Source organism: Cynocephalus volans, chromosome 2, assembly GCF_027409185.1.
Source record: "Cynocephalus volans isolate mCynVol1 chromosome 2, mCynVol1.pri, whole genome shotgun sequence".
Classification (NCBI taxonomy): domain Eukaryota; kingdom Metazoa; phylum Chordata; class Mammalia; order Dermoptera; family Cynocephalidae; genus Cynocephalus; species Cynocephalus volans.
Window position 1 is genome coordinate 150,513,361 of NC_084461.1, and position 576,716 is coordinate 151,090,076.

The following is a 576,716-nucleotide window of genomic DNA, read 5'->3' on the forward strand; positions in this document are numbered from 1 at the left end:
GGAACATCTGTTCATATATATTAAAAAGAAATATTTCATTCTATGCATATAAAGACCTTTTTTCATTGAAATCTATTTTCATTATAGATTGGTCTGTAACTTAATTTTATATATATATTCTTTAGGTGGGTGAATTATGGTTTTCCAGAAAAATAGAGCCAATAGAGTGTGTATAGGGATTTATTTTCAGTAATTGCTTCACATGATTATGGAGGCAAGTCCAGATCTGCAGGGTAGGCCGGCAGGCTGGAGACTGAGGGAGGGGAAGAGCTGATGTTGGGTTGAAGACTGAAGTTCATCAGGCTGAAGACCCAGGGAAGAGACTGCATTGCAGTTCAAGTCCAAAGGCTGGCTGCTGCAGAATTCTCCCTTGCAGAGGGAAGTCAGTTCTTTATTCTTTTGTTTCATCCATCCAGCACCTCTGATTGGATGAAGTCCATTCACATTACAGAGGGCAATCTGCTCTACTCAAAGTCTTCTGATTTAAGTGCTAATTTCATCCAAAAACACTCTTACAGAAACATTCAGAATAATATGTGACCATATCTGGACACCCATGGGCTAGCCAAGTTGACATAAAATTAACCATCACAATGGGTATCTGTTCTAATTAGATAAGTCTCTTGAAATATATTAAGTACAAGGAAATTGCCTCTAACATCTAAATAAATCAAACATAAAATTATTTTGTTTTAATTTGCTACAAAAAGCATACTCTTAGGAAATTAGAATATTTATATCAAATAATATCTCTTGCAAAAAGAAGTAGCTGAAGGCACTAGGGAATACATAATAATTTCAATGTGAGGATAATATTGAATGAGTGACCATATTTGTACTGCATGTTAAAGAATGTAGATCAATTCATTCCATCATTGGGTTCTTATTAGGAGCTATGTGCTGGGGATGCATAAATAATCCCTCAGAGCCACAGTTTAATAGACCCGTGTAGATGAGCAGTGGCAGTGGTGGTGTCACCAGTAGTAATCATATCTAACATTCAAATAAATCTAATGTGCCAGGCACTCCTCCAAGCCCTTTCATGTGTTACCACATTAAACTCCCAACATCTCTGTGAGCTAGATATTATACTTATCCCCATTTTGAGGATGAGGAAACCAATATCCTAGAGAGGTTAAGTTACTTGTCCAAGGTCAAAAGTGTTAGTCAGTGATTAAAAAATTAAATGGGTAGAGGTTGTAATAGCGGAATATGCAGAGTGTTATAGTAAGAGAAAGGGAAACTAGAAACTGCATAGGGACTTCATGGATTTCTGTTATCTCTAAGCAGAGGTTGTTTCTAGATGCTTCATGAGACATGGAGAGAATAGCATTACGAGTAGAAGAAATAGCTGTTCAAAGAATAAAAGCATGAAACAACATTCCTAACCCTGCAAACTAAAGATTTGATAATGGCTGGTAGTATAGAGCTTATGAATAGCAGTAATAGTAAATTAAATCTAAATAGATAGCTAGAAGCAACATTACGAAGAGCTTGAGTTTGGGAAATCCTTTTTACACCTTTTTACAAACAATAACAACACAGACATACATATAAGCAAATTAAGCAACTGATTGGAGGTTGAAGAACAGAGATGACAAGGGAACATTATCCTTATAGCTTCTGCCTTATCACTGAAGCAATTCTATTGAGTCGAGTCTTCTAGGATTACATTTTGAAAAATCACCACTGTACATGATGGGAAATAACTGAATAATTGACATAAGCAACATAGTGCCACTATTTAATTTTTAGTAAAAATTCTAAAGGCATAATGGAAAATGAATTTTAAAAAGATAAGAATGGAAGTAAGAAAGACCAGTTTGGTAGTCCCGGTAGGAAATACAAGTACAAACTGAAGGAGTGGGAATGTAGAGTGGTAGCTCAGTTCAAGATACTGTTTAAGAGAAGTGGAGTAGTCAGGAGTTGTGACAAATAAGATGTGAGACTCTGATGTTAGTGCATAACTGGTGGTGTTAACAGAAAATAAAAGGAGTTGAAGTTATTTCAGTTTTGATGAGCACTTTTATTCAAGTAACTGTGGGTGTCCAAAAATAAGTCTGTTTATCAAACCTTTAGTTTTGTAAGGAAAATGTAACTCACTTATAACCCTATTCCAGTAGGTATATTTTCCCCATCATTGATCAAAAAGTAGACTTGTTGATCAAATGTTTATAATTATAGCTTTGATTTATTCAGTTTTCACTATTGGACATAGTGAGCCCTTTGTATGGGCCTAGAACAAAAATGGGAAGACACTTGTGTTTGTTTCCTCAACTAAATAATTTTGTTTTGTTTTGGTGGAAGGGAGCTAATATTATTGATTTGCTAGGTGCTTTACCCATGTTATGCCTCTTAATGTTATTACATAGTTTAGCATAATGGTTAAGCTTGTACCGTCTGTTGACGGACTATCTGAATTCAACTTCTCCACATAAATGTTAGACCTGTTAATTTTGAGACTCTGAGAATAGTTTGTTTAGGTATTGCTTTTCTAATATTTTGATTTTTTATAATTATGTACAATATGTGGATCCAAAGTCAAATCTGCAAAACAAGGTATATTTTTAAAAATCTAGTTGCCGATTTTGGCCTGTCTCACATCTGAGTCCTTAAGCCTCTTGCTCCCCAAAAAGGACCAGCAGAGGTCCATCAAATGAAGGGAAGTGGACAAATTTGGAAGGAGTCAAGACTGAGAACAGTGATTATGTTAATTTAAAGGTGGCAGGGCAGGATGGTTCTGTGGTACAGTTTAAGATTAAGAGGCACACACTACTTAGTAAACTAATGAAACCCTATTGTGGATGACAGGGTTTGTCAGTGAAGCAGGTCAGATTCCAGTTTAACAGATGGCCATGCAATGAAGCAAATACTCCTGCGCGGTTGGAAACAGAGGATGAAGATACAAATGATGTGTTCCAGCGGCAGGTAGGAAGTGTCTACTCAAAAGGGAGCTTGCTGCTTTACTCCAGAAATGTGTTCGTTCCTACAGACCAAGAATACGTTCTCAATTAGAAAACCACAATTTGTTTCCACCACATCCTGACTACTACAGTATAGTTTTCTCTATTCTTTCATTTCCTCCTTCCCCATTTCTTTATTGTACATAAAGTATCTGGTGTATGTGCAAAGCGTATTACTTTTTTTCCTCTCTTAAATGGCCAGTGGTATGTTTTGGTTGACATCAAATGGAGATGGAATGGGGGAAAATACTGGTTCTGTGAAAATAACGCCTTTCTCCATTAGTGGCATGCTCATTTAGCTCTTTATATTCCAGTAAGTTATTTTGCTCTCACTGTTTTAAGAACAACAACAAAAAATAAAAGTCCTTGCGTACTGTGTTTGATTGGAGAATTTAATATAAGACCAAGGCCAATTTTTTTTTGTTAGCTCTTACATGTAAGGCAATCTGGCTTTCGGTAGGGATAAATTACTTTAAAAAAAATGAACCTTAGGTAGTTTTCTCTATTGTTTAAATAAACTTGTTTTTTAAAAAAGAAAGTCTAGCTCCTGTCCCTGTTTCATCCCTTGTCCCACAAGGAACTATTTTCTTTCAATTTTATGGATTTTTTTTTTTTTTTTTACATAGAAGAATAGGTGGGTAGGTAGGTAGGTAGAATATTTATCCCTTTTCTTAGATAAAAGTAGAATATCAATGATGTCAGAGAGAAATGGTGAACAGTGTATTCCAAAAGCCTGCCTTCACGAAATCAGCGAATAAACTGGCAAAGACTGTAGAATCTAGTTTATTGGAATTCTGGAAACAAATCAAAGGTTTACAGCAGCCAGATGAATAGTTATTCAAGAAAAAATAAACAGTCTTGGCATTTAAAGAAATCTCTGATGAATCACTAGCTAACCACTAAGCTAATGGAACAGAGACTTCAGTGGTCATACACAACAAAGAATACAGACTTTACAATATCAGGAAAAAAAATCACGAAACAGCAGCAACAAAAAACTATGGGAAGGAGTGGAGAATCAGATTTCTAGGGTTGCCAACATTATAATATTCAAAATGTCCAGTGTTCAACACAAAATTACAAGCATGCAAGAAGCAAAGTATAGCCATACACAGAAAAAAAAAACAGAAACTGTTCATGGAAAAGCCCAGACATCACACTTACTAGACAAAAACTTTAAATCAGCAATTTAAAATATTTTCAGAGAAGGAAAAGAAACCATGAGAATAATGCCAAATAGAGACTCTCAATAAAGAAATTATTAAAAAAGAAACCAACTATAAACTGGAGTTGAAGAGTTCTATAACTAACTTTCTGGAGAGGATCGACAGCAGATTTGAATAGGCATTTGAGTAGAAACAGTCAGTGAAGTGGAAGATAAGTCAAGTGAGATTATCCCGGCTGAGGATCAGAAAAAGAGAAGAATGAAGAAAAATGAACAGCCTAAGAGACCTGTGGAATACTATGAAGCATAGCAACATATGCATAATAGGAATCTCAGAAGGAGAGAAGAGAAAAAACAGGAAAAATAGTTGAAGAAATAATGGCAAAAAATACCCAACCCAAATTTGATGAAAGACATTATTATAAAACTGAGCCAAAGATGGCCTCGGGATATTGGCCCCTAGCTTATTTCTTTACTGCCCATTTTAAGGCCCATTAGCTCCAAAGCTTGCCAGCACCAAACTTAATTTTTTTACACAACCAATTATTTTTAAAATAGCCCTTACAAGGAGATTCTTAGCCATTTACAGTCTACCTGCTTTGTATGCCTAGCAAAACTTCATCCCACATCAGCTCTTGCCTACTGATAAGAGAATATCTTACAGTTATAAGGTTGTAAGCCACTGCTACTGTTTGGAGTTCTCTGACCCAGAGACTTCCCACTGTGCTGCTGAGCAGCATCACCTAGACATGTAAGCACACTCTCCAGTCACCTTCAGGACGTTCCTTTGTCCTCTTCTGGATGGTGACCCCTGCACTATAAGCTTGGTACAGTCTCATGCTGTAAGGGACTTCCTCTCTCATGAAGCCCAATGAGTCTTCTGTGTTACTGCTTCTCATGGTCATATATTTTCCCTTGATTAGCCACCAAATCCCTGGAACCCCCTGCAAACATGAACCTACACATCTAAAAAGGACATGGAATAGTAAAGGGTCAATCCATCAAGAAGGTGTAACAATTATAAACATATATGCACCTAGCAAGAGAGCCCCAAAATATCTGAAGCAAAAACTGAAAGAATTGAAGGGAAAAATTGTTCAATAATAATTTGAGACTTCAGAACCCCACCTCCAATAACAGAACAACTAAATATAAACAAGGAAATATAAGACTTGAGTAATAATACAAAGCAACTAGACGTAATACACATTTGTACAACACTCCACCCAACACCAGTAGAATACACCCTAAATGTACATGGAACATTACACAGGATAGATTGTATGTTAGGCCACAAATCAAGTCTCAAATTTAAAAAGTTGAACTCACACAAAGTATCTGTTCTGACTACAATGGAATTAAATTAGAAATCAATAACAAGGAAATCTGGAAAATTCACAAATATATAGAAATAAAACAACATATTCTTTATACAACCAATAACTTGTTTAAACAACCAATAAGTCAGAAATCACTAGGGAAATACTTTAAAGATCAATTTTAAAATATTTCAAGATGAATGAAAACAAAAACATAACAATAAAACTTAAGAGGTGTAGCAAAAACAAAAGTGTTTAGCAGGAAATTTATAGCTTTAAATGCCTAGATTTAAAAAAGATTTCAAACTGATAACCTATCTTTATACTTTGAGGAGCTAGAAAAAGGGAAAACAAACCCAAAGCTAGCAGAAGAAAGGAAATAAAACATTAGAACAAAAATAAATGAAATAGAGTATATAAAAACAATAGAACCTATGGAACCAAAAGATTGTCTTTTGAAAAGATCAACAAAATTGATAAGGAAAATTGTCAGCTAGACTGACCAAGGAAAAAGGAGAGAAGACTCAAATTACTAAAATAATGAAAATGGGGACAATACTATCGATCTTATAGAAGTGAAAAGGGTTATGAGAGAATGCTATGGACAAAAACAAATAAGATATAATCATTCCTAGAATCAAACTACCAAAACTTAAGAAGAAATAAAAAATCTGAATAGAGTTATAAAAAAGGGGCGGGGGGGGGGAATGAACAAATTAGTAATCTAAAAAACTTCCCCTGAAGCAAAGCCCAGGACAGATGGCTTCTCTAGGGAACTCTACCAGACACTTAAGGAAGAGTTAATCTTTCTAAAAACAAGTCTTTCTCAAACTCTTTCATTAAATAGAAGAAAGATCATTTTCTAACTTGTTCTATGAGGCAAAGATACCAGAAAAAAAGAAAACCATCTGAATATGGATACAAAAATAAAATACGAGCAAACTAAACCCAGTAGCGTATTAAAAGGATTACACCCCATGACCAACTGGGATTTGTCTCAGGAATGCCAGAATGGATCAAAATATGAAAATTAATTTAATATACTGCATTAGTTTCTGTGGGCTGGCATAATGAATTACCACAAATTGAGTGGCTTAAAACAATAAAAATATACAGTTTCATAGCCCTGGAAGCTTGAAGTCGGAAATCAAGCTATTGGCAGGGCCATGCTTCCCCGAAGGCTCTAGGGAAGAAATTTTTTTGTAGCTTTTGGTGACTCCACTCCCAGCAATCCTTGGCATTCTATACGTTGTAGTTGCATCACTCCAATCTCTGCCTCTGTCTTCCCATAGCCCATGTCTCTGTCTCTGTGTCCTTTCCTTTTATAAGGACATTAGTCATTATGTATAGGGCCCACCCTAACCCAGTATGATCTCATCTTGATCCTTAACTAATTAGATCTGCAAAGACCCCATTTCAAAATAAGGTCACATTCCAAGGGTCTGGGTGGATGAAAAAATTTTTGGCCGGGGGGAGAGATACTGTTCAATTCACTACATACACCATATTAAGAGAATAAAGGGGTGGGGGAACCCCACATTATCATCTCTGTTGAGGCAAAAAAATAAAAATAAAAAACCTTTGAAGAAAATCAACACATTTTCACGATAAAAACAGCCAACAAACTAGGTATAGAAGGAAACCTCAACTTATTAAAGGGCATTTATGAAAAATCCACAGCCAACATCATAGTTGCTGGTTAAAGACTAAAGCTAAAGAATCCCCCCCAAAATTATGAGCTAGTACATGATTTTAGTAAAGTTGCAGTATACAAGATAGTGTACAAAATTAGTTGTATTTTTATATACTAGCAATGAAGAATTGGAAAGTGAAATTAGGAAAACAATTCCATTTAAATAGCACCAAAAAGAGCACATAGGAATAAATTTAACTAAGGAAGTGAAACATTTATTCACTGAAAACTACAAAACATTATTGAAAGGAATTAAATACCTAACTAAATGAAGACATCTTATGTGCATGAATTGAAAGACTTAATATTGTTAAGATGGCAATACTCCCTGTCTTAGTCAGTTTGGGCTCCTATAACCAATTACTGTATACTGGGTGGCTTAAACAACTAACATTTATTCTAACAGTTCTGAATGTGGGAAGTTCAAGATCAAGATACCAACAGATCTGATATCTGTGAGGACCCATTTTCTTGTTTGCACATGGCAGTCATCTTGTATTCTCACATGGTAGAGAGAAGAGACAGAGAACAAGCTCATGTCTCTTATAAGAATACTAGTGCCATTCATGAGGGCTCCACCTAATTACCTCCCAAAGGCTCCCCATTACATTAGGGCTTAGCATTTAAAAATATAAATTGGGGGATAGGGTGGGGAGAGGCACATTCAGTCCTTAACAGTACCTAAAGTGATCTGCAGACTTAATGTAATTCCTACCAAAATCCCAATGGCCTTTTTTTGCAGAAAATCTGACTCTAAAATTTATATAGAATTGCAATATAAATTTAAAAAGTCATATTAAGTGAAACAAGTCAGGCACAGAAAGAGAAATATCACATGTTCTCACTTATTTGTGGGAGCTAAAAATAAACAAGTAAGTAAATAAATGGGGGGGGGAGAAGAAACAAAAATCACAACAATTCCTTGAACTTGTTAAGATAAGTGAACAGAGATGATGTAGATGGTGGGGAGGGGGGAAAGAGGAACGGGTAAAGAGACATGAAAATCAACTACAATATATATTGAGAAATTAAAATTTTTAAAAAAAATTTAGAAAGCAGTGAGGAAACAAAAAAAATTGCAATAAAAAATTTATATGGACTGCAATAGCCAAAACAATCTGAAAAAGAACAGAGCTGGAGGACTCACACATTCCTATTTCAAAATTTAATACACAGCTACAGGAAACAAAATAGTGTGGTACTGTCATAAAGATACACATATAGATCAGTGGAGTACAACTGACAAATAAATCAGAATATAAATAAATCAGAAATAACCCACCTATACATGTGTGATCAATTGATTTTTAACAAGGGTGCTAAGACCATTTAATGGGGAAAGAATAGTTTCTTCAATAAATGATGTAGAGACTACATGATAATCACATGCAAAATAATGAAGTTGGACCCTACATCACATCATATGTTAGTATAAGCTCAAAATGGATTCAAGACCTAAATGTAAGAGCAGAGCTATAAAATTCGTAATAGAGAACACAGAGGTAAATTTTCATTACATTGGATTTCACCATGGTTTCTTAGATATGACATGAAAAGCAGTCAACAAAAGAAAAAAATATGTCAGTTGGACTTCACCAAAATTAAAAGCTTTTGTACATCCAAGGGCATTGTATCAAGTGAGTGAAAAGACATCCCACAGAATGAGTGAAGATATTTGCAAATCATGTACCTGAAAGTGCTGTGATATCCAGAATATATTAAGAACTTGTACAATTCAATAGCAAAAAGGCAAGCAACCCATTTGAAAAATGGGCAAGTATTCAAACTAAAACTTGTACATGAATGTTTATTGCAGCACTATGTACAATAGTCAAAAGGTAGAAACAATCCAAATATCCATCAATGGATGAATGGTCAAACAAAATGCAATACAATGGAATATTGTTAAGTCATCGAAAGGAAGGAAGTACTGATACATGCTACAACACGGATGAACCTTGAAAACTTACTATGTGAAAGGGGACTGACTCAAAAGTCCATATAATGTTTAATTCCATTTATGTGAAATATTCAGAATATACTAATCCATAAAGACAGCAGCTTAGTGAACACAGGATTTACATTTGTGATGAAGAAAAATTCTATAACTAGATAGTGGTGATGGTTGCACAATATTGTGAATATACTTAATGCCTCTGAACTGTACACTTTAAAATGGTTAAATGGTGACTTTTATGCTATATTTATTTTGCTGCAATAAAACAAAATCCATAAAATCTTGTGGAAAGCAGTTTTCAGAATGTTTGCAAAAAGAATGGCTACAAGTGTGCAATGGCTACAAGTCATCAATTTAAACTTTTTATCTCAAGAAACTAAAAAAATAAAACCACAGCAATTAAACCTAAAAAAAAAAGAAGTTCAAGGAAGGAAATATGAAGAGAAGAAAGCAATGGAATAGTAAGCAAGGATATAACAGAGACTCTACAAGGCCAAAATTTGATTATCTGAAAAGATTGATAAGATTGATAAACTCTAAGCCAGACTGATAAAGTCAAAAGAGAAAATACAAATTAACAATATATCAGGAATGAAGAATAGAGTACACTACAGAATCTACAAACATTTAAATGATAATAAGTGATGATTAGGTTGCAGCAAGAAATTTGATAATTAGAATAAAGTGGTTAAATTCTTCAAAAAATTCCACTTCTAAAAATTTATAAAAGAAATACAATCTGAATTGTTTGATACTAAATTGATTTTTTTTTTCCCCCGTGACCGGCACTCAGCCAGTGAGTGCACCGGCCATTCCTATATAGGATCCGAACCCGCGGCGGGAGCGTCGCTGCGCTTCCAGCGCCGCACTCTCCCGAGTGCGCCATGGGCTCTGCCCTAAAATGATTTTTTTATGAAAAACATTTTCATGAGGAAAACCCCAGTCCCCAGTAGTTTAACTAGTGGATTCTTCCAATCATGAAAAGACAACACCAATCTTAAATATTCCTGTGAATGGAGAAAAAATGGGGAGGGGGAAGTGTGGAGGAAGAGGGCCCTTTCCAACATTTGTTTTGAGGTCAGCACAATCTTGAAATCAAACCTAGCAAAGATAGTAAAATAAGTTGCAGACCAACATTGCTTATAAAATATACATAAAACCTTAAACAATATATATATTAATATGATTTATAACAAGAAAAATATAACATAACCAAACGATATTTATTCCAAAAATGTAACATTGTTTTAACATTTGAAAATTAGTGAAATTAGTGTAATGCACTACATTAAGAAAAAAAAAAAGGTTATATTGTCATCTCAACAGATATAGAAAAATTATTTGATAAATGTCAATGATTCATGAATTATTTAAGGAAAACCCTCTTAGCCAACTAGAAGAGATAACTTCATTAATCTGATTAAAAGTATCTACAAAATTACCTACAGCCAAAATTGTATTTAATAGAGAAACATTGAAAGTTTTCAACAGAGATTAAGAACAGCACAAGGTTGCCTGTTCACGCTCATTCTATTTGACATTGCATTTGCAGGTCCTAGCTAGTGCAATAAAACAAAAGAAACAAAAACCACAAGGACTGAGAGAGAAGAATGTGAAATATTATTGCAGTATGTGGAGTAACTGAGGTAATGTTGTGCATGTATTCAAATCCCCCAACTCATCCTCAAAAAATAATGAAGAATAACAGAAAGAACAAAAACAACAACAACGTGAAATACACAAACCTATGCATCATAGTTACAAGACAGGCAGTGTTCAAACTTCAAATTATCTGTAGGTAGAAAAATAAACATCGAATCCCATTTAGAAACTCTTAAGGGCTCCTACCACATGTCTTTGCATAGTGTATGGTCTATTCAGGAAAAATGACATGAAAGAAAGGGAAGAAGCTAGTGGAAGCCCTAAGATTAACCTAACCACAAAAGAGAAAATCCACTCTGAAGTGTGAAAATACTGAAAAATAGTCATCCTGGTAGAAAAGCATTTAATAGAAGAAAAAGACTTAAAAGTATGCAATATGACATGGTAGTCTCCAAAGGCTTTGCTTTTAGGGAGAAACTAAAAGGGAAGGTCAAACTTCCTTTTATAGATTGGAAAATGAAAGTGAAAAAAGGCAAAAGCAAAGACATTAGAGGGAATTTTAGCATCTAACAACACTATAGGTAAAACCACATCTACAGCAGACAGTAAATACAGCCTAACTCCTAGCCAGATAAACAAAACTTCAGTTCCTTTTACCCAATATATGATGTTTGGCTTAAAAACAAACAAACAAACAAAAAACCTTAAAAGATACACCAAAAGGTGAAAATACAGATCAGAAATTTAAAATAACTATGATTAATATGCCAAGGGCTATAACGGAAAAGTGAACAGCAATCAAGAACATATAAATAATGTAATCCAAGAGCTGTAATGTAATCTAAGAAAACTAAAAGTAAATGCTAGAAAGCAAAGCCACTGCAGTGGAAATGAAGAATGCTTGTGATGGGCTCATCAGGAGACTAGACATGGGTGGGGAAACAATCAATGAGCTTGAAGATATGTCAATAGAAATTTTCTAAACTGAAAAGCAAAGAGAAAATAGAATGAAGAAAAAAAAAACAAGATAGAAACATACAAAATATTTGAAGTAATAGTGACTGAGAATTCTCCAAAATTAATGACAGATACCAAACTAGATCCAGGAAGCTCAGACAACACCAAGCAAGATAAGTACTGAAAAATCCACATGTAGGTTTATCATGTTTAAACTTAGAAAAAAATCGAAGGAAAAGAAAAAATCTTGAAAAAATCCAGAGGGGGGGAAATAATTTACCTATAGAGAAACAAAGATAAGAATTCTATCAGGCTTCTCTTCAGAAAGCATGCAAGCAAGAGGAGAGTGGTGTAAGAATATTTAGTGTTGAAAGAAAAATAAATGGCAACCTAGAATTCTGTACTCAGCAAAATTATCCTTCAAAAGTGAAGCAGAAGTTCTTCCTCAGATGAAAAAATTGAGGAGTTTATCACCAGTAGATCTGCCTTGCAAGAAGTTCTTCAGAGAGAAAAAAAATGATATAGGTCAGAAACTTCATTCTACATAAAGAAAGGAAAAGCTTTAGACAAGGGATAAGTTAAGATAAAATAAAACCTTTTATTTTTGTTATTTTTAACTGATCTAACAGATTAACAGTTTGCTCAAGATAATAATAGCAAACTGTATTAGGTGATTATAGCTTATAGAGAAGTAAAATGAATGATGGTGATGTAATGCAGGATAGGAGGGAGAAATTGAGACTATTCTGAAATAAAGTACCTGCACTACCTGTTAAGTGATATAGTGTTATTTGAAAGCAGACTTTGATTATTTATAAATGTATATTGCAAACTTTAGGGCAACCACTATGATTTTTTAAAAGTGTAATTAATAAGCTAAGAAAAGAGAGAAAATAAAATCATATAAAATGCTCAGTTAAAACCAGAGAAGGCAGAAAAAGAGTGAAATGTAGAAAAAGGAGACAAAGAACAAAAGCGATGAATAGAAAACAGTTACAAATATGGTAGGCATTAATCCAACTATATTAAAATCACTTTTATTGTAAATGGTCAAAACTTGCCACTTAAAAGACAGCTTGTTGGAGAAGATTTAAAAAACCAAGACCCAACTATTTGTTGTTTACAGGAATCCCTGTTTAAAGACAGAAAAATTAAAAGTAAAGGGATGAAGAAAGATGTACCATGCTAACATTAATCAAAACAAAGCTGCAGTAGCTATATTAATTTCAGACAAAGCAGACTTCAGAGTAAGGACAATTATCAGAGATAAAATACATGATGATAATGGGGTCAATTCTCCAAGAAGATATAACATACTTAATGTAGATGCACCTAATAAGAGAGTGTCAAAATACGTGAGGCAAAAACTGAGAACTGCAAGGAAAAACAGACAAATCCATTGTTACAGTTGGAGACTTCAATACTCCTCAATTGTTAATTGATAGATCCAGCAGTCAAAAAAAAAAAAAAAAAAAAAAAAAAAACGGTAAGGATATGACTGAACTCAACAGCACCATTAGTCAACTGGATCTAATTGACATTTATAGAACAGCAGAACACACAGTCTTCTCAAGTTCACAGGGAACATTCAACAAGAAGGACCACATTTGGGGCTCTAAGCACATGCTTCCAGACGTAAATAAGTAGAAATCATACAAAGTATGCTCTCAGAGCACAATGGAATTTAATTAGAAACCAGTAACAGAAAGATAGCTGGAAATACCCCCAAAATATTGGACATTAAGTAACATACTTCTAAATAACATGGATCAAAGAAGTCTCAAGTGAAATTTAAAAATTTTATGAACTAAATGAATATGAAAACACAATTTATCAAAATTGTGAAATGTGGTGGAAGTAGTGCCTCAAGGGAAATTTCTCACATTGAATGCATATATTACAGTAGTCAGAAGATCTAAAAATCAGTAGTCTAAGTTTCTACCTTAGGAAAGTAGAAAAGAAGAGCAAATTATATTCAAAATGAGCAGAAGAAAATAAATAATAAAAATTTAAGCAGAAATCAATGAAATTGAAAGCAGAAAATCAATAGAGGAAACCAATGAAACTGAGGGCTGGTTCTTTGAAAAGATCAGTAAATTGATAAACTTCTAGCCAAGCTAACTAAGAGAAAAGAGAGAAGACACAAATTACTAATACTAGAAATGAAAGAGGGGTCATCACTACTGATCCCACAGACATTAAAAAGATAATAAAGGAATTCTATAAACGACTCTATGCCCACAAATTTGAAAACAGATGAAATGGACCAATTCTTTGAAAGACACCATCTACCAAAACATATATGAGGAGGAACAGATACTCTGAATAGGCCTATATTTATTAAAGGAAAAAAACAGTAATTAATCACCTTCCAAGACCTAGTACACCGATTCAGTTTCACTGGTAAATTCTATTAAACATTTAAAGAAAAATTATACCAATTCTCTGTGATTTCTTTCAATAAATAGAGGCAGAAAGAATGCTTTCTAACTCTTTTATTTTATTTTATTTTATTTTATTTTTTTAAAAGATGACCGGTAAGGGGATCTTAACCCTTGACTTGGTGTTGTCAGCACCACGCTCTCCCAAGTGAGCTAACTGTCCATCCCTATATGGGATCCGAACCCGTGGCCTTGGTGTTATCGGCACCACACTCTCCCACGTGAGCCACAGGCCAGCCCCTAACTCATTTTATGAGGTCAGCATTATCCTAATACCAAAAACATTACAAGAAAGGAATACTACAGACAAATATGTCTCATGAACATAGATGCAAAAATCCTCAAGGAAATATGAGCAAATCAAATCCAACAACGAGCAAAAAGAATTATAAGCCATGACCAAAAAGAATTTATTCCAGGTATTCAAAGCTGGTTCAGCATTCAAAAACCAATTAATCCATCACATCAATAGGCTGAAGAAGAAAAATTGTGTGATTTTATCAATAGATATACAAAAGGCATTTGACAAAATCCAACATCATGCTGGCCAACTGCCAAAAACAAAACAAAACAAAACAAACAAATAAAACCTCCAACACCAATTCATGACAAAAACTCTCAGCAAACTAGCAATAGAGGGGAACTTCCCAAACTTGATAAAGGACATCAGCAAAATATAGCTAACATCATGCTTAATGGTGAGAAACTAGATGCATTCTTCCTAAGACTGGAAACTTGGCAAGGATACATCCTGTCACCACTCCTAATCAGCATTGTGCTGGCAGATCTAGCTAATGCAATAAGTCAAGAAAGGAAAATAAAGGTAGACAGCCTTGAAAGGAAGAGATAAAACTCTCTTTGTTTGCAGATGACATAATTGTCTATGTAGAAAATACCAAATAATTAACAAAATACCTGCTGGAACTAATGAGCAATTACAGCAAGTTTGTACAGTAAAAGGTTAATGTACAAAAGTCCTTTGCTTTCCTATATACCAGGAAAGAACAACTGGAATTTAAAATTTAAAGCATAATACCATTTACATTATCACCTGCCAAAATGAAATAGTTATAAATCTAACAAAATATGTGAGAAAAACTATAAAACTATAGTTCCTATAAAACTATGAAACTCTGAAGAAAGAAACCAAAGAAAATCCAAATAAATGGAGAGATACTCCATGTTTATGGATTGGAAGACTCAGTATGATTAAGATATTAGTTCTTCCCAACTTGATCTTTACATTCAATGCAATCCATATAAAAATTCTAGCAGGCCATTTTGTGGATATTGAAAAACAGGTTCTCAGGTTTATATGGCAATGAAAAAAACAGGAATAGCTAACACAGAACTGGAGAAGTAACACAAAGTTAGAAGACTGATACGATTCAACTTCAAGATTTAATATAAAGCTACAGTAATCAAGACAGTGTGGTTCTGTTGAAAAAATAGACAAATAGATCAGTGGAATAGATTAGAGAGACTAAATACAGACTCACACAAAGTCAACAGATCTTTGACAAAGGAGCAAAGGCAATTCAATAGAGAAAGGATAGTCTTGAACAAATGGTGCCGGAAGAACTGGACATCCACATGCAAAAAATAAAACAAAAACAAAACAAAACAAAAAACCAAAGGAAAAAAAAAATGAATCTAGACACAGACTGTATACCTTTCACACACACACAAAAAAACCTCAAAATAGATCTCAAACCTAAATGTCAAATGCAAAACTTCAAAACTTTTAGAAGATAACATAGTAGCCTTATGGCCAACACTAATCTTATGGCCACAATATGTCTCTTATCATATACTACAATGGGGTCTTAATGAGACAAAAGAGGACTAAAGAAAACAGAGGACTCAGAACTTCTTCCCCACAAAAACTATTTATTAAAGACTGTACTTTGCTACACTGACAGAAGGGGGCACCATTTCACTAGGAACCTTGTAAAAATATGCCAACTCTCCATGGCATAGATAGGCAAACACAAACTAAATCTATACAAAACTATTATACAAGGAAACAGAAAACAAGACTACCTCAGCTGATGAATCCCCTCCCCTCTCCCAACACACACACAAAATCCATATGAAGAAGTAAAGTACAGCACAACACTCCAAACTGGGAAAATTGATCTGGGATGCTTAAAACTAATAGATTTCTAAAATAAAAAAGAAATTCTCCAGTACTCAAGCAAAAAGATCAAATAACTTACAAAGCAAGAGATGTAGTCTGACATCAGACTTCCCCAAAACAACATGCAGAGGAAGTGATATTAATGATGTAGCTTTTTAAAAAAACCTTAAGAAAAATATACCTATGGTTCCTCCATGTGAACCAAGGAGTTTATATATGCATCAAACCTATTCTTTATATATCAAGGCTTAAGAAAACAGTTTCAAACATGCTAGAATTCTGGGAATTTTGTACCCATGAACCCTCCTTGAGAAATCACCTAGAGGGTAATCATTCCAACAAAAGATGATTGGAGAAAATTTTGTGAAAAGATTGAAAGATTAAAAAACAAAACTAAAATAAATATACTGTGGATAATTGGAGAACGGTTTCTCAATGTTGGAGAGGGAAGTTAAAATATGGAAAGGAGGAAGGCTAAAATAAACACCTGTGGTGTTGGATTGCAATTGGGGATCTTAGTATAAACTCCTGGTTCTACCTACTGAGAGGCCTATGGAGCAATAGCATTCAGGTAGCAATGAGCACATCTAGCACCCTGATCTTGGTTTCTTAATACTCCACTAAAATGAGCCAGCACACAGAGAAATGGTTGATTCCAGAACTAAGACTGAGAAAGAGTGAGATGAGTCTTAAGCATCTGGTGCCAGAAAGTAAGAAAGTTCTCAAAGAATGATGGGGGCATGTCAAAATGACATGGGAACCAGCTTGAAGTGGCTCTGACTGGCCAAATCTGGGACAATTTGAGTACCTAAATCAGTGATACTAATGGATTATAACCTACTGAGCAAAATAAGAAACATAAGCCCTACTATTATAAATAAATGAATGAAAAAGAGGCAAAAGCTTTTTTTCAGTAAAATCCCATTTAATCAATGTAGAAGGAATGAGAGAATTTAAATATTTCTATTTGATAATTATTATACTAATAAATGATTGAAACAAGAATCATCAATAGATGCTAAAACTAGTAGGGTAAAAGTGGTTGAGTTATAGAGTATTTACATACATGGTTGAGTTATAGAGTATTTACATAGGTGGTGTGGATTGAATTGTGTCCTCCAAGTTTCATGTATTAGAAGCTTGATCCCCATTCTAACTGTTGAGGATGGGAAATCCTATTATAGTAATTGAAAGGTGGGGCCTTGAAGAGGTGATTAGATTCTGAGGACCATGCTCTAATGAATGGGTTAATAATGGTGGTCAGGGGTGTGGTTCTGAGAGCTTTAAAAGGAGAGCACATGAGAGTCTCTCTCTCTCTCTCTGCTCTTCCATTTTCCCATTGTGAAACTTTGCATCACTGAAATCACCAACAAAGAAGGCCTTCACCAGCTGTGTCCCCTGGACTTTGGACTTACCAGCCTCCAAAACTGTAAGCAAAAAATTTCACTTTCTTACAAATTACCCAGTTCAAAGTATTTTGTTATAAGTAACAGGAATGGAGTAATACAGAAAATTGGTACCAGAGAAGTGGAATATTGCTTATAACAAATATTTGAAAATGTGGAAATGGCTTTGGAACTCAGCGTTGAGGAGAGGCTGGAAGAATTTGGAGGTACAGGCTAGGAAAAGCCTAGATGCTGGCGAGGAAAGTTTTGAATGTCTTAGAGACTGGTTAAATGGTGGCAACCAGAATTCTGATAGAAATATGGACTGCGAAGACCATTCTAAGGAGGTCTCAGATGTAAACGAGAGAGACTTACTGGAAACTGAGGCAAAGATTCCCCTTGCTATGACCCAGCAAGGAACGTGGCTGCATTCTGTTCATGCCCAAAAGTTTTATGGAATGTGGAACTTAAAGGTGCTGACCCAGGTATTTGGTGTAAGAAATTTCTAAGCAGCAAAACATTCAGGAAGCTGCACGGCTACTTGCAACAAACTATCCTGTATGGTATAAAAGTCATAATGTAAAGCCAGAAAGGATAATTAAAAGAGAAGCAGAGGGCAAAGATTTGGAAAATTTGCAACCTGCCATGTGGTAGAGAAGCAGAGAGCATTCAGCAGATAAATGCAGTGGTGCAGCCTAGCGATCATTTGCTAAGGAAGAAAGGGGCCTACAGAGACAGAATGGCCTCAGGGAACAGGACTGAGGTGCCCTCCACAGGCTCACTACCAAGGACCACCTCAGGATGCTGTTCCTTGCACCAGCACCCCAGCTGCTTTGGCTGCTCCAGCTGTGGCTAAATTAGCCCCAGGTGTTGCTGTAGTTCCCAGCTTTGGAAAATACAAGCTGGAAGGCTTGGCAGTGTCCATATGGTGTTAAGTTTTCAGGTTCACAGAATGCCAGAGCTATGGAGGCTTGGGAGCCTCCACCCCAGTTTCACAGGATGTACCGAAATGCCTGGGTGCCCAGGAAGAGCTCTGTTGCAGGGGTGGAGTCACTGCATAGAACCTTCACTAGAGCAATGCTGAGCAGAAATGTGGATTCAGAGTTGCAGCAGGAAAACTCCACCAAGGTCATGCCTAGTGGAGCTGTGGGAGCAGGACTGCCATGGAGACCCCACATTTGTGGTGCTACCAGAGTGGAACACCAGCCTCAGAGAACTGAAGTGTGGCCTGAGACCAGGAAAGCCATTGGAGCAGAGCTACCTGAGGACTTGGGGGCCCAACCCCTGCACCAGCATGCAGAGGATGTCAAACATGAGTCAAGGTACATGATTCTCTAGCTTTAAGATTTGATGCCTACTCTGCTGGGTGGACTTGCTTAGGACCTGTTACCCTATTCTTTTGGCCTATTTCTGTCTTTTTGAATGGGAATATGGACCCTCGGCTTGTCCCACCATTGTATCTTGGATGTAGATAACTTGTTTTGGTTTCACAGATGGGATTATGAACTTTGGACTTTTGAGTTTAAATAATACTTTGAGGATGAAATAAATGTATTTGTACATGAAAAAGACATAAACCTTGGGGGCCATAGGCAGAATGATATGGAAAGAATTGTGTTTCCCAAGTTTTATTATTAGAAGCTTGATCCCCATTATAACAGTTGATGGTGGGAAATGCTATTATGGTAATTGAAAAGTAGGACTTTGAAAAGGTAATTAGATTCTGAGGACCATGCCCTAAAGAATGGATTAATAATGGTGGTCATGGGTGTGGTTCTGAGGGCTTTAAAAGGAGAGCATGTGAGAGTCTCTCTCTCTCTGCTCCTCCATTCTGCCATGTGAGACCCCTGTGTTACTCCCAAGGAAGATCCTCACCAGATGTGTTCCCTGAACTTGGACTTCCCAGCCTCCGAAACTATAAGCAATAAATTTCACTTTCTTATAAATCACACAGTTCCAGGTATTGTGTTATAAGCAACAGAAATGGACTAATACAACAGCCTAACAGAATCTCTCCAAAATACAAATTAATTACAAAGGGATTGTTTCTTTCTTTCTTCTTTCCTTCTTCTTCTTTTTTAAAAATTTTTTGTGGCTGGCCAGTTTTGGGATCCTTGACCTTGGTGTTATCAATAGCACCCTCTGATCAATTGGTTCTAGTGTAATAAGGGGACTTCAGCTAACACAAATTATTGTATATCTTTGAATAGCTAGGCAAGATGATGTTGAATTCTCCTACCACGAAGAAGTGACAAATGTTTAAAGTGATGGATATACTAAGCACCCTGGTATGATCACTGCACACAGCATGAATGTACCAAATTATCATAAATAAAAAATATATGTACTCCATAAACATATGCAATTATCATGGACCAATTAAGAAAAATAAACATAAAAGAGAGGGAAAAAAGGAAAGTAGAAAGGTGATTACTAGAGGCAGGGAAAAGGAGGGGAAAGGTAAGGAGGGGAAAGGTAGGGAGGGGAAAGGTTGGTAGACTGGTACAAAATTACAAAGTTACAGTTAGACAGGAAGAATAAGTTCTGGTGCCCTGGGGTGACAATAACTAATAATATTGTATACTATACTTCAAGACAGTCAGAAAATGTCATACCACAATGAGATGATAAATGTTTAGGTGATAGATATGCTAACTATTCTGATTAGATCTTTATAAAATACATGCATGCATGGAAAAAACAAATTATACCTCATAAACATGTAGAATGAAAAAAATGTTTTTGAAAAGTAATTACAAAGGAAAACTGGTAACCCTCATAAGCAGAATACTGGCAAACATCATCTTAATCAGTAATCAAAGTAACATCACCATAACAGGAAAAATTGATATTATGTGCCTCCTGATATCAGTATAAAGCAGTGAGAAAAACACAACATCACTTATATGGTATTCCTGCCATAAATTGCATAACATGAGTCTAATCGTAATGAAACATCATGAAATCCTAACTGAGGGCCATTCTACTCAATAACTAGCTTGTAGTCTCCAAAATGCCAAGGTTAGAAAAGATAAGCACAGGTGGAAGAACTGCTCCTGAGGAAAGGAGACTAAAAAGACATATAACCAGTGGAATACAACCTGTAATATGGAATTTCCTTTTCCTATAGGAGACATTAATGGTACAACTGGAAAAATTTGAATGAGAACTTTGGTTAGCTGATAGCCTTCTGCCAATGTTAATTTCCTGAATTTGACCATTGTACTACCCTTGTTTTAAAGAAATGCACAGTGAAGTAAAGAGGAGTAAAAAGACATCATGTTTGTACCTTATTCTCAAATGGTTCATAAAAAAGCAGTTTCATATATTGAAAGTGGCACGGTTAAACATATGTAGTGAAATATTAACATTTGGGGAATCTAGGTGAAGAGTCTACAGAACTTTTAAAATTTTTCTTGTAACTGTTCTGAAAGTCTGAAATTATGTTAAAATTAGAAGCTTTTAATGTCATTATTTGCTGATGTTATAACTATGTAGAAAATCCAAAATACTTAGTAGATAAATTATTAAAATTAATAACTAAGTTTACTAAAGACATCTATCAAATAAGGGTCAATTTTTAAAAATAAGTTATGTCAACTACAAACAGAGAAGAAACATTTTAAATTATGCATTGTGAATATGGTAAATATATCAAGTTTAATGATAAAGTCATCAGAAAGGTGTATAAGACTTCTACACTGAAAACTACAAAACAGCACAGATAAATTGAAGAAGATTGAAATGAGTAGTGGAATATACCATATTAAAGATATCACTTCTCTTCAAATTGATCTAAAGATTCAACAAAATTCCAATAAAATTTCTGATACTTTTTTGGGGGGAACATGACAAGTTGATTCTAAAATTTATATGGAAATGCAAAGGGTCAGGAACAGCCAAGGAACTATTAAGAATGAAGTGGAGGACTTACACTAACAGATTTGGAAACCTGTTGTAAAATAATTAATTCAGTGTGATATAAAAGCAAACATAGACAAATAGACTAAAGAAAGAGAACAGAGAATCCGTAAACAGAGCCAAACACATATGCTCACCTAATTTGTGACCAAAAAATGACGCTACAAATGCAGGAGGAAAAGGATAGACTTTTTGAAAAAATAACATGGAGTCAATTTGTATAATGTATGGAGGAAAAACTACTCTTGATCCCTATCTCCACCTAACCCAACTGTCAATTCTAAATGTGTTGCAAATATAGATGTAAGTCAAGGTAATTTTCCTTTAGAGCAGTCTTAAATCCAGAATCTTTGACCTCATATGGAAAGTTCTTTACAATAATAGTATTTCCTATGAGTCTTGAGAGATACCTTATGTGGAAAAAGAGGACAAAGAAAAGTCAGCAAAGAAAATATAAGAGAAACACAAAGAATAATTAAAAAGAGAATAAAAGTAGTGAACTTCAAAGCCTAAAAAGTGATTTCTCCTAGCTGAACAGATTGCCCTTTGAAACAGTGTTTTTCCTATCTGGTTACAATGAATTCCTTACCGTGAGTAATCTCTTATTCATATTTCCTCTATAATTTGTTTCTGAAACTTTCTCTCTCTCTCTCTTTTAAAATAACTTCATTTGGTGCTGTGCATTAAAAGAAAAGACAGTCGACCTAAGCTGTTTTTACTGTATAAACTATACACAAAATTAGAAAACAAAAGATAAACTTATGTTCAAACAGTATATTAGTTACATTTTCACATAATATGTTCCTTAAGTTTTTCAGGTGAAATACTCCAAATTTAAAGCAAATAGTTGCTAACCTGGAAAAAAAAAAAAACAGTTTAACAGCAGGGATAGTCTATTGAGCATATTATTTGACAAAGTAATCAAAACTCTTAAAAAATAATTTTATCCCATGTTTCTCAACTTTGTGGGCACCTTGTCTAATAAAACGTAGTTTTCAACATTTACTAGCACTTTTCTATCTCACCTAAAGCCACAACATGCAGAACAACTTGAGGTTGCATTAGTGTAAGTTTGGCACCTCTCTTATTTGATGGTTCTCTTTGCTTTTGGTCTTGCTCATTTACCACAGAACATCTATCAGGGCAGTCCAAAACTACTAAGCCATTTCTGTAGTGTAGCTTTGGCAGTCGGTTATTCCTGGAAATCCAGTGTCTGTTGTTTCAGCCCTCTCGTCAATTCTGTGTTCCACTTAATACTCTGTAATACGTGGCTTCCTACTTAAATTGATTAGAATAGATTCTGATCTGTGTAACTGTACTACCAGCACAGTAATCTTTCTAGAACAAAAGCAGCACTTTGTAGGCAAGTCCTATTGACACTACCTTGGAAACATATCTTGGCTTTGACTGCTTTGCCCCCACTGCTTTGGTACAATCCACCATCATCTTTCCCTGGATGCTGAAACAGCCTCTAACTGGTCTTTTTACTTCTATTCTTGACCTATAGAGTTTAGTTTACAATCAGAATTTTTTTTTTAAAGCTTGTATCACTGCCTGCTTAAAATCCTCCAGTAACATTCCCAATGCCTCCTGTCTAAAGACCATCAGCAAGACACCCGTAGTAGACAAGGCTGGGTTTACTACTTGTGACTGAACACCATGCAAAGCCATGGGGTGTCTTAGTAAGAGCATGCCTTAGTAAGAGCAAAGGGACTTTATTACAGGATTTAGACTTGTGTTAGGTGATTTGGAGCAGTGTTTTGGAAAGCAGGGTTAATTCTATGATTAGGTATTTTAATAGATCTCATCTAGAAAGGTGAAAGACTACAAAGAGTGAGGCTAAAGCTCAAATTAGTTAAAAGAAAAAATCAGCAGTCACTCATATTAGCCATAATAGAGAGACATTTGATCATATTCGTGGTTCATACAATGCTCACCTTTTGTTGTTTACACACGATTACATAGTCTTGCTTTTGTCTTGATCCATCATAGTCACAGGGTGGCCTTGCCTGAAGTTGATGTTCTGAGAAATTGTTTATGTTCAACAGAAGAACACCATGGTCTAACTGCGTGGGCCCAGCCAGCACCTGACTGTCAGGGGCTGCTTGTCCTGTTCTCATTGCCTTATGTACTGAGAGTAAAATTCACACTCCTTTTCATGACCATCAAGATCCTACATGATCTGCTTCCTACCTAATTTCCAACCTCATCTTTTACCGCATGGTCTCCACATTCCCATATATCACTGGCCCTTTTTTGGTTTCTTGAATGCACCAAGCTTGTTCGCCCATTAGGACCTTCACATTTGTGATTACTTCTCCCTGGAACAGTTTTCCCAGGTGGCACTTTTAAAATATTACTTTCTCAGACAGCCCTTCTCTGACCCTCCCTTTTTCCACTCCCCCAAGACACTCTGTATGATTTCTCTGCTTTGTTATCTTTATTAAACTTTATCATATGCTTGTTGATTCTGTGCCTTCCGTTCTAGGCTACAGGATGCACGAGAGCAGGAATCTTGTCTGTGCTGTTCCCCAAGCTACATCCACAGTGCCTATCACAGGGCTTTGCACATGATGGACTCTCAATACATGTCACAGGAGAAAGGAGCTCTCAGCCTCTAGGTACGGGCGGAGTTTTAGCAGGTTGGCAATTACAGCTGTGTGAAGCTGGTGTGCAGCTATGTATATGGCTTCTTAGGGAAGAGACACACTCAAATTCTGGAAGGCCTATTGCCAGACATGTGAGCTTATGAGGAATCTATTGTGTCCTTCCAGGCCATATAATTACCCTGGTCTTGATTTCTCCAAGACCAAGATTTGCCAAGAGGCACCCTCGGCTCTAGCAATTTGCATTCTGCAGGAACAACATGTACCATTTATATTTCTATAATGAGAGGACCCAACTGGGTTGGTTTGCTGTCATCTAATAAAAAACCTCCCTACTGGCCAGAGTGTTGGCTTCCCTCATTTCCAATACACCTATCAGGGGTCACAACTCAATGTCAACAGGGACTAGGTGGGCAACTTGAACAAGTAAAGCAAATTGGTTTGTTTTTATTATGGCAGCTTAAGAAGGAGTCTTTCAACATAGACCTACATCTAGGACTATTCTTCACATATGTAAATATGTACATCTCCCATGTTTTCTGAAACATATCCTCTCATTCTCTCTTTAGCTACTTTTGATGGAACACAAGCTCAAGTAGTATTTCATTTCTGTCTGGGACTCTGTCAAATATAATTGTCTCTAGATGAGGAGCCAATCAGACATGGACAAGGAGCAGGGCTGATGTCACTGTGCATACAATATGAGCCCTGGCAGCTTTGCAGAAAGAGCCACTGGAACTTCTAAACAGAACAAGCAGTTAAAGAGTAAGAAGAGAAGTTCATGAGCATGGGTTGCTGTGGGTAACCAGGAGGGTTGTCTAACTGTAGGGGGAGTTGACAGATGGGGAGGGTCATCGAGGAAGTCTTCCCAGAAGAGGTTAGCTTAGGCAGCAAGAAGGGGCATTCCTGATGGAGGAGGGAGCAGAGCACACAGAGACATGAGAACTCGTGGCACTTTTAGGAGACTTAAACAATACCTTCTGGTAAGAGTGTATTGTGTGCATGGTGTAGGGAGGTGGCGGTATAAGGAGGGGCAGAGGAGGCAGGAAATGCAGCTGTACAGGGGAGCAGAATGTCATCATGAGGGCCCTGTATGGTGTTCTTAGACTTTAAATAGTGCCCTGAAGGATATGGAGGGTGCATTGAGCAATGTTAATGAGGGCCTTGACATCTCAGTCTTACAGTTGAGACAGAAGGTGCTGCAGTAAGGCTTGGGGCTATTACCATTTAAAGGAATAGTGTAAACCCTAGGTAAGCAGGAAAGCTTTTGATTTTCCCTCATCTCCAACCCTCACTTCACTCCAACCCTCCAACAGTCACTTCTAGAGATTTCACTGTTACCTTAAGGCAGAATTATTTGAATGTCTAGTTATCTACATCTAGTCTTTGTTGCTGTTGCTTCCCTGAGTGTAGCCAAGTATTTCTTGGCACGCACTCATATCCTTCTTATCTAGAGCCTTTTGTGGGTCCTGATAAGAACCTAGAGTCCTCTCTGGTAAGTAAAAGTTAGGTAAGTACAAGTTTTAGTTCCTGGCAATCTAAGCTGCTCAGAACATATTCATAGAAGCTGTTTGCAATGACTGTTTAAGTAACGCAAGAAAATAATACTGTGGAGGCTGCAGTTCCCAAGGAAGCCACAAGATGGACACCAGGGAAGGGTGGTCCAGACCCTTAGCATTTACCTACTCACATGCCAGTGCTACCTCCAGGTAGACCTCTCCCCGCCCTGGGTCCAGGTGCACTCTGGCTGGGAGTGGGGGGACACATGAGAAAGAGGTCCCACCCCTGAGAACTATGGGGAGCAAGCTGGCAGGTACCGTAGTGACACCGGTGGTGCCCGCTGAGAGCTTCTCAGGGCAGGAAGGGAAAGAGGGCACTCTAGGGGCTTCAGACAGTGGCTATTTTGACTCATTTGGAAATATTTCAATATTTTATAATCATCACAGCCATGCTAGTGAATTCCAGCCACAACTCAGACCTCAATATATGACTCTCGAGAAAGATGGACATCAAAAGTCTCTACTTCTGCTGTGCCTTAGGGAGAAAGATTTCTGTGACTTACCTAAGCACGGGTCCAGATAGATTTTTCTGGCCTGTACTTGAGGCTTTGCATTGCGCTTTTCAGTGGAAAGTTTTGATTTCACAAACGTAATAAAATCTCCCAAGTTATCACAAACTCACTTTGCTTCTCTTTTCTAGTTTATTCTGGGAGCTGGAGGAGACCACAATTGCTTGAGCAAAGGGTCCCAGAAGTAAAGTGGAGAAGAGATTGGAAGGAGGCAAGACTGAAGGCAGGGAGCCCAAATCCAAGTTTCAAATGAGAAGGATCTTAAAAAGGTAGTGGCATGGGGGAGAGGACAGATTCAGCAGCTGTTTTTGAGGTCGTCATTCGGAGTGAAGGGGAGATTACGATGACTTATGTTTCTGACCTGAGTGAAATGGAGGGTGACGATGCTGCTCGTAGGTAGTCATAGGGCTTGATGGCTGTAGTAAGGTATCTCATCCCTCGGGCTTCAGTTTATTTGTTAGAAAAATGGGAGAATGATGGTATCTATCTCATGGGGCTATTTTGAGGATTAAATGAAGTATGCATGTAAAGTGTTTAAATCAAGTACTGGCATGCAGTACATGTTCAATAAACAGGGTTTGGAAAGGTCACATGATTTGCTCCAAACCACATAGCAAGGTATGAAATGGAAGTGGGGTTCTAGCACCTCAGCTGGAGCACAAGAGTCAGTCACTTCATCTGTTACATATGATATAAACAATCAGAAGAGTGACATGTCTAGGGTATGACTATGGTGACGAGATTGGTTTTGGATATGGAGACACTGATGTGAGGCAGGGAGTTTATGTCTAGGAGGCAGCTGGACACATGGGTCTGGACCTCAAGAGAGATCTTGACCAGAGACATCCTTTTTCCCACAATCATCCATCAGAGTGTATGTGAAATTAGTCATTGAAGGTAGTCTTACCAGGTATCTGACAGATGATGTTTAATAAAATTGTGCGACCAAGATTTCTGTAAATTCTTCAAGTGGTTTTGGTCAGATTTTTATGTGTGGCTATTGATCTCCCTTACAAAAAATTTTTTTAGGGTACCATGGAATTGTTACCTATAATAAAAAGCCTTTAACTCAGAGACGTAAATGCTATCTTCCAATCAGTATGAAAAGTTGAAAGATTTCTTATTAAAAACTACCCCATTAGGAAGTTAATTAACCTTCAGTCAAAGTAACTTTCTAAACTTCATCTCCTTGAGCTACAAGCAATTTTTCAACTCTTTAAATACACTGAATAAATTGCTTGTTTAATGAATTGACTCCTTGTCTAAGGAATAGATTCGTATTTTAGGTGGTGTCACAAGTTGAATGGGAAAAATCTTCAGTCCTCCTCAAGTTTCAACATTGTTTGCCTTCTGGCATCACCACCTGCTCTTGGACTCCCATCAAATACTTTACCACACATTGGTGTGAAGTTTTCTGTTTGTATGTCCAAAACCTAAGATGGAAAGACCAGTGCATTTTAGCTCACCTGGCTATGGGTTTATGAAGATAATACAACTGTGTCTAGCAGGGAATGGAAAACTATGGTTCATTGGCCAAATCTGGCTTGCCACATGTTTTTGTATGGCTCAGAGGCTAAGAATAGTTTTTACGTTATTAAATGATTGAAAAGAAATCAAAAGGAGAATAATATTTTCAAGATAAATGGAAATGGCATGAAGTGCAAATTCCATTTGATTGGAATATGGCCATGCTCATTCATTTACACATCGTCTATAGCTGCTTTCATGCTACAATGGCAAAGTTAAGTACTTACAACAAAGACTGTAGATAATGTACTTGTTGCTTTGCAGTGCTGTTCAGCAACCTACAAATGTCAAGGATGTGGTTATAACTACAGTGTTTCAAGTATCATGCATCACTGTACAGCAACATTTTTTGTATTACCAGTGCTGCTATAGCCATCATGCCCCCAAAAAAGGAGAGAGTAGTGGGCTCCAAATGTCATATTTTTAAAGAACAGTAGATTATTTTATGTGGATTATTTTAATATTGATTAAATGGTGCTTGCTCTGGTTTGAATGTGTTTCCCAAAGTTCATGTGTTGGACACCTAATCCCCAATGCTACAGTGTTGGAAGGTGGGGCCAAATAAGAGGTGATTAGGTGGATGGATTAATGCTGTTATTAGAGGAGTGAGTTAGTTATATCAAGAGTGAGTGTATTTTAAAAGCAACTTCATTCCCCTCTTGCTCTCTTGCTCTCACTCTCTCTTGCCCTTCCACCTTCTACCATGGGATGACACAGCAAGAAGGCCCTTGCCAGATGCTAGCACCTTGATATTGGTCTTCCCAGCCTGCAGAACCATGACCCAAATAAATTTCTGTCCCTTATAAATTACTCAGTCTGTGGAATTCTGTTATAGCAGCATAAAACAGACTAATACAGATGGTATTGTGTCTATTATGTAGTGACACTACATCTGTGGTAAAAGAATACGATAAAACAGATTAAGCACTAATCACAATATTCCCAACTCACAGGAAAGCAATGGCCAGAAAAATGAGAAAACTTAAAATAGAATATCTTATCACAGCACAATTTCTTTTTAAAAATAAAAAATGAAAATGAGACTGCAACCAAAGTAAGTTTTTAAGTGGCTCATTTGTTAGCCAAGCAAGAAAAGACATTTATTGATGGTGAGTTTAATTAAATCATGTTGATTGTAGCAGCAGGTGAAATACATTAAGTGAAAATAATCTTGTTTAAGACTACTAGCCTTTTGGTGACAGTGGTTGCTTGAAGAGTTGAGCACATTGGGATCAATATTCAATTTTAAAATGAGGCAGATAATTTCTAGGGGTTTTTCTTGGTTCTTGATAAGTTGACAGAAGTTATGTATATAGATCAGTTGTTTATCTGAGGAGTCAATGCTGAGTTAAAAGTGAATGAAGAATTAACTTCTATAAATAGCCTTTGTGAAAGAACTATAGGCAAGATTTTTTTTTTTTTAAATGAGGAAACACTAATTCAGTACAACACAGAGTGGAATCTGCTAAGATGTATTACAACAGTTTCTGGTAAAAATATATGTTGAGCAGTAAAAGGCTTTTCAGGCAAATTTAGAAACCTTGTGAAAATGCAAGATGTTTAGACTATATGCTTATTTATTGTAACATTTATCATAAGGTACTTTGTCAAAAATACTTGAATCTGATGTGTTATTGAACGAGTAGTGTCAAGAGTGAATTTCATTAGCTCATTTGGACTTAACCATTGTCTAATTAGTGAACTTTAGACAGAACTAGAAGCTGACCATCCCATCTCGCCCTACCAGCCACATAGCAATGATTGCTTAATAGATGGCTTACCACTATTTTTGAGGACAGGGTCAAAATTGTAATTTTTCTTAATGAGAAGAACAGTCCTCAACCACTATTACTGAACACCGAATGACTTTTGAAATTAGCTTTTGCTGTAGACTTTATAATGTTTCCTAATGGAATCAACCTAAACCTATAAGGCAAAACAGTGGTTATATGCAAATCATACTGCAGTAAGGTCATTTTGATGACAATTAATGTTTGAATCACAAGTAATGTCAAGCTGCTTTATGCACTTCCTGTGCCGTCAAAAGTTAAAAGAAAACCTGAGAGCTCCCTTCCCACACAAATGTGTAGTTGGCATATTTTCCAGGCTCCAACTACAGTTTTAGCAATGTTTTTCAGACCTTGATTTGAGTGCAAAAGAAAATTTTAAATTCCAAAATCCACATAATTGCGCAGTTGAGGAGCTTCCACATAACCTTCAACTGGAAGTGAATAATCTGCAATATAATAGCATGCTGGAAGGCAAGTATCAAGAGAAAATTTAATAGAATTCCACAAATTTTCTTTGCCTCTGAACTATAAAAATGGTTAATTAAAATCTTATGCTCATGGATTAATATCTGTGGCATTCATGTTAATTTGGTATAATATTAATAGTATTAATATTAATAGTATTTGGCAGTACCTTCCTCTGAGAATTTTAGCCAACTACAAAGTTTAGAGGACACATACATCATAAGACCAGCCTCTCTTCTGACACCAATTATAAGTTTGAAGTTCCCCAAGACCAGTTATACTCCTGACACCAATTGCAAGTTCAAGGGGTTCTCAAAACCACCCTCAGGGTCAATAATTTGCTAGAAGGACTTGCAGATCTCACTGAGAGCTGTTATACTCAGTTAACATTTATTATAGGGAAAAGATACCGATTTAATTCAGCCAAGGGAAGAAGTGCATATTACAGAGGCTCAGGAAGTACCAAATACTTCCATTGTCCTTTCCATGCAGAGTTAGGATGCATTAGTTTCCTGGCATTGATGTGTGACAATATGCATGGAGTATTCCCAACCAGGAAAGCTTACCTGAACCTCAGTGTCCAGAGTTTTATAGGGGCCCTATAATGTAGGCATGATTGATTGATGCCTACATAATTGATTGCAGCTTCCATGTTTACTGATACCATGTGACCCAAAGCCCCCACCTACATCACATTGTTGGTCTTTATGGCATGGTCAGTCCCCACACTAAATCACATTTTTAGACTATCTAAATCATAATTTAAAAAATAATTAATAATAATCTAAATCATAATTTTTAGACTAAAATTAAAAATATTTTTAGACTAAAATTAAAAGGGCCTGGAGATCACCTCCTAGTAGCTGAGAACAAAGGACAGACCTTTGGGGGGCAAAGTTAATTCTTTACAATATACCACCTGTGTGAAAAGACATTTTCAAAGATGAAACATGTAAAATTTTATTAGAGATAAGCATTAACAGATGAACATTTGCAATCAGTTTTGATGATAGGGAACACTAACTTTGAATTCCAATGAAGTGAAACATTATCTCTTCCCCCAAATTTATTTTTCTTATTACTAGACTTATATTATGACAGCAACAAAAAATACCCAATTACTAATATTATATTTTGAATTTTTTCAATAAAAATGGTGGAAGTTTATTTTCTCTCATTATATGAGTACCTACATAATATTCTTGATTTTTGCCTCTTGGCCTGCAAAGACTAAAATATTTACTCTCAGGGCTTTTCCAGAAAATATTTGCCAACCTCTAATGTATTGTTCCAATTGCCAATTCCTAATACTATTGTGATAGTTTCATGAGTCAGCTTAGCAAGGTTACAGTCCCCAGTTATTCAAACACCAATCTAGGTGGATTGCTGTGAAGTATTTTGTAGATGTGACTTTAGGTTAAAGAGATTATCTTCAGTAATATCAGTGGGACTGATTCAATCAGTCGACAGGCCTAAAGAGGAGAACTAATTCCACCTGTAGACAACAGCTTCAGTTCCTGCTTGAGTTTCTAGCCCGCCCTTCCTGACAGCCTGCCTTAAAGATTTCAGACTTGCCTAGCCAGCCACACAATCACACACACACACACACACACTCTCTCTCTCTCTCTCTCTTCCTCCACCACCACCCCCCATGATTCTGGCCCTCTGGTGGAACCCTAATACAACTGCTCTCTGTTAAAGACCACCCAATTTGTGCTCCTAGAAAACTGAAAAGGAAATAACTTCAGATAACACAAAAGTAGTATTTTTTTGTAGCTTTCTGTCAGCTGTAATATTGCCTAACCTATCTTAATGAGTCTCTACTGTAAGGCAGAAAGGGATAGTGAGACTGATGAATAAAGAAAGAAAATTCAGGAAGACTTAAACTTAGCATTATCACTGTGGATCAAAGAGACATTTTTGTTTCTGGACAGAATCTGTTCCAGGAGCAAAAATGAGATTTTGGGAGGAAATGTCTCCCTAAGCCCAACTCTAGGACTCTTTTCCTGAGGTTCACTGTTGCTGGCTGTTAGAGCACCCTTGACCTCCTGGCTGGTAAATGGTGTGCTTGTTTATTCTCAGAGAGTTTACTGAGCTTTCCACAAGGAGGATAAAAACTACAAAAGCCCCGCCCCTCCCACGCGGATATTTAATTTTTATGTGCCACCTGCTGTGTACATTGTCTTCTCTAACCCTCACAATAATCATATGAAGTAGGTACTAGCATCCTGTTTTACTGATGAGAAAACTGAAGCTTAGACAATGAAATAATTTGATTCTAATCCAGACCTGACACCAAAGTTCACGCTAAGAGGAGGGCGGGGGTGTCAGTTCTGCCACTGGGCTCAGGGATTGGGGGAGCTCTCTGCTCTGTGGTGGTGGCCTGGACGGTCCCAGGGACCCGCCTGGCCTTGGCCCACTCGCCTGGGGAGAAAACGAGTTGGGGTGGAGAGGGTTTTAGCCTTTTAGCCACCAGCCTCTAGCGCGCCCCTGCCCAAAGGAAGGGAGGCGGCGGGAGCGGGGAGCCCCGGCAGGGAGGGCGGGCCCTGAGAGGGAGTTTGAAAAGAGGAAGGAAGCGGGGCTCTGCAGAGCCTGGCCACCCCCTGTCGCCTTCCCCGCAGGAGGACGCGAGGCACGCGCCCGCAGGCCCCTGGCCCAGCCATGACCCCCTGGCGCAAAACTGACAAGGAGCGGCACGGCGTGGGTAGGTGCGGGCACGGGGTCCGCAGCGGGGAGAAGGGCAGGTGGCGGGAGAGCCACACGCAGGACGATGCTGAGGGGCCCGGCGGCGCGGCCGTGGGCAGGGAGCGCTGCCTCCGGGTCAGAGGGCGTGGTGGCTCCTCAGCCGGCTGCGGGGCCCGCGGGGAAGGGACGAGGCGGCCGGGGGGACAGGAAGGTGAACGCCCACCCAGCAGGCTGCGCCCAGCCCTCGCCCTCCCGCCCGACGGCCGCCCTCTCTCCCCTGTCTTGAACCCTTATGCATTTCTGATGTGCAGAATATCGCTTGGCAACCCGGCTGCGTGTGCCAGGCTCGACGTTCCAAGGAGTGGGCTCGCCGCCCCATCCGGAGACTTGGCCTCACAGAGGGAGCCCTGCTCTCTACCCTGGTTCGGCCGAGGCCGGCAGGCCATGCCTCCCTCCACCTCTATTCAAAGCGACACCATCTGCCTGCCTCCCCTGCCTGTTCCTCCTAGGTCAGATGGACCCTGATTTGGAAGTGCATCCAGAGGGCAGTGCAAGCTTGGGGTGTGGGGCTGGAGGGCGGAATCTTTCACTCATCCTGAGAGCCTCTGCGGAGAAAGGGTCCCCAGGTTTTCTGCAGATAACCAGGAAGCAAACCTCATCAGCTTCAGCCATCTAAGCTCCCAGAGGCCTCTGCCTCAGGCTGGGGCGGAAGTGGTGGCTGGCGGAAGGGAGGCTCAGGTACTGCCACTCTTGCTAAGTACCCTCCGTGGTGCAATCCCCATAGTCTCACTGTGGTTTTCAAACTTAAGTGTGAGTTTAAAAACCGCTCTGGAGCTTGCTACAACAGGCAGATACCAGACACCATCCCAGAGATGAAGATTCAGGAGGTGTGGCATTGGCAGACCCAAGAGCCAAGAGTGATTAGATGCAGGGGGTTCCCAGGCTACTGTTTGAGAAACACTGCCCTGGAGAGCTCATCATTTAACCATTCACTTACTGGGCACTAGGCACTGTGGGGCTGTTTAAGATGATGGTACCCATCCAGAGAAAAGAGAATTAATTCATATCCTCAAGGGGTCTCAGTTTCTCTGTCTATAAAATAGGAAGTTTGAACTAGAATCAGTAAGGGTTCTTTTGAACTTCAGAGCTTCTCTAACTCTGGTCCTTCCAGCTGGGGATGTCAGGCTAATAATTTTCACAGGAGAAGAAAGGACTATTAAATGGGGCAGGCCAGTGCAGGTGGAGGGACCAATATGGTCTAGGAAATGAAGGACAGGAAAAGCACATCCAGGAAAGAAAAGCTGGTAGCAACTTTTGCCTTGAAGGGAGGGTGCATTGAAGGGAATGATTAAGCTCAGAGTAAATTGAAGCCAAATTTGGGGGGGGCTATGAGTGCCAGGCTAAGGAGTTGGGGCCTCTTTCACTTAGGCAGTAAGGAGCCATAGAGGGCTTCTGAGGAGGAGAGGGGTACAAGCGGATCTGTTCTTAAGCCAACGTGGAGGGAGCTGGGTGAACAAAAGAGCAAAGATTCCTGGTTAGCAGAAGGGGACAGTATTGGTATTCTAGGGCACCTAGGGCAGTTAATGGGGGACTTTAAGTGTGTTAAATAGAGTCCCACCCACCAGCCCAAGAACTGCAGCATACACCTGCTGTGTCGGCCTTATGCTGTGGTGTGAAGACATGGGCTCTGGTGCCAGACTGCCTGTTCTTGGATTCTAGTTTCCAACATTTCCCAGCCCTGTGACCTAAGGCAACTTACTCTTTTTAGGCCTCAGTTTCCTTAACTGTATAATGGGGATAATAACAGCATCTGCTTCCCAGGGTTGTGGGAGAACTAAATGAATTAATCTGCATAAAGTACGTAGAATGACAGTTGTACAAGGTAATTCTCACTAAATGTTATCAATTTTTATTTTTAGACTTTGTTCCCTGCATTGGGGCCCAGTGAGGACAAGATGTCACAGGACGGAATGGGGCTAGGATGAAGCAGGGTTTTCACCTTCCCTAACAGAGGAAATCCCACCTGTGTGGACTCAGGGATTGAGAATCCTGAGCTTCAGTCCTAGAGCTTCTTGATCTGGTGATAGAGCTGACATTTATCATGCTGACTTATGAAAATTCTCATTTATGAGGATTAGAAAGTCTGTGACCCTCTAGGGAGCCAGAAAACACCTGCTGGGTGCCTGTGCGTCAAAGCGTTCTCTTTTCCCCACAGGTGGATGTAGATCTAATGACAGCAATCTCCAACCCTCTTCTGCAGGCTCTGGGTGGATGGAAAGGAAAGGCAAGGCTTAAGTTGTGATGAGACAGGGGACTGGGGTCATCCCACAAGACAAAACAGAAAGCGGCCCAAGAGTAAGGTACCATCACTATTTGCAGATTGATCTATGCTCTAGTTTTCTCACTGTAAGTCCAGGTATTAGTGCATTTCTATTTCAAAGCATTCTTTAATGAAGATCATGAGTATAGGGGCTTGGAAAAAGACAAAGAGCTAGAGCTGTGTCAGGGATTGGGGGGTGCTTGGACCATCTCTAGAGTCCTGGCCTGGCCTACCATGGAGAGAAGCTGAGCTCTGCCTTCCCCTTTGGTTCCCTGTTCAGAGTGCGTGGAATTAGACCATCCTTCCTATGGTCTAATTGATGAGAGCTGCTGGTGCCTGCTTGTCTGGAGGTGGCTGGTGGAGAGTGGGGGAGGGGGGCTGGCTGGCTTTACATGAGGCAGTGTGGTTACAAAGTAAGAAAAGTTACAGCCTCAGACCTTGAGGATTTATGCGTAAGGTTAGAAGCTCGTGCCGTGAACTGAGTTCAAACCTGGGCCTGTTTCCTCATCCATAAAGTGGGAGTAATAATAATAATACAGGTCTCATGAGACTGTTGTGAGGATTGAGTGGGGAAATGCAGGTAAAGGACTTAGTAGAGTGCCTGGCTCAACGAGGATTAGTAACTGAGGTCAAGAGCTAATCTAGTAGTTGCAGAACCAAGAGAGACACAGAGTAATGTACTCTAATGCCAAGTTCAGGACAGCCATGCCTTACAAGAATGTAGTATTTTGTGGTTTGCAAGACCTATTCTCATGCAGTATCTTTGTTTTGCTTGTGAGGCAGTATATTATTATTCCCATCTTCCAGATGAAGAAACCAAGTCCCAGAATTCACGTAACTTGGAAGTAATGGAGCTGGGCCTTAAATACAATTGTCTTCAGAGCCTAGGCCTTTGCACGATACCAGGAAGGTCACCGGGAGGGGGGACATCCTAGGTAAAGGGAGGAAGCTATAGCATGTGGGTCAAGCAATAAATGGTCCGGTTTGTTATAGCAGATGTTCGTAGGAAAAAAGAACATTGAAGAGGTCAATTATGGCCAGGTAGCAAAAGCTTTGAATGCCAAGCTAGTAAGTTTGGACTTCCTTCTGTGAGCACTGGAGTTCTTGAGCAGGAGGGTTACCTGTAAGAAGTTGATATAAATAGTTGAGAGAGGAGCAGGTATTGGACACAGAGTAGAAGGAAAGTAGGTAACAATTTTATCTGTCTATTGACTGTCTGAGTAGTTAATCTATCAGGAGCCTCCTCATAATTAACATGGCCTTTTGGCCTTTACTGTATTACTCCTCTCTGCCTGAAAACCTTGTCAATAAAGAGAAGCTTTATCTTGAAAGAGAGAGGAGAGGGCAGAAAAGGAGGAGGTAGAAAGAAAATATAATGGTATCAGTTAGGATTAAGTTTGACAATGGGTGACAGGAAACCTCCAAAACAGTGGTTTAACCAAGCTACAAGTTTATCTCTCTCTCACACAGAAAGCCTAGAAATGGTCTGTGAAGAGGTGGTAGGACAGTTCATTCTGCCTCTCACTCAGCTTCCTTAGAAAGTGGCTTCTGCCTCTTGAAACAAGCTGGCTGCTTGAGCTTCAGCCATCAGGTCCACCTTTTAGCCAGCAAGGAGGATGAAGGCAACTAGAAAGATATGGTCCTTCCCTTAAGGACACGTACCTGAAGGCACATTTGACATTTCCTGTTTCATTCTATTGGTTAAAACTTAATCACGTGACCAAACTTAGCTGCAAGGGAAGCTAGCAGATGTCTGTAATGTAGGTAGCCATGTACCAGCTAAAAATGAGGAGTTCCATTGCTAAGAGAGGAGAGGAAGGAAGATATTGAGGGTGATGTATTAGTCTGCTATAGCTGCCATAACAAAATAGCACAGAGTGGCTTAAACAACAGAAATTTATATTCCCACAGTTCTGGAGGCTAGAAGTCCAAGCTCAAAGAGCCAGCATTGTTGGTTTCTCCTGTGGCCTCTCTCCTTGGTTTGCAGGTGGCTGCCTTGCTGCCTCATCACATTGTTGTGCCTCTGCATGCACACTCTTGGTGTCTCTTCCTCTTCTTGTAAGGACACCAGTCATACTGGATTAGAACCACCCCACCCTAAAGGCCTCGTTTCAACTTAATCACCTCTTTAAAGCACTCATCTCTAAATATGGTTACATTCTCAGGTACTGGGAGTTGGGACTTCAACATTAGAATTCTGGGGGAACACAATTAAGTCCATAAAAGATGATCTGTGCTCTCTGGTATGGTATTTAAGGACTGTAAAAGAGGGCATCAAGGCAGGGGTCCTCAGATAGAGGATGAGTGTAGAAGGAAAGATTAATTTATCCTGAAGAAATTAATGGAAGATAACAGTTATTTGTGCAGGTCCATCTTGGATCTGACTTTCTGTCTTCTTCATGGCCATAAAACATCTGTGGGATTTTTTTGTTGCCTACACAGGTTCTATTATCTCTGTAGCTGGATGTCACCCTGGTAACAATGTCATTTTTTGGATTTAGTGGCTATATGATTTCAGCTAAGGTTGAAAGAAGAACAGGCCCTGTTTCACACTCAGGTGAACCAGTGTTGTCTTGGCCTTGCCCGAGGTGGGACTCTTGCTCACTGGTGTTGGGAGGTGGTTGGGAGTGGTGGGTGGGAAATTCTGTATATTTCCAGCCTGCAGAGCTTGAGTGGTGACCTCCTCTAGTAATTTTAGGGAGGCTTTGGAAGAGGGGACAAAGTATTGAGGTAGGTAGGTCTAAAGCAAGTTTTGTGAACACATGAACATTTTAATGCAGTAGGAATCTTTTTAACTTGTTCACAAAGGTGTACGTATATAATTTTATATATACTATATAAAGTTATATTTAATGTAATTGCATAATATATGATGTATATGTTTGTAGAATATACATATATAACTTTATAAGGAAGGTTTCTTTTAAAACCTCTGGATGGATAGACAAAGTCTACTTACATGCACATCCATGATTAAAGGCCCGATCTTGATTAAAGTGAATTACAGATTACAAGTGAAAAAAAAAATCCCTGGGAGAGGGGATTTATGGCAGTCTTTATTTCTTAGTAATTTCTTCTGTTAGATAAAGGAAGGTCCAGGAAGGTTTCTTTCTCATCCATTGATTATTATTTGCCTCTAGCTCAAAATAATCATTATACCAAAGTGGCATATTTTGGGGTGGCATATTTTGATCCTGTACAGTTCAGAAATCTGTTCTCTGTGCATCTTGTCTCTAGTTGTGGTGTGGTGTTGTGGGAGTATCTGTTGGTTCCTTCTGAGAGCTATAAGCAGTAATCTGTCCCATGCCTCTCTCTTAGCTTCTGGTGGTTTGATCTCTGCCTTCATCTTCATATGATATTCTCATTGTGTCTGTATCTGTCTCCATATTTACTCTTTTACAAAGGATGTCCATCCTAATGACCTCATTTTGACTTGATTGCCTCTGTAAAGACTACCTCCATATAAGGTCACATTCTGAGGTACTTTGGGTTAGAACTCCAATATCTCTTCCTTTTGTGGGGGGGAAACGCAATTCAAGCCATAACAGGCTCTGCAAAAGCAGAGAAGGGTTTTCTCCCCTCCCCCCTGCATCTTGGTTGGGGGGATATGGAAGACTCTGCAACCACAACCTGGTCCAGGGATGTGGGTGGGCTGTTACAGCCAGGACCCTGGACAGAGCAGACACTGACAGATATGCCGTGAGCAATGTGTGCTGGAGTCCTTTGAAGCATGGGGCTCTTGTTACAAGGAGCAAAATCCATTCAAACTAGTTCATTTAAGATGTATGTGGTGTATGTGAGGGCAGGGGGCACTGCCGTGTTTTAAGGGTCAGAGGAATCACATGGAAATCCAGGATACATGAGCAGCTGGGACTTCACAAAGAAGTCTTGAACTGAGGCAGCCCTGGAAACCTCTTCCTCTCCTCTTGTGGCTTCTCAGCTTCTCTGAACACTTTGGCTCTGTTCTCCTTTCTGGCCTCACCAACTCCCCCTGACTCCACTGCTCCTTTATAACTATAATATTCTATTACACCATAATGGTGACCCCAGCATGCCACCTACCCCTCTCTGCATGGCCTTGCAGCTCCCACATCCACTGAATCTTCTCTCTGCATTTATTTGTTCAAAGTTCCAAGAGAAGATTCAGAGTGGTGGCTTGATTCACCTTCTTCTGAAAGGCCAACCAAGTCAGAGGTCATTGCTAGCCTAAAAATGGCCCTAGTCCAGTCAGGGTACTGCCCGTACCTGGTCCAATTCACTGTGGCTATGGAGTGGGTTCACATGGCTTGGTGACTTATCTAGCAGGAGCCATGGGTGGGTACTGAGTATTTAAGTAGGAGACATGAGTGGAACACATATCCCAAACACACTCAGAGTAGGACTCCACCATAGAGGGACCAGTCATAATGCCCTTATTGCCAAAGGCAACAGTCAAGGAGAAGAGGTGGAGAGGATCATTCACTCGCTAGCTCATTCACTCATTCATTCATTCATTCATTCTTTATTTACTTCTTAAATATTGGCCTATGTGTCGGGCAGTATGCTGATTACCAAGATTACTAGAATTAGGCCAGTATGGTTCCTACCTTTTGGAGCTTGTAGTCTAATACAGAAGATCAAAAAAGGACTTCATGGATAAATCAGTGAACATAATTACAAGTTGTGATATGTGTTATTGTAATAAAGGAACATTGTTAGGAGGCAGGGGTCTTAAGTGGAATGATCTCGGGAGGCCTCTGAGGAGCAATGGGGAAAAGAATTCCAAAGGAAGTTCTTGGAGGGATTTTAATACATGTATCTGTGCTATGGAGGCCAACTGTATCTTTGGACTGGTCCCCAGATGTTAGTCTGGTGCAACAAAAACACACAAATTGGAAATTTATTTCCTTCCTACCACCAATATATTAGGCGCTTGGGCCTCCTACTTTCTGATGTTTCAGCAGCTTGGGGTTATTAGGGAGTGCCCACTGAGCTGGATGTTTGAGTCCATGCAAGGATATTGTCCTAATCTCTAGGTGTGTGGGAGCCTCATTTGTCCGTGAGCCTTGCCCCCAGCCATAATGTGTGTGTTCAGATGAGACTTGATGGCAGATTGTGTTTTCTAAGCTCTGCTTCTTTCTCGGATCAGCATTCTTATATTGCTGCTGTATTTTCAGATGGGAAATGTTGTCACCATAATGCTCTGCTAATTTCTGGACCTTTGGATTTGTTGGGGTTTTTATAAGCTTATGGGCCTTTAATTTAATAGTCAATTACACATGGGTGCTGCAGTCTGTGTTCTGCAGCATATGTTCTGCAAAAGGGGAATGACAGTGCTTATTGCCACCCAACTCCAGAGGAATCTGGGTAGGGACACCACAAATGTTCCCTTTAATAGGCACTTTCTCCCTTCTTCCCACTTCCTTTAATTGGTGTGAATTGAAAAACAGTCAGACTGAGTTTACGAGCTGCTTAAGTCTTACTCTGTTTTTTTAGTTCTCCTTGGAGAAAGTCATCCCTTGACCCCCTGACCCCTCCTGGTCAACTTCTGCACTGGCTTAAAGTTGCAGTGGCAGAAACTGGGGCCAGAGGAGACTATGACCGGCAGTGTGGGCAGTTTCCAGACCCCTCTCCAGTCATTGCTCCAGGGCACTCCTAGTTCTGCTGACAACACATGGTCCTTTGGGTCAAAGCATCAAAGGATGGTGGAAGGAGATATATAGTGGATAATATGACTTGCATGGATGCCCCAAGGACTCAGCAAGGGTCTGAACAAAGCACTCAGCAGGAGTTTGTTGGGCTGGATTAACTGGTGGCAGTGCTAGACCTAGTGATACCCTGACTGGCATGTTGGGCTATGACAGAGGGGTATCCCCTGTGCCAGCTGAACCCTTAGGGTTTGCCCAGAAAGTGGGATTTTGCTGCTTGCCTCACTAGTGGTGGCAATGAGGCAGTTGTCTCAGGAAAGAATACTCCAGGTAGAATGAATAGCCAATGTAAGGTCTTCAGGAGGAAGCCTCTGTGATATGTGGGAGGTCACTGTGGCTGGAGTAGAGTAGGCAAGAGGTAGAATAGTTAGAAATGGATTCTCTGAGGGCAGGTCATATTGAATTGTGCCTTACAGATATCATAAAGACTTTGGCTTTTACTCTGAATGGTGGGGCATTGCAGGAGTTGAAGCAGAATTGTAGAAGTATCTTATTTTGTTGTTATTTTGTTTTTTAGTTAAAGATCTCAATTGGCTTTATAGCAATTCTAGAATTGGGCAACATGTCATTCCATAAAACAGAATAAGTGCTCCAATGAGCTGACCAAAAGAGATTGATTTTATAGACAGAAAAGGGCTGAAGAAAGCAGAAACAAAGAATGAAAAGCAGATTGGTCATTTCAAAATTACTTTCCTTGTAAAATGGGGACAGGAAGACAGAACAATAGAAAAATAACTGACTAGTTAACATCGGTTACTAGGTTACTTCAGGCTATGTCTTTTGTGGAAGGATTATGTCCTATGTTTTAAAGGGACTACCCTTGCAGCTTTATGGTGAATAATAAAGGGGAATTAAGTGTGGGGCAGGGAGACCAGTTATGTGTCTACTGCAGTAACCCAGGCAAGGGATGGCAGTGGCTCCTGCCAGGGAGGTAGCAGTGGAGGTGGTGAGATGTGCTTAGGTTCTGGATGTATGTGTTCCGGATTGAACAAATAGGACTTTCCTCATGGATTAAATATGGGGATGACACAAAGAGAGGAGCCAATGGTGGCTTCAAGGTTTTTGGTCTGAACAGTTGGAAGAATAGAAATTACATGTAGGACTTCCCTAGGTAAAACCTCGATCTAAGTTGTCATCGTTGTCATAAATAAAACCACTGCCTCATCTTTTTCCAGCACGGTGCATTTACAGAGAACTTGTGTATCATGTTTTACCCTCACAAACACCCTGAGAGGATGGTACTTTTATCTTCATTTCACAGATGAAGAAACTGAGGCACAGAGACCTTCAAGGTCTTACTGAAATGCAACTTGTTTCAGGCAGTTTTATCATGCTCCAACTCTTCTATTTTACTGAAGTTGTCACTTTTCACTTTGTCTTTTAGTTAGGTAACTACATGTCATCTTCTCCACTAGATGGTGCATTGCCTCATGGCAGACCTCTATTGGGGGTCAACTTTGAGTCCATCTAGCTCCAAGGCAATAGCAGGACCATGGTAGGCCAGAGAGAATAATTGTTCTTGTAACATGGGCCCCCATGAGAATCCAGTGGAAGCTATAAACGCTTCTTCCCACAAAAATATGCACACATGCAATTTTGCATTGCAATGTCATCAAAGCCCATTCATGAAAGCCAGTTAAGGTCTCTGGTAAGATGTGTTCAATAATTAGTTAGTAAACTAATACCATAGATATAGTAGCCAAGATGTTCTGCCCAAGGTATGAATTCTTGGAGCCAAGAGCTACCAAAAGTCAGAAAACGATTCTTATAATCTATTCAGATCAATTAAGTTCAATAAGCCGGTGCTAAGTGATGGTCCTGAGCTGAGTATTGGGATCCAGAGCTGAATAAAACAGTCCCTGCCTTCAGGAAGCTTACAGTCCAATAATAATCTCTCTTCATGAGACAACAAAGAACACCATTATTAGTACTAATGACCCCATTTCACAGGTTGGGGACAGATGCACCCTTTGTTTCATGTTAACACAGCTGCCATCATCCCCATCATATTTCATTATAGCCTCATGTTGAATTATCTGGAGTCCTCCATGGAATGTAAGTTCTGTGATGGCAAGACTCTGTCTCTTGCTCTTCTCCAGCACAGAGCAGTGTTCAATTAGTAGTTGTTGATTGGATGCATAGGTGGGTGGATGGGTGGATGAATGGATGGACAGATGGGTGGTTGGATACTTGGGTAGATGGGTGGATGGATGAATGGATGGGTAGATGAGTGGGTGGATGGGTGTGTGGGTGGATGAGTACATGGGTACATGGGTAGATGGGTGGCTGGATTTGTGGGTGGATGGATGAGTGGGTGGGGGAGGGCATAGAGAGAGGGTAGGTGTTGGAGGTTTTTCACTTTCTGGTGGCCTCATCAGGTTCAAGTGGACTGAGTTGCCCCTCCTGCCTTCATCTTCCCAACCCCCCCCCCCCATCAGGGGGCTAGGTTCTGTGAGAGCATCACAGCAATAAGTGGAGTGCTGTTGAACTCTTCTTCAAACGCTGGGACCTTGCAGTCAGCCAATGGACCAAGCCTGCAGGTTCTTACCCTGGGACTCCATTGAGATGGGCCTTCCATCCACGCCTCACACATCAAGTTGATATCCCCTTCCTCCTCCATGCCCTGACCCCTACCCCCCACCTGCACTTCCTCTGCCCCTCCTCTTCCCTCCAGGCTCACTTCCTTCTTGGGGCCTCTCTTTTCTCTGAGAGCCCACAGCTGCTGTGGCTTGCAGCTTAGCACTTTGTTTTTAAGACGGCTCTTTGTTTCTTGTGTGTTTATTTTGTTTCTTCAACTAGATTTCACAGAAGCTGCAGGAAAGCAGAAGCCATCCCTCCTCACCCCAATTTTCTAACCTGTGGGATCCAGCAGAGTGCTAGACACTCTCTGCATTTGAAGGTAGAGGGCCAATTTCATCAGATGAAATCAATGGGGCCTCTCATCTAACCTTATAGTGAGTGTGTGAGTTTGTGTAGGTGTGAGTCTGTGAATGTAGGAGCGTGTGAGAATGTGTCTGAGTGTGCCTGTAGGAATATTGGGAAGGAGGGAGACAAATCCCAGCATGGTGTTTTAGAGCAGGATTTTATCAGCCTTGGCACTATTGACATTGTGGGCCAGATAATTCTCCATTATGGGTCTGTCCTGTACACTGTAGGATGTTTAGCAGCTCTGGCACCAGATGCTAGAAACACCCATTTCCCCTCACCACCCCCACCGCTGCCCCCAGACATTGGGACACGCAAAAATGTCTGTAGACATTGACAAATGTCTCCGAGGGGGGGGCAAATTCACCCCCATTGGAGAATCTGTTTTAGAGAACTTGATGGAATCCCAACTTTCCTCTTGTTCGCTGGGCATGTCACTTTGTCTCACTGAAAACTGAGCACAGTAATATGTAGCCCATAACATAGTTATCATGATCCATAAGGGGTGTGAAGCACCTGGCACAGTGCAGGTCTAGGTACATTGTCATTAGAGACAGGCAGAAGAGTGCAAGGGCTGGGGGTGTGTGCTCCTGAGCCAACCCACCTAGGGGGATCCTGGTTGGGCTCCTGCCTCGCTGTGTCACTCTGGTCTGTTCACTTCATCTTATATTGCCTCAGTTTCCTCATCTGCAAAATAGAGATGATAATAATCATATGCACTATGAGAAATGTGGTGAGAATTAAATAGGTGGCAGTGTGTTCGGTATAGGTTAGCTGTCCTTGTGATTCCTGTGCTCTCTCCTGGTTGGCAGAAGAACACCTCCTCCTCCTCCTCAGATCCCTCTGGCTATGATTCTCCTGCCTCATTTGCTGCTGACTTGCATGGGGTTTGAACTCTGGGGTTGCAGCCAGAAGCTTCTGCTGGGTCATTGTAGTTTCCCTCCCCGGTGCAACGTGAGGTGCTGAGGCTGTCAACACCTCGTCCAGAGACTTCAGGCACACTGCTTGTGCATTTCAATGAGCACATTTCACTCAGATCCAAACTGGACTGCAGGCTAGTTCTGTTTCCTCCTGGAGTGGGGACTCTGCAAAGCTGGGCTCAGGGACTGGAGAAGTGAGCTTCAGGCAATTATGTTCTCTTTCTCTATTATTGTTTTTGTTCCTTTTATATGGTCACTTGTCCAAACTCTCTTAACACTTGGTGTTGGCTGAAGCTTTTGTTTTCAAACATATCAGCAAGTGGCAAGGCCCCAGATGAGGTACAAATTCATCTCGAAGGGTCACAGGGCATTTGATGGCTGCAACCAGAATTGGCAGCCAAGCTGGGTTGGCATCCCTTGAGGCAATCTTGAGAAATGCAAGAAAGAGTGTAGCTGGAAAAAGGGGCACACCTGCCTTCATGTTCATTCATGGCCCTTCAGTTCAACAAGTGTTTATTAAAGCTCAGTAAATATTTTATTTTGTTTTAATTTTTTTATTGAAGCATAATTGATAATACATATTTCTGAGGTACAGCGTTGACTACCATCACCTGTGTACAACATGTGTTGATCAAATCAATATTATTAGCATATTCATTATTACAAATCATAATTATTCTTTATGCCCCTTATCCAATCTCTCCCCAAACCCCTTCTACCCCCCCTCCACCACCTCTAGTAACCACAGATTTGTTCTCTCCTGAAAGATCAATGTATTATTGTGGGCTTTCCTCCCTTCCTCCCTTCCTTCTTCCCTTCCTCCCTTCCTCCCTTCCTTCCTCCCTTCCTCCCTTCCTCCCTCTCTTCCTCCCTCCCTCCCTTCCTCCCTTCCTCCCTCCCTTCCTCCCTCCCTCCCTTCCTTCCTTCCACCCTTCCTTCCTTCCTTCCTCCCTTCCTTCCTTCCTTCCACCCTTCCTTCCTTCCTTCCTTCCACCCTTCCTTCCTTCCTTCCTTATTCCCTCCCTCCCTTTCTCAGTAAATACTGATTGCACTTCTGCTGTGGGCCAGGATCTAGGGATTCAGTGTTCCACAAGACAGACAATCTCCATCCTCGCTGAGGCTGGAGGGAAAGACAGGACATAAATAAGTCCAGTGTACGTATAATAAACTGTGATATCAGCAGTGGTCAGGGAAGCAAGGACTTTGAATCCACTCTGGGTTTGAGTCCACTTTCTACAACTTCTCTCTGTGTGGCCATGGACAAGTTCCTTATCTGTCTTTGAGTTTCTTGTATGTTACAATACCCTGGAGGGTTATTGTGAAGATTAAATGAGCTGATACAAGTAAAGTGCTAGGGATTCTGTCTGTCTTATCCATCACAGTAACCCTTGTATCCAGAATAGTACCTAGCACATAGTAGATGTTCACATGAATATCTGTTGACAAAATCATGGAGTATGTGCTTAGCAGAGAATATGTGCTCAATAAATGTTTACCATTTTCTTGGGAAGCAATGTGTGCAGTGGTTAGAATTCAGACTTCTGGATCTATCTATCTATCAACTTATTGGGTGGATAACTTGTTTACCCTCTCTTTCCTCAGTTTCCTCATCTATTGATCGAAGAGAAACACTGTGCTTATCTCCTAATGTTGCACAAAGCACAGAGACCCTTCCCTAGTTGTTCTATGAGGTACAGTGCTATAACGCTGGTGTTTACTTTTACCTTATTTCTCTCACTTTGGGCTCTTGATGAGCAGAATACTTCAGTACATTTGGATATAATTAGTGGCTAGTCAGTGAATTAGATTTCTAGGGTCATTGGAAGTCTTATCAGCCTAAAAATAGCTGTTCCAGTAGCTTGCCAACCTGAGATTTCCAATGTAAGAGTTCCTGTTGGAGTCAATGATCCCATATGGCCCTAGTAGTTGGGAACACCCCTTTGATCCTTGGCCATAAGTACTTTGGTCTGGGTGGGCTTATCAGTAAACCAGTTGCTTTCTTAGTTCCTGGATATAGTATTTTGATACAGGGAAAGGTCAAGTCCTCCATGGGGAACATGTCAGTATTCTCCAGGGCATAGAGAACTTGTATAATGGGGAAAGCTGGAATAGGTATTTGTGGGAATGGCCGAGGGCCTGAGGGGCTTTGGGTAGCCCTCCCCCACTTATCTATCATCTGTGGGTGGGCAATGGCCAGGGCAGAGCAGGCTATGATATCAGTGATTTTTACTAATTTTCTATCCTATGTCTTTCTCAAGTATTCCTGTCTTTTCCATCCGTCACTCAAAAGTTGGAATGGTTAGGCTGGCAGGGAGTGGGGAAGCAAGACCTGTTCTTACACTGGTCAGAAACAAACCAAGGATCAGAGATAAGTAATCAAACTTATCAGGGTGGCATTCTGGCTCAAAGTTTCCTGTTAGTCATTTAGAAAAGTTAACAGAATTGGGTATTCATGTGCAAAGCCACTTCCTTTATCAGTAATGTCTGCTTTTCCCCAAACGAAGCCTTGAGAACAGAGGCCCTTATGCAAAGGCAGAAATGCATTTAGAAATTAAATGGCAAAGTCAGTTACTTTCATTTCATAATCAGTGAATCCTTAGAATGAATACAGACTTTTACGTTGAATACCTAGTTTCAAGATCTGTCCAAGACATCTTGTTAAGCAGATCAATTGGAACCTTCTCACTTGACATTGCTAGGCAGAGGCTACGGGAAGATTCCTGAGGAAAGCCAGCAGTAGATAGACAGGGAACAAAACACAGTCATGTTGTACCTTTGAAGTATCTGATGGACAGACCTCGTTTGCTAGTGCTCCAGAGGCAAACACATGTTGTGAGTGGTTTTCTTCTGCTGGAAACCTCAGTAGCCTCTGCAGCCCGGCTCAGCTCTATGGCAGATCTCTAGGGCTGGAGGAACAGGGAGTAGTGTCTGCCCAGTGAGGAAACCAGCAAACTGGAGCGTGTCTAAATGACAGCAGCCTTGCAGGAAGAGGGTTTGAAATCAGCTAAGTGTGGAGGGAATGAAGAAACAGGCCATGTTAATGCAGGAGAAGAGAAGTCCCAAAGTCCCATGAGGGCCCTCTTAAGGTTTGCTTTTGGACAAAAGATTAATTTTATTCAGTGTTGATGACAGTGCCATTGGTTGCAAAATGCAGGGAAGTAGACTTAAAGGTGACATAGGAGGGTACTTTTAAAAGTTCATGGAAAATAAAATTAAAAGATAATATGAATCTTTCCATCAACTCTGAAGGAGTTAGTTTTGTTCTAAATGGATTGCTGTACGAGGAATTATAATGTTAATAAAAAGAAAAGTGGCTACCATTTGCCAAGCACTTGCTAAGGCTGGACAGGAAGTCCAGCCTTTTATGTGCATTAGTTTCCACCAAGCCTCCTCAGAAACAGTTGGCGCAGTGAGGTGAAGTTGCTTGCTCAAGCAGGCTGCCCCTGCCCCTACAGTGCCTTTGTTACAAAAAGACACCCCTTCTCTAGTGGACACAGTACCTGGGCAGTGGCAAGCAGGTCACAGGTTGGGTGCCAGCCTCTACTGCTCTCTTGGCTGGGTGGCCTTCTTCAAGGCACAGCAAGGGCAATTGCATGCCCTGTGTTCAGTCCCATTTAAACATACTAATAACTGTGAGATAGGTACTGTTAACATCCCCATGTTAGGAAAGTGAGATCCAGAGAGGTAAACTCACTTGCCCAATATCACACAGCAGTAAAGGTAGAGCTGGGGTTTTTGCTGAACCACTCTGCTCTCTTTGTTGTGGTTTAGGCAGACAGGTGTTAGGGAGGTGGGGTTGAGGGGAGGAGGAAGGAGGGAAGAGAGGGAAGGAAGGGAAGGAGATAACAGGGGGAAGGAAGAGGTGAAAGGGGAACTAGAGATTGGAGGTGCTGCCTGTGATCTAAAATAATTTGCACAAAACCAGTGGCATTTTGCATCGGCTGTGCATAGGGTCACACACATAGCTCACACTATTGTCCTTGTCCTCTGAGTTAAAAGGAGATAACCATGGGGAGATGTACCTGCAGAATAGAATAGTAGTAAAGAGTAGTAAAAAACCAGCCTGCACTTCCAGTTCCAGCACTTTGTGACCTTGGGCAAGTTAGTTAACCTCCCTTTGCCCGAGTTTTCTCATCTGAAATTTGAAATAATAATACTTCCGACTTGGGAAGAGTATTATGAGGATTAAATGAGTAAATGCATGTAGAGATCTTAGAACCATGCCTGCTACATAGTAAGTGTTTGATAAACATCAGTTCTTTTTACTAGGATTAGCACTGATAACCCATTGATAAGCCAGATAAGTGAGCCTGGACTATGGTTAGTTCCTCTTTTTAAAAATTTTTTTATTATTTATTATAAGCATAATATTATTACAAATTGTGATCTTTCTTTATGACCTTTACTCAACCTGTCCCTTCCCAACCACCCCCCACCTCCCTCTTGTCTCTAGTATCCTTAGGTATTATTTTGGTCCTCCCTCCCTCCGTCCCTCTCTCCCTCCCTCCCTCCCTCTCTTTCTTTCTTTCTCTCTCTCTCTTTCTGTCTTTCTCTCTCTCCTTCTTTTTTTCTACACAGTTATTAGTGAGAACATGTGGCATTTCTCTTTCCTTGTCTGGCTCTGGCTTATTTTGCTTAACATAATTTTCTCCAACTCATCCATGTTGCTGCAAATGGTAGAATTTCATTCTTTTTTATGGCTGAATAATATTCTATTGTGTATATAAACCATGTTTTCCTTATCCAGTTGTCTGTCGATGGACACTTAGGTTGATTCCATATTTTGGCTATTATAAATAGAGCTGCAGTGAACATGGGAGTGCAGGTATCCCTTTGACATGATGATTTCCATCCCTTTGGATATATACACAGTAGTGGGATTGCTAGATCATACGGTAGTTCTATCTGTAGTTGTTTGAAGAAGCTTCATACTGTTTTTCGTAATGGCTGCACTAATTTACAGTCCCACCAACAGTGTTGAAGAGTTCCCCTTTCCCTGCATCCTTGCCAGTGTTTGTTGTTCTTGGTTTTTTTTAATAATGGCCAGTCCCAGTGGGGTGAGATGATATCTCAATGTGGTTTTGATTTGCATTTCTCTGATGACTAATGATGTTGAGTATTTTTTCATATATGGTAGGCCATTTGTATGTCTCCTTTGAAAAATGTCTATTCATCTTCTTTGCCCATTTTTTAAATTTTACTTCTCAATATACATTGTAGTTGATTTTCATGCCCCTTTACCCATTCCTCTCCACCCGTCCCTGCCCCCGCATCATATCTGTTCACTTGACTTAAATTGACTTAAATAGTTCGAGGAATTTTTGTGGTTATTCTGTCTTCTTCCCGGCCCCACCCTTGATTTGTTTGTGTTTATTTATTTATTTATTTTTAGCTCCCACAAATAAGTGAGAACATGTGGTATTTCTCTTTCTGTGCCTGACTTGTTTCACTTAATATAATTTTCTCTAATTCCATCCATGTTGTCGTGAATGGTAGTATTTCGTTATTTTTTATAGCAGAGTAGTATTCCATTGTGTAGATATACCACAGTTTCCTTATCCAGTCATCAGATGATGGACATTTGGGCTGGTTCAACTCTTGGCTATTGTAAATAGAGCTGCAATAAACATTGGAGTACAGGTATCCCTTCAACATGATGATTTCCACTCTTCTGGGTATATTCCCAACAGTGGAGTAGCTGGATCATATGGTAGATCTATCTGTAATTGTCTGAGGACCCTCCAAACCTTTTTCCATAAAGGCTGCACCATTTTGAAGCCCCACCAACAGTGTACGAGAGTTTCTTTTTCTCTGCAACCTCTCCAGCACTTATCATTCTCAGTCTTTTGGATGTTAGCCATCCTAACTGGAGTGAGATGGTATCTCAGGTCTTGATTTGCATTTCCTGGATGCCAAATGAGGTTGAGCATTTTTTCATGTGTCTGTTGGCCATTTGTATATCTTCCTTTGAGAAATGCCTATTCAGCTCCTTTGCCCATTTTTTAATTGGGTTATTTGTTTTATTGCTGTAAAGTTGTTTGAGTTCCTTATATATTCTGGATATTAATCCCTTATTAGATGTATAGTTTGAAAATATTTTCTCCCAATCTGTATGTTATCTTTCTGCTCTGTTGATTGTTTCCTTTGCTGTGCAGAACCTTTTTAATTTGATATAGTCCCATTTGTTTATTTTTCTGTTGTTGTTGCTTGTGCTTTTGGGATCTTATTCATAAAGTCTTTGCCCAGTCCTATTTCCTGGAGTGTTGCCCCTGTGTTTCCTTTAGTAATTTTATGGTTTCAGGTCTTATATTTAAGTCTCTAAGCCATTTTGAGTTGATTTTTGGTATACAGTGAAAGATACAGCAAAAAAGAAAATTAAAGGTGAATGTCATTGATGAACATACATGCGAAAATCCTCAACAAAATATTATCAATCAGACTACAGCAACACATCAAAAAAATTACACACCATGATCAAGTGGGATTTATCCCAGGGATGCAAGGATGGTTCAACATATGCAAGTCAATAAATGTGATTCACTACATCAACAAAATCAAGGACAAAAACCATATGATTATCTCAGTAGATGCAGAAAAAGCATTTGAAAAAATTCAACATTGCTTCATGATAAAAACTCTCAGCAAAATAGGTATAGAAGGAAAGTATCTCCATACAATAAAAGCCATTTACAACAAACCGATTGCCAGTATCATCCTAAATGGAGAAATACTGAAAGCTTTTCAAGCTTTTCACTTAAGAACAGGAAAAAGACAAGGATGCCCACTCTCACCACTCCTATTTAACATAGTATTGGAAGTACTAGCTGGAGCAATCAGGCAAGAGAAATAAATAAAGGGCATCTGTATTGGAAAGGGCAAAGTAAAACTATCCCTGTTTGCAGATGACATGATCTTATATATAGAAAAACCTGTAGACTCTACTAAAAAATTCTTACAGCTGATCAACAATTTCAGTAATGTTGCTGGATATAAAATTAATACCCCAAATCAGTAGCATTCTTTTTACTCCAGTAACAAACTAGCAGAAAAAGATATCAAGAAAGCGAGCCCATTTATGATAGTTGCACAAAAAATAAAGTACCTAGGAATCAATTTAATCAAGGAGGTGAAAGATCTCTACAGTGAGAACTACAAATCACTGCTGAAAGAAATTAAAGAGGACACAAAAAGATGGAAAGACATGCCATGGTTCTTGATGGAATAATTAATATTGTGAAAATCCCTTTTTTACTCAAAGCAATCTACAGATTCAATGCAATTCCCATCAAAATACAATTTCATTCTTCATAGAAGTAGAAAAAGCAATCCTAACATTCACATGGAACTACAAAAGACCCCGAATAGCCAAAGCAATCCTGAGCAAAGAAAATAAAGCTGGAGGCGTATTCAAATTATATTACAAAGCTATTGTAACCAAAACAGCATGGTACCGGCATCAAAATAGAAAATTAGATCAATGGAACAGAATAGAAAACCCAGGAATCAACTCACATACTCATAGCCAACTGATCTTTGACAAAGGCAATAAGAACATACATTGGGGAAAAGACTGCCTCTTCAATAAATGGTGCTGGGAAAATTGGACTTCTATATGCAGAAGAATGAAACTGGACCTGCACCTCTCACCATATACCAAAATCAACTCAAAATGAGTTAAAGAAAATTATAGTTCCTTTTTAGGAGGAATAAACTTATTTAAAATGGAAAATTTTCTCAGCTGCCCACTGGACCGTGTGGGGTGGATAAGAGATGACATGATGATGCCCACTTTAAAAACATGGCACCAGACTCAAAGGGAGAGTGAATTGGTTTTGTAGCTGTCACCCAGTAGGGCAGATTTGGAGGACTCTAGAAATGGTAACAGCTGCTTGTCATGTGGGCAGCAGCAGGGATAAAAGCCCTTTTGATGGACTGGATTTCATACCAGTGGCCTTTCTCCTGGTAAAGCTAAATCAGAGGTCACTTCTCACTTAGCTCCCTCAATCTTCACAACAGCACAGCTGGGGTACAGGGGATTGGTCCCAGCTCTGCTGACCCTTCCTCCAGGAAGGCTTCCATCACCCCCACATATGGGGCCAGCCTGCCATCTAGTGTGCTTTCTAAGCACCTGTACTTCCCAGAGCCCAGACCATCCAGTCATTCATGCAGATGAACCTGCCACCTTCTCTCATTAGGCTTGCAAGGTCCTGGCTGCCTAATTTTATTTTTTGGTTATTGTTTATTGAGCATCATTACATGGCAGGCTGTTTACATGCTGTGACTCTCATTCTTTTTCATAATAACTGTTGCCATAGGTACCTGTGCTGTCTGAGCTGGAACTTATCCCCAGGCCTGGATGAAGCCTCTAAGAGGCTACACCTCCCAGCCTCACCTGCTGTCCTGCTCACAATTGCACTTCACCTACCTAGCGTGGCACCTCACCACACTTCCAGTGCTTAGTATGTAGCTATTTCTTTTTATTGTAGAAAAATACATGTAACAGACAATTTACCATTGTACCCACTTTAAAGTGTACAGTCCTGTAGCATTTAGCACATTTGATTATTGTAAAACCATCACCACTGTCTTGTTATAAAACATTTTCATCATGCCAAAATGAAATCCCATACCCACTAAACAGTCATAAATTTTTTTATGACCATCCTAGTGAGTGTGAAGTGGTGTATTGTGGTTTTGATTTGCATTTCCCTAATGATTAGTGATGCTGAGCATCTTTTCATATGCTTTTTGGCCATACGTATATCTTCTTCTGAGAAATATGTAATCCAATCCTTTGTCCATTTTTAAATTGGGTTGTTTGTCTTTTTGTTGTTGAGTTGTAAGAGTTCTTCATATATTCTGGATACTAGACCCTTACCAGATATATGAGTTGCAAATATTTTCTCATTATGGGGTTGTCTTTTCATTTTCTTGATAGTGTCCTTTGGTGCAAAAAACGTTTTAATTTTGAAGTTCAATTTATCAACTTGTGCTTTTGTGCTTTTGATTCCATGTCTAAGAAAACATGGCCAAATTTAAGGTCATGAAGAATTACCACTGTATTTTCTTCTAAGAGTCTTATTAGTTTTAGCTCTTACATTTACATCTATGATCCATTTTGAGTTAATTTTTAAATATCGTATAAGATAAGAATCTGACTTTATTCTTTTGCATGTGGTCACCATCATTTGTTGAAGAGACTGCTCTTTTCCCATTGAATGGTCTTGGCACTCTTGTTGAAAATTAATTAACCATAGATACATTGTTTTATTTCTGGACTCTTAATTCTATATCATTGATATATATGTCTGTGCTTTTGCCAGAACCACACTGCTTTGATTACTGTTGCTTTGTAGTAAGTTTTGCAACAGGGAAGTGTGAGTTCTCCAACGTTTTTTCTTTTCTTTCAAGAATATGTTGACTTTTTGGTTATCGCTTGAAATTCCATGTGAATTTTAGGATTGGCTTTTCCATTTCTATTAAAAAAGTCCATTGGAATTTTGACAGGGATTGCATTGCATCTGGGGACCACTTTGGGAATATTGTCATCATAACAATATTAAGTGTTCCAACCTATGCACTTGAGATATATTTCCATTTATTTAAGTTGTCCTTAATTTCTTTCAGCAATGTTTTGTAGTTTGCAGTGTATAAGTCTTGCACCTCCTTGGCTAAATGTATTCCTAAATATTTTATTCTGTTTGTTGCTAGTGTAAATGAAGTTGTTTTCTTAATTTCTTTTTGGATTTTTCATTGTTAGTGTATAAAAATACAACTGATTTTTTGTGTTGATCTTGTAACCTACAATTTCATTAAATTTCTTAGTTCTATTGTTAATTTGTGTATTTGTGTGTGTGCATGTGTGTGTGTGTGTTCTTTAGGATTTTCTGTATATAAATAAGATCGTGTCATTTGTGAACAGAGATAGTTTTACTTCTTTGTGGAATACTTTCCTTTGGATGCCTATTATTTCTTTTTCTTTATAGTTTCTGGCTAGAACTTTCAGTACCATGTTGAATAGAAGTGATGAAAACAGGCATCTTTGCCTTGCTTCTGGTTTTGGGGGGCAGCTTTCAGTCTTTTAATATTGAGTATGATGTTAGCTGTGGTTTTTCATAAATCGCCTCGATCACGTAAGGAAGTGCCTTTCTATTCCCAGTTTGTTGATTATTTTGATCATGAAACGGTATTGGCTTTTGTCAAATACTTTTTCTATATCAATTAAGATTACCATGTAGTTTTATCCTTCATACTATTAATGTGGCATATTTGATCGATTTTCATATGTTGAACCATCCTTGGATACCTGGGATAAATTCCACCTGCCCATGGTGTCTTTTAATATGCTGCTTGATTCAGTTTGCTAGTATCTTGTGGATATTTATATCTATATTCATAAGAGATACTGGTCTTTTGTTTTTCTATTTTGTGAATTCCTTGTCTGGCTTTGGTGTCAGGGTAATGATGCCTCACAAAATGATTTAGAAAGTAGTTCCTATTCTTCTCTTTTTTGAAAGAGTTTGAGAAGAACAGGTGTTAATTCTTCTTTAAATGTTTGGTAGAGTTAATAATGAAGCCTTCTGTCTATGGGCTTTTCTTTATTGGGAGGTTTTTAATTACTGATTTGAACTCTTTCCTTGTTATATTCAGATTTTCTATTTCTTCATGAGTCAGTATTGGTATATTGTTGCTAGGAATTTGTCCATTTCATCTAGGTTATCCAATTTGTAGGCATTCAGTTGTTCATAGTATTTTCTTATAATCCTTTTTATTTCTGAAAGGTTGGTAATAATGTCCCACTGTCATTTCAGATTTTGGTAATTTGAGGCCTCTGTCTTTTTTATTCAGCTAAAAGTTCATCAATTTTGTTTATCTTTTCAAAAAACTAACTTTTGGTTGTATTGATTCTCTCAATTTTTAAACTTTCTATTTCATTTATTTCTGCTCTAATCTTTATTATTTCCTTTCTTCTTTTGGCTTTGGGTTTAGTTTGCTCTTCTTTGTCTAGTTCCTAAAGGTGGAAAGTTAGATTATTGATTTGAGCTCTGTTTTCTTTTTTTATATGGGCATTTACAACTATAAATTACTCTCTGATTACTGCTTACGCTGCATCCATAAGTTTTGGTAGGTTGTGTTTTCATTTTTATCTGAAAATATTTTCTAATTTACTTTGTGAGTTCTTCTTGATTGGTTGTTTAGGAACATGTTATTTAATTACACATATTTGTAAAATTTCCAGGTTTTTTTCCTGTTACTGTTTTCTATCTTTATTTCTTTATGGTCAGAGAAGATGCTTCATATGATCACAATCTTTTCAATTTAATGAGACTTGTTTTGTGGCCTAACATATGGTTTATTCTGTGAGAATGTTTCATGTGCACTTGAAAAGAATATAATTTTGCTGTTGTAGGGTGGAGTGTTCTATATATATTGGGTAGGTCTAGTTGCTTATAGTGTTGTTCAACTCTTCTGTTTTCTTATTGATTTTATGCCTACTTGTTCCATTCATTATTGATAGTAGAGTATCGAAATCTCCAACTATTATGTAGAACTGTCTATTTCTCTTTTTATATCAATATTTAGTATGTATATTTTATGCTCTGTTATTAGGTACGTATATGTTTATAACTGCTGTATCTTCTTGGTGAATTAACTCTTTTTCCAACAAATAATGTCCTTCTCTGGCTCCTGTATTAATTTTTGGCTTAAGATCTATTTTGTTTAATATTAATATACCCACTACAGCTCACTTTTGGTTACTATGTTCAGGGAACATTTCTTTCCCCTCATCTTTTCACTTTGAATCTACTTGTGTATTTGTATCTAAAGTGGGTCTCTTGTGGACACCATGTAGTTGGATTGTGATTTTTTTCTTAATTCTTTCTGTTAATATCTACCTTTTGACAGGAGGCTTTAATATGCTTACATTTAAAGTTAATACTGGTAAAGAAAATTTGCTTCTTTCATTTTGTTATTTGTTTTCTATACATCTTACTTTTTTTTGTTCCTTAAGTCATCATTACTGCCTTCTTTTTATTTGGCTGATTTTTTTAAGTGTAATGTTTAGGTTTCTTTCTCATTTAATTTTCTCTATGATTTTTAGTTATTTTCTTAGTGTTTAACCTGGGGTTTACAATTCTTATTAATTATTATTAATTAAGTATCTTAAATTTATAACAATCTAGTTTGAGCTAATATTAGCTTAGCCTACAAAACCCTCTGCTTCTTTAATACTAGGCAAAAATCTCTGCTTCTATACAGCTTTGTATCTCTCCTTTTATGTTATTGTCACAAATTACGTATTTGTATCTGGCCCATTATTTTAGATATTTAAGTATTGTTTTATGTATTTGCCTTTCTAATTGTCTATTAGTGACCAACTTTTCAGTTTTTATCAGTTTTTGTTTATTTCTTAATTCCTTCTTCATTTTTGAAGGATGATTTTGTGAGATATAGAATTCTTGATTGACAGCTTTTTTATTCTTTCAGCACATTACGTATGTTATCCAATGGACTTCTAGCCTTCATGGTTTCTGAAGTTCTTATCAAGGTACCTTTGTACACGATGAGTTGCTTCTCTCTTGCTGCTTTTAAGATTCTCAGTCTTTGGTTTTTGACAATTTGACTATTATGTGTGTCAGGGTGGATCTCTTTGAGTTTGTGCTTCTTGGATATCATTGAGCTTCTTGGGTATGCAGATTCCTATCTTCCATCAAATTTGAGAAGTTTCTGGCCATTATTTCTTCAAATTTTCTTTCTGCCCCTTTCTTTCTCTCACCTCATTATGGGACTGTCATTATGTGAATGTTAGTATGCTTGACAGTGTCCCACAGGTTTTGTAGGCTCTGTTCATATTTCATTATTCTTATTTCTTTCTACTCCTCAGTCTGGCTACTCTCAATTGACCTGTCTTCAAAGCCACTGATTTCTTCTTCTCCCTTCGCAAATCTGCTGTTGATCCTCTCTAATTAATTTTTCATATTTGTTATTGCAATTTTCAGCTCTTGAATTTCTGTTTGATTCTTTCTTATAAGTTTTATCTCTTTAATGACATTGCCTATTTTCTAAGCTATCATTCTCCCAGTTTCTTTTAGTCCTTTGTCCATAATTCCCTTTAGCTCTTTGAGCATATTAAAGACAGTTGATTTAAAGGCTTTGTTTCATAAGCACAGTATCTGTTCTTCCTTAGTTACAGTTTCTATTTTTTCTCCCCTGGGAATGGGCCATATATATATATATATATATATATATATATAGTATCTTTATGTATCTCATAATTTTGGGTTGAAAACTAGATGTTTTGAATCCTCTCTCCAGGGCTTATTGTTGCTACTTGATATGCATGGTGGTTATTTGCTTAGTGACTTTTCTAAAATATTTTTGTGAAGACTGTATTATTTGTTGTTCATGGTCACTAAAGTCTCTACATGCCTGAATCAAAGGAAAAATATCTGGCCTTTGCAACTGGGCTCTGTGTGTGTATTGAGGCATGCCTTCATTTTTTAGTCAGAGCATTTACAACTCTGCCTTAGCCTGTACTTCCTGCCTGCATGGAGCTTTAAGGTAAGCCAGAGTTGAGAGCTGAGGGCTTTCTCAACATCTTTTATCAGTATACATCCAACCCTATGCAGGGCCATTTAGATTTCCTGGTATGAAGGTATTTCAAAAAGTTCATGGAAAGATTTGTATTATCTTTTAATTCTTTTTTTCCACAAACGTTTTGAGCCTCATATGTGGGTGTCCTTCAAAGCCCTTATTCTCCAGCACTTTTCACTTCTAAGTCTTTCCTTCTAGGCTTTTTTTGTGAGATTGTTGTTTCTCTTCAGCTTACATTCTTTGCCCCATGTGGCAGCAGGTAGTTATCTTGTCCTTAGATTTTGACCATAGCTGCTTTTCTGCCCTGAGATAGTTCCAAGATAGAGAAATAAAGGTAAGCTCTTGGTGTTAGCCCTTCAAGGAGCCCACAGACAAGTCAAAACAGACTACAGACTCTCCTTCCTCCAGCCCCAGAACCTCATACCAAGGACATGGGCTACCATCTTCTAGACTATCACCAAATGGGGAGTGAAGGCTGAGTGCATGTGATGCTAAGCAGGCCTGAGCACTGCAATGATATGGCATGTTCTTATGTTTTGAGTGATTTGTGGAGCCTCTGACAGTTCAGATAGGACTCTGGATGTGTTCATAGCCAACTTTTATCCCCCAGGAACTGACAGTGTAAATGGGAAGGCAGAGCACCTTCCTGAATGTTACGTACTTGTTTGAGTGCTTCCAACCATTAGGAAATGGGGCGGGGGGGGCGGGTGCTGTCAGTGTGGTCTGGAGAAGCCAGGAAGGGTCTCAGGGAGGAAGCAGAACTCTTGCCTGAAGGATTTGCTTTGGTGAAGGCTTAAGAAGAGACTTCTTTAACTAGAGTAACAAACCTTGGTTAGTTGGGTAGGAGAAAGATATGGCTTATTTAGACAATGAAGGTCGGGTGGCATTTGAGTGGAGAGACTGGCATTTTAGACTATTGTCACCAGGATGTAGTAATTAGGGAGCAGCAAGCAGACCATCTTAGCAGCTGAGAATATGGACATTTAAGTGGAAAAAGCAAACTCAGTTTCTCCCAATATACTCTCACAACATGCTTCTGGCACCAGATGTATGGAGATTTCTCCTCACCAGCAAGCAAGCTGCTAGCAATCAGTTCTCCAGCAGACATCAGCTGGTGTCCTCCAATTCAATTTTGATGCTATCTACCTAGGAATAGTGTCAGATCACAGACTGAGGGCTTTATTCCCCAAGACTATCCCCACTTTAGACACCAGTTGCAAGTCTGGGCTTCTGGAACTTCTGACTGACCAGCTTCAAGTTGAGGTTCTCATGACCCCTTTTTTGTGTTCAGTTAATTTGCTAGAGCAGCTCACAAAACTCAGGAAAACACTTACTTCCATTGTTTGGTTTATTGTAAAAGATATTACAAAGGATACAGATAAAGAGCTGCATAGAATGAGGTATGCAGGAAGGAGTGCAGAGCTTCCATGCCCTTCCTGGGTGCTCCATCCTTTAGGAACCTCCACATGTTCAGCTATGCAAAAGCTCTCTGAACCCTGTGCTCTTGGGTTTTTATGGAAGCTTCATTACATAGGCATGATTAAAGCAGGGACAATCATGTAGAAATGTGACTGTAGAGAGGGTATAAACTAACACTAACAGACTGGGTGTGGAAACCCAGCAAGGCCTTTCTGTTAGGATTCTTCTTGGCCTCTCTGTGCAGCATTCCTTCCTCTTGGATATGGGGCAGGGCCTCTCCTGAAATGGGGGTTTTATGACATATAATCAGCTAAGATAGGTCAGAGAATTTCTTTATGGTCGTCTCCAAGACAGAAATGCAAGGGAAGATTAAAGTCCTGCCTTGGGGAACCAGGAATCGTGCACAAAACCCAATATGTATATGTATATCATAATGTCACAAAGTTGGATACTGATTTTCCTGGCACTTCCTAGCCTGATGACTTTGGCCAAATTGCTTAACCTCCCAGTGCTTCTGTTTTCCTTATCTGGGATCACAGTTCATACCTCACAGTGTTGCTGTGAGGATGGAATGAGAAGACGTACGAGCACATGGCTGGTATACAGTAAGAGGTTAATCCATAGTAGGTGATATACATAGCCACCTTGTCTGTCAGGCTGGAGTGCAGGGCCTGTGTTAGAAAGAGTCAGGTTTGTTTAATAGGTGGAGGCCTTTGGGAGCCAGGCTGGGTCTGGATTGACTCCTGTGGTAGGTGGCAGGTATCTGCATTGCTTTTGTTTAGCCCATGTGGGCTGCATGGGTGTGGAATAGACTCGAGGCAGGGATAGAAGAAAGGGGCAGAGATTCAAGGTATCCGGAGGTTTCACCTGACTGTCTCTCTCTGCCATTTCACAGCTATATACAACTTCCAAGGCAACGGAGCACCCCAGCTCTCCCTACAGATCGGAGATGTAGTGCGGATACAGGAGACCTGCGGAGGTGAGTCACTGGCCTACCCGACCCACAGATGCAGAACTTTCTCTGTGAATCTGCAACGGTGTTTGTTCTGTTTAAATGCCTTTTTCTATTGTTAGTAATAAGAATTGACTGAATAAAAATGCTTTATTATTTTAGGAATGTATGTTGCATAGCAAAGGTCCAAGTGATTAGTTTGATGTTTGTTATACTCTGCATTTATCACAACCATTGGACTGTTTGGGCCTGTGACTCCTTCCAGATCACTTCTTTATTAGTATTAATACTATTGTAAAAAAAGTAAGAATTATTAGGGTTTAAAAGGGTCCCATAAATTACACCCCTGACTTCAGGAGGACTACTGTGCACAACTGTGTGGTTTGTGCACTGTACAAAGACATCCAGCCTAGGGAGCAGGAACTCACTGTCCTCATTAAGGTGGGAGCCCTGTCTTGGGCAAGGTGGCATCGCCTTCTTTCCACAAAGGTGTTATCCCCTTGTGAAGCCAACTGTCTATTGGGTTATGTCCACCCATGGTGGAGGTGGTGGTAAGGGTGCTTTTAAAAATTTGCATAAAGGCTAATGGCCTTGGAATCATGAGCTAGGCAGTTGTAAATCAATATATCACCTATGTGACTGATAAACATGATATTGAGAGCAGGGCTTGAGCATAAGAACCAGATGAGATTGCTAGTGTGTCTCCCACAGTCGTCAGAGAGACACACTATTCTCCCTGGCCCAGCTGGATCACTACAGTTCTTCCCCTGCCTGGGCCTGCCTGATTGGAGGCATGGAGAGTGCAGAGTGTATGCTTCCTGTGGCTGGGCAGAGCAAAGGAGGAAGAAGAGAGGAGTGGGCTGCACACTCAGGCCCTCTTCCTCCCCCCAGCTAATCCATCAGAGGAGGCTGGGAAGGGAGTGAGGGGCAGGCAGGAGGCAGGTGTGCTACTGTGAAGGAGGCCTGTCATGGAGAGCCAGGGAGCCAGGGAAAAGGAGGAAGGGATAAGAGCCATCTCTAGTTCTTCCCACAAAGCGGACACTGTGCTGAGTTCTATAACACACTATCCTAGTTACTCCTTACAGCAACCCACAGGACAGGCAGTACCATCTCCAGTGCTGGATTAACTATATGCAACTTCCTGGGCAATGGAGCCCCCAGCTCTCTCTGCAGATTTGTGGGGGGGTGCTTGTGCACACACACATGCACATGAAGACATATATGAATATGCATACATGTATACACACACAAACACATACACACAAAGATATATACGAACACATACATATACACAAACACATATACACACATATATACATACACACACACAGACGCAAACCAAAAAAGCAATCAAACAGAAGACATTTTTTGGAGGAAAATTAATTTAATATTTCAAAACAACTTTAAAGGAGACATCAGGGAGGAAATGAGAACTTGGTTCATCTTTCTTACATTTATTTTATGCTTTAGCATTATTTTTATTTGGGATTATATATGAGGGGATATACTTTTCAGGGTCCATGGCCCGGACAAGTCCCAGTGTGGCCCTATTAAAATCTTTTACACACAGAGTGGATGAGACTGGGTTAGGGAGTGAGGGGACGCTTTCCTGAAGACTCAGGTCTGTGATTCCAGACTCCCTGCCCCCTTCCCACAGTGCAACCCTATCTTTTACTAATCCATTTCTGCTAAGTGGCAAATAAACAAACTGTCGGCGTCTACCAAGGGCAAAGAATGAAAATCAAAACAGCAACAACCACTCTTCTCAGTGTCTCTTATGGACTACTGAATGCTAATCTGAAGAAACAGGCATGAGACCTCATGTTTACAAGTGAGGAAACTGAGGCTTGGGATGGGAAATGACTCACCTGAGGTCACACCACATGGTGAGCTGGTGGCTGCTTTCTGATGCCCAAGCCCATACTCTCTCCTCCACCCCATACCTGCCAAATAGTGCAGAGACCTTGGTAATTATTTTCTGTGTCCTACATTTGAGATTGAGATGGGTGTTTTTCTTTTCCTTTCCTGCATTTTCCCTAGATAGAGAGCTTGAGGGAGTAAATTCGCCACCCAGGTTCCCTAGAGTCAGAGCCTTACAGTGCCTGGCTGGGGCCCCACCTTCAGGAAGGGCTGAACTGGCTGACTCAAGCCATTTTAGTCATCTTTGGGACATCGTTGTTCTTTTTTTGATTCTGGTTTTCCATTTTTAATTTGATTTTATTAGTCTTATTTTAATATCTCCTTATAATAAGCAGCCACAATACTTTCTTGGAAAAGGCTGGCTATGTTAATTTGGTAAGAGGCAGCTAATTCATGAATACTTTGAAAATACAATGTCTGGAAGTTGGCCAGAAAGATTCTAGCTATCTGAGGAACTGGTATGCAAATGATTAGGACTTCTCATGCATACACTCATGTCCATACAGTTTTCATACTGGAATTTATAGGATCCTAAGGTTTCCCTGGGGACCTTGGGTGGCTGTTGAGGAGTCTGAGACTAGGTGTGCTCTTGTCTGCTTTGCAGGTGGGAGTTCTGCTTCTGATTCTGACTGGAAAAAAATGGTTCCTCCAAAAATACAAGAAATGAGAAAACCACAGTGTTAGTCAAAAATTAGTCAAAATGGCATAATGGAAAGAACATGAGTGTGCCCATGAAGCCTTCTTGTAGAAAATTACTTGAAAAACAAAATCTAGCCAATTGAGAGATGAATCAAAATAAAAGCATATAGAGTTGAAAAGCTGTGAAACAGAAAGCACTGGTGAACACTGGGTCCATATGAATTAATTTATAAATATTGGTATTACAAGTCATGATATTTATGGCTACCAGAAAGAATGATATTGTTAGGAACCTGGACAATGTAAAAAAAAAAAAATCTAATAAAATTGAGAACTGGGAGTAGAACAGGAGAGAATAGATAATTTTATGACATTACTTTCACAATAGTGTTCATCAACATTACTCAGAAATAAAACATGTAATTAAAACAAAAAACATAACCACTCCAATGTTTTAATGCTTTTCACAGCTATTGTCATTATGGAGGAGTTTCTAGGAAATATTTTTAGTGATTAAGAAACATTTCATCGAAGTTCAACATTGTCTTCAATTTCACTTGATATCTTTTTCTTCATTAAATGTGAATAAGATGAAAGTTGGGATTGTTATTTACATAGTGTCTTTACTATATACTCATTTTGAGGAGATTATTTTATTTTATTTTTTTATTTATTTTTTGTCTTTTTCGTGACCGGCACTCAGCCAGTGAGTGCACCGGTCATTCCTATGTAGGATCCGAACCCGCGGCGGGAGCGTCGCCGCGCTCCCAGCGCAGCACTCTACCAAGTGCACCACGGGCTCGGCCCGATGAGATTATTTTAAAAGTCATGTTTTATCTATTTATCCATCTGTCATTTTATGTGTGCAAATATAAATGAAAAGTTGACTGGAATAATGTTAATAGTGTTTATCTTTTTCTGCGTAATTAGATTCAGGATGATTCTTTGAGCTTTCATGTTTGTACTCTTATGCTTAGTTTAAAATTTTTATGATGGCACATACTAATTTTAGACAAACAGTACAGACTTGAAGATTGGAAGCAAATATCCTCAGATGTTAGCGATGATTAATTCTGTGTGGTTACAATGTGAGTGATTATTATTTTATCCTTTCTACTTTTCAAGTTTTTAAATCCCCCCCAGCCCCTCCAAAAAAAGAACTGTAAAGAGCATGGTCTTTTGAATCAGAAGGTTATTCCCTGCTTCTGCTACCCACTAGCTGAGTGATCTTGGATAGGCAGGCTTTAGTTTTCTCATCTGTCAATTGGATTATCGTCATTTTGTTCCTGGGCTGCTTGTGAGAATAAAATGAGAGAAAGTAAAGAAACTGTCTAGCACCATGCCTGGCTTATGGAAGGTGCTCTGTATTGGTTAATTCATCCTTCCCTCCATTAGATAGAGCTCTATTGAGACTGGCAGGTGTATATCTTTACAATGTGGCAGGTAACCCAGAAGTTGAATCTTTGATTGCCTGGAACGGATAAGGCTAGCCCTTCCTCGCCTATGTACTACAGATATATTCAGCTGGATGAATAGAGAAAACAAAAATGTGACCTGGATCCTTAGACATGAATGAATTTCACTTCTTATTATAAAGATAATATATTGTTATGATAAAAACTCCTGTAGTTCAGAAGTGTACCCATTGCTCAGCCTTAGACATCCAAATGCTTATTTCTTTGTCCATATCACATCTCTCAGGCTGCCTCTTCTACCCAGGGGCAGCATAAACTTTCCGTGTCCTGATTTCAGATGTGGAAAACATGTGTTTATTGAACAGTAGGAATTTCTCACGGGAGGGACAAACATAAAACAGCAGTGTTATTTTTTCTGAATCACTTCCTTTAGTCATGTTTGGTTGACATCTTCCCTGGAATTTAATGAAATCAAGACTTCAATCTCATATCCAGTGTATCGCTCACCTCCATCTTCCTTTTCCCCAGTTTCAATAAGGCCTGGGGAAGGAGGGAGTTGGGGTGCTCTCTTTTCAACTCTCTGTCTTCCCTACTCAAATAAGTCCAAAGCTCAGCCAGTCCCCTGTACAAATAGCCACGTAGCTGGGGGATGAGATGCCAGACACCTCTGCCATCTTGTGTGCAGGCTCCTGGAGCATACCCACACAGGCCTGGACGTGGTTTTGGGCTGGAGAAGCTGTGCCATGCCCTCCTAAGGCAACAGCTCCCACCTTCAAAAAACCCTCCATCTATCCCTCCCTGCTGATCACATAGACTGTGTCAAGGGGCGTTCTTTGGGGGGTAGAACAGCTTATTTAGATTCTTCTTTACAAGTCCTTCAGAGGAGGCGAATGCTCCACATTCAGTTTTTTGATACTTTAACTCTTCCTTTTTGGAACAACAGGAAAAGTCCCTTTCCAACTACTGATATTCATATGTCTCGGCCATGGGGGTCCACTCTTAGTGGGGAAGAGAATGGATTTCTAGACAGTGGTTTCCAAGCAGCTTATGGATTTCACTTACCAGTGAAATAAAACTGGAGGAAGGAGCGAGGGAGGAGGTTAACAGAGAATCTTCTGTTTTTTTAAAGTAATGCATAGCTGTTGTTGCTATTTTTTACAAAAGGGACTACACTGTGCATACCATTTTGAGACTCGCTCTTCTCACTGAAAAGCATTTGGGAGTTGTTTCTAAGTCAGCACATGTACATTAGGCCTCGTTGGTTCAGTGCAAAGAGCTCTGCACAATGAGGTTTTGAATCTACCACTTGCAGAGTGCGGTGCGCCCGGAGCCCTGTAGCAGCTTCCATACTAGCATCTCCCTCGAGGGTGATCTTGACCCACCGTAGTTCTTTGCTTTTAGGATAAGTGGGGGACATTATGAGCACTTAATAAGGAATCTTTTTAAAGCGCCACTTTGCAAGGAGATGGTCTTTTGCTAGTGTCTGCTTTAGAGATATGTTGGTTTGAAAAGAACTGCATTTTCTCAAGTGATGCTGCTTCGTTATCATTTTGTAAGTGAAATTTTCTTCCTTTCTGAATAAGGATGAGGCTAAAGCATCAGGAAACTTCCATTGAGTTGAATTTGAAGCATGTCTCACTTGCTTTGTTATGGAAATGTGTTGAAATGACTTCAGCTGAAAAAAACAGTATTTCAAATATGTAGGTCCTGGAAATAAAATAGAAAATATGCCCAACTTTCTCTGGATTATTAGTATAATTTTAATTAATTTTTTAAAAAAGAGAGAGTGGTATCTACTAACTTTTTTGAACAGTTACCATATGTCAGGCACTGGGTAAACTTTGAATTTCTTGTCTAATTTAAGCCTCCTGAGACAGAGACCATTATTCTCATTTTACTGATGAGGAGACTGAGGCTCAGACAAATGCACTAGCTTGTCCAAGGTCACACAGACAGTAAGTTGCAGATCTCCATTCAAATCCAGGCTTTGATTCCAAGGTTCACACTTTTTTCAAAAAATAAACTTTGTTGTGTTTATTTAAGGTACACAACATATTATGGGATACATATAAAAAGTATTGTGGTTACTATAGTGAAACAACTTCACGTATCCATCATCTTACATAGTGACTCTTTCTTTGTTTTTGTTTTTAGTTTCATGACAAGAGCAGCTAAAACCTTACCATTTAGCAGGAATCCCCAATAGGGCATAATTTTATTAACGATAGACCTCATGTTGTACATTAGATCTCTAGATTTGTTCATGCTACACATGTGCTACTTTGTAAGCTCTAACCTACATCTCCCCATTTCCTCCCCACTTCTTGGTAACCACTGTGTTAATCTCTATCTCTATATATTTGACTCTTTTTTTAAAGATTCCATGTTTAAGTGAGATAATGCAATATTTTTCTTTCTGTTTTTCAATATTTCACTAATTTCACTTATCATAATGTCGTCCAGGTTCCTCCTTCTTATAGTAAATAGCAGGATCTCCTCGCATTTTAAGGCTGAATAATATACCATTGTATATATATACCACAGTTTCTTTATTCATTTATTCACTGATGGACACCTAGGCTGTTCCCACGTCCTGGCTATTGTGAAGAATGCTTCAGTGAACGTAGAAGTACAGATATACTGACAAGGCCATGATTTAATTTCCTTTGGGTGTATGCCCAGAAGAGGGACTGCTGGGTCATATGGTAGTTATTGTTAATTTCTTTGGGAACCTCCATTCTGTTTTCCATAAGGGTTGTTCCAATCTACATTTCCACCAACAGTGTACAAGGGTTCCTTTTTCTCCACAGAGAAAACCCTCGCCAACATTTTTTATCTCTTGACTTTTTGAAAATAGCCACCCTACTGTGTGAGGTGCTAGCTCATGTCATTTGGATTTGCATTTCCCTAATGATTGACAGTGTTAAGTACCTTTTTATATGCCTATTAGCCATTTTTATGTCTTCTTTGGAGAAGTGTGTATTCAGGTCCTTTGCCCAATTTTTAATCAGGTTATTTGTTTTTCTACTACTGAGTTGTATAATATGAGTTTTGGGGTTTTTTAAATACATTTTGGATATTTACCCCTTATCAGATATATGATTAGCAAATATTTTTTCCCATTCTGTAGATTGTTGTTCATTTTGTTGGTTGTTTTCTTTGCTGTGCAGAAGCTTTTTAGTCAGAGCTCACTCTCTCAACTTCTGATTCTATTTGACCTTAATATTATTATGTATTTGAACACAGAGGAAAGTAAAGTACACCAAGGCACTCATCACTCAGGTAAATATTAAAGTTTTGCCATTCTTGCTTCTTTTAAGAAAGAACAATTTTAGATGCAGTTAAAATCCCACTTTTTTCCCCTCCCCTATTCCATTTTTTTCCTTTTGTTCATATTGTATGTAGGTAGCACTTATCCTGAAGTTGGTAGGATTTCTTCTAGTCCAAGGCTTTGTACCTTTACCAGATGTGTATACCTTCAAGATCCTGCTTTAAAATAGTTTCTGCAATGGTCCTCTGGGTATAGGTGTTATTTCCCTCATTTTGCAGATGAAAACACTGAGGCTTAAGTGATGTGACCAATCATCATGCTGCCTGAAAATGGCAAAGAGAGGACTGTATCTCTAAGCCTTGGATTAATTATTGATGTCCTGGGATATTTTAAATCTCCCCCCTTCCCTAACTCCTAGGTGATTTGAGAATTGAGGTATATTTCATTTAGGTATTTGGGATGTGGAAAGGAAGGACAACTTGAATAATTGACACTTCATAATTGTCCAAAAGAATTATAAAAAAGTTTCCTTTTTTCATCCTTCCTCCAAGAAGCATGTTTCAGTCAATTCAGGCTGAGATAACAAAATACCATAGACTGGGTGGCTTAAACAATAGAAATTTCTCTCTCACAGTTCTGGAGGCTGGGAAGATGAAGATCAAGGCACTGGCAGATCTGGTGTCTGGGGAGGGCCTGCTTCCTGCTTTGCAGATGGCCATCCTCTTGTATCCTCCCATGGTGGAGAGCAGAGAGAGAAAGAGAGATCAAGTTCTCCTGTATGGGCAGTAATCCCATTCATGAGGGCTTTACCCTCATGACCTCATCTTATCCTAATTACCTCCCAAAGGCCCATCTCCTAATACTACAACATGAGGGTTAGGATTTCAACATATAAATTTTGGGGGGACTGCAAACATTCAGTCCATAGCAATGCACTTCATGAGTTTTATGTTTAAAAAAAAAAAAAGTGGCTGTCTCATGGGAAAAAATTAGCGAGAAAATCCCTTGTTATTATTGAACTCAGAAGGGTATACAAGTCCTGAGATATGCTAAGTGCTATGTTACAATGAGCCTGCTTTGATCATAGTGTCTGTTGTCCTGGGATTTTTGTCCTGTGTGCCAACAGTTGTTATCTGCCTGATCGGGTCTTGGAGCACAGCCAGATATAGCTGACCAGTGATCAGATTAGGAAATTCGCATCAAGGGTCAGAGGTCAATGACCCAGCAGGGGTGGGGATGTCAGAAAAAGTCCTAAGGACAGTCCTGATGCAGGTGATGCATTAGACATGGGTTTGGATCCTGCTGAAGAATGCTGAGATTACTTCCTTACCTACTTAATCTCAATATTGTCATCTAGCAAGTGGAGGTGGGGATAAGCCCTTCTCATAAAGCATCATTGGGGATTTATTTCTGAAAGTACCTAGTCCAGTGCCATGTGCATAAGTGGTGCACAATTGATGCTTGTTGAACTTGTATCTGGGAGCCAGAATGTTGAAACTGGGGTCGAGAGTCAGCAGATTATTGTGGTCGGGAGTGAGCTGAAGCTCTGAGCATCAGGAAACTTTCAAGGTGTACACACATAACTGCATCTCAAGGGTCAGAACAGGCAACGTCCCTGGATGCAGGATGTCGGACCCTGATGGAACCACGGTCATTCAGATGTGGGCATGAGTTTTGGGTAGGGACTATCAGTCCTTTGATTATTTTCCTGTTTTCCAGTAGATTTTGGTGGCCATGCTATCAAGTGGGTTCAGGTCACTGCAACCAACAAAATTTTATCTGTATTTGTGTTCTAACGCCATTGCATGGGGAACAATGTAGCCAAACGGCTTTGAGGGCTAGCTTTGAAGTCACTCAGACTTGGGCTTGAACCCTGGCTATGTGATATTGGACCAGTGTAGCAACTGACTTGAATCTCAACTTCTTCATCTATAAAATGGGAAGGATAATACTTAGCTCACAGTGTTGCTATGAGGATTAAATGAGAGAATGCACGTACAGCACTTAGCATATAGCTTTGCAGGCTTCAGGTGATCAGCATATGTAGTTAGGGAATAGAGCAGAATTGAAATTAAAAGAGTTTGTTGTGGTACAGAGAAGTCGAGTGTCATCTCTGCAGTCAGATGCTTGAGTTTTAAATCTCAGTCACATCACCCACTAGCTGTGTGACCATCAGCAAGCTGCTTGATCTCTGTGCATCTCTGCTTTCATTTGCAGAAGTGAGGCAGTAATAGTACCCACTTTATAGGATTGTCTTGAAGATTAATTTATAATCTGAAAAAAACAAAGCGAAAAATGGTAACAAAGTTCCCTGCATATAGCAAGCTCTTCGAAAGTATAAGCTATTATTAATTGTTCATTATTTTTAATACTTACTGGCAAATAATTAAAGGCAACTGAAAATAGGATGCAATGCTTCATGAAACAGAAAAGCTTCCATCACTGGAAGTATTTGGTTGGAAAGTAGCTTAGTGGGGATTTAGTTGTGGGGATTCAGATGTTGAGAAGATGGAAATATTAGAAAACCATCAAATTCCTTCCTGCATGAGACAGGAAGGACAGTGTGATGGCTGCTTACATTCAAATTCTAACACTGTCACTTACTAGCTGTGTGACCCTGGTCAAGTCCCTTAACTTCTCTGTGCCTCAGGTAGGCCACTCATTTGTAAAAAGGGATAATAATAGTTCCTACCTCATATGGCTGTTATCAAGATTAAAAGGCTTGAAATACAAAGAGTGCTTAGAACAGAACTTTTTTTTCAAACCTGAGATTCTTTGTCTCCAAGCTCCCTTCCTTCCTTTCTGTTTCCTCTCTGCCTCCTTTTCTCCTGTCCTTCCTCTCACTTTCGGCCACGGAAACCAGGAGTCACATGGGCCCCTGTTGCTTCAGAGCCTCATTTAAGACCCAGCCCTCAGGCTGGCTCGTGACTGCTAGGGGTGACTTTGCATTTTAAGTTGTTTGTTTGGAGCTTGCACGTCTGTCTGTTGAGAACATATTTAGGCAACAATCTGTCAACCCTATAATGAGGGTCTGCTAATGAGGCTCCTGACAGATGCTTTTTATTTACTAAGATGACAAATGCCACCACTTGGCTGTGCTTGAATCATTTCAAAGGCCAGCGGACTCATTATAGTCATCAATACTTGCCACGCCGAGGCTCATTTTGTCAGAAGACTGTGTGTAATTTGGATTTTTGTTAATTGGATCATTTGAATCATTTTTGATATTCCTGAAAAGAGTCTAAAAATTTCTATCCCTTTACCCATCCCTGCATTTACCTGTTTTGCAATGACTAACTTTTACAAATCACGTTTTAGACATCATTTGCTGCTCTTATGACTGTTGTTATTTTAGGATGTTTGCCAAAATCCCTGAGCCTTTCTATGTTCCTAAGGCAAGGGTTGAAAACATGTATATGACCACAGGGCCGAGGCAGGTAACAAAAATGAGGAATGGGCTGGGTAGAGTCTGGTGGATCAGAGTCACCTGCTGTGTCTCATGGGCATCAGCCAACTGCAGCCAGGAGGCTGTGCTACCAGCATCACGGGGCTCCTGAGTTTTCAATAGAAGGAGAGAATTTGCGTCTTCATGTGAAATCCCTGTATTTTCAGATATTGTTTTAAGATATTAACAACCAGTTCAACAGATTTTGAAGACAATGACTTCCAGACTTTGATCTGTACCTAAGGTCTAAAGCAGATTGCAGTAGTTTCTTTGCTAGTTAAAGACAAACAGACAAAACCAAAATGAAACAAATAAACATCAGGAAGGAACTTGTAAGGATAAATGAGAGAACTGCTTCTTTGCTTTTTCTTTGCAGACTGGTATAGAGGATACCTCATGAAGCACAAAATGTTACAGGTAAGGTCAATTTGTTTTTTGGGGGGGACAATACTGGATGTCTTTGCGTGGCCCTGTCACCCTACCTGGTCTCCCACCATTGCTCCTCTGCAAGCTGAACCCTCTCCTCCCTCATTGTGTCCTGTGCTTTCTGACCTCTAGGTGCTCCCTGTGCTTCAATCCCTTCCCCTTTTCTTTATTCTTTAAGGATGATCTCTGGTGCCTTTCCCTGAAACCTTTCCTGGCACGCCACTTACGATTTCTCCTTCCCTTGAGTCCCTGTGGGATTGTGCATTTTTTATTTGAAATTTACCTTCTACTGCCTTCCTTTAGAGCTGTTTGGGGCATTCATTCATCTCCTCACCTAGGTATCCAACATGATATAGAAAGGCAGGACCAATCTCTACCTTCAAGGGGCTCTTTTGTTCTAACCCCACGTTACACTGTCATCTCCACGAGATGCTTTGCTCTCATTTGCTCTCATGGTGTCTAGCACAGTGACCATGTGTCCCCACTGTGTACATTGGTTGAATTCCTAAAGGAATTTTCAAGTAATTGATGAACTTTTCTTGTTAGCTGAACCAAGCTTATGGATCAAGGAAACGATAGAAGTTTCTCCCTTCTTTTATGTTGCATTGGGAAGCACGATTCTACTCTGTTCTCTTAAAGAACAACGAAATAAATCCCGGGAGAATAGGTCTCAAATCTAACCAGCCCAAGTGCAACCAGGGGTGCTGTTGCTTCAGGACCAGTTATTCCTGACCTTCCAGTTGTTCTTGGCTGTGAAGGGCAACTGCTTTCCAGGAATTGGGCAGGAGAGGGGGCAAATAGAAATCCTTGTTTCATTTAAAGTGAGTGGTTTAGGTCATCTGTCAGTCGGTGCTCCCTTCCTGCCCATCTGATGGTTTGAGTGTCCACAGTGGGGTTGGAACCTTCTTTGGGATCTAGGGCAACTGATGGAAAAATGCAGGGGAAGCTAGACCTAAACAAGTAGATCTAGAATCTATCCCTTGCTCTTTTGTGGATTATTCCTTTAAAATTTAAGGATTTTACCAGTTAGTGGTTTTTGGAAAAAATCCTGAAGACCTAGAGTAAGTCATTTCTGTAGGAATATGTCTTTTTAATCTTATTTTATTTTGTTTCCTACAGGGCATTTTTCCTAAATCCTTTATCCACATCAAAGAGGTGACAATCGAGAAAAGAAGGTATTTGCTACTCTTGGCCAGACGTGACCCTCCAGTGGCTCATGGATGTCTTTGTCCTGTTTACTTTGAAAATCTGACCCGGCAGATCTGAAGGGTGCTCAGCTCATCTGTCTTCTTCATGCCTGTGTTTATTTGTGTCTGCTTTCCCTTACTCTATGGGAGATCTAATCCACACTGATTCCTGCTCAGATCTGATTCTGAGAGGGTATCAGTCAGTTTGGAGAATCAAACTTTTCACTGGGGGCTGCCTTTGCACTGTACTAAAGCAGATTAATCCTGAATAATGAGGATGAAGAGCCCACCCCAGTGAAGGAGGACATTCAAAAGAAAGCCCCTGTATTTGCATAATGTAATTGGTGTGGCTATTAGACGCAGTTTAGTTTAATGTCAAGATGGCCCTTCTCCGCAGCTGCAGCTTAATGCAAATTTGCCAGCGTTTTAGCTTGTTAGCACCTGGGTCTCAATTTCACACCATTTTCTCTCCCCCCTTAAATAGAAATACTGAGAACATCATTCCCGCAGAAATTCCTCTGGCACAAGAAGTGACGACGACACTTTGGGAATGGGGGAGCATCTGGAAACAGCTCTATGTGGTGAGACTCAAAACGCTGCGCCCCGGGATGGAGGCTTCTTTCAGTCTTCAAATTGGTTGAAGCTTGGAATTTAGCCATTAGCAGAGCAGGCCAAGATGGCTTTGGTGACATAGCAGGACACACACTATGAGGATGAGGACATCAAGGCCCAGAGATGTTAGATGACTTTCTCAAAGCCACACAACTAGCTAGTGACAGAGCCATAATAAGTGAGGTGTGGTGTGATCCTTACATTTTTAAACTAGTGCAAAAGTTGTCAAATTTGAGTATGCATAAGAATCACCTTGATGGCCGTTACGAATAAAGCTTCCTCTGATGGGGCTGGATAATCTGCATTTTTAATAAACTCAAGGGATTTGACTTGGTAGTCTGCTGATAACACCTGGAGAAATACTGTTCTCATGTATTAATTAACTCATGGCTATTTTCCTTAGATCTATGAAGAAGGTTTGACCCTGGAAAAATGAAGAAGACATTTTGCATTGTTTTCCCTGTTTTGAAGCAAATCTAATTTTAAATTCTCCTTTGATGCTCCAAAGCTCCTAATGAAGGCAATTAGCTAAGCAAACCAGTAAACGGAGAGGAAAAATGTCCACCCAGGCTTCCTGCGTATTTGTTATGTTACAGTGCTGTGCGCAGATGCTGGTGTGTGCACACGATTTGTAGACTTACCTTTTATGGTCTTAAATGTCAACTGCCATGTGGACAGTTCATCATATGTGGTAATTGGCACATCCAATTCTATAAGTTCCCCAAAAGTTGCTAGGGAAGTTTAGGCGGCAAGCAGTATGCTTGTGTCTAAAGTGATTTCTCGTCCATCTCCACTACCCCTTTTAAAACATCACCTGCTCGTATGCCATAGAACTTGGCATTTTCCCTTAAGAAACCTTCAGATAGCAAGTCCGTCATGCCCTTTACCCTAGCAAAGTGATCCTTAGATATCTATTATGTCAGTATCACCTTCATGGACATTGCCATATCTGCATACCACCTGTGTGATATTTGCCTAATACCTCAATCAGCTTCCTTTTTAGTACACTTAAATCGATTTACTTAAGAAACTTTATGGCATGCCGCATCATTCAAATAACAATTCTCTGACTCCCCAACACCAACTGAATGCCCTGCAATTCAATTCAATTCTCACACTGATGACCTAGAGTTAGCACCAGACTCCATAAGATGGACCTCACTTTGCATGCAACTCACAAGTCCCAGGTCCTAGGGTACTCTCACTTCTGTTGGACTTGGCTACTACACCTATCCTATCCTCACGGGAGCCCCTCTTCCTACTTCAGGTTTCATAATTTGTTAGCACAAGTCACAGAACTCAGGAAAGTGCTATACTTACAATTACAATTGAATACGGTTCACGAACAGCCAAATGGAAGAAATACATAGGGCAAGGTACAGGGAGGCACAGAGCTTCCATGTCTTCTCTGGAGATGCCACCCTCCCAGGAAACTGATGTGTTGTTTACCATCTGGGAAGCTCCTCGAACCTTAATGTTCAGGAGTTTCAATCAAAGCTTCATTACATAGGCATGATTGATGAAATCATTGGCCATTGGTGTTTGAGCTCAATCTCCAGTCCTTCTCCCCTTTCTGGAGGAGGTTGGGAGTGGGGGAGGAGGAGAGGAGCTTGAGGTGGAAAATTTCAAGCCTCTAATCAAGTGGTTCGGTCCTCTGCCTACCAGCCCCCATCATGAAGCTATCTAGGTGCCAACCAAGAGTTGTCTTATTAGCATAAACTCAGGTATGGCTGCAAGGGGCTCGTTATGAGTAACAAAAGACATTCCTAACTCAGGATATTCCAAGGGTTTAGGAGCACTGCACCAGGAACCAGGGACAAAGACCAAATACATGTATTTTTTTCTTATACCACACATGCTTTCCCAAATAGAAAGCCAAAAGTACTCGGCACAATTAGAAGAACACTATTCAGATAAGTACAGTGAAAACAAGACAGTGTTATTAGATGCATGCTATAGATCCAGTCAAAAACTCTGAGCCCAAGACCTTCTCTCTTTGTTAAAAAAAGGAAACTAACAAATGTGCAAGAGGTGTTTAAAGACATACTACCATGAAATGGCAACTTTCTCTTTCCCTTAAAAAGAAGGATGGAAGGAGAGTGGAAGAGAATGACTGTATGAGTCAGTGTTATTTGATGTTGTATCTTTGTACCACCAAGAGCAATCTTGGGTCTCATGAGTTGTACACATGCCTCACTTAGGAGAATTCTGCCCTAGAAACAGTCCTTTCTCATCAGATAAATGGCCCTGGCTCCCAGCCTTGAAGGGCCTGAGCCTGGAGACATCCGTTATATAAGCAGATATTCATGACATTTCTATCCAAAAAGCATCTTTTTGGATAAAAGTCAGAAATTGCCCTTTCTTTAACCAAAGTGATTATTGATTTTGAGAAACCCCTATCGCTCAGGGGAAAGAAAGGTATCAATGACTAAGACCATCACCCACATCCTTTGGAGCTGGGTACTGTTGGGAGAGAGGTGCAGGCCGTGGCCCCTGAACGTGCTTGCCCGACTTCAGCACAGCTTGCCAAAATAGATGCCCATACTCCTTCAGCCCAGGTAATTACGGATTGTTTCCTGTCTCCTAGGCCAGCAAAAAGGAGCGTTTCCTCCAGGTGCAGTGTATGATGTACGATCTGATGGAGTGGAGGTCCCAGCTCCTCTCAGGAACTCTGCCCAAGGACGAGCTGAAAGAACTGAAGCAGAAAGTCACGTCCAAGATTGACTATGGCAACAAGTAACCTCTCTTTCCTCTGAAAAGTTGCTTTCTTCCCCCACTTATGCCCCTTCCGCCTGTGCTCCCTTCAGAGATTGGTTTCATTTTTAGATGCGAGTTTGCCGCTTTCTATTTGGGAGAAGGCTGTTGCCAATGACCGTGCTTGTGTGCCTTTGTTATCACCCAGGGACCCAGGGACATGCAAGTGGAGTGAAGGCTGGCTTATGCGGTGGCTATTACTGGGCTGAGAGATTTAGGACACTCATTTAACCTACTTCTGAGGGGCTGGGGAGCACAGTCATGCTGGTTCACTTCCAGCTTAGCTGTCATTTTATCCCTGCGTTTACAAAACTCTCCTTTAACTCCCAGTGTGAGGCTTAATGTCTCTCCTCAATCCTAAATTATCCAAGCCACATGCCGTCAACTAACTCACATGCACAATAACAAAAGTGATTCCTCAAAAGGAAGGAGAAGCAGAAATTGGTTGGAATTTGAATGCTATGATGTTAAGGAGAAAACGAAACGATTTGTTGAGGCAGGACAGCCCGCTGATAATAATAGCAGTGATCTTAGTATTATAACTAACACTTAATCAGAGCTTATTATGCACCAGACTTGGTGCTGTTTCACATTCATTGTATCAATTAATTCTTATAATAACTCTATGGGGCATGCCATTTTATTATCCCCATTTTTTCAGATGAAGAAACCAAGGCTCAAATAGGTTAAGTAACTTGTCCAGAGTTACACAGCTGGTAAATAGCAGAACCAGAATTTAGACCCAGTCAGTCTGGCTCCAGAGTCCATGGGCCTCTCTACTCTGCTGCCTAGATAGACCTAAGAACTGTGAAGACCTCCCACTCTCCTGGTTTTTTGAATATTCTCCAAACATCCTATTCATTTGTTCATTCATTCCAATAGCAAGCATTTATTGAACACATATGGTTGGCTGAATTTTCTGCTAGGTATGGGAGTATAAAAATAAAAGTCCCTGTCCACTAAGGGACAAAAGTCCAGTTAGGAGTAAATTACAAGTAAGTTTTTAATATGTGTTGTAGTAATTTTGATGGCCTAGGAAACAATAGTGCTCTTAATTCAGCTTGGGGAGGTAAGTCTAGGAAGGCTTCCTGGAGGCGGTGACCACTGAGCTGAATTTTGAAGGATAAAGAGTTGTTAAGCAGACTTAAAACAAAAAAGGAAGGGCAGCGGTTCATGAGAGAGCATGGGACGTTCAAGAGACTGAAAGTAGGTCAGAAGGCTGGAACATAGGGCCTGAGGGGGAAGTAAAAAGATTCCATTTAAAGAGTAATTAAAAACAAAAAAAAAAAATTCCCAGAAGCTGGGCTTTCTTCCCCTTGTCACATGTGCTAGCAAGAGGATCCAACTTACAGCTGCTTCCCATCCCAGGAACACAGTCCCTCTGCTGGTTCCCCTGTTCACATCTGGCAAGTGTGTCCAAATCTTCTTATAAAGCGTGTCAGCCCAAAGTGACAGGAAGGGTTTGCCACATAGCTGCTGCTGCCATTGGTGCAGTGGTGTCTTTAGCTGAGCACAGTTGCAGCTGAGAATGTGAGGACTGAGAGCATTTTGCTGATTTCCAATGACATCTGTGACTTTCAGATATTGTTTCCTCAATGGGGGTTCCTGAGAAGAAGGACCGGGGATAGAAGAAATGATCACTGCTCACAGGAAGGCTTCCCTGATTTTCCCCTGCCCACCCCTGTCTGGGTTAGGTGCTCTTGCAGATCCTTAGCACCCAGAACAGCAATCGCCTCTTTCTTGTTCCATCTCCCCTGCTATTCTGGGAGCTCCTCTAAGACATTGACTGTCAAATTCATCCCTATGTCTGTGCCTGGAACAGGGTCTGCACACAGTAGGTGCTTAGTAAGTGATGACTCAGTGGAGGAATGGTGATGATGGGAAAAAGAGGGTCCTCTCTAAACCAGGCTCTCCCATGCAGCATCCCTCTGACCCAGCTCTGTGCTTTCAGTTTCAGTCCATTTCTTTTGGGGAAGTGAGAGTTGCCCTGCCACAAAGACTGGGGCCCCAAGCTAAGGGGATCCTCTCCCTTCTCCGACAACTTCAGCTGGAAGTGAGAGAGAGCTGATCCCCTTAGCACTGACCTGGTATCTTGGGGGCTCAGGGCTCTGACATGGCATGGCTGGTGTCTGAGCAGAGCATCAGGAGCAGCATGAGGAACGTTGACCTCCAGCTGTAAGAGGTGGGGAAGCACCAGGTAGAGCTGAGCTTGGAGGAGGGATCAGAACCAGCCTGATTAGGGGATTTTGCCTAAGATGCAGTGGAAGGTGAACCGGGCAGTGTAGCTCTGGAACTCAAGTGCTTAAGCACTGCATTCTACTGCCTCACAAGGTCTCTGCATCAGTAAGGTGGCAGAGACATGAATAGACACTTTAGGTGGGAAATCATACACACCATGAGAGGAAGAAACATGGACAGGAAGCTCGGTGGAGACGGGGTTGGGAGGCAGGGCAGGGGCGATGATTACCCTGAATCTACCAAGACTAGCAGGGAATAGTAGGTGAAGTGAAGAAGAGAAACTCAGAGACAGAGAGAAGGAGGAAGGTGGAAGGAGGTGAGAGATGAACATGAACTTGGAGAGGAAGGCAGATGGGGGCTGGAACCCTAAAACTTGAGTGCCAAGTGAAGAAGTTTGGATTTGTCCAGAGGGTGATGGGGAGATGTGGCAGGAGCCATCTCTGTTTCCTTTACCTTTTTTTTTTTTTTTAAATGCATACAGTGGGGGCTTCCTTCCCATCCTCATCTTGGGTTCATTTTGTCACTTTCTTAAAGGGAAGAGAACAGTTGGCAACCTTCTGAAGAGAAAGTGTCAACATGCTCTTTTCTTTAAAATGAACGGTCGCTGCATTCAGGGTGGCGCTGTCCCATGGGAGGACAGCCTCTCCTGACCCCGGGCCATGGAAATTGCATCATTTCTGCCATGACCACTAAAGCTTCCAGGGTTCCAAGTGAGATAATCGACAAGCTCTTTGGTATCCAGGGAGTGAGGAATCCTCAAATGACTTCTCCAAATCCCAAGATAGCCAGACCTGGGAAAATGTTTTATTCATACATTTTAGAACCGAATCCTCTCTGATACATTTTGAAGAGAAAGAGCTAGAGAAATCTTGGCATTAAATTATGGATCAGCTGTGCTCCATCTTTTCCAAAGTCGCCTGGGCCTCTGCTCAGCATTAGCTGAGTGCATTTTCTCCTCCTCAGCACCACCCATTGGGCAGCGTGGCTGTGCAACATTATGAGTCATATCTAGCTGGAAGTTAATTTCCTAATGAATGTGGACACACGGGTGAACCTTGGCCCCCTTCCGTTCGCATTTGGATGAGATGAGAGATGCGCCTCTCAATTCGATTCTCAAGTAAGAGATGAAGACTTAGCCTCCTTCATTTATCCTTATTCTTCCAAAATCTGGTACTCAGTAGTGGTGCTCAAGCAGGACCATTGTTGGCCTTCTCAGACTATCCATCAGCCACCTCCTCCTGCCTTGTTTGTATGGATAACTGAGGTGCTCCATCTCAACAGCAAGTGCAAAAGCGGTTTAAAGTCAAGGCCTCTGCAAACTCCCCACTGCCCACCCCATATATTGCTCCTAAGCTTCTCCTATCTAGAAAGTATACCATAAAGGTCAAGAGTGCAGACAAGCATACCATGTTAGTTTTTAATAGTTGTATGACCTTGAGCAAATTAACTAGCTTTGGTCTTTTCTTCATCTGTAAAATGGGGATATTACTAGTATTCCCCTCATAAGGTTGTTAGATTAAGTGCATTAATCTGTGTATAGCACTTAACGTATGAGAACATTTTGCAAGTGCTGTGTGGATGTTTGCTGTTACTGGTATTGTTGATGCCAGTCAGGATGACAGATGTAGTTGAAACGAATCAATACCAAACAGGAAAAGCTCATGGCCTGGAAGTCAAACAGCTGAAGAGCAAGCTGTGGATAGCAATCAATATATATGAGATTCCTCCTGCTCCACTATCCTCAAATTTTTATTAAGTAATATGAGGTTACTTCAAAAAGTTTATGGAACGAATCATATTATCTTTTAATTTTATTTTTCCACAAACTTTTTGAAGTAGCCACATATATGAATACCTTCTGTGTGTGTGTGTGTGTGTGTGTGTGTGTGTGTGTGTGTGTGTGTGTGTGAGTAAAACATTAAACAAATTGAGACAAGGCGCATGTATCCACTGACATCTCCACCCCTCCCAGCCTTAGGCTCCTACCTCTCCTCACAGGTCACCCGTGCTGGTAGTTTAGTCTTTTTCTGTCCAGATTTTTCTCTGCTCTTTGTTTCCCTTATACATGCACTGAGGTAACAGATCTTCCCCGGTTTTTGTTTGTTTGTTTTATTGTTATTTACTTATTTATTTATTACATAAAATACACTGTATGCATCTTTCCCTACTTGATTTTTTTCACTGAGATATGTCATTAAATATATCAACACTGTATAATATTTTTTAAATCCTTCTATGTGGTATTCCATTACAGATTACAGTTTATTTAGCCATTTTCTCTTTTGATAGATATTGTGCTTTTTTTCAACACTTTGCTGATGCAGACAATGCTGCAACACACATCCTTGTTCCAGTGTGGGGTGTTTCAGTTTAATATCACAGGAAATGTACATTTTTAAAAAACTTAATGCACTCTGCCATAGCATCTTTCAAAGTGGCTATACTACACTGATTTGCATTCCCCAGCTGTGTCTGAGGCTATCCGTGTAGAGGTTTTCAATGCAAATATGTGATCCTCAGAAATCAGTAGAACTTTCTGGTAGAAACTTCTCACCAGTGTGCTAAAGGCCTCCTATGTTGAATTTCACCTCCAGTTTTTGCTTTTCAGAATCCTTGAGCTTGATCTGATTGTCAGAGATGAAGATGGAAATATCTTAGACCCTGATAATACAAGCATCATCAGCTTGTTCCATGCACATGAGGAAGCGACTGATAAAATCACAGAGCGTATCAAAGAGGAAATGGTGAGTTTTGTTAAATAGGCTTTGGCCAAGTGAGGCAGTCATTTAGCACATCATAAACTCAAAGTAATAGGCTAATTAACCAGACTGTGTATTATTCAAGGGGCCATCTGTCCTATGACCTGAGATGGTCAGTAACCACACTCATTTTATTGTGTTTCTGTACTCTGCAATTCATTCAGCATCCATCCCACAGGTAGTTAAATCCCACACAAATTTCCCAGCACCGCACTCTCCCGAGTGAGCCACGGGACGGCCCCCACACAAATTTCCTATCTCTTGGAGCTTTTAGATTACAGAAAGGAGAAGAAAGAGAATAAAAAAGTAAAGAATGAAAAAATTAATTTTAGATGGCAATAATTTTCTAAAGGCAAGAAACTAGAGTTATGTGAATCAGAGTCAATCAGGAGCTACATTTAAAAGGCATGGCCAGGAAAGGCCTCTCTCAGGAGCTGACACCTTACTTCACTACCTGTGAAGGTACCAGGCCTGGGAAGATCTGAGGACAGGGTGTTCCAGGAGGGAAAGGCAAGTGCAAAGGCCCTGAGGTAGGACTGAGTTCTGATTGTTCAAGGAGTAGGAAGTCTCCTGTGGATGGGCATGGTGAGCTGTGGGAGAGTGTAGGCAATGATGCAGAGAGGTGGATAGCAGGAGCCAGCTCTCAAAGGACCAAAAGCATTATGGAAAAGAGTTAAGATGGTATTCCAAGTGTGCTGGGAAGCCAGCCTAAGATTTCAAGGAAGAGTTAACATAACCTGATTCATATTTAAAAAAAAATCTTAAGCTGCAGTGTATTATTTGAAAGCAATTTTAATTTTTAGATTTATTGAGGTATGATTTCACACAATAAAATTCACTTATTTTAAAATGCACTTTAATGAATCTTAGTTTTGGGTAAAAATCCACCACAATCAAGATATAGAACAGTTGCATCACCCTTAAAGTTTCTTTGTGCTCTTTACAGTTGATCCCCTTCCCCAGCCCCAAGCCCCAAGCCACCCCTAATTTGCTTTTCATCACTATAGCTTTGCCTTTGTAGTTTTTTGCATTTGAGTTTTTTTTTTTTTACTCAGCATGATGTTTTTGAGGTTCATGTTGTTGTGCATTTTAATGTTTTGGGCCTTTTTATTGCTGAGTCGATATACAACTGATCAGTTGTTGATGGTTTAATCATTGACCAACTGTTGGGTATTTGGGTACTTCCCAGATTAGGGTATCATAACTAATGATGCTATGAACATTTGCAAACAAATCTTTGTGTAGACATGTTTTTTTTTTTTCCTTTGGGGTAATACTTAGCAGTGGGATTTCTGGATCAAATAAGTGTATGTTTGACTTTTAAATTGTCCTATTTCCCAAAATGACTGTGTATTTTGCATTCCCACCTGCAATATATGAGAGTCCCACTTGTTCCTGGTATTGTCAGTCTTTTTAACCTTAGCCATTCTAGTGGTTGTGTAGTGTAATCTCATTGAGGTTTTAATTTTCATTTCCCTGATGACCTGAGATGTTGAGCATCTCTTCATGTACTTACAGGCTGTTTCCATCCATATCTTCTTTTGTGAAGTGTCTGTTCAAATATTCTACCCATTTTAATTGGGTTGTTTTTCTTATTAATCAGTTGTAAGAGTTATTTGTATATTCTTCATACAAACTTTTTATCAAATATCTGTTTTGCAAGTTTCTCCCAGTCTCTGCTGTGCCCTTTCATTTTTCAACATTCATCTTTCAATGAGCAAGAGTTATAGTTTTGATGAAGTTCACTTAAGCATATTTTTTCTTCTATAGTTTGTGGTTTTTATGACACTAACTTTACAAGGAAGGCTGGGTCAGTGGTAGTATTTCCCAAGAGAGGAAGATTAGGGCCCACAGAGTCAAACTGACTTGACTCAGATTGCAGAATCTTTCAGTTGTAGAGCTGGGTGATGCTGAAATCTCTGGGCTTCAACCTAAGTAACTCAATATACGGGACCATCTTTCTGTTGTTCTGAGTGGTGCTGGGCTAATTTTCTCCATCTTCCTTCTTACTTTCTTCCACTTCTCAGTCAAAAGACCAGCCAGATTATGGGATGTATTCCCGGATATCCTCATCCCCGACCCACAGCCTCTATGTCTTTGTGAGAAACTTTGTGTGCAGAATTGGGGAAGATGCTGAGCTCTTCATGTCTCTCTATGACCCCAACAAGCAAATGGTCATAAGGTACGTGTGTTCAGTATTGCTTGGGAAGTTGGAGCTGGCAGAGCGCAGGGCATCTTTTCTTTCCATTGTCACTCGTGGAGCAATTCCCACCTGGAAGAGAAAGTGAGCCTAACTGAGAATGTGGAAATGACTGCTTTGGAGGGTATGGGAGTCAGGTGGAAGTATTACTTGCCACCAAATTTGTTCCACAGTGGGGTTATGGTTACACAGTTTTGTCAATATGTTTTGATTACTGGTAAACAACCAGAAATAACAAGATTCAAACAGGCAGCATTGGAAAGAATGAAGATACCCACTTTTGAAATGGGATTTGAGAAATGCATGGTGAAAACTCCAAATCCTCTGGCAGCAGCAGGCTATTAGGATAGGCTCTGAAATCTGTACAGGTTCACATCATGGCCCCACCATTTACTCCTTCCTAAGCTTGGGTGGGTTGTTAATTTTCCTTAGGCCTGAGCTTCCCATTTGTAAAATGTGAGTGCTGACCTCACGGGGTCATTTCTTTCAGGCTTTAATGAGAAAAAGCACATGAAACACAGATCCTCACACATGGCACCTGTTCTACAGGTGGCAGTGGCTGTTATTATTACTACTTTAGTTAATTGTTCTTGGGAATGGAGGAAGTGAGGGAACTTCTGGATATTTCAGCTCGAGGAAGGGAAAACACCTTTGGGAATCTCCAGGAAAGAGACTTGCGTGCACCACCAGCCCATAGTGCTGGCCTTCTGGCCTCTTCTTGTGGCTCAGACCATCCTTTTTCCCAGGTGACCACTGCCTGTCCCCTCCAGTAAGGTTTTGGGCCAACACGGGCTTTCATATTTGTGGTTACCAATTGGTGCATTAGAATAGAGCTGGAGCATGGTCCCTCTGCCTTTATGGAAAAAAATGGAGGAAATGATGTCATCCTAGCTTGATTGTTATGGTGATGAAATGAAATACTTTGCAGCGTCTAGTGGATAGTGGTGCTTTAGTCCGTAATAGCTCTCCTGGAGACATTTATGAAACATGGAGGGGCTGTCAATCTAGGAAGACTATTTGAGATTTGTATATGATCTCATCTAATCCTCATTTAATCCTCATTACTCCATGTCATTAGGGTGAGAAAATGAGGTGCAGGGAAGTCAGGAGACTTCCCCAAAGTCACACATTCTTATAATTGGTAGAGCTGAGGTTCATACCCAGGTCCATCTGACTCCAAAGACAAGCTATTTTCTACTTTAGTCTGTCACCAAGGAATGAGTTGTATTAAATATCCTGAATGGTTCTCACTGGGGTTTCAGCACCATTAATGTAGAAAGCTACTAGGTACCCAAATTCCTAATATTAAAAAGTCAGCTCAATTGAACTGGCTTGGCCTGGGTGGACACTGAGAATGAATGTACCTTGTCCCTTAGGACCAACCTTGCTTGTAATGGTTTGTATGTCAAAGACCCTTTGCTGTTCCCTGGCAGTTACTCCCAAGGCACCTGTAAGAAGGATTCTTAAAGCACTCATAGGACCCTCCCTGCCTCTCAGAAAATACCAGCACTCCTCCTGGCTGCATTGACAAGGTTGCCTGGTTCACTGGCCCACCTCAGTGACGGATGGCCTGAGCCAGCTTTGCGGAGGGCGGCGATGGATCAGCACGATGGCAGCTCTGTTTCTGATGTGCCACGCTGGATGATGTGCTCAGTGGGGCGTGCCTGAGTGATGCCTCTGAGAATGCCAGAGACACAGCAGCCTTCAGGAGAGAGAGGGACACAGAAGAGAAGGACAGAAAGGGAGGAAATCAGTGAAAGCAAAAAAGAGGAGAAAACAGAGAAAGAAGAGGCATGATACAGAAAAGGGGCAGGGAAATCTCGAAACACTCCCTGTCAGTCTGACTCTGGCTGGCTGCTCCTTCCCTGAGAAATCTTCTGTACTCCTGCCTGCTCTAGCCAGGGTTGACATACGATGGACAACAGGCCATTTAAAGCATCCTTACTGTTGCCCAGATGTGGGCTGGGGAGAATTCACTGGGATTGATCTTTCAGTGTTTCAATGTTGGGCTGAGTTGTGGTCAGATTTCCAGTGGATCCCTGAAGGGATCTGGTTTGGGAAATTTAAAGTAAATTTTTGTGGGGTAAAAAAGAAGCAGCTCAGATATCAGGTCAGGGGTAAGGCTTATGTCCAAAAAAAGTTCAAGGGAGAGTTGGAATAGTCCTTCCCCTTCGCTGAGGGGAGTGTCATTTGGAGGATGTCTCACCTGTTTTGGTGCCGCGAGCCTTCAGGTATTCCTGGACAAGGGTGGATGGGGCCAGCTCAGCCCTCTAGATTGCTTTTCTTATTTATGATAGTATTTCTCTTTGAAGAAAATTGCTCGTATCTGCTGTTTAGACATAGCATTCTGGGTCACTAAGGGACTTGCTACATGTGATGGAAGGTACTGGAAAATACCCAAGCATTTTACTAGGAATAGTCCAGAATAATCAATGAATTATCATTAAAAAAAAATTTTTTTTTTCTTGGATGGAGACTTCCTGGCTAGTTTGCTGCAAAGTACACTAATTTTTTTAGATCTTACTGAAAGAAAAAAAAAAAGGATGAAAAGGTACATTTAACTTGGTTGAGTTTTAACCACTGGTTAAGCCAGGGTTGTGTTCATTTTTGCTGTTGGCTTTATTTCCCCCTTGAACTTTGCTCAGACAGCTGTCATTGATCGTCTAGGGGTAAGTGGAGAGAGGCGAGCAAGACATTAGAGAAAACAGAGCTCTAAGATGAAGGCAATTCCCCTTAACTTTGCTGAATTCTCTTATTATGCCTTTTTGGGCTGAGTTGGTTTTTGAGCTTTATTTTGTTTATTCCTAATTCAAAATAATGGACATGTATTTGGCACCATGTATATGCTCCAGGATGGCATGGAAACCTAATGACTCAACTCAGCAATCTGTTCTGAGGTTCTTCTAAGTTCAATTAGTGCTAGTCTTCTCGTTTTCCTGGCATGGCTGGACTGAAGGGTATGAACCACCTAGGGTGGTGGATGGTTGTGAGAAGATATGAGATAGTAAATAATCATTTGTCAGAGCTGTGTGACTGCCCCCTCACAAAACTTTTCGTTAGGTTTCCAGTACTCTTAAGATCAAGTCAAAATCCTTGAATGGCCTACAATGCGTACATGGTCTGTCCTCTCCCTCTAATTTTTCTCTTACCACTTTTCCCTTGAATCTGTTTCTAGATGCATCAAGCTTCTTCCCACCACGTGGCCTTTGCATGCATGTGTACTTTGCCTGAAACATTTCTGTTTCCTACTCTCTTTTCCTGACCAATTATATCATTTCCACAGGAGAGTCCCCTGACCACCCAGACTAAGTCAGCCCCTTCTAATGTGCATTCTCACAACTTCCTGAACTTTTCCTTTATAGCACGATTGCGTATAAATAGTTGTCACAACTGCATGTAAATAATTATCTAAGTGTATCTCAGATAATGGCACGGCCCTGTATTGTCCATCACAGTATGACATTCCATTCAAGAGGACAGTCCTACATTCAAAATCATTAAAATTAATTAAAATCATTACTCGGTCTCTAAAGGGGAGTAGGCTGGAAAGGGCAAACATATTCTTAATGTCCAGCAAGACATACTAAAATCTTTTCTCCCTTTGTCTCTGCCACTCTCAATAACAGAGTATGAAGCTGTGCCAGAATTTGCGTAGCAGATGGGGAAGGGAAAGAGGTTGCAAATACACATGTTTGTAATTCTTTGCCCTGCTTGTCTAATGTCTGGCTCCTGACATGACTGTGATCTCTCAGAGGGAAGGACCCCATCTGTTTCAAACACTACCATATCCCCAGCAGCTAGCATGGTGTCAGGCACATAGTAGATGCTCAGTGAATATTTTTACTGAATGAATGTCAAGCCTCTGACAATAACAGGCTGACACTCTTCTTCCAACAGCGAGAACTACCTGGTACGATGGGGCAGCAGGGGCTTTCCGAAGGAGATTGAGATGCTGAACAACCTGAAGGTGGTCTTCACGGTGAGTGTGCACTCTCTTCTCATCACCACGTTCCACACTCACAAGGATGTGATATTGGAGATGACGGTGGTCTGTTGGTCAGGATGGAGCATGGCCCTGGTGCAGAGCTGTGTTCTAGGCTTTATGCAGAGGTTCAGAGCTGACAGAGGACATTGTGTACCCTGAGGAAGCTTTTGGGAAGATGGATCTTCTCCTCCTCTCTCTTTCTTCCTCCCTTCTTGTCTTTCTCACTTCTGTACACTGAGAACACAGGCAGAGTGCTACAGAAACAAGCACAAACCTCTGAGCAATAATGCCTAGGTGAACTGGGTACAGCAGCTATTTCGATTTTCCAGTTAATTCATGGTTAACTTGAGTTCCTTTCTTCGGTTTAGGCCTTTCTGAAAACCTTTCTAAAATATAACAGAAAAAAATAATTGATCCTTTCTAGAACATTGACTGCCTTGGTAAACTGGGTATTTGGAACATGATTAAGTCATAGATGACTAAAGATCTGGCGGGTTCTTAAGACATCCTTTTAAATGGTGGTACACACTCGGAAAGACATATGTAGAAATGTTGAAATCAGTTCTTACTTGGATGATTTATTTTTGAGGGTAAACCTGGCTTATTAGCTCTGAATAGGGGAAATGGTGGAAAGAAAGAGAAAAATAAGGGTTAAAGTTTTCAGCAGGGACCCCTCTGTTGTCCTGTTTTCTCAATGTTGTGTTAAAAATGTGATCTTAAGACACCTAAGGATATTAGTATTGTTTGCAAGCTCCTTTGGGGAGAAGACCATTTATGAGCTTTTTCACTAAATTGCCTGTATTAGCAAGGGAAATTACAGAGGAGCCAAGGAGGGATTTGGGCATTGACCAAAGTGATGGGTTTGATCCAGGAGTGACCAACATGCTAGATTAACCTTCCTTGCTCTACAATCATTGTCCAGTTACAGCCCATTAAGTGCAATGTCTAATGTTACATTGTGATTAGATTGGGGTATAGCTGATTTATTTTGTTTGCTATTTCCTGAAAAACGGGCCAGAGGCATGGAATAGAATCATAGTTCCTAATTGCTTAGACAAAGTTTCCTTGGCGTATATAAATGTACCTCAATTGTGTTTATCTATTATTAGTTAGAAGGAGGAGACTATTTATTTTCATGATAAATAAGAGAGTCCCACAGGGCTTCCTGATTAAACCACGAGACAGATGTTTCATGAGATGGAGAAAGACGGGGAATCAATCAGTGGGACATTTTGCAGAGAAACAATTGGTGATATAACATGAAGGAAAGGGCATCAGTAAATTTGTGTCGTGCAGTATTAATGAGAATGCGATCCTGCCTTCATGGATTTTTGCCTGTGCCATACACAATTCTCAGAACAAGTGAATTTGGGAACCTTGGTTGTTTGGTTCAACAGGCTGATGCTTCCCTCTCTTGAGATGATCAGAGTCTTCCTTTCGGGACAAGGAAGGTCATGGTGCTCTCACTTCTTGTACTGATTCAAGAGCTATCCATTGAGTACCTACTGTGTGTCAGCTCTGTGATGGGAGCTGGTGATACAGCAGAATAAGGTGAGGAGGCCTCTGCCCTCCCGGTGCAATGGAGAAGGGAGGATTCTTGTTGTAAATAAACGAATGAATAAATGAGAGCAATGTTGGAAAGCAATCTAAGCAACACAGATAATTAACAGAGTGATGTGATGGCATTTGACTGGAAGTTACTTTCAACTGGGTGTCAAGGTGACGTTTAAGGGAGAGATGAGATAAGACTTGGCAGGCATGTGCCTTGCTGGCCTTATTTCTCTCCTGTCTGGATGTTAGCTCTTTCTAGTTTCCTCTTAGGGGGCAGGTCTCCAACTCGTTGAGCCTGAGGAGATAGCACTTGGGTCTGGCTATTTGTTGGCTTTTCCTCTGTCTGCTTTACATGTTCATTTTTCTCAGCCCTATAAGAGCAAAGCAGCATTTACCATGAGGTTCCCTAATATTTAGCCCAGTTTGGAGGTTGCTGCTAACATGCAGGACACAAGAGTGAACAATAAAAGGAGTAGTAATGAATTACTAAACCAGGTGACACTTGTTTCAGGTTCCATTGTCCTGCTTCCCCAGTACGTTCAAGTTTTGTAAGGCCAAAGTAGAAATGACTGGGGACACCACACTCTGGAGCACAATTCTGAGTGAGGCCTGCCCAAATACACACCCTCCTGAGAATAACCTGTGCTCAAGCATTTTGCTGTAGTTTACATAACGTTAAGATCCTCTGGTGCCAGGAGGTCTCCAATGAGGCAGCTCTCAAAGATCTGATATTTTCCTTTGAGCAAGTAAACTCTTTTCAGAGAGATGGAATGTGGGCTTATCTAGGAATCTTACAGGTTTATCTGGTGTATTAGTTTGTTTGGCCTGACTGCTATAACAAAATATCACAGATTGGTTGACTTAATTTATTTTCTCAACAGAAATTTATTTTCTCACAATTCTGGAGGCTAGGAGTCTGAGATCAAGATGTCAGCAGGGTTGGTTTCTTCTGAGCCCCTCTCCTTGGTTTGCATATGGCTATCCTGTCCCTGAGTCTTCACCATGGTCTTCTCTCTTGTGTGTCTGTGTCCTAATCTTTTCTTCTTATGAGGACACCAGTCATATTGGATTAGGGCCCACCCAAATGACCTCATTTTAACTTAATTACTTCTTTAAAGACCTTATCTCCAAATGCAGTCATATTCTGAGGTACTGGAGATTAGGACTTCAGTATATGAATTTTGTGTGTGCGTTGGTGGGGGGGCGAGGGGGAGAGGGACATGATGCAGCCCATATAACATCTAGGAACCTTTCAGGTGCCAGGGCCTCTGTGGCTCTGGAATGCCTCTGAAAGACACCAATTTCAAAATATTTCAAAAATATGAATAATCCTAACCAGAAGAAAGAAGTAATTAGGGTTGAAGGTCATTAAAAGGAAGCAGGATTTGAGTTTTTAAGGATGAAAAGGATTTGGATATATAGAGGAATAAAAGGTAAGTATTTGAGGCAGAGGTATAGGAGGGGGGTGGTTAGGAAGAAAGATCCGGAGTTGAAAGTGAGCCTTGTGTGTTTGTGGAGCAATAAAGAAATCTTTGTGACAAAAATAGAGTACTTGCATGCAGAGGATAGTGGGGATCAGTTGGATAGGACTGCTGGATGTATTAGGTCTAGGCTCTTTTACGTCAACTGGAAAAGATTAGCACTAATAAGGTAGGAAATAGGGAGCTATTGACATTGTAGGGGGAAAGAAATGAAATAGTAGATGTGGCTTCTAGAGATGAGTTCGTAGGAGCTTTCAGGATGGATTGGAGGAAGGAGTCAGGCAGGACAGAGGAGAGGCTCTTGCAGCCATCTGAATGTGAGATCATTGGGATCTCAGACTCAGATGTCTACAGCAAGGCAGGGATGCAAAGGGGAGGGGCTCCTAACCTGAAAGCCCTGCTCCCCTTCCTCTCTCCCTACAGCAGTGAGACCTTGGAAAGGGAAGAAGCAGGTGCCCCTTCCTCCAGCTGGTGGAAAGACAGTCCTTGTATCAGTCAGTGTTCTCCAGAGAAACAGAACCAAAAGGATATAAGTGTTTGAAATTTGTAGGGCAGGCCGGCAGGCTGGAAGCTCAGTCAGGACTTCTGCACTAGAGTCTTGAGACAGAATTCTTCCTTTTCTGGGAAATAGTTTTTGCCCTTCAGGCCTTCAACTGGATGAGGCTCATGGACATTATGGATGGTAATCTCCTTTATTAAAAGTCAAATGATTGTAGGTGTTAGTCAGGTCTATGAAATACCTTCACAGCAACATCTACACTAGTATTTGACCAGTCATCTATGCACCATAGCTTGGGCAAGTTGACAAAAAAATTTTAACTATCACAGACCCCAAGCAGGAAGGTCTGGACCGCATGGGGGCCTTACCTTATTCCCGGAGACTCTGCATACCCCGCTCCCTTCCTACCACACGAGCCACAGTGCAAGGCTGGGGATGGCTGTTTTGCTTGGGTCCTGGCCCGGATGTGAGCTGATAGCTCCTTCCCAGTGCATATGCCCACATGGGTATTAACTTGGAGCAGAAGAAGCTGTTTCCTAGCAAAGGCAGGCCAAGAGTTCTCGCTCTGATGCCAATAGCATGCCTCGTTGTTCCTTCCCCTGCTTATCCCAGTTGGCAGGGGGCCCGCAAGAACACCAAAGCATTAGATTTGAGCAAGGAAGTCAGATGCTGGGGTACGCAGGCTGGTGTTCCCTCCTGTGTGAGTTTCTGATGGCGAGGCAGCTACAGTGCAGTAGCTATGTTTGTGGTGTTTGGTGTAAGAGTGACTGGTCTCAAAGCCCAGTGTCTCCAAGGACTAAGGTTGTGACCTTGGGGAAGCCCCTTTTCTTCTTTTTGTCTCAGTTACCCCATCTATAAAATGGAGATCTACTTAAAAGAGTTGTTGGGAATGAAATGATACAATAATGTATGAGCCACTCAGTACAGTGCATGACACATTAGTGTGGTTCACCAGTTTCAGCTTTCCTCCTTCTAAACATGTTACCAAGACCCCAAAGATCCGTTTGCTCACTGCCCAATAGCCAATAATCGAGAGCCAAGTGTTGGTGTAAGGAAAGGTGGCCTTTAATCAGGAAGCAGGCAGCCTGGGGAAATGGTAGACTTATGTCTCAAAGACCATCTCCGTCTCCCCCAGGTTTTCCAAAGGGTTTTATAGGGGTCTGTGGTGGAAAGTTGATTCATAGTGACCAGTTGGGAATGTGCAGACATGCTTGAGTGTTTCAGATAATCCTCAAGGAACTTCCTGGGTGGGAGATGACCAGTGTCATACTTTATTCTCCATGGGCTCAATTCCTGTTATTCTCAAACAAAATCAGGTTAGTAAGCTAGTAAAGAATGGCTATCTGGGTTAATAATTTTCCCTCTAATTGTTTGTGTATAATATGAGAGCAAGAGTCATTGTGTTCTGGCAATTAGCTGTAGGCTCTGTGGTTTGGATTACAGGAGAGAACAAGTTTTTAAATTCAAAGGCTTAACAAAATGGGGTCCCTTCTGTTCAGGCTGTTACAAAAACACACAGGTGAGTGCAGTACCCCACCCCGTTGAGGTTAGGTGTGACCATGTGCTTTGCTTTGACCAGTGAAATGCTAGCAGGAGTGGTTTATGCCTCTTCTGGGTGGAATCTTTGAGCCAGGATGTGATTTGTCACAGTCCCTTCCCCTTCTACTGGGACAGATGAAGCCCAGTGTCTGATAAATCTGTCAGCCAGGGGCCCAGAGGGAGTAAGCAAGCAGACCTACTCACCTGCACTGGAAGTAAATGTCTGCTGTGTTGTGAGCTCTGAGGTACTGACATCATTTGCTACTACCACAACCCAACGGATACATGCACTTTAAGTGTTCACTAAATGGTAGCTGTTATTATCTTCCCTTCTTCCTTTTGCCTTCTCTGTGTAGAAAATGTTATTTTGGGGTCCATCACCTGGCATATAGGGAACCCTGCCTGTACAACTGGTATCGCACTTCCAGCCTTCTCTCTTCCTACCAGTTTGAGGTGGAAGAATTGGAATGGAACACTAGAGTCCTGTCACTCAGTGTCCGTTCCAAACCTCACCTTTCTTATCTGTGAAATGGGAGCAATAGCCTTGTTTTCTGCCTCTTCCAGGACTAATTGTGTGATTGGTGCGTGTATGCCGAGCGTTAAGCATGTGCCTCGGAAATTACTATTACTAGGTTTTCTTTTCTACTTTTTTTTTTTTTTTTCACTCAGCACATGTGTGTAACTTATTTGTTTCTTGCCCTATAGGATCTTGGAAACAAAGACCTCAACAGGGATAAAATTTACTTGATTTGTCAAATAGTCCGGGTTGGGAAGATGGATCTTAAGGATACTAATACAAAGAAGTGCACGCAGGGATTGAGGAGGCCCTTTGGGGTGGCAGGTAATGACACACTCCATACCATCACCTTTTTATATGGCCATGTTCTAAGGATGATTTCTTTCTCCCCTCCTCCTGCTGCCCCCAAGGCCCTGCAAAATTTATGCCAGACAGCCCTTAATAACTACATTTCTGGTGACTAAATCGAAATAATTGGTGACTAAGTCCAGATTTATGATGAATGCAGTGAATAATGCGATCCTGGTGTCTAGAGCCGAGCGCTGGGGCAGGGTGCCGTCTGAGCAGTTGGCGCCTTCACTCCCCAGTGCTGTGAAAAAGGAAGAACAATACGGACAGGATCTAATTATGAGCAGCAAATCATTAAAAAAAAAAAAAAATCCAGGACAGGAAATGCAGTTACACAGAATGAGTCACCCAGCATACATCTAGTCTCCAGATGGAAATGGACATTTGGAGAGCTGGCATGGCCGGTGGAGTCCCAAATGAGGCCACCGTAGACCAACATCAGCTCTGCGTGCTTCCCGGAGCTCTAGCTCCCTCGGGGTTTCTCAGGCTTCATCATCCTCATCCTACTTTAATGGTTTTTGTTATATGTGACTGTCACCTGCACTATCATTTATCTAATATATTTCCTTCTAATCAATCCACTTTGCTTAAACTAAAGTACATTTTTCTTAAAAGACAATTTAAATACCTGTGAACACAGCAGGTTGATATGACAATTTTATTCTTTTTTATTAAAATATAAATTTTTAATCGTGTACCGTTTATAATCCCTGTGTACTGTATTGAAACCCAGTGTTTCAGGGTCCTCACTTCAGGCTGTCCTGATCTTCTGCCATTGCAAAGCTGCTGCCTCTCCAGCTAGTTCCCTGGCACTTCTTGTACATTGGTGGACTGGAAGACATTAGCTGTACTGAGCTAGTTGGTTTTTCAACCTGGTATTGTTCCTAGCTAGCCAGCCAAGTGATCTTGGACAAGTATTTTCTCCAGAGCCTTAGTTCTATTATATGCAAAATGAGGGACTTGGTTGGGCGTGGTAGATCCATGAAATCCCTTCCTGCTCAAAAATGCTCTCATTTTATATGTGGGACACTCCTGACATCACAGTGTTCCTGTTAAGGCAGTGAGGGCCCTCCAACCTTACCTCAAAGTGTGCATTTGTCCTCAGCTGAAGCCTTACCTCTCTTTTGGTGTCAGGTGACAGAGATACTACACTGAAAGAAGTAAAAAACCAAAACAAAATAAAGATACTTTTTTTACTGATATTACTTAAGGGTTTAGGGATAGATTGCTTCAGGCATAGCTGGATCCAGGAACTCACAAGAATTTATGTTTCTCTCTCTCTAAGCTTCTATGTCCTCACGCTGGCTTATTCTGAAGATGGCTCTCCAGTTAGCTGGCAAGATGTTGGTCATCTGTTCTAAGCTTGCATCCTACCAGTGGAAAGAAAGTACCTCTTTTCCATTAGTTTGAGCAGAAGCACCAGGAGCTTAAATATAGGTCACGTGCTCATCTCCAGAGCATTTACTCTGGGAAAGGGAATATGATTTTCTGATCCTCCAGGCCAGATTGTACATCATATGAACAACTCTGGAGCCAGAAGGAGATTGCCCCACCCGAATCACAGGCACTGAGAATGGGCGAGGAGTGTCTGTTATTCAGGGAAAATGGTAGATCAAATGACAATTCCTCTTCCTCTCTGCTCTCTGACTCTCCGCTCTAGCTAAATGCAGTCAGTGTGTGATTATTACCCAAGCAATTTTAATGGCTCCCTGACCAGGGCCTGGAATATTAAGGGTAAAAGTATTTTATGTGACTAGGGTTTGAGCTCTATTTGAGTAGCTTTTTTCAGCTCTTCCCTCCAGCTCCCCCATTTCTATAACCTCCATTCTAGCGTGGGAGTTTTTTAGCTTGGTTTTATGGATCTTTAGTGGCTGATTTAAGGAGAGGTTTCAGAGGAGCCAGGATCCCTTTGGAATTGCAGGGTTCAAGGATCCTACAATTATGTGTCTATGTATATGAATATGTTTCTGAAAAGAGGGTGAATATTGCATGAGATTCTCAGATCCCACAGGGAGTCACTGCAATGGGTTTTGCAGGCACCGTTGATACATATGTGTCGGAACCTAATTGCTCAACTCCATAGTCACTGCTTGATTCTTTCCTTTTGGCCTCTGCTAAACCACGGGGCCCTTGGATGCTTCCCCGGCCTGCTGCCTTCCCAGCCTGCTTTGCCCAGAGGCGTGCTTGGAACGTTTGCTGTCTGTGTGTTGTCTGATGCTGGCTCGCTTGCCTTTTTAGGCTGTCCTGATCCCCAGGCATCCCTTGCCCTACCTCCTGTCTTATAATCTCATCCGCTTGTCATTCCTTCCTAGGAGCAGGGGGGAAGTTCAACCATTAATTCATTTCTCTTTGCTTTGCAGTTATGGATATAACAGACATCATCAAGGGGAAAGCAGAGAGTGATGAAGAAAAGCAGCACTTCATTCCTTTTCACCCGTAAGAGATTTCCCATTTCTTTCCATTCTCTTAAACTGCAGACTTTCTCACTGAGGGCTACTGAGCGCAGGGTGAACTGGTTCCCTGAGTTAGTGATGGGCAGGTAGGGCCTTCCAAGAGTATGGCAGCATGAGGACGGTCAGCTCAGTGCCAAGGCACTCAAAACCAACCATCTTTTCACCCATTCACTCATCAAATGTTATTTATTCAACAGGCTTTTGTTGAAGGCCTGGCAAGGGGCTGGCTCTGTGCTAGGCGTAGGTGATGAAGTGGTGAAAAGATTGACATGGCCCTGTCTCCACAGAGCATATAGTGTGGATGGGGAATTAAACAGATACACAACAAAAGATTAATTACAAGTGTGACAGGATCCAAGAAGCTGCAAAGAAACAGCATATCAGGAAGATGTCACAGTGCACCTTAACCTGGTTCTCATGGATAGACTTATCCATGATGGGAGGAGGCCAGTGAAGAAGGGAAATGTCCTTTCCATGCCCTAAAAGGAGTCTTTGAGAAAGTGGGACCCCTCATTTGGGAGCATTGTCAGTACTTAATAAACACAAGGATGGTCCAGCTAATGAGGCCAGTGACTCCGTTTGAGACATGTGATTAGGACTTTGCAAGAGCAACTAAAGTCTTTGCCACCTTGCTGAACATGTACTCATGTTGAGGGCTTGGGAATCCTTCCTTTTTACCAGTCTTCCTAGAGAATAGAAATGGCCTCTACTTGTAGCATTTGTATTCGCAAATTTCAGAGCCACATTGCTTTGTGAAAAAGAGCGCTGTGCTTCTTGATGGCATCCGTGTTCTCTGAGCTGGCAGACAGGCTCACTTTTCACCTAAGGCTGGGGATCTCCCTGGAGCACCTGGGACCTCATGGGGTTGGAGACCGCATGAAGGCACTACATGCACATTTTGTGCTTCCTTTTCCTTTCCAGGGTCACAGCTGAAAATGACTTTCTACATAGCTTGCTGGGCAAAGTCACAGCCTTCAAAGGAGACAGTGGAGGGCAAGGTACAGTGCCAACGTGCAGGGTGGGCTGCACCTGCTCCAGCTCGGGAGCCCCTGACTCTTCAGCAAACAGATCAAAATCCTGAATGCTTCAGAACCTAGCCTTCCAAGCCTCCTGGGAAGAATGGGAGCATGTGATATATAGGGATGGAAAACACCTCTCCTGAGGCACATTGGAGGCAGATCCCAAAGGAAGAAAGGACTTGATATACCTGGAATAGCTCCTGTGTGTCAGGCACTTTAATAAGTTCTCTTGTTTGGTTTCATCCTTACCCCAGTCCTGTGAGATAGATGGTATCATCCCCACTTTAGAAATCTGGGCTTAGAGAGGTGGATAGTTTTCAGAGGCTGATGCTGCTAAAAGTAACCAGTGGGATTCAAACCCAGAGGTGTCTCGCTCCAGAGTCTCCCAGGCTGGGTCACTGCATCTATGGTTGTGTGTCTTGGCTTCCAGTGGTCTCCCCCAGAAAGAGACAGAGGGGAGAGATGGTGGGAGGGTAGACCTGAATAAGTTGGCTCTTTATGGTGAATATTCCCTTCCAGGTCTCTGGGTGACCATGAAGATGCTGGTGGGTGACATCATTCAGATCCGCAAGGACTATCCACACCTGGTGGACAGGACCACAGTGGTGGCCAGGAAGCTGGGCTTCCCAGAGATCATCATGCCAGGTAGGACACAGTTGTTCTGATCTTCCCTGAGGGGAAAGAGGGGGAGGTGGGAATTCGGTTTATCTAATCCATTTTCTTTTTTTTAACAATTAACTCCTTCCTTTTTTACTGCCTCTTTCTATCTCTCTCCCTGAAGGTAACCACTGACAATGATTTTTGCATACCTAAAATCTTCTACACATTTACAAAATAAACACAAACACATAAACACATGCACAAGCACTTTTTTCCCCACAAATGGGATCATACTTTATACAGTTTATACACTCTTACTCAATATACTTTATATAGTGTTTTGCAACTTGCTTCATTACTTCATAATTTATCATGGACATAATTTCTATTTTACTACCTGTAGAACCATTCCATTCTTCTGTGGGAATATTGTCATCCTTTTAAATTTTCAAGCTATTTTTTTATTACCAGAGGAATACATGCTCATTGTAAAATATTCAAATAGCTTGAAAAGGTATAAAGTGAGATGTTAAAAGCTCCCTCAAATCTTTGTCTCCAGAAGTAACCGCTGCTACTAACATTTTCCAAATGTGTACATAATAAAAGAAAAATGAGGGAGATCACATGATAACACTCCTTTGAAACTTTCCTTTTTGTCTTAAACCTATGTCTTGGACTTCTGTCTATGACCACTCAGTGACTCAGCCTTTCTTTCCAGTTGTATGGGGTCCACAGGTCACCTCTACTGTCATTTATCTGTCCCTGCGTTCATTTCTTTCTTTTCTTTTTTTTCTTGTCTTATTTTTATTATTATTATTATTATCACTTTTCTTTTGTACCTGCTTCGAGTCCTCAATTCTCCATGAATTCCCCTGTGGAATTTCCTTTTCTCTCCTCTCTACCCCACACCCCACTGAAGATCCTCTGCACCTCATTCCCAACCCTATGTCCCTAGGACACATGGAGAGTTGCTTCCGTACAATAAAAGATACTTGGATGTATACATTTAGTTGTTATTCATTGGATCAATTCAAGTGGAGCTTTCCTTTGCCTTCCCAGAAGGTGTCACTAGAGGATGGAAATTAAAAGATTTTAATGCAGAGAAAAACATGGCCAGTTTTGACTACCCTACTCCCTTTTTGCAATGGATTTCCTAATGTCCCTTTATCCCCTTGTTACCTACTTCTGCAGCCTCCCTGATGAAGTAAAAGATGCTCTTTCCAAACAGTTCTGATTTAAATCTCATTACCAGCAATCTAGATGGGGCACTTCCTCTCGCTCTCCCTCCCCTCTAGTTAGTGTCTCTCTTGTTGCAACAGACTCTGATTCTTGTCTCTCTCTCTCTCCACCCCAGGGGATGTCAGGAACGACATCTACATTACTCTCTTACAAGGTGACTTTGACAAGTACAACAAGACCACGCAGAGGAACGTGGAAGTGATCATGTGTGTGTGCGCGGAAGACGGCAAAACACTGCCCGTAAGGGACTTGGCTGTTTCTCTGGGGGACAGGGTCCCTCTTGGGGGCCTCTGCTCAGAAAGATTTGCTTTTCTTCTCCCTGATTCTGCTTTCTAAATGCCAGGTGCCTTTGGGATGGTGTTGAGTAATACCATCTACACCTTTTGAGCTTGTTAGTGCAGTGTCCCATAATAAGAACTTGAGTTGTTATTTCTTTACACCAAGGCAGTTTTTCAGTGTCTATTTCTTTCCTTTCATGACCCCTTCTTTTTCTTTTCTTTTTCTTTTTGCTTGGCCTCAGCTTACAAGTTAGCTTTTTGCAGTTAAAATGTTGTTCTCATTGAAACCTGAGCTGGTTTATTTAGGCAAAATCCATGGTAAGAAAGAAGATCGATACAGAGCCTTGGGCTGGTGTGGAGACTCCGAATGTTCTCAAAGCAGACATTCTCAACCTTTAATCTAACTCCCCAGTACTCAGACAGAAATTCTGGTGGAAAGCCTTATTCATAAATTGGTCTCCAGAGGGCTAGCAGAGTATATTCAAGAATGCAGAGCACATTGCTATATTTATACAGCATATGTCCTGTACAATATTTGTCATGTGTGTTTACATTTATTTACTTATATTTCCTTTAAGGTTGTCAGCAGTGTGTCCGGTGCGTGGGAGGGTTTTGCTTCTCAATTCTTCCTTTCGGAGTACTTTGCTGAAAATAAAATCAGCTCTCAGCAGAAGGTTCGGCATGGGCAAATACTCCTATTAGGCCACTGTAGGTGATCAGATGGCAAAGCAGGGTGAGGGTGTGAATTAGAGAGAGGAGTGTGAAGATTGATGTCATCAGGCCTCAGGGCCTGGAGCTCAGGCTGATATTGCTACCTTTTACCTAAGACCAGCTAATATCCACAGAAGAATGACTGTGTGCCAGGCTGTGTGGTAGTATTGTGCATTTCTGTTGTTATCCCCCATTATACAGATGGGGAATCAAAACGTTTGTCAAGCAACTGGACTAAGGTCATAAAGTCAGTATATGGCAGAAATGGAGTTTGATTCCAGGTTCTAGGCCCTCTTAAACACTTCACTATAATGCCTACACATTTAAAAAAATTTTTCCAGTTTATTTCTCATTTTTAAATTGAGGATGATAACCACTTATATCAAATTCTGGGAAGATTCATAATTATTTTTTAAATTTAAAGAAATCCCCACAATTGCCTTTTCATTCATAAAGACAGGCCCCGTTAATTAATATCTGGTTGAGCAAAATCCAAGCATTTAACTAACCCTCCTTTTGTTGGATTCTGAAACTTCTTTGAAAAATAAAGTAAGTGAGAAACACTTTGTTCAAAGAAACACAAAGAAAGAGCAGAGGGTTTTTAGCTGAAAGGAAAAATTGCATTTCATGAACGTATAGACCATTGCTTTGAAGTTATTTTTATCCAACTACAAGGGTACTTCAAAAAGTTCATGGAAAATTTTGCATTATCTTTCAATTCTATTTTTCCATGAATATTTTGAAGCAGACTCATGCCTATTGGAGAATTTTTTAACCTCAGCTTCATTTTTCAAATTCTGATACGCTTGCCTTCAAAATTGCTGAGGGACAAATTAGAACTGGTTAACAGGCAAGCAGGTGTCTTATCTTGTGTCTTACTTCCTCCTTTGCCACTCTTTCAAGTCACCTGACCAGGCTGAACAGGCACACTTATCAAGGATTCATATATATAAGCAGATATTCTGGAGGCTGAAAAGGAAAGGTAACTGTGAGCCATGGGGATAATTTGCAGTTTCATCCATTAGGGAAGTTATGGGGGAGTTCAGTTGACTGACTATTGACAATTGCTAAGGAAGCCTGTGGGAGGCTTTTCGTTCTCTATTTGCAGAAATAAATATTACTGCCTAATTAAGTGTCAGGCAGCACACTGAAACACTCCTGTTTGATACCAGTGGGTTCCTGTGGGAACAGTCCCCTTTAGGAATATTGATTTCTCCTCCTGCTCCAGTTGCATGCTGCCTTTGGTTAGGCCTGCTCTTGGCTCACTTTGGGGTCTCAAGGGCCTTGCTCAGGAAGCACCATTGCAGAGAAGCTAATGGGGTGGGCTTTGGTGTCAGACAGACAGGGTTCAAATCCCAGCCCCACCTCCTAATTATTAGCTGTGCGATCTTGGGCAAGTTTATTCATCTATAAAAGAGGAATAATAATCCTGTCTCGTGGGGTTGCAGGTTAAACAAAACAGTAGGTGTAAGGCACTTGGTATGCAGTAAATAGGCAGTGACAGGAAGGAGGATAACATTCGGAGCAGGGAGATCCAGTGTAGCGTGAAGCCCTCGGCCTGAAGCACGTTTCTGTAGAGGTGAAAAAGCTCAGATGCTGGGCTAGGAAACCTCTACGCTTCTGAGAGCAGCCAGCCTAAGGCAGCAGAGGCAGGGTACTGGGAGAGTGTTGTGTAGTGGTTAAGACCATGACCTGTGGGGCCAGGCAGCCAGGCTCACAGCCCAGCTCAGCCTGGATTAGCAAGATGACCTTAAGCTGGTTACAAAACCTCTCTAAGCCTGAGAGTGTCTGGAAACAGGATCAGCAATGGCACCTCACTCTTGTGAATATCCGATGAGGTAACCTATATAATCAGAGTTCATGAAATGTAGCCATTATTATTAGAAAGGTATAACAAGCTCCAGGCTTGATTCCTACTTTATGGATGCTAGTCTACATCTTCCATGATGTGGCCTTGTCAGTGTAGAGCACTTTCTTTCTCAAACTGTGTTCATATCTATAGTGTCATCTGTTCCTCACATGATTCCTACAGAGTAAACAGGGCATGTGTTAGGAGCCTGGCTTTTCTTCCGGCCAAGATGTCTCTTCCAAGGTGAAGGCAGCATTAAAGCCTCCAGGCTTCATGATTCTTCCTCCTGATTCTTACTTCAACTGACCTGAAGTCTCCCACACGTACTAGGGGCTCTCACTGTTAATTAATTGGGAGTCATGTGGACAGACAATGTGGAAAATTATTAAACAGTCTTGCTTGAGAAATGTATGAATCTATATTCTCCCTAAAACTGGGCTCAGTCCCTGGTCACAGTGCTCTCTCGACACACTTTACATTATTTTATCTCTCACATGTTGAGGTAAGGGCACTGTCTTCAGCCTTTCTCAGAGGAAGGCTGAGATTTTTTTCTTCTCCAGCCTTAGGAAATCAAAAATTTTCATCATCACGATGATTTTGTTGTCTGCCGTACAGCAATTTTGCCTTCACCAGAGATATATGTGTATTTTCAGATTTTATAAGCTACATGGGATTTACTCGTGCTATAGAAACTCTAAGCCCATAAATGTCACCAAATATAAATCTTTATAGGCCGGAAGGCATCTCGGTTGTTACAGAAAGAATGCTGGATGAGGATTAAAAAGGTCTGAGATGTAGTCCCATCTCTGCCACTTTTGGGGCAAGTTCCTTAATCTCCCAGGGTCTCAGTTTACCCAGCTGTAAAATGGGGATAATGAGAGTGATCATCAGAAGTGGTTGTGAAGATTGAACTAAGTGAGGTCTTATGTGTGAAGGGCTTAGCAAGGGGCTGGACAAGAAGCACGCTCTAAATGGTCAGAAAAACTTTGCAAGCATGTTTTTAGTTCAGTGTCTCCAAGTTTTGGAAGGCTTCATCCCATGGGAAACCAAGAGCCTTTTGTGTCTTCTCTTATTTCCAGTTCATTGGTATCCTTGTCTTTTTAGAGGTAAGTTCCAAAAAGACTCTCTCTGTATACTATTTTCAAGTGGATTTGATTTGGCTGCAAGTACCATCAGTCAATACTGAAACTGAGTGCATTGTTCTCCTGTACTTTGGAAGCAAAGAGTGAGCTTTCCAGTGAGAGGTGCAGGGTCCTCCTCCCACAGTTTAGCATGGTTCACCAGGGGCCACCACAAGCCTCCGTGTGGCCAGTTTGGTGACTCAACCTGGGTTGGAGGTCAAGGATCCACTGGAGAATATAATGGAATCTGGTGAGAGGTGTGGACTTGCTCACCTTAAAAATAACCAGTCCTCATGTCCCTAGGAGTCTGATGATTTGAAAGTAAAAATTGGTTGATCTGCTATGAAAACCACAATTAGACCCCTTTTGAGGGATTCTAGCTTGTATCTTATTTTGGGGCCAAACAGCTGGAATGAACAGAGAGAGAGAGAGAATTAGGGGCTGTCATATGCTACTAGAAGATAATTCCTTGTTACACATTCAGCTCCTTTCTGAAACTCTGAGGGTGGTTTTTATGGCAAAGAATAAATATCCTATAAAGGTATGCATGCTCTGTGCCTTTCTCTCTGCTCAGAATGCCCTTCCCCCATTTCTGCTCAAAGATAACTCAGAATCTTTCTTCAACATGCTCAACTGTCATTGCCTCCAAGAAATCTTCCCTGAATTCTCAGCTGCACTTATGTCTCTCCTTTGTGCCCCACAGTAGTATGTTCCTAGGTCTGTCATCACATCACATTGCTGTAGTGACTTGTCTGCTCATCTAATGTCTCCTCCACCCCCACCAAACTGTAAGCTCATGTCAGGTTCAGTATCTGACTCATCCCACATCCCCCAGAAGCTCGTGCTTCTCATGAGCTTTGTACCCAGAAGATGCCTGGTCACTATGGGCTAAACTGAATTGCCACCCCCTAGACCCCTCTGCACCAGACTTGTTTACCAAGGTGTGTACCCATGTATCTCTTTGAAACCCATACCTTCTCCCCTTGCTCAGCACCCCCCTGCTCCCCAGCCTGGGTGTGTGAGCATTAGAAATCTATCAGAAGGAGTTGCTGCTTGGCTATTCTGAGCCTGTTTGTAAACTTTGTGCACATTCAGATTTAGGAATCAAATAGGATTAAATAAGACTGGCAGTGTGCAGTAACTCCAAGGCTGGTTACCATTTACAATAAGGCAGCCACGTAAGTGCCTGATGCGCTCCAGTGGTTTCCAGAATGGAAGTAATAGAATTTCTGTAGTTAAGCAGCTGTCACTCCTGGGGCCGGGAACACTCATGTATAAATCTGTAATATAGAAGGGTCATGATGGGGACCTGGCAGAAGGGTTAGAAAAGGTAGGGTTATCCCAGGCCCTAGGGCTGGTCTTGGCCTTGGGACCAAAATTGCCCAAGCACTGAAAGTGGCATTTCTGTAGTGTTCTGTCTCTTCATTTTTCTTTGGTCAGAATGCAATTTGCGTGGGAGCTGGGGACAAGCCCATGAATGAGTATCACTCCGTCGTGTACTATCAAGTCAAACAGCCACGCTGGATGGAAACAGTCAAGGTAAGAATAACTAATAAAGAATAATAATAATGATAACAGCAGCAAACATGTATCTAGTTCTTACAATCATCCAGAAACTCTATTTCAGTGCTTTATTTAAATAATCCATTTATTGCTTACGACACACCCTGTGAGGTTTGTATTAAATACTTCCCTCATTTTATAGATGAGGAGACTGTGGCACAGAACAGGTGAGTGACTTGTGTAAGATCACACTACTAGTAAGTGTCAGAGCAGGTATTTGAACCTGTGCAGTTTCGCTCTGGGTCTGTGCTCTTCACTGCTACCTGAGGGAAGAGGAAACAGACTGGAACAATTAGCATTCTTTCTCCTTTTTATGAGAGCAGTTGAGCAAGGTAGTGGCGAGCATGGACCCTGGACCCAGAAGTCAAGCTTTATATTTCAGCTCTACCATTCACCAGCTGTTTGACCTTGCGCAAGTCATTCAACTGCTCTGTGCTCTGTTTTCCTCATCTGTGAAATGGGAACAATAGGATGACTGTGAAAATGAAAGGATTTAATACACATAACACTCTCAGAAGAGTCCTTGGAAGAGAGTACACATTCCATAAATATTACTCATGATCATACTTGGCAGCTTTCTTAGTTTGGAAAACCAAACTGGATTTCACACTCCTTCAAGATGCCCTTCTAACAGTTGACCCTTTCCCTTTTTTTTTTTTTTTTACCCACGCCTCTATAAGGCAGTCTAGTTTGTAGTGGTAGGCAGCATTGTGTCAGCTCTGGGTAGTGGGGGAATGGGGGAGAGACAATGTAGTAGTTCCAAATTCGTGATTCAGTCTCCCTCGACATCCTTCTTACATAGCATTTCTCCCCACAAATGTTCTGTGGAATACAAAGTGGAGTTTTATTAAAATAATGTTCCCTCGTCAAATAAATGTGGGACATGCTGAGAAATTGGAGAACAAATACAGAAGTCAAAAGACTTCTTTATTTCAGATTCTCAGAACCTTTATGATATAAACACACTCTGCAGATCTGCAAAAGGGAGAGATAGTGCAGAGAATTTCCCAAACATCATCAGCCATGGAGCATTTTCTCTTTTCCCAGCATCATATCCCAGGGCTAGTATTCTGTTGAACATATTTTATCGATTCCTTGTTCTAATCTAAGCAGGTGGGAGGCATGATGGACCCATGTCATTGTGAGCAACAAATGAGAATATATCACATTTTTCCTCATTAAATGTCCAGCTCACTTCTGGGGCCAACTATGAATATTCTTACTGGAGGGATATAGAGTGACAGAAAGAATCTTCTTTAGCTCTGGGTTACAGCAGAAGTCACCATCCATAAGGGCATGGGGTCCTCTGAGGCTCCTCCCTGGATCTGAAATAATACCCTAGCATGTGTTGGTGGCATGTGGGGCAGTAGAAATGATGGCCCAATGAGGGAGCACCCTGGTTCTCTTGATCACCCCTCATTGGTCCAGGACCTAACCATCTGGGAATTGTAGACAGTCCTGTCATGGACGGTGCCCAACCCATCAAGGTGTGCCGTTCTCCTCAGCAGTGAGTCGGGACAGAACTTGCAAGCAAATGTGAGCCTAGGAAAGTGCAGGTAGTGCCTACAAAATGCCCTTTTGGGATGCCCATCTTCATTATAACTGCCTCTTACCCCATTGCTCTCAATATTCACATTTTCCCCAAGCAAAAGTGGCATTAACCACAAATATTTGCATTACCAGGTCATCACACTAAGCAGAAAGGAATAACCTGTATTGGTATAAGAGTCTGGACTTAATTCAGTGAATGCTGAAGCTTGCTCACAGCTTCAAATATCTCTGTCTTAGTAGCATTCTTTACTCACCCTGTGCTCTGGCTCCAAACTCAAGATATACACGACTTCCTTTTCAGTGATAGCTATTCAAATCCCAATGGTTCCTGCCTTGTCATGTATTCCTATATTCCTCAGTGGGTTTCCCCAGACTCACTCTCTTTAAAATGACAACCTGCCCGTCTTTGGGGTCAAAAGTTATTAGACTGGTTTTGTTTTCTCTTCTCTGTGCTCTTTTGCACCCCAGTTGTATTTTTTTTTTTTTTTTTTTGGCAGCTGTCTGGTGCAGGGATCCGAACCCTTGACCTTGGTGTTATCAATGCCCAGTTGTTTCTCTTTGCTAGACCTTATCATATGGCTGTTGTATGTCACCACACGTGGATCATGAACTCTTTGAGCATGAGGACTCTGCCTTATATCAGCATGGCAGTGCCTCTCATGATTGTAGTTTCTAGTAACCATTCAATATGCAGTGAAAGGATGGATTGAACTGCAGTTACCCATAAGGCTGTCAGTTTTTTTGCTCTGTCTGAAAGACAGACAGGATGGTGGGCCTCCTCAGGCTCAAATTCCATTGTCTGAAACAGAAAGTGCTCCAATGTATACATCTGTTTTGACTTTTAATAGTCATCTTTACAGTGCAAACCTGTCCCTTTTAAAATCAAAGTGTTTTTCTCACCGTAGCTAAGCTTCCCTGCATTGGCCTGAACTGCACACTGCAGAAGAGTTGTGAGGCTTGGAAAGGCAGGGTAGTCCAGAGCCAGGTTGAAAGCATCTCAATTAATGGTGCCTGCAGACCTCTCACTGGACGGTGGTCCTGGAATGACAAATGGATGATTGCCTTAGCTCAGTGTCCTTGGAAGCAAAAGCATCCAATCATGTGTCCAATCAAGGATGGGATGAGCCCTAGGATTTTTCCAAATATTATTGGATTAAAGCATTTTTATTAATTTGCATAAATGAGAGTCCTCAGGCAAACCCCCTAATGACCATTGTTAATTTGCTAAGCCCTGCTGCAATTGCCAGAACTCCTGGAGTGTGTAAGGAAAATGTGCATCATGCATTGTGCAGTGCATCAAATCCTGTGCTAAAGTTATGTGACTTTTATATCAATTTGGGGAGATTCATTTTTCCTTGCTATAATTTACAGACCTCATTTCATTGGCTGGGAATGCAATTTGGCAAATGGATTACATTTGGTACTTTATTTTCTCTTCATAGCTAGTTCTTATGTAATTTATTTACAGTTCATCAGCCTTGATAGATGGATAGTAAATCAGCAGGCAGTGCTCTCAGTTAAATGGTCAGGCTGCCTTTGGGGGTAGGGTGGAGTCGGGAGGGCCACTTAACTCATTGTCTCCTGAGCTCTGGTTTCTGCCTGCTAAGGTGGCTGTCCCTATTGAAGACATGCAGAGGATCCATCTGAGATTCATGTTTCGACATCGGTCATCCCTAGAATGTGAGTACCCAACCAAATAGAGTATCTGCAACATCCCTAAGGGGAGAAGAATGGGATAGCTGACTGCCCCATATATCATTTTCTTTCCTGACCTCACAATGCTGTTTCCAGCTAAAGATAAAGGAGAAAAGAACTTTGCCATGTCCTATGTGAAGCTGATGAAAGAAGACGGGACTACTCTGCATGATGGATGTCACGACTTGGTTGTCCTCAAGGTACCCCGAGTTGGCACTAACTCTGCAGTGAGGGGGTATGGGAAGTGAAGAAGTGATGGTAAGATTGCTTAATGACTAACAGCAGGGACCCCAGAATCATACACACCAGGGTTTACCAGCTGTGTGGCTGTGTACAAAACCTTAACTTCTCTGCACCTCTGTTTCCTCATCTACGAGCCCTCAGTGAATGATTGTAAGGACTATATGAGACAGTACATGTGAACAACACACTGATGGGTACGTGGGAGAGCTAAGTAAATGGAAAAAGTTATTGTTATGTACAGAAATGGGCTCGTGACTGTGTAAGGACCTCTGTGGGATGCCTAGAAGACCCACAAGAAACATTTAAGGGATCCTGCACCGTAGCTAATGGAAAAATAGTGGAATCTGGGTTCTGATGCTACTGCTGACTAAATCTGGAATCATCTCACATGTCTTCCTGAGTCTCAGTCTACTTTTTCTTAGGCAGTGACAGTAATATTTATGACCACTCAATGAGAAGACCCATGAGAAAGGGCCAGGTAAACTGTAAAGGGTGTGCAGATGTCCACTGTTGCTATTTTTGCTTCGTAAGACATGGACTGTTTTTGAGAAGCAAGGAAGTGCTTGCCTTGCTCTTACCTGCGTGCCTTCCTACACCCCCTCTCCTAACAGCACCCGGCTGGAGGCAAAGTGTGTGGCTGTGAAATATGGCAGGGTTAAGTGGTCAGCACAGGGGCCAAACCCTTGCCCTCAGTTTTGTCAACCTCATCAGCTGAAATTGCCTTTCCCCCTGTGATCTGCATGGCAAACACAGCCACATCAAGGCCCTCATCCTATGGTAGTCTTCTCTGAGTCTCTCTGAGTACTCCAGAAAACCTCTTTTCTTCCATAAAGCCTCTGTTGTCTCATTTATTGCACATGGAAGTAGTTCTTGGCTTGAAAACCATTCTTCCTGGGCAGATTGTGAACTCCTTGGGGGTAGAGGCCTACTTGCAGTCAGTTTTCTTTTTACTTGCCCTCATTAAGTCTCAGTTTCCTTGTCTGTTAAACAAGGATGATAACAGAATCTGCTTCATACTATTGTTGGGAGGCTTAAATGCAGTGCTGCAACTCCTGGTGCCGGGTAAGAGCTCAGTCAATGTTATCTCCTGTAAAGCTACCTTTAGATGATCATTTCAGCATGCCAGGGCACTTGTGTATCTATCATTCTGCCCTGTATTCTACATGCATTATCCCATTTAGTCTGCTCAGGAGTTCTAGGAAGGAAGAAATATGATTATCCTCAGTTTATGCATGATAAAAACGAAACACACAGAAGCTAAGGCATGTATCCAAGATGGCATCGACTTGTGAATGGTAAAACAGGGTCTAGATCCCAGGATGCTTTGACCTAGTGCCTTTTCCATTAACTTCTACATTAAGCTTGATTCCTTATCTTGCTGGCGGGCATGTGTTATGATAGCAAAAGGTTAGAATAAATTAAAAGGGCCTGTCTGGAAATCTTCAATTCCATTTTTGTCATTAATGAAGTTTACAGAGCCTTCAACTGGTTGATCAACCCCTTTTACATTAATGTAACTTTGGATTCTTGCCTAGTTTGTGCAAAAACAGCCCAGCTTCACAAGCTGATGTTTATTGCTTCTCTGGTGATTTTCCTCACTGTCTCTGACCTTCTCCACCTCACAGTGTGTAATTTGGCCACTGCAAGCTCTGGGCCAGCTTTGGGTGTGTGGCCTTGGCTTGGGGTGGTAACCAAAGTGTTGTTTCCAGGGGGACAGCAAGAAGATGGAGGATGCTAGTGCCTACCTGACTCTTCCATCTTACCGACACCATATGGAAAATAAGGGGGCCACCTTGAGCCGCAGCTCCAGCAGTGTTGGGGGGCTCTCTGTCAGCTCCCGGGATGTGTTCTCCATTTCCACCCTGGTGTGCTCCACAAAGCTCACCCAGAACGGTAACAGGATCACCAAGTGTGGCTTGTGTGTGTGTGTGTGTGGGTGCAAGGCAAGCCCAGGGAGGTCCCGAGAGGGATGGTTGAGGCCAGTGATAATTCTGCTTGTCTGGACTCTGTTTTAGTGGGCTTGCTGGGTTTGCTGAAGTGGCGTATGAAGCCTCAACTGCTACAGGAGAATTTAGAAAAGTTGAAGATCGTGGACGGAGAGGAAGTGGTGAAGGTCAGTGTGGCTTCATTTTACTTGTGTCCAGCTACCGTGGATAGAACTTTAATCATGGGTGGCTCCAGGAGAGAAGCGAAGTGTGGAAGGAGATGGGACAATTTTTTTTCTGACAGTGGGTCACACTGTCCCAAGTTGCTATGAAAAATCTTTATGGGGAGATTCAGGGGGGTGACTTGCTTCAATGGCATTGAATGTTGAATGTTAGAAAACAATGGCTGTGCTCAGTCTCCGGAAATAGATCTGCCTGGGTGTAGATCCCAGTTCTCCCACTTGCCAACCTGATGTGATAATATTATGAATGCGACACAGTTCTCAGAGTTGTTATGAGCATTCAAGGTGATAATATTTAAAAACTACTCAGCATGGTCTATTAGAGATTGTACACAATAATTGGACTAAAGTATATAAAACACGAAATTCAATAAATAGTAACTATTAATTATTTTTGTTGTTATATGTTGCTATACATAGCAGTATGATCTCAGTACTACGAGCACGTTATTGTTAGAAATGAAAGGTATTCTTGGTTTCTGCTGCTTGGAAAGCATTATGTATTAATGATAAGAAAGGCGAAGACATCAGGGCTCACATTTTAAGTAAAACAAGCAGAAAACAATGTAAATGTCAGGTGTATTCCTGTGTCCTCATGGTAGTGGAGAATATAAAGCATCTCAAGTACAGATCTAATTAAAGCAATCCTCCTCTCTAGCACTATGAACTAGGACAAGTGCTTCCCAGCAGTCCTGGTGATCTTGTTTCCATCAGGAACTTGGTACAGCTAGAAACATTGAGATTAAACATCGTTAGGTTGTAGTTCTATGTTTTGAAGAATTGCAGGAAATATTGACCCATCCCTTAGGAAGGAGGGAAATCAAGTTTTATTTAATTGCCCATGCCTGGAGAAGCATGGTAGAATTTATAGATCAATGCTTTAAATGTGCACTATTGACCCACCTACATGGTTCAGCAGTGGCAGGGATATTTAGTCCCCTTTATAAAGTCCATCCCCTTTGGGTAGCTTGGAGAAGTCACGGGGGAGGGGGGATTCCATTGCCTCCCTTTTGCATTCTTTTCTTTCTTTTTCAAAAAAGTTTGCTATTGAAGTATAATATACACACAATAAAATAGATACATCATGCTTATCTCAAGAGTCCAGCTCAGTGATTTGATTTGATTTTTTGGTGGCTGGTCAGTACAGGGAACCCTGGACCTTGGTGTTCCAGCACCGTGCTCTAACCAACTGAGCTAACTGGCCAGTCTCTAGCTCAGTGGCTTTTTACACACTGATGTACCCACTACCCAGTAAAGATACAGAACACTTTTTAGCATTGCAATAAGTTCCCTCATATCCCTTCTGAGTCATTAAATCAATTAGGGCAACTGCTTTTGACTACCATCATCATACTGTGTTTTTGCCTGCTTATATCTATATCATAAGGATAGAGCAATGAAGAACATACATTTTTGTGTCTGACTTATTTTACTCAACACACTGTGTGCAAGGGTCATCCTCAGTGTGGCATGTGGAAGTAGTTTGCTCTTTTGCATAGCTGTGCAGGATTCTGTAGTGTGAAAATGCCACTGTGTACACATCCATTCTGCTGTTGGTGGACTGCTGGCTTGCTCCATGTTTTGGCTCTTGTGGACAAAACTGCTCTGCACCTCTTGAACATGGCATGTGGTGGAGGACTATCCACATTCTCTTGGATAGACACATAGGAGTGGATTTCTGGGTGACCTGCACTCTTTCTTAATGCAACCTTCATGGTTTTGTCCAGTTTCTCCAGGACACTCTGGACGCTCTCTTCAACATCATGATGGAGCATTCTCAAAGTAATGAGTATGACATCCTCGTCTTTGATGCTTTGGTAAGAGAGAGGGGACAGACGTTTAGTGACATTAGGTAACGATGTGTGACTTAATGTGAGAAGAATGAGAACTTATGGCCCTTTCCATGAATTTGTTGGAGTCATTGTAATGTTCGGCAACCAGACCAATGAATGAACTGCTGCTGTTTCTTTTTGTTTGTTTCTAGTTCATTTGAAGACATGGGACAGAGTGGGTGAAAGGAGCATTTTAAGTGTATTCTGTCAGATTGACACTGGTTGAAAGTACATGAGACTGGATATTGTGAATGATTGCTTAGGCTTTCCATGAATGCCAGGCCTAGTCCTTGGCTAGGTTGCAAAACACCCAAAATGTTTCCTAACTCTCTTTTGACCTTCTCTTCCTCATGTCCTCTAACTCACCTGAGCTGTTGCACTCCTCCTGCCCACCCAGAACTTTTCATGGTGGCATGCCATCCAGATCTTTCTTCCTTCCCCCTCCCAAGTGGTCTCTTCCTCCTCTCCCTGTCACAGCTCACGTTTTCTCAGTATCATGTCAAAATAAACGTAAGAAAATCTACATTAGGGTATCAGTGCCCAACAGAGTCTTTATGTATTAATCCCTTGTGTCACAGACATTTGCATTTTTAAAGAGGTTACATGGATATGACTGTGGCTTAATTAAGTGCTTCCCAAGGGGGCCCCCTTGAATGCTAACCCTATGGGAAAGATGCCTCATGACAGAGAGATCCTTTGATTAAATAACTGAGGGAAGTGCTGAATGTTGCATGACTCTCTCGGAGATTCACAATGCACTTAAGTATATTAAAGTCTTTGAAAAGTTCTGCAATAAAGAAGTCAGTCAAATGATGATAACCTGCGATTTCTCAACTTATTTGACCATGAAATCCTTTTATCTTATAACACCCCACAGCACACTTCATGAAACACTTTTTGGGGAGATGCTACTAAAATGAGAAGGACTAACTATATCTTAGTGAACTAACTCCTGGGCAAGAGAATTTTGATGGGGGTTTAGTTATGCCAGGTAAATATGGCTTCCTGCTCTGGATTATGTCTATGACACTAATTCCTTGCATCTTCCTCAGATATACATAATAGGACTCATTGCAGACCGGAAATTCCAGCATTTTAACACTGTTCTGGAAGCTTACATTCAACAGCACTTCAGTGCTACTCTGGCTTACAAGTAAGTAACTGTGCATACTGGGATTTCTTATTCACCTCTTACTTGCCCTGCTAGGATGCCTAGGGCACAAGGAAGTTGAGTAATTTCTTTTAGTATGTATAAATGCTCCCTTTTCTGACAAAATCCAACCCATGCTTGGGTAATTTGGATATCAGTAAGAATATGCAAAACCTATAGGTTGGGATGAATACTTTATGGTAGCAGTAGTACATGGAAGAGTTCATTCATTCATTCATTCATTCAGCTAGTCAACCATCATTTATTGAGCAGTTACTTGTGGTAGACACCAGTACTCAAAGGCTAGAGAGAAAGAAGTGCACATGCCAAGTAGCTCAGTGTAGCTTGGGTACTGAAAACTGAGGGTTAGAGATGGAGATAATGCTAGAAAGTTTGGTGGGGGACGAGTTTGTGAAGGGGCCTAGAAAGACAGGCCAAGTAATTTCAAGTCTGCCCTACTGATAAAGAAGAACATGAAAAGTTTCTAAGCAAGGGAATTCCACAATATCACAAGAACATTTTCTACAGAAAGAAAAAGCCGAAAAAGACATTATCACCATGTTATTCCCACTCATAGCCTGATTGCGACTAGTTTTCTTAATCAAAGATTTTTTTCCACACTAATTTTTTATTTGCTGGATTTTTATGGGCAAGAAATACCTATTCATTCCCTATAATAAATATATTTTTAAGGCAGAGTTATTTTTATGCTTGCAAATGAGTGAGTGAGCTTGGCTATCCCACCACCTTTAACCTTTGATTGAATGCCTTATAATTTACTGAACAAACTAATTACCATGCTGTGGGATAAAAAGAGATGTGTTTTGAAAATATTATCCCTTATTCAGGAAACTGATGACAGTGCTGAAGACGTACTTGGATACCTCCAGCAGAGGGGAGCAATGCGAGCCGATCCTAAGAACGCTGAAAGCTTTGGAATATGTGTTCAAGTTCATTGTTCGATCGAGGACGTTATTTTCACAGTGAGTTCTTGTTATATAAAAGTGATTGATCAGCTCTGCAACTCCTCTGACATACAACAGTATTTGTACTGTAGGAGAAATTCTTTTATAAAATTATAACCAGCTCAGCTGTCGATCAAAAACAGCTTAAGAATCCAACCTAGGGAGTTATAAGTATGTAATAATTGTAGCCTCTAAGTTCATTTGGGGGTTAAAAAAAAAAAAGGAAACCTTAACATTTTTGCGGAGTTATGTTTCATCCAATGAATGTGATTTGTGAGTTGAAGCTCTTCTGTGTTTCATCTAGCATTCTTTATTTGATATGAAATATGGTGAAAATTTTCCAGAAATCTATATTTACCATTAGAGGAGCTGGCAGCAAGGAGAGCAGTACTCAAGGAGTTTGACATTTATTTGGCTCTAGTAGCTTGTGCATGGCAGAGGAGCTGGTGTTTGCAGTTGACCTGTCTGTCCTTGAGATCTTAGTAGCCAACAAGTAAGCTGAGCTATTAGAGCACTTTAAGAGATTTTGATGGTCAGTGTCACCGAATTTAGGTGCCTTTTTGTAGGAATTTGGAGATGGAGACATTCAAATGCAATCCACCAAAGAACAATTTATGTTCATCCTGGCTATAAGGCAAGGTTAGATAAAGGATTGGTTGTTGTGTGTGATCAGGTTGGTTGTGTGTGATGGGAAATAAGAAAACACAAACAAGAAATATAGTGTCTGGGGTCTTATCAGTGCAAATGAAGAACACTCAACTGCAATTGACTTAGGGGGAAATATGACTTTATTTTATTGCACATTATTGAAAAATCCTGAACATAGATTGGCCTCAGCATGGCTGAATCCAGATGCTCAATGTAGCTTTAGATCTTGGCTTTGCTTTCCTTTTGTTGATTGCTTTCAGAGACACATTTTCCAAAGTGGAGACCACTAGAAGATGTAGGTTTATATTCTACTAGCTGAAGCAATCCTAGATTCCTTGTTGTTCCAGCAAAATCCTAAGACAAAAGCTGTCTTGGGTCATGTGCTAAGGTCTGAATCAAACAATGTGGCCAGGGGGAAGAATACGCAACTTGTGTAGTTGTGGTCACATGTGCCCCTTGGAGTTGTGAGTCAGGTCAGCCACTTATGGTATGGTCAGTCTTGGGAGAAATTGACTTCCCAAAAGAAGGTTGAAGTCTGTAACCATCATTTTGATCATGACAATGTATGGACTGCTAAAGCTTCATACTTGGCAAGACGTCTGAAACAGATAATGATTTAGGATTCTCCTAACACACTCTTTGAGATTTCAGATGATGAGTGTGTCTTGAACCATGCCATGAAACAAATGTCACTTAGGTTATTCTGAAAGTGAAGTATCTGTTTCAATTTCTTTGGCTTGTCAGTTAGTCAAGTCTTAGCTGGGATATTCTTCCAAGTTCAAGAGATACTTATCAATTATTTGAAAACCAGTAGGAGACTCCATGGAGTCTTTCTAAGAGCTGAGTTTCTTGGGGGGCATTCAAGTATTCAGACATTGTAGTTACAGATTAATAGGCAAAGACATTCCATCTTCCAAGTGAGAACGTTCAATCCATAAGAAGAATGTATCTTTTTTATTTATATCTTCTTCTCCAGTTCTTCCTTTTAGTTTATTCATCTTATTGTTTCTCCTGTATTTCTCTTCCTTCCTTCCTTCCTTCCTTCCTTCCTTCCTCTTTCTCCTTCCCGTTCTTCCTTCTTATCTTTTTTCAACCTGTCTTATCTCTCTTAGTCATTGTCTTTTCCACATGTGCAAAAAAAATATTTGTACATTTGCTTTCTTCTCCTCTGCCTCAATGTATGTCATCTTGCAGAACCCCTAACTCTTCAATAAGTGTAAATTCAGTGCTGCTGGAGTGCTAAGTGACTTTTGGCTTCTTAAGGAGCAGGTGATTTGTTATTCCTTGCTATGTCCTCAGCATAATATAAAGAACAGCGCTGACATTTGGTCAGGAGAGATGTCTCTAAGGCAACTCAGGCCTAACCTTGAATCTTTTCCCATGAACAAAAGTGTAGGCTGACCTGCAGAGAAGGTCTAGGACCTCGTGCTAGGAGAAGGTAGGTTTTGTGTGTGTTGTTCATTTTAGAATCTCTAGCAACAAACTGCTCTCCATTGGATCCTCGAGGGCACTGGGAAGTGAACAGGGTATTTCCCCATACCAGGGTTCAACTTACTTGGAAAACTAGTAAACAGAAGTTCAGTGCTTTGAGATTTCTAAGCCAGCTGGTGGGAAATCAGAACATAATTATTGCTTTTGGGTTTATTGTGTCTGATATTGTGTTTCTGTTTCCTGTTACTCCTTTGTTCTTTTTCACCATGTGCCTAATTGTAGCTGATCTGGCTCCCATTATTTGTTCTCTTGCCATTTTTTTCTTTGCACATATTGCACATGAACATTTGCAAGGGCTGAGGATTTTCCTGTATCAATATGCAGGATGCAGTTGGGTAAGGAAGGAAAAGAAGTTGTTGAGTAGGAGTGGACTTTTTATTTTATTATTTTTAGGAAGATTTATGTATATTTAAAGCCAAAAAGAGTGAGTTCCTTGTCCTCCCCTTTGACTAGCTCCTGAGTCAATGTCTGGGGTAGGTGTCTCTGACTGGGCACATGGCTGAGCCATAGCAGCAAAGGAAGCTGGCAGAGTAGGTTCTAGCTTCTGCCATAGGGAGGCAGACTTAAAAATATGGAAAATTCCTAAATCATAAGGAGTGTGTCCAAAAGATGCTGTGGTGGCCATAAATATGATCAACATCCACTAGGCTTTTGTAGAATGACTGAGCCCCTAGGAGGGATATAGCATAGTGAGCAACATTCAGAAAGAGTGAGGTGATTATCTTCTAGGTATTGAGCTTCTTTACAAAGCCCCTTGCAGTATCTTTAATCCTGAAGCTCAGACGGCCAGTGGTACTGATCCCCAGGGTTTCTGAGCCCATAGAATTACTTGGAGTCTAGAGCAGCCTGTGCTTCCCTGTTCCACTCCATGGACACTGAGGAGTACCCCTTTCTACTGGCCAGGCACATAGAAATGAGACTGCAGAGCTTCCACAAGAATGACTCTCAAGGAGAGGAAATCCAGAGCATGATGCTGCAGTAGGATTTGCTCCTTTTGCTCTTTACCAATCCTAATGCTGCCACAGGCTAGAGCAGAGGAGACAGTGTGAAGTAATAGTTTATGCTGGACAGACCTTGGAGGAAGTGATATTTCTGTCCCTGTAAGCGCCTGGCTTAGTAAGTGACTAGCCTCGCTGAGTCTCAGGTTCCTTATCTATAAATGGGGATAAACTAGCTCTTAGTGTTTTGTTGATAAAATGAGATTATATGTACAGTGTTCCATGCGATATCTGGTACTTATCCCATAAATGTAATAGATGTTAGCTGTTATCATGTTTTCACCTAGGAGAGACAGCAAGGGTGCATGTTTCAAAAACTCAGATTTAAATTATTAAAAGAAAGTTCTGGTGTCCTGATTTATGCTGAGAATTTGACTTACTGTTCTTGCTATCCTAAACATTTCTGGGGGGTTATTTTTGGGGAGGTGGAGATACCTTTCACCAGGTGTCTGTGCTTTTTGAGGACCACCATGTGGCGACTTTCCTGGCCCCATGAATTCACCGTGGTCTGCTGCTGGCCCCATTGGGTGGGTCCTGATTCTGTCTGCTGCTTGCATTTCCCTTCTGAGTGCACCCCGGCCCCTCTGTCCCGAGTAGCTGCTGTATGCAGTTCTCTGGCCCCTGCACGATATGCCTGTCTTTTCTTTGTATCTTGCCTTCAGCTCTCCTTAAAGACCTGCTCATTCAGTTTTTGCTTCCTCCTCCTTCTCCGTGTAATCCCAGCCTCCTGGGTCTGCTCTGCCTTCCACAAACTCCTCCTTCACCACCCCCATCCCCACCTTCTTTGTTTATGAGAGGCTCAGTGGTTAAAGGTACTGTCTCCAGAACCAGGCTACTTGGGTTCAAATTCTGAGTCTGAATCCTAATATTACTATTTACTAGTGTTTATAACCTTGGGGGAATTATTCTGCCTAAAGCTCAGTTTCCTTATATGTAACACAGGCAGAATAATAGTACCTACCTTACAGGGTTGTTGTGCAGACTAAATGAGCTAATGGCATAAGACACTTAGCACTGTGCCTGTCACATAGCGATTGTCCGCAGTTATTATTTACCTGCTAAGCACATTTCATGCATTACCTCCAGCAGTCTTCACAAGTCCTGTGGAGAACCTCATCTCTGACTTCATCTCCTGCTGCTCCTCATTCACTCTGTGCCAGCCACACTGGCCACCTTGCTGTGGCTCGAGCTTCTGACTTAAGGCCTTCGCACCCCTCTCCAGAGAGCTGCTTACTAACCCCTCCCCTCTTTCACATCTTTGCTCAAACCTCACTACCCTATTTAAAATTGCAGCCCCCACCCCAGCACTCCTGATTTTCCTTCTTCTCACTCTGCTTTTTGTCTTTTGTTTTGCTCCCCATAGAACTAATTACATGTTAGCATACTGTATAATAATTAATTATGCTTTTGTTTACTGCCCCCTCCCTGCTAGAATGTCGGCTCCACCAGTCTAGGAATCTTTGACTGTTTTGTACCCCGTTGTATCCCAAGCACTGGGAGCAGGACCTGGAACATAGTATGTACTCATTCAGTATGAAACTGGACACCATATCTAGCTCCCTTTCACAGATAGGGAAACTGAGGCTTAGGTTCAGACTCAAAGATCTCACAGCTAAGAGTTAGCAGAGTGAGTTTTGTACCCTACCTCATCTGATTAAGCAAATTGGAGAACCAGAACTTTGTTCTGGGCCAAGCAAGTGTGAATTCTTGTTAGCCAAATTGGGGGACTGTCCCAATAAAGGGCAGCTACACTTGAAGGGTCAGTTTGCTAAATGCCATTGGGGACTGCTGAGAGGTGCCAGGCCGCATGGGTTTAGGTGCTAAGTCACAAGGTAACATCTCTGAGCACAGTAGGAATTCAGGACAGAAAATGATATCTTGGAGCAGGAGTAGTCAGGAAAGGTGTCCTTGCCACTATGGCAAAGCTGTCCAGGCTACCATGACTTTATCCTCATTCCCAGGGAATGAATAAAGAAAAGCTGAAGAGGGTAGGCCCAGTGAGCTCACAGTCCTTGGAAATGAGTTATTTTGCCTCCTTTGGGAGCTGCAGTATCTGGAATATCATCCTGCTCCCCACCCTTCCCCTGGGAGCCAGGAGGGACCACCAATGTATGCACAGCACCATGAGTCTGCCCTGGTTGGTAGCTGCCACTGCAAATTGGGGCATCTTAGGAGCCTGGTTCACAGCTCGCATGGATACTTCCAGTCTGGCTCACCTCACCTGGGGCCAGACATTATTGTCTTTTCTCTAGCTGCCTTCAGCATCAGTGATCTGAATCCAGGCCCCAGCTCTCTGGTGCTTCCTTTATTCTACTCCCTGCTTCCCCCAACTGCTACCTCATCCCCCACCAGCTCAGTGGCCTTGTATGTGAATATTATGTACAAGTTCACCTTCTAGGTCATGAATGTGTTAGGCAGCAAGATCGTCTGAATGATGCTCAGGAATGCCCAGTGCAGCCTGCAGCTGGAGGGAGTACATAACCCTCTGCCTTTTTAAACAAATATGAATTTGACTTGAAGGCACTTGCCAGCGTGATTTGTTTTCATTGTTCATGTATGAATAAATATTAAAATGTAATCATCTGTTTCTGCTGAGCATGGGCTGAAACGCCTGTCACATTGCTATTCCTGTTTCTTGTGCATGTAATTCGTTTGCATGTTAATGCCATTTATTCCTGTGTAAGCTTCTGTTTTTGGTTTCAAATATAATTTCACTTTTTTTTGATGACAGTAATGGCTCAGTAAACTACACAATTTCAGTTAATGGAATTATTTTATGATAACATTAACTTGGCATCAGATCAGAATGGAAGAGAAAACAGTCATTGAAGGGATATTTTCAAACAGTTACTTCTCTTTAATTTATTATCTATTTTATGAGTTGCTGTAGTGATAATATTTTAGTGATAAAATATTATCTATTTTAGAAAGGGAAGCTAGCAGCCTGTTTCTCACGAACATATGTGAAAGTGCTTTGTCAACTGTTAAGTAAGTTGCTGTTATTATAACATGAAATTGTGCATATCCACGAACTTTTAAATAGTTCTCTTTTCCCTTTGTCTATGGAAATATTGGTGAACATTTATTGAGCACCTATTCTGTGCTAGGCACTCTATTAAATGCTGGGGACTCTGAAATTAGTAAGTCAGCTCCTTCAAGTACCAGCAATATAGTGGGCAAGCTAGACATGCATCCCAGCAACCAAATCACCACTCTGCGACAAGAAATGATCAGCGACATAATACAACAATGGAGGCTTCTTAGGGGAGCAGACAAGTGTGAATGACAAACTCCACCTCAGGAGGATCAGTAATTCTCAGGGGAAGTGCTGTTTTAAACTAGACATTGAGAGGTATTTAGGAAGCCAGGCCATGGGAGAAACAAGAATCCCAAATTCTAAGCACGATATACAGAGTAGTACTTCCAATTACTCCTGCTACTCTTAGGTACCATTTATTAAGCTTCTCCTCTATGCTTGGCCCTATATCGCTTTTCACTGAACCTCACTTAATACAGACAACAACCCGGCAAAGTATAGGTGTTATTACATTTGTCATACAAAAGGGGAGATGGAGGGCCAGAAAGGTTCAGAAAGTGACTCCAGGTCACACAGCTAGCTGTTGGCAGGGAGAGATCTGACATCCAAGCCTAGGTTCTTTGTGCCATGCTGTGTGCATCCATGAATAGCATGTGTGGAGGAGAGTGGCTAGTGGCTGAAGCTGTGGTGGTGGAGGAGGATGGCGTGATGTGTTTGCAGAGGTGGGTTGAAGCTAGATTGTGAAACACCCTGAATGCCAGCTGAGGAGCTTGACTTCATCCCCTTGCAGGGGACCCAGTGATCACCTGCGGTAGTGTGAACTAATCCATTGGGATCAGGTAAAACTATTAAATTTTCTTTATTTTATCCCAGATGAAGAAATTAAACTTTATAAACACTTAGAACAGTATACAGATATCCTTTATGAATAAATATGTTGAAAGTCATGCTTTAAAATTTCTTTCTCATAGGAATTGTTTGACAACCACTGCTCTTGGTAGTGGGGAGCCACTGAAGTTCTAAATTAGGGAATTAATATGATTGGACTCGTGTTTTAGAGAGTACTATGGAAGGAAAGTTAGTTCCTTGGTTTGTGGAAGATGGTATAGAAGGGGGAGAGGTTGGAGGTGGGGAATCCATGGAGAAGCCATTGCAGCAGTCCAGGGAAGAGGACTTGAGCTAGGGTAGTCACAGTGGGGCTGGATAGATGGCGGGATTTCCAGAACTAATTGAAGGCAGGAGTGGAATTGAAGGAGAGTGACAAACTGACTTTTCTGACACTGAATTTTCTGGCCCGTTTGACTGGGTATTGCTGACCAGCAAGATGAATACAGAGGAGAAGCAGGTTTTTCTAGTGTGTTTGGTTTGGGACATAAAAAAAATTGAGGTGTTTATTGGCATATCCAGATGGAAATGTTCAGCAAGCAATTAGATACAGATTTGGAGTTCAGGAGAGTGGAGAATAGAGATATAGTTCTGATAGAAATTGATCCAAAGAGGTATTTGAAGCTATAGCACAAAATAAGAAATGCTATAAAACTCAGGATGAAACGTAGGGAATTAGCTAGTTGAAAGGATGGGTGAGGGGAGAGTTCTGGATCGGGGACATAGGAGAGGAAGCAGGAGAGACAGACATTCCAGGAACCAGGAAAGAGTGCATTTCCAGGAGGGAGCGTCAGTAATGTCCGCTGCTACAGTCATGGGATTGAAAACTGATGAGAGGCACGACATTTTGCAATTAGAAGGTCACTGGTGAATTAGCCAGTCCTTTCCCAGAGCTTAGCATCTTTCCTCATATTCAGTCTGGAGGCCATCAGAGGGATCAGGGCTTGAAGCGCAATGGATTTCTGCTCATCTGCATGTGAATTACCTACATTTGGGTTGTCCGTCACCAGGGTGTAATCCTAGGCCAGCTTCCCCTTGCCCGTTCTTCAGAGGCTGGGCACACAGTTTCATACCCCACTCACAGCAAAGTGTAAGACACTGGTCTTGTCTGCTTCCATGGTCCCTGTAAATAGTTTAATTTCACAGAACAAGGCTATCCGCTGTTGACAGTTAAGGGAAAAGCCATGGAGGACACAAGATTTTCATTCTTCTGGTTGAAGCAGTAGATGATTTCTTTTTCTTGTTAACTCTTTGTTAGAAGTCTAGGAGCTACCTTGCTGGCAGAATCCTTGCCTGAGCTCAAAAATGGCTGTTTCTGTCAAATGCTGAAGCTGACATTTCCTCAAGAGAATGACTTGGGTGAGAGAGCAATTTACTGAATAAATATGTAGATTTAGAAAATGTGTTTGCAAATCCCCTGTAACTAAATATGAACATGCCAGATAAGAAGGGTCTAGTTTGCCAGAGGAGTGAAATTCACCAAGCTAACACAATTGTCAGGGAGGACGAACTGAATTAGCATGACTCGATGTACTTTGTGATCCACTTCAAATGCACTTGAGGCAGGCATCACCGTGAAGTAGAATTTGTTTCCTTAACAGAAAATAATGCATTGCTCAGTTGTTGGGCTTGCTGCTTATCATGTTTTTTGGGTGGAAGGAAAATTGAAAAGGACTCGGTTATGAGGCACATGTGGTCACTGTCCTTCAAGTCTTGACAGTTGTCCCTCTCTACCCCAGATCTACTCTCCTAATGTGGCCTGTTACAGAGACACATTGATTTTATTCATTCATTTATGCATTCAGTAATCATTTTTGAGTCTTACTATTTTTTGGCCAAGTTCTATGCTAGAATACTATAGTGAACAAGAGAGATGTCACCTCTCTGGGGGAGACAGAAAAAAAAAAACAACACAAAAACCAAGTAGTTGCAAACTGTGATAAATGCCAGTGAAGGAAATAAGCAAGTAGCTGAGGTGGGTGTTAAAGAGGGGAGGTGCTGAAGCCAGACAGCCTGGATTTGAATCTCATTGACTGTGTGACCTTGGGTAAGTAAGCTAAGCTCTGTGCCTTAGTTTCCTTGTCTAAAGTGGGGATGACCTCACAGTTTTATTGTGAGGATTCTGAAGATAAACTGAGATGTGAAGGATGCAAACGAACCAGCCATGCAAGGGAAGAGGAGTCTCAGGGAGGAAGAGTATGAGTAAGTGCTCTCAAGAATGAGCTTGAGGTTTTGTAGAAAGTTGGAGAAGACTAGTGTGGCTGACACATAGTAAGCAAGGGAGAGAACAGGAATGAGATGAATTTGGAGAGCTAGGCAGAGCCTACCAGGCAGGGATTATTCTAAATGTATTGCAAAGTCCTCAGAAGGCGTTTAACTGAAAATACGCACATGTGAGGTAGCACACTATAATACTTAGATGGCAAGAAGGGTTTGTTTCATGTGCCACCTGTGTTTTATAACCCCCACAAGCCTCTTTGGTTACATCATGTAAGACACACATGACATAAACTATCATTCTTTAATTGGGTTAGAGGATAGACATCGCCTGTGCTTCCTCAAATCTTTGAGCAATCCCTATAGTTCTTGCAATCTCTCAACTCTGCTAACCATTATTGTTTTACAATCACAGCATTTACTATATTTTAAAGCCGCTTATGTTTATGTTTATTATTGTTTATGTTTATTGTGCCATTTATGTTTATTGTTAACTCTTTGCTAGAAGTCTGGGAGCTAGCTTGCTGGCAGAATCCTTGCCTGGGCTCAAAAATGACTGTTTCTGTCAAATGCTGAAGCTGACAGTTCCTCAGAGAATGACTTGGGTGGGAGAGCAATTTACTGAATAAATATGTAGATTTAGAAAATGTGTTTGCAAATCCCCTGTAACTAAATATGAATTAGTTATGAATTGGCCACCATGATTTTTTAAGTGCATGATTATAGTTACTTCTCAATTATCTGTTAACGTATGGCCCTAAAGACCCATATTACCCAAAGCAGCAGATGCTGTGCAAGTCATTTGATATGATCATTAGAGTGCACCATGCAGAGATGCGTTCTTATGTGCAGGTGTACTGTTCCTTGGAAGAATGTTCTTCCGAGGTAATTTGCTGGGCTAAATGGTATTCATTATTTTTTCTTGACTTTCTATCAGATGGGCGTTCTTGAGGGGGAGGGCAAACCTGCATGTCTTGGGTACCATGTGGGTGACAAAAATGAAGAGGTTGCCCATAATTAAACATATTTTGTGAATAAGTCACAGATGATAATGCTATCATGCCAACAACTAAGAATATTCTAGATCGCATGAACCACAGCATATTGTACTGCTTACCTCTCTCTTCCTTGAAACACGTATTTCCCTTGTCTTCTGCAACACAGAAGTCTTTGTATTCCTTATACTTCTCAGACCACTGTTTTCCCTCTATAGAGGTTCTAAATGCTCAGACTGGCCCTCTCCTCCTTCCACCCAATTTCCACTCCACAGGTGAACCAATCCAAACCCACTGCTACAGTGATCACTTCTGTGCAGATAACCCAGAAATCCAGCCTGACCTCTTCACCAAGTCCCAGATCCATATGTCCAATCATTTGCTCGATATCTTCCTCTTTAGTAACTCAAAGGTAGTTGAAAGTTGGTATAACCAGCTCATGACGTCCCCCACCTCACCCACAGTCCAGCATGTAGCATGAGGCAGAGACGTGGGACTTGTTCTTGGCACCTCATTTTCTGTTACTCCCCATGTGATGCACAGTCAAGTCTCAACATTTTCCCCTCTTAAATGTCTCTGAAATTTATTTACATCTTTGCCTCTTTACTACCAAACTCCTACTCACCATCTCACCCCTGGACTACATCTTAGCTTTCTCCAGCGGTCTTTCTGCATCCATTCCTGTCCTCCCATGCTCTATCCTCTGTAAAGATTTTTGGATTTCCTAAGTAGACAATTATAACATCTGTAAATATGGAAGGTTTCAGGTCTCCCTTTCTAGTCCTAATTTTTTTTCCTCCCTATCTTACTGCACTGGCTAGGATTTTAGGTAGGTGCTGAACAGAAATGGTGTTAGATATAGTGCATTGGGTTTTTATTATAGATGCTTTTTATTAGTTTAAGCACGTCCCATTCTATTAGTAATCTGATAATGATGTTCATTATGAAGAGATAATGAGTTTTATTGTGATGACTGATATTTTGAATTTATTTCTATCATCTTAGCTGTGCATCCTCCCCACTACCCTAATTCTTCTGTCCATTGTTTCCTTTCCTTCTTTTGGATTGTTTTCAGTTTTCTCATCTACTTTTTCCCCCTTTACTAGCTTGAAAGTTACATTTTATATTCAGTTCTATTCATGGCTACCTAGATATTTCATTACACATATTTAATTTAATAAAGTCTGAAGTTAATATCTTTAGCATTTCCTTGAATAATAAAAGGATTTTAGAAGACTGTCACTTCCTTCTTAAAAATTATGCTAAAATTATGCAGTATTTTAGTTTTACTGTTTTAAAAGAACTCCACAAATTAGACATTATTATTATTTTAAACAGTCAGTATTTATTTGGTTATGTTTTTACCAATAAAAGTTATTTGACACTACTGTGCTGTACATTTTCAAATTGTTAAGATGATAAATTTTATATTCTATGCTTTTTAACTACAATAAAAAAAGAATAGTCCATTACTCCTCCTGTTATCTTAGACCTTTCATGTGTTTTCTTTCTTTTTGAAGTAAATCTTCTAGAATTAACTTTAGGAAATTCTGTTGGTAAAACTTCTCAAATTCGACTACTCTGCTTTTTGTTTGTTTTGTTTGCTGACATTTGCTGTTAATGTTAACTGTCAGTCTTGCTGTTGTTTGTTTATAGGCATTCTGGTTTTTTCTCTCTGGCAGCTTTTAAGATCATCTCTTTGTCTTTGATGTTCTGCCGTTTTACCATGATGGAATGAGTTTTTTAAAAATTTTCTAGAAGTTAGTTTTCCTGAATTTGGAGTTTTGTGTATTTAATACCTGTTCCGAAAAAATGCTCATTATTATCTTTTTTAATATTTGAATTTTCCCATATATCCTATTATCTCTCTGAAATGTCAGCTCATCATTGTTAGACCTCATTAGATTCTCCAGGTCTCATAAACCCTCTTTCACATTTTCTATCTTTTGGGTTTTTGGGGTTCATTTTGGCTAATATCTTTAAACCTGTTTTCCAGCTCACCAATTTCTCTCTTCAGCTGTGTCTAATATGCTGTTTAAATCATTGACTGCGTAGTTCATTTCAATTATTACATTATTTTCAGAAATCCCATTCTTTGTTTTTCAAATCTAATTTGTCATTTTCATATTTGTTTCTTGATCATATTTTAAAGTATCCTTTTCATATTTTGAAGTATATCAAATGTGTTGACTTTACATTCTTTGTTGTATAATCCAATAGGGTGAGTCTTTGTAGGTCTCATTCTGCTGTCTCTATTTTGGGTAGCCTTATTTCCTTGTACATTTTGTTGTATTATTATTTCTTAAAGCTATTTTTTTTTTGGAATTTTATTAGTTGGTATATATATCTTTAGTCTTGAATTAAAGCTTCTATTTTCCTTCAAAGAAAATCAGAGTTTCTGGGCATTACCAACCAGAGACTTCTTTAAATTAAAATTTCTGTTTCTGAGTGCAAGCGAGGAACATGAAGTTAAAAGAAACTAAAGCAAAACAAAACACGGAAGAGGACTGGCTTGTGGTTGACAATTCTCACTAGAGGTGTGTTTTCCGTCTACACCCAACACCAAGGAACAGGTATTTTCCTTACTGTTCCCTTTCATGCAATAGGTTTATTTCTCATCCTCCTTTGCAAAGAAGGTATAACAAGTTTGGAAACCAGCTTTGTGTGAGGGTCCGCAGGAAGCAGTTCTAGGATTTACATCATTCCTTTGGGGAAAAGCTGGCTCTATTGCTCCGAAGTGCTCAGAGTCCGACACTGCTTTGTGTTGTGCTCTGTGGATTCCTTATTCTCTAGACAGTTCAGTGATTCATTTTTAAAATCCAAATTTGGTAGTTGTTTTCACTGAGAGGTTTTCCAAGGTATTTTGTCTACCATACTGCCAGAATGGAAGTCTTTAAACTTTATGCTACCTAGCAGCCTGAGTGCTCTTTACACAGTTTAAATCATGTCAAGTTTCTCTCCTTAAAGTCCTCTAATTTCTTCCTCCTCTTCTTAGGATGAAGACAATACCTAACATGGCCTGCAAGGGTCTGCTGGTCTGGCCCCTGGTGGCCCCTTCAGTCTCCCTTCACTTGACCTCCCCAGGCTTTCTCCACTCTGAGGCCCACGGCCCCATCTCTCAGGACCCCCAGGCGGGTGTTGGGCTGGCTGTGTTGCTGGCCTGGTTGTCTATTTTTTAGTTTTCTTCCCCTCAACCTTATGGCTTGCTTCCTGGGGCAACTTGATTGTTCTGTTCATTTGGTTTCAGGCCAGGTATGCCAGCTGGGTCAGTGGAGGTCTGCTGACTAACATGCAGCCCTGGAGTTTAAAGCTCATCTGTTTGGCCCAGGGCTCCTCTTCTTTTATTAATATTTTCTCCTCTGATATGATTAAATGTAGTAATCTAGTTCCTCCTGGATTGTAGTAAGTGTTAGAATGTGGCCTCTCCTAAACCTTGGAAACCAATGCAGAGCCTGCTAAGGATATTGTACTGCTGCATTTGTCTGCTGCATGCATTGCAGGCTCAGATTTCCTGAGTTCAGGCTTTTGCCATTTTTTCCCACTTTGGAAGTCATCCATGAGCAGGGGAAATATATGCCTTGTGGGTAGTTCACAGACAATCTCAGGGCCTAGAAATCTAAAGATGGTGAATAGCTCTTTAGTACTTGGGTGTTGCTCGACTATTTTAGAATTTCTCTTAGAGAGTGTAGCTTCTAAAAGGGCTTTAACTCAGCGTTTTTTCTTTCTCACATTCAGCAAGAATACATTACATACTTGTTTATGCATATTGGGCCATAAAACTTGGTTCCTCGTTTTAAGAACCCGAGTTGCTAATGAAACTTTCTATCTATTTCAAAATGAGTTGAAATATTCGTCTAGTGGTAGAAGTTTGGTTTGCTTCAGCAGCCAAATTTTTACCCAATACATATTTATTGAGCAGGCCACTATGCTAGGTACTGGAAATACAACAGTGAATTGGACAGACTCAGGCCTAGTCTTCATGGAATTTTTGGTGTAGTTGGGAAGAGAGTCATTAAGCAGATAATCATGTGGATGCATGTAAAATCACGGGAGATATGTGTGAGGTGCCCTGAAAGCATGTAATAAGGAGATCAAGTCTTGTCATGGGATCAGGGAGGCTTTTCTGAACAGTTCTGTGACCTGAGTGATGAGTAGGAGCTGGCAGGTGGACGAGGGTGTAATAGGTGAAAATAAAGCCAGAGGGAGCTCCCTAACATAGGATGGGCTTGATCCAGTCGAACTGTAGAAAGGCCAGGATGGCTAGAATTCAGTGACCAAGGGACAGAGTGGCTGGAGATTATCGAGAGGGGTAGGTAGGGGCAGATCTTGAAGAGCTTTGAATCTTGGGCTGTAAGTCTGCACATTATACTGAGGGAAATGGGCAGCTATTAAAGGATTTTAAACAGGAAAATGCTATGAACCCATTTGTGTTTTTAAAAAGATCTCTTTGACCACTGTGTAGAAAATGGATTGAAAGATGGTAAGAGTGAGGGAGGGAGATTGGTTCAGAGAACCTTACAGGCAAGAAGTGACGGGGGGCTGGCCCCATGGCTCACTTGGGTGGGCACGGTGCTGATAGCACCGAGGCTGCAGGTTCGGATCCTATATAGGGATGGCCGGTGTGCTCACTGGCTAAGCATGGTGCGGACCACACCGTGCTGAGGGTTGCGATCGCCTTACCGGTCAAAAATAAAATAAAATAAAAATAAGAGAGGTGACGGGGACATGGACCACCCACAGGGGTGCTGATGAAGACGGAGAGGGGCACCTGGCTTTGGGAGGTGGAATCAATGGGCCTTGATGAATGAATGACATTTAAGCTCTTTGCGTCTTTCCCCAGGGCTCTGACTCGGGCACCTGTGGGGCCACATGCTGTGCTTGGGAGCTGTGGAGGGAGAGCGCACTTGCTCTTGGACAGTTTCAGACAAACAAAATGTGTTCTATCCTGACTCTTTGACAATAGAAGCCAGTTAGGAATTCTGGGGTTTTACCTCAGTGGTAAAGCAGTTCACTTAGAGATGAGGGAACAGGGCCTAGAGTATGCTGGAGTCTGGTTTAGCTCCCAGTCCTGTGGACCCAGACACTGCCCTCTGCTGGCAGCTTGTCGGGCCCTCAGCCAGGCTACTGCTCAAAGGAGGTGTCCAGTAATTGCAAACCTTGTTGTGCCTGCACTTGACACTGCCTCAGGTGTTCCCAAATTTCAGAACAAAGAGTTTTACTGCACATGTATTTTTAAAACTGGCACTTTCAATAAGAAAAATGTTAAAAATCGTATTTAACAACACACCAAATGTCAAGGCTCTCAGTGGAACAGAGCAGGAAGCCTGGGGTTAATTATTCTTCTCAGGAAGCAACGGAGTCAAAGAACAGAGTTCGGATGCTCTTGGCATGGCCACAGTTTAGAGGGTAACAATTTGACATTTCTTGGGCAATTGTCTCTGCAGCTGCAGTCTATGACAGAAACTAGGAGGTAGATGAAAAATTAGCATCTCACTCCTCAGTTCTGTAATTGTGGAGGAAAAACTGCCTCCAGTTGTATGACCTTGAGTTGGATTTCCTGCTCCAGGCCAATTTCCCATGGGGAGAATGAGAGAATTCCAGAAAGGCTTTGGGGAAAAAGATTGTTGTAGAAAGGGGCCAGAAAACAAGAAACATTCACCCAAAAGAAAGAGTAGATCTCTCTTCTTAAAATTAAATGTAGTATTTACTTGTCTAAAAATCAGAATGTAATATAAAAATGTATAATGCGACTTTTCATACACAATCCATTTTCCAAGAGGTAACTAAATTATAAATTTAATGTATAGATTTCAAGATTTTACTCAGTTTTTTTTTTGTGTGTGTGTGTGTATAATCATTCTGCAACTTAATTTTTTCTCTTATCACTAAAGATGTCATGAAAACCTCCTAAATTATTAAAAATCTAAAGAAAGAAATTATTAGAGAAGCAGTTAAAACTTACTTTCTTCTTGGCACTCAAACTTTTAGACCAACGGGGCCATAGAGAAAGAGCTGGAAAGACTCTAATGAATATTAGCTTCTCTTTCAAATAGATGATGTAATCTATATTTTTCTCTAGATGTCTTGGAAGCATGGGGGGCAGGGAGAGAGAGAGACATCGAGATTCTATCCTTAGGAACATTGTTTTGGGAATATTCAATTTCTAATTATATTCGGGGGAAAAATCCTGAATACTATTTTTCATACTAATGGAGAAATTTACTTAAGTGCAGAATTATGCAACTTAGCTCTTCTTGCCAAATTACATAAAGTCTGCACCCTCTATCAGTAGAATGAAGGATGGCATGGGGCACACATCACTCTCTATTCATAACTTAGAGTTCTTTTCAAGGCTTTTGCCTGCATCTTATTACCTACTTACTATTAATTTATTACGCAGGGTTGCCATATTTTAAAAGTAAAGTGAGTGTTTTAGATGGATTGTTTTTCTTTCATTTCTTCCATATTGTTAACGTCTTTTTTTTTTATTATTTAGGCTGTTTATACTTCCACCTGAGGCAGTTTTTCTTCAGCAATTGCATTAATTTTTATGCATTCATTTGAGACATTTTTCAAAACCAGATCCCCATGTGTTGAGTTTGTCTTTTTTCCTTTCATCCACAAATCATTCTTCTCCGGGGTTGTTTATAGGAAGAAGACTGTAAAGACCCTCCTCAAATGTCAGAATCTGGAAAAGTAGCAGCTCAAGTAGAAATGATTTTGCCATTGACAGAAGGATTGGCAACAGGAGCTGGTATGAGCCTTGCCAGTGGGCTGCTGGTGATATTCAACAAAATAAAGCCTTCATGGGGTCATATATGGCCATGAGGGCTCCTTGACAATTTGCAATGGCTACATTGTAGCCATCCTAACTTTTCCTTGCATATTCCCTTTCTGACAGATCTTTATTTACTTTCTCTTCTGACAGAGTGAATAACTCTTTACATTTCAACTCTGCTACCCTTCAAAAGAGAATTTCTCTGAGCACCATTGAGTGAGACAGTTAACTGCAAGCTCATTACACTGCCAACTTGCTCCAGCTCCTGGCAATCGGCTACTACTTTGCTCTGTTCCCTGGAGGCAGTATTGCCTAGTGGTTAAAGGGGTGAAACTTGGAACCAGACACTCTTGGGGTCGATTTCTGGCTCTGCCATTTATTAGTTGAGTGACCTAGAGCAAATGTCATTTAATGGTGATAACACCTATATCGTGGGTTGCTGTATGGATCAAAGGAACACATATTTACAAAACACTTAGCATAGTGCCTGGTGCACTGCAAGTACTTAATAAATAGCAGCTAGGAGTAGTAGTAGTCATCATCTTATCATGAAGGTAGTAATAATAAAAGTTGCATAGCTGAAGATGACTATTAATACCATCCTTGAAATTTTGTATGGGTGCTTTAAAATTAGCTGAACCGCAATGAGTTCTGGATTCCTATGACATTTCTGGGAAACCAAATTGAGGGTGCTCATGTTCATTTATTCAATAATTTATTATTTGTTGATGCATGTATTTATAACTCACTTTTGGTATTCCAGGCCTATTGCTAGACATGGGGATAGATAACATAGGTAGCCTGCTCTCAGTCTGCATGGAACTTAAACTCTAGTGGAGAAGACAGGCACATAAGTGATGATAAAAAATGAAGTGTTATGATAGGAAGGTCTTGGCTGCTATGACAGTCTGAATTAATGGTATGTTGAGTGTGTACTATTCATCTAAGGAAATCCACTACATAAGTGGCTTCTGTTCTACAGTATTTCTTAATTGCCTGATGTCATAATTGGGATGAAAAGGTATCTTGGCTTGTGTGGCAAGGTAACAAAATGGTGTGGTGGCCTCATTGTTTGAGTAACTTTATTTTCATCTAAGATCATGGAATCATATAAAATAGATTTTTCCTTTTGAAAAGCTTTCAATTAACCTGGTCTTGCCCCCAGGCTCTCATAAAAACAGTCAGCCGTGTGTCTTGCCAAGAGCAAATTTAAGTAAAGATGCGACTGGATGAGGGAGACAGAGGGGTTCTGGGGCCCAGGGTAAAACTGAAGTCCTGGGAGACAGGCTGTCATGGGTGATAGCATGGGAGGGGTACCGAATGCAGACAGGTGCCACCAAATAGGTGGCTAACCTGTGGTCAGTGTGAGCCAGAGGCTTCCTCTGGGCTTTAATTCCTCTTGTTCATGTCTCTTTAAATCTTTTTTTCCCTCATATGTAAAATGTAGATAATAATAGCTCCTGTCAAATGAGCTAATCCATGTAAGGAATTTAACACAGTGCCTGACCCTTCGGAAGTGCTCGGTGATAATATTAAATTCTCATTCAGTTTTTCTCACTATATGGTAATAAATAATTTACCTGTCAGCTTGCCTCATAAATGCTTTTCCTCATGTTTATCTCCAGTGCAGTACCTGGCATATAGTAAGTGCTAAGTAAATGGTAGTTATCTTTATGAAGATGCTGATTTCTTTCTCCTTAAGTTCAGGAAGCAAAAAGGGGTGAATCCAGAAGGAAAATTGGATATGATGTAATAATAGCTAACATTTATTGATTGTAGAATATGCGCTAGACACTATGTTAATTGCCTTACATGCATTATTTGATTTTAGAACATTTGGGTGCTAGTACCATTTTACTAATGAGAACATTGAGCCTTAGAGAGATTAAGTAATTTAGCCAAGGTCACCTAACTAATAAGTGACAGAGCGGGATTTGCAATCTGGAGACGGTCTCACCCAAACTAATGCATTGCCTAAAAGAGGCACTGCAGGAATCAGGGGATGCCCGTGAATGCAGCCTAGAGGAAATGGAAGTGACCGAGGTGCAGAAAACAAAGTATAGCTGGGGCATCAGGAAAACCACCACCCCTGGATTCTAAAGTGAATCTTCTCACTTTCTCTCCACAGCCTGTGGTTGCTTTAGTTAGATTCTGCTCCCCTGGGCTGCTGGCCCAAGGTTGGCATCTCATTCTAGGCTCAGGCTTTATGTACCTGCATGGAGGAGGTGGTGCACAGCATTGTACACACCATATGGGGCTCCATTTGCATTTAGTGAGTGCTCAGCTGTGCACAGTGCCTCCTTAATGAATTACATGCAAGCCGAGCATCGCTATATTTATCCCAGCCCTGGGAGCAGGAGTGCTGGCTGTGGACTGGCTTGCATGCCCCAGAACAGTGCCTTGCAGGTTGTTCCAGTTTTCCTTGTGGTCAGGGCCTTAGGGCCCTTCAATAATTTGTTCCTGGCAGAATCAGCTGGTTTCTCAAGTATCCTTCTAGGCATTCTAGGCCAGAAAAAATGTTTACCTCCTGAAGCTATAACAGAGAACAAGTGCTAAAAAAGAAACTGGAAGCTACTTCTACCTTGCCCTTGACTTCAAGGCCACATTTAAAGCATCACAGATAAATGAGGCATGACTTTTCTTTTCTTTTCAGGGGAGGCCCCACAATGCGTAATTGCCCTGCTATCAATCAGGTTATTTCTTCTGTATAATCTAAAACCCTTATGTATTTTTTTCCTTAGTTATGTCTTATTCAAACATTCCTTTACTTATTTATGCTCAGATAAGAGAGCTTGCCAATATGATCACTTCTGTGCTCAGGAATCAACAACAATGATAAGAGTTGCTGACTTAATACTTATTAAGTGCTATAGTATTAAGTACTTGAAAGGCATTATTTATTTTTTTTTAACCTCAAAATAAGCCTTTGAGTGAGCATTATATCTCCACTTTATCAGTGAGGAAAGTAAGATTTCAGACAAGTAATTTGTCTGAGGCCACACAGCCAGAATGTGGAGGAGTCTGGCTCGATAGCAAAGCCCTTTATACTGAGTAGTTTCTCTTCCCTTTCTTCTCTTCAACTGTACTCGTATCCTCTGATTCTTCTTCCCATTCCCAGCCATTGCCTGGCTTGAAAATAAACACATGTATATATTTTTTCCTCATTTCTCCCCTAGAATTGTATTTTATACTTTATAAAACTTAGGCAGGTGCAGAATATATTTCCATCCTTGGATTTGAGTTTGGTGTTAAAATACTTGTGACATGAGTAACAAGGAGCTGATTGGATTCCCACTGAGACAGAGGCTCCTAATCTCAGCCTCATGGGATTCATGTCATCTGTTTTCCCCTGTTAGATCCTCAGAGCATAGAAGGAGAAGAATGCTGAGTTCTGGTTCAAGCTATACCACTGGTATAGTCTGGGACCTGCAGCAAATCACACCTCTCTTGCTGGTAGGAATTAAATTCAGTTTTCTACCAAGTTTAAAGTTGAGTGGAGATCTTCGGCTTGGTCTTATAGTCTGAAAGTTTCTTTTCCTTCCCACCTCAGTTCAATTCTATTGAAAAGATGGTGAAGCTAAGTCACTCCTCCACTCTGGCTCTCAGTCTCTTTATCTGTACAATGAGAGCTCAATGGGCTTCCCAATAGCTCTTAATTTCAAATTTATCCTTTCCCTCTCAGAATCTCTGACTGGAGAGCAGCTGCAATGAAACCCAGCAAGGCTAATCTAAAGAAAAAGGGGAGTTTATTATAAGGCTATTTGTACAGCTTATAAAATCCAAAGAGTTAAATAATCAGACACAGAGAGGGTGGGAACCAGGGCAGCCTCAGGGATCTCTTTGGCAGGAGTTCACGAACATTCCCCTTGTAGGGCTGCCATTAAGGTGACTCTCAGCAAAACCTGTTTTTATGTTTCTTTGTTAAAAATGACAATTTCCAAAGAAAGAACTGCCATGGGGCCATTCAGTTATGGCGTGGAGGTGGGGTAGAAGGGTTAGTTGGCAGAGAAGTGTTGCTGGAAGCCATCCTGTGGTGGAGCCAGGTGGTTTCCAAGATGACCCGGTGAAAGAACCCTCACTGCGCACACACAGAAACACACACACAAACATACCTTACAGAAGAGTCCATGTGTATGTAAATACACGGGCAGCCAAGTCTGGGCATTAAATATGGGCGGGAGACAGAGTGGGTAGGCTCAATACCATAGACCATTGGGATGTAGTTCATTAAACGTTTTCAGGCTTCTGTGGGTAGTGGAGAAAATAAAAGATTTCAAGGCAAAAAACTTGAGGGATGGACCCTTCCTTAGGTAGGGCAAGTGGTTGTGGGGACAAGGAAAAGCAAGCTGTACCTTTTCACGGGGACGCCAGTTCAGCCACCACCACGCTCGATTAAGGTCTTGTCTTCTCTGCCAGATCCAGTACAGGATACTCTGGGTCCATCTTTTCTACTCTGATGGAATTTGGACAAGTTTCAACCTCTTAAGAGTTTTCTGTTTTCTTATCTGTGAAGTGGGGATGATAGCAGTAACAATGCTTCTGCGATTAACAACAGCAGGACAGCTGCTAACATTCACTGGGGACCAAGCTCTGTGCTTAGCACTTCACGTGTGAGTGGTTCTCCTCACAATCTTTTGACACGGGGCTGTTATAGCCTGCATTTTGCAGATGAGAAGCCAAGGCTCCTAGAAATTTGGAGAGGCAGTAATGTGTAGAGCAAAGTAGCGTGCCTACAGATCGAGAGCATGGGCTAAGGAGCCGGGTGCCGGGTCTGAATTCCGGCTCTGGCGTTTCCTGGCATGTTGTCCTCGGGCATGTTACTTAAGCTCCCTCAGTCTGTTAAATAGGCATAATGATAGGGCCTGCCTCATGGTGTGGTTGTGAGGAGGAAAGGATTTCATATACGTATGTATATATGGACAGTGCCCGGGGCATTGTAAGCCAGTAATGTTTGTTGCTATTAATAAGGTATCCAGTTCGTACAGGGCAGAGTGGAGGTTTGAGCCCAGAGCTCATTGACTGTAGAATACATACTGTACAGCACATGTCTCTGTGGCAGCAGGACAAGAAAGTTCAGGAGTGAGCAGTGTAAATGAGGGAATGGGAGAGAAGAGAAGGAAAGAGAGAGAGCCGTGGAGCCATGGAGAGGAAGAGAATGAAGGGCCTGAGGCACAGGCCACTTCAGGACTCCTGGCTTCTCTCTTATCCTTGTCTCTGTGACCTTGAACTAGATACCCAGAAAGTCAGCAGCAATTGCCGGGTCCCTGTAACCGAAAGGAATATTCAGCACTGGCTTCCCCTTATGCCTTCTTTCTTCAGGAGGGCTTTAGAGAGAGGGTTAGTTAGGAAAAGCAAGAAAGAGAGACAGAAAGTGACGAAGACAGAAAGAGAGCCATGGAGTCAGAGAGTCAGAGAAAGAGAGGGAGGAAACGGGAGGAAGTGGAGGCAGGGTGGGGGGAGGGCAGAGAGGGAGGGGGAGAGAGAGAGAGAAGCAGAGATAAAGACATAGAGACCCACAGAGACATTGAAAGTGATTCATACTCAAGAAACAGAAGAGACACATCCTCAGAGCCAGAGAAATGAAGTAGAAAAGAAGAGGAAAGAAGGGTGGGGGGGGATGGGAGGGGATTTAGTGGAGACAGCGCTGAGGCTGGCGTGATCCACTGGCCTGTTCTGTGGTCCACAGAGCAAACCAACCTGTTAAGTGTGTCAGAGCTTTATCTAAGCAGAGCACCTTTACCAAGGCCCGGGTGTTGAGAGGAGTTTCTGACTGTGTAGGGCTGTGACAGGAGAGACTCTTTATCTGAGCTGGAGACAGGAGCACTCTTCTGTGTATTTCACCCTGGATGCCACAGATTACGCTGCGACTATTTCACGGCTGGCAATAAAGGCGTGTTTGAAGAAGCCCTGGTCTGAACAACACTCCTCAGGCTGGGGGAAGGGGTTGCTAAGACTCAGGGACCTGGAGATTGATTTTATCTGAGAGGCCGTTCCTATGCAATATTACCTCTGTGTATTATTATAGGCATGGAAAATCTCTGGAAGGAAACACATCAAAATGTTGACAATAGCTAAATTCCCTGGTTGGATTAATGAAGAGTCTCATGTTCTAAGTTATGTATTTCTGTTATGTTGACCTTTTTTACAATAACAATATAGGGCCTTTATAATCAGAGCAACAAAGGTTAAAATTAGGCAATAAGCTCACTCCTGAAATGCAGGGGGTGGGGAAGCCACGGCCCCTGACACAGAACAGGCTATTGTTATTTATCTGATGAGCAGGCAGTGGTTTAGTGGAAAGGGCAGTGTATTTGAAAATATTTCTCCCTGATGTTTCCAAGATTCTTTGAAAAATCCGATGACTACAATCTCTCTGATTCTTTCAGAAGGGTGAAATTATTAATGTCCCCTTAGCTTGGACAAGTTTCCTTTGAAGTTCCTTGGGGTTTGAAAAAAAAGATGGGAGGGTGCGGATTTATGCCGTGTTAGTTGGAGGGTTTCTGTTTGGTAAAGTGAACATGAAGTTTTCCCCTGGAGTGAATTATGCATGCAGCAACTGCAGAATCAGCCCCTTCTCCTCTTCAGTCCCATCTCCCTCCCCTTTTTCTTTTACATTTTAAATGAAGGTTGTGGATGGTACACACTCCCCAAGGTATTGCCCATTGGCCTGAGAAATGACCCATATGTGTCTTCTTTCAGGCTTTATGAAGGCAAAGAACAGATGGAGTTTGAAGAATCCATGAGACGGCTCTTTGAATCCATCAACAACCTGATGAAAAGTCAATATAAAACCACCATCCTTTTGCAGGTTGGTTTACACTATAAAAAAAATCCATCTTTTCCCTTGGTCATCCAATAAATAACAGCATGCTGAGATAATGTCTACTTTTGTGTAAGTATGCAGCCCTGTGTTAATTGAAGGCCTGGGCTGGCCACGTGGTTTAAGAATTATGAAAACCAGGGGCTTCTCAGGGCAAGAGAAAGCATATCTATTGTGTGTTTCCCATGAAGGTAGCAGAGCCTTCTGTTAAAAATAGCTCTGAAGCTTTTGTTGCCTGGATGGAAATAAGTCAAACCCGATCCACTTCTAATGGTGAGAATATTTAAGGTGGCAGTCTCTTAAATCCTATAGTCCAGTTTTTATTCTTGACACCATAAACTCAAGTTTCCTTTTGGGGTTAAAGAGTCTCCTCAATAAACAAGACATACTTAGGAGAGAATGGGTCCTCTCATGTTGTGGTTCATGATGCTAATTTGCAAACTCCATGAATCTTTGGGAAACCTTGAGGCCCAGCTCTGTGTTTGAGAATGAGTTTAGCAGCAGAGAGTCTGAATGGAGAGGCAGTTTCAGGCAGACTTCAGGACTGTCACAGAGTTTCCTTCAAGTGCTCAGGGGGTGCTGTCTGATGTGTGGGGAACAAAGAAAACCCAAACACATTTGTCTAAATCAAGGAGTCAACACAGATTACTTCTTTTTTGTCATTATCCTTTTAGTTGCTAATTTAAATATAATTTATGCCTGGGATGCCCAGCTTTTGTTTAGCATTAATGAGGGACTAGTGTTCATCTAGAGTGGAGGTGAGGAGGCAGAGGCAGAAGTCTGCCTAGGGAGTGTTTGCTGCTAATGCTATGGGTTCCAAATTTTGCACATTAGAATCACTTGGGGATCGTTAATAAACTCTGATGCTAGTTGCCACCACCTAACTTCCTAATGTAATTGATATGCAGCATGACCAGAGCAAGGGGAGCTTAAGCAGCTCCACAGGTGATTTTAACGTAAAGCAATTGAATGAATAAATGAATGAATGCACAACCCTAGGGACAGGTGTTAAGAACCCCATTTTATAGCTTCTTGGTGTCTCAGTTTCCTTGTCTATAAAACTTTATCGTAGGTGTGAGGATCAAATAAACATTGTATGCAGAAGAGCAACTTGTCAAATGCTATGGAAATGCAGAGAACTAATATGATTATTATGGTTTTGGCATAAGTCTTTTTACCCCGGTTCTTATTGTCTGAGAAACTGTGTTAGAAATGCCTTGCTTTCCTCGTGATTTGGGACAGATTATGCTGGTTTCTTCTCATGGATTTTCACCCCAGAGCTGTAGAAAGAGGCTTCATCTCTTTTTAAATTTGCTCTAAGAGCTAAATTTAGCTTCAGGGATTTACATCAAACCAGTGATGCTTTTCACCTATTTATTTGGTTGTTGAAAAGTTATCAAAGAAGAATTAAAGTTATTCAAATATGGAAAGCAGTACCTTTTGAAGAGAATTTAATGCTGTTTTAGGGTGTGAAGAATAAGCTGATGAAGGGAGAGGAGTCAAAGCCATGTGACATCAGCAAACCCTGCATGAGGAATCTTCTAGAGACTGTGACATTTGCTGCAGGAGAAAGAGCTTGACATTCCAGGTTCCAGCTGTACACTTTCAGCTGGGTAGCAGCTTATAGGGGAAACCTTTATTCATGCCTGCCTTGGTACTGAGTAGAGCAGATCTGGCTCAAATCTCAACTTTGTCCATTGTGAGTTCTGGGTCCTAAGCAAGTTATTTCCCTCTTCAAAGGCTCATCTGGCTTTTGTGAATTGCTTTCTGTGGTTCTCCTTATTGTTGAGTTGCTATGACAGCAGCTCACTCAAAACCGTGGAAAATTTAAATCCAGAGTAGAAAGAGTAATAAAAACACCTTTCATTGATCAATACCTACCATGCTAGGCATGGAACTGGGCTCTTCATACAGTATTTTTATTCCTGCCAGAGATCTGCAAGGAACCACCATCCTCGATGTCTACAGGAGGCTGATAAAGTTAAATAATTCATCCCAAATTACTCCTGCCCATAGTGGTGGAGCTAGGATTTGAATCCACCCAGGTCTCCTGACTCCAAAGTCAGTGTTCTCTATGCCACAGGAACAGCTTAAGCCGTAAGTTTCTGTATATTTTCAACAATGGGCCCTCTGTGTGCCAGCCCTGTGAGCATCGTTGATAAAACTGATGACAGGTGGAGAGGGTCAGCATCGGACACTTGTAAATTGGATGGAGCTCAAATGTGAGTAAAGGATAATGTTGTGCAGACCAATTTGCCTCATTCTGCTTAAGGTCCAGGATATTTCATAATGCCTGGATTTGATGGTACAAGTGGAATTAAATGAACAGCTTGTATTGGATGGCATGCTCTCTTGGCCACTCTGCCACTCATGATAATAAAGCCACTAGAGTGTCAAGTAAGGCAAGGGGCTCTGTTTTTTATATCCCCAATGTCCGGAATAGCAGTTGCCACATAGTAAGCACTCTCATGTATATTGGCTGAGCAAATAAAAGAATGAATGCTGGCTTCTACCATTTTTTGTTTTGTTTTGTGTTTTAACATTTATTGTGTGTCAAGCATTGAGCTAAATAAAAGCTTTACATGTATCTTTAGCTCATTCGATCTTTATAACAATGACCGTATAAGGCAAATACTCTTCTTATCTCTACAGATGAGGAAAAGGAGGTTTACAGAGGTTGAATAACTTAACCAGAGCTAAAAAGTAGCAGATCTTGGATTTGAATCCAGACTGTGTAAGTCCAGAGTCTGAGTTCCTAATCACCACTAAACAGTAGTATAGAGACTCAAGTCTTCTGGAGATATGCCAGATGGATAAGAGCTAAACCACAATAAAAAGCAATAGAGACGGGCAGATGTTTGGTCCATAGTCATGAAGCAAGCTAGTTATGGATGCCTCTTTCTTCCCTTTCTTTCTTTCTTTCTTTCTTTCTTTCTTTCTTTCTTTCTTTCTTTCTTTCTTTCTTTCTTTCTTTCTTTTTTTTTTTTTTGTTAATTGGTGTGAAGTGTTCAGATGTCCTCACTAAGGGGAAAATGTGACCCAGTCTTTAGAAGTGGCCTATAGGCTGTATGCTGAGCCCCCAGAGGTAGGGGAAATGAGACTCAATATTTAACACTAGGAGCTGGAGTATTGCCTCAAGTCTTTAAGTGATTCTTTAATATTGGTCTTTTCTCAGCCATGTATTCTGTATGTAGGGGTAGTATTGGGGATGATGTGTTTAATGGCAGGTAGGATAAAGTTTTATTCCAGTGAGGAAGCTGTAGTTATACAGATAGCTCACATTTTTCACTTAGTCTTCACACCCTATAAAGTAGGAAACTTTATTCTCTTCATTCTCCAGAAATCTGGAGCACAGACAGTTAACTTACCCAAGACCTCACAGGTAAGAGTGATCCCCTGTACTTGCAGCCATTTCAAACACTGCATTCTACTGCCTTCTGCCGAGCCTCAGGGGCCAATGTAATGTTGAGTTGCAGAAAGCATGGAGACACGCACATTCCAGAACCTGTTGGTGTCTCTTCCCTTCCCTTTTCCTAAAAGGCCAGTGATGGGGCAGAATGTCCTGAGAGAGTTGCATTTATTTTCCTCAGGGACAACTCAGCATCTCTAAGGAGGCTGCCTTCTCATGGCTGTGCTGCAGCGAATTCCGGTGACATTGTCTGGTTTCCATGGATTTGACCATCCATCACTCGGCTAAAATAAAAGGATTGAAAATTAGTCTGTGGCTCTAGAAGGCTGTGTCTACTGGCACTAACACTGGTCATTTTTATTCTGAGAGAGAGAGAGAGCAAACCTGAAACCACTCAGCAGATGAGTCCCCATTGAGTTAGGGGGAGTACAACTGTTTGGTTTTAATTTTTAAAATTATTATTTTTAAGCATTTTCTGTGTGCTAACAGCACAGGATTATCAATTCTGGTGAAGTCCATCTGGATAGCAATTATCTCAAGTGTCCTCCCTGACTTCTCTCTGGGCCAATAAAATCAGTATTGGTTGGTTTGGGTCTGGCTGTCTTCTTGAGGGCTGTTGCTGGACTTCTGCAAAGGGGGTCTGGAGCTGATGATTAATCTAGGAAGTTCAGTTGGTGCCACAGGATTGCCTAATTACTGAGCTAGCAAACGTTTTCTTGATGACCATTCTTGCAACCCCCTTTATATGCATACTTAATGTAAGGGATGTGGAAAAAACTGAACTTTTCAAAAACTATCCCCATTGTTGTAAGGAGGCTCTTTTCCATTATGTCCCCCAAATCAGCCTTCTCTCACCTGTTGTAACCTCCCCACTTGCCAAGATGGAATGCCTTTCCTAAAGCATGATGGGCAATAGTAGAGTATACTGTTAGGAGCCCATTGGGCAGAGTCAGGTGCAATCCTTACTATGCTACTTACTAGCTATGTAGCTTCGGGCAAATTATTCAACTTCTCTGTGCCATAGTTTCCTCACTGGTAAAATGGGATGACAATATCTACTCATACAGTAGTTGTAAGAATTAAATGAGATCATGCACGTAAAGTAGTTGGCATGTATAAAGTTTCCAATAATGATTCCTATTTTAAAACCCTATGATTGATAATCCTATAACATGTATATGTATATAGGTATCACATATATGTGTATGTGTATATGTATGTATATGTGTGTTTTAAATATCATATATAATATAGGAATACATACTGTGGAATGAAAATAATAACACAATATTATTTTATGTATAATGATGGTAATAATGAGAGCAAAAGTAACAGCAACAGAAAAGCAACAAGTTCCCAGGAAGCTATTAGTTCTAGAAAACCAGTCTGTTTCTAGTTCTCAGGCCTTAGAAACATACAACCAGTGGAGCTCCAGGAAGTCTTATGGCTGAGCTGCTCTGCCTTCTGGGAGTGCCTGTTGGTAGCACTTGTTAAACTTGCCTGCTGTCACCTGCTCAGGTATGTCAGGGGAAGACCATGGACAGGAACGATGTAGCCTATGATGGCTGTGACAACAGACTTGCCAAACTTCCTGAGTCAGAGTTGGGCTGTCTCCACTGGAAAAGAGAACCACAGGCTGGCCAGTTCTCTGTGAGGTGCCTGGACCAGATGAAATTCTACTATTTTCCTGTTACATTGATAACACCCTCTGAGTGTTGGGTGACAGCTATTCAGTTTGTTTGACTTTCTTGCCAGTGCAGAGTGGGGAAGCTAGGAAGACTGGCTTCTTCTAAAGCAGTCCTTCCCCCAGCCTGTCCAACTCCTTCTCACTAATAGCTGAAGCGTGTAAATGCGAGTGTCGATGTGGACTCCTTGTGACAGCTATTCTATAGCATCACTCCAAAGCCCTGAAATGATATCTTGCTCTTGATTTTTTTTTTCTTTGGTGGCTGGCTAGTGTGATATGCTGCTTTTGAAAGCAAGCAGTGTGCAGCCAACATTGATGTCCTGGCTTTCCCTACCTTGCCAAGGGGTTCGTGTCTTTCTCTGTTCTCTCACTGTCGTCTTAATTATGATGAGTACACATTATACTTTATCCAGGCACTGGGGAATGAGGGCAGGTGCTTGAGAGATGAGATAAGGAGAGAGGTGGCACACATGTCTTCGAGGGCCTAGTGATGGGCATTACAACAGGTGCATGATATGCCTTATTTTGCATCTTTCCCCTTTTCCCCACATGAAGGTGCTGAGGCTCAGGGGGTGAAGAAATGAACTCATGCAGGTGCTGGGTGGAGAGCTGGGATTCACATCTAGGTCCCTGTGGGCTCTATGTTTTTTAGCATAGGAGTTTGCTAGAAGTGCTTAGACCGGCCTTTTTCAGGGCATGTGCCTCTTTAGGCTTCAGAGGATGTAAACTGCTAGCCCATGGGAGAAATGCAGCCTGCAGACATGTTGATTTGGCTAGCACCATGTTGAAACAATTGAACAAGAATGACTCATTCCTTAGACTGTGTGGATTCCACTTACCACATCACTTCTGATGGCTCTGTGCTCATCCTGTATCTTTCCCTTCTGCTGATTGCCCAGGCCTGCAGGTATCTGATTTTCCTACATCTCCTTGGTGTTTCCTTATAAAGATGGTCCTTGACCCAGTAGATTGCAATATACTGTGTACTATAACAGCCTGGAGGAATGTCACAATGCTTCTTAGCATACTAAAATTCTGGAAAGTTCTGCAGTTAAAAAACTCACTGGTTTATCTTTGCTTAAACCAATGTTTCTGAAAATTGGTTGTAAACCTCTTTTCTCTTGCAGAATACCTACCACCACTGTATTAGTCCATTTTTGTTCCTTGTAACAAAATACCTGAATCTGGGTGATTTACAAAGAAAACGAAATTTATTGCTTACAGTTTCTGAGGCTGGGAAGTCCAAAGTCCATCTGGTGGTGGTGACAGTGACTCAGGCGTCTCACATTGCAACATGGTGGAAGCAGAGAGAAAAGATAGAGAGAGAGAGAGACAGACTCTCCTCTTCTTTTAAAGCCCTCAGAACCACACCCCTGACCACCATTTTTAAGCCATTCACTACTGCATGGTCCTACAATCCAATCACCTCCTCAAGGCTCCACTTTTCAATTACCATAATAGGATTTCCCACCCTCTTAACAGTCCCAGTTGGGGCTAAGTTTCTAATACATAAAACTTGAGAGACACAATTCAAAGTTCAGTGAGTTTTGGGGGGTCATAATTCAATCCACTACGTTCCATCCCTGGTCCCCCAAGACTCATGTCCTTTTCACATGCAGATACATTCATTTCATCCCCAAAGTCTTAACTTGTTTCAACTCAAGCGTCCAAAGTTCAAAGTCCCATCTGTGAAATCAATACAGGTTATCTACTTCTGAGATACAATGGTGGGACAAACATAGGGTACAAATTCCCGTTGCAAAAGGGAGAAATAGGCCAAAAGAAAGGAGAAACAGGCCCCAAACAAGTCTGAAACCCAGCAGGGCAGGCATTAAATCTCAAAGCTGGTGAATCTTGTAACTTGACTCCATGTTCAACGTCCTCTGCATGCTGGTATGGGGGTTGGATCCCCAAGTCGTCAGGCAGCTCTGCCCCTATGGCTTTCCTGGTCTCAGGTGATGCTTTAGTTCTCACAGGCTGGCATTGCACACTGCTAGCTCCACAATTCTGGGGTTTCCATGGCGGTCCTGCTTTCACTACTCCAGTAGACATGGTGCTGATGGGGTTTTTTTGCTGCAACTCTGACTCCATGCTTCCACCTGGAATTGCTCTAGTGAAGGTTGTCTGTGGTGACTCCACCCCTGGGACAGATCTCTTCCTGGGCCCCCAGACTTTTCCATACATCCTCTGAAATTGGGGTAGAGGCTTCCAAGCCTCCACAGCTCTGGCATTCTGTGAACCTTAAGGGTTAATACCACATGGATACTGCCAAGCCTTCCGGCTTGTATCTTCCAAAACTGTGGGTCCAGCCCCACCTGGGACCAATTAAGTGGCTGGAGCAGCCAAAGCAGCTGGGGTGCTAGTGCTGGAAGCAGCTTCCCAAGGTGGTCCTGAGCAGTGAGCCTGTGGAGGGTGCCTCAGGCCTGTTCCCCAAGACCATTTTGTCTCCCTAAGTCTTTGGGCCTGTGAAATGGAAGGGTTGATCCCAGAGGCTTCTGCAATGCCTTCAGGGCCTTTTCCCCCTTCTCTTGGTAATCCCATTCTTTTGTGTTAATCTTCTTAGTACCATTGATTTTTTCTTCTGAAAATGCTCTCTGTTTCTCTACCACATGTCCAGGCTTCATATTTTCCAAATCTTTACACTCTGCTTCCCTTTTAAATTCTGGTTTTATGTCATGCCTTTGCTGCCATAACTTAGTGTAGGCTGTTACAAGTAGCCATGCAGCTTCCTTAATGCTTTGCTGTTTGGAAATTTCTTCCACCAAACATTCTGGTTCACAACTCTTAAGTCCCACATTCCACAAAGTCCTAGGGCATGGACACAATGCAGCCAAGATCTTTGCCAGTTCACAGCAAGGGTGATTTTTCCCCAGTTTCCAATAAACTCCTTATTTCTATCTGAGATCTCCTTAGAATGGTCTTCACAGTCCATATTTCTATTAGCATTCTGCTCACCACCACGTAACCAGTCTCTTAAGACATTCTAAACTTTCTCTGGTCTTTTTGTCTTCTGATTCCTCCAAATTCCTCCGACCTTTGCCTAACACCCAGTTCCAAAGCTGCTTCCACATTTTCGAGTATCTGTTATAAACAACACCCCAACTCTCTGGTACCAATTTCTGTAATAGTCCATTTTGTGTTGCTTATAACAAAATGCATGGAACTGGGTAATTATAAAGAAAAATGACATTTATTGCTTACAGTTTCTGAGGCTGGGAAGTCCATCTGGTGGTGGTGACAGTGACCCAGGGGTCTCACATTGCAACATGGTGGAAGCAGAGAGAGCAAAGAGAGAGAGAGAGACTCTCCTTTTCTTTTAAAGCCCTCAGAACCACACCCCTGACCACCATTTTTAAGCCATTCACTACTGCACGGTCCTACAATCCAATCACCCCTTCAAGGCTCCACCTTTCGATTATCATAATAGGATTTCCCACTCTCTTAACAGCCCCAGTTGGGGCTAAGTTTCTAATACATAAAACTTGGGAGACACAATTCAAGGTTCAGTGAGTTTTGGGGGGACACAATTCAATCCACTAAACCACCCTATGGGACAAGAGTATCCAATAGAGTATAGTTTTAGAAACAAAGGCTTGGCAACTTTGTTTTCTCTTGTCATCTAAATTTGAAAGAATAAAGGCTGTAGACACAAAATCCAATTACTATTGTATTTGTCCATGCTTGTTGCTTATAACAAAATACTTGAAACTGGGTGATTTATAAAGAAAATGAAATTTATTGCTTACAGTTTCTGAGGCTGGGAAGTCCAAAGACCATGTGGTGGTGGTGACAGTGATTCAGGGATCTTACATTGCAAGATGGTGGAAGCAGAGAGAGCAGAGAGAGACTCTCCTTTTAAAGTCCTCAGAACCATGCCCCTGACCACCATTTTTAATCCATTCACTACTGCATGGTCCTACAATCCAATCACCCCTTCAAGGCTCCACCTTTCAATTACCATAATAGGATTTCCCACCCTCTTAACAGTCCTAGTGGAGGCTCTGTTTGTAATACATAAAACTTGGAAGACAATTCAAGCTTCAATGAGTTTTGGGGAAACATAACTCAATCCATTACATCTATAAAGCAAAAGTATGATAAATTTGATAACATGCAAATTACAACCTTTCTGCATAGTGAAAGATATGGGAAATAAATCTAAAGAACAAGCAAAGCAACAGTCAAACATTGGACAAGCAAGAGAAAATCTGCAAAATGTGTTACTGCAAAAGGGTTAATATTAGTGATGTATAAACAATTCTACAAACCGGTAAGGAAAAAAAATACCCCAAAGAAGGATGGAAAAAAAGATATGGACAAGGAATTTAGTAAATATGGACATTCAATAAATATAGAAAAGATGCCCAACTATACTAGCAATCAAAGAGTTGCAAATTATACAAAAATTTGCAAACTGACAAAAATTAAAAGGATTACACATCCGATGTTATCAAGGTTACAGGGAAAGGGACGGTCAGTAAAAGGAAATTGGTTACTGCTTCTTTTAAAGTAATTTCACAGTATCTCCTAAAACTCATATATACGGGTATATACACTTTGATGCACTAATTCCTCTTTGAGCAATCCATCTTACAGGGATCGTTACAGGTACACAAATATTTATGTTAAATATTTTCTTAACGCATGTTTTATAATAAAGAAAAACTGAAAACAGCATGGAGTCTGTCAGCAGGGGATAAATTGAAGAAGGTAGGCTGCACCTATTCGGGCATTGCTAGGTAGTTAGATATGAAGAAAGTGTGCTCTTTGAAATGACATGCCAAGATCCCACTGATATGTGGTTAAATGCAAAAAGCAAGCTGCAGAACTCTAAATTTAAATGCACACACACACACACATACACACATGCACATACACGTTCATGCATAGAAAGCAGTCTGGAAGGAAACTCACAGTGTTAACAGTGGACCCTTCTGGGGAGGAGAGATTGGGGCTGAGATGAAGATATGGGGCTTCAGGGACAATTTTCACCCTGGCAACTTATCTTGTGTGAATTTTTCTTTTTACACCTGACATATAGTCCTTACTTTAAAAAATTTAAAAATCATAAACAAAAGAAAAAAGGATGGAGGCATGGAGAGAAACAACTGCTGTTTGAGTAAGGTGGTCATGTAGCTTAAGGGTTACAGGGTGTGGCTCTAAGAGCAGCCTGTCTGAATCTGGATCCTGGTTGTCCAGCTGCTAACTTTGTGACCTTGGACTAGTTATTTAATCTTGGTGCACCAGAGGTTCCTTATCTATGAAAATAATATTTCCCTTGCAAAGCTATAATTAACAAGATTCTATTAACAGTATTCAGCGCTGTGTCTGCACCATTGTAAATTCTCAGAAAATAGTCATAATCATTATGTGAAGTAAGAAGCTCAGTTGTATATGTAAGTTAAGATTTTCTTTAAGAAAGTAATTTTCACTATTTTCATTTTAGTCTGATTGTTAAAGGGTTAATAATAGAGCACCTAGAATATACAGAAAAATAAAGAGAATAAAAATGCATATTTCTGTTAGATTCTTAAACATTATTTTCCATCCATGTGACTTACTACTCCTCTGGCGAAATTATGGTCTGCCCTGCTACAAAGGGTGTTGCTATGAGGTCGTAGGTGAGTCATACTTCTGGATGCATCAGTTAACTTGAAGAGAGGAGAGAAACAGTCTACCACAATGCTCCCCTTTCCTAACCCAGCTAGTGGACCAAAACATGTCTGCTATTATTCACAATGTGGCTAGGGAGAGAAAATGTAAATAACTCAGTCCAAGCCATTCTTGCCACCAATAAAAAAAATTCAAACACACCATCTTCCAATAATAGTAGAAGTTACCATTTATTGAGCATGCAACAATATATATTGTTGGATATATATATTGGATGCCTCATATATATTATTTTTAATCTTCCCAATCCTGCAAAATAGGTATTACTTTCCCTGTTTTACAACTATGGAAATTGAGACGTCAGAGAGGTTAAGTGTTTTGCCCAAAGCTGCACGGCTAAAAAGGTGCAGAAACAGAATTTGACTGTAGATCTATATAACTTCAGAGTCTATGATTACTCTACTATACATTACTTCCTCCTTGACAATAGAAGTTGTGGCTTCATTTTTGTATACAAAGAAGTGCAAGCTTATGTTTCAGTCTACATACAGAGCCTTGCATCGTTATAGCCATGCCCAGGAGGCAGGGTCATTCTCTTCTGATCTGTGTCATGTTGCAAAGTATCCTCTTTGCCCGCACAGTTGTTGGATATAGGCATCACTCATGTTTATTTCACGTCTCACCTAGGTGGCAGCTTTGAAATACATCCCATCTGTGCTCCATGATGTGGAAACAGTCTTTGATGCGAAGTTACTCAGGTGAGAGCTTATGATGTACTCTCTGGGTTCTGTCGGCAAGCCAGGGATTCAGGGAGAGCGGGGGGGGCTCTTGCGGGGAGTTCCAGACGGGCACTCCACCCAGGAACAGGGAGGACACATTGTAGAAGCCTCATAAAGGGCTTCCAGTGTGGGTTTTTTTACCTTTTGGTTTTGTTGTGCCAGCCTTTGGTGAATACCAACTACACAATAAACATCCCTCTTTGATGATACAGAATATAAACATGTGGGTTAAAAAATTGATGTTTAGGATCAGTGTCTCCATTTTACCTGAACTTGAAGGTTGCTTTGGCCTCCAGTCTTTGCCCTGTAAGCCCTATAAGTTGCAAAAGGAGAGCACCTATGAACTTAAAGAGATACTGAAGATGCTTTCTCCTTCTTAACTCCATTCATCATAGATGAATATATTATTTTAATGTGATTGTGCTGTTGAAACAGAATCCTCTGGTCAGATATACTCTGTTCTTTTTTTAAAAATTCACTTAAGTTCTCAGATAATGTATAGATTTTTAAATTTTTTATATTTAAATACTTTTAGATTTACAAATGAGTTGCAACCAGAGTTCCCATATGCCCTTCACCCAGCTTCCCCTAATGTTAACATTTTATATAACTGTGGCCATTTATCAAACCTGAGAAATTAACATTGGTACAGTTCTCTCAACTGCATTCCAGATTTTATTCAGATGTCACCAGTTTTTTCACAGATGTTCCTTTTCTGTTCATATGGGAGATTTTTGCTGGCACCATCTCATCCTTCGGGTCTCAAGCTAAATGTTATCTTTTTTGGAGAAGCTCCCTCTGAATACTGTAAAGAAATTAAATTCCTCCCCCACCCCCTGTGCCATTATTCTCTGACATACTCCCTATTTATTTCCTTCACTGTGTTTATCACGTTGTATTGATTTGTTTGCTTCTGTGATGCATGCCAACCTCCATCAGAATGTAAGTTCCATGCCAACTGAGACCATGTCTGTTTCCATTGTATCCTCATTTCTCTGCAGGTTGCCTGTCTCATACTAAGTAGATGCTTAATAAGTACTTGAAAGAATGAATGAATACAATGAATCTATTCTGGAATGCTGACAGGGACTATAATTTTTTTCATGGTATTTTTATTTTCACTCTATTTGGGAAAAGCTGTCTCTATTTTGATGTTCCAAATGAGTTCTAACCCACAACTTTTTATTGTTTGGTTTTTTTCTTTTTAACTAAGGACATTTTTGATCTTTAGACTTATAAAGTATTACCGAGCATAAAACATTTGAACATAAAATGGATGGTATGGTAATGAAGTCAGAATCTGGTTTCAAACTCTTGTTTCTTTGATTTCCTAGCTGCATAACCTTAGGAAAGTTAATCTTTCTAAACCTTAGTTTTCCCACTTGTAAAATTGGGATAAGTATTGTATATAGCTAGTAGAGTTGTGAGGTTTAGATGGCTTAATGACTGTAAAAGGCAAAGTATGTCACTGGTTACAGTAAGTGCTCAAGGTTATTGGTATTATTTACAGATTTTTTCATCTCTTTGAATGCTGTTAATACTGAACACCAAACCACAACTTACACATTTATGTACATTTCCTATAGCCTTACTATATACCTGACACTCTGCCAGGAATTGGGGGTGCAAGTAGAGCAGGATCCACATAGTTTCTGCCCCCACAGAGCTAACAGTCTGGGGAGGGACTGTAAGTGATAGGAGATAGGAGCTATTGGTCTAGCTTGCTGTACCAGCTCCTGTTTTTCTTGCCCACAGCCAACTCCTGTACGAGTTCTACACCTGCATCCCTCCTGTGAAACTCCAGAAGCAGAAAGTGCAGTCCATGAATGAGATAGTGCAGAGCAACCTCTTTAAAAAGCAAGGTGAGTGCAAGACATGCTCGCTGGGTGGGTGGTGCCATAAACCCCATGTTCTCTCTGGGAGGAGAGGACAGCACATTCGGTTATTAAAATATCTCTTCTCTAACAACTCCCTTGGTCCATATAAGTAGAAAGTAGCTGACAACTTAGATATCAGAATCTAAATTGATTTAGGAAAGCTTAGGTTGCATTGTTTATTTCTCCTGAGAAAGTTTAATGAAGTGGTAAGTTTGGAGTCATGTGCTTTAGGTCATTGTGGTGTAAAGTTTTTTCCCTGTATGGTTTATTATTGCTGTCCTTAACTTGAAGAGAAGTGGGTGAAGTTCCTTTTAGTAGAAAGGACATTTAAGGGAGAAATTCTCAACATTTCAAGTAAGAATAAACTAGACAGCTTATTAAAATGTGGATTACTGGAACCAATCTCAGATTCTGATTGAGTGGGAATTAGCATTTATTTATTTAAAAATGTAAATTATTTTTGAATAGGTAATGTATTTACATGAATCAAAATGCAAAGTATGAAAGAGTACCACATGATGAAAAGGGGACCTCCAGACCCTGTGCATGGCCATCCCATCTCTTCTCCAGAGGCAATCAGTGTTTCCAGTTTCCTGTGTCTGTTTCCAGTGACACTCCACGGATGTGCGACCAAATACATATATTCTATATATTCTCCCCTGGTCTTTTAATATCATCACTCAAATAGAAGCAAATTATGTAACTGTTCTGTATTTCACCTTTCTTCACTTAATAGTTTTTTTGGAGGTCAGGGAATGACAGTGGATTTGGGCAGAAGTTGTGGTCAGAACTTCTGTTCACCCTAAACTGGTCACTGCTGCATCCTCTGACAGTACCCCATTGGTAAGAGACTTGGGGTTCCCTATTGAGGAACTTGGGGTTCCCTTGAGGTCAGTGAACTAGATGTTCATAGCTCTTTCAGATACGACCAGGCAGGATTTAGAGGTCCGTATTCATCCTCCACCTCATCTCCAGCAACCCTCTGCATTCCTGGGTCATGCAAAATGAATCATGTATTTTGCTCCATTCAGAAACTCTGCATTTCTTCCCTCCTTCTTTAAGGGTAAAGAAATGACTTTTAGGGGTTAGCACTGTTTTCTGTACCCTAAGACAAGCCCTTTCCAATTTTAAATTCCTCTGTCCACACTGGTGTCCGTGATGAGATGAGAAACAAACCGTGCAAGAAACAAGAGGTCTTAGAATTCAAAGGATCAGCTGTCGCCCAACTGGAATTTATTCAGGGAGTGTAGCCTGAATATTTATGCAAATTGCCTGGTAATCATAGAAATAGTCAGGAACCACTTCCCTGTAAAGTTGTTTTTTTTCCAATGCCTGGTTAACATGGTGCATCCAAAATTGCTGCCTGAATCCTATCCCCGAAGTTAAGCATAGAGGAGGATGTGGGGAAGAAAAGAGTTCTTGTGATTTTAACAATTAAGTGTGTAGTTTCCTGATCATTTAGACAGATGTGTGGCAACAGATTAATCCAATGCATATGTGGTTTGTTTGTGCAGGCTGGTTTATATGAGGTGATGGGAGACTAATCCTGGTAAATATTGTTGCATTTCTTGTATTACTGTGGCTTTTTAAAGTGGAACTTGTGTGTTTTTACAGTTCTGACTTCCACAGCCAAATGAATTACTCACAGTCTGAAAACTTTGAAATATGCCTGCCTCTTCGTGCCCTGGCAGCCCATCCCATGATTTCAGGTGGTGTCACTGTAGAGACAAATTGAGTCCCGTCCTAGGGATGTGACAAGGACAGATCTAGCTACATCTGGTGCTACACAGGTATCGGAGAGCAGGGCTACATGGCTCTCCTTCATTGTTCAGAGCTGCCATCATTGTCAGGGGCTGGCATAACAACTAGGGCAGATGGAGCACTAGCACAGTCCTGGGCTGGGCATGTGGTGTCAATTCTAGCTTCCTGGAAGTGGGAATAATTCTTTTCCTGGAGGCACATCTCCTAGACTGGCAGGTGGCCCCTGAGGGTTAGCATCATCACAGGGCTGGCTAGACAGCTGCTGTTTTCCAGTCCTGCTGTGTGTCTGAGTTTCAGATTCAGTAAAAACTCTCCGATTAATATTAACTGACAGAAGGCCAGCCCAGTGTTCTACACAGTTACAAAAGAAATGCAAAAATCTTACCTTTAAATACATGCAGAGACTAGCAATAGGCAGACAAAGTGCCCTTTGGGGACCCATTTTAAAGAGGATGCAACGTATAATTAGTCTAGCCAGTCCTGGCTCATGCATGAAAGCAGTGTGCTCTAATACTCGGCTTCATGGTAACTCCTCTCCTACTTCTTATTTGCTAAGTGAATCCTCTTAACCAAAATAATCCCAAAGGGAAACTTCAGCTCATCCCTTTCTTAAGTCCTCAAGTTCCAAATGAATAAAATCTGAATTCACATACACTCACTGGGTGTCCTTTGCTCTTGGGTGTCTCTCTTTATACCCTTAAATAAGGTGAGTTTGATTCCTCGGGCCAAGTTTCAGCTGTAATGAAATTCACTGTGTTATTCTCTCTGTGCAATGTCCTGTGCCTCAGGGACATGATTTGCTTTGAGCTCACACTTATTTAACTGCCAGATGTGCAAATTGCCTGGAGTATTGTTGGTGACATTAGCTTGTACTCACAGTCTTGAAAATTTGTACTGACATCAAGCAGAGGGGCCAGAAGGCTTTAAAGCATTTTCTGAGCTTTTGGCAGACTACCCTATTGGCCTGTCTTCAGAAGGATCCTATGAAAAAGAGGGAGAAGGGTTTTCTGGTTAAGGGCACTGGTTCTTGGGTCATACTAGACCTCAGTTTAATTCCTGGTTCAGTCCTTTGTCAGCTATGTGACTACGGGCAATTTTCTTAACTGCTCTGATCCTCACTAAACTCATCTGTAAATTGGGAATCGTAATATTAGTGTCTGTCTCAGAAGGTGGTTGTGTTGGTTAATGAGAGGGATGATGCATTTAAAGTACTTAGCACAGCGTCGGGCTCAGCGTAATGTCCCATATTAAGTTATTATTGGTGTTGCGCTTGTTTTTCCTGCTGCTCCCCGCAGTATTCCATCTTCTCACCTGGCCTTTAGATTCGTTACAAGAAGGGAGTCCCTTTGTGTTTGATAGTTGCACATAACCCTAAACTAAGCTTCCTATTTCCTTGGAAGCTGCATGATTTTCCCTCAGGGTTGGGAAACACAGGACTTAATGAATAAAAGGGCCTTGGTCTACATGTGCTTCCCTTTCTGGCTTTGAATAGGTCTTTCCATTTTTATTTTATTTCGCTCTTTTCCAAATGCTTATGTTATGTATATGCCTAGAAGAAGCATAGGTCAGGATGAAATGTTTGTGGTTTATCGCTTCATTGTTTATCTTGCTACAGGCCTTAACATAGTTACATAGTTTTGGACACTTGAAAGCCATACTCTTTGATGATTTAAATGCACACACATACATACACGTACACACACATACATACACGTACACACACACACAATTTTTTTTTTCTTGTTTTCCTTTATGGAGGCAATTAGCTCCCGTTAGCCTCGTACTTGACCTGTGATCTTGAGTGAGTTACTTAGTGCTGTTAGTCTCAATGTCCTCATCTGTGAAAAGGGAAGAGTCCCAGAATGGGTCTCACTGATTGCTGTGCAGACTCCAAGGCATGATGTGGCTCGTTAGCCTGGGTTATGGGGGAGTAAGGAATCACCATCAGTGAAGGTCCCACTCAGAATGGCTTGCTCTGTGTGAATGACTTCAGGGTCCAGAGAGAAGAGAACTGAGAAATCTGTAGAGACCAATTTGCTGTCTTCTCCAACTCAAGCTCAGACTTGCCTGCTCATGATGATGGGAGAAAGGATGAATAGATATGTCCCGAGAAAGCTCTGAAGGGAGTCTACCGAGAAAACCAGACCTTCTGTGCCTTTGGAACAGATTCATCCCCATGAGAACCTAATCTCTAAGTAAAGTGTCTTTTTCGTATGATGCTAATCAGATGCACCATCTGGTTCAGTGTAAACTGCTTTAGGATCCACATTGCTCGCTTTTCTCTTCAACTTTCAAAACAGAGAGGGAGACCTGACAGAGATTTGTATACTCTTCCAATGCTGATTTTCAGCTAGTGTTTTTTTTCATTGGAAACTTTTTTGAGAAGCTGTTCTCTGAGCATAAAACATCCAGTTTTCCCATTCATCAAGACGTAGCTGCTTTCTTCCCCCTCTTATCTGTCACCCACAGTATCTGGAGCTGCTGGGACCTCAATTCGCAATTCACAATGAGCTGGGCAACTGTTGGGGGAGAGAGCCACAAATAATTCTGCCCAGTGTTGTAAGGGACTTATCTTTTCCAATCATCATATCATTGCAGCCTTGGGCTGGGAGTAGAGAAAAGTCCTCTGACTCCAGTAGTTATTACTTTGCTTAGTGAACTTATGTAACATCTCTGGACCTCCAGTTCCATGTCTGAAAAATGTGACTAGGAATGCAGTCATTAGAATAAGGGACTTTTGATTCAGGACATCCTTATTTCTGATCCTGCCTTGATCATTTAACCAGCTGTGTCCCTTTGAACAAGTAACCTCCCTGAGCTTCAGTTTCTTTAGCTACAAAAATGCAATAACTTACGTAAAACTACTGGCAGAGTGCCTGAGATACAGTTGCTGCTTATTAAAATGCACCTATTGTATAATAATAATAACTACAATAATGATAATGACATCAACAGCATCTTACAGGGAAAGACATTTATTAAATGTCAACTACGTATCAGGTACTATATAGAACATAAACATATATTAAATTCTTACAACAACCCAGTGACATAGGTATTATTATCCCCATCTTATAGATGGGAAAATTGAGGCTTAGAAAAGTAAGTAATCCCAATGAGACCAAAGATCTCACAATGTATCAAATTATTAGTGTATTGGCTATGTGATGCTGGGGTGACAAATCAGATCTCAATGGTTTAACAATGTAAAGGTTTATTTTTCTCTTATGCAAAGTCTGGTGGGGGTCATATGTCTTTTGTCCCTCCCAAAGTTATGCCACCTGGTACATGTGGCCTTTCTGCAGCAGGGAAGAGAGGGAGGAAGGAAACACAACCGTTCTGCTCTTAACTACTTCAGCCTGAAAGTGACCCCCACCAATTCCACCCACAGTCCATTGGCCAGAATGTATCCCATGTTTCCAGCCAACTGCCAGGGGATCTGGGATGTGAAAGGATGCACACAGAGTATTTGATGAGTGCTGTCTCTGACACTCACAGGTAGTAAGTGTTAGCTCTGGATGCTGAATACTAGTTATTTAAATAACAAAAGCCATTTTCCTTCCACTATACCATGCCATTCTTATAATGAATAAAAAGGAGAAATTGGTGTTTATTTTCTTGTAGGAAATGCTTCCTTTTCCATGTTAGAAGTGCCTCACCATTTCCCGCCGAGGGATTTTGCTTTCTTCCTTCCCTCCCTCCCCCTCTCTATCCCTGTTTCAAATGCCAGACACTAACTCTGAGACAGGTGTGTGCAGGGACCGTCGCCTGGGAGGGGAATGGAACTCTTGCTGGCGCCAGCACTTCCTGTGTTGGCTGTAGCTTCTCAGATCACAGCAAGCAGGGGTGTCAGCAGGCTGATGGGAGACTGGTGGTGTTGACCCCCAGCTCGGCTGCTGAGGCTGTGCTGACGGAAAAGGCAGTGAGGAGAACACAGCCTCCTCCTCTCAAGACCTGCTCTAGCCTCCTTGAGGGCCCCTCATTTCTCCCGCACCTACCATTCCCTTGTGCAATCCTGTTCTTTGCATATACCGCCCCAGAATACCTTCTCCTGCCTCCGCATTCCCTTCCCCCACCCCCAGGCACACAGGTAACTCTTATTCATCCCTTAAGACCCAAACCAGATGTCAAACCTGCAGGAAATCCTCCTGATGTCTCAGGCATTTTGGCTCAGTCTCTACTGCAGGTCAGGCCCTGGGGAGGTACAGAGGATACAACTGTTGAACGTTTGCAGATTTCTGCGCCACATTCCATGTGCAAAGAAAATGAAGTTTCTTATTTTTGTTTGTTTTTAATCTAATCAAATATACTTTTTGAGTTTTCTACTTCGCTTTGTACTGTGGCAACTTAAAAGTTTCGGTTAATGATATCTTATGGCTCTAGATTTAACCAGTCTTTCTGATTCAAAACAGTCCTCCCTGTCTCTCCCAAATGGCGTCCAGGACCATGTCCCAGGGACTCAAATAGGAAAGAGAAGAAAGACTCTGCTTTTAGCTTTTCCCTTGATTTATCTAAAATGACTCCCTTTGGGACTTTAGCCCTTGAGATGATGTTGGAACGCACATGTCTTAAGGCTTTGGATGGCAACACCAGGTGGGGCACAAGGAGCCCTTGCCCTCCATCCATCCTATCTTTTCCTTTGGGAGGAGGCCTCCCTCCTCTCCCTTCCCTGGAGCTGTAAACACAGAAAGGCTGCTGGGGTACCTGACTGATGGGGAAGATGTGACAGTAGAGAGTTGAATACGTTCAAAGCATTACCCTGGATTCACAACAGGAACAAAACAAGGCATTCAACCTCTGAGAGAGGTAATTCTGCCCAGAATACCTTCTACTACCTCCCCGTCCCTCTCCCACACCCCCAGGCACACAGGTAAACAGGTAACTCCTATTCATCCCTTGAAGACCCACACCAGTCATCATGCCTGCAGGATGTCCTCCCTGTTGTCTCTGGCATTTAGGTTCAGAGATCACAGCTTATGTGCACCTAGGGAGTTTGTTAAAATTGCAGAATCCTGGACCCTACCCCAAAGATTCTGACTCTGAAGATCTGGGGAGGAAACAGGGATGTGCACGTTACCAGCCCTCAAGGGGATTCTGATGCAGGTGGCCCCCTGCCTTCTCTCTACTGAGAAGCACAGCTCTGGGAGCCTGAGAGGAGGAAAGGAAGCAGGAGGGGCAGAGAGGGGCAGCTCTCACAGTGCGTAGAGTGAACTTGCACATGACAATGAACACTGTGCTGATGGAGTGAACGTCTTAAGGGTAAGGGATGTGCTTTACTTCTTTATGTTCAAGTCTGCTTATTGTCTTACTGATTGATACCAGCTCCCAGAGGATGGTTTGTGGACCTTAGCAGTAAAATACACCATTATTCAATGGCCAGTGTCCCTTAAAAAAAGAAAGGAAAGAAAGGATCTCAGTTGTACAGAACTGTAGTAGTCATGGTCCTTGGTTCATGATACATCTCATCACTGGTCTGCCCAAGACCTATTTTTATTTATTTTCATATTCAATTGATTATTTTTAGTAAAAAATTAAGCATCCATGCACTCACTATACAAAACAGAAACCAGAAAGTTAACAATCACTTTTCTATAACCATGTGGTTCTGTCTTTCCCCACCTTGGTAACCATATTCTTGAATCTTTTGTTAATTGTTCTACTACTTTCCTTTTCATGCAATTTTATTGCAACTATATATATATATGCCTAGTAGTTATAGTAGTTCCTAGTTTTAGTTATTTTAACTTTGTAAAAAAGGTATCCAACTGTTGGTAATTTGGGGAGACTTACTTTTTTATTTAATATTAAACTAAGATTCATCTGTATTACAAATTGCTTAAGTTCATTGTTTTGTTGACTGTAGAAATTTTCATTGTGTGACTAAACCACAGTTTGTTCATTCATGCTTTCAATTTCAGGCATTTGGGCTGTTTCAGAATTTTTCTATTGTAAGCACTGCTACTGAGAACATTCTTGTACATGTCTTTTGTTGTAAATGTTCAAGAGTCTCCTTTGGGGGTATACTTACTAGTAGATTTGCCTGGTCAGAGGGGATCTAAACTGCTTTCCAAAGGTGGCTGCAGTGGTTTACACTCCCACCAGCAGTGCACGAGAGATCTTGTGGACCCATGTTCTCTCCTACAGTGGGTATTTTTGTCCCACTTCTTAATTTTTGCCAATAAAATGGGTTTAAAATATGTCATCGCTATCTTGATTTGCATTTTCTCTATCACCAGTGATGCTGAAAACCTCTTCTTCTATTTCTTTGCTGCTTATGTGTCACTGCTGTGGTGTGTCTGTTCATGTCTTTTGCCTGTTTTTCTATTGAGTTGTTTGTAGTTCTCTTATTGATTTGTAGGATATTAAATATATTCTTCATAGTTATCCTTTGCTGATTTTATGTATAATGAATTTCTTCTCCCCATTTATAATTGTCTATTTTATTTAAGATACATTTTTACAAATAGAAATTCTTACTTTTAATACAAATAAATCTATCAATCTTTTTGTGTTTTGTTTAAGAAACCTTTCTCCATCCCAAAGTCGAAAATATATTCACTTACATTTTTACTAAGAGTTTTTTAATTTCATTTTTCGTACATAAATCCTTAATCCATCTACAGAGTTTTACATTTTACATATGGTGTGAGATAGGAATCTGATTTTTGCCTTTTTTTTTTTTTTTTCATTTGTTAATACATTTTCCCCAGCTTCATCTGCTGGACAGTTTCTCCTTTGTCCATGCTGGTGTCATTTTGCATTTCCAGGACATAGATCTTTCCCAGAGGCTGAGGGCAGAGTTGCTGTAGCCTGGATTCAATCCCTGGTCCACAATGTGCAGGTCCTTTGTGTTGAGGGCTGAAGGGTCAGAAGATCAGGAAAAAGGATAGCCTCTTCTCCCCAAGTCAAGCCCCATATTAGGCTCCACTGTGATGTTAGCATCCTGGCAACATGTGCCAAGACAAGGCCTGTACCTTCTCTAGTCTTGCACTTTCTCAGTTATGAAAGAAATACTTTTTCTCATGGTAAGAAATTGCTTGTGCTCATAGGGCAACCTTCTTGTAATTTCTTTATGTATCTGCTAAAAAGAGCACTGAACCAGGAGTAAGGAGTCCTGAATCATAGTAACAACAATCACACCAGTAGTAGCAACAGCAGCTGATGTTTAATGAGTGCTTATAATGCACTAGGTACTGCGCCAACAACTTTTGTACATTATCTCATTTAGTGCCTAGTTGTGTGATCTTGGGCAAGTCACTTAACCTCTGTAGAAAAACTATAAATGATGAGCTAGAACAGGATCTTCCAGAACTCCACCAACAATGAAAATCTATGATTTATTACCCTCTGAATTGCAGTAATATTTCTGAATCTTTTTCATGTAATACCATTTAGTGCCTAAAAAGCCCTCCCCTTCCCATGTATTGCTCCCAACACTTCTAAATGTCCTGGCTGAGCTAGGGGCAAGGAATGAGACCATGTTACAGAAGGTTAAAAGAATGAAGGAAAATCACAGAACGCTCTCAAGGTCATACAGCCAGTCATTAGTAACGCCAGGCTCAGAACCCTGGAAAAGTCCAAAAGATTTATGTGCTGGAGCCAATTTCATTTCTTCAAAAAAGTGCCATTGAGTTTTAAGGACTCAAGTTTTTTCTCATCAGAGCTTTCAGAGGCATCAAAGATCTTCAAATAGGAAGGCCATTTTGCCCGTCTCAACTGCAATATTACAAAGCCACATCCAGCTCCAAAATGCCCTTTCTGTGCTCTGGAGATCTGAGAAGGGGCTGTCCCTCACATCTTTGCTTCCATTTTCGATGTGACCGATTGCAGACTTCATTCTCAGAAAGATACCTTCAGATCCAGAATCAGAGAAGACAGTGATTTAATAAGCTGCAGAACAAATCCAACAGAGATTTATTAAAGTGTCTTTTTTTTTTTTTTTTTGGCTGAAGTAAAAAAAAAAAATTGGCATACAATCAAAGAAAAAAATCTTTCTTGAACTTCCAAAAATAGTTAGAATAGCAGCTTTTAAGGACATTATGAAGTACAATTTGATTGGGGGAAAAATAATCCTAGATTACTTTTTTAATGGCAATGCAAATGAACTCTTCTGAAAATATACATATATGTATATATACACACACACACACACATATGTAATAGTTTACCTAATTAAAACTAGAGAACTGAAAATGCTGTTCAGACCTTTCAATTCACAGTCTGTGGGATTCGTTTTCAACTTTGGAATAATTCTTTGTGCCAGTGGAAACACACATAATGAGAGAGTTTATGCAGATCTTTATAAGGTTATATGTTTACTCCAAATTTTTTTTGTTTGTTTTCACTGTGGAATTACAATCACGGATTGTTTGAGTTACAGCGAGGCAGGTTTTTAGAATGTCCTGAGACTTTTGTATTGATCTATTTAGGTTTGATTTTGCTGTTCCTGCCCCCTCTCCCACCACACTGACATCTGCCTAGAAGGAAATTTCCTTAAGACCACAATACAGTTCAATTAAAAACCAGTTGCAGATTTATTTTAGTTCAAGTAGCATTTATTGAAAAACTAAAAATGTAGCAGCACCATGCTTTGGAGAATACAAAAGAAATACAGTAATAAATAATTTTATGGCCAACATTTATTTAATCATTATTTTGTGCCAGGCCCTGTGTGAGGCTTTTTGCACATTATCTCATTTAATTGTCATGACATTCTTGTAAAGTGTAGGTTTAGCTACGCTTATTTAAAAGGTGAGGAAACTGTAGGTTAGAGAGGTTTAGAAACTTGCCAACGGTTACATGCCAAGTCACATGGTGGGACCAGCATTCCACCTGGGGTCTGTCTGATCCCCCAGTGTGCTCTTTGAATCATGCTATATGGCATCTGGAACAGAAGGATTTCCGCCCCCAGGGAGCTTGCAGTTGGGGGAGAAAGGATTTACACCAAGGTCTCTTCAGACTTGAGCCCACATTGGCCAGGCAGATAATACAAATGAGGGAAGGGACAGGGTCATAGTTATTATGAGATGTGATAGGACAACCTTATCTTATGAAATAGATATTCCTAATGTTATTTTCAGTTGTATTTTCACAGCACAGATTTTCTAATTGCCTATTCAACATATAGGAACTTTCTTCACTTCACAAAGAAATGTGATTGCTTTCATTTTTTCCTAAAACACAGAACCATTTCGTCATTCATCCATTTCCCTACCTTGGATAAAGACAAGTGTACAGAGAGACAGTTCTCTACTGCTAATGAAACAAGAGTGGAAGTGATCAATGGCCACTCAGCTCAGGCAAGAGAGATGGCAGTGAGTGGTGAAAACTGGGAAAGAGTTTGGAGTTCGTGCCACGGGTAAATAGGATGGCAGTGACTTAGTACTGACTGAGTGTTGACTTGTGAAATGTGGACTCACTGCTGCCTGATCTTCCCATTTTTTTAAAAAGAAGTTCCCCCAAGTAGGTTTTTATGTAAAACCTACCGATTTATTTTTAAATGACATGCAGGCTGAATGAAACCTACATATGGACCAAGGACAGCCGCCTCTGGGTGTAAATTTATAATTTAGAGAGTTTATAGGGTTTTAATAAATTTATCATAAATTTATTTTATAGTAAATTTTTAAAATTATTATATTTATAAATAACCTTGCAAGAATGACTATTACCAGAATTCAGTGATAACAGTGCTTTTAGAGTGTTCGGGACAGGTTTATAAAGGAGGCAGGATGTCAGCTGAATAGTAAAGGACAGTGAGCATGAGATAAGCCCTCTCTGGACAGCAGTCTGTGGGAGGACCTTGGAGTGTCACAGCCGCAGACCCCTGCCTCTCAGACCTCAAGAAAACTCAGGATTTATCCTTCTCTGATCACACTCCCTTCCTCATGGGACCTCAGACCACACCATAAACTCTACCGGGCATGCTCCTGGGGATGCTGGCTCAGAGTTGGGGAAAATGATGTTTACTGTTTGTAGAAATTCACATTATCAAAATATTGTGAGTTTATTGTAGAACATTTGGAAATATATAGATGTGCCTGTGATCTCATGATTTGGAGGTAGCCATTGTTTATTCTTCCTTTCTTTTGTATCGTATATTTTATATATTTGGGATATTGTTTTACCAGCTTTGTAATCTACTTTTTTCACTGAGAATTACTGGGAACATTTTCCCGTTCTATTCTTAAGGACTTCATAGGATTCTATTGTACAGGTGGTACAACAATATGTTAATATTTTCTTACTGTGTTCATTTCATTGTATGCTAGAAAAACTGACTAGAAATTCATAGCATTGTCCTCTTTGCTCATTACTTTTTTACTGTTGGGCATGAATCTCACCCTGTTTTCCCAGTGTTCATCCAGGGTTTTGGTTAGCCTTTCTTCCTTCTCTTCACGGACACACACGCTTACACATAGGATTTTTTTTTCCCTTCCTAGGCAATAGATTCAGTGTAAAGCAGATTGTGTTGTCCTGGAGTAAGGAGCTGGAGTGACATGATCCAATTTGGGAGGGATATGTTTTCACAACTACACCATCATCCTTGATGGTAGGGGGTGTGTCTATGTATGGACATTTTCTGCAATACCAGGCACTTAAATGCATCCACACTGAGAGTCCTCATTAGCCCCAGACAGCCAAAGTGGATTTGCTGAGTGTGACACCATCCAGGCTAGAGAGATTGCCCAAGTGGAACCAGACACCAGAGCAAAGAAGGAGGCCAATTACCTAAAGGCAAATGAGACTCTAATTATGGCTTTAGCTAAAGAGGGTAAAATTATTTGAGGAGAGACTTCCCATTTCCGATCTGGGCACAACATAGGACAGTTGTTCGGAACAAGGGCCTGGATCATGTCCTGATTTTGCTACCTTAACCAGGACACTTCATCTCTAGAAGTGTTCGATTCTTCATCTGCTAAATGGAAAAAATCTAGAGTGCTGACCTCATCAGTTTATTGTGAGCATTAAATGAGATGATGCCAGTGAGAGGCATAGAGAGGTCTGGTACTTAGTAAGGGCTCATTATACAAGGTGTCATTATCAGTAACTGTTACTAGTATTACTGTTATTTGTCATCATCTGATAATATAGTAGAATGCAGAACTGGAAGTCAGGAGACCCGGATTCTCAGCTTTGCAGTTTTCTATATATTCCAACTGAGAGTAAACTCATCCCTCATTCTCGTTTTCCCCATCTCTCAAGTGAGAAGCTTGAAGAGGGAATATATCAGGTCCCTTTCGCCCTGAGGTTTGTGGAACTAAGCTACCTACAAACAGAGGGTTCAGGGTTGGAGTTACCCTGTGTGGCAGCACTCAGCACTTCCATTGCAACAAGTCCTCCTCAATGGTGGGGACCAGTCTTCTTAATTAACATTTACTGAGTGCTTACTAACACGCTGGAGGTGCACTGTATTTCATTAGAACTACATATCATTATTTTCATGAATCCTCATATTAAAACTGTCTTTCAGGGGCTGTCATTATCTGCTTTTTGCAGGTGCTGAAGTTGAGACTTAGACAGGAAGCTGGGATTTAACTGCATGCTCTTAACGTCCATACTGTTACTTAATTGTTTTTGTGTCCCCAGCATTCTGTGTAGTGATTAGTAATATAACTGTACTCATAAATATTTGTTAGACTGTACTCAAGGCTTTTGAAGGACTGGGATGGCAAGGAATCAATGTGCTCATATGCACTCTTCTCTCTTGTTACTTAATCCCCCCAAAATTGTAGGCACAAAGTCAAGAAGGAAACATCTTTCAGCTCCTGACACCTCAGCTCTGTTGAACTTTCTCTTTCTGCAAAATGATATGGATTAACACTTGCTCTGCGCTACATGTCTAGTAGAGTTATTTCAAGTTGGATTAAGGATTGTATATGTGTGTATATACTAAAGAATTCAGCACACTGGGTATATCAAATGTCTGAGCTGGAAGGAATATTAGCAACCAGCTGCCCAGAGATACTCAAACTCAGCAATTCAGAGAAGCTTTGAAGAGGCTTCACCCTTTGTGCATAACAAGCAGGCCCACTTCCCCTGCTTCTACTAGAGAAGCATGGGCTATCTCTCTATCCCATCTACCCATCCAAGAAAATTTTAAGCATAAAGTTCTAAGTTTAGAGAAGTATGTGGTACTTGTCTTTCCATGCCTGGCTTATTTCACATAGCATAATGTGAAAAATTGGTGTGGCTCTGATGAGGGATGTTGATAGAGGGGTACACTGTGTGGGGGTGGGGGCAGGAGGTATATGGGAGCTCTGTACTTTCTGCTCAATTTTGCTGTGAACCTAAAACTGCTCTTTAAAAAAAGTCTATTAAAAAAAATTAAAAACAAATGCAGTGAAAACACACACATACACACACACATTTATCTGGTGCACCACCCTCCCCACCTCAATCCATTTTACAGAGGAGGCAAAAAAGGCCCTGAAAGATTAAGTGGATCTGTCAAGGCTAGTTAGTAGAAGAGTTAGGACTAGCAGCTCTGGTCCAACTTTTTCTGCCCACACACCAACTTTTGTCATTGGAAGTGTGGCCCTCTCTCTTCCTGGTTCAAAGGGTGTACCTCAGTGCCTTAGGGAGGTGATGGAGGACTTCACTGTCACTGCCTGTGCCCAGTGGTTGGCGGACATCTCTGCCATTGCTGGCTGTCAGATATCACTGTCTCTTCAATGAGCCAGTGTGGGCCATTGGTGGTGGTGGCAGTGTTACCAAATGACAGTTTCAGGTTCTTGGTCAAACTGTGAAGGAAAATCTTTCATGGGACTGAGTGGAGTCCACATCATGGTGAGCACCCACACAGTGAAAGAAAAGGAAGAGGGACAGGCAGAGGGAATGTTCAAACAATAGGAGTTTATTGTAAAGCAAAAGTCCACACAGAAGAGTGTGCAGGCATCCTCCACCAGTGAAGCACCCCCTGGATTCTTAGGGGGAGGGTTTATATTCTGTTTGGGGGATGGGGTTTTTTCTCTATCCTAAGAGGAGGAATATTTGGCCATGAGGGAGGATCTAGAGTAATGAAGGCCTTCCTGGTTTAGCATCACAGGCGGAAGGTCGTACAGGGGTGTCTGTACTTCTGTTCCTCCTAGTGAGCAGGTGTGGTGGTTTTTGTAAACTGCAAAGTTCCAGGTGCAGCATGCTGATGGGCAGGGTGGTTAAGCTTTTGTTAGCTCATTATGGGTTCATTAACTGCAAAACAAGGAGGTGTCTAGTGTCTATCCAATCTAAATATTTATGAGCAGCCTCCCTAGGGTGTGTCGTATTCTGTCCTGCCTCAGCAGGAGTGATGTCATTTCCTAGGGCACCTCTGGAGGAACTTGCGAGATGAATAGGTGGTGGTTTAGGTTCAGGTGGGTTCTGCTTCTCACCGCCCCCCCCATTATCCCCAGGCAGCCCCTTCTTTAAATCTGCTGCCTTTAACCCATCTCTTGAAGATTTCCACCTTGCCCCTTGTCCTCTTCTCAAGCCTGAACAACTCACATCGGCTTCAGGCACCAGCTAGTTCTCAGAGAGGCTCTCTTCTGCCCAGTCCTCTTAGGCTCCAGGGTGTGGGGTATGGGTGGTGATTCCCTGTAGGCCCCATAGAGAGTGTGGGCTGTAGGAATTCATCCCATTTCATTTTCCCTCCCAGAGAGAGCTCCAACCAATTTTCTTTCTGGGTCATCTAAGAAGCAAGGCACACATTGCCAAGGTGAGCATTATTGTTTCTCAGACACAGTGCAGTCTAATCTCATTTGGGGGAAGCATGTTTCCCATACTAATGTGGCTTTGGCCGTGATCCTTTTGGATCTATTGGCCTGCCATTACTGTGCTAAGAAACACTTGGCTCTTTCCCTCCCAGCTTGAGCACAGTTTGCTGGAGAGGGTTCTCTTTACCCAAGAGGGACAGAGCCAGCTCTGATTTGATTAGTCTGATAGATTTTTGAAATTTTAAGTCTTGTTCCCCAATAAAAGTGTGTGTGTGTGTGTGTGTGTGTGTGTGTTTAATGTGTGTGGGGTCATTCTAGCATAACTTCTTCTAGTGAAATCTTTGTGGGCTCCCCCAAACAGATTGGAAAGTTGTCAAGTTTTCTTCCTATGGAGAATTAAAAGAATTTGGTACCCAAATTAGTACCTCTGGGCCTCTTTTGCTGGCAGCTTCTGTTCAGGTAGGGAGTTCCTCCCTGTTCATATTTGGTTTATCATAAGCCAAGCAAATGCAATGAGAATCTACATATTCTGCATCTGAGGGGACGCTCCTTCTGCTTCTCTGAGATTTTCCTTGTACTTACACAACACCAGCTTCTTGACTTCAGGTAAAGTGTAGGTGCTCAAGAAGTGTTTCCAGGACAAAGGGACAAGCGCCTTAATTGAAGGAAGGTAACATCATCTCTTGAAGAAAATTGCACTAAGAGTTGGAGCATTTAAACTCTAGTCCAGGAAAGCTATTAACAAGCTGTGTGACCTTGGACAAACCACTTAACCTCTCTGGGCTCCATTCCTCATGTGTATGATCAGAGAGTTGGATGTCTAAGATCCTGTCCATCTCTGGTAGTCAGCGAGTCTGTGTTGCCAGGACAGCATAGAAAAAGAGGCAGCAACTTCAAGCACTATTCAAACTGCTTGAAAAGTATGTTGCCATCCTGGGGCTTTGAGGGCACAGGTGTCAGCCTGACACAAAAGACACTAAAGGATTCATTGTGTTCAGATGTATCTGGAGAAGTGTATTGTCCACACAGTCCATAGTGTGTGAATCTATGGTGAGTCATTGGGAGGCTGTGTCTGTGTTTCCTGGCATGGGATCTGGGACCCCACTGTCTTTCAACTCCCCTGGAGAAGGTCAGCAGTCAGCACACCATTGCCCCACTTGCAAGTGGACATTTCTCTCCTTGCAAGTGTTTGCATGGGTCTCCAAAAATTGCTTTTCATCAGGCTTGCCCCTGGCCATGTCCCAGATTTGCCAGAACCTATGTCTGCAGCGAGATGCTTTGTTTTGTTTGTTGGCTTATGCAGATTCTGGACTCCGTCTCTGGTTTCAGTGGCAGGTTTGAGAATCAATTACAATCCAGGTAACGGGAAGTTCACCACAGCACTCTACCGTCTGCTGGAGACCCATATTGAGAAATCAAACAGGTCCCAATTACTCCTCAGAAAATTTGTTGTGTTTCAGGGGCCTACAGCGAGCTGCAGATCTTGATAGTTGGTAAGACCTGTCTGTAAACAGCAGGATGACTCGTACAATGGTTCAGCAGGAAAAGGAAAAAATGAGTCCGTGAGCATGAGATGTTTTGCTTCCTCATCTAGTTGATCAGGAGGTCTTGCCCCCACACATCTAGAGACTGACCTGGGGTGAGCAGGAGAGATGGCTGTTTCTTGCTCTTGTTCCTTGTAGCCAGGCTCCTTGCAACTCTTTGTTCCCCAACCTAAATTCAACTCCTTCCTCCTTCTCTTACCAACCTAGGGGAAAACACTGGGCAGCCCTCCATAGTTTTTTTTTTTCCCCCCTCTTGGTTGATCTCAGGAAATGGGGCCATCCTCAGAACACCTTGCTGTGTGGTTGCAAATTTCTAGGTCCTTATTTCTATGCCTGTGGGTCAGAGATGAGCCGCACAGAGAAAGGGGAAATACTGCAGTAGAGAAATTCAGTTCATTCAACAACCGTTCTGGGCTCTGGTTCTCAGCTGTGTTTCACTTTTGCTCTGCCGGATTTTGCCTAGGGGATTTCAGCTACTCTGGTGGTTCAATGCCATGAAGATGCTCATAAACCCTAGATTTAATCCTTGGTCTAAATCTTTGCTTTTATCTTAAGACATATCTTTAACTGCTTCTCTGACATCTCAAATTCTGAGCAGGATAGATGGAGTCACCTTTTTAACAAAGAAAGGCAATGATTAGAACAGGTTTTCTGATGCAATATGTTTGTTGATCCTCTGGTATATTTTGTAGGCATTTAAAAAATATGAAGATGACAAAACTATAGTGATGTCCTCAAGGAGCTTGGCTTTATTTGTAAAACAAGGCACTCTTTATTATAATGCAGAATGAATATTTTATAGTAGAGATATAAGCAAACTGCCATGAGACTTCAGAGGAGAGAGATAATTTTAAAGTCTTTCTTGTTGTTGAAAACATGTAAAAATTATTACAAACAAACATAAAAGGAACATCAAAGAACTTCAGAAATTGTGAATACGCAGCCTTTATTAAAGCTTGACTTTGGCACCAAATGTATTAAAGATAGTTTCCTGAATGATCTCCTTACCAAAGACTTGAGTTCTGGAGAAGCACTTCAGGGTTTATTTATTTTGTTTCATAATCTCTGAGTTGTATTCATCAGTGACTTTGGAAAAGTCATGCCACTTCTTTGGTTCTTGGTTACTTTACCTGTGAAATGGGGATAATAATTAGGTTAATGTGAATATTAAATGAAATACTAATGCTAAGCAAAGTCCCTATATGGTAATAAATGCTCCATAAATGATAATTTAAAATTAGTATAATTATTATTTTTATTTTAATTATTCACTTATAGTTATAATGTTCATTTTACAATATTATCAGTTCCAAGACGGAGCCAATGTAGAGCATTAAAAATAAAATGTTGCTTAAATTGACTTTTTCAGAACACTAGGACATGGAAAAAACCTGTGAGAAAGAGGATATATACCACAATAATTATAATAGTTACTTTTTATAATTTCTTATGAACCTTATAAAGTAGGTTGTTGTCATTATTTTGCACATGGTGAAGCTTGTTTAACTGTGCCAGATCTTGCAAATTAGCAAGTTTGCAAATCCTTAGCTAACTTTTAACTACTGGTCTATTTTTTTTTTTTTTCTTTCACTCACAATCTACTTCTCTCTTAGGAAAGGGGAGATAAAACTGATAGTTTGAAATCAGCACCCTCTTTTACTCAACTGGCATAAACTGTCTGACCCAGGCAGGCAATGAGGTGGTCGTTTGTAAGGTCAATTGAAAGCAGTGCCTTGTCCACTGGCTTCCACAGTCCAGGGAGGCACCGGCATCTATCCTGGGAAGTCAGCTTCTGTTGTGCATGGATTGCAGTCAATTTCATTGACTTTTTTCAGCACGATATCTTCAAAAGGCTCTTTTTCCCCCAAATAGCTGATCTTTTCAAAGCTTTTCTATTTATTACTGATAAGATTTTCAGATAACAGGACAAATGCAATTTACCACACATTTTAGGTGAGGAGATATTTTTAACATGTTTAAAGACTTCACAGAACACAGATAGGTAGAGTTGAGTGACTCCTTGCAAAGATTGCCTAATCCAGCCTCCTCATTTTACAGCCAAGAAAACTGGTCCAAAGAGGGGTTGTGACTTGCCCAAGGTCACACCGTGAGTTAGTGGTAGAGCTGGGATTAGAAGCCAGTAATCCCGATTTTGATTTCTTTTTACTTACGTTTCTAAAAGTGTGGATCTATACCACAGTATGCAAAATGATTTTTCTCAGCATGAAGGATAATTTCAGGGGTGCACAGATAAAGTACTGCATCACAGAAGCAGACATCATTTGTTCTATTTCAACTTCCTTTCAATCTTCCTGATTATGTCAAGGATTGTATACCTTTGCTATCTTGCCCTTAATCTTCCTCTTCTAAACTCCTTTGATAACAAAAAGGGAGTAGACCTAAGGCTTTAGCTCCTCTTAGAACTTAATAAAAATATTTTGTTTTCATTGTACTAATTGTTACTGTTACATTTATGGCAAGTGATACTGGTTTTTCCATTGGAGGTAGCAAAGTTTTCTTTTAAGATAAATGTAAGCAGATTAAAATAAATCTATTTTATAAAAGTAATAAGTAAAAAATAGTGCAGGTTGTAAATTATAAAGAGTACGTGGTGGGTCTTCCATTGGCAAAAATAAGGATTAACTAAAGTCTGGAAAATACTTTATTTGATTATGCCCTTTAGAATGCCCTAAGCCCTTTGAGAATAGATAAGGCTGAATTCCAGTTTCCTTCTTATTTATGTCATGTCTTATTTTATGTAGCAGCCAAAAAAACAATTATTAGATCTAGAAGGAGAACATAAAAACTACACATATACCAAAGAGGAGTTCATATATTGATAATCTCATTATTGGTAGCTTTCCTACAAGCCAAAAAGTAGGATTGGCAGCCAATCCAGTTTCAACATGTTGGTATTTTTGCTTATATTTTAAATTACAAACTTATGCTATTGCATTTATTGAGAAACAAAGCTAGTATTATTTTTCAGGAACTGATGCTCTATTTTAAGAGTATATATTAGACTGTACTCCTATTCTTATCTTTTAACCCCTTCTAAGAAGTTCTCTTGCTGTGGATTATCTGACTATTCCATTAGAAGGTGTGAATGGAAGAAAAAGACAGCAAAATGCAATTTATCAAACATTTTCCCACTTTTGTCATATTTTAAAGATTAGTATGTATAGAATAAATAGAACAGGGGTATTAAAGTTATTCATCAAAATGGGGTGTAGAACTTTCCACATATGTCTTTTTACCTATGATTTACCTATATCAAATGAATACATGGAAAGGAAGATGTACTAGGTTGCACTACTTGGGTGATTTTCCCTCTATCTTTAGCAGTCATCTTCCAATATTGCTTAATCTGTTTTCCTGCTCCCTGAAGCAGAAGTTCCTTCTTAGCTAAAACTAAGTAATCCAGGGATCCTGGAGCTCTGAAGACCAGCCACTGCTTGCCTCAGGTGAGCTTGCCTTTCATAAAAGCCACACAGAAGTCCATCTTGTCCCCTCTTCCTGTGTCCCTTCTTCCACTGGCCATTATGTGCTTTTGGTGAAATGCTCCTTCTGTGGAAAATTTATTCTCATTTAGAGGAAACTGGGGGGGGGGGGGGAAAGGAAGGTGGAGTCAACTTCTGGTGACTTATGGGCAGTTAGAGTCAAATGTTTGAAAAATGGGCTTCTGAATCAGCAGAGATTTTACAAAATGACTTGTGGAACTGCATACAGATAGGTAGAGTACTGAGATGCCAAGAAATAATGCTACTTCTATTACTGCTAATAAAAAGACTGCATTGCTTTACTCAGGGCTGGGAAGGTTAATGATGATCTATTCATTTTTAGTATCAAAGATTAACACGATAACTTGCATATTAAAGTTAATTCAGACACACGGCTAATGGAGGAGGCATACAAAATTAATTTCCACAGTATCTTGTAAATTACGACCACTCACTTTTCTTTGGTCGATGCTCTTTGTCTTGGCAAGAGCTTCATGTGTATTTAAAGTGGGCACACTTCAGTTGGTAGCAGGGCATTTTTGACCCCTGAGGAGTCTTGGGAGCTTGGGGTGTGTTCCCTTCAGTCCTTAGTCACTGTCAGTCCTCTGCTGGGTGTTTCCTTGCAGGGATGTGTGTCTTTTATCACCAGCCACATTGTTGTGTGGCAGAGATCTTGGTTTTAATAGTCAATGAGAAAATGGAACTGAGCTGAGATGAGAAGAAGATGGAAGGTGGGAGGAAGAATGGGAGAGGTGAGGGAAGAGCCACTATCTCTTGATGGCAGTAGATTCTCCAAGTAGAGCTTGGGGCAGTATCTTTGGGTAACTCTTTGTCATCCTGCTCCCTATCAAGGACCAAGGCCCAGCTGGCAGGGAAACCTATCCAGCCCAGTCTTTAAGAACACAGGCTCTGGAGTTGAAATGCTTGAGTGTGAATCCTGGGGCAACACCTTGGGCAATCCACCTAACTTCCTCAAGTCTCACTGTTTGCACCTGTTGAATAAGGAAAATAATAATACCTATCTTATAGTGTTTGTGTACATACTAATATATATATTATAATATATAATATATTATAATATAATATAATATATATTATAATATAATATATATATTATATATATTATATATATATTATATATATAATATATATATATACACACATACAATTTTAGTATAATTTATGTGTAGTAAAATGCACAAATCTTAAGTGCATGGTGAATTTTTATATATGTACACATCCACATAACTATCACCCATATCAAGATATAGCATTTTTTAAGCGGAAATATAATTGATTGTAAATATCTGTGGGGTACAGTGTTGAATATCAATACCTGTGTGCAATGTGATGCTCAAATCAGGATAATTAGTATGTTCAACATTATACAATGTAATCATTTTTTGTGGTCCTTTACCTATTTCTTGTTAACCCTCCCTCCCCCTTTCCCACCTCTAGTAGCCTCAGTTCTGTTCTCTCCTCTTAAAAGTTCAACTAATGATTGTGATTGTCATATCTTTCTTTTTTAAAAATTTATTTGTTTAGTTTTTTAGCTTCCTCTTATGAGGACAAGATATAGCATATTTTTATTACCCAGAAAGTTACATATGGATATTTAAAAAATTAGGTAATAATAGCTTACACTTTTATAGGGCTTACCATGGGCCAGGTGCAGTGCCCTAACTGCTATGTGTTTATTACCTTATTTCATTCTCACAACCTTGTTTAGGGAGGTGCTGCTATTATGACCACTTTACAGATAAACAAAGACGTAGAGAGATTTAGTGATTTGACCACAATCACACAGACAGAAACTGAGATTCATGGTCTTGACTTCTACTCCACTCTACTCAACTGTTAACTCTACAGCACTTATCATGGGGACTATGACTTATTAAGAGCATCAGAGGAACGAGAATGGAGCCTCCTTGATGGCGGACAGTCCTCTTCTCCGTAGTCCAGTTTATCACTTTGCCTTGTCTTGGGCTAGCGGGCTGTGTGCAGCGCTAGTGGAGAGTCCTAGAGGGAAAAGACCTTGGACAGTCAGGTACATCATCGGTGCTCTAGAAACAGTCACTGGCTGGTATTCCCAAAAGATCCTGCTTTCCAGCACCTACTCAATGGGCACTACTTGAAGTGACAGTGTTGACAAACATTGGTCAGATGCCCCGGACAGGTGGCAGTCAGGCTGCTTAACCACCTTTGGCCTCTGTCTAAACCTTGTCCCGGTGATGGTCTAAAAATTTCCGGTGAAAATCCCTCATGCTCCTGAGCCCCTTTCAGCTCCCTCGTCCCCTTGTTCACACACCCCAGCAGCCCTCGTTCGTGCTTCAGTTGTTGCTGCCTTCCCATCTCAACTGTGCCGTCTCTTCCTCCTCTTCCTTGGCTTTCCTACCTTCCTCCACCTTCTCTCTCCTCTCTTCCTCCTTCTTTTCTTCCTCTTTTACCACCTTGTCTTCTTTTTTCTCCTTCTCCTTTTCATTTTGTTATGATCTTCATGATCACCACCAAATAAACTTAAAGAGCCACTCTCTGCTAATTGCACTGTAAGTGCCCATTGTAAATTATTTGTTCTGGGAGGCAGCCATGTTCAATGTGTATTTCGCATAGCTGCATTAATGCTTACCCATTTGTACTCAATGATTTTCACATGTACTTAGCCACCTGTCCCTGTGATGTCTCCGTTTGGATGTCATACCAGTACTCAAAGGTACTTAAACCCATCATTTCCAAAACTGTATTCATTCTTTTCATGAAAACCTTCTCCTCTTCCATGATCTTTCTGGCAGACATTCAGATCTAGCCCTCAGATCTAATTGTGCCTCATTTTTCTCTTTCAATCAATCACTAAAGTCATTGACTCTTTCTCCTATATGCCTTGAATCTGGTCACTTCTTTCTCCATCACCCACAGTCTGGTCCTGTACACCCCTGTGTCATATATGATGCTTGACATCTGGTAGGCACTCTATATGTATTTGTTCCCATGGATTGATGAATGAAAGTGCCATGTAAGGACAAGCACACAGTCATAAAACCTCCTTCCTTAATTTTTTTTCATGCTTCACATGAGCCCATAACAGAGTCAAATAATTTGAAACCATTAGCTTCTCTCTGATTTTTTTTAGGCTAAAATTCCACAATTTCATGTCAAGAACAGCTAATCACTACCAAACTTAAGGTAGACCATTGACATAGCTCAATCTGAAAAAATGTCTTTAAGAATTTAGTGCCAGAAAAAAAGCTGTGTTTCTCATAAGGAATGGGTTTTCTTTTACCTTAATGATCAACAAACTCTAGAATGTGGATAATTTTTGTTATTGTCTTGACAAGGGCATTTGGAGCCCATATGTTAACTTTTACACTGGCATGCCATTTTATTTCCTTTTTTATTCTTTTTTGGACTAAGATAGCATATAAAAAAATACGTATAACTAATAATAAAGACACAAACAAGTGATGCCCAAAATAAAATAGTAATATCAATTTCATATAAGTACAAGTTGAGGTTCATCGGCAGAGACTGAGCGTAATTGGAAATGCATTATGTCTCATGGTATGTGTTTTTTATACTGTTCCTGTCAATTGACTGGTTCTTTTATTTATTACACTTGGACTGCCCCAAGGGTAAGGTCCATATACTGTCCTGCCTTTGTACAGAGAGCTCATTGCATGTCGTTGACTGATGTTTATTCTCTTTACTTCCTTTATCTCACACTTTCCCCAGTTCCTCTTCTATTGCTTTAGAGTCCCAGCAGAATCTCTTTGCTCCTCTTTAAATATTGGGACTAAGCATGTGATTCAGTTTTTAAAACTCTGGGCCTTCCAGGAGAGGGCTCATGGTGGCTTTTTTGCATAAGTGGAAAAATGAAGCCGGCAAGAGCCCCTGCCCCTCAGGGCTGTCTCTGCTCTCCACCTTCTTAGCTGAGTGCTGTTAGAAAAGAAAACTAGGCCAGAGGATAAATTGTTCCCATTTCCATTTTTATTTATAGGGAGGAAAATGGCAGTGGTTTTTTTTTTCCCCTTCCTCTTTGAAGTTTGCTTCCAGTCCTTCAGCTTGTTTTGAAATATGCTACACTGTTCAGTTTTCCCTTTGTAATAAACAACATGATGTTTTAGATGTGTGGTGCTGTAAATGAGAAGAGCCCCAGCCTCCTCTCCTTTGGAGCTAATGTGGGGAAGGTGAGGGCAGGAGAGAGTCAGATGATGATTGGAAACAATTACACAACCATTCCATTTTGCTAATGCTTGAATCCAGAAGAATTTTCTCATTTAATTCTCTGAAATGAAGGGCCTTATAAGGTAAACAAGAGGCTTTTAATGTGCGCTTTTCCCAGAAATGGAATGTTAGCTGCTCATATTGATTGCTTTTGGTTTTTGTTCTTTTTGGTATTTGTAGGTTTTGTGATGGCAGTGATATAGGATTGTTTGTGTGCGGCTTGAGGATTGCCAGTAAGTGGTATTATTATTCTAAGTTGCAAACAGAAAAGTAAAAAGATTCAGAGTGAGATTGCCTGAGCCTTCCTTCAGTCTATCCACATACAAAAGGGACAATGAAAATCTGAGGCATATATCCCAATCATTTCAATTTGTACCCACCTCTTGGAACTCAATTCTCTGAGTTTGGTATTTCAGACAAAAGTGTACTTTGTTTGAATGATGCAGACAATAGCTTCGGGTCTGTTTCATTCCAGCATGTCCAGCAGGTGTTTTATAAAGTATATAAATTAGCCACAGCAGAAGGAAACTGAAATTTCAACGTGTTCTGCTTTGGACTCAAAAAGTTCTTAGGCATAGTATCAGATTGCAATACCTTGTTGCACTTAAAAACTGCAACTGAGTTTGTATCGTGTTTTGTTTTGATATTCCTATAAAAGAAGCATTCATTCTAATCCTGGTTTTTGAAGGAAGAGAAGTGAAGTGACCTATCCAAGGTTACACAGCTTGGCAGTAGTGAGGCTGGGATTCAAAATAAGTCTTTCTACCCTTAATTCAAAGCTCTACCCACTTCTCTGTACCTTCCTCTGTGATGAGGGAAAGCCAAACATGAGAAGATATTGCTAGAAGGACCGCTCAGGGGAAGTGGTGAAGAAACACACATAGTTGTCCTCCTTAAACGTCCCCCATCCCCTGCCCCAGCCACTGCCATCTAGTTTCCTCAAGGACAGCAAAGAATAACGAATATCAACATAACCCAACACTGAACAGAGTTCGATTTTGAGTTGCTGAAAGTGCAGGCAGACAGGCCCCTCTCTGACATCAGCAAACACTAATTTTGTTCACCTAACACTTATTAGGATCCTACTGTGTGACAGGCATTGTGCTAGGAACTGTAGGAGACATGACTTAATTGAGACTGAATATCTTATCCGAGGCTCTCACTGTCTACAGAGGAAAAGGTAGCAAACAGTTTGAAGGTCACAGTTGCTGTTTGCTAGCTAACTGCAGTGACATGGAACAGCTCAGCCAATTACAGTTGAATTAAAAAATGATAGAAGTGAGTGACCAGACTAAAGACTAAATCACTGAGTTGGCTAATGCTCATGGTTGTTCGATTCTAGAATTAGGATTTAAAAAAAATTTTTTTTACTCCCCTGGAATTGATCCTTCATAAAACAATGAACACCAACCAACCATTAAACAAACCGACCAACCAAGATCTTGGGTTTTCTTTTTAAGGCCAGCTTAAGGGAGTTAACAAATTCAAAGGCTGCCTTAAGCTTGCAGAGTCCAGGAGCTGGTCATAATTGCCTCGTACTCGTGTCAGACAGGTGTGCATTGGAGTCTTGCCTCTGTTGTATACATGCTATCCAGGTGGACCTGGGCAAGCTGATTGGAGCTTCTGTTTTCTCATCTGTAAAATGGGGACAGTGCAACCTATAGAAGGATTAAATAAGTTCCCAGCATGGTGCCTAGAACCCAGTAGGAGATCAACATCCATTGCTTATCTCTTGTAATCAATATTTTTCTCTCACACTCCCTTTCACTCCCAATAGTTTCTGTCCCTTATTAAAATACATCTGTCATAATGACTCCAACTGCTAAGAGAACCCTATTAGAGTATGTGACCACAGATTAGCTCATGAAGAGTTCAAGGTGAAGAGTTCCTGGTTAACTAAAGATTGGGACTCAGAAGCCAGGGAATTCCGTGAGTCTCCGAGGGGGTCAATGCCTGGGGTAAAGGGACTAAGGGATTCTGTGTAGTGTGGTGCAGAGAGAGGCAGTGGGTCAGGGATGGTCAGCTCTGGAGGGGCATGGGTGGTACTGACCACTCTCATAGGTGTCCTGAGTGCTTACACATTGATGTGAACTCCAGATGTCACTGAATTGGAACCAGATGGGGTTGAAGGATATGAAACACAGCTCTTCACAGTCAAAAACCTACTTGACTCATTTCCCCTCTTGCATGTTTGAAATGGAGCACATTGCTTTCCTAGGATTCCTTCTTTAAAGATTGCCAGGATTAACCAGTACAGAGACACCCTGGTTCAGCCCCAAGCTTTTTTGTTTGCTTCTCCTTTCGTCCACCAGGGTCAGGAAGTGGGTGAGACACAGTCTTCTAACAGGCCACTCTCACTCATCTGGTGTGGCATCATGAATGCAGTCATTCTGAGCATTAGGGATCAAATCAAATTTGGGGTCACAATTCAATTGGCCATATCTACATCTTTATTTTCCTAAAAGCATTTTCTACAGAGATGAACTGTGGTTTAACGAGCAAGCTGGCAGTGAGGAGACCAGTCAGCAGTTGCAGGAAAGTGCGATGGGGTAACTAAAGGTGCAAGTACCTTTCAGAACATACCCATTACGTCCTAATAGCTTTCAGAAGGGGTGATGATAGACCATTTCTGCGGCCACTTCATACCATCAAAGAAACGTTGCTGAGAGTCTTTCATTACTTGCTAGATGAGGCAATGAAAAGGTCTCCAGGATTAGATCCTAATTTGATAAACCCTAAAATGAATATATTGCTCTCTCATTCAAATGCTTAAAAAAACATGTACTTACATATGCATATTGCACATCTAACTCATCAGCAAGTCCTGTGGACTCTGCTTCCAAACTGTTACCCAAGTCTGTCCACTTCCATACTGTCTCTACAAACTGACCAAGCTTTCATCGTCTCTCACTGCATTGTTACAGTAAGGAGGCAAGATAGCTTAGCAGACATGAACATAGGCTCTGAAAGCACATTTTCTGGGTGTAAATCAGCTCTGCCACTTACTAGCTGTGTGATTTTAGGCAAGTCACTGAACTTCTCTGAGCTCTGGTTCCCTCATCCATAAAATGGGTATAGTGATATATACTTCATAGAGAGAATGCCTGGTAGACAGTGAGGGCTCAGTAAGCATCAGACTCCTTTTTACCCTCCGCAAAAAGCCTCCTTAGTGCTCTTCTGCCTTTCTTTCTAGGACTTCCCCAACCCCCATTGAAAACACAAAATAAAAAATGTTTATCTCTACCCAGTAATCAAATTCCTTACCATGGGCCATAGGGCCTGAGGAAACCTGGCCCCAGCCAGCCTTTCCAAGTGTGTTGTCTCATGTTATAATCCCCAATTTCCTTCAATGAAGCCACACTTGTCTCCTTGGGATTCCAACAGATTAAGCAAATTTTCAGACCAGGGCCTTCACATGCCATTTCCTCTGCCTGGTATGTTCTTCCCTGGGGTGTTTGCATGCTGTTTTCTTCTTGCCCTTCAAGTCTTAGCTCAAGTTTCTCCATCTCAGAGAGGCCTTCCTTGATGGCCCCATATGGAAAGGTCTTCCCAGTCCCCCAGACTCTCTTTATCATGGTGCCTGGCTTGTTGTGTTGCTGTGAGTTACCAGGATTCATTGTTGCAGTATCAGCTTTCAGGGCTGTGCCCAGGAGCACTTTCACTCCCAACAGTTGGCATCGGCTTCCTAGGGCTGTCCTCAGGCTGTGGGAGCCTACGTTGCCTGTGCACAGGTGTAGTGGATTGAATAATGTCCCTCCCAAACTCATTGAAGCTTGAATTGTGTCCCCCCAAGTTTTATGTGTTAGAAACTTGGCCCCCACTGTGACTGTCAAGAGGGTGGGAAATCCTATTTGGTAATTGAAAGGTGGGGCCCTGAAGAGGTGATTGGATTGTAGGACCCTGCAGTAGTGAATGAACTAAAAATAGTGCTCAGGGGTGTGGTTCTAAGGGCTTTAAAAGAAGAGGAGAGTCTGCCTCTCACTCTCTCTCTGCTCTCTCTGCTTCCACCATCTTGCAATGTGAGACTCCTGGGTCATTGTCACCACCACCAGGTGGACTTTGGTCTTCCCAGCCTCAGAAACTGTAAGCAATAAATTTCATTTTCTTTATAAATTACCCAGTATTGGGAAAATAGAATAGTTTGGTCAGGGCCCTTGCCTCAGGTCCAGTTGGGTGTGGTTCAGCATTCTTCGTAAGCAAATTGTGTGTGTGTGTGTGTGTGTGTGTGTGTGTGTGGAGTTAGTGTGCATGTGTGCCAGTGTATCTTTTTAGTTTTGTTGCTATTCTTGTGTTCTTGAGAGAGAGATAGAGACAGAGACAGAGAGACAGAGACAGAGAGAGAAGACAGAGAGGAGAAGGAGGAGGAGGAGGAGGAGGGAGAGAGAGAAAGAGAGAGAGAGAAAGAGTTTGGTGAAGCAGGCCGGTGGGCGTTGGCCTTGGGCATCCCCCTGGCACAGCCATGCTTTCTGACCTATGGCTCCAGGGACCTTTTGGCCAGTTACCTAGCTCATAGACCTGCACAAAGGGGTCTGGTGACCCAACTTGGCATGTGAGGGGTCTGGTGACCCTGCCTGGTGTGTGAGGGGTCTGGTGACCCAGCCTGGCATATGAAGGGTTTGTGACCCAGTCTGTGAATGGGCTTGAGGGGGTCTGGGAGCTCCAGACCCAGTCCTAGCTCAACAATTCACCCAGTCAGTGCAGGATTACCAGCAGGTGAAAGAGCCCAACAACTGGTGTGGTCGTGTAGCTAGACACCCAGTTCCAAGTATTTTGTTATAAGCAACATAAACAGATTAATACAGAAAATTGGTACCAGAGAAGTGGGGTATTGCTTATAACGAGTACTTGAAAGTGTGGATGCGGCTTTGGAACTGGATATTAGGCAAAGGTCGGAGGAGTTTGAAGGACTCAGAAGAAGACAAAAAGACAAGGGAAAGTTTGGAATGTCTTAGAGACTGGTTATGTGGTGGTGAGCAGAATGCTGACAGAAATAAGGACTCTAAAGACCCTTCTAAGGAAGTCTCAGATAGAAATAAGAAGGAGTTTATTGGAAACTGTGGCAAAGCTCACCCTGGCTGTGTGAATTGGCAAGGAACTTGGCTGCATTGTGTCCATGCCCTAGGATTTTGTGGAAGTTGGAACTTAAGACTTGGGAACCAGAGTATCTGGTGAAAGGAATTTCTAAGCAGCAAAGCATTAAGGAAGCTGCATGGCTACTTGTAGCAGCCTACTCTGAGTTATGGTGGCAAAGGCATGACATAAAACCAGAATTTAAAAGGGAAGCAGAGTGTAAAGATTTGACAAATTTGTAGCCTGGCCATGTGGTAGAGAAACAGAGAGCATTTTCAGAAGAAAAAATCAATGGTACTAAGAAGATTAACACAAAAGAATGGGATTATCAAGAGAAGGGGGAATAGGTTCTGAAGGCATTGCAGAAGCCTCTGGGATCAACCCTTCCATTTCAGGCCCAGAGGCCTAGGGAGACAGAATGTCTTGGGGAACAGGCTTGAGGAGCCCTCCACGGCCTCACTGCTCAGGACTACCTTGCAAAGCTGCTTCCAGCACCAGAACCCCAGCTGCTTTGGCTACTACAGCTGTGGCTAAATTGGCCTCAGGTGTGGCTGGATGTACAACTTTGGAAAGTACAAGCTGGAAGCCTTGGTGGCATCCACGTGGTGTTAGGACTACAGGCTTGCAGAATACTAGAGCTGTGTTAGCTTGGGAGTCTCCACCCAAATTTCAAAGGATGTATGGAAAAATTTGGGAACCCAGGAAGAGATCTGTCACAGGGGCGGAGTCATCGCAGACAACCTTCGCTAGAGCAATGCTGAGGGGAAACATGGGGTCAGAGTTGCAGCAGAGAAACCACATCAGCGCCATGTTTAGTGAAGCTGTGAGAGCAGACTGCCATGGAGACCCCATACTTGTGGAGCTACCAGAGTGGAACGACAGCCTGGGAGAGCTGAAGTGTGACTTGTGACCAGGAAAGCCATAGCAGTGGAGCTGCCCAAGGACTTGGGGACCCAACCCTCATGCCAGCGTGCAGAGGAGGTTGAACATGGGGTCAAGGTATCTGATTTGCCAGCTTTGAGATTTAATGCCTACCCTGCTGGGTTTTGGACTTGTTTGGGACCTGTTACACTTTTCTTTTGACCTATTTCTCACTTTTGGAAGGGGAATATGTACCCTATGTTTGTCCCACCATTGTATCTTGGAAGTAGATAACTTGTATTGATTTCACACATGGGACTTTGAACTTTGGACTTTTGAGTTGAAACAAGTTAAGATTTGGGGGATGAAATAAATGTATTTGCATGTGGAAAGACATGAGTTTTGGGTATCCAGGGGTGGAATGTGGTGGATTGAATTATGTCCCCCCAGAACTCATGAAGCTTGAATTGTGTCCCCCAGGTTTTATGTATTAGAAACTTGGCCCCCACTGTGACTATCAAGAGGGTGGGAAATTCTATTACGGTAATTGAAAGGTGGAGCCTTGAAGAGGTGATTGGGTTGTAGGACCATGTAGTAGTGAATGGATTAAAAATGGTGGTCAGGGGCGTGATTGTGAGGGCTTTAAAAGAAGGGGAGAGTCTGTCTCTCTCTCTCTCTGCTCTCTCTTCTCCACCATCTTGCATTGTGAGAGCCGTGGGTCACCGTCACCACCACCAGATGGACTTTTGATTCTCCAGCCTCAGAAACTGTAAGCGATAAATTTCATTTTCTTTATAAATCACCCAGTTCCGTGTACTTTGTTATAAGCAACGTAAACGGACTAATACAACAGGAAACACCAGAAGCGCTTGGACATCCATCCTCTGGGTCTAAATGCTCCACGTCCTTTGCCCCTGTGGCCTACCCTGTCTCCAGAGCTCCCTATGAGACTGAGCCCAGTAGTTACCTTCTGTGAGGCTTGCTTGGATTTTGTACCTGCTCTGCCTCCTCCCTCTATGGCCGCCCTCTCACTCCTCTCCCAGTTTTTCCTGGAACACCTCCTAGTAAGTCACCTTCACCCAAGCCTCATCTCAGAGTGTGTTCCAGGAGAATCCAACCTAAACAACTATTGTCTCCTTTATTTAATTTTTCCTAACACCCCACTAGAGTACAATGTCCATGAGAACAGCGCCTGTCACAATGAGAACTCGTTGACTGTATGTGTATGACTGTATGTGTATGTACGAGGGTACTTTAGAAAGTTCATGGAAAGATTTATATTGTCTCTTAATTCTATTTTTCCACAAACTTCTTGAAGTACCCTCATATAGATGTATGTATGGGTGTGTGTATACACACACGCACATATTTAAACATATATATGTTTAAGGATATAAATATATTGCATATACAGTATGAGAGCTTTCAAATTATATTTATAATCAGTGTAACCTTTTTTGGACACAAGCATATTCACTTCCTCTGAAAAATTTCAGGAATTATGCATCAATTCACCCTTCCTCCCATCACTATGCTTATGAACGCATATTCCAACTTATTATACGGCATTTGCTTATAGGCTTAATGTGAAATCATGTCTTATGTTAAATATAAAGGATATATGGTAAACGCAAGGGCTTGGTTTGGGCTTTAAATGGGTATCTGGAATAAAGTTCTGGAAGTACGATTCATCTTAAGGATTTACTGCCTAATTATATTTTCTCCCCTCTAAGATACCTGAAGAGAATTTTAACAGTTGCTGCATTCTACGGTCTCTAAACAAGCTGCGTTTGTTTAGCTGGAGAGATGCATTTTGGCCATCTGGGTTCATAAAGCCCACATCACAGCAGAGGTGGGCTGAGGGGGCTAGTGATGATTCTGGATGTTGTAATGAGGCATGTTTTTGGGGAGGTAAGAAAGTGAATCACAGGGAGCCGGGGAGGAATGCACTGGGGGGAAACGATAGTAGAGTTGTAAAAGGCTTGTAACCCAATCTGGAATATGAAGTTTGTGGGTAGTTATTGATTTTGTAGTGGGTGGAATCAGTTTTCTTGGTGATGCATTGACTGGAGAGGGGAGGTTGTGAGGACAAATTGGTAACCATCAGACTAGCGCTGTTTCTGTGGAGGCCCTCCTTTGTGTCTAATCGATCCAACCAAGTGGCCTCTGACATCTGCAAATGCTCCCCAAACCAAACGGGATAAAATCAGCCATGCAGAGCAGAGCAGGGTATACATTGCTTAGCCTTGCCTGGGAGAATTGGGGGTTTCAATAAGGAATTTCCCTGAATGTCAAAAGGCCTTTGGGGGAGAGTTGGGTGAGCCACCGGCCCTCTCCATCCCCCAAGAGGGCTGAGCTGAGCTGAATTTGCCTTTTAGTCAATAGAAACTTGGCCAAAGCCAAATGAGTTTCACCTTAAAGTCTGTAAAAAATTGAACAGTATTGAAGCATCAATTAACTTGTGCTGGTGACAAAGTAAGGGGATGGCTATGAGTGGAATGAAATTGAAAGAGTGGGCTGCCACAGTCAGGCTTAGAAAGGTGGGTCCACACTGAGTACGTGACTGAGACTACAACACAAACACAATGTTTGCGTGTAATCCTCTTCCCCATGGTAAGAGAAGGGGTGGAACAGCACAATGCACCACACTCTGGAATAGTCTAAACTCTCTTCATCCCGATGGTGAGACCAGGATACAGCTGGGATCATGGACTGGCAAACATTTCCCTAGCAGGGATGTAAGGTGCTAGTTTTGTCTTCAAATATTTTAGGAGTGATTCTTTGTTCTCCCTCTCTTGACCTGAGCTTCAGGGAGGACACGGGTACTGGCATCTTTTTATGGATATTATGTTATATCCAAAGCCTCTGCTTACCCTCTCTTAGTTCTGGGATAAGTGCATGTGAATTGGTGTAGGGCTGGTACTGAATTGGTCCTTCTCAAAAAACCTGGAGGGATGATGGTGTACCCCAATTACTGGAGACAATTCACATTTTGAATGTGGGGTAATTAGCACCTTTTGTCTGCAACTTGGCCTTAGCTTTATTTCTGGGATACTAGCAAGTATCTCACTGGTTGTCCTATTATAGAGACAATGACCACACAGTGTGATAAATGGCAAGATAGAAATATTTTCTGGGTGCTAAATGAACACAGAAGAGAGAGTCACCCAAGTCAGAGTTGGGGTGTCAGGAATGTTATCCTAGAGGGTTTGATATCTAAATTAAGACCTAGTAGGCAAGAAAGAGTTACTCCAGTGAAGATGAGTGGAACAAGAGCATTCCAAGCAAAAAAAATAATGTGCAAAACTTCAGCAGCTGGAGAAGGAAAGCTTCCTGGCTGGAACACAGAAAGGGAGGTGGAGGGGTGGTCAGTGAGGAGGTGGAGAGGAAAGGAAGGGTCTTCTCACAAGGCGCCCTCGGCTGTGCCAGAGAGTTTAAGACCCCCCCCCCCCGAGGGCAATACGGAGCTACTGAAGAATTTCCTGACTGCAGGGGACCCCTGTGTGGGGAGGAGGGAGGTCAGTTGGAAGACTTGGCACTGAACATGGAGGAAGTTGGCTCGGGGACATGACGGATATAACTTCATGATGGGTTGGATGCTGGAGATAGAGGAAAGAATCAAAGATGGTACCCAAGTTTGCTTGGGTGACTGTGCGACTGGGGGTGTCTTCACTCTGAGAGAGCAAAGGAGAAGGAGCAGACTTGTGGGAAGAGGACAAGTTCAGACACAGTTCTTAGGAGTGTTTCCCTCTGGAGCTGGGCTTGTGGCTGTGGCCACAGATGTATCTTTGGCCTGATATACCTCAAGGTGGCTTTCCAAAGTGGACAAGGAATCTCCATTCCATTCTTTCCATGAGGCTGATATTGGGGAGAGCAAGTGAGAAAAAAGTGTCCCTGAGTCATGAAATAATTGCAAAAGCTTATTTACATTTCAAGAGGGCTATGAATTCAGGTAGGTATCATCGACTGCCATAGACAAAACTTTCTTGAAAAAGGGAGAAACCAGAGCCCAGAAATGCTGCATTTTCCTATCTGCAGTCACTTGGACAAAAGAAAACTCCTTTTGATTAAAATACAAAGAGTTGAGTAGCTCTGCAGATTCCTCAGTGGCTGGTCTGAATTACAGTTGGGACTTGTCACCTGGTGGCAGATCTCCCAGCCTTTGTCAGACATCGGTATACCTGAGGCAGGGACCCAGCCTGGATACACAGCTCTCTGCTTCTCATTACCTCTGCCTATGAAGATTGATTTAACGCTTTGCAATATTTATCTTTTAAACCACTTGAGTTGTTTGCTTGACAATCAAGCAACAATTTAGAAACGCTGCTTCCTGAAGCTTTGCAGACTAATATAATTTCACAACTCCAATTACAAACGAGAAAAATTATTTCATCTAAAAACAGAGGAGCCAGACATTTCTGAGAAATCGTGGGTGAAGAGATGACAAAGTACTTTCTGAAAAACAGGCCACATTATTAATGGCTTCCTTAGTGAAAATCTTGCTGACTCTCAGCCCCAGGAGCCTCCTTCCTATGGGGATACTGGTTTTGATAATCTGTAAAACTGATGGCTTTCAGATCGATAAACCACTGCTTCTACTGGCGCCTGGTCTGCAGCTCCCAGAGCCCCTCAGTGGTCTGTGAGCAATGCACATATGTCCACAGTCTTTCCACCTGACAAATATATCCCTTCTCCTGCCACTTCCTCCAAACCTATATTTTATGGAATCCTAGAATTTTGAACAGGGTCTTAATAATCATTCAGTTCAACCCTTTGGCTGATACTTTACCTTCTCATCATCCCTATCCATAGGCAACTACCTACTGCTTAAATATTTCCAGTGATGGAGAACTCACTAGTAGACCTTTCCATGAGAATGTACTAATTTTGCTCAGTTTTATGTAGTATTTAAAGTCCAGTGACTTCCCAAAGAGATCATTAATATCTAAAGTCTCCCAAGTGGACTTTTCATTTGGATTCATATCTTTATAAAAGGATCTAACTGGGGTATCTCAACTAGAGTACAAACAGCGTGAACTTTTAAGGAAAAACCTGACATCAGTTATGCCACAGATCTGTTTTACGGCTGCTCCCCAGGAGATAAAGGCACTAAGGTTTTTGTTTTGTTTTGTTTTGTTTTTGTCTACTCAAGTCTGCTTCTTATCTCTGTTGGCTCTGTCACTATGACAGGTAGTAACCCTTGGTCATTTCCTTCCATCCCAGAATAGTAGCTGGCACATAGTGAGCCCTCAATAAATGTAGTAGACTGACTGACTGAATGAATGAATGAGTTAATTAACTGCATGAATGGGTTAGCCCTTTATCTGCTTTATATATCTCTTTCCTGCAGGTCCTAGGAGTCTTATTTTGCAGATGGGAAGAGTTTTAAATGATTTTTCATCTTGAGTCAACGAAAGCCTATTTCAGTCTTCTTATATTTTAAACTCTTGATCTATTCCTTACCACCTTCCTTCAAGGTCTCATCAAATCTTTAGCTTCGGCAGAAAACAAATATGTTATCTCAGAAGCTGGGAATCTAGAGGGGACCCCGGCACTTTTATTGTCATTTCATTACTGAGTCATTGCAAGGGCATCTTCATGGGTATCTTAATGGGTCTCTGCCTGCTGGGCTTTTCCTCCTCCAGCCACCCTTATACTGCAGTGACACAAATCTCCTTAAGTCACATCTTTTGGTGACTCCCTTTTGCCCAGAGAACTGTGGAAAAACAAGACTTTTTGTTGTGTTTTAAATCTTTTTTGTTAGAATCTCTTGTTTATTTTACTGTTTTAAGAGGAAGACTTTACAATCCTTATCTAACTTAATAAGAGAATGAACCGTTCTTATCTTCTTGTGAGGTTTAATTATGACAATATCAGCGAAGGTATAATTAGGAAGTTAAGTACCATGAAGTTGGCGAGGTTATTCATCTTCCAGTGACGAAGAATTCACCTAGTTTCTCTATGATAGGCATTCCAGCATGTATAATTTCCTCTAACAAACAAAATGTTTCAAAGTTAAAACATCCTTTTGAAGATTACTTTTAAAATAAACTTTTGAATGAACACTGCAGGAACCTTCTTTACCCCTTCAAATAACTAGATCTAGACAAAAACCCAACTTTATGATGACAAGATGTGGACTAAGTATAGATTTAACTTAAATGATATGGTAATCTGTATGTAAATATTTTCCAACCTTCTTCCTTACCTCTCGAAACAAAGTGTAATGGCTAACCTAGTGTCTTGTACTCCCAAAAGTCCTTAGGCCAACAATTTCTTGAGTACAAATTTGTCATTAAGTACAATTGAACCTGTGGCCTGTGATTTAATCAATAATTTTAAGTAAAGCTGAATCAAATTTTTTGTTGCCTACAATTTTGTTTCTGTAAAACTAACACTTCCTATTACATCTAAGAACTTTTTTATAAAGTGTTATCTCACATTATTCTATTTCCAGGAGAATATTCCGCTTACTCTAGATCTATGTGCTCTAAAATACCCACTGTTCTCTAAATCTCCACTTTTCCTATGGCAATGTTAGCCACTTGTCAAGGACCATCTTAAATGCTACCTCTTCCTTTCACTCAAGGCACTTGAGATTTAGTCTGGCTCTCATGGAGTTTACACCTTGGTGGGACAAAGGGACATTAATTAATTGCATTAATTAGATTTTAATTACAAACTAAGATTGGGGCTCCTAGAGAAGGTACACAGCAATATCAGAGCCTTAAAAGTCTTCCATGATCCTTCCAACCAGAGATCATTCCTCTTTTCGGAAGCCCTCATGGCATTTTGTGACTACCAGTTGGGGTTCTTTGGTTGTAAGCAAGAGAAACCTACTTTGGTAAATTTTAGTAAAAAGAAATGTATTTGGGAGGTAGACAGTACTTCATGAAATCAGAGGAAAAGCTGAGGAACTAGCCATCGGAAGAGGAGAAACCCAGAATAGCTCTGGAGAGAGAGCAGCCTGCACCCATGTGCAGCCCTTCAGGGCACGTCTGTAATTACAACCAAGCTCCATGAAGAACATTTTGTATAGTGGTTAAGAGCACAGTCAGACTGCATCCGACTGCATCCACCGCTTACTAGCTGTGCACACATGGCAAGTCCCTTTGTTTTCTCATCAGCAGAATGGGGAAATACAATGTATCTCCTAGAGTAACTGGGAAGATTAACTGAGATAATTCATGCAAGATACTCAAAACAGTGCCTAGCACATTGTAAGCACTCAGTATATTCCAGGAATGTCAGCAGTTATTATTAAAATTCCCTCAAGATTTAGATTTGGGGGGCTATCCTAATTAGGGTCAGGTGCTTAGCCCTTTTCCAGAGGAAGGCAGAGAGCCTGATGGCAGTTTCCCCAGGATTATAGCCCACAGCAGGATGACTCCCCAGAGTGAAATCAGGGTGCTGTGCAGAAGAAGGGAGTGCAGGTGTTGCGCTGACAGAACAAGAGACATCTGCTGCCTCTTTCCACCTTCATCTTATTCTAGCTTCTGCCATTGCTCATTCTTTTTGTTTCTTTTTCTGTAATCACCTCTGCCAGATTTTAAGTACCTAATGGGAAAGAACCACATCTTATCCCTGTATCTCTAGAAAAACAGGGCCTTTCACATCAAAGTTATTCAACATCTATTTGTTGGATTGAATTAAAATGAAATCCTGATGTATATGATTTCCATCTCAGCTCAAGCAGCATCCGGGTGGGGGTGGCTTGAAACATTTTAAAAATTTTATTTGTTCTCTCAAGGTTTTCTATTTTCAAAAGAAATATATAGAGACAAAGCTGTGTGGGACTTCAGAACCTTCCAGAAACTTTCCAAGACAGCAATGTCAAGAGAGATACCCTTCTCTGAAAAAGTTTTAATTTATTTAAAATGAAAGCCAATGTGCACAGTATGCAAGTGGAAGTCTGTTCATTTTTGTACTGTTTATACCAATGAAAAATATCCATGAAATAGGGGTATGGCTAAATAAACAGATAGTAGAGAATACTATAAAACAGTTAAAAATAACTAAGTTGGTCCCTATATATGACAACATAGAAAGTGCTCTGAGAAATATTGGTGAGTGAAAAAAATCAAGGTGCAAAGCAATACCTAAACAGATGTCACTCTATGTATTTTATATTGATACATATGTATGTGAAATCATGAAAAAAGATCTTGATGGTTTATAATCGCAGTATATTACTTAAATGAAAAGCAAAATCAAAATGATACTAGATATTTTACACTGATATATATATATAGTTATATACTGATATATATATATAATTATATATTTATGTATATATATAAATTAAAATAACTGGCTGCTTCTGGGTCACAGGGGTTAGGGGAGGGACCAGAATTGTGAATGATGTTCTAAGGAAATTTTAACTTAATCTTTACCATTTAAATTTTTTATAAGGAGAATATATTCATGAATTATTTATTTAATGGAAAAGTATATATATATAATTAATAATAATAATAGTAATTTAGAAATGAGGATGCCCACGTGCCACTCACCTGCCTTCTTTCCAGAATGCCGGGACATTCTGCTTCCCGTCATCACCAAAGAGCTAAAGGAGCTGCTGGAGCAGAAGGACGAGATGCAGCACCAGGTGCAGGAGAAGAAGTACTGCGTTGAGTTACTCAACAGCATCTTGGAGGTCCTCAGCTGTCAGGATGCGGTGAGTTCTTGTGGGATGTAGATATCCTGGACTCAGACTAGGGCTGAGTCGATTAAGTTCTAAAAGACTAATGCTGATGAATAGCATCCGAAGTCTAAAGATAAAAGTCAACGGCTTGCTCTGTGGGCCTACTCTTCTAGTGACTAACCCCAATTGCTGTGAAAGATGGCTTGGGGACTGGAGTTGAGTGTAGCATTTTGTCACCATATGTCTTGTTGGGCAGGCTTCCTCAGAGTGTAGGTATGAACATTACTGCAGCCTGTTCAGATGGCTTATTCATCTACTCCAGCCCAGGTTTTCAGGGTGGGAGGGGGAGTTTCTAGGCCCACATGTCCAAGAGAACCTCTTATCTGCTTTCTAAGCTGGTTTACTTGGGTTTTGCTTCCCCAGTTATCTCCTGAAATGGTAAAAATGGTTAAGACTCTTCCTGGATGAGCAGATTGCCCAGACCCACACTCCAGAAATAGGGTGTGAAGTGGGATGGTGGTAAGGAGATGGCTGTGGCACTGAAGCCAAGGTACCTCTTGTAGACATAGTTCAGAGATTAGGCAGGGATGGAGCCAAAAGAAAAGTCTCAGTGAGAGTAAGTGGAGGGCTTCCTGAGGGCAGAATCTACAGAAGATGATAAGCCAAATGGAGTGGTGAAGATTGAGAGGCAGTGATTAGACACAGGCTAGAATTCTTAAGAACTGGGAAGAGGGAGGTAAGGGTTCTTGATTTGACCATAGTTCCTTTGGCAACTCCATCTTGTCCTTGAGGAATCCAGGATGTCACCTCTCCCAGGGTGATGGAGATGCAAAGGATTACTCAAAGCCCATTTCTCCAGAGCAGTGAGAGGCCCAGAAGGGGTTAATCCCAAGATCAATTCTTTCAAGAGAGAAGAATTCCTAGGAATAACTCCAAACGAGGTTTTCTCTCAGTTCTTATTCTCCAGGCAGGAAAGTTACAGAAAAGGAACACAGGTGATTACAAAAGGAACAATGAGATAATCATCATGGCAACACTTAATTCTCCAAGAAACTCAAAGAAACAACTGACGGCAAGATGTGGAACATCCTCCAACCATTAACCTTGAAGATTTTAGCTCACATACTTTTCCATCAGTAGGTTTAGCTGCACCAAGGACGACTGCCATTAGAGCAAGCATTTTTGCTGTGTTACAATTTTTTTTTTAATCTACAACAGAGACTTTAGTCCTGGGAAAGTTTTCTGTTTTTCCCAAGCTTAGCATTTCTGTGTGCAATTCTAAAAAGTTAGGCTATTCCTTAAACTCCAGGGCTGTGGCCTAGCTAAAACTACATTTGCTTTATTAATGTCGGTATCCTCCACATAGGAGATACTCTGCCCTTAGATGGGACTGGTTTCAGAGGACTATGTAGACCCAAATAACCAAAAAATCTTTTCTAAGCATATGTGTGAGCATTGCCCTCTCTCCTCCCTAGAAAACCCTCAGAGAGGAGCTTTCTGGATGAACTGTATCTATGATTGACTATCATTTGAAACCTCTGCAGAACAATATTCCTTTACTGCTGGTATCCCATAGTCAACCACTAGTATCAGTTTCCTTGTGTGATGTCTCTCCTGTCTCTTCCTTTCTATTCTAACCATCCTAATGAAGCTTCTTCTTACCTTATTACTAGGTAAATGCAGTAGCTTCATTCATTCATTCACTCAGAAATACATATGATGCATGGTTGTATGCTAAGCATTGGGGACATAGAGGCATGGTCTCTTTCCTTAAGGAAATCTTTATAGACACATAAATAAGCAGTTGCAGTATCGTGTAATGATTAAAATCTAGATGCGTACTTGGGTGGATAGAGCTACCAAGGACTCTGTGTGTGTGTGTGTAGGCATTTTTGTCAAGGACACCTTTACAAAGTAGGTGAAGCTTCAGATGGTGAATAATTAATGACCATAGCTTCCACTTTATTTGCTGCTTTCCAGGCACTGTGCTGAGTGCAATCCATGAATTCTCTCTGCTCATCCTGATCCTAGGTACTAAGGCTTATTATTCCCATTTTACAGATGAAAAAACTTAAATTTATAGACAATTTTAATATTCAAGACCAAACAGCAAGTAAGTGCCAGTGTGAAAATTCAAACCCGGGTTGGTCAGACTCCAGACTCTGCATAATCATAGGAATGAGAGAAAGTCATGGTCTTTTACTTCTTTTTTTCATCCTGTCTCCACCCTTGTTTCAAGAAAAGAGAGTATAACACCAGAGAATTTATGTACTCAGGACTCAGTCAGGGGTTGATGTTAGGGTGATAATGTTGTTTCTGTAAGCACATTCACTGGCCAGCTTTTGAGCTGGTGCCAGTCTTTGCTATCTGATTTTTAAAGTTTTTTTTTAAAGGAGAGTTTGGTCTTACTCATAGTGTAGGGACATGACGGTCGGCCCATTATTTCTGCAGGAACAGCATAAAGAATGTTGCCTGTTTCTGTTGAAAACCCAATTTGCAATGTTTCTTATATTTCAGTAATGTTTAGATCCCCTTTAATGGGATAAAAATCAAAGACTCTTGGGAATATGCCAGTGCACCTCTGTTTGAGGAACCCAGTTATGATGGGCTAATTGTCAAGTTCCTGATTTGGGTAGAAGGATGGCCCCAGTTCACCGTTCATTTGTAGAGCAGGATGCTGAGGCTCTGCCCATCCCAGGGGAGTAGCCCCCTGGAGTTCTACCCTGACAGGTAGTCATCCTTTTGCACATTCAGAATCAGCAGACACTAGTAAGAGGAGGCTGCTGCTGTCTCACACATCCTCGGTACTTAGGGCTTCAAAGCCTCTGAGCTCCCCTTGCGGGACTGTGGCATCTGGACTTTTGGTGTCACTCTTATTGCCTCTGAGTGTGCTGCTTTTATAATGAATTCTGACTGTGGGGATGAGCCCATCCCTTTCTCAGGGTGAGCAACTGTCTGCTGGATGAGTTATACTGTTATCACCACTGAGTTTAGTACAAGACCATGATGCTTTTAGTGAACTTCATATCCCACCTCTTCAGCTCATGAAGATGGAAATCCTCTTCTCCAAAGCTTCTTCGATGAATGGGACTCATTTGGTGGCCATGACTACTTTCAGCTAGACTGAAAATCAGAAGTCCAAAAGCATCTAATCTAAATCTCTCTTGTTCTAGTATGCAATGGCTTTCAACTCTGACTCTACATTCATATCACCTGGCGAGCTTTTTAAGGGCAGCAGTTCCTTGGCCCCAGTCCTAGGTATTCTGATTTAATTAGCCTGAGGTTAGCAGGGGAAATGCAATGAGAAGTTTAGCAAGTGATGATAAGGGCAGCCAGGGTGAAGGATCACAGTTCTAGTGCAGAAGGTCTTGAACTTGAGCATGCGCTCTAGTGACCTGGAGGAGCTGTTAAAATACATTTCTGATCATTAGATCCAGAGGATGGGGTATGATCATTTATTTTTCTAACAAGTTCCCTGGTGATGTTGATGCTGCTGGTCCAGGGGCCATGCCCTAAGAACCACTGCTCTGGTGTGACCTATTTTTTTCCTTCATTATCCCCTGGAAATGAAGGAACAGCTGGGCTCATTCTCAGTTCTTACCTTTTTAATTTAAAAGCCCTCTCCAGTCTATAAAATATAGCATCTTCCAATATGCATTTAATAAACCATAAAATGGCAAAGACCTAAAACACATTTATTTATACTCATAAATTCATTTTTGTGGGGTAGCAGGAACATGGCATGTGCAAGGATCTGACTTTGAAAATCCAAACCATCAGATGTGCTGTTTGGTTTCTATAGGCATCAACTTCTCAAAATTGGAAATTTGGAAGAAAGCAAGTAAAAAAGGCTCCCAGAACAAAAGTCCTGGATTTTTCTTCTGGCTCTTTGGACCCCCTCTGCTGATAATGGAATAGCCATTTTTTTACTGGCTCTTAGTTGGCGCTATAGAAAAACACAGTGTTCTACCGCCATCATAGACTATGTCTGTTACTGGACTCAGGTCCGGCTGCCTGTCTCTTTGAAAAGGAAAGAAAAAAAACTCAGAAGTCAAATGGTTGGTGTTGGAAAAGCAGATATATTCAGCTGAAGGAGATGGTAGACTACCCATCTCAAAGATTTACATTTACTGAGGGGTTTTTAAAGGAAGGGTTGAGGGAATGGAATGTGGGAGGTGAAAAGCAGGAGAGCAGGAGATGTGAGTTACGAGGAGTCCGAGGAGTCCGTGTCTGTGAGTCAGGTACAAGGTCTTGCCAAGGCCTCATCTGGTTTCTGTTCTCATCTTTGCTGTTATCTCAGGACCCTGCAAGATTTTGATTTGCTCCAGTGTACTTGACTAGTGCCCAAGGTCAGCTTCCAGTCATTTGGCCTTGATCATTTCTCAAAACTCTATAAGTCTCAAAGAAAGAACTGTTAGCTTTGCAAAGTACTAATTAGCTTCTTGGCCTTGTTTTCCTACTTAGCGAGTGAGATAAGAAAGTCAGGGGATAAGAAGCAAGAGTGGAGAGAAAGAAACTGTCCTTTTAAAAATCCTCCCCCTCTCTGCAGCCCAGGCAGCTTTAGGTCCCAATAGGGCTTCAGTCCTGCTCACTCCAACATGTCCACCTACTGGAACCATGGCCCAGGGATAGAACCACAGGTGGAAATTTAGCATAATTGCAGGAGGCCAAGTCTCTTCCATTTGTAGGGTGTGTATGTTTGAGGGTCAGGAAAGGATGCTTGTCTTCAACTGATTGTCATTGTTTCGGTAATTACAGCCCAGCTCAGTAGTTTATCTTGTTCTTTTCAACCCTGGGTGGCATATGACTCAGGGTAAGATGTCTGACTTAGTCTGGGTGTGGATTTTTTTTTTAATGATAGTGTTAAATCCCCTCACCCAGCTTGCTCCAGTTGCACTTAACATATGAAAGGTGAAGAATGAAAGGCCTGACTTCTGCCTCTGTTGAGTCCTTTTCTCACCCCCACTGGGCAAGTTTAGTTGTCAACTCCAGGTACTTTGAAAGGTAGCTTCACACTGGTTTCCTTCTGTACATCGCTGGGCTGCTGAGGAATTCATAAAATTTAATTTTGTGCCATACCTGGAGGGAGTTGGTTTTTCCCCCTCTTAAAACTGGGTTTCTTTATGTTTCATTCCTCTAAGAGCAAGCAGAGTCATTGTTTTGTACCCTTCTTAGCAATCATAAGTGGGTAAAGATGACTCCTAATTCGGAACAGGAAATGGTGTTGATTGTGTCTGAATCATGGAGGTAGGGAATGCCCAGAATCATCTTTTAAAAAATTCTTTGAATCTATTGACTAACCATATGTGTGTATTGGGGGGAGGGGTGGGGGGGGTGGCAGAGGGGAACCAAGGTAGTCTATTAATTATGAGTGGTTTGAGGGTTCTGATATTTTTATTCATCAACACTGGCTGGGAGGGCTTTTGCTCACGCAGTTTCTCTTGCTTGGGATGTTATTCCAAGTTCCCACTCTTTTTATGTAGATGTGTTGATCTAAAAGAAACTAAATCTGAACATATAAAGCACAGGATTTATTGAGCCAATATGATGTTTGCAACCAGGAAAATGCATAGGTCACCCTGAGAAATGTGTTCCAAAGGACACCAGCAGGGCTTAGCATTTTAAAATCACAAGAAGGGGAAAGAATCAAAAGAGAGAAAGAGAGCACCCTCCATCATTGCATCAGTTTTTCTATTGGTTGTACATGACATATAGATTTGGGAGTGTTATTAGGTTCTGTCCTATACGCAGGTATCTAGGGTAAGGGCTACAAGAAGCATTCTAGGTTATTTTACTACTTTTCTGGTGCCAATACTTCTGCTTTTCAGTTAAAATGGTCTTATGATAACGTTTTCCAGGACATGGGACATGACTACTGGCTTATCCTGGATCTCCCAAGGCACTGCAATTTAGCTGACCTGGTCAGAGCAGATTTTTTAGTCATCAAGTGAAAACCTAAACTCCTTTTAGGTTCAGCTCAGATAATACCTTCTTTCTGAGATTTTGTCAATTCCATGCCCTGCCTTCCATCCCCACACCACCCCCAGGTAGGATTAAGGACTTTCTTAACTGTGTGTTCACAATGCTATTCCAGCATCAGTTGTGTTAATGCTCTCTTGCGCTTGTCTCTCTGCCAGGCTTGGAGCTCAGAACCTCACACAGTAAGCCATATTCCCCTTGACTTCTCAGAGCTTACGCTTTCAGCCTTGCCTCTCACCAGTCCCAACTGACTCTCTGTCTTCCTGCTCCAGTAAAATTCTTTCAATTCCTTAAATGTGCCACACTCCCTCACTTAACTGCAACATGTACTGTTTGCACTGCCTGAATGCATGGCCTCTGCTCTTTGCCTAGCTAAATCCTACCTAACATTCAGAAGTCAGATTAAATGTTATTCTCCCCAGGAAGTCTTCTCTAATGCTCTTCCACACTTCTGTCGTGGTCCTGGGAGCAGCTCCTGCCTGCTCCATTGTTGCACCTGTGTTGCCATCCCCCGAGGACTTGTCTGTCGGCCTGCTGAACAGAATATCCTGAGGATAGAGATCAACTGTACCTGCCTTTGCAGGTCAAATTACACTCCGCCTCACACCAGCCACCCCAGCACAGTGCCTGGCTCATGAAGCTATTTGAAGAAAGGCAGAAATGAGCAAATATGACTCTCTCAAACCAATGGCAAGGCTTGATTTCTCCCTGGGGTCTTCTGCTCTGAGTTCTAGGAGAGTATTCTCCCTCCTCTTTGAGCCCTCCTTGGATGTCAGGAGCAGAGAGTTGAATTAATCACACTCCACAGTTCATGACACATCATCCTCATTGGTCTGTGCAAGGCCCTCCCTTGTGTGTATATGGATTTTGTCAAAAAACAAAATTTCATCAAATCGATTTTAATGATCCAATTGGTTTTTGTTAGCGATTATGGATCAGGCAGCATCCCATCTTAAAAACAGAAGGAGCTCTGCTCCACTGGGCATGGCAGAACAGTTGCTTTTTGTAAGGTAATTTGAGCAAGAACAGAGAAACAGAGAAACACAAAAAAGCAGATTGGTTAATATCATATTATTTCAGGTTACTTCCTTTAAGAGTTAAAGCAGAGGGGATTCCTTATGCCAGCTCAGGCTGATTGAGACCTTTCCAATGGGTTGCTGTGAATCTGCTGTTTTGTAGGAATAACTGGTTTAGGGATTTTCCTACTTTCTTAAAGTTTCTTTTTGATTACATGGCCCTTAGCATGAGTGACTTCATTTTGGTTTGATTTGTTGGGGCCTAGTGTATGGGCTCAGTCCAAAACAATGGCCTTTTACAATTTTATTTAACAATTTCTTACCTTTCATCCCCATTTTCCACTCCTATTTCTTCGCCGCCCCACCATGGGTGATTTGACTAATGTATTGAATATGCGTATGTGGTTTTGGGGTGTGTGCATGTTTTTAAACACATACACACTTATGCCCCTCCCTTAAAGAGAATCAGACATTGGCAACAAAGAGCATTAGCATCTTTGGCTCCGTTAGGGTCCTGATGGGTGAGGAAGGGACTGCAGCATGAGCAGGAGTCTTCTAGACTAAAGGGAATTCTGGATCCAGCGCTGCCCCCAACCTGCCACGTGGGAAAGCAGCCAACCCTGCAGGCCTGTGCTCAGTGCCTTTTTCTGAAGCATCGCTGTGGCCACCCTGAGTGCTGGGTTCTCTGACAATCCCAGGCAGCCTGTCTGATGCAGGGTTGAAGGGAGGCAGCTGCTGCCTTTGCATTACCATGTAGTCCCAGGAATCAATACCACCCTGCAAAAGCAGCAGGGTTTTCTTTCAACCTATCTGCCCCCTCGTATTTCATATAAAAGGCAGGGAGACAAGGCCTGCTGAAATTCTGACTGTGGTGCATGCCAGAGAGGAGCTAATTGAGCCCCAAGCTTAAAGTTGAAGTAGATGAGAATCCTATACCTTCTAGTGCATCCAAAGCCATTTTCTTTTTATCCCTTGCTCTTCCTCTGGCTTTCATGGTGTTACATGTGATTTTCCTCGACCAATGGAATGATTTCCCGTGCCTGACGACATTCCACACACCTTCCCAGCACCTTTTAACCTGTGTGGTGCATTCTCATACATCACAGTTATCTGTTTCTGGCCACCACTGGGAGAGGTAGGTTTATTATCCCCATTTTACTGGTGAGGAAGCTGAGCCTCAGGCTGAGGTTAGAGAGTTGATAAAAGGCAGAGTCTGGAGGGTATCATCCCATCTCACCCCAAAGTCAACAACCTCTCACACCCTACTTTGCTTCCTACCACTTCACAAGCACGTTCACCAGCACCATTTCCTTGGTGGAAGTAAGAGCACAGGTTTTAGAGTCAGAGTACAGTTATTTATCCACTCCACAAATATCTAGAGATCGTGTGCACTATTCTATATACTGGGGCTTTGGCAGTATATTCTGGGACCATGTGCACTATCCTATATGCTGGGGCTATAGAGTAGGGGATAAATTCTGGTTCTGCTTCTTATTACCTGTGACACCTTGGGAAGTCATATAATATCTCTGTAAAGATGAGGATACCATTTCCCCAGGTGTGTCAGGATTCTAGTAAACAAGAACCCCTGTGAAGACATCCAGCATTACACCTGGCACATAATCCGTTCTGTATGCATGTGGCTTTCTTTCTTCCCTTGCTGCTCCCCTTTCCTCCTATACTCCTTTCTCTGTTGTAGGCTGCTCCTAAAATATCCCTGTAATTCTTTAAAGGACAGCAAAGAGCCAGGTGGCTTCCTGGGAGAATAGCAGACAAATACTGAGTCTGGGGAAGATTCCATAGCCCCACTGGCATGGAAGGCAACCCCCAAGCCATCCCCAGTGGCAGCCAGATGTTGGGGAGCCCTCTCAGGTTGTACAGAGGGCTTGCCAAGAAGCAGCACATGCTGATGCTGGCATATAGCCTTCCCCTGAGGGGCATCTGGACCTTACAGAGCTCCTTTCGGGTATTCCAGAATGTTAGGGCTCATGGTAACTCTTGTGATGTGTGGTGCGCTGGGGCTGGCTCATACCGGCTCATGAGAGCCAGGTGTTAAATGTTTAGGAATTTTGTGAGGTGGTTGTTAAATAACTACCATTATTAAAAATTTATATAAACCTGTAATTAAACGAGCTGTATTAAAATCAGAGGTAATAGATACTCAAAACATAAAAACCTCTAATTATCTTACTATATTTTATCCTTATCTACATGCTTGAGGTTATTTACAGCTATTGTGTCTGTATGATAAATACTATTTAATGCTCTGCCACTGAGCCTTGAAATCAACCATGAAGGGAGAATTTCTCCCACAGAAATTGGCAAATGTTACATATCCAGGTCTTCACTTTTTTCTTTCTGGAGAGCGGATTGACAAATATCTACCAGCACACCACTGCAGGGACTCAGGAATCATCGAAACCAAAAAAAGCCCAGAGGCCCAGGGGAGCTGCCTGTGCACGTCTCTTCTCCCCAGCAGACTCTAAATCTGCCACCTAAGTGTTCTCAAGTGCTGGTGGAAGGGAATGGGCTCCAGGCAAAGAGCGATTTTAAGACAAACTAAACACCCAATCTAGACCAGGGAGGGGAGATATGTTTCATTTCTCATGACCATTCTCATTGCTCAGTAATGGCTGCTTTCCTAATAATGTTGAGAATTTTGAGGTCTTATGCAGGCCAGTGAAAAAGAGAGCCCTGATTCCTGCAGTAGGGGAGGCATGGGGACTATAGTTCAGGTGTCATGGATTTGCTATGCCCAAACTATCCCAAAATGTGGGAAAGGCAGGTTTAACAGGGAGATTCCTATCTTTTACTTCAGTAGGTTTTGGCCTTAAATAGGGTTTAAAAATTATGAAACACTGATCTTTGATTAGGCAAACATCAGTGTTCATTGTTACAAAGAAGACCCAGTGATGGTTACCAAAAATAGTGGGCAAAAGTCTGATGAGAAACAGGGTATTTGCAGAGTCTCAAAGTATCTTCCCACTTATTAATGGCGCAGGGAAAGATAGTGACTTTACAGTGGAGAAAGCTGGCATCATCTTAAGCAAGCAAAGAAAGGGAAATCACCAGTAAGGAGACCCATCAGCCTTGGTGCCTTCTGATGTGCCACACTGAAGAGGGCTTCTCATTGTGGCTCTTCTGTGGGGCTCTTGCCAAAAAAGCACAACCTCAATCTATTGAAGAGAGGACATTAAACAACCCCAAATGGAGGAATACAAAATAACAAACTAATAACCGTTCAGAAGTGAAGGCCATGAAAGATGGAAGCACTGTGGGATCCTGAATTGGATCACGGACCATGGGCATTAGAAGGAAAACTGATAAAATTAAAGTCTGTAACTTAGTTAATAGTATTGTACCAATGTGGATTTCCTGGTCTGATCATTTTACTTCTGTTAAGTAACATGTTAACAGTATGAGACACTGGGCAAGGGGTACATGAGTACTCTTTGTATTATTTTTTTCAACTTTTCTATAAGTCTAACATTATTTCAAAATAAAAAAAGATTTTTAAAAACTTATTTTTGAAGTACTTAAGGGATTATTACTAACTTGCAAAGAATGAATTTTGAGGGCAAACAGTTCTCCGAAGTGCACCTGTTCCAGTGTGAGGGGAGGCTAGTAGATAAGGAGTTTTCTCTGCTTTGCGAGTTAAGGCAACAAAATACACAGACAAATCACTAACCTTACTAGAGGATTCCACTTGCAAAATTTCTGTTAACTGCTTCAACCTGCCAAGACATCAGGTAACCTACTGAATGACCAATTGGGTAATTACTGTACTAACCCAGCATTTAGTGTGTGTTAACTCAGGACTAGGCTCTGGGGACTAGGAACCTGGGGAAACATGAGAGCCTGTCTGTCCTCAAGGACCTCCCAGGCTGCAGCATTTCACGTGGGCTATGACAGCCCTGTCCAGGCAGGAATTTCTAGGCCAGGATGTGGGGCTTGAATGTCACCTGATGTTTGCCCAGCAGGCTTGAAAAGTAGGTGGTTTGGCTTTGCTTCCAGGATGGTCTTTAGATCATTTATTCTCAGGGGATCCACCTGGAAAATTAGAAGAAAGCTTTTGCTGATGATTGATTGGAACTCCCCCCAATAAAAATTAATAATCCAACATGTTCTGTTCCATCAGCACCAACTAGAAATCCATCTTGAGGTGTTCTTTAATATTCCTTTATCTGCCATGACCAAAGTTTAAATAAGTTTGCCTGCAGCCAAATCCATGACCGCCTCTCCCCACTCGCTCTCTCCCATCCTCAGTCCCACACCCTTCTCACTTTCTCACTGGGCCGGGATGAGGGGGACACCAAACATTCAGAAATCCAGAAAAACAGTATTTTAATGCAACATTTTAAAAAGTTAAAATTTTGGTATTTCGTTCATCATGGAATTTTTGTATTTACTTTTTAATAATTGCATTCTTCTTTATTTGTCTCAATTACTGAGTTTTTTGGCACACCTTCAATTTTGCCTCCTAGGCAAATGCCTAACTCCCTCACCCTAGTCCTAGCCCTGCATAATACCTCTCATCAACACTGGCCACCTGCAGTAACAGAGCTGGGATCTGATGTATGAATGAGTGTGGAGCTTGCAGGGCTGGAGAAGTTACCTTTCAATTCTCCCTCCAAGACTGTGAAGGGACTATGGAAGATTTCTGTCTGCGGGGAACACTTGCATAAAAGCACTAGTTGAAAGAAACAGCCATTTACACTCTAAACCTTCACTGGGTCAGCCACTTGCTTTCCAAAAAAAGCATTTCTTGCATAATGTTTGAATGAAATCTCCCCTTCGCAGTTGGGAGGCACAAGTTAAAAGCCCACTCAGCAGCAGAGAAATATGGCTATGTTTGGTCCAGGTTATAGTTGCAGAGGGAGCTGTAAGTTTGATTTGCTCAACTGGTATAAATGTAAATCCTCAAGTGAAACGTGCTAAGCGAGGAAGGTGTTGTTTTTAAGGATGCTTTTGATCCACAGCTCTGTCTTTAGTGCCCCAGGTGCCATGTGCAATCTGAGGGCAGCAGCCAAACACTGCACCAGGGAAGTTTCCAGCAAACAATCCAAGAGTTCTAGAATGGACATTTTCTCAGGGAGATTTTAGATCACTTTTGTCTTAGAGACAAACACAATTGATTTAGCAGCCCAGTTGGAGAATAAAAAGTTTAATTTCAGCACATTTTTTCCAAGCAACCTAGCAAGCTAAAATTATCTTTGACTCTCTATTTATTACCTTTTTTTCTACCTGGAATTCAAACTCAAGTTAGCTTTTCTTTCTAACCCCATTTTCTACTGTTTTCAGCAGGCACTTTGCATTTTAGCAAGGCTGCTCTCCCTCTCCCATTAAGCCCTCATGCTCTTTCCTCTTTCTTTGCCGTTTACCCTGTTTTCTTCCACCTGGAAAGGCACTCTTCCTTCTGCCTATCCTGAAGGTCTCCAACTTGTGGGTCACAGCCTGAATCTAGCTCGCAGATACATTTTGTTTGTCTTGCAGAATTGTTTAATAAAACTCACAGTTCTACTATTTCCTATTGTTTTCTAGATGACTGGATTCCCACATTTACATGATCTTCCCTGCCCCTACAGACATCTGAATTATGACCCCCAAGAGCCAAACATTGCCTTTCCTAACAGGCCCAACACAATTTCCCTTCCATTAAGAAATTGTCCCACATTCTTGTTTCTGTTTCAGTCACCTGCTCTGCTGTACTCTGACAACATTTGGCTTTATCATAGAATCTAGCACTAAATTATGTGCAGTTTTACATTTGCTCTTGTTATGTTAGAACTTCCTGGCACATGTTGAGACAAGACTAGCACTTTTTTTATTTCCCTTTTCAACTAAGGCAATGTCTTTCTATCCAACAGCTCACTAAACATTAGCTAAGCACCTACTGTTTGTCAGGCACCATGCATGTTATTGGGGATGCAAAGGTGATTAAGACAAGCGATTCTCTTATTGAAAACTACCTTGGGGACCTTATTTCTTAGCATTCCCCAACTCTAGTTCTTCCTTCAATGGTCTGTTTATTATTTCAGAGCACAATTAATCCTATGCTTCTCTCCATGGCTGATACTGCTCCCACTGCTACAATCAACTTTCTCTGAATATTTAAATCATTTCTTTTAAAGCCTGGGCAAGTTTCCCTTTTTTCTGACCCACCCAGCCCATTCCACAGACCTGTGTCCACCTGTACCTCCCGGAAATTTGACATAGGCTATCAATTACTGTTAAGTGCTCTTCTATAGGTTTACAGACTTTCCAAGGATAGGGCTGATCTAGTCTTATGTTTCTCCTGTATTTCTGCACTGCCTGGGCATAATGCCGAACTCCAAGCAGATACTCAATAATTAATCTCTGTGGTTTGATTGATCCTCCCATCTTCAATTAGTCTACTTTCTAGAAATACATGCTGACACTAATTTTATTTTTTATCCTCAGCAGAATCTAATGAGAAAGGTAAATCTGCTGCTGCTGCATTAAAACTTCTTATAAAAAGCAGGTTCTAATTTTGAGTACTGCTGTGTTCCAAAGTTGTTTTGTACATCACTTTAGAATTTAGCAGTTTTCCCACAGAAATAATTCATTGTGGGTGGTTGTATTCCCAGGCCAGCATGCTTAACCTATAGTGCAGTTGAACCCTGGGGCAGAGAGGAGAGGCTGCCATGTATTTCTTCTCATTGCCTGAAAGGTTTATGGACATGGTATGTAGTTCACCTTACCTGACACTACTCATGCTTTCCTCACTTTTACAATGTCTGTTTTCTCCTCTTCACAATAAGCCCCATGAGTGATCACATGGACTGTATCTGTCTCTTTTGCTGCCATATCCTAACACAGCACCTGGCACGTATTGAACAGTCAATAAATATTTGTTGATTTTCATTGAGTTAAATTCTAGTTGAAAGATTATAGACTTTGGAGACACATAAACATAGATTCAAATCCCAATGTCACCACTAATTAGCTGTGTGATCTTGGGGAAATTAAACGGCTTTTCTGAGCCTCATACCTCTTCATAATATTTTATTAATTATAACTACTAAGTTGCTGAGCATGTGGTTGATACTTAACATGTTTCTTTTTTCCTTCACTTTTGCCTCAATGCAATCCCCTAAAAAGGATTCAATTAATTAATTAATGGTGTCTGCTTTTAGTGCTATATTGGTTAATGTGGTGGTGACAGGGGAGGCGATCTTTGGTGTCAGGGCCTTTCAGCAGCTTTTGGGAAAATGTGAGTTCTATTTCTAGCTCTAGTTCTAACAGTCTGTGTGATCTAAGGCAGGTGGCTCAAATATATCTGTGAAAGTGTGATGAGAGATTTCAGTTATTTTCAAGCTTTTCCACCTAAGTATTGCTAACTTCAGATGAGTGAATAGAAATGCTCAATGTTCTGAGAGTGGATCCTAAAGGTTGAATTTATTTGAATTCAATCTTCTGTTTTATCTTAATTATTCATGCATGCTTTATATTCTAATTCATGATAGATCCATGTTTTTAAAATATTGATGTAATGTTGTTCATGAGTCACCTGTTAATGAATGGCTGCTATCAGCCAAACTCTGTGGCACACACTTTATATACAGAAGTCAATTAATTTTTCCACAATTTTGTGAGTAAGATGATATCATCCCTGTGTTACTAATGAGCAAACTGAGGCTTACAGGAGTTTAAATAAATAGGCTCAGGCTACAGAGCAAGTTAGCTGCAGAGCCAGAATTTAATGTCTAAATCTAAATCTTTCCCTTAATCTTCAAAGGGTAACTAAAAATAGAGACTTTGCTTGGCCATCAAGTATGTTAATAAAAATGTTTATGCTTTAGTATCTGGGGGCAAGGAATGATATGATTCAGTGAAGGTAAGAGAGGAATAGTTATAATCTTCTAAAAATACCCCCAGAAGACTAATTATTTACCTGCTTCAAACTTATGCTGGAAGACAAGTCACAGCATCATGTCCTCTTGGTTATATGGTAAAAGGTGAAAGAAGAAGAGGAGATGGTGCACATAAGAAAAAAAGAAAAGAAGTTGCCAGCATCTTTGCTTTTTGAGAAAGGATGACTTAGCATATCTATCATTTTGTCAAACTCTGAACTATCAGATGTAAAGTAGATTTAGGCAATATCAGTCACCCATTCATTCATGATTTCTTCCACCTGCCCAACCATCCATCTCTCCATTGCCACTTTCACTTCACCTATTTGTACATGTAGGTGTTCTTACTCTGTGTCAAGTATGATGCTTCACTTTGGACTTTCAAAATTGAAAGATGTGGTCTCTTCCTCCCATGAAATATGAAAAAGGTTTTGAGGGAACTCAAAGAGAAGAATAAGAAACTCTGCCTAAGGTAAGGGGGTGGGTTTGGAGTGGTCAATTCAGAAAAGGCTTCCCAGAAGTGAGTTTTTGACTGCTGAGTAAGAGATGGGCAGGTGACCAGGGAGAGAAGGGCATCTCAGACACAGGTAAAAAATGCTCTCATCATCTCATCATCCACTGACACATTGAATAGATGTGTCAACCCAGTTCTCTGGTCATTTTCTGTGGGGACAAGCTGACCAAGACTTGTTGGGGTAGAGCCTGGGAAAAATAAAATCTCATCAGATGCAAAGGACTAAATTTCCTCAAGGAGCTTCCTTCGGTCCAAGGTGAAAGCATGATAAACTCTGCTTCATGAAGACGTCATGATTATGGGAAGATTATAATCAAAATTCCAGGGAGCAGGTAGGAATCCAAAAGTGATTGACCTGACTCACAATGAGTGTGACTTGACACAGGCCCAGGGAAAGGGGTTGTTGGTAGGAAGAATATATTGGGGTTAGTTATGCATTATTAGGCAATACTCTTCTTTTTTTATTTCACTGAGGTCTTTTTTTTAATTTTTAAAATTTTTTAATTAATTTTAATTGAATCGTAATTGATTATACATATTTTGGGGGTTCAACATTGACATATGTTATCAAATCAATATTATTAGCCTATACATTATTACAAATCATACTGATTCTTTTTTTTTTTTTTTTTCGTGACCGGCACTCAGCCAGTGAGTGCACCGGTCATTCCTATATAGGATCCGAACCCGCGGCGGGAGCATCGCCATGCTCCTAGCGCAGCACGCTACCGAGTGCGCCACGGGCTCGGCCCCATACTGATTCTTTATGCCCCTTATCCAATCTCTCCTCATCCCTCTCTCCCTCCCCAAACCCACCTCTGATAATCCTAGATTTCTTCTCTCCTTCTGCAAGAGTAATGGTTACTCTGTTGATTTGTTGCCTAGATGATCTGTCCAGTGCTGAGAGAGGTGTGTTCATGTCCCCCACTATTACCATGGAGTAGATGCTTCTTCTATCAACCTGGAGTGGGCTTTGTGGAGAGAGACATCCTCTTCTTTTCTTTGGTCTCTGCTGGTGACTCTCCTTGTGTCAATGCACTTGAGTGGCTGGTGGGCCATCTGCATGGTGGTCGTGGTGTCTGCTGCTTTTGCAGCAGCTGTGGCTATTGTGGTGGGCCCCCCATATGAAAATGGTGGTTTTGGCATGCTCCTTGTCTGGATGCAGGAGGAGGGATCAGTCCCTGGATCCATACTTCAGGACCCTGGGTGAGCCCCATGGCAGCAGTGGCATGCCTGGTTGTGGGAAGAGGGGTCAGTCCCTGGCTCCATCTGTTTTCACATTCTAAGATGTTGTTGTGGAGCAGTTGGGTGGTAGGGGGAGTAGGGAAGTGCGAAGGAGATCGGGTGGGAGAAGGAGGACAGATGGGGGCCTGGCTGAGGCCTGTGGCACCCCCCATCATTCCTGCAGGGGAGACCACAGGGCTTCGAGTGGTGGCTTGGTCATTGCTGGGCTGAATGCAGATGTCAAGGGGGTATGGCTGAAGCCCTCGGCCCTCCACTGCCCCAGCTTGGGAGTCTAGGGTGCTTCCTGTAGCAGTTCGGTGGTCATCACTGGGCTGGTTGTGGGTGTTGGGGGGCATGGCTGAGGCCCCTGCCCCTCCTGCCTCCCTGGCTTGGGGACCCAGGGGGCTTCCGGTTCTTCTAAGTTTTATAGGTGTTCTTTGGTGAAGTGAGACCTTTACTAGTTAATATCAAACTTTGTTTCTGGTTGTGGGTACTTTGTTTTTCTTTTAGTTCTGTGTTGGATTATTTGCTATTCCCACCACTTAAACTCTAAACTAATTTGTTGTCCTTTGCTTACTTCTAAAATGGGGGAACTTCCTGTGGGGACCAGCACTTGAGTCCTGTGGTTGAACTAAATTGCTGCTTTGCTGCTGATTCCCTGGGCAAGGCTTTTTGTGCAATTCAGGTTTAATTGTTGACTTTTTATGTACTTCCAGGTCTTGTGAGGTTCGGTACACCTGGGTTGTGTGGAAACTCTGGTCTGGGCCTGAGTCTTTTCAGCAAACTGCACCCCCTGCAGTTCTATCCTCCCGACCATTCTCCATTGAGTGGTCCTGCGCTGATTGAGGGGCAGGTCAGCTGTCCTTGCTGTGCCCCAGTGTTCCCCTGGTGGCCCATCTCCCCCACTGCCTGTGCTCCAAACACTTCCCATGGTATGAGCCATGTGCCAGTCCCTTGCAATGACTCACTGGCTTCTGAGTGGCTCCTTTTTTCAGTTGTTGTGGCTCCTTGCTCCTATGTGGGTTCCCTTTCTGCCTCTTCTCCCCTGCCACCTCCAAACATCTTCATCTGAAGGGCACAGCAGCAGCTTTTGCCAGCTCTTGCTCTATGTACTCACTGGGGCCAGCCTTGAAGCAGCTGGGGCTCAAAATGGTGGGAGCAGTCCTTTCTTTCTCTCATCATGGCTTCTCCTGCCTTCATGAACTATGTAGGTCTCTCCTCCTCTTCCACTGAGCTCTAGCAGCCCCATGTTGGCTGTCGTTACATTTTAATGGCAATACTGTTAATATAGGGAAGCACTCTTATTATAAAACCTTGCTTCCTGTAGCAAAGAGCTCATCAGGTGCATATTTTTCCCAGCTAGTTTTGACAGCACCTCCCTCAGGACATCTTCCCAGATTCCCCTAGATTGAGTTACTTATCTACTTTCTGAGCTTCCTTAGCACCCTGTGATAACACTGTCACAGTCCTTTCCTCACTCTGTGGTTCTTCCCTAGTCATATATTGCTGACACACTGAAGCTTCTTAAAAGTAGGCACTAGATTTTCTCTGTATTTGAACCCATAGCTCCCAGGACTGAGCATCGCACATTGTGAGTCAGTGGTACCAACCCTGGCTGCAAGTCAGAATTTATATGGAGAGCTTTCAAAAAATAACAATGATTGGGCCTTACTGCCAGAGATTTAGAATTAGTGGTCATATTTACATAATTAGAAAACATTTATACTTTTTGAATATTTATATATTTAGAAAATCCCCCAGGTTATTCTAAAAATGCAGCCATGGTTATAAACTGTAGTAGATGCTCAGAGAATGTTTCTTGAGATATTGAATTATAACCAATATTATCTTGGCCATTTTGGTAGGGTAGGGTGTTGGGGAGGGGCAGCAGTCTGATGTTTAAGATCTAAATTCAACCTGCACCTCGGAACACTGGGAGCAGATGACTACTTCTAGATGCTGCCCACTTATCTGAAGGAAATCTTTAATGTACTTCCAGAAATAAACACCTGGATTTAGTTCAAGATAAATTGGTTATACTCACCAAGTAAGCTGGGCTGTCACTGGTCGAGAATACAAAGTGGCTGAGCATTCATAGGAAAGTCTGCTTGCTTGCCAGCTGGTCAGGGGAGGATCAGAACCAGGGATTAAAAGTGCGGGCACTGAGCACATTATGGAGACTGGAAAATGAGGTGACCATCTTCCTTTTATCCAGAAAAGCCCACAGAAACCATAAATGAAATTGAGAAATTTGGAATAAATCAGGAAAAATAAACTTGTTCTTCTTCCAAATTTACTGTAGACATATAGGTTGAATCTGAGTGAGTTAGCGGAGGAAGTGGGAGCACACAGCCTCAACTTTCCAAAAAATGTTGCGTAGGGGTGGCGGTAAGTATTAGAAATGTGATAAAGCTTTAGAAATATGTTGAAATCATCAGTTACAATTTGGAAACAGTGAAAAAAATAACACATGCTTTATCAACATGAAAATAACGATGCACTCTGTGGGGGTCAGTAGAGAGAGTTAATTTATACCTCTCAAGATGAGGAGAAATGCCCTTGTTCTAGGAGGTAGCGATTTTATCAGCACCATGGAGAGAGGCACAGCTTCTCTGTTGCTTGCTATTTATACAGTTGGGTTTCTGGAGAGGATTTTAATTATATCCAATGTGAACTAAAAACAACATTGATGTCTGTGTAACTGCACATGTAGATCAGAGGATACACATGTATCCTCTATGCCTCAGATTTATTGGTCTTCTCTGCTGATTCTCTTACATTTAATATTGACATACTTTTATCCTTTCCTGGCAAAGGAAAAGAGGTTCAAGGGTAAGATTTTACAATCTCCTGTTGCTGGTAATTTTTTTCTGAAGCTTCTGGAGTAATCTGTCCCTAAGCAGACTCATCAGTGGGCTCTGAATTCTTACTGAGGTATGGGATACTGGGATGTTTCATGAGACTTGTCTTCAAGTTTCGTTTTGTGTCTATCTGACTTGGAAGGGATTTGTGGGAAGAGTTCATTTTAAAATATGAGAATAGCAGAGTTATGATTTGGGGATACCCTGCTGAGGAAACTATATCAGTCATCACTGAATGAGCTGTCTGATGTCTACATTCTCTCTCTGGATGATGGCAGGATGATTAGTGGTATTTTCACTGTAGGAAGGATAGCAGAATATTGTATATATTTTTGGGCTCCTCTTTTTTCCTATCTAAAAACCTCTTAGGATTTTGTATAAGGTCAAGCTCTGTTGCCAGTACAGTCAAAGAAGTCTGTGCCCAGAAGCTTCCAGATTCTCCATTCTGGTTCTATCCCCTCATCTAAGAATCTCTCCTTACTCTCTACAGCCATTACCTGTCATTTTCTATTAGCTCTTCTAATTAATCAATTAAATAAAATCTACATCCACTTAATAAAATTGCGGGGATTACTTATTTTGTGTCAGGCACTTGCACTAGGTGCTGAACCTAAAATAATGACACAGACCTAATCCCTGTCCTCAAGGAACTCACAGATGATTCACGATCTGTTTGTTCAGCAGTGTGACAGGGGCATAGGAGTAGGTACGCTATGACCCTCTACCTCAGAGGAGCTTATAGTCTAATACTTTAATGCTCTCATTCAGGGCTCCATTTTAATAGTAGAGAATTAGCCTTAAGCCAAAGAATGAAATTCTATCCATAGAACTTCAAAAATCAGTAAAGAGCTGGAGGCATATTTGGGATATCATTTGGGGTGGAGGAAAATCATTCTGGTTCCCACAGGCATCTCCTCTGCCTATGACTGAAATCATCCTGAGATTGGAGATGAAATCTGATGATAAACTGAGGCATGAAGCAAAAGGAAACAGGAAACACAGGAGAAACACTAGATTGCCAGGGAAGGGGGAGAAAGTGAGGAAAACAGCCTGGGGGGAGGGAGGAAGCTCACTGGGGAGTTGGGAATAGAGGATGTGGAAGCTATATCTTGGATGGCTTTCTGGGCCAATAATAGTAAAGGATTTCACCACCAGGGAGTCCTTTTCTTATCACATGCCCATGGGTGCATATATTAAAATATATTGTCTCTCAAACAAGCAGCATGCACTAAACATTAGTTTGTTTGCTCATTAAAACAATTCATACTATATAAGCACCATTCAGAATTTTCTGGCCAGCAGAGTTAAACAGGTTGCCTACCTGGAGTTTATCTTGTTCTCATTCAAACAAGGCGTCTTGACATTTTAATTAGTTCCTGCAGTAATACTGAAGATGAGTGAGTGTACAATTTCTGTTAGGTTTTTTGTAATACTACAGATAGCTCACAGACTCACATTTGTACAATAGAAACCTTCTGCCATGGGCCATTTGCTCATTTAGTGTAGCTGGCACTTAGCCTTGACAGTAGCATTTTAATATAGAGTGGGTACAGAACCCAGGGCCCGTACGCGTATTGGCTCCAAATGGTTAATCGACACGAAAATATAAAACAAAAATACAAAATTGAAATTAATAAGTGTCTAAGTAACCATTTGCAAAATGAACAGTATAGTCACTAGTCGACTACGTCTCAATTCTTACATAATTGTATTTAAACTATATTTATTTGAGGAGAGTATTTTTTTAAATATCTTTGATGCATGATGTGAGATGGGGCCTTTAAAACTAAGCTTATCTAGACCCTGCTTCTTTGTCCAGAGAACTCCAAGAAAGGAGGCTGAGTGGTGTAATCTAAGATTTGCAAGCAGACGAACCTCTTCTTCCTTGGAAAAAGCAGTCTGGAGTTACAGGTGCCTTGGTCAAGACATATCTACTATCTCCTATTTTATTGTGTGGATAGACCATCACTTATGCAATAGGATTCCTGATTTGGTGACGTGTATCTTGATTGTTACATTTGGATATTTAAGTAATACAACATTGTTATAAATAGCTGTACACAATGCAAAAGCCTTGCAACCAAGAAGACATGGATTCAAATCCACCTCCATCATCTACAGTTTTGTAACTCTGGACAAATTACATAAACTTCTGTATTTTCTCATTTGTATCATGGGAAGAACCAGCATAGCAGATTTATAAGATTATACTGTGAATTAAATGAGGTGGTGTATGTAAAGCACTTATTATAGTGTCTGGCATATATTAAGTGCTCAGTAAATTTTGAATGATAATAATAGTTAGAATGGATCTTATTTTGCATCTTAAAGTGGGATAGTACTTATCCCTAGGTTTTTTGTCAAGACACTTTGAGATAATAAATACAAGGCACACAGCCCATTTCCTGGCACATAGTAAGAGTTTAACAAGTACTATTTGTGTTATCCATTTCTCTTTATACAATCCCCATAGATTCTTCCCATTTTGAAGAACAAAATACAAAAGTAGAGCATCTCCAAGGAACATCTGCATAAGTGTCTCCAACCAGTCTCCATTCATCAGCATTAAGATGTTGAATTTACACACTTTGAGAGCTTTAATTTTTTCTGCTCTTAAGTTGCAGGTTGTAGGTTCCAGCATTTTAATAAAAGCCCTTACAAAGCAACTTATAAAAGTAGTGTTTTGGTCTAAGCACAATGAAATTTTTTTTTTCCTTGTTGGAGACAATGGTTTTGTTATTTTTTTTTTTTTTCTAGTTGCTTTAAGTACATTTTTTTTCACCTGCCAGGAAATGTAAGTTAAAAGCATTTGGTAAATGGAATAAAATATTTCATAGGTGTGCCTTTTTAAGAAAATGTTAACCTGTGTTACTTTGTAGTGCTTTTCTGTCAGTTTAGCCATGTTGACAACAAAGATCCAGCTTGTGAGCACCAAGGTTACATCTGTAGCCCCAACATGAAATGGGAGGTCTTGGGGGGTTTGGGGAGAAGGGAGAAAGGTGGGGAGGGAGAGCCCTGCCCATAGCAGTCTGACACCCCTAAACTCAGGGTAACCTGGGTGTACATCCCTGGGATATATCCACTCAGTCTCCTGTGACCATGACTCCTTAGGATTGCAGACTGACTTTCATTTCTTGCCCAACTGGGAAATCATTTTATTTTCTTTATTATTACAAATACTTATTGTGAATATTTCCAATAAGTCATAGCGAGTAGAATTATCCCTTTAACTTCACATCTCTTCCCCCTCCCCCAACAGTGATGCCATTGTTAATGGTTTGCCATACATTTCTTCAGACTTTCCAGACACAGTAAAATATTTTTCAAATAATTAAATGGGATTATATTATACACAGTACTCTGTAGTCTCTATTTACTGAGTATATTAAGGATATCTTCCAGGTCAAGATCTATGTATCTTCCACTCCATTGTACAGGTAAAACACCATGTATATAATAGAATTCCTGATTTGGGGACATTTATCTTGCTTGCTACATTTGGATATTATAAACAATACAATTTTGCTGTAAACAGCTATGCACACAAACGTCTGTCTTATGTTCTTTGGATTTGCAGATTTACAGAATGATTTACCCTCTACAGAGTGCTATCATATCCGGTCATTTATGTGACCCTAGGAGATGGAGGCAGTGGCAGTTACAAGCCTGGATTCAAGTCAGGCAGGCTTGGGTTGGAATCTGGATTGGCATTTGCCAGAGCCTCAGTTCCCTCATGTGTAAATCTGGATTCCTTAAATTAACGTATTTAAAGTACTTAGAAGAATATGTAATGCATAGTAAAACTCAAAAAATATTAGCCGTCAGTGTTGCAACTAGCTACAGTTTCTCAAAACAATTCTGATATTGTGGGTGCCATTATGGCCAATACACAGATGAAGACGCCGAGGCTCAGAGAGGCCAGATTGGTCAAAGTCAAAGACAGACAGGGAAAGAGCATAGTTAAGGCAGCTCCATAGTCTCTGTGTGGGGAGGGACTTCTTGCAGAGCACTTTTCATAATACTGAAGGCGGTTGCCAGAGAGGTCGTGGAGAACCTACAGCACCAGCCCCTCCTGGCACCACCACCATACCTCATGTCGTGGAAAGGGCCTGGGTTCAGGCTTGGCCACTTGTAAGTGGATCATTCTTTGGCAAGTTACTTAAACCTCTCTAACTCTCATGTCTCACGTCTGGGACTTCAACGGGGTTTTGTAAACACTGAGATGAGATTATCAGATGTTAAATCTATACGCACAGTTCCTGGCATTTAATAAGACCTCAAAACTTGTTAGGTAACAGCAGTGTCAGGATTAGAACCTACATCTTCTTATCCTTTTTATTGTACCCTTCTGCCGCTGGCTCCAGTCTCCTTTCTACAGAAGGCTAATGCAAAGTGCGAGACAATCATGACAACAAGAAAGCACTGCCCACATCCCACCTAGGAAATGAGGGGTCACCTGGCAGGTGGAGTGAGACACCTCCCACCCGACTTCATTGACCCCTGACTCCTGCTTCTCTGAGCTGCCTCTGTTCCAGGCTGCCTCTGCTGCTTGCTTCACACAGTGAGGTGTTGGTGCAGGAAAGTTTTTCAGGAAAGAGACCAGTTCAAACGGGAGGAAAGAAGACAGCCAGCGCTAAACCTAGAACTCATGCAAAAATGACGTTCCCTCTAGGGGCCAAAGGAAGAGAGAGGGTGATTCTGCTTTAGATGATAGCTCTTACTATATTTCCAAAGTTAGATATTTTCTTTCTAGGTGAGTGTTTGTCGTGCCTTCAAGATGAGAAAGAAGTTGTGTTCTATAGGAACACAGAGCAGAGAAAAGCAGTATCAGCTATAGATTACAGCAGTTTTCATCATCAGAATATGCATTTTTCCTCTTTTGTTAAAAAAAATATAGGCCTTTGGATTTAACTCTGTAACTGCGACCTTGGGATCCTTATCTTAGTGCTAAAAAGGCCTGAAGACAAAGCAGGCAGAGAAGGTGGGATTGTCCTTGGTGTGAACACAGGCCAAGGTTGTCTGTGTGCTGTGCTGTGCCAGAGCGGAGGGAGCAGCGGGCCTCGCATTGCTCAGCAGAACTGGGTTTTCATTCTAGCTCTGATGACTGACATTACATGTCACAAGTCACATGACCTTGTGCAAATCCCTTCCCAAATCTGAAGTTTTTCTTTCTGTAAGATTAGGAGTTGCACTATTACTCTTTTCAAAACCTCAGACAGATTGTGCATAATACAATCATATTTTTTATCATTCTCACAAGTACTTTTAACATTTTTAATTAAATCTATTCATTTATAAATATTAAAACATGAAAATTTAGGGTAGAATTCCCTGTAAAGATGGTATATTAAACATAGGCACATATTTTGCTCCCTCTCAAAAACCTAGTGAAAAACAAAGTAAAGGAATTTTTTTTTAAAGGAAAATAGGAATCATATGGAAAATTAATAAGTGACTTAGCAGACCCAAGAAAAGTGATCCATGGCCAGCAGTGGATCAAGCTGAGGACCCATTTAATCTAAAGCAAAGTTCCCCCAAAGTTTTAGGAAATGGCAGTACTGGGCACCCCTGGTACTGGGGATGAAGAAGAGGAGCTCAAATGAGGAGAACCAGTTACAAGTCTGTTTAAGAAGCGGTCTGACTCTGAAAGCTGAGTCACTGGAAGTTTATTCCAGAAAGATGATAAAATGGAGGGCATCTTCAGTAGGAGACACCAGACACAACAGGGGCAGTGACACTCGACTAAAAATCAGGTTTCAATCAAAGTATACATCTTGGAGGCTCAGACCTCCAGCACTTTCCTCCCACTCAGCTCCTAGATTGCCGGCAGCCAGGCCTTAACCCTTCAGGCAGGGGATCAGAATTCTCGTTTGTGGAATCCAACCAGCTCAAGAAGGAAGACTTGCCTTTGTTGATATTTGAGTCTCTCCACCTAAATGTTCCAACCAGTTCACCCTGCAGTGAAGCTCACAGACAACAGGCTCTGCTCACATGTTCAGAGATTTAGCATTGGCTAAATCAGCTTTTTAGCATCACCCACATGGAAATGAGAACATACACCCACAGACTGAAGAGAAGTAAGGAAAAATTCTAACACAGAAGAGAGAGTGCAAAACCACAAACAGAAGAAAAGCAACTTGTAGGAAACAGACTCTGCTAGGTAAAGCATACAAACAGGCAGAGAGAAGTTCAAAAAATAGAAGAGACAATCATAAATAAATAAATAAAAAGATAGTATAAAAAATTCAGAAAACTGAAAGGAACCTCAGATTTTTTCCGAATTGCTTTTTTTTTTTCTGTTGGGAAATGAAAAATTGTGCAAGAAGTGGGAATTCATCCTAGTTTACCACTTGGATGAGAATGGCCATATACATAGTCAAAATATTTTAAATACTAAATATTGATCAAACCAAAGTTATGCTATAATTGCACGGGAGAAAGGGACATGGGAAAAATGCACGTGCCTGGTGGAGGTAGGGGGTGAAAGAGTGAAAGTTAGTCTTTTTTAAAATTTTAATTTAATTTAATTTAATTTTATCAATATACAATGTAGTTGATTTTCATGTCCCTTTACCAAATCCTCCCTCCCCCCAGCCTTGCCCCCCTCCCTCCCATCACCATCATATCTGTTCACTTGTCTTAACAAGTTCAAGGAATTGTGATTGTTGTGACTTCTTACCCACCCCACCCCCCATTTCTTTGTGTATTTATTTCTTTATTTTTAGCTCCCACAAATAAGTGAGAACATGTGATATTTCTCTAAAAGTTAGTCTTTTATGATGGACAGTTAATAGATAATGCCAAAAAGTGAGAAAATAACATTCAAAAAAGAAGCAATACAAGTATGTTATTGGTGACACGGTTATGAATACAAAATAACAGCTACAACAGCTAAAAGAAGTGAGGAAGTTCCTCCGGCAGGGGAGACATGAGGGACTGCTGTATTTTTGATTTGTTCAGCTTTTTAGTGAACCTTAGAGAATTTTAAAAAGCTATATACATTTGTACTGATAAGAATAAACAAAATTTTATATCACTACCATAAATAGTCATCATTACTTGCGTAAAAGTAGAATTCTCAGATTGTTAAAAATATCATTTTATGCAGTTAGATACTGAGCACATGCAAAGGTTTATTTCAGTGATAAACTAGGGAACAAGCTGAACAACAAAAGTGCTTGTTTGAAAGTATTTAGAATTCTTGATTTTTGGTGGGAGAAGAGATGCTTATATGACATTGTCATTCGGAATAAGACAGGTAAACTTCCTACAGAGCAATACAACTATAAGTTTTAGCAAAGCAGCAGACGTCACATGTTATCATTATTCTGCAAGTTAACCATTAACTCCACCAGGTTATAAAATTTCCAGTTTCTAATAAACCATGGACTGATATGGAAACAAAGTTACATTTCCTGAGATAGTGAAAGGACCCTTAGTTGGGTTTATCAGACATGTTCTATTGAAAAGTCAGGCAGTCCTCACTTTGCTTTATTTTCAAGTATTAGATCTTTTCCCTGCACACTTGCTGTAATATAACTAAATTTAACAAGTAAACATAAAAACAAAATAATGTTTTTAAGTTCTAACTCGATGCTGTTTGCCACCTGCTCTGACCTGAGGTCTTCCCTCTGTTTAAAAAAGGGGAGGGGGGAGGCAGGGTTTGCAAAAACTAGAGAGGCGTTAAAGACATATTAGCACCAAAGGGAGATTTTCCTACTTGGTATCACCAGAAGGATTGAAAGAAAAAGGAAAAACGGCACACCTTTCACATAGTTTGATTCAGTGCTATGAAATAATCTGCCTATTATTACTTAAAATCTTCTCACATATAGTATGCTCTGTTATGCTGGAAATACTGCAGGAGATCAGTGGTTTTGAGTTGCATTCTACAAAGTCCTAGGGCTGGTATGGAGCCTAGGGTAAGCCAAGAAGATAGGGCTTGGTTCCCTCTACCCACCGCCCTGCCTCCATCCTCATTCTCTTTCGGCTCTCCTTCCACTGTGTAATGTTGTGGGCTTATGCATAAGACTTCATTTAAAGTCCCTTCCAGATACCATAGCCTATAATTATTAAAAGAAAAAAAAATCACTACAATTTGCAGTGTGTTTAGGTTGGATGGATTAATTTCTTTGCCAGAGCTATAATAGGAAGACTGATTTTGTCATTTCAATTACAAGCCACCATTTAGTGCGAGCCCTGAAGACACTTTCCTAGAGTTTCCCTCCACTTGCCTGGCACTGGAGCAATTAACAGTGGGTGATTTGTGGCTGCACTTTTATTGCTTAGCACAGGTTTATCATCTTGAAAGTTTTCCATTTGCATATATACTATACATTCTTTGGATGACATTTCGATATCACCCAGAGCTTAGATTAAGCCTTGCCTTGTACTGCACTTTCTGCTACGTGCTGGGAATCTGCAAGTCCAGCCAGAATGCTGATGTAGACCAAGGGGAATAGGGTGGCAGCCACCACTTACTGCAGGCTTACTGTAGGCCAACCTTTACTACTGAGGGCTTTACCTGTGTTACCTTATTTATTCCTCAAACCAATATCCCTGGGGTTTCTATTGTTTGCTCTATTTTATTAATAAGTAAACTGAAACTCAGAGAGGAAAAGTAATTTGCCCAAAGTCACCCAGCTCAAAGTAGCAGAGTTGGGATTCAAACTCAAGTCCATCTGATCTCAAAACACTCTGCTACACAGTCTCCCATATTGGGAGCTTTCAGAGCAAAATGAATTAAATTGGACAGTTTTCCACTTTTAAATACCAAACTTCCTGAGCATCTAATTGCTGCTCTTTGGACTAAGAAGAAATTACTATTTAAAAGAAGTAAGGGGCAGGAGGTCAAGAGCAAAGGGGGGGTTTAATATCTCTATTGAAAGGGAAGAAATGTAATCCTGGGGGAAAAAGTAGCATCAAATGGAGACTTTTATATAAATTTGATGAAATTGCAAAGGAATACAGAAAAGATAAGGGAGTAATGAATACGTAGCCCTAAAGATTTTTTAAAAGGGAAAGAAAAGATCAGAAGGCACTAAAGGAGTTTGAAGTTGGCCCAGTTGAAGGCAGGGTCTATCCATCTTGACAGATGGAGGGAGGCTGATGAAGCCCTAAAATAGCAACCAGAGATCTGTCATTGTGTTCCAGTCTGCCTGGATGAGTTTGGGCAAGAAGCAGACTCTGGAGCCAGACTGCTGGATTTGAATCCTTTTCCTTGACTTCCTAGCTGTGTGACCCTGGATAAGTTCCTTAACCTCTCTGGGCTTCAGTTTCCTCATCTGAACTACAGAGATTATAATAATGTTCATGTTGATGTGAGACAAGGTAAAGTTCTTAGCAGGGTGCCAGGCATTTAGAAAGCACTCAAAAATGTTACCTACTGTTGTGGTTATAACCATGCACATCACATTCACCTAATATAAGACATAGGCAATTATAAATCAGCAAAAAGTCTTGTAGAAGAAAAGGAGAAGAAAGTCAGGAGAGAGGTTCACCTTCAGCCAAGAATTACAGAGATATCCCAAGGTCGCTTGGCAATGACCGCCCTCACAGGTATGTGTGGATAAACCTCTGTGCCCAAAGACTATGCTGGTCAAATGATCTGAGGATATAGGTGAATATGCATAGAACCCTTGCCTAGCACAGCAAAAGCTCAAAAGCATCAGCAAGTCCTACAGAAAGTTCAGGGACCTGAATTTAAAGTGGGCAGAACCCTGTAAATGTTACAACCTGACACCATGGATTTCCACCCAAGGTTGATAATGCAGTTCCTACTGTATAAGCACCCCTGTGGTTACAGTTTGCATTACAAAACCCCAGTTCCTGTGCTCCAGAAACACTGCCTCCTGTTTGTCCCTCCAGCCTAGGGGTGGTAGTGGCTTCCTGCTGTTGCTGATCTCTAGGTTACCTTGCTTGATGTCCTGGCCTCTCCATCACCCACGTAACCAGTTCCCTGCCTTAAATCCCCTCCTTATTCCAAGTTAGATCCTGACTGTTAGGCAGATGGAGAAACCAAGGCTTAGTGAAGTTATATAACTTAACCAGTGTAGTACAACTGATTCTTGTCAGAGCCAGTATTCTAAATCCAAAGTTCCTGATTCCAAAGCCTAACTAAGCTCATAATCACTAACTTATATTTGAGATGACTAGTAGAATGCCTAATGCCACCTGCTGATGGTGATGAAAATATGACAATAGTACTGATGGTGATGACGATGATGGCACTGTTGGTGGTGATGGTGGTGGTGGTGATGGAGTCGGAGATTACCATGTCTGACCACTATTGTCTGTGTCTTTGGGAAGATTGTGCTGATACAGGGTCCTGATTGTCACACAGATATCTCTGACTGTGTTACAGGCCTTCACCTACCACCACATCCAAGAGATCATGGTCCAGCTGCTTCGCACGGTGAACCGGACGGTCATCACCATGGGCCGGGATCATCTTCTGATTGTAAGTAGAGCCCTTCCTCTTGACAAATGTTTCAAAATCTTCACTGTCTGGAAATAGATTTTCTGGAGGATCTGATCTTGCTGAACACCCAGCGCCGATTGTTGCTTTGCTTTGGAGTACAGGGATCATATTTTTCCTGTCTGAGTTGGGAGAACATGAGGGTTAACTCAAGTTGCTGAAATAAAACAAGCCTTAAGACACATCTAGTAAATTGAGTGTACAGCAGGGCTGGAATATCACTGGTAACGACAGAGACTATGTAAGTGGACAAGGTAAAATGTTCCAGATGCATTGCATGTCCACGGGGAACATTTGCTTCTGGCCTAGAGTCAAGTGGTACCCAGTCTCAGGGTCCTGTGAGTTTCGTTTTCTAAGTGGCTTCATTGAGTGTTAATTCTACCCATAGATGCCAGTTAATTCAAGGCCACTGCTAAGTTTGGGGTTATTCTTCTGCACAAACACTATATTCTCAGGATCAGGAGATTCCTGCCCCACAGTCTAATTATTTTCCCTCTCGAGAGACAGAACTCATCTCTGACCTTTTAACCTCTACCCATCTTGCTTTAAAGCACCAAATGCTCAAAGCTTACAGGGGCTAGTCACCAACATAAATGAGTATGTCCAACCATGTCACTCCGCTTCTCAAACCTGTCAGCTATTTCTCATCTAACTCAGAGTAAAATCCAAACTATTTCCAGGCCTAAAATGCCCTCTCCTCCTTGCTCGTTCGTGTATGTGTGCCTGCACAGGTGAAACATGATGACCTTTGCTGTTCCCTTCTATGTGAGGACTCATTCTCATTTTAATCACACCTTGACTCAGGTTATGACTTAATCAGAGAGGCTTCCCTCTCTGACCACCCTGTCTACAATACCTTCCTCTCTCAATCTCTACACCCTATTCCTTTATTTCTCTTAATACTTATAACCTCAAATATGTATCACTTTATTTTACTGTCCAGCTCTCCTCGTGAGAATATGAGCTCCAAGAAAGTAAACTTTTTTGTCTGTTTTGTTCATCGCTGTGTCTCCTGGTCCTACAGTAGCACCTGGCAGGTAGTAGGTACTTAATAAATACTCTTTGAATGAGTGAGTGAATAAATGAATGGATGCTGTGTACCAAGCAAGAACGCCGATGTTTAATGAGGACGGCTGCTGCTCAACTCTGGTCGATGCCATGCAGGATTGGGCCATATAGTTGCTGGAATTCCCAATTTGTCCAGAGAAGCTAAAAATTTCCATACTTTGTGTGAAATTTCTTGATATTTAAGTGTTGGCAACTAATTAATAAAAAGTTTATAAACACTATATGATCCCAAAATAGCCGGATTCCCTTTTCAGAAAGTCAGGCTGAGATCTCTGCCTTACATTGGTGCAGTGCGAGCCAGGTTTGGGGATGTCGAATGACAATATACCATAATCCGGCTTCATGGATACAGAACATAAGGACACAGAAGAAACTAAGTATTGTTCTGTCAGTAGCTGGGGAAGTAGTTCTATCAGTAGTTCTCCAGAAGTAGCCCAGTGTAGCAATCTTCTTTTACCCATTCGGTTCTGTCTACGCATGTCTACGCGTGCTTTCTTGATGTATATTATATACATTTAAAGAAGCGGTAAAAAGAAAGCACCAGCAGTTCCAGGCACTCCTGCCTTCCTGGGCCAGAGCTGTGTAAAATGGTCTTGTTGTTTATCTCATTTACCATCCTTCTGTGAAGTGTCACCATTTCTTATTCAGTTATAAGCTTCCATATCTGTGGTTCCCGTACACAACTTAGATAAGCATTTTATGACCTCCCTCATCTTTATTTCTTTTCTTTGGAGCAAACCTGAAGATGATCATCAGTCTATTTGGCTCATTCTGGATATATCAGGCTCTTAACTCTCTTTTCTTTAGAGCAGTGATTTTTAATAACACTGTTAGGGTCATAGAAAATGCCAAATAAGTAGTGTCTATTGTTTTCTTTTCTATCTGGTACAATAAGTCTCTCTGTCCCTTCACATTATCGACATAAGCAAGCGATCATAGTCTGGCCCGCATTCACTACCACTAGTTCTGTGAACCTTCTATTTGATGCTCTGCCCTTGGTGGCCTGCCCTTCCAACACACACTCCTCGCTGCTGTCTTGTTCATCTTTGCCAGGACACTCCCCCACTCTGGAATGTTCGGTGGCTCCCCACTGCTTACCAAATTAAGTCACAAATGCATTAGCCTGACCATCCTCAGCTTCTGTGATCTGGTCTGGCCACAGTAAAATTTTTCAGCCTTTTCATCTACTTTTCTCCATCCAAGTATCCAGCCAAAATGGATGCCTGGATATTGCCGAAATATGCCTAGCACTTTCTCACTTTCATGCTTAGCCTACACTTCTTTCTTTGCCTGGAATTTTTTTGTGTGTGTGTGCCTCCTCAGCCTGTTACATTCTTGCCTCATCTTCAAGGTCCAGCACAAATGCATGCCCTTTTGACTCTGCCTGGCTGGGACCTCCCCCTCTTCTAAATCACCCAGTTCTCTCTGCCTTTTTTTTTTTTTTAAGTTTTATTGAGGTATACTTTACACACTTTACTATTTAACCATCGTGCAACCATCACCATAATTTAGTCTAGAACAATTCCTTCACTCCCCAAAGTTCCACTTTCAGAAACCCTTCATCCCACCTCCCCCCCCCAGCCTCCCGAGCAACCACTCATATACTTTTCCTCTCTATAGATTTGCCTTTTCTGGAAATTTCATATAAGTGAAATTATACTATTTGAGGTATTTTGTGTCTGGCTTCTTTCCTTAGCATAATATTTTTGAGGTTCACCCCCATTTTAGGATGTATTGGTACTCCATTCCTTTTTATTGCTGAATAATATTACATCATAGGAATATGCCACATTTTGTTTATCTGTGCAGTATTTGATGGATATTTGGATTGTTTCCAACTTTTGGCTATCATGAATAATGCTGCTATGAACAGTCACATACATGAGTTGTATGAACCTATTTTAATTTCTCTTAGGTAGAAATCTAGGAGTGAAATTTCTGGGGCATATGGGAAATGTATATTTAACTTTTTTAATAAACTGCTAAACTGTTTTCTATAGTGGCTGTGCAACTTTACATTCCCACCAGCAATGTATGAGGGTTTGAGGGTTTTGTTTATTGACATCCTCAGCAATACTTACTATTGTTAGTCCTTTGGATTATAACAATTCTTGTGGATTTATAACAATTCCAGTGGTATCTTATTGTGGTTTTAATTTGCATTTTCCTGATGACTAATGATGTTGAGCACCTTTTCCTGTGCTCTGCCTCTTTTTTTGAGCCATTTTTATCTGTGAACTTGTCCTAGCTCCTGTCTTATGTCATAAAGCTTTTGAAAGCTTGTACCTGTTTATAAAATGGGGTGATAGTAGGCCTTTTAAATAGAGTTCTTGTGCAAATTAAATGACAATACAGGAGAAGCATTGCACACGTACTTCTCATTCAGCATTTTATAAGAACCTCCTATCTACTCAGCACAAAGACTCAGAAATGAGTTATGTGTGGTCTGTGCCCTCCAGAAAATCAGCCCTCTTCCGATAGGATGTCTCAGGTATCTCTAACTCACCATGCCCAAAATTCAACCCATTACCGGCTCCCTGCAGCCCACTCACTCTCCCTGCATTCGGGATCTCAGTTAATGGAACTGCAGTCCTAAACCAGACCTGTTCTTGACCCCTCCCTCTCACCACCTGCCTGCCACTTCTAATCACTCAGCAAGTGCTGCTGTTTTCAGCACATCTGGCCTTGCTCCCTCTCCTCTTGGAGCTGGACAAACACTCTCCCCCTCACCTCCATTCCCTTGCCATTTGCTCTTAGAGCCCCTGTGAGTAGCTGGGTCATTGTGCTCATTGTCCTTAGTACATTGTAAGGTGGTTTTCTACTTTTGTGCTCCCCTCCTTCCACAATCTGTGGGCTCCCTGAGGGCAGGGACCATTACTTACTCTTTTATCCTCAACATCCAACAGGGTGCCTGGCATCCAGTGGGTACTTAATCAACGTTTGTGGAGCAAAAGATAGAACTAATGAATGAATGAATGAGTAAAACTCTCCCTGATGTGTCATTTTATTAAATGCTGTGTCATTTTATACTTTATGTTTTTGTGTATGCTTTCCCCTTGGATTGCTTTCCCTTCTTCACATAATGTGTTTTCTAAATATTGGGAGCCCACCTTTCAGGGAGCAAGGGAGCAATGTAAGGAATTGCTTGCTCAGACTTTGCTTGCCCCCTGGGCTGATTCCAGAAGCCTTGCAGAGGTTCTACCTTGCAACTGTGTCATTAGTCTCAATGACTGTGGAGTTTGCTGGTGTAATTACCAGCAAATGAGAGTGCTGAGGGGGGGCGCTAGCAGCATGCAGCAGCACACCTCACCAGAAGCAGGGCTGTGCCTGAAACAGGAGGAAGAAGCAGACTTTCCTTAAGATATGGCCTCATCTTCATAAAGTGGGCCTTTCCAGCAATTCCTAGAATAGAAATATCTCCTACAAATTAAAGAAAATGATGTTGGAAAGTAATTACTCAGGGGTCAGGGGTCCCTGTCTTAGTGCTGAAGGCCCCAATTTAATTTTGAATTGAAATTTGACAAGGAGGAGAGATTCCCCATTCCACCCATCACTTTTAATTTTTCAGATGTGATTTTTATTGGTTAGATTTTATTGCTTGGGAATACTAAGCAATCAATATCTATGGCAAACACCAGACATGTCTAGTACTTTGGAAATCCTGAGAAGGCCCTGATTGGGTATGAGGTAGATATTAAAATCACATGAACCATGGGGCTAGGATGGATCATTTCTTGGGCTCAGCACATTGTAATTATCATTTGCTGGAAATGACCATTTCTCTGTACATTGCCTCCCTGAGCAATGAATTGTTGATGGTGACAAAGGAGCAAAAGCATATTTTTACAAAAACTAAAAGCAAAAAACTTTTACATGACGTGCCCTTTCTTCCTCTTTTTGCCAGAGTCTAATCCATCAGATAACTGTTTGTTTACTTAAATTCCCAAGGAATTTGACTTTGATGCTGAGAAAGACTGCATAGTTTGGTAGAAAGGACATTTTGGATAAGGGAGAACAAGTAGGAAGATTCCACACTCATTCTGCAGAGAATTGGTTCTGTGACTTTATACCAATTTAACATCTCTAGACCTTGGTTTCTTCTGTGCAATAAAGTATATCATTTTTGAAATCTTTTTATAAAAGTTTACTGATTTGTCCAATTCCCATTCTTATTCTCTATCTCCTAAGCTCCTGAGTCAGGGACCTAAAATAGATTTTGCTTCATGTGCCAACTCTGGTTGATTGGTAATGGCTCCCTGTAATGCTGTGTTGGGAAGGATTTAGAGGCTTCATCTTGGCTCAGTGGGAAGAAATGCTGAATTGATTAGTGATGTCTGTCATAGTATGAGATTGGGAAAGAGTGATATATGCAAGATACTTGCAAATTTTATGCATTGACTGAAACCATTGGCATTTTTCTGGCCCAGTCCAAGAGCTCTTGTATTCTCTTCCCCATATTCTTGAATTCTTTAAAAAGGCTGTGGTGTAAGAGCAGAAGAGTAATGGAAAAAATCAATAATCTCAAAGAGCCTATCTTTTACTAGGAAATTGTTTCTACATGCTGCATGCGATATTTTATCAAATGTAAGATGCACCATGGCTTTATGTGCCCATAAGAAAGAGAACATGCTGCCAATTATACTGTGATATAGATCGTAATCAATGGCGGTGTTAAAATGTAAAAATAGAAAGTTTGACTCAAAATTCCAACCATGTGATGGATTACATCTGGAGTCCTCACTTGCAGGTAATTATTGCTATCTCCCATTGTTTAGAAGAATAGACTGAGTATCAGAGGATGAAAACATCATGTCTGAAGTTGCACAGCTAGTAGTGATAAATCAGGACATGAACCAGGGACACCAGAGTGTGTGTACTCACCCAGTCCTCTGTGCTTCCTTCCAAGAAGACACAGTCCTGTCTCATAGGTCTTGGAGCATTGTGAGGAAAAATGTCCATGCTGTTTGTGCATTGTAAGGGGGTTCCCGCAGGAGATTCCCTGGCCAATGCATCCTGCTGCTATCTGTTCTAGAGAAGGCTGTCCCTTGGTCTCCAGCCTCACTAATGGTGGGGACCAACAATCCCATAGGGAGAATGAACCAGGAACTTAAACACTGCCAGAAGTTCTTGGAAGGAAAACGATCTGGTAATTTTGTTGAAATTAGGATCTAGCTTCTCTTTCGGGTAGTTAAAATAAGCCTCTGGGTGATATATTTTGGGCCTAATTACCCCAGTTTTCACAGAGGAGTCGACTGAGTGATTAAATAAAGGTAAATGCGGTTGGCATCATGCCAGCTCCAGAAATTCAGAGCAGCTTGTTCAAAAAGGAAAAAAAAAATGTGGAAATCTGGAAATCACCCCATCTTCCACTTCTGTATCTCACAATAAGGCTGAAGACTCCTCCGGAGAACATCAGTCTCATCAGAGAGCTGAGGCCTCAATACTGTGGCTTCACTTTTCATTCCTGGGACAGGAAATGGGAAATGGCGCATCTTTATGACCACTGTGATTCAGACCGTGAGCCCAAAGACTCCAGGTGACCTGAGGAGGGGGCCACAGAAAGACAGTTAAGACCAACTCCTCCCAACTGTTGTCCATCGAGAGCTATGAGAATGGTCTAGGACATGAGAGGCTGTGGTTTCCCACCAGAAGTGACCAGTTAACTCTTGACCTTTACTCTGGGACCCAGCACCTTCTTCTTAACAATATTTCTAATAAAGCTGTCATTTGTGGAGCAAATATCCTGTATGGCATGCAAAGAGCTAAGCACTTTATGTGTTTTACTGTAATTAACCTGCTTCAGGTACTCATACTTTACATATGAGATAACTAAGGCACAGAGAGGTTATGTAACTTGCCTATAATCACACAGCTCGTTAGTGCAACAGCTAGGATCTGAACCCAGGGGTACTGTTTCTAGAGTCCCTGCTCTTAAATATCATATTATACAAATGCTACACTATTAATAACCAAAGTTGTTCTTTAGGAGTCAAATATTTTAAAGATAACAACGAACACCTTAAACCCAGCTGCCACCCTCTCTACATCATGAGATGATCTATGTGGCAACTTTCAGAAACCTGTAAAACAGCACAGAATTTTTGGTGGTTTTATGATGGCAGCAATATGTTTAGGATCAGTTGCCTCAATTCTGGTAATTAAACCACAAAAAGCTGCACAATTAGAAAAAGAACTTTTTTGTTTATTGGAGTGTTGGTAATTATGAATAGCAAGTTTAACAGAAGAGGACAAGGTTAATGTGAAGATTCTAAGGAGCTTTGGAGACAGAGAGTATCTCCTTCCCTTCCACACCTAGCTTATCTCCGGGTGCTGTTGGCTCTAGTTGCTAATGACTTCTCAAGTCCAAATGCTTCTCTCCACCACTGATGCCTCCAGCCTGTGTCTAACCATCACCATCTCTCATCACTGCCACTGCTGCATCTCCTAACAAGATACATGGCCTCCTCTCTCATCCCTTTCAAATCCAGTCTTCACACCATAGCCAAAGTGTCCTTCTAAAGTAGAACTTTCTGGATGAGAAAGCATCAGTGGCCCCAAGGTGCCCAAGAATGAAGGCCCAGGTGCTCACTGTGACCCTTTGGGTGCCCAGTCTGGCCCTGCCTCTTTCCCCAGTGTTTTTACCCCCCACTCTCACACCGACTCAAGTGAACCACGTTGTGTTAGTCCCAGGATGCTCCTTTTCTCCTCTGAGCCCTCCTGCATGCCATTCCCTCTGCCTGGAACATACTCCTCTTCTCTTTCTCTCCCAGACCTTCCACCTCAATAACTCCTCTTCCTCCTTCACGTCTTGGCCAGAGAGGCACACCTTGACCTACGTTCAGCTCAATCAAGTTCAGAATCAACTTCTCTCTTTAGCCTAAATCCTTCTTTGTGTCCTGTAGTGAGAACAATTATCTTGTTGTGAGGTCATTCTTCCTGGCACTGCAGAACTATGCCCCTGTCACTGACTTCTTTATCGCCACTGTGTCCCGGCCTGCAGGACGATCCCAATGAATACCTAGTGAATGAATAAAAGATTTTTACTGTCTATTTTTATTTACATATAAACCATCATTCTTTTCCTTCACATGCAAGTCTTACTATAGTTACTTTCGTGTCACGATTAGGCTAGGAGAGAAGGGAGGAGAGAGAACTGTTGTTGAATAACTGGACCAGGTGGGAAAGGAATGGGAGGGACAAGGGGAGAGAAGGTATCCTCTTCACGGGATGCCAGTGTCAGTAATAACAACAGTTAACACTCATGGAGCACTTGTGTGCCAGAGTTGGTACCAAACACTTTAAGGGCATCGTCAAATTTAATCTGTGAAGCTGGCAAAAGTTATTATCCCCTCTCCAAAAGGAAATCGCTATCAAGGGCTTGAACACCTTGCCCAACATTACAAGCCTGGTAAGGAGGAAGCTAGAATCTATTTTATATTTACGTCTGCTGGAGCTCAATGTCACATTCTTAGGCATTTCACTGTACACATGGTCCCTGACTTATGATGGTTCAACTTAAGGATTTTTCAACTTTATCATGGTGTGAAAGTGATATGTTCACTTTCGTTTAGTAGAAACCATACTTCGAGTACCCATACAGCCATCCTCTTTCTTTCAGTGTAGCATCCAATAGTTATATGAGATATTCAACACTTCATTTTAAAGTAGGCTTTGTGTTAGATGACTTTGCCCAACTGTAGGCTAATGTGAATGTTCTGAGCACGTTTAAGGTAGGCGAGGCTAAGCTGTGGTGTTTGGTAGGTTAGGTGTATTAAAGGCATCTTTGACTTACAATATTTTCGGTCTATCAGGATATATCCCTGTTTTAAGTCAAGGAGCATCTATATATGTGTAGGAAATTGCTTTTGTGAAGTAAAATTAATCTAATTGAGAAAAGTCCTGAAAGAGTGTGTGTGTGTGTGTGTGTGTGTGTATGTGTTTGTGTGTGTGTGCATGTGTGTGTGTGTTACAGGGAGATTAGGGAGAGAATGAACTTAAGAAAGAAAATAGTAAAAATTATACAGGAGATTTGAAATTCTAGTTGGTAGCCAAAATATGGCATCTTTAGCTCAGAGTAGCTTGGTTCTGCTTAATCTGGTGATGTACATGGTGTGCATGTTGTTCGGATGGGGAAGCATGGCTTTAATAAGGATTTTGGTGATTGCATATCAGGGAGTACTTGACCTAAAATATGTACATATGCAAAAAATGAATTGGTATCTCAACTTTCAAGAAACCCATAGCATGTGTAGGCAGAAGTCATTTATCAAGGTAGACTTCACGGAACTGGGTCTGGATCTTGAATGCCATGAAAAATTTGAATAGGTGGAGAGGAAAGGTTGGGGCATTTTAAGTGGGAGCAGTGGTTTTTGCCTTCTCGCTTCTCACAGTCTGTGAAACGCATGTTACTCCTTAAGCCATCTTTCTGCAGTTCCCTGCTGGTCTTTGTCTATGTTTCAGTTACAACATTACCACATCATACTGGAATTTTCTTTTTACCTATCTCTGCTCCACAGTAAGCTTAGATCCACGAGGGAAGGGACTATGCTTCTTATCTCTGAGGTTCCCGTTCTTCCTTCCAGGGTTTGGCATGTCACAGACACTCAATCCAAGGAGTGAATTAATGGAAAGAACAAACTATTGAAAAACCAAATTAAAAATGACCTTAAAAATTCCTGATTTTTAAAATAAGGTGAGAAAAGATTTGTTTCATGCCAGATTTTCCCTTAAGAATCTTTTTTATATAAAATTCCTAAATACCTTACTAGCTCTGTCTGGCATAATTGTTTAAGACAAATTAAAGTGTAAGAGCATGAGCATAAAAGAGACTGTTTTATTGTCCAAACCTTCCTTCTGTCCCATGATCAGCTGCAGAAATGGGAATTAAGAGGAAATATGAGGTTCCTAGATTTGTTAAGACAGCTACTGCATTCTCCTGGTCTGTGCAACGAAGCAGACCTACCTTCACTGTGAGTAGAGTGCTCCTAGGTAACAAAGACGATGTTGCTGCTGTTGCTGCTGATGGTGCCGTGAGAGTCTCACATTCGACTCAGTAACACACACCTCATGGTTCTCAGAGCAGGTGAGCATGGACCCTGGAGAAGCTGGTGTCCAAGCTGGGGCCTTCACTGTCCACACAGGGGCTGCATCTGTCAGCACCCAGAGAGGGAGAGAGAGAGAAGGAGTTTGGGAATTGTGTACCAATTGCTGGGAAATGTGGTCGCAAGAATGACCAATAAGTCACGAAATCCAAATGCAATAACCTCCGAATATCTCAGTGCCTTTCAGCTTCTGTTAGTGGGGCTGGACAAACTGATGTGGACAAGTGACTTAAGTGTGTTCTTAAAGGTTAAGACCCCTCTGTATCTCTTGTCCTTTTTCCTGGCACTGGAAGGGAGGCCAGGCTTTTCATGTCCTTGGAGAACTGTAGAAACAGAATGTCTGCCATTTGAGCATGGGCTGAGCACCTTCCTGCCCAGCATTCTTTCTAAGGGCTATGGAATCGGGGAGCATGCTATGGAGTTTGAACAGATTTGATAGGCTGGGAGCTGGTGTCTTCTTCTCGAGCAGTAGGAGGTCTTCCTTATTCTACCCCTAGAAAGTCTCTTCTCAGCTCATCTCCTCAGTTCCCTTTCCTTCAAAATGAGGCAAACAGTGGTTATCACTTGCCCATCCCGTGGTGAAGATTCAATAAAAATGTGTACACCTCGAAGCACAGGGTTTAGCACACAGTAGGCCCTTGGTTAATAAGAGCTATTACTAGTCTCCTTCTGTGCTAAAGTCTTCTTCATACTCTGACACAAGTGTTATGAATAAGGTTACAGACTGTTTTATGCACTGCCTTGGGATCTTCCCTGGACTTGTAAAGTAATGTTAAGCTGGGCTGTGAATGAATCCCTCTGAGATGAAATGGGGAACGCTGTGTTTGCTACAAAGGCCTAGAGCTGAGGCTGGGAGGGGAAATCCCATCACGAGTGTCCTTCCCTAGGAGCACTGTTGAGGGACTGACCTGCCCATGGAGGAACCCTGTTGGAACAACTGCTAATGAAACAGGCTCCCCCACAAGTCTTGGGTCCATGTCATCCCTGCCAGGGCACTGGCCTTGTTAAGTGACTCAGTGGAATCAATTCTGTCAAATGATACTACAGCAGGAAAACCCACTTTCTAGATTTATGCTACATTCACACACTGATGCATTTGTGCAGCCGTTAACTGATATTCATGATGATTTTGTAATAACATGAGAAAATTCTGTGATTTCAACATAGAGGAAGGGTTGGAGGAATATAACAAGAACAATGACAATAGCAAGGTCATCAAGGAAACTGAAGGTCAGCGAGGGTAAAGAAATGTGGCTTCTCACCAGAGGCCCTCGATTGCCCAGAGGTCAGCCCCTGTTCTGAGGCTAAAATTGTGTTAGTATCTTCTGCTTAAAAGACACATGCTTTGCACATTTCTGGAGTTTCACTTTTTCTAAAATAATATTGCTTTCCTTTTATAATTGAGGAAAAAAACCCTCAAACACTACTTCCTTAAAAATAGGAATTAATGAGATACTCAAGCTTACTGAAGCATTTTCATGTATATAATTTCACTTTTCTTCTAAACAGCCTGTGAAGCCAAAAAAGACAGATGGTTTCATTTTGAAGATGGAGGTGGGGGATGGAGGTGAAGGTGCTTTTTCAAAATTGTGCAGAAAAATCAGGAGATGTCAGACTCCTGGCCTTGTCCTAGTCTGTTTCTCTTCCCCTGGACTGTTTTTCCTCTTAATTGTTTCATGGCCATATTTTTTTCAATTCATTCAACAGACATATATGAAGCACGTACAACATCTCTAGTAATGTGATAAGCCTGTGGAGGGTCCCAGAGATGGAAATGACAATTCCTGTCCCCCAGGATTTTGCTTCCTGGTGGAGATGAGTGTGAGAGATTGATAAAGGAAATGTCACCATAATATGCAAAGTGGCAGCCCGTGCAATGTGCTGTGGACATTTGGAGGATGGAATGACTAATTCAATGGCAGGGGCGGGGGATGATCAGAAAAAGTTACAGAGAGGAGGTGACATTTAAATTGTAACTCGCTGCCTGGCATAGGAGTTAAGAGCCCAGGCTGCCAGCTTGGCAGACCTTAAAAGAACTCCAGCCTTCACCACCTGATACCTGTGGACTTTGACAAATTACTCATCTCCCCCCAAGCCTCAATTTATTCTTCTGGAAAATGAGGGTAATCATAAACTACCTGTGGTAATTTTTTGAGGAATAATGAGATCATGGAAGCAAAGCATTTAGTAATAGACCATTGTAACTTCAAGAAATTAAAACTTTTATTATCACTATCAGTAGTAATATTGCTAGTCTTCTTTTATTCCCCTCAAATGAAAATTATTTCCTGTGGTAGATGGGTAATGGAATATGTCCCAAGTAGGGAGAAGAGCAGGTGCGAAGTCACTGATATGTAGCAGCCTCTGACTCTTTGGAAAATGACAAGGAGATGGGGCTGGGGAAAGCGGACCAGCAGGAAGTTAGGCTATAAGTATTAGGTTGGAATCAGATTATAAGGAGCCTTATTTGCTGTGGAAGCAATTTTTATGCTTTAGGATAGTGATGGGGTTCAGGGAATGACATGGCCAGATGCAAGTCTTAGAGAGCTCCCCCAGACAGCTGCACGGAGGCTGGATCTGCAGGGGCTGGACAGTGGTACAGAAAGTGGACTTTTTGAAGGCCAGTGCAGGGTCCCCCATGGAAGAGACAAGGGCTCATGATGGTGAAGTCTTTCCAAAACTCCCTGGTCTTTGGACCTTTATAAGGTGAGCAAAGCAGTTCTTCCTCTCAAGGAGTTTAATATATAGTGGGGAAAGGGGAGTTCAACGAGAAGTAGCCTCAGGAGAATGCAGAAACAGCATGAAGAGGGTCAAAAGGAGGGCAGCGTGACCTCCAGGTGAGGCGAATCAGAAACTGACACCTGCTTGTTGGCAGAAGCCCCCACGGGGCCGCAGTTCTCTGAGGCAAGGGCTGCGTCTGCAGTTTTCTCTCGGCATCCTTGGCACCTAGCCCAGCAAAGAGAAAGGCTCGAGAACTGTTTATTGAAAACAGTGCTTATGGACCAAGGGTCATCTGAGAAGCTTGCTTGGTGCTGGCGGGTGGGTTGCAGTGGACTCGAGGCAGGGATCCATCCAGCTCTCTGCTCTGAGCATGTGCATGCTGGTGTTTTATATGGTTTTGATTTTACTCTCTTTGATCCCCGTCAACTACTGAAGGTGTATTGTTTTTATTTTAAAACAAACTAGCAAACAAGAAACAATAACAACTAATAGCTTCTCATCTCCTCCATCACCCACTTGTGTTTTCTGCCTGTGGGACTGAGTTCAGGTGGTTGTGGTGTGCTCCGTGCAAGAGCTGTGTGAACTGTTCTCGTGTTCCACAATTAAAATGACCTAGTCCATATGGTTCATGAGAAAGAAGGCTTTTCTCAGCATAACCAGGGTGTCGCGGCATCATGTGTGCTACCTGGGAAACCAAGCTGAAGCACCGAGTAGAGGTCATTGTGTTTAGCTGATGATTTAAAAATGTATATTGAAATTTCATCAGGAGACAAAAATATGGGTTTCATTTGAGTGAAATTTCATATAATATACTTATGGATTCTGAGAATTTGTGAAAGCCATTCATGATAATAAAGCTTTTATTTGCTTTGGCACAAGTCATGCTTTGGTGTGATTGTATTGTCTTTTCATTTTAGTTGTGGTTTAAGCCACGGCAAAATGCTTTGCCCAAAATGCTCCTTTAGCTAGACGGACCCTGTCTCTTTTAAATTGCGTTTTGTCTGAAATGGACTAGGTCACATGTAATAAATTCTGGCATTTTAATAGAAACATTACAGCAAAAATAGTTAACAATCTGCTTTAATTTCGAAACTCATTTTCTCTTTCATACGTTAAGGCAGTATCTTAGTAAAATGTGCAAAATGCATTGGGATTTGATTATGATGGCAATTTATTCTGAAACAAGGTTAAGCTGGAGAAAGGTACTGGGGCATGGGTACTGGGAGAGGACAGTGGTGTCTTGATGTGCGTGGGTCCTGAGTGCTGCATGGATCACAGTGGAGTTAGAAGCCTTGGGCACATTACCTGCTAGAGACCCTAAACCTGGGCACACAGATATAAAGACTGCACACACTAATGGTACTCTGCTCATGTGAGAACTGACAGACAAGGAAAAATCTAGGAGTTGTTTTTCAGTGTTTCCCCCTGGATCCAATTTATTCATTAATTTATTCCTGCAATAGATATTTGAATCCCATTGGGGTAAGTGCTGGAGATACAAAAGCAAGCAAAAATAAGCAGGATTCCTACCTCAGGAAGATTATAGGCTAGTTAGAAATACGTTCATCAAAGAACGACACACATATATGTCCCAGGCCACCTGTGCCAAAGACTTTGATGGGAAGTTCCCTTGTGGCAGGTGAGTGTCTAAGAGGGCTATTTGGGCTGGTCTGGGGCAGTGGTGGTGGTAGTCATGGGAAGAATTACCTGGGCAGCCCCAATGGAACTGGAAACTGGCAGGGAGAGTGCTGTGGTGGGGAGTATTCCAGGCAAAGGGAATAGTGCATACATGCACTTCAGAGGCTCTTAGCATGGTGGGTCCAAGGACCCCGAGGAGGTTCACTGTGACTGGAGGGCAGACAATGAAAGGGCCTTTGGTAGAAGCTTCCAGTAGAGGCAGGCGCAGATCCATCAGGGCCTGTGGGGCATGCTAACAGGCCTGGTCTCATTTCCTAAGTTTATCAAAAAGCCATTGAACAGTTTTAAGCCAGAGTGTGACATGGTTTGGATCTAAACGTTACAATGATTACTTTAGTTGCTGTGTGGAGAAAGTACTGGAGGGGAAAGAGAGTGAGTGTGGAGTGACCATTTGGGAGGTTCCTGTGGAGGCCTGTTGAGAGATGAAGGAGAACATGATGCCTGTAGTGGAAAGGCATGCAGACCCAGGATCCTGGCTTAGTGTGGCAATGAGAAAAGCAAGCTCTGTGTGTTGCCAGCAGATGCATCCCTGCTCTTTATGGGCTGAGGGTTCTGTAGGAGGCAGGAGGAAATCATATATTTGCAAAACCTCAGAAGTAGGAGTGGTGTGACATGGTCAATAGGAATTTAGGCTGTAAGTCGGTTAAAAGAAGATGCAAACAGTGTTGTATTTGGATTCGTCCCCCAGCACTTCTTCTTGCAAGCAATGCTTGATGGGCGTAATGATCACAAAACATCTTTGTTTATGGGTACTTATAAAAAGAACTACATTTTTAGCATACAGCAGGTTGCCCTGAGCAGCTTACAATTAGAGCCTTTTCAATTGATGGTTGTATTTAGGATTCTGCCCAGCTAATGAAGGTAAGAATGGTTTTCAAGTCTAGCCTCAGTGGTTCCTGGAATGGCCCTGGCCCCTCACACATTCCACCCACCAACCACGTTGCTCCCAGCACTCACTTCCCCATATGGTTGCTGCAAGACTGGGCAAATCAAATAGACTTTCTTACTTAATTGTATCATGCTCCTCATGGAAGGGGCCCAGCTCTTGAAGTCTCTTTCACCTCTAGGATATTGGATTCCATGCCACAAGACTCCTTCATTGCCCAGGTGTTCTTCTGAATCACTGAGTACTGTGTTACTAACACTTATTGTCATAATTTGGTGGTTCTAATAGGGCCAAGAAGAGTTTGTTCTTTGCCCTGAGAAAATTGTAAGCCTGTTTTTGAAAACCACTGCAGCCTCATGGAGGCATCTTCCTCCACTCCCAATTTACTTCAATTAGCAAATGAAGGAATATGCATTTATTGAGCATGTGCTGTGTGCCCTAAGTAGTACTCGGGGCTTTCACTCACTTAACTGTCAAGGACACCCTTGTAAGGCAGGGGTACTGTTTGACATTATAAAAGGAAACAGAGGTGAAGAAACTTGCCCTAATGTCACTCAGCAAAAAGAAGGTTACAGAATGCTATCAAACACAAGACTTCTGATTCTATGTCCAGGGTTTTGTTTTTGTTTTTGTTTCTTTCCCCTAAACCAATGTTTCTCAAAGCAGGAAACTCACATTCCAGGTGTAAACAAGTTGATTTTAGGTGGTTCATGGATGAGGCAGGGAAAAAAAACACTGAATCACGTGATGGGAAAGTCGTATTCTTTTCAGTTCTCTCTCAAACATCCTTATTAGTCAAGTAGAACATGGGTTTGGTGTTAATGTGGCTCTAGTACATGTTGAATATTTGCTAATATCCTTTTTTTAACAAAGAAAGCTGGTCTCAGGTTTAGCGCCCCCAACATTCAAGTGTTTATCAAGTATTTAATAAAACTATTTTGATTTTATCTTCTATTTTTGGAACATCATATTGGTTTTCCTCATTGGTAACATAAAGTGGCCTTTTAAGGAAAAAAATTTAAGGGGAAAATAATTAAAGAAAAATGTTGAATAAATTAGAGTTCAGATCTATGGGCATAATGATAAAAATCACGAATGTGTATACATTTGAATGAAGCCGAGAATCGCCCCATGGATTCATGCTGCTTTGTTCACTCCCAGGACACATGGGGCTCCATGTGATCATTGTGACATGAAGTTCTGAATCTGTTCTTTGTTTCCTTGAGAAATATGTAGGAACAATTATAATAAAAGCCATCCTTGTCCTTAGAACCATTGAGCCTTCCTTCTTAAGTTTAAATTTTATAACCCATCAACCCAAGCTAGTAACGGAGTCTTAAAACCTAGGAAAAATATGTAAGTTTATTGCAAAAGATAATATCCCATTTAAAACAGTTTAGAAATTTACAAAACCTTACATTAGTACATCATCTTTAAGAAGATGCTCTATAGATGAGCTGGTATTAAGTTCCAAGGATAGTGAGTACACTTTTTTTTTTTTTAAACTACAGAGAAAGCAGCTACATAAACTCCTGCAATTTAAGGTGATGTATAGGTCTTTTTCCCTTCAATTTTATAAAAGTAATTTTTGCTAAATTAATATCTCTCCATAAAATCATATAACCTTAAAGACAGCATTTCTGTAGAATATCATGGTAGATGTTACGTAATATTTTACAAAGAAGCAGTGATTTTCACATGAGTAGGTGAGTATAGAGTTTTGGTATATTTATATGTGGTTTATTAAGCATAGAGATGGTAATTTTTGTTCATGAGGAAGGTGTTTATCGAATCCTTTTCCCTCATAATGATTTTAAATATCAAATTTTCAGAAGAGACCTCCATCCCAGTTTCAGGTCAGTGGCCCAAACAATGTGGTGTTGTGCTTTGGTATAGAATCACTATAGCCTCATTTGGTTTTATTTCTAGAAATGTCAACATTTTCCAACCCCACTGTCATTTAATTCAGTTGAGTCTTTTATGTGAGGCCCCCCAACTTGACATATGTATATGACTACACAAGCTTCTTGATTTTGTATGAGTAACCTCAAAGTCTTTTCATCTTTCCAGGCTAACTTTGGCAAATGATTCAGCTCAGCTCATTTGATGTTGGAACATGCACAGAGCTTATAAAGTAGGTAGAGTAGGTGTTTTTATCTCCACTCAAAAATGGACAAACAGGCCCTGAAAATTTAAGCCCATGGTTAATGGAATAACTGCTTGGTTGCTTGGGTCTCTTAATTCTAGGAAAAGTATTGTTTTCATCCTAGCATGATGCCCAACAATATGTATTCACTTGAAATGAGCATAATGAAGCAAATTAAGATGGAAACTCTACTACAAGATAAAATTACATAAGAGATCCCAAATGATTTTTGCTTTATTGGATTATCCTCTGTGCTGTTCTTTTCCATGACTGGGGCCAACTGAGAGTTGACTGTATGTATACAGAAAGAAAGATCTATGGCTTTTAGCCAGTGATAGCATATCTTATTGAAATGTGGCTTCTTAAGTATGACAACTGTATTTATCTTAATTCTAACTTGACGTTATGTATCCCGGTCTCATTTTGTGGCTTTAAACATTACACTAGAAACAGAACAAGAACATCTTGAATGACATTCTAAGACTTAAATAGTGCAAGCTGAGACTCCTTGCCAAATTCCCTTCTCACTTTCGCTGAAATAGCTTTGTGCACTGCAGCGCTGTGACAGGGGAAGGTGAAACTGTTGGAGTGGTTTGCTCAATTAGTCTCAATTTGCAGTGGGGTCTGTACATCCCCCGTACACACAGGATGCTGCACTCTGTAAAGACTCTAGCTTAGACACTGGATCTTAGGCAAAAGGGGACTACAAAATACCTTCTTTATTTAATATATGCTTAGCTTTAGGATCCCTTCTTTCTAGCAGCATCAATCCAACCACAGGCTGGTAGAGAATTTAACAGGAAGGAATCTGAACCTTGCCATCCTACCCCTCATCCCCAAGAGTATGTAGCAATTACTTAATTATGTTACTTTAGTTTGTTCAGCCATGCAAGTTTGACTGGACCCACACGTATGGGGGTCTTGTCAAAAGAATGAGCCAGACCTTAAATCAGACTTTGGGAAAGAAAGGTCTTTAAGTCTTTAATACTAAAATGGAAAAAACTATATCCTCACCCCCAGTCCTGCTGCTTTATTAATCAGGTGACCTTTGCCTGGTCACCAGGAAGGGAGACTTTGTAGATTAATATATATTTGAACCTAGCTACAAGGCAGTTGCAGGGATGAATAGATGAGAAACAGTGTTGTATTTTATCTTAGTCTTATTTATGTTACTGATAAGACGTAACTGACAGACAGGCTGCTGGGTGAAATAACTGTGGAATCTTAAAGTTCAAACCCAAACCATATTCCACCCATTGGCCAGGTGATCTCAGGCCCCAGGCAGGGAGGCATGATGGTTTAGGGTGGGCCCTGGAACAGCTACCACTGCTGACAAAACCCCTCTTAGAACTCCAGTTGCACAGGACTGCCATACCAAGTTCCTAATGCCCTGGGGTGACCGTACCCTGCCATAGACTGTAAGGCCCACACAGCGTGAGATGACAGATTTTTGATTTGGAATCAGGGGGCTAATTAAACACGAAAATGACCCCAATGCACCAGGGTGATCTCGCATTTTCATACCCTGTCCACTTCTGTTGTGCTTATGTATGCTGATATCTTAGAAAACTGCCAGTTTTCTAAGATATCTTTTCTGGGGTATCTGCTTATAAGCCTCCTCTATCTTTCTACTCTGCACAACGCTTTTTTTTCTTTTGGGTTGATGAACCCAGGATGGGAAAGATGTGCTTAGCATCAGGGAGGTGCTGGAAAGTATAGTAGGGGTTTTGCTCATGGTGGGAATTTGGACTCGCAAACCAGGATGAGGCCTGGCCATGTGTGACAGGGAACTCGGCAAGTGGTCACTCTAGTGTCCATGAAGTCCTCGGCAAGCAGTGGCACACACTCAGGTAAGGTTGATGATCAGGTGTCCAGTGGCAGCTAAACTAGCCCCTAGGCTCTCCTGTTGACAGCCTGGGGCCATTGCAAAGGAGCAGTGAAGGCCTTGCGGGCAGTGGTTCCCCCATCTCAGGGAGGCACGTGGGGAGGGTGGGGGAGATGGTCCCATGGGCTCAGATCCACCAGAAGCATTTCTTTTTCACCTTCTTGGTTTTCCGCCTTAAGTCCTGTTTCTCAGGGGCTGGGGGCTCTGCTGGGGACTTTGGTGGCGGAGATGCCTCCTCAACTGGTTCTGCTTCCTCCAAACTCTGCAGAACTTCATGGAATCTGCCTTCCTGCTGCCGAAAATCATACTCTACACTGAAAAACAGAGAGGAAAGAAGGAAAGTAAATTCAAATCAGTACAGACTGATCACCAAGTGCCCAACTGACATGGAGGAGCATGGGCTTTGGGATCAAGTCCCAGATCCTTAAGTACCTACTGGCTGTGTGACCTTGGGAAAGTTATTCCACTTCTCTGAACCTCTGATTCCTCATTGATTGAATTGTCACCTTGTGGGTGCCTTTCTCACAGGGATGTTGTTACTCAATGAGACATGTAACATGGCAGCCTGATGGTAGGTGTTCGGCAAATACTGGCTCCATTCTCTCTCTTACACTTATTTAATGCACATTTACTTGAAGCTCCTAATTGTTCATTGGTTTTTTTGGCATATGTTGTACACAAAAATTGCTTCATTATAAAAGATTTAAATAATACAGAGGGATATACAATAAAAGTGAGCTCTGTCTGTAAAATGAGGATAATAGTAGCACCTATCTCAAGGTTTTCTTTGGAATTAATGTGTGTAAGATGAGATAATATAAATGAAGTGCTCAGAGCAATACTTGGCATGCAGCAAGCCCTCCGCGTGTGTTAGCTCCTGTTACTGTTATTGTGATCATCATTAACATTATTTCTACTAATATATTACGCCTTGTTCTTTGAATTGCTTCTCAATTTAACAAATATCTTGTAGGGCTTTACATAAAAGACTACCTCATAGTGTTCCTCAGTACACTTGTATTTAAATACTCCTCTTTTGATGGAAATTTCCTAATATTCATTTTTTTCTATTTTATTTGTGTGTTTTGGTATCATTCTTGTAAAGAATCCATGGTATTGTTTTGACTACCACAATGGTCTGTGAGATAGACTTGAAGCCATCAGAAATCAGGGTTCCCAAAGGTGGAGGGAGCTGGGAGTCAGAGCAGAAGCCCTGGCCTGTGAGGTGACCTCTGTGTGCCTGGATTCATGCCAGCAGGCCCCAGGGACTCTCAGCCTGCCTTGTCACTCTGGCTCAGCCTCCACAGAACCCAGAGAGCAGGGCTGGAAAGAAGGAATCCTGTTAGACATCCCTGTAGGTTATGTAAGGGCTCCCTCTCTCTGTAATTGTCCACTCTCCTCCCTAGGAGATTTACTTTGGAGGAGTTTTCAGTAGTAGGATGCTTATAAGAAGGCTCTTAAGCATTTAGATGTGTTTGTTACATGGTATTATACCAGGGCTCTCCAGATGCCCAAGGATGAGGAGCCAGCATGCCAGTATGGACAGTGGAGGAAATATGTGTGCTGTGGTTTGAATGTCCCGTAAGCTCATGTAGGAACTAAACCCCCAATATGGTGGCAGAAGGTGGGCCTTTAAGAGGTGATTGGATCATGAGGACTATACCCTGGTGAATGGATAATCCATTCATAGAGTAACGGATTGATGGTTTAATGGGTTGTCATGGGTGCGGTTCTGATGGCTTTATAAGGAGAGTGAGTGAGAAGGTTAGCTATCTTGCTCTTGCCATTCTGTCCATATGATACCCTAGTCACCACAGGATCTTGTGTTGCCAACCAGAAGCAGGTCCTCACCAGATGTACCCCCTTGACTGTTAACTTCCCAGCCTCTAAAACTGTAAGAAATAAATCCCATTTTAAAATAAATTACCCAGTTTCAGGTATTCTGTTATAAGCAACCAAACTAGACTAATACATGGGGTCATGAAAACAGTGCACTCTCCTCGGTTATCCAAGAGGAAATGAAATATTGTATATGGCAGATGAGAGACCCCACATTTGTTTGTGATGTGGCATGACTGGCTAAAGCCTTTAAGCCCAGCAAGAGCTGAGAGATGGCTATCATTAAAGGGATACCTGTCCTTGTCTACTATCCCCATGTCTCCTCTCAGAGCCCAGGATCTGAGTTAATGCTGCTGAAAAGGCAAATCACAATTGCCATGCATGACTAATGAAGCCCCTGACAGTGCCTTGTCACTGAACATTCTGAGATGGAAGAGGCAGGGCTAAAAGGGTCAGAGGGCGAGGTGGCCTGTTTTGTAGCCAGACTGATGAGGTGTCAGTTCCTAGGGAATATTGGGATGGATGTCCAATTGTTTTGTTTCTGTATTTTTGATAAGCTTCACCCAGATTTCCCTCTCCACTTACATCCTTTCTCTTTCTGTTCCTCTCTGGTCTTCTCTATAGGGATATAATCCTGGCTGGGTGACCTATATAATGCATGAGATGCAGGCTGTGTTTTTCAAAGTAGAGCTCCACAACTGATTAACTATGAGATCTTGGGGAAGTCATTTTCCTTTTCCAAGCTGCAGTGTCCTCATCTGCAAAATGAGCATGGTACCTACTCATAAGATCTTGGTAAATTTTAAATTACATGGTCATGTACAACATGCAGCACAGAGTAGGAACCATGTATTCAGCCAGTCTTTTGACAAACATTTATTGAGCATCTTTCATGTGCCAGGCCCTGTCCTAGATGCTGGGGAAAGAATGGTAGACAGACAGATACTTTCCCTGGCTGCCTGGAAATACTGGTTCAGTGACTTTGTCCTCAGTAGATGCTAGCCAACCTAAATAGCTATTAGCCAAAATAGCTTCTGGCCAAAGCCCAGGATTTGCCAAGTCAGTGCGCAGAGGCATCCACAGACTCACACACTGAGTCTTCAGCTTCTAGGATGCACTATACAGAACTGTACTCCTGTTTGTTTCTAGGGGTAGAATGGGTTTCTGTCTGTACCACATTCTCCCCAGCAGAAACTTAAGGAGGTGGATTCAGAGTCTGGGGAAGAGTTATCTCCAGCAACCTCTGCATTGCACCAAGGAAGGAATTCAAAGTGTTGAGTTGCAAGCTCTGATTCTCACCCTCTCTAACACTGGGAACAGGCATGGTTCACAGATAGGGAATATCAATATTCCCAGTTCTCCTAGCTCCTCAAATTGCCCTGCCCTTCCTATTGTGTCAGAAAAACAGTCTTCATTGTAGAGTACCAGATGGATCCCAGAAGAGTGGGTACTCCCTGCTCATTCTAGGATTTTCCAGAGCTATCTGGTATAGAACATTCCATCCATCTATCCACCTACCCACCCATCCATTCTGCTCCAGCCTTACACTGTGCTAGGTCCCAAGGACAAAGCAGTGATCTAGACAGACCTGGATACTGTCGCTGTGGATCTTACTTCCCAGTGTATGAGACAGGTGATTAAACTAACAATTGCTTTCAAAATATGCTTCTTATTTCTCTCAACTACACCTACTGCCCAGTTCTTCATTCATATGCTTCCACCACATTGTATGACACACACACCAGCTGCCCTCCTCTCCTTACACAGGGAACTTCTCTGACTTCTTAATTCAAACATACAAGCAACAGCAACACACCAGCTGAGTTTGTCAAGATTTACAAGCATCCTGATACCTATTAGCAAGTCTAATGATGTGGCTGATTCTACAGTGTCCCAGAACTGGCAGGCTTGGGTACGAAAGAGCCAGGAGACAGAACATAAACTCTGTCTCATCGTCACAACTTAAAGTGCAGTCTGATAGAGAGAAAGGAGCAAGGGCTTTTGAGTTAAACACTCCTGGGTTTGAACTGGGGCTGCACCGCTCACTGGCTGAGTCAACCTGGGCAAGTTTCTTCTGTTTCTACGACTCAGTTGAACGTGGGGTTTTACTAACCTCCTCGCTGAGTAGTGTGCAAGTGGGACACAGCAACAGCTGAAATCACCTCACATGGGACACAGTCTCTCCCACTCTGCTCTTCTTCGCTAAGTCCTTTGTCTTCCTGTCTTAGGGACCGAATGGCTCTCCTCTGCGCTTATACCTTCAGTCCTTCTCCGTCAGTAATTGCACACCTCGCCAGCAGCACTGCTCTGCATCCCTCCCCTCTATGTACATCCAGGGAAGAATACACTCTTTATGTTTCTATGGAAACACAGCAAGGTTCCATTATAATCACTGGGATTTAGGGAGCTCCCACCCCCCTCTAGTGACTGCCCCCACTGGTCTTGACAAGTTAAAGGGGATTGAAAGTGACTTTCTTTTCAAGGCCAGGCAAATAGCAGAGTATAGAGAAGTGTGTGTGCTTTGGAAAGAAACTGATTAATATTTTTTTAGGCCAAAGCAATTTATAAACAAAAGAAAATTGTCACGTTTCTTATTCATCCATTTGACAAACTACTGTTTAGTTCGGAGGGGAGGAAAAGGAGTATATTTTGCTTTGGTGGCAGCTGCCTTATCAATTGGCAAGGGACAGCGCCCTCCCTCTTATCCACTTTTCATTTTGAGGCTGGGTAGAAAAGAGGAGATGCCCATCAACTTTCTACTTAGCCACCCTAAACCATGTTCAGCAACCCCTTGAAAAGAGGAATAACTTGCCAACTTGGTGAGAATTCAAGTAAAATCTTAGCAGAAGGTCACTTGTAGATTCTGGAGAGGGACTCTGCTTTGGGTGTCAGCCCAGGAATCGAGGTAGAACACCAGTAACCTTTCCAACCTCCCCTTCCCTCCCCTCCTCTCCTTCTACTTACCCTTCCTACCCTCTCACTCTTACCCTCTCTCCACCATCTATATTCCATACACACTCTATATTCCATGCAGGATCGCAAGACGGAGGACAAGTGCTAAGCTATGCAGAACCCTGGCTCTCGGGGTTGGGGGGGTGAGTGAGGCAAATAGTAGTCAAGAAATTGTTGCAATGCAGGGTTCAGGACTGGAGCCATTGAGATAGTCTGGAGCATTCAAGGTGTGTGGGGTTAGTCCTCCTGAGGATGAATGGGATATGGGACCTATGGTTCAGGGATGCCCATTTCACTCTCTGGGGAGCCCTAGAGCCTGTCATATCCAAGGAGATGTCTGAGCACAGTGCCACATTGCATTCAGAAAGTGAGCTGTGTGTAAACTGCGAATGGACAAGAACTTCCAGGATTCCCTCTTGAGGGCACCTCACTAATCTAACTGACAGATCAATGCTCTAGCCATCATGGTAGGTAAAAAGCAGAGGATGTTTTTCTAGATAATTGGAAGCAGTGAGAGCCTTAAGTTATGGCTTATCTGGAAAAAGAAATAGTGAGGAGCAGATAGCAAAAAACAGCTAAATACATAAATACATAAGCAAACAACAAAGGTAGGTTATGGATGCCAGGATCTTAGCTGGGCAAACTGAAGCTGGTTGAGCCAAAAAGAGGTGAAAGTTTATATAGAAACCAACAAACAGATAAAACAAACCTCTTACTTTTATATAACACTTTCAAATTTGCAGAACACTTCAGATCTGTGTTTTTATTTTATCCTCAGGATAGCCCAGGAAGATGGGAAGGTGGTTGTGCCCATTTAATAGACCAGCAAGTTGGCATAGGGAAGTCACACCATGAGTTACAACCAGAATCTAAACCTGGTGTCTTAGTCCATTCAGGCTGCTATTAACAACATACCATAGATCAGGTGGCTTATAAACAACAGAAATTTATTTCTCACAGTTCTGGAGGCTGGGAAGTCCAAGAGCAGGGCAGATTCAGTGTCTGGTGAGGGCTTGCTTTCTGGTTCATAGATGGCCATCTTCTTGCTATGTCCTCCCATGGCAGAAAGGTCAAGGAACCTCTCTGGGGTCTCTTATTAGGGCATGAATCCCATTCATGAGGGCTTCACCCTCATGACCTAATCACCTCCCAAAGATCCCAACTGTAAATATCATTACCTTGGGCATTAGGATTTAACATATAAATTTGGGGGGAGCACAGACATTCAGTCTGTAGCACCTAATTTCCTGACTCCTAGTCCTCTGTTCTTCCTGTCTAAAGAGAGATCAATTTTTCAGCCAAGGGCTTGACTCGTTCCAGGATCTTTTTCTAAGGAGAAGAAGCAACTAGAGAGTACCTGGACCATGCTAGGTTAGGATTAGATTAGATGGTAATTTAAATGGGCAGTCAAAATTATGATAAAAAGAATTACTACCATTTATGGAGTGAACTCTGTATTCAAGACACTATATTACAACTTTACATTCCATCTCTCATGTAATTTTCATAGGCCCATAAGTTAAATATTGTCTTCATTTCACAAATGAGGAAACTGAGGCAAAGAGGGCCAAGACTGTCTATCCCCAAAGCTTGTGCACAAGCTTGTGCATTTTGTATCTGTGTGAAATCCTGATTGCAAAATGTGTGTGGAAGTGGGGACCAAGGCTTGGTGTTCCCCAATGATTAACAGTCCCCTGTGGAACCAGACCGAACCTGGTACTGGGCTAAATGGGGACTCTTTATGGCCCATTTTACTCTGCAATAGTCTTTCTAGAATTCAGGCAGCCTTGATAGGGGGGCTGCATACCCAGTGATGATGTCCACCCCCTTAGGAGGCAGCCTATTTAAGATAATATTTGAGCTTAGTGATCTTGGGTCTGGTGTAGGGTGTTGATGTTTCCACTGGGCCCTTTGTACTTCCTTTTTCGGCAGGTGAGCTCTTCCTCTTTTATAAAGAGAAATGTTGACAAGCCACTGCCATCAACTGTACACTCTATGCAAGTTAGCTGAGAAATGAAAGATTCATAGTGTCTCCCCGAAGATGAAGCATCTTCCAAATTCCTCTCCACCTCCTCATCTCTCGTTGGAGCGTTTCCATGGTCCCTCTCTTCACACAACCCAGGTGCACCACAGATTTATTGACCTCCTGCAACTTTCTTTTCTAAAGAAGTAGCTGCAGCAATCGATGGGTACAGTGAGGCTAGTTTGGTTCCTATCCACTTGCATAAATCACACCACTTTGGAAAGTGTCTTTGGGGAAGAATTACAGTCTGGGAAAGTAGTTTTAGTTTGTATGTTTTTCCCCACCCAGCCTAGAAGGGATATTTTTCCCAAAACTTTCTCCGATAACCAGTTTGCTCATTATTTATAGGGTATAATTTTGGGGTTCACAACTTGCAGCCATTTCAAATTGGCAAGTGTACCCCCTCTCCTAGGGCATTTATTTGCTAGGTCCTCAGAGAATCCCAAGTTCTCTTCTTGGCACATAAATAAGCAGGAGCAAGCTGCAGAAATCTTCACTGTGGATAGCTATCTTTGGAAGAAATCTATATCCTAGGTTCTGTGGCTCTGTGACAAGAAGGTCTGCATGTTAAGCCCTCGGAAAGGGTAGATCATCTCAGAGAAATTTAACCCGCATGTACATTGATGATGCAAGGTCCAAAAGAAAGAGGAGAAGGGATAGGAAAATCTCCTGAAAGTAGGACCTAAGTTTGAGTCCTGGTTCCACTGGATCTTGGACAAATCACTTAACCTCTTTCAGTCTCAGTTTCCTCATGTGTAAAATGGGAATAATAATCCTATCCACATCTTAGGGTTGTTGAGAGTCTGAAATGAGATGATGTATGAACAGTGTTTAGCAAAATGCCTGGCACAGTGCCTGGTCCAACAAACGGTAACGATTATTACATTAAGTTGATGGAGAAATAAAAATTGGATCAATCTGTGGTCAGCTGTGACCTCTGTGCCAGCAGCCATTCATTTGCTGTTCCTGCGAAATACTCAGATTGCTTGATTTTGTATTTATGGCATGCTTCAGCCTCTTTAGCTATTAATGCATTAAAATGGATTTCATTTTTTTATTGCAGATAAATTGCTGATGCTGTAAATCCTACTTCTTTCCCCTATACTCTAGGGAGGAAAAGAAGAAAGAGATAAAGCCACCTGAGGGAAGCAGAGAATAGAGACAAATGTCTTGGGTATCAACCAGTTGGGGCTCAGAGAAATTTCTGATGTACCGCAAAGTTTAAGGCTGTTTCCCAAAGAGACAACTGAAGCCATGTTTGTTGATTGTTTGGGGGATGCTGGATGTACTATGATGACGTTCACATTCCAGCATTTGACACAGTGTTGCTCAGTCCCTACTGGAATTTGACTGCCACTGCAAATGCATCTGTGATTACTAGAAAGAAAAGATCTGCTACCTGCCTTATAAATATTTTTCACTGTGAACTTCATTGCTGGCTTGCTGGCCAGAGAAAGAACTGTGGCTGGAAGACAAAGGTCTCACAGTTCACCTGGCTCCACGCTGGGAGAGTGTCATCAGCAGACGAAAGGAAATACTAAATAATTTAAGTGGAAGTTGCTTGCTAAACCCATAGGACTGAGTGTATATTGCATTTCTAGAAAAATGCCTTTTTCTCTGGTTAGGTATCAGCTTTAAGTAGCAGACAAGGCCAAAGCCTAGTGGCCAAATAGCTTAGCCATAGAAGGAAACTCAAGGAAGGGCTGTCAGTGCCACCAGCCATGTGGCCAAGGTGACTTGAATAGCTCTCTGGAGCCTTTCTCCTCAGTAAGGTGAAGCCCTTGCTTTCCTCCTGCAGGGTACACGGCTGTGTTCCAGAGAGTCTCCTTGTCATATGCACTGAATATCAAAGCCGTGACAGTGACACACCAGGAACAGGAATGCTGCTTGCTAGGTACAAAGGGAGATTTGCAGCAAATCACCTTTTCGCTATCCAGAAGTTCTCTGGTTCAGGAGGATTTTGCAGTGAAAGCGTCAGTAATGATGAAAAAGCAGGGCATGGTCTGTGGAGTTTGGGGAAGTGAGAGGAGGGTGGTGGAGGATTCACGCACAGTCCTTGGTGCATGAGTGTGGGGTGACTAATTCCTCTCCTGAAGGGAGGTGTGGTGGCAGTGGACAGCCCTTGTCACACCCACCCCTGTCAGTGTCTGCAGTTGATCCTACAGGACTCACTAGAGGGCAGTTCTTAGCATCTGCACTCTTGGCCGGGGACCAGTATTGGCCTTTAATTATTCTTAACCTTAATTGGAAGAGAAACTCCTGCATGGATTGCCAATTAGTTCCTTATTTCAGAGGAGGTCCAAGGAGCTGGGAGATGTGGGAGGAACAAAAGGCTACAGACAAATCCCGTAAGCAATACGCAATGTAATCCCGAGAGAGACTCATTTTCTCTTCTCATTGGGAACAGGAGGCATCAGAAAATCCACTTACTCTATGATCAAGCTCCCTCTCTTTCCTCTTTCCCTCCCCTTACCTTCGTTCTCACCTGCACCCTACCTATATAATTAGTTCTATATATGAGCAAATAACCCTAAAATCAAATCTAAGCAAAAAGGTTAGTCATTTTTCCAAGGATGCATTTAAACAAGAGCTAGTTTCTGGGCTATTTTATAAGAAAGAATTTTCTGTTCATGGACCAGTTGTTACAAAAGTCTCTAGTAAATCAACTCTCATCACCTCCTTTCATGACCCTGATTTTACCTAGTTCAATGTTCCTCAAGCTTCATTGGGACTGGACGTTCCCAGGGAGCTTGTTGCAATCCACAGATTCCCATTCTCCACCCCACCCACTCCAATCCAGCAGGTTTAGGGGTAAAGCACAGCAACCAATATTAACAGAGACCCAGGTGATTCTGATACAGATAGGCCATGCTCACACTTTGAGAACAATGTTTAGATTCTTCATCTTCAACACAAACCCTCATGATGCCCTTGGCTGAGTAGAACTCAGTGATGATATAACATTCCTCTGAGCTCTAACATCTATCAAATGAGTCTGCATCTGCATGCTGCATGCTGTGGGACCTGTCTTGCAGGAAGACATTACTGAGTTCTGATGTCACCATTCCAGTTATTTGTTCCAGAATAATTGTGCAAGTGCCTGACCCTCCTTGAGCCTCGGTTTCCTTATCTGTAAAATTAGGGTATTTTTTCCACAACTCTCATATAGTTGTGAGGATTAAGTGTGAAAGCAAAAGGTATTTAAAATGATTAGTAAATAACAGATATTCAGTAAGTGGTAGCTCTCTTCGTATTTCCCTTACATTTCATCCCAGCAGATCCATGCCCTCAACTGTGTTAGTTGTAAAAATTATCAAATAAAGCCAAATAAAATAAGCTCCAATTATATGTGAGTAGTTTATAAGTTATAGAGGTTTAATCTGAGTGTACTAGTTTCCCGTTGCTCACAAAACAAATTATTACAAATTTAGTGGCTTAAAATAACATGAATTTTACTCTTACAGTTCCAGTGGTTAGAAGTCCTCCAGAACTGTAAATCAAAGCATCAGCAGAGCTGTGTTCCTTCTGGGGGTTGTGTGAGACAACACGTCCCTTGCCTTTGCCAGGTTTTGGGGGCTGCCCACATTCCTCGGCTTGTGAGCACATCGCAGACCTCTGCCTCTTCCATCACATCTCTCTTTCCCTTGTGAGGATGCTTGTGATTGATCTTCCCATCTCAAAACCTTAATCACATCTGCAAAGTCTCTTTTGCTATATAAAGTCACATATTCACAGAGTCCAGGAGTCAGGATGTGCATATCTCGGGCATTGTTCTGTCTACCAATCTGGTTTTTGATGTGTTACCAAGAGAACTTGCAGGTCTGATGCTTTAATTCCCCCTCCCAAAGACATCATTGAGGCAGTTTCATAGAAGTGAGATATTTTAGGCTGGAGGGAGTTTTGTGCTTCTCCACAATCAAACTTTGCCTTCCCCACCACAGCTGGTACAGAAGTACTAGGTGGTAATATTGGGTGGACATGAGCAACTACAAGGATCTCAGTGTTCTGTGAAAGTGCAGCGTGCATTCTGAGTCATCCAAGGAAGATTTGATTAGGTTCTATCTTGTTCCTGGTGTTTTCAAATTGACAATCCGTGTACTACATTCAGTCATTATTTGACTCACTTCCAAAGGATCTACTGAGGACCTGCTATATAGAAGCCTTCCTTCCCTAATAAGATCGTTGGATTAATTTAGACCCTCCATTTCCCCACCCAAGTTTGGGGGTACACCCAAATGATAACAATGACTTTACTTTTGGGTGGTCTAAACAGCTGTCTCAAGCCCTCCACCATTTTTCATTCTATTTCAATCTATTGAGCACCAGCTATGTATTAGATACTGCCCCATGACTTTGAGACAATAGTCATTTGCTGAAGGAAAGAAACTCATAAATGCTGCATTACGATGTAATAGGATCCACGGTATAGCAGAAGAATGCGCATGCCATGGGGGTCTTTCTTGGGAATGAGTATTAGGTTGTCCAGAGAACTGGACTTCTTGCAACGACTAGTAAATGTCCAGATAAAGCAGGGCAGTAAAAGCATTCCAGGAAAGTGAGAGCACTTATGCAAAGGCTCTGAGGCACAACAGAACTACCAGCTGAGTAATCCCTGTGGCTGGACAGGAGCCAAAGACCTAGCAGGCAAAAAGGCTTTAGGATCACATTCAAAGTGCCTTGAAAAATTAGCTAATGGAAACAACAGGAACCAGGACAAGATTGTGTAGCAGGGGAGGGGCATGCTCAGCTTCTACTTTTGTGGTGTAATTTAGCAATCTGTGTAGAAGACTACTTGAGATGGGGCAAAGGGACCTGTGGCAAAAAGACCGATCAGCATTCAAGTGACAAATAATGAGGGCCTTTGCTGAACCAGAGGTGGAGGAGTTGGAGTGAAGAGGCTGGATTTAGCAGTTAGAATCGTCACCGACTGGATGTGTGTTGTGAAGGAGAAGAGTAAGTCAAGAGGGACAGTGGTTTCTTTAGGGGGTCGCCTCATGGTCAATGGTGCTGAGCAAAGTAAGAAATGTGGGAAGAGAAGTAGTTTTATGGGGGAAAATGAGTGTGTTTTGGGATATGAGTTGGAAATTGTGTGTGTGTGTGTGTGTGTGTGTGTGTGTGTGTGCGCACGTGCACGCACACATGTCAGGAACTCAGGAAGAGAGGTAAGGGAAATAAACTTAAAGTCCATGAGCACAGTGGAAGCGATGGGAAGAGGCTAAGGACAGGAAGAGGAGCAGATTGTCCAGCTAGACCCCAGACAAACAATAGCTCTTCTGTTTCTCCTCTCTAGCGCCTTTCTAATCTTACGTGGCCTATCACTCCCTTCACCCGTTGGAAATGTTAAGTTTGTAGCTTACTCTTTATTTCCATTCCCTAAGAAATATGCTTGGATGATAGATGAAAATTTTTTCTGGGAAAGACCTCCTGTTATTTTTTTTAAAAAAACATTGAAGGCATCTTACAACTTAAACCAAGCAGATTTTTTTCTGGGAGCTACCTCCAGAAAAGAAATGCACGATATGTGTAATCAAAATTAAATAGGCAGAAGCCTCTTTTTAAAGTGAATGTGAAGATGAAGTGCAGAGAGATAATTGTGAGAGGATCAGAGAACGGGGTGAGGGTGAGAGGAGGGACATGGCTTGGTGAGACCTCATGCCCTGGAAGAAAAGGCAAAGGAGCCGATTCCTTAGGGATCTATTTCTCAAACTCTAATCCCTCGTTCATCACCTTCTTGGTTTTTGTGAGATTCTCCACACCATCTGCACAATTATTTACTTAACATTTTTCCTCTAAATCAATTCATTTTTTAAAGCTAAAGCAAATTATACAAAACACATGATATCACTTTTAAAAATACAGACATGCATCACTTAAAATAAATATTTAAGAGGATTAGCTTTGAAAGTTAAAAGCTTCGATAGAAAAATTAAAAATTATTACATTCTGGCTATTTACTGTTGTTTGCCCAGGGCTATGAACCTGAGACTTGCTCTCTGCTTGCAAAGAAACATGACAAGCAAGAAATAGAATGGTTTTAAAGATGTTATAGCACCAACCTCAGATTTTCCCCCTAGGTAATCAGAAGGATTGAAATAAATTTGAAAAAAGAACAACTTTCTCACTAAGTAATTCAATGTTATTTAATCTTAGGTACCACCAGTGGCATTCACTCAACCCTTTGGGTAATTTGTCCTAGGATTAATGCTAAGGAGAGGCGAGAAGAGAGACTGGGGACTAAACAGCCTGGAACCAGCTTGAGGCATAAAGCCAATTCCCAGCCTCTTTCCTTGGAGCCTACAACAGTCAGAACTCAAAGCGGTTCCTTCTCCCAGGTATATGGAATCCCCTGGAAGTCCCTGAGAGCCTCTCATGGAATCTTTAGGCATTAGTGTTGGTGCTGTGCTCCTCACTGAGATAGACTCTACCCAAGTGATCCATGGTAAGAGGGAGCCAAGGAAGCTTAGGGAGCAGAGAGAATGACTTGGATAGAACCAGATGACCCCATATGTCTTAATAGGAGCATACAGCATAGCCATAGCCTTTGGCCAATACTGCCCTAGGAAATACCACTTAGAAAACCTTATGTGTTGCTAACTTAAAAGCAGCATCTCCAGAGAAGAAGACCCTGTGGGCAATCCATCATGCACCCACGTGCTTTATGTACAGTGACATGCACTGGGCCCATCTATCACCAGGGAGAGAGACTGCAGCTTAACAAGGCCTGGGGATGAGTATTCCACATCACTTTCTAAGATCTGGCTTTCAAGGACACAACACAAGTTTGAAGTTATTTGAAATGTTTTTTGTTTTGTTTTGTTTTTAAAAAAAGACAACTCTCATCTTTCCACTGTTACTATGATGGGGATGTTGTTCTGATCTCTTTGCTTTCATCAGATTAATTGCCCATTCCTTTGCAATGACTTAGATACAAGGATATAGATAGTGTCTGGGAGAACAGTCTGGCTTTGAATGGTAATGAGGGATAGATGCATACTATTGCTGATCTTCTGGAAAGGGAAGGTTTGCTAACCCATCCAGGGGTGTAAGTTAATTTAGAATGTTTGCGTGGCATGTTTGAAGTAAGTACTAAAAAAAATGCAAACATTCTCAAACTTGTTGGAAGGTCATAGTTTGGACAAATATTGTCACTTTTAAATCAGTTTAGAATAACAGAATGTCAGAACCATAGGGACTGTCTAATTAAAGGCCCTCATTTTTCAGATGAGGAAACTCAGGCCAGAAATGACTTGTCCACAGCCAGGGCATGAAATTCACAGTAGGTTGGGAAACAACCACTTGCCCTGTATACTTACATAAGCCAAATAAAAAATCATTTTAAGGTAATAGAAAATACATAATCCAGCTGCTGAAAGGAAGAGAGGCTACCCAACATTTAAATGGAGGTTTATTCAAATTAATTCTTCTTGTTTATGATGAATAGTTTCTTGTCCTCCCTAATCACCTAGACATTTAATAATTTTTGTCTTCCTAGTGATTAGAAAATTTGCTTAAGATAGGAGATGAAAAAAAGGAGAAAAAGGTAGCATTGATGAGACTGCCTATTTATACTTTCCAATGCTGAACGCCGACTCCAGAACCCCCTTTTCTGAATGGAGACTACACTTTGAGGTGAAAGGCATTTTTCTGTAAGCAGTCCTGAATCTTTGGTATTTGGTAAAAAGGTGTGGTCCTGTGGCTTCTTGGTATAAGGAGTTGACAAATTCAATGAGAAAATGCTCAAGACCCTGCCTAAGTATAAGCACCTCCTGACTCTTAGGCACACAGTCCCTTATTGGGATGAACTCTCAGGATTACACCAGAGAAAATGAGAAATTTTTAAAAGAAGATGCAGGCAACGAAATCGGGCTTCAGTTTGCTCAGGCCCTGAGCTGCTGTTCTCATTGGAGAGAGAAAAATAATGGAGAAAGCAAAACGATACACTTTTGTTGAACAAAATTAGAGTTATCAACTGAAATGACTGCTTTTGACCGCTTTTCTACCGTGCCACCGAAAGTGGGCTTCCAGCTATGGGGGCATTGATCTTTCTAGTAATAACTATAATAATTCCTTGGATTTGTACAGAGGTTTGCAGTTACAAAAGGCATGCACATATTTTATCTCATTTGGTCCTCATGGCAACTCTGAATAGGGATAATTGTGTCCACTCTACAGATAAGGAAAGTGAGCACAGGTCAAGTAGGTTGATGTCAGATTTGGGGATGAAAACACAGGTCTTTTGACTCCAAGTTTAGTGCTGTCACCACTGTATGATGTTTCCCTTTTATCACTTGTAAAAATCCACTTCACTGCAGCAACCTTACCCCATGCCAGAATAAAATGGTGTACTTAGAAATGAATGCAAAGTGCTTAGCACAGTTCTTGACACGTAGTAAGTGCTCAGCATGGGATAGCTACTGTTAAGGAAGAGGCAGTGTAGCGGAATAATTAAGATCACAGGTTTAGGACTGGAAAGATCTGGATGTGAGTCCTGAGTCTGGCCCCTTCTGTTCTCAGAAAATGTTCTAAGTAACCTGGACCAAATGGCTTAACTTCCCTGATGACTATAACACCCACCCTACAACTAATTTTCTCTGTGCAATGAGATGGAAATGTGCACACAGAACTTACCACGTCCCTGCACTTAGGGTTCGTTAGGGATGGTTACATTGAAAGGGCTGCTCAAGACCTGGTTGTGGGAAATAAAGCAATCCCTCCCTGGGAACCAGGCGTTAACGTTTCATAGCTGAGCACTTTGTGTTTTAAGTCTCAGGTATTCAAAGGCCCCCTGTCTTTCTGTTTAAGAGAGTTTACTAGCGTGTTCTGTGGACCCCACAGCTTCCATGCTCTACAGAGCAGACCTCAGTTGTGGCCAGGTACCTGTATATGATGCACGCCGTGTTCTGGCAGGTGCTGCAATTGTTGAGATCTTGGCCAGTTCGATAAAAGTTGCGCCTGCAAGATAGAGCATTTGCTGGATAAATCTATGCGCAAAAGCCACATAGGACACACGAATTCTACAGACTCATCCCTTAGTTCCTACAGCACTGCATTTACGATGCTCTAAACTTCCATGAAAATGATTACGTTGTATAATGTTGAATATACTAATTATCCTGATGTGAGCATCACATATTGCACACAGGTATTGATATTCAACTCTGAACGCCACAGATATGTACAATTAACTGTTACAATAAAAAATAAATTTTTAAAAAAGTTGCATGAATATTACAAATAAACAAGAAAGTCATGAAAATAGGACCTCATATGTTTAGAGGGCTTTATACATGCACAAACACTTCCAAATGTGAGGGTTTTTTCATGCTGACAATACTGTGAGATGAGAGATTTTGCATGTGAGTAGAAGGGAGATTATTAAAACTCCTGACCTTCAGTGCATTTCTCTTTGTACCGTCACAGTGTTTCTCTCTTTTTTAAGGCAATGTTGACCACAAATGCCTTTTAATTACTTCTCTCTCCTACTCCTTTTGATGAGCTTTAACCATTGCTTCCTCTCTGTCTTTAGAGAGCATTTCTGGATGGACGAGCATTCCACACCTAAAGAAATAATTGCCTTTTCTTCCCCAGCCTAGTGCTGAGTCACCCAGGAAAGCATTTTGTGACTTTTTTGTCTTTCCTGAATTGTGATTTCATTTTGGTTCCTACTTAGCTCGTCAGTGATGAGCCAGCCCAAGTCATCAAAATGGTTGGTAGAGGAAAACGTCAATAATAAACTTAGTGGCCACATCAAGTCCTTTGTGACAAACACACAAAGAACTAAAATACTGTGCAAATGTAGTAACTTACTAAGAGGATGGGGTGGTGGAAGTACCTGCCTGCTATCGTTTCCCCCACCACTTATCAACTGGACCCCAACTTTATAGACATTGGTTTTGACCTGAGGAAACAACAGGACTTGAAACATTTTGGAGATATTTTACTAACGGAAACCAATGCTCTTTCTCTGCCCCTGTTCTGGTAAATGACTTTATCCACTAGTTTTTAATATGAAAAAAATTAAAAATCACCTTACCCCTCAGTGAGAGCTCGAGCTTTCTCCAAGTCTTGAATTACATTCAAAAGGACTTTAATTTTCTCTTGATTCGAGTGTAGAGATTCCTCCACGGATTGCAGCCGGCCTTGGAGGTCGCAGAGTTCTCCCCGTGCCAGGTGAATTTGATTAATGCCACTAATCTCCCTGCTGCTCTGAAGTTTGTTCTCACTCCTTGGAAGAGAGGATGGGAGGTGATCACTTCCTGGACAGTTTTGAAACTCCCAGGCGTCTGACTGGGTAGGGTTCTTCGCCATCTGCTCCTGACACGTGGGGGCAGATTTTGATGCACTGTTAGTTTTGAGTGACACCAGATCCTGCTGATTGTTACTCAATGAAGGACAGTCTGGGGCTCTTCCTGGATGGGCTGGCTGGCTGTGGGAACCTGGCAAGGGCAAGCTGTGAGTCCGTGAAGGTGAGGGGACACACATTTCCTTTGACTGAGATAACAGTGGGTCAGGGTCTTTGTCATCAGAGATGTCTTTGGGAACAAGCAATTCGGGTTTAAGTTTCTCTGTGCCTGGCATGTGGTTGGCACCGCTGGTGGCATTTAAGCAGGATGGGGATCTTTCTGAATCTGATGGTGTCACCCTTCTGCCATCATCTGGACACATGTCAACCAAAGGGTGTGCAGAGTTGGTTTTTTCAGCTGACCTGTCTGGGCTGAAAGTGGACTCTCTAGCTTCCCAGGAAGGACTGTGATAAATATCATCTGGGACCTGAATGGCAGCTGTTGCTTTCTCTGAGGCTCTCCAAGTCCCTGCTTCCAAGCATATGCTAACAGGCCCATTGCTTTGCACCTTGGACACCGTAGGGAGAAACGGGTGGGACACCTTGACCCTTCGAGGCCCATCCTCAAGATGCTGAGCCAGCCTTACATAGGCAAGGTCAGAAGACACAATGTCCTGTTCAGAGAGGTTGCCGTTGACCTGGATGGCACTTTGGGGTGCTGTTGGCATTTCCACCAGGGACTTGCTGGCTGTGAGCTTCTTCCTTTTGAAAACCGGGAAATGCTTCCTGAGACTGGGGGAGGTTTGGATCGCAATGTTTTGAAAGCCCCCTGCCTTTTGGGACCTGGGGAAAGAGAGTGAATATGTGGGAGGGTGATGATGCCTGGGTGCTGGGGTCTTCTTCATCACAACTGGCTCTTCAGGAGTTCGGGCGTCCACCTCAGCTAGGCCACTTGGGTTCTTAGTGTTCCCATCTTCCTTGAATCTCACCTGCTGGGATTTGCTCCTGCGGTGGTGAGGTTGTTTCACGAGCTCCACCGACTCTAGACTGTTACGCTTTAGAAGCACAGGCCTCACTTTCATATTTTGCTGGGCCATTGAGCCTCAGTGGAAAGGATTGAGACCATACGCTTCTCCTGGGCACATCTCCCTTAGGTCTTTAGAGCAGCATCTAATGATGGCATCTCAGACACGGAGAACTGCCAGCCAGGATGGAGTGGTCCTCTCCTCTTGGTATGGGAAGCCCTGTCGGCCATTCCCAGCCTGTAGATTCTACTCAGGAGCTCTCTGTAATGCTTCCCCTGCAATTAAAATATTATTTCATTGCAGTCATAATTGCTACTTAGATAAACAATGATTAAGCTAACTATTAAACATCTGATCTACCGAGAAAGCTGGTGGGATGTTTATCAAGGGAGGTTGGCAGGAGGTTCTGATCCTGGAAGAAGCTTGCTGTCTTGAACAAAAAGACAACAAAAGTCCCATTTAGGAGATAGCGCCAGACTCCTAATGTATGAATTCCAGAAAAAAACTTACTACATCTAGAACATACGGCTTCCTTTCTCGGAGCATCAACTTCCAGCGTGAAACTACAGGAAACTTAAACACGTCTTCTTTCCACAGCTTGAAAATAGGTGGAGAAATAAATGACCTGGGGGCTTGCTTCTTTGATGATACATGATGCTCCTAAGGGAACATTGCCATTTACGTCAATCACAAATTCCTCCTTTGGGGCCATTGTTATCTTTCATGCTGTTTCCCTTTTCTTCAGTGAGGTAAACTTATCTTGCTAAATAGCCTCACAAAACCTAGTGGGGTATGACCAGGACAGGATTGAGGCATCAGAGGAGACTCAGAGGGCAGAGCTTCTGTCGTGGTGTCTTGGCTGAAGTTCACACGTGGGCAAAGCGAGCCACATCTGCATTCTCTGGGACGCTGAGCCAAGAAGGAGTTCACTTGCTCTGTGGGGTCTGAGACCAAGCAGTTTTTGCTAGCAGGTGAGGAGTGCCTGAAAGGGAAGAGGCAACAGTCGCCACTGAGAACACAGTTCCTGTGGACCTGGGTTTCTCTCCGAATTCCAACCTCCTAACTGAGTATTCTGAGTGGAGGACCTAGGATTCAGTCAACCACACTACCCTTCTCTGTTCTCCTAGTTCGCCAGGCACCTCGTGGGTGGAGAGCCTTGAAACAAAAGGCCTGTCTGTCTGGATCTTTTCCTGCCTCTGTTCCTAGGCATCACCCAGCCACCTCCTCTTCATCCATGAAGTTCCAGTTAAATGTCACTTCCTAAGGGAGTCTTTACAATGACTCTTGCTTTCACACACCCCCAGCACTAGACCCTATCAGGACTCCCATTACACATTCTCATGACATCCTTCACTACACAAATTGCAGCTGTCATTAAATAATCCTTTTTGTATGCATTTGTTTAGTGTGTATCTTCCCTACTACCCTGTAAACTCCAGGAGGACAGGGGCTGGAGCCATCTCGTTCACTGGTTAGATATTCCCAGCCCTTTATCTGGCTCACTGTAGGTGCTTAAAGAGCATTTGTTGAAAGAGTGGGTAAAAGGCAGGTCCTTTGGAAGCAAAGGAGGGCCTGGGCAGGGGAAGGGAGGGGCATAGGGGTCCTAGGATATCCTGCTGGGGCAACAGGACCTGCAGATTCACTCTGCTATGACTGCAATATTTATTTAATGACAAAGTTTTCCCCTAACATCTTCATTTTTTACTGCCTTCCAGGAGATAAATGTGCATAAAATTCTCTGAGGAACATATACCTTGTAATAATAACAGCTACCATTTATTAAACACTTATTTTTACCATGCTGAGTGCTTTACATGCATTAATCATAAAACTCGCATCCACCTAGTACTCACTAATGTGACAGATACTGTTCTAAGCACTTTCCAAGTCATAACATTCATTTACCACAAAACTACCCTACACAGATGGATACTACCATTGTTCCCATTTTACAGCTAAAGAAACGTGAGGCCCACAGAGGTTAAGTAACTTGCCTAAAGACACACAGCTAGTGATAGAGCTGGGATCTGAACCTAAACAGTCCCAGAGCCTGTTTTCTAACCTCACTGCCTTCCCAATATTGCATTATCTCATTTAATCCTATCTATGATGTGGCATTATCCCCCTTGGACTGATGAGGAAACTGAAGCTCAGAGAGGTTAAGTATTCAGTGGAAGAGCTGGTATTTGAACCAAGGTGTCTGAGATTCCAAAGTTCATGTTCTTAACCATGAGGTTATGACTCTGTCCCCTTGGGATCTGCCTGGTATTTGAACAGATGATAACAGTGATTTGAAAACATGGTTTAAGGATCCCTAAAGGTCTGGAGAAATGCAGGGGACTGTCCCTTGGCCTTGCCATGGCAAAGCAAACCAAAGCGTCTGTTGCAAGTCACAGGAATCCCAATGGCCCTGAGATGGGATGAATTCCAAGCTTGCCTGGATTGACCAAGGGCTTTTAAAAGAAAATAAAAGTGGTAAAATAGTCCACACATATTTAGATATCTCTGAGAAAGTCTTCTGTCTGCCGTGCTCAACTTTATTACATAGATCAAGACCTCTGTGTTCTTTAAGCGAGGGTCCTTTGCTCCAAATACAGGGATCGTAAATAGCAGTCTGCTTTCTGCTGTTTGGGGTACCCATTTAGTGGGCACAGCCTAACCTTTGTCTCTCAGTCTTCTGCTTTCTATAGGAACTACTAGATAATGTCCATGGCAACTTCAGCTTTCCTTGCACCCAGCTGCCTTGAGAGGGTCCAACTAACCCAGTAGCCTGGGAGAGTATGTAGCAGGTCCTGACAGAGACTAGGATTCATCTAAGATGCTAACTAGTTGTCAATTTATCAACAGCCCCGGCAACTAACTACTCTTCATATTCTGAGGGTACTTTAGAGCTGGGTTCAAACACTGTACCTTACTGGCTGGAGGACTTTGTGTTTTTTTTTTTTTTCTTTTTTTTCATCTGTAGAATGGGATGACACATAATGTAGACATAGATTCAAGAGTCTGATGAGAAGTCAGCAAGACAATGTATGCAAAGCTGCCAGCCCGAAGTCCAGCACACTGTAAACAATCAGTGTGTGTTTCCTACTGTTGCTGTTGTTACTATTGTAATCACCTGCAGCCAGGTTTCCTTGTGAATGCCAGAGACTGTGTGGATGTACATACTTCTGGGGAGAGGGACCACAGCTTTCAGCAATGCTCATGGGGCTCTGTAAGCCCAAATGGTTAATGAACCACCATGGGCAGTTTTTCCAGAGCAGGTAGAACCACTCTTGGGACAGAAAGTGAGCAGAGTTTATGGGAACCACCTCACACGTGCCTCACCTGGCTAAAAAGCAGGGCTGCCCGTAGAGAGCTGCATCATCATACAACTCTCTGGAAACATGTTCCTGCTGGTCCCTCTGTGCAACAATCCCAAACAACAGCAATGACTTTGCATAGGATCTATAGGCCTAGAAGAATCCAGTAGTCCATCCCCTCATTCCATGACTAAGTCCTCTCTTCATCTTCTTCCTCCTTAATTAAGTAGTAATTAAGCCTGCCTGGATACCCATACTGTCAGGTAGCTCACTACCTGTTCCTATAGTCATTAATAATTATTTTTATTAATAGTAGCGAATATATATTGAAAACTCACTATTATCAAGTGTGGTGTTAGCACCTGGCATTTAATCCTCAAAATGACCTTCTGTATGTGATCCCCATTTTGTGGAGTGAGCAGATGCCATTTGTGAGGTAGTCACATGCCTGCAGTCATGTAGCTCATACCCTTCATCCTTAAACTGCAGAACCTAGATAACCATATGTGTACTTTTGTAGGTTTCTTTGCCTAATCATCCTTTACCTTCTCCTTCTCCTTAACTGTTCATTAGTGCTTTGTTCTGGGAACATTAACTCACACAGGCTACAATTGTCTGAAGCTCGTTTTCATAAGAGCTAATGTCTAGTGAACATTGATTATGTGCCAGGCATTGTGATAGGTATTTTTTGTTTACCCTCTTCTTTAATTCTTGTGACACTCTTTAGAGGCAGGTGCTATCAGTCTCCCATTTTATAAATGGGGAAACTAAGGCATGGAAGGTTAAGTAATTTACCACAAGTTGCTCACCTGACATATGAACCCAAGGACTTACCCTGGAACACAGGCTCCTAACCACTTGAGCTTCCTGCCTTCTCCAGGACTGGTAAGGACTAATCTTTTTGTGCAAGGCTGGCAAGCCAGTCCCAAACTCCCTCCACATTTGCCTTCTGAGAGTCAGCCATTATTCTGGTTTTAGCTTTGTCTTTTCTCCAGGCAATTTATATACCCTTTAGATGTTTTCTTATGATCTCTAAAGACAGTTGGTTTACTGTTTATAAAGATATTATATATTCATTGTAAAAATTCAAATAATGCAGATTAAAAAAAATTTAAAGTCACCTGAAATCTTACCACCTGGAAAGATGTGGTGAAGATCATTCTAGGTATCTTGCTGTGCAACGCTTGCACACCACTACATGCATGCCAGCGTCTACAGAATGAAAACCCTTTTTTTACTGAACAGCCTGGAGAAGGTCCCATGTTATGGTTTATAGATTCATGCCATTCTTTTTAGGCTAACAGGACTCCATTGTCTAGTTATACTATGATCTCCTTTATGGATATTTAGGGTGCTTCTGAATATTTGGTCTTACAAATAATGCTGTAAATAACAAATTTTTTGTATGTAAACCTGGAGCACTTGCCTAATTATCTCCTTGGAATAAATTCCCAGAAGAAGAATTAGTGGGTCAAAGTAGTTATACATTTCACATTTTGTCGATATTACCACTTTACCAATTTTCCTTCCAGAAAGTTCTACTAAGATAAACCCCCACCATTACTGTATGAGAAGGCCTTTTGACTAGGGCCTCTTTGTCACTGTGTTTGGTCATCTTGTGATGATTTTTTTATCATTGCCAACAAAGTGGGAGAGAAATTGTATCTCATTATTCTCATTATGAAATTTATTTAAGATTGGGCATTTTTTCATATGTTTATTTGTTTTACGCTACACTTAGTATCAGTAAACAGTGAAAAGTTGAAAAAAATTTTGAATAATCTAGCTAATGTGTAAACTCATGTCCTGTATAGAGCCCAGAAAGTTTAGGAAATACAAAATTTCCACTTAAAAATATCTTTTTATTTGTGTTCCAACTCTTCTGCTCCCAGTGGCCCCCATGATCTTTGCACAGACACATCCTGGGAAGTACAACTAACTTAAAAAAAGAAACTTCTGGAGGCCCGTAAGTCTCTCAGGCTCCCAGCTGTTCATTAATTGATAGGGAGTTCCCTGGGTCTTGGTGGTTATGGCTTAATTAATATCCTGGCCAGAGTCCAGAATTATTCCCAGAGGTGGTCACAGCAGCCTGCTGCACACCCAGCAGCTGGGAATTATTGCTGATCTTTGTGATACTTTATTCTATCCTCCCTCGATTATTGACTTATTGAACAGGAACCAGCTGTTTATCTTTCAACTATGCCTTTGGTGCACATCGACTGGTCCTCAGGGAATCTGTCTATTCAGTAGATACAGAAACATTTTACACTATCGCTGTAGGTCGCAAACTTTGGGCTTTCTCTGGAATGCACACCCAGTTTTATTTTTTTCTCACATGTACTTAGGCAACACAGTGATGGGTTAAGTGCACAGATTTTAGCTTATGACCCACCTGGACTAAAATATTCCACTTTCTGACTATGGACCTGGAACAAGTGACTTGGACTTCATGGAATCCCACTTAGACTTGTGAAGATTAAATGAGATAATCCTAATAAAACTGTCAGCACAGTCAATGTTACCTCATCTGATATAACACAATTGGAGGCTCTCAGACACTTGTGACTGGGTCTTGGTCCCTCCCCTTTCCCTTCGGAGATGAAATAGGGGCATTGATAAGGAGGAATGTACAAGAATGGCACTCCCAGGAATCCTGCTAGTCTATCTGCCACCTCCATACTTTGTGTGCTTTTGCATTGTGCTTGCCTCCCTACTTTTGTAATCATCTGTGGACTTTCAGCCTCTTCAACTAGACTATGAGCTCCTGGAGAGAAAGACTTGACGGTCTACTCTGACACAGAGCAGGTCTTAAATAAATTCTTGTAGAACAAATGAATATAATCCCATATTACCTAATTTGCCTTAGCTTCTGTGGCATGAAATAATTGTATAGTTGGCATGAAATAAATATTTGCATAACTAATTAATTAAAAGCAAATTAACTAATTCAGTTCCCACTTTCTTTTCCTTTCAATGATACGTTATCAATAAGTATCTGATATGAACGAACTATGTCTATTCTTTAGTGTATTATTTCCTTAATTTATGACAGTTTTAATTTGGTTAAACTTTATCGAGGGCCTGTTATGATGTAGGCATTGTAATAAACATTGCAGAGATTCCAGAAAGGAATAAGACCTGCTCCCTATTGTAGGACTAAGAAAGGACTTGTAATGCCAACCTCATATGGAATCGGACCCCGGGAAGTGGTACAAAATATTGTACAGAGTTGTGGATGATTGGAGGAAGGTATCCAATTCATTTCATGTATCTAAATCCTGCTTTAAGTATCAAGGTGCTTTACATGTTAATGGGGGTTTAGACTTTATCCTTTAGTCCAGGAGTTGGCAAGCTTTTTTTCTGTAAAGGGCTAGATAGTAAATATTTTCAGCTTTGCTGGCCACACAGTCTCTGTTGCAACCATTCAGCTGTGCCAGTTGTGGCAAGAAAGGAGTCCTAGACAATATGTAAACAAATGGCTGTGATTGCATTCCAATAAAACTTTGTTTATAAATCAGGCAGCAGAATGGATTTGGCCTGGGGACGGTAGTTTGCCAATTCTTGCTTTAGGCAATGGAAAGTCATTGGTGGCTTTTGAGCAGGTGGCTCTTGGTTAGGCTTTTGCTTTTCAGAGAAGGCTCTATTTTCTTTTTTTTTTTTTTTTTATTTTTATTTTTTTAATTTTATTTTAATTTATTTTTTTTAAAATTTTATTTTGTCGATATACATTGTAGCTGATTATTGCTCCCCATCACCAAGACCTCCCTCCCTTCTCCCTCCCCCCATCCCCCCCAACAATGTCCTTTCTGTTTGCTTGTCGTATCAACTTCAAATAATTGTGGTTGTTATATCTTCTCCCCCCCCCGGATTTTGTGTGTGTGTGTGTGTGTGTGTGTGTGTGTGTGTGTGTGTGTGAATTTCTATATTAATTTTTAGCTCCCACCAATAAGTGAGAACATGTGGTATTTCTCTTTCTGTGCCTGACTTGTTTCACTTAATATAATTCTCTCAAGGTCCATCCATGTTGTTGCAAATGGCAGTATTTCATTCGTTTTTATAGCTGAGTAGTATTCCATTGTGTAGATGTACCACATTTTCCGTATCCACTCATCTGATGATGGGCATTTGGGCTGGTTCCAACTCTTGGCTATTGTAAAGAGTGCTGCGATAAACATTGGGGAACAGATATACCTTCGACTTGATGATTTCCATTACTCTGGGTATATTCCCAACAGTGGGATAGCTGGGTCGTATGGTAGATCTATCTGCAATTGTTTGAGGAACCTCCATACCATTTTCCATAGAGGCTGCACCATTTTGCAGTCCCACCAACAATGTATGAGAGTTCCTTTTTCTCCGCAGCCTCGCCAGCATTTATCGTTCAGAGTCTTTTGGATTTTAGCCATCCTAACTGGGATTAGATGGTATCTCAATGTGGTTTTGATTTGCATTTCCCGGATGCTGAGTGATGTTGAGCATTTTTTCATATGTCTGTTGGCCATTTGTACATCTTCCTTAGAGAAATGCCTACTTAGCTCTTTTGCCCATTTTTTAATTGGGTTGCTTGTTTTCTTCATGTAAAGTTGTTTGAGTTCCTTATATATTCTGGATATTAATCCTTTGTCAGATGTATATTTTGCAAATATTTTCTCCCACTCTGTTGGTTGTCTTTTAACTCTTTTAATTGTTTCTTTGGCTGTGCAGAAGCTTTTTAGTTTGATATAATCCCATTTGTTTATTTTTCCTTTGGTTGCCCGTGCTTTTGGTGTCGTATTCATGAAGTCTGTGCCCAGTCCTATTTCCTGAAGTGTTTCTCCTATGTTTTCTTTAAGAAGTTTTATTGTTTCAGGGTGTATATTTAAATCCTTAATCCATTTTGAGTTGCTTTTAGTGTACGGTGAGAGGTATGGATCTAGTTTCATTCTCCTGCATATGGATATCCAGTTATCCCAGCACCATTTGCTGAAGAGGCAGTCCCTTCCCCAGTGAATAGGCTTGGTGCCTTTGTCAAAGATCAGATGGCAGTAAGTGTGTGGGTTGATTTCTGGATTCTCTATTCTATTCCATTGGTCAGTGTGTCTGTTTTTATGCCAGTACCATACTGTTTTGGTTATTATAGCTTTGTAGTATAGCTTAAAGTCAGGTAGTGTTATGCCTCCAGCTTTATTTTTTTTGCTCAGCATTGCTTTGGCTATGCGTGGTCTTTTATTGTTCCATATAAATGTCTGAATTGTTTTTTCCATTTCTGAGAAAAATGTCTTTGGAATTTTGATGGAGATTGCATTGAATTTGTATATCACTTGGGGTAGTATGGACATTTTCACTATGTTGATTCTTCCAATCCAAGAGCATGGAATATCTTTCCATCTTCTTGTATCCTCTCTAATTTCTCTCAGCAGTGGTTTGTAGTTCTCATTATACAGATTTTTCACATCCTTGGTTAACTCAATTCCTAAGTATTTTATTTTTGGGGTGGCTATTGTAAATGGGCAGGCTTTCTTGATTTCTCCTTCTGCATGTTCACTATTGGAGAAAAGAAATGCTACTGATTTTTGTGTGTTGATTTTGTATCCTGCTACTGTGCTGAAATCATTTATCAATTCCAACAGTTTTTTTGTAGAGGTTTTAGGCTGTTCGATATATAGGATCATGTCATCTGCAAACAGGGACAGTTTGACTTCATCTTTTCCGATCTGGATGCCCTTTATTTCCTTCTCTTCTCTGATTGCTCTGGCTAGTACTTCCAACACTATGTTGAATAGGAGTGGTGAGAGTGGGCATCCTTGTCTAGTGCCTGTTCTTAAAGGAAAAGCTTTCAGCTTTTCCCCATTCAGGATGATATTGGCAGTGGGATTGGCATATATGGCTTTAATTATGTTGAGATACTTTCCCTCTATACCTAACTTATAGAGGGTCTTTGTCATGAATGAGTGCTGAACTTTATCAAATGCTTTTTCAGCATCTATAGATATGATCATATGGTCCTTGAGTTTGAGTTTATTAATATGGTGTATCACATTTATTGATTTGCGTATGTTGAACCAACCTTGCATCCCTGGGATGAATCCCACTTGATCGTGATGAATAATTTTTCGTATGTGTTGCTGTATTCTGTTTGCTAGTATTTTAGTGAGGATTTTTGCATCTATATTCATCAAGGATATCGGCCTGTAGTTTTCTTTTTTGGTTATATCTTTACCTGGTTTTGGTATCAGGATGATGTTTGCTTCATAGAATGAGTTTGGGAGATTTGCGTCCGTTTCAATCTTTTGGAATAGTTTGTAAAGAATCGGTGTCAATTCCTCTTTGAATGTTTGGTAAAATTCTGCTGTGAATCCATCTGGTCCTGGGCTTTTCTTTGTTGGGAGCCTTCTGATAACAGCTTCAATCTCCTTTATTGTTATTGGTCTGTTCAAATTTTCTACGTCTTCACGGTTCAGTTTTGGGAGCTTGTGTGTGTCCAGAAATTTATCCATTTCCTCCAGATTTTCAAATTTGTTGGCGTATAGTTGTTTATAGTAGTCTCGAATGATTCCTTGTATTTCAGATGAATCAGTTGTAATATCGCCTTTTTCATTTCTAATTTTTGTTATTTGAGTCTTCTCTCTTCTTTTTTTTGTTAGCCATGCTAATGGTTTGTCAATTTTATTTATCTTTTCAAAAAACCAACTTTTTGATTCGTCGATCTTTTGAATTGTTTTTTGGTTTTCAATTTCATTCAGTTCTGCTCTGATCTTAATGATTTCTTTCCGTCTGCTAACTTTAGGTTTGGATCGTTCTTGTTTTTCTAGTTCTTTAAGGTGAAGTGTTAGGTTGCCATCTTTCTATTCTTCTGAAGTGAGTGTTTAATGCAATAAATTTTCCCCTCAATACTGCTTTTGCAGGATCCCACAGGTTTTGGTATGATGTATCATTGTTTTCATTAGTTTCAATAAATTTTTTGATTTCCTGCTTGATTTCTTCTTGGACCCATATGTCATTAAGTAGAATGCTGTTTAATTTCCATGTGTTTGTATAGTTTCCAGAGTTTCATTTGTTATTAATTTCTAGTTTTAATCCATTGTGGTCTGAGAAGATACATGGGATAATTCCAATTTTTTTGAATTTATTGAGACTTGATTTGTGACCTAATATGTGATCTATCCTGGAGAATGATCCATGTGCTGATGAGAAGAATGAATATTCTGAGGTTGTTGGGTGGAATGTTCTGTAGATATCTGCCAATTCCAATTGGTCTAGAGTCTTGTTTAGATCTTGTGTTTCTCTACTGATTCTTTGCCTAGATGATCTGTCTAATATTGACAGTGGAGTGTTCAGGTCCCCTGCTATTATGGTATTAGTGTCTATTTCCTTCTTTAGGTCTAATAGAGTTTGTTTTATAAATCTGGCTGCTCCAACATTGGGTGCGTACATATTTATGATTGTTATGTCTTCTTGATGGATCAGACCTTTTATCATTAAGTAGTGTCCCTCATTGTCTCTTTTTATGGTTTTTAGTTTAAAGTCTATTTTGTCAAATATAAGAATAGCTACTCCAGCTCGTTTTTCTTTTCTGTTTGCATGGTAAATCTTTTTCCATCCTTTCACTCTTAGTCTGTGTGAATCTTTATGGGTGAAGTGGGTCTCTTGTAGGCAGCATATAGTTGGGTCCTGCTTTTTGATCCAGTCAGCCAGTCTGTGTCTTTTAATTGGGGAATTTAAGCCTTTTACATTAAGAGTTGTTATTGAAAGGTGTTGATTTATCCCTAGCATTTTATTGGTTGTTTGGTTGTCTTAGGTGTCTTTTGTTCCTTGCTTTCTGATTTACTGTTTGGTTTCTGTGTTTGTTGGTTCCTTAGGTTGTAGATAGCGTTTTTGTTAGCTTGTTTTCTCTTCATGAATGCCATTTTTATTATACTAGCAGGTTTAGATTTTTCTTGGGTTTTTATGGCAGTGGTAGTTATTTTTCAGGAACCAAACCCAGTACTTCCTTGAGGATTTCTTGTAAGGGTGGTCGTGTGGTAGTGAACTCCCGCAGTTTTTGTTTGTCTGAGAAATATACTATTTGCCCCTCATTTCGGAAGGATAGCCTTGCAGGGTAGAGTATTCTTGGCTGGCAATCTTTGTCTTTTAGTATTTTGAAAATATCATCCAATTCCTTTCTAGCTTTTAGGGTTTGTGATGAAAAGTCTGATGTTAATCTGATTGGGGCTCCCTTATAGGTGATTTGACGCTTCTCTCTTGCAGCTTTTAAGATTCTCTCTTTGTCTCTGAGTTCTGCCAATTTGACTATGACATGTCTTGGAGAAGGCCTTTTTGGGTTGAATATGTTTGGAGATCATTGAGCTTCCTGGATCTGAAGATCTGTGACTTTTCCTATACCTGGGAAGTTTTCTGCCACTATTTTGTTGAATATGTTTTCAATGGAATCTCCATTTTCCTCCCCTTCTGGAATACCCATGACTCGGATATTTGAGCGCTTGAGGTTGTCTGATATCTCTCTCAGATTTTCTTCCATGTCCTTGATTCTTTTTTCTTTCTTTTTGTCTGCTTGTGTTATTTCAAACAGCCCATCTTCAAGTTCAGAGGTTCTCTCTTCAACTTCGACAAGCCTGCTGGTTAAACTCTCCGTTGTGTTTTTTATTTCGCTGAATCACTTCTTCAGTTCAGCAAGTTCTGCTACATTTTTTTTCAGGACATTGATTTCCTTGTACATTTCCTCTTTCAGATCCTGTATACTTTTCCTCATTTCATCATGATGTCTGGCTGAGTTTTCTTGTATCTCATTCAGTTTCCTTAGAATTATCACTCGAAATTCCTTGTCAGTCATTTCAAGGGCTTCTTGTTCTATAGGATCTAGAGTTTGAGATTTATTAACTTTTGGTGGTGTACTTTCTTGATTTTTTGTATTTCTGGTATCTTTTTTTTGGTGTTTATTCATTGTGGCAGGGGGTTTCACAGTCCACCGGTTTGAGACTAATGACTAACTAGGATGTTGCTGTGGTTGCTAATTTGGTATGGCTCCCTCCGTGACTGCTCAGTTGGCCTCTAGTGCCTTGTGTGTGTGGTTGCCTCAGGTCTTGGGCTTCTCCGGGGAGCCACCTTTCTGGTCAGGTTGGACTCTGCTGGGCTGGTGGATCACGTACCATAGGGTGTGTGATCTCTGTTGAGCTTTCACTTCCTGTGCAGGACTTCTCCCCGTTCCGTGTGCTCTGGCCCAGGCTGTTAGATCGTGCAGTGGCGACCCCACCGGGTGTGTGGTTTCTGTCGAGTCTCCGCCTCCCTGGCCGCACGTCTCCCCCCTCTGTGCGCACTGTGCTGGGCTGGGGCGTGTCTTCTGCACCCCTCATCTATCAGCTGGGCCTTCAAGACCCTGCTCGGCACCGCCTCGCCCAGGAAGTCTACCAGGTTTCTGCTAGGCACAGACGACCGGTCGCTCTGGGTGCCTTTGTAGCACTGTGTAGATCTTTCTCGGGTCTTGTTCACCTTTGTATCCCCCCGGTATAAACCGAGCCTAGCGCCCGCCTGCAGCCTGCTCTCCGGCAGGTTCAAGCGGACCTGGGAACTCTCCTACCACACTATTCCCAACCAGAAATTCGTTAGGCTTTTTTCCAAACTGGTGGCCGCAGAGATGGTATCTGCCTCCCAGTAACAGGAAGCTTACCGGGGGCCGGAGTCCAGGGTGTGGTGGAGTGACAGTCGGCCCGCCCTACTTCCTTGCCCTCCCACCACTGGCCAGGTATGCCCAACGCCACCAGCCCCGCCAGAGATCTGGGGAGGGAGTGGGGGAGGAGGCCGGTCCGCAGGCTCCGGAAAGCAAGTGGGAGGGCTCAGTGATGGCCGAGCAGGGCGGAGCTGCCCGCACCTGGGAAAATGGAGGCAGCACCAGGGCGGTGAGTGGCCTGCTGGTGCAGGCGGGAGCCAGGTGGGCATCCGCCCCCCGAACAGAGCTGGACCAGGGGGTCATTCACAGTGCTGTGCCAGGTCGGGTGCTCGCTCTCTGTCTCTGGTTTGCCGCCTTTCCCAGTTCTCGGCCGCTGCCGCCTCGGGCTGTTCAGTCGCCGCGCGGCTCAGGCGCTCCCAGGAATCTTCTTTAATGCTGGCCTGAAACCTCGAATCCTGAATAGGGCAGCTGGCCGCCTTCAGCGCGGCCCGGCCTCCGGGATCCTGTCTGCATCCACAGCAGCCCTGGCACCGTGTTCCCTGTTTCGAGACTCGCTTTTGCAGCTAACAAACAGTTCTTTTCCTGCTCCACACTTCAAAGCTGTTTCCTGTAAATGAGGCAGCCTCTCCTGCCGGGGGCAAAGTGGCGGTCACCCCCACGACCGGCCAGCAGCAGCGGTCCTCCCTTAAGAGATGGCAAGAGGAAGGTCCACAAGTTTCCCGGCTGCCTGAGGCCTAGTGGTCGCCTTTTCCACCTCAGCTACTCCGCGCCAGCCGCCGCAGCCGCCGCCATCTTGAAAACTCCCTCTATTTTCTGATATACTGCCATCTTCCTTCTTCTCCCCTATTTAGGGTCAGTAATAATAACCCTTACTATTTATACTACATGTTATACTTTACAAAGCATTTTTAAATTCCATGTAATCCCCACTAGGAAGGTTGGGAAGCATTAACCCTATTTTAAAGAAAAATCAAACTCCGAAGGGTGAGTTTACTTGTCCTAGGTCACAGAAGTTGAACTGGAACCCAAGCCCCCTAGTGCCAGCCTCTGGGCTCTGGTGGACACCCTGTGTCCCTTCTCCATTTAGTTGGCTAGACATCTAGCTATTTTACGTATTGATAGTATTTCCTCAGATGGACGATGCATTCCTAAAGGGTAGGGATATGTTTTATACTCCTTTTTGTCCTTCAGAGTACTAGGTACAGTGCTGAGTCTGTGGGAACACTTCAAAAATAACTATTGATCACTCAGCCCTGGGTCTTGTGGTTCAAAGTTTCCATTCCCTTCCACTTGTATCCAGTTAATTGCTTGGTCAAATCTGTCGACAAGCATTACTGCATATCTGTCTGAAATCAAAGCCTCAGTGCTTATGGTCTATGTCCTCATTTGTCTTTCCCATTTGAAAGTTGCCCCAGCAGCTTTCTCAATAAGAAAAAGGGGGCTGGTATATTTTTGGGGTTTGTCTAAATCCACATTTCCCCCTAAATATTCAGGAAGACAAAAGGAACTAGCTTTCTTTTTGCCATCTGGAATTACTAAGTATGGTGTGCTTGAGGGCAGATTAGGCACCAAAAGGTGATGTTAAGATCCAAACATATATTTGGAGTCTAGAAAGATGTTGGATATATAGTGATTATAAAATCTTTTTCTCATTTTTCTATGTTCCACATTTGACCTTTCACACAATTTATATTTATGTCCAGGGTCTCCATCATCTCTCATCTGTACCACTGTGAGAGTGGTTTCCACTCTTTTCCCTTTTACCATCCATCTTGCATCCAGAGTAATCTTTATAAAATTTAATCAGATAACTTGAGGCCCCTCTTTGAAACCCTGCAAAAATGTCCTGCTATATTTAAGTTAAAATCCAAACTCTTTTCATAATTTTCAAGTCCCTATGTCATCTGGCCCCTGCCTGCCTTCCAGATCCTCTCTGCTGTGGGTTGAATGTTTCTCCCCAAAGTGCATTTGTTGGAAACTTGATGCCCATAGTAACAGTGTTAAGAGGGTGGGAAATCTGATTATGGTATTTGAAAGGTGGTGTCTTTAAGAAGTGATTGGATCATGAGAAGAGTGCCCCTGAATGAATTAATCCATTCATGGAGTAATGGGTTAATGATTTAATAGGTTATCATGGGCACAGACTGGTGGCTTTATAAGGAGAGCACATGAAAGTGCCCTTGTCATTCTTGCTACATGACACCCTGTGTCACCATGGGACCCTGTGGAGAGTTCCCACCAAGAAAAAGGCCCTCACCAGATGTGTTCTCTGGCCCTTAGACTTCCCCAGCCTCCAAAACTGTAAGAAATAAATTTCATTTTTGTATAAGTTACCCGGTTTCAGGTATTCTGTTAGAAGCAACAGAGATGGACTAATCCATCATCTCGTCTCACACCGCTTTCTCCTGTGTTCTGTGACCTGGTTCTCTCAACCCTGGACATGCCGGTTTCTTTCTCGTCATCTAGCCTTCACCTTTGCTGTTCCTTTTGCCTGGACTGCTCGTTCCCCAAAGCTTTCCAAGGTTGGCTCTCTCTCACCCATGAAGCCTCAGTTCCAGGGCTGTCATTGCCAAGAGACCCTCCCTAATCCCTCTCCACCTTCCATGTCTCTCTGTGTAGCCACGCCCTATCCTGGTAGCTTGATCATTCATTTGTTTGTCTATCTCTGCCCCCGTTTAATAAGGAACTTCAGTAAGTATTTGTTGAATGAATGAATGAGTGAATTCTTATAGTTAGAGGCTTTAAGGAATCATTAGAAATAGAACAGAGAATTTTAAAACTTTAGATCTTGGGGAACATCTCATTCAGTGATTTCAAAGTTCCTTCAACAGTGGAATCACCTTTCCAAATCCAAGGTAAAGCATAATTCCAATATCTAAAACAGAATAAAGTGGAGCTGCTGTAGAAAAAGTGGGGAGCTCTGTGCTCCCACAGTTCCTCTGAGTCACACCCTGGAATCCTAGGGCTCCAAGATTGCTGAGACAATCCCCCATATTATAGAGGGAGAAACTGAGGCTCTGAGAAGTTCTCCTCTACCTGTAAATGTCTCAAGAAGAACAGGGTTGCTGGTGTGTGTCCCAGTTCCCAGCACAGTTTTTGACACAGAGCAGGAGCTCAGGGAACGTTTGTTGAACTGTTCAGGTGACACACTGAGTTGAAGACAGAAGTGGAACTGGATACCGTGTCTCAAGTCTGATGTTCTCCAATACAGCAGTGAGAAGTGAGGGACAGTGACCTCCATCTTGTCCAGGTCCGTGTGCCTTATTTGGAACCAGACCTGGTGGAGAAGGCGTCCTGTTCCCAGAGGCCTCTCACATGGATACGCAGGCCCCTGACGCTGTTTTTCCTACCACTTCAGCCCTCTAATCGCATTTCTCTCCCTCTACCTCCACTTCATTTTTATTCTCTTCTCCCTCCTCTTTTTTTTTAATTATAAAATGTTTCACGCATGTAAAACAGCACAGAGAACAGTAGAGTGAACCTAACAAACAGATGAACCCACAACCTGGCTTAAGACAATAAATGCTGCAAATCCAGCTGAAGTCTGCTCCTTTCCTCTCCTCTCTCTTTCATTTCCTTCTCTGCCTTCCCCTTCCTTCTCCTCCTCTTCCCCCTGTCTTTTTCTGCCTGGCGGCTCCTCCTATTTCTCTCTCCACCTCCTCTATTTCTCTCCTCTCCTGCTGGACTCTGTGCTCCGCCAACTCCCCGCCTCCTCCTTTCTACACCCCTCCGTCTCCCTTTCTTTTATCCCTCTCCATCCCCCTCCTCTTGCCTTCTCTTTCTCCCTTCTATCTTTATAAGTGTTTTGGGGTCAGTGATTCATTCCTTTGGCTGTACTATGTCGAGGGGAGGGACTCAGCATCTGTTGGAATTACCTCTCCTGCAAACCTCAGAGCACCTGCCCCGTGGGGACTTTTCTCTGGTCCCCACATCCCCCAACTAGAGGCATTGGCTGCTCATGCTGCTGCTTCTAAAAGGTCACCTCCAGCTTGCTCTCTCCAGGGGACAAGCTTTCCTACCCTCAGATGCAGCTGCTGGCAGTTCCTCCAGCTTCTTCTCATAGATGAAAGAGCATTGGCTTAATATTCTCTCCATATTTCTCAGCATTTTGAATTATTTCCGGGGGTTTTTCTGCTATTTTTCAATGCATTTCTATTTCATTACATCATTGGGAACACTTTCTTACCATTTTTTTAAGGTCATATTACTTTGACTTTAAAGAATTTGATTTATTCTTCCTGGGGCCAAACACTGGGGGAGCTGTCTGCTCAGACAAATAAAAGAATCTGGAGCCTTTTAGATTTACCGTCAGAGGAATGACTGTGCGTCAGATGGGAGGGGAAGGGCAGAGATGAGCAGTTAGGTCTCAGTCCCTTTCTCCATGGGCTCAAGTCCAGAAAAGACAGCAAGAAGCCAGACAGCCAATGCCTTGAATTGCTGTAAACAAATTCATTCATAGAGTATGCAGCTGGCGCAGACCACATCTAAGTTCTCTTTCAGTGCTGAGGTGTCGACACTTCTGTTTTCACGTGGGGGAAGGATTCAGTTGTAGTGAAGAAGGCAGGAGACCCCTTCTTATCTCAGCACCACCTTCTGTGATTTCATGGCACTTGGGAACTCTGTTTACACTTGAAAATCTCATCCTGTAGAGGGTCTAAAGTTATTATGAATAAAATCAGAAAAGTCTTCCCATTCCAAAGGAACCTATGCTCCTGTGTAGACCACTCAGACAGTTTTGGCTGATTAAAATACTATACTTGTACTAAAACTAAGAATGACTGCAGTGACCCCTTGCTCTTTTCATTAGCACTGCTAACATTTTCAAAGCATTTTCAGGTTTGCTAGCTCATTTCCACTTCACAGGTTCTGTTATCATTCCCATTTTGCAGATGAGGAAACTGTGGCAGAGAGGGGAAAGATTTGCCCAAGGTGAGTGTGGTCTGGTAGGACCAAAAGGACCACAAAACTGTTAGATTAGGGAGCTCCCATGGATGCTAGCAGAAGCCAAGTGCCCGTCAGAGGTGCCTTGGGTGGAGTCCTGCAGAATTGGCCCACAGCACGGGCTTGGTGGGTCCCCTTGCCCCTGACATAGATTCACACCACACACCCACCAGGGACAACTGTCAAGCCCTGTACTCTGCAGTGCACCAGTGCTGCAAAACCTTGGCAGGTAGCTGTAATGAAGGTTCTCCCGCTTCTGGATCCCTGCCTACACTGCAGAATTTTCACAAGGGGAAGGGGAGGGGGGAAGTTTATGGTCTGATCTAATCACAGATGAACTGGGAACTCAGTGGCAGTGAGCAGTTTACAGAAGCTTAGGACTCCAGTGTCATTAAAAGAACACACTCTTCACTTTCAAGTCCAGCAAGTGGTGTGCCCAGCATCATGTGCCAAATGTAGTAGGTGCTCAATAAACAGTGACTGCCACTTTTCTGATTTTTACCATGATTACCATTATGCATTGGGCCCCAGGTCACAGAAACAGGATAAAATCCCAAGATTTGGGAGTCCCTTTGGGGGCTGTGGCAAATCTCCAGTAGGATTAAGGGCAGAAATAATAAAAATGAAACTTAAGGAGAAAATGCTGCCAAGTGTCTCCTCTGGCGTTGGTGCTATGGTTATATGTGAGGCTGGGTGTTTCCTAAGGGACCAAGAATGCCTCTGTGGCTTTCTGTAGTCCATTTCCTCCTGTCTTTGACTCCTTCCTGGTCCTCTCCTGCAGCAACCTCAGACCATTGCTAGAACTGATGTCCCGTTCTGGGACATATACTGTCTGTCTGTGCTAGTTGTGGGGCCCCATCTGCCTCCCCTGCAAGTCACAGACAGGCAAGGACTCCTTTAATGGCCTGTCACTGGATGGGCTTATGGTGTTTGCCTAATGTCAAGGGATGCCTTGTGACTCGTGGATATTGGTCAAATCACGAAAGTGTGAAAACTCATGTTAACGTCTTCCTTCCTTCTTTCTCTTTTCCTCCTCTCCATTTTCTCTCTCATCCTTCCCTCCTTTCCTTCTTGCAACAGGGAGGGCATGTGGGTAGAGAGAGCTGAGCATTGACTTCTGGCAGTAGCCCAGCCTGCACCCAGTCCCAACCCACTTCTCACCCTCCAGCACAGGAGATGGAGAAAGGCACTGAGTTGGATGGACACCTTTCCTGGGCCTCTGGGGGCAGTGTGTCCTGCTCCTAGCCATCTGCACTCCCCCAAGTCTTCTCTCCTGCTCCTCAAGAGAAGCAGCTGGCATTCATTTATCCTGTCACACTGGGAGTAGGATCACACTTCCCGAAGCTCCTGCAGAGCCCAAGCTTTCCCCAGACTCCAGCCCCTGGGGGTTCTGCCCTTCCTCCATATCCCCATTGTAACCATAGCTCCCAACAGCCAGGGGGACATTCTATCTCCTGGAATTAAATACTTGTAGTTACTTGGCGGAGGCTTTCTCTTATAAGGAGTTATTCAGATATTCACACCAAACTTGCTGAATGACCTAGGACAAGTCACCTGACCGTGAGCTCAGTTTCCTCATTTGAAAATGAGAAGAATATTTGGCTTAAATAATGCAGTGTCTGGCACATAATAGGTATAGGAAGGATCAGCCAGCAGACCTATTGGCTTCCTTCCTTCCTATTTTCTGGTCTGGAGATGTCCCCTGATTACTGCTGCCCTTGTCTTGCCTGAACAGGGACCTTTATTTGAATGATACCATCTCATGGCAGGCCTTGGCTCCCCTTCGCCATCCTTGCTGAGCAATGACTGGGTGGCCTCTCTGTTTCCCAGTCCCATGTCCAAGCCCAATTCACTGCACAGGGGCACAGGAATTTGGAGGAGGACCCAGAGCAGGCAGACTGGTGGGGAGGGAGCCAGAAACCATTGCTGCTGGGAGTGGTGGTGGTGGTGGTGGTATCATATCGATATACCCGAAAATGAGGTCCAGAATCTTATGGGTCTAGCATTGCTATGAATGGCTCTCTTCATCTAAAATGCCCATACCTCTTAAATCCTATGTGGAGTGGCTTGTAGAGGTCTGGTAATTTAGGTAGTGTGGCGTGGTAGACAAGAGCATATAATCTAAATACAGACCACCTGGGCTTCAATGCTGGCTCTGTCATTTTCTGCATTTATGATGGCAGGTAAATTACTTAACCTCTCTGTGCTTCAGTTTCTCCATTTGTAATATGTGGCTAATAATATTACTTCAGAAGCTGGTTGTAGGTTTAAATGAGGTGACACATTTATAAAGCATTCAGCAAAGAGCTTGTCAGGCTGGAAGCACTTAATAAATGCTGGCTCTTATTATCATCACTAGCATCATTACTATTGGCAGCATCATGATTATTATTATCAAAGTGTGAGAACCAGCAAAGACTTCTGTCACTCACTGGTCACAGCTCAAACTCTTATCTATGAAGCAGGAGTATTTATGATACATCTCTTACCTACTGCTCACATTCAGTGTGGGAATCAATTGATAAGGTAGAAGGGGATCTATGAGATAGTTTAAAATAAAATACAGATATTATAAAACCAGAAGCAATTAGTATATGACAAAAGATAGGATGTAAAAACAAAGTTATGAAAGAGGAGAAAAACTGAACATAAACTTTGGTGTGAGCTTCCCAGTAAACAAAGGTGAAAAGCGAAACCCAGTGGGACACATCCTTCTCATTACTTAGTGCTTGGAAGCATATCACTTCATCATGAGTGACAATGTTTTTCATAGCCTTGGCCTCTAAGAGAAACTTACAAGAATAAACATTATGAATATTTTTGCTGATCTAAAATTTCAGGCCTAAACTCCATGAGAAAGAAAACTCTGATGAGATTTGGGAAGTACCACATTAAAAATGGTTGAAGTAATGTGACCTCTTTAACCCAGAGCAGAGCAATGGGAGGAGACATGATAGTCCATTTGAAGACTTCAGTACCATATCAAGTAAGAAGCAGAGTTGTCCTGGAATGTTTCCAACCACATCCATGCTCTAGTGCCTCAAGGATGCAGGTTGAGTATAAACTAAAGGCAAAAGTTCCCCCAAACTTGAGTAATCCACCACTTTCCTACGAGGTAGCGAGCTAGCTTCCCTGTACATGTAAGCATTTGTCTAGAAGGCCATCTTCAGGGAACGTGGGGAAGCTCACTGCATTGTCAGAGAGCATGGGGATGTCTCCTTCATCCCAGGCCACTTGAATATTCTCCAAGTTTGTGTAATAGACATGCAGACTCTCAAAAGAAAAGACAAGTTTTCTTCCCTCGAATGTGGATTAACATCAACATCTAAAAAAACTATTTCCTACAATGCTGCTCCCTTAGAAATCAAGGGAGTGGTTAAGAAGTCAGTCTGTGGAGTAGGATAGATCTAAGTTCAAATCTGGTTTGGGTAAATGGTATATGTTCTCTGAGCCTTGGTTTTCTGTATATAAAATGCAAGATAACAAGAATAAGGGACCTATCTCAAATGGTTGATGTGTGGATTAAAAGAGACAGGAGACATAGTGCCAGGCATTTAGTAAGAGCTCAAAAAAGGTTAGCAGTGAGGATGATATTAACAAAGTAATTGCTGAACCGAATGAAACTAAATCGAACCACTTCTCCTGGCTTCAAGGATACCCATACAGTATGGCTCTATGGTAGAGCAAGCTTTTAGATCCTGAGGGTGCCTGACATTCTGTCTTGAGTCTTCTATTTCACTCTCTGTAAAACGGGGCCAGTACTCCAGTCTTTCTCTCTGTGGAAAGTCACATTATAGTCAGCTATAATGAGACTGGAGGGAAAGCCTGCTTACCACCTACCTAGAAATATGATGCCAGCTTGGGACCAAAATTAATGATTTCAATTCCTGTGTCAGAAATGAGCCTTGGCATTTTAGTCTTGACCTACTCAAGTGGATCTGAGGATAGCAGGGCCAAAAGATCAATAATGGAGAATGTGAATTTTTGTTCTGGGCTATGCAGAGCTGTTTGGAGACTTGGGCTTACAGCAGGTCTGGGAAGGCCCTTGGCTTTGGATGGCTTTTGTTTGACATTACTGTCCTGGAAACAGACCTCCCACGTACCACATTTTGTTCAGAGAAGATACTGCTGTCAGAGGTGAAGCTCACAATGTTCCTTTCCGTGCCTTGCTGACGCATGACGACGGCCTAACAAATGGGTTTCCCCGGTGTCGTGTTGTGCTTTTTCTTTTCTTTTATTCCGGAAGTTTTTATCCTTAGTTTCTTTGTCTCAGGTTTCCTAGGAAAAAAAATTTTTTTTGACTCTTCCAGCCCTAATTAATGCTATTAAGCATCTCTGTCCTAATCATATACTAATTGGTATTGGTTTTCAATGTCATCTCTTTCCACTAAAATCATGAGATTCTCATAAAATGTTCTATTTTTTCCCTCATCAGAGGTCCCCAACATTAGAAACCACAAGCTCTCTTTTCCCATATCTCCTTCCCTGCCCTTCTTTCCTTTTTTCCTTTCAATATGCTTTGATCAGTACCCACAATGTGCTAAACCTTGTGTTGGGCATCAGGAGTACCTTCAAGCTCTCAAGTCTGAAAGATGAGATGGGCAAGTAACAGACAGCGCTGAGCAAGCTCCGAGCAAGATTAGGTACTGTGGAAATCCACTTGTTGGGGACCATAACCTGTTGGGACAGTCAGGAGATGCTTCATGGTTAAAGGAACATCTGAAGTAGGCTTTGTAGGATGAGTAGGAGTTCAAGTCAATAAAGAAGAAGAAAGCAGCAGGTTTAAAGGTATGTCTAGTCTACATAGGGAAATTAAATTTGTCTCTTCCGCATTAACTTGCGTTGGGATGGGGGCAGGTGACAAATGTCAAAAAACTGTCTGGTAGGAGGCAGGGCTTGAAGATCTTCCGGAGCTACTTTCAGCATCTTACAGCTTAGGTGAGCTGTACATTTATGAAGCAAACTTAATGTCAAGTGTCTCTGCTCTTGGGTGTAATTATGTCAAGAGTGTTGTTTCCTTGTTCCACTGCTACTAATTAGAAGCTTTGATTAGCAGTATTACATGCCATTGATGGATAAAGTGATAAAATAGTTAATTGTGACTTAATATGTAGAGTTTGTTACCCACTATCTTTTATCATATGAAGTGTGTGGAGAGAGGGAGAGGAACGAAAGGTTTATGGTCTTTAAAAAAAAAAAAAAGAAATTAAAAAATATTTTCTCCTATTACCATGATGCAAATAAAACCTGTTCTGGAATTGAATTTAAGTAAAGTGATGAACAAAAATAAGCAAATAATTGATTTAGAGCTCACCATATGTCTAGCACTGTGGTCCACCCTGGCATACAACTGGTATACCAAACAGTCATGGTCCTGCCCATTTTGAAACTTAATTATTGGTAGGGGAGGTCAATATTAAGCAAATAATCACACAAATAAAAAAGTAATTGCAAAATGTGCTCAGTGTTGTGACAAAAATACAGGATCCTATGAGAGAGTAACAGGGAGGACTAATTCGCACTGAGGAGAAGGTAAGTACTTTCTGAGGAGGGGACGTTTGCATTCGGGGGGATGGTGGGCATCACCTGTGTGAAGGGATGGGCATGAGACAAGGGTGTTCCAGGCAAAAGAACACTGTGTACACTGACCCCGATGCAGGAAAGTCACTTGGTTTTTGTAACAGCTAAAAACAGGCTGGTGTGGCTGAAGCCCAGAGAGTGGGGCAAGTTTGGCTGTGAAGGTATAACAGGCAGGAGCAGTAATGCAGTAATGTTCATTGATTCTGAAAACAGGATGACTCCAGGAGTTTTAAGCAGGGTGTGTGTGTGTGTGTGTGTGTGTGTGTGTGTGTGTGTGTGTGTGTGTGTGTGTGTGTGTGTGTGTGTGTGTGTGTGTGACATCAGCACGTTTGTGTTTTTAAATAATTTTTCTAGTTGTTCATTGATTCTGGAAACAGGATGACTCCAGGAGTTTTAAGCAGGGTGTGTGTGTGTGTGTGTGTGTGTGTGTGTGTTACATCAGCATGTTTGTGTTTTTAAATAATTTTTCTAGTTGTCCTGAGAAAAAAGGACTGCATGGGGGCAAAAGTGGACGCCACCAGCACGGTGGCTGTTGCAGTCATCCGGGTGAGAAGTGGTGCTGGTTGGACTAGGTGGCAATAGTAAAGATGGTAAGAATGGATAAATTCAGAAAATATTTTGGGTAAACTTGGTAATAGTTTAGTTATTCGAGGTGGATTTCCTGCACCCTCTCAGCTATGAGCTATGATGTGACCACCATGTTTACTCACATCTTTTGGAGAAGAAAGCTCTCCTCTCCTCCATGGGGTGGCCGACTTGTAAGAGCATGTGGCTCAGTGGCCAGTGATATCCTCTCCTGCCCTCAACTTTGGAACATGAGTGGTATGCACCAGACCATCTAAGGCACTACCCTTCAGAAGGAAGGGAACACCTAGCTGCCCAATCAATCAAATTGTTTGGTTCTCCATATCTCTATGCTAGGAATACCACAGGGACCACAAACACAAATGAGGTTGCGTCTTGACCTATGGGGTAATGCCATCTATCAGAAACACCACAAAAACACTGAAAAGACAAAATATTGGAGGGGGAATAACCGGTTAGTCTAGCCATGCTTTAACTCCTAAAAGAACTGATGAACTGCCAAGAGGACCTCTTCCAGGAGAAAAGAGGGATGATAATACTCAGATAATAATCAACATTGCTGAGCATTTCCTATGGATGAGGCCCTCTTTTTGAAGGCTGTGAATGTTATTTCATTTAACCCTTGCAACCACAGTGAACAATCTTTTAGGAAGCTGAGGCACAGAGAAGTTGAATGATTTTACCCACAGGGGTGGGCCGAGCAGGGCTTTGAACCCAGGGACTTGTACTCCAGCACTAATGCTCTCACCTACTGTGTGATTCTGTAGCAAGAGGCCACAGGCCACTAAAGTCAGGGGGAGTGGCTCGTGGAGGGGAAGGTCTAGACCTGGGTTGAGAAAATTGGAAACTACTGTTTCAACTGCTCTATAGTCTGCATGCTGCTGAGGCTCCATGAAGCCTTCTAGGAACCGAGGTTTCCAGGGTGATGATGAGTGTTTCAGAGAGTGGGAGGTCCTGCTCCTGTTTGTGTATTCCTTTCTCAAATCCTTCTGAGCACGCTTGATCTGCAGGAACTGGCACGGGTGCTGGGGATACAGCAGTGAGCTCCAACATCCTCCAGAGCCCACAGGCTAGTGAGGGAGTCATGAAAGAAAAGGGCTCATTTAAATGCACAGGGGCAAATGCCCACGGTGAAGTAGTCAGGGTGCTGTAGGAATCCCTGGTCCGTTTCGGTGGTGGTGGGAGTGTTGGGGCAACGGCTGAAGTGGTCTCCTCAAAGGAGGGGGCATCAGTGTGAGTGTGGAGGGTGAGTAGGGGTTTGCAGCTAAAGGGATTGGGGGTGGGAGTGAGTGGGGTCAGGGGAAAGGAAATCACCTCAGGGACAGTAGGTGCAAAGATCTCCAAGTAGCCAATAAGGGGGACCAGGCCTCTTTTGAGGGACCGACAGGAGTTCAGACTCGCTGGAGGGTAGAACACACTCGGGGCCCAGAGAGAAAAGAAGCGGGGCTGGAGAAAGGCTGGGGGGTGCAAGATCGCCTGTCCCAGGGTGTTTGGACTTTACTCTGAGGGCAACGGGAAGCTTCCAGTGGGTTTGAGGGGAAGAGAAGGCAACACATCCTCTGGAGAAGTCTGGATTCTTTGTACTATTCTTGGGTTAAAATGGTGTACTGGCCTAGTCCTTGGCAAGAAACCAGATGATCTGGCTCCAAGAGGTGGTTTTGTTTGGCTCTGAGGAGGGTCTCCTCCCTGAGTCTTGAAGGAAAGTGTCCTCCTCCTTGCCACATTGGGCTTGCCAGGTAGCTGAGATGTGTTTTATTTTTTAAAGAGCCACGTGCTTCCTCTCTATTATCATCCTATCTGTGGGATTTCTACCAGTGCGTTCACACACATCTCCAGGGTCTCATTTCTGGGCAGCTTCCCTTTGATGGGGATGGTGGGGGAGGGGAAGGCAGCAGGAGGAGACCTGCAGGAGCAAGGAGGAAAGGGGGTGGCAGAGATCTCGAGCCTTTAGGATGCTGTTACCCTCAGGAGCCCATCAGCTCATCCTTTTCTCATTCACATGGAGGCCTCCCAATTGATGTCTCCCGCTAGATTGATTCTCAGTCAATTTAGAAGACTCCCCACCATTGAAGGGTACAGTTACAGTCTGATGGATACCAAGGGTGGTGCAGCTCACTGAGCATTAACTGCATTAGCCACATTGGAATTTCCATCAGTAACACTGTGTGGAGCTAATTGTGGGTTTACTAACACCCAAATCACTCCTAATGAGGACCCATGGCCATGTGGGAGTGCCTGCACAGAGGACCACTGCACTCACACAATTGTTTCCCAACCCATGCAGTTCAGTGTGAGGGAAGGAACCAGCCTCTGGAACCGAGAGACCCAGGTTCGAATCCCAGCTCTGCCACTTTCCAGCTGTGTGACCTTGAGCAAGCAATCGAACCTTTCTGAGCCTCAGTTACTCATTTGCAAAATGAAGATACTAGTCATAATCCTCTCACTGGGCTGCGGTCAAAATTAAATGAGGCCATGCAGAGTGCTCAGTAAATACGAGGCACTGATATATGTATACACACACACACACGCGTATATTTTCTGTAGTGGGTTAGTAAGGGTTGCAAACTCAAATGCCTTCAAGATAACACAGGTGAGTGAAGCAAGATGGGAGCAAGATTGGAAGAGAGAAAAATGCCATAAAGGGGGCAGTTGCTACTCAGCTGCAGCCCCCATTGCCAAATGGAATCCAGATCCAGTATTATTAGAGCCAATAATTTTTTGGAAGAAACCAAAACTTAGTGTTAAATAGCCCAACTTTTAAATGTTGATAATTGATTTAAAATGTTTAAATCATTAAAGGAAAACCAAACACATCTGAAAGCTACCCGATTGCAATCTCTGAGTTTTCCTTTCTACAGGAACTGATTTAAAACTGGGTTCTAAATCTGAATAGCTCGGGCTGCCAGGCACAAAGCATGATAGAAGATAGTCTGTGGAGATTAGAGGTAATTAAATACCCCCACTCTTTTTAAGGTAATATAACTCACTCATCGGGTCCTGTGTATGGGCTTCTATGATGTCCAGAGTCAAACTGAAGTAGAGAGGGATGGGGGTTGGGTGGGCAGGGATTGGACACATGAGCTGTGTTGTGGGCTGTGGTAGATCATCCCAGAAGGTGTACAGCATAGTGGTAGCGTCCAAACCAGGAGTTCCAAACCACCCCAGTGTGCTGTGCTCACCATGGTTGCAATGTGCTCCTCTGTCCTTTTCAGACTTGAACAAAGTGAGAACACTCTGGAGCAACTCTAGCAGCCAGGAAGTTTTTACTTTCTAATAAGAGAATGTCTAAACGTTCATTTGCAGAGTCAAACTGATTTCCTAAAATCAACTCTCTTGAACCTACTAGAGATGGTCCCGAGTTATGATGGTTCAACTCAGGATTTCTCGACTTTACCAAGGTGCAAAAGTAGTATGCACACAGTAGAAAGTATACTTCAAATTTTGAATTTTGATCTTTTCCTGGGCTTGCAATATGTCATGCAATTCGCTCTTACGATGCTGGGCAGGGGCAGTGAACTGCATCTGCCAGTCAGCCGTGCAATCACAAGGGTAAACAACCCATACAGTGTACTGTATTCAATAAATTACATGAGGTGTTCAACACTTTATTATAAAATTGGCTTTGTGTTAGCTAATTTTGCCCAACTTTAAGCCAGTGTAAGTTCTGGGCATGTTTAAGGTAGGCTAGGCTATGCTCTGGCGTTTGGTAGGTTAGGTGTATTAAATGAATTTTTGACTTAATATTTTCAACTGACAATGGGTTTATCAGGATATAATTCCATCTTAAGTAGAGGAGCATCTGTATATCTAGAATGTCTGCTGCCTTCAGAAATCTTCTATTCCATTCTACTCATAAACATTTTCTCTTATGCAAGGATTAATATCTGGGCAGGTGTTGGATGGTTGGAAGTAGACAGGGTACCAGTTATAAATGAATAGGAGAACATTTTTGTCACACTAAGAATTACTGAACAGTCCTGAGTTTGACCTTTTTAAAATTCATTCATTCATTCATTCTTTATTTGTTCAGTTATCCTGAGTGAGTGATTATCACATGCCAGGCATTGTACATGGGCCTTGGATTGTCAGAAAGTTCTGACATCAAACACAAGGTTTGCTGCTTGCTAAGAGAGCCTCAGTTTCCTATATGTAAAATGGATATGATAGCAGTGCTAACTCATATAATTATTTAAAAGATTATACAAGGCAATGTATGCACCTGATCAGCATTCAATAAGTATTAGCTACCAAATGATCATTCATCTCAATTATAACCACCATTCTTTGGGGTTGGTACTGTCATCCTCACTTCTAACAGAGGAGGAAATGGAATTTTACAGTGATGAATTAACTTGTCCAAAGTCACACTTCTAAGCAAGTGTTAGATCTGGGATTGACCAGTCACAAAGCCCCTTGTCTTTCTACCAAATCACTCTGACAGGGACAAACCTTTCCTGGCCTCCTTGCTTTACTGTCAGGAAGAATTGAGGAGCAGTCCTAAATTTAAACTCTGTAAAGACTGCGGGGAAATTAGGGCTTAAAGAAGAAAGACTGTCAGCCATCTCTCTCCTAGAAATGGGCACATGGTGAGTGCTCAGGGTGCTGACAAAGCAAATGTTGTTTAAAGGAAATACTGTCATCCAATAAGTATCTATTGAGTCCTCTGAGTGCGGCACTGTCTGAGAGACTGGGAACACAGCAGTAAACAGAGCAGAGTCCCTGTCCTCACCTAGCTTATGGTCAGTGACAATCCTGCAGATGGAATGATGCCAAATGCGAGTATGAGGTTTCACAAACCCCAATGGAAATGAACCAAAAGATGTGGCTGGAAGTGCATTTGGGACCCACATCTGATGGCTGCTGAGGTGTTTTGGTCACTGATGAAATGGCTTTTTGCTTATTGACAGGCAACTTTATTTTGCATTTGGTTTGCATCCATTCTTAGGACTATGGAAGATAAATCACGGTGGTAAAACAGGTCATATCAACAAGCTTGATCTTAGGAGAAGATCCTGCTTTCATCTGGAGGCAGTAACAGTACATTTCCAGAAGGGAGCTCATGGGAAAATTCTCTGGCCAGTTCTGCTTCTCTTTTTATTCTGTTTGGATTAAGTGCCTGATAATTGAGCTCGTGCAGAGAAACAGCTAGAGTCTGTGGCTTGTTTGCTTGGAACATTTTAGAAAGTCAAAGTAGTTAATGATAATGGTAGCTACCACTGAGTGAAGACTAGTTGCCAGACATTGTGGCAAATGCTTTACATGCATTGTCTAATTTAATTCTCACAAACAATCCAGTAGGATTGAAAGAGCAAGGAAATTAAGGCTCAGAGAGGTCAAAATCCTTGCTCAAGATCACACAGCTAGACAATGGCAAAGGGACAAATGAGACAGGTTTGACTTTTTCTAGAGCAGTAGTTCTTAACCAGGAGTGATTTTTCCCTTTTCACCCCATTCCTCCCACCCCAGGGGACATTTTGGAAAGTCTGAAGATATTTTTAGTTGTCACAACCAGGAGCAGGGTGTTACTGGCATCTAGTGGGTAGAGGCCAGGGATGTTCTAAACTACCAACAACACAGAACAGTGCCCCTACAATGAAGAATTACCCAGCCCAAAAACGTTAATAGAGTCGAGGCCAAGAAACCCTGCTGTAGAGCCCTAGTACTCACCATGTCCCTGTCCCCATCAGTAAACATCTCTTGTGAAGGCACTTCTTGCTGAAGCATCTTATATTTTATAAAATATTCGCAAACTCTGTTGAAGTGCTCTATTTGCATCCTCTCTTGTTCTGTCTTCACCTAGAAGCTGTAATGGAACATTTTAGATCAAGCCATTCCTAGGAAAAGCTTTCAGTGAACAACAGAACAAGGGAAACCCCAATGGGTTTTGCAGCCCCATTTCAGCTAAGGTTCAAGTTCACTAATGTCAGAAAGGAACACATTAGAATCTTACAGGCTGCAGGACAAATGTTAACAGTTGCACCTTTAATTTGAGATGGGCTTTATTTTTACAACTTTTTTGGTAGCAACTAGATTAGGCATTTTAAACAGATGAAGCATATCTACAAAGTACACAAGCATATGTGATTCTTGTGCTGTTTGTAAATATAATTTGGACTCCTCATGTTCATGTAGCACGCTCATTTATGCTCTAAGAATATGCTTCCCTCTGCTCCCTGTTTTAAGACTGATCCCCAAATCATGACATTTAATATTCTGAATGTGGCTTCCATGTTATGAGTTGAGTCAGGGTTGGAATGAATAAAGAAACAAACACAAATAGATTCCCACCCACTGGGGAAAAATATTCCTTGAAGCATTTGGGTCCTGGATGGTGCTTTTGCCAATACATGAAGACAGGCAACATATCGTAAGATGAAATCATGACCAATGTTGCAAAACTAAGGATACAGTGAACCGTGTTTGCATTTGTCCCTCGTTGTCAGGTTTCAATACATTCTGACATCTAATATTGCACTTCACCTTGAAAACAATCCTGAGGTATTATTCCCATTTTGTGGATGAGAAAACACGTTCAGAAAAATGAGAAAACCTGTCCATAGTCATGGAACTTGGCTCTGGCAGAGAGAGCCGCTTTCTGATACTATTTCTGTCATAATCATCAGCCCCTGGAGTAATTGTGAGTGGGGCTGGGCTGGTCAGCCTGCCTTCAGTAACTGCTACTGATGTTATGAGAGTCTGTGGATAATTTCCTCACCTTTGCTATATCTGCATTTCCAGATCCCTCATTCTTTATCTATCAGGGTTCAGACTTGATGTGCTGTCCAACACGGGAGCCACGTACCACATGAAGCTCTTTAAATTATTTAAAATATAATACAATTAAAATTTAGTTCCTGGGTCACATTAGCTGCATTTTAAGTGCTAATAGCCAAATGTTGCTAGTGGCTACTACGTTAGACAGTATAGAACATATCAAGCTATTGAACAGCACTGGATCAGAGTGATTAATCTGAGAAAGTAAAATGAGTGGGATAGACAATATTTCAGACAAATGATAGTCAATTTGCAATAAGCTTCTTCTTTTTTAAGGAAGAAGGTCTAAGTGTTTGGTTATGGAGCCACCCATGATCAGGTACCAGGCTGGGGATATTTCCTTGTGCTAAATTTTGACAGTCCTGCCATGTGAGTATTATTACTCCCATTTTATGGATGAAGAAACTGAGGTTTAGTTACTTGACCAACATGTGCATCTTCTGAGTAGTGGAGCCAAGATTCAAACTCAAATCTGCTCCCAAACCTATACACCTACTTTGCTCTGTACCGTGAGATCTTCATAAAAATGAGAACTTTGGTTCTACCCCAAAGTCAATGTCACTTTGAATAAGATACACTTCAAGATCATCATTTACAAGGATTATCATCATCAAGATTTGGAACTTTTGGAATGATCTGAATGGATGAACAATAGCAGAATCTCCTAAGATATATGAGGGTACTTTGAAAAGTTCATGGAAAGATTCAGATTATCTTTTAATTCTATTTTTCCAGAAACTTTTTGACATAACATCGTACTTTATGCTAAATATCACTGAGTCCTTTCCTTGGGCCTAATCCTCTTACTTTTTTCTTTCCAGTCACACAATTGGCCCTTGTGCAATTTGAGCCACAAAGTGCCACTCAACTTCTGCACCAGCATTGTTTTTTTAATGACTCTGTAAGTCACAGGGTGCCTTTCTCTCAGCACTTAGAACAGGTTTGCTGTGGAATAGTGGTGATGACACTTACTCTTAATGGCACCAATGCCAGGCTTTTTTCCATGTCTGTGGCCTGATGTTAGCAGAGCCATATGTTCTTAGTACACATGTTCCCAGCCCAGATGGCTTTCTAAGTTCTAGATGACCAGAATTCCAAGTTCAGATCCCAAGTCTGTCCACTTACAAGAAAGAAGAGAGTCACCAGACAGGCATTAAATTGTTAGAAGTGGTCATCTGAGAGAAGCAGCACATTTTTCCCAGCAAGTCACCACATGGACTATGTAAGGAAAGTTTCTTTTGAGCCCTGAAATTATGTAGGCAAGGTCACTACAAAGCCATTTAAAATTGCATCTCAAGACAGTTCGATGGCGAATGACCTACCCCTCACTGCTGATTTATTGCTTACTCTCTTAACTTTTTAAAAAAGATCAGCAGATTGATGGTGCTGCCTGTGGTTGGAGACGTGCTTACCTTTTCTCAGGCCTGATTCATAAAACATCACTGAGCTGTTTTTGGCATCATTCCCCCTGTGCCTAAGGAGCTCCTCTGAGGTTCACAGCACTAAGTGTTTAGCATTGAATGAAAACAATATGCTATGTTCACAGCAGATGACCCAGCAGGGGGCATGGTGAGGAAGTCTCTAGAATGACCCATTACACCTCCAGCTGCAAGACTGAGGGAACAGAGAGGCAATTTCCAGTGAGCTCCTAGAGGAATATAAACTGATGACCGTGAACTCCTTGGGTCACAGCTTTCCAAAGAAATGTCCCGTGTCCCTTCTGTGTCTGGTGAGGCTACCAGTTCCAGTCCCTCTGGACAAGCAGGTGCTCTCCAGTCTGCCCAGTTGGTTTATCCTCTGGGAGGGTAACCAATTGCCCCCCGGCCACTATCCTGACAAGGCACAATTTCTGAGCCCTTCATGTATTCGGGGCATGAGTCACTTGCAGGAGAGAATGACAAGCAACACTCTCAGGTTCCTCCAAGACCCCCAGGAAAAGTATTTCTAATTTCATTGATTCTTATTGGCCAACTCCAGGCAGCTGTGGTTCTGGCTGCTAAATCTCAGTCATTTCATTTCTTTTCTGTGTTTATTCTTTCAATAGTGTTTTTATTTCTTTTTACTTTTCACTGACAAAATGGCTCCTAGTCCATCAGTTTATTTAACAGACTAGGTATGTGCTATGCTTAGAAAAAGGGGATTAGAAAAAAAAAAGAGATTATTATTAATTTAAGAGTTTCATGCCTTTCGCAGATCCTTACTGAGGCTGTGCTGCATTCTACACACACACGATCTTGTACAAAATTCTGTTTATCGGAGAACCTCTCTACGTGTGCCTTTTCATGTTGCGGTGCTCACAGAACATCAGAGCCAGTGAAGAGTTGTTCTCACTACACTAAACTGTACATAAAATTGCTCTCCGTGTCCAGACTAGGGATGGATAATGTGGCCAGTGACATTTTTCCAAGTCTGTTTATTACCTGCTGGTGAGAGTTCCTCTGAGACAATTTGAGATAAAACTTTAGGAGTGATTATGCTTTATGAGGACATAATGCCCTTCAGGCTTAATTTCACATGATGTTAAACCAATGTTCATGTTCAATTCTTTTCTGTCTGTGTTCAAGTTAAAGGGCACAATATTAAAGTCTCCTATAATTACCAAGAAGTTGGTACCACACAAATGGTAAAAATTGACTTCAAATCCTTTGTCTGATTGTGCAAAACCAACCCAAGATGGGTGGTATATTTGGTTATCAACAAATATCAACAGGTCCCATGGAAAGCCAATTTGCCCTGAAAGAAAGCAGAGAAAGTAGAGCATTTTCTAATCAACCGATGGGGAGAATAATGCCCACCATCTTCAGTACCAAAGTCCCACAGGGCTGTTGAGTGTCTTTCTGCTTTCATTTCCATGATGTTTTCTGGGCTGAAATTGTTGTCTTCTCTAGAATGATGCTGTCATCTAAGATCGCTGAGACAGAGGGCACAGGCTAATGGGTACCTGTGCACATCTGGCTGGAGAGCAACCAAAGCAACTTGCTCTTTTAGAAAACAGCACCTACTGAAGGATTCTTGATGTGAGGGACCCTGAGAGGGGAAGAAAAAAGTGATTATTTTTCTTCTGCTCCAGTGCCTTTTATTTTGTCTTTCAGTTGCAGGCCAGGCCATTACTTATTTTATATTAAAAAATGTATTGGCTTCCTCAGCTGGAGGTGGATCTTATTTGAATGCCCTTTCTTGTTATGTATTGGCTTTCAGAATTGTTGCTTTACTTACAGAGGGTCTTAAATAGTCTTAACCACACACAAATTCATCTTTTCTTGTGTATATGAGTGTGTGTGTGTGTGTGTGTGTGTGTGTGTGTGTGCGCATGTACATGAATGTGTTTTCTTAGGGACTTATTTAGACATTAGCATTCTCCTCTACTTTAATAACTACTGCAATATGTAACGCTCTCTGTCCACTGAAATTCATTACATTATAAACAGACTTCATGTGCCACTGTGTGTGGTGAAGCGTGTGTGTGTGTGTGTGTGTGTGTGTGTGTGTGTATGACAGAATGTGTGTATGTTGCAATGTGTGTTGCAATGTGTGTGTGTACATTCATTCACAATGCATTATACCCTTAATATATAAAGGTGGTAGGAAAATGGAATGGTCCATTTTATGTCCCAATGCCATTTAGATTTCAATAAAAAAAGGAGGACAAAAAAAAAAAAGTAATATTAGCAGTAGCAGCAGCAGCAGAAATATGACCAGAGTGTTGAGATTTTTTTCTAGGAGGTAACTTCTTTTTTTATCCTTTCAGTCAACTCATTTGAATAGATTACTTAATTAGCATTTATTGTTTGTAAAATTCCTTGTCCAGAAGTAACATTTAAGGGCTTGCAGTTTTGAAGAAAGACAATTTAATGGGTGATAATCTTGTATAGAATTTTCAAATTGATTTCTTGGTAGTAAATTGTTCCTCAATTGTAGTGCCTTCTCCACTCTCATTAGACACCAGGGCTTCTTTCTAAATGCATTCATAACCATTAAAATGTTGTCTCCAGTTTCCTGTCATTTGAAACAGGTCATAACTTCAGGCACAAACATTTTAAGGACAACTATACTTTTACAATTTCATTAGTGTGCTAGGAGAGTCAGAATGTACTATTGAAGTTTATAGAGCTTTGCAGTTCCTGATGGAAACTATTCAGCTCTATTCATCCCAAGAGTAGAGATAACCTTTTTCTTTGTATACAAAGTTGTTTCATTTAAATTCCACTCTCCCTGAATCTTATTTATCAGCCTGATATATGGCTAGGACTATGTAGAGGCTCCCTAGAATCTCTTTATAGTTTTCCTGTCCTCTTCTTCCTCCCACCCCAAAAAAACCTTGGGAATAGAGCAAGCGCATTGCCGACGAAACTCGCTGACAGTAGAGCACTGTTTGGTTCTATTTTCAACAGGCTTCTTTGAGTCTTTAGAAGATGTTACTTGGATGTATTACTCAAAAGGAGCACTAGAAATTTGAAGTTAAAAAAATAAAGATAAGCAAACATACTGAAATTCCCTGTGATATTTGTGGCAGTTTGTATACTTCTGGCCTTCTGGGAGTGAGCATCTTATGAACAGAGCTATTTCAAACTTTGCTATTGAATTCAGTGGGGATGGTGTGGTCTTATCATGGCCTCTGCCTGGACATTTTCTGGCCAAATTAGGTCTACAAAATTATATCACTGGTTTAACCCTCTCATTTTTATCAATGAAGAATTAGATGCTTAGGCATTAGAATAACACCCACAATGTTGATCCCATTTGAGAACTTTTTGTGTACTGAGCAAGAGGCTTTGCAGACATTATCTCTTTTAATCCTCAATCCTGACTGCCAAGCTGATAAAGTAGTTGGGCTCATGTCCATTTCTACAGATGAGGAATTAGGCTCAGAAAACCCAAGAGTCTTGACCCATATCACACAATAATAGGTTGGTGGTAGACGTTGATTGACACCCTAGGTTTACTGAGGATGCCCTTTCAAATGAAGAAACAAAATGCACGCTCTCGTTCCTCAGAAGCCCTATTACATAGATGTTTTACATCCTGAAGACAACCCTTGGAAGCAAGCATAGCTCCAACCAAGCTCCTTTATTCCCTTTGACCTACCACCCCCAAACCTCATGATTGATTTATTTCCAACTTGACACTTCTCTCATACTATGTCCTAAAGCTCAAATAGCCGTACCCTACCCTTTTTGACTCTTTCATAACCTATATCAATAACTTTCTCTTCTTAAACCTTTCTTAGATTGACCTCATTAATTCCTTCAATCAGAAAAGAAAACAATATTGAGTGTCTACTCTGAGCCAGGAACTGCCTTTGGGGTATATCAACAAACCAGACTGATGGCTTCCTGTTTTGTGGAGTTTACACTCCTCGGTAGAGGGATCATTGCAAGGCACCAAATGTGGATTCAAAAGATCAAGGCTAAATCAGAATTTGCAGATATGGCAAATGGTTATATTTAATTTGGCCTGTATAGTGTCTTAAAAATTGGATGAATTGGTAACATTTAAAAATCAAGAGATCACATAGAAAGCAATCTGGATTTTTGACGTCTCAGTGGTGACCTGGCCCACATACCCATGAGGCACCAATTCATGTGATAGAAGCAGTTCTATGCCCTTCAGATGGGGCAGGGTCTTTCAGCCATCTCTGCCTTGACCATGCCTTCTTATGCCCAGCCAGCTATACTCATTTACATGATCTGCCAATCCCTGAAGACACTTTAGATTTCGTGACCCCTGGAGTAAATGATCTGTAAAGTCACTTCACACTCTGACACGGCTGCTGTTGCCTCGCTTCCCATGGCACCACTGTGGCCTGTACCTACAGTCAGCACCTAGACCAGAGCTGGCAGCCAGACAGAGAATCCACATGGCCTCAGAGGAGGCTGGATTATCAAAAGGCAAACTCACAGCATATTCAGCCCCAGGACAGAAACTGGCTGTCCCTTAGGTATAGAGGGAAAGTATCTCAACATAATTAAAGCCATATATGCCAAACCCACTGCCAATATCATCCTGAATGGGGAAAAGCTGAAAGCTTTTCCTTTAAGAACAGGCACTAGACAAGGATGCCCACTCTCACCACTCCTATTCAACATAGTGTTGGAAGTACTAGCCAGAGCAATCAGAGAAGAGAAGGAAATAAAGGGCATCCAGATTGGAAAAGATGAAGTCAAACTGTCCCCGTTTGCAGATGACATGATCCTATATATCGAACAGCCTAAAACCTCTACAAAAAAACTCTTGGAATTGATAAATGATTTCAGCACAGTAGCAGGATACAAAATCAACACACAAAAATCAGTAGCATTTCTTTTCTCCAATAGTGAACATGCAGAAGGAGAAATCAAGAAAGCCTGCCCATTTACAATAGCCACCAAAACAATAAAATACTTAGGAATTGAGTTAACCAAGGATGTGAAAAATCTCTTTAATGAGAACTACAAACCACTGCTGAGAGAAATTAGAGAGGATACAAGAAGATGGAAAGATATTCCATGCTCTTGGATTGGAAGAATCAACATAGTGAAAATGTCCATACTACCCAAAGTGATATACAAATTCAATGCAATCCCCATCAAAATTCCAAAGACATTTTTCTCAGAAATGGAAAAAACTATTCAGACATTTATATGGAACAATAAAAGACCACGCATAGCCAAAGCAATGCTGAGCAAAAAAAATAAAGCTGGAGGCATAACACTACCTGACTTTAAGCTATACTACAAAGCTATAATAACCAAAACAGTATGGTACTGGCATAAAAACAGACACACTGACCAATGGAATAGAATAGAGAATCCAGAAATCAACCCACACACTTACTGCCATCTGATCTTTGACAAAGGCACCAAGCCTATTCACTGGGGAAGGGACTGCCTCTTCAGCAAGTGGTGCTGGGATAACTGGATATCGATATGCAGGAGAATGAAACTAGATCCATACCTCTCACCATATACTAAAATCAACTCAAAATGGATTAAGGATTTAAACATACACCCTGAGACAATAAAACTTCTTAAAGAAAACATAGGAGAAACACTTCAGGAAATAGGACTGGGCACAGACTTCATGAATACGACCCCAAAAGCACGGGCAACCAAAGGAAAAATAAACAAATGGGATTATATCAAACTAAAAAGCTTCTGCACAGCAAAAGAAACAATTAAAAGAGTTAAAAGACAACCAATAGAGTGGGAGAAAATATTTGCAAAATATACATCTGACAAAGGATTAATATCCAGAATATATAAGGAACTCAAACAACTTTACAAGAAGAAAACAAGCAACCCAATTAAAAAATGGGCAAAAGAGCTAAGTAGGCATTTCTCTAAGGAAGATATCCAAATGGCCAACAGACATATGAAAAAATGCTCAACATCACTCAGCATCCGGGAAATGCAAATCAAAACCACATTGAGATACCATCTAACCCCAGTTAGGATGGCTAAAATCCAAAAGACTATGAACGATAAATGCTGGCGAGGCTGCGGAGAAAAAGGAACTCTCATACATTGTTGGTGGGACTGCAAAATGGTGCAGCCTCTATGGAAAATGGTATGGAGGTTCCTTAAACAATTGCAAATAGATCTACCATACGACCCAGCCATCCCACTGCTGGGAATATACCCAGAGGAATGGAAATCATCAAGTCGAAGGTATACCTGTTCCCCAATGTTCATCGCAGCACTCTTTACAATAGCCAAGAGTTGGAACCAGCCCAAATGCCCATCATCAGATGAGTGGATACGGAAAATGTGGTACATCTACACATTGGAATACTACTCAGCTATAAAAACGAATGAAATACTGCCATTTTCAACAACATGGATGGACCTTGAGAGAATTATATTAAGTGAAACAAGTCAGGCACAGAAAGAGAAATACCACATGTTCTCACTTATTGGAGGGAGCTAAAAATTAATATATAAATTCACACACACAAACCGGGGGGGGGGGGGGAAGAAGATATAACAACCACAATTATTTGAAGTTGATACGACAAGCAAACAGAAAAGACATTGTTGGGGGGAGGGGGGGAGGGAGAAGGGAGGGAGGTTTTGGTGATGGGGAGCAATAATCAGCTACAATGTATATCGACAAAATAAAAAGAAACTGGCTGTCCTTACCCCAGGGCCATTTATTATCCAAACCAGGCCTTGATGTTGAGGCCTCAGTACTTGAAATTTTCAAGAGATCTTGTGCACATTAATAAAGCCAACAAAAATAGAAAATTACAAATTATCTCTGGTAGGAGCTAATGAATCAGAAATGAGTAAGAAGAGAACTGTTGAGCAAAAGCAAATAAGGCTGCGTAATATTTGGGGAAAATAATGCTGACTATTAGTATTCTTAAAGTTGGGTTTTGGTGCTTTGAAATATTTACTCAAATTCAGCATCAGAAGCAACAACAATAACAGCTCATATTAATTGCCGGCCTGTTAGGTGATGTCTGTCTCATTTAATTTAACCCAGTGCTCCCATTTTACAGATGGGAAATTGAGAGACCCAAGGAGAATAAGTCACTTGTCCAAGGTCACATAACTGATGTATTTAATCTCTCAAATGTTTTAATGATTTTGGCTCATTTCCAATTTGCCTTACTATATGGAGAAACAATTTGAGGGACTGATAGAGATCACATGCATGCACACACACACACACACACACACACACACACACACACACACACACGGAGACAGAAGCTGAGCAGATTATTTCCCCACTGATGTTCATTATCTAGATCTACTTTCAACATTTAATAGAAATCATCCTCATACCCAATTCAGCCATAATAAACCATCAAGAGCCAATGAGTAAAGTGCTTTACTGAAGAGTCACATATGGAACTAGATGATATCCCAAAAGTGAGCTGGTAAATAAATCCAAGAAATGCAAGTGGGAGATTGGTGATTCCAGACTTGATCCCCATAGTAAATCTGATTAAAGAATATAATTTGGCTTAGAAAAACAATCTATCAGGGCAAATCCTATCTCTTAAAAATTTTTATGTTGAGCTCTGTAAGACTATAAGAAATATGTCACACTAAACCAGAAATATTCTTAAAAGCCATCTGATTCATCCTTTCTCCTTTTCTCATATATACTGAAATATAATAGGGGAACTCACAGGGCAGCACTGAGGATTGCCCAGGCAGATAATAAGAATTCAAACTGGATTTGAGGTCTTCCTGGCTCCTATGTTTTACCCAATCAGGCTGAAGCATAAGCTGCTTAAATTCTGAGAATAGAGTCCTCTAAGATTTTGGGATTCATGAAGAATGCATTCTAAACAAGCTGTCTGCTCCCTAAATGAATAACTCTAGGTATGTCTGTCAAACAGGAGCCTGTTATTTATGACCTGTGTGTACAGATGTATGGATCTCAGGAACCAGCCACTTTGGCAGGGGCTCTTTTGTCAATGTCTCTTTAGTTACACTGGGTTTTGGGCCCTTCCAGTTATCCCTGTTCTGGAACTGAAGAAACCTTGCCATGTGGGCAAAGGAGCTTAGAGGGTAGAGCAGCATAGCTGAGTGGTTAAGGGCATGGACTCTTGAGCTTGGGTTTGAACCATGGCTCTGCTACTCACTATCTGTTGAGCCACCTTTCTGTGCCTCAGTTCCCTCATCTATAAAATGGGGATAATGCTAGTACTTTTCTCACAGAATTGTTAGAGGATCAAATGAATTAATATACTTAACATGCTTAGAGTAGTTTTTGGTACATAGTGGGTGTTAGATTAGGGGTTCTTAACTTTTCAAAATGTGAATATTGTTTTTACTAAGAACAACCAGTATTTTGAGCCCTTTTTTGTGCCAGGCATCAGTCCAAGAATTTGGCATATAGCAAGTCATTTGATCTTCAGGATATACAAAGTATATGTACAGAATATGTACAGGTTAAGTATCCCTTACCTGAAATGCTTGTGACCAGAAGCACTTTGAATTTCATATTCTTTCAGATTTTGGAATATTTGCAGAATACGTGCCAGTTGAGAATCCCTAATCTGAAAATTCAAACTTCGAAATGCTTGAGTATTTCTTTTGAGCATCATGTCAATACTCAAAAATTTTCAGATTTTGGAGAATTTCGGATTTCAGATTTTTAGATTAGGGATGCTCAACCTGTACAAGGTAATACAATTACCTCTATTTTCCATTGAGAAAATTAAGACTTAGGAATGTTAGTAATATGCACAGGTTACACAGCTAGTATATAACAGAGGTGAGATTTGAAAGAAGGCAACAGTCTCTGGAACCCATGCTTTTAACCACTATGCTGGAAGAGATGCAAACAACCTTCATTCTTTCTCTTCCAAATCCAGGATTGAAATTATTCATTGCAAATATGCTGGATCCTTGTGAGCATGAGGCGGAACATAGGCTCTCTCATTGTCCACAGCTGAAAGCTAGTGGAGTTGACATTCAATCAAGCTATCAGATCACAGCATTTCCTTAGACAAAAGACAGCCTTTTAAGTGAAGGAAAGTTCATAGCAACCAATCTGGTGAGGGATTCCAGGTGCTTCTTGTCACCTTGTTTTCAATTGCTGTCACCAGTATTAGCTCCGCAACTAGATGATAAGCTAAATGGTAGACCAGGCCATGTTTATACTACTGCTTATCTCCCACAACAGTCATGAGTGTTGGACACTCTGAGGTTCAATAAATACCAGTAAATGAATTGATTTCATTTGTTTTGCACCCTGACACTGACAGACCTCATAGCGTAGAGATTTTTCCAGAAGTCAAGGTAGGTATTCTAGAGTTCCCTTTGGTGCAAAGTTTGAGCTCTCGCGCTTTCTAATTCCTGTGAATGTCAGTGGCGCAAATTACTTGGTTATAAGAAAATTATCCTACCTCTTTTATGTCTACGAAGAAAGCTCTATAGGAGGTGTGATTCTCCTGATTATCTTTGGTTTACAATCAAGAGAAATGTAGGATAAAATGAACATCAAACACTGTTTGTTGATAATTATTTAATTAATTGCTTGCTGTTTTTTTTAGCAATTGTGAAACATTAGGAAGTCCCAAAGGAACTAGATATGCAGAAAAAGAGAAGTGAAAGAGAGTAGAGTCTATAGAGTAGGTCCACAGGGAAAATAATTGAAGATGACAGAAGCCATAATGCTACACTCAGAGAGGGCCTTTCTCTGGCCACGTCACATAGAAAATGATGACCGTGCAGTCGAGTCACAGACTGGTGATTAAGGAGGAGTTATTGTGCTAAAGCTGCTCTTTCCCTTCCGCTGGTGTCTCATTCTGGAAACTGAAATGGGGCATTAAATAAAGAATGGTGCCACATTTCAGAAGAGAGAGACTTCATAACTATCAAAACTAGGATTGAAAGGAACTGTGAGCCAGGGTGTGCTCTCTGTGAAAGAATTCTGCCTTTCAGCAAGGAAGGGTGCTTACCTGGAATCTGAGGATTAGCATAAACTTCTGATATTTTACCCTGCATTTTATGGGGGAAAAGGTGAAACTTTAGATAGTAGAATTTGGAAGCTTAAAAAGATCCCATTCAATTTGCTTTGGACAGCATTAGTCACTATCTGTTAATTTTTTTTTTTTTTAAACCATGCCTCATCTTTGTCTAGGGATACCACACGTCCTGGTTTGCCTGGGATATTCCCCATTTCTACCCATTGTAGTGGTTAATTATTAATATCTCTCAAAGGTGTTCTGGGTTGAATGACGAACTGTACTGTGATAGCACACCGTCCTATAGCACAGTATCTGACCTAGGGAGGTTACTGCAGCACTGTTTATAAGCCACAGCATAGACAACCACACGAATGTCCAACAGAAGAACAACCAAATGGATCTCAGAGTGTTCCTCCCAAGGAGAACCAACTCACAATTAAGACACTGTCATAGATCTGTATGTACTGAAATAGACAAGTCTCCTACATATATCTTGAGGAAAAAGAAATAATTTTTAGAGTATTTTCCAACATGTTAATGTTTAGGTTACTTTAAAAAATGCAAACCAGTTTAAAATATATTTTAGGGGCTACATATATGAGTACATAAGATAGAAAAATGAAAGGACATTCCTTAAACTAGTAATGAAGATTGAGTTGGATAGAAGTGATGGGTTGGGATTTGATATGGTGGTGAAGGTAACTTTAAATGCAATGTTTCATCTTTTTCCCAAGGACATGATAATCTCATATGGCTGTGAAATTGATCATTTATTTTAAATATAATTTAAAACTTAAAACACTGTTCTGGAGGGAATGTTGCTCAACCCATTTTTTTTTAATTGAGGTAACTGGGGCCCTGAGAAACCACATAAATTTTCCAGGGTCACACCATCAATATGGAGCAGAGATAGGGCTCAAATGAGCCTCCCACTACTCAGTTTCTTATTCACTGGCTGGACAATACGGTCCTCCAAGGTTTATGAAGATGTATTAAGTTGACCTAACTCGATTTAAGTAAATGGCCGGACTCAAACTTGACCATGCTTATCAAATTTTACTTCCTCTAAATCTCAAACTAAAATATAACAGCAGGGCTACTAAACCCATCAGTATACCCCAGACTGGTAGCCACCTGATTTATTCTCTGGAGTCTGCTGTTTGGAATGGTTTTGGCCTTAATTCTCCAGCATGTGTTCATTTGACATGAACATTAAAGTGGTCATTAACGGTTGAAGAAGTGGCGAGAGTACAGTGAGTAGGATTTTCCTGGCATCGTTTCATTATGATTATCACAGGGTTACTTGCTTGGCTGTGTCACTGCCTTTCCTCCAGTTAGCAGTGTACTCATGGCCTTTCCCCCCAGTGATTCTTTGAGCCCCAGTGCTGCTAATGTGTAGGCAGCTGGGAACTGCTAAAATGTTATTATTCCCTTGAGTATTTGCATGTTAACAGAGATCAGGACCTGAAGTTAAATTTGATGGTGATTTAAAGGTGGGAGCTGAGACATTAACCAGCAGATTAGTATTAGTGGAAAGGCTTTTATTGAACTTTTTTTTTTCCAGTTGCCTTTCTAATTTTTCTGAAATTATACCAAACTACTACACTTTCTGTTAATTATTAACACACATCCTAGTGATATTTGTCATCAATGTTGAAGAATTTAGAACCCAGCACTTTACATGAATTATGTCGTTTAATCCTCAACATAATTTTATGAGATAGAGACTATTTTTATCTCCACTGAATAGATAAACACCAAGAGATTGGCTTTCCGAAGTTTAGCACTTGGAAAGGGTAACACAGCAGGAGACACAGCTGGGTTTAAACCCAGGCTGTCTGACTTCAGAGCCTCAGGCCTTCACCAACCTGCCATATGGCCTGAACCATAATGATGCTCATACAATTATTATGATTGTACAAAGTATAATGTAATACAATGAATATGATATTATGCAAGATATAACTATTTGTAATTAGCTGTGTGGGTACTCATTTGCATACTTTGATTTCAGAAATGCCAAGGAGGAGGAAAAAACACTCTCTGAGAGGGTTGTTAACAGAATTCTAGAAACTAGGTGGATTTGGTAGAGTTTACAAGGTGCTCCCCCCTTCTTTCTTGGCTGGCTGGCACTCATATCTGGAAGATAAATGCAACCCCAGGTGTCACCATTCATGCCACTCATGGAGGTCACACATCACTTACTAAGTGATGGGTTTGGTAAGAGGGCATGGCTGTAACTCAGCTGAAGAATTCCACTGATTTTGTAAAAGGTGATAGCTCAGCCCTAGTGGCAGGTGATGGACAGTGTAACCCTGGAGAACACATCAGCTCTGTGCTCATTCCCATCTTCACAGATTTAATTTATGGCTGAGACTTGGCCCTTCCTTTGGACTTACAGGAAAGCCTAAGAGCTGAATGGCTAAGCTTATCATGATCTATGTGGAAAGCTCTTCTCATCTTTCTGACCTCCATTCAAGGACACCTGGAGCTCCTCCAAGCCCAGTAGCAGAAAGCTAGAGACTGACAGCTCTTATTGTCAAAATATGTAGTTAAACAGTTTGTTAAATGAACTAAGACTCATTTTATTAGGTCTTCCCTCAGTTCATAGAGACATTTTTCCAATTACTCTTGCAAGAAAACTATTTATTTCTCTCAGTTATTTATTTTCCATTTCCTTCTACAGATGTTTAACCCCAATGCCAGCGTCTTAGTGCCATAAGAGGAAGCATGCAGAAGTGCTCATTGGGAGTGAACATGGTAGAACTAGAAAAGGGTTTGGGATGGAGGAAGCACGCAGGTAGTCGTGTTCGTGATTTGAACCAAGTCCATACTGCTCTCGATGTAAGATTTTGGTTTAGAACATTCAAGATCATTATTTCTTAATGAGAAATACTGCATAATTTTTATATTTCTTTATTCATGTTATTGTTCTTTCTCAGCATTAAGGGTTGAGTCACTTTTCAGAAAAATCAATTGAGTCTAGATTTTTAAGTAACTGAGAACTGTTATGATATTCTTTTAAAGATGAGGACTGTGTTTAAGTCAAACTTGCCCATACACATTCCACGGAACACCAGGCCCACAGATGAACAGTTGTTTGGTCAAATACATGGGAAAGGATGCCTCTTTCATCCCTCTCAGGAATTTGCTGCAGCTTTCAGAATTCCTGCATCCAGTAAAGTTGTCTGTTTAACTTTGTTTAACCCAGTGTTTTCGATCTCACTTCATCAAAGAGCCCTTATATAGCTGTGGAGAGCAAGTGCCCTGGAGAAGCCAGTTTTGGAGATGGGATTGTATCGCAGGAGTACATTGGAATGATTGCTTTCTGGAGGATTAGGGTTCACTGTTCAGAACAGACTGTAGGCAGTGTTAGTGACAATCTTTTCCCAGAGATCTTAACACAGCTTTTAACTTCCTCAACTGAATAATGCACAACCACAATATTTGCCCCTTTTCTGGAAGAAACATAATACTGCAGTAGCCTCTTGAGAGTGGAAGGATGATCTTTAAAAAAAAGATGTCCCAAGGGAGTTGGAGGAGAGAATTGCTTTTATCTGTCTATCAGAATGCCATGCACATTCCTGGTACTGGGCAAATATTATTTAAGAGCTTTGCCATAACCCAAATGACCTTCTTTCTATTCACTTCATCTCATTTTCTCTTTAGCTTTGATATCATTCCACTTTTGAGAGAAAATGTTACCATAAATTGCAATAATGTCACTATTCAGTGTTTGCATAGCTGGAGTGCAGCTTTGGAGGAGGCAGCTTTCCAGAAAGAATTTCAATACAGTGTCTACATTGCCTAAGGTATTTATTGTTTCCAAAGAATGAATCCTCCCATTTTATGGATGGAAAGATGGAGGCTCAGACAAGATGAGCCCTAATTTATGCAGGGAGAACCATGGTAATATTCACCTGGAATACCAAGATACAATGTTAATAAATAAAAACAATGTAAATAATGTTAATAAACTGAAGCAGTTGGCTGGAAGATCTGGAACTGGTTCCCCTGGTCAGTTTACAGCTTTCTTAACATCCTTGGCATTATATCTGGACTGGACCTGATACATTTAATTATCTCAGTAAGGTAGATCTTAGCCATTACCTTTGGAAGGCAGCTATGCTCACCACTATACCACCAACACGCTCTTAGCCATTACCTTTGTAATAATAACAGCAATGAGGAAAACAACGCTTAATAATTGAGGATTTTGCATTCTACAGAATATCACCTACATTATCTTCCTAGGCTGGTGGAGTTACCTCATTTTACAGATTTATAGTATTTAGAGAGGTTAAGTGATTTGTGTATGGTCACACAGGTAATATGTACCAGAGCTGGAGTCAGATCCTAATCCATCGTATCTCCCTTAAATTTGCTGTCTCATTCCACAGAGCTCCTCAGGCAAAGCTGTTTGATAACTTTTGCACCATCATAAACTCAAAAAATCAAAAATTGAACCATAGTAAGGGACCATCTGTATTGGCAACACATTTGTGCAAATACAGATGCACACACACACATACACACACACTCATTTTTTGAATTTTTTTAATTTTGAATTTTGAGCCAGAAACTTGTGAGAAACTCCTACTCATCCCTTTGTGCACATTTCTGCACCTCTTTTGAGCCACTGTATTCTCATCTGATAAACGGAGGATAATATTACCTCAAAGACGGTTAAGTGAGGGGCTGAATATGCACATATTTTATAAGTTTAAAAGCACTATAAAAATATGAATGTGTTTAGGTAAAAGCATACATGACATGTTTTTTAAAGTTTCCATTCTCTATTATTTGCATAGATGTTATGCAACTTGTGTTTTGGAAAGTTTGTCAGGAAGATTTTTATCCTGCAACCCTTAGCCAGTCAGGATGTGAGCTAGGGTGGAAGTTTTGTGGGATAAGCAATCTGCTGCTCCCTTGGAGAATTCTCTAAATTTGCAAGCAGAAACATCACAGTTGGCAAAATGGAGCTGGGGTAATAACATTTATCATTCAGGTGGAGACTTTGTGTTGGCAAGGCTTGGTAATTGGTAATTAGCTGACCCACCCCCCTCCACCTCCTCCTGCCATTTCTTCCTTGCTCCCCACCCTGCTGTGTCCCTAGAATTCCGAGGCAGAGGAACCTGCATTCTCTCACTCTCTTGCTCCCTATGTGGTGCCTGCATAGTCTCAGCAGGCCACATCTGATGAGTGGGTACCAGGGGTGAGTTATACCAGCCATACACATTAGCTGTGGCCCTGAGCTAGGAGGAAATGAGGTCAGGCCTAGAAGACATCAGGCTTCGGGCAGGAAACGGTTTTAATATAAATAGGGAATCTCTGCCCCCATCCTCTTTCCCTCTCACCTTTTCTCCTCCCAAAGCCTGACCCCTCCCTAGTCATGTCCTGATGTCCAATGACCCATTTTTGCTTCTTCCAACCATCCTGATGACAAGTCACATTTCCCTGTGTGCTGTCTCAAGTAGGATGGATTTTTTTTCATTCATTTGTTCCTAAGAAGAATTAGGAAACTGAGAATCTTGATGATCTTTCAGCTGCTTTTTGGATAGCAATTTAGACTCTCATAGAGCACCCATTTCATCTCCTCAGCGCCATTCAATCACACTGAAGTTCATTTGAAGGCACTAAGACTTCCTATGAGCCACCCCTGCCTGCTTAAAAAATGGAGAGGCTCCTCTCTGCCACTGCAGCAGATGTGAGAGACTTCTCTTGAAGGAAAGCTGAATAATTAACAAAACCATCTCTTCTGACCTTTTATTTCATTCATTTCATCAATTTGGAGGATTCTGGTATTCTCTTTGGCCTGGCACGTGGGTAGGTGGACATATTGTTGAAAGCCAAACTGCAGGTGATCAGTTCAGGACTTCTCTAGTAACTAGTTCTTCTGGAAGCCCTAGGACTGAAAACAGATCGTCTGTGTCCAGGCAGTTCTGTTTCAAATTATTCACTTGACTAATTTAATCATCAATAACATTAGACTCCCCTTTTCCCTTTTTACCTTTTTTTTCTCTGTGATGCTTTTTCTTTACTACCCTCCCGATTCTCTACCCATATGTTCTTTTTCTGAAAGGACAAAAAGTTTAAGGTATGGTAAAGAAGGAAAAAATGGGCTCTATCATAGGGACTTGATAGATAGCTGGGAAGCCCTCGCTGAGCCTCTGTTTTCTTACCTGTAACGTCATACCTGCCTTGCGGGAGGGGTGGTTGGGATACTGCAGGAAAGACCCTAGGACAGAAAGGTCATGGTAAGAGCACTGTCCTGGGGTGGAATCCCACCCTGCCAATGACCGGTGGTTTGACCTGTGGGGACCTCTGTAACTCAGCTTCTTCCTCTGTAGAACAGAGTAACAACAGCACCTGTTGTATAGGGTTGTGCGGATCTGATTAAAAAAGATAATTTGTCAAGTGCTTTCCAGGGTGCCAGACCAATATAGTAAGTCCTTCACAAACACAGTCGTCCCCTCCAGTCCACAGGGAATACATTCCAAGACCCCTACTGTATGCATTAAACCATGGATAATACCAAATCCTATATACATTATGTTTTTCCTGATACTCGCATACCTATGATAAAGTATAATTTATAAATTAGGCACAGTAAGAGATTAACAACAATAATAAAATAGAACAATTATAACAATATACTGTAATAAAATTTGTGTGAATGTAGTCTCTCTGTCTCCCTATCTTTCTCTCTGTCAAAATATCTTATCCTACTGTACTGTCCTCTTAATATTTTTGGAGCACAGTTGACCACAGGAAAGTGAAATTGTGGTTAATGGAGGACTACTGTATTATCCATTACTGCTATCATCATTGTTCCTGGAATTTTGTAATTTCTGGTTCCCTGAGGAGATATTTCCTGCAGCAGGGTCTGCTTTAGGTCTTGCGTTCCCCCAGAGATCCTTGTGAAATCCCTAAAGGTGCTATGAGCATTGCCTCTGAGCATAACCGTGCCCAGGAGCTCAGAGCATGGCCGACATCCCGTGGCAGGGTGGCAGGGTGTCATCAGCTCCGGGCTCTGAGCCCATTTCTTAGAGCTGAGCTTGGAAAAGAGATCCTTTCTCTCAGAGGCAAGTGAGATGCTCTGGGGAAACATGGACCTGGAAAGCCAGTGAGGCCAAAGGGAGCCAGGACAAGGAGTCCCCAGAACTGTGGACCCAAACCCTGGCTTGGGGACCACAGGGAGGCCACTTACCTCATCGTTTCTCACCTGCCACATTCAGACTTTGACCCAGTGCTGCTTCTTATGTGATCTTAAAGAAACATTGTCTCTTTACATATAAGGGCACTTTACTAACTTTTGATTAGTGTCTGCAAAACGGGCCTCTTACCCTCTACCTTTTTTAAGTGCCAAACTCATATAAGCCCTGGCATTACTGGTAACAAATAGGCTCTTTTTCCTGATCACATGAGCCTTGGAATGGTCGGCATCAATCTTCTCAGTTTTGGTGGCCATGGAGAAAGAGGACACCGTGAAAATGATGACTGAGAAAGACAAATCTGGCAACCTTATGAGCCTGAAAGTTGGGAGCAGTGATGTGGCTCAACAGCTGGCCAAGGCAGGACACACTAGGACTTAATCAGAGAAAATAATGCTTGCTGCAACATATGTTATATGTCACCCATCATACCATGGCATAGAGCAAGGGGAGACCTCAGTGATTATTTGAAGGTAAACCAGTACCTCAAAGGCTTGTAGCCCTGTAAATAGAGGTAAAGGTAGGCTGGATGCACTCATTCAACAACCAGTTATTTATTGAGCTTTTACTGTGTCTCAGGCACCATGCTGGAAACAGGGGAAACAAGACAATGTCCCCACCTCTAGGTCTTCTTAAACAAAGGCCAGTAAACAGAAAAAAACAATTGTAAATTGTGATACAAAACAAGGAGAAGGTATAGAGAAGAGCTAATGGTTAGGGCAGACATGAGGCAGGCTGTTTTAGGTGGGGTGGCTAAGCATGACCTCTATGGCACTTATGTTAAGAGTTAGAGAATGAAAGGGGCTTACCATGTGAAAAATGGGGAAATGAGCATAAGAGCATTCCAGGTGCAGGAACTGGCATTTGTGAAGGTTCAGGATGGGAAGATCTTGGCCTTTTGTAGGATTTGAGAGAAGGCCACTGGCCAGAGAGCCAGAAGAGAGGGCAGTGCCGCTTCAGATGAGTTTAGAGAGGTGGGAAAGAACCAGATCACCTTGTAGGCCATGGCAAGGGCTTTGAATTGTCATGCCAGGCAGTAGTTCTCAAACTGCTACTGAGCACAAATCAGAATCACATGAAAGGCTTGTTAAACATAGATTGCGGCATCACTAGAGTTTCCAATTCTGTAGGTGGGCCTGAGAATGTGCATCTCTAACAAGTTCCCAGGTGGTGCTGATGCTGCTGATTTAGGGACCAGACTTGGAGAACTGTTCTCAGGCAGTGAGAAGCCTATCAGAAAGATGTTTCATAGAATTGGCAGGACTTAGTAACCGAAGGAGTGTGGGGTTAAAGACGGAAAGGAGTCGAAGATAGTTCCAAAGGTACAATCCCATGGGATCAATCAGAAGGTAAAACACATAGGAAAAATTCTTTATTTGGGATTGAATGATGAGATGGTAATGGCCACCAGGAATCCTCCTCGGGATTCAGTGAATGTGGGAATTCGTAGATCCATGTGCCTTTCACAAATGTGTGGTAAAGAGGGTATAAATGTTGGAGAAGAAGTACACAGAGGCAGGAATAAGATATTGTCAACCTGGGGTTTCTCCAGGCCCTCTCAGCCAACTCCCCCTGCAGACTCAGGGCCAGCCACCTCATTGGCTTGCCCTGCCGAAGACCAAACCAATGTTGGCAGCAGCCTCAGTCCACCAAGCTGGTGGAGTCTACAGCTGGTCTTGATGCCACTGACTGTATACCTAATAGTCCCAGGTGAACCTGCTGGTTCTTGCCATTCCCCTCCTCTGCCATCTTGTAGGAGACTAGACTCTGCTTCATGCATCCTAAGGCGGAAAAAAATTAATTTCTCTGACCAGTGGCAGTGCTGCCTGACCAGGGACACCCAATGTCCACCTGAATAAACCAGGTCTGAGTTTGCCCAGCCCCCATAATGGTGCACTGTTTTCATGCAGTCAGTCAAGTTTCCCAGCCTTCATTCCACTGGAGCCCAGCCTTCTCTCTTCCCCATTAATCTGTGCTGCTCAGGGTGAATTCAAGTTATAAGGGCAACCTTACTGGGCAGGAGGACATAACCAATGGGGACGTGAAGCATGGTCCATCTCAAAGAGAGGCCAAGAAACAATGGAAAGGACAGCATCATGGAGGCCTAAGGAGAGAAAAAGTTTTAAAGGAGGAGAAGTCCAGATACATCTAAACTCTTGAAAAGTTTAAGAAATTTGAAAAAACAAAACAACAACAAAAAAACACATGATTTGTCAACGAATCATGGCAACTTCACAGAGAACAGCTATACAAGAGTGGGCGGATGGAAGAAAACAGCAATCACAGCCCAATAATGCGCATCTAATGTTATTAGGTTAAATACTACACAAGTAATTACTCAGTGATGAAAATTATTAATTGTGTACATGATGCTCACTCTGTGCCCCGGGTACTTCTAGTCCTGCTTGAATAGTGGAATAATTAGCAGATAACTGCACTGTTAATTATGCCAAGGCTTGCTTAGAGACAGTCTAAAAGGCCAAACATGTAGGATGAGGGGTAGCTATGTATTTCTTTTATCTTTGTACCCCAAAAAGAGGAGATGAGATGCTAGAAGTCAATCTGAGCCCACAACAGACCTGATTGACTGACGTTCTCTTATGCCTTGCCTTGCAAAGGAAACCAGAGTGCCCATGCAGTAAGCCTACACAGGCTCAGAGGCCACCTGCAGTGTGCAGATGGTTAAAGGTGTTCTCAAGTTCAGTTCATGACACATTTGTAAACCAGGGCCCTAAGAGGCTGTATTCCCTTCTCTCTGCCTCATCTATCCTTGGCCATATGATAAATCTTCCCCATTCCTTGCACCATTGACACCAACAAGATCCTCCCACGTGTGTAAGAACAGACACAAAGTTTATAGCTTTCCACATCTGGATTTTCCACAAAGTGGATCCTGGCAAATGGTATGCAGAATACCCAGCTTATCTTTTCATGAGTGAGATAAGGCAGTAAGAAGCAGTCCTAATGGAGTCTGAATGCTTTGACCCAGCACTGTTCAAAAGAACCTTCTGAGATGATAGAAATCTTGTTTTGTGCTACCAGTATGGTAGCCACTAGCCATGTGTGCCTGTTGAGCACTTGAAAGGGGGCTAACATGGCAGAGAAACAGAACTTCATTTTATTTAATTTTAACTAATTTAAGTTGAAATAGCCACATAAGATAATAGTTAAAACAAAACTTAAGAGGACACTCTGGCTGTCCTTATGCACTTACGACTGGGGTTGCCTGTGTGGAATCAAGGAGCCTCAGAGCATCTTAGGATGCTGTGCGTCCCCCAGCATGACATTTCATTTTGGACAGTTTCCTTCCTCCTATCCAACAAGAGCTTCATTCACTGCAAATGAGTAAAAATCTGCCCAGAATTACTTACAGGGGTGAAGGATGAACATATTAACAGGCTATAGATAATAAGAAAGTCCTTTAAAAATGAATGTGGTGGCTGTTAAATGCTGCCAAATCAATTTGTGCAAAATAACAGTAGACAAGGATGAGCTGTGGCTGACAGGGAGCAATTAAGTTTTGTGATTTTTGCCTTGAATTATTAATTTCAAGAAGGATTGTTTCTCTCTTAAATCTGCATCCTCGCCCTTTGCGTGTCGGCAGAAAGCACTCCGTAGGTGAGCCTCTCTTCCCAGGCTGTCGAGCAGCCATCTCTCTTGGATTCTTTTCTCGCACTTTCAGCTCTTCATCAGGGTTTGTGTTTCTTTTTTCTTCCCACATTCACAACAAATTAGCCATACAAATAACTATTAATGAAATACAACAAAACAAGGGAGACCTGTCCCAAGATGAAAGCATCTTCATCAAATTTTCTGGGCCAGTCTCTTTCATAAGGTGTCTTTTCACAGCCGTGGCAAGCACACATGTGTGTGCCAGAGAAAGGGGAGTTTATAAACTAGGAAAAGTGAATTCGTGGGAGGTCATTTTTCTCCTGGCAAAGATAAAATGCCTTTGGCTGGTTGGCTCATTGGGCGAACTCATGATACTAATGACATCCTTGATCTCAGGGCTCAGCCTTGTATGGGATGCTTTTGATCACGAAAGACTCCTTTTTACAGAGCCCAGCCTTAGGAAACCATCTTTCAAATTCATATGCATCCCAAAGAGCACCAGGAGAGTAAGAATGGCTTGGCTCAACCCAGCCATTGCTAACAGTCCATCAAAGCACATGCCCTACTTCAACACTGGGTCAGTGGGAAGGACACAAACACCAGAGTTGCTCATACAGGCTTGCCTTGATAATTGCCTTCTCTCAGCTATGAATCAATTCTCACCTTGTTTGCTCAGATCCTCAGGCTTCTTCAAAGAAACTCTTCCCACCTGTCCAAGTGCACTAAGTTCCTGGCATATAAAATTAGATTTGGTTATTTTATGAGATGCTATGGTTTAGTGGAAAGTGCTTTGGGGTCAGACCAATTGCGGTTTTAATCCTACTTCAGTCACTTATTGACTGTTTGACTTTAGCAAAGTGCCACAACATCTCTGAGCCTGTTTCCTCATCTGTGACACTGGACTAATGCTGTCTTGCGGGATGGTAGTGAGGGTTGTAAATGAGGAATGTGAGGTTCCAGTACAGTAGGTTACATGTGGTAAGATGGCTAGCATTTTGCTTCCAGTAGATGCAGATGCAGCCAAGAGATCCAGAGGGCAGGTCCCAGCTAGCCCCAGAAATAATGTAAAGCCTTCCTCCAGGGAATTTACCCTTCTGAACTGTTTCCCCCCTGCCTTCTCTTTTCTTTTTTCTTCCTTCTTCATTGGGAGTTGGAAAATATCATTCATTCATTCATGTATTCAACAAATACCTCTGGATCTTACTGCATGCCAGGAACTGCTCTAAGTGCTAGGAATACAGCAGTGAGCAAAAATCAGTCCTGACCTCATGATGCTTATAGTTTAGTGGGGAGCTAGACACAGAGACAATAAACAAAGACATAATACCTGATGACAGTGATAAGTGCGATGTGGAAAGATAAAGTAGGGTGATGGGATATGATGGAGGTGATGGAAGCCTACTTAATATGACTGGATAGTATCTAATCTTCAGCATCACCTGCACACACACACACATGCACACACACACACGCACATACACACACACACACACACACAAAGGAGGGTGGATCCCTTATTTAATGGAGCTACATTAGAGGTGAAGAGCGCTAAGTGAGGAGGACAAAGGGTATAAAGAGACTTGGGCGGGGGGTCTAAGAGGTGACGAGTAGTTGCAGTGAGACTGGCTGAAGAGGTGAGGGAGAGGAGAAGAGGCAGGGAGAGGAGTTGGGGGAAGGCTGGCAGCTGCCACACGGGAGGTGAGGAAAGAAAGATGGAAGCCACTGGACATTTCCCAGTTGATGGAACGAACTCCTGGGCCTCTTCATGCAACCTCAGGAAAAATGTGCATGACTCACTGATGATCTTGCAGTTAGTTCTGGGGAGTTTTAGATCTGGGACATGTGGAACTGTATGCTGGGGGAGGGCCAGGCTGGCCCAGGGAGCCAGTATTTACATGTTCCTTGTATTAAACAATTCAAACCTTATAAACAAGGGTGAAGTAAAAAGCCTAAGTCCCTTTCACTGTTGCCCAAATTCCAATATTTAAAAGTGACTAATATTGAAAGTGAAATGTATATCCTTTCTGATATTTTCTTATAAATATACAAACAGTCACCCATGCATAGTATTTAAAAATAAAGTCATTTCCTTGTCTTTTTTAGGTAGAGATCTGATATCATAATTTTGCAGAGACTAAACCCCCCTCCCCCAAAATGACTACTGGAATATTCTAGTACCAATGCTGCTTCCTCAAACAGCAATTCTGTAAAAAACAAAAGCCTTCCACTGTCATGACCTAACTTTTCCTCAGCTCATTCCACATCTACCTGCCGTTCTTTGCAAAAGAATGGTTTCTCCAGCAATTATTGACAACCAAGATTATATCATTGCCCCCCCAGCCCATCCTCCAGTCAGTCATTAAGTAAGAGAGATTCCCTTACTCCAGGCCCTATCACCTGAAACTGTGGGGGGCATAAGGGCAGGACAAAGAAATAATTCACCTTTCTGTGTGCCCTGAATGGGAGAGGAGCTGAGGGATATGTTGCCATGGAAATGAGGTTCTGTTTACTAGTAGCTTCCTCGGCTCCGAGTGTGACAGGTTAGCCTGCAGGACAGTGGCTCTCGACCCTGGCTGCATGTTGGAATCTCCTAGGGCTGTACAAATACTGACACCTGTGCCCCACCCTAATGATTCTGATTGCATTGGTTTGTGAGGCAGCCTGGCATCCCCAGGTAGTTCTGATGTGCCATAGGACACCTCTCCCTGTTCTGGTAAATTAATCATTATCCAGAGCATCAAGAGTCAGCATAAATGAGTTCAGGACTTTGTTTTATTTTATATTAGTATTGCTTTCAGCACTGGAAGGAGTCTGCTCGTGTGCCCACCTTTCAGAAATGACGACTCCCTAGTCCATCATATTGCCTTTTCTTCCTTGATCAGATAAGAAGATTGTGAGAAGGAGAAACACGTGTAGAAGTCAAGGGATCTCTGTTCTGGAAGTATCTCCACGCTAAGAGAGCACTTCTGTGCATCATCAGCCTTCCAGCAGTTTTGGGATTAGACAGCCACTTCTCCAACTTTCAGGCAGTTGCTAACCTTTGCCTTCCCTTCCTGGGTTTCCTTCAACATGCAGATTTACAAGGCAGGGAATGGACTAGGGGTGGCTGGAGTCCAGACTTACTGTCATCACAGAGAAGAATGAACAGTGTGCTCAAGGGAGCATCCAGCACTTCCGGAATGTACTACTGGTGTCATTGTTAACGGCGCTGACTTAGGGAGCTCGTGTGCTTTTTCATCATTTTCTTTACTCAGCTGGACCAGAACCTCTGGCTAATGGTAGGTTGAAGCATTTGGGGCAGAGCATGCCAGTCTTCCCTTTGTTCATGCTGAGCATGGATCAGTGGTCCCATTTGTAGTACACCTCATGTCTGTGTGGAGTGGCCCTGGGGCTGGGAACTGCTGAGGCAGGGGATCGAGTGAGTCCCAATTGGTGATTGGCAGGAACCAAGAACTGGGCAGAGCTTATGGCACTTGCTTATTTCTCATTTGGTAAAAATGGCATTGAATTACGAACTCCTCAGAACAAGTTGAGTGCCCCCTCCCCGCCATCTTTCTCTGGAAGACTTCCTTGATCTCTTGGGTTGGCTGACATTCCCCTCCTAGGTATTCTGGCAGTTGTCTCAGGAGTGGGATGTAGCCAATACCATCTTGTGTTGTTCCCACTAATTTACCTATCCACAGCCCATTAAATGCAAACCCTTGAGGGCAGGGTACCTCCAGTGCCTCGCACAGCACTTGCCATGCAGTAAGGAATGTGCATATGGTAGAAAATTGAATGCTTGTCAGCATCCACGTTTCTCCTGACCCAGCTATGAGCACTAAATTCACACAGACCTGGATCTAAATCCTGCTCTTTGCTTTTGGGCTGTTTGGCCTTGGGCAAGACGTTTGCCTCTGCTAAGCCTTGTCTCCCTCACTTCTAGAATGAAGCTAGTGATAGAATCCTATTGACGTGGGTACACAAATACTAATGAGTATTAGCTGTGATAGTGTAAGCCAAGTGTTAGCGCCATGCTGCTCACAGGGTCAGGACTTGGTAAATGCTACTTATCATGTCATCATTATCAGTAGGTTCATTAGTATCTGTGTGCTAAGTTGATTTTAGCATCGTCTGCAAATGGGCAAATAAAGTATGATACATTGCTAAAACAACTTTAACCATCTTAGACGATATCAATTCTGATTAGAAAAACAGCCACCACCATCTGAGAAAGTGGTTTGTAAAGTGATAGATATGCTGGATACCCTATTTGCTAAAATGCAAACTTTTTAGCTGCCAACATACTGGTTATGGCCCTCCAAGATGGAGAGTTTAATCATAGGGAGGTAGGATAATTGATAGAAAGAGCACTGGAGAGAGAGTTCATACGCGTGGGCAGCAAAGCAGCAGTTAAAACAACGTGGCATTGTTTCTATAGAAGGACTGGTCTGCACTGTGAAGAGCCGTCTTAATTAGAAGCAGGAACAGTGTATAAGGATGGTCTGCAGTTCACCGTGCCATTGCCACGTCTGTGTGAATTTGTACTCTGTTTGCAGAAGCCAAGATCTGTGAGTCACAGCCAAGATCCTCTTTCCTATGCATTATCAGATCAAAATTTAAAATCAGCAGAGGAGGTGGTCTCACCTCTCATACCAATATAGGGAAACTGAATCTCAGGTGTGCCCCTCTGTTCCCACTGAGCCATTGCAGTGACTAAATTGCTCCAGCTTTCTTTCCCTTCTTTGGTGCTAAGTCACTGAAGTCTGACATGATGAAAGAGCAACTAAATGGAGAAGTTTAGACTGAGAGCCAGTTTCTAAAACCACTACCACCTTTGGACGGCAGCTATTTGAATATCAGGTTAAGGTACTAGAGACTGTATTCAGAAGTGAATACTGAGATATGCTAGTCGAGAAGTCAGCACTTAATCATGTCCTACCTACTTTGCAGTGAAATGAAGGTCTTCATAGCGAGGCAGTGATGAACATCGCAGATGCGGGGAAGTCATCTTTCATCACCGTGTTATTTTGCTTAGAGCTCCAAGCGCTACATTATGACTTAAAACTTGTCAGATTGTGCACAGTACACTGACTATGTAGGAGAAAAACGGGTTCTCTAAAATATAAAAAATCAGACATTTTGGTAGAATGAGACATTATAACTCAAAAGTCCTGCAGATAAATAATAATTAGGAATGACATTTACTCAGCAGAACTGGCAGAAAACAACAATCTCTATCAGCTACATCCTTAAATGGTTACAGTTTCACATCTCTAAACACAATTAATAAAAGGCCAGATAGACAGCCTTTAGGAGGTCAGCATAAATTTTTTCTTGGGGAAGGGAAGGGAAATAACTTAAGTAGTTTTCTGTTTCATAAGTATTTTTGCAAATAAGAACAAAATAGTCTCTAGTGGTTGGAAAATGCTACAAAACCACCTGTCTGCCCTTCAGGAGATAGAAACAAAAATCAACAACATTTGCATTTTGGCTATACACACAGAATAAATCCACAGAAGCACAGAATTTTCTGAGACCTAGGAATGATAATGCTGTGTGTCTGTGCTTCTACGACAGAGCTGGGCCTGGGGTGCAGTGAGGGACGTGCCCGGAACAGAACATTTAGGGAGGGTGGGTGCAAGCTCAGGGACCTCACCAGCCTCATCCCAATCCTGGCCCTGCTCCAAAACTCTTAACTTGCCTGGACATTTTAGGAGAAGAAACGGAGTTGAGAGGAAGTGAAGTGATTTATTTAAAATCTCATAGCTAATCAATAGCAGATCAAGTGCCGAGGGAGAGAAATAGCTGATTGTAAGATAATCAAAACCAATATTGACATCTATACATCCTGTGTTTGTTTTGGTCTGGGGGGTAGGGAGAATCAGCAGGTTTTTATCTTGGTGATTATCGTACTTCTTTTCTTTATGAATTAGCAGATACTTGGACATCATTGGAGAAACCAGCCTGGTGACCAATCCATTACAGGATGGAGCAGTCCCCAGAGTGTGCAAACCTCCTGGGGGCAGCGTCCAGCCTGTATAGATTTGGTGCACCAACACTGCATTGTCCCCATGAATAATCTCCAATCAGAGGATAATAATTAAGACGTGGCAATGCCCACTTAGTAAACTAGCTAAATTGGCAAAACTCAATTTAAATAGCAATTTTATCTCCAACGATAGAATTATAACAGCATCCTTCATTTAATGAGCCAGACACTTAATAATTCAAACATACTTAGAGAAAAACAAACAAAGCTTCTCCATCACAGACTGGATTACTTAACACCCTGCCTGCTGCTGCTTTGCAAACACAGCAACTTGGACACTCTGGAGGACAGGCTTAGTATTAGATGAGCAGGTAGAGGCTGCCAGCTTCTGGGTTGAGTAATTGGTAAAGTGGCTTCTCTGACAAACTTCAAGCCAGCTGCCTGTTTTTGGTAATAAAGTTTTATTGGAACACAGCCATCCCTATTTGTTTACATATTGCCTATGGCCGCTTTCATACCACAGTGAAAGAGTTTCATAGTCGTAGCAGAGATCTTATGGCTCTCAAACACTAAACATTGATTATCTGTCCCTGTAAGAAAAATCAGACTCTTTAAGAAAAAGTTTGCCAAACCCTAGACTTAGGCTGCTCCCTGGGTATGTGACCGTTTGTGGATGCTTCCCACCTCCCCGATCTAGGTTTCCTTAAATGGTGCTGGGAAAACTGGACATCCATATGTAGAAGAATGAAACTAGACCTGTGCTTCTCACCATATACCAAAATCAACTCAAAATGGATTAAAGACATATATAAGACCTGGAACTATAAAACTACTAAAAGAAAACAGAGGAAACACTTCAGGATGAAGGATAAACTTCAGATAAAACAGAGCTGAGCTAGCTGATCAGTGTTTTGTTTTGTTTTGTTTTGTTTTTTGTCATTACATATTGTAAACATTTTCTGTGGCTCTTTACCAATTTCTCCCTAACCCCCCTCCCCTTCCCCCTTTCCCACATCTGGTGGTCTCAGTTCTGTCCTCTCCTTTTGAGAGTTCAAGGAATTATTTTGATTGTTGTATCTTTCTTTCTTTCCTTCTTTCTTTCTTTTTTGGATGAAGGATTGGGCAAAGACTTTATGAACAAGACACCAAAAGCACAGCCAACAAGAGGAAAAATAAACAAATGGGATTATATCAAACTAAAAAGCTTCTGCACAGTAAAAGAAACAGTTAACAGAGCAAAAAGACAACCTACAAAATGGGAGAAAATATTTGCAACTATGCATCCAACAAGATATTAATATCCAGAATATGCAAGGAACTCAAACAACTTAACAGTAAAAAACACAAGTAACCCAATTAAAAAATGGGCAAAGGAGCTGAATAGACACTTCTCATAGGAAGATTTACAAATGGCCAACAGACACATGAAAAAATGCTCGACATCACTAAACATCAGGGAAATGCAAATCAAAACCACACTGAGATATCATCTCACCCTAGTTTGACTGGTCATTATGAAGACAGAGAATAACAAATGCTGGCAAAGACGTGGAGAAAGTGGAACCCTCCTACAGTCTCAGAGGGACTGTAAATTAGTGCAGCCATTATGGAAAACAGTAGGGAGGTTCCTCAAACAACTACAGATAGAACTGCCGTACATACCATCCAGCAATCTCACTGCTGGGTGTATAAAAAAGGGAAATTTTTGTGTTTGAAAAGGAATACTTGCACTCCCATGTTTATTGCAGCTCTATTTACAATAGCTAAGAGTAAGGAGGAAGCAACCTAAATGTCCATCGATGGACGACTGGATAAGGAAAATGTGATATATATATGCACCATGGAATACTACTCTGCCATAAAAAGAAATGAAATTCTGCCATTCACAGTAACATGGTTGAACTTAGAGAAAATTATGTTAAGTGAAATAAGCCAGGCGCAGGAAGAGAAATACCACATGTCCTCATTCACAAGTGGGAGCCGGAAAAAAAAGAAAGAAAGAAAGATAAAACCATCACAATAATTCCTTGAACTCTCAAAAGGAGAGGACAGAACTGAGGCCATCAGTTCTGAGGGAAAGGGGGAGGGGTTAGGGAGAAATTGGTAAAGGGCCACAAAAAATGTTTACAATGTATAATTATAAAAAAAAATCGGATCAGCTAGTTCAGCTCTGTTTTATCTGAAGTTTATCTGTTTTAACTTTAATCTGCTCAAAAGCAACACTTTGATGGCCCATTGTTCTGAGATATAATAAAATCAGAGAAGGCAAGGTTAGATCGAGTATTCAGAATAACACTTAGGCAGCACTGAGCAATTCAACCCTAAGCATCATGGAGACATCAGCTCTGTAATGCTTAAACTCAGTGTTAACATGTCTCTGTGACATATAAAAGATTATTTTTGAAAATGCCAAAAAAAGGGAGTTTTCAAGATGGCGGCGGCTGCGGCGGCTGGCGCGGAGTAGCTGAGGTGGAAAAGGTGGCCACTGAGCCTCAGGCAGCCGGGAAACTTGTGGACCTTCCTCTGGCCATCTCTTAAGGGAGGACTGCTGCTGCTGGCCGGTCGTGGGGGCTCAACACCACTTTGCCCCCGGCAGGAGAGGCTGCCTCATTTACAGGCAACAGCTTTGAAGTGTGGAGCAGGAAAAGAACTGATTCTTAGCTGCAAAACCGAGTCTTGAAACAGGGAACACGGCGCCAGGGCTGCTGTGGATGCAGCCAGGATCCCGGAGGCTGGGGCAGCACTGAAGGCGGCCAGCTGCCCTATTCAGGATTCGAGGTTTCAGACCGGCATTAAAGAAGATTCCTGGGAGCGCCCGAGCGGCGCCGCGACTGAACAGCCCGAGGCGGCAGCGCCGAGAACACGGAAGGCAACAAACCAGAGACAGAGCGAGCGCCCGACCTGGCACAGCACTGTGAGTGATCGCTGGCACAGCTCTGTTCGGGGGGTGGATGCCCACGCGGCTCCTGCCTGCACCACCAGGCCACTCACTGCCCCGGTGCTGCCTCCATTTTCCCAGGTGCGGGCAGCTCTGCCCTGCTCGGCCATCACTGAGCCCATTTGCTTGGCCTGGCGCGGGGCTTTCCGGACCCTGCGGACCGGCCTCCTCTCCTACTCCCTCCGCGGTTCTCTGGCGGGGCTGGGGGTGTGGGGCGTCCCGACCAGTTTTGGGAGGGCTAGGAAGTACGGGCGGGCCGACTGTCACTCCACCACACCCTGGACTCCGGCCCCGGTAAACTTCCTGTTACTGGGAGGCAGATACCATCTCTGCGACCACCAGTTTGGAAAAAAGCCTAACGAATTTCTGGTTGGGAATAGTGTGGTAGGAGAGTTCCCAGGTCCGCTTGAACCTGCCGGAGAGCAGGCTGCAGGCGGGCACTAGACTCGGTTTATACCGGGGGGATACAAAGGTGAACAAGACCCGAGAAAGATCTACACAGTGATACAAAGGCACCCAGAGAGACCGGTCGTCTGTGCCTAGCAGAAACCTGGTAGACTTCCTGGGCGAGGCGGTGCTGAGCAGGGTCTTGAAGGCCCAGCTGATAGACGAGGGGTGCAGAAGACACACCCCAGCCCAGCACAGTGTGCACAGAGGGGGGAGACGTGCGGCCAGGGAGGCGGAGACTCGACAGAAACCACACACCCGGTGGGGTCGCCACTGCACGATCTAACAGCCTGAGCCAGAGCACACCGAACGGGGAGAAGTCCTGTACAGAAAGTGAAAGCTCAACAGAGATCACACACCCTGTGGTACGTGATCCACCAGCCCAGCAGAGTACAAGCTGACTAGAAAGGTGGATCCCCGGAGAAGCCCAAGACCTGAGGCAACCACACACACAAGACACTAGTGGCCAACTGAGCAGTCACGGCGGGAGCCATACCAAATTGGCAACCACAGCAACATCCTAGTTAGTCATTAGTCTCAAACCAGTGGACTGTGAAACCCCCTGCCACAATGAATAAACACCAAAAAAAAGACACCAGAAATACAAAAAATCAAGAAAGTACACCACCAAAAGTTAATAAATCTCATACTCTAGATCCTGTAGAACAAGAAGCCCTTGAAATAACTGACAAGGAATTTCGAGTGATAATTCTAAGGAAACTGAATGAGATACAAGAAAACTCAGCTAGACATCATGATGAAATGAGGAAAAGTATACAGGATCTGAAAGAGGAAATATACAAGGAAATCAATGTCCTGAAAAAAAATGTAGCAGAACTTGCTGAACTGAAGAAGTGATTCAGCGAAATAAAAAACACAACGGAGAGTTTAACCAGCAGGCTTGTCGAAGTTGAAGAGAGAACCTCTGAACTTGAAGATGGGCTGTTTGAAATAACACAAGCAGACAAAAAGAAAGAAAAAAGAATCAAGGACATGGAAGAAAATCTGAGAGAGATATCAGACAACCTCAAGTGCTCAAATATCCGAGTCATGGGTATTCCAGAAGGGGAGGAAAATGGAGATTCCATTGAAAACATATTCAACAAAATAGTGGCAGAAAAATTCCCAGGTATAGGAAAAATCACAGATCTTCAGATCCAGGAAGCTCAACGATCTCCAAACATATTCAACCCAAAAAGGCCTTCTCCAAGACATGTCATAGTCAAATTGGCAAAACTCAGAGACAAAGAGAGAATCTTAAAAGCTGCAAGAGAGAAGCGTCAAATCACCTATAAGGGAGCCCCAATCAGGTTAACATCAGACTTTTCATCCCAAACCCTAAAAGCTAGAAAGGAATGGGATGATATTTTCAAAATACTAAAAGACAAAGATTGCCAGCCAAGAATACTCTACCCTCCAAGGCTATCCTTCCGAAATGAGGGGCAAATAGTATATTTCTCAGACAATCAAAAACTGCGGGAGTTCACTACCACAAGACCACCCTTACAAGAAATCCTCAAGGGAGTACTGGGTTTGGTTCCTGAAAAATAACTACCACTGCCATAAAAACCTAAGAAAAATCTAAACCCGCTAGTACAATAAAAATGGCATTCATGAAGAGAAAACAAGCTAACAAAAACACTATCTACAACCTAAGGAACCAACAAACAAAGAAACCAAACAGTAAATCAGAAAGCAAGGAACAAAAGACACCTAAGACAACCAAACAACCAATAAAATGCTAGGAATAAATCAACACCTTTCAATAACAACTCTTAATGTAAAAGGCTTAAATTCCCCAATTAAAAGACACAGACTGGCTGACTGGATCAAAAAGCAGGACCCAACTATATGCTGCCTACAAGAGACCCACCTCACCCATAAAGATTCACACAGACTAAGAGTGAAAGGATGGAAAAAGATTTACCATGCAAACAGAAAAGAAAAACGAGCTGGAGTGGCTATTCTTATATCTGACAAAATAGACTTTAAACTAAAAACCATAAAAAGAGACAATGAGGGACACTACTTAATGATAAAAGGACTGATCCATCAAGAAGACATAACAATCATAAATATGTACGCACCCAATGTTGGAGCAGCCAGATTTATAAAACAAACTCTATTAGACCTAAAGAAGGAAATAGACACTAATACCATAATAGCAGGGGACCTGAACACTCCACTGTCAATATTAGACAGATCATCTAGGCAAAGAATCAGTAGAGAAACACAAGATCTAAACAAGACTCTAGACCAATTGGAATTGGCAGATATCTACAGAACATTCCACCCAACAACCTCAGAATATTCATTCTTCTCATCAGCACATGGATCATTCTCCAGGATAGATCACATATTAGGTCACAAATCAAGTCTCAATAAATTCAAAAAAATTGGAATTATCCCATGTATCTTCTCAGACCACAATGGATTAAAACTAGAAATTAATAACAAACAAAACTCTGGAAACTATACAAACACATGGAAATTAAACAGCATTCTACTTAATGACATATGGGTCCAAGAAGAAATCAAGCAGGAAATCAAAAAGTTTATTGAAACTAATGAAAACAATGATACATCATACCAAAACCTGTGGGATACTGCAAAAGCAGTATTGAGGGGAAAATTTATTGCATTAAATGCTCACTTCAGAAGAATGGAAAGATGGCAAGTGAACAACCTAACACTTCACCTTAAAGAACTAGAAAAACAAGAACAATCCAATCCTAAAGTTAGCAGACGGAAAGAAATCATTAAGATCAGAGCAGAACTGAATGAAATTGAAAACCAAAAAACAATTCAAAAGATCAACGAATCAAAAAGTTGGTTTTTTGAAAAGATAAATAAAATGGACAAACCATTAGCATGGCTAACAAAAAAAAGAAGAGAGAAGACTCAAATAACAAAAATTAGAAATGAAAAAGGTGATATTACAACTGATTCATCTGAAATACAAGGAATCATTCGAGACTACTATAAACAACTATACGCCAACAAATTTGAAAATCTGGAGGAAATGGATAAATTTCTGGACACACACAAGCTCCCAAAACTGAACCGTGAAGGCGTAGAAAATTTGAACAGACCAATAACAATAAAGGAGATTGAAGCTGTTATCAGAAGGCTCCCAACAAAGAAAAGCCCAGGACCAGATGGATTCACAGCAGAATTTTACCAAACATTCAAAGAGGAATTGACACCGATTCTTTACAAACTATTCCAAAAGATTGAAACGGACGCAAATCTCCCAAACTCATTCTATGAAGCAAACATCATCCTGATACCAAAACCAGGTAAAGATATAACCAAAACAGAAAACTACAGGCCGATATCCTTGATGAATATAGATGCAAAAATCCTCACTAAAATACTAGCAAACAGAATACAGCAACACATACGAAAAATTATTCATCACGATCAAGTGGGATTCATCCCAGGGATGCAAGGTTGGTTCAACATACGCAAATCAATAAATGTGATACACCATATTAATAAACTCAAACTCAAGGACCATATGATCATATCTATAGATGCTGAAAAAGCATTTGATAAAGTTCAGCACTCATTCATGACAAAGACCCTCTATAAGTTAGGTATAGAGGGAAAGTATCTCAACATAATTAAAGCCATATATGCCAATCCCACTGCCAATATCATCCTGAATGGGGAAAAGCTGAAAGTTTTTCCTTTAAGAACAGGAACTAGACAAGGATGCCCACTCTCACCACTCCTATTCAACATAGTGTTGGAAGTACTAGCCAGAGCAATCAGAGAAGAGAAGGAAATAAAGGGCATCCAGATCGGAAAAGATGAAGTCAAACTGTCCCTGTTTGCAGATGACATGATCCTATATATCGAACAGCCTAAAACCTCTACAAAAAAACTCTTGGAATTGATAAATGATTTCAGCACAGTAGCAGGATACAAAATCAACACACAAAAATCAGTAGCATTTCTTTTCTCCAATAGTGAACATGCAGAAGGAGAAATCAAGAAAGCCTGCCCATTTACAATAGCCACCCAAAAAATAAAATACTTAGGAATTGAGTTAACCAAGGATGTGAAAAATCTCTATAATGAGAACTACAAACCACTGCTGAGAGAAATTAGAGAGGATACAAGAAGATGGAAAGATATTCCATGCTCTTGGATTGGAAGAATCAACATAGTGAAAATGTCCATACTACCCAAAGTGATATACAAATTCAATGCAATCCCCATCAAAATTCCAAAGACATTTTTCTCAGAAATGGAAAAAACAATTCAGACATTTATATGGAACAATAAAAGACCACGCATAGCCAAAGCAATGCTGAGCAAAAAAAATAAAGCTGGAGGCATAACACTACCTGACTTTAAGCTATACTACAAAGCTATAATAACCAAAACAGTATGGTACTGGCATAAAAACAGACACACTGACCAATGGAATAGAATAGAGAATCCAGAAATCAACCCACACACTTACTGCCATCTGATCTTTGACAAAGGCACCAAGCCTATTCACTGGGGAAGGGACTGCCTCTTCAGCAAGTGGTGCTGGGATAACTGGATATCGATATGCAGGAGAATGAAACTAGATCCATACCTCTCACCGTATACTAAAATCAACTCAAAATGGATTAAGGATTTAAATATACACCCTGAGACAATAAAACTTCTTAAAGAAAACATAGGAGAAACACTTCAGGAAATAGGACTGGGCACAGACTTCATGAATACGACCCCAAAAGCACAGGCAACCAAAGGAAAAATAAACAAATGGGATTATATCAAACTAAAAAGCTTCTGCACAGCAAAAGAAACAATTAAAAGAGTTAAAAGACAACCAACAGAGTGGGAGAAAATATTTGCAAAATATACATCTGACAAAGGATTAATATCCAGAATATATAAGGAACTCAAACAACTTTACAAGAAGAAAACAAGCAACCCAATTAAAAAATGGGCAAAAGAGCTAAGTAGGCATTTCTCTAAGGAAGATATACAAATGGCCAACAGACATATGAAAAAATGCTCAACATCACTCAGCATCCGGGAAATGCAAATCAAAACCACATTGAGATACCATCTAACCCCAGTTAGGATGGCTAAAATCCAAAAGACTATGAACGATAAATGCTGGCGAGGCTGCGGAGAAAAAGGAACTCTCATCCATTGTTGGTGGGACTGCAAAATGGTGCTGCCTCTGTGGAAAATGGTATGGAGGTTCCTTAAACAATTGCAAATAGATCTACCATACGACCCAGCCATCCCACTGTTGGGAATATACCCAGAGGAATGGAAATCATCAAGTCGAAGGTATACCTGTTCCCCAATGTTCATCGCAGCACTCTTTACAATAGCCAAGAGTTGGAACCAGCCCAAATGCCCATCATCAGATGAGTGGATACGGAAAATGTGGTACATCTACACAATGGAATACTACTCAGCTATAAAAACGAATGAAATACTGCCATTTGCAACAACATGGATGCACCTTGAGAGAATTATATTAAGTGAAACAAGTCAGGCACAGAAAGAGAAATACCACATGTTCTCACTTATTGGTGGGAGCTAAAAATTAATATATAAATTCACACACACACATACACACACACACACACAAACCGGGGGGGGCGGGAAGAAGATATAACAACCACAATTATTTGAAGTTGATACAACAAGCAAACAGAAAGGACATTGTTGGGGGGGAGGGGGGGAGGGAGAAGGGAGGGAGGTGTTGGTGATGGCGAGCAATAATCAGCTACAGTGTATATCGACAAAATAAAATTAAAAAAAAAAAATGCCAAAAAAAAAAATAAAAAATGAAATGGAGATAATATGAAGTCTGTCTCCTGAGACTGAGAATTAGGTGTGATGACACATGCTTATCTGTGCTTGGCACACAGTAAGTGTTGAATAGTTGAATAAATAGCTGAAGATAATGATGACAGTAACAACAGGAACGTGGACTGAGTACTTACTATATGCCAGATGCTATTCTAAGCTCCTTGTTTATAGCAACTCATTTAATACTCACAACATCCCTATGAGGTAAATATTATAATTATTTTAATTTTGTAAATGGGGAAAGGGTATTTATTATTTTTTTGTTCCTTCGTCTATACCCTCTTATGTTTACCTCCTTTACGTGACACTTTTGCCCAGTACTAGCTCCTGTATTGGATGGTAGCTGCTCAAGAGCAAGATTCTGATGGGCCTCATTATCCCTGGACCCAGGACCCTGCAGGCATCAGGGGTGTCAACCATTCTACTATTGGTCGGTAGCAACACTAAAATCAAATATTTCTTCTCACTCGGGTGGTGGGTCCTTTTCTCCATTCTTCCAGCCCAGTCTTCATCTTTCACTCCTTCTCCTGCCCTTTGCAGTGTAATGGGAGGTGGGCATCCCACGGACATCACCTCCAGGTGTAGTGAAGCAAACAGTGAAAACTCAGACAGGCGAAAATTCTGAGATTCTGGCAGCCATTAAGTTTTGAAACCATCAGATATTCATTTATTCAGCTAACATTCCTTGTATGCATTGGCTATAGAGGTTATCCCTGCAGGACAAAGTGCTCCCTGCCCCTCTAAAGCTTACAGTCTATTCATGAAGAAATGTTTATGGCTACCCAGGACAGCAGCCACCTTAAACAAATCTCTTTGTTTTATTTTATTTATTTTGGGGGGGGGAGTTTTTTTGCATAAATGTAAATGTGTCTTTCCTGGGATCTCCACATCCAAACGTTTGCTTTAATATGAAATTAATAAGATACTTAAGTTCTTATAAGGAACTCAGCTCTGTTTTAAGGTCCCTGAAGGATATAAGAAAGGGGAAAAAGTTAACCTATAGACAGCTCCTCCTCTGTGTCAGGCACTGAATAATGGAAATTACTTAGCTCATTAATTCCTTACCACAAACCTGTAAGGTAGAGATGATCATTTCCCCACTTACAGACGTAAAAGCAGAGGCTCTAAGCATTTAAGTGACTTGTTCAAGTATACCTGGCTGTTAAGTGGCAAAGCTTATATTTTTTACCTCCAAACCCCTATACCTCCCATTCCCCTAGGAGTTTTCTGTGTTCTCCAGAGCCCTGGGGACTGCTGTGGATGGGGACAGAGGTGATTATGTGCGTTCCAGGATCCCCATTCCTCCACTGGAGCAGTGCTTTATTCCGGTGTTTTCTGTGTTAGCATTCTACTGATTCTTTAAAAGGGGTCTGTTGCTTTAAAACAGAAAGTAAAACTGGTGCTGGGGAAGTGGGTTGTGCTTCATGGAATGCCAGCTTCGTGCCAGACTCTAGTTCAGTGATTCTCAACTGGGGGCGATTTTGCCTTCCAGGGGACATTTAGCAATGTCTGGAGACATTTTTGGTTTTCACAACTTGGGGGTTGTTACTGGCGTCTAGTAGGTAGAGGCCAGGGCTGCTGCTGCTGATCCTGCAATGCACAGGGCAGCTCCCTGCCACCAACAAAGAATTTTCTAACCCCAAATACCAATATACTGTGGTTGAGAAACCCTGCTCCATGCTAAGTCATAGGTTTTCAGAGGTGAGGAAAAACAGAGAGAGCCTGCCCTTGTGGAGAATGGTTCAGAGGGGGTAGGCAGATATTAATCAAGTCACCCGTAACTGAGTCTTTGATCTTACAAACTGAAGAAGTGCTCTGAAGGGAGAGCATGTGGTACAAGAGGAGGAGATGACAAAGAGCCAAATTCTGAAAGCTGTTGAGGGCAGTCAGAGCAAGAGTGTCCTAGGCACGGGTTACGGCAGAAATGTTTATAGCTATGGCAGAAATGTTTACGGCAGGTGCAAAGGCGCCATGGAGCAAGGGCAAGTGGCTGTTTGAAGACCTACAGACAGGCTACAATGGAGAGTGCAAGAGGTGAGATGCACAGTGAGAGAAAGAAGAACCAGATATGGCAGAACACCTGGCCATCTTAAGGATTCTGGACTTTATTCTAAGAGTAGTGGGAACCACTGAAGAATCTTCAGCAGGGCATGCATGACCTGATCCTATCTGGGTTGGAAAAGATCACTCTGACTCTGACTGTTGTGTGGAAAACAAACTGGATGGGCAAGAGAGGCTGCAGGTAACCGGCAGACATTGAATATCACGAGCTTTCTTGAAGTGGAGGGATGGGATGGGAACAGGCCCCTCCAGAACAGAGATCCACTCCTCTAGGGTTGCCTATTTCAGATTGTGCTGAGCAGCAGGGTCGCTGTGCAACAGGAGCTCTGTCACCCATAAATGTCGAGTCCCATCCTTTCCCCCAATTTAAAAATATGCTCCATTCGAAAATAAAACTCTACCATATCATTTGGGCTTCACAGCTGTTCTACACTTGCAAAATAACAATTCCACTGCCGCTGTTAGCATGCACGAAGGCAGCTCAACACGAGAAGGATGCAGGCCTGTCTCTAATTTCTTTTTTCTTTATTGACCTTTTCCAAGGTGTCAGAAAGCAGATTCTCTTGTTAAGATGTTGACACCTGAGAAAGTCTGTAGTGTATCTTATTTATGGCAGTGTGCGTTTGGGTGATGGAGAAGGAGCTAAAAAACCAACTGTCAAGGCAAGAAAAATATTACTCCCTTTGGTCTATTCTCTCTCCCCAGTGACTTTTGGCTACTCTGACTTGTGAAGTGTATCCTTGCCTCTCCCATGGTCTAATTAACTTAAAGGAAGACTGCATAGGGGGGGAATATATCTCGAAATGCCAAGAAACACGGGTCTGTGGAGCTGGCTCAATTCATTTCTGATTAGCAACAGTTCAAGCACTCGTCCATGAACCACACAGATGTTCAAGTGGGATGTCTTGAGGTATTGGGAAATTATCATAAATTTGAACTCGTTTGCAAGCATTTATTTCCATACTTTACAGAAAACTGTAATTTTCCCTCCCAAGTTCCCTCTCTGGTGAGGAGGAGGAATTTTTCACCAAGATGGCGCCGGCTCCACTGGCTGGAGCTATTACACGTTGGGGATACAAGACAGGCAGGGTGCCGAGAAATAGAGGACACAGTCCCTGCCCTCTGCATAAGGGAGAGCGCACAAGCTCAGGAAGAAGTTAAACCACCAGCTCACCTACTAGAAGGTTAACTGTCAGGAACTCAGCCTTTGAAGCCCCAGCGTGAACTCTTCCTCCATCCCTGACCACTCCATGTGCTCTCTGGGCATAGGTTTTCTTACTCAGCTCAAACAGGGGGACGATAATAGTCCCTTCAGCAGATCATTAGGATGAAGTGAGAAGCTATACGTGAAATAGCTGCCAAATCGTATGAATACGAGGGGTCTTCAAAAGATCATGGAAATATCCATATCATCTTTCAATTCTGTAATCATTGTTGATATCAATAGCCACAAAAGAGGAAGGCGTATAGGAACGTGTCGGGATGGGCTGGAGGGGCGTGCAGGTTTGGGACACTCCCTGGAGCTTCTCTTTTCCATTAAACAGAGGGTAACTGAGTTTTCCCCACACCTTGACCATAAATGTCCCTGCTTTCTAACATATCTGCATGAAGTTGAGTTTCAGCTTTGGAGAATGCTTCAGGAATGTGAATAGGATGAACAGGTTTTAAAATATTCATTGGCACATTTGCTTTGGGGGAAACCCAGGACTTCTCGGTTGGATTTCTCTTGAGGAACAAGCAGCAGTTCTCTGGGGGGTTGGCCACGGACAGGGCAATATCAAGGTCCTAAACTTATGGCCCGAGGGCCACATTTACACATGGATGTGATTTATTGGTCTGAACTTTTAAAAAATGTGAATTAGTTGCTAACATTTAAATGCTAAGAGTTTTCACATTCAAGGACAGATTTATAGCTTCTCTTGAGAAAACAGAAAGTCCCACATTTCCGCACGATGCCATCCCATGTTGATGAGAAGCAGTTGTGTTTCCACTAGATTCGTGATCTTCAGTTACCCTCAGCTCCTGGCTTGCCTGTTATATTAACTTACCTGCCTGCCCCACCAGGCAGTAGAATTTGCAGACCCGATGGAAGTGGTTGTCAAGGTGTGGTCCTGGGACCAGTTGCATCAGCGTCACCTGGATGCGTATTAAAAATGCACGTTTCCAGGCCCCATCCAGACCTACTGAATCAGAAGAGTCTGAAGCTGGGGCCCAGCAGTTCATGTTTTAGCCAACCACCCAGGTGACTCTGATGCTCATTCAGTCTAAGAACCCTTGCCCTGGGGTAAGGGACAGGCACTGGAAAATGAGGACAACTGGCCCTAAAGTCATCTTTGCCACTTAATTCCCTGTGAAAATTTGGAACTTACTTAACCTTCTCTGTAAAATTCATACAACAAACATCAGGCTAATTAGTATCCAATGGCCTTCTGGCCTTAGCACAGTGTGATTTTATAATTCTTCTCATCTGTAGACTAATAATTAGCATTTATAAAGTGCTTATCACGTACCAGGACCAGGTTAAGCATTTTACCTGGATGGTGGCATTTAACACTAAGTGTGGCAGTGGTTCCCTTGAGATTCCATAGAGGAGGAAAATGAGGCTCAGAGAGGTGAAATGACACACCAAAGACCCTGCTGCCTGGGAGGGCTCTGGTTTCATGTAACCTGGAAAGCTGGTGAGCTGTCGACTCCCCGATGTTCTGTTTCCTATGACCTGCGCATGTGGAGAGGTATCTGAGAGGTGATGACAGCAGTATGGCTGGCACCTCAAAACAAAGCTGGCAGGTCCTTCAAGCAGGCAGAGGCATGTTTTGCCGAGTAAGGAGGATTATCAAAAATAGAATGTGGTAGCAGTGGCCTTCCCGTGCCCCAGTTACAAGGAGCAGGCAGTGACACTTCAGAGAGGTGCAGAAGGGAGGGAGGAGATTTGGAGAGAGGAAAGGAGGGAAAACAACCAGCCCTATGTAGAGAGTGTCAGCCAGGCTTTGGAATTCCCAATCCTCAATGGAATCCCAGCTCCATCCCTTACAAACAGTATGACTTTGGGAGAGCATTTCAACACCCTATGCCTTGGTTTCCTTGTCTGCAAAATGGGGCAGTACTCACTTCACAATGGTTGGGAGGATTAAATAAGCATACAGGTTTACAAAAAGCATCTGAGGTGCAGTAAACTGCCTAGTGAGTGGCGGCTATCATCGGTTGCAGGATCCTTGCCATTTCTGAACAGCTCTTGAAGCAGCGGGTGGCATTTGCTGTGATTCTGGAGAAGCCGAGCAGTTTCTGACCACGGGAAGAGCCTTCCTCCTCGATTCACCCAGTGGGCTCCAGTCGCTCAGAACACTTCATTTCCCAGATGTCTTGTCTCATCTCTCTGTCTCCATCTGCCACAGGTCCTAATTTTTTTTCCTTTCAGAAATCCTCTCTTGGGTCTGTCTTCCCTGAGAATGGCTGGCAAATGTCTCTTGGAAGATTTAGATCTTGATTATAACCTAAGAGGTGTCTTCTTGACACGACCAGGACAAAAGAGCCTTCATATTCATGGAGACTCTCAGTTCCCAGATTAGGGACACAGTGTGGTTCCTTTTTCTTCTTTCTGACCCAGGGCACATCCTTTGGCACAGTAAAAAGAAGGTGGATTTAGAAGCAGGCAGTTCTGGCTCTGCCACTTACTAGCTGTGTGGCCTTGGGAGTGTCAGGTAACCTTTCTGGGACTGTGTTATTGGCCATACAATGAGTAAGTGACACTTTACTAATGCTTTAGCAGGTGCATAATGAGTGACAGTTCTCTTCCCTCCTGGACTTAAAGGAGACAAGTCCTTGTGCAGAAAGATCAGGAGGAGAGAGTAGAACAAATCTGAACTCTTTGGGTCTTAGAGTGAAAAATCAGTGGGAATAAACTCAACTGAAATGATAATAAGTACCACCAATTGAGCTGTTACTTTGTGCCCAGCATAGTGCTAAACATTTTGTATGTATTATTTCATTTCATCTCCCCAGATATTCTTTTTTTAATTGAGGAGGTATTATTATGCCCATTTCAAAGGTGAGAAAATCGAGGCTCAGAGAAGAGAAGTAGTTTGCCCAAGATCCACAGCTAATACATGGCTGGTTGCAGTAGCCTTTTAACTGGCACATGGTACAGTCACATGTACACTAAGAGGTAGAGGGGATGCTGGATGTGTTCGTCACACTTAAAAAATCATTTATTCTTCCAGCCTACAGAATACTTCCCTCTGCCTCTCTCAGCCCCCAAGCCTTTTCTCCAGCAGCCAGCACCTCTGGCTTTTTGTTTGTTGTTTTGATTTGTCCATTGCCTCAGTTCTTTGTGCAGCCTGTCTTTTTTTTTTTTTTTTTTTTCTGGCTTCGGGCCCCAAGACTTATCCTTATTAGCATAAGAGTCACCCAGAATATTGATGTGGTTCTTTTCCAGAAAAGTGAACATCCCCCACCCTGCTGGCTCTAGGAAGCCACCCGAGTGTGGCCAGACAGGCTCCAGCCCTGGTGCAACACGACACGGGATGCCATTCCCTCCTCCCCACTCTCCTGCATCCATTTGAATACAAACCAACAGCCAAGTGAAGCTCCCCAGGGCCCAAGCTGGGTTTACCCCTGAGGACCTGGTTCATTTCAACAGGCAATCTCAGCAGCAGTAAATATAAGAAAGGAGTAGTTTGAGGGAAGAGGGGACCCAAGCTTCTGGTCACTTGAAGAGAAGACCAGGGCTCCAGCTCCACAGGACCATTCTGGAAGATCGCAGTGGGGAGAGTGGTATTCCAGCCCCTCACATCCAGCTCAGCCAGCAGCATCAGGAGGCAGAGATCTGAGCGAGATGATGTGTTAGCTCTTCTAACTGGGTGATTGAGGGTGATTAGTCACAGAAAGTCCCAGAGGGCTCTCCCAGGAGCTGTGTTTAGGCTTTATCAAATGTATCATTTGCTGCTTTTCATATTTGGAGGCAAAAGCAGGAGAGTTTTAGAAATTGGCCTTTACCACAACTCCTGTGTTGGGCATCAGGTGGGCAGGATTTCAGTAAAACACCGCAAAGAACTGGGTGCTCCAGCGTAGTCATTCATTCATTCACTTCATCATTGCACCAATGTACTGAGGACTCACCGTGTATCAGATACTGTTTCAAGGAATAACTGTTCACTGTTCACCATTTCAAGTAGCTCCTGTTCTACTGGAGCTACATTCCAGTGGGGTGGATAGAGACAATAAACGAACAAATCAAATAGGAAAAATAATTTTATACAGTGATAGGCAATGTGGAAATAACACAATAAGAGTTTGTCATTGAGAGTGACTTGCGGTTGAGGGAGGCTAACTCAGATTGGGTGGCCAGCAAAGACCTCACTGTGGGGAGGGCTGTTAGGCAGGACCTGAATATTGAGATGGAGCCAGCTATGTGAAGATCTGGAGCACGGTGTTCAAGGCAGAGGGAACAGCATGGGCAAAGGACTCAGCAGTCAGGAAGGAGTTTTGCCATGTTGCAGGGACAGAACAAACACCAGAGGGGTTGCAGAGGGGCATTGAGTACACTTATGCTGAAGAAAGTTTACAGTGTACCTGGCACTGTTCTAAATGCCTTGCCTGAGACATTCGTTTACCCTCACACAGCACTGTGAGTCCCTGATATTGTTTTTATAGAAACTGAAGTTCAGAAGGATCGCCCAACCTTCCAAGTCACACACCTAAGGAGTGATAGAGCTGTGATAAGAACTCAAGTGTCTGATAGTGGAACCCATACTTTTAACTGGCACATGGTACAGTCACTGTGAACTTACTTGAATGTATTAACGAACTGAGCCAAGATTAGGAAGATGAGATGAATCTTGGAAGAGGATGAAACATTTTCCAAGGGGAATGGGAAGGGAACTGGCTTTCTTTGACAGTGCCCGGGAAGAGTGCCAGGCACTGGGCTGCGTGCTTTCTCATCATTATCTTCACCCCAACCCTCCAAGGTAGACTTCATTAGCCCCTTTTTACAGATGGTGGAAGAACAGGCTCGGAGAGGTGAAGTGTCCTGCCCAAGGCTACTCAGCTAATTCCAGATTCCTGTGATTAGTGATCAGGTGTATCTGCCCTGGAGTCTGGACTTTTCTGACACTCCCCATTAAATTGTTTCTTTCTTGTTTCGTTATTTCTTATTCTCCCCCTCTAAAAATGATGATGAATATCCCCAACAATGATAAAAACCTTCACGATAAGTGCACTTGTTCTGGGGTAGGGTGTGACTGCTGTCAGCGTGTATACATTGTTCCTCAAATTACCTGCTATGTGGAGGAGAGGAACAGGACCGGATCCTTCACTGTCACGACGACTGCTGGGTGAGCAGGAGCACACAGGCATTATGTAAATAAAAAATAATAAAATAATAAATGCCACACAGTGCACACTGCAAAGCCTTACCCAGGGGTCCCTGCAGTTGTCAGAAGCGGGGTCAGAAGTTGCAATTTTTGCTCCCCTCAGGCCTTTCCCCCTGGGGCTGACCCATCTTCAGGGAGACCCAGAAAGCTCCTCTGGTAAGGCACCAAGAGAGGAAGCAGGCCACCATTTGGTACACACTCTCTTTTCTCCCTAGTTTAAATTCTAGATGTGAAAATTTTCCTCGGATAGCTTCTTTTATGCGTTCTCTTAACAAACAGACATTTGTCTATTACAACCCAGGCTCTGGGGATACTGTGCGGAGCAGTACAAAGTCCCTGCTCTCACTGAGCTTATATTTTAGTAGGGGCCTTCAGAACGTTTTTTAAAAGGGTAAACAAATAGACATGTAAAGAAATTAATTTCAGAAGGTGATAAGTACTATGAGGAAGATAAAACAAATGACATAGAGAAAGACTTGAGGTGGAGGGGAGAATGATTATCTGCAACTTTCTGTTTTTTCATATCCATTTATCCATGCATCCATCCATCCTTCATCTACATCTGTCTGTCTATCTATCTACCATCTATCTACACACACAAACACACACATAAATTTGAATATTATTTCTAGGCCTCTCTTTTTCCCTTCTTCCCCACATTATTCCTTCCTTCTGTAATTTTTGACACCCACTCAGGGCTGGACTCTCATGGTGGTTTGTCTGTTTCCTTTACTGGCCAGCAGCTCCCCGATGATGTGGTGATCCCTTCAGGCCTCCTTGGTACTGAACAGACTGTTCAGCATAAGGCAGGCACAACAAGCATTTGTTAAGTTACCAAATTAAAAGAATATCCCTGTACTATTTTTATACGTATCCAGTTATAGAGGTGTAACAGAAGCCACTGCGTTCTTCCTACCTTGGAATTACCATGTTTCCTAACGTGAAGGATTGTTATAAATGAAAAGTAGAGCACGCAGATACAGGTGTGTAGCCCTGTACTTGAGTTTTCTTGGCATCTTTTTGAATGTTAATACCAAAGTTCATCACTGTTCCATTTGTGATCAGTTGCCAAATGACTAATTCAACCTCAGAAACATTTGCTAAACACCTACAACGTACAGAATGTGATCGGGACTCATTGAAGACACAGTCTTGCCCTCCTGTTTCATACTCCTCAGGAGGGAAATCATGATAATGCAGGTAATTCAGTGTGGATGGAATTATCAGTACAGGTGCCTGGGAATCCTCATGGAGACCTGTGAGAGGAGTTAGCTCATTCCATGTGCTTAAGGTCTTCATGAAGGGACAGCTTTTGAAATATTTCTTAAAGGAGACAACAACTCATATCCCAATTTGGCTGGGAGGAAAGGAGGAGTCAATGAAAAGTGGGGGGGGGGGGGGCATGTGGAAAGGTGGCTGAAGCCTGGCACTGCAGACTGAATTTAGACTTAATTTGGAGGCATTGGTAACAAGAGGTGGAGGAAAATGGCAGCTTTTTAATGATGGCAGTGACGTGGAATGAATACAGTTTGATTTCTTTGGGTTGTGGCTCACAGAGCAAATAACATGTTCAATGTGATCTTTAAAATAAATTACAGAGATCAAAAGGGAACAGAGTAGGAGAATTTCTGAGTGTACACAGAGGTGTAATGTTTCAGAGTTCATTTAATTAAAGGAGCCAGTGGAGGAGGCTATCCCCTGCCATTTAAGACTTGTTGATAGAAGAGCAGGAGTCTCACTTTTGAAGTGTGGAATGCAAATAGACTCTTCAACATATATGCACGCTCATATCAGTTAGTAAGTAACTCTCCTTTTCTTGATTTTCTTTTATAGAGAATACTGGTTTAGATTATCCTCTGGCAGATTCACATTACAAGGGGAAATAAATGTCATGATGAAAGGAAGTTTTGCATCTTAGGGGACTGTAGATGCTTCATACTAAGGGATCTGGTGCCCTCTGTTCTGAAGAATGCTCACGCCCACCCTGCAGTGTTCTCAGTGGATGCTGGTGGCCCTTCTTGCCCTTTCTGTTCTGGTCTCATGAGATGAGACAGGAACCATCATGGGTGGTGTTAAAAGCTTGGATGCCAGAGCCAGACTATCTGGGTTCAAACCCCAGCTCTGCTATTTACTAGCTCTGTGCCCTTAGGGAAGTCATTAACCTTTCTGGGCCTCAATTTCCTCATAAGGACCTAAGCCTTTCTCATAGGGTTGTTTGAGGATTAAGTACACTGATATATGCAAAGGGCTAAGACAGTGTCTTGCATGTACTAAGAGCTCAATAAATACTAGTATTATCTCAGCATAAGAGTCTTTTCAGACTTTCAAACAACAGAAGCTTTCAGAAGACAAATCTGGGTTAACAGGAGTTTGGGGGCACACAATATAGCCACATCTTGTAGCAAAGAAGTTGTTCACTTTGGGTTGGGTCAGTTTCTGTTTTAGTTTTGGTCCACACACCTGGATTCTGCTATGGACTTTCTATGTGATGGGAGGCCTCAAGTGTGCTATTTTCACCTTGAAGTATTCGGTCTAGTGTTGTGTTTTTCTGGGGATTTTGTCATTATTTCTTATAATAGCCACATTCTGTCACAGCATTATTTGATCTCTTAAGATTGGTTGGAGTATCAGGACCAGATTCCACCCACAACTCTGTGTGACTCAGCACCAGCTTAGGCAGACTCCCAACAGGGTCTGGACTTCAGGGTCCTACTTCGCAGGCTGAGTCTGTTGGACTGGATTAGAGGTCAAACACTGGCCTCCAAGGGCAGATATTGCCCATGGTGTTTTGATTGGCCCTCATGGTATAGACCCACTCAAAGTTATAAAATTAATTTTGAATGAGATGGGAATATATAAAATTTGGGAGATTTCACGTAAATAGCCAGATGTGATTTCAGCTGCTCAGGAGTCAGATGACTGGCTATACAGCACAGTGATTTCTACACCACAGTGATTGGCTGTAGCAGATAAGAGCTGCCTGCTTTGGAGGGGGCATAGTCCTCACCATCCCCACGCTCCTCCCCGACTCTCTCATTTGTTCACTCTTGCAGGGATAGAGTAGAAGCAAGAGGAAAGGGGAGTATTTCTTATACCCATTGCTTTGTCAAAAGCAGGAAGACATTGAGTCTTACCATCTCTAGCATGGACAGTCTCCAAGGCCCTCCCAGTGTACCTTCTTTGGTTTCCTTTTTTGTTCCATGGACATTCCTTCTGAAGTATATGTGGCCCCAAATAGAGAATTCTTAATGCTTCCAAATAACATAACAAATGGCAGAGTCAGGGATTGAATTTATGTCTTCTGGATATGAATTCAGAGCTCTTGCCCCTTCCCCAGTTAATCTTCTGAATTAGGAACTTTTGTCTAACTCACCTAGAGATCTTGTTATATGTGACCTGTTCAGTCCTGGGCATTCAGAGATAGATTAGGTGGAATCCTAATCTATTTAGTGCATTCATTCATTCAACAAATAATTGTCAATAGAAATCAAGTGGTTGGATGTTGAGAATAGCATTGTGGTGAGGGCCCAGAGTTTATTATTAATGATAATAGCATAATTTTGAGCTTCTCTTTTATACATACTCACATACACATATACACCAAGCATTGTGCTCAATATTTTACTTATTTTGTATAATCCTTTTCCACACGCTATATGAGATAGGTACTATTATCATCACCATTTTACAGATGATGAAACTGAGAAACAGGAAAGTTAAGTAACTTGCCCAACATCACACAGCCAGAAGGCAAGCAACAGATCAGAGCCCCAAACTCACAGACTTCACTGCCTCTACTCTTAGGCTCTATGTCATCCTGAAACTAGGTGATTTGTAAAGAAAACAAAATTTATTGCTTACAGTTTTGGAGGCTGGGAAGTCCAAAGTCTAGGACACACTTATGGTAAGGACCTTCTTTGGTGGTGGCTTTTCAGCAATGCAGGGGTCTCACATGGTAGAAAATGGTAGAGCAGAGAGAGAGAATAACCTCTCAAGTGCTCTTCTTTTAAAGCCCTTGGAACCACACGCCTGACCACCATTATTAATCCATTCACTAAGGCATGGTCCTACAATATAATCACTTCTTCAGGGTCCTCCCTTTCAATTACCCAGGATTTCCCACCCTCAACAGTTATAGTGGGGATTTAAACTTCTAATATATGAACTATGGGAGGCACAATTCAGTCAATCCACAGCACATCCTGACCATCTCTCACCCAGGAAGTCACTCCTTTTATACAAATGACATTGTCAGCACTGATTGTTAAATATTTCTATCCTCGTAACATGTGAAAGAGCTTCACCTAAACCCCAAGGGTTTCTTCTACTATTTCAGAGAGATAGAAGCTTTTCTCTGCCCCTGAACTATGACTACGAAAACAAAATGAACAAAAAGTCATCAGAGGACCAAAAATCTCTCATCTTGCAAATAAGAATTCACAGCTTTTCTGCATTCAGCACTGGGAGGAGACCCTGTTCTTATTCTATCAACTTATTCATTCGACAATGTATTGAGTACCTACTGAGTACCAGGTGCTCTGCTGCATTGGGTATATAAAAATCAATGCAGCATAGTTCTGCCCCAAGCAACTCAGTGTATTGTCTGGTTCTCTTTTCTGGATAATTTTAATAGTGGTTTCCCTTTAAGCAAAGGGCAAACAGAGAAGCAGTACTCAGTCAGATTTTTGCCACTAGTCTTATTCAGGTTCCGTCTTCTTGTCAACATTCCTCATGTGTGGGGTCTGAGCCAGCTGAGCCCAGAAACCTCCTAGGCTGAGAATGTAGCATGCCTCTTCAGCACATGGGACTGTGAAGGAGTGTACAAAACTGGTGTGTTAGCCAGAGAACCCCTGCCAAGAGGTAGAGAGGATACAAGGGGCAAGAAAAACCCCACCTGCTTTCCCTGATCCCATGGACATTAAAGCTCTGGTCAGGCTTGCCATGGAATCGTGACATCTCAGGTACAGGTACATTGCTCCAAGCTTCTTTTGATGCTGTTTCAGTCCTGGATGTACAGTTGCCACATGGAGAGAGTGAAGCCACCAGAATAAATGAGAAAGGAATGGATAGATAACTACCTAGAGAGTTATGCAAATACATAGCAAAAATCTGGAGGATGCACAGCAAACTATTAACAGTGGAACACAGGGAGAGGGAGTCAGACAGGGGGAGAACAGTAGGTTGATTGTGGGAAAGGGAGGCCTTCTTTCTTTTATTCTGTATACTTCTTATTTATTGAATTGTTTAAACAATATGTATCTTTTCCTGATTATAAGAGAGTTCGGGCTTTAGAATAAGACCAGAGTTTGAGTCCCAGATTCCACTACTTCTGAGAGCCATGGGCGAATTATTTCAAATCTCTAAACTGCCCCCAATTCCCTATTTTTTATGAAATGGGGTTGTTGTGAGGATCGGATGAGATTAACTACTGTATAAAATGCTCACGGAGCTGTCCATAGCTATCAGTTCTTTATTATTATTTGCATTATTAATAGCAATTAATAATTGCGATTATTGCTATTAATTATTGACAGTCAACTAGGGAGAAGACCTCTGTGGGCAGAAGAGAACTACAGAGGAGGCAGCAAGTAACAGCAGGGCCAACCAAGGAATGGATTCCATTTAATGCGGCATAAATTGCACTCCTAGTTTGTGGAGATGCACATCCCTTCCTGTGCAGCCTGCCAGTACTTGTTTTCTCCTCTGGAAACACCCAGCGATGCCAGGCATTTATATGGTAAGGTGGCTAAGAGCACACACCCTGGTGTCCTTGGCTTCCCATCCTAGCTATGCTGCTCACTAACATGTGTTCTTGGAAATGTTACTTACCTCTGAGTCAGTTTCCTCACCTGTAAAATGGGAATAGTCATTGTACCTACCTCAAAGATTGTCCTGAGGATGAAATGAGTTAATAAATGTGAAAGGCTCAAAAGAGAGTCTAGGACAGAATAAGTGCTAAATAAATATATTAGTTCTTAATATTAAATACTCTTGTTCTAGGGCAATTTTAGTACTTTCAAAGACCCTCAGCGGTCTTACTTTGGAGATTTTACCCCATATTTTATCAAACAAATTGAAAGTTACCCATATTCCACATTAATATTTTTTTCTGTTAATATCATTAAAAGAGATTTTTATAATTTGGCTTTTGAAAGCATTTGGCTGTGAGTAATTCATGGCTATGAGCCCTCAGCAATCACCAGACATATTTGAAAATCCTTTCAAAGTGAGTGATTCTCAGGAACAAATTGTTTTCAAATATAATGAAATTTTTATGAATATTCAATTTAACAGTTAATGATGTTTACCTAACATTCCATTATGTAGACATTTAATTAAACCATCCATTTTGATTTTGCAATTTTTTCTTTTTGTCTTTTGAAGCAAAAAAAAAATTTTTTTTCAGCTCTCAGTCAAAGTAATAGATGAAAGCAGCCAGCCAGTGGCCACCCTCCCTGAAGCTGTGGCTCAGCAGAGCCAGACATGGACTGGATGCAGAAGGGACTCAAAAGCTCATCTATCCCTGTTCTTCCTTCTTATGAATGGGGAAACTGAGGTCCAAGGAGGAGAGTGACTAGCTGAAAAGATAGATTGATTCCCCAAATGCAGAGTCCCAGGCCCTCCCAGAATTGTTTTTATAGACATTCCAAGATGATCTTCAAGGGGTGGATCCCAAAGGCAAGGGGAGTGACCTCATGAGTGGTCAAGGCAGCCGATTCTGGGAAGGCTTGGAGAGGTCCACCCAGGCTACGTGTATGTGTAACCCAATGACAAAATCAATAGCCACTTGAGCCACAGAAGTGCCTGTGAAATACGAACAGGTATTTTCACCAGCTGTTAAAACTTAGCAAGGATATTAGGAATCAATTGCAGACAGTGCCTCCATGACTTGGCAAACCTCCAAGAGGAAAGCTCTAGGTAACAGAAGAGCAGCCATGGGTCTCTGCCCACCAAGTGCAAACCCAGGCAGAGTAAGCACTTTTGTGCCCTCCAGAGCAAGGCAGCTCTGTAACCCTGCAGAGATTTGGCAGTGATGGAAAGCTCTGGAGCTGCATGGCCACTCCTGGAGAGTGATGGGGACACCAGGCTTTTGCTGTTGAATTAGCGTTCAGAGTGGTTGTGGAAGAGAAGAGGCATTGCCTCTGTCCAGTACCACTTAGGGTAGGAGATCATCTGGACAGTGCCAAGGCATATTCAGAGAGTGGAGGACCTTGCTTTCCAATAGAAAGGTTCTGGGTTCAAACACTTATTGAGCACCTACTGTGTAGCTGGGATATTCAATAATTGTTTAAAGGAGAGAGGGAGAGAGGGAGAAAAGAAAGGAGGAAGAGGGAAAACCTGGACAGCAGGTGTTATTATCATAAGGATCCTCCATTCCCAGTTTGTGGCTTCTACCTTACATCTTTATACCTTTGAATTTGATGAAATGTATGTTCACTTGATCATTAGGGCACTGATGCACAATTTGTCTGTCTTTTCTTTCTTTCCCCCAGGTTATTATGGTTTGGAGGACTGTGTATGAAGCAGGAAAAGGAGGCAGGCAGATGTGGTTTCAAATTCCAGCTTAGCCACTACCTGGCTGTGAGACCATAGGGACATTCCTTAATCTCTCTGAAACTCGGTTTCTTTATCTGTAGAATGGGCACTATGAAAGACTGCCTCCCAGGGCTTTAGTAAAGTGTAAGCACAGAGACTCCATCAATTCAGTTCCTTTTCATGTTTTATGGCCAAGGTGGTTTTGCCTGAAACCAAGGACATAACTCATTGTACCACTCAAGTCAATGTAAACCAGGGTATGCTTTGGGCAACTAATGTACCTAAGCCTGGGCTGTGGAAATCCTGAAAAGGACAAGACATGGCTCTGGACCTCAGGGAGACAAAGAGCCAGATATGGGGAAGGAGACTTAGATTTGTAAAGGAAAAGGTACCAAGTTTGGGGTCTAAAGTCGATTGTCTTCCCAGTTTTGCCACAAATTTGCTGCATGTCTTTGATCAAGTCACGGTAGTTCTCTGAATCTCAGCTTGTTCCTCTATCCTGCAAGAGTGGGACTTGATGATCTTTAAGGTTCATCCTGGTGGAACAAGTGCTAAGCTGCATGGCACAAATTACAGATACTGCTTTAAATATCTCCAGGAAGATTCTCAGAGACAGTCTCAGAGTCTGGGAGCAGCTAGAAAGAATTAGGGAAATAATGCCAACATTCAGCCACAAGCAATGTTATTAACCCAAAAGGCTGCTCCAGATCTCATGGGAGTCTTTAACTCTTCCCTCCAGTCCCCCTCCCTTGGGTTATATTGGAAAGATCACTGAAGTGACCTTAAGCACCATAAGTAAGATTCAGGTTATACTTAAGGAAGGACTTTCATGCAAATGCTTTTAGAGGAATGAGCATGTACCTGAACAGGGAAAACGGCATCATGTACCTTTGAGAAACCTTAAGATGCTGGGCACAGGTATATTTTGCTTTCCTGAAAAGCTGTGTGCTAAGAAAACACATTGCATCGAATCAATCCTATTTAAAATGCCCCAGGAGTGCTCACTATTTAATGGCAAGGGAATGCCCTTAAATTCACATGTTTGTAAATACGGGCTTTGTTTAACCAGGTTTTTAAAGCAAGGTTTCCTAGCTGAATGTCTCCTGCAAAGAACTCAAGTGCAATCTTCCTCAGAGGCAGAGAAATGGATTCAATTCATTTTCAAGGTTTCTTTCAGACCGATAAGTCGAGGAATGCTTTGAACATAAGGAAAATGCATAAGACATTTCTGTTTTGGCCAAAATGACTGGTTTCTGTCCCTGGAGGACCTTCAGAGCCAGCACTGTCTTCCCTGAGTATATCTCAGTCCTTAGCACCAGGCACAGCCACAGAGCCATGCCCTAAAGGGTTTAGCCTGGAGCCAACTGGGGTTGAGTGGAATTTGGAATCTGATTTGACTTCCATTTACTCTGCACCTTATACCTTGCAGTAACAAGACTATTAGTGCCATGAGGGTAGGAACTGTGTGTGGTCTGCTTCTTGGTGCCTGGCCTGAAACTGGTACTCAGTAAATAAGGGGGAATGAATGAATGAGTGAAAACAGGCATCATCAGTACTAGTTGGCTGTTTGACCTTCAGCCAGTTACTTAACTGCTCTGAGCCCCAGTTTCTGCAGCCATAATACAGAGAAAATAAGAGTTTCTACTTAGTAGGATTGTTGTGAGTACTAGAATATACTAAGTACTCAACCAATGTTAGCTCTTATTATTACATCAAGGTGAGGCTCTTTCTCCTATTTTGTCCTTTCCATAGCCCTGTGAGGATAAGTATAAGCATTCTCAACGAACAGATGAGAAAACTGAGGCTGAGAAGTGCCAGGTGACTGCCCAAGGTCACAGGTAGAAATGGGACTCCAAGGTCGTCTCCTCTTCCCACTGCTGAACAGTTCAGTGAAACCGCAGGAGGACCTCCTCTAATGGAGTACCAAAGGCAAGGCACTAGGAAAGCTCAGGAATATATGGAAATCATTCTGGGTTTTCCAGCCCCCAGAGAGCCCTGGCTTTGTGGGGTTCCCATTCTGTTCATGACCCCGTTAGCTCCAAGGCTGGTTGGGTTCCAGTTAGCACTGCTATCCTCCTTGTCCCCCTGGCGCTCCCCTGCTCCCCAGCTGCCTCTCCTTAGGCACGTATATTTCCTTAAGCCTGTTTGCAGAGACACACTGAGTTAAAGAGTAAAAAGGGAGGTTTCCGGTGGGAAGTCCACCCCAAGGGAGCAAGGCACCAGGAGAGGCCCTCCCAGCTCACCTTGCCTGGGATGCTGATGTGCTGTGCTTTTGAAACTGAAAGCAGTGCAGGCACATTCAAAATTCATCTGGTGGATAGTCTCCCTGCATCGAATGGAGCAGATGGCCGTGCACGGGTGAAACATGACGTGCACATGTGAAACATGACGTGCACATGTGAAACGTGATGTCCACATGTGCGGACAGACAATGCACTGTCTTTAATCAACTTGTTTTTCTGCCCTTGTGGTGGGGAAGAAGGAGGCCCTGGCTAAATGGAACACACAGAGAATCCAGACACTGCTTTGCAGGTAAAGGAACCTGGCCTGTTCACACCTCACTGCACTGTTATTAACGAGGAGCTTATGGGTCTATTAGATATTACAGGTCTACTAGATTTCATCTTTGCCTTCCCTCCCCATTCTAAGCCTGGGTTTCTGGGGACAGTGAAAATTCTCAGAAGCGGATAAAACAAGAGCAGGGCAAACAGAAAGTCTTGAAAGCCTGTTATCCAAATGAATAGCAGGGCTCATGGTTTAGAATGTTCTCTGTGAAAACCTGGTGTGCATATTGAAATTACAGCTTTGCATAAACATACAGGGCAACTGTTCTCAACTTCCCAGGCCCCCTTCCCTCTTATTATAAAAACAGAGGACAAAAGGGATATTCTTTCCCTTTTTTTGTATGAATTAGTAGCATGTGATTTAAATATTGATCTTATAAGAACAATGTCACATTTTAAGATTCAATGTTAGGCATAGAGCTCTCTTAAAGATTGTTAAATAAGCAGTAAGGCCAGGAAAAAAGCTTGTGTACCAGCAATGCTCAGCAATAGTGAGGCCATTAAGGCAGAAGAGGCTGTCATTTATCAGCCACCCAGTCACCCTCATAATTGATTCAGGGGAAAGGACTCTCACCTTTTCACTCTTCTCTGTTTTACCAAAAATACTTAAGACAGTGGAGGAAAAGTCTAGTTTGCTTTCTGTCTCTCAAACAGTTGTGTTTCTTCCACATTAGCAGTTCATGGTAGGTTTGGTAAGGAATGATGCAGGTTCTTTGAACCCAGATCAAACAGGTTCCATTAATAAATTACTGACTTCCAAAGTATTTAGGCCTAGGACTGGGAAGAAACAACATACAAAAATTTAGGTAGCATTGCAGAATATTCGGTGAGCAGGAATTATGTATGGAAAGCACAAACTTTTCCAAACAGTTTTAGGGAAATCAGAAGATCATTCTCCAGAAGCGGAACTGATTCAATGGCTTGATGTGATAAGAAAGGAATTTATGACCCAATATACAAAAGAATTTTCTAACAATTCTAATAGTCCACAGGGGGAGGGAATTCCTGATGAGGTAGAGATTTCTCTCTTTCTGGAATCATTCAAGGAGAGGTCACTGGATCTTTTATTGGAAATGCTACAGGGGAGATCATGCACAAGGGTGAGTGTTGGACTAAAGAACCTTAGAGAGTCCTTCCAGTTCTAAGATCCTCTGACTGTATGTTTCTTAGTCTTGGCCAGATATTTTATTAACAGAAGCTTCCTATGTTTTAAGAGTTATGCTTCCTACATTTAAGAGTCCTCATAGATCTAGACAGATCAGAAAGAGTACTGTGGAGACCAGGTGGAATGTTCAGAGGGCAAAATAGAAAATATAACAACAGGATGGAAAAGAGATTTGGCCAGGAAAGGAGGAAACAGAGCATCCTAGAGAACTGAATCTGCTGTTATTTGGGAGAAAGACACACAGCAATTTGGCTTCTATCGAGGTCCAGATAAGAGTAAATAGGGTTAAGTTCAATTAAACCAGTGTTAACCTAGATCGTCATAAGGCAGAGTGTTGGATCCCATGCTATCAATCTCTCAAAGAATTGCCTTTATTGAGGGAGCATATGGGAACAGTTGGGTTGAGCAGCATTTGTTGGTTTTGTGAAACTGCGTAAGGCAAGGTCTTCCCTGCCTCTCTAAGTCCTTTTATAGACTCATGATAAATTCCTGCCAGTGGGTAGTTACAGAGGAGAAAGTAATGTGATACAGAAGGCCGTGTATGCCTTCCATGTCACAAATTAAAACTGTGTAAGTTGGTATATTTTCTCCTTCTGTCTTCTTTTTTTTTTTTTTTTTTTTTTGGCCTTACCTACCAGAGAACCCACAGCCAGATCCTTGGCTGTTTACATCTGTTCGCTTGTGGTGCGTAAAAGTCACTATTTCTGCTTCTAGTAGTAGATGAACTCACTTTAGGCTGTTAATAATATGTCTCATGTTTTAATCTGCCATTCATCTCACATATTTTGGCAAGTGAGGAGGCTCAAAATCATACACTCAAGAGGAAAAAGAATAGAAAGTAAAAATTATCAACTTGGAAAAAAACCCATGAGGTCCTAGGATAAATTTTCAAGATCGATTGAAGAATTTCTGTTACTTAAAATGACCAATAATGAAAAGTCAGTCACTGAACTCAACATTCTTGGTCATCATCTCGTTAGTCTATTGGTATTGTGCTATATTCCAACCTCTGTAACTGTCACCAGAAACACCCCAGTACATTTAGTGAGTGATGGCAATGGGATCCAGTTTAGGTCGACCAGTTGCCTGTTTGCGATTTCATGCATACAGGTAAGATTGTATATAAACTTTATAATTATCATTGGTCATAAAATGAGGGGAAATAAATGGGGACACCCCTGAGGGCAGGGAATGGATCATCTTCATCACTGACTTTTCCATGCCTAGAATAAAGGCTTTCAGAGTTCTGGTGTCTGTGAAGGTTTGTTGAACTAAACTCAGATGAATTGAGTATAATTGAGGTGAGTTGAACTGCACCAAACAGAATTAAATTGAATTGCCTAGTCTTGCCTTGCGTCAGGCGAATGTCTCACCTTTGCTAGCTAATCAACCCTAACAACAGAGCAAGAGTAAGCCTAGCATGCTGAGCATAATGTTTAGAATTCAAACGTGTCTTCATTTAAAAAATATTTACTGTGCACCTCTTCTATTCAGGTACAATGTTGGATGCTGGGAAGACAGTGGTGCACTAAGCAGATGTTTTACTGCCCTTGAGGAACTCCACCTAACAAGGCAGACAAGCACTAAACAAGCCAATGCATAAATAAATATCTAATTAAAAATGGTGACAAGTGCTGAGAACGAAAAACATAAAGTTTTGTAAGAAGAATAGAAGGAAGAACCTATTAAAACAGACTAATTTGTCCAACTTGGAGAAAGCCAGTGTGTCTGAGCAGAGCAGTGGCAGATGAAACCAAGTTAAGGACGTTAGGTTTTACTATGGTTAAGTGGAGACCTGAGTAATGAGACTTGGGCTTTTTAAAAAGTCTACTCTGGTTGCTCCCTGGAGTGGAGGGACCAACACTGGAAGCAGAGAATAGTTAGGAGGTTACTGCTCTAGTGTCGGTGGACATGGTGGTGGACTGGCCTGGGACGGGGAGACATGGAGAGAGTCCAGCCATATATTAGAGGTGGAGTTAGAAAGAACTTGGTCTAGAGTCAGATGTGGCCAGATAGAGAAAGTGTCGAAGATTCCCAAAGCTGTGGGTGACTATGGGGGGCAGGGGGGATAGAGATGTCATCTCTAAGATAAGGAAGAGAATCAGGTTTTGGGTGAGTGAAGAAGTGAAGACCAAGAACTCCAGTGGAACATCTTCAGTTTGAGATGCCTGTAAAATATCCACCGGAGTTGTCACACAGGTGGCTGAGTATGTGACTCATTCTGCAGACATTCACTGAAAACCAGTCTGTGTCAGGCTCTTTGGTGCTGTGATACAGATGTCTGTAAGACAAGATCCCTGACCTCCAGAACGTAATGCCTATTGCTTGGAATGACATATTGGAAAATAGAGCAATAAAAAGTAGGAAATTATAAAAACCATTACAGAGAGAGAAGGAAATAGGGCCTGCCATAGGAATTGAAAGGAGAAGGAAAGCACTTTCTTTTTTTTTTATTGACTCATAATAATCGTGCATATTTATGGATTACGGTGTTATGTTTTGATACATGTATACATTGTGTAACGATCATATCATGGTAATTAGCATATCCATCTCCTTAAACATCCATCATTTCTTTGTTGTGAGAACATTCAAAATCCTCTTTTCTGGCTATTTGAAATATACAATGTATTATTGTTAACTATAGTCACCCTCCTGTGCAGTAGAGTACCCGAACTATTTCTCCCGTCTTAAAAACAAAAACAAATACAAAACTTAGAGATCCATATTGTTAAAAGGTCCCCAGGGGATGTAGCTACTACAAAAAAAGAGGAGGAGGAAAAGAAGGAAGAAGGGGAGAAAGAGGAGGGGAAGGCGGAAGGGGAGGAAAGCCCTGCCTGCCGTGTGACAGACGTCAGGGTAGAAGTCAAAGGGAGGAGAGAGTGTACTGAGGCCAGCCTAGGGATGAGGCAGAATCCCCACTGCCCAGAACAGAGACAGCACTAGCTCCCACGCCTGGGCTGTGTTCTGCATTTGTCACCCAGCCAGGTGTGCGGTGGCAGGTGGAGGGGTACTGGATCTTTGGCTCCAGCTGGGCTAAGCCCAAGGGTGTGAGAATTGACATTTTGATGGTTAAAATGGGGGTCTGTGGGGAACCTACCCACCATAAAAAAGCCAAGTGGTGGTAGGAACACTGGCCAGGTTTGCTCTAGAGAAAGAAGATGTGTTCCTCTTCTCTACAAGCGAGAACAGAAGTGGGGCTTTGGGGCTGTCTTTATGGTTCCAGCCCACACCTTTGAAATATCTACTGGGTGCTTCTGGAACATCTGTATCAGTGTTTTAGTCCATTTTGTGTTGCTATAACAGAATACCTGAGACTGGGTAATTTATAAAGAAAAGAGGTTTATTTGGCTTATGATTCTGGGACAGCTGCATCTGGCGTGGGCCTCAGGCTGCTTCTACTCATGGTGGGAAGTTGCAGGCAGCTGGTGGGTACAGGCAGATCACATGGCGAGAAGAAGCAACAGAGAGAGAGAGAGAGAGGAGGTGCCATGGTCCTATAAACAATGAACTCTCACGGGAACTAATAGAACGAGAACTCACTCATTAATCCCCCCACCCCCAGAGAGAACACTAATCCATTCCTGAGGGATCCGCCCCCATGACTCAGTCAGTTTCCAACACTGCCACATTGGGGATCAAATTTCCACATGAGTTCTGGAGGGGACAACACATCCAAACTCCATCAGTCAGGAAACAAAGCATCCCACTCCTTTGTTCTGTCTCCATAAGGCACTGTTGCCTAAAGAGAGTTTGGGAGGGCCTGAGAATGTTCTTTACAGAGGTGCCTCTTTAAAATAGTCCAGGTGTAATGGGCATGAACTTACGTCCATGAACTGGTGGATAGAAGATGACAGATCCTCTATTTTCTCTAAGTCAAATTAACTCTAACCCACAGCAGCCCTCACCTGACTCAACTGATACTGACAAGACCTCAATCTCAGGCTTTTTTTAGGCCTCCCTCCATCTCTCTCTGCCCACCCAGAATGTCCCCACTGACTTAAGCTTAGCAGTGCATTCATGGAGAACCCTCTGGTCTTAGGCTCACCATGGTCACTGCTGATATGGTCACTGTTCAGTCATGCATGTCCCTAAGACAGGAGGCTTTGCCAGTTCAGTAGAGCCAGGGTTCAGTTGTTCTGAGGTCCAGCCATCACAGGGGCATCTGCATGGCCATTCCCCTCTAGGGCATGTCAAGGGCAGGAGTTCCTGATCTTTGCTACTAAGAATCTCAACTCACCACCCCTCCTAGTCCTGGGAGTCTCTTTCCACTCCTTCTTTGCCTCGATTTCTGCTCCTCATCTCTGCCAGCAACATTAGTCCCTCTTCCTTCCCCCTAGTGTCAGTTGCTCACTGGAGATGCTCTACCCCCATGCTCTCTAACTTTAACACCCACCAGAGTCCCCTGGAAAGCTTGTTAAACACAGATTACTGGGTCTGCTCCCAGAGGCTCTGATGCAGTAGGTCTGAGGTGGAGCCTGAGAATTTGCATGTCAAACAAGTTCCCAGGTGATACTGATGCTGCTGGTTCTGGAACCAAACTGTAAGAACCACTGTTCCAAGAGGGGGAGACAAAAGTCCTATCCACATGGAAATGGTAGGAATAGGGCAGAGAGAAAGGAAGGAAAATTACGGAAAGTTTGCAGCACAAAATAAATTTTTCCATCAATTACCCTGCCATCTACTACCTTATTTTGAATGATGAAATTATATTCACCAAAACATGATTCAGATGTAGATTTTCAGGAACTCATCTGTTTGGTGAGGAAGACCCAGGAGAATTACCTTATTTCTTTTATCATTGGTGACCATGAACCTGTCCTGTTCCTCAGAGTGGAGCTCAGGACCCCCAGACTCTGGCCCCACATCAGGCAATTTTCAGAAAGTTTCTGTTCCCATCCCTAAGCTCAGACAGTGATTTTTCTTTCTGTGGCCTGGGCTTGTCATTGAGAAGCCTGGCATTATCTGCAGAACGTATTTGCAAGTAAAATGTCCAAGTGGCAGGAGAGAGGCCTGGGAGAGGGGCAGCTAGACGCAATGAACCATGTCAGACAAGTGACCCCTCAGGAGCTGGCAGCCCTCTGGCCAGCTCTTCTGCTGGGAATAGAACCCCGGCACAGGGCCTCCTGCTACCTCTGCCCTCAACACCCAGAGACAGGGCCACCCTTGAAAGGGCTGTAGTTAAAGTGTTCAAGCCAAATATCACTCCTGTGCTTCATCTCCCACTGGCAGTACCGCAGAGTGGTCAGGCTAGGGCTGCTCTGTCTTGTGGCACGTACTCACCCTGTGTGGTTTTCGGACAAGCAACTTCTCCTCTCAGAGCCAAAGTTTTCCTGATTTTTAAAGGTGGATAATAATAGCATCTACTTCCCGATGCTGTTGTGAGGATTCAGAGGGACAGTGCATGTCCATTGCTTAGGACATGTCTGGCACACAGCAAGTGTGCACATACAGATGAGTGTTTATCAGTCACTACCATGACTCTGCTCTGGATACTAGCATTCCTGTCTTAGTTTTCCTCTTGGTCCATGAGCTCCTTGAGAGAAGGAGCCAGGTCTGATTTCCTTTTATATCAATTCATTCAATGTACAAACATCTATTGACGGCCTACTATATGCCAGTCACTGTGCTAGGCACTGGGGATAAAGAGGTAAGAAGAAAGTAGGACACTGACCCAGTCTCTGCCTTCATGGTCCTGTGGTGCACATAGATAAGAAGAGTTCCTGAAAGCTGTGGTCAGTCCCATGAGAGTGACAAGTACAGGATCATGAGAGCTCAGAGCAGGGCCTCCAACCCAGCTGGATGAGGAGGGAATCCTGAAAGCCTTCCCAGCAGAAGTGATTCAACTAGGAGACCAGAGGTTCAGTAGAGGTGATTAAGCAAATTGATCAAAAAGGGTGGAGATGGGGGCTGAGGCCAGGGGTGCTGAGCAGTGTTTCAGCTAAAGGGAACAGCATGTTAGAAGTGATCAGAATACGTTCTGGATGTGTGGGTTGGAGGGGAATCAAGACACGTTCTGGATGTGCTGATGGTAGAGTTTAAAGGAAAGAATAGAAAGAAGGAAAGAAATGAGGCTACAAACGGAAGAAGGGCCAAATCATGCAGGAAATGACACCCTATGCTAAAAGGCTTGGGTTTTTACTCTAAGATTAAGTAGGATCCACTGAAGGTTTTAAGTAGGAGTGAGTCTTAGTCTCATGTACATTGTAGAAAGATCACACTCTGACTGCGGTATGGAGAATAGATTAGAGGGGGCAGAGTGGGAGGCAGGGGGGCCACTTAGGAGGCTGTCGCAATTGTCCAGATATTGATGGTGGTAGCTTCAATCTGTGAGGTGAGAGTGGGGAGAAAAATGAACAAACTCAAAACAGATTTCCAAGTCCCTGGGGCTCGGTGATTTACTGAATGTGGGAGGAGCAAAAGAGAAGATGGAATCAAGGACTGTGGCCGATTACTAGTCTTGGGTACGGGGTGGTTCTGAGAAGGAGCACGTGGGAAGAGGAAGACAGGTCTGAGAGGAAGGATGATGTTGACGTCTCAGCAGGAGCTGCCTACAGGATGTCCCAGTGGAAATGTTCAGGAAGAAGTTGGATGTAGAGGTCTGAGGCTTCTAGGAGAGAAAATCTTCCTAGAATTCTCTTTATTTATCAGAAAAGACCTTCAAGATATCAACACTTTGTAATCATGATCTTATGAGAAATGGCCAAAAGAGTGACAGCTTGACTCCAGTCAGGTTGTAATATGGCTCAGGGTGCTCAGCTAAGCTTCAGAGGCCCTGTGGGCAAGAAGACTTTGTCCTTTAAAATCACAGCAGATGAGATAGTTCTCCTAGCCTCACAGATGGGAGCTCAGCCACATAATCACTCACCCTTCCTCACTTGTGAAATCTTTACTGAGCACTTTCTATGTGCCGGGCATTGAGGATACAGGATTAGGAAGAAGGTCTCTGCCCTTAAATATCTCCAGGGCAATGGGGGACAGACACATGAACATATGATTAAGATACCATGCTACAGGCAGAAAGAGAAATGGATGTCAGTGTTCAGGAGGCCCAAATGTTCTTAGGCTTTGGAATGGCAAATATTGCTAAGGAGTTGGTGCAGATACTTGTGGGATGGTTTTCATTTCTCATTTTGATGAATCGTGTGCAAAGCTCATGATTGCAGAGAGACTGACACTTCATCTTAAGTTCCACAGTTTTCACATTTTTCAATGTTATTACAATTCTGACTCCCCCTAGTCATTAGGAAGTTCACCTCTAGGCTCCTCACTTGAGGCTATATTAATGATGGTGAGTACAACAGAAAGAGGAAGAATGGAGTGTGATTGGAGCACAGGGAGGGAGTGTTTCGCTCTGCCTGGGAAAGAAAAGAACAGGTGGAATCAGAGAAGGCTTCCTGGAGGAGGAAATGACACTCTTGTGGGTCTTTCAAAATGAACTAGACTTTGCATTGTGTCAGAGAGAGCATCCTTGGCTTGTGCAAGTGCCAAGGGAGTGAAGAGAATTTAGAGTATGCAGGAATGGTGGGGGAAGCAGGATTCAGATGGGGGACTGGCATGTCATTCTGGGGAGGAATATGGGCATGAGATCAGCCTGTAGAGAAGAGGTCACACATGCAGTGCCCACAGGGACCAGGCAAGTATCAGTAATGAGAGAACTAGGTAGGGTGACCAACTATCCTGGTTTACTTGGGACTGAAAGGTTTCCTGGAATACAGGACTTGCAGTACTAAAACTGGAAAAGTATTGGGCAAACTGAGACAAGTTGGTCACCCTAGAATGAAGCCAGGCCTTGACTACCTGGAATGTGCACACCCTCCCACCCACTTCAGGAAGCAGCTCCCAGTGCTGCAGGATGGGAATGCAGATTGGGATCGCCGGATCTTCCAAATGTCCAGGAGAAACTAAATATTCAGGATTTTATGCAATCCCTTCTGGTTTTTCAATGTTGACAGCAAATTTGGATGTTTTTAATACGCCCTGCTGGCCAAACAAAGCATTTCTGTGGCTGCATGAGGCCTGTGGACTGCCTGTTTGAGAATCTCTGGATAAAGTAACATAAGTAAAGCCTCTCACATCTCACCCTGTTCCTACCCTGAGGCCCTTTAAACACATGTTCAGATGATTTTCATTATGCAGAGTGACTTCAGTGATCAATCGTTTGGTTTTTAATTTGATGTTCTTAACCAGATTCGGATGGTGGGCACAGGATGTAATAGATCAAAGCAGGAATGAATAGTGTTAATAGAGACACCCATACAATTTTTTTGAAAGATGAAATTAGTGCTCAATGGCTTGTTCTGCCCCAAACCTGGAAACTTATGTGGCAAGGAAGATAAATCAGAATATATATCCCAAATATCAGCCTCAGTTATTAGCTGAGGTCCATTTATTCTGGGTATCAGGACAAACCCTTGGCTGAGATAAGTCTCAGAATGACCAGAAAAGAACAAGCATTTTGTTTATAGGAAACTTGGATGGCCAGAGGATCACTCTTTGGAGGTGGTGGAGAGAGGTATAGTTGACTTAACACTAGTCATGTGACTATGTTGTAGCCCCAACTCTGCTACTTTTGGAGGCTGTGTGACTATGGGGAAAACACCTAACTTCTCTGGTTTATGGCCTCCCCATTTGTGCTGCAAGGAGGCTGGCTTCAGGATACCTCCAAGGAGCATCTTCCCTATCAACTCTTTAACTCTAAGCTTTAACTTCGATTAGACTTTTGCCAGGATTTCTTCAGGCCTGCCAGGGTAAAAGAGTCAGTGGGGATTTTAAGAAACAAATCAGCCCAGACAACCGTGACATCTTTTTTCTTTTCTAGATGGAATTAGTAGATATGAGGCTTTAATAAGTTGATCTGATATCTCAGCTTTACTAGGCCAGCTCTCTGGATCACATTTTTCATTATGTTACTTGATTTTTCTTTAATTGAGTGTGTATCAGAACGCAGCTACAGGAGCTGGGTGCAGGAAGAAAGCTTCAAAGGCAGGGGCCCTGTGGCCAGAAGTCTTCTGCTCTAAGAGAGCAGAGGGTGGAGCAGGTGGGGGAGGACCTGTATTCATGCCAAACTGCAGTGTCACCTTTATTGATGATGACGGGGAGAGGGAGTCAGCAGGCAGCTAATGCAGACTGCAGAGAATGGTAATTGGAAGGTGTTGCAACCATTCCAAAGGACAGAGAAGTGGGACAAATGGGAATTTAAGAGGCGGGAGGTGAGTAGAGGGAGAGAAAGGCAAAAAATCAAGTATGATGTCATTTGGACAATTGCAAACCAATGAATCAATGAAGTATCATTCCCAGAGCAGGAAGAGCTGCCAGAGAAGAAGCCAGCCTGCCGGGGAGCTGGGGCCTGATAGGAAGCACACAATTGGTTAGCAGTGCAGTGTTCTAGCAAGGGGTCAGCTGGCACGTGAACCCCAGGGATGGACTTCCATTCCCTCTGCCCCTCTCCTCCTCAAGCCTTTTTCTTTCTTCTTCTTTTTTTTTTTTTTTTTGTGGCATGAATGACATCAGAAGGAATGCTGTATCCAAAAGGGCTTTAGAGGAGCTCATTAATGTGAACCCTTAGATCCAGCTTTTCAAACAGTTATCTCTGAGTTCAGCTTCATAGGGTTTTTTTCATCATTGGGATCAGCTTCGTAAAAGCCAGAGCATGATGATTCTGCCAGTTTTTACTGTTAACAGATGAAATAGTACTCCCTTTATAGAAATGAAGAGCAAGGGCTTTGGATAGCTTTCTTTAGTTCTCAAGACCTTATCAGCAGAGCTGACCTGAAGGCAACACAGCAGGCAGGTGCCTGCATGGCATCCCACTACCTACAGACTGAGGTTCAAAGCCCTTAGCCTGGCGTTCAAGGGCCTTCCACAGTCTGCCCTTTCAAATGTTTCTCATGATCTTCCTCCTTGAACTTTCATTGCACTGAAACGCCTTGGTCATCTCCACCCCTGCTTCTTTCTTCATCCTGATCCAACATATAAAAGTGCGACAGCAATTTCTCAGCGTATGTACTATCACTCCCCATCCCCTGCCTATGGCAGACATCACTAATCAGTCACCACACTCTTTCCTGCTGAGCCAGGACTTGGCCTTAGAGTCATTCCCAACACAAATCTCCAGGCAGTCACTACCAATCAGTTAAATTAATCAAATTTAAAAATGAAGTGTATTTCCTATTATAGAGCTAAGATGTCCTTTCCTATTCTTAGCTTAATCTTTCTCGATCCTGTAGTTCCTCAAATCTCACATGCTCTGTGACATTTTCTTTGAACATCCCTACCCACAAAGGTTGTTCCCACTTCTAAAAAGCCTAGATAAACATTACCTATAGCACTCATTTTGCACTTGTCATTCAGCATCATAATGTATCTTTCTCTTTATAGATCAGAGTTTCTCAATTTCAGTGCTAGTGACATTTTGGGCCAGATCATTTTTTTGTTGTCCTGTGTTTTGGAGAATGTTTTAGCAGCATTCCTAGCCTCTAACTCATAGATTCCAGTAGCAACCCCCTCCCTCACTTATGACAACCACAAATATTTCCAGATATTATTAAATGCCCTTTGGGGGTCAAAATTGCCACCAGTTGAGAACCACTGCAAGATAGATAGATAGATAGATAGATAGATAGATAGATAGATAGATAGATAGATAGATAGATAGATAGATAGATAGGTAGATAGGTAGGTAGATAGATAGATAGATAGATAGATAGATAGATAGATAGATAGATAGATAGATAGATAGATAGATAAGATAGATGCATAGAATCTCCCCTATTAGTCTGCAACCTTCAGGGTGTGGACCATGATCATACCTGGCATAGCTCCTTACACAGAATAAGCGCTAAGTAAATATTTGCAATTTATTGATTAATTGAGAGTGAGGAGGAAGGCATTGTCTGGGAAGGGGGAAAATCTTTCCCTAATGTGGATTAAGAATTACATCATCAGTGTGCCATTGATTCCATTAGGTGCTATAGAGTTGAGCAAATGCAGAGAGTTTGCAAAGGAGCCACCTCCATGCACACACCCCATAAGCTGTTATCAGACCCTAGTACCCTAGTGTGCTGTGGCGAGCAGAACCCTTGCAAGAGGGACATCTAGGCTTTTCTTGGGAGGTGGGAAGAGGTGCTGGAAGAGGCCTGGCTGATAATTGGGCTTGAGGTTTAAAGCAAGGTGGGAAAGACCTTCACTCCTCCTCATTCCTCACGAAGGGAACACGAGAGGTAAACTGAAGAAATCCTTTTAAACACAAAGTAATCTTCCCTCCTGAAAACTCTCTGGCCTGGCTGCCTGGTTGTCTGTGAATGTATTTATCTGCCTGCCCCCTCCACTCCTTTTAACATGGAGACTTTGTAAGGGGAAGAAAAGGGTAGGGAGAGACAGTATAAATCCTTGTCTGCAATGCAGCTCCCCAGGTCCACAGGGAAGTTTAAAATCATCTTCCATGAGTCAACCCCAAGCTAAATCTACATGTTCCTGGCTGATCAACAAACTGTTCCTAGTGAACCAGGAATGGAGCTGAGGCTGAACATTGCAAGAAGTCTTTTGTGCCAGGGGTACCTATGTGTGCCAGGCTCTCTAGGGTACCCTCTGCCCATGTCCTCTAATTCATGTTCAGTATATTCCTACAGAGTCAGCATTGTTATCCCTATTTACAAAGAGAACAGAGGCCCAAAGAGGTAAAGCAACCTGTCCAAAGTTCCTAAGCATGACAAAGAGAGCCGGGATTTGGTCCCAGGGCTTAAGATGTATACAGTGCCTTCTAGCAAAGCTATTTCTATGGTAAATAAACCAGACACGTTTCCTAGTATGTGTCATTAGTGTCCCACACTGAACTCTTCCTACCCTTCAAATAACCAAACAATGCAGAAAATGAAGGGGGTATCCTCAGCTGAACCTAAAATCATAAGAGAATCATAAACCATAGAGCTTAGTCATTAAGAGGGCTGGTTCTGTCTATGCAGCTGTGTGTCTGCTCTTACCAATTGGTCTCTCTGCCTGTATCATCTAGCTAGCTCCATTCATCTATCCGTCTGTCCATCCATTCATTGCAATATAAGCACAAGAGACGTATAGAATGATGTTTCATAACATCGGCATGGGGAGGGGTGGTGAGGTGGAATATTACACACTTTTCCTTTCTTCATTGTACTTTAACGTATAGTATTGATTAATTTTACTTGTAATAAGATCATATCATGTTGACAAAATGATAGTCTCTTTTTTCCTTCTAAAGAAAACAAGTGTTCTAGAGTCAAGCTGGTTTAGGAAAATTATATCACCTCTTTGCTCCTTGGTTTCCTCATCCATAAAGTACAAATGGTATAATAAACATCGACTGAATGTTGGGAGGATTAAATAAGGTAAAGCACTTGGCCCCTAGTCAGTTCTCAATAGCTGTTGGCTGTTACGATCATCAGCATAATTTTTAGCAGTGTCTAATGCTTACCAGTCTAATACTAGCTTCTCTTTCTTCTAGTTCCTTTCTTCCCTCGCCATGATCCTATAAAACGTCCTTACAGATGGAGAAATAGAGGGCTTAGTGCAATCTAACACATGCTTAGCCCTTTACATGGTACTTATTACTGTTGTTTAGCTCACAATATCTTCTGCTTGAGACTTAATATCCTTTTGTGACACATTTTCCCCTTGAAGTTTGACCTTGATGTCCTCTTAACATGGATGCACATGTTTGCAGGAGAAAGTGAGGAGATGCTTAGGATACTTATCCAGAGTTCCACACCATAGTGAAGCTCCTGGTTTTGATTTTTCCTGGGAAGGTGTGAGCTGAGGACAATGCCATATTGTCCAGGACTCAAAACAGACATTTCTTCAAAGCCTTTCCTGGGATGTTCACTGGGAAGCTTAGAAGCCCATCACTGGTATATGCACAGAGAATACATCCTTGTTCCTGAAACTATTCTTTTTGCAATCGTTTTTGTGACCCTCCCCACTCACACCTCCCTGGATAGAATTAGAAACAGAAAAACTATCTTCTGTTTCATTAAAAACCAGGGTGTCCTGAATGATAGCCCCTCTCCTGGCAGGCAGGCTTCTCAGGTAGGTCCCCCAGACTCAAATGGCTTTAATCAGAGACTGGGAGCCAACAGCAGCAGACTTTTGTTCATTCAGCGCTGAATGACAGGGAGACGAGCCCACTGAACTTGAAGACAAAAGGAATCAACGTAAAACTAAAGTCCATGCTCACTCCTGCCGAAGCAGGGCTGGGTTCTGCTACAGAACAGTCACTCAGCAGGAAAGACTTGCTAAGGAGTAATGACGCCACCAGGAATGAGGAAGAGTCTATGATGAAAACATAAACTATGCTTTGCACAAACCTGTGACCCTGGGGAGAACACCAGCCTAATGCCTTGGAGATGGGCTTGTGTGGTGAGACATGCAAACTGCTTCTGCGAAGAGGGGATCTTGCAGCACACAGCAGCCAGAGTAAGCTTCTTAAAACCCAAATCAATGGCTTCCCTTTGCACTTAGAAGAAAATCCAAACTCTTGCCCCTGACCCTCAAGGGCCCACAGGATCTGGCCCCTGCTTGTCTCTCTGACCTCATCTTATACCGAGTCCTCCCTTATGCATCCTTCCCTGTCATGCTGGCCTGCTTTCGGCTCCTCTGACACTCCAGGGACACCCCCACTTCAGAACCTTTGCATCTGTTGGTCACTTGCCCCACATTCTGTCCTGCCAGATTTTTGTGTGACCCATTCTCATCATCCAGGTTTCCACTCAAAGGTCAACTCTCAAAGAGGCCATCTGTGTCTGTTCTCTCAAGAGTAGTTCCTTCCCCACTCTATCTCTATCCTATTGCTTTGTCTATTTCCTGAGTAGCACCTATCACTGTCTAAAATGATCTTGCTTATGTATTCACTAGTTTAAGGTGTGTACCAGTCCTTGGCCCTCCCCAACTGGGATGCAAGTTTCTTAAGGACAAAACTTTTGTTAACCTGGTTTACAGCTATATCCCCAACACCTAGAACCATGCCTGCTGGCACATAGTAGAAGCTCAAGAAATATTCATTGAATTAAGGAATGTTCAAAAGAATTATCTCACTCTGGCTTGATGGAATATAATTTAAGATGGGGGTATGCTCAGAGACAGGACAAAAATTCCTTAACTTTTCAGACTTTGTGGAGAGTGGTCCCTATAACACTCATGTAGATATGGGGAATTCTATAATAAATTCAATCTCTCATCTAACAAATATTTATTGAGCTCATACAATGTGTAAGTTCAATTTTAAATTCTGGCAATACAGCAATGAATAAATGGGTGCAATCTCTGCCCAGGTGGAGTTTCTAGTGCCACTAAGGGAGACGTGGTGGATATGAGAAGAATGCAGGTTTTGAAGGCAGACAGACCCAGATTTTAATCACTGTGCCACTACATACTAAATGTCTGTCTAGGCAAGCTGACTGACCTCTGTGCTTTTCACTTTCCTTATCTGTAAAATGGGCACAAAGCTGACCTTGTGAGATTGTAAAGAGGATTCAGTGAGATGATGATTGTAGGGCCCTGGACACAAGAAAAGAATAAATGAAATTTGCTCTCCTCCTACCTCCCCTTGTGATTAAACATGCCATTATATCCTTTAGAAAACTTAAAGTGATCTCACACCACAGAGCCACAAGCACAGGCTCCAACCAGAATCAGAAGGTGTTAGTTTCAAAGGAAGAGTGTGTGACAAATTCAAGCTCTTCTTCTAGCCTTGATTCAAAGTAGCCTTGCTATCCCTCCCCTCCTGCTCCTTGTCAGTGAGGATAGCTCTCTGAGGAGACACCTTGCTTGTGGTTCTGGCCCTAGTTTGTTCTCAATATCTGATGCATCATTAGTGCTCACCGTGTCAGGCAGGGGTGACACAGCTATCTTCACTGGAGGGGACGTGTTGTGCAGACGGAACCTGTCAGGGCACATCCAGAGTACACAGCATCTGAGTGGCACCTTTCTGTTTTCCTGTGATATTGTGCCTTTGACCTGAAGCAGATCACACAAACTTCCTGGATCTGTGCCCACCAAGAAGGTTTCCCATAAAGGAAGGTGACTTGGTTCACTCTATCGCACAGCAGGATCACCTGGGTAACCAAAGAATGTCACTACATACAAAGACAGGCACCTCCTCAGGCCAAACAGCTGGAGGACTAAGTTTTTGATGAAGGGAGTTGTATTTCATGCACTTGAACAATTTGGGCACTGTTGTCATTTTCCTACCTGCTAGCAACTGTCCCCAAATAAAAGAAATCTCCCATCATGCTCTGCTCCAAGAGACACACACTCAGTTTACTAAACAGCTGGACATTAGGCATGTTGTTAACCAAAGGCATATTCGGAGTCAAACAGCATTGTTTGTCTCAAGCTGTGATTGGGAGCACTTGATATATCCACAGACGATCACAGGTAGACAGAGTCATCATTTCCTCTGTCTAGGTCAGGAATTCTAATTAGCTAATCTGCATAGTTCCTCTGGACCTCAACAAGACATTAATAAAAATAGCTGGTATTTATTGAAGGCTTTCTACATTCTAAATTCTTTACACATATTAATTTACTCCTCGCTATAACCATGTGAAGTAAAAAATATTTTTATCCTCTTTTACAGATGAGGCAACTGAGGCACAAGACTCTGGTCAAGGTCACAGATTGTTAAGAGATAGAGCTGAGATTTGAACTCAGGCTATCTGGCTTGTAGGCCCCTACTCTTAGACTCCACATCTCTATATTCTAGTAGAACCAGATGTATACTCTCGAGAGCATGACCTTATCTCTTCTGCTCACTGCTGTGCCCCTGGCACCTAGCACAGTGCCCAGAACTTGGTGGTTGCTAAGACAGAATGCACACCTTTGGTTCCCCCAAAGATTGCTCCAAATTACATCTCTGAGCTGCCTGACAAAGCTCAGTGATGAACTGTTTTTGCTGACACCATAGCCTCCCACCTCCAGCCCTGTGTCCACCATACAGACAGCGTCAATTTCATCCAAGAATAAAATCTGTTATATAACTGCATGGCAGACATGGGGTGAATAGAGAAGCAACCTGAGAGTGGCATTTGGCCACTCAGACTCTAAAGGATGGCCCATAGAAAGAACTTTTCATCTCGCCATGAGCCTCCTTCATCATGCAAACTTTCCTTCATCTCCTCTCCTTGGTGCTTTCTATATTTTATTTTATTTTGGTTGTGCACATTATTTGAAGTTACTATAGCAACGTGTCACCAGCTGGTATCACATAGTAATGTTAGCATTTAGGTAGCAAGCTCCTGAAGTTGGCTGTTCCCCTCCCTCTGGGATCTCATCACTCCCACTAATGTTAGGTGAGTGGGGGATGCATCTCCATGCCCCTCTCCCCTATTTTGCTTGTTCTCCAAGGCAAGGCAAACTGATAACCTCTTCCTCAGTTTACTCGGCACTGCAGGGGTCCTGGCTCTGTGTGTGTGTATGTGTAGGTGTGTTTGCATTAGAGGTTGTTAGATATGTTTAAGTTGAATGTTGTGCACCAAAACTATTGGCATTATCAATATGATGATGGTGATGATGATGTTTTTTAGTGCAAAGGAGTGAAATGATTTGGTGAGGGCTACTCCTGACTGCATTCACTTACTATCCCAGCTAATTAATTCTGATCACACAATATTGGGTCTCTCTTTTTCTCTCTTGCCATCACACAGGGAAGAGACCCTGACTGTTTTCCTTTGGAGCTTCAGTTCTCTCCCAGGTGTGCAAGACCTACTTACTGATGGGCTGAATTAATTAAGAGGATTGATTGTCTTGGATTGCTGAAGAGGGTTCTATATGGCAAATAAGCCCTGCCACTCAAGGCATTAAGTAGCCCCTCATCAGCCAAGTGCCTGTGATGATTGTACTTATTTTTACACGTTTGACCTAGTTTCAAACCGTGTCTCTTCATGCTGTGATTCATTAGCCACATTTTAAACCACCCCAATCAGAGTGAGGTGACTCTGACTGGTTTGTACCAGAGTCTCAGATACAATTTCTCTCCAGAATGTAATATGCAAGTCTCCCTGGGATTCTGTTTTTAAGAAGCAATTTCCCATCCAGGCACCCGGCATGCTGCTTGGGTATGGATGAGTGGCTGCTTCATGCCTTGGTAGTAAATATATGTCGATTACAGAATTTCTGCCAGAGATGGGAAGAGGGGATTCTCGCTAGCCTGGACTGCAGGGGATCCCTCACGCCTCTGTCCCCCATGCAGTTGCAGGCTTCTCCAGGTTGCTGATAGGGCTGGGAGTTTGAGCTTCTACGCTGTAAAGTTTGAGCAACATCAGTGTTACAGCTGTCTTAGTTGCTAGGGCAAAATGCAGCCTGATCATCCCACCTCCCCCCCCCACACACACAATTCCTGTATCTCCTGAAAATTTAAGACATGGTGGATGTAAAAGGGAAGGGGGCAAGACACAATTGCCATTTCAAAGGTACTACTGAAAAAAGGATACGCATCAGTAAAACGTAATGTTATTCCATCTTTCTATCATTCTGTGACAAAGTGGTTTTTTTCTTTTCTTTTCTTTTTTTAATTTAAATGACAGAGAGGAGCCTTTCCTGGATATGAATCTGCCACTGGTGTCTCGCTCCATTTCAGGTATCAATCAGTCACATCACTGTGATTTCCGACAGATCCGATACCAAAATAGGCTAGACACCATAGTAGAAAAAAAGGATGCTTCCAGTTGGAAGTAAAACACTGTCATTTTTCATCAACAGCCAAATGCAGATAACTTGTCCAAACTTCAGTCACATTGCACTACAAATCGTACTGAAAAGCACCCAGCTGAGTTTTTCTATGTGATACTTAGGATGAAGAAATTAACAAGCTGGTAAAAGTAATTTTGATTGATTGGTGAACTATAACACACTGACCAACTCCTAATAAAAAGATAATGGTTTCTTACATAAAATAGTCACTCTCCCTAGATGGGGACTAGAATCCCACTCCCTTTTTCTTTTCTTTTAAAATGAAGAATGGAAGTTTCTCTAAACAGGGCTTAAGATAATGCAGCCTTTTCAAGGCAGTTTTAGGCAACTTGAGATCCGAGTTTTGGTTTTTGCTTTTTTTCTCCCCTTCGAATTCAAATCAAGGCATTGGAAATAACAAGCATTCCATCTCTATGCATTTGGGGCAGCCTGCGGTTCTGACAATGGTGGCTTTTCCCCTAACACACTTACAAGCTCACAATCTCAGTACTCATTTAAACCAAAGCTTTTAAAGTCAACTATCATCCAAGAGATGATAGCATTTTCTCTTAGAGGATCATCGATCATAAAAAATAAAATCTGCCCACATTTCTTACCTTGAAGCAGTGGAATTACCTGCAGAGGATGTCTCCCCTTCCTTGCACAGTGAGCCAGGCTTTGACCAGCAGCAGAATTACTCCAAAAAAAGCAGTAATAAGTCCTTTATTTTGTAATTTTCACTGTTTATATGCAAGAAGTGTAGTGGGTCTGCTCACGTAGGAATAAATAAAAAGCCGAACAAACTGCACGGCAGCTACCATGTGAAAAGAAAAGACCTCTAGTGGCCACAGGCTGAATTCTTTAAAGAAGGGAGAGAGAAAAAGGGAGTAGAGGAAACACACACTCCTGTGCACGTGCACACACACACAAACCCACATGCACACACCCCTTAAACTCTCAAACTCTAAGATTTCTCCTTTCTTGCATTTGGACTGGCCAGATGTATGAACAAAAATAAAGCTCATTCTTGATTTAACTGGGACTTGGTTGTGTTAGCAGTGATGGTGGTGTTCTGCCTGGTTTGAAAGGGATAATTTCACAAACTCACCACCACCCCCTGGGGGCCTGAGCAGGAGACAGGATTTTACTTTCTGAATCTTCCAGGAAGTGTGACCCGTTGTAGAGGCTACAGGTTCCCCATCAACAGAGTGTCCTTGGCCATTGCTCCTGAGTATCCCAGCTTTGCGCTCTCTGCCGGATGTGCATGTTTTCTAAACATTTATGGTGTATGAGTGTGGTGGTCACTAGTAGGCAGGCCAGCTTCCTAGGCATGTGACCTGCATAGTTGTACAAGGCCATGTGCTTAGAAGGGCCCGTGGCTGTTTTGAAATTCTGAATATAATTTTAAGCAAAGGTCCTGCATTTTTGTTTTGTTCCGGGCTCCTCAAATTGCACAATCGGTCCTGCAGACAGGCAAATCACACTATCCCTGACTTCCTAATTGAAAAGAACCTGGAAGCAAATGAGCATTTATATCTACTCTTGGGAATGTGAACTTGAGGAACATCCGTTTCCCAAAAGGCTTCCTATGGAGGAATTTAGAAGGGGCTTCCTGGGGTCATCAAGGCTGTTTCTCTACCACTGCGACTGATTGTAAACCTGGGAGGAGAGATATATATGTGTGTATGTATATATGTGTGTATGTATATATGCATATATGTATGTGTATATATACGTATGTGTATATATATATGCATATATATGTGTGTGTGTGTATATATATATCATATATAATATTTGTTGTCTTTTTAACAAAAGAGCTTTTTTTAAAAAATAAAGGCAGCAGTTTGTGATACCAACCCCCTTTTATTTTTTGGTTCAAACATAATACTTGCAGGCCCACCTCTCTGGTGTGTGTCATATTCTACCCTCTTTACCAGTGGGGGTCTCTGTGTCACCCCAGCCAGGTCATCTTCCACAAGCCTGTCCTGGATCAGACACAGTGGCACTTTCTTTGGCCCAGGTGGCAGCCCCAGTGGAATCTTGCAAGAGACAACCGAGAGGGGCTTCTCACCCCTGGTGGATTCGTGCTTCCTTTGTCAGGTTTCAGAATAGATCTCCCTAAGTGCTGCTTGCAGATGTTAGCAGAAACAGAAAATGCACCCTGATACAGACTCATAAAATACGGGAGAGAAAAAGCAGAAAAGGCTCTGCTGATGTCTTCTGGTGCATGAAAGGGCATGGTTCTCGCTGCTCCCTGGGATCCTTCTACATCTACCTCCTGTCCAAGTCCCCACCTTGATTTCCCTCTTGTCTGAATCCTTCTAATACATGGTCTGCTTCACAGATCAAGGATCATGTACTTTTTCCCTCATGGATGTTAATCTTGCTTTCCCAACTAGATCACAAACTCACAAGAGCAACAGCTATCTCATTTCTTTTATCCTCCACAGCCCTCTACATGTGCCGGCCGGTAGGTCCTGGGTTCTCTCTCTGGTTGATCTATGGTGCTCCAACAACTGATCACTCTGCGGAGAACGTTAATGCATTTCAAGGTGCTATAGGAGCCATCTGATCCTTTTGATACTCCTGTGAGGGTAGATATGAATGGATTATTGTCCCGCTTTACAGATGAAACAACTGGATCTTACACATATAAAATTATTAATCGGAAAATGAAACTGTCTCCAGGATCTTGATATAGGCTGGATCTCCCAACACCAAGGCAGTGCTCTTTTCCTAGTGTACAAGCAGCAGTAGAGGTGATGGACCAGGTCTTTTTATATCTGGAACTCTTATTACAGTCCCAGGCACATAAGAGGTATTCAATAAATGCTTTTTTGATGACTAAGCCATAAGCAGACATCTCCTCATAGGAAATCTTGTATGCTGATCTGATAAGGAGAGATTCTCCATCTTCAAAGGGACTTTTTAATACTTGCCTGGGATGGTTGGGTGTTTTCTAGTTTGAAATCAAGGAAATGGAGAAGATGAATCTCGTGGCCCTCATGCCCACTAGTTCATGGTATTTTTCTTTATTTCTTGCAGAGTCACTTTGTGGCATGTATGACAGCCATACTAGACCAGATGGGCGATCAGCACTATTCCTTTTACATTGAAACCTTCCAGACCAGCTCTGAACTTGTGGTGAGTCTGCAGGATGCTGGGGGCTGATGGGGGACAGCATATCATACTCTTGGTTCTCATGAGTGTAGGGCAAGAAGGTCTCCCCACAGATCTTGAGTATGTGTGTGTTCGTGTGCAAGTTATCAACGTGCATGTCTGATCTTTTATTTCTTGTATACCTACCCTCTGGAATATGTCTTCAGTTCATGTCAGCAATGAGACCTGAATATCTACCACATAATCTAGATATGGCTTAACAAATATTTGTTGATGAATTATGGACATTTGGAGGCTTAAGAACATGAGTGTTGGAGTCACACAGTCTTGAGTTTGAATCCAGGATGTTTCACTGGCTAGCTGTGTGACCATGGGTAAGATAACCTCTCTTAAGCCTCAGTTCTCTCATCTGCAAAGTGGGGACAATATCATGTATGTCACAGGGTTAGGAAGGAGTTACATGAGAGCACAGTAACTCTCACAGAGTAAGCACCCGGTGAAAGATGTCATTATACTATAAAAACAAATGTGTGGAGGACATTAGCCCCTGAGCCCTCTTCTCCTTCTAGCCCATCAGGACTCATTTGGTATAGCACAGTCAGCCTGTGGCCTGTGGCTCACACCTCTGCAGCAGAAGATTTTGTCATCATAGAGCACAGCTGGGGCTGTCCCCTCCTGGGGTGTAGCTGAGCACCCTTTGCCTTCAGCATGGTGGCCTGTGTCGCTGTCTCCTTACTTCTGCCAGATTCAGGTATCCTGCTGCTGGGAGCTCATTCTCAACTCTCCTTGGAGAGACCGAGGGCACCAGAATTGGACAGCCTCAGAAAGTGGCCCCTAAAAGGACAATCATTAAGAAGTCATGCTCTGCCCCTTCAACCATTCAGCGGTGAGACATCCTCCTCACTGGAGTAGGATTGGCAAGATTTGAAACCTTTTTCTGAATATGCAAAAAGTAAGATAAAAGGAAGGCTAAATAACCCAGGTTCCCCACCCCTCAAGTCCTCTAGTCTTGGAACATGGAAATAGAAAAACTGGATTCCTAAGTTTTGATCTTCTGTGGAAGGAAAGGTTTCTGGGAAAAAAGGTAGGAAAGATAATTCTTACTTACTGAAGATACACATTTTGTTATATAACCCTCACAACAGTATGGCGTAGGTGTTAGGAGTCACATTATACAAGTCAACAATCTGCTTGCTCAAGGCCCCATCACTAGTACACAGCAGAGGTAGGATTTAAACTTGGCTCTAACTCTTACATTACGCTACATCTTCTCACTCAGAAGCTGCGTTTTCCATCTATGAGCCAGAAACCTTCTCTATTCCCACGGGAAGATGTGCCTGTGATAATATCCACAGCTCCCCAGGTGTGAGTGGTAGTATTATTCATTCATTATTATTCAAGAATGAATAATAATACTCAGCATTGCCATCATCAAGCATTTAGTGAGTATTTGCAAGGGGCCAGGCTCTGTGGTAAGCATCTTAGATACAGTGTACACTTAATCCTCACAAGTAACCCATTGAGGTAGATATTGCCCCATTCTGCTGATGTGGAAACTGGAACTTAGAGCACTGAGGTGATTTTTCTTGGAAACAAAGATTACTGGAAAGGAATCAATGTCATTTCCAGAATTTTGCTATTTAGCGTAAAACAGTCATTTTCAAATTATGTTCCTCCTAGCCTCACTATCCGCTAACACACACACACACACACACACACACACACTCAACAAGAGCTATTCTGCTTCTATGTGTTTTATACACTGGGTTCCAGGTGAGATTTTCTTTGAACAAAGAATTCTGCTGTTAAAATAATTTGAAAACCACTGGCTTCAGGAAAGAACTCTGAACAGGATTCTGGTGGATTTTAAATTTTACCTAAAGCATTCAGGTGGTATTTCATTACCTCCAGCTCAAGAGGGTCCCAGTGCCAGTGGTTCTGGTCTCTGGTATCTGAATCTGTCTTTAATTTGTGTGTTCCAAAGATGGAGAACAAGTTTGCCCACTGTAAAATCTGATGAAGTGTGTTGAAGTCCACTTTGAGCCTCTTCAAAGGAGAGGAAAAGAGTCCCTGTCATTCTGCTTCCTCTGAAATCTGCTCATGTGTGTGTGCATGATGTATGAATTCACTCTGCTTTCAGCACTGCTAATTAGATGTTTATTTTAATAATAGTTTGTTTGCTCAATGACCCGAGATGCTTTCATACAGTGTAGATTATCTCCTTCTCAAATACATATTTGGGAAGATGATTATAAAATTGTCACATCAATGAATACATTTACTGCTCTATCCTCAAAGGCAGAATGAATACTCCTTCATTTTGAGAGTGTTTTTGCATTCCATATTTGTGCTCCAATGATATTTGTGAAACAGTTTCCCTGTAGCCACTTTTACACTTCCATTCAATATCTGCTGCTATTAACTTAATGAAAGGTGTTGCCCCTTTCTTTTCTGTCTCTTCAAAAATAATAAAGAAAAAAGTTAAAGAGCCAAGGCATCTGGGCACTTTCAGTCAGTTCCTATAAAAGACGATAACAGGCATGTTTCGCTTTACTATTTCAGGACTTCTTGATGGAGACCTTCATCATGTTCAAGGACCTCATTGGGAAGAATGTGTACCCTGTAGACTGGATGGCCATGAGTATGGTTCAGAACAGGTGAGCTGCTGCCGCTTCCAAAAAGCCATCTCACCCACCATTCACTTTACACATCACTGGGAGAGATGAGGTGGGGCTAGTTTCTCCCTGGTGAAAAGAAATCAAAGAAATCAAACACATCCTTAATTTTCACATTTAAATTGAAGGAAGAACTCCTCACCAATCTTGAAGCTATTCAAAAAGTCCTCCCCACCTTCTCCATTCTTTAAATCCCAAATAGAATGTATATCTTGTCTTTGAAGGTTTCCTTAAATTCTAAAGACAGGAGGGCTTGGGAAAGCATTTTTAAAAATTATATTATTTTAAAAATCTATTAAAAATAATAAAATATATTCTGGGACATAATGATAAAATAAGTTTAGGAAACATTGGATGAAACAGCTTTGAACAGGTTTCTGTGCTGGACTTCTCAGAACTTTTAATATATTAACATGATTTTCAAAGAGGATTTGTGATATAGCGTTTCACACATTTATTGGCCTGTGGAACCATTTGGTGCATCTGTGTGTGTGTTTATATGTATAATGCCTATTAACATCTCATAGAGTATCAGCATAACCCAAGTATAAGTCAGATCCCACACAGCTCAGTAAAACATGAGAAAAAAGTAACTCTAAACAATTTCAGTATTTACAGCTATATCTCTATTATCATTTCACCAAAGTGAAATCCAAATGATAGCACTCAGCAATATTTTCTAATATACCCTTTCTCCATTTCCTCTGGCTTTTAATATCTTTCAACCTATGGCTTCCCTAAGTCTTTCTCAGAACCTTCTTCTCAAATTCTATCTATAAATTCCTTTAAAACAGCACCTTCTTGGCTTCTCTATTTACTTTCTCTCTGCCTTTCCTTTGGCTTCTTATATTGGTTTTAGGACCTTTCCATGGAAAGCCTTTTATTTCATACCAGCTTCTAGTTTTACCTCCCTTCTACCCACTATCCTTGTTCTAGAGCACAAAAACTGAACATTGGCTGGCAAAGACAGATCCCTGGAGAGCAGAATAAAGAGGGAAGTTGAAGAGGCAAAAGCAGAATTCTCTTTGGTAGCAGGGAAAGAGGAAAGACTATAAACATTATATATTATGTATTAATAATTTTGTTATTGGATACAGTCTGAGAATTTCTATCTCATATATGCCAAAGAGCTGACTCCAATCTCGGATGGCCTCCACACTTACCTTTCAGTCTTCTGAAAAGTAGTTCTTCTACTACCTGGATGCCTAAGAGCCCAGCCATGTGACTATAGAGATACCCTTGTCTGCAGTGTCCTTAGAGCCAGCTATAGGGGCTGATGGAGGGGAAGAGGAATTTGTCAAGGCAGAAAGCAGGGTCTGTCTGTGCATCTTTGCTTATGGTAGGAAGAGGAAAATCAGCCCAGCAACACAGTGTCAGGGAGCATTCTCAGCCTGGGCTAAGCTTGCCCTGATTCTTCCTGTTCACAGCACAAGGGTAGGAGGCTGGCTTTTGCAATGATTACAGTGCTGGTGAGAATTAGGCCCAGGCCACATCGGGGGCCAGAGGCAGGTCCCTTCCCAGCCCTATGAATGGGCCAGCTTCCTGGGCATGAGGCCTGTGCAGTTGCATAGAACTCCATGCTCTGAAGGGCCCCATGCTTCATTTAGTGCTCCAGTGCCTGTTATCTTGTAGTTCTTAATTTTTGAACAAAGGGACTCATGTTTTCATTGTGCACTGAGCCTCACAAATCTCGTAGCTGGTCTTACCTTATGTCAATGTTCAATCCTGGAGGTAACAGCCACCTCCTAAAATGCACGTGGGCACCTTCACTGTTTGCCAGCTGGTCAATTACCTCTTGAGGTTTTGCCAGGTTACATGTAGCACTTGGGAGATGTAACAGTCCTCCTTTTCTTCTCACCCTACATTTCACCCTTCTCACCCTTCTCACCCTAAATTTCAGATACACTCAGCTTCTCACTTCTACCTACTTTTTCATCTTCCTGTGACTTTGCATAAACTAAGGCTCTGCTTGAATGTCTCTCCTCCCTTCTAAACCATACTCAACAAGAAAGCATTTGTTCTAGTCTGTTTTGTGTTGCTATAACAGAATTACCTGAGACTGGGTAATTTATGTTTTAATCCATTTAGTGTTGCTATAACAGAATTACCTGAGACTGGGTAATTTATAAAGAAGAGAGGTTTATTTGGCTTACGATTCTGGGACAGCCGCATCTGGCGTGGGCCTCAGGCTGCTTCTACTCATTGTGGAAAGTGGCAGGCAGCTGGTGGGTACAAGCAGATCACATGGCGAGTGGAAGCAAGAGAGAGAGAGAGAAGGTGCCAGGGTTTTTTTAAGCAACGAGCTCTCACGGGAACTAATAGAACAAGACCTCACTCATTACTCCCCCCTCCCCCAGGGAGAACATTAATCCATTCATGAGGGATCCGCTCCCATGACTCAGTTTCCAACACTGCCACATTGGGGATCAGATCTCCACATGAGTTTTGGAGGGGACAACACATCCAAACTCCATCAGCATCCTTCAAATTCTTAACATGTAACCCTTACTTTATGGATCCTTCTAGGACTCCCTTATGTAGAAGGATATGTTCCCTCCTCTGTGTCTGCAGACATGCCCCTAGTTTAGCACTTAGTCACCGCCTATAATTATCTCTCCATATGACTGTTTCTGCCACTAGATAATGAGTTTCTTGAGGGTAAGCACTATGTTTGATTTATCTCTGTGTTTCCAGATCCTAGTACACAGCCTGACATTTGTAAATATGTATAATGAACACTGTGTATCCAAAAGTTGCTCATTTATTAGGATGTTTAATGAAATTCAACTCAAATTTGCCTAAGCATAAAGAGAATTTATTGACTCAGATAACAAAAGAACCCAGAGAAATGGCTTCAGGCATGGATGTATCTAGGTGCTCAAACAGTGAATTAGGGAATCTGTGTCTCTGTTTCTGCTTTTTCTCTATTGGTTTCATTCTCAGGCAGATACTCTCTTTATTGTGGGAAAAATGGACTCTAGGAGTTGCAGATACTTTTGTCTTGCTGGATTTGCAACCCCAATAGAAAGGAAAAATCTTCCTTTTCAATAGATATAGCAAAATTACTTAGGCTAATTTTCAAAGGTCTGGCTTAGACTACGTGCCTATCCTTAAAATTTTGTGTCCTAAAAAGAAATGTGCTGTTAAGCTGGGCTTAGATTTTATGAAGCACTTTTGGAACTGGGGGTGGTGCAGTCAGTTTTATCCAAACCACAAAGTCTGGGAGCAAGGGGAAAGGTAGAGGGTTTAGTTCTTCAAAGGAAAATCTAGGAGTTGTTACCAGTAAGAGGAATAGACGATGAGCAGGCAAATGTATAGACATCCACCACTGATACAGGCTCGGGGAAAAGGCAGCCCTGACCAGGCCAGAAGCTTCTCCTTCTGAGCTCCCATGCAGTCATTATGGAAACACCTGCTGATCCTCGTGGGAGTGCTTTGGAGGAACGTCCCCTCCTGAAATCCCAGCTTGCCCCCAGAGATGATACGATAATCCTTGTTTCTTCATACCTAGAAAATTAGAATATAATTTTCTAAGGGACCTAAGCAAGTAGAATTGTCTCCTAAATAGAAACATTTGTATCTCTTAAAGATCAGCTGAGTACTTAAACCATTACTTTAAAAATATATTTAAAAAAATGTTAGATGCAGAAACACAGACTCCTTAGCTCTGCCACCTGCTCTTTCTCATGAAGTAATTTAACCTCTTAAAGTATAAGTTTCCCAACCTGTAAAATGGGGATGAAGATCATCTCCTTTCATGGAAGTTTAGTGTGTGTGTGGGAGGATGGAATGAGCTATTTCTTAGCACAGTGGTGCCTGGTATCTAGGGGGATCTCAACAAATGACAGCATCGCCATCAGAACGTGATGACAGCAACACTTAGCATTGGACTAGAGAAACATATGCTAATGTCAACCAGAGAAAATGACTATTTTATTCTTCTTGCAAGCACATAACTTAATTTTTAGATGTTCTTCATCTTCTGGCCACAACGATCCCCTGTATTTATGAAACACTTGAATTTTTTTCACTTTTCTTGTATATTTTGATCTTATAATAGCTAACATTTATTATGCACCTAGATCCATCACTATTGTAAATGCTTTGCATGTATTAGCTCATTTAATCCTCACAACAACATCCAACTATTGTAATCCGCATTTTATGTATGAGGAAGCTGAGGCACAGGATGGATAAGTCGCTTACTCAATGTTGCATTGCTAATACAGAGAAGCCATTCCATCAGAGTCCATGTTCTTAAGCTCTGTCGCTTCACTCTGTGAAATAGTGAGACTGGTATAATTAAGTGCATTGCACAGACATACAAACTGAAGCCCAAAGAGGTGAAACGACTCATCGAGGTCATGTAGCTAATTAGTGGAAAATTTGGACAAACATAACATGACCATGACTTAACTCAGACCGGTATTCCCCAGAACACCATTTTCTTTTTTCCAAAAATATGCAACTCATTCATGAGGCCAAGGCAAGCTTTACTTGTCAGTTAGTCTGGGTGTTGCAAGTAACTTTCTTTCCTTCTTTTCTTCTCTCTTCTCTTCTCTTCTCTCCCTTCCTTTCTCCCTATTATATATACATTATAATTTGCCTGTTTTTATATTTTTTCTATTATCACTTGTAATTTATGTACATATGCATTAATCATCTATTATTTATTTAACTGTGTGTTGGAGAGAGTGGAGTTTTCCAGAGCTGAGTGTCTCTCCAGCTGCGTACTGTTTGTGCATGCAGACGTAGTGACACATCTACTGCAAGAAATACTTCCTGTTAGAGCATTTTTCTTTTTGGTAAGATGTACCATTCAGTAAGATCTGATTCATGTGACATGATAAATTTTTAAATGATCGAGTTCTTTATAATGTCATTAAATTAACAAAATTATGCCTGAGAACCTCTCCTTCCCCTCTTCCATCTGCACCTTGATCTGGAATCCAATATTTTCAGGGGACTTGGAGGTTCGTACACATTCCTAAAGCTTCTCTAAAAGCAATCAGCCAACAAGTATTTATTAAGTGTCCTGGGCATCTAGCACTCTAGGAAGTGAACAGGCCCATGTAAGCTATGGACCCAGAAGGCAAGAGGGCTTCTAGGCTAGCTGGGGAGACAGTAAATATGTCCACGGAAATAGGACAAAGTGCTTCAGTCGCTGTCATGAGTTCAGAGCCCAGAGACAGCACAGAGAAGACTTATGACTGCCTGGGTTAATATCCTGTCTTCACCATTGAATAGTTGTATGACCTCAGGCAAGTTACTTAACCACTCTGAACTCAGTTTTCCTCACTGTAAAATGGGGGTAATAACAGTACCTATCACAAAGGATTTTTGTGGGAAGTAAAGTGTATGCATAAAGTAATTAGAACCATGTTTGGCACATAGCAGGCACTTCATAAATGTTAGTTATTATTTCTACTTTTACATTCCTATGGTGTGGGTATATCCAAAGTACTTCAAAGAAGAGGTAAATCTGGGCTGGATCTTGTCTACTTTTATCAGTGACATATTTCAAGGTCTCATATTGTCTCAAGCACATAATGGGCACATGGTGGGGTCACAGTTCTTGATCCTAGGAAGTTGAGTGGGGCAGCCTCAGCAATCATATGGTGGTGTTGTTAGTGTGCTGGTAAATCACTGACACCCACTTTCCCTCCCTCCCACCTACCTTACTTTGTAGTGACTACTCCTTTTATGAGTCCCTACTTCCTCCAGTTCACATCACTCAGAGAGAGAAGCCTCTCATGGTTTCTTTAACCAGCACAGCTCACCTAGTCCTGATGTCCCACTAGCTGCAGGATTCCAGATTCTGGGAGCCTGCTGCATCCCTAACTGGAATCCCAAATTATGCCGGAGGTGTCGGGGATGCTTGAGGTGAGCTATGCCCTGATGCCAAGCTGGAATATTCTGACTCGCTCTGCCCTCTTGGTGCGTGGAGCATTTTGTGTGTTGTGAGGGAATCAGCTTACAGGCTCAAGGAGAATGGATATCTCAGTGTCTCAAGGGGAGAAATAAGAGCTCCCATCCCCAGGGCTACTCTTTCATTCCCATCTTCAAGTTTTGACCAGCAGATCAGCTACATCCCATGAACCATAGGGGAAAGGGGATTAGGGTTCAGAAAGGTCCTCTTCTTCCCTTGGTGATTCTCAATGGGAAGGGCATGCTCACCTCCTCCTGTTTTCTCTTTTAGTCACAATATACAACCTGTGGGCATGGGAAGGTGCTGTGTTGTCATGGTATTATTAGCCTCAGATCCTCCTGCCCCAGAGTGATGAGGCCTCTGTGGGCAGTTAAGGATAATGATAACAATGACAGCTGACATTTACTGAGGACTTCCGTGTGCTGCGACACTGGGTCGCCGGCTTCATTTACTGCATCTCATTTAATCTTCACACATGTTCATTTTCCAGCTGGGGCAATTGAGATTCACAGAGGTCAAGGCCGCAGCTCAGAAGAGTGGCAGGTGGAAAGTTGAGCCAGGCGAGCTTGCTCTAGCATCCTCAGGAGTCTGTGTGTACCTCCATTTCTGGATCCAGGCCAAGGAGTGGTGCACGTGGTTTATAGGGGCTTACTCGGGAGGCAAAACCTAAGGACTCTGGCTGCCTCCTATAACAAGTAGGAAGCTAGGGATGCATGCCAGCAGCCCCAGTAAGACCTCACAGCGAGCAGTTTTCAGGACACTAACCCTGAGTTTGCTCCTCTTTCTTCCAGCTTCTTCCTCCTCATGTTAGCTTCTCTGTTTCCCTGCTCTATTGCATATGCTCTGGTTCCTCTCAGAATCATCTGCTTGTGGCTTCTACTCAGGTCCCAGGCTCATTGCATTCTCCCTGGCTGTCCTGCTTTTGGACTGCCTGAAAGGACTGGATCTACTCTTGCCCAGGTGTGGGTGCCCCCATTGGGCAGTACTACCTACAGACGACCCATGAGCTGCTGGCCAGCCTTGGAAGACGGCCTTGAATCAAGTGCTGGCCCCAGGCCCAGTCAGCTGTGAGTGGGCAGCGCAATTGGATGGACAAATATGAAGGGACTCTGTGCATGTTGGGCATGAGTAGGAGCATGCCAGTGCACAAAGTTCATGACAGGCTGACCTTCAAAGGAGCCAGTGATTCCTTCTGGTTAATCACAGAGGCTTCAGAGAAAGTCAAACCTGAGATTGGGTCTAGACTCACTGCTTATTAGCTGTGTGAATGTGGGGAAATTATTTGATCTTTCCAAGGCCTTTTCTCTTCTGTTAAATGAATGTAACAATAGCACCTACCTTGGTTTGCAGAATTAAATGAAATAGTGTCTGTAGAGCACTTAGCACAAGGCATAGGAATGAGAACTATTGATACTTCCATCATTGTTATTATTAATAAAGTGAGCTCATAGGTTGGATTGAACAGAATTACAGAGATCTCCCTGTGGACAGAATGGCATAGTGGTTGAATGACTAGATTCTGAAGGCAGTGTATCTTTCTTTAAATCCTGATTCTGTGTGTACCGGTTGGGTTATTGGGAAAGTTTCTTAAATTCACATGTCTAAAATTGAAACAATATCTAACTCAGAGATGTAAGGGGAGGAAAGAGAGAGAGAGAAAGAGAGAGAGAGAGAGAGAGGGGAAAGGGGGAAAGGGAAGGAAAGGAAAGGATGAGGATGAATCCATGCAAAGAACTTAACACAGAGCCTGGCACATATCTGATGACTGTTACTTGTTACTGTTGTGCTAGTTACTACTCTCATACAGCCTGCCAAGCATTGAGAATGAGATGCAGGAAGTGTTAGGTTGAGATTTGATAATGAACTTTGTTTTCAGCAATTCAATTTCGTTGTTGAGAGCAACAGACAGTTGAGGGTGTTTTCTTTCATCCCACTTCACCGTATTAGTACTTAGCCTTTAAGTACAATTTAAAAAAAAATAAAAGAAAGAAAGAAAGAAAAATGAGAAGAAAAGGCATACTTTTCCAAACCCAAACCAAAATTAAGTGATATTGTGATTCCCAGTGTATGGCTGTGGAAGAATACAGAGAGAGGGAGGAACCTTGATTTACCTGCCAGCAAGCCCCATCATCAGCTAGGGCTGATCAATTCCTGGTCACTGGACTCTGAGAGCCGGAGACTGGGTTAGTCTGACAAGCAAAATAATGACTGTTACTGAAAGCACTGATAGATTTGTGGCTGCTGAGAATGTATAAAACGCCTCATTTTGATATCCTGATCGAGATTCTGAATTGTTTACACGTAATATGACAGCCACTCAATGCGTTTCCATTTGAGGAATCAGATAACTAATCTTTAAGGAGAAAATATAGATGTTGTTTCAAAGGCATATTAGCAAATGACATAATAGCAAGGCCAAAGAAATCTTGCTTTTTGACATTCTGATGGGGTGGTGGATTTTGTGGGATTTTTATTCCTGTCTTTGCTTGGCCCTGCCTGCCTCAAAGCTGGCCGATAACTGCTCCTTGTCCTCTGTCTGTCTCTCTTGCTGTCGGCTCCTGCCCTTGGAAGAAGAATGAAGCAATCCAAAAGGGGTCAAAGCAACCATAGCTACTGTGTTACTGTGGTCACTGTGTGTCGGGCACTAATGCTCAACACTTACACAGTTACCCATTAAACCCTGCAGCAGCCCTGTGAAAGAGATCCTATTGCTGCTGCATGGAGGAATGGAGACTTCACAGGTGATATTAATATGTCCCAAATCCACACAGCTGGACAGGGGCAGAGCCGTCACATCTAATTGTGTGTTTGTGTGAGAGAGAGAGTGTGTGTGTGTGTCTACAAATCCTGTGAGTCCAATACCAGGATATACTACCTTCTTTGTTCAACAAACATTTAAGTGTTTAATGAACACTTGGCTCGACATTCTTGACCAGCAGTGCCCAATGTAGCAAATGCTCTAGGTACCCTTCTGCACTCTTGGCCACTCAAATATACCTGCAGCTTTGGTGGATATTTCCCACACATCCTGAGAGTTTCCTACTTTCTTTCTTGGGGCTTCCTCTGCTGCAGAATGCTCGTCCTACCTGCAGAGGAATCCGGAAGTACCAGGGACTTACTGCCCATAGGAGCGACTTTCAACCAGTGAGGGGCTAGTGTTACTGGATAGACAGCCCAGCTTCTTTGCCTCTTGGGAGGGGACATTTCTGATGTGCACATGAGTTCTGTAAAGTCTCTTAGAGCAGAATTGAACCCCAATTGTTGCTCACAATAATCTGCTCATCAGCACTTCCTTTTTGGTTTCCCACTATGTCTCAGGCAGGCCAAATAGGCATTTTTCCTAGACCAGCCACTCGGTGTAGAAATAGTTGACTGACTGCTGTTAATCAAAAATAATAGACAGTGGTATCGGTAAGATCTGGTTCCTGCTCCCTAAGATTTTACAAACACACACACGCAAGGACACTTCACCATAGTCAGATGTGTTGCAGTTGGGAGACTACTGCAAAAACCCAGGAGAGAAATGACAATGGCTTGGTTCAGGGCAGTGGCAGTGGAGTGATGTGAAGTAATTGAATTTTGGGTGTATGTTGAAAGTAATTCTAAGAGGATGTGCTGACAGGCCAGGTGTAGAATATGAGAGAAAGACAAAGGTCGAGGACATTACCAAAGTTGTTGTTGGGTTTTTTTTTTCCCTCTGAGCAATTGGAAGAATGAAGTTGTCCTTCCTTCACTTAGATGAGATGGCTACAGAAACTCCTAATACCAGGGGAGGGCAGGTATTAGGAGTTTAGTTTTTGACATGTTATTTGAGATGCCTACTGTTCATCCATGTAGGGATATAGAGTAGAGCTGGAATACAGCTGGTGTTTAGGGGCAAGGCCAGGGATAGAGACATAAATTTGGGAGACAAAGTCATGTGGATTGGAGAGTACATGAGATCATAGAGGGATCCCCAGGGAAGTATAGTCTCCTGGAAGAGCCAGATGTTACTGAGTCATACAAATAAATCATTCTAGTCATAATGAATGCCGGGAAAAGAAATTGCATTGAGCATCTTTTAGGGACACAAAGATGCAGCATACCCTGCCCTAAAGAAGCTCACAGTCTAAAAGGGGAGTTGCAGCTGCATTGAGACAGCTAGAATATTAAGTGTGGTAATAAGAGGGTACAGGAAATGATCTCAGAGATTGACAGGTGGTGGCAGTCACTTAAGGCTAAGGAGAATGATGGAAGACTTTGTGAAGGAGGAGGCTTTTGATCTGGATCATGAAGGATGGGCAGCATTTTGGCCTTCAGAGATTAGAAGGAGAGGGGCATTCTGTGCAAAGAAAGAACACAGCCAGGCACTCAGGAAACAAGCAGAAGCACAGGGGAAGAGTGAGAAGTAAGCCCAGAAAAGAAGGTTGGGGTCCAATTATAAAAGTAGTGACTGTCAAGAGGAAAAGTTAGGGCTTATCCTGTGGACAGTGGGGGGCCACTGATGTCAGTGATTGGCAGGGTTGGAGCTGTCCCTTGGAGAAGGTGCTCTTGAAGATGAAGGGGCAAGAGATAGGAGGCTGCAAGACCAGTCAGTAGGGCTTGGCAGGGAGGAAGAAGAAGAGGTGGACAGAAAGACATTCAAGATGAAATGCAATCTGACAATAGGTACTAAAATGTTAAATGTGCATAACACATGACCAATACGATGACTTGGAGGAGAAGACTGGAGAAGAGGTGCATATAGGAGGTACAGAATGTACACAAAAGAATGATCATTAGAACAGTTTATAACAGAAAAAAAAACTGAGAAACAGAAGAAAGCTCCATCAATAAGAGGAGGATTAAATAAACTGTGATCCATCCTTACAGTGGAATGTGGTTCAGTGGTTAAAAAGGATGATGTATATCTGCATTCATTGGCATGAAGGGAGCACACAGTTTACTGTTGAGTAAAAAAGAAAGGCTGCAAAACAGCATTTACCATAGAACACCATTTATCAAAATGATATTATTAAAATATCATTCGTTTGTACGTGTTTAAGGAGACCATTGAAATATCAAAAAGTGGGTGACAGTTTTCTCTAGATGATAGAGTTTGGTGGTACATTGTTTATTTCCTTGTTTTGGGATGGGGTAATTTCTCTTTAGATCCTTTTTGATGGCAAGAATTTTCTGCCATAAGCTTGTAATATCTTAAACATAAGATGATTCAAATTTTTAAAGAGAAGTCAAATGGATAGTTCTGAGTTCCTGCACAGCAGACATAGCCCCAGGCTAGGAAGTGAGCTGTTGGTAATCTGCATTAGCTGATCTCTCCAAATCAGCATTTGGTCACTGAGCCCCTCCCTGAGGGAAGAGACTTTCCATCCTGCCTGCATAAGAGAAAGGATCCTGAGGGAGCATGCTCAGATGGTTTGGTAACCTTCTCTCTTCCAGGGTTTTCCTGAGAGCTATCAACAAGTTTGCAGAAATCATGAACCAGAAGTTCCTGGAACACACGAACTTTGAGTTCCAGGTGAGTGTGAGGCACCACAGCTGCCCCAGGAGCTGCCTAGGGCTGCACTGGCGTCTGGGGCTGTTTGCTCCATCAGACACCCCAAAGCACATGGAAGGTGTGCCGGGATCTCTGGGGATTTCCACAGAGTGTGTGGGTGGGGAGGGATGTTCCTGGGCTTTGCAACCAGTCATCACCTGAGAGCATATGCAAATGTGGCCATTTGATGGGTCTGGTGCTAATGAGGAGACATTCATTCATTGTTAGAATGGGCACCACCTTTTAAAAACATAATCACATTTTTTTATTTGTCTATTTATTGGAGACAAAAAAACAGCCAGTCACAGACACTAAAAAGTGATTAACAGTAAAGCTCACAAGTACATCTCTGTGGCTTCTTGATGGCTCCAAAAGTCATTTTCAGTGCTTAGCCAAGACCTGGGGCCTCTGAGAGATTCTGGGGCCTAAAAGCATCTCACTGGGGCTCATGGAGTGACACACCTGCCCCAGGTCCAGGCCCAAGAAGAACCAACTCATCAAAGCCTTATGGGAAAGTCCAGATTGCTGCCTGTGGCTGGAGATGTGAGAGAGAAGGCCCGCAAAGGGGATCCCCTCCAGGGAACTACCTGACCCCCAGGACCTCTTGTAGTGAGGGCTTGAGGAGTAGAAGTCTCTGAGCCCAGGGAACTGGGGCGATAGTGTATTCTGCCTGCTCATCTGAAGTGTTCAGTTTCTAGCTGGGCTTTGGCCTCTCACCAGCTCACCAACTTCAAGCAAGCCCAGGACTGTATCCGTGCCTCAGGTGATTCATCTGTAAAGTGCCTGTTAACAACAACTACCCTTTCTACTTCATAAGATTTTTCCAGAACCAGAATGTGACAGGGGGCTTGCTGGGAAAATTCACTTGTAGGGTCCCACCAGTTTCCGTTCAAATACTTCCTCCACAAAGAGATGTTCCCCTGCCTGACTCCTTTCTGAGGATCCCCCACCCACCTCATGGTCATTATGCATCACCACTTGGCATGTACTGTCATTTGAAGTCATCTTTCTTATTTCTCTACATGCCTGTTTTCTCTTTCCTCCAGCAGAATGTAAGCTTTGTGAGTGCAAAGACCTTGTGCTCACAGTGACTCTGTGCTTTGTGTCTGGCACTAGTGGTCTCCTTGGGGAGATGATGTCTGGGCTGAGACATGTGAGATCCACCCTACCAGGAGCACCAGCCTATACTTTCGTAGAACTGAAAGGATGAACATTGTCTTCGAACAGAATTCTCTCCCACTGCTTGCACTCAAATCAGCAGAAGCAATAATGATAGCCTCGATGCAAAGACAAGAGAAGCACTTTTAAGGACATTATCTCTCCAGCTCTTACAACTGCGCTACAAGTTAGCTGCTATTACTAATTTTTTTCTGCAGTGAGTAGGTAGTCTAAAGTCACACAGTGCATCAGTGCAGAGTTAGGACTAGATCTCAGCAGTGGCTGACACCAGAGCTCACACAGATAACCACGGCTACATGCTACACATGGAATTCACCACTTCATTGTGTTGACTGCCTGGCAGGGTCTGGGTAAGAGTTTCTCCTGCCATTATAAATCTTTGTTATGGAAACAAAACATGTCACTTTGGCTGTTTCGAAACAGGAGAAATGTTTGATTTCCTTCCAAATGCAGCCCAGATGTCTGCAGGCTCTGGTTATGGGTGTGTTCAGGGAAGTTAATAGGGCCATTGCTTTTTTAGAGGGCCAGCTTGGAACAACATACCTAGGGGCCAGCGGTGGCAGTGGCCATAAAACTGCAAGCTGGTTTGTTCATCTCTTTCTATGGGCATTGACAGTTATAGCCTAAGACCTGCTTTCCTCACTCTGGCTCTCCTTCATGGTCTTAGAGGGGTACTTTTCAAAGATTCAGCTTCAATCTTTTATGCCATTTTTTAAGGTTTTGTACTGTTTTCTTGAAAGAAAATCTGCATCTGAGAGATGCCCAGGAAATGGGGTTTCATACCTGGAAAGTTTGAGCTTATGAGCTGTGTGACTTTAGGCAAATAACTTCACCTCTCTGGGCCTCAGTTTCCTCAACATTAAATGAGGATAGTAATATTAGCTATCTCATTGGAGTGTGAGGATTAATTCATGTAAAGAACTTAGAATATGCTGGGAACATCGTAGCCATTTAATAAATGCTGGCTCATTATAATAATAATAATTGATATTTTTTGATGATGATGATAATGATGATCGCCCTAAATGTGTCAGGGCTGGGAACTCATGTCAGTCTTTGATAAACAGGACAATAGAGAGGCATCATTCTGGTCACCACAACATTGCCTGGGGCTGTCACACCTACAGGATTCTGTAAAACAGGAGAGTGGCCAACATTACAAAATAAAATGTCTCTTTTTCTAATGAGGCCTCCATAGATATTTATTGAAAAGTACCCAAGAATGGGATCATTTTTCAACCTTATCTTTGTTCTCTTACCTCCTCCTCTCCCCTCCCCATGTGAGAATGGATTTGTTCTCTGTACCCTGCCTGGAACATGCCTTGTCTCCTTCTTATGATTTCATTAATTATGCATTTAATATCAGCAGGAACAGCATCCATCACTGAGTGCTGCTGGCCTTGGCAGTCACTGTCCAGAGGAGGGGCAGGTGCAATGAGATTATCCCTAATATCTTTTCCAGAATTGTGGTTTTATGATTCAAAGGGCAGAAAGCAAGAAGCTCTGTGGGTGCCTCTCTGTAGGTGACAAGACCTGAGAATTATAATAATGGTGTTTTCTGCTTAGAGCTGAGGTCATTTGCATTCCCAAGCCCTACGCAGGATACTGGGCCTTGGTGTTGGCATCCATTTGCATGATTAAAGAAGACCAAGAAAAAATTTCAAATTTAACTTAGCAAAGACTTTTGTTTAAGAACAATTCTCATGGGCCCAGGCTATTGCAAATGCTTTGAGGAATTTGAAAGCAAAGCATAACACTGCCCTTCCCTCAAGGATCTTGGAGTCTTGATAGAAGGCTACATAAACCCATCTTCTAGCATCTAAGCATTTTTTTAAAGTAATTAATTAATTTTTCTTAATTGACATGTGTTAATTGTACATATTTATGGGGTAAGGTTGTATTTCAATACATGTATACAATGTATGATGATCAAATCAGGGTAATTAGCATATTTGTCATCACAAAATTTATCATTTCTTTGTGATCAGAGCCTTTGAGCTCCTCTCTTCCAGCCAGTTGAGAACATACAATAAATTATTGTTTGTAGATACCCAGCACTACTATAGACCACTAGAACTTTTTTGTCCTGCCTAGCTGTAATTTTGTATCATTCAAGCTTTTGCAGAAGGTGACTAACTTTAGGCGTCTGCTTAAGGCATTTTGATCCTTGTCATAATCCTGTTCACCCATTTTACTGGTGAATAGACTAAGCTTCAGAGAGGTAGTTGACTGTTCTGTTAAAGGTCATCTAATTACTAAATGGGGACTCTGGGATTCAACCCTAGGCCTGTCTACAAAGCCCAATCTCTTTCTCCTCTTCTGCAGAAACAGCATGTCTTTGGATTCTAGGAGACAGCTCTATTTAGCTCAGAAAACACTCTCTGCATTGTTAGTTTTTACTGGCATTGGGATAGAGAGCTCCATGGTGACTGGCTGTAGGATTAGACTCTCCGTGTTGGAGACTCTCACTGGCTCTGGAATCAGTGGTCACACTTAGGATCCAGGAAACCGATTTCTGTTTTAGGCAGCTTTTTGATTGGTACTAAGAACATTCTCTCTACTTGGGAAGCTCTAATTGGCTCTGGATGTAGTCATTCCTGCCTAGGCCTTGGGGCATTTTGGGGTCAGCTTCTGGTCATCAGCCCATCTTGGGATCATTTTTGAACCTGCACTGGAGATCTTATGAAATGAAAAACTTCCAGAATATTCATAGCCATTAGTGGAGGAATGAGGGCCAGCTTGGTCTTTACAATGGGAAATGTAACCAGTGATGGCAAGAAAAGCAAGGGAGATACATGCACACAGAGAGAGTAGTGATCAAAGTCTTGAAAATGCCCATCACACCACTGCAGAGAGACTTCATAGCAGGCAGGCACCACCTGCAGAAAGATGGGCATATGCCTGGTACTGTTTCCCCAGCCCTGCCTGCTTCAGCTTTTGGGTCCTAGACAACCTCTGGTCTGATGTTCCTAACCTGAGTTCACACCTGGAACCTTTCATTTCCAGATCAACAACATCCCCAGAATAGTTATGGCAACTGGGCCTCTACCATATAGTCAGAGAAGGGCCACTGACTGCATTTCAGCAACACTGTGTGCTGAGTTCTTTTTTTTATTTTTCTTTTTAATTGGAATTTGGGATAAATGATAATTCAAGACCATTGAGAAAGAATCCTTAGGATCAAAAATTCTTCATCTCTGTGCTATAAAGACTGTAAAACATCAGAAACCTTTACCAACAACAAAGGCTAAAGGAAACAGAGAAAAAAGAGGAGCTATTTTAGCCGAAGAGCAGAGTAGTTAAGAATGCAAGTCTCGTCACTTATAACAGAAAAATAAATAAATAAATAAGTAAATAATAAAGAACACAAGTCCTGGAGTAAGATAAACTTGGTTTCAAATGCCACCTTCATCATTTCGTAGTTGTGTGACCTTGGATAAGTTATTTAACCTCTCTGGGCCTCAGCTTTCTGATCTCTAAAATGAGGAGAATAATAACACAAATCTCATAGTTCCTGATCTCTAACATGAGGAGAATAATAATGCAAATCTCACAGTTCTTTAAAAATGCATAGAGAGTGCTTGGCTCATTAATAGATTCATCCAACAAATATTTCCAGAGCACATGCTGGGCCAGACATGACACTAGACGCTGTATATACATCACAAAATAGAAAAAGTGAGGTTCATGCCTCCATGCTGCTTACATCCAATAGAAGAGACAGAAAATTAATTTTATTTAAAATATCTCATAAATGCTGTGTAATGAGTGGTGTAATGAAGGGCGGATCTACTTTAGTCTGGCTGAATGGGGTAGGATTTCCCAGGAAGTGATGTTTGAACTGATATTGCAAGACCCAGTAGGAGTTTACTACGCAGCGATTTCCTCACTTTATCCTTATAACTGTACCCTTTAGGTACAATTATCCTCATTTTCCAGATGAAGAAACTGAGAATCAGAGAGGTGGGTTAACTTGCCCATGATAATGGAGCTGGTAATTAGATTAGAACCATGGAAGGCAACCTGACAATAGTTATGAAAACAAACAGCAAACACAGCAAAGAAACAATAACAAAACATGCATGGACCCTGTGCCTTAGTGATTCCAAGTCTAGGAATGTGCATTACAAACATGTAGTAGTTTCCCACACATAAAGATGTTTAAGCAAGGACAGCACTGTAGCTAGAGGAGAAAAAAAAAAAGGTTGGAAGCAAGCTCAATGTCTGTAAATAGGGAATTGGTTAAAATTAAAGTACATCCTTATAGCATAATACAACGCAGCTATAAAAGAGAGTGAAGCAGATCTGTATATGCTAATATGGAAACATTTGCAAGATATATCGGTAAGAGACAAAAGCCAAGTACAGCAGACTATTAAAAAAAGGTGTCCATACATATATTTGTTTATGCATAAAAATTTCTGTAAGGATATCCAAGAAATTAACATTTTCTTTTGGGGAATTAGACCGGTCTAAGGCAGAATGGAAAATAACATTTTACTATTTAATTTTTTCTATTTTTTTTTAACCATATGTGTATATTACTTTAATAATTAATTTTTGATAGTTAATTCAAAATAACTAAATTCTTATTACATCCACTAGTGGTATGACTTTGGGGGGGGGTCATTTAACTTATCTGGACCTTATTGTTTTTACATCTGTGAAATAAGGAGTTGGACCAGATGACACTTAAATTCATTCCAGCTTTTACCCCCTATTGTCTTATGATTTAAAAATATTAAATTTGTAATCAGAAATCCTCACCTCTTCCCCAGGGAAAGAGACCTGTGTGTTTTGCTAGAGAGACCCAGTGGCACAGGGAGGAAGGAAAAATTTGAGACCTTATGAAACAAATGAAGAATTTCTCTGATAATACGATGATCAATAAACAAGTTTTTTTCTGTAGCCCAGCTGTATTTTAACCATTGTGCCAAGTATGGCATTAGGGACACAAATAAATGGAAGATAGGACCCTTGCTACTGTGGAGCTTACAGTTGAAGAAAACAGGGCATACAAATACTACATGACCAGTGCCACCACCGCCACCACCATTCCATTTATTGAGCACTTGGCATGTGTCACACCTGTGACAGATGCATTACTTTCATATTATTTCACCCAGTCCCAACAATCCTTTATGGTAGGTACCATTATTTTTGCCATTTTACAAATGGGGAAAATGAGGCTCAGAAAGGCCAAGTAACTAGCCAAAGGCATGCCATCCAGTAAGTGGTAGAACTGGTATTCATACCCTGGTCTGCAAGGCACTGATGCATGTGCTCTTAACCACTGGGCAATGCTGTCGTGGGAAGTGGATGGCGTGCAAGGCCAAGTGAAGAACAGTGGACCAGATTCTGTGTTGTGCACTGTAAGTACTCCTCAAATTAGGGACGGATCGGGCAGACCCAATGTTTTCTGCAATCTGGGAAGGCTTCATGGAGGAAATGAGTTTTGAACTGGGCTTTGATGAAAGAATAGGACACAGACACTTCAGGTATGAGAACCATGTGAGCTAAGCCACAGAAGCCAAAATGATCCAGTCATCTAAGGAATGGAATCTAAGCAGACCAACTTGCCTAGTATGGGCAGTTTGATGAAGGAGAAAACACTGGAGTCCAAGGAAATCATATAAAGCCTTAAAAGCCAGGTTAATGCATATCATCCTGATTTTGCAGAAACAAGAGTCAAGGAAGGTTTGGGGCAGAGGTATTGTGAGTACCCAGCCTCTACTAGTTGTGGCCACTGCTCACTTCTCAGGGCATTGCACAGAGCCGCCAACTATGACAATCTCTCAGTTCCAAAAGTCATTTCCACAGAGTACCATGGACAGAACAGGGAAAGGACTGTCGATGAGGTGCTTGGGTGACCCATTTCTCATCCACTAAGAAGATGAGGCACAGCTATGGCCTTGTGGTTAACAAAGATCTTCCAGGAAGACAGCCAGAAGAAAATCAGGTCTACGCCTGATATATATAGAAATATATCCATGAAAATTAAAAACATATGTCCTCACAAAAACTTGTGTGAAAATGTTCATAGCAGCATTATTCATAAGAGCCCAAAGTGGAAACAACCAAAATGTCTATCAATGGATGAATAGATAAACAAAACATATATATCCATATGGTAGAATATTATTCAGCAATAAAAAGAAATGAAGTACTGATACATACTGCAATGTGGATGAATCTTAAAAACTATGCGAAGTGTAAGAAGTCAGACATGAAAAGTCACATATTGTATGATGCCATTTACATAAAATGTCAGAATAAGCAAACCCACAGAGACAGAAGGTAGATTAGTGGTTGCCAGAGGCTGAAGGTGAAGGGACGTAAGAGGGAAAATGACTACTAATGGGTAGAGGGTTTCTTTTGGGGGTAATAAAAATGTTCTAAAATTAGATAATGGTGATGGTTGTACCACTTTGAGAATATACCAAAAAACTACTGCGTTATACACCTTAAAAAGTGAATTTTGTGGTATGTGAATTATATCTCAGTTTTTTAGAAAAAGAAAATCGGGAATGGGGTGACATAGGAATCACTTCTTGAAAGAATAATTCAGGTAAAATAGAGGCTAGCAAAATGCTCAACTACATTTGACATGTCTTATGTTGGGGGCATTTCTGGAATTATTCTCAGAAGTGATGGTAATTCGACTTGCTTTGTCAGATATAGATTTCTTACTGTACTCTGATTACTCTAATGCAATCCCCTTTAAAAACATTTCCCACTTTAAAAACATTCCTTTCTGTGCCCTGTGACCATGGTTTTCTCTTTCCCTGGACAGTGAGGTTGCTACGGAAACAAAGGAATTGTACTCCAAGGGTTATGGAAGGCTTTGGAGGATTTTGAGGAGGGGAGTGGCATGATACAACTTGTTTTAAGCAGATCCTTTTGATCTCTGTATGGAGACCTTACGAGGGCCACAAGCCAGGAGACCACTTCACTGTTCCCCAGGAGTAGCTTGGACTTTTGGACCATGGGAAAGAAAGGTTCAAGTAGAGGAGAGCACGTTTCCTAATAGAATGTAAGCTGCACAAGGGCAGGCATTGCTGCCTCCATAACCGCTGCCCTGTCACCACACTATAGCAATGCCTGGGCACTTTGATGATATTCAAGAAATATTTGTTAAATGTATCCTCAGCTGAAGACTGACCATGGCATGTTAAAAGAGCCCTGAACATCAATCAGAGGGTAGGAGTGCAAATCCCAGGTCTGCTGTATATATAACAAGCCAAGCGACCTTTGGCAAAATACTTGACCCCTCTGAGCCTTAGTCTTCTCATCTGTAAAGTGGGATTAACGAGACTATCAAGGTTTGAGAGATAAAAGGAGGAATGTATGAGAAGGTGCCTGGACCATGGTTAAAATGAAATGCTTATTTTGCTTTTTTCTGCAACTGGAACCACAGGTCCATTTGAAAGAGATGGCCTGGAAGTAATAATGACATTATCAACAATAGATCTGCCTTCTTCCCAGTGTTGACCACCTGCAACCTCCAGAGAACATCTTTGAACTAAAGATGAAGGTCTCAATGGCAGAATGTTACCCATCCTCTTGCTGTATAGTATTAAAAAGGGCCTAAAAGTAGAGGACTTTTTTCAGCAAAGCTTTTCTCTGCTGGGTCTTCGAAGGGCCTTGGCATCTTACAGCAATTGCCCTTAAGTACCCAAGAAGCCAGACTCTCCTATTGGCTTTGATACCAAAGGAAACACTCAAATAATGAAAAGGACAACAGTAAGGGTAACAAGTATTTTGGAGCTCTTACTGTAATTTACACTCTTTAAACATATCATCTCATGTCATCTTTACCACAACCCTCTGCAGAGTGTGCCCCAGTTGTGCAGACAGGTGCTCTGAGTCTCAGCAGCACTTTGGCTTGGATCTACATCTCTCTGGTTCTGTGGTCTATATCATTATTGCCATCACGGTGGCTAATCTTTCTGAGCACTTGCCATGTGCTCAGCTCTCTCTATTTTACTGCAAGCTGGTGGAGTGGGTTCCAGTATTAGTCATTATTTTATTACATTAGTGCCAACAGATCATGCACAGGTGAAAATTATGATGAGCCCACAGAACACATAGATTTCTAGGTCTAACCCCCAGAGGTTCTGATTCAGTAGGTCTGGGCAGGGGCCAGAGAATTTGCATTTCTAACAGTTTCCAGGTGATTCTGCTGCTGGGGGTCTGGGAACCACACTTTGAAACCATTGATCTAAGGGGAAAGAAAAGGCTAAATGTTTTAAGACAGAATGAATTGCAGACTAGTCCCCTGAGCTGTCAGGTGAATTAGGGAGGACTTCCAGAGAGGCTGTGGTCCCTGACCTACCTTGTCGTTTATCACTCTCTAATTACAGGGCAGGAACCTGCTCACCAGCACACCCAGCTGGGGCAAGTTGTCTTTCAAAAACAAAACAAAGCACGACAACAACAACAAAATAGAGCTAAAGTCCTCCTCCTCACCCAGAATCCTGTTGTCAGAGAGGAGACATGGTCAGTGCTTGCAAAAATACATCCAATGTCCTTGCTTTGGCCAGGATGTTAATTTCAGAATCAGTGCCAGTTAGAAAATTTCAGTGCACACAATTAAACTGGTTCTGCCTCAGTCTTCTGCCATCTTCATAAATTATTCACATACCCAGGATTTAATATGCCTTCCCACTTCAGACCCTCTCCATAACTGTTCTCTCCTCTTTCATTTACAGCTGTGGAACAACTATTTTCATCTGGCGGTGGCTTTTATCACTCAGGATTCTCTGCAGCTGGAGCAGTTCTCACACGCCAAGTACAACAAAATCCTGAATAAGTAGGTTACATTTTTGGATTTCCTAAAGGGGGTTGGGGGGTAGTTTATGACATGGTGCCTGAAGCAGACATTTTTGTTCCTCCTAGGCACGGGGACATGAGACGGCTAATTGGCTTCTCTATCCGCGATATGTGGTACAAGCTTGGTGAGTGGGCATCCAGACAGACACATCTGCACGTGCCAAACTCCTTCTAGAAGACCATCCATTAGAGGGCCACAGGACCTCAGCAGTGGGAGCTTGAAATAACAGTTTATCACTGTGCATACCCCTGATCCTTTCTAAGTGCCTGATTGTGTTCTGAATGACAGAAGGTGCCCCCACCCTCCCCTCACCCCTGAACAGCTGTGAATCTGCGCCTGCGTGATGCCCCCAAGGGGTTATGAAGTCAAACTGGAATTTATAAGAGGGAGGAAGGGACAGCAGGACTGCTGCGGGAACTCAGTTTTCACCCTTCACAGGAATGCTTGCTGCTGATGGGTGCACTGTTCTGCAGCCTGCTTCTTGCTGCTGATGTGATGTGGTCCACAAAACACCCTCCAACCTCACGGGGAGAATTGGGTCTCTGGAAGCTGAGAGGGTCTTTTGAGCTGAAAGGTGACCCCAGAAGCTGCCCCCGCCTCACTGAGCTATAGGTATCATGTGCAACCACCTGAGTGCACCCATGAAGGGAGGGATGAAACTAGTTTTTCTAAGAGTTATTGAGAGTCTGAGTCAGGCCTGTGCTAAGAAAATCTTACTTAATCTTCATATCACCTCCTGCAAGGTGGAAAATTTCCCCCCTTCCTTTTATTGATCAGGAAACTCAGAGAGAGAGATGGAAGCAACTTACTTGAGATCAAACAGCTGGGAGCATGGTTTTGATTCTAAGAGGACAAGGGCCATAAACCTTGCCCATGGCCTGAATCCTGCTCCACAAATATGTGCTGAAAGGATGAACGGATGGACGGATGGATTAATGAACAGTAATGGATAAAGAGTGGGTTCACCACCATTTTTTTTTTTTTGCTCCCTCCTTGACTCTCTAATGCCAAATTGCTCTGCTGTGGGCTTGGCCGTTGAACTTCCTTGGTGAAGGCACTTACAGGGATTGTGCCTATCACTTGGATTTAACTTGTGTTACCCTCCCAGACTTTGCTTCTTGCTTCCCCAGAACTCCTGGTGTCTGCCAGTCCCCATTAGATTTTTCTGAACAGCAATTTCTTGCCCTTTCCAGCAAGTTCTATTCACTGTAGTGGAAGCAAAGGGCAGCGGATGGACTATCAGTCTGGGTTCTGTGGTTGCTGGTAGCATCGGGCACATGCTGGATAACAGGAGGGTTTTTATCATTATTTTTACCCTTGCGCCATCAGATGGAACCCAATTTTCCTGTTCTGGAAAAGTTGTTAATCATCAGAGCTAGAGGCCTGGCTGGTCAGCTCAGTTGGTTAGAGAGCCTTGTTGTAACACCAAGGTCAAGCACTCAGATCCTCCTACCAGCTGGCCACCAAAAAAAAGGAAAACAAAGCTGAGCCCATAGAACAAAGGCCTGCAAGGCAGAGCCCAGGCAGTTAATGTAAGAGTGAAGGTGCTGGGCATGTTAAACCTACGGAAATTCCATAAAGCAGGGACTATCAACATTTGGGGTCAGATCATTCTTTATCGTGAGGGCTGTCCTGTACACTGCAGGGTGCTGAGCAGTCTCCCAGCCTCCACCCACTAGATGCCAGTAGCACCCACCCTAGTTGTGACAACCAAAAAAGTCTTCAGATATTGCCACATGTCACGGGAGAGAGGGGTGCCATGTCTGCCCCGTTTCTCTAGAAAAGCTTATCTTTTTCAGTCTATCTTTCATTTCTCCACTTCGGATAAGGATAAGGATATAAGAAATAATTTATGTTTGATTTACCATTGCTTTGAAATAGGGGGGATAAAAGCACAGTGCAAGCACAGGGCTGCCTGGTAGCCAGCACCCAATCTCAGGGTCAGGGATATGGAAAGGAGTGGGGGGACCTGGAGCAAATGAAGCAGACACGTCCCAGCGAAAAGAGACAGTCACTGTTCCTCCCCCGTTGATTGCTGTCCTACTTTCAAGCCCGATGTTGTCACACCTTCCATTTTTTCAAAAGAAGCCAGGAAACTGGTTTTTAAAATGCACTTTCCAATTTATGAACATAAATGATAACTAATTGAAAGTTTTCCAAACATTGGATGTGCCCAACGAAATGATAGGGCCCAGATTCAGTTCGCTTCCGAGTCTGCATTCTTTGCTTTGCGATAGCAGAGGCTGGATAAGGCAGTGGTGGGCTTCCCTTCCCAGCTCTAACCCCCAGGCACCGCCAGAATTGCAAAACAGGGATCTGTGTTTTGTTTGCCTCAAGTCATTCCACACAGCCTGCTTTTTTCTCCATGTCCTCCATTGCCATTGTTTTGCACACAGAAGATTTTATTTAGATATAGATTATGTCTTGGCAGACATTCCTGCACTCCCAATTATGTTGATGAATGAAAAGATGTTACCAAATATTCCACCTGCTTAGAATCACAGAACATCAGAGCTGGAAGGGCCCTTTAGAGATCATATTGTCCAGCATTTTTCAAACTCTTATTTTTAGTTGAGGACCAATAAAAAAAAAAAAATCTCGTTCTTGATAAGTAAAATTGCATGAAAACAGAGCTATTCTAATTGAGTAAGGTGGGGGGGGCAGAGCCCATCATAATGAGCTGCTCCTGAGCTCCCCATGTAGACCCCTGAGGGTCTTCTGGGGGAAGTCCCGAAGTGCTGCAGGGAATAGTTGGAAGATACCGGTCTGGTCCAAACTGCCATTTTATCAATGAGGAAACTGTAGGCCAAGGGAAAAAGGGGTTTGTACAGGACAGTTAGTGGATTAAGGTCAGAAGTCGAACAAGCACCTTGGCCAGAGTGTTCGCTCTGAAGCAGCACAGACTCTTTGCTGTTTGCAAATACCCGTAGGATGAACTAATGCAATTGAAAGATGTATCTGTCAGTGTTTTGAGGTTGCAAGAAAGAGGCATTGATTGTGGCTGCTTTAATCAGAGAAGGTATTTATTGGGGAGGCAAGGATAAGCTGAAGAACCAGTCTATGGAAGGACAGGGGCCAGAGCCACTCTAGGATCCGGGGCAGGTGTTATGGCCTCCAGCACTACCTTCTGTTGTATCATTTTGCTAAAGATTTAGTCTCCAGAGACCACCATTCTGTGGGCCTTCCTTGGATGATCTCTTGAGGTTTCCAACAACGCTAAATCCATCGAGGGAGGTGGAATTTCCCAAAAAAAAATCCATGATGATATTACTAGAAGAAGGAATTATAGACAGAGGTCAGACAAAAGCCACAGATATACACAGCAGAAAACAAGAAGGGTGCTTTGCAAAGATAGCTGCCTCCTTCATGTCTTTCCCGGGCTTCTGGGGAAGAGGAAAGTATCAGCCTGCAGTGGTTTTCCTGGCTACAGCAGCCTTTCACTCAGTTACATGGTTGCCTTCTCCTTGCCTGTCTCTTTCAGGGCTAAGAGAAAAGAAAGTGGACGCAGAGGGAAAGGATAGTTCCCCCATTCCCACCCCACCCTGCACTCTATGGAATGCTGGCATTAGCTTTCTCCTAGCATGCTAATGAGATTGACTTGATTATCCAAACCAGGACTAAACACTGTATACATTAGGGACCAATGTAGTGAGACTACTACATTGGGTAATGATAGGTTTGAAGGTGCAGTTCATGGAATATTCAAGATAGAGTGAAACTTAGAAGCTATGTGTAGCAGACTCTGCTGATTGCCCATGCAGTAGCCATTCTGCTCTTCTGCCTGGCTAACCAAATCCTGATTTTTTTTTTTTTTTTAGAACTGTAATTTGCTCAGTTAACAATATCTTATAGCAGGTGATGGCCATGTGACCCAAGTCCATCCCGTGAGAATCAGCACAAGGACATTCCCAAGGTCAACACAAATCAGCAACTGAGCTGAGGCTAAAAGAGCCTGTCTCTTGACCCCAAGTCCAATGTTCTTACAAATAATTTTTTTCAAAGCATATGCAAATTCTTGTCAAAGGTTGTGAAATAGCCGACTAACTATGTTTTTCAAAGAGTACCGGTAATGAGTAAATCACACTGCATGTTAGTTTTTTAAATTTTGTTTTAATGCCAGAAGCAATCAGGGTACCATCATCATGATCATCAGTATCATCATCTTCTCCTTCTCATCAGGAATGACTTGAGCAACCCTGTGATTATGAGACAGTTAATTGCAAAGCTATAATCTCAGGCTTGAAGATTGTTTAACATCCTTTGGGGGAAAGTCTAGACAAATGTGTGTGTGTTATTTGGGGAGAGGAGGTGTGGGCTGAAAGGTCTTAATGGGAAGAAGGACACCATGTTGTTGAGGAGCCGGCCACTGAAAGGGTAATACCATTTGTGTTTTTGGATCATGGGACAATGCCAAATGTAATGTACTTTTCCTGATAGTGTAGCATCGTAACATTTGATTTCTGCTTGGCGTGAAGCAATGCACATTTTGCTAAAATGACTTCGCTCTTAACCCTCCCACATTCACTTGGATTAATGCCGGGCTGCAGTGTTAACAGGCGTCATGGGAAAAAAGACACATTTAGCGGCTGGCGTCTTGGCCTCGTGCATGGGAAGGTCACTCCTGGCAGAGCTGGGATAGCAATTGGGCCATTAATTTTTAAGCATCTACCAAGTGCCCAGCTTGGTGCTAAGCTCCAGGGAATGGTGGAAGGGTTGATGAAATACAAGGCATGGTCCCTGCTCTGGTGTCCAGTAGCAATATTGCTGTTGAAAGTGAAATGTGTAATAGAGACTAAGGCGTTCAAACAAAAGAGATGTAAGTTGAGACTATAATGATGACTGTGTTGGAGGAAATGGCTCCTGAACTGGACACTAAAGGGTAGCTCATGTCAGGACTGAAGAAAAGACAGGGAAAAGGCAGGTATTCCAGGAGAGCAACCAGCCTAAGCAAGCATGGCTTCTTAAGGTTGGGCTGGAAATAAATAGGAAATGGGATTAGAGAGGCCATCCATCCATTCATTTATTTATTCGTTCATTTAACAACAAATATTGAGCACTGTGGTAGGCAGAATAATAGCTCCCCAAAGATGTCCATGAAATACCGAGAACCTGTGGAATATGTTACCTTATATGGCAAAGGAGACTTTTCAGGTGTGATGAAGTTAAAGATCTTAAAGATGGGGAGAGTATCTTTAGCTATACAGGTGGGCCCGGTGTAATTACAGGGTTCTTAGAAGTGAAGAACAGAAGCCAGAATATCAGAGTCCAAGAGAGACCTAAAGAAGCTACATTTGCTGGCTTTGAGGATGAAGGAAGGGGCCATGAACCAAGGAAAGCAGGGAGTCTCTAGAAGTTGAAAAAAGGAAGTAAACAGATTCTTCCTTAGACCCTCCAGAAGGAGCTCAGTCCTGCTCACACCTTGTTTTTAGCCCAGTGAAACCCTTTTCAGACTCCTGACTTCCAGAAGTGTAAAATAATAAATTTGTGTTGTTTAAGACACTAAGTTTGTGGTAATTTATAACAGCAGCAACAAGAAACTAATACAAGCACCCTCTAAATGCCAGGCACTATGTCAATGACAGGGGTTAAGAACAAAACCAGATTAGATATATAGCTCCTGTCCTCATGGGCTGGTAATCATTGCACTGAGTAGTTACATGCTAATTGCAGTTATTTAATTATGGCTGTGAAGGGGAAATAGCTGTACAGCAGAAACTTGGGGCACCCAGAGAATCTATGATGGGCTCCTACCTAGTGAGTGAGCCAGGGTTGGCCTCGATGAGGAAGAGCCAGGAGCTCTGAGCTCCAAGCAGTGCTGCCTTATAGAAATAGAATGTGAGCCCCATGTCTAGTTTTAAAGGCTCTAATGTCCACATTTAAAAAAATAAACTTTTAAAACAGTGAAATTAATTTTTAACAATATATTTTATTTAACCTCATGTTCCAAAGCATTATCATTTCAACATGTAATCAATACGAAACATTACTGAGGTTTTGGGAGCGGGGAGAAGAGCCTTTGAAATCTGGTAGGTTTTTTGTACTCACAGCACATTTTAGTTTGCACTAGCCACATTGCAAGTGCTCAGAAGACCCATGCAGCTAGTAGTTTCTGTAAGAGCTCTAGAGAATGAATAGGGATTTACTTGCAGGGGCTGGTGTGGGGTAGGATTTGGCTTTGGAGTAGGGTCACCCTCTTCATCACGAACAGCATCCACACTGACAGCTTTTTAAATGTGCCAGCCACTGCGCAAAGCCCTTTGTTTACATGAACTCTTTTAATCTTCTTAACAGTTCTACCAGGCAGATATTATTATCTCCATTTTGCAGATAAGATTGTGGAGGCTCAGGGAAGTTAGATCAGAAACACAGTGCCACACAGCCATTGAGCAGCAGTGGCAGGACCTGGACCCAGGCTGTCAGACTCAGAGATTCACGCTGGTCTAGAGGGAAGCTGCAGCTGGGCCTGTCCTGAGTAATGAGGAGAGATTTGATTGCCTATCTCAGAGCATCACCAGGAGGGAGCTTTTCCAAGCCTAAGGTGGAGGAGCAGAGATCTGTGTTCTTCTCCTTTCAACTGAATGAGTGGTTTTTTATGATGAGCCCAGCTTTGTTTCAGGGTCCCCAGGAGGCTTGCTGGACTCTGAAGACCAGGAGTCATAACTTGCACTCATCCCTGTTCATTTCAAGGTCCGTGCCAGCCTTTAGGAATCCGTATGTGCTCAGAGTTCTCTGTCCCATCTCAGCCTTATGAGGTCAGGGATTTTCCTAACGTCACTCTTCAGCTGGGTTCACAAAGCCCTCCTTCCTTCCTTCCTTCCTCTTTTTCTTTCAAGGTCATTTCTTAGTGCCCTCAGACCCTTCACATTCATCTCACAGTCTATCCTGAGAGGACTGATGGATGAGGCCATTGCACAGATTAGAAACCGAGGCCCGAGAACACATGAGACTCCTTTCCACCCACACGCCTAAGCTCTTCTTCGTGCTCTCATTACCACAGATCCTGTCCCAAAGCCTGTGTAATTCAGCATTTGGATTTATCCCGCTGGCTTATTGGCACTTTAAAAGCCTTTTCTAATCGGTATCTATTCCCAGTGAGATTCAGCTTCAATTATATGAAAAAGACCCTCTTACCATTCCCTTCCTTGCCTTTTTTAAAAATGCAGCAGCAGGTGTGTCTCCTGGATGAGAATGTTTTATTCCAAATGATTTTGTATTCAATTAGCCACAGATACGTTTGATGTGTGTGTATGCATCTGTGTATATAAACATGCACACACATACACACACATTTGGATTACTTGAACACAAAATCCAATGTGCTAAAATTCCATTTTTTATGTAAATGAATTAAATTTCTTTAGGGAGCATTGTAAGGGCCATTGAGATCACACTGTATTTAGAGATCAGCATCTGTCTCTCTTTCTCCCTATTCTGCCAAATATCTCCTCAATCGACTACAAAGAATGCAGGTCAAAAGTATCTAAGAAATTCCAAGTCTGTGGCTTGTCCGCCCTTTATTTTAAACCACCTTAAATATATCCTTATCCAACCCAATGCCCTCCAGCCTTCTAAAGGCCTTTGTTGCATAAGCAATTTCTTCATTCCATGGTGGCTTATCTGACAGTTTCCCATTTACCTTCTACCTATTATTGCACTCGACTTTGAATTTTAAAACCCCACTGTGGTTTGAAAAAGACTTAAAGAATCTTGAAGGACAAAATCAGAAACCCAGCTTCCAATTACTATAAACCTGCCAGAAAGTATGTGTTTTTTTTTCTTTTTCTGTTTTTTTAGTGTTTGGACCAAAGCAAAGTCTTGAGGCTCAAGTGTAATCCAAGTGCATCAAATAATGAAGCTGGTTTCCTGGAAAAGTGTCTTTGTATTTCACTCCACTCTCTGCCTGATTTCACCATTTCATTCTCACTAACTAAAGATATTCCTAGGATGATGCCTTTTTTATCTGAATTCTGGGGAAATACTCCAACATTAAGCCTCATTTAGGCTGAATGAAAATTCACTTCCTTGCTGCCTTCCCTCTTGGCTCCTTTTCTGTTTTAATCAAAAGCAACTTTGCAGGGCCACACACCATACCACCTGAGTTTCTCCACCCCCAGGAGCTCTATGCCCCAGGCAAGGACCACAAATGTTCATCCTGACAATGGAGAAAACCAGGGTGAGCTTCTTGGGTGCTGAGACTCAGGAGAAGAAAGAAGCAGCAGCTGATGAAATATACAAGGTGTCAGCTTCAGTGATAGGGCTGCCAGCCTATGCCTACCCTGGCTTCCCAGGAAACCCCTGCAGTTTCTGAGTGCTCCTATTTACTAACCGTCTCTGCCACTTCTGATGCGAATATTCTGAGGAGTCTGCTCAGTGCTGCCTTTTGTGGTTCATTGTGACCAAACATCACAATGGTAAGAGCTAACTTAACATTATAGAAAGTGTACCACATGACAAGCACTGTTCACTGTTTTCAATAAATAATAATTCACTTATTCCTTACAACAACCCTATGAGATAAATACTATTATCCCATGTTACAGATGAAGACATGGAGGTCCTGAGAGGTGACATAAACTTGCTCCACATGAGACAGCTAATCGACAGTGGAATCAATTTACAAGTTCGGGCAGTCTAGCTCTAGATTTGGTGCCCTTAACCACTGGGGCAACACTGCCCCTGCCACTGGGCACTGATTCTGCAGGGTTCTGTGCTAAGTACACACAGACATATTTTCACATGATCTTCTCAACAGGTGGATATTGCTATTGCATTTTAATGAGACACATATCCAAGTCACATAGCCAGTGAGTGTAGGAGCTAGACAAATGTATTTTCTCATTCAACAGATATTTATTGAACATCTAATATGTTCTATTCTCAGTGCTACAGATACAATGGTGAGAATAGACACTGTATTAGTCTGTTTCTGTTGGTTATAACAGAATACCTGAAACTGGGTAATGTATAAACAAATAAAATGTGTTTCTTACAGTTTTGGAGTCTGGGAAGTCCAAGGTCCAGGTGGCACACCTGTTGAGGGCCTTCTTCTTGGTGGGAACTCTTGTAAAGGACCTCTGTAAGAGTCCTGTGGCAACATGGTGAGGGCTGGACAACAACACTTTTTATTGTGCTCTGCTTATAAAGCCATCAGTCCACACCCATGATAACCCATTAAGCCGTTAACCCATTACTCCACGAATAGACTCATCTGTTCATGAGAGCACAGCCCTTATGATCCAAACACTTCTTAGAGGCTCCATCTTTCAACACTGGCACGTTGGGAATCAAGCTCCCCCCATGAGCTCTGGAGGGGACAGACATTCAGAACATAGCAAACATTGTCTCCACTCTCATGAAGCTCTCAATGGGGGAGGCAGACATTAATCAAATGATCCCACAAATAAAGTCAGCATTTCAAAGTTGAGTAAGAGGGCAGAACCTAAGGAGCCAGTGTAGGGTGTCTGACCCAGCTGGGGGTGGGGTGGGGATAGGCAGGGGGCTTTTCCCTCAAAGAAGTGTTTGATCTAAGATGGGAATGACAATGGGACCCATCCCAGGGAAGCCAAGTGGTAATGAAGGGGTGTCTTGGGGAGCAGTCAGGGAAAAGTATTCTCAACAAAGGAACAGTGTGTGCCCAAGCCTTGCAGTAGAGGAAGCAAGGTGGAATTGTGACATTTGAGCCAGACCAAGTTGTGGAGGGGACACAACGGGGATGCCTTGGAATGAGGCAGAAGAAACAAAATGTTGTGGTTTATCTGATCCTAAAGCAATGTTCTCACTCTCACTGTTCCACCGACCATACTATGACAGCAGGCACTTGGCAGGAAATTCTGCTTTTCTCATTTCATGAAACTGTTGGTAAAAGCACATTTTACACGTCTCAGAACATGGCTTGTGTTGCAGACAGACATAATTTCAAATATCCCTGTGCTTTACCTTCACGAACATATTCCATCAGGGCCCCATTTGCAGAGGGGATAATGCAGGTGAAAACCCTTGTAAACAGGGACATGCTTTACACACGCCGGTGTTATTATCCTTAATAACAGAGCTCATTTGAGATGATGCATGCACCTCTTACAGGAGTTAATATATGTAAAGTGTTCAAAACAGTGCCTGGCTTGTGGTAAACAACGATATCAATATTAACTATTGTTTTTACTATTATGCTTCCCTTTTTTTCTTTCCCCAGGCTTGGTCTGAGGAGGATCTGTACGTCATGAAACTGTTTTATGTGTTCATGTCTCTCTTCTCTTTCAGGCCAGAACAAAATCTGCTTCATCCCAGGCATGGTGGGACCTATATTAGAGATGACACTTATCCCTGAGGCTGAGCTCCGGAAAGCCACCATACCAATCTTCTTCGACATGATGCTGTGTGAATATCAAAGGAGTGGGGATTTCAAAAAGGTAAAAAATGAGGCCGGAAACTCATGCCAGCATCCCTAATCCCCAGCCCATTTCCTCATAATGATATCCTCGTTCCGTCTGCCTGAGCTACATTCAGAGGCTCGGTGTAGGATAGGGACATTTATTCATGTGCCCGGAATGAGCTGGCAGATCGGATTTGGTCAGTATTCTATCATGCCTTTCTGCCTGAGGCCAAGATTAAAATGCACTTTCTTGCTGTGTATCTATTTGGTCCCTTTCTCCAGAGTGTAAGAGTCCTACTTCCCTACCTAATCATTCTGTAAAGGTGTGTTCCAAAGGCCAACCCCTCCCAATCACCCCACTCTTGCGCCCACCCTTGTCCAGCACTTCATCTTCTGGGATGATTTTGAAGAGCCACATTATGTAGAAAAAAGCCGATGCTGCCATGTGTCACACTCATCTGTGCATCAGAGTGGACTTAGCGGAGTGTGGCTCTAAGAGTGACCTGTGGATCTATGTGGGAATAGGAGGCTTCCCCTATTTAGCACGGAGCGAGTCAGAACCTCTGTAAAACACAAGGGTCATTGGCCAAGTCTTTTCATTGGAAATCTCGTCAGACTTGAAAAATGAGGACCATTTTCTGTGCTCAGTTCCTCTAGAAGCTCTGGCAGTGGACGAAGCTCCCATTTCCACAACAGGCTCCTGGCACCGCTTAGTAATTTCACACCATTTAGGACGGTCGGTCTTTATGTCCCATCAAGGCTGCCTGAGCAGTCCGCTCAGGTCTCACCTGCCGACCTCTCTGCCCCGCCTTCTTATCCAGTTTTACCTTTAACTGGGCTCCTCATCCTCCCTGCCTCCCCCAGTGTTTCTGCCTCTCATGCTAAATCATGTCCTGTCACCAAATAATTTTCCTTAAAATGGGTACTTAAAAGGCAGCATATTCCAAACTGCTTATCCTTAAGATCCTTAGGGATATTACCCTTTCCTTGCTCATTGATTCTCGAATCCTCAACTGATAAAGCACAAATGCTCTGGCTGGTACTTGAGGTCCTCCCTGCTCTGGCCTTCTGTAGAACTTTTCAGCCTTTCTCTCCAACTCTTTCCCCACCTCACCTATTCTCGAGCCATCCCACAGCTCACCTGAATGGCACCTTCTTGGCAGGTGTCCTCCTTCGTGCATTGTTTCTCCCTGTTACTTCTCTGCACATTCACAACCCTGCCTGCCAGCACCTCCTACACTCCTACTGATCCTGGAAACCCATCCCAAATGCTCACATCCTTTAAGAGATCTTTGCTCTCTATTCCTGTGTCATTTTGTCTGTCTAAGTTATGACTATTATATACTGCTTTGCTTTAAAATCATTTCCATGCATTTTTCTTTGTCTTCCTGGTCCTCATCTAATAAAAATGATGATGATAACAGTGACTAACTCTAACTGGGTGTTTACTATGTATCAGGCACTAGGATGAGTACTTTCCATATGCTGGTTCATGTAATCTTTCTTTATTACAACCCTCTGAGGTAGATAGCATTATCCTCCCCATTATAAAGATGAAAAAGCTGAGGCTTAGATGAAATCACTTGCTCAAAGTCACACATCAAGAAAGTGGGGAAGCAGAGGCTACAACACATAGGTCACTATGATTCCCAAACCTCTGCTGCAACCACTGCGCATCCAGCCTCCAGTATCTCACAGTAATGAACTAAAGAATGAATGGCATTCTCTAAAGCAGTGCTTCCTCAAAATATGTCCTGTGGAGCATCCAACAAGATGTTCTGGGGAAGAGGGTTTCCAGGCTAAACACCTTTAGGAGCCACTGCGTATTGTAACTTGTCTTGGAGATTCCCAGTGCACTTTAAACAGTCAAGGCACTGAACACTCTGCAGCAAACAGATCTGTTTAATTTCTCAAATGTATTTGTGCAGGAGTCATCTGTTGGATCTGCCATTCTACCAATGCCACTTTGGAAAAAGTTGTTCTGAGAGGAATAAGAGATTAGTTTGCTGTGATGGCGTCATTATGAGAGGACACTCTCCCTGCTTGGGGATTATCGGGAGCACTCTAGTCCCAGAAAGACCAGTGATCAGCTGCCCCTTCTGCAAAGAACCTGAATAGAAATCATGCAGAGAGACCATATCCAAGTAGTTGGGATGAGGGAGCGGAAGGTGAAAGCCTGGGTTGAGTATTTGAAGGCAGTTTGGAATCTGCTGCCTTTCAAGCAGAAGCAGTCTGTGAAGCTCGGGAACACATGAAGGGCACACAACATGAGGTAAAGGTCATTGTGCTTACCCTCAGATCAGCTTCTGAGGGCAGCTGCTGCCTTAGAAGAGTTCCTGGGAACAGATGTGCAAAAGAAACATTCCAAGTACCTCGTGGTATACAATGTCCTGAAAAGAAACAAGACCCGGTCATCGTCTGGGTTGTGACCTGACACGTGTGTCTGGCAGCCTCATGTCTTTAGAGGCTTAACTCTAGTGTAATTTTCCTTTACTAAAGGATTCCTGTATAATGGCTTGCCCATGATGTGCACCCATCTGTTTTCCATGTATGGGGTCATTCCTTGGGCTCCTGGCTGTAGGCGTGCATTCATTATAAGCATGTTCCCGATTGCTTCTCTTCACTGCTTCCTTATCAAAAGAGACAGGACAATCAGGCTGACTAATGGGGCAGATGCCCATGTGAAAAGCAGCTGGCGTGCTTGGTGGGAACTCAGCTGTGGCATAAGCAGGCCCAGGCATGGCTTTTGGTTCACAGTAAGCAGCCATGGAAGGTGTCCCCAGGAAAGGGAGGTGGCAAGGCCCTGCTGAGCCCCAAGCAGCCCTGATGGCCAGAACCAGAGTGAACCCCAGAACTGGGGTCTAGAATCCAGGAGAACATGGATACAAACTGGCGTTAGTGCATGATGCCAAAATAATTGGATAAGAGAAGAACCAGTTGCCCAGAAGATGACATGGTTCCCTTTCTAATATTTGGGTTTTTTAAGGGAAATAGCAGAGTGAATAGAAAAACTTAGCAGGGGCTTTGCTCCCAGTTCATACCAAACCCCCTGGCCTGACACCAGTTTCTTGACATTCTCTCACTCTCATGCCTTTGCATGATTTCTTTGCCTGAAGAGATCCTAGGCACATTTCAGTTGAAAGACTGACTTTTGGGAAAGCCTTTCCTGTTTTCTAGGGCAGTGGTTGATATGGATGCGAGAGACAAAGATTTGCCCAAGTGAGATATATATAGCCTGGGACTGGGACAAGAAGGTGTTAGACTCAGTGTCGCAGGGTCTGGGGCTGGAGGAGAGGAGGCCCCAGGGCAATATCTCTTTCATTCTAGGATTCTTTTGTAACATTAATGCGAGATTGCTCTGTGTCCTCCTCTAGGCCAAATTTTACAGATAATTGATGGGTTTGACTGATATCCTTTACCCCTCATGAGTAAAGGTTAAATAAATTCAACAGATATTTATTGAACATCTAATATGTTCTATTCTCAGTGCTACAGATACAATGGTGAGAATAGACACTGTATTAGTCTGTATTCCCCTTCTTCCCAGATCATTTCAGGGGTCTATGTCCTTTGCCTGGGACTGGATGTCCCATCCCTAATACACTGTGTGATTCCCTTGATGGGGCTGTGGACAGGGTAGTTTTGGCAAGAGGGGCTTGGGTTGGCCACACTGTGGTTGGCCTGGCCAGGATGTGCCCCAGTCAGAGTGAAATGCATCTCGTCCTGCCTTTGAGGAGCTGTCATAGCACTTGTCCCACATAGCACATAGGTCTGTCCCCAGCACTAGACTGTGAGTTCTTGAAGGCCAAAGCTTGACTTTCAGTCCTGAACTCCCGGCACCTGTCAAGTGGCTGACATACATGTGGTAGGCAGCATGTCAGTGTTCCCAGGATTAATGAAGGCATTTAGAGCCCCATCCCATGATATTTCAGGGCAAGAGCTTTCACCCAGGGAGGGTCATTCCAGTGAATGTTTTAACAAAGTAGGGTAATGAGAGTTGCTAACAACTGCTTGAGTAATCTCCTGGGCTGGGTAAACCGATTGTCTTGCTGACCAATTCTTTGTGAAGAAGTGTAAGATTTCTGAATAAATGTTGGTGGGAAAGACTAGGAGTTCTCGGGTGTACAGACTGAGGAGAGTGGTTGGCTGTGATGTAGACCGTAGAACAGGTCTATATACCAGTTAGCCTTAGCCCTCAGCAGGCAGGAGATCCCAGAGAGAATCCCTGTCTCAGAGAAAGAAGACATAATAGCATTTGACAGCAGCACCTAGGACAGTGCCCAGAACACCAGAGGAGCTCAATAATTGCTTACTGAATGCATTAATGGATGCAGATAGTTTGGCAGATTTCACTGGGACTGAGTCTTGGCATGGAGTAAGTTGGTGATACAAGTGGTTTAAAACATAATGTGAAAAACATCAAATCAATTCAGTAAATATGTGCTGAGCACCTCTGATGTTATGACGCTGTGCTTTAGAGTCAGACAGGCCTACTGCTTACAAGCCAAACAAATTTGAGTAAGTTATTTCACTTCTCTCAGCCTCAGTTTCTTCATCTGTAAATTGGGTATTATAGTACCATTATGGGTTCCAAGCCCAGGCTCTTTGGGGGAATGAATTGGAACAATTAGAGATCAGATGACACAAAAAAATTAGGAAGCTGCACTGACTCCTTTCTCACATGACATTATCTTTCCCAGCTTCCTCCCAATTCTGTCTCTGCCCACCCCAGGATAACCAGCATTTTATTAACAAAGGAGGTCAAAGGCTGACTTATTAGTGTCAGTTTCATCCGCATTATCTCTCTGACATCCAGGCTGTGACACCATCTCTGCCCTTCCCAGGTCAAAGTCAGCACCACACATGTGAAGAAGAGCCCTTGTATATTTGGGAGAGGCTTCTTGTGTTGGAACCCTTGGGCACATCCTAGCTCAAGTTCATCCATCCTTTGAAAGCCAAGACAAAGGTCCTACTTTGCCTCAGTCTCCTCATTTGAAAAATGGGGATGATGATATCCATCTCCCCTGGCTGTTGTAAAGATTAAATGAGATTATGATGCTAACAATGATGACAATGACAAACACAACAGTGACAATAACATGATGACCATCACTAATATTTATTGAGCACTTACTATGTGTGAAGTGCCATGCATGACCTTTTACATATATTTTCCTATTAACTTCTTACACAGCACCACAATGAAGTAGTTCTCTATTTAACAGATGACAAAACTGAGCCTCAGGAAGATTTATTAATTTGCCTAAGGTCCCACAGCGGGGAAAAAAGTCAAAGTAAGACTCAAACCAAGTCCTTTTAATGCCAAGGCATGTGGTCTTAGCTACTCTCCAGCTCAGTGCTCACCCTGGGATGTGCCTGACCCAAACCTCAGCCCTCCAACCCACCCCACAGGGCTCAGGCATGGCATGGTGTCATGTGGCTCTGCTCATTCCCTGGCACCCTGTAATTTCCCTCTTGGCAGGCTCTTTTGTGACCCAGAGACAAGTGCTTATTTACCCCATCCACTTCTTCACTCCAAAGCAAAGTTCATCTCACCAGGAGAAACCGTGCCAGCATTTCCCAGTGAACCACTCAGACACAAAAAACTGCTGGTTTTCTCCCCGAGAGCTGCTTTCTAGTAACATTTAGCAGTCATAACAGTAGCATTAACAGTCATAATAAGTCGAGCTAGCACAGTGCACACTTGAGCTTATGCACTTGGCTGGTTCTTTACGTAGAAAAATCTTTGCTCCTCCTAACTACTCCATGCTGTATGTACTACTATTATGCCCATTATATTGATAAGCTGCTGACAAACTATGGCCTGCAAGTCAAATCCATCCTGCCACCTGTTTTTGTAAATACAGTTTTACTGGAATACACCCATGCCAATTTGTCTATGCATTGGCTATGGCTGTTTTTGAGCTACAACAGCAGAGTTGAGAAGCTGTGACGAAGACCGTCTGACCCGCAAAGCCTAAAATATTTACGATCTGGCCCTTTCCGGAAAATGTTTGACTGCCCGATATAAATCATGAAACTGAGGATTAGAAAGACCTAGTAGCTTTCCCAAGATGGTGGAGGGAAGGGAGGAAGGATTTAAAGCCAGACAGCCTAGTGGCAGAGCCATTCTTGCAGTCCCTCTGCTGTATTTCTTCCTGCCCTAGGCTTGGCGCAGTGGACATCTCTAAGCATTGTAGTCCCCAACCCCTGATGTTGGATAGTACTTAACATAAACAAAATGCCTGACAAGATGCATCGTACAAGGGGTCTGTCTCATCTGCAGACTGGCAGCCCAGACCCTCTCCAGCTGGCCCCCCTCTAGGCCTCTGTTTTATTTCCTTCCTTCCTTTCTTTCTTGGAGTCTCTGCTCCAGCTGAACTGTGCTCCTCATTTTTCTCTACATTTGACCATCACACCTCTGCGCATGCCATTCCCCGCACCTGGAATGTCCTTTTCATATTTGTTACAACGCTACCCATCTTTCCAGGACCGTTATATCTCTTCAATAAGTCTTCCCCAACTGTGGCAACTCGGGAAATTGTTTTGCATTTGTGCTGTATCAGCACAAGCTTCCTTTCCCTTCCTTCGACCCTTAGCGCACAAAAGTGAGGGAAGGATGGCATCACAGATGATATGTGAACCAGAGGGAAGAGTGAATCTGGTCCCTGCCTTTTCATCACCTAAAGATTCCAACTCAACTGGGCTCGATCCCTTATGCACAGGAAAGAGCCTGCCAAAAGGTCTCTGCCATTCATCTGAGACTTTAGACAGGTCACTTAAACTCTCTGAGCCTCAACTTCCTCATCTGTAATGACAACACTTACTGAAGGTTGTGCCAAGCAAGAGCTGGCTGCTTTTTCCACATTATCACATTTAAAGGTGATCCTCGACTTCAAGACCTCGTGGAGTGTTGTAAAGACTGAGTGTAAAGAGGCTGAGTCAGGAACCAGGAGTCCCCAAGGCCTCTCTTGACCTTGGTGACCTTCACCAAGGACCTCCTTCCCCTCTCCAGATGCAAGGTTAATGGTAACATGGAGGAGGGGGGTACTGCATGATTTGGATGGACTCTTCAGGGTATGATACTAGAACAGTACAAACCGTTTTGCATTACAGCCACGTAAAAGAGACAGTATGACACTTTAGGAGAATATCTTGAGTCATCCGTGAACCCCAATGGGTAAAATTCTTCTTGGCATTGAAAGTAGAGAGATAGACATTCTCTGGCCTCAGTGTGACAAGCTTTGGTGGATACTTGCTTTTACTTGCTTACCTGGTCTGATCTCTGACCATTGCAGTTGTCACTAGTCTTGACTCTCAGAAGCCTGGCATTTCTTACATGTATTTTTCAGCATTTTGGGAGGGTCGTAGGTAACAAGATAATAAAACATCAATTCAAACTACACATGAAAGGGTACTTCAAAAAGTTTATGGAAAGATTCCTATTATCTTTTAATTCTATTTTTCCACCAACTTTTTGAAGTACCCTTGTGTGTCTGTGTGTATGCATTTATGTGTATGTATGTGTGTATATGTGTATGTGTACATATATGTATGCATATATGTGTGTATGTATATACATACACACACAGCAGCTCATGTAACATGTAAATGGGAAAGTTTCAGGTATGGCTGAATCCAGGGGCTCCACATGGCATCAGGTCTCAGTCTCTGTCCATCTCCTCCCTGCTTTCCTCTGTATTGGTGTGATTCTCTTTCATTATGGCCATCTCCAGCAGCCTCAGGCTTATAACTTTCCATCTTCAAGTTGAGCAGAAAGACTATTTTTGCTAAGAGTTCCAACAAAGCCTCAGATTAGAGTCTTGCTGTCTTGGCCTGGGCCTTTATTCGTCCTGGGGTCTGGGTGATGGAATATGCTGATTAGAAGCTAGGCCGCTGTCAGGCCTCCACACCTGGAGCTAGGGATATGTAATCAGCCCACCTGAGCTCCATAGACTGAGATTAAGGCTGCTGTGATCACCAAAGAATGGAGAAAGAACTACTAGGCAGGCAGAAGTAATAGCTATCCGCGACAACATGCTATTCCCTGAAGATGCAATGCCCCATCACATACCTCCGTGCCTTCACACCTGCTGTGTCCTCTGCTTGACATGCCCTTTCCCTTTTCATCTTCCTGCAAAATTTCTGCTTAACCCTTGAGAACAAGCTTGAATGACACGGGCTTTGAGAAGCCTTTCCTACTCTCCTTTCTCTCTCTCTCCCATCTCTCTGCTCTAGCACTTATCTCTTGTTTCCCTCCACTCTCTGGGCACTCCTAAAAGGCAGACATGGTCTCTTGTTCTGTTTTGCATTTTCAGATCCCAGCACTAAGCCTCGGAGATAATAGCTGCTCTCTAAAACTTTGGTTAAAATAACAAATTGACTAATTTCAACATTCAGGCTTCTAATGCTGTTATTGTTGATTTTCATCTTTTACTTCTTCAGTTTGAAAATGAAATCATCCTCAAGCTGGACCACGAGGTGGAAGGGGGCCGAGGGGACGAGCAGTACATGCAGCTGCTGGAGTCGATGTAAGTTCAGTGTCTGGTGTGCACAAGGAGCCCGGGAAGGTCCGGCCAAGGTTGGGAGGCTTGGAACTCCACGGGGCTCCAAATGGCTCTGTCGTCCTCTGGCGATCAATCTGGAGGCTCATGGGTATTAGAGAAACTCCGTTTTTGGAAGAAATTCACATTTCTCTCTGGAGTGGCTATTTCTTTGATATTGATGGAATGGGCCCAATAAAAAGCTTTGCTGTGTTGGGAAGAAGGAAATAATCCACAAAATGTCCACTTCCATTATGTCTTAGCTGAGGAATAATTGTTGCTATTTTTTCTTATTTTCTTTATTAATCTGTGACACATATTGATCATGACCAACATTAACTGAGCACATGCCAGCATGATACTGTGCTCAGTGCTCTCTATGTAATTCCTCCATTAGTCACATTTTCTCTCTTTGATGCCCATTTCACAGAGGTGGCCCCTAAGGCTAAGGGAAGTCAGCATACTGTCAAGGGAAAGTAGGACAAGCTAGTGGAATGGACAAGTAGGGACCTGACCCCAGCTCAGCCTGACTCCAGCTCCCAGGCCTGGGAAAAGCGGTGGACAGTGGACAGTGCCCTAGAGCACTAGAGTTGGAGTCAGGACATTGTTTTGTCTAACAGTTTTATTAGGTATAATTCACATACCACACAATTCACCCAAAGAGAATTTTAGTATATCCTGACTTTTTGTATATTCACAGAGCTGTGCAACTATCACCACAATCAATTTTAGAATGTTTTATTACCTCCCAAAAGAAACCCCGTACCCTTGAGCCTCCCCCACCTCCCAAACCCACCCCCTATCTCCCCTAGGCCTAGGCAACCATTACCCTGCTTTCTGTCTTTATGAATGTGCCTATTCTGGACATTTCATATAAATGGAATCATACAATATATGGCCATTTGTGACTAACTTCTTTCACGTAGATTAATGTTTTCAAGAGTCATCCATTTTGTAGCATGTATTAGTATTTAATTTCTTTTTATTGACAAATAATATTCCCCTGTTTGGGTATACCCCATTTTTTTATTCATTCATTAATCAATTGATGGATATTTAGGCTGTTTCCACTTTTTGGCTGTTTCCATTTTTATAAGCAAATGGAGCTATTAGGATTGATTCTGCTATGATCATGCATGTACAAGTTTCTGTGTGGACAAAATGCTTACAATTCTCTTGGGTATACGCCTATGAGTGGAATTACTGGGTTATATGGTAATTCTATATTTAACCCGTTGAGGAACCACCGGGCTATTTTCCAAAGTGGCAGCACCATATCCCTTCCCACCAGCAATGTATGAGGGTTCTAATTTCTCCACATTCTTGTTAACATTTATTAATATCTGTCTTATTGATTATTGCCATCCTTGAGGGAGTGAAGTGACATCTCATTGTGGTTTTGATTTGCATTTCCCTGATGACTAATGATGTTGAGCATTTTTCCATGTGCTTATTGGCCACTTATACATCTTTGGGGAAAGACATTGGGTTTTAATCCTGGCTCCACCACTTAGCAGCTGCATGACTTAGGGGAAATCACACAACATCTCTGGCCTCAGTATCCTCCTTTCCAAAATGGGAATAATAAGCTCCTGTGGTTATTCTGAAGACTGAATAATTATAAAGCATCTGGCACACAGCAGGTAAATGTTTAGTAAATATACTTCAATCCCTCGGCCTGACTCCCAGTTTCTGTCTTTGACCGCTTGGTAATGACCCACTTCCCCCATGATGCCTTCACCCAAGGCTTAGGAATGTGGGCTAGACATCCCAAATGTCCCCCTCACTGTATGTTCTCTGGTTTATATAATTCTTTGATGTAACTCTGGTTTTGGATTCTTTCCCAAATGCTTTTTGAATATTTTAACATTAATAACAAAAGCAAACTAAAGGCCTTGCTCTGACCTCCATGATGACCTTCTCCACCCTGCTCAGCCAGTCAGATCCCAACAGGCAGAACAGAGCCATTTCAGCTGGCCCCTGTCCCCTTCCTGTCACTGTGCACAGCCTCGCCAAACACCTAGAATGCAAACGCTGCTCAGCCAGAAGGAGAAATCCACCGTCTGCTCCTTGGGTAGATATCGACACTGATTGTCCAGAGGGAAAAACAAAGTTTTCCCTGAGTCAGTGTTTATCTTAAAGTCCTAAAAAGGAAAACCTAAATATTGACTAGAAGTAAAACCATGTACAGTACTGGCAATTTCCATTTTTATAAGGGGATGGAGCTCTGCGGCAGTCTTCAGACGATCAGCAGGAATTTTCAAATCCTTCCTAAGTGATTACTTATAAAAGGAGCCCTTAGAGGTTGGGGAAATTAAAGACAGCTCATTATTTTTCTCCTGAGGTAGAGGTGTGAATAATTTTTGCACAAAACTAATCAAGCTCTACCCAGGGAGTCAGGGTGGAACGTCCAAGAGGCTCAGTCTCTGCTCCTTCCTCTGAACTTTCTGAGCCTCGGTTTCCTTATCTGCAAATTGGGGATAAAAATATTATCCAGCCCTTAGAGTTTTTGTTGGGATTAAACAAGAAAAACCATGTTAAGTGCTTAGCACAGTTTCTGATACCTAGTAGGGCGTCCAGATATATTAGTCATTATTATTATTACTATTATTGTTCTCCAGGTAGGTAGCAATAGAGTTATATGAAGCTATGAGCCTACACATCTTTTCTCCTTCACACCAGTCATCTCTGTTCCTTCAGCTCTTCCTCCCAGGCCCTCGCTCAGAACCTCCACTGGTATACAGAGCCCCCTCTGGGCAGATACGGTCCTGTGGGTACGTGGCATGGTAATGGGATGGTACCTTGTGAATAGAGCAGGGCTTCCCTCCCTGTGGCAGCTACAGTCTTGCATCAGGGAACAAGACTTAGGGCACGGAGTGGTGCTGAATTTCAGTTCTTTTGTGCCCTCGTGCAGTGCACAAGCTGTGCAACCTCACACAGCACCCCAGTTCTCCCTACCTTCAGAGCTCTCCTTGCAGTCCATTCTCATTAATCCACATATGTCTTAAAGCATGTCTCACATTGAATGGAGTAATGAGGCACACTCCTACTTCCATATTCCATGCCTGTGAATATTTAGAAGTGATGAGGGAACTGGAAGCCTGAAGGGGACAGAGAACATGTGTTTTGGGGCCTTAGTCCCACTCAAACCAGTTCAGTACCTGGAATAAGACCTGTCACATAAGAGGTGCTCCGTACATAGTTTTTAATGGAATAAATTTAAGTCCAGGTTCTTCGGTACAGATGAAGGGTGAGGGCCAGGCTCCTCTCTCTGAAGGCCTCTCATGCCGAATGCAAATCAATTCCAGGGAGGTGGGCTCTCCCTCCAGCCCTGCAAGGCAGGTGTTTGCCATCTCTTGAGCCACTGAGTGAGGAATTATCTGCCTCTCCTGATGATTCCCACAGCTCTTTTTCAATGTCACTTATACTCCCTTGTGGGATACAAAGGAGAAGAACAGCTGTGTGACCTTGGCACGACCGACATCAAAACCCGTAAATCGGGGGCAATGCCTACGTTAAGGAGTTTCTGTGAGTATTAAACAAGACAATCAAATAAACAGGGTTAGCACAGTGTCTGGAACACAGGAAGTAGTCAATAAATGGTAGCATTATTGTACATTATGGTTATTTTTATCTCTCTCTCTGTTTCCCCTGTTAGACTGTGATCTCCTGGAGGTCAGTGTCTTAATGTTCTCTCTGAATCCCTAGTTTCTAGAACAGTACGTCAAGTGGATGGATAGATGACTTCTAACTGAGCTGCCTATCCTTCTCACCAATCGTAGACTGTATGAGCAGTTTTCTTACCTCATGCCTAAAGAATAGAGAAACTAAGAAAGCCACGACCTTATTCTTCTCAACCCTTATTTCTCAAAGTAGTGCACAGACTAGCAGCATTGGCATCACCTGGCAGCTTGTCAGCAAGGCAGAATCTCAGGCCCCAGCACAGACCTGAAGAACCAGCTCTATTAACATGATGCTCAGTTGCTTCTCACACGCATGGAAGTTTACAAAGCACTGGATAAAAATCAATGGTTCTTTTTTTGGCAGCTGGCCAGTAAGGGGAATCCGAACCCATGACCTTGGTGTTATAAGGCTGCACTCTAAGCAACTGAACTAACTAGCCAGCCCCTAGAGCCAGTGCTTCTTAATGTTGGTAATGCATTAAAATCCCCTGGCAAACGACTGCTGCCTGGATCCCACCCCCAAGATTCCAAAGTCATCGACTAGGGTGGGCATTGGGCTTTGTCAAAGTTCTCCTGCTGATTCTCACATGCAGCCAGGGCTGAGAACCACTGGTCTGGCCAAACTCAGGCCCTGAGAGGCCTTTTACCCTAGGAGGCTGTGAAAAATCACACACCAAACACTGGGAAGAAGCTTCACTGCATTGTCATTAGGGTGGGAAGCAGGGCTGGAAAGGACTGTCCCAGGAGGAGGCAGGCACAGCTGTGGCTGAGCCAGACAGGTCTAAATCACAGGACTGTTTGCATTTCTCATCGACAGCCAGAGAACAGGTGCTTCTCCCAGGGCAAAGATGGATTTGTCTGATCACAGCCACAGTTTGAGACATCACCTTCTTGCAGCCTGGCTTGGCTTCTGGGAGGAAATGACCCTCCAAAGTCCTTTCTTTTCTCACCTTTACCCTCCTAAGAGCTCTTGGGACTTACACTGCCAGAAACAAATCAGGTAGCCTGAGTAATGCTTGTCTACACACAGGAGTGTTTCCTTACAGGAAGATATCTCCCCCAAATTATTGCTGTTGTGTGTGTTTTGGGGGGGGGGGTTGGTGGCTGGCTGGTATAGAGATCCAAACCCTTAACCTTGGCATTATTAGCACCATGCTCTCCCAATTGAGCTAACCAACCAGCCCCTCTCACCCAGATTGCATAGTGATTGTCTTGATTCCCAAGGTCACCACTTAAACTTACTACCGGAGTGAAATTGAAAAAGTCCTTAATCTTTCCAAGCCTTATTCTCCTCAACTGTAAAATGGATGGAATAATTTTTACTTATCAGAATTACTGTCAAGATTTCTTAAGAAAAAATTGAGTAGTACAATGTCTGACACAGAATAAGTGATTAATAAGAAGTAGTCATTAATCAAAATTTTAATCCACTTGTCTCTCCTTACCTAGCCTGTGGGCCACCTGAGAGTAGGCATGATTCTTTTTATTTCAGTATCTTTCTCCCCACTACACAATGCCTAGCATAGTGCCTAGCAACTAGTAGATGCTTAAGGGATGTCACAGTTTTTATTTTTGTTTTTAAAATTTATAATACTAATATTACAATGAATGTTGTAATTTTTCAAATAATATATGCATATTTAAGTAGAAAAATAAAGGCTTTCCTCCTCTCTTACCCGACCAAGAAGCAACCACCATAAAGAGTTTGGTGTCTTTCCCTGACCACATGTCATGCACCACCATGTGCACCAGCACACACATACAGTGTTCGGGGGCTGAGACACAGGTGCTGGAGCCATGCTGCTCATAAGTACCAGTTGTGTAACCTTGGACAACTTAGTTGACCTCTCAATACTTTAGTTTGCCTAACTACAAGAGTTCCATCTCATAAGACTATGATAGGAGATCAAAAGAGTTAACGTCTGTAAGATGTTTAAAATAATAGCCAGGACATGGTAAACTATATATCAACTGGTTAAATAAAAAATATTGTTCTGAGACTTACTTTTCTCACTTAACTATATATTTTATAGAGCTTTTCATGTCAAAACATATTGATGCCTTTAATAGTTTTTAATGGCTTTAGAGAATTTTATTTTGCAAATATACTTTAATTTAACCGTTTTTCAATTGATGGACATTTAAGATGGTTCCAACTATTTCACTATTAGACACAATTTATAAGTATTGTGAATATATTCTTGCATCCTTCTGGGAATATTTCTATAGGACAAATTCCCTCAAGTAGATTTGTTGGGTCAAAGGATACGTGCATTTAAAATTTTGATAGATACTGTGAAAATTGCTATCCAAAAAAGTTGTGCTGATGTACTCCCAATGTGGGAGTGTAAAGGTGGCCATTTTCTGCACACCATTGCCCAGATTCGAATTATTTTATTTTATTTTCATTTTTTCTCATTCTGCTGGTAGAAAAAAACTACTTAGAAGAGAAGGAAAAAAGACAAAAAAAAAAAAAAAGAGAAGAAGAAACAGCAAAAAAAGAAAAAACAACTTCTTGCTACACTGTATGGATATTCATGAGTAAATGAACTAAATGAGCCAATGAGTTAGAGGAACTTGGATTCTCTGGCTTATTTTGCTTTGCCCTGCCCCAAGTCACCTGCCCTCAGCTGGGTCTTTCTCAGGGCAGCCTGAGCTCACTGCCCTCCGTCTCTGTCCACAGCCTGATGGAGTGTGCTACAGAGCACCCGACCATTGCCAAGTCGGTGGAGAACTTCGTGAACCTGGTCAAAGGCCTTCTGGAGAAGCTGCTGGATTACCGGGACGTGATGACAGACGAAAGCAAAGATAACCGCATGAGCTGCACCGTGAACCTGCTGGTGTGTGCGGCGGGCGGGTCTCCCACTTTCCGCATCAGACCGGAGTCCTGGGGGGCAGGCCTGGCTTTGGGGCTCACTATTGCTCTTGATAGGGACAAATGTGGGGGTTGAATACCTGCTCTGCCATCCACTAGCTCTGTGTCGGGAGGCCTTTCTAGGCCTCAGTTTCCTTATACATGAAATGAGAATAACTAGTATTCTCCTTGGCGCATAACACATCACAAAGAGGGAAGATGGCAGCCTTGACTGGTAAAGAGGAGGAGCTTTGGAGTCACACAGCCCATGGGTTCTCATCTCACCTCTGATAATTCATGGAGTGAACAAGTCAGGGAAATGCTCTGAAGTCTTAGTTTGCTTGCCTGTTACAGAAAGAAAATAATAGCAGCTGTTTCATTAGGTTGTGCAGGCCTGGCCCATGGCTAGATGCTCAATACATGTTAGTTTCCTTCTCTTTCCAGACCACTGATAACCAGAATTTATAGAAAATGACTATGGCCCTGGTTAACCAGAGCACCTAATTTCAAACCCAAGCACAAGCTCCATGGGCCAGCTCGTCACACCCTCTCTCTTGTATTCTATGATTTGGTCAGGAGACAGGTAGTAACAGCCATGGTGATACATACCCACCATGTCAGCCCACCTTAAAATGTTTTAAATTAATAAAGTTGACCAAAAGGCCACGTGGTATCCATCACATCAACGTCCTGCCATTTCCAGTGCTCTAGATATACAAATCATGTTCCCAGAGTTTCGTTGTGTGGCTTCCCTTACCCTAAGCAGACTCTTTAAACAGCCTAGATATTGCCATTGATTTTCTGGAATGCTAAGGGGAGTTGAAAAATCCTGATCACAGCAGAAAAGAATTCATTGCTAATAATTCCACAAGACTCAATTTATATAAACAGCATGAAGAGGGGTTTTCCAGGAGCTTAGCAGTTTCCCTCTAAGGAGAGATGGAAGTTGGTTGAAGAAACTGACGTTTAACAGTCAGGCTAGGATCAGAGAGAAAGCACGGGACAGAATTTCATACGCAGTCTGACCTTACTAGTTCTTGTGTGATTTAAACACAGTTTCAGGAGGACAGGATGGTGTGGGGAGGGAGTTGGTGTCAAGGGATCTGATGTCTAGCATGGTCTGCCACCTGTGTGCCCTGGAACGTGTTGCCTCCCCTCTCTGAGCCTCAGAGTTTGCTTGTGGTGTGGCCCAGGGATCGCATCAGGACCTCCTGTCTAGGAATCTGTTAGGGCTTGTTTAAAAATGCCATGGCTAGGATCTCTGGTGGTAGAGCCCAGGTCAACTGGTAGTCTAAATTGCCCTTGAACTGGAATTGGGACCAGCCTTCCTAGGTATTGCCAAGTTGAAATGCTTTTGGCTGTGGAATCCCATCATAACTCCAGATAGTTCTACACCATCAGGAGTTACGATCTACTGCTAATACTGGGATGCTATTACTTGCTTTCAAACTCAGATCCCTCTAAGTACAAGACCTGAGCTTTTAAAGATCAAGCTGAGGCTGCCTTTCAAACTGGACTTTGTCAAAGTAGACTGCCCCAGCTTTGGCAGCCCACCTCTCAGTGTAGTAAATAACTGAACTGGACCTCTTGACATGTGATAGCTGAGACACTTCCTCTGTTCCTCTGTAGTCTAAGGTTCAGGGAAGTGACTTTCATTGTAGACTCTCCCACTGAGGCTAACACATTCAGGAAAGTAAATTTCTTGTTCCTGTCTCGGGGACCCAGATAGTAAATAGCAATTTTCTTCATTTCTATCACTACATCCTCCACCTTTGCTACTCTGCAAAGAGAAACACTCATCACTGTTTTTCTTCCTCCACCTAGAATTTCTACAAAGATAACAACAGGGAAGAGATGTACATAAGGTAAGATTTTTATTTTCTAAATCCTAGACCTGCTGTTTCACTCCCTTGCTCAATATCCATCCATGGCTCCCCACTGCCTTCAGAATAGAATTTAAACTTCTTTTCTTAACACTCAGGTCCTCTGTGTTCTGATTGCTATCAATTTTCCCAGACTCAAATCCTTCCATTTTTGTACAATCAGCCTTATAAAACCACTTGGAATTCTCCAACCTGCCATGCTGTCTTACTGTATCCACAGATCATATTTTCCTTAAGAGTAAATACCTTGTGAGCTGAGCTGGTGAGAAGCATATGCATTTGTTACAGGGCTAGCATGTGAAGCCCTTGTCCAGGCATGTAGTAGGACCATTGGCTAGCCCAGTTTTGAAGGGAAAAAAATACCAAAGATGCATGATGCCTACTTTCTTGTAGGCTTTAAAAGATATTTATTTGAATATATTATGAAGGGTTGTTTTGGGACATCAGCCTGAAGCAAACAACTTCTTTGCCAATTTTTCTTAGAATCTCATATTATTTTTGCAAAGTTTTTTATTATTGTTTCTTTTTACTCATTACAAAAATAATATATACTTATTACCAAACAAACAAAAAAACCCATAAAATACAGACAGCAAAACAAAAATAGAAATAAATTCTTGTAATCCATAATTTTCAGATTTTTTATATTCATATATACTTTAAATTATATGCATGCAATTTTTTTTTTGCAAAAATGGAATTATATTACTCATAATTTATTCTTTTTTTCACTTGACAAGAATTCCATGTCAACAGATGTATTTCAACATCATTTTTAATGAAACCATAAAATTTCCTTTCCAGAATACATCATAATTGATATAGCCAATCCTGTATTGTTGAATATTTAGGTTGTTTCCAACTTTTTTCTACAATAAATAGCACAGTGACAAAATTCTTAGATATATACCTTCATGCACATTCTTATGAGGCTAAAGCACTTGAAGTGGAGTCAACCAGAAGGTTAAGAAACAAGGTATTTACAAAGACATTTGACACATTCTGTTAAAGGGCAGAGACTCCAAGTCTAAACTCACTCAGCTACCACTGCAGATAGTTTTAGGTACTTAGTTTAGTTTTATTCCAGAAATAGAAACTATCATTTGGAAAATATAATAATTCCATAGGCTGTCTTGAGCTTTGGATATTTATAACATCATTAGACATGACTTTTTGTAGCAGCACAAAACCTTAGAATCTGAAAGACCTGGGGTTTTCACCTTGTTTTCTCTGTGACCCTGGACAAATTACTCGGTCTCTCTGGGTTGCGGTTCCCTATCTGCAGAATGTTGCCATTTTACCTTCTGTTTTGAAGATTAAATGAGATATCATAGATAATGTGCCTGGCACATTGTTTCCTCCCTCCAACCTCTTTTCTCTCCTTCCAGTTTTAGAAACACAGATGGCAAATCCCAGACCTCCATAAGCTTTGGAGATTTGAGGCCGACAGTAATCTAGGAAAACCATATTTGCTTAAACCAGACATTGCAAACATGGTATAGTCTGAAAACCTGTTCTGTTTGGCAGGCATAGTATTTTAAAACATTTTTAAATTGGTTGCCAGCCTTTAAAAATCTAGAGATTTTACATAAAAATCAAAATTTCCTTTTTCTCCTGAAAAAGTTAGAAGGCATGGCAACACTGGGCCCCCCTCCTGTCCTCACAACCATCACCTGGACTGCTAGGTGGCAGCCCTTTTAGACATGGCTGGAGCGCTGTGGTCACTACATCGTCTATATTTCCTCTTGTACCTCTCTCAATCATTTGGCATCTGGAGGTATGGAGTTTGATACCCCTGGATGAGCTCATTAGGGTGTCTTCTTTTGAGCTCTGTAGTGGATCATCAAACCCTTGTGTTATCAAAGAACAGGAAAGTGTGCCTTGAACAATTAAGGAGCTGAAAGTAGCAGGGAAGGTTTCCCTCGGGGGGCTGCTATTCCTGAGTTTTTTGAACCCAAACATCTGGGGGTCTAAGGGACAAAGGATGGGCAGGAGGAGAAGAGGCAGGATTAAGCCATGTACAAGCAGATAGGTGCTTCTAAATTCCAAACTCTCCTGGGGCCATGAGCATTTTCACTGACAGCTCGTCCAACAGAACATTAATGGGAGCCAGAGAGTGGAAAGATCATGCCTGTGGAAGCAGAAATGGCTGGGGTTGAAACTTGCTTCTATCTATTTCTGTCTCTGTCTATTTTAACACAGGTCTCAGTTTTCTCATCTTAACAGCTTTGTTGGGAGGATGAGTTGCTGTAATACATGGTAATAAAGCATCCATTTGTTGAACGAGTCTTTCTGCCTGGAATGCTTCCCACTCAACCCTTCCCCTTCAGATCCCAGCTCAACTGTCATGCTACAGAAACCTTCCTGGAAGCCCCTCATCTCCCCACCTGGATAAATCCTGCTCTCTTAGCACCACAGAACTCTCCTTCACATTTTTCACAGCTGTATTTTTGCAGTTATTTATTTGATGATTTGATTCACATCCGTCTCTTCTAGTCTCTAAATCCCAAATCCTGAGAATGGAGTCTGCTTTTGCCACCATTTATGTCTAATGCCTGGTACAGCCTGAGTGCTTAGTACAACTTTGCGGAATGAATAAATGAATGAGAAAAATGTGTCTAGGGCATCCTGGCTCCCTAGCTACCACATAACCACTAGGTGACCTCTCTTCCCCTCAAAATCTTGGCGGTCCCTACCCTGACATCAGGCAGCCTGCATTTGGCCCCAGGGACACTGAACATTAGCTCCTCCTTTGGTGAGCTCTAGGCAGAAAGTCTTTCTTCTAACAGGAACCTAAGCCTGAGCATTGAGACATGCATTTAATGAAGATACCTGAGAAGCCCTGTGTTCCCCAGGGTGGGTCAGTGAGTCAGGGCAGAATCCTGGCACAATGGCACACAGAGGAAAGAATCAAGCATCTTCCCCTCACCAAATTACTAAGGGTTGGGTTTAAATAAATGTTCCAAATGACATGTAAGTCACCAAAGCAGTGGTTCTTTGGCTTTGGATTCTGTTTCCAACAGTGGCAGAAGGAAATGTTTTGTAGAAGAACCTGGTTCACAATGATAATAGGTAACAGCTGTCATTGGTCAGTGCTGGCTACAGGTTAATCACTTTCAGTGCGTACTAGCATTGCTTAGCACCAATGCTAGCTGCCACTCATTGAGACTTTTTTATGTTACACATGGTCTGCTTGGCCCTTGATATGCCCAGCAACTCTAAAGGTAGGTTCTGTGAGTGTTGCTATTTTACAGATGAGAAAACTAAGGCACAAAGAGGTTAATTTGCTGCCGCTTAATACCTATTGTGGATCAATTATCTAAGAATTTACCAAAGCTCTCTTCCTTTGTTCCTGTTCTTGTCCTCAGTACCCCTCAACTATATTGTCATCTCAGGGTTTATAACTGGGATGTCACTTTGCAAAGGAACAGGAAGCTGAAATGTGATCACGGTTGAATAGTGGATTCTCCCTACTGACAGCTGAAGGCCACCATATGAATATCCATTCTGTAGGCCCTGATCCATTTCCTTTTATTATCAGAAAATGCACTTTCTTTACACCCAGAGAACAGAGAGGGTAGGAGCTGCTCTTTACAGTTGCTGTGGCTTGACATTCCTAGATTTATAAAATGACTAAGAGCAGGGGTCATCCCAGCTCTTCTGTTTTTTAGCACATAACTCCTGACAAGGTGCTTACGTCTCCTTCCTTTACTTCTCTTACTTGTCATAGTGCATTAGCCAGGCCCTTCAGTATCAAGAATTCTGGTTGGGATGGTACCTAACTTCTCCAAGCCATAGTTTTCTCATCTGAAGATGGGAATCCCCATTGGACCCATCTCATGGTTGTCATGAGAATTAAATAAGATAAGGCACTTAAAATACTTAAAATAGTGCCCACAAATACTAGATACTGTCATCATCACCCACGCAGAGGGCTGGTTAGCTATGGTGGATGACTCTCTTGTGATCCAGAGAGGTGCCCAGTTCTGTTTGGCTCCTACCTGTCCCTACCAGATGCCTACAACTATAATTCAGCATATTTTCCCCAAAACAGGTACCTGTACAAACTCCGAGATCTTCACCTAGACTGTGACAATTACACAGAGGCCGCCTACACGCTCCTTCTCCATACATGGCTTCTCAAGGTACCGTCCTTTTGCATAAAGAGGATTCATGCTGGGATCTCCATAGGGCCCACAGCAAGTTAAAGAGTAAAAAAAAGAAAAAGAAAAAAAAAATCAGCCAAATAAATTTTGTTTTGCTCTGTGCCCCCAAACTCTTGACCTGGCAGGATGCTTTCTGCACCACTTCACCTGGTCACAGAAGGTTTTGAGTGACCTTTACCTTTAGCAACAACTGTAACCCCCTGAGACATGTCTTGCAGTTTTATATAACATCCAAACTGTTATTAACCATAAATCATTAGCATGCCCACTGAGCTGCTTTCCTTCTCTAGAAAACTTTGCTGTAACTGGAAAAAGCCAGAACAATTTCCTTTGGCTTTTGAAGGCTGGAACATGTCTCACAGGGGTTCGGAGGAAATACCTAAAAACCACACACAATGAGCCAACAGAGAGTCATATGAGTGCAGCTCTGTAAAAATCAGGAGGCTCTTCACAGATGGGAATTGCAGACCAATCTCTCTCTGGCTGATCACTGATGTCCAGGGCAGCAGGGAAGTGGCAGAGGGTGAGTGCAGGGCTTCATCTCTCTCCTTATCAGTGCGGTTCTAATATCTCACGTTCTCTCATTTGCCTGTTCTGGGACATCAGTGCTGCCTGGATCCACACATCCTGGTTACTCATGCCCCTAAAGGGCAGCCTACCCAGTGGTACCCCAAGTTTCTGGAAATGAGCTGAGTTTGGGAGAGGAGGAGAGAAGGAAAGGATAGGGTCTGGGGAGGGTGGTTCTGCCTTTACTCCTGGGAGGGCACCTGTCCTTGGCAGCCTCTGGGCCCTGTGTGACTCCCCTTTCTTCCCTTCACAGTGGTCAGATGAGCAGTGTGCCTCACAGGTCATGCAGACGGGCCAGCAGCACCCCCAGACCCACCGACAGCTGAAGGAGTCGCTCTATGAGATTATCATCGGCTACTTTGACAAAGGAAAGGTAATTTGTCCCTGCCCCCCTTCTCTCTGTGGGGACCCTGGTCAATGCGGAGGATGGTTCTCTCCCATACCCTACACCAAATCCATCCTCAGATCTGGTCAGCTACCCCCACAAATCCTAATTCTGCTCACTTTTCTTCCTCTTCTCTCAAGCTCCTTTTCTGCCACCTCCATTCAAGGCATCAACACCGCTCACCTGAGCATTGCAATGGATCCTGAGCAGTTTTCCTACTTCCTCTGTTGCCCCCAACAGATCATCCTTCACATAGGGAACAGGGTGATCATAAAACACATACTGACTCACGCTATTCCCCTGCTTACAGTCATCTAAAGGGCTCCCCTATTCTACTTAGAATAAATCACACAAACTTCCCATGACCGCAAGGCCCCATGTGAGCTGCCCCCTGACTACCTCTCTCATTTCATCCCTGCCAGGCTCCCTCTGGCTCACATGCTCCATGCCATGTTCTTTTCTACCTCAGGGCCTTTGCACCTGCTTTTCTCAGCTCAAGGCATTCCTCCTCTATAGCTTTTCACTGGAAGGCTGGCTCCTTTCAGTGCTCAGGGCTTTGTTGGATGTCATGTCCTCAAGGCGGACTTCCCTGACCTCCACCACACAAGGCAGCAGAACCCCCTGCCCTGAGTCACCCTTATTGCTTCTTCAAAGCACTTGTCACTATCAGAAATCATCTTGTTCATTTGTTTTTATTTGTTTATTGCCTGGCTCCCCACTTTAGAATGCTATTAGAGCAGAGACTTTTTTTTTCTGCTAATGAATGCCCAGTGGCTAGAACAGAGCCTTACATGCAGGCCCCAATAAATATGTGCTGGATAAATGAATGAGTTCGGTGAATGAATGATATTGTGGTGCCATCATTGATATTTAAATGGCAAAGAACCTTGGTTGGGTTCAGTCAGGAGATTGCCCAGACCAGCTGCTGTCCAGCCTCAAGTGGGCCTTCAGGAAGCAACAGCCGAAATACTCCCATTCATCCTATGGGAAATGAGGCATGATGGCTAAGTGCTCAGGCTCTGCACCCAGATGGTCTGGGTTGCAATCCTCACTCATCTACCTACACTTGACTTCAGAGACTCCAATTCCCATCCGTAAGAGTGAAATGCTAACAGTACCTACTTGCTAGGTGTATTATGAAAATTAAATGAGAAAATGCATGTAGAGCACCTAACATAGGACCTGGTACATAGTAATGCCCTGTTAAATTTTAATTATCATCATTATTACTCTATTCTGCTACTTCCTCTACCAAGCCTTGTCTGAGTACTCCAGCTTACCTAAACCCTGCCTCTCCTCTGAATTGCGAGACCTCTTACAGCTCATCAGCACACAATTCAATACTTCATTGTGGTCTGTCCTGTCACTACAGTTCATTGCATCTGTCTTAATCTGATCTCTCCACCTTCCCTGGGAGATAAAATGAGGTAATGTCTGTGGAAGGGCTTATAAATTCCCAGAGCTGATCAGTTGGAGAAGACTGTTTTTGTAATTTACAATTACAAGCCTCTTGAGGGCAGAGACTCTGCCATCCCTTGAACCTCCTGCCGTGCTGGGCGTCAAGTCAGAGCTTGCTATTTGCTTAAAGACTGATTAAGTCAGTCACAGTGTGGCAGCCCCAAAAGTACATGAGGAACTTTGTCCTCAGCAAGGTATTCAGTTTGACCCACTATGTACTGAGCAGAGAGGAAAAAGGCATGACCTGCAGCCCCAGGGATCTTACCATCTAGTGGCAAAACAGACCAGCCAATAACTATTTTTTTAAGCATTGACCTTTGGCATTGTGCAATAGCAGGGGAGAGATAAAGGGAACAGCATGGTGCCAAAGGACACTGGGAGCAGAGAGGAGCAGCAGATGGGTACAGCTTACTCTGAAAACCGAGGAACTTCTAGAATGAAGCCCAAAATCCTTAGAACCTCCTTTAGCTTTCCTTCCCACACCTCCTCAGGGAAACTCATTGCTCCAGATACACACAATGGATTTCCACTCCCTAAGTCCATTTTATCATCACCTGATGGACTCCTCCACATCCCTCAAAACCCAGTTATTACACTGATTGATGTGTATGCTTTACCCACTTATGTTCTATGAGAGCAGAGACTGTGTCTTGTCTGTCTTTATATCTGCTGCATTGCTGCACACCACACCATGACCAGAACTTAGCAGATGCTCAATAATGGATGTATGAGACTCAGAGAGTCCCAGTGGCCACACAGGCAGATCTGGGAAGAAATCCCAGGCATCTGACTTCCTGCCCTGCCCCTTTCCTGGTCTCCTAGTGATCTCTTGACACATGGGGACAGCATTTCTTCTCCCTGTTTATGTGATGGTGGGAAGTTAGCAAAGACCTCCACTTGAGCCAAACAGTCCCCTGACCCAGCCCATGGGCATTACCACAACGTGCTTGTTCAGGGTAATGAGAAAGCCCCAGCCCAGCAGGGCCCACAGCCTTGGTTCCTCCTGGCACATAAAGCATTTTTATGCTGCTCACTAAGCTGTCGGTGGGTTTACAGCTACGGTTCCTCCACTCAGCACTTGGTTTTATTTATTTTTATGCTTGGATGCAGAGAGAGCACTTTTGCTACAAAGCACACACGACATTTTGGCAGCCTCCCCTCTCTCCTCCCCCTCCCTTCCCCAGCTTCTCCATTTAGGTGTATTCTCCATTTTAAACCAAATGTGAAATGTGATGGGTATCCCTTGAGACTAGCAGATCTCAAGGCCATCCTGCATCTCCCCCTCTGTCTCTGCAGATGCTCCTGACCCCCTTCGGTCTAAGATGGTGGGATGATCTATGGGCTTCTGACCTAAGACAAAGTGGAGAAAAAGCATGCCCAGTGTCCCGGGGTTTTTTGTTTTCCAGAATGTGTTTCAATAGATGGAGAAGACCTATGAAAAAGAAGTCTTAACCACTTTTTGAATACTCTAGGATCTCCCCAGCTCCACGTCTATGCTGCTCCTGCTCTCTTCCACACACAAGCCCATTAAGAGGTGATGGGATTGGCGGAGGGGAGAGATCCCAGGACTGAACATCGGGAGAACCAGTCTGGCCTCAACTTTGTCCCCCGAACCTCTCTGACCTTGGGCCACCTGTCCACTTCTCTATGAGCCATTTCTCTTTGGAAAATGGGGTCAACACCATTCTGTCCAGCCTGCACACTGGGGAAGCTGAGGGAATGAATGGTTTAATTTACCAAACACTTAGGAGGAAGGGGACAAAGAGCAAGGCTGTGGAGTCACACACTCGGGTCACATCCTGGCCCTGCTTTTGGTTGGGCATTGGACCTGGGGCAGGCTGCTTTGCCTCTCTGAACCTCCATTCTCATCTGGGCCATGAAGATGCTGTTAGTTAGCACTCAGCAAAGCCGTGAAGAATCAGAGATCATGTAAATAAAGCACTGAGCCTAGTCTGTGCCTACTCCATTATTTATCAAGAAGCTAAGTGGAGAGGCCAGAGGAAGGTTGTTCAACCGCCGGAAGTCACCGGCTCCCTCTGTGTGGGGACAGGTCTGAGTCAGAGCAAGGTTTGCATCTCAGTACCAGGAAGCACAGTGGGCCTGGCCCAGCAAGTGCTCCACAAACCTGAGAGTGCCTCCTAACCTTTGCGTCTGGACTTTCCTGTAGATGTGGGAAGAGGCCATCAGTCTGTGCAAGGAGCTGGCGGAACAGTACGAGATGGAGATCTTTGACTATGAGCTGCTCAGTCAGAACCTGGTAAGGCATCCCCAGGAAGGCTGATGGCCCTGTAGGCTGGGTGCTGGGGAGAGGGGCACAGGAAGCCAGGCAGGGTTAGGAAAATTAAAAAAGAATGAAAATAGGGCCTGAGCGAGGCTATGCTGAGCATCTCCCTTCTGGATGAGACTATTTCCAAAGGGAGATATTGTGGGAGAACTCATCAGCCACAGCTCCCTGGATGGAGCGTTAACTACCTGTGCGGCGGTGGGGCTGCTGCCACGGCTGTACACCCGATAAGCGCCGTGCTACATTTGCAGTAAAAGTTCCACAAATCACTAAACCCATTAAATAAAAACACAAATTTGTGCTTTCTGATTAACAGATAAATCACATTAAAATGCTCCCCATCTGGCTATTCCTGTTAGCATCTCGATGCTGGTGATTGGGTGGGGGAAGTGGGTAGCGGGGAAACCAGCCGCTCCTGCTGGTGCCGCAGAAGCCAGGGCTTGGCAGGGAGTTGGCCACTGCAGGGAAAATGCAGAACTTTTTGCCTGCTATCCTCACCCCCCTGTATTTCCTGGCTGCCTGAGCACCAGGACCCCAGGGCCCATTTAGAGAGGCCAGTCCAACCATTTCCAAGGTACTATAAAATGAGAGTCAGAATGTTGGGAGAGGACTGATAGTTTTTGGTATGGAGGAAGGAGGAAAGGTATAGTGATCTTGTTAAAAACAACTGAGCTATTAGCTTTTTTCACTGTGTGTAAGATTTGATGCAAATACACACACATGTGCTTATACCAGGAAACAGTTAATAGCTGCCCCACATTTATATCCACATACATGTTTGCAGACACAGAGGCACATATACCTTCCAAACATGTACCTTCCTGCACATCCACACATCCAGTATTCATTCATGCACACATTGATGTGTGCGCACAGCCCACATCACACAGGCCATCTGTCTGCGTCCACATATATATTCCATATCATATCAAATGGAAGATGTCATCAATTGTGAGATGCACTGACCTTTTTTGTGTGCCATGTCATAATTTCTTTTGTGCCAACAGCCATTGTCAGATGCCTTCAGGTGTAAAGTAAGATGCAAACTGTTTTTAGAGATGTTGAAATATGAAAAACAAATACCTTTTAGAATGGATGAAATGTTAGGTTTGCATACACCGGGTGACATCTATATCTAGAGACACTATGCATGCTTGATGATGGGGACAGTGATGGAGACCCTGGTCACAACTGACTGGGTTTAGTTCCATATTTATTTCCCTCATATGAGATACCATTTCTTTATCTGCAAAATGGAGATACTAGTGGGATTGTTACAAGGGTGATGCAAGCAAACAGGCTAGCGAAGGGGTAGTGATACGCAGTACCTGGTGTACTATAAATACGAATATTACTATATGATTGTAGGCGTAGCCACAGATATGCAAGTACGTGTATTTGGCACATCTGGTTTAATGATAATGTTTTAACTGTGGCCCCTTTGAGTAGCGTGTGCCTTTGACACACATCTGTGTTGTTATAAGCTGTGTTTTCTTCTTTCAGATCCAGCAGGCAAAGTTCTATGAAAACATCATGAAAATCCTCAGGCCCAAACCTGACTACTTTGCTGTCGGATACTATGGACAGGGATTCCCCACCTTTCTGCGGGTGAGTTTGCAGGTGACTCAGACCCTAGGCTAGGGTCCCAGGGCCTTGGCATCTCAGCTGTCCCTCTGCACTTTGAGTATCTGCCTGTGCTCAGAAGCTGTGCTCTCCTCTGTCTCAGCACTGCCTCCACCCCTGGTAGCCTCCCCAGTCAGTTCCCCTTTCCATAATCACAGCATCAATCACCTGTTGTGTTTCTCTAACTACACAGTAACTAGAGTTGCCTTGTGAGGTAGTGAGCTCCCTGCTGCTGGAATGAGGTGTTCAAAAAGGAGACTGGAGGTTGTCTGCTGTCCAGGAGTTACTGTAGAGCAGTAGTTCTCAGACCTGTCCTCTGTTAAAAACTATTGAGGACCCCAAAGAACTTCTGTATTTGTAGGCTATCTCTATCTACATTTACCATGTGAAAATGGAAACTTAAAAAAATTTAGATATTTGCCCATTTATTTAAAAATGACAATAATAAACCCATCACATGTTAACATAAATTGCACTTTTAGGAAAAATAGCTATATTTTCCAATAAAAAATATCAGTGAAAAGGGTGAGATTGTTTTACATTTCTGCAAATCTCTTTAATGTTTGGCTTAAGAGAAGATAGCTGGATTCACACATCTGCTCTGCAGTGTGCATTACACAGCCTCTGGACAGCTACACTGTACCCTCATGAGAGAATGAGAGTGAAAACGGCAAATACCAGCTTTAGTATTATTGTGATAACAGGTTTGAATGTATGGGCTCCTAAAAGGGTCTTAGGGACCTTCAGGGGTCCCTGGGCATGGTTTCTGCACTGCTGCTTTAGGGGCTTATTCATCATCATGTAGAGAGTGGGATTAGGTCACCTTTAGGCTTCCTTCCAATCTGGGAGTCTGTGGTTCAATTCTGGGGCCAGGGAGATACAAAAGAAATCAAATGAGGTCAGAGATCAGATTTTCTATTTCTTTTGTATCTTCCTGATCCCAGAATTGAGGAAATAAATCACTCACCATTACCAGTAAATGTGGAAGTCAGATTGGGCTTATGGGAGTGACAGCCGTGAGCAGTGGCTGGGTAGATGGTGAGGTTTTCTGGATGAAGCCGAGGTAGCTTCCCAAACCTGATTGTACATCACAGTCCCCCCGGGGAACTTGTCAAAAATATACATTCCTGGGCCCTACTTCCGTAGATTCCGTTTCAGCAGGTCTGGAGTGAGGCCTGGAAATTTGAACTTTCAAAAGTCTCCTGGCCTCCTCCAATGATCAGCCAGGCTTGGGAGTGCTGATCTGTGGAGGTAAGGGGCAGACTTGGGTTTAGGCCAAAGAACTTAAGGGCCACTTGAGGCAACAGAGGTAACACCGGTATGGTCCAGGATAGGGTTTCTCAACCTTGGCACTATTGTCATTGTAGGCCAGATAATTCTTTGAAGTGGAGGACTGTCCTGTGTCTTGTAGGACATTCAGTAGCAGCACCCCTGGTCTCTACACATTAGGTTCCAGTAGCTCCCCTTCTCCATAGTTGTGACAGCCAACACATGTTTCCAGATATTGCCAGTGGACATGGGGGACCAAATCACTCCCGATTGAGAACTATTGGTCTAGAAGAGACTAACGTGGTCAGGGAAGGGTGAAGTGTGTTTCCACGGGCCCAATCAGGGGCCAGGTGATGAAGGACTTGAATGCTGATCCCTTCCAGCCTACAGGCCCTGCCCCCTTGTCCCACTAATGGCAGGAGGGACATTCTGTGGCCAGTAAACAGGAGGGTGGATATGACACAGTGAGACTTGAGTGAGGAATTATTCTGGAAGCTGTGCATAGGAAGGGTTAAAGAAGAAAGTTCTCAGCATCCACGATCTTCTCTCCCTTTAGAATCAGACTCTTCAAAGAAGTGAGAAGGTCAGTGAGTTGAGCTCCTCCTTTCCCTGGTGGAGAAACTTAGAGGAGAGGAGGCTACCAGAGGTCCCCACAGTCCCATGCTAATTTCACAAGCCTCCCAGCTTTGCTAATTTCCCAGCCATACACCGGGGGTCTGGAATCTCTGATGGGTGTCATTTCTCTGCAGAATAAAGTGTTCATCTACCGAGGGAAGGAGTATGAGCGAAGAGAAGATTTCCAGATGCAGCTGATGAGCCAGTTCCCCAATGCAGAGAAGATGAACACAACCTCTGCCCCTGGGGACGATGTGAAGAATGCCCCAGGCCAGTGTATCCTTGGAGAATGCCCCAGCCATGGGGCCAGACGTGGGCAGTCCTCCTGGGACTTTATCCCGCAGAGCCTCATCTTAGAGCTCAGAGCCACTGCCAGAATCTATGCAGTGGTGCCAGCTTTCATGTTGCATAGTTCATTATTTCGGTCACTTACTCATTCATTTATTCTTGTAATGAATGCTCTCAAACCCTGACTCTATGCCGGGACTTGGGCAAGGCCCTGGAGACTTCACTCATGATGTGGTCCTACCTTCAGGGAGCTTACAATGTAGCAAGAAAAAGAGACATTGAATAACTAATTGTACTGTTGAAAGTTTATTTGTGAAAATATGATCCATGGCAAGAGGAAGCCATGCAGGGCACAGTGGTTAGAAGAGCAGAGAAGGCTTCCTTGGTGATGGTGATATTTAAGGTGATAACCAGCCAAAGCTTAGTGGGAGGTGGGGAGGGAACCCCAGACAAAGGGAGGATGCTTGTGTGTAAAGGCGTTTAGTAGGAAGGAGCCCAGGAGGTGCCAAGAACTGAAATGGTGCCATGTTGCTGTTACAATAAAGATCAGAACTCCTGAGTGAGGCCTGCAATGCTGTCCATATCTGACCCTTGCCTGCCCATCCAATGTCATCACCCCCAACTCTTCTTTGCTTTTATCACATCCCTCTGGCCACTCTGGCCTTGTTGCTCATTCCCACCTCCAGGCATTTGCATTCTCTGTTCCATCTGCTTAAAATGCTCCTCCCCCAGCTCCTTACATAACAGGCTCTTTCTCACCTGTCAGACTCTAACTTGGTATCACCTCCTGAGAGAGGCCTTCTTGGCCTTTCTAATGTCTAATGTGGCCTTTTCTGAACTCTTCAAATGCTGCTTGCTTTCTTTGGGAATTGATCTCCATCTGTCATGATCATTTGTGCTTTTGAAAGGTACGTGAACGTAGGTTAGACTGTCGGCTTCATAAGAGAGGCTCTCACTGCCTTCTTCCCTGCAGTAGTGCCCCCATCTCCCACAGTGCCTGGCACAAAAATGACTCTCAGAAAGTATTGGTTGACTAACAGAAAGAAAAAGAAAAGAGAGATAAATAGAGAAAGGAAGGAAGGGGGGAGGCAGGGAGGAGCCAGCCCCTGGTGCTAGTGAGGTTGGGTAGGGGGTGTAAATGGGCACCGATGTAGCAAAGCATGATCAGGGACAGGAGCTGATGATGCTGGCAGGAGATGGGACACATGGTGGCAAGGAACATATAAACCCAAGGGTAAGGCCTATTACTGAGCCAGGGGGCGCATTAACCCAGCCTGGCTCCCTGCATTGTACCTCCTGGCACAAATTAAGTTACAGCCTTTAAAATGGTGTTGACAGGTTGCGCGGCTGGTCTGCTAAGGCTACTGAACCCTAATCCAAATATTTTTCCCTCTGGTGATAAATATTCATCTGTAACCTTTTCATTATGCTTGCCTGCCCTTCATGCCTGATCTACCATGATTATTTGCAGGAGGAAATGCAACTGGTCGTGGGGCTGGCTGGTTGCAAATGTGACTTTAGTTATAGGCGAGACATGGGATTAATACTGAGGCCCTTCTAGGTGGACATCCTGGTGTTGAACAGTTCCATGGCCTTTTAACTTGGGGTGGGGGGGAGAGCACATGTTATTTGGCCATGTCATCATATTTAGGGCTCCTATCATTTCTTCTGGTTCAGTCCTAGGAACTAGGTGGAAAGGAAAAGGAGAAGGGCTGACATTTGTTAAGTGTCCTCTTCATGGGACTGAGTGCCTTATAACCATTATTTCTTTAATCCCCTTAAAACCCTGTAAGGTGTTAATTCCCCCCATTTCATAGAGGAGGAATAAGTGGGGCACAGAGGTAAAGTGGTTTGCCTAAGGTAACAAAGCTTATTATTTATGGAGTTGGTACTTGAACCTCAAGATATGTCTGTCTCAAAACCTGTGTTTAGTACACCATCATTTACTTAAGGACTGATGAACAGAATGCTCTTTATTAACTGTTTACCATGTGCCAGGTATTTTACGTGCGTCATTTTGTTTTATCTCTTTATACTCTTTTCTCTTGCCTTCACTTGTTAAAAAGCTGACAAGCAGATTGGGAGGGTCACAGATCTCATGGCTTCTCACTTAGGAATCCAACTAGGGGAAGACATTTGGAAGCAAAGGTTTCTTTGTAGGGAGTCTGCGGTTGCCCAGTTGTCCTGGGACACAGTTTCATGCCCAGAGTCAGCAGGTGGTGTCAGAGTCTAGCCACATGTCCTCCTGGGCACAACTGAAGGTCCTGGTGTCACAGGCTTCTCCAGGACAGGTTTAGATTCTCCTCTTAGACCAAGGCCAGTGGCTAAGATCAGCAGACATGACCTAGAACCTTCTCAAAAATAGGGATTGGCAAACTTTTCTATAAAGGAACAGATAGGAAATAGTTCAGTCTTTGTGGGCCATGCGGTCTCTGTCACAACTACTCAACTCTACTGTTGTCATGGGAGAGCAGCCTTTGATAACACGTAAATGGATGGGAATGGCTGTGTTCCAATAAAACTTTATGGATGCTGAATTTTGAATTTTATGTCATTTTCATATGTCACAAAAATGCTTTTTTTTCTAACCATTTGAAAATATAAAAACTATTCTTAGCTTGTGAGCCATACAAAAACAGGCTGTGCATCATATTTAACCCGAGGACCATAGTTTGCCAGCTCCTGCCCTAGACTTAATCCAGAGCGATTCCCCTCGCAGAGCAGGCTGCTGGCCATATGGCCTGAGAAGGAGAATGGTTTTCCTGAAGATTATAGAAATACCACCATTGAGATTTATTCATTTGTGTTAAGCATTGCCTTCTCCTGAGGGTTCCTCATTTAAGGCAGAAATACTTTTCTGAGCTAAAACAATTAAATCCCCAACATATTAGCATAGAGTAAGTTTATCAGCAAGAAGTAATTAAATTTAATTTGTACTGATGTTTTGGCCATTTCTTATGTGTGAAGGAATCATAGTCTCTGCCATCAGAAAGCTCACAACTTGGGGGTGAAGGGGGGTGGCAGGGAAGGGAGGGAGGAGACTGGGAGCTAGAGTTGATCCTAAGAAAAGGACAGATGATTCCTGTGGAGAGCCAAGGAAGGAGAAAGACTCCCCATTGGGGGTGAGTTTAGTCTTCGTGGCCTGTGGTATTTGACATATGCCTGGAGGGTTCACAAGGGAGAGAAGGTGATGAGAAAAGTGTTCCAGGCAAAGGGAGTAGTAAGATCCACTGGATATCCAGACACAATGGTGGGGAAATGGGCTATGGCTCCAATATATTGGCGTAACTTTCAAAGCCAGCAAGAAGAGTTCCTGATTCCTTGGTTGGCAGACATGTCAGGCCCAGGAGATTTTTTGGAGTTGTGGTGATCATCGGGTAGAATAGATGGAGGAAAGAGCTTGAATACCTAAAGAAGAGAGATGGGTAAAGAAGAAATGGAAATTAGGGAAAGGGAAGCAGGGGTCAGGGATGTGACCAGGGACTTCTGACTTTGTTCATTTGGTTTGTGATATTATAAGCTTAAAAAGAGTAAGGACAGGTCTAGAATAGGCACGACAAAGATCTGGCCCACGTAGTGCGTCTCCAATAGCCCATGCCTGTGGCAGGCATCTCTAAGCGATCGTGGAACTCTTTCCCACTGAGCCTGGTCACAATTCTGTACAATCCAGCTGCAGGCAGTTGCTTTCAATCTTTCAGAGTTGGAGTGCAAAAGGACATCTATTTGCATGTTCTAAAGTAGTGCCTTTTAAACTTTAGCATGCAGATGAATCATCCCAGGAGGATCTTTTAAAATGGCATATTCTGACTCACTAGGTCTCAGGTAGGGCCTTAGATGCTCCATTTCTAATAAGCTCTCAAGTGATGCTGATGCTGTTGGTCAGAGGACCACCTTTGAGTAGCAAGTCTACCATAAAAACATTCTGAGCTTAGGGTTAAAAGACCTAAATACAAACCCTGCTCTGTTTTTCCAGCTGTGTGACCTTCAACAAGTTGCCTGGCTTTTCCGACCTCAATGGGAACAATTTAGGTTAATAACACCACTCAGTGGAGTTGGAGAGATTAAAGGAGACCTTGGGGAAGCACACTCTGCAATTGATTGAGAGCTATAAATTTATTTGATGGTTAATGATAATATAGCAATGATAATGATGATTAAGCACCACTAACCAACTCTGTCAGCAGGAGCTGAACCCTGGGATAGGATTGCAAGGTGACAGGCAGCTCTGATAAGGACTGTGGTGACTGCTCACTGGTCATTAGGACCTAGGTGGCAGCCAGCAACTGAGGTTGATCATTTAATGAAAACATGGCTTCAGAAGGCTGGCCTGGAAAGTCTCAGCTGGGACCGCTATGCTTGGAATTGTCCCTGCAGCCAACAGATATGTTGTTAAGTCCTTAACTGCAGGGATTCCAGATATCCAGTGTTTCACTGTCCAGCCTGTCTTGGATGAACACCCCAGGTTCAAGAATAAGCCAGTGCCTGACCAGATTATAAAGTAAGATCCACAGCCCACTGGGAAGAGGAATGGGGACAAAACCCCTTGGAGCCACCAAGCTGAGCTGCTGGCAAGAGAGGCCTCAGAGCCCTTCTGGTTCCCTCTCTCTTAGCCAGTCTGTCCTCCCTTTTCCTCTTGGGAGAAGAATCCCCCCTGATTAGCTGGGCTCTGCCCCTGAGGAGGCTGAAGCCAGAGATGGATGGGAGGACAGGGTCATAGCCAGCCTGCGGCACAGCGAGTCCTCAGTGAGCATCGATGAAAGTCACTGAACTGGATGCAGAGAGCCTGTTGCTCATGTCGATCCCAGAGTGGCCCCAAGGAATCTGCAGCCAGAGGGTGTGGGACAGGCAGGTGACAAGCAGGGTGGAGGGCAGGGGGCCTTAGATGTCCCCCAAAGGGACATCTTTTCAGCATTTGTTAAGGTCATATGATGACAATGAATGTGTTCAGACTATGATAAAGGGGCATTAGATGAAGCAGTGTGAAGGCATGTGTCAATCTGTTCTATATCAAATTGCAAGGTCATGGATGAGGCCATGAGGTCGGAGAGGGATCTGTGGGGCATAAGGCTGCACCCCTCCCAGCTGCTCGGTTCCCAGATGCCTGGCTCACACACACACATACACCAGACCCAGGTACCCATAGAGTTAGAAAAAGTCTTGCCCTCTGGGAAGACCAGTCAGAAATAGGAGCTCTTTCATGAGAGGAAGGGCCCTTTCCTTCAGGGGGAGGCAGCCCCTCCCAGAAGCCTCAAATCCGTGCCACAGCTGAACAGGTGTAGCTCACCTTGGGTCTCACCTTCCCCCTACTCTCTTGGTCAGGCACCCATGGCAGAGAACAACAACTATGCAGATGGCACAGGACCCTGATAGACCTGATGTTAGAATCTCGCTAGAGACTCATGAAGAGTGATTTGGGGCCATGGCTGGGACACCCACAAGAAATCCTTGGAAGACACCTCTGGGACCTTAGGCCCAGAGTTTAGGTGTATCTAGATCCTGAATTGGGGTCACAGGAAATGATGACTCAGGCCACCCTATATGCATTAGTGGTAGAATTCCACATGCCTGGGTACTCCAGGGGTGCCATGTTCTTGTGAGGACATAAGAGCCTTGCCAGGAAAGCCTGTGAAGAGTCACTGTTATGCAGCCCAGCACACAGATCCTGGTTTTCAGTGCCACTCCAAGGACTCTGGCAGACCTGAAGTTTACTGTAATGAGCCTCCCCAGACAGTGCAGGCTCAGGTCAGGTGTCAGCAGCCGGGCATGGCTACCAGGAGCCTCAGCCTTTTCCTGTCTTTCAGCTTTTACAAATCCAATTATGTGCAAAAGTTCCACTATTCCCGGCCTGTGCGCAGGGGCACCGTCGATCCAGAGAATGAGTTTGCTGTGAGTATCCCCTCTACCCTTGGTCATTTCCCCCGTGCCACCATTAGCAACCAGCTCGTGCACCTGCCAACCTTAGAAGGGAAGGGAACTCTATCCAAAGCCAGAGAAAATAAAACTACCATCCATACGTATGATGACACCCATTCCCCAGTCTCCCGCTGGGTTTGTTTTCTCATGTCTTGAGTCTTTTCCTTTTCAAGATGTAACCCGGGCCTCATGTCTGATGCACTTTTTCAACTACAGGGCATTCAGATATTTCCAAGAGGTAGGAATCCTCAGGCTAGGAAAGGGGTGTTGAGAAAGTCAAACCTTCCAGTGAACTCCACAGCAGTCCAGCCACCACTGTCCCCTGAGTGCTGGTCTCGTGTGTGTGTGTTTCCCAGCTAGGATCTGTCTTCTATTGCCAAAGGCCAAGGCTGGAATGAGGAGGTGGCCCCAAGGTGCTCTCAGCTCTTTGCCTTCCACTGTGATTCTTAATAGTTTGGGAATCACTGCCCCTCTGAGAATCTAATGAACACTGCGGACCCTCCCCCCAGAAAATGCAAATGGACACATTCTATGTGGCCTAAAAATCCAAACTGTTAATGAACTCAGGCCTAAGTCCAGGCAGAGCTTAAACTTCCTATTGGGAAAGAATTCTCAAGGGTAAGGTGAGGGTGAATTTCTGGGTCTTGCACCATCTATTCTGATTTTCTTGGGGATGGGAGGCCTGGGGGCCTGTCTGAGTTTCCACCTGCCCAGGTTTTCTGACACCCAGGTTTCATAAGTGTGTTGTTTTCCTGCCCTTTCCACCCCCTTGCCGTGGGACAGTCGATGTGGATCGAGAGAACCTCCTTCGTGACTGCATACAAGCTGCCGGGGATCCTGCGCTGGTTTGAGGTGGTTCACATGTCCCAGGTGAGTCACGGGCTTCATGGCAGTCCCTCTCACCCTCTGATGGGCAGGGCACAGCCAGCCTCAGGAGGCCCCTTTGACTTTAAAAACGGGGCATGTTTTTGTTTAATACTACTGTGGGAATCCCAAAATTCCAGTGCAAGAAGAGACCTGAAACAGCATCCAGACTCGCTACTTTCAGATCTTTTTTAAGCATCAGGTAACTTTTTTCTGCAAATGAAACTTTCCATAGACTCCAGCAATAAAGCTGATGCATGGGGAGCTTCTGGAGTGGTGGTGTGGGGGGATATGGCAGAGGGCCTGGAACTCTCTCCATTCAGTCACCCCCTTATTCTCCTCCTGTCCCAGCAGCCCCTTGGAGGCACCTCTGCAGTATTCCACTGCGAGCCCATTTTACAGCTGAAGAAATTGAGGCTCAGAGAGGGAAATCAATTAATAAGCAGACACTCATAATTTCTGAACCAGTTATCTATTTTATGGACTCAGGATTCTGAAGTTAGGAAAGAAACATGAACATTTTTTACTTGCTCCTTTCATCCCAATACCTTCTGATGGAGGGGGTTGAGAAAATCTCCAAAAAGGGGACCAGAGTGAATATATCTTTGATAGCTTCCCTCATATGAGTTACCAAGATTTTCAGAATATCTCAGACACAAAAGTTTAATGCCCTACTAAATGACTTCATTTCCAAGCATTTGTTTTTGTGTTATATAAATTTGTATCTTGTTCTAGGTTCTTTCTTTCATAAATTGTTGTGACTACAGTATTGTTTGTAGAGAGAGGCTTCAAGCATAAGCTCTGCTTATTAGTGTTTTTTCCCCTTGTTCTTGGCCTTGAGAAATGCAGTCTTTACAATGAACTAGAGGTCAGAGATCCAAATTCAATTTGGTCATTAACAAGCTATATGATGTTAAACAAGCACCATGTATTTCTGGGGCTTAGTTTTCATCATCTGTAAATAGGTATTGAAAAAAACATGGAATTTCAGAGCTGAAAGGGACCCTAGGGGTCACTTAGTCTGAAAGCTAGAAATTCAAATACTTCAGAGCCCAGTAAAATAAGATAAATATGTAAAATAATCACATTAAGACAATAGGGATTGGTGGAGGCTGTGGCAAACTGCAGCAGCAACCCCTTCCCCTTATGGAATTAAATTTTAGCAAATTAGAATCAATGTACAAGCTAAATGATAGTCTCTCCAGCTCTGCTACCATCTGCCCTTGAGCAAGTGACTTCACCTGTTGTTGGGCGAGTTCTATGAGAGCTCCTGTGTGAGGTGCCCAGCATGGTCTGGCACGTAGGAGGCAATCGATAAATGAAACCATCTCCATTATTGTGATCATTGCTTTCATTGCTTTTATCAGCTTCTGACATCCAGGCCTCCCCCCAAATACATAACCCCATAACTCTGCTCTGAGAGTTATACATTTGATCTACACAAACGCCCTTAGGTAGGAAACCAAAGTTACTTTCATTCTCATTCTCTGTTCCCAATGGCTATAATGAGGATAAAGATTTGAGAATCCAAAAATAGTTTAAAAAATAAAGAGAAAAGTCAATCAGTAGGTCTTTCTTTTTTTTTTAATGACTCGCCTTAAAGCCTGAGTCTTTCAGGCATGCCAGGCTATTGTTGAAATTCAGGTGTTGTGTTGGGCTCAATCTGAGCAGTGGTGATAGATTTTCCTTAGAACTCAGTCTAGACCTCGGCCCCATAAAGTCCCTACACAGGGCTGGTCTATGAACTTTACAGAAATTAGACCATTGGTTTCAGCTTTTAGGACTATAGAGTGCAGCCCCTGCCAGGCCAAGCAGCATTCCCCTCCAGTTCACATTGTGTGTGTATGCATGTATATGTGCGTGCATGTGTGGGCATGTGTGTGCATGTGTAGGATGGGTGCTTGTGTGTGTGTGTGCATGTATGTGTGTGTGTGCATGTATGTGTGTGTGCATGTGTGATTGAGAGTGACAGTGAGAGAGAGAGAGATAGAGAATCTACTCCCAGGGCCTTCTCACTGCAGAGTGGGCATCTTCAAAAACATCCAACCACAGGGAAAGGGAATGAGGAGGCAGTCATTTCACAGGAACTTAAGAAAATGGTATAACAAGATGACCAAGAACATGGCTATCGAGGCTAGTTCCGTCCCTCTCTTACATGCAATAGTTATAGTAACTAGCAGATGTCATTTTTTAAAGAACTCTGCTGAGTCAAGTGTCATGTAATCTCAACTAATCTTCTCTACATAGCCAATGAGGCAGGCACTATATCACCACCATTTCACAAATAATAAAACTTAGGGTCCCCTTCTCCATGAAGTTTTCTCAGATTCCTTGACCCTTCCCTCCAGCCCCTGCTCCAGCCTGACACTGTGTCATCCCTTCTTAGAACAATTGCTCTTCTCTATCCTAACACTACAAGTATTAATCCAAAGTAGGTTTTCTTATATGTATCTTACCAGTGAGACAACTGAAGCTCAGAAAGGTTAGGAAACTTGCCCAAAGTCACACAGCTAGAAAACCACAGAGCTGAGATTTGCACTCAGTTTTCATTTTTGTAGCTTATTTTTGTGAACAGTTTTATTGGAACAACTACATTCATTCATTTACATATTGCCTATAGCTGCTTTTGCCCTACAGTACCAGAGTTGAGTAGTTGCAACAGAGACCATCTGGCCTGCCAATCCTGAAATATTTACTATCTGGCCCTTTTACAGAAAACATTTGCTGACCTCTAGTTTAGTTTTTTATCCCAGATCCCATGCTCTTGTGAACTGCACTGTTTTGCCAGTTAGCATTTGATAGCACTCTATTTATATTGCTCTCTAAGAGGTGTTGGAGAGGTGTTTAGTTTTATCTTCTTGACTAAATTAAACCTACATTAGAACAGCAACCCCTCATGTGACAGCCATTCTTAGGACCTACTATGTGCTAGACTGGGTAATCTCATCACAAGCTGTTCCAGTCTCTCCAGCTAATGGCACACACATAGTAGCTGCTCGACCAGTACCTAAAGGGTTGAATTGGTGTGTTTCACCCAGGTAATATGAAGAGAAAACCCTCTGTGGGGCACACTCAGCCTCTGAAACCCCAGCAAGTGTCTAGCAGTTCCTGCCTCTGCCTCCCCAAAGAAATCCCTTTCTCACTAAGCAGAAAGTCATCCTGCCTCTCCCCAGACAGCAGACCGCCCCCAGAGCTCACTAATTACAAGACCCTGTTACAGCCCCTCTGGGAACATTACCTCATTTGAATTCCTGCCCCTAGTGAAATCAATACCGATAATTATATCTGTTTTTAAAGTGACCTGCTAAGCCCCTTTCTTCTTGGTGATCTTGTTTTCAACAGACCACAATTAGTCCTCTGGAGAATGCCATTGAAACCATGTCCACGGCCAACGAGAAGATCCTGATGATGATAAACCAGTACCAGAGTGACGAGAGCCTTCCCATCAACCCGCTCTCCATGCTCCTGAACGGGATCGTGGACCCTGCTGTCATGGGAGGCTTTGCCAAGTATGAAAAGGTGAGGTTTTCACTTTCCAGGCCTTGGTGTGGGGCAGAGCAGTGGGAGGTAGGAGGGTGTGGGGGGTGTGGCAAGACACAGCTGCATGTTGCTTTTCTTGCTGTGGCTGTCCTTACCCCCAAAGGGACACTCAGCTCGGCTAGACCTCATCTAGCTCCCAGCATTTCTACAGCATGTGTCTTGGCTGAGCTCCCATCTCTTTCCCTCCCTCATCACCACACCCCATGCTGGTCAGGAAGGGGACATGGATCATAAGGGTCCCTTAACCCCCTGGGCGGATCCGGGTGGCTCTATGAAGGAAAGGCTCTGAGATGACTGTGAGCCAGATCTGAAAAGTACAGGAGCCACGAGTCGAAGTACATGCCCCTTGTGTAAAGCCATTTCTTCCACAGAGGATTTGAAATGATGTATACAAATGGAAAAAAATGAAACTCAGAATCTGTGAAAATACAGAAAGACTAGGAAATCAACTCCAAGGTTGGGGGGTGGGTGGTGGTTATAATCTAGATCTAGGTCATAAGGGCCCTACAAAAAGACCCACACTTTTGAGCCACAGATTTCATTTTTGAGCTTCCTGGTGACCATAGCAAAAAGAGAAATAGTATCAGTTATACGAGTCACATTATCCACTGGGGGAAAAAACCAATTTCTCAGGCTGACGACATAGCTTTTATACAATAGTATAATTCAGGGATAGTAATTCTAGTCACCCAATTGGTCCTTTCAGCTGAGCTCAGACTCAGATGATGTATAGTCATCATCAATAACCCTTTCCTCAGCCTTGAGGAGTGATATCTGTGTGTATGTATGTGTATACACACTAAGGACATGAGCCCCAGAAAGAGCTAGAGAGCTGCCAGGGCCACTTGCAATGGGACAGGCCTCAAGGTGAGCTGGAACACCCACCAGATGAAACTCGTTATTGAGTTCTTTTCCTTAGAACAACATTCTCAAATTTAAGGTGCATCAGAATCCCCACAGGGCTTCTTAACACACAGGTCCCCCACCCCAGCCCCAAAGTTCCTGATCCAGCAGGTCTGGGTGGGGCCAGAGAATGTTCATCTCTAACAAGTTCCCAGGTGATGCTACTCCTGGTTTGGGAACCCCACTTTGAGAACTACATCCTTGGAGTTTAGAGCCCACTCTCAGTGGGTGCTGACCTGAGCCTCTAGGAAGAGAAGACAGTGTCAGTCCCTATGCCATCCAAATACCTGTGACTTCATTCCTGCCCCTCTCAAATCGAACCTTCTCCCAGTGCCAGAGAGATAGGTTGTGGGGTCCAAGCCAAATGAACAGGAAACCTCAAACTCCTGTCTGTCCACCCCAGGCCTTCTTCACGGAAGAGTACACCAGGGACCACCCTGAGGACCAGGACAAGCTGAGCCGCCTGAAGGACCTGATTGCGTGGCAGGTATGCAGAGCTGGACTGGGGAGCTTGCAGCCCTCCTGCCTTTCCCCTCGCCATGGTTCACCTGCCCTCAGCTAGCCTCTGGCTGGCCTGGCCTGATTCCTATGACCTCAGGTTCCTTGCCTTTTGGCCCCTCTCCTGACTCAGTCACACCTGAGCAGGCTCAACATGGAACAGAGATTTGGGGCACTGTACCCTAGGGTGCTGGCTGGTCAACGGGTGCCAGGCAGCAATGCTGTGCTGGCTGTTGCTAAGACTGCATTATTTGACATTGAATTCAGAAAGTGGCTTTTCACAGTGGGACAGAAATGAAAACCAGACCCCACACCCATCACCACCTTCCTCCCACACAAGCACACACCGATGAGGTAATACAAGCCTTGGGCCCCCAGCCCCACCCCTCCCCCTTCTAAGGCTGACTCAGTTTATTGCTCCAATGGATATCAGGTTTTGAAAATAATTGAGGTCTTTGGTTGGTTCGTTCTCAAAGTGTCTGCATCCTGCACAAGTTACTGCTCAGGCTCCAGATCCAAGCCCCAGGGCTCAGAAGATACTGCTGTTCCTGCCGCCCTGCTCTCTCTAGCTGGCTGCTTGTCTTCTTGCAGACTTTCTTTCCTCCTTTCTCTCTTTCTTTCTGTGTGTCCCCCCCCCCCCCGCCCCAGAAGCTCTCTGCTGCTATCTTTCCCCTCTCTCTTTTGCCTCTCTCAGCTCCCACCCCCCTCACATCTTACTTCTCTCTGCTTCCCTTCCTCTCCTCCCTCCCCTTTATCTCTCTCTCCCTCTCCCTCTTCCTGCAGAAGAAACAGCATGCTAAGTCCCTCCCATAGAGGCTTTCAAAGGACCAGGCTCCCCCTCCAGGCTTGTAGGAGCCCCTTTCTCAGTTCTGAGCTCTGGGCAGACCAACCATCAAGGCAGAACCCAGGGGTGGTCTGGGGGGGGTGTGGAGGAGCTGGTGGGAGGCTCAGGGCAGGGAGCAGCAGTTAGCAGCTGCCTGTCCTCCCCTTCTCCCTCCTCGCCAGTCACTGTGCAAAGAAATGCAAGCGTTTGTGCTAGGGAGTTTCTGTTTCTCTAGGGAAATCAGAGAATGAGAAGTACTGGGTGCAGCCTCTTTTCTTAAAATAAGGATTCCTTATTCCAGTCCTTCTCTGCCTCTGCCAATTTATAAAAAGTGAGACTTTAAAAATGAAACACCAAGCACTACACATACACACTTTTCCTGAATGCATTTTATGTGTCTGGAATTTTTCTCTCCCTTTTTACCTTGTGCCACCTGTGAAACCCAAATATCCCCAAGGTCCCTAGCCTTCTGGGGTCGTCATGTCCTTTAATATTTAAATAATGATATTCTTCCTCACCGGCCCCAACTTGGGAAGCAGGAAAGCCAGGCTTTGATTGATTCCCCTCCTAGGATATTTCTGGGGTGCCCCAGGGAAGGCTAACATGTCGCTCAAATTCACTTCATCGCTGGGTGGCACTCAATCCATTACGCTGCTCTGGGCCTGTCCACTAGCACCTCTTCTCGTCTGTGTTCACCACACCCAAAGCACGGACCTCAGCCTCACAGCACAGCTGTATCACCAGGTCGTACTTTCTAAGAAAATTCTGCCAAAGTCTAGGAGCTAATTAGAGAAGCACTACAAACAAAGAAGAGAGACTTCAAATGTATTAGATGTTACTTCTTAAGAGCCCTTAGCTAGTCCCCTTTAGACAGCGCCCCCTACTGGCCACCTTCTCCTTAGCACCACCCGCTGCCCCGAGGCCACCACGTTACAGAGACGCACTTAACCTCCAAAGGAGATTGCCCTGGGCCATGTCCCTCCCATCCAGAGCCCAGGCACCCTAACTATGGGCACCTGCACTCAAAACGTGTAGCCCTGCTCATGCTGAAGGCAGCCTTTTTTGCAGTACTACACACAACAAATTAGTGCTTCCTCATCCATTCCATTTTGTGCATTCTTGCACCCTATGTTTATTGTACCCTGTGTCCCAGGCACAGTGTCGGGCAACAGAGATAGAGTGATGGACAAACCTAGGCCTGTTCCCCAACTGCTTGGAGCTTAATTCTAGACTGTATCTTGGTTTTGCAAAGCCAAGTAAACTTTGGATTTTCTCAAAACTTGAGAACCCAAGACTTCAAAGGGTGAATGTACTTACACCTCTGGCAACCCAACAAATGCCGAAGCTTTTAAAGTACATTTTGTGTTCAAGATTTCACAGATTTTTAAGATCGATAGTTTCTTAATGTTTTTTTCTTTGTAAAAACTTTCTCTATATTTATTGGCATAGAAAGTTGTTTAATATTACACACAAAGTACACACAGAAATATACAGCTCATTGATTTATCACAAAGCTTACAACCAAGTGACCACCACCCAGACATAGAAATAGAACTCTGCTAGCACCCCTAAGCCCACCTTATATAACTTCTCCTGGTCATTGGCATCCCTCCCCAAGATTGACCACTTTCCTGCTTTTACAGCAATTATTTACTTGCTTTTTAAAAATAGTTTTACTGCCCACTCACTCCTAAACACCATAGTTTACTTTGGATTATTTCTGACCTATAAATGAGTGGAACTACACAGTATGTGTTCTTTTGTGTCTTATTTTGCTCAATGTTATGTTTGTCAAATTCATTCATTTTGTTGTACATAGCTATCATTCATTCACTTTGTTGCTGTAAGTAGTCTACACAGTTGGATTCTATAACCAAAATATATTTATTCTTTTTTCTGCTGGTGGAGAATAGGGCTGATTTCAGTTTGGAGAAATTACAAGTAACAATGTTCTGGATATCCTTGTACATGTCTTTTTAGCACACATAAGCACAATTTCTGTTGTGTGTGTACCTAGGCATGGAATTGCTTGGTCATAGCATATGAGAATATTTAGCTTTAGTAGATACTGCCAAACTTCTATCACCATAGGTTAGTTTTGGCTGCTCTCGAGTTTCATACAAATTGTATTATACAGCATAAACCATTTTGTGTCTGTTTTCTCTTGCTTAGCATGATGTCCTTGAGAATCATTTCAGGTTGGTGCACATATCAGAGGTTCGTCTTTGGTTTCTAAGTGTTATCCATTGTATGAACATATAGTATACCAATTTATTGATCCATATTCCTGTTGGTAGACATTAGGGTTGTTTTTAGGTTTTGGGTATTATGGGTAAAGTTGCAATGAACGTTCGTGTTCATGTCTTCTGGTAGACGAAAGCACTCAATTCCCACAGTGCACCTCTAGTACTACAATTGCTGGGTCACACATGTTTAGCCTTACTGGATACTAGAAGCAGTTTTCCAAAGTGGCTGAACAAATTTACATTCTCACTGACAATTGGCACTGTGAGTCCTTTTAATTTTAGTCCTTCTGATGGTTGTGCAGTTGGATCTCAGTTTAGTTTTAAATTGTAATTTCTTCTTGAGCGATGGTGTTCAGCACCTTTTCACATGTTTATTGGCTTAGTTGGATAACCCTTTTTGGAAATACTTGTTCAAATCTTCTACTTATTCTATTAATTGAGTTGTCTTTTTATTATTGATTTATTATTGTTTACACATATTCAAGATATGAATCCTTTTTCAAATATATGTAGTACAGATATCTTCTTTCGGTCTATGGCTTATCTGTTTACTTTCCAAATCATGTATTGTGATTCATGGAAGTTTGTAATTGTGAGGTCCAGCTTATCTCCTTTTTTAATGATTAGCACTTTTGTGTCCATTTTAAGGGATGTCTACCTGAAGATCATGAAGGATATTCTCCTGTGTTTAATTCTGAAGTTGTATTGTTTCATCTTACACATTTAGGTGTATGATCCATTTTGACTGATGTGAAGTAAGGGGTGAATTATTTCACATACAGATTTCCAATTACTTCACCACTATTTGTTGAAAAACTACTTGCCCCACCTTTGACATAAAATGACCATATGTGTGTGTGTATTTCTGGACTTTCTGTTTTGTCCATTGGTCTGCTGCCCATGCTTGCACCAATACCCGCTGTCGTAATTACCATCACTTTATAGGAAGGCTTGACATCTAGTAGTGAGAGTACTCCAAATTGCTATTTCTCTTTAAGTTTATCTTGTTCTTCTAAGTTCTTTGTACTTCCATATAAATTTTAAAACCAGCCTGTCTATTTCTACACACTCCCCAAAGCACATTGAGATTTTGATTAGGAATGCATAAATATTTAGTTTAATTTTGGGAGAATTACATTTAACAATATCAAGTCTTCCAATTCATGAACATGAAATATCTCTCCATTTCTTTAGTTCTTTAATTTATCTCAGCAAAGATTTGTAGTTTTCAGTGTAGAGGTCTTTCACATAGTTTATTAGTTTATTCCTAGGTATTTTATATTTTTAATTCTATTGTCAATGATAGTGTTTTTTAATTTTCACTTTCTGTTTTTCAATATCAACACAATTGATTTTATTTTTTTTCGGTATGTTGACCTTGTATCCAGCAACCTTACTAAATTCACTTAATAAATTTGTTTGTAGATTCTGTTGAATGTTCTTTATGCACAATCATACCATCTGCTATTATAAAAAGTTTTACTTCTTATTTTTCAATCTTATACTATTTAATTATTCTTCTTGCCTTATTGCACTGATGAATACCAGAGAGTACATCGGTGTCCCCAGTGTCAGGACAGAGTCAATATTTCACACAGAGTATGACGATTTAGAGATGTTCCATTCTATGCCTAGTTTGCTGGTTTGTTGTGAATGGGTTTTTAATTTTCTATTAAGATACTCATTATTTTTCTCCTTTATTCTGTTAATGTTAATTAACATTATTATGTTTATTCTGTTAATGCTCTCCTTTATTCTGTTAGTTGATACAGGAATATTAAATCAACCTTGCATATATGAAATAAATCCTGATTTGTCATAATATATTATCCTTTTTATATATTGCTGATCTCTCTTTGTGTATGTGTTCTTTAGTATTTTTGCATCTATGCTCAAAAGATATATTAGCCTGTAATTTTCCAGTCTTGTAATACCCTTGTTCAATTTTTATAAGTTATTTTAGTCTCAAAGAGTGAGTTGAAGATTGTTCCCTATTTTTCAATTTTTTGGAAGAGTTTGTATAGAGTTGGCATTTTTTTTTTTTTTGACTGGTAAGGGGATTGCAACCTTTGGCACAGTGTGGTCTGCACCACGCTCAGCCAGTGAGTGCCCCGGCCATCCCTATATAGGATCCGAACCCGTTACCTCAGTGCTACCAGCGCTACACTCTCCCAAGTGAGCCATGGGGCCAGCCCTAGAGTTGGCATTTTTTAAATCCCCTTAATGTATCCTAGAATTTGTCAGTGAAGCCCTATGGGCCAGGAATGTTTAAAAGTGTATATTCAACTTACTTAAGAGTTTTCAGATTTTCTGTTTCTTTTGTATCCTTTTTGATAAATTATGTTTTTCTAGCAATTTGTCCATTTTATCTAAGTATTAAATTTGTTGACATAAACTTTTTAATAATATCCTCTTACAATCTTTTATAATGTTTTACTTCCTGTAGTGATACTCTTATTTCAATCCTGATATTGGTTATTGGTACCCTGTTTTCTTGATTAGTCTTTTTAGCAGTTTATCAATGTCATATCTTTGCAAAGAGCCAGCTACTGGCTTTGTTGATCCTCTCTGTTCTAAGTTTGTTTTCTGTCTCATTCCTGTCTGCTCTTACCTCTATTATTTCTTTCCTTCTGTCTGAATCGAAATGGGACCATTGCTTTCTCCAGAGTCAGACCCTTCAAGCTGTTACATAGGAAGATCTCCCCAGCTGCAGTGCCGCTGGCCATTTGAGAATTGGGAAGTGACGGTCTCACATCCATATGCAGACTTCAACCTCTTATTTCCATTCTGATTCCTGTTCTGCCCTCTGTTGTGCCTGGTACCCCTAAGTCCAGAGATCCTCATTCCAATTGTCCTAGAGGATAAGCTCCTGCTTCTTGGGGAAATGGAAATACATACCACTTGGCTGCAAGGTGAAGTGGTGGCATCTGGCAGTCCAGCTGCTGCTGATACTGAACTTCAACCCATCCCTCTGTGTTTGGCTCTTCCACTCACCCCAGGTTTTCTGTGGTGCCTGGTGCCTCCCATCCCTGAGCTTCTCCTGGGTTCCTAGAGGCAGACTGGCCTCTTCCTATCACCAGCTCTCTCCTCTGCTCTGGAAGGTCAGTTACCACCCTCCATCCACCATCCACCTGCACGTATTATGGGGCAGGTTCATAGATGTTTCCAAGTCTCACTGAAGATTTCAGTTTCTCCTTTGCCTTGTTTTGGGGAGACCTCCGAGAGAAGGAGGTAGAAACATCTTTATGTCATCATCATGGACAAATTACATTTTTTCCCCAACTAATCCATGCTGTCTCCCTTGTTTCCCGGAGGCCACACAACTACCTTCCCAGCTGTCCCTTATAGTGGCGACCACCACTCTCCCTGTTGTACCTACCCTGTATACAGTATCCATCGACCTCCTTTGTGGATAAATAAGACTTTAGCCCCCTCGCATCAGTCCTCCCCTCCTCCCCCAGATTCCCAAGATGTTTACATCACTTTTTAAAAGCTCCCTATTGGTTGGTTGACTTGATGATACTAACACTTCCATATCTTGCTTCAGCAGCCATGTAAAGTGTAGTTGCAAGTCCATGTTGTAAGACGAGGCTGTAGCCCCTCCTCCTTTTCCTCTCAGCTCTTCCCTTCCTCTGTCTCCAGCTTCTGACATTCATACTTTCACTTCTGTATTGCCAAGAACTTCTTAGTCAAAGCAACAGAGATTCCTCCCCTCTGCTCCCTGCCTTCTGCCCCTCAGTAGATCCTACAAGGGGGAGATTTTCCCAAGCATGTGGCCTCTAATGGGGTGGGTCCCTTCCATGGGACAAGGGCAGTTGGAGATCTTTCTCCCCCCTTCAGAGCAAACCGCAAGGTTGCAGCCTTCCCCATTCACTGTGTCTGGGGACCCTGTGTGCAGATCTCTGATGACCCTGAAGCCCTCGAATCCTTGGCAGGCAGAATGGATCTCAACCTCCTTGATAGCGTGGGTTCCAGGCTGAGGCCAGCTGGTCAGCCTCTGTTTCATCATTTACCACTTTCTCTCCAGATCCCCTTCCTGGGAGCTGGGATCAAGATCCACGAGAAAAGGGTGTCAGAAAACCTACGGCCCTTCCATGACCGGATGGAAGAATGTTTCAAGAATCTGAAAGTGAAGGTGGAGAAGGAGTATGGAGTCAGAGAGATGGTATGGTGGTCCTTGTGGCCAGGAGGGGTAAGACAGGGTGGGGCAGGGCAGGGGAGGGTGATGGAGACCACAGCTAGAAGGGAACCAGCAAAGGAACCTGCCCTCGAGGAGAAGGGACTGATGGCCAGTATTGCTGAAGTCGATCCAGGGGAACTTTCCTATAAACTTGGTTCCTTAAAAATCACCCCCAGTAAAGACATTACAAATTGAGCCCTTAGCACTCAAGGGACTGTATAATAATAAAAGCTGCATTGATGAAGCACCTACTATGTGCTAGACCTGATCTAAGCACTTTACATCTGCATTTAATCCTCACAGCAAGCCTGGGCTGTAGGAATGATTTTTAGCCCCTTGTGTTTCTTCTGAAGTTCAGAATTGTCAGGTAACTTGCCAAAGGCGACATAGCAGGCAAGTGAAGGTCAAAGTTACACCTGGCTCTGCTGGCTTCAGAGCCAGTGCTTTTAGCACTGAGCTGCATGGTTCTTTATCCTCTTCCCCATAAAGTGGAAGCATAAGACATCAAGACTACACTGTTCCTTAAAGACCATCTGGCCCAACTCTCTCGTTTTACAGATAGGAAGACTGAGGCCCAGAGAGGGGAAGTGAGTTACTGGAAGAGCCTAGAGGTGAACTCAGGTCTAGTGTCTTTTGGTTCAAAGATTTTTCCCATGAGACAGGTTGCCTCTTTCAGTACTCCCTATGTGGAATCCTGCAATGTGATCCTGAGGCTAACTGCCTGGATTTAGGTCAGATTTCACAGATAAAAAGCACAGTCCTCCACAGATCACCCTACCCCCTCAGACACCAGCCACAAGTTCCAGGGTCCCCCGGCCACCCATACTTCTGCTCAGCTGTTACAAAGTGGGGGTTCCCACTTCCTCCTCAGATTTGATAATTCATTAGAACAATTCAGAACTCAGGAAAGCACCATATTTATGATTTCAGTTCAGGATACAAGTCAGGACTGGTCAGATGAAGAGATAAACAGGGTGCAGTCTGGGAGGGTCCCAAACATGAAGCTTCCATGTCCTTGGGTTCCCCCTCTGACACATTGATGTGTGATCACCAGCCAGAGAAGTACACCTGAGCCTAAGTGTCCAGAGTTTTTATTGGGGTTTCATTATGCAGTCATGACATTGAATCATTGGCCACATGATTGAAATCAATCTTCAGCCCCCATTCCCTCCCTGGAAGTTGAGCTGATAGTATATGGCTCGAAGCCCCAGCCCTGTAATCACATGCATGGCTGACCTTTCTGGACTGGCCAGTCCCATCCTGAGTCATCTCTGTAGCATAAAGGCAGGTATGATTCAGGGGGCCACCATGAGTACAAAGACATTCTTTTCACACAGGAAATTCCAAGGATTTAGAGATTGCCTTCCAGGGACCAGGAATAAAGGCCAGCCAAACTCCAAGTACAATAACCCCCTAGCCTCAGCCAGCCAGGACAGCTTAACAGCTGCTTCCCTTCCCAGCCTGACAGTTCTGCCTGCCCAGGTGGAGGAGGCAGGCAGCAGAAGGCTGAGGCCACACCACTAACCTCCTGTTTGTTCTGCCACAGCCGGACTTCGACGACAGGAGAGTGGGCCGCCCCAGGTCCATGCTGCGCTCCTACCGGCAGATGTCCATCATCTCTCTGGCCTCCATGAATTCTGACTGCAGCACCCCCAGCAAGACAACATCCGAGAGGTCATTCCCTGCCCCCAGCCAGCCCTGCACCTTGGCCTCCCTGGCCCAGCCCCTGGAAAAGCCTCCCTCCGTCTCTTTCTTCCCCAGAGGCTCCCATTCTACTCCTTGCTGCTTTCAGTGTGAAAGCCTCTCCCCATCCAGAGCCTCATTAAAGCCCTCACAACTGCCCCATGAGGCTGCATGGTTAAGTGCCATGTTTAGAAGGTCATCAGAGGCTCAGAGAGGCAAGGTGGCTTTTCCTGAGGACCCACCAGGACTCACCTGCAGCCCCCAGACTCCCAGTCCAGTGATCACTACCAACCAGCCAGAGCTCCTGATGGAGCATCCATCTGGAATGTTCTCAGCTCTGACAGGGGTCCAGTCCCTCCCAAGGGAGCTCTTTCCAACCAGGACTGGAAATCCCCATTGCAGAGCTCCTCCTCCTGCCCTCCCCCCAACCTCTGTCAAAGGCCTCTCTCTTGCACCCCCTTCCACCTTCCTGGAGCCCTCTGGCTCTACCCTGCCCAACTCAACTGTTCTAATAATAGACACCATGAAAAATCCAGCTCCCACCATGTGACAAGAATGTGCTAAGGGTTCCTCAGATCTCATCACATGGCCGTTCTGCGAGGTCATTGCAAATACTCCCGTTTACTGAAAAGGAAATGATGGCTCGGGGAAGTTGAGTGATTTACCCAAAGTCATTCAGCTAAGAAGTGGCAGAATCCAGATCCATGTTTTAACCAGTTTTCTCCATTTGCCACTAGTCTTTCTTTTTTTATGACTTACCTCCTTCAATTTTATTTACCTCTGCTTTTTGAATGTTTGCAAATTAAGCAAGTGCCTTCCTAAATTCTCTGCAAGGTTAACTGATCTATCCTTGACCTTGGAGTGATAGCTCAGTCAGTGTGAAGGTCCCCTTTGGCCCTCTGGGTCCCTGCAAGGCCGTTTCACTGAAGTTCTAACTGCAGTTTCTACTGCCGTCCCTCTTACCCTTCAGCTTTGACCTGGAATTAGCACCACCCAAGACTCCGAAAGTGGAGCAGGAGGAGCCAATCTCCCCAGGGAGCACTCTGCCTGAGGTCAAGCTGCGGAGGTCCAAGAAGAGGACGAAGAGGAGCAGCGTGGTGTTCGCAGATGAGAAAGCAGCAGCCGAGTCGGACCTGAAGCGGGTGAGCGGCCAAGGCAGGTCGCCTCTCCACCGCTGTTAGCAAATCTCTATTACGGGCCAGGCACAATACCCAGGGCTTGGAGACATGGTCCCACTCAAGCCACACTGATGCAGGGCAGTGGGTGTTGCAGGAGCACCATGTGAGGAGTGGGGAGGTGAAGCACGTGCTCATGAAAAGGGACATGAGGAAGCCAGGATCTGAACTCAGGCCGCTGGACTCCAGGGCCTATGCATTCCTTTCCACCATCGTAGAGAGCTCTGTACAGCTGGGGAGAAGCAGCCTTTTCCCCCACTGATGGGCAAGCAGCCCACCTGGTGCTGCACAGCCCTCAGCCCTCTGTCCCCAGCCCCACAGCCATTCCAACCATTGACATCCCAGACTCTGCTAAACTCCTCCTGTACCCCAGGAGCCCAGGTGGGGATGCAGAGATGAGAATTTCATCACCCTGGCTTTGAGAGTTTTGGTCTTGTAAACCAATAACTATTTAATAATGAGACTTGGTGCCAGAGAGTCCTGGGTACAGTCTTGGTTTCCCTGTGGAAAAGAGGTTTGTTGAAAGTATTCTGGGAACCTGGGAGGGGGAGTGAGATTAATTGTCCTGACTGGGGAGGGGTACCAGGTGAAAGGGCAAGGGGCCAGCTAAAAAGCTTTCTGGTGAAGAAAGTACCCTCCACAAACTTCCCAGTGGACCTCCGAGGCTACTCTTGCCCAGGGGAAAATGGGTAGAAATAAGTCCTCTTTGTTTCACAATTCTAGAGGGCACCATTCACATGATAGACTAGATGAATGTCCCCCCTCCCCTACACACACATCCCTGGAGTTGTACAGTATGTGACCTGTGCAGGCACACATGGCAGGCTGGCACAGAATGGTACAAAACAGAATACATGAATGTAGAGTTGGGTCCATAGAAACCATGTCAAGCCCTCATCCCTGACATTTCAGGGCCCAGGCATGTCTCATGCTAAGCCTCTGTGGTATGTGTGTGTGTGTGGTATATTCATCCAGCTTTCCAGGAAGCATGAGTTCATGAGTGACACCAACCTCTCGGAGCATGCGGCCATCCCGCCCAGGACGTCCATCCTCTCTCAAATGAGTTTTGCGAGCCAGTCCATGCCCACCATCCCAGGTACTCACCCTGCCACCACCAGCGTGGGGGGACAGAGGTAGTGCGGGCCACCAGCCTGGCGGGTGGAGGATGGGTGGGGCCATGTCTTCACAGCAAAGTGAACCAGGCATTCGGGGGTGAGAGCCTCTCCTCACGGTGCTCCTGCCCTCCAATCTCTCCCCACATCCACCGCCTCCTGTGGGTGAAATCATCCCAGCAAGCTCCAAACAGCGCTGGGGTGGAGGCCTGCTATCCTTCTGGTCCTCAGGATTCACCAGGAATCCACTTGTCACAGCAGGTGGCCCTGTGTTCTCAGTCAGCCAGGCCTCCCCAGGGATCGGAAGTCTGCCCTGGTATGTCCCTGAGACCTGTGGCCCCTTTTTACACCACATCTGACAACTGCAGAACTTTTGATGCATAGATGCTGTCCATCCCTCACCCCATCACTCACTCATTGCCCAGCGTGGAGGTTAGCAGCACACAGCTGACTATTCCTAACTCACAGAGGGGAACCTGAGTCCCCAGCAGGGGATGCAGCATGCCCTATAGTGCTTCATCTGGCATGCAACAAGTCCTTAGTGTCTGCTGCTCCATGCCAGGCTCTCTGTGGCAAGGGCCAGGACAGAGAGAAGCAAGACAGAGCCAATGCTGCCCCAGTGGAACCTGGCAGGTAGATAGCAGCGGAGACACGTGCTGTTGCCTGAGTGCTGCTGGTGCCTGGCCCTGGGCTAACTTTTCTCCTTCATTATTTTATTTATGCTGCAGCACCCACCTATGAAGGAGATAATGTCATTCACCCCACTGTACGGGTGAGGAAACTGAGGCACTGAGAATGTTGGTCTCCTGCCTGTCACGAGCTAGTAAGTGGCAGAGGCTGAGTTCAGACTCAGGCCCTCTGCCCTGGAACCGTGCCCTAACCACTGCCAGCTGCACCATGCAGGGTAGCCCAGACACAGCTGTGGTGTTTGAGTGAGCACATGCCATTTCGCCCACGTCTCTCAGTGGGTCTAACAGCATCCTGGAGATCCATGCTCATACTCCCGTTTTGCAATATCAAAACTGACATCAGAGGGGCAGCTAATTTTTCAGGTCTCTGTGACTCTAAGCTGGGGCTGTAACCACCAAGCCATCTGGCCCCTCCACCAGGTGGCACCTGGGTTGGAGAGGTGGAGGGGGCACTCTCCCCACTTCCCCCTGCTTTTGGTGAAAATGGGAAATCTAGGTTGTTGGTATTGGGAGGTGAAGGAAGAGTAAGTTCCTATTGCCTCCCTACCCTGGGACAAACAGGGGCCTTTGTTCCCTGAGGGAGTCAGGGCCCAAGAGGCAAAGGGCCTTCCCTCCCTCAGCCCCCATGTTTCCAGAAGCCCTTGGATGAGGCTTTGGACAGGGGCCAGGAGGCAGGACCACTGTCTGCAGGGTTTGGCAAGCCTCACCTGAAGAGGACAGCTTCAATGCCCCCTGGAATGGCAGGAAACGGACCTCCTGCCTCCTTCTTGGCAGACACCATGTTTGATCCCTGGGTGCTGGCTCTGTCTCACAGCCCATCCCCCGTCGTCTCCATCAAGTCACCCTTCCTGTCCCTTGGGTGCCGCCTCTCCTCCACCCACTCACTCACACCCTGTCTCTGCTCCCCTTCCAGCCCTCACACTCTCGGTGGCAGGCGTGCCAGGGTTGGACGAGGCCACCACATCCCCCCGCCTCAGCCAGACCTTCCTCCATCTCTCAGACGGTGACAAGAAGACGCTTAAACGAAAGAAGGTCAATCAGTTCTTCAAGACGATGGTGAGGACCCAGAAGGGTAGAAGGAAGGGAGGATGTTGGGAGGAGAAAGAGAAGAGAGCAGCGCAGAGGAGAAAACGGGGGCGCATGCATGTGCGCGCTTGTGTGTGGTTGTGAGCATGTGTGGCCACTCCCAGGTAGGCATGGTTGGGGGCCCTGAGCTCTGGGACACTGTCCAGCAGTGCCCGGAGTGCAGTTCTCCTCTGGGGACCCAAGTGACTCCTCTGACCAGGACTGACCCAGCTAGGGGCTGTGCAGGGCTCAGAAGCAGCAGGCAGCTAGTTCCAGCCTAAATTGCCCTTTGTTGCTCCTGTCCGAGCCACTCGGCACCTGTCTTCGGAAGCTGAAAGTGCTTTTTTTCTTTGAAGCACTTTCATTCCAAAATTCTACAAATTAAAAGCTAGTTTTGAAGCACTGACTCTTCAAGTCCCATCTCCTGTTGTTACTTGTCAGTCTTTGCTCAAGATCGAGAAGGTACCATGACATTTCTGATCCTCCAGATAATATTGATCAGACTAGGCTACTATGAAAATCACAAGTTTACTGCGAGCGTGCAGTGAGTCAGGCACCACGCTAAGCACTTCCCCACACCCCATTTGATCTTCCTCCATCTGGATGAGGATTTTATATGGTTCACGGAGTTAGGGAAGCGATGTACCCGAGATCACACAGCCAGTGAGGGGTCCCAGAAATAGCAAAGCCTGTGCTTTAACCACTGCCTAGTACTGCATCTCTAGCCAAACCCGAGATCATGGCAGCTCACACTCACTGGGCTTTGGGCAGGGGGCAGTGTAGCAGCCCTTGTGATTGGGACTGGGAAGCCCCACTTTGGTGCTCATGAGAACCCCATCTTGGTGTTGTGTGTGTTTGCTCTCTTCTCCCACACAGCTGGCCAGCAAATCGCCTGAAGAAGGCAAACAGATCCCGGACCTCCTGTCCTCGGACCTGTGAGATGCTGCTGACCGAGGCTGCACAGGGAAAGCCAGGGAGGGGAGTTTCCAGAAGAGGAGAGGCATGGGTGGCAAGAATGTCCTTATCATTTGTCCTCACTTAGAGGAGACAGAGGGGCAAGTGGATCCCTGAACTTGAGTGGTAATACACTCAGCCTCAGCTGGGGCAGGGGAAGGGTGGTGGATGGGGAAGACCCACCATGGATTCTTGGGCCATGAGGACCCAGCAAGAATGTCTTCTTCCAGAATCTTTTTATAACCCAGTTTCTTAGGTATAAGGAACTGTGTTTTCATTTCATTTTCTAAGTCCCAGCACTTAACAGAACAGAAAAGCCTCTAAATATTCTTTTTTTTATTCTATTTTTGGTTACTGTTTGTACCTTACATTTTTTAATACAACCAACCAGTCTCTTTTCTAGCTCACCATCTCTGTAGTTTTGCTCTTTCCTACTGACAATAAAAGTGGTTCACAGATGCCTCGTTGCCTAATTCTGTTTCTGAATCCATTGGCCCAGGACTGGGCAGGAAGGTCCCTGGAGGCTGCAGTGATATTAAGGGGCCTATCCTAATGCCAATTTCCCCACCTCATCCATGCTATTCCTAAGAATCTTCTCCGTGACTCTGCTTTCTTAGGGGCCAGACCCTGGGTTACTGAGATGCTGGGAAAATCCACCCAGAATCTTCCTGGTGTCGTCTGAACAGTGGGGAGTGTCATACCACCTTTCTCCCCTTCTGGAAAGAGATAGCAAAACCACCCAAGTCTGGTCACTCTAATAAAGACCCCAACCAAATGCTCAAGCATTAGGGAAAGAGAAGTCTGAGATCCAGTGGACTCACGGTCCAGCCTTTGGATCTTGTCACCAGAAGTGGTGAATTTCCTTGGAGGAATCCCTCGGCTTCTCAGTTGAGGCCCAAGGGAAGCGAGGAGCTCCATCGGGCAACAGCAGACAGGACGGCAGCAGATCGCACCTCTGCCGTCTGCAGGGAGTCTGCAGAGGAGGGGTCTTGGCAGGAGGCTGAGGACTCCATGTGGGAAGGAAATTGACGCTTGATGGAGGTTAAGTGCGTGGCAACATGGGCTTCAGAACTAGAGCCCTCTAGAGACCTTGGGGAGGATGCTCACTTCTTGGGGCCGATCCCGGGGCTGTAGCGAGGAATGCGAGATAATGATGATGGTGACTCAAATTTACCGAGCCCTGACTGTCCCTGGCACAGTGTTACAAACATGACAAGAATTTACACCCTGAATCTTGACTGCCTAGACCCTAGGACCTGGGTGCAATTATTACTAAGATAAGGAAACTGAGGGACACAGGCGTAAAGTGACCTAAGATCACACTAAGTAAGTGAAAAAGCTGAGATTCAAACCCAGGAAGCCTGGCTCGTAGCCATTACCTTATATTATCTCTGGACACTTACTGCGCAGGATATCCTGAGTCATGGTAGCCTTTATCCACCCTAGTCTTTCCCTGGTGGCCTCTGTGTCCCATCTTCAAGCCCCAGACCTGTTGCCTGGTCCAGCTTCCAATATTCTCAACAGTCCAGAAAGTTCTGTCATGGTGGCAATTGGGGTTTTGGCTGCATTGTGGGTTCTCTAAGGTGAGTAGACAGCACCTAGAGGATTGATATCAGGCTGAATTCACTTTCCAAAGTCAGAAGAAAAGTGTACATGGGCAGAGGAGCCCCAAGGAGTGTCACACGTAGACACCAGATCACCGTGTGCCCTTTGCCATCTCTGTCAACCCTTTTCTTTCTTTTTCATCTCTATGTTGTAAGTTTGAGCTTCTCCGGCCTGTTTTTTTCTCTCAGTACAAACAAATGAAATCCCAGTGTTTCATCTTGGGATATCAGCCCTTCCAACTACCAGTGGGGCCAAAAAATCTCAATGAATAAAGGAAAATGGCTCCCTCTTTTTCCACAATTACAGCAAAACAGAATCCTGTGTCCTGGAACCGCAGGTGTTATTTCTCAGTAAGGAGCCTTGTAACACACCCAGATTCAGAGACCGTGGCTATGTCCTGGGAAAGGAAGCTTTCACCTTTAAAAATTCTGTAATTCTGATTGACCTCCTCTCTTGACAATGTGTGGCCCTGGTAATGATAGTGCTGAGTTCTGTTTCCTGAAAACTATTACTATGTGTGAGTGTTCTCAGTAAGACTGAAGGGCACCGTTGGCACACTGCTCTTCTCCCATGTAAATGGAGCAAAACGTGACACCCATGGATTCTTATTTAAACAGTTTAGAGTCAAATCTCGCTTCAATTAGGACCATCAGCAGGTTGATGGTCCACTTGGCATTTTACTGAGAGAATTGCAGATGCTGGTGCTCCACGACAGAACAGCAGAGTGTCAGTAGGAATGACAACAGAGAGCAATGGTCACAGGACAGCTGCCGCTTACCGGGCACCATTCGGTGCATGCTCCTCTTAAATCTTCACGCCGATCCTGTGAGGTAGGCACGGGGCTCCCAACCACACTAACGTGAAAACCCAGGCTTGTGCAGCCTGTGATGTGCCCTTGTCACCTGCTAGTCAGGGGCACAGCCAGCTCTGTCCATTCCAAGCTTTAATCCTTAATCCAATGCTCACTTTCTGCCACTGTCCCCGGCTCACTGTCAGACTCTATTAGCATAGTGTGTGCTTGGTCATAAGTCTCCCCCACACTGCCACTGGTGGCACCTAAGATGAATGAAGGTGGAGGGTAGGTGTTTGGCACAGCCCTCCTTGTGCCAGTGGATGTTCCCTTAGCGTTACCAGGGTCTGTCCCAAATAAGCTAGTGATGTTAAGAAAGGTTTCTGCCTGCAGAACTCCCAGAGGGAGGGAGCGCTGGATGGGGTAGGCAGGAGGGAGGAGAGGGACGAGGATCCAATTTGTATGTCTTTCTCTCTTGAAGTAGTTTCCCAGGACCCTTAGAGATCACTTCATTCAACACTCTTATTTTACAGAGTTAAGTGACCTGTCCAAGGCCACACAGCTGTGATCAGCATGACTCGGTCTGGAATCCAGATCGGCTGACTGTGTTAAGTTCTCCTTTCAGGTGATCTCCCCAAGGTGGTACTCTCTCACCTCTCTTTAAGCACCCAGAGACCCCTTGCTCTCTTTAAGCACCGAGAGACCCCTTGTCTGACACTGGGACAGAGTTGATACCTGTGATCTAGGGCAATAAGTTTCCTCACCTTAGGAGAAGGGAATTTTTTTGCCTTATGTCTAAGCATGAAGTAAAAGTCTTCTTTCTTCCAGACTTTCAGGCTTATGCCAGCAAGGAGGAAAGAAATTGAGGGAAACAAATGGCCTTCCTGGCAACTGAAATCTGCCTGGGCTCTGCCCCCCCAGACATCCTAACCTGTAACACAACTGTTTGCTGCTCCTGTCTGAACCCTGGGTGCCTCTGCCTCCCTGTCATAGCTCCAATTCCTCAGGAAACAGATCCCCAGGCAATGACTGAATGCCCGTGCTTTTGGGGGGCTGTGCAACCCTAGGGGAGTGAGCGAGAGGGGAAGGGGACAGGAAGCAGTGGAAGGTGGGGTGTTAACTATGCTGGCCTTTGCTTCACAATAAGCCACAAGGAGATTCAGCTTATTGGGCAACACTGAGCAGGATATCTATGGACAGGACATAGGGAGAAATCTCACCTGAGAATTGTCTGTGGAAAGGAGGAAGAAGGGGGAATTTCTTTGCCCAGCTATCCCCCTACCCCAGTCTCCTGTTTCTCATCGGTCAAAGTTCACTCTATTGGGGTCTTATTCTGCATTGCATCATCTGGCCCTTTCAGCGGCTGCTTAGGAAGTGAGATTCCACACCCCACATGCAACATCATGTCCAAGTCCAGAATTTGTGAAGGAAACCAGCTCCTCAGGTCATGAGGCCAGCTGTTTTGGCTCTGCAGCAGCAATGAAGGAGAAGACCACGTTTTCCTGGACAAGCAGCTGGCTGACCCCAGGTGGTGGGGTCACACGAGCCCAAGCAGAAGCAGTTGACCACGGTGGCTGCTGAGGCAACAACGACGGCTGAAGAATCCAATAAGGTCTATGCGACTGGAATATTCAGACCCTCCCATGCCTTTCCATTATGTCCTGCTTTCCTTCTACCATACAGATCCTCCATTTTTTGTTGAGTATCCTTTCCTAGGAGGGGTTGTCCAAGTCCAATCAGTCACAGAGTCCTTTTCAAAGTGGTGGCCAGTTATGATCTCCCAAATAATGTAAGGCAAGATTTGCAAAACACGCTACAGTAGCTGCTGCAACTGGACTAAGACTATAGTGGATATTCATCATCTCCTTCCTCCACCACTCAAATTTCCCTGACCCACAGCTAGCACTTCACCTATGTATTAGTCCGTTTTGTGTTGCTATAACAGAAATATCTGAGACTGGGTAATTTATAAAGAAAAGAGGTTTATTTGGCTTACGATTCTGGGACAGCTGCATCTGGCATGGGCTTCAGGCTGCTTCTACTCATGGCGGAAAGTGGCAGGCAGCCGGCAGGTACAATCAGATCACATGGCGAGAGGAAGCAAGAGAGAGGAAGCAAGAGAGAGAGGAGGTGCCAGGGTCTTTTAAAAAATCGGCTCTCCTGGGAACTAAAAGAGCAAAATCTCACTCAGGACCCCCATCCCCCAGAGAGAGTATGAATCCATTCATGAGGGATCTACCCCATGACACAAACAGCTTCCATCACTGCCACATTGGGAATGAGATTTCCACATGAATTTTGGTGGGGACAACACATCCAAATTCTGTCAACCTGGTAGGGTGATGACCTAGACTTCCCATCCCCAAAGGGTCGAGCCATTAGTTGCCCTGTCCTTCTTGGTTTGTGGTGGCTGCATTGACTAGGTCCTCCTGTACTCAGGGTCAGTCACCCCAGCCTTTGCTGATGCATGAGCATGAGAAGCCAAGTGGCCAAGTGGTAGGCACACTTCCAGTTCAATGGGGGCTTTACTGAGTCCAGCAGCAGAAGTGTTTCCTCTGTTCCTACCTAGTGACTATGTTATGGGTTAATTTGTGTTTCTCCCACTGCCCCTGCCAAATTCATATGTTGAAGTATAATCTCCAATTTCTCAAGATGTGACCTAATTTGGAGATAGGGTCTTTAAAGAGGTAATCAAGATAAAATGAAGTCATTAAGGTAAGTGTTAACCCAACATGAGTAGCATCCTTATGAAAAGAAGAAATTTAGAGACATGCATGCACACGGAGAAGGCCATGTGAAGACAAAGACAGAGATTGGAACAATGCCTCTATATGCCAAGGAACACCAAAGACTACCAGCAAAGCAGGAGAAGTTAGGGGAAAGACATGGGACAGGAAGAACTAACCCTACTGACATCTTCTAGTCTCTAGAACTGTGAGATAATGAATTTCTGTTGTTTCCACCACCCAGTTTGTGGCATTTGCTATGGCAGTCCTAGCAAATTAATACAGACTGGGATCTCAAGTCTGGCAAAGCCCAAGATAGCAGAGACAGGAGATATCAAGTCCACAGTGGGTCACTGGGTGTGATAGCGAGAAAGGTTTCTTCTCCTCCCACCAGTTGGCTCCCAGCTTTGGGAGCATTTGGAGACATAGTATCATATATCAACCATTTACTGCAGTGGGCAGACAGTGCCCTGATACTGGGAAGTATTCCCCCAGATCCTGGGGGTATTGTCCCCAGCTAGTATCATGGCTGTGACTTCAAAACTCTATACCACTGTTCCATCTGGTGGACTGCTTCTTAATGATGGAGTTCACGGTAGAGCCAGTGAATCCCATGGCCTTTAGTCCATTGCCCTAAATTCCTTGCTAAGAATGAGTTCCTTCTTCCAAGTCAAGGTGTGTGGAATATCAGGTCAATGGATAAGGCTTCCTGTAAGCCCGTAGGTGATAATGCTGACAAAATCATCATGGACCTTAGAAGGCAAACCAGTATCTAGAGAGTGTTTTAATCCTGGTAGGGATGAATTGCTGCTCTTTCCAGGGTAGAAAGATCCCAGTGTAAGCGGCCCAATACCAGGTGGCTGACTGGTCTCCCTAAGAGGGAGTGCCACGTCACAGACTCAGTGTCAGACTCTACTGCTAGCTGGTTGGACGCTCAGCAGTAGAAATAACTGTATTCAGCTTTGATGACAGGGATTCCTTGTTTTTGGACCCATGTACAGCCTCTGTCTCTGCCACTATCACCAGTTGCTTCACGGGCCCTTTGAACAGCAATGGATGGCTAAGGAGCAAGGCTGAGCTACAGGACTGATCATCCAGTTTACCTGATTGTTGAAAGACTGATCTGTGGTCTTCCTGGTGAGCAATAAAACATGGATCTACAAGCTTTGAGTCCACTCCACTGGACCACAAATATACTTCTTCCCCAGATCCCCAGTAATCAATATTCCAGTATTATTCTTTTCAGTTCTTTGACCAACAAAGTCATTTTCTATTGCCCAGGAGTGCAAATGTCTGTTTTAGTTTATGTCTCCCTGTATTAAAAGAAGACAGCCAAGTGCTCTTCCCACAGCTCTACCACCAGGCTGCATCGCAGCTGCAGGTCATTTCCAGCTAGCACCAACATAACACGCCAACCTGTCAGTGACCAAGGCTTTAGTCCTCTTCTTCTTCACAGTTGGTGGTATGGAATCCCTCCATGAGTCCATAGGTGTAGGCTGAAGGAGAGGCATCAGGGAAGCAAAAGGGGATTCTGGGCCACAAGTTCCCATAATTTACTCATGCCTTGTAGACTTGCTTGAGCCTGATCCCAAATGTACCGCTTCCAAAATACTATGGATTTCTACCATGGCCATGCACCTTGTGGCTTGGAGACACCCCTGATGCCCAGGATGAGCATCTCAAGTTGCACTGTCACTTGGTGTCCCATAATGAGGTACTTAGCCTCTGCTAGGACCCAGTAGCACCCTGGGGTCTATTTTTCAAACAGAAGGTCAAGGAGAACATAGCTTTGCTTTAGATTCCTAAGACGTGCTATAATGATCCTACAGGGCCTTGTTAGAGACCTCATTCTACATCCACATCTACCACAAATAGCTCCCTCATCATCACATCTGCTGGATCGTATGGCCCCAGAGGCACAGCAGCTTGAACCACAGCCTGGACCTGCTGCAGAGCATTTTTCTTCAAGGTCCACTCAAATTGGTATGCTCCAGAGTCACTTGATAAATAGTTTAAAGCAGTATGCCCACATTTTCTTTGTCCAAAATTCAAAAAGACTCATTAACTTCTATGCCTCTCTTTTAGTAAAAGGAAATCTGAGATGCAACAGCTTGTTACTTATATTGAAGGTGATGTCCCAGCATGCCCTGACCACTGGAGCCCTAAATACTGGTGACAATCACATCAGTAAAATATGGCAGGCCCCTAAGTCACTCTGAGGTTCATTTCCCACCCTCGTAGCATGTATGTGTCTTAAGAGGTAATCTAGGGTGCCTGACACTCCCTGACCACCAAGTCAATGAGCATGATGTTATCAATATAGCGGAATAGTGTGATGTTCCCTGGAATGTCAGTATAAGCGAGGTCTCCATGGACTGTATTAGGACAGAAAGAAGGAGAATTGACATAGCACTGGGGCTGTACAGTGCAGATGTCTTCCTGCTATGTCACAGCCACCTTCTTTTCATCTTCCTTTTATACGCATGCTGAGAAGAAAGCATTCACCAAATGAATAGCCACATACCAAGTAGCAGAGGCTGTACTGACCCGTTCCCTCAAAGATACCAAATCCCACATAGTGTCTAGTAACATTGATGGTGGTCCACTATCATCTGTCATGATTCACTTCATGTTTAGAGAGGACAGACAGGTAAACTGAATAGAATATTATGGGGGCCACCACCTCGACCTTCTTCAACAGTTGTGTTCATCTCTGCAATTCTTTCTTCTGGTCTTGGCAAGATGTGTAGTTTCTGGGATTTCTACTCAGACCTACTGTGATGGGTCTAACAGAAATGGTCAAAAAACAGATGTGTATATGTGCATGTTCTATATTCAGGAATCAGGCCAAACCCCTATCACTTGGTCTCCACTGGGCCAACTCTAACCTGAGGACCATATGGAGTTTTGGGTCCCCTGGTGTTGTTGTCAACTGAGATCCCATATCTACCAGTCTTTGGGAAATGTACATATTCCTTTTCTTCTTCCCCACAGTCACCTTGACAAATGGCCAGAATTCCCTTTGGGAAAAGATCAGAGGACAGAGAAGTGCTGTCCAAGAAAACACAACCCAAGGATTAAGAGCTGACGGTTTACCTGGGAGCGAATGACCAGGCAGCAGGAGCGAGGCAGGCAAAGACAGGGAGCAACTCCAGACCATGCATTGCTGCGCTGGCCGCTGCTTCATGACGGGCGGCAAAGAAACGCTGTTGCTCAACAGAGGTGCTTGCTCATCCGCTGTCGACATCCCTCGACAGGCTACATGGAGAATGTTCCATCCCCATACTTATTTCTCACTGGCCAAAGCGAGCACCAGGTAACTCCCTGCATGTCCAGGCTACATCCTCCAGCTCCTTTGGCAGCACTGGGAAGCCAGATCTCAGACCCCATCATATGGCATTTTACTCGAGTCGGGATCAGCCAGAGACTCCAGGAGTGTGGTTGGTCAGCCTGACCATGCAGCCGCACAGCGTGAGGGGAGGGGAGAGGAGGTCCAGCCTTCCCATCCAGATGACTCACTGGCCCTACACAGGTGGTAGTCCACGAGTGGAGTAGGCTCAACCCGCTCCCACTGGAATGCACTGGATCGTCCCTTCCAGGCAAGACCCCACCAGGCTCAGACCTCACCACTCTTTCACTCCTTCACTCATATGAGCCCCATATTCAGAACATTTGCTGGGGACTAGGAGGCTACGTAGGCCATTCCCACACCACTTTTTGTTTGCTTGATTATTTGCTGTTTGTTTTTTGCAGAGTGAGGGAGAATTCTCATCTGAAGAACTGTTGTGCAGAGGTACACAGCCCCCAGAGTAAAGATGGCTTAGATGGCACCCTTCTCTCTGCCTGTCACCCAGGAAGCCCCCCAAAATCCCTGAGGACATTAGTGAGGGCATGTCATTCCAGAAGGATCTCTGGTCCCTAGAGAGCTGTAATCAGAGAACTGTGATCTTGGGAAAAAAGACTTGACCCCTCTAAACCTAATTTCCTCATCTGTGACAAGGGTCAATGCCAGATGACCATTAAGCCAACTAGAAGAATTAAGGACACGGGGCAATGGTGTTTCCCAATTCTCTTGGAGTCACCCCTGTGGGCTGACTCACACTGAACTCTCTTAATGAGAGGCTCTTCTAGACAAGGCAGAGACCTCTCTGGTGTTTACAGCAGACACTCTGGAAGTGGTCCACTCTCTGCCATCCATGATCTCCCACCCCATCCCAAGGAGGTGCATGCTCAGGGTGGGGAATTCTCTCTTAGTGTGCATATGGCTGGTGGCAGCTGCATTATCAATGACACACACATAGACACACACAGACCTCAGCCCCAGACCTGTCTGCAGTAGGTCCCAGCCAAGGCGTTTTCCAGGGAACCTCAAAGAAAATGTGTTATGTCTCAGACACTGAGCATACAGGAAGAATGTGTCCTGCTCAGAAGTCCTGGACTCTCAAGGTGCACCCCACCCTCCCATTCTGCCCCACAGGTTCCACACCCCCAGGCTCAACCATTCCAACACCGACAGATATCAAGGGAGCACCTATTATCATTCGGTGCGGTTTTAGATACTAAAGATACAACAGCAGCCAAGGTAATCACTGTCTTCACTCATGAAGCCACAATGGGGGCTCTATGGTCATTGGTTGATTCATTCCTAAGCACCCCCCCCCCCATTAGAAAAGGTCTCCAGATTGCCACTGGCTCAACTGCTTTACTTTGTTTAAGGAGACAATGTTTACTAATGAAAGGAATTAAAACACTGTTGCAAAAGCATTTATTGGCCAGTGCAAAGTGGAGTATTGCCAAGGCCACTTGGTCCAGAATAATTCTCATTTTCCCTTTCCCAAAGGAAAGATAATCCAGGAATAGTCCATGCATAATTCTCCATTCTTGCACTCATAAATCATGCTGAGATGTAGGACTAAAAGAATGGAAAACCTCCTGCTCAGAACCTGATACATCACTGATGTTTAGTACAAGGCACTCATTAATTTGATCTCCAAAATGCACATGTCCCTAGGATGGAAAACACACCATTGAACAGTGCCACGGATAGCAGATTGAGATGGTTAAATGCTTTGGGGGGATGAGACCCAGGATGAGAAGAGGAAGTTTCAGAGTGGGGCAATGAGGGTTATCGGAAGGGACCAGCTCCAAAGCCAAATTTTCTCTCCATAGGATTCTTGCCAGAAGTAGGCTTTAGAAGGAAGAGTGTGTGTTGGGTGAAGAATAGAGGGTTTGGTGGTAAAGGAAATTGTCCCCTTTGAAGGGATAGGGCAGGGATTTTAGAGTGGACTTCTCCTGTCTGCGAGGAGTCAGGACCAAGTACAGAAAATGCAAGATGAAATGAACCAAACCCACAGAGCAGGTAACATTCTGGAAGACTTTAATAACAGTGATTTATAAAATATTAATGCTTTCAATTTACTTAGAGGTTTATAATAAATAACCCTTATAATAGTAAGGGTTAATAACCCAAACTCTTATAATAAGCACAATTAACCATATTATTTTGCTTAGATTAAGCTCTTAATGACTCCAATGAGAAAATACTTAAGAGAGTTGTGTATAATTATTTTATGACTATTTATGAAATTGGGGAGAAAGTAAGTAGATTTTGTCAAAAGTCTGTCTCTATAGCAGACCCCCCAGATTTATATGGTCTTAAAAAGTGAAAAATAGATAACATATTTGCAGCCAGCCACCAAAAAAAAAAAAAAAAAGGTAATATTTGGTATTAAATGTTATAGAAAATCTAATGTTAACTACAAAAAGTTCAAACCAATGACTTTTGGAAAAGTATTTGGTTCTCATGAATAGTCCCCACCTGGCTTTCAACTTTGAGCATATTTACAAATGAACAGGTGTGGTTTCCTTTCATCTAGGAACTGCCCTTAGGTTGGGTCACGTGAACATCCAGCCAGCTGGACATGAGGCAGCAAAAGCAATTGTGGTACATAGGGGTGACAGTGGGTCATTACTGCACCAAGCTCTTTAGAGGCATTGACCCATTTCCAGTGGACAGAGACCCACCGGACAGCCATTGGCTGCTATGACCCCCATCTCCACAGGATGAACCAAAGTAAGAGAACATCACACAGCCTTGTTCCCCCGGCCCCCAAAAGTCCTAAGAACTTATTTGTGCTGACAATTGTCCAAAGCCCTGAAGAAAACACCATCCCCGCCACTGAGGAGATCTAAGTCCAGTTGTACAGTCACAGCAAAGCAGGACCCATTCTGGGCCTGAAGATGTCCCAGGTATGGAGGGAATGCAGCAGGGGAGAAAGTAGGGGCCTGGAAACCAGGAAGAAGGCATTTGAGCTGGAATTGGAGATAAGTCAGCGTCCCCTGGGGGATAAGAGGGAGAAAGGCATTTTAAAGGATGTCCTGCCAGTGGACAGGCACAGACCTGAGCAACCGTGAGAAGTTCATGTGGCCACAACCAGAACAGGGCACAGAGAGAGGTTAGGCCAGGGCCAAGTGCATAAGGGTCTTGAATGCTATGCTGAGGAGCTGTCTTAAAGAGGCAACACACATGTACACCTACTATGTGCCGGCACTGTTCTTATCATTCTGCCCTTGATAACTTTTGAAACCTCACAACCACCCTCTGAAGTATAGGCTATCATCCTTCCCAATATACAGGCAAGAAAACAGGCACAGAGAGGCACAGGCACTTGTCCCAGGTCACACAGCTGCTCAGATGTGGTAGAATAGAGACTTTAAGCTGCAGGCTCTGAGAAGAGGGCAGTCAAGTGTCATATTTCTAAGAGATGACTCTGCAGACAGAGCCTGGATGCCCAGATCACTTGCTCTCCAAGCTGGGTGTGCATCAGAGTTCCAGGAGAGCTCATTAAGAGCTCTGATGCTCAGGCCCCACCCAAGCCTCACAAATCAGAATCTCTGGGTCTCCATAGGTGGGAGCTGCTAAGCAGGTTCTTCAAAACTATGCAGTGTTGTTTTCCATTTGCTAGACAGGGAAACTGAGGCCCAGGGGGGGCCACTGCAGCCCACCAAAGCCACCATCAGGTAAGATAAGCAAGATGAGTGACCAAGCCTAGCCTAGAGCTACCACCCCCAATCAGTCTCCTTCACCCAGAGATGGAGGAGGAGGAGGGAAAGGAGGGTGGGGGAGGGAGCTCCTTGCTGAGCAGACTGTGCCTCCCTGAGTGTAGGACACTGGCCATGGTGGTATGGGATGGGATCATGGGCATATGGGGTCCCAGCTTCACCTAACATGGAATCCCTTTGTATTAATTTCTAATGCTGCTGTAACAAATTATCACAAACTTAGTGGCTTCAAGCAACACAAATTTTTTCTCTCCGTGTTCTTCAGGTCAGAAGTCTAAAATAAATCTCAACAGGGTGAAAATCAAGGTGTCAGCAGGGCTGGTTCCTTCTGGAACTTCTAGGGAGAATCTGCTGCCTTGGCTCTTGCAACTTCTAAAGGCTGAAGGGCATTCAGTATTGCTTGGCTCCTGGCCACATCCCCCCCAGTCTCTGCTTCTTTTGTCACATCTCATCGTCTGTCATTAAATCCCCCTCTGTCTCCCTCTTATAAGGATAGTTATGGTTACAATGGGCCCACCTAGATGATGCAGGATAATCTCTCCATCCACTCTTTAATGTAATCACTTCCGCAAAGTACCTTTCACCTTGGAAGGTGACATATTCACAGATTCTTGGGATTTAGACTGACATCTTTGGAGGGGGAAGAGGTCATTATTCTGCCTACCACTCCCATGAGGAGAAAAATCACTCCCTTTTCAATTCTCTTCCAATCCTTTTACCTTTTCCAAGGAGAAGTTCTCAGTCCTTGGCCCATATGTTTCAGAACCTCACTAACCGGTTGATCCCACGTTGTAGCAGAGGGAGCAAGCTCAGGCCCGAACCTTCAGCAGACAACTTGTGCTGCCTCAGTGTCCTCATCTATAAAATGGGGATAATTATAGTACAGACCACATAAGGTTGCTGTGAGGACCAAATGAGATAACACAAGTAAGGAGTAAATAAATGCTAATTCTTCTTATTTTATTTATGGCAAGTGATACTGATTACTGATGATCCATTTCCAGAACTTATATGATATGTATATTTAAGACAAGTTCACTAAGTAAAAAAAAAAAAAAAAAATAGAGAGCCAATTAAAAAATTATAAATAAATCAAACTACAGGCCCTACAGAGAGATAGCAAAAATCACAAGCAGTGTGAGCCTCAACATTCTGTGACTATGACAGTGCCCTGACACCAGCCCAGAACTGGTACTGTGAAGACAATCTCATATTTGCTGAATAAATGGAGGAATGAATTATAGCCCTGCATTGTTTCAGAGTCATTTCCTATATTACTTCACTCAGTTCTTGCAACAGCCATTTTACAGACAAGTAAACAGAGGCTCAGAGATTAAACAACACAAGGCACTTAGAAAATACAGCTGGAGAAATCTGATTCTCATCCAGTCCTGTCCACTGCTGCTTGGCTGCCTTCTAAGACATTTTCCCCCATTTCCAAACCAGTTCTCACTATTCCCATTGAAGGGGAGATAAGATCTCTTTCTCTAAGGGTGTGTTTTCTCCTTGAAACTACTGTTCATTCATCCTGGAAACCTGACACTTAAATCTCTCACTCTGGTCTCCTGTCCTTAAAGGAGCCTGAAAACCCTTGGTCTGCCCTGAAATTTCACCCAAGCCCTATACTCTACTTCCTGCTTTAAAAGAGAAGGCCGCCAGAGGGTGGTATTGTTCTGTATGTCTTCAGAGTCCAGCTCACCAAAAGCCAAAAACCAGAAGAGCCCCTGAGCAGCTTCGGCCTGGCTGAGGCCTTAGCCAGACTTCAACAAAGCCCACACTCTCCAGGGATGGAGAAGCCATCCCATGTCAAGCCCCAAAGTATTCCAAAACATGACTGTCATGAACACTGCTGCCCACGCAGGACAGGAAGCCCAGATAAAAGATCATTGTGGCTCACTGTGAGCTATTTGTAGACAGTAGATAGAAATGATTTCTTATCTTCATTTTACAGATAAGGAAACGTTGGTACAGAGAGTTTAAGCTAGAGGCCAACTAGGCCCTAATCCCTCGATCCCTCATCCCAACCTGTTTCCACACTGCCTGGCTCCCTGGAACCATGGAACTTAGAGACTATTTGTGTTTTGTGTGCGATGAAAAGACAGAGCCCATGAAGCCAAGCCCCTACCAAAGGTGAATTTGGGGGAAGCCCATGTTTTTGTTCTATTGTAGCCCTGGCTGGTGGGCCACCAGCATCTCCCATCACCTTGGGCTCCTGAGTCCCTAACCAGAACTGATGTTTACTGGGCATGTACTACATGCCTGGCATTTAGTCCTCAAAGTTTTTTGGAAGTAGTTGGTTTTTCCCATTTTACAGATGAGGAAAGTGGGCCCAGGACAATGGGTTGCTCTCTGTAAGGTATGTTCTCTAAAGAGTAGAGTAAGGACTGAGATGCAGAAATTTCAGTTCCAGGATCTGAGCTGTTTGCTCCCTGCAGTGCCTGTGTAATCCAGTAGTGGCCTTACTGGACAGGCCACTAATTCATCTCCGACCTGCCTCCTTTGTCTCTGGGGTTAAGTCACCCTCCCCATGCCTGTTTCCTCAATGTTAAACAGGGAAACCGAATCTTTACTTCACATCGTGGTCCAGAGAACTCAATGAGTTAATGTTTGTAAAAATGCACATCATAGACATCCCCCACCACGAGTAAGATGACTTGAGATCAGGCCTCTAAGAGAGCAGGATTCTCCATCCTCTGAAAGTCAAGGCCAGATGAGACGGCCCTGGTTGACCACCAGGTCCGGGTGGGGACCAGTGCACATTCAGCCTTTCTGCAGGACTTGAGCTAGCGTAGGGACCCGGCAATGTCTACAGCTGACTGCTGGGCGCATACTCCAGGAAGACTGGCAGGACTTTCCTCCTTCCCCAGCCATCACTCCCAAACAGAAAGAGCTTCCCAGGATGAAGCAAAAGTAAGACGTTGCCTGGAGGAGGAGAGGATGCTGAGCCTCCTGTCCAGAGCCCTCTCTTGTCAGTACCTGGTCTCTGATACTGAGGAATCAATCATCCTCCTCGTCATCTGCAGCTTTCGCCAGATCCCAGGCTCTGCACTTTACACATGTTATCTCACGTTTGCCCTTCAAAATCCACGAAACCGATGCTATTTATATCCCCATTTTATTGATAAGCAAATGGAGGCCTTGTAAGATTAAGAAACTTAGCCAAGATCACACAGCGACCAAATAGCAAAGCGGGGATTTGAACCCAGTTTTGTCCAATTCCAAAGCCCATGCTTTTAATATTCTATTGCCCCTCCCAAACATCCCGATATGCAGTTCAGAATATATGGTCTTTCTCAGTCAAGAAGGCCTCCCTCTCGACTATAGTGTGAGAGCTGCAGCCCTGCATGCCCTAGGCTGGCTTGGGCCTTCATCAGCCCAACTCTATTTTTTTATTTATTATTTTACTATTTTTTGGCTGAATTTGGGCAGAGTGCATTTTCTCAGGTTTGGATTTTCACTTCTGGGAAATTTCAAAAAGTCTCAAATAATTTCAGCCAAAAAATGATTCTAGTTAATAGAGACATTTGATTCTTTTCCTGGAGGCCCTGGGACTTATCAGGGGGGCTTCGGGGCAACCAAACCTCACTAGAGGGTAGTGACAGGCAGCTCCAGTTGTCTACCCAAAGGACTACAGCCAGTGTTCATGAAAATCTGGGATGAGGGACACTCTGGTGATGCTTTGGACACCCCTAGCCTAAAACCTTGACCCTGTGGTGAAGTGCGTGGAGGCGGTGAACCCCAGCTACTGGACTCTGGGTGCTGGAGACTCAGTGTGGACAAGGTCTCCAAGACAGGCCAGGCTTTCTCTGATCTCCTGGGGAAAAGAAACGAGGGCCTGAGCATTCCCTAGGGAGACTCAGGTGCGCATTCCTCAGAAAATGCCTCTAAGGAAGGAGACTGCTATAAAGGGAGCAGGGTAGGGTTAGGAGACTGGGTCCTGACCCTGGTCATCTGTGAACTTGTGTGACTCTGGGCCCTCTCCGATCATCATCTGCAAATGCCAGAGACTGGCTCTACAACCAGTGTATACACTGAATTTTCCTTCCTCTGTTCTTTCATTGTAATCCCTGTCACACCTCCCTGCCCTGCCCACAGGCTGCCAAAAGGGATCAATTTGCTCCCAAGGTAGCAAACTCAGGTGTGCTTGATCATACATCTCAACTGTATATTGACTATCACATATAATAACTAATATTTAGTGAGTGCCTCTATGCACCATGTGAAGTGATTTATGGTGATTACATTGACTGCCTCATTGACTGCTCACAGCAACCACATGAGTTAAGTACTGGCATCACTCCCATTTTACCTGAGAAAATTGAGGCTGAGAAAAGCTAAATCACTTACCAAGGTCTACACAGTTATTGAGCACCAAGGCTGGGTTTGCAGCGGGTCCCTCTGTTCTCAGAGCGTGTGTTAGCTACATCTCTACTGTATTGCCTATTTCTGGCCTTTTACATTTAACCCCCAAGGCATATTCCATGTGCTGTTGCCTTTCCCTAGTCACATAAATCAGAAACTACAGAAAAACAGGAACAAAAATCACACCCAATTCTCCATCCAGAAATAAGAATTGACAGTTTGATATTTCCATTTCTAGATTTTATATATGTGTATGAATATATATTTTTACCAAAAACAATCATGGTATCTTGCAGCCTATTTGCAGCTTGTTTCTCCAAATATTATTATTAGAACATAACCATCTTTCCATATTACTAATTATTCTTCTATAATCTATTTTTCATAGCTGCATAATATTGCATCATTTGGAGGATACACAATTTATGTTACCAGTCCTCTATTGTTGGACATTTAGGTTAATTACAGTTTGTTATGGCTACAAGCAATACTGTGGCGGACATCCCTGTAGCTAATTCTTTCCTCTGTTTAATTCTGTTAGATGAACTTGGCCTCTTTGGTTTTATTCTGCAAAGTGTACTTACCCCAAGCCTCACCTGGGCAATCAGACCCTTTCAAAGAGTCACCCTATCACTGTTCCATGGTGGGGACAGATGGTTCCTCGGGGCCTGAGAAGACCCCCTCCTACCCAGTTACCTGGAACTCTTCCTCTGTGCATCAGTACAGTGAAAATGAAATTCATTCAGTGGCATTTATGTTTGCCACGTTTGCCACTCTGTAGAGGAGTGCAGAGAGAGGGGACAATTCCTTGGGAAGCACCCCCTCCAGTTGGGACAGTAAGTGACCTTTTAGGCCTCAAAGAAATAGGGATCTCAAGGAGGTGGGAGAAAGTTGAATGGGAAGAAGGAAGCAGGAGGTAGGTGGTGGCCAGAGAGTCTGGCTTGAGCTTTTCTCTAATCTACTTGATCACGGAGAGAAGTCTCAGCTGCTACTAGATCCTGCTCAGGGGACAGCTGCCTAACCTCGGAGAAAGGAGACCACTGCCACTCCCCAAGCGAGGGCCTGAACTAGAGGATGAAGGGGAGGCTGGGACAAGCCTCCTCCAAGCTACAGATGCAGAATGGGGCTCAAGACAGAGGGGCTGGCCGGGTAGCAAGGACTGGCAGTGGGGCTGGCGCTCCTGCTTCTGCAGCCTGGAGGGGGGGGACACCTGCGAGGGGAATGGCCCTTTGGGGGCTCCCCTCCTGGCCTCGGCCCCCTCCACACCAGTGGCTTCTGCAAGCCAAAACTTGAAAGGGCTTTGGATTGGATGAGGAGCTGGGGAGCCTGCTTTGCCCTGCAGCTGGAAAGAAATTTGAATCATTCAGGTTCCCTCTCATTTTTCCTGAGGTTCAATCCCCATTCTCCCTCTTTTGTTGTTGTGTTTGCAAGCTTCTTCCCTGAAGCTGCTTCCCTGCCTGCCTGCGGTGTGTGTGAGTGTATGTGACAATGCGCACGTATGTGAGCGTGTGTGAGTGTGAGCATGAGTGTGTGAGCGTGTGTGAGCGCATGTGTGAGCATGAGCGTGCGTGTGAGTGTGTGAGTGTGAGTGTGTGAGTGTGTGTGAGTGTGAGCGTGTGTGTGAGCGCATGTGTGAGTGTGCGTGTGAGCAAGTGAGCGTGTGAGCTTGTATGAGTGAGCACGTGTGAGTGTGTGAGTGTGTGTGTTTGGAGCAGCAGGGGAGTGTATAACTGGCTGCTCCTTTGAAGCCCTTTGAGAGAGAGGATAGAGTGTGATGTGGCCACAGCAGTGCATGGAAAAGAAACAGTCCGGAGGAGAAGGGAGAGAAAGAAAGAAACAAAAAGTGAGATGCAGAGAGGGAAGGAGGCAGAGAGAGAAGGAAAAGAAAAAGGACAGAAAATTGTGAGGAAAAGGAGAGAAAATGAGACAAAGAGACAGAATGGAGGAGGAAAAGGGGTGCAGGTGAGATGAAGAGGAAGACAGAGGAGAGAGAGGAGAAGGAAAAGGACTTGGCCAGGAGAGAGAAGCAGAGAGGGCGCCCTTGTCATTTTCCATATCAGCTCTAATGGGCTTGTCTAGCGTCGTTAGTGGGGACCTGAGGTGGCCAGGACAGGCCCCTCCCGTGGGCTGCTGGAGGAGGAGGGCGGATCTGCGGGCAGGTGCCGCCCTGGGGTGGGGCCGCCCGGCCGAGCCCGCGGGGTATAAGGGGGAGGCTGGGGCCTGCCGAGCACCTGTCAGGGGCAGCTCGGGACTGCAGGTGCCAGGCAGGTGGCTCCGGCCGAGCCCAGCCCCAGCATGAGCTCCTTTGACCTCCCGGCGCCCTCCCCGCCTCGCTGCAGCCCCCAGTTCCCCAGCATCGGCCAGGAGCCCCCCGAGATGAACCTTTACTATGAGAACTTCTTCCACCCACAGGGCGTGCCCAGCCCTCAGCGGCCCCCCTCCTTCGAGGGCGGCGGCGAGTACGGGGCCACCCCCAACCCCTACCTCTGGCTCAACGGGCCCACCATGACCCCGCCGCCCTACCTGCCCGGCCCCAGCGCCAGCCCCTTCTTGCCGCAGGCCTACGGCGGCGTGCAGAGGCAGCTGCTGCCAGGCATGTCCGGGCTGGGGGGCAGTGACCTGGGCTGGCTGCCCATCCCCTCGCAGGAGGAGCTGATGAAGCTGGTGCGGCCCCCCTATTCCTACTCAGCTCTCATTGCCATGGCCATCCACGGGGCACCCGACAAGCGCCTCACCCTCAGCCAGATCTACCAGTACGTGGCCGACAACTTCCCCTTCTACAACAAGAGCAAGGCCGGCTGGCAGAACTCCATCCGACACAACCTGTCGCTCAACGACTGCTTCAAGAAGGTGCCCCGAGACGAGGACGACCCGGGTAAGAGAGCCTTGGGTGTGTGAGTATGGGGGCAGGGGGAGGCCAGCTGCTGGGGTGCCCAAGGGAGGCTCATTTCACTCCTCCCCAAAACCCCTTTCTAGAAAGTTCTGACAGGGGACTGCTATGAAACAGCTAAGGGGAGCTCAGCAGTGGAGGAGAACGTGGGCCCAGGGGGCAGATTTGGCTTTCAGTCCTGGCTGTGCAGCTTTCTGACTGGTCAGTGACTTGCCGCAGCTTAGATCTCTGTGCCTCGGTTTCCTCATCTGCAAAACTGGGATGGTAACAGTGTCTACTTTGCAAGTTTACAGTGGAGGTAATAAGATAATGTGTGCAAGGTCTTTGGTGCCAACATGTGGTTAATTGACTGCAGTAATTATTGTGATTCATCTGCATCCCAGCACCCAGTACATACAAAGTCTTTGGTGAATGAGGTTGGACCAAACAAAGCCCACGTGCATCCCAGGCCTGCTGGGGAGAGCATCTGACCTTTGTTGAACAACCCCTGCCACCTGCCCTACCCCTACATACGCAATCCCCTTTAACCCCACAACACCCCTGCAGGGCAGCTCTCATTAAATCAATTTTATAGATAAGGAAACTAACATACAGAGGTGAAACCACCTCCCTATCTAAGGTGATACAAAATGAAAGGATAGTGATGGAGCCCGAATTTGAATGGAGGTATCTCTAACTCCAGAGATTGCGATCTTTTCCTTTTAATGACGAATTTCTAAGATACAGAGACCTGCAGGGAGTGATGTATTAAAATATTCATGTATATATTCATTTCCCAGAATTAAAGTCCATTTTTCTTCCAACACAGGAAGCCAGGATATGGCTCAGAGGAACCCCGCCTCTGCCCCCTTTGAGTTAGCAAGAGCCAGGCCTATTTGTCCCCAGAAGAGGGCAAGTGTCCTGTTCAAGGACTGCCTCACCCTCAGGCTGAGAGAGTTCAGATCTTCCCTCAGATGGTACCTCACAGTCACAAAGCCCCGTTACACGTCCAGTGTTTGTCCTTTCTCACAGTGAGCCTGAGGAAGAAGGGACAGGTACAACAGGATACTGTCCAGACTAGGAGCAAAGTCAGGACTCAAGTCCATTCTCGGACTTCATGCCCAGGACTATCAGGGAGTCCTAAATTTTTTCCTGAGTTTTCTTTAACTTCAGCAATGGAAACACTCCACCACTAGCCCAGCATCCCTACCCCCCAGTACTTACCTTCTTCAAAGAGACCTCCACTGTAAACTCCTTCATGCCTTGTGCCTCTTTTTCTTTGTGGCCCTGGAGCGCCTCGTCGTGGCGCGGCTGTGTAAAGGTGGGTGTGGTGTAGCCGGCTGGTTAGTTTGCTGGTTTGTGAAATTCCTTCATTTATCAGTCCCTGCCTTTTGTTCTCTTTTTCTGCATTTGTCACCTCTGCTTTTAGTTTATGGCAATAAGGAGCAAAGCATCTTGTCCATCTCTCTACTTACCTTCTCCCACTTTTGTATCAGGCAAAGGGAATTACTGGACCCTGGACCCCAACTGTGAGAAGATGTTTGACAACGGAAATTTCCGCAGGAAGAGAAAGAGAAAATCAGATGTTTCCCCTGGCACAGGCTCCTTGGCCTCAGAGAAAACAGAGAACAGTCTCCTGGAGGGCAGCCCCAAGGCCACGGAGCCTCAGGACATCTTGGACAGTGCCTCACCAGGCACCACCAGCTCCCCAGAGAAGCGGGCCTCCCCTCCCCCGTCAGGCACCCCGTGCCTCAACAGCTTCCTCTCCACCATGACAGCTTATGTGAGTGGGTCAAACCCCATGGGCCGCCCTGTGGCCACACCAGGACTGAGCCCTGAGCCCACTGACAGGATGGGGCAGAACTCACTGAGCTTCAACTCCTACACCCCCCTCGCCAACCTCAGCAGCCATGGGAGTGGGGGCGAATGGGCCAACCCCATGCCCACCAACACCCTTGGCTATGGAGGCTCTGTCCTCAACCAGTTCAGCCCTCACTTCTACAATAGCATCAGCACCAACAGTGTCCTGTACCCCAGGGAGGGCACCGAGGTCTAGGTGCAGAACGGCTCCTGAGACAGATGGACATGCCCGAGAGAAAAGCAATCGATGTCTTCCACTGCCAGCCCTGCTGTGGTCCAAGACACTGAACTGTCCAGATCGAACACAGAGGCTCAGAGGAATCCATCTTCTTCCTAGAACATTGTTTAAGGCTTCTGTTTATCACACATACAGACTCACCACCTTTGCAATGGAAATTATGGTGCCTAGATAACAGTAATAATTGTGGCCATTTGTTTAGCATTTATTATGTGCTGGGTGCTGTACCAGGCTCTTTAAAGGCATGGTCACACTTACTGTTTACAGTCACCCTGTGAGATTCAAATGAACTTCCCCATTTAACAGATAAAGATACTGAGGCTCAAGGAAGTAAAGTAACTTTTCCAGGGTCATACAAACTAGTAAATGGCAGAGCTAGGAGTCCAATTCAGGTCTGTGTGACCCCCAAATACTGGGCCAGAGGAACAGGGATGGAGAAATTGGTTAAGCAGCTAAGAAAGGTCAGATGAAAAGCTTGTTATGGCAAATATATCGAAATCTCCCCACTGACTTCTAGCTGCCCATCAAAAGTCAGCACCAACCCAGGCACATCTAGTCCTTGTCCAAGCCCTTAATCTGCTTGCCCCAATTTACCTGCACACAATCCTTTGCTACCACTCAAGGAGGGCAGCCACCAGTAGGCTTAATTCAGGAAGCCCAACCCTGGAGACCTGTAGGACAATGTGGCTAGCATGTGCAGTGCGTGCCGTGGGAGATGTCATTTACCTGGCCCCACTGGAGACCTTGAGCAGAGCCAGGGGTCAGTGAAAGGAGTGGTGTGCACTCCTGAGCACCCCCCTTCCACCTCAGCACTGCCCATCAGAAAGTCTTGTAAAGCCCAGCTTCCTGTGTGTGCGTCATGGACCAGTGAGCTGGAGGTGGCTGAGTCTTCCAAGAGAAACAAGGCTGAGTGAGCGCCTCCTTTTTTATAGCCTGGGAGAGGTAGATGTCTGTCTGAGAAAACAGTGGCCTCAAGGAAGGGGCCCTTGGCTCACCCTCATAGGGGGGTCTCTGTGTGCAGTTCCTGGGGTTCCTCTTTCTTGTTTTTGGACGGACTTTATATGCCTGTGATGTTTCATCACAGCATACCCTGGGAAGTGTTGTTTTCGTTATTTTCTTTTTAATTAAAAAAAAAAAAACTTTATGCAGAAGCGTGTGCCCCTTCTTTTGAGTTTTCTTGTCCCTCATCTGCCTGATCAATCCAACACGGAGCTGAGTGCAGCCTGGAGCTGAAGGCATTTGGGACACGAGGCAGAGAAAGAGTGGATATCAAGACTCTTTCCCTCGTCTACACTGGTGTGGAGTCCAGATAAAGACCCTCAACAAAAAGAGAGAATCCAGCGTGGCTGGATTAGGTACGGGAAAGGAACTCATCTGTATTGAACACATAACATGGACAAGGCATATCCCAGTCTTTACAGCTTATGCAAATCTCATGACTGTGCTATGATCATTTAATCCTCTAATGGCTCTGTGAAGGGGGAGGTGCTAATCCCGTTATACAGAGGAGAAAACTGAGGGTCAGAGTGGTTGAGTGACTTGCCTGAAGTCCACATCCGGTCCATGCCCAGGTCTCTGAGTCCTGTACCTCATCACACTGTGGTATAGCCTCAGACATGGTTGATGCCAGCAGCAGTAAACAGTGCTAGTGGCTATGATTTTGCTGAGGGCTGTGGGCAGGCACTGGGCCAACTGCCGTGCAGGTGGGACCTCTTTGATCCTATCAGCAGCCTACAGTGTGTACACTGGTGCTTCACAGGGGTCCCTGGAGCAATGTATGCTGGAGGACTTGTGTATCATACCTGGAGGTCTTCTAGCTGGCATTCCCCTCCTCAGGTGTGCACAGAGAGAGCTCAAGCCAGGGGGAGCTGACCACCTGCACAGGTACCCACTGAGACTCTGGGAGGCTCTCTTTCCCTGCAGTGACAGAGGGGAGTGGTAAATTACCATAACAACAATACTGATGATGGTAATGATAAAAATGATAATAATAATAGCATTCATCATGCATTTACTATGTGCCTGGCACTGTTTTAGGACACAACTTGCTGTATTGCATTTAATCCTAAAAATAATCCAATGCAATCAGTACCATTATTTCCACTGTATAGGTGAGAAAACTGAGGCCTGGAGGGATTCTGTAACTTGATCAAGGGCACACAGCCAGGATTCAAGCAGATCCATTGATGCCATGGCCGACACTCATCTCCACAGCACCTAGTGATGGAGAGCCCAGGACCTAGCACAGGATAGCAAAATCATGAAAACCAAGAAGAGAAGAAGTAGAGATCCCTCAGGTCTTTTCCTGAGGAATCTCTTTTGGCAGTGAGATTTCTGGCAGATGTGGTGGTGGCTGCAGGAGGTATAGGGAAGGGACATGGTGTCAGATCATAAAAAGACTTAGAAAACCCAGAATAGGCTGACCCCTTGCTGTACAGAAAGGAAGCTTGAGGCTTGGAGAGAAAGGAACCCCAGAGATGTCGCCAGGGCAGTGGGGTCAGAGATAGAGTTAAAATGTTGGTCCCTGAAGTCCAGACCAGAGCTTTCTGTCACACTCAATTAACCTGCTACCAAATTTGCCCAAACAGACCCTGAAACCACCCCTTTTCTATTAATAATCTCATGCCTGCTCTTCAACTTCACTCTAGGCAGGTCTGCAACAGGCCAGAGGGCTGGGCAAAGAAAGAGGCATGAAAGGGACCCAAAGAGACCCAAGCCAGCCAGGAAGGGGGCCAGCGATTTATAGCCAAGGTCCTCAACCTCAAGTCTCCATTCTGCTTCAGCCCAGAATTTAATGGCACAGGTAGTGAAAGGAAAGTCTCCAGGGCTCTGACAACACAAAGACCCTGCCAACTGTCGCCTGTGACCGTGTGGAGAGTTCCTGGTAGCAGTGCCAGGAGCTCATGGGAAGAGCGCTGCAGGGAAGTTCATGGGAGGAGCGCTCTGCACACAGGTCAAGGGTGGGCCCAGGGCAAGAAGGGGGTCTCCCCGGTCAGCTTCCATGGCTGCTGCTTCCCCTCTTTTGTTCTCTTCCTCTTAGAAGAAATGAGAGCTGTGAGAGTGAGGGAAGGAAGTCAAGGAGGGAAGGAGGAAAGGAGGGAAAGAAGAAGCACTGGCTGGCCCCCAGGCATTCCACCCCGTGTGCAGTGCTGTGGATGGAGGCTTGCACTTATTAGCCTCCAACTCTCTGACTCTACGTTGAAGCCATGGCCCCCAGCGTGAACAAAGGGTCAGAGAAGAGGGCTTCCTGTGTGTTGAAGATACCAGGAAGGCTGCATGGAGGAGGAGAGACTGGAGCTGAAAAATGGTAGACGTGAACTAATGCAAACCACTAGTTTACAAGCTCCCCCTCAAACCACCTAACTCCAATGCAGCCGCGAGCCCTAGATTTCAGTGGCTAAATTTCCAAGTTACATGGAGGTTGGGGGAAGTATATCTCAAAGCAGAATATGTATGTAAAATATATGTATATGTCATACTCCCCTTTATTTTAATAGATAAAATTGCAAGGGGAAAAGTCAGGAAATACTGTACACAAAATATTAACAGTCATTGTCTAGTGGGTGATGGAATACTAGGTGTTGTTTGTTTTTGTTTTGTCATTGTGCTTATCTTTATGTATAGTGAACATATTGTCAGCCCAGGCTGCCCTTGCTAGATGCCACCTCCTCCAATGATGGAGGCCCAAGAGACCTGCCATGTTGCTACCTGACCCGCCCACCCCCGCCACAGATGAGTGGTGCTGGGGTAACAGTTGACCAGGCTGAGCTCTTTCTGCTGTGGCTGAGGAACGGGTTCCCTTAGCACAGACACGGCCCACAGGTAGCTACCATTAGGGCCCCATTAAAAGACAGGAGAATCAACATGAGGCCAGCAGCTTATCTAAAACATGAGAGTCAGAAAGATAAACATTCAGATTTGGTCAAAAGCTAAGGCCAAGCAGGTTTTATGGGAGTTTTAAGGTGGTAGAACCTCTCCTTGGCATTTCTGGCACGTAGAGTACAGAGATCAGGGCACAAGACTGGAAAGGCTGGGGAGACTAAGGAGACAGAAGTGGGGCCACAGTAGAACAGCCCACATTTATGACGCTCCTGCTTTGTATCAGTCACTGGGGACATGCTGAGTATGCAGTGATCTCATGCAATCCTCACAACACCCCTGGGTGGTGGGTGCTATCATTGTGCCTATTTGAACTATGAAGAAATTGGGGCATGCAAGGTTTCAGAAACTTGTTAAGATCTTAGACTATGGTCTATATGACCTAAATCTCAGGCTGTCACACTCCCCTGTAAATGGTCACTATGAGGCCTGCTATTGAACAAGCCAGTCAGAGTCTTCTCACTGGAGGAGACATGGGGACATTGCATCCGAATCAGGAGGGTCGTGTGGACCAGCACACCACTGGAGGCCCACGCTTTGTCCTGTGGAAGGCTTAGCTCAGCCCCCTGCCCTACACACAGACTTCGTCTCCTGCCCCTGCTTCCCTTCAGCCAGAAGGAGAGAGGCCTAAGCTGCTTTCTCCACTAACCCGCTGGGGCTGCCATGAAAAACACTATGAAATTAGCCTTTGTCTCTGGCCTACTCAACTCAGTGCTTCTTTTGAGGCTGTTGGGCAGAAATATTGCAACACTGCAAGCACCATTTGCTTCCTTCTGTTTCCCTGTGGGTCCCAAAGAACCCCTTGGACATATCATCCTCCCCTGCAGAAGCCATGAGGACCCTGAGCAGAAGACCAAAACTGCAAGCCTATTCTGAAAATAGTACAACTATTTGGGAAACTTTCCTCCCTTTCTTCCAGGCAGATGATGCAACAGCAGCATTTAACATTTATTGAGTGCTTATGGTGAACTAAGTCCTTCTAATAGATTAGTTAATAATCGCAACAACCATTGAGGCTGTGGCCGTTATTATTTTAATTTGATATGGAGGTAAACCACTATTCAGAGAAGTTAAGTAACTTTTCCAAGGTCACACAGCTATTAAGTATCAGAGACAGATCTCAAGCACAGGTATGCCTGGCTCCAGAGCCTGCACTCTTAATCTAGATGCTAGGAAAGAACTTCTGAACTGAAAAATTAGAAGACAGCACCCTACAGGGAGCAGAGCTGCCTTCTACTCCTCGTCTCCTAATGGCACAGATAACTCCCTTTCCATGAGCTCTGGAACAATTACATGTGGAATAAGTCTTAATAAAAATGTTGCCCCAGCTAGGGCCACCATTATCTCTGCCTTACGGATCAGCAACAGCCTCCAGGCTGGTCCCCCTGCCTCCAGCCTCTCCCTCCCTGTTACAGAGCCTGAGTGTCCTAAGGGGCAAAGCAGGTCACACCTCTGCTCTCTTCAGAGTGCTTCAGTGGTCCTGTCTCCTTTAAGTCCACATTAATTTGCATGGCTCACAAGGCCCATGCTCTGGCCCTCATTTCTCTCGGTAGGGCCTCAGGTTTTCCAACAAACCAAACTGGATTCAAATCCCTCTGCCTGTTCAGAGGAATCGTGTAAGTGGTCAGCTATCTCAAGAGATGTCTTTCAGATGTTATTTTTTCCCAAGGATACTGAATTTTTAGTGTAATTTAAAAATATTTTAAACAAGATAGTGAGGAAATAAATACCCAAATGCTAATACCAAAATGTAGAAGGGGAGCTGTAGGAATGACAGGTTTGAAGAAGCATTCCTAGGATGTACTGAGGACGTCAGGTTAGTGATCAGCCTTGTGTGTACCACACAAGGTGTGGGGGTGGTGCTAGTGACTGCAAAAGGGTATGGCAGGGGGCTTCCGGGGTGCTGGTAATTGTCTATTGTTTTATCTAAGTGCTGGTCACACATATGTCCACTTTAGGAAAATGTATTGAGATTACATTTATGATTTCTGCGTTTTTATGTATGTACATTAAACTCAGTTATATGCTGCTAAATGTTTAGCAACTGGCTCTCTGGAGAAAAAGCGGGGGAGTGGGCTAGATTTGCAGTGTGGTGTGAGTACTCCCTTCATGATTGATTTCAGGCTACCCCCGTGTTGTGAATGAAGGCAGGGTGGGAAGATGTGTGCAGTGACACAACATTATGGATATTTCCACCATACAGATACAATAGATGTAAATAACATCCAGAGCACAGATAATAGTAAAATTTTGTAAAACAGTTGGGAAGTGATAAGTTTTGAGTGTCTATTACCTTTGTTTATAACAGAATTTATTTAATTGTAAGCTTATTTAACTTAATTTTTAATAATGGCTGTGTTTTATGTAACCCCTGAAAACGCAACAATCGGCTGTTGTGAGCCAGTTTGAGCAGACCCCAGGACACCATTGGTATAAACACCAATAAGTTCTGCCCCCAAACTCCCTTCTTCCTGAAATACTAGTGTTCTCACACTCCTGCTGTTGCCATTGTCATCTCTGGGCCTTTCTGGGGGCTGTTCTCTCTGCAAGGGTCTCCTTTCTTCTTTCCCAGTCTCCTCCTTTTCTACCCCCTGCCTCCCATTCTCATCTAAGAAGCTACTTGCTCCAGGAAGCCATCTCTGACCAGCAAGAGGCCAACCATATGTGTTCTTATAGCACTAGACCCTTACCCAGGTGTTGCCATTTTCTGTCTACTTGTCTGGCTTTCTGCAGAATGTGGACTCTGGGGTCAGGAACCAGGTCTTAATGGTTTCCTTGGCACCTGGCCCAGGCCCTGGTATAGTGAATGTGCTTGGTGAATGTTGAATGAATGAATGGATGGAATCCCCTACCAGTCATTAATCTTTCTCATCTTTTCATCCCTGGGAGAAATTCCTAAGATATCAGCAGCCCCAACCCTGCAGGCTGGTCCAGCACTTGTAGTTCTCCCTGAGGCACTGGGGGACTGAAAACCTCTTTAGACTAACCTTGATCACAACTCATCCCCAAATCACTTGCAGTTCTTCCCTGGGATGGTCAAGTGCCTCTTTGTGTACTAATGACTGGGGTTAACTCAGCCTGTGTATTAGTCCGTTTTTGTTGCTCTAACAGAATACCTGGAACTGGGTGATTTATGAAGAAAAACAACATTTATTGCTTACAGTTTCTGAGGCTGGGAAGTCCAAAGTCCATCTGGTGGTGGCAACAGTGACCCAGAGGTCTGATATTGCAAGATGGTAGAAGCAGAGAGAGCAGAGAGACAGACTCTCCTCTTCTTTTAAAGCCTTCAGAACCACACCCCTGACCACCATTTTTAATCTATTCACTACTGCACGGTCCTACAATCTAATCACCTCTTCAAGGCTCCACCTTTCAATTACCATAATAGGATTTCCCACCCTCTTAACAGTCACAGTGGGGGCTAAGATTCTAACACATAAAACTCGGGGGACACAATTCAAACTTCAGTGAGTTTGTGGGGACACAATTCAATCCACTACAGCCTGTGTCTGTTAGAGGAAAGAGGACCAAAGATGAAAACAATAAAAAGCTACCATTTACTACCCTGATCCCAAGGCCCTGGCTGGTTTAGGTAACTTTATGTTGAAATGGGAAGGAGAAGGGGGATTGCCCTATTTTTATAGCAAAGGCAGAAGGTTTTTACTCACCATTACAAACTGCCAGCCCTTGGAAGAAAAAAAAATAAAAAGCATAAAAGAAATAAAAAATAAAGACACAGTTTTTGGATCTAGACAGAGCTAGCTTTGAATCCTGATTCTGCCTTTTACCTATGGAGACCTCACTTGGCCAACTGACATTACTTCTCTGGGCCTCCAACACATCATATATTAAATGGAGACAAAGAATTTAGTCAACATCAGGATTTCTATGAGCATCAAGTAAGATAATATGTGGGAAAGGCCTGGCAAGTGGCTGCCCAGAGAAAACACTTCTTAAATGGTCAGTTTGATGCAAATCAATAAATCATTGATCCATCACTGGGTCAATTTTATAGTCTCTTTTAGAGGAAAAAACAATTTAAAAGTACCATGAGGAACTAAAGCCCAAAAGCACAACACCTGGGCAATCGACAGATTATGCTCCTGTGTGATGAGGTCTCTCCCTCTAGATCCATACAACATGCAAAAGGGTATGGCAGGGGGCTTTCCTAACCCAACCTCCTTGAGAGCTCCATGATTTTGGCAATAAACACATGGTGCCTTCCCAAGGATTAAAGGACCACTCTTGACTGCTCTCCTCCCATGCTCATGCTCCCAAAGTCCCAGACTCAGAGGTGGCCCTAGAGTGGATAAAACCTGGGAGGGCTACCTACACAATGAGGTTTAGAAGAGCCAGAAAATTGTACCACATCACACACACTTAACTCTCACACTTGTCCTCCGAGGCCAGAAGCTATTGATTTTAACAGGGAATAAAGACTTACACACCTCTGTGAGGGCATAATAAAGCTCTTCAATCCCCCTAAGAGCTTATTAGGAATCTGGTGCTAAGGCCGTCACTTCAAAGACGTGGAAACTCAGCCTCACAAAGTAAAGGCCTAGACCAGAGTCTCATTGCCTGTTAACACCAGACACATCCAGGCACGAATGTGCCGATTTCCCGTGTGGCCCAGGGTTCTTTACACTTTAGAACACTGCGCATACCACAGTCAGTCTGGAGAGCAGATGTTGATGCTGGGCAAGAGCAAGCAGGAGGTGAATAGAGGTAATGGGAGGCCTTGGAGGAATGGTTGGGAGGAAAAGAGGGGTGTGGGAGAAAGTGCAGGTGCTGACAGGTGACTGGGGTGAACAAGTGAACAGCCGATGAGAAATTCAGGGCTGACCTGGCCCTCGTGGCTAGGCCTCTGTTCCCCTGTTAGACATGAACAATTTCTCAGAATATCAACACCAGACAAGGACACTCTGTCATCATCATGAATCAAGACCACTTCACAATCATGTGTGAACACAGACAAAAATACCAACACTGTTCCAGCTACAACATGACCATACATCCCCCAGCCTGGCTAATATGAAGCTCCTGCTTCTTTACCTATTACAGCATTAGCCTCAGTCTAGTCTACCCTCCTTCCAGAGATTTATTGAGATTCCCAATTCTAGGTCTACCTCCACGTCCTGACAGTATTTGATCCAAAGTAAAGTCCCCTTTTCTTAAGTTTTCCCCCAAATACCTAACATGGGCCCAAATCCTTTAAGTCCTCTCTAAACCCTCTGACCGAGATGCCGCAGTTCCCCATGTTGCATATTCCTCCTCCCTGCAACGAGTAATCAACCAGATGTCCATTGGGCAGCTACTATGTGCCCAGCACTGGGTTAGGACTTGGAGGTATAATGACGACCAGTACACAGTCCCACCTTCAAGGAGCCCATGGTCTGGTAGAGACAGACGAGTAAATACCTTAACATAGCTATTTGTGGCATGTGCTTGGATGGTCAGGCACAAAGGAGGCACCTACCACAGGTGAGGCGGTCAGAAAGTCTCTCTGTGGACTTAATGGCACCTGAGCAAGGTCTTTAAGGGCCAGTAAGATGTCTCTTGGGGAAAGAAAAAAGGAATGTGTGTTACAGGCAGAGGTGTGGTATATGCAAAGGCCTGGAGATGGGAAAGAGAGATACACATGGTTCGAGAGGCAGGACCATGGGGGATTTGAATCCCGGCGAGAAACTCATTCTTCCTCCCCACAGTGTCAGGGAGCTTTGCGAAGGTTGCAAGCAGAGGAGCAACAAGACTGAGTCACACTGATGACAGTGAAAGGCTGGTGCCGTCACCCCTTCTGTCTTCAGGTGAAACCTGAGCTCCTAGAACCCAGCTTAGATGGAAGCCCCTTTGCATGACAACTGAGGCAGGAACTACAAAAGAATGATTTACAAAGTTGACTAACTACACACAAATGAGATGTTTCTGTGTAAACAGAGTAGAAAAGTAAACACAAATGCAGAGAAATATTATGGCATAAATGTCAAAAATTCAATAACCATATTATGGGAAGATCTGTGGCAAATTAAGAAGATAGAGACTTTCCCAGTAGAAAATGAGCAAATCCATTTGCACCAAAGAAGAAGTGCAGATAGTAAACATATGGAAAGACACCCAGTCTCACTAATGATCAAAAAAATGCAAAAGAACACAGCAATGCTATGTCATTTTCACCTACACATAAACAATGCTCAGGCCTGCCAAGGACAGGAGGAAATAGATGCCCTTTGTCTCATATATTCTCTGAAGAAGATCGAGGTAAAAAACAATCTTTCTTAAGAATAATTTTGATAGTGAACTTGAACATGTCTAATGTACACCTCTTTCAACTTAGGAATCTCTCTACTAGGAATTTATTTGTTTGTTTGTTTTCTTTTTTACTGAAGCACAAATGACTATACAGATTTGTGGAGTACAAAGTTGACTGTCCATAGTTGTGTACAATGTGTGATGGCCAAATCAGGATAGCTAGCTTATTCATCATTACAGTACGTAATCATTCTTTGTGTCCATTGACCAATTTCTCATTTATTTCTCATTAACCCCCTCCCTCTCTCCTCTCCTCCCCCTTCCCTTCCCCTCTCCCTTTCCACTTATAGTAGCTATGATTTTGTTCTCTCCTTCTAGAAGGTCAACATGTTATTGTGATTATTGTTTCTTTCTTTCTTGTTTGTTTGTTTATTTATTTATTCAGCTCCCACTTATCAGTGAGGACATGTGGTATTTCTCTTTCTGCGCTTGGGTGGTTTCACTTAACATAATTTTCTCCAAGCTCATCCATGTTGCTGTGAAGGGCAGAATTTCATTCTTTTTTATGGCTGAGTAGTATTCCATTGTATAGATGTATACACATACAGCATTTTCCTTATCCGTCATCCATTGATGGACATTTAGTTGGTTCCATAGCCTGACTATTGTAAATAGAGCTGCAATAAACATGGGACTGCAGATATCTCTTTGACATGATGATTTCCATTTCTTTGGGTATATACCCAGTAATGGGATTGCTGGACCTTATGGTGATTCTATCCGTAGTTGTTTGAGGACCCTCCATACTGTTTTCCATAGTGGCTGCACTATTTTACAGTCCCACCAACAGTGTAGGAAAGTTCCCCTTTCTCCAAATCTTTGTCAGCATTTGTTGTTCTCTGTCCTTTTGATAATAGCCAGTCTGACTGGGGTGAGATGATATCTCAAAGTGGTTTTGATTTACATTTCCCCGATGATTAGTGACGTTGAGCATTTCTTCATACACCTTTTGGACATTTGTATGTCCTCATTTGAGAGATGTCTATTCAGCTCCTTTGCCCTTTGTTTAATTGGTTTGTTTTTTTACTGTTAAGTTGTTTGAATTCCTTGTATATACTGGATATTAATCCCTTGTTAGATCTATAGTTTGCAAATATTTTCTCCCATTCTGTTGGCTGTCTTTTCACTGTTGATTGTTACCTTTACTGGGCAGAAGCTTTTTTGTTTGATATAATCCCATTTGTTTCTTTTTTCTTTTTTTTTTTTTTTTTTGTCTGTGCTTTTGGGGTCTTGTTCGTAAAGTCTTTACCCAGCCCTACATCCTTGAGTGTTCTCCCTATGTTTCCTTCCAGGAGTTTTAAAGTTTCAGGTCTTATATTTAAGTCTCTAATCCATTTTGAGTTGATTTCAGTATATGGTCAGAGGTACAGGACTAGTTTCATTCTTCTACATATGGATACCCAGTTTTCCCAACACCACGTATTGAAGAGGCAGTCCTTTCCCCATTGTATGTTCTTGGTGCCCTTGCTGATCAGTTGGCTGTAAGTATGTGGGTTGATTTCTGGGTTCTCTACTCTGTTCCAATGGTCCATGTGTCTTTTTTTAGGCCAGCACCATGCTGTTTTGGTTATTATAGCTTTGTAATATAATTTGAAGTCAAGAAGTGTAAATGCCTCCAGGTTTGTTTTTTTGTTTTTTTCTTCAGGATTGCTTTGGCCATTTGGGGTCTTTTGTTGTTCCATATAAATGTTAGGATTTTCTTTTCTATTTCTGTGAAGAATATCATTGGTATTTTGATGGGGATTGCACTGAACCTGTAGATAACTTTGGGTAGTATGGACATTTTCACTGCATTGATTCCTCCAATCCATGAACAAGGAATATCTTTCCATCTTTTGATGCCTCTTTTATTTCTTTCAGCTGTTATTTGCAGTTCTCACTGTAGAGATCTTTCACCTCCTTGGTTAAACTTATTCCTAGGTATTTCACATTTTTGTGTGTGACTGTAGTAAATAGGCTTGCTTTCTTGATTTATTTTTCTGCTAGCTTGTTGATGGAGTATAAAAATGCTACTGACTTTTATATATTGATTTTGTATCCTGCAAGATTACTGAATTTTTTTTATCAGTTCTAAGAGCTTTTTGGTAGAGTCTTTGGGGGTTTCTATATGTAGGAGCATGTCATCTGCAAACAGGGACAATTTGACCCCATCTTTTCCTATTTGGATGCCCTTTATTTCTTTCTTTTGTCTGATTGTGCTGGCAAGTACTTCCAATACTATATTAAATAGGAGTGGTGAGAGCAGACATCCTTGTCTTTTTCCTTTTCGTAGGGAGAAAGCCTTCAGTTTTTCTCCATTCAGGATGATATTGGTGGTGATTTTGTCATATACAGTTTTTACTATGTTGAGGTACTTTCTGTCTATGCCTAATTTGTTGATAGTCTTTATGATGAAGGAATGTTCAATTTTGTTAAATACATTTTCTGTGTCTATTGATATGATCATATGGTTTTGTTCTTGGTTTTGTTGATGTGGTATATCAAATTTATTGATTTGCATATGCTGAACTATCCTTGCATCCCTGGGATGGATCCCACTTGATCACAATGTATAATCTTTTTGATGTGGTGCTGTATTCTGTTTGCTTATATTTGGTTGAGGATTTTTGCATCTATGTTCATCAAGGATATTGGCCTGTAGTTTTCTTTTTTCATTGTATCTTTGTCTGATTTTGGTATCAGGGGTTGATGCTGGCCTCATAGAATTAGTTTGGGAGAATGGCCTCCATTTCAATTTGTTGGAATAGTTTAAAAAGAATTGGTATTAATTCCTCCTTAAAGGTTTGGTAGAATTTAGCTGTGAAGCTATCCAGTCCTGGGCTTATCTGTGTTGGAAGACTGCTGATTACTTCTTCAATCTTGTTGCTTGCTATTGGTCTATTCAGTTTTTTTATTTCTTCTTGATACAGTCTTGGTAGTTTGTATGTGTCCAGAAATTTATCCATTTAATCCAGGTTTTCAAATTTGTTGGTGTATAGCTGTTCATAGTAGTCTCTAATGATTCTTTCATTTCTGTGATATCAGTTGTAATATCTCCTTTTTCATTTCTGATTTTTGTTATTTGGGTCCTCTCTTCTTTTTTCAGTTAGTCTGGCTAATGATTTGTCTATTTCATTTATCTTCTCAAAACACCAATTTTGGTTTTGTTGATCTTTTGTATCATATTTTTGGTCTCCATTTCATTTAGTTCAGCTCTGATTTTAATTATTTCTTTCCATTTACTAACTTTGGGATTGGATAATTCTTGTTTTGCTAGTTCTTTGAGTTGCAATGTTAGGTTGTTTATTTGAAGTCTTTCCATTTTTTGATGTAAATATTTATTGCAATAAACTTTCCTCTTGGTACCACTTTTGCAGTATTCCATAGGTTTTCATATGATGTATCATTATTATCATTAGTTTCAAGAATTTTTTGATTTCTTGTTTAATTTATTCTTTGACCCAAAGGTCATTCAGGAGCGTGTTGTTTAATTTCCATGTATTTTTAGTTTCCAAAGTTTCACTTGTTGTTGATTTCTCATTTTAGTCTATTGTGGTCTGAGAAGATACTTGAAATTATTTCAATTTTTAAAAATTTGTTGAGGCTTAAGTTGTGACCTAATATGTGGTCTGTCATGGAGAATGTTCCATGTGCTGATGAGAAGAATGTATTCTCTAGCTTTTGGGTGAAATGTTCTGTAGATGTTCACCAAGTCCAATTTGTCTAAAGCATAGTTTAAATCCTCTGTTTTTCTACTGGTTTGTTGCCTAGATGATCTATCCAATGCTGAAAGAGCAGTGTTTGGGTCCCCAACTATTATTGTATTGGGGTCTGTCTCTCTGTTTTGGTGTAATAGTGTTTGCTTTACATATCTTGGTGCACTAATGTTGGGTGCTTGTATATTTATGACTGTTATGACTTCTTGTTTATTTGTTTATGTTCTGCTTGTTGTATAGATAGATCCATTTATCATTATATAATGCCCTTCTTTGTCTCTTTTTATAGTTTTGGTTTAAAGTCTATTCTATACAATATAAGAATAGCTACTCCTGCTCATTTTTTGTTTCCTTTTGCGTGAAATATCTTTTTCTATCCTTTCACTATTTGTCTGAGTCTTTTTTTTATGTATTACAAAACTAACTTTATTATACTTTTCCCTTTTAATTTTCTTTGCTAAGTATCTTCACTGTCCTGATGGCTTCTGGTTCTTATTGATGCACACAGTGTCCTTATCCTTCTTTGGATGTTCTGCACATCTCTTGACATGCCTCGTCACTCTCTGCTCAGATTCACTCTCCAATGTGTTTACTCTAGGATGCATGGTAATCTTTCTTGATCTCAAACACATGATGTCTGAATCCCTGTTCCTCCTTTCAGTTTGAGTGAGTCTTTACAGGTGAGGTGGCAGCATACAGTTGGGTCTATTTTTTTAATCCATCCAGCCACTGTATGTCTTTTGAGTGGGGAGTTCAGTCCATTTACATTTAGGGTTGTTATTAAAAGATATTTTCTAACTCCTGTCATTTAATTGCTTTTGTATGGTTGTTTTAAATATTTTTTGTTCCTTTCTTTCCCTGTTGTTGCTTGTCTTCGGTGTTCATTGGTTTTCTGAGACTACATGATATAGTTGTTTTTCTCTTTCTCATTTGCCTGTGTGCTCTACCAGAGAGATTTGTTTTTTCTCATGTATTCATGGTGGTAATTATTGGTTTTTTTTGGATTCCAGATGCAGGACTCCCTTGAGGATTTCTTGCAGGGATGGTTGTGTGCTGATGAACTCCTGTATTTATTGTTTGTCTGGGAAACGCACTGTTTCTCCTTCATATCTGAAGGAAGGCTTTGCTGGGTATAGGATTTTGGGCTAGCAGTTTTTTTATTTTAGTACTTTAAATATATCATCATCCCATTCTCTTCTGGCCTGTGGGATTTCTGCTGAGAAGTCTGCTGTTATTCTGATGAGGAACTTGCTTATAGGTGACTTGATGCTTTTCTCTTGCCATTTTTAGCATTCTCTCTTTATCTTTGACTTTCACTAGTTAGACTATAATGTGTCTCAGAGAGGAGCTTTCTGGATTGAACCTGTTTGGGGATCTTTGAGCCACTTTGATCTGGAAGTCCATGTCTCTACCAATACCTGAGAAGTTTTCTGCTCTTATTTCATTGAATAGATTTTCAATGCCTTGTCCTGGAACACCTATGATTCAGATATTTGTACACTTGAGGTTGTCTGATAGCTCTTGAAGATTTTCTTCATTTTCTTAATTCATTTTTCTTTTCTTTTTTCTTTTTTTGTCTGCTTTGGTTATTTCAAAAGCACCGTCTTTGAGGTCAGAAATTATTTTTTCTGCTTGCTCTAACCTGCTGTTTAAGCTCTTGGATGTAGTTTCTATTTTGTTGAATGAGTCCTTCAGTTCCAGGAGTTCTGCTACATCTTTTATTCATGGCACTTATCTCTATAAATTCCCTTCTTCGTGTATTGGATTGTTTTTTTCATTTCATTGTGTCACCTATCTGAGTCTTCTTGTATTTCACTGAGTTTCCTTAAGCTTGTTCCTCAGAATTCTTTTTTGGACATTTCAAGAGTTTCTTGTTGTTTGGGGTCTGATATTTGAGAGTTATTTTGTTCCTTTGGGGGTAATATTTTTTTGTTTTTTCATATTTCTGGTATCCCTATATTGATATCTGGTCATCTGGTGGAGCACTTGCTTCACCAATTACTTTGGAGTGGCTTTTGAGGACAGAGAATTCCTGCTGTAGATTTTTTTTTATGTTGCTTCTTGGGTGGGATGTTTTAGTTTTGGTCCCAGATAGCCCCTATAGTCTCAGTTGTTCCAGGTAGACTCAGTAGTTCCATGTAGACTCATTAGTCTGGGGCACACCAATGAGTATGGCTGCAGATGAGTGTTGCTGTGGCCTCATGGCATGGGGCTCCAGAAACTGTGGTTGGGCTCCAGAGGCTGTGGCCTGGCATCCGGGGTTCCTGGGGTGGAAGCCATGTTGGTAGACTCCAGAGCTGTAGCCAGGCAGTGTGGGGCTGCACAAGGCAGGGCTCCAGAGGCTGCAGCTGGGAAGCTGAATGCTTGGAATTTATTTTTGAAGCTGATTATGCAAAGATATATGTACAAGAATGGGCTTCACAGAGATGTTTATATTAGTGCATAGTTTATACTATCATTGAAATGGTGGAATAACTTGTTCACCAGCAGAAAATGGAGTAAATAAACCATGACATGTAATTATGATGGAGGACTATGAAGCTGTTAATAAGAATGAAAGAGATTTGGCAGATCTAACTGAAAAGAGGTCAGTGATATACTGAACAGGGTAGTCACATGTCACTTTTTACAGTGGTTTTTACTTTCCTTGTGGTGACCTTGAGAAAGCACTGGACTGGGAGTCACATGCCCTTAGTTCAAGTTCTGCCTCTATCTCTATTTTGTTGTCCAGGCCCTTATGGACTTTGGTTTACTCATCCAGGAGAGAAAAAGGCAGGGTAAAATTAACTCTAGGCTCGCTTTAGCTTTGACCACCTGTTTTACATCCATGATCATATAGTGATACCCCAAAGAGCCCTGAGAGGTGGATGAGGACAGGCATTATCTCCATTTCCCAGTTAAAAGACACAGAGATTGAGGCCTTACATTAGTGACACAGTAGGTGTGAGGGACCGGATGAGGTGCCTCCCATGTCACAGAGCATCAGTGAGGGCATATCAATGATAATATAAATGTCAAGACTCCATAAATTTGGTGTATTAGTCAGCTCGGGCTGCCATAACAAAATGTCACAGACCAGACAGCTTAAACAACAGAAATTTATTTTCTCACAGTTCTGTAGGCTGGAGGTCTGAGATCAAGGTGCCAGCACAATTAGTCCTAGTGAGGAATCTTCTTCTGGCTTCTTGCAGACAGCAGCCTTCTCACTGAGTCCTCATGTGGGAGGGAGGGAGGGACAGAGAGAATGAATCGTCCTCCTCTTTTTATAAGGTCACCAATCCTACTGGATCCCACCCTTATGACCTCATTTAACCTTATTTACCTCCCATAAGCCCGACCTCCCAAATACAGTCACATGGGGGTTTGAGCTTTAATATATGAATGGAGAGTGGGGACACAATTTAGTTCATAGCATTTGGCTGTGCAGGAGAGAAAGTACTGCCACGAAAAGAGACGATGAGTGAACTTAGGGCCCACAGAATCTTGAAGCATCTCTTGAATTCAGCTCTTCTGTGTCCAGGTCCCTGAAGCTTCACTTCTCTGGGAGAGAAGACACGGTAGACAATGAAAAGATCTGTGTTTTGGAGTGCCGTTGGACAAGTCACTGAGGCCCTGGACTTCTCAGATACGATATGACCCTCCTGACTGATTTGCTGCATGACTGTGAAGACTAAATGAAATGAGGCAGAGTTTCTGAGCATGTGAAGCATGTAATGTGAGGGGTCACTGTCACCAACACTGGATATGTTCCTTAGATTTTGGACTTCCCAGCCTCAGAAACTGTAAGCAATAAGTTTTGTTTTCTTTACAAATCACCCAGTTTGAAATATTTTGTTATAAGCAGCCAAAATGGACTAATAAAGCTATCTTTCAGAAATGAGGAGTAAATAGTGTATTTTCTAGACAAACAAAAACTGTGAGAGTTCACCACCACATGACCAACCCTACAAGAAATTCTCAAGGAAGTCCTGCATCTGGAATCCTAAAAATGATAATCACTACCACAAATATATAAGAAAGAACAAAATCCACTGGTAGAACAAAAATGCAAATGAGGAAGAAATTAATCTTACCACCACAAAAAAAAAAATGTAATGATGATGCAATAGTGCCCCTGCTTTGTTTCGGGCTTTCATAATTTTGTTCTTCTCTCTTTTTTTCTTGGTCAGTCTAGATAATGGTTTGCAAATTTTGTTGATCTTTTTAAAGAATCAGCTTTTGGTTTTGTTGATTTTCTCTATTGTTTTTTAATTCCCTATTTCATATATTTCTGTTGCAATCTTCATTATTTCCTACTTATATTTGCTTTTGGTTTAGTCTGCTCTTCTTTTTCGATTTTCTTAAAGTAGTTCACATTACTGATTTGACATTTCTTATTTTCAAAAAATAGGAATTTATAAGTATAAATTTTCCTCTTAACACTGCATGAGCCCTGCATCCTCTAAATTTTGATATGTTGTGCATTGATTTTTTATCTGAAAGTACTCTCTAATTTCCCTGTGATTTTTCTTTTTACCCATAATTTATTTAGGGGACTGTTGTTTAATTTCCACACATTTGTGAATTTTCTAAATTTCCTTCTGTTATTGTGGTCAGAGAAAATATTTTCTATGATCTTAGTCTTTTTAAATGAATTAAAACTTGTCTTATGGCCAATAATTTTAAAAAATATATTATTTAATTAAAAAAATAAGAATAAAGGCAATCAAAAGTAATGCTTGAGTGACTGAATCTGGTGCAACTCTGTGTTTCTGGAGATAAAGTACAGACCTGGCTTTTGCTCCCGAGTGGTACTTGAGAATGGCATCTCCCTCCTGTTCCATTTCCCAGAGGACATGACACCATCTGTGTCTGGTTGGAGTAGGAGGTCCCTCCATCAGGGCTGCTGAATGATTTGCATTCTGGAAGGAGTAGGCTGGCCAGCACCTGTGCGAGATGCTGCCAACAGTGATTACAGGAAACTGAGCCTGGTCTCTTGTCAACTGCAGGGATCCTACCACTGGCCAGGGTGAAATTGTCTACACTGCCCCCAGTAAGCAGCTATGGAGGAGGCCTTGGCTTTCTGGTGCTGCCCCCAGGCTGAGGACTCGAGCCACCCTGCAGTAACCAAGCATCTGCTACAGCCCCACTTACCATTTTCTAGCCAGCCCAGGCAAAGCCCACAACTGGCATTGTTGCCTGGGCTGCAAAGACAAGGCTGGAGTGGCAGGGTCACATGTTCCATTGTTTTAGCAGTTTCGCCTGACCTCATATTCCCCTCAATGGCCAAGAGGTCAAGTCTCCAAGAATCATAGAACCTAGTTTCTGACAGGTGCTATAAAGAAACTTCTCCCTCATTGTGCAAAGAAGAAACTGGGGCTCAGAAAGGGAAACAGATTTCCCAGAATCACACAGCAAGTTAGCAGCAGAACCAGCATAAGAACTCAGTAGTCCAATTCTTTAGCTACAATTATCTATTTCTAGACAAGAGTTTTGCAATAGTATAAGCATAATAGAAATGCGAAACTTCCAGGCCCCACTGATTTTTTAAAAAAGAAGCAAGCAGAAGGGGATTAACATATATAAAGCAGCAGATACTATTTTGGTGTTTAAATAAAAAATATTCCATTTAGTCCTTTCACTCTTTCATCCCTCCCCCTTTTCCCGTTTCCTGTAAAGTATAAATTGAAAGCTCAGAGAGTAACCTGCCCTGTTAGATCAGCAACATGCACTAGGAGCAGCATGAACGTTGGAACCAGGTAGACCCAGTTTTGCCAAGCACTAGGGTGTGGCCTTGAGAAATGAGAACTCCACTGAGCTTCATTTGTAACTTGAGAGTAATAATTCCTGCCTCCCAGGACTGGTCAGACTAAGTGACTGTGTGAAGAGCTTGGAGAAGAGTAAGTACTTTTTAAAAAATGGCTTGTAGAGAAATATTCAAAGTAGCTGTATTCATTACAACCACTACCCCCGCCCCTAAACTAGAAGTAACCAAAATGTCCATGAACAGGTAAATGAGAATAAAGAAACTGTGGTATATCAATATGATGGAGTACTACTCGATATTAAAAAGAAATGAAACACCGATACATGCAATAACATGGATGAATTTTAAAAACACTATCTGCTTCTGCTTCTGGCCAAGTAGCTCTTACTAGATCCTACATTCAAACAGATAACAAACTGCAAACTCTGTGGAGAAAAACAAACACAAAAGAACACCATAATCTGAAGGCACTAAAGAATAAACACCAGGCAAATTCTCAAGTGGAATCAATAATTGAAAAGACGGATCTGCACAGTGAGTTACTTTTTTATGGCCTAAGTGTGATCACAGGTCAAAGTTAGTACCATGTAAAGAGGTTGAAACTCTGAAGAAAAATCCTAGGTTTTTTGCTGTTTTTTATTTTGTTTTGTTTTTATCTTAAGAAACAGCAGACAGAAACTGGGACAACTGGAGCTACTAGAAGTGAGGAGGGTATCCTAGAAAGGAGAAATCCAGAGGTAAGTAGGCTTATATTGTGTCTATGATATTTACCCATATCTCTGGCTGGTTTCTGAAACCATATGTGCATAGGACAGACTCTAATTGAGCATAGAAGAACTGAACTTAAATTTAAGCTGCAGCCCAAGATACAGAGTTTGCAGTTTGAGACAAACCAAATTAATTTCTACTAAAGCAAACAAACAAACAACTAAAACTTCAATATTCTTCAGAAGAATATATCAGAATGCAGAATTTTTGCACTATAACATTCACAATCTTTCAGTATCCAGCATACGGAACCCAAAATTACTCACCACATGAAGAAACAGGAAAATGTAACTCATCCCAAAAGAAAAGATAATCAGAGAAGACTGACCCAATATGATCCAGATGCTAGAATTATTAAACAAGGGTGTTAAGGTAGGTATTGTAACTGTAATGGGCTTCGGGGGAATATTGGGATGGGGTGAATGTATTTTGCATGTGGGATGAATGTGAATCTTTAGAGGACAGAGGAAGAACTACGGTAGGCTGAGTAATGGCTCCCAAAGATATTCAGGTCCTCTGAGACTTATGAATGACACCTTATATTGTGAAGGAATTTTGCAAGTGAAATTAAGTTAGGGATCTTGAAATGGGGAAATTATACTGGATTTCCTAGATGAATCCTAAATGTAATCTTAAATGTCCTTACAAAAGGGAGGCAGAGGGAGATTGGACTACAAAAGAGGGAATACAAAATGTGAAGAAGCAAGAGGTTAGAGTGATGTGAGAAAGGGGTCATAAGCCAAAGAGTGCAGGCAGATAAAGAAGTTTAAAAAGTCAAAGAAATGGAATTTTTCCCAAATCTTTCAGGAAGTACCAACCCTGCCAACATTTTTACTTTAGTAAAAATTGGTAAAACTAATTTCAGATTTCTGACCTTCAGAATTATGAAAAAAAAAAACTTGTGTTGTTTCAGATACCATGTTTATAGTAATTTGTTACAGCAGCTATAAGAAACTAATAATTCTTCTCAAATAAGTAAAGGAGATATATATGCTTGTAAGGAATGAAAAATTAGAATAGCACCCAGAAAATGAGAAACTATGGAAAGAACAAAATTCTAGAACTGAAAAATAATATATTTTAAAAAAATTATTAGTTGGGCATAACAATCTGATAGAAATGACAGAAAAGAGTCAGTCAATTTGAAGATAACTGAAGAAAAAAATTGTTCAATCTAAAGAACTGGGGAGGAGTGATCAACACAGACTCATGGACTTGTGAAACAATATTGCAAGATTTAACATATGTGTAACTGTAGTCTCAGAGCAGAAAAGAAAGAGAGAAAGTGGGGCAAAACCTACATATTTGAAAAATAATGGCCAAAGTTTCCCCCAATTTGGTGAAATATGTCAACTTACAGATTCCAGAAGCTCAGCAAAATAAGTACAAATACAATCTTACCTGTGAACACTAAAGTGAAAACTCTGAAAACTAAAGATAAAGAAAAAATTGTGAAAATAGCCAGAGAAAATGACATATTTTATATGAATGGCTACTGACTACTTAACACAAACTATGGAAACCAGAATATATTAGAACAGCATCTTTAAAGTTCTGAAAGAAAAGAAATATTTGCCAACCCAGAATTCTATATCCAATGAAAGTATCCTTTAAGAATGAACGTACTTCCATGGATCAGAAGAATTAACATTGTTAAGTGATACTACTTCCAAAACTGATTTATAGATTCAACACCATCCCTATCAGAATGCACAATGACTCCTTTGTAGAAATCAATAGGCCAATTTCAAAATTCACATGGAATTGCAAGGGCCAGGTGTCCAGAATAACCAAAAAAAAAAAAAAAAAAAATCCTGAAAAAAAACATGCAACAAAAAATCCAAAGTAGAATAACTCACACTTACCAATTGCAAGACTTACTACAATGCAGCAGTAATCAAGACAGATGCTATTGGCATAGGGAACAAGGAATAGGATTGAGAATCCAGAAATAAATCCATACATCTATTGTCAACTGATTTTTGACAAGGATGCTAAGACCATTCAATGGGGGAAAATGGTCTTTTCAGCAAATGGTGCTGGAACAACTAGATAGTCACATACAAAAGAATAAATTTGGACTTTTACCTGACTCTGTGTACAAAAATGAACTCAAAATGGAACAAAGACATAAATATAGGAGCTAGAGCTATAAAACTCTTAGGAGAGAAAACATAGGAGTAAGGCTTCATGACCTTGTATTTGGCAAAGGATTCTTAGATATGACATGAAAAGCACAAGCAACAATAACAAAAACAGGTTGATAAATTGGACAGTATCAAAACTGAAAACTTGTGTGATGCAATAGACACCAAAAAAAAAAAAAAAAAGTGTAAAAACAACCCACAGAATGAGAGAAAACATTTCAAATTGTATACCTGATAATGGACTTGTATCTAGAATATACAAATAACTCTTACAACTTAATAATAAAAGACAAATAACCCATTAAAAATTATAGAAGGCTCTGGATAGACATATATACCAGAAAGATATACAAATGATCAGTAAGCACATGAAGATTTTTTTCTATTATTAGTAATCAGGGAAAAGCAAGTTAAATAACAGTGATATACCACTTCACACCCACTAAGCTGACTAAAGTCAAAAAGTCAGATTTTAACAAGTGTTGGCAAAGAAGTGGAGAAATTAGAAACTTCATGTACTTCTGGGAATGTAAAATGGGTGCAGCCACTTTGGAAAATAGTCTTGCAGTTCCTCAAATAATTAAACATTGAGTTACCATATGAACCAAAAATTCCACTCCTAGGTATATACCCAAGAGAAATGAAAACATATGCCCACACAAACACTTGTATCAAAAATGCTTATAGCAGACTCATAAAAATCCAAGTGATGGAAACTACCCAAATGTTCATTAATAGGCAAGAGGTTAATCAAACTATAGTATATTCATACAATGGATTATTCAGCCATAAAAATGAATGAAGTACTGATACATGCTAGAACTTGGATGAACATTGAAACATTATGCTAAGTGCAAAAAGTCAGTCACAAAAGTCCATATATTATATGATTATATTTATATAAAACCCCAGAACAAGGTAATCTGTAAAGACAGAAAGTCGATTCATGGCTGCTTAGGGCTGGAGAGGGATGAGAGAATATGAAGGTGATAACTAAAAGGTACAAAGTTTCTTTTTGAGGTGATGAAAAAGTTCTAAAATTGACTGCAGTGACAGTTGCACATGTCTGTGAATATAGTAAAAACCCTTGAATTGTACACTGTAAATGGGTCTATTGTATGGTATTGGAATTATATCTCAGTAAAGCTGGGGATTTTTTTTTAAAGGATGAATATAAAATTAAGACATTTTCAGATAAAAGTAAGCTAAGAAAATTTGTTACTAGTGGGCCTGAACTAAAAGAAATTTGTTCAAGTTGAAGGGAAATAATACCAGATGGAAATTCAAATCTTACAGAAAAAATAAGGAATATCAGAAATGGTAAAAATCTGGGTAAATATGAAACTCTAGGTTTTCTATTAATTTCTTTAAAATACTAGGATAAAAGAAAAAATACACCATCTTATAGAATTTATAATGTATGTAGATATAATACAAATGATAGCTATAGCATAAGGGATGGGGATGAACTGGGAAGGTAAATGGATCTATATGATTGCAAGGTTTTTTTCCTACATACTTTGTGAGGTCATACAGTCTTAATTCTAAATAGGCTGTGAAAAGTTAAGAATGTAATCTCTAGAGCAGCCACAGAAAAATAATGCAAAGAAGTATAAATAGAAAGCTAATCAATTAACTGAAATGGAACTCTTAAAAATATTCAAATAATCTTTTAAAAGACAGAAACTGAGAAATAGAGAAACTTCTAACCAAAAAGTTAGAAGAAATAAACAGAAAAGAAAGAATAAAATAGTAGCTGTAAATCCAACCATATCAATAATTACATTGTTAATGGACTAAACACTACAATTAAATGGCAGCAATTTTCACAATGAATTTAAAAAAGAACAAAACAACAATATACTGTCTAAAGAGACACTTCAAACAAGTAGTTCAAGATAGTTTGATGATGCAAACAGTATCATAAGGAGGCAGAAATGGCCATGTTAACATTAGGTAAAATACACCACAAGAGCAGGAATATTACCAGAGCAAAAGAGAATTTTTTAAAATGATGAAATGGCTAATTTATCAGATAAATATATATTCATAAATAGAAGAGCTTTAAATATATGAAGCAAAAATTGACAAAATGAAAATGAGAAATAGACAATTTCATGATTTTGATTGGAGATTTTAACATCCCTTTCTCAGCAATTGATAAAACAAGAAGTCAAAAAAATCAGTAAAGACATAGAGGATCTGAACAACACTGGCAGCCACCTTGACCTAACTGGTATTTATAGAACAATACATCCAACACTGCAGAATACATATTCTTCTCAAGGGCATATGGTATGTTTACCGTGTGCTGGCCCATAAAACAAGTCTCACTAAATTTGAAAGGATTTTAAAACATTATGCTGGGTGAAAGAAGCCAGACACAAAAAAGGGAATGCTGCATTATTTCATTTATACTGAATACTAGAACAGACAAAACAAATCTATAATGAAAGAAAGTAGATCAGTAGTTGTCTGTGGTTGGGGTGGGGACAGAAGTGAACATTGATTGGGAAGGGACCCCAGAGAACTTTCCGGGATGATGGAAACATTCTATATCTTGCTATATCTTAATTATTGTAGCAATTACATGGGTGTGTTCATTTGTCAAAACTCATGGATCTGTACACTTAAAGTAGGTGCATTTTAGTGCAGGTAAGTTATACCTCAGTGGAGTTGATTAAAATGAAAGTAAACTTTTGGAGTTCTCACCAGGAAGTGACAATGCTGGTTAAGACCCTGGCTAGGACTGGTTTCAGAGCACTGAATGAATTAGTTGCCAATATCTGAAACCAGTGAGATTTCAGGCAAATATCAAGACTTAGGCATCTCTAAAAATTTGGAAATTCTGGCCATGCTGAACCAAGATTCCTGCTGCCAAACCATGGCAGGAGCTGAACAATATCCACCCCTTAAATGGAGCACTCCCTCTGCAGTGGTCACTCTGTGTGCTTCACTCATTTAAAAGACCCACCTAGCCCTGGAGGCCTTTGAGATTGTGACTCATTGGTTAAAGAGTTAGCAGTAGTTACTTCTTATTATCTAAGTTACCTCCTATAGCGTCTACAAGTATCTCTCAGCATCTGACTTATACTCTTGCCAGGCATAGATATATATAGTTTTATTTCTATTTTTGAGCCCTAACTATATATAAATTGCATTGCTAAGCTCTTTGTGTTTATTAGCTTATTAAATCCTTATAACAACCATATAATGCAGGTCCTATCATCATCTGTATATTGTAGATGAGGAAACTAACACACAGAGAGGTTAAGTACATGCCCCACAGGAAATAAGTGGTGGAGCCAGGATCCAGATCCAGAACCATCCGAATTTAGGGCTTTTGGTTTTTCAAGGATGCCCTTCTGTACAACTCCATGAAGAATCATTCACATTGGTGTCTACAGAGCTGTGTGGCTCCAGGGAGCACCACTCACATTAAATACAATGCACATGGTGCCCTCATGCTAGCAAGGGAAAGTTTCTCCTTATAAAATAGGAGGGATGGGGTAGCTGATCTAGGTAGCCTGGGAGAGAGGGTCCTTCTAGCTCTGTGATTTGGTTCATTCAACAGGATTTTCCTTAGCACCTACTTTGTGTCATGTGCTTATCAGGGTATAGGAGATACAGCAGAAAACAAAGTCTCTGCCTTCATGGAACGTACTTTCTAATGGGAGAAACAGCCATTAAAACATAAGCAGGTTATTTAATTATAACAAACTTAATATGATGCCAGGTAGTCGTCATTGCTACGAAGTAAACTGTAGCAGGGTAAAGGCTCAGGCAATGACGGGGGACACTATTAAAGATAGGAAGGTCTGAGAAGGCTCTCCGAAGAGGTAACATTTGAGCCAGGTGAAAATGAGCTTGGCACACTTGAAGAACAGCCCCAAGACTAGTACGGTCAGGAGGGTGAAGGGGCAGAAGCTAGTAGGACCTCACAGGCCTCAGTGTGGAGCTTAATTTTATTACATCTAATGGGGATAACGGTGGGGGTGAGAATTTGCAGAGACAGATGGGAGACAGTGAGCTCATGGCTCTCTTGTGGATAGCTCGGCACCCAGACCCAGGTGCAGCATGCAGCTCTCCTGAACAGTGTCTGTCAATTAAAGTGCAGTCTGCAAGGCTTCTAATTGAGGCTGTTTTTTCCAAAATACAGATGGCAATAGCCTGGCTTCCAGCAGGATGGTGATGACACCTGGTCTGGTTTCGATAAATCCTACTTACGCAAAATTGTAGCTCCGTCTCACACACCAGAGCTTCTGACTCATTTCACCTGAATCTCAGGCTGCACGTGCTGGACAAAAAGGGAGACTGTCCCTGAGTGACAAAGGGGACAAATTCTAGCACTCACCCATCACTTGGGTAAATCACTTCTCCTGTCTGAGCCTCACTACCTGTGGCTCCTCTGGATAACAGGGCTAGCCTAATTCACAGAGTGGTTCATGATCATTAATCAAGACCAGGTTTTTTAAAAACACTTTAGTCAGGAATAGTTAATATATTTACTGGTTTGTTTTCTTTCCTCCCAACAAGCCTGTGGACTCCTTAGAAGCAGGGTTTTCTCTGTCTGGTTCATCTCAGCCACCCCAGGGCAGAGCACAGATCCTGGCACCCAGTAGGAACTCAATAATTCTTTGCCCAGTTCTTGAATAGTAGTATATGCTTATTAATCATCTGCAGGAACAATGTTGGATACGGCTTCAGAACTATTTAGTTCTGAACGTTACCACAAAGTAATTTTCTGTCAGGTCCAAGCGGCAACTGCATGATTTGTCTGTGTGAAGATTAGTAGGGGATGGTTATTTCCATGGAAGATCCTCTTTGAATGAGGAGATTTGCCTCTGAATCTGTTAATTCATCCAAACTGCCTTTGAATTTTCTACTCAGTCTGTGACCTGGACAATATATATTACATTGGCCAGTGTCTATCCCAACACCTATGGTGTGGAAATTAAATTAATAACTTTAATTAATGCATTTATTCATTCTTTTTTTTTTTTTTCCAGCAAGTGTTAATTGAGAAACTTCAGCTGGACTGTGGGACCCAGCTGGAGTGAATTACTTATAGTCCCTGCCTCCAAGGCACATACATTCTAACAGGAAAGACAGACATAAATTAACTCATTATACAAACAAGTAAGTGCAACTGAGATCAGAACTAAGGCCAAATCCAGGTGCTATGAGCATGCCTACTGGAGACCTGATGCAGGAGCAGGAACATGATGAACATGAGAAACGAAAAGAGAACAGAAAAGAGCTCTGAGCCAGGCAGAGGAGCAGCCAGCACAAGGCCCGGTCTGGGGAAAGGTCTTGCGTTTTTGAGGGTCAGAAAAGAGGCCAATGAAGAGGAAAGGGACACATGACAATATTGGAGGTTTGGCAAGGAGCAGATCAGGCAGGACTTTGAGACCGTAGAAAGAACTCAGATTCATTCTACAATGTGACAGGTGGAGACATGAACACATTTACCTTTTGAAATCCCTTTGGCTAATGTTCCTGTGAGACACTGTTACATTTTCAATGTGTTCGAAACTGGAATCTCTTGTTCAATCTTCACAGCAATCTTGCAAGGTCAATAGTGCAGTTGAAACTCTCCCCCATGTGAAATATGAGGAAATTGAGGCACAGGAAGACAGGGAGAGCTGTGTCTTTAACTCAGAATTTCAGACTTGGGAGCAACCTGAGAATAAATGGAGAGCGGGAAGGGATATAAGGAACTGGATATTAGAAACGGTCCTGTGTTCTCTCTTTCTGACCCTCCCTGATATTTTGAAAAGGGCGAGGCTACCATAGATCAATCTGATCAGCATGAGCAGAAAGCCGGCTGACGGTGGACCTCAGAGTGAACGGCCAAGCATGTCCCCTCTTCCCAGCACTGGGGATTTAGATTTAATGCCCACTGGGGAAGGCGCATTCCTAAACCTGGTCCACAGCTTGTATCTTGTCTGCTACTGATCCAGCGTCCCTTATCTCTTAATGAAAACACTTTTTCTTCATCACAAAATTAATAAAATAACAGTGATGATAGTGGTTATTGAGATTGTTTGTATAATGATTTAATTGATATCTGTCCCTCTACCCCCTTCTTCTAGTAAAAGCACCCTGATATTTCCCTTGGACGGCTCCAGGGTGGGCAAATGATTCAGGGCTAGACAATGAGGCTCAATGTTGGCTTCCCCTTGAGCCAGACCCATAGCAGGTGCTTAGTAAGTGTTGGCTAAATTTAATAACAATTATTATTAAGGACTGTATTAGGACTCTTGGTTGCAAGTGACGGAAACTCCTACCCAAGAGAATTTCATTGGCTCACGTAACAAAAATTTCTACAATAGGGCTGGCTGCTCTCCAGCTAGCAACAGCAGGTAAAAATCTATAGTGATGCAAAAGAGCATGGCTGGAGTCTTGAGCTCAAGGAGCAAAGATAAGGAGCAAAGGCGCAGAGATAAGGTTGACTCAAGGCAGCAGTTATTCGCAGCAACAGGAATTCACTCTGGGTAACCATAGGTGGAAAAGGACAGAAAGGAAGGCTCTTATGTGGCTTATGGACTCAAAGATAAGGCTGAAGAACAAGCTTCAGGAGAAAGATGAGGGCCAAGGAAGACCAGGTGCAGCAACTGCAGTCAGGATCAGGCTACTGGGACACTGTGGCTAGAACCACAGCGCTGGCACCTCACCACTCCTCCAGGAGTAATTCCTTACCTGCGCCTGTATGTTGTCCTCAAGACTCAAAGCCCAAGGGTCAACATCCAAGCTGAAGTCTTATACCTTCACTCAGCCTGGGTGGGGACTAGTGGCATCTAAGCCTTGCCTTTTTCCCAGACATACAGAATTCTTCCCAAATAAAATGGGGCTTGAATGTTAATCCAGCAAAAACATGACGAATGCCCATTCAACAGGTGAGAAAAGTAAGAACCTAATGGGAGGTCAAACTTAGATGCTTTCGGGGCCAGCTGAGCCTATGTCTTTGCTAAAAACATCCCTTTTGGACAGACAAACCATGTCAGATTCAGCTGTGAATCACATTATGTAAAGAAACTTAGACTTTATCCTTTGGATAATGGGGAACCAGCAGGAGGGGAGAGGCACGTGACCAGGCCTGCATTGGAAATGATCCCGTGTTTGCTGTGTGGAGTGTAGACTGCAGGGGAGACTAGAGTCCCAGGAAACGAAGAGATGATGGTACTATCAACTCAAGCAGTGTCTGTGAGGCTTGGAAGGAGGGGCTGGACTGAGACTCTTAGGAGAAAAGGACAGCAGGATTTGGTGACTGAAGCTACTATGAATTAGTAGTCAAGAACTCACCAAATTCCTGGCTTAAGAGACCAAAGTTCCTCTAACAACTCCTCCCAAGTGCTTCATTTTTGTTAGCATGGAAAGGATATTGTAAAGGCCAAAGTATACAACCCAAGAGGAAATCCAAAGGCAGACAGAGGGAATAATAGAAAGGACTGTGGGTTGGCAGTGTGATTCATTATTATTCTTAAAGGTAAGAAGAAAAAAATGATCCTGGATGAAGAAATTGGGCTTGGCTGAGCCCGGGGCTGTGGGAGGTGAGTCCTGCTCCAGAATTCCTTGGGGGCATGTGGTTGAGGGATGAGGAGGAAGGAGGACAGATGGTGGCTGCAAAGGCTGAAAAAGACATTTTGTCCCAGACCGGGGATGGACTGGGTTTTACTGCTCAGTGCAGAGGAAGCCATTGTCAACATGCAGCGCTATCCCGGCTGATGTGCCTCACTGCCAATTTAGCCAGTTTAAAATAAATCTTAGAGCCAGCCCAGAGGTAACTCCACCTGAGTACTGTCTTTTGCAAGATAAGGAAATGCAGACTGTGAACAACAGAGTGACTAAAGAGAGTCACACAGATAGGAAATGTGAAGTTTGAGCCCAATCTAAACTCATGATTCCCAATCCCCAGTCCAGTGTCCACAAGCCATCCTTCTCCTGGGGGTTGGGGCGTGTGCCAAATAGGATCTCCCACAGATTTAGCCACTAGCTTGATGCTTGATACATATTTGAATAAGGGAATTAATTTTATGTTGGTTTGGTATCAGTTGATCCATCAAGTGACCAGGATTAATTACATTTCTCCTATGGGAGTCAGAGCAGAGGACAGGAAAATCAATGAGCCCTTGAGGAGTCAGAGTCTTCCCTGAGAGTAGTAAGGGGTGGGGGTGCTGATTACACGAGGAGGGGAGAAAAGAGAGGTCCAGGAGGTCACGACAAGGGATGCATCTTAACAGGTCATCCTACTAATTTTTCACACCACCTCAGAGTGATGAGAGCAAAAAAACCAAAATTTTGACTGGGGTCCGTAAAAGATTTCTAGTCTCGCTGTGGATGTGAGAAAGTCTAGGACATGGAGTTGGGAGATCAAAATAATGAAATTCCTGGCACAGTTCAATGGTTTAGGTCAAAGTTCAGCAAACCTTTTTCATAAAGGTCCAGATAGTAAATGTTTTAGGCTTTGCGGACCAAGAGGCAAAAACTGGGGTATTATGAAGGTAGAAGAGAAAATTTCCACAAAATTGTTATTGATGAAAATAAAAATGAAATAATAATAATCGAGTCTAATTTTTTGAAATGCATGTCTACTAATGAGAAGATGAAATTATTTGGGGGGAGGAATAACATTTTGTTTAATCGAGTTTCAAAGTTAGTGCTCCCTCTTACTCAAATCATTTGCACATGCTCATCTGTTAATGCTGGTCTGTAATGGATTTTATGTATTTCATGTCTGAAAATGTCTTTTCACACCAATAGGTGATATATGTGGCATCACTGTGATTTTTCAGGCACCAAGCAGCAGTGCTAAGCGATGTGAACTACTCAGTCCTGCTGTTGTAGCAAGGAAGCAGCCATAGACCGTATGTATATGAAGGAGAGTGTGGCTTGTTCCAATACAACTTTATTTATGGACACTGAAATTTGACTTCCATTTAATTTTCACATGTCATTTGCTCTTATTCTTTGGGCTTTTTAAAATCATTTAAAAATATAAAAAACATTCTCAGCTCATGGGCCATACAAAAACAAGTGGCAGGCCTGATTTGACCCTGGGCTATAGTGTAGTGTGAGAAGCTAAACTGTTCATAATCAGGATTGCCAAAGGAAATCTCTGGTGGTCTATGGTTATCCCTAATATCTGACTGGCAGGGAAGAGGGACCTAGGAGGAAGGCCAAAGAGTTGAGATTAGATGGGACCAGAAATAGGGAGTCACTTATGTTTCACCTTGGGAAGATGCCAGCCTTAATCTAGAACAAGGCTTCTCCAGACGTGGTGGGTTTGGCAGGACTTGACCCGTGCCCTCTTGGCTCAAGGCTCTTGATTCCAGAAGCCTCAGCATGGATTCTATTGCTGTCGTCTGGCCATTTCAGGCCCATAAAGTCTTGATACAACCCCAGGGGTTTCCAAAGGATGGAGCAGAGCTATCTGAAAAGAACAGTCTCCCAGACTGCTGAAACCAAGGTGAGCCACAGGGTATAGAGAGCAGCAGTTAGTGCTGCAGCTTGAAAATGGCCCTTATCTCTAGCTGCTCAGGTGGAGTGTGCCACCAGTTTATGAGTAAACTCATGGCTTAATCTCAGCTGGAGACAAAGTAATGGGGCAAGGCAGGGTTGGAGAACATCCAGGTCATGCCACCCAAGGTTTAACCCTTCCTGGCCTGCAGCAGGTGAATGTATAGGTGCCACCCCAATTGAAGGACCAGCCCTAAACAAACCTCTGTTTTCAGATATTCCTTTAGGAAAGGGGAGGGCCCTGCTCCAAACCAGGACAATTCTACCTATCCTTGATCCAGCTAATGTAAAGTTGGTTTGACAGCTTTTAATAATTTGGAAATGGCTGAGAAATCACAGAGTCATTTACTCATCTGGCAGATAACCACAGAACACCTACTACACACTGGCCACTGTCAGGGATATCTAGTTGAACCGAAGCAGCATCTGACTATGTTCAAGCTGAAAGGACTCTTAAACAATCCCTCCATGCCAAGGCAGAGAGCGTACTATTTTCCCCATTTGACAAAAAAAAAAAAAAAAAAAAAAAAACAGCTGGCAGGCACAGGGTCACACAGGAAATAAGGGCGAAGGTGTACAACACTGCAGATGCCCTTCATTTAAGTACAGACTTGTTTTCTAAAAACTCTCCATTATTCACTTACTTATTCACTCATGTATTCCCTTTTTCTGGCACAGCAATATTTACCCTGCACCAGACTCTGTGTGTGCTTGGGTTGTAAAGACAAAGGAGTGCATTCCCTTTCCTCAAAGAGGCTGTGGTCTAAGGGGATTCCCAGGGGTCCTACTTTCTAAACCAAGACAGTGGAGGAACACTCAGAGGGGGGTCCTCAGTGTTGAGGCTGAGTCACATGATGGCTAAGAGACAGACCTTCCATTGACTGTGTCACCTTGAGCAAGTCACTCTCCTCTCTGAGCCTCAGTTTCCACATCTGTTGAATGGGCATAACAACAGTACCTACTTCAGCAGGCTATTCTGAGGGCTGAATGAGGTAACATGGAAGGAGATTGACACAGTGCCTGGTACACAGCTGGTGCTTTATAAATGGTGATTACTAGAGGTCTAGGAAAGAAAACCCATGAGGAAAGGTTAAAGGGTCTGAAATTCAGTGGGAGGACTGATCTTGCTTGTTTGTCTCAAGGTTTTGCTATTAGATGAAACATTTTTGCAGTTTTTAAGTACATACACTGTGCATATTTACACCTTTATTTGTTTGAATTCTCCAAGTAACCCCTTGAAGTAGGTATTGTTTTTTTCTGCCCATTTTGAGGATGAGGAAACTGAGGATCAGTGATAGAAGTTCTCCAAGATCACACAGCAAGAAAGAATAAACTCCTGGATTTGAGCCAGGTCCCAGACTGCTTGTCCCCACACTGGGCTCCCTCTTGTCACATGGAGGAGAGGTTTGGCTGTTACTTTGCTGTGGATAGGGCAGGATAACCAAGGTTTAAGGGGTGGCATGAAGGGCTCAAATATGATGAGAAGACCTGACAGGAAGGATGGCTAAGCTTTGGCATGGGCAGCTCCAACAAAAGCAGAACCCCCCTCCCCCAGGATCACCTTTCCTCCAACATCTTTCTGGAGGATTCACTGTGGCCCTACCTAGAGGTTACAGGATGGAGAATGAAAAAGATGACCAGTCACCACCTCGCTTTCTCTTTCTCCAAGTTCCCCCAAAGTTTTCCACCTTCAGTGGAAACAGTGATGACAGAGCTGCTGGTGCTGCTACTGTTCCCCGCACCCCTCCCACCTCCCCTCAGCCAAAGGAAATAAATCCTGATTGATCTCTGTACCGTGTAATGCTGAGTCACTTTGTGATAGAGTGTCCAGGACCTGCTCACACAGAGGAAGTCCCCAGCCAGAAGACCTGGTTGATCTAAATCAAAGTTAGCCAGCCCTCAGCATGTGCCCGGCCACTCCACCCTCCTGGGGCCGTACAGACACAAACTCTATCATGGGGCTCCTTCCTGCTGTGTCCTGAGAAAGCCTCTATCTTAGTTTCCAAGATCTGCCTTAACGCGTTACCACAAATGGGATGGCTTAACCAGGAAGAAATTTATTCTCTCGCAGTTCTGGAGGCCAGAAGTCCAAAATAAAGGTGTCGTCACTCCCTCTGAAGGCTCTAGGGGACAATTGTTCCTTGCCTCTTCCAGCTTCTAGTGGCTTCAGGCATTCCTTGGCTCATGGCTGCATGGCACCAATTTCAGCCTGTTTTCGCATGGGCTTCTCTTCTTCTGTGTGTCTCTGTCTTCTCTTCTGTTTCATCAAAGGACATTTGTCATTGATTTTAGAGCCTGCCTGGGTAATCCAGGATAAGTGCATCTCAAGATCCTTAATTACATTAAGGATTACATTAAGGATTAATGATGTTATGCAATCTTCCAATCCTTATTCTCCAAATAAAGTTATATTCACAGGCTGCAAGGGTTAGAATATGGACATATCTTTTAGGGGGCCACCATTTAGCCCACAACAGCCCAGAATCTTTCTCAACACAGTACAAGTTAATTGACCCACACAAGGAGATGCTGGCCAGTGAAATGAAAGCCTTTTGTAATCTCTGGTCTAAATCAAACCCCGTGATTTGATCTAAGTAAACATTTATGGAGTACCAGTTAGTAAGAGCCTCAATGTCTCAACCATGCAAGGGGCTGTGTGGTGCAAACTAAAAGAAAGGCCCTCATCAGAAAGGCCCTAAACACAGTGCCTGACACATGGGGACATTTAGTCCGTGTTCATAGGCTCCTCTAGGCACCTTTCTCAGTCCCGTAAGACATAGCCCCTGCCCTTAAGAAGAAACTAACAAGAACACCTGCAAAAACATAACCTCAGGAGATCCTAAAGGGAAGCAGCTCAAGAGAAGTTTGCTTTGTAAACTTTTGCTTTGTAAAGGGATGTTCCTCCCACTTGTAAGCATATGTTTAACATCTGTCTTCCCCAACCCTTTCGTTTATTCAACAAATATTTTCTAGAAGCTACTCTAGGTCAGTTCTATGCCAGGCCCAAGAAATAAACCAATGAGCCCTTGTGTGACATAGTCTACTACAGGGGACAGAATTAGACAGATATTCAGCCAAAATAAAGATAGAGCAACCACAAACTGTGATGAAGGCTCTGAAGAGGGAAGGATGCTAACAAAGAGTATCAAGGAACCACTTTAGATTGTAGATCAGGGAAGCCTCTTCGAGGAAGAAACATTTCAGCTGAAAGATGACAGGTTTTAGCCAAGCAATGAGCTGGGAGAAGATAAACTGAGAACTCAGTGAGGCAGAGGTATGTGTGTTTCACCTCTTACCCCTGAGGCCAGCTCCGTGCCTGGCCCATAAAGGGGGCTCAACAAACAGGTGTTAAATCACGTTTAATTGAAATGTGGTTGTCTACCCTATTTTACTATGGGAACAGCAAGGTAAAACAGCTAAGCCTGCGATTGACAGGCATGGATTTCTGTGGAGGTGGAGAGCCTGGCATCCTCCAGTTTGCTGTAGTTGTCCACACTGTCCTTCCTGCCTCCCTCAGTCCCCTCCTCCAGGGTCCTCCCCTCTTGGCTCAGTCTCCCTGAAGGAGGTATATGCCAAACCATGGTAAGGGGAGGGGCAGGCAGAGGGGAGGGAGGCCTCATTTCAACCTGGCATAAGGCGAATTCTCTATGGCAAGAACCAGATGAGCAGGTGGCCTGGATGCTGAAAAGCCATGGAAGAAAAATACCCAATTCCCAGCAGAATGCCAAAGAATTGTGCTTTGGGGGCTTCTCTCCCCCGCTATATAGGGCTTCCCTGGCAGTACCAGAAGGACCCTTTCCCCACACCACTTTCTCCCTGCCACCCCTCACTCTGCTCTCCAGATGTGGACCCCTGGGTGGTTCTTACACTGGTTCAGGCTCCACTCAGCTGTCACCTCCAGCAGGAAGCCTCCCGCCAATTGGACTAGGCGTTTCTACCCCACTTCCTTTATACCCTGTGCTTATGTCTCCCATCACTGCCCTCAAAATGTACTGTTTTGTCATTTTCAGATGGTGAACTCACTAAGAGCAGAGATCATAGCCAGTTCTCTGTTGTGTGAACCCAGCACCTGAATCTGGGGTACATGGTACTACATGAAAGGTCAATGAATAGGCAAATGAAGAAAAAGTAAATGAATGAATGAACAAATCAAAACTTGTGTGCAAACAGATTGCAAGTAAATGTCAGAACCACGATTCAGCCCCCAGGCCTGCTTTATACCAATCCCCCCGAGCCTGTTAGAGCCTCTGTCCTGCAGGGATGTGTCTGTCAGAGTGTCCAATAGGTCCAGAGGGGAGGAGGAGGGCGGGGGTGATGACAGGTACCTGTGACACAGGGATGGGATCCAGAGAGAAAGTCATTCTGTCATCATTTATCAAGCACCTTCTATGTACCAGGCACTGTGTTAATGCAGTGGACTCTGGTGTAAGACACGGCCTCTGCCTTCAAGGAGTTTTCAGTTCAGCCAAGACAGAGAAGATACATTGATGAGTGCTGGGGTGGGGGCACAGGGACGGGGGGCACAAAAGGAAAAGACAAGCCCAGACCAAAGTTGGCTTTGAGCAGAAACTGTCTCACAGCTCAGAGTCATAACCAACTCTAGATTCCCAGAGGCCTCTGGGTGTACAGCACAGCATATAAATGATGTCTCCCTGCCCCAAGACTGCACAACGAAGTCTGCCTGAGCTTCCAGCCTTCTGGCCTGCTCTGCAGAGTTCAGATTTGCCAGTCCCCATAATCTGTATGCGCCAGTTCCTTAAAATCTCTCTCTATCTTGTGTGTGTGTGTGTGTTCTGTTTCTCTGGAGGACCCTGACTGATACAGATTTTGGTATCCACCTCCAAATTGTCCTAGAGATCTTTCTAGAACACTACTTGTATTGTATCCCATGTCTGCTTAAACCTGATTTTAATCCCCCATACTCCTGAGATAAAAATCCAAATCCTCCAAGGTGATTTGCAAGGGTGGAATCTTGGTTGATGCTTCAGCCTTAGTCGTCCCAATGCCTGGGATTCCCCTCTCCTCTACCCCTCCTGGTGCCCAATTCTTCAGCCAGGCTGAGCCATCAAGTGATACTGTAAGGACAAGAGCCCAAGGAAGAATTCTCAGAAGCAGACCTCTCTTTCTACCTCCCTGCAGTCCCTCCACCCACTAGCAGATCCTCCAGAACTTTCTAGGACACAACTACAAGGAGGGCCTGAGCCTGCACCCTCAGGATTCAGGCAGAGGTCCCATGGAACACGAGCGTCCAAAGCTCAGGGAGAATGTGGAGGGAGCCATGCTTTCACCAGTCTCTCCTCCTGGGCAGAGTTGGTGTCAAGCCAGAGCTCCTTGGCTTGACTTCCTTGGCTCCTGTAGGTGGAAGGCCCTCGAGCAATTGTGGTTCTTTCTGGGTATCTCAGCCAACCTGGAACCGCAGCCACAGCCCCTGCACCGGCGGGCAGCCACTGGTAGCGATTGTGAAAAAGTGAGGCACCATGATATCACCTCCTGAGAATGATGGCGAGCACTGAGCCACACAGGGCTCAGGCTGGGACTGGTGCAAGCCTGCACTGTGGAGGCTTGGGCTCTACAAGGAGCATGGTGGCTGTGACCACCAGAAGGAAACCCCCATCCCACTGGGAAGCCCAGCCTCCTGCCATGGCTAGGGCTGCAGGCTTCACTGGAGGATGTTGGGTGGGGCGCCCAGGCTCGTCCGCAGGCAGGGGTGTTTGGGTAACATCCCACTAGAGCATGCAGGGTTGACTATAAAAGCCTTTGCAGCCTGAGACATGCCAAGAGAAACCTGTCCATTTAGAGTCTCCCAGCCACAAGGATGCTTGCCCATGGGCATTAACAGAAGAGTGGCAATGCCGTGTAGTGGTTAGGGACCCAGGCTGGGCAAGAAAACCAGGCTCAAATTCTAGCACTTTCTCTTAACTGGATAATCTTGAATGTGTCCTTTCACTTTTGTGTGCTTCAGTGTGTGGGTCTGTAAAACAGGGATAATGACAATCCTGCAGCTGATCCCCTTGTAAGCCCAGTGCTGCTGTTTAGGTGACATGACGTTAAATCAGTCCAGTGTGGGCTTGCATACAGCCTGAGTGGTGTTTTGAAAGGGCAACTTCTCTGCTTCTTATTGCAGATAGTCAAAGGTGAGAGTCATGGATCTCAAAAGTATTAACATTTCCTGAAAGATATTTAGCGCTCACCATATTCCAGACAATACCCTGGGTACTTTACAGAGTCTTAGTTAATGCTAATAGCAACCCTATGAATACTATTATTAACCCCCTCTTATAGATTAAAAAAACAGGGACCAGAGAGAGAAAGTGATTTTTCCCAGTGGTGGCAGGGTCTGCTAGCTGTTCCTCAATACATGACCTTCCCTCACTCCTCAGGTCTAGACTCTGATTCTTATCTGGACACACCATCAACCAGAATAATGACCTTTCTCAAACTCCCTTACATCAGATGTGTGCATGCGACTAAGATTGGCCAATGGGGTTTGTGTTGAGGTGTTGTGTGCAGTTCCAGGAAGTGTCCTTAAAGTGAGGTGCGGGTGGGTAGAGGGAGGGCTTCTTTCTTCTTCCTTCCTTCTTCATGTCAGCTAGAATGTGAGCATAAGGGCTGGAGCTTCCATAGCTCTCTTGGCCTATGAGGTGACCTTTGGAAGGATCCATGCATGGCAGAGTCTGGGTCTCTGGCACCAAGGACTGCCATACCAGCCATGGACTGCTTTTACTTCCATCTTATTTAGTCACTGTTATTTGGGGTCTCTATTAATTTGTATATAAACTTAATTCCAATAAGTATTCCAAAATCATATGTCACATAAGTAGTGAGATTAGGATTGGAACCAAGCCTCTCTCACCCCAAGTGGGACCCTTCAGTGTCTCCCTATGTAATGTGCACATGTATTTGGTTGGGTTGGGGGTCCAACCTTGGAGTTTTTAGCACTGAGTCCATCATTCAACACTTACTAAGTGACTTGCATGCAGAAGCCCATGGGGATCCACCTTCTCCCCTCACTGCTGGATTCCTGACGGCAGCAGCTCAGCCCTGGGCCTGCCTATTGGACCAACAAAGACCCCAGTGGTAGACCAGACACCTTGGATCACTCCCCTTGGACCTGTGTAGAGGCCTTGACTGGGGTGGAGGAACTGATAGTGAAGAGTGACCAGCCTCTTAGTCTTAACGTTGTCCTAAGAAAACTTGTTTGGAGGGCTTCTTTCAAAAATAGAAGCATTTGATTGAGTCCTGGCTTCTGGGACTACCTAGATAGTCCCATCTTTATTATATCACTTTGTATTTTCAAATTAAACACCCAGTCCATTGAATGAGCAGCCTTTCCCATGATGAAGTTACAGCAGATGTCACTCAAGTTAGGACTGGCATGAGTACAAGGGAAGGTGACAGTGGTGGGGACACTCTCTCCATGAGTTGCTATAGTCATTGGAGGTAAGAGCTCAGCTTATACCTGAACTAACCCGGAGCATATACTCTTCTCTTGGATTGATTTACAGATTAATACCAGTTTTGGGAAAAAAAAAAAAAAAAACCAGCCTGCAATACTAGGCACAAGAAGGAGAGATACCACATAGCAATTTCCACAGCGTGTGCTTCTACCTTTCTGGTTGATGCTATTCTGTTGTGGGAGGCAGTGGGAGGACCAAGACTGGGCAGGGAAGGCTTGCAGCTCCCCCTGTCATCCTCCTTTCCTATGAAGGGTTCACTGTAGGCTATAAACTGTGCATTAGCTTGCTGAGTCTTCTCCACACCCTGGGAGTTAGACACTATTATCACCCCCAACTTCGGAAACAGGGAGATTGAGTTTCAGAGAGGTTAACTATCCTGCCTAAGCTTACAGAGCAAGTAAGCAGCAGAGCCAGGACTTGATCAGAACCTGTCTAAACTCTGTGTCCAGTAGATATTTCACTGTACGACTTGGGTGAGATGGGGTGGGGTGGGCATCTGGGGTGTTGCATGTATCCAGAGAGGGGATGCTGTGCCCATGCAGGGATGGGGAAGAGGGGATGGTAGGAGGTACATGTGAGATGAGAATCCGTTCATTAAGTCTGTTGTTCCTGAGCATCTACTATGTACGTCCAGGCACTGTGGACCTCAAAATAAAACATAGTACCTTTCTTCAAATAGGGAAGCAGGGACAGGCACTGGAGTTCTGGAACTCTATACACACACTGGGATGCTCACAGGAGACCCATGCATGCAGTATTCAGAGATCTCCAGTGCTTCTGGGGACTAATCCCATGCAATGCTGTGATGTCTGCAATTCGTATTCCACGCCACTCAGAGGATCTTTCTGAAGAACTGTGTTCTGGATACCATCCAAACTCCCTCAGTGCCCACTAAGGATGGGTGTCTGGGTCCACCCCCCACCCCCTACTTCATTGCTCACACTTCCTGCCCAGCTCCCCTCTGTCTCCCCCTTTTCCTCTTGACTTCAGCCAGGAGGGGCCCTGGAGAGGCACTTGATACCTACCACTGTGCCCCACCTGGAATGCCCTGCCCACACATTACCCACCTGGCAGTCAGAAGTTACCACCTTGTGAAGCCTTGTCTGATCCCTCACCCACAATGCCAATGCCCCTGTGGTGCACATTTGACAAAGAGGCAAAGCCATATTCTCCACCTTGTTCATTTGACTTGGCCAATGCCCACCTCTGCAGCCACTTCTTCCCTTTCCCCACATCTCACCAGTTACAGTGGTCTTCTCAAATGCAAGCTCTGTGCTATCTCACTTTCTGTTCTCTCTGCCTATAACGTTTTTCTCTGGGGATAACGTACTTTCACTTTTCAGATTCCATCTGCCTGCATGAGAGAGAGTCTCTCCAACCACCCTGTTTAAATAGAAACTGCTCCTCTTTCTCTATTTCGCACACCGCTGGGCTTTCTCATAGTTCCAACACAATTGCAGTAATTTTGTGGATGTCTTCATTCGTTTACTTGGCTACTGTCTTTCTGCCCGCTGGACTTGCCACTCCATTGAGGGAGGGGACCTTGCCAACGATGTTCACCATTGCATTCCTGGCCTTTGAAAAAGAGTGCTGAATAAATATTCATTGAAGGGACGGTAGTTATGTGGGTGTAGACGTGTGAAGGAACTCAGTTAATATGTGTGCATTATACTGTATGTAAGTTACACTTAAATCAAAATGGATACAAAACATATTGAATACTTGAAAGAACAGATGGAGCACGATTTTGCCTTTGAGTCTGATTTGCATCACTGGTGTTTAAAACAGAGCCTGGCCCAATATTTCCTCCATTCTAAGATGCTCATATTCCCACGATGTAAAGTGGAAGAATTCAGAGCACAGAGAATTAATGTGCTCTTCCTTTATATTTTCTCTCTGAAAGTCATCGTTAAACAAATGGTGCATCTTAAAATAGATAATATGTCTTAGAATACTGAATATATAAAACACAGTTTTTAGAAGTCGCTCACTAAATGCTGAACTGGCTTGACTTGAAATGCAATGGGATAAACTCCTAAGGGAGCTTGAAAAGGAGAATTAGGAGGTACACACCATAGCTCTATCACCTGTTTAAGAGAAACAGGCTTTCAAAAGGGCTGCAGAGAGTGTACTTATGAAGGCCTTGGGACTGGATCACCTGCAGCTGGATCCTGGTTCTACTGCTTGCCAGCTGTGTTACATTGAGCAAAGCACTCAAGCTCTCTGAATCTTAGTCTTCACATGAAAGAGGGAGTATAATCCACACCTCACAGAGCCCTGGTAAGGATTAAATTGAGATAATACCTGGGAAGCCCTTAGCCTGCTGCCTGGCATGCAGCAAGCCCTTAATAAAGAGTGGCTATTATTAGTAGCATTTTGCTCCAGCCCAGCCCCTGCCCCGGGTCCTTGGTGCTCACAATCAGCCCACTGTGAGCACCACATAATGGTGTGTGTGTGCGGGGAGGGACCAGGACACGGGGGAGGGGGAGGAGGTAGCTGCCCCGGGGACTTGCACCCTGGAATTCTCTTCCTTCCCAGCCCAGCCAAGCCGTTTCCTTCCCTCCACCAACCTTCAGCTCTCTGAGAACACAGCTCTGGGCCCCAGGGGTACCGGGAACAAAAGGACACAGTCAAGAACCATTTCAGTTGGCGTTGGGACCTCTCGTCCCTCCGAAGTCCCTGGACCTCAGAAGCCAGGAGGGGATCTCAGCCTCAAAACTGCACCCTGCCCACCTTGCAGTCTCAAATCTCATGAGTGTCCTCCGTGGGTCCTTGTCTGAATCCTAAGCCAGCCAAGGCCGTGCTCACCTCTAAGCTTTTGCACGTGCTGTCTTCACCACCTGGCACTCCCAGCGTATTTCACCTACAGCTCTTGGCCCTGAAATGGGATTTCCTCATTTCCCGTTTTTCAGAGGAGTCAAATGAGTCCCAGAGAAGTTTGGTGACCTGCCTCAGGTAACATGGGGGCTCCTTGCTTCCAAGGGCCTTAGGTGACCCCCCATATCCTCCACCAAAATAGTAACCAAGCATGTCTGTAGAGCCTCCCAGGTTCCAGGCTTCACATTCATGATCTCATTAAAGGTCAGGATGCTATAAGGTAGGTATTATTCTCCTCAGTTTCCAGATGAGGAAGCTGATGTGTTCCGTCACTTGCCCAAAAGCACACAGAATCAGGTAGCAGAGATAGCCCTGCACCACCAGTCCCTCAGGATCTAAGCCTGTGCCCTAAACTGCCTCACTATACTGATTCCTGGAGAAATATTGTTGATTGGCATCCTAAATTGGGGACATACTCTTTTGGAGTAAAATATAAAATAATTAAGATCTCAGGAAGAGTCCTGAAGAAGGCGTTCTTCCCTGGCCAGCCCAGACAAGTAGCCCTTTCTCCTCCTCAACTCCTCCATGATCCTTGTTTTTTACAGGGTGTAGTAAGATTTCAGCCCAGGGGCTCCAAACACCTTGGTCACTTTGCAGTAGAAGCACAGCTCTGAATAGCAGCACTCTAGAGATAGCTGCCTGGGTTCATATCCCAGCAACCCTACTTGCCTTTGGTAAGTGACTTAACCTCTCTGTACCTCGCCTTCTTCACCTGTAAAATGAGAATAATAATAGTATCACTATTGTGATATTAGATGAGAAAAAAAACAATCAAAAAATGTTAGGTTGGAGGTGGGGAATTTTTTGTTTTTCCTGATATGAAGCCAAACATTCATAAGGATTCTTGCTTTCTTCAGGAGGCAGGTGCTACAGCCAGGCAGCTGGAAACAGGGATGTGGGTACAGGCCCAGGGCCGAGTGGGGACAGCCAATCTCAGCAAGTGCCCCTGCCCAGCAAGGGAGGGGCTGCTGGAGATTTGGAAGCCACCTGCTCAGGCGTGTCTTCTAATCCAGTGAGTGGGCCCCTCTAGGCCAGGTGCCTATTTTCATTATCAAGGCCACATTCCTGGGATTCCTTGGTGACCAGGCACTTATTACCAGAGAATCAAAGTGCCAAAGGAAAATACTCATTTGTGGCCAAGACCTGGATTTTTCATTTTCATAATTGGCCGTTGGGTCTGCACATCTTGGGGGTGCAGGTGGAAGGGAGCTGCTGGACAAAGTGTCTCTGTGGGAGCCCAGTCGCCCATGGGGGAGGGCAGGACCGGTGCCCTGCCAGATCTGCAGGGCCCATCCAGAAGCAGGTCATACTGTCCCATCCCTGCCACTTGGCCCAACTCATCAGCACTTAGGCCACAGGGACAGGTGTCTACCTGAGTGCTGGAAAAATCTTTGTAGAAGGGGCCAAGGACTTGTGAAATCCCTTACAGATCCTCCCAACTAGCTGTCTGTCTAGCCCAACAGCTGTCAACCGGGAGTGATTTTCCCCCCAGGGGACATTTGGGCAATGTCTGAGGCATTTTTGATTGTCACAACTGGAGATTTGGGGAAGGAAGGATGCTGCTGGTATGAACTAAATGCTTGTATCTCCCCCCAAATTCACATGTTGAAGTCCCACCCCCCAGTGTGCTGGTATTGAGGTGGGATACTTGGGAGGTAATTAGGTCATGAGAGTGGAGCCCTCAAGATGGGATTAGTGCCCTTGTAAAAGGAACCCCTGAGAGCTCTCTTTCTTTCTCCACCATGTGAGGACACAATGAGAAGGTGGCAGTCTGCAGCCCGGAAGAGAGCCCTCACCAGAACCTGACCATGCTGGCAGCCTGTTCTTGGACCTCCAGCCTCCAGAACTATGAGAACTGAATTGCTATGGCTTATCAGCCACTCAGTTTCTAGTATTTTGTTATAGCAGCTCAAATGGACTGAGACAGATACTAAACATTTTAGAAGGCACGGGACAGCTCTCACAACAAAGAATGTCTGGCCACAAATATCCACAATGCTGAGGCTGAAACACCCAGGTCTGGCCTCAATCCCATGCCCTGCAGCTATTGCCCACTCTCCCCAACAGAGTTCATGGACATGTAACAAGGGGACGAGGGGCTATCACCCCTCCAGGTGCAACCTCTAGGAAGGTGAGAGTGTAACACAGCACAGGGTGGGCACAAGTTGGAAATAACACAGGATCTGGAATCCAACAGACCTGGATCCATGTGTGGGCTCCACTTCCCAGCCATGGAGCCCTGGGCCAGTCACATCATGGGTCTGAGCTAGCTCTGTAAAATAAGAGAATCCTCCCACCTCATGGGGTAGGTGTGAGAAGTAGAAGTATCCAATGCATCACTTGCACTTGGAAGGTTCTCCACATGGGCCAGACCAACCCCCTGACTCCCCATACCCCACTCTCCACTACCCCCTTCCCCTTGTCCTCCTAAGACCCATCCTCTGTCCCAGCCTGGCGGTGCCTCGCTGCCCCGGTCAGCCAGCCCCTCCTTTATGCCCTCCACCTCCCTCCTCTCTACCTGTCCAAATCATCTCAGCACCCGGACCTCTAAGCCTCTACCATCTGGCCATTCTCCTAAACCAGCACAGAAGCCCACCTGGGTCACACACTGGCTTCCATGGGTCACTCCTGGCTTAAGGGGTGTGAGGGTGTATTGGGGAGTATGTGGTGTGTGCGTGTGTGTGGTGTGTTTGAGGAGCATGTGTATATAGATTTGCATGTGTACAGGGCATGTTCGTGTGTGAGTGTGTTTCCATGTGTTCTGTGGATGTGTGTGGCCTGGGACAGCCTCCTTTTTCTTTTGTTTTCTCCCAGCCACTGCACTTTGCAAATATGCAGATTCATTAGCTGTAAAGAGTCCCTGGGGGAAAGCCTAGAGATGAATGTCCGTAGATTCCAGAACAGGCTCTTCATTCCCCCTCCCCTGAGAAGGATGCCAGGAACCCAGGTTACCATAGATCTTCCTGCCTCTCCCCACACCCTTCCATCCTTCTTTTCTGAGCACTGACTCTGGCCAAGCCTTTTCGCCGACATTGGGATGGAGAGATGAATTAGACCAGGCCCCTGCTAAGGGCCAGCTCCTGGTCAAGTGGAGGTCTCAGAGTGGCTGGTCAGCCAGGATGCACCAGGACAACTGTACATGCTTTAAAAGGTTGATATTGTCCTGGATGGTTGGAAAACTACCCTGGACTCCTAAGACCCCTGATTCCCACAATCTGGCAAATGAAGGATTAACCCTGGAGACCTGTAAGGGACCTCCAGGGACCCTGCTCCAGGGCTATGCATGGCCTTCTTCCATCACCTGTGATGGGTTGGTGCCTCTGCCATACCATTTGTAAAGTATTTTTAATAAGACTTTTTGGAGACAGATGCGTCACCATGCTGTAATTCACGAAGAGATGCAGTGGAGGTATTGAGGGCTCTGAAAGCACTGAGGATGGACCCACCAACTCTGCCTGCACGATTGCAGAGCAATCTTCAGGAAAATAAATAAATAAATAAAGATTCCTCTCTTGGGTTTTGCAGGATGCATAGGCGTCTTCAGGGAGATGAGGACAGGGACACGCTGACCGGGCACAGGGAGCAAGAAGTTCGTAGGCAGGGAGGTACGCAGCGTAGTCTTTGGCTGAAGGCAACAGGTTCCTGATGGTGTGGGATGTGGGGTAATTGGAAAGATGGTCAGGAACTGAATTAGAAAGGGCCTCAAATGCCAAGCTAAAGAGCTGCAGCTCCCCTTCCCCACCTCACACCCACCCCCTGACAATCCCCAGGGCTACAGGGAGCTCTGTCAGCTCTGTGCTGTAGCCCAGTTCCAGGACCAGCTACATAGTTCATGGAGCCCAGTGCAAACTGAAAATATGAGGCTCTTTATTGAAAAATGATTAAGAATTTTAAGACAGCAACAGCAGAACATTAAACCAAGGACAGGCCTCCTAAGCACAGGCTCCCGTGTGATTGCACAGGTTGCCTGCCTGGGAAACAGATACTGGCCAGGACCACTGGTCTCAACAGAAGTTCTGTCTGGGATTGAGGGGATGACAGCCTGAGCCCACCAAGTCTGCGGTCTGCGTGAGGAAGCAGGAAACGCCTCTGCAAAACTCCCCTGGCCTCCCTGGAGATTAGCGCCTTCCCTTGGCAAGGTATCGGGTTACCACTCTAGATGTGCTGTTTTCAGAGCATCCATTCATTGGTGGGAGGGATTTGTGCAGTGCTTTTCTCTTTGTGCACTAATGCCTCACTGTCTGACCCTGAGCTGTATAAACATACCAGACAGGTGCCCCAGAGGACCCAGAAGACTGTTTCTGGTCAGCTCTGGCTTTGACCACCATCCAGGGGCTTGGAGACCACCCAGGCTCCATCTCACACAAGGCCCAGCTGGTGAGCTAAGAGGGGCTTCCATGGCCACCTCACTAGGAGCCAAAGAGTTCGGTGCCTTTGGGAAAGTCACCTGCCACATTGTTTTTGTTTGTTTGTTTGTTTGTTTGTTTTAATTTTTGAATGTGCCAATTTATTGATATAAAATTTAGTTATTTTTGTATATGATTGGGTTTACATGATTTACAAAATTAACAAAAACAGTTGCAAATATATTTGCTATTTGTTTGACAAATAATCCAGAAGACTTTTGATAGCCAAGGCAATATATTTGCTGTAAGATGCTTATATAAAGCTTTTTGTATTCCATGTTAAAAAATTTGTGTTTATTTCTTAACGTAGTATGTTTCCAGGTTGAACTTAAACAGATCTCTTAAGCCTCAAGATTAGGTTCATCCTGGGCCAAGCTTTTTTTTTTTTTTTGGATTTCTTTTCTTTTTTTTTTTAATTTTTATTTTGTCGATATACATTGTGGCTGATTATTGCTCCCCATCACCAAAACCTCCCTCCCTCCTCCCTCCCCCCAATTGTTAACTACACTTTCCCAGAGATAGATAAGCCGCAGATGGGAGTAGGAATGAACAGGGGCCTAACTGTCCTTTTGATGCAAATAGAGGTCTAAATCAAAAGCTCCTCTTCTTGGGGTTAGTAGAATCATTTGGTTAAAAGTTTAAAAGCATTTCACCACAACCTCTGTCCCCAGCAACCTCCCCTAAGTATTTGCATATGTTTTGAATGAAAATTGTCAGGACCATGCAAACTAGACAGCTAAATATGTCTTATCAGATGGCTGTGGGGGAATCTTAGGGGAACAGTCAAGAAACACAGGTCTGAGCTGAGTCTCTTGTGCGGTTCTGGGCCTCAGTGATAGTATCTACCACAGCCCTGGCTGATAAGCAGCCTTCTCTATTTCACCTGCCCTTCAGTGACTAACAAGCCACCTGCTGGAGATGGAGACTCGGTGGGACCTGGAGAAAGATAAAGAACTCTTTATGTCCCTCTTGGTCCCATTGAGGTCAAGTATGAGCAGCAGGGTGAGGATACCGCTGCCCCTAAAAAGGGACTCCATCATTTGGTTGATCCATTACTCCATTAATCATTAGGTACTCCATTCAGTCATTCCTTCCTGCAATATGTGAATCTTTCAACTGTGTATGCAAGTAGTACCTATCTTTAGGGGAAAAGAATCTGAAAGGAAATGCAGGGTTTCTGTTTTGGGGGGTTTTTTGTTTTGTTTTGTTTTGTTTTTGCTTATCATATCATATACATCACATGAGTTCTTTGAAGAAAAAAATTAAAATACAATATGCACAATGAAAAAAAGAATAAAGCTCCCATAATTCCTCTGCCCAGAGGGTTACCAGCATTAACTTCTGGGGCTATATGCTCTTCCAGACTGGCCCCATGCATTCACGCACATATAATTCTGTGTTTTGATACTGAGCATACTGTTTTCTAACCGGTTTCCCTCTACTGACACTTTCACTAACCTCAGTATTTTCTCAAAGGGAAGTGTTCCTGGTATTTGGGTGTGCAGGACTTTTCCTTACATACCTATCTCTTGTCCACAAATTGCCAGTGTCACACTCAGATTCTTATGGCAATTAGAAGCTCCTGTGTCCCCAACACTTCTGCACTCAGTTTGGGCAGGGGAGTCGGTTCAGCAATACCTTGCTCAGACCTTTCCTAAGCATCTCCTTCCTACCAAGCACCGTGATAGGCCCAGGGCATGCTGAGATGAGCAAGACTCGGTTAAAAGCAAATTATTAAAAAGCCAATTATTTCCAAAAGAAAGCAAAGAAAGCAAAGAAAAGCAAAAAAAGAAAAAGAAAAAGAAAGTGAAGAAAGGTTTGCAAAGAAAGCAGCCACCCTCCAATCCTCCAGTTTCCAGGTTGGGACTTGCATTTTGCTTTCCAAAGATCCTTGTACAACTTAGCATTTCCCACTGCCCTTTGGAACTTATTTCTTCTTCCTGTCTACCTGTAGATTCCAAGTTTATTATAACAAGCTTGCATTGCTTTTGTAATGGGGAAACAACTTATTTTTTACAAAATGTATTTATCAGATATCACAAATTGTGTGAGAGGTAACAAATGCAGAAGAAAAATCTTCAAATCAACTTACAAACAAAGACAATCCATTTTCACTTCAAACTGCTTAATACATTCAGGAGTTAGAGCATAAGGACAAGAAAGCCTATGTATATTTTAGAGGACGACTCTTGTGGGGCAGAATTATTTAGGGTAGGCTGCCCAGGACAGTTGATAACATGACTTAAAGTAGCTGCCTCCCACCCCGGGACTATGAGGTGTGCACATCTCCTGCAATAAAAATGACAGTGCTTATATAAATGGCACTTACAGTTATCCCCTATATGTCAGGAATCATACATATCCTGACAACAGTGATGCAGGTCATAATGTTGAAGTAACAAGGTTAGTGAGATGATGTACAGCTGACATACAGTGAACGTTCCACAGTTGACAGCTACTATATTTATCTCACTTCTTTCTCATAATAGGACTCGCAGTAGTTATTGTACTTCCCACTTTATCTATGAGAGACCTGAAACTCAGTGAGATTCAAATACTGCCATAGATCACAGCAGCTAGCAAGTGGAGAAGCTGGGATTTGAACCCTGGTCCCCTGAGAGACAAGGTGAAATGGGTTATAGATTTGCTGGTGATTCTTGATTAAATTAGGGAATACATTAGCCTAGCTTTTCTTCTTAATATCCAAATTTCTTTGATAGGTTTGTTTCTATGGACTTTTAGTTAGCTAGAATTTTCCAGAAATGTATGTGCTTCTGGTTGCTATTTCTTACCCCTTTGCTTTGGTTTGAGAGGAAAATCGTTAGCATACAATCCTTTGCTGTTTAGCTTTAATTCTGCCCTAAACAGGGTCAGGCCTGTTAACTTTCACTTGGCTTTTCCCAAGTTCTTCCTGTTCCTGTCTCCATCAAAGCCTCGTTTGTAGCCTAAATATGGAAATATATCACTTGGGTGTATGCAGTTGCTATATTCATTTTATCCAAAGTCTTTGAATATTAGCTTGAGAGAAGGAAAAGCCAGCATTTACTTTGGGCTGTGGACTCTTCAATTATTGGTATTGTCGTAATCTTCAAGAGCTTTCATTTATTTCTCCAGCATAATTCAAAAATCTTTCCTACTTTTCAGAAGAAGGCACACTAAGGCATATGGCAGCCCCCAGCCTGCATTTGACCCACATGGTTCTTTAAATATATCGAATGAATTGCCATGATTCAAAAATTGAGAGATTTCACATAACCCTACAGTCTTCCCGCTTCTGCTTGAAAAAGATCTGGAAAGACTTGGCCTGCATTTTGAGTCACTGAGGAACAACCGCTCTGTGTAGATAGACACCTGGTCTCCACAAGACCCTGCTGTGGTGCCAGTCAGGTTCTGCCACCTAACTCATCATATGACTTAGGACATGTCACCTAAACTTCTGTGCTGAGTCTCCTACTATTTGCATTGGACAACCCAGCCAGCTGTCCCTTGGCCAGAATGCAGTGCCCTGAGATTCCAGGACCCAGGGGCTCTTTGTAGGGGTTCTGTGACACTGAGTCCCCTTGGGTGGGGAGGGGGACTTCATCTGTGTCTTCCAAGCTGCCTGGATTCAAACTTTCAGGCCTATTTCTTCCTCTTGGACAAAAGCCCTCTTATTCTTAGTTGAAAAGCTACCAGGTCCCACTCTCTTACAGACATAGCCTCAGGCTCAGAAGGGAAATTTGATTCTCCCCTTGTTTCCTGGCAGGCCATCAGCACCCTTCTAGAGCAGACATTTGGTCTTGCTCCTATAAAAAAGAGGAAAGGAAGAAAGGGAAGAAGCAGGGAGGGAGAAATGAAGGAAGGGAGGGAGGGAGGGAAGGAAGGTATATTAGTTTGTTTATGTTGCTTGTAACAAAATACTTGAAACTGGGTGATTTAGAAGGAAAAACAATATTTATTGCTTACAGTTTCTGAGGGTGGGAAATCCAAAGTCCATCTGGTGGTGGCGACAGTGACCCAGGGGTCTCACATTGCAAGATGGTGGAAGCAGAGAGAGCAGAGAGAGAGAGAGACAGACGAGACAGACTCTCTTCTTCTTTTAAAGCCCTCACAACCACACCCCTGACCACTGTTATCGATCCATTCACTACTGCACAGTCCTACAGTCCAATCACCTCTTTAAGGTTCTACCTTCCAATTACCATAATAGGATTTCCCATCCTCTTAACAGTCACAGTGGGGGCTAAGTTCCTAATACATAAAACTTGGGGGACACAATTCAAGCTTCAGGGAGTTTTGGGGGGACATAATTCAATCCACTACAGAAGGAAAGAAGGAAGGAAGGAAGGAAGGAAGGAAGGAAGGACTTTGGTTACAAATACAACATTTTGCAACATTAGCATAATTTAACAACAACAACCAAATGGCTTACCTGAAATTTCATCATACCCAGCAAATAAACTCTCTTCAAGCTTTGGCCATAAACACAAGAATTTCACCATAAAGATAGTTAACATTTGCTATAAGCTTGTTAAATGGATTGTGCTTTTGGTGTTATATCTAAAAAAGTCATCTAAAAAGTAAGCAAACCCAACTTCACCTAGATTTTCTTCTATGTTATGTTCTAGAAGTTTTATAATTTTGTGTGTTACATTTAGATCTATTAGCTTAGAGCTAATTTTTTTTGAAGGATATAAAGTCTGTGTCTAGATCCAATTTTTTTTGTATATGGATATCCAATTTTTCTAGAACTATTTGTTGCAAAGACTATCTTTTCTCCACTGTATTGTCTGTGCTCCTTCTCAAAGACCAGTTGATTATATTTGTGAGGGTTTAATTTCGGGCTCTGCATTCTGTTACATTGATCTATTTGTCTATCCTTCCACCAATACCGCAATACCATAATAGGTTTTTAGTAAGTTTTGACATCAGGTAGTGTCAGTCCCCTTACTTTGTTCTTCTCCTTCGACATTGCATTGGCTTTTCTGGGTCTTTTGCCTCTCCATATAGACTATTAGAATCAGTTTGTTGATATCCACGAAATAATTTGCTGGGATTTTGCTAGGGATTACACTGAATCTATAGATCAGGCTGGAAAGAACTGGTATCTTGACAATATTAAGCCTCTCTATCCACAAACATAAAATATCTCTTTATTTACTCAATTTTTTTTTAACCTAAAGTACTATGAACTCAAAGTAAGACCGATACAAACAGAGTCAATCTGGTACATGTGGATGTAGTGTGGGGAGAGGAGGACTCCAAGTCCAATTGATGAAGACTCTCTCCTTGACCAAACTTTAGACAGGTTTCTCTAATCCCTCTTTATGACTAGACCTCATTCTTGGACCCCATCTTTGGCTTGCCTAGTCCAATTGTAGCAAAAATCCCGCTAAGTCAGAATCTCTGCATACTTGCTATCTAAGTGTCTTCCACATCCAATCAGATTTCTCACCCCCACCTTTGCTGTCCAAGTCTTTGGCCTGCCTTCAGCAAGAATCCTGTTAGGTTGGTTTAGCAAGAATCCCCCTACCCTTGATGTCTCTGCTTAGTAATTTTCCATTCATTGACAACCTCACACTACTTACTGGCTATAAATCCCTAGTTGCCTTTGCTGTGTTTAGAGTTGAGCCCCATCTCTCTCCCCTATTTTGATAGTCTTGATACCTTATCACAATAGTCCTGAATGAAGTCTTCCTTAACATTTTAACATGTTAGAATAATTTTTTTCTCTAACACTGCTCACCAGGGCTCTGACACACCTCTGAGAAATCCTAGGGTACTGAAAAAATTTTATAAGCAGTGGATTAAATCATACACATTCTACAGATGAAAAGATTGAGGCTCAGTTCTTGAGTGATGTTTCCATTAAGCTTACTGCATTATTTACATCTATTTGGCAGATACTTTTTTCTTTAAAAAAGTCAAAAGCACAATCTTTTTTTGGCTTATAGTAATTTAAATCCTCTTCATAAATCAATAATATTTATTTGCATTTCATAGGCAAGCACTATTAAGTTCTGAGGATAAAGACTTCCTACCCTCATGGAGCATAGATTCCAGAGGCTCAAGTGAGTTCCAAGGTAGAAAAGGTCTTTGAGCAAAATAAAGATGTAGTCAACACTTTCTATTACTCCATTCTATGCTGCAGAGCAGTTGTTTTCAAATTGTGATCCTACACCCTTAGAGGCCTACTTATGGTTTGAATGTGTCCCCCAAAGTTCAGGTGTTGGAAATTTAATCCCCAATGCAACAGTGCTGAGAAGTGGGATGTTTAAGAGGTGATTACATCATGAGGGCTCTCCCCAGGTGAGTGGATTAATGCAAATGATCATGGGAGTGAGTTCCTGGCAAAAGGATGAGTTGGGCCACATTCCCCTATACCTCCCCTCCCTATCCCCCACCCCTGCCCCTCCTCACACACACACATGCGCACACACACACACACACACACACACACTCACACACATGCTTGTTCTCTTGCCCTTCCACCTTCCGCCATGAGATGATGCAGCAAGAAGACCCTTGCCATATGCACCCTCTCAACGTTGGACTTCCCATCCTTTAGGACTGTAAGAAATAAATTTCCTTATAAATTACCCAGTCTGTGGTATTCTGTTATAGTAACATGAAACTTGACTAAGGTAAGACCCCAAGACACTTGCAAGGGATCTATAGGGTCAAAACTCTGTTAACAATAATAATAAGATATTATTTGCTTTTTTACCATAATGACATTTGCACTGATAGTGCAAAAGCAATGGAGGGTAAAACTGCTGAGGCTTAGCAGGAATCAAGGTGGTGGCACCAAACTGCACTAGTGGCACTATATTCTTCACCATTCACTTGCAGGAAAAAACAAACAAACAAACAAACAAGAAAAACCCAGCCAGCTTCATTCAAGGATGCCCTTCATGAAACAGTAAAAATTATTACTTTTATTAAATCTCAGTCCTTGAAGACATGTCTTTTTAACATTCTGTGTAATTAAATAGGAAGTGTGTGTGCAGCAGTCGTGCCATACGGCATGGGAACCAACCATACACTGGTTGGTTCTGGGAGAGCACTTACGCCGTGATTTGAGCTGCAAGCTGAACTAACCACTTTTTTCAGTGGAACACAATTTTTACCTGAAAGAACAATTGAGAGATGACCACGGTCATTCAGTCTTGAGTATTTGACACGTGTTCTTGAAAACGAAGCAAAGTAAACCTATCAATTCAAGATAACTTGAGGATTTGTTGCATTGATAAAATTAAAGCTCTTCCCCAGAAAATAGAATTTTAGAAAATTTGTAACTACCACTGTGAGCTTAATAGCTTCCTAGTACTTAAAGACTCCTGAGGAGATTTGTTGTATGATTAACAATTTTTAAAAATTCTATGTGGAAATGTTTCAACATAACTCAGCACGTAATCACTCATATTTTCTCATGTATTTCAACCAAAACAATATGTCACAACAGATTGAATGCAGATTCCAATATGAGTATCCAGCTGTCTTCTAGCAAAGCAGACATTTAAAGAAATTTACAAAATTATAGAACAATGTTACTCTTCCCACTATTTTTTTGTTTTGGAAAATCTAGGGGTCTTTTTCTTTCTTTTTTTAAATAAAGCATTTTGTCTTAATGTGTGCTGATTTGTTTGATTTTTATATTAATTAATAATAAATAAATACTTTTTTACATTTCTCATTTTTGTTTCTAATATAATAACTATAAATCAATATGATCCACTTAAGCAAAAATGATTTAAGGGTCCTCAATCATTTCTAAGAATGTAAAGGGATTCTGAAACCAAAAAGTTTGAGAATCCTCCAAGGCAAAGGAAAGAAGATGCCACACCCCTGCGATCACACAGGCTTTGCCCAGTCGTGCTGAGCACCAGTTCAGGACTGCTAATGCCTGCTTCTCAGGGCTTAGGCTGTGACAGGGGCGCCTGGAGTTTCCCTTGGATAAGGGTCAGGCCAGAAACAGATGGCAGACTCGGAATAGGTAACTCAGGAGAATTTAATGGAGGGACTACTTATTAAAGTGTAGATGAGGTTTAGGAAAATAAGATGGGATAACAAAGCACCCAGGTTGTCAACCATGTGACGCCTCTTTCCCCGAACGAAGCCAGCTCTGCAGCTGTAAGAGAGACCTGCACAGCAGCAGTTGTGGCTTTGAATGGAAAAACACAGCCCCTGTCAACCTGTGGCCCAGGAGAAGGACCTGGGAAAATAAATACACCAACCTCATTCTCCTCTGGCCCTTCAAGCTCCTTTTGGTGCCACCAGTTGCCTGGACCCAATCAGAAGTCAGAGGGAAATAGATCCTGGTGGTGCAGTCCATAAAGACCAGTCTCCCGGGGCTCAGAGCCTGGTGGAGAAGCAAGGAGAATGTTACGGACTGAATTGCATCAAAATTCATATGTTGAAGCCCTAAGCCCCAATGTGATGATATCTGGAGATGGGACCTTTGGGAGATAATTAGGTTTAGATGAGGTTAGGGTCCCCATGATGGGATTGGTGTTCTGATAAAAGAAAGAGACACTAGTGCTCTCTCTCTCTCTCTCTCTCTCTCTCTCTCTCTGCCATGTGAGGACACAGCAAGAAGGCAGCTGTATGTGAGCCAGGAAGAGGACCCTCACCAGGACCTGACCATGCTGGTACCCAGATCTCAAATTTCCAGCCTACAAAACTGACAAAATAAATTTCCATTGTTTAAGCCATCCAGTTTATAATACTTTGTTACAGAAGCCCAAGCTAACTAATTCAGAGTGTAAAGTTGGAAGGAAGGGACCTACAAAGAACATCTAGCACAGAGGTGAGACAGTTCATTACATTCGTGCACTATCAACTGGGGTCCCAGCAGGAGATGCCTCATAGCTGGTCTAGATGGACCTTCACTGTCAAGGGCCACTGTCACCAGCTTCACCCAGCCTCAGTGACTGCTTCTAGAGCAATGTCTGGCTGGAGGATAAAAGATGATGATAATAGCAGCAACAACAAACACATTTGTCAGTTTGAGTAACTAACATTTGCAGATCAACTACTCTTTTAATCTTATCTCATTACCTCATTTAATCTTCACAGCAATCCTATTAAATGGAAACAATCTTTAGCCGCATTTTACTGATGAGGACACTGAGACTTGGTGAGTTTAAAAAACTGCTCTATGTCAGGAGGCAGGCTTCAAACCAAATTCATTTGCTTTTATACTGTATACCATCATGACCTTTTCTTTAGCCTTCTTAGTGAGGAACCAGATCTGATCTTCCAAGGGAAGGGGGCATTGTATTTTTAATTCCATGAACCAGAAGACCGCAGTATCAAGAACTGTGCAGGATCTAAGATTTTACTCTTTTTAAAATCATAAATTCATTTAAAAATCTTAAAATTTTATGATTTTACCTGCTACAATCTCGTGGATGCTGACAGAAGGTACTGGACTCCTGGGTCAGAAACAAAGGACTATTATGCACAGTAAAGCAAACAGCATAAGCTTCATATTTGTGTCAGTTTCCCTTGCCCCAATTCCCACAGAATGAAGTGAAGAAGACCAGGTGACAGTTGCACATGTGAGGGCAGAGGAGGGTGTTACAGGAGAGGAACCCCAAATTTAGGGAACCTAAATATTTCATAATGGGCAGTAAGCCTACCTGGCCTTTACTCCAGAGTGAGACATTAACTTTATTATTCTGTATAGTAAACAAATCTGCTCTTTGCTCTGGAGAAAGACACTATCTCTATCTCCCAAGGCTGTTCATTATATAAACATCCTTGAAAAGATAGTTTGGAACAAAGGCAGCTAGCTTGTAAGATATGTAGAGACTCAAGACACTCATGGAGAATTGTCTCCTAACACTCAAAATTCCCCAGACTTGCCCATGTTACCTAACTGGATATGTCACCTTGTCCAAGGCCCAAGACAACCAGGGTCTTGGGAGCACCATGGAGCAGGAAGTACGGTGGCCCCTTATCCCAGCAGATACCAGGCACGTGGAAGGCACTGCACAGTCGGCTTTTGGTAACCACCAGAAGTCGATCAATTTTGGAGGCCCAAAGTCTTGAGCATCAGGGCCTGGCAGTGATGAGGGTGGGGGTGGGGTTTGGGGATGGCAGGGAAAGGATTATAAAAGAAAGGTAAGAGCCAAGTTGAAATGCAAAACTCAGAACAATGTAACCTGCATGTTTCTTAATTTGGTAATTTGCTAAATGGGAGTAATACCTACCTCCAAAGACTGGGTGAGGATTCCATAAGGCCGAGCATGAAAAATGCTCAGCATGGCTCCTATTACTACCAACAGCTCAACAGATTCAAACTATATAACAGGTGTGGTATGTTAGATGGACAGTCTTGCTTCAATTTAAGCAAATTTACTTAAAAAAACATAAACTTCCTAAGGGAAGTTGTGGTGCCGCTTTATAAAGCAAGACTTGCATGATTTTTGTTGCTGCTGCTGCTGTTGTTTTTATTTTAACTAGCTGATTTCTTTAGTGGATTTCCATAAGATCTGATTTGCAAAAATGCATTTGACACCAAATATTTCACAACCCATACTCCAGTCCTATTTGTGTTTCTGTGGAACTCCTATCCTTATTCCATGCTGTGCAGTGAAGTATAACAGTACTAGTGCATCTGCAACTTTAATGAGGAGAAGAATCACCCCCTGGGTCTTGTTAAAACCGATTCTGATTTAGTAGGTGTGGGATGATGCCTGAGATTCTGCACTTTACAAGCTCCCCAGTGACGCCATTGGTCCAGGAACCATACTTTGAATAAGAAGAGATCAAAACATAATGCTGTCTCATTTGGATGTTAGGCCTCTCTAGATTCTGAAAAGCCAAGGGAAGAGGGGAAGGCTTTTGACAGTCACTCTGGGCTGTCATTAGTCCCTGCCTTTGGGTGGGTGCTTTCTTCTTCAGCCCTCACTCAGGGCCAGTTGACTGAGACCTACCACATGATCTACACCATCTCAAGGCGCAGAAGTCTGGCTCTGCACCTTCACCCTGCTCCTCAAGGTCTGCAGGTTTAAAGAGGCAGGGGGAGGTCCCAGGTTATTGGCACCTTATGTTCTTTTCTTCTTCTAGGCAGCCCTCCAGGCTCCACTCGGGTACACAAATGCCCTGAGACATGAACACAGCATTGTTTATTCTGCTTGGGATACCTGAGTCTTAGTCTCAGCCACAGACTTGCTGTGTGACAACTAGCAAGGCCCTTTCCTTCTCTGGTCCTTAGTCTTTCATCTGTAAGATACCCGGGTTTGAATTAGGTCAGTGGTTTCCAAACCTGGAAGGTCATAGGACTCATTTGGGAAGTTTAATAAAATACAGGTCCCTGGGGCCCCAACTTAGATCTTTGAATCTGGGGGTGGGGAGATGGGGTGGTGCAGGGAAGAGTTCAAACCACCGGATCTACAGGGACTTTGAGGCAAGGGGAAACCTCAAGTGCTAAAAGAGGCCAAGGTTACCGAGAGCAGGGGCTAGAAATCCCACGATTATGGCACTCTCCTCCTGACTACATGCCCCCGCTACTCTGCACCTCTGTTTAATAACCCAGAGGGGTGGGAGGGAGGACTTTTCCATCACTCATTCTCCTCCCCTCTGAGGACCAGGGGGGAAGCTGGGCCACCCGTCTTCTGTTTACTGTAAACCCCAGGAACCGCTGCTCAGGCTTCCACTAATCCTGTCTCCACGCCTCCCAGGCCTTGTGCCATCCAACTCCCCAGCCACCTTCAGCCTCCGTCTCTCCCTAAAGCTCTCTTCTCTGGCTGACCCTGGAGGCTGCATTCTCGCCCTAGATCAACAGCAAAAGAAGCCATAGGGGCTCAGGAGGGGTCTGCTGTGTCTGAACTGGCACAAGCCCTGGTATGCTCCCTATACCGGAGACATCCCTCCCTCTTCCCTTCCCCACCTCCTGCCCTCTTGTCTTCTCCCCACCTTCTCTTTCAGTCAGGATTCTTAGTTACAAGTGACAGATACCCCATGTGAACTAACATCAGGAAAATATAAAATAAAAGGACAAAACAGGAAATGATTGGCTCATAAAACTGGGAAGAGTTTCAGGTCTGGTCCACCTGGATTCAGATGCTCAAATGATGTGGTCAAGGCTTGCTTTCTCCAACACTCTGTGCTGAAATCATTCTCTCCCACCATATTGCTTCCAGCAATCTACAGCTCTGACTTTGACTTCATATTCGCTCAGCCTAGTAGTTTGCAGAAAAAGAGGTTCTGGTTGAGCCAACAGAGACTCTGAAGTTCTTGACACTTCTCCTTTCTATCTCCTCTTTCCCATCCCTCTTTCCATCTCTTGTTCTGAGATAAAGACAAGGTGGCTCTCCTCTGTCCTTAAAGATCTTACAGTGTAATGGGGAAAACCCTCCACATATACAAAGAACTGTAACATTCTATTATCAAGACCCTGGCAAAAGGATGCACAGAATCTGCACACTTTTACTGGGTTCCTGGGACACGGTGGTTCTGCACTACCCTCTTCCCTTTCTGTAACCTGAGCTGGCCCAACAGTGTGTGCAGTGCCCATAGCAGGAAGAGCTGCCAAGGTGCAGCTCATGGCTGGGGAATTCAGCCCGAGCTGCTCAGGACCACCACGCAGTGTCCCAAGTACTGCAGGGGGAACTGGGAAACCCTAGGGAACCCCAGGGTCTCTGCCTTCCCATCCAAGCAGGTCCAGAGAGAAAGAGAAGGCAGTGCAAGGGGAAGGGGAGAGGAGGGGCAACAGGCATAAATTGTGAGCAAAACTGGGCATAAAAAGAGATGGGGCAGGACTCATGTGGCACTGTACCTTGCAATATAAGAATTTATAAATTTAGAGCTTCTTTCATGCGGAGACCCAGGATGGCTTCAGAGAGATCCACAAACCCCCTGAGATTATATGCAATGGTCATATATGTTGGGGGTGCAGTTCTGAAGGAGATGTTTGCTAGCTTCCATCAGATTCTCAAAGTTGGCTATACCTTCATGATAAATCCAGAACCTGACAGCAATGCTCAAGGGCTGCTACAACCCCAGTCCAAGCCATCTCACCTTATACCAGTCCTACCTTTTCACCTCATCTCCAGGCCTCAGTTCAAATGCCTCCTCTCCACCCTCACCCCACTCTGAACCCTTCCCCTTAGCCTGGGTTCAAACACAGCTCTACTTCCTAGCTGTGCAATCTCTCTAAGCCTCAGTTTCCTCATCTGTAAAGTGGCCCAGTAGTACTATCAGTTAACATTTAGGAAGTGCTTATGATGATCTAATCACCTTCACAGGGCACGTGTCATTTCATCCTCATAATGACCCTGAGGGGTGAATACTGATAGACCCAATCTTACAGCTGAGGACATCCAGGCCTGGAAAAGCACCTGTCATAAAGCCAGGGACCAGGGAGGCTACCAGGGTGCAATATTTAAGGAGGCCCTCACCCTCAGATGCCAACCCTGCACTTTGAGAACCCTGAGAGTGAGGGTCTCTTTAAATGGTGTGCCCTGGGTACCCACCTTGCCTCACCCTCCTGCCAGCCTCATCATCATAAAGCCAGTCAATTTCAGGTGCATTTCATATCGCAGTCCATGCTCTTATCTCATAGGAATGCTGTAAGGATTTAAGGTGATACATTTATTAAAGCATCCAGCACAGCGCTTGGCAAGAGACAGTGCTAAGTCATATGGAGCTAAACCCAGTTTGACCTCCTATCTCCATCTCTTACACCCTCATCTGGCTCCTGTCCTGTAAACTGGGTGTCTGGGTCTTCTAGCCAAGAGGAGCCCAGGGATGTTTTGTCGGGGAGTCTCCCCCCACCCCACCATCACCACTGACATGAGAACACTGCCACCCCAGTAAGATAAGGGCCCCAGAGAGGGAACCCCTCTCTGGCAGAGCCAGATCTCTGACACCAGCATTTTCTTTAAAACTGGTTCACCTGGCTCCGAATAAGACAAACAAGCCCTTTCAGAAGCTAGCACTTAGGCAGGATTTCAATTTTTTTTTTTCCAAATTTTTATTACCTTACATTTAAAACATTTATTGCCTTGCTAGTTTCCGGCAGCAGTGCCCAGGCACAGAGATATGAGAAACAGAGCTGCTGAGTCCTTAAATTCTTGGCTGAGGGAAGCTTCCACCCTCCCCACAAGCTGCTCTGCAGGGTGGGCACCTAGGGCACGCTCACCAGGGAACTGGGCCCGCCTGGAGCTCTCCACCAAGCTGTCCTGGATGTCCAGAAGGTCAGCAATGGGTGGTCTGAGGGCTGAGAGTGCTAATTCTCAGAGAAAGAGCAAGCCCTGCCTGATTCTAGAAAGAGTCACAGCCCAGACCCCTCAAAGCCAGAAAGGGAAGGAGAATTAAAATGTACTAATGGTCCTATGGGCCAGGCCCTTGGGGAACATCATTTTTTTAAGCCTCACAGCAGCTGTGAAGTAGGTATCGTCACAGCCATCTTGCACATGAGAAAGCCTAGACTGTGTGAAGTTATCTCACTCCAAGGTCACAGCGCTGAAGATGGCAGAACCAGGATTTGACCTAAGTCTGCACAGTACTACTTACTGGCTGTGCAAACTTGGACAACTTCCTTTCCCTCTCTGGGCTTCAGTGTTCGTATCTGTACAATGTGGGCACTAATAGGACTTACCTGATGAAGAGGCTATGAAGCTTAAATGAGACAACCCATACAAAGCACTTGGCACGGTGTCTGGCACATGACAAATATTTGTTGAATGAACAAATGACTGAAAAAATAAATGGTTAGGAGGCAACTGAGCCCCAACTCTATTTAAAGCCCTGCTGCTCGTCCATGACTTGTGGAGCTCATATTGACATCAGAGCATGCCAAGTTTTCCAGCTGATCCTCATGATATCTGTCTGAGAATTTTTCTCCACTTAAAAGTTTCTTCAACTCCACTAGTGAAAATTCCATCTGGCCAATAGCCACCATATCTGAAAGAGCTTGTGAGAACCCAGAAGCTGAGAAGGGAGTCCTGCCTGACACCCTCATCAGAACACTGCACATCCCGGCTGGGTGTGCTTGTTCTTTAGCTCCACTAAAAGGAGGCAAGAGACCAATCCCCCAGCCAAACCCGTAGTCTCCAAAATAGCCTCCATTCAGTGCCCCTTGAGGACAGGGTCCATCTTGCCTCAACATCATGTCTTCAGTTTGCTGTATAGTGCTTGGCATCGGAGAGATGCTCAACGAATATTTGTGGAATAAATAGAACCATAAAAGAGCTGAACATAAATGTGCAAGATGTGCTAGTTGTTCTGTGCACAGGCAACAACCAGGGCTTCAGGTGGTATGCTGGTACCCAGCAATAACTCACAGGTACCCCTGGGCTCTGTGCCCAGGAGAGTGTGATGCAGTGGCCTGTGTTTTGTTAAAATGTGAGACCCCTGCAGCCATTTGACTAGGTTTTATTAAAGGACACTTGGAAAGGAAACTAGGAAGGTGAATGAATCTCCCTGAGTTCCCGCAGAGAGCATCTTTTATGAGACTATGATTTCAAGTTCCCTCTTCCTCTTGCTTTGATACACACATACCACAGCCTCTCTCAGGGAACAAAGTGAACCTACAGTATTTTCCTAATTGAAGATCACATTAGTGCAAGGAGATCCTATCTGGGTGAGTAGGAAGTGCCTTCAGGAGACAGACTAAGGTCTGAGAGGATGCCTTAGAGCTGCCCAGCTCTGTCTATTGTGGATCCGAGCTCCATAGGAACAAGCTTCTGGCTGCCATAGCCCAGGATCCCACTATCTTTGAATCATGCAAAGGCTCCTTTCTCCAATGTTGAGCAAGCCCAGGGCTGAATGCAGATCACTTCCATCAAAGGGATATCTGGGGCCAACAGACCAGGAGTGGTGGGCAAGCCACACCAGGCGTGAGCTGGTGGTACCTCTAGAACAGGGCAGAGATCCAGCTGAGTGGTTAAGACCTTGAGCTCTGGGGTCAGAAAGACTGGGCTTCAAAACTTGGCTCCACCATAAACTACTTCTAAGACTTTGGGCAAGTTACTTAATCTTTCACAACCTTGGTCCCCAAACTATAAAATAAGCATAGACATAATGCTTCATCGAGACAAATTTGAAGGTTAAATGAGCCAAAGCATGTAAGTTCCAGGCACTTGGGAAATGAAAAAAATACAGATACTGGTGGATATGCACAGCTTGCATTATCCTGTGATCGGTCTCGCCCACTAGACTGTGAGCTACTCCAGGGCAGGAACCCAGGTGACCACGACAGGGCCTGGCCCATAGGAGATGCTCATCAGTTATTTGTCAAATGCATGTGAGATGAGGCAGAGTGGAAATTACACTTTCTGTGGTCATGTTATAGTTTTGGTTTATTTTCCTATCTCCCCAACTAGACTGAGGACCTAGAGAACACAGATGAGCCTGATTCTTATGTACATCATTCCTAGTGCCCAGCACACACTCCATCTCTCTGAGTCTCAGTTTTCCCACCTGTTAAATGGGAAGAAAAGCTCTATTTGGCAGGGTTTTTGTGAGGGTAACAGTAACAGAAAACGCTTTGCATGGTGCCTTGTGAATTGTAGGAGTCCTGTTATGACAACTGTGATGGTAGCTAATTGACATAAAGGTGTCACGTCCAGTGCCCAGAGCTGAGCATGGTGAAGGTCAGTTAGCTCCCACACTCCCAGGATGTGGCCACCTGAATTGATTGCTGGATGAGCTTAGAGATGGCTCACCTCTTCCTCAATGCTGATTTCCTCTGCACCAGCATATGCATCGGCTCCTTTAACATGAGGCGCAGAGTGATAAGTAACTTGACCGCGATCAGATGGGTACTAAGTTTTAGAGCTAAACCTGAGTATCTAGCTCCTCAACCGCCGTGATTGAACTTCACTATTCAGCTTCTCAAAGGCGGGGTTTCTCAACCTCAGCACTGTTGACATTTTGGGCCGGATTGTTCTTTGTTGTCGGGGGCTGTCCTGTGCACTGTAGGACGTTTAGCAGCATTCCTGGCTTCTACCCACCAGATGCCATTATCACCTGCCTTCCAAGTTGTGACAACCAAAAGTTGTCTCCAGACATTGGGAAATGTCCCCTGAGTTGAGACCCTTAGTTGAAAACCACTGCTCTAAGGGGACACCACCTTCCCCCTCTCCCAAGCCCACATCAGCTCCCTTCCCACAAGCAGCCCAAGGACACTGTCTCCGGGGATAGGATCACCTCGTTAAAAAGTTTGAGCTCCGTTCCAGCTCCCCTGACTTGTGATCACCTGGTGAGTCAACCCCCTCTTTCAGGATCCCTTTTTTCATCAGCAAAGGGTCCCAACATCCACCCAATTGCCCGCCTCATAAATGCGGGCATTACCTTCAACCCTCTCCCTTCTTCACCACCGCCATCTTATCTCTCACCCAGTCCTATTGGCACCACCTCCTAAATGTTGTTCAAATCCATCCCCTCCCTTCCCCTGTCCCCCTCATCTCCATGCCGTCTTCAATTGCCTAGCTTCAGGCCATATCTCACCTCTGAATCAGCCTCCCAGACAGTCTCTGCCTTGAATTCTAGAATTCCACCCTCTCAAGTGCAGATGATCTTCCCAAAATGCAAATCTGGTCACTCTCCACCTTGGGTGCTTCCTGAGAGTATCCTGTGCTCCTGAAAGAGCTGACAGGACAGCAATGCCCAGTCAAACTCAGAGCTCTGGGGTGAGACATGGAGGGAGCTCTATCTGAGCGCTTAGCTTCCTGCATTGTGACCACGGGCTGCCCTTTCCATCTCCTCCACTATGCTATAAGCTCTGCACAGACAGAGATGTCTCAGTCCCGGGACCCTCAGTGTCTGGCATAGGGCATGCAAACAGCCAGCACTCAGCAATTGCTTGTTGGATGGAGAGATGAATGGATGAACAGATGGATGGACACTGGTGCAGGCATGTGCAGTGCTATCAGCTGGGGAGGACAGCCTGAGCCCACTACAGGGCTCCAGAAATACTTGTGGAGTGACTAGCTGTTTGCCCTCAAGTGGTTCTCCATTGTAAGAGAAAGATGAGTGTTTCTCCTACGTGGGCATTTTAGGTCCAGAGAAGGGGTGTGCAGAGTGAGATGAACAAGGTGTGCTGGGTGCCTGACAGCTCTCCTCTGAACCAGAATTTTCTTACAGGGACTAGTTGGAGGGTGGGGGGTCACTTCCCAAAGAGCCTGGCCCTGGAGATTAGGGGTATCTGATCACCTTTATTTTGGGGAAAACTCACAACAAGCTTAACTGTGTTTATTTGGCAGGCGCAATGTCACTCTGTCCAATGGGTTTTCTTTCCAGGGTGGGAACAGGTTTGTTCTAGCAGAGGGGCTGCTGGGGCCAGTGAGGCTATGCCCGTGGGAGTGAACACACAGCACCCTGTTCCCTCACTCTCCTACAGCACCCTCACCCTCCCCTGCCTGGGCCTGAGGGATGGGGCTGACCAGCCAGAACTTGGGGCTGGGGGCAGTGACAGCTGCACCTGCCCAGAGCCAACAGGATTTGTTCTCCTGGATTTTCCACGTCGGCGATTCCAAGATCAGGTCTGATTGCCCATGTACCTTCTGAGGCTTGCCAGGGGGTGGGGGTGAGGGGCAGAGTAGGGGCTTAGGGTAGCTGTGGGTCTGAGTTGCCTGGAGAGAGGCACTTCTGAAGGTGGCAGGTAGATGTGACTAGCACTTGTTCCCCTCCCCACCCACAAACACATACAAAGAAAGTAACTGGTAGGGGCAGAGGAGCTGGCCAGGAGATAGAGCCTAGATTAGGGTACAGCTGAGGCCAGACAGATGGGGAGAGAGGGGTCACTTCCTGCTTAGTTTTGAGCCGGGAGATGCTAGCAGAATAAAAATAAGTACCCTAGCTCATAGGCTGTAGAACTGGAGCCCAGAGCCTTTAAGTCAGGCTAATTTGGTAGCTTCTAAGAAGGTAGTTTCTGAAGTCATGGAGAACTGAGTTCTAACCCATTTCTTTCCTTCCTATCTGTGTGACTTTGGGCAAGTCCCTTCACTTCTCTGAGCCTCAGCTTTCTCATCTGTTAAATGGGGATTGTTGGGAGGGTAACAGAGACACAGATTAGGGGCTCAGCACAGGACCTGGCCTGTTGTGGATCCCAAGGCAACCAGTTTTGTAGTAAGAGGTTCTCCATGCTTACAACCCCCATCCTCACACGGGATAGGGACAAGGGCGAAGTGAGTAGTCCAGGATGAGGGGAAGGAGGAAAGACTGGAGAACAAGTCACTGCTGGGGCAACTCACCCCAGAAGCAGCTTCCCTTGGTTATATCATTCAGTGTCCCACATGAGAGGCAGCTGCAGAATGATACTGGAGGAGCTGGCAATAGACTCTATTAATTGTGGCAGGTGCTGTTGTTCCCCATCAACAGCCACTATCACGCAACCCAAAGCACTACTTCCTTGCACATGGGTACGTCATCTATTTGTGGGAGGAAACAACCTGCTTTGGCTGGACATTGACATGGGTATCTGCAGTGCTGGGAGCTGCAGCTACCATGTCACAATCATGAAGGAATGAGCGAGCCAAGGCCACACCAATGGGCAAAGGATCAGAAAGATGGGAAGAACAGTCTAGAACTTTCACAGCTCCAGAGTTCTTGTAATGTGGGAAAATAAATGAACTCACATCTTGGGCCCCACTTCTTGTCAGGTCTTTCATTATTTGAAGCAAAAAGCATCCTAGCATCAGCCTTTCTAAGCTTGAGAAAGATATCTTAACCCGTTTTGGTTCCGGGGATACATACCAGGTGTTCCCAGAGCTCCTACTGCCCTTCTCTGGCCTGGGTGGGAATTACAGACCATAAGCAGTCAAGGAAGGCTTGACTTGATCTGAGACCACACGACATTCCAGCATCCCAGGCCTCCAGACAGAATTCAGCAAGTCACCAAGATGTCGGGTGTCATACTATGTGTTCACTGCTTCCATTGACAAAGTAGTTTCCAGGGTCTACAAGTGGCCAGCCCTGGAGAAGGTGATGAGAAGGCAGAGCTAAAAACACATGTCTCTACTCATGGTTCATTCATGCATTTAATATACTCTTACCTCAAACTTCAGTGTCCCCCAAACTTTTTGTTTTATAAAATCTGGTGTTTGCTTTGTAATTATTTTATTGTGAGGCACCCTCCTACAAGAAAGGCAATTACACGCCACTCGTGCAGAAAAGGGCAGTTTATTCACTCCAGCGGGCCAGCGACCGTCTCCCAAGGAGCAACCAAGGAAGAGCGGCATCGGGCCTTGGTCTTGTAGGGTTTTTAAAGGCAAAAACTGCATCCCATTGGCACACGGGATTGTCCAGGTACATAAAGCAATCTAGGGAGCTAGGTCACAGAGGCTGAGAATGAGCCGTTAGAGCAACCGAGCATACAACTTTTCATTGTGTATGCTCCCATGTAATAGTTCACTGTGTATGGTTCCTGTTTTTATGCAACAGCTTTTGTTTCTATGAGAAGGTCAATGGTTTCTCATGGGGGGGGTAGTCTGCAGGTCAGACGGGGGGTAAAATGGAGTTATCTAGGTTAAGCAAGCAATTTTACAGAAGCAGGTAGCATACATAATTAGGGTGTGGGGAGCTTTATTTCACTTTCACATATGTCCCTCAATTTCCAGTATTCCAAAGTGTCATGTGAACACAGAAATGTTGGGAACCACCATACTGTGCAAGTCACTAACTCTCCTGTGCCTCAGTTTCCTTCTCTGAAAGAGAAGCTAATATAACTTCCTCAGGTGGCTTCACCGGTTCTGACTAAAGATAAGTAGACAGTCATGGTTTTAAGAACCCTTCAAAAAGCAGAAATGCACTGCTGCAGTGGGGTGTGTGGGTTCTGATCGGGATCTGCCTTCATAATTAAGATCACGTGCTCTGGAATCTAGCAGACCAGGTTTTGAATTCTGGCTCAGCTAATCATTTACAGTATAAAACATAGACAAACAATTTTGTTTCTCTGAGCCTCAGTATCCACACCTGTAAGTGGAAACACATAGTACCCATCTTACACGGTGTTACCAGGATTCACTACACTTTAGTGATGTAAGTATTTGGCACAAGCAAACGCAGAGTAAATAACAGCTATTTTTGTTGCTGTTGATACTCATGTTACTGTGAGAGGACCTTCAGTCTTCTTAAACCATATTCTATGAAAGTCTCAGAAAAATCTTCTGACAAAATTCATTTTAACTTAAGAGTTAGACACATAGACACACCTTCAGGTAGGGGAGGAGGGAGTATCTCCACAAACCAAATAAACTGTGGCAGAGTCGGAACAGCAGAGCAGAGGACCCTATAAACAGCATCTTGATCTCCGACCCCCTCATTTTACCAAAAGGGAAACTGAAGCTCAGAGACGTAAAAGGGCTCACCCTAGGTCACACGGGGGGGGGGGGGGGGGCAGATCTTCTCGCTTCCAGTGTAATGCAATCTCAAAGCAAAAGTATCAGGATTTAGTGATTGCTGTGGTTTGATTGTGTCCCCCAAAGTTCATATGTTGGAAACATAATCCCAGTGCAATGGTGTTGAGAGTCAGGACCCTTAAGAAATGGTTAGGTCATGAGGTCTCTGCTCTCATAAAAGGATTAATGCCATTATTGTGCAAGTGGGTTAGTTATCACAGGAGTAGGTTCCTGATAAAAAGATGAGTTTGGATCCCTTCCTCTTCCTCTCTCTCTTCCCCCCCCTTTCTCCCCCCCTCTCTCATTCTGTCTTTCTGTCTGTCTGTCAGTCTTTCTCTTTCTCTCTCTCTCTCATGCTGTCTTGCCCTTCTGCCTTCTGCCATGGGATGACAGAGTAAGAAGGCTCTTGCAAGATGCAGCCCCTTGACCTTGGACCTCACAGCCTCCAGAACTGTAAGAAATAAACTTCTGCCCATTATAAATTACCTCGTTTCAGATACTCTGTTATAGCAGCATAACATTGACTAAGACAGTGACAGACACAAGAAAGTCAGGTTTTCAGGCTGTAGAACTTTGTGAAGAGGAACAGAGGGAAGGGATGGAAAGAATTCAAGCCTTACTTGGGGAAGACATAAAGATGAGCTTCTCTGCTTCGTGCTCTTTTAGTGTCAATTACCCTATTCTCCTCAGTGACCCATATCCTCTCCCTGCTCACCCTCTTAACATACATTCTTAGAAAACAATGAATCTGAGTTGCAGAGATGGCGGATATTTGAATTTTGTTTATTACAAAGAATATGCTCGAATGGTAGAATTTTAGGCATCAGGGATCTGGGTAGAATAGATACCCATTAATTACTTGGTTGAGTCAACATCTGTTGGGATCTCCTCTATGCCAGCGCTGTGACAAACACTGAACATAAAGACACTTAGTCCAGGACCCTGCCCTCATAGCTCAGAGTTTAATGAGGCAGAGAGACCCAGTAATCAATCACTAGAACTGACTAGGTATGAATGATTGTGGAGGTGGGTTTAGAGCACCAGAGGAAGGAGAAGGAGGGGCAAGGCATTCTGCCTCTGGGGAGGTGAAATTGCCAAAGAAGGAAATCATCAAGTGGCTCGTTGGTCTAGGGGTATGATTCTCGCTTAGGAAATCATCAAAGAGAGAGGAGGTGACACTTGAGTGGAGTCTCAGATGATCAGAGGAGTGGCCCTTCTGCCAGGTGGACTGATCAGAGGGAGGGCCGCTCCAGGCAGCAGGAGTGGCAGGAGCAAAGGCTGGGAGTGTGATGCGTGGGGTGGAATCAGGGAAGTTTAAGAAATTAGTGTGGGGGTGGCTGTGGGCAGAGACATCTAGAAGGTGAGTGGGGCTGGCTGCGGGGGCCTTTGGAGGTGAGCTTGATTCCTTCAGCCCTCTCTGGCCCGTGCCTGCTCTCAGGTAAGTCAAGGCCAAGTCCAATATCCATCTTTCTTACCTTTCTAGTCTTCTGCCTCCCTACCTAGTAAGGACATGTGTTTAAGTATGAATGCCTCAGAAAGAACTACAGGCAGCAAATGCTAAGTAATCACCATCAGTGGCATAAGGGCTGATCTGAGAAGGCGTTTTGGAAATGGGAGTCTGCAGCGAAGTTCGGATCTGGTAATGGCTTGGGTCCTGGGAGAGAGATGCAGCAGCTGGCTAGAGAATCAAAGGCCAGAATCTGGAAAGAGATTCTGCTCTGACTCTTTCTCCTTCACTTTCTTTCTCTCTTCTATCTTCATTCCTTCCCGCCTTCTCCTCTTTTCTTCTCACTCATTCCCTATTCATTCCCTTATTCATTCAGTCATCTGACAAGTATTTATTGAGTACCTGCTATGTACCACATATACCTGCAGAGCTTTGTGTGGCAAACAAGACATTGTCCCTGTTTTTATAGATTGGGGGAGACACATGAGAAACAACACATTTAAACCTTTTGAGGAGTGGTGAAGACTTTCTGCCTCATCTCCCTGAGTCTAGAAGTTCCTGGAAGACAAGGACGCATAGGTTACAAGACCCCATCAGTGCCTCATCCCATCCCATCCCTTTCCTCAGCCCGGTGGTTCAGGTGTGGGCTTTGGAGGTAAAGGGCTGGATGAATCTTGTCCCAGTCATTAGCTGGTGTGGCAGACCACTCCGAGCCCCCATTTCTTCACTTATAAAATGGGAACGACTTGGTACCTACCTCATGGAATTGTGGTGAGCACAGAAAGAAATGATGCAAGTCAAATGGTAGTTGGCAGCTGGCGGAAGCATGTGAGAGCTTTTTTTTCTGGGATGCTGGGAATATTCTGCTTCTTGATCTGAGTGCCATTTACACAGGTATGCTCAGGGCATGAAAATTCATCAAGCTGAACATTTATGATTTGTACACTTTCTCAACAGTGTGCTATACTTCAATGACAAGTTTTCAAAGTGTTGGTTCAATGCCTCATGTTGAGCACTGCCAACTCTACAATGACTGTGACTATGGTTATCAATGTCCCACTGCCACACCTCCAACAGATGCTTCACTAGTCTTCTGACCCATAAGTTTGCTGCTCTCTGGAGTTCTGGAAGGGCAGATACTGATGGAGAAACTGAGGCATCAAACCCAGAGGCTCAAGGTCATAGAGCTCAATGGGAACTGTGTTAGCCAGAATCCAGAAGCACCCTCCCCTAGTACACCACACTCCTCTACCCTGGCTGTCTCCTGGCTCGTGTCTGCACCTAGCGGGGGTGTGGGAGCCCATTAATTCCTAGGCAAATGGGCTCTGGGCGCGTGTGCAGGCAGCAGGTCCCAGGACAGCTCAAACAGGCCTGGACTGCCTGGTGCCCTGCGGCAGCCTCCCCCTGGCCTCTAAATGATGGTGTGGAGCACTTGGCTGTTTCAGGGTAAACAGGAGGGCTGGAGCCGCTGGGGAGGTGGGTATGTACCTCTGCCAAGCCAAAACAGAGAGCAAGTGCAAGACTCCCCCTGTGCCCTGGGGGGCCGCTGGGGGCCAAAGCCGGGGGGGGGGGAGCCTGGGGTTGGGGGGAGCTGCTGTCAGAGTCAACATCAGTTGTCATTAGAAGGGGAGGCTTAACTTCATCCACTTCCAGCGAGTTCCCCCACCCCCTATCCCTGCAGGCTCCATCCTGGTGGCCTCTGGTCTGGGTGAGAGAAGCAGGGCAGGGTTAACCCTCACCTCCCCAGCACAGGAAGGGGTAAGAGAACCTGCAGAGAGAACACTGCCAACCTCACTCTGCCTCCATCTCTGTCTCCCCAGCACCCGGCACCATTCTTGGCAGCTTGATGAAGTAAATGCACACAGGACAGACCGCAAGGGTTCTGGTCCCAGCTATCCTGTTCACCTTCGTACGAACTGGGGCCAGTTATTTAACCTCTCTGTGCCTCAGTTTCTTCATTCTTAAAATACAACTACTGTGAATATTGAATACCCAATAACCTAAATAGCTAAAAAGCCAATGTGGGTGAGTCATGTCTCAGGGCAGCCCCTACACAGCTCCTGCTGAATGTCACCGTGTGCGCCCGGAGTTGTCAGATCTGTAGACTTCTCAGGAGATGCACAAAACCTGGATTTCTACATGCAATCTCCTGATTTTTAAGTGTTGGCAGCTAATCAGAAAACACCGTGTACCCTACAAAAACAAGTCTGAAGATTGTGTTTGACCAAAAGGCCCTAGCTGGGGACCTCAGATCTAATCACCCAGTTTGCTAGTGAGGAAACTGAGGTATCTGGAAAGGGAATAAAAATTTACCGAACCTTGCACAGTCAACTGACTGCCAAGACACCAAAACAGCCACTGTGGATTAGGGCACCACTCATGTAGTATCTTAAGCTTCAAGCAAGGTAGGTTCAAGACCCTTCCAGCTTCAAGGTAGGTTATGTTATCCCACAAATGCTAGGAGGGGTCAAGTAACTTGCCAAAGATCAAGTTCTCAGCCTGGAATCAAAATCCAGGACAAGTCACACTGTCTCTCTAGCCCTGAAAGGATTGGAACCCAAGTCTGTTTCCTATCCTGTGAGGACTGTGCCGCTGCTATGAGATCCACCCTTGACACACTGAGGGGAGCAGCCACCACTCCTACCTACTCACCTGGACTGTTTCCCAAAGCTCAAACAGGACACTTGACCCTGGCACAACAGTGCCCTGGAATGCCAGACTGGCTTGGGAAACTCATTATCATTATCATTATTATCATTATCATTATTATTATTATTATTATTAAGTAATATATAAAAATTTTGTCATTATAAAAAAATAAATGGCAGAAAATGTATAGAGTTTGTCTTTCTTAATTCCACTCCCCTTCTCAGGGGCAATGCTACCATTACAGGTAATGTCACCTCCTTACAGACCTTTTCATTGGGACGCTCTTAAAGTAGCTCCTTGAGCTGGCCAAGGCCCCAGCTGGTCTAAAAGACAGGGCTGCTGAGCTGGCCATCACTGTGCAGGACAAGTGCCCTGGCCAAGAGCACTTCCTGAGAGACCAATGAGCCTGGCAGGGCTTCCATAGAGCTGTGTGGGTAACGCCCGGGTGTCAGGGAGGAAGAACACGTCCATGATGGTGCTTCCCAATGGCTGCTGGCAGCTGCCTGGTCAGAGCCACCAGCACCAAAGCACAGAGGGTGGTGTCACCAGATCTTTCCCAGGCCATCAGGTAATGACAGGGAGAAAGTCTCAGGAGACACAAGCATGACTCAACTGCTTCTCTAACACTTGCTCTCTTGTTTTAACAAGTAGAGCTCAGGCTGCTTAGTATTAGCTCTTCTGCAAACTGCAATATCTAGTTATAATGGAGAGGCTTTGTTCTGCTTTTGTCTTCATTTTACAGTAAACTTTTATTTATGGCAAGCCACACTGGTTATCCATTTAGGCAGTGATATAGATATATAGATTTCCTCTTAAAAATATTTTTTTTTAAGTTTAAATTAAAATAGTGAATAAGTCATGTTTCAAGGGATTGGCAGAAATGACAAAAATCCTTCTGGTGGGAGGAGGTGGCTGAATTCTGGCACACACTGTCTTAGATGCATGAAGGTGGCAATCCCCTGAACAAAGCCCTGGAGGAACTTGTCCAGCCATCCTGGAAGCATGTGGCATTGGGCCTGGCTGGGCTGCACAGTGCTGGACTCATGCGGAGTGGGCAGCAGGAAGTCCAAGAGGATGTTGGAACCGAAATACTCTGAGATAACCCAGAGAAGGCCAAAGTTGCCCCTGGAAACCTCATAAAGTTGGTTAAGGCCAACCAGGGGGGACAGAGCAGGTGGAGTTTCCCAGCCTCCCTCTATATGGTTCTTTCTGAGCAATACCTGGGGACTACCGTCAATCTGGTATCAAGCAAAGAGCCCTGGACTGGGGGCTCAGTGGCCTGGGTTCCAGTGCCGGGGTTGTTGCAGTGAATGGCTGTGTCCTCTTGAGATTAAAAGAACAGGCTCTGGAGTTAGACTGCCTGGGTTCCAATTTCTTCTCTTCTCTTTCTGAATTTATATCCTTCCAGAAATGATTTATCCTCTTCGTGCCTCAGTTTACTCATCTATAAAAAGGGAATAATGATGGTTCCTATCATTGGGCCCTTGTGAGGATTAATTGAAATAATCATATAATGTGCTTAGCAAAGAGTCAGCAAGTATGAAGCTAAGACTTAATACACATTAGCTATTGCTACTACTTCTATTATTAGTAGTATTATTTTCAAGCAGAAGTTTTCTAGCATCAGGGGACTTTAGAATCTTCCCACTTTGTCTCGGAGTTGGATGACCTACAATTATATCTGGCTCAGGTTTTGGGGGTGTAACCTTAGGCAAGATGCTCACAAATCCTTTAAGCTATAGTGTCCTTATTTATAAAATGAGGTTGTCAATATCTTGCAGGATTGTTTCTATATTCAGTGAACTGTGGTGTGTGTGAAGACACTTAGCATGCTGCCAGGCACACAGAGGTATCTGCTCCTCCCCCCTACCTCGAACACACACACACATGCACACACACACGCACGTGCACACACATACACACACACAGGCACACTCTTATTTTGATCTTGGTCTGACAAGCCCCAGATTAGTGATCAGTAACAATGTTGGCTTTATCATCCCCCTTCAGGGGTATTTGCATATTGGTAGAGAATCTGGACCATGAAAACACTTCCCATCTCAAAAGAGTGAATTGCAAATGGTAGGATTATCAGACTTCATTCATTCACTGAGAATGCTTTTGTGCTGTGGCTTTCTAACAACTTTATTTCATTACAAAAAAAAATGATATATGTGTTTAGAAAAAAGCAAACAGTTCAGAGATGAATAGAAATAAATTCAATAGACTCTTAAATCTCCTTTCTTCCCTTCATGCTTCCCTTCCACACCTACCCACAGGTAAGCAATGTTGACAGCTGGTGAGGATCACTCTTCACCTCTCTTTAGGGTCATAGAAGCATACGTGTTCCATACACAGGAATAGAGGGAAAAGGAAGGCAGTTTGCTTTTTTTTTTAAAAAAAACATACTGTATATATTTCTCTGAGTACTTTTTTTCACTGAATGCATCATCGCCATCTCTCCAGATCAATAAAATGAAATAAACAAACTCTTTACTGTTCGTTGCTGCTTGATACAATACTATAGAGTACCATAGTTTATTTAGTTCATTCAGCCTCTCCCTACTGATGTACATTAGTCTCGGAGGGTTTCTGTTCCAGTTCCCTCTCAACAAGTACAACCGATGTAGCAATTACCACCTATGTACGTGAATCCTTACATTTCCCTTTCATTTTTCCTGGTTAGAGTCCCAGAAGTGCAATTTCTAGTCAAAGTGAAAGTACTGCTTGTACCTTTAGGGGAGTCAGAGATTTGTTGACTACAAGCAGCATTCTAGAGAGCCTGGAGATTTGGCAGGAGGGTGGGGGACCACATCTACTAAGTGCCAAGCCACTGCCTCTGTGCATTATCTCATCAAATCCTCCCTGACATTTGCAAAGCAGGGAAGGGAAGAACCCATCATGCAGCTGTGAAAATGGGGTCTCAGAGAAAGGACAGTGCCCAAATGGGGGATTCCTGAGTCTGGTTCCATGGAGCCGAAAACCTGTCACCACCTCATAGGAGCTGCTGTGGGTTAAGCCACATGCAAAAGATGTTTGTGTGGGGACACCAGAAAGATTCTAAAAGTGAAAAGTGTGTGGTGTCGGGGCAGTTGGGTAGCCTCAGAGGGCCACCTCTGCTCAGAAATGGTCAGCATTATTAATGGTGCTGCCTTTTCTTCTCCCTGTTACTAATCCATCAATATTCTGGCTAAATGCCACTTTTAACCAAAAGAAAGGGGACATTCATTCATCTGGAGCTCTGAAGGATGGTCATAAGGCCTCTTGCCTTTTCTTATCTCTTTGCAGGCTGGGGAGGAAGTTGATGCTTTGCAAGGAGCTGCAGGCCTCACCACAATGAACTGGCTGAAATCTCAGGTGGCAGGAGCACTGGCCAGAGCACAGTGGGAGCTTTGGCATTTCTCAATCAACGGAAGTCTGAGGGAGGAGAATCGTTTGACAGGTTCTGGGCCAGGGGTCCCAGAAGAAACTTCTGGCTTCTGGTCATTCAAATAATTCGAATAGTGAAGAAACTGAGGCAGACTGATCAGAGATGGAATAGGATGCAGAGACACAAAGAGAGACACCACTGAGAGAGAGAGTGACCATCTGTTGCCAGAGTTAGAGCCAAACATTTACAAGATCAGCACAGGGATCATTCAAATAGACTAAGTCTTATCTGACTTGCAGGATAAAGAGACACTGTGGCCAGAGGCTTGCCCTGAACTAAGCACAATTTCTGAAAGTAAGACAGCACTTAGCAGTTGTCCTGAGTAATTATTGACTTTTGTACTACACATTTGGGTTTTCAGAGCCCCATTCCCCCATTCTGTAAAATTCATGATTTTACAGATTCCTTGCAAACAGCCAGTGCAGCCCGGAACAGGAGATCTGTTTTTCAAATAAGAAAACTGAGATTGCTAATCCAAGGGCAAGAGAAACAGAACTGGGAGGCTGGGTGTCTGCAGGCTGAAGGAGTCTGAAGACTGAATTGACAAGGACCCTCAAACCCAGACCCTCTCCTCCCACTCCCAGCCCCTTTCTTGCCAAAATGCTCAGGGCCCAAGAGCCACATAAACTCTGGTCTGATCAAGGGGACTGAGCCATCTCTGGCGGAGGCTAGGGTGGAGGAGAGAACAGCAGACTTGGTTAGCTCTCCCATCTTACCAAATGTTTTTTGTTTGTCTTTTTTTGTTTGTTTTTCAAGTGTCAAGTATTTCAGTGTTGGATATATGCAGGGCCCTAAGGTAAAGGGTCCAAGGCAGGAACCCCTCTTGAGGGCCAGTTGCACCCTGACTCCTCTCCTCAGTCATGGGCTGGGCACCAGCCTTGCTGCCTTCTCCAACCCTGTGCCCAGTTACTTAGAGAAGGAAAGCTCTCAAGCTTTGGAACCAAACAGCTCTGAGTCCTGATCTGCCCCACATGCTGGCTTGCTGTGTGCTCTTGGGCACATCACTTCACCTCTCTGAGCCTCGGTCCCATTCATCATCATAAACAACTGGTGAAGGAATATTGTGATGGGGAAAAATGCCTAGAACAATATCCATGGAGAACTTAGCTCAGGGTCTGACAAGGAGTGGTCAATAAATGGCTGTATTCGTCCCTTATGAGCCTGATATCAAGTTTTTCTGTCGCCAGCACAGAGGCTATCACATATGAGTCTGCACAAAAATTCTCTGGACCGCTGACCAAAACAACAGAGCTTCTGACTCGGGGACCTGAGGAGGGCTGGGGAATCTGGCCCACAGCAGGCCCTAGAACCACATGGTGAGCAGAGGCCAGATGGGTCTAAGCACAGCCCTAAGGAATGCCCTGGACTCTGTGTGGTCTTTGGTGGCTTAGGCAATGCCCTCTTGGCCAGAATCCATCCAGCATGACACCTGGCCCTGCCACTCTGCAGGCTACGCTGGCCTCCCTGACTCCTGGAAGGGCTGGGAATGTGTTCCATTCAGCCCTTATTTACTGAACAGAATGCAAATGGGGGGAAAGGGATTGCAGGCAAGTGGAGGAGAGCCAAGCATCTTAACTGAATGCCCCTCTGGTTCCTTCTCTCTGGGAACCCCAGCCCTGGCCTCAGCTCCCAGCACAGGAAGCCTGGGTCCCAGCGGGCCACCTGGGGCTGCCTCCAGACTGCCTTTTGGGTGCACTCCACTTCCCAGCCTGCAGCCTGCTCAGATCAGTCCCTGCAGCCAGGCTGGGATTTCCAAGGCTCTTGCTGCCCCCTCGAGGCTGCTCCTGCAGCCTTTGCTCCTGAGCCTGCCCAGCCAAGGCTTTGAAGAAGCTGAGAAGTCTCAGCCTGGGACAGACAGTACTAGGGGTGAGGAAGATCTGAAGGCTGGGAACGGCTCTGCTCGTGCTTATGGCAACCACTTGCCAAGCCCACCCCAGTGGCGACAGGGGGCAAGTAAACGGATCTACGTGTTCAGGTATTTGTGCTGCTCCCTGAACTTGCCTGTGTGTAAGACAGGAATCACGATGATATTGCCACACACAGCTTTTGAGAGAACTAAATGATCACTTGGCCAGTAGGAGATGATTATCCTGGCACGGGAAAAGCCCCAGATGTTTGCATGGAGGAGGCACACTCTACCCAGACTGTGACATGTAGGATGGTGACCCACAGAGGGCCGCTCTGGACCTGGGCAATGGTGCAAGAATCTTATAGCCACAGAAAAGTCTCACTGGGGCACAGACTCTGGGTGAGGCAGAAATAGGGTATCTCAGGTTTGTAGTCAAGAGGGCTCTTGGTACATCACCTGGCAAGTAGCAAAGATGGCAGGTCTCAATTATTAAGCACCTACTGACTTCCAGGCATTGGGCAATGTCTTCTCACTAAGTCAATCACTGAAGTAACACTGAGGTAGGTTGTACTGGTCCCATTTTACAGCTGAGAAAACCAAGTCTTTAAGAGATGAAAACCCTTGCTCAAAGTCACCCAGCTATTCAGTGGGAGAATCTGGGTCTGAATCTCTGTCTGCCTGGTTCAAAAACCTCTCTACTGTCTTGCCTCATGAGTCATGTGACCCAACCTACCCCACTTGTGAGATGCCTGTGTCCTGGGTTGTTAGCAGTCACATACTCAAGGTTGAGGAGCCCTGGGCACCCCAGCCCAGTGTTTCCAGGAGGCTGGGGTCCTCTTGGATGTCACCTTCACCCTCTACAGCTCCTCAGCCACCTCAGGCCCTGGAGGGAAGCCCACTCTTTCAGGATTCCTAGAGGCAGTCAAGGGCTCTAAGTTCAAAATGCCTGAGCAGTTGTTCTTTGGGCCTCAGTAAGTTGTTCAGACTAAGGAAGACTCCTTCATCATACAGCTTCATGGCTCAGACTCCCCAGTCCCGCGACTTCCTAGCACAATGGCCTCCCCTGAGCATTGTTTTCTGCCTTTGTGAAATGTGGACAATAATAGTACCAGCCTCCAAGGCCTGGCGGGAGGGTCAAATGAGCTAAGACCCATCTCGTGCTTACTCGGCATGACACCTGACAGGAGGTAGGCACTCAGTTGGTGGCACTGTCATTTGTACCATCAGTTCACTGATCATCGCCCACTGACCCAAAGTTTGTACTTGTCTTTGATGAAGATAGAATGTGGGAAAATAATTTATAATTGATGAGTAAAGATAACAGTTAGCCAAGATCTTATAAAACAAATGGTGTTTGGGGCAATATAGTAAACAGAGTCCTTGGTCCCATTGTGAACCAAACTGGGAAAAATTCCAAAATGGGAATTGCTACTCAAAATAGTTGGGTCTTAATGAGTGAGGGTCTCTTAGGGCCTTAATAAGTGAGAATCTCCTAAGGCTGGAAAGCAAGAAATGGGAATTTCACAAAATGGCTGTTCTGAAATTTGTCCTTGAGTCTGCAAGAGGTCACAGAAAAAGGACATGGTGTCCTGCTATTTTAAAAATGTAGTTAAAAAACAGCCTCTGCTCTTTCCCAGAACTCTGTTCTTCTTCACTTCTAACCCTGCATACTGGAGACATGTGATGCGGGAATAGCTTTGTTTCTAATTCTCCATTTCCTCATTTCTGGCAATAGTCCCCAATCTGCCCTTGGGCATGCTGTGGTTGTGAAAAGCTCTAATCTGGGAGTCGAGAGGCTCTGTGGCCAGCCAGCTGTGTCACCTGCGCAGATCAGATCACTCGTCTGGGGACCTCCTCTGCTCATCGGTAAAATGGGAGAGTTGAACTCAATGGTAAGTTACTGATGTCTTGACATTCTTGGATTTCTCATCAGTAAATATTAAACTATTTCCTTCTCTTCCTGGTCACAAAGAATTCAAATGTGTCTGAATTATCCTCACATTCCCTGTGCCTAGTCAAGGGCCTATCACAATAGAAAGGACCTATGGTATTCTAGCCCCAACTTGGTCATTTACTGAGTGAGGGACTATGTGGCAAGCCACACTTCACTGAGCCCTTTTCTCCATCTGAAAACGTGATCTTATAAATACCTCTATCATAGAGCTGTTGGGAGTGACAATACGTGTAAAGTGCCTACCACATAGTAGGCCCTCAGGAATCCCCTGGTGACTGATGGGGCTCACATAGGGTTGGCTTCAACTGAACTACCTGTTTACAAGATGGAATGCTGTTCCCACTCCACCAGTAACTTGGGACACATTTATCCCCTTCAAAAGTCCAGTTCCGAGCAAAGGACATGCTTCACAGCACCTGCCAGCACACACGGAAATAAGGAGCTCTATTATTCCCCCTAATGGTTTTAGAAATAGCTACAGATTTAAGCCTATTGATGCAAAAACACCAGCTTGTTCTGGAAACTAGAGCTGACTTCCTTTACCCAGGAAGAGAATTTTCAAAGAAGCCAGTTGTTCTTTCAAACATCACTTCAAATCTTCCAGTGCTGGAAGATCAGAAGGCCCCTTCTCCCGTGTTCCAGCCACTTAGAATCCAAGAGGGTCCAAGATGAGAACTCCAGTTCAACCCCTTGCCTGACAGATAAAGAAACTGAAGATCTAGAGAGAAAAAGAGATATGTCCCAGGTAACACAGGCAGTTAATCCAGAATGAAATTAAATGATCAAATTAACGATCACTGCGCAGTTTCTACTTCACACAGCATTTTCACGCTCCGGTGCCCACTTAGTGACCCTGTAAGGTGGATGGCAGAATCCCCATGCCACAAACAGGGAAATCAAAGTTCATAGTGTTGGATAGATTCTCCCTCAATCACCTAAGCTTGACCCTTCATCACAGTGACTGACCCAGAACTTCACTCCATGGCTGTGGGAAGCATCAGAGTGGTTCTGGAAGGAGGCAGATGTGTGTGGGCTTCCCAGGCCCAGAAGTGTAACGTGAGGTATGGAGGGGAAGACTATGTGTGTCAGGGTGACTGTCAAGTGTGGGTACAGAGTGGTCACTCACATGCCCTGGGTCAGGGAAGATGGACTATGCCACTCCCAAAAGCCGTCTATGTGCCTAGACCCCTAGAGTATCAGAAGTATCAGAAAATGTGGCACCCGCCCTTGAGAAGTTGATAGCTACATTTTTGTATAAATTTGTTGAAACTCACACCTAAAATGGGTGTGTGCATTATACATGAATTATACCACAATAAAATTGATTTTTTAAAAAGACACAGTCCTGGCTCTCATGGAGCTTTCAGTTTGGTGGAGAATAGACATTAATACAGTCATCACGTAAATACATGCAAAATAATCTATAACTAGAATAAGAGTGATGAAGGACATTACATGTAGTATGAGAGTGTGATAAGGACTTGGTCAATTCAGCCAGACCAGGAAAACCTTCCTGAGGAAGTAACATTAACCTGAACTTAGAACGATAAGTAGGCATGAACCAGGAAAATAACTTGGGCACAGGGAGCAGCATGTGCTAAGGGCCTGTGTTTGAAGGGAATCTGGTCAGGACTACTGAAAGAAGCAGCAATGAGGATGGAGCAGAAGGAGGGATGTGGTACGATGTGGTACGAGGTGAGTCTCCAGAGGCGAGCAGAGGCATTCTTAGGCCCAGAAGAGAGTTTTCATTTTTCCTGAGAGAAATGAAGTCCATTGAAGTGTCTTAAAGGGTGGTGAGAAGTGATGTGACCAGCTAAATTTGTGGGTTAACACCATGAAGTTAGCACACACCTCTCCCTCCTTCTGTCTAGAAGGTTCTTGAGATTGGAACCAAACCTTACTGATCTGTGTAGCCCCCCAGAGAAATATCAGCTGTGCTGAATACAAATTGGTGCAGAAGGAGTGTTCTGATTGAGCAAATGAATGAAGGTACAGACAGACAGATTTTCTTAGAACCCAGATAGCTGCTGTTCCCAAGTCATCTGATAAATGATAAATTTAGATGCATTTAATTCTTCTCCCCAAATTGAAGATGTGAAAGCAAGGATTACAGAACTGAACCTCCACATTGTCCAACCTGACCCCAGCTCCTGAGCACACAGGGAGCCAGGGAACAAATCAAACTCCACCTTTTCTCCTTGCTACTACCCTCATGACGGGTCCCTCAGCTTGTCAGTCAAGACCCTTTGGGGGCTGTCCCACCTGTGTTGTAGCCTTATTGTCCTAAATCTTCCCTACACACAGCTATGATCTGGACGCTGCAACCTACCAAGCACGTCACAGACACATCAGGCATTCTCACACTTCATGGCAGACTCTTCCCTCTCCTGAAATCACCCCCCTCTCTCAGATCCACTGGGAAACCACTCACAACATCCTTGAAGACCCAACTCAAGTCCCTGCTCCTCTAGGAAGGCTTTTCTGCCCATCCAGCTCCATTAGCCACTACTATATACCTGCCTGGAATACTGTACTTGTCGCCTGATCTGTTTACCTTTTTCAAACACAGTCCTCCAGCATTCTCATCTCTAATGTCTCTTATCTGCACTCCTAGTGCCTAGCACAAGGCAGGATGAGGTGGGATGGGATGGGTTATAAGTGAATTTAGGAAGATCCCTTAAAAAGACAGATGACCAGAAGGACGGGGAGAAACCATTAATATCATTGCTTTTGGAGGAGGTAATATTTCTGAATGATGTGGAGGTCCATAAACAGAATTTTCCCTCTGCTTTTGGTTACCCTTGTGCCCCTTGGTGAGCCTCCATTGCTTTTGACTCAGTTTCCCCAGACGTCCAACCCTAACCCGTGGGCAGTCGGCTCACACCTCCTGGCTTTCACTGCAGAGCTCCTCCAGGGCTCTTCCCTGGCACTGCCCCTTTCCTGTGCTTCCTTTGTTCTCTGTCCATGACCTTCTGCCCTCCAGCCAGAGCAAACCAGCACCTTCTGGTTAGGAGGCAAATCCGTCACGTTCACAGAGTGGGAACAACCCAGGTGATGCTGTGTCATCACCGCAAACTGCAGAAGGAGACACATGCAGCAAAAGACACATACTGCAAAACTACGGACAAAGGAGCAAAATCCTGCTTGCAGGGATATGGTCTGTCTTCCTCTTGTGTCCTTTGAAACAGATTCATTCTCCTTTAATCTTTTAATGAAAATTTAGCTTTTCTTTTCGGCAAGACCCTCTGGTGAGGTTTAGAACAAATTTCAGAGTAAATGCAGCATCTGGTTGGGATAGAATCCTTGGCTGTGGAATCAGATAAATGGGGGTTCAAATCCCAGCACTGCCACATCTGTGAAAGCATGACTCACAGATAGGTGGCCCCAAACACCAGAGCCATATTGCTGATAGTGTGATTTGCACTAGGGATGGGCTATTTGCAAAGAATCTTGCTCAGCCCTTTATGTGCAGGCTTCATTTAATCCTCACCATGACCCCATTTACAGAAGAGGAAACTGAGGCTCAGACCTGACATGGTTAAGAAATGGAGGTGTTTCTACCAGGTGAGGTGGCTTTGAGGCTGGAGCTCCTAGCCTGTCTGACCTATGGTCATGTTATTACCATCAAACTCACCTCTACGATAAGACCCTGAAACTTGTATAAGGAAAAATCTTATCTCCTCAACTGGACAGAGATTTCTATGATTAAAGTGTCTTTATCTTGTTCACTTCTGCATCCCACCTCCCCACTCCCCACCAGTCCCAGTGAAAAATGATTTGCACATTTTAACTCATGAAATATCAACTAACCGACATAAATGGGCTTTGGTGAGCCCAAAGCTTTGGCTTTTCAACAGCTGATCTCTCCTTCCCTGTCAACTCACTTTTTAAAAAATCATCTTAAATATGAATGTCCCATTATAAAAGAAAACATAGTAAATGCAGGAAATTCAGAAACTATAAAGATAAGAAGAAAAAAAATGTACATTTCTGCCACCCAAAATATCATTTTGTCCCATTTTCTCTAAATCTCCCTAGGCAGAGATTTATGTTATTGCTCTTTATCTGAGACTATTCTTTGTGTTTATTTTTTACAATTAAAAAAATAGTACATTTGCACAATAAAATGGGAAAAAAGCTGAAAACTAATATATTACTCAGAATATCACAACCAAGAGTTAATTGTTAACATTTTGGCATATTTTGATTTGACTTCTTATTTCATTCTGAGGAACCCTAAATGCAGAGGTGTTTGTCCAGTTGTTTTAATCTGACATTGAATGTGGAAAGTATAGCATTTTTTATTTCTCCTTAGTGGCTGCATGATATTCCATTGTGTAGCTAAGCCAAAAATTATTAAACCAGTTCCAAGTTGTTAGGCATGTGGGTTGTTTTCAATTAGTTACATTTATAAGTACCAGTAAAATAAACATCTCTTGTTGCTGCTGCTAACGGATTCTCTGGACAAAGGGATAGAGGTGACTGGGGCAGCCCCCACGAGGCTTTCGGACTCCAAAATCTGAGTCTCATCTACTTTCCACGGTTCTCTTCAGTATACATCTGAGCCGCCTGTGCATCTGACGACGTCCGATGGATTTGATTCATCCAGAGGAGTAGGTTTCTGGCAAGGAAATAACTTTGTGCGTTCCCATAGGAATCTCCTGCAACTTTTCTAGAGGGGTAGCTTCTGCTCCCTCTTGTAGACAGACACACAGAGATAGAGGGCAAAAAAAAAAAGGTAGAAAAGGAGATTTTAAAAACTAATTTGTGCACATGAAAAACATTCCAATAGTTCAGAGGGGGCAAAAAGAAACAACCAATAAAAAGTAGTCTCTCTCTCTCTCTCTCACTCTCTCTTTCTCTCTCTCTCACTCTCTCTTTCTCTCTCTCTCTCTCTCTCTCTCTCTGTGTGTGTGTGTGTGTGTGTCTCCCACATTCCCCACTCCCTCCAGAAGCAGCCATTGTTCAGTTTCTCATGCATTCTTTCAGATTTGTCTGTATTTACACAATCACCTCTCTGTCTCTCCACCTACACAGTCATCTGTATCTGTCCACCTACCACTCACGCAGCTGTCTTTTCTACATCTCTATAGCTAGCTGTTCACCCATCTATCCATTCACATAAAAATCAGAATCTTTAAATGAATGGTTACCATAAATAGAGCAGTTCAGAGGAGACTTTAGAAGGTAAGACCCTGGGTCCCCAGCCCAACCATCAACCCACTTTGTAACTTTGGCCAAGATGCTTTGCTGCTCTCTGCCTCAGTTTCTTCCTATGTAAAATGAGGCCCATAATACTGTCCATGGGGGCTGTGAATGTGCCTTGAAAAGTGGAGACATGATGGCTGATGGGAAGGTCGATGGAGAGTCTTGCCCTCCCTCAGGCCTGCAGTGAGGAAAGATTAGCATGGTTTTCCACCCAAACGAGGGAGCAGGAAGAAAGGACAGGGAAACAAGTTGGGTGAGGGAAGCCCACCTCAGGCACCGCTGGGTCATGTTCGTTCCCCACAGACTGGTGGAAGAGGACAGAGTGATCTTTCATAAACATTACCTCACGTGTTTTGTGGAAGATAAGGTGTTTGCTAAACTTTGTTGGAGGAGCAGAACCTAGGAGAGCCTTCCGCGTGACCACCACCAGGACGGCAGCTACCTGCTCAGACTGGCTGTGGGGGCCTCCAACTCAGCCTGCCCAAAATACAGAAGCCAGCAAGTGGAGCTGGCTCTATTTAGTGTAAATAGAGGCAAATACTCTGTGGCTGAAGGACAAAGAGGTCATACTGGGAGAGGGACAGCGGCCTCCTCGAGTCAGGAGCCACTGTCTGCGAGCACCCTGTAAGCCAGCCATTTACCATTTGGGGTTCAGCCCCCTCAGGTGGCATTAGCTTGCTCTGGGGTGCCCTCTGGGATTGGGGTCTGCATCAGGGCCTCTGTGTAGCACAACTCCACTGGGAGACATTGGCACAAAATACCATGTAAAGTGTGCCCCCTTGGAGTTGTGCAGAGGGGGCAGCCCAGTGTGGACACAGGAAAGGGGCCACCTTTCCTTTGCAGAGCAGAGCCTCTGGGATCCTGGGGGACCTGAGTTGGCCACCAGCTCCCCTACTCCCCCACCATTTACCCTCCTCTCAAAAGCAGCAGGGCTGTTAGAGGTATCATGTTGGTACTGGGCAGTACCTTTGTACTTTTCCTCTGTGGCAGGATTGGCAGGGGCACAAGAGGCCCTCCCTGACTCAGTGCTCTCTGAACCCTCCCCAGGAAGCAGAAACATTGCAAATGTACAGATTAAAGCTCAATAAGGAATGCCCTTGCTAACTCTCAGGGCCTCCTGGGCATGGATAGTGGACCAGGCCACATCCTGTTTTCTTTTCCAATTAAGGTTCCTGCTGTATTAAGTGAGAAAATGCTAACAAAGATTTGCAAAAATTATGATAGAATCGAAACATTTGCATCTAATAGATAATACTTTAACATATACCCACCCAAACACACAGACTGTGTATCACTTACTTGGAGATGATATCAAAAGTCTAAATTGCAAGGTCTTCATGAATATTAGGCCTGGGACAAATTTCTCTCTGGCTCTTCTCTGCCATCCAAAAGTGAGAATTTAACTCAGTAAGTAGTGATGTCCTCATCACTGGAGGCATGCAAGCAGAGTGAATGACACCGAGGGGAATCACTGCATGGGTCTGGAGCTGTTTGGGAAACATGAACTGCAGGACCTTTCCAGCACCAAAGGCATGTATGGTTCTAAATCTAGGTGTAGAGAGGTCCTTCCTCCTGAGCCTGACTTGTCTGTGAGCAGAGGCAGAGTCTGGAAGGTACCCCAGCCTGGGCAGCATCTCTGTAATAGCATGGTGTTTGCTGGAGTGAATTGAAAACCCAGTTTGAGGTCAAAGGATGTATTTCACTTTGGCCAATGAGCCAATAGCTTTGCTTCCCTGAGCTTCAGTTTTCTCATCTGCAAAATGGGAGTGATAACTCCTGACTTGTGGGGCTTTGGTGAAAATGAAATGAAATAATGTGTGTGCTGAGCCCAACTCAGTGCCAGGCACACAGTTGGCACTTATATGTGGCATAAATGGTATGAGGCATCCCCTGCACAATTAGAGTTTCAAGGGGGAAAGCAACTGTTTCTAGGCTGCAGGTGCATATACATCCCCTCACAACTTCTGAGAACAATCCCCAAAGTCTCCTGAGTAAAGAAAACTGAGACATGAAGTCAAAAAACAGATATGGAAGGAGCTCTCTCTGGCTTTCTCTTCCTCCTCCAACTCCACAGCTCTGGACTCAGCACCCAACAGCCCTTTCCTCTCTGACTCAGATGCCTGATGTCACTCTGGCAGTGTTATAAGTATAGGCTTAGGCCTGAGGGGTGACTATAGGTGAGTGACCTCTGTTGGGAGTTGTGTGTAGCTTCTGGGCCGCTGTTTTCTGTAGGTCTCCCTGACCCTGACCAATGGACCAAACGGACAGATATTACCTTTATAATAATAACTGTCATTTGTGCGACTCTTACTATTTACCATTTGCTGTGTGACTTTAGGAAAGTTTCTTAACTTCTCTGAGCCTCAAACTCCTTATCTGTAAATCAGAGGAAATAATGCCTATTCATAGATTGATTGTGAAAATAAAATTAGCTTATACATATAAAACAAAATTTGATACATAGTAAGTTCAATATATAAACACAATTAACCATAAGAATATATTAAAACAATACAAAATTAATTGTTATTGCTTGCCAGGCACTGTATTTATATGTATAATTCTCAGAACAACTTTTGGGGTATCTACTATTGTTATAATTCTCACATTACCCTTGAAGAAACTGAGAAATGAAGTAAATATTATCCTAGACCACTTGACCAGGAATTGGCACATCCAAGTTCAAAATCGAGCATCTCATTCCAAAACCTATGCTCCTAATCTTTACATGCTTATCAGTGTAGAAGCAGGTTATCAAAATATCACTTCACCACCCTCCCTTCTTTGGTTAAGAAATAAACCACCATCACAATGATGCCCACAACCACAACCCTGAGCTCCACATGCACCCCTCTAGTGCCACAAGCAGATGGCCTCGATCCTGACTTTGCTTCCATGAAATTCCCTCAAGAGAGACCCACATCAGGGGCCCTGGGTTTGAAGACAGCCATTACAGACATCCTTGTTCAGGAAGCATCTGCCCTTAACCCTGATTTTACAGCCAAGAAAACAGATTCTGGAGAGTAGACTTGTCCACTTCACCCACGAGTTAGTGGCATGGCCTCGGGCTTCCTATCTGAGAGGTCCCTGTTTCTCCTCCCCATACTTCGCCCCCTCTGCCTCAAGCTCTCATCTGTAACACCACCCCAGCTTTGCCTCTCAGGGTTCCCTTGATCTCAGATCCTCTTTCTAATTAGTTCACTGTCCTGACGGCCTCCAAGGTTCTCAACACACATTCATTGGTCCTTGGCTATTTAAAAATTCTGTTAATTCGAGAAGTCTCTGTTGCTGCCCCCACCAGCACTGGGCCCATTATGTTTGGCTTTTGCATTCTGTGCTTTCTAATTCCATTTCTGGGGCTTAATGATAATTACACAGCTTTATTATGTGGGGTTGATTTTAAGTAATGGCCCTAATTAAGAGTGAATTTTAATTAAGCTTAATTCAGAGCCTGCCTCCGATTGCCAAAGATTTGCAGCCTGAGAAGAGAAAAAGCTGCCTGCGCACAAAACTCACACACGACTTTGATCTTCATGCTGCTGAGCCATCTCAGCCAGATGGGTTTGCTTGATTTTCTGGCCTTAGGAGAGCATTTCTTCACCAGGCTTCGGGGGATGTGAACTGTATTCCACCTTCCCCGCCCATCCAGAGGCAAACTCAGAGAGCCCTGGCAATAAAAAAACAGAAGTCAGTTGACCTGGAGGTGGGGAGCCCCCACTTGTGGGGCGAATAGCAACCCCATTACCCACCCTGTCTTAGGGAATGAAGCTCACCTGTTTTCCTCCAGCTGCTCATAATACCCACTTTGCAGATGAGAAAAACAAAGTTCCAGGAGGCCAAAGCACACTGCTAGTGAGGGCAGAGGGTAGATTAGAAATCAGCTCTGATCCCAATGTCTGTGCCCCTTCTGTTACAACAGCCTCTGAGTAAGTAAATGGCAATCATCCATGCATTTGGGAGAAACCGTTCCTTTAATTTCCTGCCTGACCACCTAAGACAGTGCCTCTCTAACTTTTGTGGTTCATATGCCATGCCGGTGAGTTTTGCTATATCCACAAACACTATCATTTACTCAATAGTGAAAAACAATCTTCAACCGATTTGTTTTAAAATGTAATTTTTATCCTACTTTAAAAATGCTATAAAGCAAAAGTTATTGTAAAAATTTTTTTTAAAAAAGGGAAATAAACCAATGTTATTAAATCCAAATCAGAAACTGTTACCATCTAAAGGCCCAAGACTAAGGCCTGATCTTTACTTAAAAAACAGTGATGAGCAAAATGTTAAAGACACAAGAGTACCAAACTGACACTTTGTCTTTAATGTAATCAGAAGGATTGAAAGAGAGTTGGAAAGATAATCATTATGTTACTATGTGACTTGGTATTAAAGTCCCATCTAAGTGCCACCTAAAATTTGCTTTCCTTTGTCCAGCGCTCTCTGATCTAGGCCAGTTTAGCACAGGGTTCCAGGCTTTGCCTATAAATAATACTTCTGCTCACCTGCTCTATGGATGAAAAGATTCTGGACAGAAATCCAGCTCCTCTGACCCCTATCCCTGGCCCAAGGACGAGATGTGGACATCCTTTGGTGTTTTAAGTGAAAACATAGTGAAATCAATATGTTCTCCAGGGCTGGCTGGTTGAGTCTGTTCAGCAGCAGAGGATGGGACAGATCACCCCTGTCCTGAATGTCATTGCTACATCCATCTGTTTTATGATACTGAAGTTCCCACCTTAGAAAATCACCCACTAAGAAGCTAAGCTCTGAAAACATTTTGATTTTTCTAGAGGGAAATGGAAAGTGAAAAATGGGATTCAATTACCTTGAAAATAAAGGGGCAATTTTATTCACAAATGCTATACTTAAAATCTCAAATTGAAAACCGTCATTCAAGTAAGTCTCAGGCTAAGTTAAAAGGAAAAAGAAAAAAGAAAAATAAAATCATTTATTAATCCCCTTCTATGTACCCTTTCTGACTGAGTGAATCTTTCTTAGACTCAAAAAAGATAAATGGGCTTGAAATACAATTAAATAAGCATTTTATGACTTTAATAATCTAAGCCACAGAACTTTTCCATTAAAAGTTGGGTATTTAAAAAACCCATTTGCTTAACCTAACCATAGCGGTATTTAGAAACCACCATATGCAGGGAATTCAGCAGGGACTCCCTGTTTTTCCTCCAGGGATTTGGGGATGAAGTTACCATCAAACACTTCAGTTGAACCAAAGATTCTGACTTAGATACTTCTGCCCAATACACTCTCAGGTTCTACGCCTACACGTCACTAGAGCAGAAGACAGCCTTGTTGGAAATAGAAAAGTGTTACACAAACTAATTTATGCCAAACAATGTAACAGTCTTGATTACCCCATTATAACCACTACTCGTTCTTTCTTTCTTTATATTTTTATTCCTGCTAGGTCAAGGCAAGGCATAGGAGTGGTTTTGTGACCACCATTGACGGTTTCCTAAGACGAACTTAGCATATTTTCTCCTGCCATAAATAACTAGAGCCAGACTGCCCACGGATTGAATTCCTATTCTGCAATTTACCAGCTGTGGAGCTTTAGGCCTTGGTTTCCTCAGCTGTAACTTAGGGACAACAGTAGCACCTGCCTCACAGAATTGTTGTGAGGATTAAATGAGAGAGTGTTTAGCACAGCATGCGGCTCATAGTAAGCACTCAGTAGGTGGCCAGTGGTTAATACTAACCCTGGCTCGAGATTGTGTCGTGGTTTATATTGACTTGCCTGTTGGGAAAAGATGCTCCTATGATCTGAAGTATTCAGAAGACCCACAGGAAGGTGGCAAGACTCAGCTGCTCTGCAAGCCTCTGAGATGGCTTTTCTGTCCTCATTCCAGTTTTCTGTCCATCACATGAGCCAAAGAGCTCTGGCCAGAGCTGAAGCAGGCACTGATTACTTTCCTGAGGGCTTGGCTGGTGGGGATGGGCCATATGTAGCACATGGATGGAAGAGGTGTGTGCTCAGATCAGCTCCCTCTTGGAAATCCATTTTGATTGTGGATCCAAAGAAAGTCCTTCCAAGCTCAGTGTGCACACGCCAAAACCGGCACATGCATATGCATTTCTTCCTCTCCCTGCATCTCCCCTGCACATCTGGGCAGAAAGCAATCCCTTCAGGTAGCATCTTGCGCTCGTAGCTGTCCAGCCCTATGACAAAACGCACTGTTTCTTCCTGAGTGAAGCTTAATGCGCCTCGGTCTGGGGATTTATATGGAGCAATAAAATCCACAGAAAAGAGAGATGCAAATAGATTGTAGAATATAATATTATCATTGTCAACAGAAAAGACTTTTATTTACTGCCCCCCAAAAGAAAATACACCATAGTGTCATTTGTTTCAGGGAATGCAAAAAAGTTTCAACAACTAACAGGGCATGTTTCTAACAAAATATGCCACGTATATGATGTCGGAACACATATTGTCAGTGGCCACTTGGGTATCTGTGTTCTTGCAAACAGACCCATGGAATCAAGTCACAGAAGGTCACTTCCAGCTTGCCTCTCTGAGCCACAGGCCACCTACCTACGTCTGTCCACAAACAAACTAAACAACATAGATTTATTCGGATGGAAAAGTCCTCCGGGCAGGCCACACTGGATTAGCACATCTCGGGATGAGGCGTCTGAGTGGTTGCTGACTTGGCTGCCTAAGGAATTAAGGGAGACGTGGTAGAGGTTGAGGAAATGGATGATCCATGTTGCTTTGGGCAAAGGGAGGTTGGGAAGAGAAGACACAACAGAGCAAAGGTGGGAAGCGTGGACTCCCATCCTTTCTCCAGGATGTACCCCCACAACACTACACCCGCCCCATGCTAAAGGCCATCCCACCAAAGGATACTGACAACTCATGAGACCAATTAAGTTCATGGATTTGGTTGAATAATAAATCTGTTCTTTTACTTAGAGGTTTGGGAGTCATACCAGAGCTGGTCACAGCAACCGTTTTGTTTCTATCTGAGAGGGTGTTTATAAATTTATAAGGCTTTCAACAGCAAAAATTGCCAGAACGACATCTTATGTAAAACAAATATATTCTAGTTGGTTCTCCCAATAGCCCTAGGAATATATAGCTATTATCATAGCCAATTTACAGATGGAAAACAGAGGCTTGAGAGAGGTGAAGTGCATGATCCATGGTCATCCAGCTTGCAGAAGGGAGAGCAGAGATACAAACTCAGGCCTGTCTGGCTCTGGAGGTCTTAAGCCTGAGCCTTACCCTACCCCACCTGAGCACACATCAGGGAAGTCCTGCTGAGGCCTGTGCCAGGTGCTCTGCAGGGATGTATAACTCAATCCTCACGGTGGGGGGGGGGGGGACAGGGGAGTAGCTATGATTGCTCCTACTTTACAGATGAGGAAACTGATGATCAAGATGAGAAAAGCATCGGGCACATTGCACAGATATCAGGTAGCTTGACTGGGATCTGAACCCAAGCCCTGATTCCAAAGGCTGTGGGGCATAAAATGAGAGCTTGCAGGTATGGTAGGTATGCCCTTGACAGAGCCCCCACACCCCATAGCATTCTTCCAGGTTGGGTGAGTTTCAGCAACCAAATCAGTAATCTTATTTTGCATCCACAAATTCCTATTAATTTCCTTACAGTTCATTTAAACAGGGAATGTCCCCCATATGTGAAAAGATGGCTCAGAAGGGAGCTCTTGGACTGGAGGGGTCATGACAACCAGCTGCAATCAAAGGAGAAGAAGAAATCCTACCCCTGAGAGGAGGCTGGTTTTCCTGTTCCCAGGGATCAAATGCCATGATCCCTCTAACTCAATCCTAACCTGTTTATCACAGGGAGCCTCTTGAGTCCCCTTTTTGTGACCTCAGAGTCTCAATGGGGCCCAAGGTGGGATGAGCTCCAGCAGTTTGCTTTCAGTCAGCCCCATCATCACAGACAGATCAGGGTGGAAGAGGATGCATTTATTGAGTGACAATAGGCCCTCGGTGGAAAGCAACACAGGCATGTTCCCTGATATCTGGGGCTTACCGATAGTTGGGGAAAACAGACAAGAATCAGGTAAACAGGTGAGCCAGACCAGCTACCAGATAGTACTAAGTGCAATAAAATAGTGGGTATGATTTGAGGAATAGGGTTCAGGCTTAGATGCAGAGGCAGGGGACGTCTTTCCTGGGGAAGTGACACTGAGACAAGACCTGACTGCTGGGAAGCAGCTAGGCCTGGGAAGACCTAGGGACACATTCCAGGCGGGAAGGCACCCAGCCCTGGAGAGCTCTGTAGTGGGCAGTCACACAGATCGGAGTTTCCATGATGACAGGAAGGTCACATGGATCCCCAGACTCTAATTTCAATCAACAATGAATCACAGCTGCCCTGGGAGCACCAACACCCCACGCCCCAGACTTCCACCACACCCACCACACCAACAATGGCAATTTGTTGGACCAACAGAGAAAAGATGATTCCAAAATACCCTTGGTGAAAAACCATCCACGTGAAGGTGGGATCTGGTGTCTGCTTTTCACAGCCATCATCACTAGGCACTTTGTGCTTTTCAGGGAGCAGCACCTGCTGTCAGGGCTTTTCCCTGTAGTTACTGGCCACAGTGTCTGTGCCTTCCTTTGGAGATCTGTGTGAAGGGGAGCTGATAGGGGAAATGGAGGAAGGAGGCTTTATTCCTAAGAGACCAGTCAGCATTTGTAAGAGGACAGGGAACTAGCACGACAGCACTTCCACGCACCAGACATGAGTTAGGACCCTTACCTGTGTTATCTCCTTCAGTCCTGGGAGAAAGGTCTTAAAAGCCCCATTTTTACAGCTGAAGACATTTGGTCTGTGAGAGGCAAAGCAACTCCCTCAAGGTTAAACAGCAAGTAAGTGGTAAAACCAGAACTAATCACATTAATTACTAATACATTGCTAATTACATTAAGTTAATTGCATTAATCAAATGTATTGATCATTTACTAGGTTCCAGGAACCTTGTTAGAAGCCTTAGGGCCTTGCATGATTTTACTGAATTATCTTCATATTGTATTACTATTCCAAGTATATTTAGTACTATTCCCTGATGAGAAGAACAAGGCTCAGGGCAGTTCAACTTGCATGGGATCCCTCAGCTCTGAAGTGCTGAAGCAGGGATCCAAACCCACATGTATATGATGCCCTCTTTTTTCAGAAAGAGAGACATGTCAAGAGAGAAAAAGATGGAAATGTTCCATATTAAACATATTAAAGGGACATGACAACTAAATGCAAAGCCTGATTCCAGACTGGAAACTATACTGAAGGGAAAATGCTATAAAGGACACTTTGTGGTTAACTGACAAAATTGAAATGTGGATGGCAGATTAAAGAGTTGCATCAATTTTGAATTTCTGTTGATAACTTTATCATGATTATATAACAGAATATCTTCATCTTTAGAAAACTCACAGTGAAGTATTCAGGGGTAAGGGGCCATAATATATACAAATGGTTCAGAAAAAACTGTGCACACACAAGAGAGCATGTGTGTGAGTGTGCGAAAGAGAAAGAGCAAAAGAGAGAAAATGTCAATGACAGATTAATCTAATACATACAGTTACTCTTCTGTGAGCTTGAAATTACTTCCAAATAAAAAGTTTAAAAGAGAAGGAGAAAGAGAGAGAAAATTGCCAGATTTTGTATAATGAGCTTGAGGGTATTTCCTGAGTCCTACTCCAAGGATGGTTCAACTCTTTCCTGTGTCCTAATTCTTCCTCTATACCTGAAATTTCACCATTACTAATTCATTCCTTCAGCTTTACATATCCAGTTTTTAACTGCATATACTCTTGGGCGTTATTTGTCATTCAGATCTTAAGGAGATTGAGCTTGAAATGTTTATATTAATCGCTAGCTGAGACTCTGTTACTAAGTAAATCTGCTTAATGAAGAGAGAAGAGATTTTGTGGTAGGAAGTGTGCCAAGAGCAGGGAACTCCTGAAAGAGCTGCCAGGTGGGCACATGGCACTGCAGGAAAAGGGGGTGGGTTCTGAAAGGCATCAGGAATAGAGCTGCCAAGAGGAGGAAGAGGGAAACAGAGAAGACACAGCAGGCTATTATGGATATCCTGCACCTGTCACATCACGGAAGGGCCGATGCAAACATCCCTGTAACATGCAGGAGTTCACATCTTGTTTCTCCTCCTCTTCCAAGATATTATTTTCTCTGGAAAATGAATATACAGCTTTTTAAAAGATCAAATGTTGCTCCGATGATTACTAAACCAATTATCGCCTTGTACTGGTCTTTAGGATTAACCTTGGCAGTATACAGAAAAATAGAAATAAGCATGAATGAGGAATAATTTTATACCTCTATAGCAACAAAAATAAAAACCAGGGTAATATCTAATATTGACAAAGATGTTTTTACATGTAAAGAAGCAGACTAAAAATTTTTATTCTTGGTCATTATCAAAAGAAATGGAATAAAATGAGTAGTAATTTTGTGTAAATGAATTAACAAAAATTAAAAATAATAATAATCCCGAGCACTGTGGAGGTGCATTCTTTCAGTGCTCATGATGAGTAAATAAATAAGAGCTCTGGAAAGGCAAGTGGTAATATGTTTTAGGAACTATAAAAACGTTCACACTCCTCAGCATGATAGTAACACTCTCCAGAATTAACCTAAGTGATTAATCCCAAAGAAGCCGTCAAATGCACAAAAATGGGCATATTACTGTTACTCACATTGTACTTTAAAAATCTGGAAAATATCTCAAATGTCCAAAAGTAGGAAAAAGTAAAGTAAATTATGGCATAGACAGTTGATGGAATATTAAAATAACAATTATAAAGGATATGGAGGGCCGAGCCCGTGGCGAACTCGGGCGAGTGCGGTGCTGGGAGCGCGGTGACGCTCCCGCCGTGGGTTTGGATCCTATATAGGGATGGCCATTTCACTCACTGGCTGAGCGCGGTCACTAAAAGAAAAAAAAAAGAATATGCAGTCTATGAACCGAATTGTGTCCCTCCCAAATTCCTGTGTTGAAGTCCCAGCCCCTACTGCAACTGTATTTGGAGTAAGGATGTAATTAAGGTGAAATGAAGTTATAAGGGTGAAGACCTGTACCCACAGGATTAGTGTTCTTATAAGAGACACTGGAGAACTCGCACAGTCTCTCTCTCCACCACGTGAGGACACAGCAAGAAGTTGGCCATCTACAAGCCAGGAAGGGGGCCCTCGTCAGAAATCAAATAGGCCGCCAACTTGATCTTGATCTATCCAAGCTCTAGAACTGTGAGAAAATAAATTTTTGTTGTTTAAGCCATCCAATATGTGGTACTTTGTTATGGCAGCCTGAGCAGCCTAATACAATGCTCTTACAGTTAAATGTCACATTAAAAAATCTTCAGGGCCGAGCCCGTGGCACACTTGGGAGAGTGCCTGCTGGGAGCGCAGCGATGCTCCCGCTGCGGGTTCGGATCCTATATAGGAATGGCTGGTGCACTCACTGGCTGAGTGCCGGTCACGAAAAAGACAAAAAAAAAAAAAAAAAAAAAAAAATCTTCATACAAAATCGTATGGTAGTATGCTTACAATAATAGTGGGAAATGGAAATTTAGGTTTTCTGACTTACAACCCAGTACTCTTTCCACAGTATTATAGTGATAACAATTATAATAATCACCATCATTTATTGAGTGTTATATGCCAGGCACAGTGATAAGCACTTTATAGACATACATCGTCTCACCTGATGGTCCAAAATGCCCTAAGAGGGAGGTTCTATTGCTATCATAATTTGAGAAACACTGAAACCTGGGTACATAGAGGGTCATAATTGTCCCCAGGTTCCTCAGCAAATAGGCAACAAAGCCCAGGTTTGAACTGGGACTAGTCTGAGTCCAAAGTCCAAACTGTTCAATTTTATAAAAGTACAATATTTCAAACAGGTAAAAAGTTTGTTTTCATAGCAGAAAAATAAACTAGATATCAATTGACATACCAGTTTGCTTTCTTCTCAAGATGCACACCTGATTTCCTCATCTCTGCTCAATGCCCCAGGCATCATTCTTACGTACTCAGACAGTAATCTTTATTTTCTAAAGAAGCATCTTTAGAAAGGCATTATTAATGGTTCCCTTCCTTGAGACATCAGCTGGCATATGAGCAACTATAGGGAATTTAGAAATCGTTTGCCATGTCCCAGTTGCTATCACTACTGTCATCACACATTCTGACTTTCCCAGGGTGGTCTCTTTGTCAAATGGCCTGTCCTACTTCAGACCATAGCTCCTCATAGGTGGGATGGAAATGGCTGACCTCTGTGGCTGACATCTCATGAGGATCCTATGAAAGAATCTTCTTTGGAAGTTTCCCCACCACCCCAGGAATCAATTATAAACTTCTGCAGAGCATATAAGCCCCCTGAATATCTAGTCTTTAACCCTCTGGCTTCATCTCTGGCTATCCTCACCCCTACTCCCAATTAAGATTGCACTAAACTTCTTACGTTTACCTGAAAGTGTCTTATTTTGTCTCACATTTGGGCAAATAATCTTCCCTATGCTCAGAATGCCCTTGTCCTAACTTTAACCTTTCCCACTAAACTCTGGTTTTGTCCCAACTTATATGTCATTTCCTCCAGGAAGCCTTCTTTGAATCCTAAGCTAGAGTAGATGCCCCTTCTATGGGCATTCCAGGCACCAAGGTATGAGCTTTGTTTGAGTCCTTAATATCTCCTTGAAAAGGCCCATCTCTCTCCCTTAATAAGTTCTTTTTTGACCCATGAAGCAGGGGTTATGTTTTATTCTTTCATTTATTGTCCATAGCCTAGGATGGAATAATGACCAGGAAACAATTGTTTCCTGAATGAAGGGAGGAACACCAAAGAGTAATCTTAAACTGAATTTCCATGCCGAATACCCCGCCAATGAGGGCTTTGAGTTAATCTCATAATTCTGTAAAGTGAGAGGCAGTTTAGAAAACTAACTTAGGTCCAGGTTAAACAGATCTGGTTTCAGAACCCAAACCTACAACTCTCTGTGACTTTAAGCAAGTTACCCAACCGCTCTACACCTTAGTTTCCTCATCTAAATACAGGTAACATTACCTCTGTCTCACAGCGTTATTGTGAGGATCAAACAGCATTGGACCGTGGAATTCTCAGCACTATCCCTGACCCTGGTAAGCACTGGATAAATGCTAGTCATTATGATTAGGATTTGTTATGTTACTATAGCTATTATCATGGTTATGATTGTTAAAGCCATATTTAAAAGTAAAAGAATCAAGCATAGGTTTTCAGTGGGCTGCTGCCATGGAAACCTGGCTAAACACCCCACATATAATTGACTCTTGAACCAGATGTTGGATGTACTGCAACATCTGAGCATCCCCAAGCAGAATCTACCTCTATAAATAAGATTTCTCTTTCCTTTGTTAAGATTAAATCTGATTAGAGAAAAATAAAGCACATCATATTAAATTCCTGGTCCCCTAATGTACAGAATAAGACAGGTGTGTTCTGTTACATCTGGTCTGAAACCTTGAATCAGGCAAGGTAATTCTTGGGTCTTGAGAGTTTTTTTTTTTTTTTTCAGGCATCTTTACCAATAGAAAAAGGGGTCCCAGCTATATTCAGGCATGAATGTTGTAGCTGGAGAGGTACATGATGGAGAGGCAATGTAGCATAGTGATCAGACACACAGACTTCAGATCCCAGCTCAGAGCTTACTAGCAAATTACTTCACCTTTCTATGCCTCAATTTCTTCATCTGTAAAATGGGGCTAACGACAGTATCTACCTTAGAGGGATTCATAAGAGGATTAAATGAGTATTTGTAAAATTCTTAGAAGAGTTCCTCACATCAAGTGTTTGTTAAATAAAGTAAATGATAGGACTTTGAGGCCAACTCAAACAAAAGAGAAAATTATAGATTGTAATCTCAGAGCCTTAGGGACCATGGATGTGTGTATTTATTTCTGCATTTTTATTGCAGAGGTATCTGTTCAGGAGGGCAGGAAGGATGGAGAAAGAAAATCCTTTTTGTTCTGTCTGTGTAGTGGGCAATTCCTATGGGGGAGAAATCAATGAAAATTTGATAAACAGTTTGCAACCCTCTCTGACAAATCCCTAAAATTGATTCCATGAATATCCTTGACTTTCAAGTCCTCTATAAAGAAGACAAAAATAAACACAGGCTTTTCTTTAGGGTAA

At 42.8% G+C, this 576,716-nt stretch overlaps 3 protein-coding genes across 4 annotated transcripts; 2 read left to right on the plus strand and 1 right to left on the minus strand.

The window, feature by feature from the left end:
• Positions 1-60,142: 60,142 nt before the first annotated feature.
• Positions 60,143-456,336, plus strand: DOCK2 (dedicator of cytokinesis 2). The gene is made up of 52 exons (XM_063087676.1): positions 60,143-60,149; positions 60,447-60,530; positions 71,570-71,610; positions 72,739-72,794; positions 73,291-73,387; positions 76,006-76,154; positions 81,019-81,154; positions 83,197-83,351; positions 87,267-87,348; positions 93,130-93,265; positions 95,650-95,725; positions 96,664-96,740; positions 97,281-97,406; positions 98,716-98,840; positions 104,000-104,098; positions 107,281-107,353; positions 107,465-107,568; positions 109,321-109,504; positions 109,627-109,724; positions 111,506-111,595; positions 112,663-112,763; positions 113,609-113,743; positions 137,474-137,582; positions 148,991-149,061; positions 150,838-150,944; positions 190,133-190,281; positions 220,080-220,175; positions 366,511-366,609; positions 369,148-369,242; positions 380,608-380,686; positions 390,595-390,695; positions 390,782-390,840; positions 400,977-401,125; positions 409,534-409,619; positions 415,998-416,154; positions 417,993-418,033; positions 422,106-422,196; positions 423,038-423,157; positions 426,795-426,884; positions 428,415-428,519; positions 430,553-430,694; positions 435,123-435,204; positions 436,508-436,592; positions 437,403-437,489; positions 440,826-441,002; positions 442,330-442,413; positions 449,521-449,658; positions 451,220-451,347; positions 452,327-452,498; positions 453,507-453,627; positions 455,246-455,388; positions 456,274-456,336. The coding sequence occupies exons 1-52, from the start codon at positions 60,143-60,145 to the stop codon at positions 456,334-456,336; spliced, it is 5,457 nt and encodes a 1,818-aa protein (XP_062943746.1).
• INSYN2B (inhibitory synaptic factor family member 2B) lies at positions 239,826-257,891 on the minus strand. The gene is made up of 3 exons (XM_063085369.1): positions 256,546-257,891; positions 255,390-255,464; positions 239,826-240,012 (listed from the first exon to the last, which is right to left on the minus strand). Exons 1-3 carry the CDS (start codon positions 257,889-257,891, stop codon positions 239,826-239,828), a joined length of 1,608 nt encoding a protein of 535 aa, XP_062941439.1.
• Positions 456,337-475,191: 18,855 nt separating the features above from the next.
• FOXI1 (forkhead box I1) lies at positions 475,192-477,821 on the plus strand. 2 transcript variants are annotated; one of them, XM_063088187.1, is made up of 2 exons: positions 475,192-475,771; positions 477,262-477,821. In XM_063088187.1, the coding sequence occupies exons 1-2, from the start codon at positions 475,192-475,194 to the stop codon at positions 477,819-477,821; spliced, it is 1,140 nt and encodes a 379-aa protein (XP_062944257.1). The 2 variants fall into 2 exon arrangements, with proteins under 2 accessions (XP_062944257.1, XP_062944258.1); XM_063088188.1 differs by having other exon boundaries at positions 477,544-477,821.
• Positions 477,822-576,716: the final 98,895 nt, after the last annotated feature.

What these genes read in the sequence shown, in the direction of transcription:
- DOCK2 (XM_063087676.1), top strand. An exon ending in ACATCGGTCATCCCTAGAAT is followed by an intron (nt 107,354 to 107,464) that starts GTGAGTACCCAA and finishes TGCTGTTTCCAG; the next exon opens with CTAAAGATAAAGGAGAAAAG. An exon ending in AGGACCTGATTGCGTGGCAG is followed by an intron (nt 442,414 to 449,520) that starts GTATGCAGAGCT and finishes CTTTCTCTCCAG; the next exon opens with ATCCCCTTCCTGGGAGCTGG.
- INSYN2B (XM_063085369.1), bottom strand. Translation starts at nt 257,891, where the DNA reads ATGGCCCAGCAAAATATGAAAGTGAGGCCTGTGCTTCTAAAGCGTAAC. An exon ending in GCTCGAGCTCTCACTGAGGG is followed by an intron (nt 255,465 to 256,545) that starts GTAAGGTGATTT and finishes TCTATCTTGCAG; the next exon opens with GCGCAACTTTTATCGAACTG. An exon ending in ACGGCGTGCATCATATACAG is followed by an intron (nt 240,013 to 255,389) that starts GTACCTGGCCAC and finishes TCTGTTTTTCAG; the next exon opens with TGTAGAGTATGATTTTCGGC.
- FOXI1 (XM_063088187.1), top strand. Translation starts at nt 475,192, where the DNA reads ATGAGCTCCTTTGACCTCCCGGCGCCCTCCCCGCCTCGCTGCAGCCCC. An exon ending in CCGAGACGAGGACGACCCGG is followed by an intron (nt 475,772 to 477,261) that starts GTAAGAGAGCCT and finishes CTTTTGTATCAG; the next exon opens with GCAAAGGGAATTACTGGACC.